At 36.2% G+C, this 576,716-nt stretch overlaps 1 protein-coding gene across 2 annotated transcripts; it reads left to right on the top strand.

Moving 5' to 3' along the window:
• Positions 1-275,075: 275,075 nt before the first annotated feature.
• NCAM2 (neural cell adhesion molecule 2) lies at positions 275,076-569,785 on the top strand. Of its 2 annotated transcripts, XM_082045723.1 has the most exons (18): positions 275,076-275,214; positions 428,420-428,494; positions 429,231-429,437; positions 431,715-431,858; positions 437,352-437,489; positions 441,979-442,096; positions 448,667-448,827; positions 457,734-457,879; positions 479,140-479,290; positions 491,839-492,026; positions 494,206-494,302; positions 503,345-503,518; positions 525,657-525,776; positions 527,595-527,716; positions 534,041-534,221; positions 558,034-558,238; positions 562,900-563,019; positions 569,151-569,785. In XM_082045723.1, the coding sequence occupies exons 1-18, from the start codon at positions 275,163-275,165 to the stop codon at positions 569,260-569,262; spliced, it is 2,511 nt and encodes an 836-aa protein (XP_081901849.1). In that variant the 5' UTR covers positions 275,076-275,162; the 3' UTR covers positions 569,263-569,785. The 2 variants fall into 2 exon arrangements, with proteins under 2 accessions (XP_081901849.1, XP_081901850.1); XM_082045724.1 differs by lacking the exons at positions 558,034-558,238; positions 562,900-563,019; positions 569,151-569,785 and adding an exon at positions 543,661-543,780.
• Positions 569,786-576,716: the final 6,931 nt, after the last annotated feature.

The following is a 576,716-nucleotide window of genomic DNA, read 5'->3' as shown; positions in this document are numbered from 1 at the left end:
AATCCTAAAAAGCTGGGACGTTTACTCAATAACATGGTTTCTGGTAAAGCAAAAAAACAACAGAAAAAAACAAACAAACACAAAAAATATTTGTTTCTTCTTGCCCTAAATCTAACAAGAAGTTTTTCTAGGAATCTTTTTCTTTTTTTTTCTTCAAGTGCATGCACATAGAAAAGAGTACAGTATCCCAGGAGATTATTCATGTGGAATGCTACCAAATAGCAATAAAAGTTAAATAAAATGAAGCATAAAAGCATATTTTAACAATCTTTTCAGTGAAATGTTATGAGTTTAGAAGTATTAGCTCTAAAACAAAACATCTACTTTCTGGTACTTCTGTCAAAGAGTTTCTGAGGTTTTGTTACCTGATACGTCAAATGAGCTTTGACTTTGACACATAGAAAGATAATGTTAAATATATACTTTGAAAAATCAATGTATTCAGACTTCATAAACAATTTTCATAGAGCTGCAAAAGATATTAATGATAATTACATGGAGAGATTAAAGGAATATTTTCTGTAGATGGTTCTTTAGACTTCTCTTAACTTCAGTAACTGGAGCTGTATTATTTCAGCTCTACAGGATCAGATGCATGTTTAAACTGGTGCAGTGCCACTAACTCCAGCAAAGACAAGCTAATTTATTTATACTTCTCAAGACTCTGGACAGTTACTGTTTATACACTGATTTCCAAGGACAGGATTTTATCTCTTTCGCATTCCTCTGACGCACAACATTGTGATGTATACATAGGATGCCTAGAGTGTGATCTCTTATGAAGAGGATCTTTTCTCTAGCTTTATTAATCTCTGTCAGGAATGTGTACCTGGAGAGAAGAAATGCTTTTCTTCAGTCACAGATACATAAGTCTTTGAAATTTAGTCTTTAGAGAAAACTCTTTTTGTATTGTACAGAGTCATACTGTGAGCAACAAAGTCCATAAATAAAAGAGTGCCACACAGCGCACAGGTTATCTGTTTAACAATGACAGCTTTGTACTTCTTTCTAATTTAACACATTCCAGTATGCTAAGATTCTGCAATTTAATCATTCTTAACAATTGACTAAAATGATCCCCACTGAGATTTGAAAAGCAAGAGCGAGCAGAACACGGATCTAAATCGATGTGTGCCCTGCATATGTGTTGAAAATTAGAAAAGTTTGAATTCTTTATTTTATTATTTGAAAAAAAAAAACAAACTAGAAATTGTAGGAAGTTTTTTATTAATTACATAAGCATGCTTAAGTCACTAACTTCTAGAAGTTTCCTGGAATACATTTACAAAATAAAGGTCTAAAGTCTTGGTTCTATTGGTAGTGATGAGATTTATGCATCCAGTAGAGTTAGATTAGCTTATCTCTCATGGTAACGTTAAAATGAAAGGAAAAAAAAAAAAAATCCTTGGTTATACAGGGTGTTTCAAAAAGATGGACTCAATTTGACCAGGATTGGCTTTGAAATTGTGTCCATCTTTTTGAAACATCTGTATATTGAGTAAGATAATGTTCTTCATTGGTTTTATTTAATGTTTTAGCTTTATTATGCACTGCAGTTATATGATTAAGTCACTTTATCAATAATATCAAATAATTGCAGGAAAAATAATGAATTCTCTATATGTGCCTTTATCAAGCTATAAAATCTCATTTGAAGGTATGCTTTTACTTCTAACTAAAATGTCTGCAGTTGTTAAGCATTTATTTAAGCATTTTATGGAAGGAACTCTTTTAATAGCTCTAAACACTTTGCTAATTTCTATCCTCAAAACATGTTTTTTTCCACAAAAATAGCTTAGGGAAAGAACACCTGTTGTGGACTGTGATTACTTCCTGTTGATAGATGAATTTGAGAAGTTTTTAAACAGCAAAGGAGTTATTGTCAATCATTCAGCAGCTCAAGACATGCAGAACTAAAACCTTTGGAAGGCAGGAGGGAAATTTGTCAGTTCTCTTGCTTTCTCTGAGAGTTTTTTTTAGCAGACCCGTGTTTGGAACTTACTTTCTGGGGGAACATTTATTCCTAGAGGGCTACTGCAGCACATCTCCAGTTCTTAGATCCCATATCAAAGACATCAATGAGTGTCTATTGCTTTTGGCAAAAGAAAAGCTACACCATAATATGAAACAGACAAATTTGGTCAAAGTTTAACCCTTCCTCCTCCTATTACTGTTCCCGACATGAGGGTAGGGAGATCCTACAGCCTAACGCAAAGAAGCAGTGAATTGCACGTGTACCAACTTCAAAGTTTCAGAGGTGAAAGTAATGAAAGAGCTATAAAACACTAGGAGGAACAAAAAAAAAAAAAAAAGAGATACAATAGGAAATATTCTTTTTAATACAGTATTTGTAATTCTTATGCAAGAAATTATGACAATTCTACATGTCTATCTTATTTTTCTTTGAATTCATGAGGATGTAAAATAGTTGAATTTGTTCTAATCTGGATAGAAATCTCATAGGAAAAATACAGTTCAGCTAGGAAAAGAGCAATTTACATTTTGAAGAGCTCTAACTTGACTTTCTATAGCTATACAAAAGATTAAAATTGTAATATTGCTGTAACTATTTCACTGGAGTATTGTGTAAGACAATGTATGCCTCAAGTTACCAAAACTTATTTTACCATGAAGTTCAATAAAACTGAGTTTCTCTTGCTGTGTTCAGATGGAAACATGAGAGTTTCATTTACAAAACAGTGTTCTATAACAGTTTTTAATCATTTATAAAAGCTTTCATAATCAATACATTTTGCACAAGAATTTAAGCAGCCGTGATTCACTAATGGGGTATACTGACTAGAGTATAAACATTCAGTTCTGCTCATGACACTTCCAAGAAGACATAGGCCAACTAAAAGGAGTCCAAGACTGTAATCAGAAAAGTTAGAGATTTGCAAAATATGACCTATGAAGAAAAATGAGTGGTGATTGGTCAGTCTGATTTAAGAGAGAGTGAAGAGGGAAAAAACAATTTTCATGTACATAAAAGGCTATTGCAAAGAGGGGAAGAATAATCTATTTTCCATATTCATGGAGAACAGAACCAAAACAAGACTACGTAGGCTCTGCAAAATTATACTTAGTGCAATTTTTCAATATTAAGGTCAGTGGGGACCTAGAGCGCTTGGCTGAAGTAATTTATGGGCATTTATGGCCCTTTGAGGACAAAAAGTGCCCAGAAAAATACAGCTCTAAAGGACAGAAATTTGGGATGGCTTCCTTTGAACTCTTTGAAACAGGGATACAAATTGCATAATGAAGAGTGAGGATGATTTTGCTCAGCAATAAATATGAGAAACCACAAAAATCTACCTAAATAATTAAAGCATTTGGCTAGATAAAACCAGATACAGATAGAACCAAAGAACTTAATTCTTATTTGTCAAATATACGAAGGGACTAATCTCACCACAGAACACTATGAACCTGCAAAAGGGCTGTGGAGTAAAAAAACCCTCTTCATTATTGTCAGTATAATGCATGACTTGGACCTTAGTTTGTGTGGTTGCTAAGGTATTCTTGTCCTTTTTAATTAATACACCATCGGAGTGTTGCATTTTGGCCTCTATTTTGTGAAGAAATGCCTATGCAACATACAAGTGTAAGAAATAGGATAAAAATGCAAATGATTCTAACATATTTGCAAATACTTTTTAAATACCAAAGGAAAGTTATTTTACTTTTAAAAATTAAATTGATAATGATTACATGTAGGTGATTTAATCTCATTATCTTTTCAAAATGGAATGCTTCCATTTACAGATCTCAGAGATTATAAATGCAAATTGGAGAGGGAGAGAAAACAGTGCATAGGTAACTGTGGTGATGGTTCATTTCTGCTGACATTAGGGTTAGTAAAACATCAATTGTGGGTAAATTGTACTTGACATTATTGATGAAACAGGGAATATGACAAAAAAAATCCAATATCTCTTTCATTTATTTAATAGATTCATGGACTTTTCAGGCCACAGAGTGGACCATTATGATCACATCACCTGACTGCTTCTATTACATAGGCCATACAACTTCCCTGAATTAACTTCTGTGGCTGAACTGGAATATAAATGGTTCTAATATTTAAAAATGTGAATTATTTCTAATTGGAATATGTCTATCCACAACTCCCATATGCTATAATTCATTATTCAATTTCCTGTTAGATTTCAGAATCCTCTCAATAGATTTTTATTCCTTACATATTTTTCCTATCAACTGCAATCAAATCACACTTAACAAGAAGCGGAATCAATGCAGAGGTCATTAATTATGTTGGGTTTTATCTGTGAAATATTTACATATGGGCAAATTTTAAATCACTCTTGGGATCTTCTGCTTTTTTCTACTAACTTTATGCTTCAGTTTTGAGGAGAAATTCTGAGGGAAAATGACACAGAACTAAAACAAACAAAAAATACCACAAATTAGGAAAAAGTTATTTAAAGTGGAAACAAACTAATGGAGCAGAAACTAAGAGTAATCTATCTATGTAAACTGTCAAATTATCAACAGATCAATTAGTTTTAAATTGCATATTGATCTCATCAGCCACCCAGTTTCAGCAAGTGACTGTTTTTAAATATTGCATTCTCACTATGGAGATGTCCCATCTCCACTTTTGCCATTTGAAGGACAGCCTGAGTGACAACCCCATATGACTGAATGTGACAAAATTGTCATATTGTTTAGGGAAAAGCCACAAAGCATCTGCCCAGAAACTCCACCTAATGATTAGCCAGATTGATCCCATTTGGCTGGGACAATCCAGAGAAGCAGGGATGGTGTGACGGGATGCTTAGGGATGCCCCAGGACAGAGTAGCAGCAGTAGCAACACAAGAGCATTGAGTTTGTGCAGACAGCTCCGTGGGACACCAGATCTTCAAAGGGCCCCACAGGAACACCACAGCCCTGTGGATCCCAGAGTAGACTGCTGGGCCAAACGCTGGATAATGGTACAGGAGAAAAGTGAGGAATCCCATCCCTGGAAGAGGCAATGTGTGTAGGTATGTGTTTGGTTTTGTATTTAGGGGTGGCTGAACCTGCAGCATCAGTGAAACTGCTCTGTGATCCAGCCATACCTCCATTGCCCTTCCCTTCCTTCCCTGTTTTTACTAGATGGAAAAAAAGACTGTGTGCATCAAAAATTTAAAGTTATGTCCAGAGTTGGCATCTCCTTCCCTGCAATGCTCCCTATCACTCCTGAACAGCAGGCATGAGCAAGAAGAGGTAAAGCTCTGTGGTACTAAAATAGAAGGGAATGAGAAGGACACCACACACTGTCAAAAAACATAAACAAGACAGCACATTTTGAAAAAGACCTCCTATACATGAGAGAAATTCTGTGTACATTGGCCAACTCCCAGTGAACTCTGAGAAAGGCGAGGAAACAAACAAACAAACAAGCAACCTCCATTTTTAATATTTTGCTGAGAACTGACATTCTGTGCAGTAACTAAAGCAAAATGTTTCTGCTCAAAACCTCTTCAAGCCTGTTGACAACATATTTTGATTATTTCAAATCCCCGTAAACAACACGTGTGAATTACAGGGAAGAGTATAACTAAGGTGGTCAGTGACTATCCTGGAACAAAAGGCAGCTCAGCTACGAGGTGTCCCATCTGGAAAGGGACACCAATGCCTGTACCAATCATTTTCAAAAGGACAGAGAATTGGCAGGACATACTTTCATAGGTCAAGGAAAACTGAAAATCACAAAGATCTACTCTGATCAGCATCCAGCTGTGAAGAGCTATGAGTGCTACAGACACAGTTCTTAACCTTTGCTTTGCTAAATTTATGGTTTGAACTCCCTGATTCCCTCAGAGTCCTTTAATAATTTTCCTGGCTTTTCCTCAACCCTCTCCAATTTATCAGTGCCCTTTCTTAATTGTGGATTTCATAACTGGAAGCAACTGCCACAGATGGAGAAGTACAGAGGTAGCATAATTCATTTCTACTCAATATTCTCATGTTTATTTCTCACATTTGCCTTTTCAATGTGGAACTGTATCAAGTGTTCATGTTTGGTTTGGCCTGACTTCTTGCACATCTTTAAGAGCAACTGATTTTCAAGACAGCATTTGTGTGTGGCTTCTATTCACAATTCACCAGACCAAAATGTGACTTGTCTATGATGAATTTCAAATTGTATATTTATACTATACTTACCAAACAACCTACATGTATCTGCTGAACACTACTTCTTTGGTATTCCTTTATGTGTCTGTGTGTGCATGCTATAAATTAAATCAATAACAGTTTTGTTTTCCTCCAAGTCATTGATAACAATATAAAATAACAAAAGGTCAAGAACTGATCCTTAAAAACCTCACAAACATCAGTAACAAAGGCAGTGTTTAATCAATAGGAACTGTTCCATTGATTTTGTATCATCTGTCTTCTTAATCAAAATATCATGCTGTAGCAAACAAAACAGTTTACAGAAATGGAAGTGGTAAATTGCACAGTTGCTGTTATCAATGAAACTTACATTTAAAATAAAATTTTATATCCATGTAGAACTCATAAACCTAGGCTGCCTGGTATTATAAATCAACTTTGTATTATTTTGATAATTACATATTTATTATAAAAGTGCTAAACCATCTAGCTGCTGAGCATTTAGGAACTGACATACAAGACTCAGCATGGCAATGATGTTCAATCATCATTAGCACTTTCAAGTAAACAGCAGACAACATAGACATCATTTATCTGATAGTCACTCAGAAGAATTACACTTTCCCCCGTCAGTCTTCAGTTAAGTAGTGGCTAACACAGAAGGAATTATTAAGCTGAACTTGAAAAATAAAAGGTAGATAATTAAACCCCTACAGTTAATGTGACCAATTTTTTAGGTATCTGCTAATTAACAGTGGGGAAAAAATAGGGAAGGTTCAAAGGGGAACCTATGAACGTATATGAATACCTGAACAGAAAGTGCAAAGAGGATGGAACCACACTTTTTTCAGTGGTGCCTAGTCTCAAGAAAAGAGGAAGACTAAAACACAGGAGGTGCCCTTTGAACATGAGGAATTTCTTTTGTACTGTGAGAGTGACTGAGTACTGGAATAAATTGCCCAGAGGTTGCAGAGTCTCCCTCCTTACAGATATTAAAAAACTGTCTGGACACTGTCCTGGGCAACTGGTTCGAGGTGATCCTGCTTGAGCAGGGGGGTTGGACCAGGTGGCCTCCAGAGGTGATGTACCTTAAAGGAGACATAACTGGTCATCATCAGTGATACTTTTTGAACCCTGGAAAAATGCCATTACCTCCAGGATTATATATTGTTTACATTTAGGACCATGACAATGTAAATACTGAAGCAAAATTAACTATTTGTTGACATAGATTGCCTATCCAGACTAGAAGTGCTTCAGAGAGTACATTGCATTCCCTAGTGGAGGGAAATGCTACCTTTTACAGCAGCAACTTTTGCGATGTCAGATTTCTTGTTCCCAACTGACCCCAGCTATAGTCTCTTCCAGTTGACACAGTAAAGCATGGACAACTGTCATCTAACCAAGCTTCTACTTGGTAAATAAATCTATTTTATCTATTTAATTTAAAACAAAACTACTCCTTTTTCAAGATGGTTCACATGTATATTTTCATGCCTGAGATGGTTTCCACTACTCAGCAAATCAAAAGCACTTCAGAAACAGTCTTAAAAATCACAGAGTTACAAGGAAGAAAAAAAAAAAGGGGGGGGGGGGGGGAGAGACGATATATATTCATTAATAAATATTCCTATGATAAGGGCCATATAAGGATTTAAGAGAAATAAAACAAGAGGAACAGATATTGACATGCAAAACCACACTGGGCAAAACTAAGACCTGTCTCACAGTAATCTAGAAAGCTGAATATTGTGACATCATAGAGCTTAACAAATTTTAAATGACGGTATGATATTACCACAGTCTGATGCTCACCTCTGTATGCATGAAAGAAAATGAAAATCAATTTATGTACAAATTAGACTGCTGAAACTAATGGCCACAGAATAGAAAAGGTCAAGAAAATGCAAATGATGAAGTTATGGACCTAAATAATATCAACTTTCTTATACATATGCTCATCTGTATTTGATAATATAATTTAACTTGAGAAAAATTAAACAAAATAAACCCAGGTCGATCTACTAGATGTTATACTCAGTTTGTACTCATTCAAATTTCTCCAGATCCATCATTTTTAAAATTACGTTCCTCATAACTGAAAATACATTTTAAACCTTTTATATATTACTGTGGCAAAACTCAAACTAGCTCAGTTTCTTACGGTGAACAAATTTCACCATTCAGAAGCAAGTCAAATTTAAATCTGTGAAGAGCCATTATGAGAGTTTCAAGACACATTTCTGTGCCTCCTTGGGGAAAAAGAGAGAGAAACGTACAAGCTTCAGGTACATCCCTTAATGAATTAACTAAAGTAACACAATGTTGACTGTTCAAGAAACACTGTTTTATTTCCTTTCAGGTAGAAATATGTTCCTCAGAGGCAATCTTAATACTTCACAGGACCAGTAATCTAACAACTGACCTAGGGACCCACACTCCTTAAGGCTCTAGTCCAACATTCACCTTGATGAAACTGGGAAGTTATGTGCTATAGCAGGAGGAGGAAGACCACAAATCATGTAAAAGAAATTTGCAATTCATTCTGTTTCAAATATAAGTATCACAAGTGGTTTAAGTTGTGATACACACATATAAAGAACTACTTGTCACTCACATTTCACTGCTTAAATTTTGGTTTTGTGTTAATGTTGAAATTCTAAAATTGTGTTTAGGATGAGCACTAGCATCCAGCAGCTGCAAGCTGTTAACATATGATCTCTTCCAGCTATAAAAGTAGCAATGCTATAGAAATGCTTACAAAATGCATAGAGCAAATGATTTAAACAAAACATCCAAATACATTTCTCCAAACATTAGGGGAAAAATGCATTCAAGAAATTGTAAGATTATTCCTATATGGATTTTGTTGCTAAAAATATTCCCCAAGGCACTTCTGCAAATTGCTCACAATTAGGAAATATTCATTGCTACTGACATTGGTTAATTTTGATCAAATATCTCTTCAGCTACCCAAGGGGAGGCTATGGAAAAGATGGTGTGAGACTTTTCTCAGTGATAGATATTGAAAAGAAGAAAAGCTATAGGCACAACTTGCAATGTAGGAAATTCTGATTAAATATTAGAATTTTTTCACAGTGAGGGTAGTTCAACACTAAACAGTGAGTCAGTTGTGCAGTGACACTGTGTGGTAATGTTAGCTGGAAATATCCAGTCCAGTTAACTAGGCAAAATGAATTAATTGGAAATGACAGAGAAGAGTGAAACAATGTTACTGTAACATGAGAAACACAGTGAGAGAAGGGATGATTCTTTGAATGATGGGATTGCAGAAAGAAGTTATTATTAAATAAAAAGAAAATAAAAGCAAAATGCAAAGAAAAAAAAAAAAATTAAAACTAAATTTTTGTTACCATCAAATGAAAAATATAACAAATGAAGGTAATTACTGACAGTGCTAACTAATTCAAAAAGAAATTAGAACTAATCACAACAGTTATAGGGATTTCTTAAACACTAGATCTCAAATCAAGTAGAATGTGTCCCAGTGATCATTAAAATGACAGTTACGTTGATTGAGTCTTTGGCGGTGAAACGGAGACATGTTTGCAAGGCACAAATCCAGTCATTTGTTCTGACTAGGTTCTTTCTATATCTACAAAAATGCTTGCAGGCTGTTCTTGCATAAAACTAATGTTGCACACTAGTCTGTGTGCTTTTAATTGGACTTAATATTAAACAAACAATGAAAATATCAGTTATATATCCCATTTAAATGGAGTTATCAAGCTGAAAGAAAAGCTGAAATATGAAGGTTTGCTCTTGCTTTTATATATGACAATAAAAGGCATCTGACTGATTTAAAGAAAGAAGAATATGTTTCCAAGTCTCCATTTGCAAGCCCTCTTCAATAAAATTGTCTGTAAAGGCTGGAGTCTTGCCTTACTACAGTCAAGGGAGTTCTTGAAAACTTATTTTAATAAGTAAAAACAAAGCACATGTTCTCTAATCTTATTTCAAAAGATTCTTGCATGTTGGTAAATGTGGAGTCCTGCATAATTTTTATCAGTTATTGTGCAGACCTAGGCATGTTAGAAAATTACACAACCACTTTTCTTGTCATGTTGTAAGTGATATAGTGTCAGTACTACTAAGAGAAGACCAGCAACAGTTATTACACTGTAATATAGCTGTAAATAAAGCCACCTAAATATTTACATAGTTCATCTATTTCATTTCCACATATTTTTTAGTTCAGATACAACTCCAAGTGTATTAAATATCTACTTCAACAAAAAAAGTTTGCTGTGTTTTCTTTTTTTTATTAATTCAAGACGACATGTCTTTGACAAGGTAAAACTATTATTCATTTCTGTTATGACAAAACAAATTCAGCTGTGGAAAACAGCACAAGTGTTTTGGGGACAGAGATTGCTTGAATTCCTAAGCAAATTTACTATTAGAAGATTATGTTGGTTCACCAAAGTTTTGTTCTCTCTAATTTCTCCAATCTTTCAATTTCTTTTATTTTTTATAAAGAGTTGGTAAGAACTGAAATTATAGCTAACTGAAGGTCCAATTCTGCAATCACAAAGGGCCTACAGTAGCTGCTGAAAGCTTCACCAGTGTAAAGGAGTTCAAACAGTTCCCGTATGTCCTTACTTTTGTAACCAATTTCTGTCTATTGAATGATGGACAGCTTTTTCTCCTACTCTTTTGCTTTGCTGGTTTTACTGATTCACAAAGCCACATGTTCACTAAAATACATTCTTCCTGTATGTTGCTTTTGACCTTATTCTAAGCTTAAATCAATAACCTTAACCTTAACCTCTGCATTTAGTCATACTAGGATTTAACCCATAACTCCTCCTCTATTTTGTTGTTATATGAAAACTGTGTTTTAGTGAACTACTCATTCTTTCTTAGCAGACTCTGTCCCCTAGATGACAAAAACTCTCTTAATTTCATCTAATCCTTAAGCTCTTTGTTAAAGAGTCCTCTTTTCTGTTGAAATGCCTCTTTCTATTAAACTTCGTCTTACATAGATGTGTGTGTCCTTTTCTGTCATTAAATGTAGGCCTACTTAAACTCCAAGGAAGCAATATTTTGTGCCAAACTGTACTCCTTAAATTCATGGTTCATGCTTAAAGGGTTGTAAAAATTAGTTCAAACCTTTAGTATTAGCATCATGCAAAGAACGTTATCTTCATGTCACCCAGCACCCACTTATAATTTATTTTTTCTTTTTTAAGGTAAACCCTGGATTAAAGAATGTGAGAATGAAAAGTGATGGGTCTGTTGAAATTAATTTCCTTTCAACTAGGACTCCTAGACACTTCCAGTGCCCCATGTTTAGAATGCCATTCTTGTGTGCTCTTCTGATCTCTACCTATCTGGAACAGGGGGACAAGAAATTTACTACATTTATGATGCACTCTGAACTAAGCCTGCACAATTTCACTATTGTCATGGTGTGAGTAAGGAAAACTTGCCCATTGCTGAAGAGGTTTCACTTGGAAGTATTTTCTTTAACTGCTGAAATCATGGATCTCTGCAAAAAGGGAAAGGAGGAAGAGAGGCAAGGAGGGAGGATGGCAGTGAAGAAGGAAGGGAAGAAATAGAAACCACTGTAGGCATACTGTGAGATCAGAGAGAAGTACAAGAAATATTTCAGTCCTGTGTTTTAGTTGAAGATGCATATGAGTCTTAATACATCAGGAAAAACAATCCAGTGAGAATGGTTATAAAAATTGCAAATAAATAAAAATATACTATCTAGTATTAGACCGCAGTGAAAGGAAGAAGCACAGGAGTAGCTGTCAAAAAGCTTTATATTTGCTTGTAATTTCTTTATAACCTTTTGTGCCACTGCTTAAAGGGGCAAATTTTCTTGTGAATTTTCCTAGTATCTCACTAACACAACTACTGCAAGCTACTTTAGGGTTTCAAGATCAATAGCTTCACAGATGCATTCCTCATTTCAAATTAAAAAAAAAACAAACAAAAACAAACAAACAAACAAACAAAACCCCACAGCTATCATCAATTAAGAAAACATAAAATTTGTCTACAAATTAATCTACTATTAATCTAACATTGAATGATATTAAAAAGTTTTCTTCTTCAATCCCAAATACATCAAACAGATACTCTTTTGAAAAGTACATTTCTTCTCTGTATTCTGACAGCTCATCTGTGGATTTAAAATAACACAGAAATAAAGCTTTCTTGCAGTTCAGAAATTCTCTCATCTCTGTTGGAAATTACATAACCGTCTCAATCAAAAACTTTCTGGAAAATACATACCTACAGATTTGTGTATTTGCAATTTTGGTGAATAGATCAAACGTGCCACTCTCTGTATATTTCTTAAATCATCTTTCTTACAGAAGTCACAACAGTAATAGTACTTTTTTTACTGTGAACTAAAAAAATAGCACGTCTTCTAAACAACTCTGCAACCAACAGTATACACTATAAAACACAAAATTGGGCCAAATCATCCTTTTCTTTTCCTATTTGCCTTTTTTTTTCCTCCTTTGCATTCACCTTAGTGCTTCAAAATCATCGAGTGATGCTGTGAGGACTAGAAAAAGATAACGAATGTAACTTAACATGTACTTGATAAAAATCCCGTTAAAATGTTGTTATTTACCCGGTATTGAGCCTTACTGAAGGAAGTTTCTGTTTATTCAGAAAATCAGCCTACTGTTAAAGCAGACATTATTCAGAAGGAACTTCTGATCTAAAGATATTATTCAATATGTTTTGCGTCATGGTGCAATCTCCTCTATTATTCATCACCACTACCTTGCTTGCTTAAGCTTGATTTGTGGCTGTGCTCCAAGTGCAGAAAAAGTGTTCAAGAATACAAGAGGAGTCCAAGAGTATGAGAGGAGACAGTATATGAAGGTATCAGGCAAGAGAGGAGAATTCGTAACTGATATAAGGCATACTCAAGGAGTAGAAATGCACTTTCAGCAGAAACACTCAATGGAAGTGGTGTCAGAGTGTGAACAAAGGCAGCCAGGAAACTCCCCAAGAAGGAGAGACACCAGACCATCAGGAGACTTATTTCAGCAATGGGAAGAGGAAACCTGAAAATTCAGAAATTAAAACAATGACATAGCCTCAGTTAAAAGAATGGCTGTTTGATTCGTCTTAAATGCACTGAGCTTTCTATATTAAAGCCTCAACTATTTACATCTATTGAATCATATTCTCAACTTAGTTAACCACTAACTCGTGCCTAGATTAGAGCAGGTCACTCAGTCTTTGGGATAATGAACATTTTGTGCATTTGAGCAGGAACTGGCAAAACAAAGTGCCAGCCCTATATAGAATTGTTGTCTTTATAACATTCTCTATCATCTTAAGCTCAACAGTATACACGTCTACATCTCAAAGCATACCTGGAAATGAAACAGTCACTGTTTCAAATGTCAGAACTTCTGTATTTCCTTATTAACAAGAGTGATTGCAAGTTCCTCAATGTGTTTCCCATCAAGATGGGAAGATGGTAGCAGTTGCTAAGGTTTTATTATTTACTTTCTGTTCGTATTATGTGCAGCACACTGCTGATTCTATTACGTTCCTTTTTCTTCCAGTGCAGTACAACAGATATTTAGTGATATAACCAAGACAAACAGTGAACACTTTAATAGCTTAATTATCTCACTGAAGGACAGTATGAATACCTTAACAAGTCCTTCATCCCCCCACTTGGCTGTCTCCCTGAAAAAAAATAATAAAATATTTTAATCACCTAGGCACAGAGAAGCAAAGAGGAAAAGCATTGCTGAAAGTATCTAGATAGTGTCTATTATTCTGTGAGAATAAGGCTTGTGAAATAGGCACCAATATTTATATCCAAAGTACTCATCTTAATAGAAAGTAGGCCATGGCTAATGTAAAAGTGAATGCTTCAGAATAATCATTTTAAGAGGGTGTGACAGTCTAAGAAATTAAAATATATCAATTCTAAGCAGTCATAAAAATCTACTTGTAACTGAATGTGTTCCAATAAGCTGCTTATACATAATACTTTATTTAAAGGTTAGAATTTTCAATATCTACCATAATTTAGTTTTCTAAGAATAAAACAGCTGCATATAGAACAGTTGGGTGGAAACATGTCTTTCATGACTGTCAATAGATAACCTAAGTATGCAGTCTTTTCCTGGGCATAGACAGGAGGGGAGCTATTGTTATTTCTACTTTCAAAAGCTTGTCTAAAATTATGTTCTTTTACAAAGGATTACAGAACTAATATGAACAATATTATTTTCAGAAGTATAATTTTTAAAGAGGGGAGTTGCTAACTTAAAGTCTGAACTAGCCTCTTATAAAAATGAGTCAATCAAGTCTCATATTCCTAGGCAAATATTTTTAGAATAATAAAAATATTCAAATAAAACAACAATATTCCTCATTTTTCATTTAGAAATTTCTATCCTGTTTCCATGTGTTCAGGAAATGTCTATTAGTATAAACATATATCAGAGAAAGAATTGGCTGTTACAATTTCGAAAGACAAAGAGAAGACAGTCAAAGGTTTGCCCCGTGTTCACAAAAACCCAAGATGACATGAATATTGTGTTGAAGCTAAATTTGTTATGTCTGATTAATGAGCACTTATAGAGTGTCTTCAGCTGATGGTTTTCACATAGAAATATCAAATTGACAAATCTTCATCAGCTTTTGCAAACTACACCCTGTATATTTGTCATATATTCTCTTATGACAGGGGATATAATTCACTATTATCTTGTTGACAAGGCTATGATTTGTTTCACACATCACTGTTCATTAAAATCATATGTACCTGTACTCTGGTTTTGTCCCACTTCAAAGCTCAACTACCAACAAATTCAATTAGTTCAGCTGAATTAATAACAGTTGGTAAACCATGGAGGTTTCTCACCTTTTTGTATTTTGTATTTACATTAAATTAGAACCTCATAAATCAGTTATGATACAGTGAATTAACTGTAGTTCTCTGTTTCATTTAGTGGACAAAAAATATGTTATTTTAACTTGGATGCAAAGAAATTTCTCAAATAGTTGATTTATTTCTGGGAACTAGTAAGTACTGAAGAAATTAAAAATTAAATCTCCTAATGAGATTAAAAGATAGTACATAATTCTCTGGGACTTGCAAAAGTGAAGAAGTGGAGACTCTTTACTGTTTAAAGCCTATACTCATGTCACCGTTTACTGTAGGGTGACAATAAACCATGGCAGATGCTCTTTGTTAACTGCCCACCCTCCCCACTAAGGAAAGGTAATAGGAGGAAAATGGGGAGAGACTTACGAATTGGAAAGTTAAAAATGCTCTACTAATGCTACTAATAAATAGAGAAAACCAAATCAGCACAATTCACAAGACTGATCCCTCGTGCTCATGTTGTTGGCCTTTCCCTCCACGGGTGTAGTCTTTTTTTCTAATAAAAATTGTAAGAGATACTAAAATTGAGAAAAATGTCTAATTTCTTATTCTTTAGAGATATATTTTTCTGAAATATTGACCAGAAAAATAATATTGTATGTCACTCATCTTTACTTGTGCCTTTTTGTTAACTTGAATGTTCTTTGCAGAACAAGTGTAATGCTTTTAGTATGTGCAGGTGGGTTTAGCATTAATTTACCTCATATTTCAGAAGAAATATACTTCTGCAATTGGAAACGCTTGCTCATACAAACAAATACTGTACTCAGGGGGGATCTTAGCATCTGAAACATCTGTTGAGCAACAGATACACATAAACACTGATCAGTTAAGAGAATCTTAAGTTACACAGAGGGCAACAGATGATCCAGAAAGTAAACAACCTGGTTAATAAAACAATTTAAGGCAAACTCATCCTTTCTTTTAAATTTAGTCATTCACTTTCTCAGGGGAATGTTTGGCCAGGATGAAATGGATATCTTTAAAAAGTACACTATAGTCACCTGTGATCTTTCTTACATTATGAGTCTTTAGATAGCTCCTCCTGCAAAAATTGTAGTTTCTAGAATAAATTTCAGAGGTACTGTACTTGAGGAGGGAGAAGGTTAACACACAGAGATCAATCCTGACATCTTTACTCAAGTAAAAAATGGTAAATGGCTGTTCTTTTCCTTTAAAACCTGGTATTCACCATCCACATTTTCTGCTCTTCTAAGACATAAGTCTTCAAGAGACCTTGTTTATTGAAGATAGTTACATTTATATATGGAAAGTAGGCTTGGTTGTTGGGTTGCTGTCACAGATTAATACAAACAGAAAATAAAACCAAAATGAAAGCAAACAAAACAACCCAAAAAATCACCACCATAGCATTTTGGTTGAATTTTAAATATACCAAAGTTTCTTTGACAATATTTTAGAGGAGAAGACACTCCCTTTAGTAGGACCATTAGTGGTAACAATTTCTGCTTTTTTTCTACCTTTGTTTCAGCAGACTGGGCTCCTGAAGGGATTTCAATACTTTCTGTAAACTATCATTAGCTATGCACAGGAATCATTACAAATCCAGATTTCTCAGAAGATCCTGTGCTTTAATTTTCTGCTAGTGCCTAGAGCAAGACAGCAGAGAAAAGCCAAGCATTTAAAAGGGTGATTTTGTTTTGGTTTAGATGTTTATTTGTTTTGTTTTGTTTTGTTTTGTTTTTCTAAATATATTTATGATTTAAGTTAAATGCAAGCAAGGAGAAATAGAGCAGAAATAACATATCAGAAGCTTCGACTAGAATTGTGGTCTGAATTAGTCTAAAACTAAATTGGTTGATATTACACCACAATAGAGTTTGGGCAATTTGAGTGTTCGTTGTTCAAGACTCTTTTTTCTACAAGGAAGGCAGTATCAGAAGATGCCCTGGTATACCACATGATTTGTCAAAGAAGAAAAGAAAATATCACCATAAAAAATAAATAATGTGGCTATATATCTTGGACCCTAAGAGAGAACACTGCTATCCCATGAATATTTTCCATGAATAATGGTGGCCAGGATGCTAATTATTAGTGAAGTGAAAAATATTTAGGCATTTAATTAGATCAGGTTGTAGAAAAACATCTCATTTTCCCGTATAGATATCATGGAAGCAACACTTTCATGGAAAAAACAATGTTCTTTAGAAGCCACTAGAATGTGCCTGAATAAGGATTGCAGGGTTAGAATAAGTCTGAAGAAAAGTACATTGTTAATAAAAAAGACTTTTTTTGTTTCATTTTTTTAAAGAAGACAATTCAGAAAAGTCACAAAACAGCAAGACTCTCTAAGGAAAGACCAGGATTCAAAATGTAAAATTTAATGATGGGAATGCTATTAATAGTTACTTATCAGACCTGTAAATTATTGTGCCATATATCAATTTGTACACATCTTTCAGAATACCTGATTTTAAAGTAGGCATTTATAATAAAATAATTGCATTTACCATAGTGTGTGCTTACAGGCTAACAAGGACAATTTAGTGATGATCGCACATGCTGGGAACTTTGAAAATGAGACACAAAGGTTACTGAAATCGTCACTTGGAACCATATTTTGTTCCACTGTTGTATTGGGTTTGCATGGTAATGTTTTGGTAGTGGGGGGGATACAGCAGTGGCTTTCCTGAAGAGCTGTTAGAAGCTTCCCCCATGCCTGATAGAGCCAATGCCAGCTGGCTCTAAGACAGACCTGCTGTTGGCCAAGGCTGAGCCCTTCAGTGAAGGTGGCAGTGCCTCTGTGATAACGTATTTAAGAAGAGAGGAAAAAAAACCTGCACATCAGCAGCAGTCAGAACAGAGGAGTGAGAGTATGTGAGAGAAACAACCCTGCAGACACAAAGGTCAGTGAAGAAGGAGGAGCAGCAGGTGCTCCAGCCACCAGAGCAGAGATTCCCCTGCAGCCCATGGTGAAGACCTTGGTGAAGAAGCCTGTCCCCCTGAAGCCCATGGAGGTCCACACTGGAGCAGATATCCACATGCAGCCCATGGAGGACCCCATGCCAGAGTAAGTCGATGGCCAAAGGAGGCCTTAACCCTGTGGTAAGACCATGCTGAACAGGCTCCTGGCAGGACCTGTCATCTCGTGAAGAGAGGAGCCCACACTGGAGCAAGTTTAGTGGCAGGACTTGTGACTCCATGGGGGACTCACACTGGAGCAGTTCATGAAGAACTGCAGCTCGTGGGAATGACTCATGTTGGAGAAGTTCATGGGTGACTGTCTCCCACAGGAGGGACCCCACACTGGAGCACAGGAAGAGTGTGAGGAGTCCTCCCTCTCAGGAGGAAGGAGAGGCAGAGACAACGTGTGATGAACTGACCACAAGTCCCATTCCCCATTTCCATGTACTGCTGATGGGGGAAGAGGTAGAGAAAATCAGGAGCAAATTTGAGACCGGGAACAAGGGAGGGGTGGGGGGAAGGTGTTTTAAGATTTGATTTTATTTCTCCTTACCCTGCTCTGATTTGATTGGCAACAAATTCATTTTCCCCAAGTTGAGCCTGTTTTGCCCAGGACAGTAATTTCTCAGTAATTTCTCAGTAATTTCTCCCTGTCCCTACCTCAACCCACGAGCCTTTCATCGTATCTTGTCTACCCTGTCCAGCTGAGGAGGGGGATTAATAAAGTGGCTTTGGTGGGCACCCAGTGTCCAGCCAGGGTCAACCCACGATAATTGTCTTAGGTATGTTCTACTACAGGATTCAGTGAGGAAGTTGCAGAAAAGGAAAAGACAAAAGCAAAACTTAAACGTTATATATGCATAAATGGCAGTCTAACTGTATCTTGCTCTCTTAAACAAAAGCCCAGATAGCTTTTCTCTGATTTTCTCCAGAGGGGTAGTCAACTGTTCTTCAGACAAATACCTCTGATCATAGTAAATTATTAGTACAAATTATGAACACAGTAATTATTTTCATAGCATTTATGTATATCCTACATATCAAAAAAGCTTTGAAAAAGGCATGTCTTTTAGATTGGGCATAACTTAGAGAATGAGTAATAGCCATGAAATGTCTTCCTAAAAAAAAAAAAAAAGAAAAAAAAAGATCTAAAACCCTGAAGCAATAGTATAATGGGAAATGTTCTTAGAGTAACATGGGTTTCTGGAGGGAAGAAGTAAAGCTTCTTAAATATTTCAGTGTGCTTCCTCCAGGGAAATATCTCGTACTTGTATGATCTCCAGGGCAAAACACAAACAATGAACTTAAAGATTTTTTTTTTTTTTTAAAGCTGTTTTGTCAATGCCAAAAAAGCAGATGATGGATGTTTATTTATATACCAAGACCAAAGAGACCTTTAATCTTGGATAATGCATCTGGCAACTTAAATATTAATTTAAAGCTTAAATTTAAAACTACCAGTTTGATTGGCTTGCTGGTTTCAGACAATAGAAGCTTAATTCTCCCATTCTCATAGAAACTTCTGGGTCCACACTAGGACACCCTACCAGGTATGGCTATCATCATTTCAGGTCCTTCCCTCTCACATAGATTACTCTAAGAAAACTCAGCTTTGGCAATGTTCAAGATCTAAGAGGTATAAGATTTTCAAATGGCTTGACTGACAGCATCTCCTGCAGTGTTACAGGGAAGTGGTGAGCTCCTGCAGAGAGTCTCACAAGCTGACGATACTTTTTGTACTCCTCAGTGTCATTTATCATGCACCCAAATCATAGCTGTCACTGCTACCTTGCCTATTGTTCTTCACATGATATTGAGCCCTGCAGATTTTACTCTGTCTCTGCTATGAATAGTGATGGATAATCTCCTATCTCACATCCTCCATGAGGAGATTCACTTGTGTCATTTGAGGAGAGATGACAACTGACACAGCTGTGTCATGAGGAGAAAGGGCAGTGAAAGGTGATATTTGCTGAATGAACAGCCAAAGAGCAAGACAACTGCATCTCTGGTGACATCCAGCATTATAGGGCACTATGCTGAGGATTCTAATCCCATGCATTGTAATAGAAATAAATAGTATTAGAGAAAGTCAAGTTTTGGCTCAACTATTATGAAGAAAATTAAGGAGGAGTACTGTCAATCAGGTTGCATGTCACTACAACAACTGTAGTGGGGAGATAATTTAAATCCTAAATTCACTCTTTGTTACATCACTGTGCTTTGCTTAGTTCCTGTGAATGCCAGTCATCAACATGTGTTTCTAGTCTTAATAAGACAGGTATGATTTTTTTTTTTTTTTTCCTGAGATGTATTTTTTATGCAATAGCTTAATTTGCAAGAAGGAGTTATCTGACCTAGAAAGACTGTGCATCAATGTGCAGAACTAAGGTGGAGAGAGTCAACCAGCCCCTAAAGACAAGAGAAAATCTCTCACTTCCCATTTATATTTATTAGTGCTAAATGACCCAGAATTCTGAAGACTGAACACCAAATCTGAGCTTCGAAATGTCTTTTTCATCCTTTTCTGTTTTTAAATAACTCTTATGATGAGTATTCTATAAGATTGTCCTAAAGGGCAGTATTTCTTTTCATGTTTTCCTTGCAAAGAAGCCCCATACACAGTATATTTTAGTGAAAACACATTTTTCCATAATGATGGAATGACCCTGCAAAAAAATTGCTGCTGTACTCACCAGGTATTCTCAGGAGTATAAATGAGTCTACATGCAGAGCAGCAGCAGTGTCTCAGGCTTTGCTCTCCAGGGAGGATGTCTATAAGACACTCAAATTGGGGTCAGTAACAGTTGAGATTCTCCAGTACCACCTGGTGACAGATATAAGCTTCAAAACACTACTGACAAATCATAATGTTGCTTTCTGTGCCTCAGTTTATAAAATGCTTAATCAAATGTTTAGTCTGAAAAAATAAACTAGACTTACCCTTTTTTTATGTCATAGCATTATCCTGATCCTGAAGTTATTTGAGAAAGACTAGCTAGACTCTTCCTACAAGAACAATGGATGATGAGTTATAACAACCATTACTAAAAATAGAATTCAGAGCTGGACTACATGCTTTCCACTGAGCTGCAAAAACTGGTTTAAAGACAGATACCATGACACTGGAAATAATTCTTCTTTGGCAGGCACAAGCTCTTCGGCAAGCATCACAAGACATGTGAAGACAGTTTGTTACACAGAAAAATCATGCAAAATAGAGAAACCTACCTAGGAATGTTGAGAAAATTTGGATTCCTTAAGTCTTCAGAAGAAGATAATGAGACAAACAATATTCAAATACTTTAAAAACTGATTAAAAGAGGAAAAGAATATTCTTTTATCCAAGTCTGCAAAAGAAAGCACAACAAGTTATGGCTGTGAAAGTATCAAGAGAGATATAGGTTGAAAGTTATTTCAAAAGGAAAACTTTCAAGCTGATAATACCAAATACACCTCTTACAGGTGTAAGGTAGACTCTTCATTGCTGGAAAACCTTTAAAAATAGGTGAAATGACAGAGTTGCAGGTCATCCTGCCATACTAAATATTGCATAAGATTTTGTGGGCATTTTGTCCACATATGAAATATCACTTTAATAATGATTTATACCAAAAGCTGTACATTTTTTTCCTACACAGTGCAAGTTTTGCAGAACAAAGTTCCTCAAATAGCAATACCACTATATTACATTATTATTTGAAGATGACAACTAGATGATGTCACTTAATGATGAGCATTGTAAAGGGTAAGAATAGATACAGAACGTTTGACCACTGTCCCAGCTCTGAAGGGCTTACTACCTAATAAGGAACTTCAAACATATTTACAATTAAAATATAAAAGGCAAACAGAAAGTAATTTTGAAATTAAATTCTCTTATGATACTTCCATAGAATGGCAATTATTTTGCATCACAGGGCTGATGTGGCTTTAAAAATAGCTTTTTTTGTGCTAAACTTTTCCTTACTGATCATGAGCTTTTATGCACTTGAAAACAATAAAGAATTGACAACAAATATCACAAAGCATTTTTCATAGCATACTCAGGACTGAGAACTTAATGTCAATTTTAAGCTTTATGCCTCAATTCTGCCAGTATTGATTTATGTGCTATCACTGTTATCAATAGAGGAATAATGTTAACATCAAGTTAAGCATCCTTCTTAAAAACCAACTATGTAAACCATTGAGGCCTGAAGAACTTTATCTTGCTGAAAATGTACTATGTGCTGTTTCTAAACAGTTATTATATTACATTTAGAGGGTAATATCTATGATTTTCATAATGCCTCAAACATACACAAAGGCAAAAAATGTTGAACATCACTGCTGGGATGACACAGCAGTTAAAATATATTACCTCTTTTCTTTATTTTTTCACATAGTTTATATCAGCAGTTCTATACCTTTTAACAGTTATCTAACCTCTAGGGGAAAAAAAAATAAAAAGAAACCCACACCAATTTAATTAACTGACTCACCTTCATCATGCCTAATAGTCCATGTGACTGCTCGCAAAACCACAGCTAAATTAGATCAAACTTGTCTATGAGTGGGTGGAAAGAGCAACTTCCTGATTGTCAGGTTTGCAGGAACTCAGTCCCAGCTGTGACTACATGGAGGTGTACAGCAGAAGGGTAATGAAGCAGATCTAGATACCAGCTCCCTGTTGAGAACAGGAGGAGAGGTAGAAGGCTGCACATGAAGAGTATTGGTGTCAAATATGGTTTAGATTTTGATGGAATCCGTTGCACTGCTTCTGCCAATTCTTATTTATAAATAACTTTATTTCTTACAGCTAATATTTCAAATACTTTAAAAAAAAAAACCTATATAGAACAAATCTGTCACAATTTCAGCTTTTCTAATGATTAACGAATAATCATGAGTTAAGGCATTTTTTGTAGAAAAGCATACAATCCTAGTTTAAAGACTAGAACTGACCACCATGTCCCTACAAATTCTCGCAGTTGTTTCTTATCTATGCTGTAAATAATGAATGTTGTTTTTCTAGTCTTAATTTATATAGGTTTGAATTCCAGCCACTGAGCTTCGTACTTCTTTGGTCTGGTTAATTCAAGTGTCCTGTTCTATTAGAATTCTTTCCAATTACTGATGACTCTACTAAATTACCTTTTTAACCTTCTTTTGGATAAACTAACAGAACAGTAGTTGTTAAGAATACATGTGGATTGACCAGATGATTTAAGGGAGATATAACTCTACCTTCACGTCTCTCATCAGCTTTACTCTGTATAATGTAAATTTTCCTAATCAGATGAAGTGGTTCAGAATTGTACAGTCCTCCCATTCAGACATTACCTAAATGCATGCAGCTCAGAATAATTTAATGTATCTAATGCATTTCATCTAAAATGCTGTATAATTTAGGTAGTTTATTCAGTATCTCTGAAGTTCTGTTGTCTTCAAAAGATTTTTAAATTAAACTAACTTAAAGCAAAGTTTATCTCATTTAGTGTCATTTCATCTATAATGGTATCTGGCAATCAACTTTCCACTTGATTGATGACCAGTAGGCTACCATAGGAAGTCAAAGTAAAATCAGCAATACAACTATCATAATATACTTAGAAGGGGTTTTTTTAACCGTAGCTTGTAATTCTGGGATGTGCTCCATCCTTCTCATGATGGCTTGATATCCAAACTCCTGTGTGATCACTTCTCAAAGCACAGCCTTGCCTTATCTTGTGTTTTCTCTGACTGATTCAATAGTTCTCCAGAAGGAGAATACTATCTTGGTAGATAATATGAAGTAATAAACATTGAGGTAGGGAGATGCATCTTAACCTTAAGAAACAAGTAATGACTCACTTTTTCCTCACTCACCACAGTCAGTTTTCTTGGTTGTATGGGAGGTGCAAAGAGCGAGCCAGGGCTTATCATCTACCCAGAAGCACCTGGAAATTGCATCCCTGAGGAACTCAATTGCACTGGTAATCTGAGTCATGGAGAAGCAGATTATATTTAATGTGCTGGGCGTAGATACAGTTGCAAAGGTTAAAAAGCATCTGGTACTACAATTAATGGCCTTTAAGTGAGAAATTCCTAGAGTGCATCACATAGGTCAGGGGTGTCAAACTTTTTCTCCAGCGGCCACATCAGCCTCATGGTTGCCTTCAAAGGGCCAAATGTAATTTTAGGACTGTATACATTTATACAATTACATTCAGCCCTTTGAAGGTAACCACGAGGCTGTTGTGGCACTCGGTGAAAATGAATTTGACACCCCTGACATAGGTGCTGAGTACAGGGAATACATGTATGTATATTTCAGCTCACTGGAAAAAGTTAAATTCCTCTGTTCAATTAGAAATCAGAAGTGTTTTTCTTATGAGAAGTTTCTCTTATATATCTTTTTTTGTTTGGTTGGTTTGACCCCACAATCCCTCTGCGTTATATTTTGTTAGAGGGGAGGAAATAAAAGGATGCTTATTATTCAGTATCATATGACTAATAACAGCAGTTAAGTGGAGGAAAAAAAAACAAGGAAAAAAAAATGTGATTGCCAGTTCCCAAACAGAAGTTAGCTGGTCTGTACTGGGGTCTTTTTAGAAGTTTTGTCAAGAGATACTGAATAATAAATTATTCGTTTTATCAGATCTATTAATTCCATTACAACAGTATCACATCCCTAGGGACTGAGACTCAATTCTCCTTCTATCTACCAGCGTCATAAGGAAATCTAAACGAGAAAATGAAGATGGCCCAACCATTCATCACATTTTGTATGGCACTTTCAGAAAAGCACATTATTTATACATGAAGATTAAATACACATTTATTTATCATGGGCAAGGATAAAATGATTAATATGACTTTTGAAAATGAAAAAGATCTTACAAAGGAAACAACCAATACAGAATTGTAAAATTCAAGATCAAATTTTCAGTTATAGAGCAAAATGCTAGAATAATAAGTAATTACACTGTATACCTGAAGAGCTGGTTTTGATTTTGCATCACAGAACCACTTCTGTATGAAAGGGTAATAATGAATTGAGGCAGAATATCAGATAAAAAGCTTCAAGAAATATAACCACATAGGTGTTGTTACATCTTACATTAGTAATTAAATACTTCCTTTTTATCCATGTACATTAAAAAAAAAAAAAAGATATTAATATTCAACAGCACCTGCAGTTTGAAAGGCAGGAAAACAAAAGTTAATGATATCATAACAAGTAAGGATGAGTTATCACTTATACAAATAGTCCTAAAGGAAAACTAAAATGCCTGTGGAGATCAGACACTTTGGTAGAAGAGAAAACTACATGTATGAGGCTGGAGGTGAGACGTATCAGTTTAGGTGTGCATATTTTCAGAGTTTGAAACAGTATATTCTGTAACTCAGCTGTCTTTCTGTTGAGCTACCTGGTATGGAAAAACAGGCCAACGAAGTAAACCCTTGAAGAGTGTAGGCAACCGCAGGCAAGAACCTGGAAGAAGGTGTGAAAAAGCAGTGAGTGAAACAGCTAAGTGTGAAGGTACTGCTCAAGGATGGCCAGCTCAGGACTGTCATTCTCCATGCAGCAGAGGTCTGAACAATAAGAAAAGGGAGATGACGTGGTGTGAGATGCATGACAGTGTCTTCCACTGGGAATTCATGCTCACCTCACTGGGAGTCACTTTCTTCCTCCCATGTGGAGCACCATGGGTGAATATTGCCACCCACCCCACAGCAGTGCCAATTCCATATCCCTCTTGGGCATTCTGGATAGATGTACCAGCTTAAACAAAACAAATCACTGATAATTAAGTATATTTCTGGTTTATATTTGACTGATGCTATTTCACTCTTTGTCTCCATACAAAACAAGTTTCCTTTCATGAGATAAAGCTATCAATAAAGACTTTGGTTACAAGTTGGAATAGTAACAGTATGTTTTCAAACTTATAAAATATTACATTTAATTTGTGCAAGTTCTGCAACTTCCACAAAATTAAAATTGCTCATATTTTAAAATTTAATACGTTGAGAACTTCAGGGTAACCAACAAGTGTACCTATAAAATACTGGGGATTATTTCTTCTGTATGTGTACATTCCTATAAATACTGCAAGCAATCATAAACAAAGATTAACCAGTCCACAACCCATCATATTTATATTTTTACAGAGCTTTATGCTTAGCCTTAAGTTTAGTAGAAGCACATGAGTTTAAGGATAGAAATTTAACATATTGATTTAATCACAAATAGGTTGCAGAAAAAAAGCACTGTACAGGGTGCAGGTGCCCAAGGACTGTCAGAGGCTGCAGGGGCCTCTGTGAGGAGCAGCTGGGGCTGCCCTGTGTCAGACACAGCCAGTTCCAGTGGCTTCAACCCACCCACCGCAAGACATGGCTAAGTTCCTCACTCAACCAAGCTGGTGGCTTGGTGATTGAGTCCTCTCTTTGTTCATTTGACAAGGCTTGACATGCCAAAGGAAATGGACTGTTCAGATATTTTAACACTGGAGGTCTACCACACATATTAGGAAAAAAAAAAAAAAAAAGAAAAAAGGAAAAAAAAAGAAAAAGACAAGTTTAGATTATCTGAAAAGCTGACAATGCTAACAATCCAAATTTGGAGCTCAATCACCTACACTCTGCCCAGTCTGCCTAAATTCTACCTGGAGAACAGTGTCAGCCATGCAAAATGTAACATTGGGAGGAAGGCTTCCCTCGCTTACATTAAGGAAAGATTTGCAATGCCACCTTAATTTACCCTTTAAACTTCCAGTTCCCTGAAGTTCAAATAACTTGTCCTTTTGGGCAGCATTCTTTTAAGTGGAAATCGTCCAAACCAGCTGTTTCTGAAGTCCCTCTGAGAATCCGAGCTGGAGATATCTTATGCAAATTTGGCACAATTCATCCTAGAGATATGGGCTGGAGTAAGACAATGTTATGGAGTCCTTCTCCCAGCATAGCTGCACTCCTGTGTTAATAACATAAAGAGAGGTGGGAAAAGTGAAATGAAGATTTTAGTAGGCTATCATTGCAATGTGGAGAACATTACTTCTGTAGAAAAATCTTTCCTGCCTTTTAGGTCCTCATGTATTTCTATTCTCAGTTAGATGAACTGTATAATTCAAAAATATGGCTGTACATACACTTAATTCTCAAAACTGCTGAGAATTATAAGCATAAAGAGCACAGAACCATAATCATAAAATCCAAGGAAAATGAAGCGTTTCCTAGATCTAGTAACTTGTCTAAATGTAATTCATTCAGTATAGTTCATCAACTTTAACTATATCTACTTGATCACATTATGAAGGTCAAATACAAGAATGGATTTGAACTCCAGGCATTTACATATTTCTAGCTACCAATCCCGTATATCAATGGCTCATATAGTGAACAAAAATAAACACTTCACTAACTTGATAGTCTGTGGAAGAGACAGGCTGGAAAAGATGCAAATAATTAGTGACACACCATATAAGAAAGACCTGGAAGAAGGTCAAGAAATCACACCATGAGAAAGACTCAGATTTACATTTAACACAAGAGCTCTCTCTAGGTTATCACGGTTGCATTGTTTTATTATTGTTGTTAAGGAGAGAAGCAACATGACTTGATAAAGCAAAACATAGAGGCATATTTTCTTTTCACTGCCTGAGAATTCATTTCAAAGGCTTAAATGCAGGAAGTCAGGGAAGTGGGGTTTTTTTGGCATATTCTTCCAGCACCAGACGGGTCAGCATAGAATCAGCATACAGTGGAACAGAGATCAGACATTTTAGGGTAGCCCTGTGTGATGATCCTTATCATTTGTTATAATGGCAATTTAGTAGAATAGTCGATAGAACACTTATTTTTAATAGTACTGCTAGGTTTCGAAATTATGCTCAGCAGGTTGGGTGATCCTGCAGAGATTTCAAACACAATATTGCAAATTGTGCAATAAAGCATGTTACTTTAATCCCTGTATTAAGGACAGGCAGTCTTTCGAGATGAACTAAGAACCATTGCAGATTTTCTCCCATCTAAATGTACAAGGCCAACCTAAGCCTGTTTTGTGGGTTTAGCAAAATTTGGCTCAGAGGCTGTCAGCAAATATAGCAGACACAACTCAAGCTTTAGCATAATGTGCTTGTGATCCAAAAATAACAGAGGAAAAGGCTCATTCAATAAGTTACGACCTTGATCTTGCTGATGTTTTTGTACATACTTAACTCATGCATATGGATAATTCTTCAGACCACAACAGCATTATTCATAAAGTTAGCAAGTATTGGAATAAAGAGTTCAATCCTACCTTTAGTAGTAATGGTTATTGATTTTGTTATGGTGTTTGCTGTTTATTAAAATGTTGTTACTTTCATATAACTGATGTGTCAGAGGACTTGGTGTAAGAGGCACATAAGCCCTTGGAAATAAGCATGTAAAGTCTTGCATTGGCATAAAAGTAGGCACGTTATTTTTAGTAATGGGGTAACAAAAACCTTTATCCTTGTAAGGCACTCCTGGCTTGGATTTGAAATACTTGTAAAATATATAGTAGGAGGTTTTGACTTTCAGTTATTACATATTTCATCATTAAGTTCAGTTGTCAGTGAGGTTAGGCTGTCCTTTTCATGATATTGCAAAGTTAATGGCTGATGTTGTAACTCTGGTGATGCTGCAATATATGATTGATAGAAATGGAACATTAAATCAGCAGAATAAATTATTTGAATAATATTATGGAAATTATTCTGAATATAGTGTACAAACGTGTATGTTGGACATTTTAGGGGCCACAGGTAATACATTGTAGGTTGTTGTTGTTTGTTTGTTTTATGAGGAGGACCTACTCTCTTCTTTATGAGGATTCTGACATATAACATTTCTTTTTCTTATTGCCAAGGCAGAGAAGTTGTAAAGATTATTATAATTGCTACAGTTCATTTTAGTAGTGTGTATGCTTAAAGTACTTTACAAACTTGTTCATAACAAAATGTGTTATGCCTGTGACTAATTCTTGAAGAGCAATTATACACTATCCCTCATCATAGCATCAGCGAGACTAAAGAGATAGACTAATACATAGATTAAGATAGACTAACATCAGTGAAAGATGGGAATTTCATAGTCAAATTTGCACAAGCAAGAAAAAAAATTGGAGGCATTTTTCATGGAAATGAATTTTTTTTTCTTTCATATTCTGTAATGATACAGAGTAATAATGTAATGGTATCATTATTGTGTTGTACAATACACTAGAGCTCATGCTATTTATACGCTCTTATTTCTACAGCCTTTAACAAAAGTGGTATAACTAACTCTGTTTTAGCAGTGTCTTATAATTTATTCTTCACAAAACAGTCTGCTTCGCACTCTGGGATCTCTCCTTATAGACTCTAGAACACATGGCCAGCACAGGAGCAGCCTGCTGAAGGAAAATGGTGCTTTATTGGTTACGCTTGCTGGTAGCTTTCCCACAAAATTAATTCTGTAAACACAAATTGGGCATGCTGAACTTTCACCAATAGACACCAACTAGCAGACTGGCAACTGAAGATTTCTGGCTTCCAGCGGGTCAAATATAGGACAAACAATTTTACAGGCAGCTTCAGAGACATATTTGATTACTCTAGGTTCACCTGCATGACCACAGCATCTTGAAAATTTAACTTATTGTCAGGATTTCTAAAGTTTCAGGCTCATAGTCGCAAATACCAAAATGTGGTAGTTGGGGAAGACTTAAAAATGTCTATTTTAGGGTGCTACTGTCAAAGTCTGATTGGGATTTTTATTTGTTTTCCTATTTGGTTTGTAAACACCAGTGGCTGAGGAGACATTTCACCTCATTTTACAAGTAATTCTACAATATCTGTATCTGAGAGGGTCTTTAAGACTGCATCTATAGTCAGTGGGAGAAGAATAGTCACTTCTATAGTTTCATTAATCTCATCCTAAAACAACACAAGACTGACAAATTACATGTAAAACTCATTTAACTCTCCACATTGACCATGCAAGAATCTGGATGATCAATTCTTAATGGCATTGTGGACATCTAAAGAAAGATGAGTCAAACCCCCATTTTATGAGGCAATTTTCTAAGCAAAACAAATCTTCTCATAACTAGAAAATCCATGTTTCTACTTATATAGACCTGTTTTCCTATGCATCATTGATACGAGCTGTAGGTGCAAAACTTTTTTTTTTCAAATGTTTTTTTCTATAAGTTGGTTCTGTCATTGTTGGAAATTCGGAAGATCTCGCAAATTATATAAAAGAAATATTGCATTACTTCAAAGGCATCAGAAAACATGACTCCATGCATTCAAAGCATGCATTTTTTCTATGAGAAAGAGCAAGCCATAACTGCAGCTGGAAAGAAGAGAGAAGACTAGCTGTCCATATAAATATAGGAACCGGGTTGCCCCAACCTAGCACAGACATTAGGATAACCCCTCACTCATGTGCCTGCACAGATGGAAATGAACAGAATGGATTTAGACAAAAACACTAGATAAAGAAAAATGGAAAAATAGAATAATAAGTAACAGAAAACAGTGAAGGACAAGAGGGTACAGAGAAACAAACAAAAAAATTAAACAATTTCATTAAACAGGATATAAAGTATGGTAAATAAACAATGAAGTAGGATATATTAAGTGATAAATAATACAGAATAGATTTTACCATACATATGTAGACCAATAAATTTAACGATAGTCAGCAGTGGTTAAGGAAATTAGATCAGGAGAAATGACCGTTATGATCAATTTACCAACTGAAAACTGGTCACTGTAGTGACTTGCCTACCCAAATAACATAAAAGTTTTTACTTATGACTTTCCATTGATTTCCTGAAAGACCTTCCTTTGAAGACTGTATTTTTAGAAATGACATAGCATGTAACTCTTGTATTTTACTGACACCAAGATGCTATTCTCAGAAATAACACCTTTTTAATCCGTTGCTTCAAGAATGAGGCAGTTATAGGGTACTCTTCCAGATTTCAAGGGTTAATACACACAGGTTAAGAGAATGGTTAGCACATAGGCAGTGGCATTAAACCACCTTATACTGTACTGACTTAGTGAAGTTTTAGCAGAGTAACAAGTTACAAATAACACTTGTATACCCGCACCTTTAATTCAAAATTCAAGAGGTACATGAAATGAGCTTTGTGACCTCGATCCAATTGCCAGTCCACATTCAGGGCCCCAGCTGAGACTACTTACTGCTCTAGCAGACAATGTCAGAGCACTTGACAGGCTGTGAATGGTCAGAAAGCATTGACCTCTTCTGTCTCTTTTCAGAAACATACCTGGGATGAGAAATTTTTACTGCCATTCCTCATGTTGAAGCTGTTTTTTGAACTAAGCAGAAGAATGAGGTTTTCACAGATACATATCAAGCATTTATTCTAGGAAAGTAGATCTTTACAAGTAATTAAACATATCTAAGTCAAATTTTAAATTGAGTTATTGTCACAATAAGCAAAATAGTGTATTTTTGCTTCTGAATTCCCACATCATTCTCAGTAAGAAAAACTTGCTTCTTAATGTATGTATTTTCATTTTGCCATTCTTAATACAAATCTAGTTATCCTCTATCTTTCAACATTTTATTCAATTTATCGGTAGACTATCCAAACAAAGAGACTAAATGGTGGCACTTAATGAATCCTTTGTTCATACTGTTTGCTTATGAAATCATAAATGTATCTGGACAAAATTACTAATAGTGGAAGCCTTTCCTAGCACACTTGATAATGTTGAACAATTCAAGAAATGCGTTAGGATGCAATGTTTTATCCACAAACATACTTATTTGCTCATTCACAGCACCCTCTGTAACAGGATGCTTAAGAGGAATGGTCAAATGTCAAGACTTCAAAAATGTTTGGACCATTATGGGAGCAGATAAACAAAAATTACTTCTACTTTGCCAAATAGCGCAGAACAACAGGGCCCTGAGTAGCACAAAGCCTCATCAGCCTCACCTGGGACCTCCACCCACACCAGGGGACATAGGAGCTCTATTTAAACTCATCCCAGGGCCTTCATCTTTCCATCTGAGCTATGTTGAGGCAGTGCTAGTCTCTAGGCTGGAAGCAACCTGAGCATGAGCCAGCAGCCTGTCCTGCCAGCAGAGATGGCCAACTGTATCCTGGGCTATTATATACAGAGACACAGACAGTAGGTTCAGGGAAGTGAGTACCCCTTCTATTCCTCACTCACTAAATCATATCTAGATGTTCTGTCCAGTTTGAACCACCCAGTACAACAAAGGCATCTATAAACTGATGCAAGGTAACACTAGAGATGTCAAGTCAATCAGTGCTGGAGCACTTACCATATGAGGAGAGACTGAGAGAGCTGGGCTCGTCCTTCCTGGAGAAGAGCAGACTGCAGGGAGCAGGGTGGGACAAAAAAAAAAGATTAGATATAAACTGAAACAAAATGTTTAATGTTGGATTTAAGAATAAGCTTTTTCCTCACAAGGGCAGTCAATATAGGAGTAGGTTGCACAGTGAGGTTGTGTGGACTATGTCCCTGGAGGTTTTCAAGACCTGCTTGGAGAAAGCTCTAAGCAGCCTGCTCTGACCCCAGAGCTGACCCTGCTGGTTTGAGTAAGAGGTTTAACTACAGACCTCCAGGGTCCCTTACTACCCGGGTGATTCTGTGACGTTATGACTGTAAGGTAGTAATGACTAGGACATCAATTTCAGAAGTATACCGCTAGTACTACAGAGTTAGTGTCAATGAAGTAAAGCTGTTACAGTGTCTGTGTTGTACTTCTACTGTCATAACTCTTTCCTGACTCTAATTTCTGTTTGTTTTGGAAGAGGATTCCTAATCTTGAGAACAAGCATTTCCGAGAAATAGATCATATAGATTGTCTAGTTCCTGACTTTCTATCTGCTAAGCATGCCTCCTTTTAAAATGAGCTTCTGGTATTAGGAAATGAGTGAAGCAGAGAAAAGAGCTAGCCTTAGTGGATAATTCTGCATTTTGGGTTTTTCTGCAGGATCTATATGAATTTGCTCTGTTACACCCGAAATCTCATTACAGAAAAAAGGTAACATCTCATATTCATAGAGTTAAAAGTATATTAGTACAATTAATATTGTAATGCTCTAATCATCCAAATGAAGCAAGTAAAATAGAAAAGACTTACTAATAAAATATTATCTGAGTGTTTCTAGTATCTGTCCCTTTCCTCTGGAGTTACGCTCACCCTTCCAAGGCTCCAGTGTGTCCAAAGGTTGATATTTTCTTCTTACTGAAGAAGACTGAAGATATTTATGATGGTCTCTGTGGTCTTCACTGGGAGAAGTGTGGTGTTGATGGTAGGATATTTTTTCTTCATCAGTGCTGGGATCCCCTTGGCTTTTTTCTAATACATTTTCCCATCCCCACTTGCTCCATTCTCCCTGCTCCCAGAGAGTGGGTGAAAGCTGCCATGGAGGCCTCCAGTATCACACAAAGGCTGTTTGTCCAGCATGGACAGACTGAATCTGTCACCCTCTTCCCTGGCGGCACTCACAGAGCAGAAGCTCAAACAGGCTGGGCAATGGGCACTTGTAAGCCCAGCTCAGCCCCACTCAGGCCAAGGGCTGTCCAGGCAGCCCTGGGACCTGCCACAGCCTGACACTTGACCCAGCAGTGGCAAAACCATGTTTACAGGACTAGACCTCACCTGTGCTCTATGTAGAAAATAGCATGGCTTATAGGCCCTGATATGGTACCTGCTAGTAAATAAAGTAGCTGGAAATTGCTTAAAATATATATACTAAAGTGAATATTTTCTTTCTCTTCAGATTTCTTGAACTATGTTCATCTGTCAGTAACGTGAACAGAAGACTTTCATGCCATGCAGGTGAAAGACATAAGAAAGAACGAATTGCTCTATCAGGTGAAGTTTCTAATAATTACCTGTTTTAATTATGTGGAAAGGAAAAGCAGGTATATTATTTGAAGTATCATGGAGAACACAGAGCATTTTTAGATCTTCGTGAGTCAGACTTCAAAACTTTTTCTGTGAAGAAGGTTTGAATAAGGTGGAGAATATTATTGAGCTTCTCAGGACATAGATTACATGTGAGTTGAGGTTGAGAATGTACTCACCTGAAAATTGTTCAAAGCCATATGTACCAGAGAGGTGTAAAGGTGATGATATTTCTGTCCATAGACCATGGATCTTTCTTATTGTATAGCAACCACAGTGCTGACCTGCCAGAATTCTTTCTCCTGCTGAAGGCTATTAAAACTCCATGATAGATTAGTCATAAACTTTGAGAGCAGAGGTGGGGATCATGCCCATGCTGATAAATTAAGTGTGGATTTGTGATCGAGACTGTTTTCTCAGTGGATGATTGAACACAAAATCAAAGAAGAGATCAAAGGTAGTGGTTTACCCTCTGAGCCACCCTGCTGCTTCTTTTCTTTTTTTAAATTTTCCCAATATTCTGTTCATCAGTTGCTTTTTTGCAAAATTCAGGCATGGACGAACATTTTGAATTATGTTGTATTAATTAAATTTCAACTTCTGAAGTATTAACTAACCAAGAACCTTTTGTGAGTCACTGATTATTAACTGAAGGCTAACTTTATTTTCAGCATTAGATTTTTACCTAATTGCATTTATTTGATAATGGATGAGAAGCAAATTTGCAGAATAAAACATACAGGAATGTCTTTTTAAGCTAACCTCTGATAGGTTTTAGTGTAATACTATTTTTTTTTTAATAACTCAGTAGAAATCCTGTCAAAAGACAGGACAACAAAGCATTGAATTTCATTGTTACAGTTTATGAAAGTAGCTCTAATAATGAAGAAATTTCTCCAGGCAAAAAGGTGCAGTTAAAATGGCTTAATTTTAAAGAGAAATATCTTTGATATATGTGAGGAAGATATAAGAGTGAAATGCTTTCATGTCAAGTAAAGATGATCAGTGTATCAGTTAACAGACATTTTGAATTAATTTGAATAAGCACAATTTAGACTTTTTTTACTTAAATAAAGTTATCAGGTTTGTTATATTAACTAAGTACTATAACTATTTGGAGATAATACAGCTATCCTTGGCCATCTGTCTAAGCAGGTTAAATTGTGTGATCATTTGTTGCCACAAAATCCTCTGAGCTGGTGTGTAGAAAATGTTCTTACCTGTTCCCTTTGTTAACTAACACAGGCAAAAAATATCTTCATTTGCAACTGAATGGGAAGAAATTTCTCAGTCAAGCAGATGAAAAGATTCTGAGCTTCCATACTTTCATTCATAGAACAAAAATTATTTGTTCAAGCTTCCCCCTAAACTTCCTCGAGTCATGTACACAGTGGTCCAGCCTTCCTCCCGCTGGGTAAGTTTGAATCAGGACACTCACAAACTGCCATTGCCACTAACCTTTCTTTATCAAGACTTCAAGCACTCTTTTCAGATGTGCATAGGTTAAGCAGAGAAGTAGCTCTTTCTGCTTCCTTGTGTTATAACAGATTGAGCCTTAACAAAGAATCAGGGGCAAGGGTTCAGTTTCAAAATTTGTCAGATTTTTCTAGCTGAATTTGAGAGGGTTACTCCTTCACTCTGTTTCAGTTTTCATGTCTATAAAAAAAATGATAAATATCTATAAAAGCTAGGTATTACTACTGTGTCTTGCAACTGCTCTACTGAACAAAATTAAAGAAAAAAAAGGTGTTGTTTTTTTTTTAATTGAAGAAACAGAACTGAACATTTTTAATCAGAATAAATCCAGTATTTTAACAAAGCTGCTGTTTCTGTGTCAGGGACTGTCTTTTACTAATGACAGCTGCATTGTTTGTCACTGAAAGTACCTGTTTATGGAATTGCTTGAACAACTGACATCTACAGATATCCACACATTGTCTATGTATAAGCATTTTTATGTTGTCTTTCACAATGTGTGTATATTTACAAAAAGTTTACACTAACATAATTTTTAAATGTCATAAGTCTTCCTCTTAGTCATTCTAAGAGGTTTATTACTTGTTTCTAGGTTTACAATGACACAAAAAAGCTACCAAAAAGTGTCTTGTCTCATTGAGTCTGAGCTTGCATGCCATTATTTTTTCCTGCAGTTTGCTATCTTTTAAGAAATGCTCATGAATTTTCACTTAAACATTTAACACACAACCTCTTACTTTTAAATTATTCTATTGATAGTTAATTTGTTTCTTAAGACAGATGTTCCAAAATTACCCTACTTAAAGTCTACTGAAGGTAATTGATAATCTAGCATCAATGCAAAGTCAAGTTTAAATTTGTGCTGTTAGATATGTATCTGTTTTTTAAAAGCACAAAATAAAATAACTGTTTCTCTTTCTGAAATTTGTGCTGTAGTGAATTTGTAGTCGGAAAAAATCTTAGCAGGTATACAAAAGTATTATCTTTGCCATTCATTTATTTTAAGTGATGCTATTCAATTTGCATGTGACTCTATCCATATAATATTAGAATTTATTTTCCTTTACCTGAGTTTTTGAAATGAGGTACAGTGGAGCCAAACTAATTTCATTATTTTACCAACTGACTGGCTTCAATAACTATTATTACTTTCTTAGAAAAAATACTGAAAATCATAATTATATTTAATATGTAAATAACTATTGAATTCTCCTTGAATAAATATCAGGTGATGTTTTATAGAATTTAAATAATAATTAAAATATTTCTACAGTTGTCTTTATAGTAAGCTAGACCTGAAAAGTCTTCAGAAAATATTCATTTAAGACAGCTGTAACATTTTAATTACAGCCGTTTAACAAATTGTTAAATGTTTTGCTTCCCATTTTATTTCCTAGAAATCTCTTTTTTTACTATTTCTTCTTATGCTGCAGTTCATCAGATAAAGTTCATGGGTTTGAACATTAAATATACACAAAGAGATATACATTTAATGCATATATATAAACTTTATGTTAAATCCAATTGTCTGTTCTCATAAACAAAGTTGTCTGATATATTGCAGTATACATTGTCATTGCCTTATATGTTTCAGAAAGCATCAGAATGTGGTCTGAGGAGAATAAGTCACATAGCTCAAAAGTTGTCCAAATCTGACAGTATACAAGAAGGAGGTAATAAAGGCAGGAAAGAGCTAGGTAATTAATAATTAATCAAAATGATAACATGAAAGGAAAAGAAGCATACCTTGATTAATCAACTTCTCATCTCTCATCCAGTTGCTAAAAATACAGGAAACAACAGATTACATGCATCACTAAGGTGAATTCATAGCTAATGGACTGTGACATACTTTCGACTGCATGCTTTGCTTATTTGTTCTTTTTAACATAATAGGTAGTTTTGTAAGTAGTTACACCTAAAAGAAATCTAGCTAGCTACCTGGTACCTGGTTAGCCTTAGAATTTAGAAATAAAGAATTATGTTATTTTCTGTAACCACATGTATTATTACCACTTTCCTACTCTTTTTGAGTATAAAACTTCAAAATTCATTTGAAACAGCTTTTTTTTTTTTTTTTTTTTTTTTTTGGAGGGTGGGGGGCGAAGGAACAGGGAGTATCATTTTTTTGACCTCTGAGTCTCTGAAAAATTCACTTCAGAAGCACAAAACCAGAAGTTGCAACTTTAATCTTAATTTTCTTCTATACATTGTGAAATTTAAACAAACCATTTACTAGCTCAGAATTCATTCTAAAGGTATTAAATGGAACATCTTAGTAATTTCAAAGACCACTTTTCCATCCAAAAATTGAGCTGCAAAAGCTGTCAAAATCAACTAATCTCATTTGAATTTGAATATTTCTGCTGAAAGACAAACAAGAATAGATAAGACTTTCAGCATAACTGCTATTATTGCTGTTCTTCCTCTCAAAACTCATCCTTTATGAATGAAGCCTTCATTTAACTTCTCTTGTATTGTTTCAGAAATTAACATCCAGTCTTGCATTACCTCCTTAAAGGGCAGGTTTTCACATGGACATCCTGTTAATTTTGATGAGACCTGCTCCCCACCCCCTAAAGTTTGACTCTTGTTGAACTGAGTGCAATGCAGAAGAAAGAGCTTAGATATTATTAATGAGATACACCGAAATAATTAAATGTTGCTTTAAGAACTGTGGTTTTGTTTGGGCTTGGGATTATGTACTTTGTCTAATGATTGCTTAAAGTGACTCTCACAAACAGCTTTGGTGCAGAAAACAGAAACTTGAGATCCTCAATTTGAAGCTGAGACAATAGGCACTTATCCTGCAGTTGCTTCTTTTCTCTCCTTCTACCTGACCCTACTTATCTTTCCTATTTATTCTGTCTTTCCAAAGCGTCAGTTCCAAAGGGATTTACAAAAACTTTTAGCTGTTTGGAAAATAAAATACGGCCTTTCATCTGTATTAAGATCATACAAATCTGACAGTGATAAATAACCGTAAGTTAAAATATTTTTGCAGCCTGTAACTAACTGTAAATTGATATAACTAACTAGCTGTGAATTCATATAAACTAGTTTTCTTACCAAATTATTTACATGTCCCCTTTCAAGAAGATCACACAGTAATTTGTAGAGCTTTAGCTACACTTCCTGGCTTACATCAGGAATAGTGTGGCCAGCAGGACTAGAGAAGTGATTGTGTCACTGTACTCAGCACTTGTGAGGCCCCACCTTGAATCCTGTGTTCAGTTTTGGGCCCCTCGTCATAAGAAGGAAATTGAAGTACCACAGAGAGTGCAGAGGAGGGTAACAAAGCTGGTGAGGGGCCTGGAGCACAAGTGTGATGAGCGGCTGAGGGAACTGGGGCTGTTTAGCCTGGAGAAAAAGGGGCTGAGACCTTATCATTCTCTACAGCTACCTGAAACGAGGTTGTAGCATGGAGGGTGTTGGTCTCTTCTCCCAAGTACAAAGTGATAAGACAAGGGAAAGGGCCTCAAGTTGCACCAGGGGAAGTTTAGATTGGATATGAGGAAAAAATCCTCCATGGAAGGGGTTGTCAGGCATTGGAACAGGCTGCCCAGGGAACTGGTGGAGTCACCATCCCTGGAGGGGTTTAAAAGGTGTTTAGACAAGGTTCTTAGGGACATGGTTTAGTGCTAGAGTTAGGTTAGATTATGGTTGGACTTGATGATGCTGAGGGTTCCTTCCAACTGAAATGATTCTATGATTCTAAATTTTGTAAGTGGGTAGACCTGTAATTCCACATTTGTTTTTTTTCCCCAAAGGTTATACAACTACAGCACACATTTTCTTTTAAAATAATAATAAAAAAGCCTCAATTAACAGTTCTCAGATAATGTAGTTTGCAAGTCATCTTTGAAATACCAAAATATAGTATCGGCCCACTCTATAATGCAATATCTGCAAGATCATTATGGCATGTTTGATTTGATGCAGTAATTTACCATGGTGAGTCACTGGGATTGGTAAGGATGGAGAGAGAAATCATTGACAGCATATGTACTCTGAGGCGGGGGGGGGGGGAAATTAGAATCTTTCGAGAGCACAAAAAATAAAGACCAGAGAAGAAAAATAATTCATATTTTGAAAACTGCTTAGCCACTCACACAAACAGTAAAAAATATTGCCTTTTTCTGCTTGTGTAATGCAGAGTTCTTAGAACATCATGTACTATTATATAATCATTGTATACTACCAAATCTGCTACTAGCCATGTCAGAAGCTCCATATTAAATTGGTGTTAACAGAACTGAACAGTACCACTCAGATATTCAAGATCACGAAAAACACAACTAAGGATGATCAGGACATTTTCATTTCAAGTAGCTGTTATTGTTAAATGTCTATTTATGTTTAGATATGTAATCTATGTATATTCTTTTGCCAAGACAAAAACTACTTCACAGAAAAATAAGTATTCTGGTAAGATACTAATTAAAAATGTTTTGAAACTGAAATACTTCTGCATATCATATGTTAAATTTATTTTGCTCCTAAATATAAGTTGACTATAGTGCTTTTTAAAAGAATAAGTGGTTCAATAAGGTTTTTCCCAGCTATTTTCAATTTTCTAAATAAAAGCCTAGACTTTCTGCTGTTATCCATTAGTGTTTTTCTGTATTCTCCTCAGTGTATGTGTATATGTACATGTACTCCCTTATATGTAAAGAGATAATTTTACATGGATTTTTCTCTTTTGTAAACTTACATCAGAGATTATACAGTTTCCCCTGCTCCTGAAAAAGACAGTGTTTTCATAAATAATTTCACTTATGTGATCTAAGCCTGACACCTTCTATTACTTCTTCATATTTGTAGTTAGTTTAATCATAAATCATAGTAAGAACATAGAAATACCATTCTCAAGGGATTATTACTATAATTCCCTAAAAATTTTGCTCTGCAGTTTCCAACAGATAAATTACAGTAATACTTCAAAACAAGTATTGATTAAGAAAACAGTACATGGGTTTCTTTTTGGTAAAGTACTGAATCTCTGTGTGTGAGCTAAAACCATACTAGCACAATTATTAATTGTCATCAAAGTAATATTTTCTTGCAGCAGATTAGTTGTGTTCTATATTGATTGCAAAACTAGTTTCAAGCATCCTAGTCTTGAAGTCAGGTCATTCTCAATTTTTAAATTGTCATTAAATGAGCAACCTTTTCTGAAGAAACAACAATAGAAGCTCACACATATACAATATGGCTGATTTTTATCAGCTAGTCTCAAGTCACCCAGATGGCATAAAAACTGCCACATAAGATGAACTATGTAGTAAAAAAAATATTTTAAGTACTAACACTAAAATGAAGAAATCTTATTTGTCTCAATTACTGTTTCGGGTAATTTTCCTCTTCTGCTGTCATGCTTCTAAATGCTTCTTCAAATGGTGAGAAACTTGTATAAGAGATAGGATTTTTTTGTTAGAATAGCTTAAGTGGACCAAAACACCAGTGATATTACCATTTTCTCCAAAATTCTTCGCAATGTGTAATTTTTAAAATATCAAAAAAGGAAGAAATAATTAAGTGAAAAATCATAATCTCATAAATAACCTGTATTAGAGACCTGCTTTATGTGTATAGAACATTTCATAGATGTATAGACTGCCTATTGCATTTGCCTTTTGCATGTATCTGTACTTTATATTTATAATTTACATTAAATTTCTTTCTTTCATCATTTCCTCTTCACCAAGTCAAATAAGCAATCGGTGTCATTAGGTCGATTTGAATAATTATGTCATTTACAGTTTCCAGCATTAATCTGCAACTTTCACAGTTGCAGATATGAAAGGGACTCTCATTCAGCAAAAATCTTCCCCAGCTGGGGAGTCCTCCAACATGCTGTGCATTTTCTATGCAAGAGGGAGAAAGATCTCTCATGCAAAAATTTTGCCTAAAATCTTGCCCAGGTGCCAGGACTTTCTGCTGGCCTTCATAGGCCAGGTTCCTTCGATACTGATTTGGTCCAATTTTGCTTCTGCAGATCAGGATTTTCTTACTTTCGTTTTTGTCTTTTGTGACTTGATAATTCTCTATGTTTCCTGTAGAAAAGCTAATCCTACCTCAACAGGAGGCCTTATGAATACAACTGAAGCCCCTTCTCATGAGGAGACTTCCAAGCATCCCAGTCAGGCTGTCTGACCTGTCTCTCTGTATGCCAATAAGCTACAAATAATTTCTTGACTAAAATACCATGGTGGTTCCCTTTTAAAGCTGGAAAAATGCACTGGTTATTCCTATGCATTTTTTTCTTCTGAAATATAACTTAAATAAAGGAGAAAGAAAAAATAAATTATGGTATGGAAATTAGGATATGATATCCTTAGGAAAAGAGATGATAGCTAGAAGGTGAGTATTCTAGTATGTAGAAAGATTAGATGCACCTAAAACTGCACAAAATGGCTGTAGCATTTATTAGATATTTCCAAATGTTTTCAACCTGCAAGTGAAGGTAAAGATCATTGCAGTCTCTGTATATGATGCTGTCTTGTCTAGGTAGACCTAATTCTTTTTCCACTTCAGTAATAAGCTTTACCTATCCCACCCAAATCTGCGAAGATGTACAAGTTGTGTGCACATGTCAGGCCACACTTTATTATGTGAATAAAAGTAGGTAAATATGCTACTACTGTTAATAAAATTACAGTAGATGGGTTTATGTGCTTTCTTGAATTCCTCTAAGAGCTCAACTACAGAGTTCTCTTAATGCCTGTGTTCTTGTAAATATTAGATACACATATAAACAGTGTGTGCAAGTGTGTGTATATATATATAAATTTATGGTACATTATTTCCTACAAGTGTTACACAAATTTGATAGGTAGAATATTGAAATAATTATTTTTAATATTTAAAAAATACTTTTATAATCATGGAACAAAGGTTTTGTATTTTTGTTTACTTGTCTAATAATATTACTCTAATTGGGATTTAACTACAAAAATATTTTTTTAATTAGAAGAAAGATGTAACAAAAAGATGAAATAAAATCAGTCTGGACACTAAATTCAAAACTGAGGAAAAAAAATCTAACCAAGTAGCACATTCTGACTCTGTTTCTTTTTATTTTCAACCATTGACTGAAAACAACAGATCAATTGAAGAATAGATTATAAAAGATTTTAACTGTCTTCTTTCATTTTTATTGCACTCTTGTTTTGTTTTGGTTCTTTTTCCTAGCTAGTAAATTGGAAATGATTTATCTTTCAGCAAATTTTCATTGACCCTGTGGGCTTATTAAGATCAAATAGTGAATGTCATTGTTTACATCATCACCAGCATTATTTACTTGACCATATTTATTACTTGGTGAGCAATATGGATTTCTGACTAGTACTGAAATCAATTACTTAATAGCAAGGATGCTATTGCTTCTACAGAGCTAGATTAAAGAAAAAAAAAAAGAGAGAGATTCTGTCCATTTACCTAGTCATGCTACATTTCATTACATTATAGACAGTATATGAATTGTTTAGAACATGAAACAGGAGATCGTAGCCCCCCGCCCCTACCTCAAGTATTAGTTCATGTCTTGGTCATGCTGCTCCTGTTGATACAATAAGAACTGGACAACCTTCTTTTGCCTTCATGCTACGATTGCAACCCCTGGTCTCAACATGCAGAACACAGCACAGCAACACTGGGGTCCTGACACAACAGGGTTTCAGGTTTTGACACCTGAAAGAACTAAGTACCTATCTAATATTTGGTACGTGCATATTCTATTCACTCTCCTCATTTTGAATGAGATAATTCAAATGCTTTTTTTTTTTTGTATGAGAATTCACAGTCTTTCTAATTAACAAGCAGTTTATATCCAGTAGGATTCTAATACCTATTACTATACTGATGCTTACGCACCAAAGTTTTTGTTTATCTTCTTTGAAATATGCATGACCTGAATATTTTATGGATAGACTAGAAAAAGCAGTAGTAATCGAAAGAGACAGTATCAAGAAGACAAGGCATTCTCCTTGTCCTGGTAATTACTGATCCATAAACTGTGGACAGGACAAGATATGTTGAAGGGATTACATATTTTCATAAATAAGAAGGAAAGCAGCTTTGTTGCTCTCGACTCATTATAATCTGGTAAATCATTGCCTATTTCACAGGTTCTTACGATAGTTACTGGGGCGAAAAATGTGAGAAAAATAAGTGTAAAGCCACTTTTTTATCTTTTTTAAGTCTTATGAATAATCTGTGAATTCACAGATTTTTATGAGCTTTGATCTGAGATGGAATGTCTTACTCTTAACTCTGAAACCTATTAGCATTAAATTCATAAATATCTAAAGCAAACAAAAAATGCCAACAAGCATTTGAAATTGTGCACCAGATACATTCAAGTTAACTCTGGATTGATCCTTCTATGTAGAGCCTCTCACTGAAATAAGGATGCCATTTTCCATGAGTTTATTGAGTTTATTTCATCAACACAATTTACCTATTATATATATATATACATATATTTAATCAGACAAATATATGAAAAATAAGTAAATATCCAGATCAGATTTTTTTGTGAGGCAAACAAATGAACTCATTATAACTATCTTAGATGGCAGCTGTCTTTCTTTGTGTTAAATACAGGGTCTGGTTTTGATGATCACTGAAGTAAACATATCATTCTGATATTTTTTTTTCCTACCATACCCTGAGACTATGCTTGAAAAGTAGTAATAATTTAGTAGTAATAAGGTAATGTAATAACATGAATGGGTTTATAATGGTATGGTCCGAGAGACTGGGTTACAGCTGAAGGCACAGCTTTGGAAAATCATAAGCAGCTTTATCACCTGTGCTTTCATGCAAATGTTTAAAAAAGTGTTTCCAAAATGAATCATTTATGTTTTAAAGATCCTAACAAACCTTCTGACTGTATCTAAAGCTGTGTTTAGATGTCACCTATTCCAAGCACAATTACCTTCAAGGTTTTTTTGTTAATGATATCAAGACCTATCTCAAGCAAGTGTTCTGAGGTTACAGCTATAAAAATGTATATATCATAGTTTATACTCAGAGATGTTGGAAATGTTCCTCACTTACCTTTTTGTCAGGGAGAAATTCATATACACTCTTTGCAGTCAATTAACAGTTAAACTTACCTGGCTCTTTTGAATGAATTTTCAAATTATGGCAAGTGACTGAAATGGTGACTACAGCAGTGCAGTGCAAGAGACAAGAGATAATGCCCTATCAAATCACTTCCAGTGTTGCAGATTATAGGAATACCCAGGGCTGAACTTCCATTCAGCAGAGGTCATCCAAGAAAAAAGGATATAATGAGAGACTTCATCTTAGAGCAGTATGCTTCTCAGCAAGAAAAGACAGAAATTTATCTAACAGACTGCTGCTTATTTCCTGGGAGATGTTTGAATTGACTTTAGAGATAGGTGACTTGCTATTCCACTAGCAGAGGGGAACACTGAAAATATATTGAAACCAAGCCAGAGTAAGAACTAAAAGAAAATGAATACTATGTTTTTCTTTTTCTACCTCAAAAGAAAGCAGCTGTTTTTTGTGTTTTTTTTTCCTTTTTTTTCCCAACCTCATTAAAATAAACTTATTTTACTTCCAAGTTCACGCTATTGTTGCCAGACTGTCAATCACCAAACAGTCCAGAGCTGAAACTAAGGAATGGATTGTCAACTGTGGAAACCTGCATCTCAGGTGTAAGTCTTTGGCTGCAGTTCTGTATCCACTAGGATGCAAGGATGTGATTTCTTGGTCTGGCAACACAAGGTGCTGGACAAAGAGGTGAGTAGACCACTGGCAAGTGTAAACTGGAGTATTTTTGAGACACTATGCATCGCCTATAAGTGCATCGCCTGTACCTTAGCAGGATAGGGTGTCACAAAGAGAGTGGCAATAAAAATGAAATTTTCAGAAACCTGGAAACTAAGAATACATGTAGAGAAAATTAGATAATATTTATAAAAACAAACAAATAAAAAAGACAAAATATAAATAACAGAAATCGAAATAATAATGACTAATGATTGTCCTATGAGCAAGGAAGGTAACCCAAAGGCTTGCACAGCCACCAAGAAATTTTATCCTTACATCCATTTGCAGAAAGAGTTGATTAATCTCCACAGGACTCTGGCTGGTGTCAGTGATCAGCTGATGTTGCTCTAAGGAATCAGGGACTTGTCTGCCAACGGCAGTGTGACTTAGTGGGACTCCTGACATGAGCTGGGATAAACCCCTCTCACAAGAGATCATAATAATGTTGCATGATAGCTATGTTGAATTGAATATACTTCATGTAGACCTCTGAACCTGAGAAAGTTTGGTCACAGAGCAGTTACTGTGGGATTTTTTTCCAGTCTTCTCAGGAGTTCCCTACCAACGTGCAGTGTAGTGAATTGCAGCGAATGTGCTGACTTACGAAACAAATCTGTCTGTGACAACCTACTTCTGCTCTATCTGCTATGATTCCCTCTGGCTTCAGATGCCTGTTGGGTCCTTTTGGTCCCTACACAACTGAGTTTACCCTGCTAAGCCTGCATGACTATCTCCTCCTTCAATCTGACATAAGGCTAGTATGGAGGGTAAGGCTAGTTTGCTGGGTAAGCTCAAGTGGAAGAGGAGAGTTTATAGATCATGGAAGGAGGGGCTGGCCACTTGGGAAAAATATAAGGCTGTTGTCAGAGGATGCAGGGAGGCAACCAGGAAAGCTAAGGCCTCATTAGAATTAAACCTGGCAAGAGGGGTCAAGGACAACAGAAAGAGCTTTTACAAATACATGGCAGATAAAACTAACACCAGAGGCAATGTAGGCCCACTGATGAATGAGGTGGGTGCCCTGGTGACAGAAGATACAGAGAAGGCAGAGTTACTGAATGTCTTCTTTGTCTCTGTCTATTCTGCTGGAGGCTGTTCTGATGAGCCCCGTACCACTGAGGACCCAGAGGAAGTCAGGACAATGGAGGAGTTTGCCTTGTTTGATGAGGACTGGGTTAGGGAGCAATCAGGCAATATGGACATTCATAAATCCATGGGTCCGGATGGGATGCACCCATGGGTGCTGAGGGAGCTGGCTGAGGTCATTGCTAGACCACTCTCCATCATCTTTGCCAAGTCTTGGGAAATGGGAGAGGTGTCTGAGGACTGGAGGAAAGCAAATGTCACTCCAGTCTTCAAAAAGGGCAAGAAGGAGGACCCAGGTAACTATAGACTGGTCAGCCTCACTTCCATCCCTGGGAAAGTGATGGAAAAACTTATCCTTGGTATATCCTTGGTGATATGTCTCAAGGCATATCAAGGATAGGAGTGTCATTAGGGGCAGTCAACATGGCTTCACCAAGGGGAAGTCGTGTTTCACCAACCTCACTGACTTCTATGAGGACATAATGAGGTGAATAGATGATGGCAGAATGGTGGATGTGGTCTACCTTGACTTCAGTAAAGCATTTGACACAGTATCCCATGGCATCCTTGCTGCTAAACTGAGGAGTGTGGTCTGGACAATCGGGTAGTGAGGTGGACTGTGAACTGGCTAAAGGAAAGAAGCCAGAGAGTTGTGGTCAATGGGGCAGAGTCCAGTTGGAGGCCTGTATCTAGTGGAGTGCCTCAAGGGTCAGTACTGGGGCCGGTATTAGTTAATATATTCATCAATTATTTGGATGAGTGAATAGAGTGTACTATCAGCAAGTTTGCTGATGACACCAAGCTGAGAGGAGTGGCTGACACGCCAGAAGGCTGTGCTGCCATCCAGCGAGACCTGGACAGGCTGGAGAGTTGGGCGGGGAAAAATTTAATGAAATATAACAAGGGCAATTGTAGAGTCTTGCATCTGGGCAGGAACAACCCCAGGTTCCAGTATAAGTTGGGGAATGACCTATTAGGGAGCAGCATAGGGGAAAGGGACCTGGGGGTCCTGGTGGACAGCAGGATGACCATGAGCCAGCACTGTGCCCTTGTGGCCAAGGAGGCCAATGGTATCCTGGGGTGTATTAAAAGGGGAGTGGTTAGTAGGTCGAGAGAGGTTCTCCTTCCCCTCTACTCTGCCCTGGTGAGACCACACCTGGAATATTGTGTCCAGTTCTGGGCCCCTCAGTCCAAGAAGGACAGGGAGCTGACGGAGAGAGTCCAGCGCAGGGCAATGAAGATGATTAAAGGAATGGAGCATCTCCCTTATGAGGAAAGGCTGAGGGACCTGGGTCTCTAGTTTGGAGAAGAGGAGACTGAGGGGTGACCTCATTAATATTTATAAATAGATAACGGGTGAATGTCACGAGGATGGTGGCAGGCTCTTCTTGGTGACAACCAATGGTAAGACAAGGGGTAATGGGTTCAAACTGGAACACAAAAGGTTCCACTTAGATTTGAGAAGAAACTTCTTCTCAGTAAGGGTGACAGAACACTGGAACAGACTGCCCAGGGAGGTTGTGGAGTCTCCTTCTCTGGAGACATTCAAAACCTGCCTGGACACATTCCTGTGTAGCCTCATCTAGGTGTTCCTGCTCCGGCAGGGGGATTGGACTAGATGATCTTTTGAGGTCCCTTCCAATCCCTAATATTCTGTGATTCTGTGAGACACTCTAATGGTCTTTCTACTCACAAACTCCTCTCTAACTGCATATTAATGCAAGGGTAAAGACAAGTATGTGTGGTGTCCTTGGTTTTGTACTGGTAGTAAACCTTCAATGACAATTCCGCAGTGCTGGCTATAACCACCCACTACACCTAATCTCGATCCATGTTAAACTAGGAGGACTTTCTAGACAATCTGATTGTATGACTTTAGAGAGAAGGACTGCACTGTCAGTGTGACAGCTGTCTGCAAAGGGAGAGGGAGGGGGGAAAAAGTGAGCAACAGATCCTGAATATAAGACAAAGAGATGGAACATGAGACAGAATAGAGACATCTAAATCAGGAGTTAAATGTTGAGAGGGTATCACTATAGGGTGAGACACAGCTGCCAAAAAGAAGGGGCTAATAGGGGAAGTACATCAGCAGAGAACTGGACTACATACTCCAGGAGATTTCTCCCACTCATGCTGCTATGTGGAAAAAAAATGACAAATTCACTTTAACATTTTTACATGCAATTTATTTTTTTCCATGCTTTTTAGGTGGATGGTAGTACATTATTGTTTTTTACTTCCAGAATTCTGCTACAGCTTTAATTTTGGAGGGGATTGCAATCCTCTCTTGATTAACATTTTTATTGGAACTACTATTTAAATAAAATGAATATTGTAAGTAACATTCTGAAATATATTTGCATATCATATATTGAAGTCAACTAAATAAGTATTTCAGTGTATCATAAAAAGAGCAGGATTTCAGTTAAAGGAGAAATAATGTAGGGATTTTCTATGATGATTATGATTATTTTATCATTATTACACTCTTGCTCTGTCCAAGAGACCATTTAGCAAAAGTAAAAGCTCAAACAGCAAATTTGTTAGTCTGCCTGTTACTGAGTAGAGATGTACTGAGCTATACCAGCATAATTCATAGAAATAACTGTTCAGAAAGAATGTTGATACCTTGATATTTCTGCTTCCATTGTTTTATTTGCTTTACACTGCTTAATAATCCTTGCCATGTTATTTTTCATTATTTATAAATTTGACGGAGCAAGCAACATATTCTATTCTATAGGGTCCAGCTTTCACACGGAACAGTAAGCCAGAGTGGAAAAGAATAGATCACACACACCTATAAAACTAGAAACTGTTGCAAAATCAGACTGCTTATGTTTCATTCTTGTCTTTCGGTTCTATTTTTAGCTGAAGGATAGCTTCATGTCATTCTATTTTCTTTCTAGTAATTTTTTAAGATTATCTCATTTTTTGGTTTGTTTGCTTTTTTTCCTTTTAGTGGTATATCAAAACAGGATGTCAAAGCTACTAGTTCCTGAAAGATAACAGCAGTCACCCTGCTGCATTCACTGGTCTAACTACAGTGACTATCATGGTTCAAAACAAAGGCAATGGAATGACCAGTAAATCAAACAATTTAACAGTACTGATAGTATTACTGTATTGGGTAAGTACTCATACAGTGATCGTATGTCTTCACTAATTTGAAATGCAAAGTTTGTATGGGTTTTCTTGTCTAAAAATCTGAGTATTAAATGCACGCACATATATGCACAGCCCATATATTCGTAGGTACCTATCATGTCAAATATGAAAAATTTTGTAACTGATGTGAATACTAAACTAGGTCACTTGGTTTGCTTATCTGATCTTTTTATATAACCTAAAATTGAGAAAGAAATTTAGAACTTTTTAAAGTATTTGTTAAAAAAAAAATAATGTAGATAAACCTTGCTATGTTTTTCATTATACCAAAATCTACCAGTGCTCATCACTATCAAGGCAATTGCCTACTAGTAAACGCATCTGCACAATTCAAAATATGTGTTAGAGCTTTCTGCTTTCCTATTCCTAGGCATACGGTAGCTGAAATACGGGAGGCAAATCCTGACAGTAACAATGTTCACAATGCCAAGAACTTGTTAATCTCTTCTCTTGGTTGCATGTTCGGGAAAAGGTAGCCTTTTGGAAGAAGTAGAGAGCAATATTCAATCCATTTGTTACAAGTAAGGTATTAGAAATTATTGATAAAGTCAAATAATAGTAAATTGATAAACACTGGCTTGGAGTGGTTTACTTTATGTCTTATTTAGCACTGTTTTACCACTGTTTCAGGAGAATGCACAACAAACACGAGAGGAGGGAGTGCTGAACCCATCAGTATGTTGAGAGATAAGATAAGAACATCAAGTTCAGAAAGGAGGAGTTTTCAGCATCTCTTTACGTTAGCATAGGTTTGCATAGCAGGAACATCCATAGTACCTGGTACAGTTGCACTGCTCCACAGTCTTGTCACTGAGACTGATGCTGGATCTTCCCCACTCCAGTGGGGGAGTTAATTACTTTTATCAAAATTAATCTGAATCTACATTAATGTAAGGTTTAGCATGAAGGGTAGATAAAGCTTCAGATCATCTCTCATTTGTCTTAGATTTGTCAAACTAGCCCGGTTTTAGCAACTGAAGTGATGACTTACTCTTATGAGAGCAAAATATGTTGCTCTCTCAACATTGTTGAGGCTGCAAGGTACTTCTATAGAATATCTAGTCCAACCCCTTCCTCAAAGCAGGGTCAGCTAGAGCAGGTTGCTCCTTTTGGGTTTTCAATATCTCCAAGGATAAACATTCCACAACCTCTCCGATCAACCTACTTCACTGTTAATCATCACAGTTAAATGTGTTTTCTTATGTATAAATGATTTTTTTCTGATTCAGTGTCTGCCCATTGCCCCTTGTCCTGTCACTGGGCACCACAGAGAAGAGCCTCACTTCCTCTTCTTTACTTTCCCCATCAGATATTTATACTCATTGGTAAAATCCTGTCTAAGCCTTCTGTGCTCCTCAGGTGTCAGGTGCTCCAAGCCCTGAACCATCTTTGCAGCCATTTACTAGACTAATTCCAGAATCTCCCTGTCTCTTGTACAGGGCAGCTCAGCACTGGACCCAGCACACCAGATGTTTCTCTCTGGGTCTGAGTAGAGGGGAAGGATCATCTCCCTCCAACTGCTGGCAGCACTCTGTCTAATGCAGTCCAGGAGGCTGTTGACCTTATTTGTCACTGCTGGATGACAGTCAACTTGGTGTCTATAAGCCAAGCTGCAGGACTTTGCATTTCCCTTTGTTGAACTTCACGAGATTCCTGTCAACCCATTTCTCCAGTCTGTCAAGGTTCTTGTGAAGAGCAGCACAGCCTTCTGGTCTATCAACCACTACTCCCAGTTTTCTGCAAGCTTGCCGAGGGTGAACTCCGTCCCATCATCCATGTACTTAATTGAGATGTTAAATAATATTGGAGCCAGTAACCACCTGTGAGATACACCACTAGGGACTTAAGTGTTCCTAGCCCCATCCCTTCATGGTCGGAGAGTGTCTCTATATTCCTCCTGGATCACCTGTCCCTGCCTCCACTTATTGTTTGCTTCCTTTCTGTGTTTGCGTTTTCTCAGGAGTTACTGGTTCATCTACACAGGCATCCTGCCACCTTTGTTTGGCTTCATGCACACAGAGACGGTGACCCTGGAAAATCAACATGGTGCAATTATGAGTATTAGGTTTCTAATAGTCCAATCTAAACACATTTCTAAAAATATTTTTACATTATGTGTTTTAAGCAATGAGGAAAAAAAAACAGGTTAGGTTATTTTTTCTGTCCATTGATACTAATTGGCACAATAATTCTGTACATTATTTCTTAATACTTTTTAATGAAAATTTCCACTTCCCTGGGAGAAAAATCTGGTCATTTTATTAGTCAGTAGTTAACATAAATATCTGACCTTTGAGATATTTCTTCGTACTAAATCTAAAACCGCTGGATTTTAAGGGGATTAAATAGGTTAACTGAACCATTTTATGCTTACCTTTGGGCTTATAAATTCTTTAAAATATCCTCATTTTTTTATATTGCCTATGTATGTCAATCAGTATTAAAGTAAATGTATTGAATTTGCTGAAATTTTGTATTTTTCTACAATTTGCTTTCAAAAGCAAAAATCTTAGATTTGTGAATAAGTTTGTTGTAAACAGCGCTTTTACAAGATTAGACAAAGAATAACCTATTGCAATTTTTTTCATGTGATAGCCAAAACGATATAGTTTTGTTATTTTTTGACTGAAGGAATGAAACTTATAAATGAGAAGAACAGTAAATGATAAATAACATCCCATAAAATTATTCATGAATGCTGGGGTTTTTGCATGCAAAACTAAATATTCATACATTGAACAGTAATTTCCTAAATATTCATGTTGAACAAAAACTTCTCTGCATGAGTGTTTGCTAGCAATGAATATTAAGGAGCAGGAACATGATCTGCAGAAACAGCTGTGCAGAACTGAAACAAATGTTCACTTAACCCTATTTTTGTACTGCTCAATTTATCAGGAATCTTTCACTCCTTACTTATTGCTTCATCAAGATGCACATACACATAGAGCTCTTCTGTTCCTTCTACACAGTTCTGCCAGTTACTACCATAAATCAATGTTTTACCTCTGTGCCCCACCCCCACCCCATAGTTATACAGGACTTGAGGTCTCAGGAAAGCAAGCAGGGAGTAACTGATTTTATTTCCAAACTGCCAGGCTGGAATTAGATGAAGCGTTTTATAACATCCAATGCCTTTCACTTCCTCATCACAATCATTAAGGACAAAGGTCCTCAGTGCACTATTAGTGATTTACAATATTGAAACACGTTGTCAGTTTTTGCGAGTTTGAATTTGTAAAGGGAAATCAAACTTGGTGTTACAGAATAAGGAATTAATGCTGTTAAGGCAGGTGCCTTACAACACTGATCCTCCAAACAGCCTGATAGAACTACATTTGATTTGGTTGAGTGACTGCAGCAATTTAACATGGAACATGACCTTACAAAAAGGAAAAAAAAACAACAGGTGAATAAATGGATTGCCCATACAGTAAACTTGAAACAAACTGAAAGAGTAGTAGATAATGGAAAACATAATGACCCCTTCTTATTAGTGAAATATCGGGTGTTCATGAATAAAGACCACAAAAAAAAACTTGTAAAAGCTTTATTTAATGACTTTAGACAAGTATCCTAATGCTTCTACTTTAGTCATCCAATATCTAGACTTAAATCGAGGTTTCTGGATTTGATACATGATTGCACACATTTTTTTATCAGAGTGTTCTTGGATAAAACAAAGTATTGGCAATAGTCAACTTTTTTGGTCAGCTAATAGGATGGCTTAAGTGAAAAATAATATATTAAATTACATATAGTTAACTTCTGCATGTAGTGTGATTTTAAACAGTTTCAATGATTGCTAAAAATTACTATCACGACTTTATAGTCTGCATCAAATATGTTAGTTACACGTGTAATTTTTAAATGTTCGAATGCCCATTGTGCTATCAATCTACTGCTACAGCTGTTGGTCAAAATCAGTAGCGGAAAACTGATAAAGCAAACTTGATACTTTCAAACTGGAACTGAGAAGCATTGTAGTGAGAAGAATCCTACTGGATCCCTACAGGAGATGAATAGAGAACTGCAGTTTCTGGGATCCAGCCTTGCTAATTTCCCTAATCAGATAACCGATTTCACTGGTTTTACAGGTAATTATCAAAGTTACATCTAGAAGGAAAAAATATAATGATAGAGATTTTATAAGGACTTTGATTAAAAGAAGAACAAAACAAAACAAAACATAGAATATAGTTATATTGAGAGGAACTTTAATACTTTTCATATATTTCAAACATGAACAAAGAATTTTTAAAACATTCCTTCTATGAAAAGGAGTCACAGATTATCTTCAGATCCTGAAATGGTTAAAATTTTTGGGAAAAAAAGAAAGAGGATGCATGTAATTTTTTTATTCTACTTCGGCATGGAAACTCTTCAAAAGATGCATTATGAAATATGAAATGTTTTCTACAAGCATTTCCTTTTGTGACATATTTAACTAATTTGCTGAGAATGGTCATTTTTCTTACATGCAGAAAGCCTATTTCACCTTTTAAGTCTAATTTTATACATACAAACATCTAATTTATTTCAAATAAAAGAAAGAAAGGTAGACAAGAAGTTAGAAATACACTACAATATGACAGAAAAGAGTGAAAATAAGTGGGATTTTTTTACTATGTCTTCCCCTTTCAGAATAGTTTAAGACTCTATTCTGCCTTTACATTTTGTTAAAATACTACTGAATTATATAATACAATTGCTTTTCAATCACATTTCAGTGTTGCTATTTCAGGTTGTCCCCTATACATAAAACTTGTAATCATTTCTTTCATACTTTCCTTGCAGCAGATTGTGTTAAAATTATAATAGCTTCCTATAGTATGAAAGAACACTTGCATTTCACAGTCTGAGCAGCTCTAAGAATTTTCTGTTCTTTACCAAATTACTTTTTCATGGTCCTGGATGAATAATCCAAGATTTTCAAGTAACTATTTTAAAGTATGTGACTGCAAAAATCCATTTAAGAAAACCAAACTTATTACAATACAAGAGGACTTCCTATGACTTTCTTACTGTATATATAAAATTAGCTGTAAGAATTGAGGGTTATGTCAGGTTACTTTTAAGAAGATACAGATAAAAACTTCCAGAAACACTCCAGCACTAGTAAGAACGAAAGTGATTAAATATTTGATTTACTATTTCACCTCTGAAAATACAAAGAAGCTCTATTAATCTGCTACAAATGCAGGTTTCATAATACTTTTAAACAGTATACTCAGCCAGAGGACTGTTGTTAGCTCTTTGTCAATAAACAAAAACTAGACAAAATTTTTCACTAAAATGTATCTATTATATCATTTATAGAAATCAATATAATACTAATTACAGAAAAAAAAAGCTTAAAAGTTTTATGCAAAATAGATAGGAAATATTGTGCCTTGCAGATAAGTCAATATTTTTATTTTACTGGAATTCTCTTTTTTCAGCACAACCTAGCAGTATTAGACATATGAATTTTTAAGCTTTGATCTTACAAACTCCCAGTGGCATCTGATCTAATCTGTGGTTTCCTTTAGCTATAAACAGTCTCATTAAAATATTGATGGTTAGAGGATTTGCAAAAAAATACCCAAGACTGATGGAGAGGAAAGAATATCAACTGGAGACAAGTTGGATGGGTTCATTTAAAGTTTTTGCATACATGTTCTGACACTATTAACTTCTTGTTATTCATTGTGAAGAGAAAACCATCAAAAAGAAAATTTAGTTTCTCCTTTCTTAGGCAGTGTTTGCTTTAAATTACTTTTAACACAGAATAAAAAGGTACTTTGTGCAAAACCACAGGCCCTAAACAAAGCAATTTCTGGAAAACTTAAAAAGGTAGCATGAAATGCAAGAGAAAAGCTCAATCTATTTAATCATGCCTAAGGGCTGCAAAGTCACCCTACAGACTGAATGATTGTTTACAAATAGATTTTGACAGCTAATTTCACTGAATACTCCACCCACATTTTAACTTTATGGGTCTGGTTCTAGTTCAAGGAAAACAACTTGCAGTTTGCAGTTGATTAGCATGGGAATGTGGTTCATGTACTGCTGAGAGAAGGGGAGAAAAAGCAAATTTGGGGGCATTTCAAATTGTGGAGCATCACAGACAAGCTCTGGGGATATCAGTCCTTGTTCCTGCCTGTTCAGCTCCCACTGATACAGAACACACAATGGATTTGGGAACACTGCTTAAGACTGCCCACATATAAATTAAAATTCTAGACTGGAAGAAAAATGAAAGACAGAAAATAGAAAGGCCACAGGAAATCTGTTGGAGGTGTATCAATACAGCAGCTGCAATAAAACAATGCAAATGTCAGGACAAAAATGTATTTAAAAAAAAATCACAGGAAGGAAGCACATCTTATATCTTCCATTTCCTGGCCTCTGGGATGTGTCATGTGTGCCTCTTCCTCACCTAGTTTCCAGGATGATTTGATGAACTTTTCCAATCACATACTGATATCGGTCAGTTGTACTGAATTACATAGTGGTGGTAGGAAAGCATGTCTCTCTTTCTGCCACAAGAGAGAATTTGATGCTCAGCATCAGACACACTGATCCTCACACTCCTGCTGCTGTATGTGGAACAGGAATTGAATTGTTTGTGGATGTGTTGTCCATTTCCTTTTTGGCTGTGTAAAAACTAAGCCACAGGTTTTGGTCTGAAATGCAGCTTTTATCTAGAAAGTTTTAAAAGGAGAAAATAAATGCAATTAAAACAGGTTAGAACTTTTCAAGATGGAGAAAAATATTCTGGATTTTTTAAAATGTTAATATTTTCTTTTAAGTCCTCTAATTGAAAATGACACCTATTCTGCACTCATAGCCCGACAAAAATTCTATTAGGCTCTATATCTATTGGTTGTTAAATCACATCTATAATTAATATATACAGTAAATGTGAATGAGATTAAAAATGTCAGCATTTGTTTGAAGTGGCAGACAATTTAACAAGCATTTAAAATTACATTATTATTCTGTTTTATTATAAAGCTATTTGTTTTATTAAAATGTATCTTGAGGCTCTGTTGAGACAGATATTTTTTTTCCACAAGTTTTGACACCAGAGCCTGTCTCAAGGCCTAATAGCAAACCCTGACTGACTTGTTTCTAAAGAATTTACAGTTCTCAACAACCCTAAAAGTCAGTTGCCTGCTCCGTACTAAATAATGGGTGGGTGATACTATTGTTTATTTACTGGGCATGCAGAATTAAGCTAATGCCTTTGGTGGAATGGTATCTGAATTCCTCCTGACCCCCTCAGATGAATGAACACTTCAGGTTTAATTTTTTAAATCATAAGAGAAAACATGTTAGTTTACCACTTCCACTGTTTGAATAGCTTTTTGTGCTGGTTTATTGTAGAACTACATTGAAACAAGTTTTGCCCACAACCATTTGATTCCATTCAGTTCTTGCAATGTCCAGTAACAGACCCTAATGTTGATTATTTACTGTAATAAAAACAAACAAACAAAACAAAACACATACAAAAAAAGCAACATAGCAGAAGGAATTAACCAAGGAAGATGTGGATTCCCTCCCCTGCTGAGATTATCATTATTGGCTGAAAAAATTATAACTTTCTCTACCTTCAAAATAATCTTCTGCAAATTCTTATAAATTCCCTTAATAGCAGTAATCATTAATAATCATTAATAACATTAATTCTGAAATTATCCTGTATTTTCTGCTAAAATAAAACCCCTGAAATTATATCCCAGTCTCAGTGAAGCCCACAGAAATTCTTCCATGAATGTATAATGGCTCAGATCATAAGTTAGACAACAGTTTTCCTCTCGTGGTAAACAAGTATTGTGATTTTTCCTCTTAGTCTCTAAAGAAACAGGATAAAATAGAAGTATGACTGCCTTTCATTTCTGCAGGTAACACACAGCTCTAACTTAAGTATTTAGGGATTTTATTCACTGCAGGTGACATTTTGATATCTAATTAAATTGTTCTATAGAGAAAGAACATCATAAAGCTGGCTTCAAAAGACCATGAACCTTACTAGTTAAGTACTTGCTCTTTAAAAAGTCCAAATTTTATGACACAAAAAGGGGGGGGCGGGGGGGGTGTCATACTTTCAGTACAGGTGAAATTCTGACATGAACTGCCCAACTGCTCAAAAGACTGCAGACAACAACTCATACATTATAGCCAGTTTGTTTTCAGTGTGTATTATTTCAGAACAAATAGTAATCATAGCAATGTCATTTTCCTGATCAAACATTATTTCTGTTTAATGATATTGTACAGTACCTTCACCTCATTACATTTCATTTTTATATTCTTTTTTTGTTATATAAGAGAATCTAATTAAGCCTGTTTAAATAATCTATACAATCCAGCAGAATGTTGATTTTCCATTTATTCACCCAGGAAAGTTCAGGTCACAAAAAAGCTTTATTTGCTTAAAAACTGCCAAAAAAGAAAAGTATTCTATTCAAAAAGACATGAAAGATGAGGCACCAAGGGGAAGATTTCAGTACTGTCTTTAATTCATTTGCCTTCCACATCTCACACTAGAATTTGTTAAAAGTGCAATCTAAAAAAAAAAAAAAAAAAAAGAGAGAATTGTACTATCTTTTTGCTATTTTTAGACAAAGTAATCACAAAATCACAAGCTCATTAACTTCCTAATAAATCTTTCACTTCCAGACTTATCAGATATTTCAACAAAATCAGAACTCAGTATTCACTTTCCATACCATCTGAACTCATGCCCTCCCTAAATACAGGTCAATCTGTTATATTTTAGATACAAAGAAAGTTGAAATCTATAGATAAATTCAGTTTCTTGATTTCAATGAAGATGTAAATCTAGGGTTAACTTTGTGGCATAATCCGCAAACAATCACAAAGATCGTTCAAGGTCAGGCTGGACAGGGCTCTTAGCAACCTCATATAGATGAAGATGTCCCTGCTCATTGCAGGAGGGTTGGATTAGATGACCATTGAAGGTCCTGTCCAAATTAAACTATTTTATGATTTTGTTTTCCCAGACTTGTAATATTGTATTCTGACCTGTATTGAACTGCATCTTTATTTTTTTCTTCTTTCTTTCAGAAAACATATACCATATACTTAACTTCTGGCAGAGCCAGTGAGAGATCAGAGCAATCTTCCTTCATTTTTTGTATGTGATAACCGTAATACAGCATATCTGAATAAATGTCTTCTTTCTTCATTTTAATCCCTGAATGTTACTCTGCGATACAACTATCTAGACAACTTCCCTCTTATACTTTTATGTATTTCACACTCACATATTACTTAAACTGTCTCACTTTCTTCTGCATGTCTGCTCATTTTTCAGAATTCAATCCCGTTACCTGTTTTAGCAAGATTGTGCTGATCCTATCTTCCAAAAGAGCTGTGATCCTGCTTAGTCTGCAGATGAAAATTAAAATCCAAATCTTGAAGAACGAGGTTTAAGCTTTTGCTAGGACTTACTGTTTTGCTTTTTTAAATTATTATTTGTGGGTTTTGTTTCCACTTGGCTTGGGGCTTCGGCTTGGAGTGTATCATTTTTTTCTAGTATTCACCTGATTATCCAAATAAATTGAAATAAGTTACATCTATGAATATAAAGATTTTTTTGGGGTAGAATTCATTCTAATAAAGTGTTGTTCAGGGTGCCTCAGTGAGCACAAAATTACCTTTCTTCTGTATTGCATACATGCAATAGCACTGCTGGTGATAGATCTTACAACATGGGTAAATCACAGTCATTTGCTCACTGGAAAAACAATGCTACTGGTCACAGAAACTGTATTTTTAATTATTCATAGAATCATGGAATCATAAAATCATTTCAGTTGGAAAAGACCCTCACCAGCTTTGTCGCCCTCCTCTGCACTTTCTCTAGCACTTCAATGTCCTTCTTATGATGACAGGCCCAAAACTAAACACAGGATTCAAGGTGGGGCTTCACCAGTGCTGAGTACAGTGACATGATCCCTTCTCTAGTCCTGCTGGCCACACTATTCCTGATACAAGCCAGGATGCTGTTGGCCTTTTTGGCCAACTGGGCACACTGCTGGCTTATATTCAGACAGCTGTCAACCAACACCCCCAGATTCTTTTCTACCAGGCAGCTTTCCAGCCACTCTTCCCCAAGCCTGTAGCGCTGCCTGGTCTTGTTGTGACCCAAGAGCAGGACTCGGAACTTGGCCTTGTTGAACCTCATACAACTGGCCTCAGCCTAACGATCCAGCCGGTCCAGATCCCTCTGTGTGGCCTTCCTACCCTCCAGCAGATCAACAATCCCACCCAGTTTGGTGTTGTCTACAAATTTACTAAGGGTGCATTCAATCTACTCATCCAGATCATTCATAAAGAGATTTAAAAGAACTGGCCCCAATACTGAGCCCTGGGGAACACCGCTCCTGACTGACTGCCAACTGGATTTGGCTCTATTCACCACAACTCTTTGGGCCTGGCCATCCAGCCAGTTCTCTGTCCATCAAAGAGAACACTCATCCAGGCCATGAGCTACCAGCTTCTCCAGGAGAATGCTGAGGTTTAACTACACAATATCCACAGCCTTTCCCTCTACTAGGTGGGTCACCTTGTCGTAGAAAGAGTTCAGGTTGGTCGAACAGGACCTGCCTTTCATAAACCTGTGTTGACTGGGCCTGATTGCATGGTTTTCTTGCATGCCCCATGTGATGTCACTGAGGATGATCTGCTTTGTAACCTTCCCCAGTACTGAAGTTAGGCTGTCAGGTCTGTAGCTCCCTGGATACTCCTTCTGGCCCTTCTTGTAGATGGGCATCATGTTAGCCAACTTCCAGGCAACAGGGACCTCCCTAGTTAGCCAAGATTGCTGATAAATAATGGAAAGTGACTTAGTGATCCCCTCTACCAGCTGCCTCAGCACCCTTGGATGTATCCCATCTGGCCCCATAGACTTGTGGGTGTCCAAGTGGTGTAGCAGACCATGAGCCATTTCCCCTTGGATTATTGGGGCTTCATTCTGCTCTCTGTCCCTGTCTTCTGTCTCATGGGGCCAGGTACCTGAAGCACAACTGTTCTGACTACTAAAGACGGAGGTAAAGAAGGCATTTAGTAACTCAGCCTCCCCTTCATCTTCTATCACTATGTTTCCCCCCACATCCATTGGGGCATGGAGATTCTCCTTAGCCCTCCTTTTGTTGCTAATATATTTACAGAAACATTTCTTGTTGTCTTTAAAAAGTGGCAGCCAGGTGCAGCTCTAATTGGGCTTTGGCCCTTATAATTTTCTCCCTGCATAACTTCATGGCATTCTTGTATTCCTCTTGAGTAGCCTGCCCCTCCTTCCAAAGGTTATGAATTCTCTTTTTATTCCTAACTTCCAGGCACAGCTCTCTGTTCAGCCAGGCCAGCCTTCCTCCCTGATGGCTCGTCTTTCAGCCCACAGAGAAAGCCTGCTCCTGTGCTTCTAAGATTTGATGAGAGACCAACCTTTCTGGACTCCTTTGTCCTTCAGGACTGCCTCCCAAGGGAGTCTGACAACCAGCCTTCTGAACAGGTCAAAGCCTGTCCTTCCGAAGTCCAAAGTAGCAGTTCTGCTGACCACTGTTCATCGATCATTTCATGAACACTGTATCCAAGGAGACCTCCAACCGACACGTTGCCCACAAGCCCTTCTCTATTTACAAACAACAGATCCAGTGGGGCACTTTCCCCAGTAGGCTCACTAACCAGCTGTGTCAGGAAGTTGTCTACAGGAGCCTCCTAGACAGCTTCCTCTCTGTTGTGTTGTATTTTCAGCAGACATCTGGTAGGTTGAAGTCCCCCATAAGAACAAGGGCTAGTGATCAGGAGAATTCTTCCAGCTGCCTGCAAAATATTTCATCTGCCTCTTCAGCATGGTTGGGTGGTCTGTAACAGACCTCCACCAGGATGTCTGCCTTATTGCCCTTCCCCTTGATTCTCACCAATAGACACTCAATCCTATAATCACCCTCTTTAAGCTCCAGACAATCAAAACACTTCTTAACATACATGGCTACCCCAACTCCTCTCCTTCCTCGATTATGCCTTCTGAAGAGTTTATAGCCATCTAATGCAGCACTCCAGTTATGAAAGTCATACCACCATTTGCAACTATATCATAGTTTTTCTGCCTCACAATGGCTTCCAGATCTTCCTGTTTGTTGTACACACTCTGTACATTCATATAGATGCACTTCAGCTGGGCTATTGATCTCGCCACCTTTTTCTGGTGAGAAGCCCTAATTCCTTTGTGGTCAGCCTCAAGTGCTTCCATGGTTTCTGACACATCAATAACCCTTGTGTTTCTCCTACCACATGGCTCTCTATCCTCTACCTCTGCTGGGATGGTAGACTGAAGGGCCTCACTAGCAGTACCCTCAAATGCTGGCATGTCACCCTTGGGTATGCCTCTGCCACACCTTGTTTCCTCCCCTTCCCCTTTCAAATCTAGTTTAAAGCCCTCTCAATAAGTCCTGCTAACTCCTGCCCCAGGATCCTTTTCCCCTTTTGAGACAGGTGCATCCCATTTGTCGCTAGCAGGCCAGGTGCCAGGTAAGCCGACCCACGACCAAAAAACCCAAAATTCTGCTAGTGACACCAGTCCCACGGCCAGTTATTGATCTGGTAGGTCTTCCTGCATCTTTGCTTCTCATACCCTGCAACTGTGGGGACAGAGAAGAACACTACTTGTTCTCCTGATCCCTTGACCAGTTGTTCCAAGGTCCTGAAGTCTCTCTTGATTGTCCTTAGTTTTCTCTTTTCAGTTTCATCGCTGCCTACCTGAAAAATTATTAGGGGATAATAGTCTGAGGGCCTAACCAGGACAGGAAACTTCCTTTTTATGTCTTTAACCCTGGCCCCAGGGAGGCAGCAGACTTCTCTAAGAAGTGGGTCAGGCCTGAATAGAGGGCCTTCTGTTTCCTTTAGAAGGCAATCTCTTATGACCACAACCCACCTTTTTTTGTTTGCGGAGCTGTTTTGATGGAGGGTGCAGGGTGACTTATCCTCTGTGGCACCTCCAACTTAGTGGAACCACCTCCCTCAATATTGTTGTTTGGTTCCACTTGCAAGGCCTCATACTTGTTTTGCAAGGGAACCTGGGAGGGTGGGGTGGTCACAGTAGGGACCCTCCTCCTTCCACACCAGGAACTTCCTGCCATTTCCCCCTGTTCCTCAGATCATTGCATTCCACATCCAAAGCCTCCTGCCTGCGGAACAGAGGCACCTGGGAAGATGGGCTGGGTAAGGGGGTGTTTCTCATGCCACCCCGAGTGTAGACATTCTTGCATTCATCTCTTTCCCTGGACCTGCCTTCTTCAGTCAGGCAAGGGGAGGATACAGGAATCCCTTGATCTTGGTTTCTTTCTGGTGGCCTTTCCTGTCTCCAGGAGGCCAGAGCTTGATCCCACCAGTTGATTTCCTTTTCAGCTCCCTGATACTTTTCAACCTTTCCACTTTCTCTCTCAGCTCTACTACCAGATTGAGCAGGTCATCCACCTGCTCACACATCACACAACTGTTTTATCTACTGCCAGTCCATACCAGCAAAAGGCTCTGACATTCTCTGCAGCCTGAGGTCTGGGTGGCTGCATGTTCCCGTGGCAGCTCTGTCTGAGTTGCCGCCTCCTTCCTGTTGAGTGCAGAAGTACTTACCTTTGCCCTGAGTGGATACCATAGTCAGCTCCTTTTGTGAGGGGGACAACAACCAAGTGAGGTAAATCACTTGAGTTGACAGAGCTTCCTTGCCTTGCCTGCTTAAACTGCCTGCCAAGCTAACTCCCTCATCCCTGTTTGCTGGCCCTGTTTGCTGCACTTCTGGTCACCAGTGGTCCCTAGGAGAGTGTTTAAATCTCCTTTGGTTGTTCCTGGAAATGTCATCTCCATGTCAGTCCCTCTCATGAGATGAGTCACTCCGTGGTGATTCTCTCGGCAGGACCGTGGCTCCAGGATCTCTTCCTCATCTCCTCAATCCATGCCCAGCCCTGCTCTTACCTTAGCTGCCGCTGTGCTCATCATTTTACTGCGTTTAAATCTTCCACAGTTGCTCTGCACTCAGAAGCACCACAATCAGAAGGAAAATGGCAGCAAACAATTCTACCTCTTCCTAAGCTCCCAACATCTACGAAGTTCACCTTCAGTGACTCCATCCTAACTTTTGTCAGCTGAGTGCACATTTTGGAATGATTTTTGTCCATTTGTGGAATAGACATGCAGTGTCAAAAGTCTAATCTCATGGTCAGTAATACATATTTAAAGAAGAGTGCAAGCAACAGAAAGCATTTACTAGAGTAAGCTGTGTCTTCAGCCACCCTGAGGCTCATATACTTCCTGAGGCGGGTCCTGCATCCATGAATTTGGATTTTTGAGCTCAGCTGTAAGTTTTTCATATGCTGTAGATCCAAGTTCCACAGTGATCAAACGGGGCTGAAAAGAGGAAAATACACCATAATGATACAGCAAATACAGCATTAAAAGGAATAGCTAATTGCATCATTGGGTCAGTAGATAGATCTTATTTCAGTAATCTTTATCATACTTGGTTGGCAATGCTAAAAAACCCTAATGCAATGTGATGGTTTACAGTCTAATTCTGATATTGTAACTAGGGAGAGTATAGTTTTATATGCAAATTAATATTAACTAATCCAGAAAAAAAAAAAGTGGATGATGTAGGAATATTGTCATAAAGTAAGACTAGCATTTAAGTGTCGACAGATCTCAATTCTAAATGACACTGCTAAAACAGCAGCTGAATTTTATTTTGAGAAACTTCTATAACCTCAAATCCTCAAAACCCCCAGATATCATAGTAGTCTCAAGACTGCAAGTAAGATACTGGCTTATTCATCTTGTTTGGATCATTGTGCCCCTTTAATTATATTTTGGAGGTATTCCCTCTGAGTGCCATTTCTTTTCACATTTTTGTTCTCTCCATCTGGAGTTTGTTTACCAGAACTAGCTCCACTTCTCCCAGACTTGAAATTCCACTAAAATGGATTACTGACATTCATTACAACATATATTTGCCACCTTTACATTCCCCTATGCATTTATCAGAGAGATAATAATGCAGAACCTTTCTTCAGAGTTCCTTTCAGTCTGTTCTTTCAGGTGCAAAGGAAACCAGTCAAAAACTGTTGCAAAGGAAGGAAGTGTAAGTAGATTTTGCAAAAACAATCACCATACCTTCATTTTAAAATATTTTTAATGGCATAACTAAAACATACATATATATACAAATATATTTGTATTAACTGTTACTCTTAGACTTACTTCTTGAAGCATCCTATCAGGTACAAAAAAAAATAGATCTCTATTTATGTGTAACATTTCTACAGTAAGAACTAGTATTTCCAAGCCCAGGACTTAAGACAAGATCCGTTTTTTGTTGCTTCCACTTTCTCGCTGAAAAAAAAAGTCTCACAGCAATCTAAACAAATCCAACTACAGGAGAAATTGATGACAAAAATGCTCTAAGACCTGGTGTTAATTGTTTTTATCTTATTGATCTAATGAGTTATAGCAGCAGTTTACTCCATTACTGTTTATTCTAACTATGGAACTTTTCTGTAACACATTTTCCATTACTTTTGATTCTAAAGGTACAGTGCTTGTCTTCGGTTACTCTATCCATATGAGTGATGTGAGCACATGAGGATGGGAAAAGGGAAGAGAAAGTGTGAGAGGAAGAAAGAAGTAGGCAAAGACTCTCTGAACTGTATCAAAAGCCTAAAAAGCCCCTAGACTGCATTAGAAAATGCAAGAATGGATTAAAAGCTGGGAGAAGAAAACTGGTAGAAGAGCTGATTGAGGATCAGACCTTTTTCAGCATTAACCAGATAATTTAATATCATTATCTGAACTCAAATATATCCATAAGCACAAGTCTTTTTTATACACACAGGAACATGCCATGGAGAAAGCAAGACCAATTTTCATGAGGTCTTCAATGCTATTTTCACCAAAATCTGTTGATCTATCCTACAATCATTTTTTGTCATTTTGTGGGTACTTTTTTTTCTTTTTTCTACATTATCAGTAAATAATTATCATAAAATTGTAAACATGTAATTTCTATCTGCAAGTCAAACTGTTAGGAAAAGTAAATATGCCATTGTGTTAGGATGTTACCACGTGAGCCTCCATGATAAATAGCAAATACATGCCACAACCAAATCAGTAACAATATATTTTAACTAACAATATATATATCAGTTCCCACAGCCTCCTGTGCTTTGGGTACTTACAGATGTATTCACTTTCTTCCTGGAGGTGTAGTTGTAAAACAAATACATGAGTATTATCATGATGAATGATATGTCACTAGTTAGAAAGTGGCTCTTTCATCAAGAGTCAACACTGGGTTGTTTGCTGAAAGATATGTGGATGCAGGAGCTACCAGTCTTTATGTGGGCTACATGACTGTGATCATTATCAAGTACCCTGAGCAGTTTCAGTTTTCAAATAAATTCTATACCAGCTACACACTAATGGCTGATTCTACCCTTTCCTCATAGCAATCCCACCAGGTGAGTCATACTTCACACTGCCTAGAGACCTTTTCTGTAACCTTTTAAAGCATGACTAACAAGTACCTAGCTCCAATGTAAATCATGGTGTAATTTGTCAATATGCAGAACTTTTTCTATACATCAGGGCCTGAGCCTATAGATTATGTGCACTACAGATTATGTTGCATTGTTGAAAGAAGAGAATTCCACTTGCCTGAGGACTATGGAGTTAGAAGCACACAAAGTCAAAGACATTGCATTGGAAATGTCTTGACATACTGTGGTTTTACTTTAACTCACTAAGGTTTTTCTATATTTTAAGTGAAGAAATAAAGTCTCCAGAGTCTCGGCTGTGCCATATTCTAGCAGAATGAAGGAGATTTACAGGGCAAAGTCAGTGACGCTTCTTAGAGTAATGAGTACTCTATGGATGGTGGCACAAAATAGCCCTCAGCAAAGCAGAATTACTCAGAAAATAATAGATTGAACTTCAAACTACCTGAACACCAAAAAAAAAGAATGTAGAGCACTGTTACCCACTCTAGAGCTCAGGATTAGCAAGATACTCACAATGAGCCTCTTAAGCCTATAGCAAGAAAACAAAATTACATTGATTGCCGAAAAGTCTTAATTCCACAATCTAAACAGACAGATATCTCACTACGTTCCACACAACCTAAGCATAAACTCCTATGTGCTTCATTAAACAGGAATGGAAGAGCACTTGCTTAAAGGCACTGCCGACCTAGGGCAGAGGCAAATATTGCCAGCTGAAGAGCCTCCACTAGTGTTTATATTCTCTTGGCACAACAACCAGCACCAAGCTCCAGCAGGAACTATAACAAAACGACACCTACAGTAGTGCCCAAAAATAGGCTGTTATTTACTGCCCTTCAAAATTCTTGAAGAATAAGTCATTCCAATAAAATTTCAGAGTGTTTCTGCGGAAAAGTATACTAATTGACATTGAAGCCTCTGAGAACCTGACATGGTGACAATTAGTTTACACAGATGGCTCACCAGGAGAAATGGTCAGACACATGTTGATTTTTGTCTAGAACATGAAAACAGAGTGAAAACATCTGCAAATAATTAGTGGGCATCCTCTATTCTGTGTATGGTATGTATAAAGACAGATCTCACCACTCTTGAAGTCCTCAGTGGGAGACACACACACAGTGTTCAGAGGCTTTTGGTATGTGGTGACATATCTCATTCATTCTTTATGCTCTTGATTTTAATAATAATTTCAAAAAGTATTGCAAGAAACAATACCATTCCAAATGAGCTAGGAAATCTCATTTGAAAAACCATTCCTAAGAATCAGACTGAAATTTTATTCAAGGGTTACTAACTTGCATTCTATCAGCAATGCTATCTTGACCTAAAATGGCTTGCTGTGAATCAAATACCAAACCAGGTAAATATGGGAACTTCCAAAAACTTTCTAGAGTGGGTTTTGTATAATCAGAAAAAGTTAGCGTTTTGATCCACAACTCCTGCCTGGTCTACTACTAATGAAAGATTCACTAAATTATCTTCATAAAGGTCAAAATGCTAATTAGGAAATTTTCTTCAGTGATAAATCAGAGATGTAGAACAAATTATTATATCAGCTTTTTCTGGAGTTCAATTACCCTTCTCTCCATTTTAAAAACAAGAAAATTCAAAGAGCTGAATTTTGTATCATTAAATATTTCTTCTTTTTTAATTGGATAGGAAATGGAAAGTTTGAGTTTACATAAATTACATTTTAGTTAAATTTATGTACATTTTTACATGTACCATTAGTATTTACTTATTAGCAGCAATGCAATGCAATGGCTATGAAATAATTAAAGAGATATCCTTCAAGTTAATAGGTGTGTTAATAATCTAAACCGTATGCCTTTAAATAAAATGCACCTTTCTAAACTACTTAGTTGAATGCAGCAATATATTACATAAAGAACAAGCAAAAATATAAATGAATTTAAATTAAAAAATATTATTTTCCTGTTCAATCAGACTTTTAGAAATGAAGGATCTACCAAGAATCTACGGATACAGTGACCCATCTATTTTCCTGAAACCAACAATAATTAAGAAAACACTTGTAATACCTCAGCAAACTGAAAAACTAGCATTTCTCATTCTTATTTGCAACACTACTGTAAGCATGAGGCTTGTTGTATATATTGAAGATGTATACTGTTGGACAAAAAATAATCCTCTTGAATTCCAACACTGCAGGACACTTGTAGTAAACACTCTTGGCTTAATTACAACACCATTTAATAGAAATATTTATTGTATTAGCATTTTCAGTAAAAAGGCACGTAAGCAGAGACAAGATCTTATACCAGTAGTTCCCAGCTCACCTTAAGGATGAAAACTGAACCATTTATGCCCACTAGAAAATTGCCACAAGCTTTAAGGATGTTGTACACTTAACTAATGTGCTTCTGATGACAGACAGTGTGAAAACAACTTCCCAATAAGTTTTTATATGTAGTATGGAATAAATTTGTCCAGCGTGTTACAAAAAAAAAAAAAAAAAACAAAAAAAAAACCAAAACAAAAACAACAACAAAACAAAACAAAACACAAAAAAAGAACAAAACACAAAAACGTTCCCAAATCTTGAAGTCAAATCATGACATAACCTGGACTCTACAGTCATATGCTCATCCATTATCATCTGAGAATCTACTCAAGTACTCATTTTTCAGTTCTCACAGGTATGATGAGCTGTCCAGGCATTAACTGGGCTAAGAATTAAAGATGATTAATTCATGTTTTGTTAGTACATGAAGGAAACAGAGTCAAAAGACATATTTGTACAGACTTCACAGGTTTGATCTTTTATGTAGATTTAGACAACATGTAAATTTTTGCAATGATTTTGTTGAGCAGATATATGCTTTCCCTGGCACCTGCAACAAAAGACAAATTTAGAAACTTAATGACACTTCCTTGTAATTTTTTTTGTAACGGAGTTGTATTGGTTAATCCCTATTTTGGACTATGTAAAATGAAGCGTAAGTATTTAGCAAATGTATTCCTGGGCTGCTTTTAGAAATAAAGAATCATTTAGGTCAGAAAAGACCTTTAAGATCATCGACTCTAACCATAAACCTAACACTGCCAAATCCATCACCAAGCGATGTCTGTAAACGTTGCATCTAAACAGCTTTTAAATACCTCCAGGGATGGTGACTCTACCACTTCACTGGGCAGCCTGTTCCAATGCTTGACAACCCTTTTGGTGAATAAATTCAACTTAAATGAAAAGTAGCAGAATGTTTATGTGCCTTAAAATGTGTAGAAGTCCTTTGATAGATGCTCTGTGTAGTCCGAAACATAAAACTGATAGCAAGACAAACTTCCAGGCACTGTATCACCAGCCCAGTACAGAAGCAGTTTTATGAACCAAACATTAAGCAGGAGCATGTCACAGGTGTGCCAAATAAATGACCTCTGAGAAGATTTACAAATGCTGGAGTAGAAATGCTAAACACAAAAACAGACAGGCAAGCATTCTTGATGATACAGATTGCACTAACTCCTCATATTTGCCATAGCTACTCATGTGTTTTCTAAACCAAATGTGAGGTGCCTCCAGAGTAATAGAACTTTTCTCAGTTAACTCACCCTTCTATGACTTAAATAATTTCTCTCTCCACATTCTGTCAAAATGAATGGCTTGAGGCCTAGAAATTCAGTTTTTAATGACTGTGGTTGTCAGACATTGATAGCAAATATGTGCTAGGTGGGTGGAAAACATCGGTATTATTTCATTGGAACCAATCAAGAAAAGAACAGAATTTGGTTTTAATGGTCCTGAAGCTTCCTAGACATCTTTTGGAAAAGAAAACAGAGACCAAAGCTATGCACTGATTGTGCAGCAGTTGTATGACAAGGTGCTTCCTGATATCCTCTTTTACTGAGCTTTTAATCTATATACCCAAGTTTTCCTTCCCATGGAAACAAAACATCATGGAAAATACATACACATGCAGAGTTAGGCTGCAACTACAGTTTTCAGAAAGTGCTTTACCATCAGTAATGCTCCCAGGTCCCACAGGGGAGAGAGACAGAGAAATGCTAGCTGCTTCAGGGCAACATATGTTCTGCAGTGTTTAGTCAACTCGGCTTTGATCATCTAAATCCTGTTAGACCTAGATACCTTGAATAACCTAAACATTATATATAACCACCAGACACTTCCCTATTACATTTTTGGAAGGTTTGCAGCCAACAAGTACCTAAAAATGCCTGTCTACCAACCTGAAATCAAAATTCAAGGATGGCAAAAACTATGGAACATTCACTTCAACATTCTTAAGAAAAATTTAAGAATGACACTGAATCAGATAAAGAGTTTATCCAGTCCCATGTGTTTTCCCGGTAATACCTAAAAAAGGATGCCAAGGGAAGAACAAGAGTAGGCAGGGACACCTGATGCTTCTGGTAAAAATGTTCTTTGCCTCCAACTATTTACATTTTAATAAGTTCTCTCAGACCAGGAGAAGTCTTACTCATTTAGCAACTTTCTGGGATTACTCTGACATGTATTTGTCTGGTCTTGCCTGCAATCTTCATTAACTTAAGCATCCATGTTACACTGTTGTAATGAGTTACACAGACTTGTTGTCTGCTATATGAAGAACCACGTCTTGTATATTTCAAATCACCTCTGACTCGTTTCTTTTGGATCTCACTACTTGCATTGGAAGGTAATGTGAACAACTAATCTCTGTTTCTTATGCCACTATGATTTTGTACACCTTGGTCTTATCCTCTGTAATACCAAGTCATCTCTTTTACAGCTCTAGACATTCAGCCTTTCCTCATATAGAAGACATTCTTTACCTTTGGTCGCTTATCTTTGTCAGCTTTCTCTGAATATTTTCCAGTTCAATTATTCTCTTTTAGAGGTGAAAGAATCAGGATAAGGTGAATTTGTATTCAAGACATGGGCAAACTAAGAATTCTACAGTCTACTGATAGTGTTCTCTGTATTTTTCCTTATAAAGCCTAGGTAAGTCATAATATTTGATTTTCTTTTTTTTGACTGCGACTGGGCATTGAACTGACATTTTCATAGTATTTTATTCCATAACATCAAGATCTAGCTTCTGAGTAGCAACAGTCATCTTAGAGCTTTACATATCATTCATATGTAAAGTTTGGATTGCTCTTCCCCATGTGTATCGTATTTATACACGCAGAATTCCATCTGCCAGTTATTGCCTGGCCACTCAGAATTATAAGGTGTCTTGACATTTTTTCATGGTCAGCATTTGTCCTTAAATTCCTCAATAACTTGAAATCATCAGCAAATTTTGTCACTTTATTGCTGACCTCTTTCCCTGACTATGAATGTGTTCCACCAAAAACCCCTTTGGAACTCTGATAGTGATATTCCTCAGTTATGAGACCTGCCATTTATTCCTACTCTCTCTCTCTGGTACATTAAACATATTTAGCCAATCAAGTGAAAAAAGAGGAAGAATAACACAATCATAGCTATGTATTTGGAAAGAAATGGTTATGTAAACCTAAAGAACATGATCTGTGTTTCCATAGGAAGTATTACTTGTGTTTTTATGGGTGTGATTGAACATACTAAAAAGATTTCTTTGAAGTCATGAGTTCTTAGTGCTGGAAAGACATCTGAAATACACGTCAACACAGAAATTTCATGTTGTTTCCATAGTACTGGAAGAACAAAAAAATCTCTAGTATAGTCAGTCCTTAAGCAATCTGTCCTATTTCAGATGAGTGCTGTAAAAGTATGAGGGCTTTTGTATGAAGACTGATGTCTCTATTATACAGCTGTATATAGAAAATTTACAATTCTTCTAATCTCTACATAGTCTTAATGCCTCATAAACAAATGCCCCAAAGCAAAAGTAAATTAGTAGCTACTCAGGTTGCCATAAAAAGGGATGTTTACAACTGATTACATTAAATTAACTGTTTAATTGAATACATTTGCCTGGTTGAGTAGAACAACAATTGTGTCAATTTTTTTCTAATTGTATTAGTTTCTGTCTTTGGTTCACTGCCCTTTCTTCGGCTAACTATAGCTGATAGTAACAATTAATTTTGTTGTTCATGAAGCTGTGATAACAAGCAGATTATTTGACTTTTACATGGTCTTCCACATTGACTGAGAAGTAAAATGAGTCTCCTTCTTTCTTTCCAAACTCAAAGTTATAACCATCCTATTAAAATTCAGCATTGCCATCCTGCAGCACTTCTGGGTATAAGAATAGTAAGGAGATGCTAACATGGCTTGCAGAAGAATAATTTTCACTCATTTTGAAGAACTCAGAAGACTTACTCTTGGAGGTCAGTGGAAGACATTTTCTTATCCTATAGAACATCCAGATTTTTTTTTTAATTCAGTTTCCATTGGGATGAAATCAAGGGCTCTTAAAAATTCTTTCAAAAAAGGTGGTGGGAGAGGGGAAGATGGCACTTTATGCAATTTATTCTGTCCATTCTGTCATACTTCTGATGAAACACAGTGGAAGTCAAAGCTTTTGTCTTCACACTAGGAACTAGACAGCATTTTTTCTCACACCTTAACTATCATATAAGAAATAAGTAGCTACCTTAATCAGTCTGTAGCTGACTAGTCTGCAGAGAGAAACAATGACATTCTTTTTATCTATCACATCAAAAAAATCCCACTCATAAAATTTAATTAGTGAGATTTGATATATTTAATTAGGTACATATTAATTAAGACAAACACTTTCACTCCATAGTCCAGAGTCATGAATAACTACATCAGAGGCATAATACTAAAGTACAGTTCTCTCTTCCTATGCTTATTTAATTAGCATACAAAGAGCCAGATTTCTTTCTTAAACCTTAAGAGACCTCCATGCTGTTGTCATCTTTGAAGAGACTAGCTGACCTTTCTCTTTATCTTGCCTTGGCCAGAAATTCTGTATGAAGTTCTGTTTGTAGAAGTTGCAAATACGATGCTTTTTTTTTTTTTTTTTCCTAAGTGTTCATATTTAAAGAAAGTGCTTTATGTGTGAAAATTTCAGACCAGATCTCCTTCCTTTTTACCTGTGTTAAGTAATAGGGTTGTCATTCAGAACAACTTAATGTCTTTGTGGAAAAAAAGAAGATAACATCCATTTAGAAAGCCTCTGCCACCATACATCCCCCACATAATTCACACAATTAGGTAAATCCTGTTTGTGAATCAAAACCTAGATGAGCCAGTAAATAGTAAGACTGCAAGTGGATATACAAATAATTTTTGAAGACAGGTGGCTTATTCTTAACAGTTCATTTTTATTAATACATGATTTATTTGTTTGTATTACACTTTTTTTTTTTTTTGTGGAAAATAGAACCTTGCTCTGGTTGTAAACCACAATCTCTGTAATATTCTTCTTACTCCTGCTGATTAAGTTACCTCCTACATTGGTGATAGAATTGATATACATTCATTATACTGAGATTTTTCTGGCACATAATCTTCTAAATAAATAAGCAAAGTCAATAACTCATGATGCTGCTGCAAATGTACTATTAAAAGTGAGCCAGTTCCCTGACTCAATCTACAATACTGAACAAATGAAAAATGATTAAAATTATGCCCAGGGCAATATCTATTTCTTGTTCACCATGTGACAATGAAATCCTGTTTGAAATTTGAGGTTTTTAATTAAATGCATTAGCAATTCAGCTGTAAGTTCTTCTTTGCGCTGTTTCTGATGATCTCCTTTCCCTTTATGACATAGCTCAGAACCTGCAACAGGGAGACCCGTGGGTTTCACTTAGTGACAAGGCAGCTTTTCTTGGTGAAGAAAGAAGAGCAAAGATGTAATGAGTCCATGCAAAAAGATTCCAGGAAGTCATATTAAAAAGATGTAAGCACATATATACATACGTGTATGTAAATTGCTGTGTTCCCTGAGTCTCCACTTACAACTCAGTTTCACTTTTCTTCCTCAGCAATGAGGGGAGGCTCAATTGGAGAAGGTAAATATTGCATTCTTCCCCCTAATTCTTTGTGTGGGGAAGCCAATTTTAGTCTTCAAAAAATAGATAAGTTGCCTCTCTCAAAAATAAAAAGAAAGATTTTTTTCCAATATACTTCATTTTTTCTTCCCCCTTCTTCTATTTCCCTCATCTGTGAGGGTAAGAATCTTGCCCAAAATCTTCCTTGTTGCTGTTTCCTAACCATCATTATCTACAGCAGAATTTTTCTGCTGCAGTGATACCACCTGAGCTGGGGACTGGCAGCACATGTCTGAAATAGGTTTTACATTCTGTTCAAAGTATCTGCAATTTTACATTGTTGTCTCTGATCAGGATGAGAAAACAGGTTGAGATAATATGTCTGAGGGTCACAGAAACTCCAATATAGCGTATGGACAAATATTAGCTGCTTCAAAGCCTGGGGAAACTGTTAATAAAGTTGAGCTACTGAAACCTTCTAGAAAGTGGCTTATTCTGTATACCTATCTGTCCATGTCGGCAATCCTGAATAAAAATATAGATCCTCTAGCTTTACAGGGAAAGCAACACATTTTCTCAGTTACATCTTCCCAGTGTTTAAGACAAGGGACTGTAATTTCTCTGTACAGCTTTTTTTTTTTTTTTTCCATTTTATCATTGCATCATTTTACTGGATTTGTTCAAGATATCAGATTCTGTACCTTGTTTTGTCATAGCCCATCCTTTTGCACCTCATGTTGATAATAATAATGCTAACATGACTGATAGCTCTGCAAATTTTTTTTTTTCTTTTTTGGTGTTTTCAGTTTGACTGGTGATCCTCAAAGTATCTAGAGTTGAAAGGCTTGGGAAAACTCTGAGATCTTCTATAGAAAAATCAAGTAAGTCAAGTAAAATTGAAAAAAAATGTTGATCCTCTTTTGAATTGCTGAAATGTTAGGGTGGAGGGTTTTCTGAGCTATCTCTAGTTGGTTCCTCATTTAATCATTCTAATTTGGGTGGAAAGAAATGAACGCAAAACAAAGGAAGATTTTCAAGCTCTATGGTAAAAGGTACTACTGAATTACATACATTCTATCTTCAAATACAGATTTAGAAGACTTTAAAATAAATAAATAAATAAAATATGATGAAAAGAGGCTGTAAAATTTAAATTTAAGCTTTTCTGATCCTTCCTTAATGACTCTGAGGATGTCACATCATCTTTTTTTCATTTCCAATCCGATCAGAGTCAGAACACAAACGGAAGGTGTAGCAGTACTTAATCTCTTGCTGAGATGATTAATTGTGTTGTCATATAAACACTTGTTTATAACACGACTCTGAAAATTTTTCACGGGGCACTGCCACTACATGCATGTACATATAACCCATGTATGGGATAATCAGTTGGATAATTTGACAGTAGATAGCTACATATCTATCTATCATACCTTTGTGCCACAACAGCAGGAAAGGAAACACACTTTTTCTTTCTCAGACTGGTGAAGGTGATAGTAATAAAATTAAGCTTTTTCTTCAGATAAGATTTTTTAAATTACTTTTTTAAAAGCATATGATCACTCAGAAATATGGATCTTAGAAAAACTATCCTCTAAAAGCCATATAAGTTTACAAAATTTTAAAATAAATTTTGTGTATTTTTGCAGATGTTGTCTGTTGCATACTGTGCATATTTCTGCTTGAATATCAGTTCTTATCATCCTAGCTTTTAAAAACAGGTTTTTCAATAGTGCAGAAAGTGTTGACTTTGTAATTACTATACAGTTTTCCCTATTATAACTACCCAGCTTTGCAAACTCTTAAATCAGTTGTCCTTACACTTCAGGAAAGCTCATTGTGATTCTAACAATTTGCAGGTATGCAATGTATAGAAAATGACCTCCATAGTATACTTATAAACAGCTCATCATGTGGCATATCATTATATATACATATATTAATATAATTTTCTCATCTGCTTTCTGATCACTTTTTGCAAGTGAAATCACCATGTTTTGCAGAAGAGAAATTATCCCAGGGAAAATTTCTGCAGAGGTATTTATATATAATAATTAAAAAAAAAAATGTGTTTACTTCATGAATTGAAAAAATTTAAAATGCAAATACCATCAGTATTTGGTAAGAAAGCGAGCAACTTCTAGCAGTGATAAAATATCAGACTTACTATCTAAGCTATGTAGTACCAAATCACATATACAGTAATACTTAATCCCTCATCAATGAGACGTAAAATTACTAGGCTTTCTCCAAAGTTATCTTAGTCTACAGTTGTCTTGCTCCCTTCTCTTTCTCTCCTTTCCTCTTTGCAGACATCTCTGATTCACCAGTCAGTTCCCCAGTCCTCTTCATTACCTTCTGCTTTCCCCTATTCATCATGCACATCAAATTTTGTTCTTTCAGACTTCACTTTCAACACAACTATTCTACAAATATAAACATTTCTCTAGAAATATTTCTTCAAAACACATAGAAGTTCTACTTCTCTTCACACACAAATGTAGGCTTCTGTGCTCAAGAACCTCTTCCACTGCCCATCTGTAGTCTTTTCTAACTCAAAGCCACCTGTATTTATATAGAGAGAGAAAGCATAAAAAATGTGTCTGCTAAGAGTTTGAAAGAAATGTTATAAAATTACTTTCTTCTTAACACAGAGGAACATCTGCACTTTTTACTCAGAAAAGTTTCTCCTAGTCACTTGCTGTCTGTAACCTCAACTACTTGAGGAACTGTAAAAAATACATGCAAAGACCATTATAACTATTCCTGTTACCACCTATTGTGAAATCGAGAAACAGATAAGAAATAAAAGTAGCATCTTTTATAATTAAATAGCTAAGAAAAAAAAAAAAAGTGACTTTAGCTCCATTTCTTACTAAAGTACATAAAAATTGTGCGGGGCCGTGAAGATTCTTCTAGTTATTCTTTTGAAAAGATGTGTGTGTCCATGTCAGGGAAAACTCAGCTGTAGCACTGTGATGGGTGCAGTCGATCCCCTTGACAAGAATGACAGTGGTTTAGTACAGGCTTCTGAGGAGGTGAAGGCCTTTGCTGTGGCTGGGCCATGAACTCCTCCAGTACACCCACAAAAGGAGCAGAGTGACACAGTGAGTATCGATACATATAAGCTTGGAACACAGATCATGTGAGAGACATATGAATAGTGGGTGACTTTTCTGTTCATCAAGGAACAAATTAAGTTGTGGGTATGAGAAGTCTCATGCACACCTTTCCCATCATGTGTGATTTGAATAAGAGACAACCACTTAAATATGACAGCCTAGGTGAACCACCTCTGTGCAATCTCTGTTAGGCAGCATACCTTTGTGGCAGTGATCTCCCCTTGAGCTGGGAAACTTCTCAAGGTTGTTCCTTGAGGCAGAGAGACTTTTAACAATGGCAGATCTTTGGTAAGTGACCAATATCACATATAATCTTGTAGTATAGTAATGTTGAGCTTGCCTTGGTGACTTAGATTGCATGCTAAATTGAAACTAATGAAACATTACTCAACTGGAGGGTTTCCTTTCCCATTGGCATCTCTGGTCTATGTGTGAAACATTTTAAGTCAAGGCTAACTCAATTTTCCTCTGTATATTTCCTCCATACAGTAATTAATAAGGTGAACCTTACCAGCAAACTTGTTGAACAGTTAAACTTCTGTTAACTGCTAAATTCCATCAAATTCATTTAACTCTGTCAAACTATTATTTTACCACTCTTTTGAGTGAGATGCATTGCACTCATCTGTGACAAGCAACAAAGCTAAGTCTACTTCAATGTTTAAGGAGACACTAAAATTTTAATTTGAGAGCTGATACACCTCTAAAGGTCTAAACCCAGATGAATATTACATAAAAACTTAGCTGAATCTCAGTGACTGAAAGCATTCATGCATTTGACATGATATTTTTTGCCACGGATCAGGAATTTACTTACACATTGCCAATTCTCATGTCTTTATCACACATTAGTAGAGTTAAAGCTGGAAATATATGCCAAATGGATTTTTTTCCTGTTCTGTAGTAGAACAGAGCACAGAGAAATAATGATTTGTATTGAATCAGACAAGTTTCAGAATTTGGTAAAGAAAAAAAAAAGTAATAATTGATTAAGGCTCAAACGGCATTGTATGTTCTTTTGGGTTATTCATACTTTTTCTATACTCTTAATTGTTTCAAGAAGAGCTGGTATACAAATACATTATAAAGAATGGAAGAAAATGTAATTTTTTATGTATTTTACCATTTCCTAAACTGGAAATATTTAATATTTGTTCTGTCAAATTCCCGTGGGACTATAATACTTATTATGTCTGCAGACTCGAAGAAACACTTGAACACTATTTGCTTCTATACCTTGTATCACCTCAAATAACACAGGAGTCAAAACCACACCTTTTTCTTTCCTGATTTTTGGAGAGAATGGGAAGGGACTGGTGTTGCAGTTCGGGAGCTAAGGAGGTTGGCACGAAATTACCTTACAGAAACTCTACCAGTCCTCATGCAAACCTCATCCAATGCTGCAATACACTGTCTTTCTAAAGAGGGGAATGTTTCAGAGGCAGGAGGTCACCTTAAAGAGGAAGAATAGAATAAAAGAAAGTTATTTACCATACAGAATTGTTTAGCTAAAAAAGCACCAAAGCTGTTTCACAAGTATGAATTTGAAAGACTCAGGATGATACATCTCTGCACTGATTTAAAGAGACTCGATGTGTGCAGAGTCAAAGGATGGATTCACACAAAATTATTAAAGACAGACTCAACCATCCTTTGACCGCGGCTCAAGTATTCTCCGTGGCAGTTGCTGCAACCTCAAAACCATACAGATGATGAAACTAATATACCCTGCTGAGATCACAGCGTTGTCACTTCCTGACACTAAATAATATACCAGTTAGGTTAAGCTGCAAAACAAAAGCCTTTGTTTACAGACTTTATGTATCATGTATACTCTATTCCAACCAAGGGGACCAACAAATCTCAGCCCCCTCTTGCCCCGCTCTTTCTGGGCAGGACATGACAGAGAGATCTATCAATGGCCTTGGCTGCTAAAGAAATTAGTATAAACGTGGGCCTTTTCTGCATTCCATTCCTACCATTAGCTCAATAAAACTATAAACTTCAGATGCTATCAGTCCTGGAAGCAGACACTGTCCAAAAAACATGCAGCCCACTTCAGAAAAGTGCAGTTACCTAGAAGAAATTTAGCTGAAAAGAAAAATTTCTTAAATAGAATTGATCCTGTTTTAGCAAAACCAGGACAGTCATTCTGTTTACTAATCTTCCTTTGTTTTCAGGTAGACTAGATTTTCAAGATGGAACATGCAGAGTGATTTGGCTGTCCCATTACACATAATATTATCTTCTTCATTTTCATCTGACATGAATCTTCTAAGGAACTGTGGAGCATCTCTCTGAATGTATTTTCATCATCATTTAGAGATGACAATTTTGAATTTCTAAAGTTCAGAAATATCCTAAGTGTGAGTGGAAGGACCATCCCTACACCTAGTATATCCATCTCGAAGAACTTTGATTTAATAATTTTAAATTTATCAGTCTTCTCTATAACTTTTTTGAAATAACCTAACTCATTTTTCTGCTTCAAAATGGGATATGCCACTGACCAGTTCTTTACAGAATTAGTCTTATTGAAACAGACTTCAAGCTCATAAGGAACAAACATGGATTTCTTTTCAAGAGGGAAAAAATCTTGAGGTTCTGTAAATAAGGATATCTGCAGCAGTAAAACAGTCACTGCTTACCTTTTGATATCTTAGACATTGAATCTCATTAAATTGATCTTAATAGATTTTGACACACTTTGTGTCCATCTATAACATTCTGTCTATGGAGATTCATATGTAGTTAATGTATTCACTTGACCAACTTAGATTTCTTCACTGAAAGTCTTCTATGTGACTGTTTTAAGCAGTTAGCACATTCTGTTTTAAATTGTTAAGAAAAATGTTCCTGTTTTCCAGCATCACTAAACCTTGTTGAAGTGAAACAGTGTCTTTCAGAGCCCAAAAATAGTAATAATTTATTTTCTTTACCTCTGCACAGATAAACTTTATGTGCCATTGCTGTTATTCTCCCATCACAGGATCTATTTATTCTTTTCTGGTTGTTTAAAGACACTTTGCTGTCAGTGTTCTCCTCTTCTGATCCTATTGCATGCTTCATGTATCACTCCCTGATGTGCTTTCCAACACCTCCTAGTGTCTTGTCCTCTCACAGTTACTTTCAAGAGTGAAACTATACAGTGCTGCAAATAAAAGGTACTTCTGTACTCTCCACCTCATTCAACTGATCTTTCTTGTTCAAGCATTATTTTATTCAATTTTTCACTGTATTCATCTGTGAGATGACAAATTTTTTGAGACATAAAGATGGGCAGATTACAGAGACTTGCCATTTGCTGTTGCATTGGTTCATTATTTGACATTTCAGTTGTATTTCACTGGGCTTAACTCCTCTCAGTAAGAATAACTGATATTTATTATACTTCTTCTTTAATGAACTGGATTAATATTTTCAACCTCAGATTATCTCTCTGATCACATTCTCTCTTAGCTTATACTGTTATATGTCATCAACTTCTATACAAACACCCACTATATCCAAAAGCATCCTTTGTATGAAACATGTCACTTGACGAATTTGCGTTAACTGGGAAGAGTAGTGAGTGAAAAGCCCAGACAACTTCTAATATAATTCAATTTTCCAGATTTTGCCTTTCCTAAAGAGAAAAGTAAACTTGCTGTTACCTGAAAATGAGGTAGAAAATCTGTTTGAAATACAGCGCTGTTGTCTCTCACAACATCCTTGTGACAATGTCTGGGATTCAGACAAAAAAAAAAAAAAAACACACAACATTTGACATCTCTCATTGTGGTGATTTTCAAGCTGTTGTCTCCTGGAACGAGCATCTTTGCTTCATAGAAAACCCTTCTTCTGTTCTTGCTGTACATCTCCAAGTCCAGCAAATAATATGCAATGACCTGATAGTAGCATTCTTAGGATTTCTGTTGAAATTCTCTTTTCCCTTGCTGACATCTGAGGAATGCTCAGCTTGCTACTATATAGCACTGGGTGCAAAGGTAAATGCCATGCATAGACTGCCATAAATCTTAGCTGAGTAAACAAGTGTAGATTACTGTGAAATACTATATTGTGTGTGGAAATTTTTAAAGAAAATATGCAGAAAGAAAGTGAAAACACAGAACTGGTGTATAATCTAAGTCTGAAGAATTGATCTTGCCATAAACAAGTTGGAAAGGGATAGAAGATGGAAGAATGAAAAAATTGAATTCAGACTCAGTTTTTGATCAGTTTGAGTACTATAAAATGAAGAATGCATTGGAAATTCTTGAGGGTAAGACAGAAGTAACGTATACTTAGCAGTTGTAGTTCTAAAGAAAATCTTAAGGGCCTTGTTGTTTTGGACAGATAAATGGTACAGTAAAAAAGGAATTATACCTATAAAGAGGGAATAGAATGGGATATTGAGTAAACTCTTTGGCTGAAATGATTCCTCATAAACAACAAGTATGCTGAGATGATGAAGAACCAAATAAAGGACTAATGGATGAAAGTGGTGTTGTGACTGGTAAAAAGTTTCAAGGCTGTAGAACAGTGAGGTCATCTCAGAAACTGAAAAAACATAGTGAGTTACTATATTTGTGTTAGTTACATAGACACATACACACACACATATTTTCAAATGAACAAGAGTAACATGCTGGGTACAAATTTCACTTCAGCGAGGGTGATTAATCACTGTAACAAGCTAGAAGAAAGCTATGAATGCTCTCCTTTGATGTCTCAAATATACAATAGTCAAACTACATCTCCCAGAAGAGTAATAAAATATTGGTCATCTTTTAATCTGTCAGTTAACTAACCTAAATGAGATAAAGTAAAATTGTCTGTGATTTGACTTGTGTTCCTATCATAAACAACAGATTTCCTCTCTTCTACATCCTCCTCCTGAATTTAGAACTGTACAAAATATGTCATTCAAGTCAGTGCAAAATATTTTGCTTTTTGTAACCCACTCATCTTTTTCCTTCTGTTCTTACCTTAGTTAAGGATTTTTCAATTTATAAATTAAAAGTCTAAATATTATCTTTTTAAATATTTGAAAATAACATTTTATCTTTGTAAAAAAAAAAATATATATATATATATTTTACAAGTTATATGTCTGAAGCTGTTTCCTAGCTTTGAAAATGTATTTGGCCTCCTTGAATTTTATCTTTCATCAAAAATTACTGTTTGTGGAATGGGATCACAGAAGGTCAGAGAAGATAATTTAACAATCCCTCCAGCCTTATAAATTTTCTGATTCTAAGCCCTAAAGTTGAAACTTGAGTAGGAAACCTATTCATAAACACAGAGACCAAAGTGTTTTACAGACTATCAAGTCTGACCCTCCACATCTGATTAAAAGACCTGTATATTAGCATCACATTTATTTTGAAGAGCACTTCTGGCACTTTGATGACAATGACAATGACAATTTCTGATGAAAACTAGAAATCAAAGAAGGAGTATCTCAACTGAGACAGATGATCCAGGTGGTCTTAGCCACAAGGTGTGCTGATGGATTGATGGTTTAGTCTAATAGGATGCAGAGGTGTGAAACCATCAGAAGTGACTGAAGTAACTGACACAAGGGAAAAGAGGTCTTTCACTCAGACATTACTGTCCTGAATTAGCTCATAGTACTTGAATCTGATAAAAAGAAGAGGCAGAAGTTAAAAAAAAAAAAAAACAAACAAAACATTGTCTGAAGCTGGTTAGAAATTAAGAAGGTAAGAGGAGAGAAAGATTGAAAATCTTATTGCAAGAAAACTATAAGTAGTTTGTAAACTCAGTTTTTATCTCTTGAAATCTCACACCAAAACTGTTTCCTAGAGACGAATGTCTTGGCATGAAATGTGTATACTTTAAACATGTTTTATTCTTAGCATTCAATGATGAGTAATATCATAAAACTAAGCAGTAAAAAATGACCAAAATTCTGCAATGTACTATGACCTTGCACCAGCTGTGGGGTAAGTAGCACCCATTCATGAGTTGGAATAAATGTAAATAACTTTTGATTTAATTGTCATCAAGTGGTAGCCCTTCCCAGGTTTATTAGTATATCATCAAAATATTATGTACTGAATTACAAGACTCTTGGCTGAAAACCAGAGAAAGGTCTGGGGCTACTGCATGAAGGATCATGATCTCATCCATTTCTTCCCTATCCAAAGGTTCTGGATGTTTCAAATATCTCACTTTAATATATACCTACATTCCTGTCAAGCACCACTGTGGTGGGAGTGGTTCTGAATGAGCAAAATGTCATTATTTGTCCCAGCAAGCAAAAAAACTTTACCTTAATAAGTCTTCTATAAAATTTCAGCAAATGTAGTCCCAGATTATGAATCTTATGTTCTGCCTAGAGAAAGATAGGGTGGTTGTGTGCTGAAGAAATTTTTTTCCTACCTGTAGGAATGGTTTATAATCCTACCTCTGCTGTCTTTTTGATATCAAGCTTCAAATGGAAGTTTATTAAGTGATACTTTTGTATTTTTAGTATCCCACCCATAGAAGAGAGGTATAATTTGCTTTTTCATGTTTCTTATATTAAAGCTCTGAGGAGCACTCCCCACACAATTGTTTTTTTACTTAACTGTGAATTATAATCACCAGTGTAGACAGACATGTTCATAAACAGTAACTACATTTTAGTCTTGTTGATCAGGGTTTAAAATATGGCACTCATTAAAAGACAAAAGCAAACCAGAGGACATTACATGTTTAAAATGTGCAACAGCACATCTATTACTTCATAAATAGCTAAATACTATTTGTCTCAATTCTGTCACCACCACCTATGTCAGACCCAGAAAGGGTCGTAAAACCCAAGATATTTTAGCATGACTGATTTATTTGTTTACTACTTACATACACTTTAAATTTATGAAGGTTACACTTTATATGATTTTTTCCTAGCTCTGGTGGCTACTGAATGTTCATATGCCTCCAGTGTCCAGTAAAACAGCACTGCTGTATCAAGACAGACACTTCCTCACAGTGTTCTTACTTGTATTTGAAAGTCATATCTGATCTGTTATACTAGGGAACAAGAGATCATAGATTGCTCTTACCATAGCATAAAATGTTACCTTCGATAAGATTAAAACACTCAACTGATATTTTTAAACTGTCAACATTTTGCTACAGTTGGTGAGAACTTACTCAACTCCTTTTTCGTGATGTCCTAAGACCAAGTTAATTAAATAGATATTTCTTTTTCCCATCAAAACTTTTACAAAATATTATTAAACTTTTTTGAAAAGAAATATCTTCATAGATTTTTAATGCCATTGGATTTACTGCTGTTTATAGCAGATGCAAATGATAGATTGGGTTTTACAGCCACTTTTTTTTTTTTTTTTTTTAAATAAGCTTCACTTTATTAATCTCAGCTAGATTTGTTATTTAAAATAAGAAAGCTAGTTTGGGACACTATTGATAGGAAAGAAATCTACCTAGCACAGGAATACAAATAACATTTCTTTATCAATTTGATCAAAATACCGGCAGTGCAATCTTAGGACCTGTACTAGAACAACTCTCCACAAAATGGCCATTTTGTCTAGAGAACATGTGAAGTGATTGGCCATTAAATACCCATTGAATGGAATTGCTAAAGGAGATAAAATCACAACAGAATTTGAATAAGATATTAATTGATACTTCTTTTCTTCACCTTTATAATTGTCTCATTACATGTTTACATTTTCACTTTTTGCCAATTACCTTTGACTTATTAACTCCTTAAGTTTCAAATAATAGAACTTAAGAGCCAGAAGCATATACTGTAAGCTTTCCGGGGTTTGTCCTTGTCCTACTGCATTACGAGAATGAATGTATTATTATTCATCCCCTCAAGGCTGTATTTTCTCGTGCTTCTGTGCATTAGGAATGAGGCATTTGGGCTTACGATCATTGAAATGTCCCATGCTGACAGCAAAAAGCCACTTAAAATGAGTGGCACTCTAACTCTGCTATCTGTGCCAAGTTTTGATTGTGATTATGATTCCAGGGATAACCATCATAGACAAATTGTTGGTACTTGGTATTAGGAGATAAACATTCATGCTTCCATTTAATTCTACTCTAATTATTTGGGGTGCAATATTAAATACCAAAAAGTTTGATTTTGTGAGATGCAGTAGTTTTTGTTTGCTAGCTGCCTGTATTGTTATGCATCTGCATCCATATTTAGTATCTTTGGAAGGGGTAAAAATGGTTACTTGGGTTGTGCTACTTAAACAGCTTAAAGAGAACAGATTGCAGCTGTCATGTAAGGAATACTAGGAGCTAGAGAATAGACACTAGGGAACAGTTGGCACAGAGATCTAAGGCTTTTAATAGATAGTCACTATCCAAACAAGTAGGAGGAAAAAATATGTTGAGCAAGTGGGGGAAGAAAAAAGCAAAATACAAATAAAAATAAGGAGTGTGGTAAGCAGTTTCTATTTGGTTTCTGATCTGGTTTTACAAGAGTCAAAATCAGAAATCACATCTGGCTTTTCTGTCTTATTTCTGTTAATATTGTTCAGGTGTTTGAAAGTGAAAGTTTCCTTCATTTATGGAATTTAACCCTGCTCAGCTTCCCCTTAGAATCCTGACAATTCTATATCCTTGAAGGTAGGAGGACTTTAGGGAGCCTCATACTCCTCTGAAGAATTTATACAGCTTACAAAAGAGAACTGATTCTGCAGCTTGTTCTAACATGGAATTCCTGCCTTCATGCACAAATCCAGACCCTGTGACATACGAGTTGTCAGCTTACTCTAAAACAGCAATTGAAAACCGTGTTTAACAAGAAGCAGCCTCTTAATTGCCGTTAAAAGGAGTGGAACATCCTCCTTCTGAATTACTTAGAAATAAATATTGAATGGTGATAAATACAAAACAATGCACACTGTTATACTGAATCATAGAACACAAATAATTTAATTTTATGCACTGTCAGAGAGCAGCATGAGCAGGGTGATACTTAATGCAAGGCAAATTTGGGCTTGATGGCAACCATGATGACAGTGCCTTCACTATCAGGGCACAGTCCCTCAGCACCAGAGGCAGGCCACCAAAGAACAAAGAGGACTGCAACGGGTCCTACAACCAGTCCGGCAAGCATCATGCAAACGCAGAATAAAAAGCAAAATCCAAGGACAATCCAAGAAACACAGACATTTCAGGAACAAGGTAAGGAGTAAGTCCGCCTACAATGTGGCCAGGCCAGGAATATGACTAGGGAGAAAGTGATTGTTTCTCAGAGAATTCCACTGAAATTACCAAGCAGCATTTTTAAAATAAAGTGCTTTCTTATGAAGTGCATAATTCAACTGCAGCAAATATTGTCACCAGATTTAATAGAGGCCAAAGGAATATGCACCTGGGTCAGGGCAACCCCCAGTACCAACACAGGCAGGGGAATGAAGGGGTTGGGAGCAGCACTGCAGAGAAGGACTTGGATGAAAAATGGAACATGAGCAAGCAATGTGCACTTGCAGCCCAGAAGGGCAATCATATCTTGGGCTGCACCACAAGGATCATGGCAGGAGGTCGAGGGAGGTGATTCTGCCCCTCTACTTCTCTCTGGTGAGACCCAGCTTGGAATACTGTGTTCAGCTCTGGTGCCCTCAGTACAGGAAAGACAGGGACCTGTTGGAGATGGGCCAGACGAGGCAACAAAAGTGATCAGAAGGATGTAAAACCTCTCTTAAGAGGATAGGCTGAGGGAGTTGGCATCTGGAGCCTGAAGAAGAGAAGGCTCCAGGGGGACATTATTTCAACCTTTCTGTACTTAAAAGGGATCTAAAAGAAAGATAGGGACAGACTTATTAGCAGGGCCTGTTGCAACAGGACAAGGGGTAATGGTTTTAAACCAAAAGAGGCGAGATTCAGGTTAGACATGAGGAAGAAATTCTTTTTACAATGAGGGTGGCAAAACACTGGAACAGGTTTCCCAGGAAGTTGGTAGATGCCCCATGCCTGGAGACATACAAGCCTATGCTGGATGGGGTTCTGAGCAACCTGATCTAGTTGAAGATGTCCCTGCTCTTTGCAGGGGGATTGGACTAGATGACCTCTGAAGGTCCCTTTCAACCCAAACTATTCTATGCTTCTATGTGTGTTCAAAGCATATTTAGGTGAATTAATAGATTTTACATCCACCAGTAGCTATTATAATTGTGTCAGCTGAACCACCTCGTCCTTAATTTCCAAATTGTTAATTGCTGACTTGCAGTATTGCAGAAAAGATCACTCTAGCTACTCTTTCTGAAAACACTTAGTAGTCACCTTTAGGTTTGGTTCTTCTTTTTCTTACAAAAATCTTTGTGTTCTTTCAACAGAAAGGATTTGTCACAAGCCTAATGTTAGGGATATGAAAGATGTCATTACAAAATGTAGACATAGAGAAGGAATATATGTAGTCAAGAAAGCAGAACATATTATCCGAAAAAAAATCAGTTTTCAAACTATCAAATCCTCAAAACTTTTTAAGCAACCTAGACAACTAATCTTTGTGTGAGAGGATTAATCATGACTGTCTTACACTAAAAACTGATGAGGATAAACTAAAAAGAAGGTAAGAGCTTTCCCAAGAGAGTCTGAATAGAATATAACTTAGGGTTATATCTAAGTACTCATAGAAACCTCTAAAACTTCACTAATTAGTTGTGACCTTCCATTAAATTGGAAACAATTGAAGCTGGTAAAAAAGTATGCAGGAAGCTGCATGGTGAAGGCAAAATATCAGGGAGAATTTGACCGCAGACTCTGAAAGAAATGACCAAGCATCTGCAATAATGCGTTGAACAAAAAAAATCACATCAACCTTAATTGCCACAAAAGGAAGATGAGCCAAAATGTATTAAGCAGTTTAGCAGAACATTAATGTCACTTCCAGGAAATGTTCATAGCAGATTGATATTACAGCAAAGGAATTCTATGAGAAAAAAAAAAAAAAAAAAGAAAAAAGAAAAAGGAAGAAGAAGAAGATAAGAAAAGAATCTACTGGTGTCAGAGAAAGGACGTTATAGACTGAATAAACGCAGTGTTTTGAAGAGTCGTAGGAAGATACATTAAAATGCAAAATGCAAATTGCTAATCACTATTAACCTTTGTCATTTTGGAAAAACTTGTTATTCTTGCAGAAAATTCACAGAAGATAATGGTTGGCTGTGGAACACAAATGAAGTTAGTGAGCATGGTGGGCTAACCTTGGCTAGTAGCTATATATTCACCCAGCCACTCATTCACTTTCCTCTTCAGTGGGATGTAGGGAAAAAAACAGAAAGACCGAGAATACCTCTGGGCGGAGATGAAGACAAGGAGATCACTTACCAATTATCATTGGAGACAAAGCAGAATTGACTTGTGGAATATTGATTTAATGCCAGTTAAAATAAGTATTTTATTACAGATTTGGGTAGCACTAAACTGCCAACATCTCACTACCTACACCAAATATAGCAAGAAAGAAAGTCTATGTTAAACAGTATATTTTTTTCCACTCTCCAGCCAAAACCAATGTATTATTTATTGACAAGAATAGAAAGCAAACTGTGCAATTGTTCTTACTTGTTGACTACATTGTGAGAACAAATATGGAATGCCTTGGACTGTGAGTCAGAAATGTAACGACCCAGATATTGAAGGCAAATATTGAATAAACTTGCTCCCAGTTTCTGTACTTTTAAAAAGCAGGAAGGGTATCTCTAAGGAGGCAGAACTAAAGTTTTGAACATCAGAACCATTCCTTTTGTGATCACTGTTTTTAACAGGAAACCCAAAATTCTCTTTAAGTCAAGACTAGACGTTTTGTTATCATCTAATGACCTGAGTCATGATGAACAATAATCCAGAATGAACAACTTACACAACAGCCAGACTACAGACACCTATCGAACAGCAACAATTCTTGAGGCAAACCTGCATGCTTTTTACTAAATATCTGTGATGACCAAAAATTGTTAAATGGGTAGATCAGGTTATAAAACTGGACAAATATAAAAGATTCTGGAACACATCAATTGCTAAATTTCTATTATGGAAAAGATAAAATGGTTTGGAAATGTCTGAAGAATAGAAGTACAAGTAGTCCTTACCTCTGCTAACACTGTAACAGAGCAGCACTAGTAGAATCAAAGAATGGTTGACATTGGAAGGGAACTCTGGAGATCATCTGGTATGATGGTCTGCTCCAGTACAGCCACTTAGAGCCAATTTCCCAGGCCATGTCCAGAGGGCTCTTGAATGTCTGCTAGGATGCAGACTCCACAACCTCTCTTGGTAACCTGAAAGATAGATAGGAGGCAAGATAGAAAGACAGTAACTCAGGGATTAAATATAAATAAGGCTTAAACATTTGAAAGATTTTTTTTTTTTTTAAGGCTATATTTGCCTTTAGTTGTATAGAATTCCAGAATAAATAAGTAAGCATAGACTTATAATATTAAGGTTATTTTTTTTTCTTGAAGTAGTTAAAAATGTTAATGTCATGTTTTCATTAAAATGTGCATGTCTAGCTATATGCAGAAAATACAAGACCTCGAATGTGCCTATCACCTATCAAACTAAAAACAAGAAGCATGATAGAATCTCACTGATTGTAAGACACTTTTACACATTAAAAATCATTCTACTAAAAAATAGAAATTATTTATGGAGATCTGATATATTTTTAGATCAAATAGAAGAGGAGGTAAAATTAACAGACTTCAAAGGTGGACTTTTTTAATCCTTTGTTTTAAAGCACCATCACTGAATTGAAAGATTATAATTAGAAGTTAGGTTTATAATTGTAGGGGAAAATGCTGAATGTATCTTTTCATGTAAAAGTGAGTAGGATGCTGATAACAAAGTACAAAATGTGTTTACCTGAAACTGTCGAGCTTCTTCAGTTTCTTTTCTCTGAGAGACACATGTTAAATGAAAGTTACTATTTCTCTAGCTTTATGACATGTCTGTGGCATTACGGAAGGCAAATACAGATGCTCAGGGCAAGTTATGGGTGCTTTAGATCCTTGACTAGTAGCACCAAGAGCACTATTTTATGTGTTCTGTATTACATGATGCAGTTCTTGTCACAGAGCTGTGAACCCTCACCCAGACATTTAGCTTTTATACCCCATGCAAATCTTTCTATTTATATTGGAAATTCCTATCTGCTTCAGATATTCTGGGAATTTATAACCGTCATGTACCCCAGAAAAGAATAAACACAAGGACACCTACAGAAGCAAAATCCCACTTAAATTACAGAGACATGTATTTCAATTTTTTCCCGTCTTACATTAAGTGATTTTTTCCCGTCTTACATTCCCGTCTTACTACTTTTGCTTAACCAAATAACCATTTCCTTAAATCATGAAGTAACCAGCTCCTTCATGCTTCATCAACTCTGCTTTTGAGTTCTCTTTACTAAGTCATGGCTTGCCAGTAAAGAAAACTGCAATTTTAGTAGGAAGGCATTGATGTCTTCTCAATTTATTAAAAACGCTTTAGAGTCTCAATAGATTAAACCATACTATATCCAGAAAAAAAAGGCAGTAATTCTTTCCATTAGCACCAAATCAACACTTCAGATTTTTGTTCCAAAAAGAGGATGAGAAACTTGCAAAGATTGCAGAAATGTGAAAAAGCTTAAATCTCTAAGGAGTTAAAAATTGAGTTGAATAAAAGTAAATTGATTCCTGCCCATGGAACAAATCACATTAAATCCTGTTGGCATATATGATTTGTGAAATCCTATCTTTTAGATGTGCCTGCATACACACAAAGAAGCCATCAACTAGTACAGGACCATAAAATAGCCTCTTGAGGCCAGGACTGGCACAGAAAATTGATCCTTCCCACAATGTAGCACAAAAGCATATGTTTTCTGGAGATAAAAGACAAAAAAACTGACAGATGGGAAAGATCATATTAATTCTAACCTTTGTATTGCCAAGACCATCTTTATTTTTGTATAAAGAGCAGTAAACAGTGTATTAGAAATTGTAAATTCCTTGGGCCAAAGAAAACTTTTTTCTGTGCATGCAATTTACTTTCAGAGGCTACCCTCTAGCCAACAGCAGGGCCTTGTGGGCTCTGGTATGATATAAAGTAAGAGAATCTCCTACAGTGTCCCACTAACTTACAACGGCAAATTGAGATGTACCTTTCCATTGTTACATTGGTGTTCTTGCTTGCCAACTAAGATCGTAAGTGCAATGAGTTTGAATGGAGACATTCACCATGGCAGGCCACTTCACCTACTTGGTGTCCTCTGCTTCCATTCTTGCCCAGACTTTGAATTTCTGTTGGGGCTGGTAAAACACTGGAACAGTTTTCCCAGAGAGGTGGTAGATGCCCCAACCCTGGAAACATTCAAGGTCTGGCTGAGCGGCGCTCTGAGCAACCTGATCTAGTTGAGGATGTCCTTGCTCATTGCAGGGTGGCTGGACTAGATGACCTCTGAAGGTCCCTTCCAACCCAAACCATGCTATGAGTCTGTGATCTTCCATCAGATCAGGTTCCTCAAGGTCCCATCCAACCTCACCTTGAACACTTCCAGGGAAAGGGCATCCAAAACTTCCTCTGGGCAACCTGTTCCAGTGTCTCTCCACTCCCATAATAAATAGAGTAATTTAGGCTGAAAGGGACCTCTAGAGTTATCTTATGTCAGAAAAGGGCCAGCTTACAACAGGGGCAGCTCAGTCATCAGCAAATGAAAGATATATCAGATATTGCTGTAGTGCAGCAATACAAGCCCCTTCCTTGTGATTTGTTTTATAACATAGTTCTCTTATTTATTTCTGTAACAACATGTATCTTTTACCATTTTCTGTAAGACTAAATGGATGTGGTAAGAATATGTAAATAAAGACAAATATCTGAAAAATATTATAAATAGTCCATCACCAATTATATACTCATTGTGACAGAGTGCTTAGCAAGCTGTGGACATTCATATAAATTATGTAGTTCCTTTGAGGATAAAGTAGAGGTGAGTCTTTACTACTGAAAAAATTTAAAAGGAAAAATAAAAATAATAATTTAAAAACATACTGAGAAATAGTGGCAAAGAAAAAACAGCATGCCATCACTTAAAAAAGACCAACAAATGGTCTAGACTATGTAATTTTCTGAGTCAAAATCTTTATAAGCTTCTTAATTAAATGTATGTATACTCAGTATATATATTTAAAATATAATGGCTCTCTCTAAATTTTTGTTTGCCATCCATAGATCTCTGCTTATTGATATGTATCAAATCTGTTAAAAATTAGGAGACTGATTTTTAACATGGAGCCCCAGAAATGTTTTCCAATTGACAGAGGACATACAACTCCAATGTAATACTCAAGAGAGCTGAAACAAATGGAAGTTAATGGCACTGGAAATATGCATGTCATTCAATTGAAATTCAAGCTGGTGAAACTCTAAGCAAACCATAAGAGGGGAAGACTACTTCTAAGAAATATTTTCCTAAATTTTTTTGGAAATGTCGTAAAAGGAAATATGATTGTAGAAACCACAATGTGCACTCACTGGAATAGATATAATTACAGTATTCCTCATTTTTTCCTGATCCCAGTTGTTACTTTGCAAAGCATCATAAACTTGGTAAATATAAAAAAACCTCAATGAACTTTTGGAGGTCCAGAATGCTAATAATTACATATTGTGCAATACCAGTAGGGCTGTAAACAATTAAATTACTTGTATCTACAGGCATCCCCCAAAAAAACCTAATTTCAGTCTGACCTTTATTTCAGAGAAAGTCTGCTTTCTTCATCAAAACAACTGCCTTTGCTCAGGAAGAATGGATCTATCTCGTGTATGACTTATGAGGACAGATCTGTTTTTCAGCTACATTCACATACTACATTAAATCCTTTTCAGAAATTAGAATGGCTTCAAGTCCTTCAATCAACAAATCGAAGTTAAAACAAATCTTTCTGTCTTGAATTTCTGAAGTAAGAACTACAAAGTACTAAAAGTACCTGGATAGTTAAGAATAACCATGATTAGAAATAAACCTCCAATAAAATGTGTTCTTCTGGTTTTGCAATAGCACAGAGATGAGTAAGGGATAAGATCTGACTACTTCTTCATTATTATTGCTAGATATTTAAACTTGTATTTCAGACTATTAAAAGTTATGTTCTCAGTAGAGGACAAAGGGGACACATCTGGACTTCATGGTGAATGATTTGGACATTTTCTATTACCAAGCTACCCTACAGACAATAAAGATACCATATTTCATGTGTTTTTTCAGACATGATCTCAAATGAAATCAAGAATAGCAGTCATGCACCTGTGATAAGATGCATTTCTATTAGAAGACTGGGATAATGAGTTCTCATCATCTATGAAAAGCCCCATTATCTGGTGACTAAACAGCACATTACCAGTGAAATAAAAAAATTATCAAAATGAACTCATCTTAATTTAGCCTGAAAAGTTATTGTCAAGTGTCTTTCCAGATGGGAAGACCTTTTTAAAAGTTTATGAAAGAAAACAAATTAATTTGTGAAACATTATAGGGATCTGGTGTAATAAAGCCTAAAGGTCTCAGAAATACTCACAATACTGAAAATCACCGTATACAAACTGGACATCAGAGGGACTATTGAAAGTGGTTATGTTCCTAAGCAACATGTTAAACCCCATGATGTTAATGGAGAATTGTAATGATGAAAGAAAATCTGGAAAGGTTAACATTCATTCTGCAAATCTTATCTCCCAGGTTTTCTGAGATACTTTACCTTCACAAATCATGCATAAAATTAAGTTTGTATTTTACCACCTTGTATGTTGTTATTCTGAGCATATTTTATTGATCATCAGTGTTCATCTTGGTATGAGGACATGCACTACAAAGAGTCACAGAATCAAAGAATAGGAAAACACCTCTGGATCATAGGAGGCATCCTCTAGACCAACCCCCTGCTCAGAGCAGAGTCAGACAGAGAAGAGTGTTCAGGATTGTGCCCAATTGGATTTTGTCTGTCTCCAAGAACAGAGGCTCCAAAACTCTTTTTGAGCAATCCATAACATTGCAATCATGATCATGTAAACAAAATAAAAAATCTTGTGGTTAAGTAGAATTTTCTGTATTTCAGTGTGTGCCCATTGCCCTTGTCCTGTCATTAGATACTACTGAGAAGAGCCTTGTACCTTCTTCTTCTTCTTTATGGCCTCTATCAGATATTTATACACATTGATAACGTTCCCTTTAGCCTTCTCTGCTCCAAAATGAACAGTCCCAGCTCTCTCAGCTTCTCCTCATATGACAGACAATCCAAGCTCTTAATCATCTTTGTGACCCTTCATTAGATGCATTCCAGTATATGCCTGTTTCCCTTGTGTTGGGGAACCCAGCACTGGACCCAGCACTTCTGATGTGTCTCGTCAAGTCTTGGCAAAGGTGAAGAATCACTTCCCTTGACCTGCTGGCAACATTCTTCCTAATGCAGTCCAGGATGGTTTTCTCTCTTTGCGCTGCTGGCTCATGGTCAACTGTAGGCCCACCAGGACTTCCAGGGCTTCCTCTGCAAAGTTACCTTCCAGCCATTCAGTCTCCAGCCTGTACTGCTGGCATGGAGCTGTTCCTTCCCCGGTGCTGACCAGCTTGTTCACTCTTTCTGGACTTTCTTGAAGACAGGGGTCACATGGGTACATCCACTTTGTTTAAACGTGCCATAACCTGATCCTCTTCCACCAAGATAAAGTTATCATTTATCCAGACTTTCTCTCAAGTCTCTCTTGAGCCTTCTCTTCTCCAGGCTCCAGATTCCAATTCTCTCAGCCTGTCCTCATAGGAAAGGTGTTGCATCCCTCTGATCATTTTTGTGGCCTTCCTCTGGCCTGTCAGGTCCGTGTTTTTCCTGCACTGAAGTTTCCAGAGCTGAACACAGTACTCCAGATGGGGCCTCACCAGAGAAGAGTAGCAGAGCATAATCACCTCCCTTAATCTGCTGGCCATGCTGCTTTTGATGCAACCCAAGATACAATTTGCATTCTGGGTTGCAACTGCACATTGACAGCTCATGTCAGGTCTCAGGGGCCTGGGAATCCTGAGGTCAAAATCTACCAGTAAAGACCAAGGTGAAGAAGGCATTGAATATCTCAATGTTCTTTGTAACCAGGTCTACTGCCTCATTCAGCAGTGGGACCATGTTTTCCCCAGTCTCCTTTTTTTGTGCTGATGCACCAGGGAAAGCCTTTCTTGTTGCCATTCAGATTCAACTCTGGATGGGTTCTGGATTTTCTAATCCCAGTCCTGCAAGCTTCAACAGAATCTTTATTTTCCTCCTGGGTCACTAGACTACATCTCTTGGATACAATTAAGAAACCAATGCTTAGTATGTGCATGTAGCAAATAAGAAAACTAAAGTAAAATTTTACTTTGATTGGTAAGAGGTTTGGGTTGGATTTTGTTGTTGTTTTTTTTGCCAATTGGAAGCTGCCCTTCCATATATAATGGTACTGGATACAATTTCTGCCCAACCTGTTGTTTACAAAAAATATAAAGTTACATAATACATATAATATAATACTATAGAGCCTTAAAATACAGTATTCAACACCAAGTTATTTCCTATAGTTCATTTTGTAAGAATGAGCTTGTGCAGAATTGCTTTCTTGCTTTGTCAATGGTAATTTTGGTCTGGTGATACCTTTTCTATACATTGTTATTTCACCCATTTTATACACTGTTATTTCACCCCTTTTTTATATTCTTTCTTGTTGATAGTGAGGTCTGAGTCTGTCTAGTTTCTCTAGGTCTATTAATGACATTTCTATTGACAGTATATAAGAAAATTAAAATAAATTGCTTTGTATCTGAGATAAAAGAAAACTAAAATGAAGGATATAGTGTCAAATCCTCCTGGAAATTTGTACTTTGCCCAGAGGAAATACACAAGTTATCAACTAATGAGCCGTAACTTGATGTTTCATCCATGGAAAGACTGTTATATGAGTTTTTCTGTACCTGAAGATGACTATTGAATTTCTGGAATGTTAGGTAAAATGTAAAGCTTGGGTACACCACCACTATTGAAACCAGAATTCATAATGTTGCATGTAAAGTGGTCTGTTTCTTGTCGCTATTGTTTGCTGTGTTAGAAAGTGTGAAGTGCAGAATCACTGTGCTTAGATTTATAGTATTAGATGGAAGCTGCCAAGAAAGCATTTTTATAATCTGAATCACATTATGCTAAATGGAAAGACTGCTGGTCCTACCTCATTTCTGAACAGACATCCGCTGCAATGACAGGTTGTAGCCCTGCTCCTGTGTAAGACCTGACTCCTCCATTTCCCATTATGTCCACAAGTAATTAGGGGCTTAAAAACCGACAACTCCAGCAACCCCAAAGGAAGATATTTTATGTGAGTTCCATGGTACTCATGGGAGGTTATGATTTGCAAGAAAAAAAACATGCTAGACTAATCTCTCTGGTAAGGCAGCAGTTCCTGCAGAGCTTTGAACTCAGGGGAGCCAAGAGAGGTTATCTCACAGAGGGGCAAGCCCTAGTCAGACATCTGCTCCTGGCCTTACTGCTGCTCTCAGCTCCTATAGAGTTCCTTCAAGCAGTGTGGTTGACCTGGGAGTCACTGTTTCAGGCAAGATGAAGTTACACACCACTGCACAATGCAGCCTGAAGTCACTAGGATCAGGAGTTACTGCCTCACAGGGAGCAGTATATTTTTACAAGGCAGCCATTTCTGGTTCTACCAGAATTCTTGCAGCTGTCCAAGATCTATCATTTTCTTAAAAAAACAGCAGGATGGTATATCAACTTCTATTTGCATTTTAAATAGGTTGTATCTCAAAAAATGAGAAATACAGAGTCTAATCTGACCTCTCTCTCACACAAAAAGATGTATTTCATTAATAATATTACTTCCATCAATAACCAAAAGGGACAATGTAGCAAAAGCATATCTAAGGTCTTATCTTAGATTTCCCCATTTTCTCTAAATAAGAAACATAGAACAGAACTGTCTTATTATGATGTTTCTATCCATCATTCACATATGCTACACATGATGTAATTAATATATATGTAATAGTAATTGCTAGGCCTGCAGTAACATACATTGAGCATGTTATTGCTAACACTTCTAAAAGCCTTTGGTCTTCACAGGTAGTAGAGGAAAGCCACTATGAAGTACAGCTACATAACCAAACCACAGGTTTTAAATGAATCTTAATTTCTACATACATTTAAATGTAAATTGTGACATAAATTTCTAGCGTACTAGATAATATACAGCAAATTGGTAACTTCCAATTATTCTGTCACATCTTCAGATAGCATTCTGAGCAGAGAGAAAAAAAATATTACCTAATTGTTTTCATGAATTGTATTCAAACTCATTGATTTTTAAACAGATTGATGTATTTGATATTAAACTTGGCAGCTCTGAGATTTTTTTGTTTTGTTTTTAATAGATTGCATTCTGTGCAAAGCTTTGTAATACATTTTCATGATATGTATGTCACACTTGCAAAAGCTTCTTATTTTCATAATTTTGATGCCTAGACACAATTCTTCTATTTCCATAAGTGTTTCTACAGGTCAATATTCTGAATTGGTTTTAAGTAAATTTAGGTAGAAAAAAATCTAGTTTTCCCATTTACGCTGTACCTGCCAGCTTATTCAGAAACTGATGTCATTTGGAGTATGGCTGAATTTTAGCAGAAAATAACATTTGATGTGATCTTGATAGTTCTGTACCCACTTAAATAGTTTTGTGTTCATTGGTTATATAAACCTGTTTTTCTACTGGAGGACGACTCAGTAGCTGGGTTAGAAGCAGATTTTAAAGTCCTATGTGTCTGGATGGAATGTATAGTCCAGATTATTTCAGCTGAGTGTAGAGGAAGAAGAGGGAAACAACATCCCAAACTAAGACAAACAAAACACAAAACCACACACATGTATCAGACAAAGAACAATAATATCAAATCCAACAAAAGAATACTTCTAATTTAATGTCAAGTGAAATCACACATGTTCCCCTGAGATGGCATTCCCTTCAAAAGTAAAAATCCAGCATAGAGGAATCTGCTTCCTCAAAAAAGTAAGAGCGAGTTCAGCTTTTCTTCACATTATTGTTTACACCACATCCCATCAGCGATGAATGGAAGGACACACATAGATATTTTGGAAGTAGATTTTTTTTAATGGGGTTTTTGTTTACTTTTTTTTTTTTTCAGTTTTAATAATAGACACCTGTCCTTTAGGCAAACTTCCTAATCAACAGATTTCTGGAAACAGAAAGATATTCTGTAACACTTCAGTCCTGAATTCTCACATATCCTTTGAGGCATCCACCTCTGATCACTATCAAAGACAAAACAGTTGGTAATATTGTTGCCTAACACAGATTGTTCTTTTGTGCACAGTATCAAACAGTTAATATAATACCTTGGTCTCCTGATGTGCTATGAATTGTCATGGCAATGGTTAGGCATCATCAACATGTCCAGTTTTTAAGGTGATAAAGCCAAATCAAACATCATTAGATCTCTAGCTATTGTAACATTCAAGTGATAAAGGTTAAACAAATCTGTTTGGTTTTAGGACTGCTCTCAGCTGATTAGTCATTTGAGAACCTACATTAAAAATACATAAATGAGAGAAAATTTAAAGGAAATGTATGAGACTACCAGGGAAAAAAGTGTGAAGGCTATTTTTTATACCTGAAGGTGCAGTCTTGTTATGCCTGATAAATTAGATATTTTCAATCCATTAATTGACTGGTGAAAAATCTGTGGTTCCTTCTGATGTGTAGTTTTATTCAATTTACTGGTGAGAAAGTGGGCGTTAACTATTCTAATGTGTTTCTGTCACTAATGTTAGAGTATGGTAATTGCAAGGAAAAGGAGAGCTGTTGGGATTGTTTTTGAGGTTTCATATCTACATGCTGCAGCAACTAAAATTCCTGATTTCACTGGATGTTATGTGACCTGGTTTTATCCCAAACCAGAACATGGTACACTCTTATGGTATCAAATGAAGGGTAAACACTGCAGACATAAAAGAACTGTGCCTTCAAACTGGACCTGATTATAGAGCTCTCTCTAGGTTTACCAGGACAGCCCAGTTAACCACCCTATTTTTCAGTTGATAGAAAATTCTCTTGCAATTTTTCAGGTGAATTTATTTTCCAATTAGACTATAAAGTGAGAGTCTTATTACAAGATGAAGGGAAAAGTTGTTTTAGATCAACACATAATTATAAAATTTGGCTTATTTGAATTACAGAAAATTGTTTGCTGGAATACTCACTTTTTCCATACCATTTTTCATAATATTTCAATTTAGCGTTTTTTAAATGCCTATATATGAACTAATGTATCCAGGGAGCCTAAATGAAATGCAAAGTTCATCATCCTGTTTTAAACAATATAAAAAGCCTTGTCTTAAAAAAATAAAATTGCATAACAAATTACTTTAAAAAAATACTTTTATCATGAACCCTTTCCAAACTTAATTTAGGCTTCCTTTTTTTTTTTTTTTTTTTTTTTTTTTTTTTTTTAATATTATGACAGAACCTTAAATGCACCACCACATGCTGTTTTTCACTGTTTTCATACCACCACATGCTGTTTTTCACCATTTTCTGCCATACAAGTTCCAGCATCTCCTGATAGATCATCAGTGAAGTCTTAGGCAAACTCCACCATGAGCTAACCGAGTAATCTGCAGGAGAGGGAACCAAAGTATGTATTTCGCTAGTAGGTTTCACTGATATTTACTGACAAGGGAAAGCAATCTGTTCAGCCTCCTTTTATTCTACATCTCAGTCTCTTGTTCTGTGTCTAATTCAAGATGGAAGCCCTGAGAAGCATTTTCTCCCTTCTCACCTGGCACGACTATTTATCTGTTCTCCACCCCAGCCCTACCGATAAGAATACTAAAACACTACACCACAATATGTACTGAGAGCAAGAATACATATGAAAGCCAACTCCAGATTAAACTAGAAATAGAGATCGAAGTTAAATCCACACAAATTCTTACTGCTGTGCCTCATAAATAGCATAACATTGTAGTATTTTTGGCTTGCTTAATCTTCCTAGATGACATATATGTATATATGTGTATATTTCTGTAATTTATATGTATATATATATAACAAAACACAGTGGACCTGCTTCTTCACACAGTCTTAGAGTAAATACCTGTCTTTTCATGTGCACTGTGGGAAAATAGCTTTAATTTGAAACACATACAAAACCAGGTCTAAAGAACATATTACACACTCTTGGCTTGCTAGAGATAGATCCACAGCTAGAAAAGGTTATCCATAACATTTTTAGTGAGCTATATTTCATGTTACACACAGAATTATGAACTCATTATATTTGTTTACTATCTTTATTATAAGAAATAACTAACTCCTCTTAAATAATTTATTTTATAGAGCCGTACTCTGACATATAACTACAGCAAACGATACCCAAGAGAAATATTCATTAAGTGTGTTTTCACAACTAATAAAACAGAGCATTCACAACACCATGTTTCCAAACACCTCTTTCTCTGACATTCTGACTGAATTTTAGAGTTTAAACTTTTTCTGAACATCAATAAAAATAACCCATGAACAGTTCATGCACAGTATTAGTTTTAAGGGTTATATGAAACATCTTAGACTTACAGAACAGTTGCTAAAAGGAGAGAAAACTCAAAGACTTTTGAATTATTGTTAATCTCATTTATTTCAATGAACTCAAATTATTTTTTTAGTGTTTTTTACTATTAATTTTTAAGAACCTCAATCATCATAATTATTAGTATGTAATAACATAGCTATTCTGTGAAAAGACCATTATAGCAATCAGCACTTGTCAAAATGCTATTGTTTGAATAGTATATCAATAGCATAAGTGATTTTAAGGAGTAATTCAGATTTTGCTAAGCTCTGACATAAAGTTTTTTTAAAAGTCTATCCTCAACTTTTCCTTCCTTATGAATGGAAAAAAAATAATTTTCAAAAGCTGGAAATTACTGTAAGAATTTATAGGGTTTGTACTACTTTTCAGCAAACGTGTATCAAGCATCTCTCTACAAAAATCACACTGGTTTTATTTCATCATGTTAAGTGAAATCAGGGTTAAGCTCCACAGGTTTTTTAAGTGATTCTGTTATATTTCATGTTCTGATTGACAGTATTGAGAAAAAGGGAATAAGGAAGGAAAGACTTTTGGAAGTCATTTGCATTATATGGAACAAAATGCTTACTGTTTTTCTTGAGAAAGGGGTTGAAGGGGTTTGAGTGTTCAATACTTTTTTATGGAAGTGAGGATTAAGCTGCAGAGAGTAGTTTCTTTTGTACAAAACTATCCCCTTACCTGATTGCACTATTCTTCTACTCTATCAAGTCGGAATCGTACTTTTTAGAAGAGTGTGCTTTAATCAATAAATGAAGCATACGCAATGCCATAGGCTGCAATTATGCTCTGAAGTAGTAATACTAACTCCTGGTATCCTTCTTTCTCTGTGTAATTAAATAAATCCTGATACTACATCTGGAAAATCTTCCATCTTGTTACATTACAAGGAAACAGTCACAGTATCACAGTATGTTTGGGATTGGAAGGGACCTCAAAAGATCATCTAGTCCAATCCCCCTGCTGGAGCAGGAATGCCTAGGTGAGGTCACACAGGAACATGTCCAGGCAGGTTTTGAATGTCTCCAGAGAAGGAGACTCCACAACCTCCCTGGGCAGCCTGTTCCAGTGCTCTGTCACCCTTACTGAGAAGAAGTTTCTTCTCAAATTTAAGTGGAACCTCTTGTGTTCCAGCCTGATCCCTTTACCCCTTGTCCTATCATTGTTTGCCACCGAGAAGAGCCTGGCTCCATCCCCATGGCACTCACCCTTTATATATTTATAAACATTAATAAGGTCATCCCTCAGTCTCCTCTTCTCCAAACTAAAGAGACCAGCTCCCTCAGCCTTTCTTCATAAGGGAGGTGCTCCACTCCCTTAATCATCTTTGTTGCCCTACGCTGGACCCTCTCCAGCAGTTCCCTGTCCTTCTTGAACTGAGGGGCCCAGAACTGGACACAATCTTCCAGATGTGGCCTCACCAGGGCGGAGTAGAGGGGAAGGAGGACCTCTCTCGATCTACTAACCACCCCCCTTCTAATACACCCCAGGATGCCATTGGCCTTCCTGGCCACAAGGGCACAGTGCTGGCTCATGGTCATCCTGTTGTCCACCAGGACCCCCAGGTCCCTTTCCCCTACACTGCTCTCTAATATGTAATCTCCCAACCTATACTGGAACCTGGGGTTGTTCCTGCCCAGATGCAGGACTCTACACTTTCCCTCATTAAATTTCATTAGGTTATTCCCCGCCCAACTCTCCAGCTTGCCCAGGTCTCGCTGGATGGCAGCACAGCCTTCTGGCGTGTCAGCCACTCCTCCCAGCTTAGTGTCATCAGCAAACTTGCTGATAGTACACTCTATTCCCTCGTCTAAATCGTTAATGAATATATTGAATAATACCGGTTCCAGTACTGACCCCTGAGGCACTCCACTAGATACTGGCCTCCAACTAGACTCCGCACCATTGACTACCACTCTCTGGCTTCTCTCCTTAAGCCAGTTTGCAACCCACCTCACTACTCTATTATCCAGACCACACCTCCTCAACTTAGCTGTGAGGATGCTGTGGGAGACTGTGTCAAAGGCTTTACTGAAGTAAAGGTAGACCACATCCACCACTCTGCCATCGTCCATCCACCTTGTTACATTCTCATAAAAGTCAATGAGGTTGGTCAAGCATGACCTACCCTTGGTAAAGCCATGCTGACTGCCCCTAATAACCCTCTTATCCTTGATATGCCTTGAGATGGCACCAAGGACAAGCTGTTCCATTACTTTCCCAGGGACAGAGGTGAGGCTGACCGGTCTATAATTACCCGGGTCCTCCTTCTTGCCCTTTTTGAAGACTGGAGTGACATTTGCTTTCCTCCAATCCTCAGGCACCTCTCCTGTTTCCCAAGACTTGGCAAAGATGATGGAGAGCGGTCCAGCAATGACTTCAGCCAGCTCCCTCAGCACCCGTGGATGCATCCCATCTGGACCCATGGATTTATGGATGTCCAGACTATTTAATTGCTCCCTAACCCAGTCCTCATTGACTAAAGCAAACTCCTCCATTGACCTGGCTTCATCCGGGGTCTCAGGGGTACAGGGCTCCTCAGGACAGCCTCCGGCAGAGTAGACAGAGACAAAGAAGGCATTCAGTAATTCTGCCTTCTCTGTATCTTCTGCCACCAGCGCACCCACCCCATTCATCAGTGGGCCTACATTGCCTCTGGTATTAGTTTTATCTGCTATGTATTTGAAAAAGTTCTTTTTGCTGTCCTTGACCCCTCTCGCCAGCTGTAATTCTAAGGAGGCTTTGGCTATCCTAGCTGCCTTCCTACATCCTCTAACAGCAGCCTTATATTCTTCCCAAGTGGCCAGCCCCTGCTTCCATGACCTGTAAACTCTCCTCTTCTGCTTGAGCATACCCAACAGATCCCTATTCAACCATGCAGGCCTCCTGGCTCCCTTCCTTGACTTCCTATGTGTGGGGATGCTCTGATCCTGAGCATGGAAGAAGCAATCCCTGAATGCCACCCAGCTATCTTGGGCCCCTTTACCTTCAAGCAGTCTTGCCCATGGGATTTCCCCCAGCAATTGCTTGAAAAGGCCAAAGTTAGCCCTGCTTAAGTCCAGGGTTGCAATTCTACTTGCTATTCTGTTCCTTCCACATGAGGTGCTGAACTCCACCATCTCGTGGTCACTGCAACTCAGGCAGCCCTCAACCTTTACTGCTTCGACCAGACCCTCCTTGTTAGTGAGGATGAGATCCAGCAGTGCACCTCTCCTAGTCAGCTCCTCCACCATCTGCATGAGGAAGTTATCATCAATGCACTGGAGGAGCCTCCTGGACTGTGGTTGGCTGGCTGAATGGTCCTTCCAGCAAACATCAGGGAAGTTAAAATCCCCCACAACAACCATGGCCTGTGACTGTGAGGCCACTCTCAGCTGCCCATAGAAGGCCTCATCAACTTCCTCAGCCTGATCTGGTGGCCTGTAACAGACGCCCACAACAGTGTCACCCCTGCCAGCCTGTCCCTTGATCCTGACCCATACACTCTCAACTCGCTCGTCATCCACTCCTGGGCAGAATTTAGTACATTGTAGTTGCTCTCTCACATAGAGAGCAACTCCATCACCACGCCTGGCCGGCCTGTCTTTTCTGAAAAGGGCATAGCCATCCATGACCACATTCCAGTCATGTGAACTGTCCCACCATGTTTCTGTAATTGCCACCCGTCATCCCTGACTATTGTGTGCAGACTGGAAAACTTGTCACAATATTTGTTGGGTTATTTGCAACCAGTTTCAAGTTACATTGGTCATTTAGTTTCCACTGCCATGAATCATAGTTTTAGTTCACTTTCAGGATGACCTCCAGCTGCCAAAGGCAGGTCTAGAAAAGGATTTCTATTTCATTTATATCAGACTGATTTTTCCAGACAAGTTAAAATACTGAAATTGTCATGTTCAATCTGTTTAGTCAATGTCCTGAAGGCAGTCCTTGTTGCATTTCAAGCTCTTCACTAACCAACATAAAATTATTGTCTGAGGTTAAACAGGAGGTCTATCTACCTAACCAAAACTGAGCAGTAAGGGAGAAAACTGCCTTGTTATTTCCCTGAGAAGAGCTGACCAAGTCCTTTGTGAAATTATTTCCTGAAACCCAGGAAGAATTATGCAGTCTGGCTCCTGAAAAAAAAGAAAAAAGCTTGCTTCTCCTTTCAGGACCACATGAAGGGCTGAGCCTTCAACTGCATGTGTGGACACTGCTATCATCAAACATGCAGAAGGAGAAGGAGTGAAGGAAGGAAGAGGAAGAATCACCATCTTCCTTACTACTAGAGCATCTTGGACATTCTGTCTTGCTAGTCTGCATCCTCACACCTCGTCAATAGATATTTTAACGCTGTGTTTAACTATTTTCCCCTTTTTTTCTTCTTACTCCTGAGTTTTCCCCTTCTTGGTCCATCTGTTTCCCCCAAGATTTACTAGGATATTTTCTGCCTCTGCTACTGCCTATACCTCTGCCTACTGTAGTATGGCTGCCTCCTCATCTGTACCCCAACTGCACCTGCTTAAAAATTTCCTCATACAATATGACTGTACTTACCATCTTAATAAGTCTGTGCACACACAGCATGTGCTCACCTTACCAGCCAAAGGAGTATCTCCCCTTCTTCACTGCTGAGAAATGAGCCTCCTCTCCATTCATGTGAACCCCTTTCCCATCTATTTTTTCCCTCTTTTGGCTCTTCCTCATAAACTTTGCCTTCAGCAACAAAGGGAAGAGGAAAAAAAATATTAGCCAAGATACACAGAAACTAAAAACAAAACCAAAATCAAACAAACAAATTCACACAGTACACACAACTGGGGACCATTATTGAGCTCTCAGCCTAGCAGCATTCTCACTGCTCTGTCTTTTGCACTGGTAACTAGTAGTCTCCATTGGTTTGTGTTATTGTCTAATAGAAATGGTTTACTTAATCCCATTAGTAGTGAAATGATTCTATACATTTATCTTCCTCTTTTGTTAGTTTCCCTGCCCATTATGTTGTTTGTTGGTTGTTTGTTTTGTTGTTTTTTTTTTTTTCAGTGGGCAGCATAAACTGTAGTACCATCAACATCAAAAGTACAGGCACGGCATAGACTTTCAGAGAGACATTTTGCTGTTCATATTTTGTACTCTGTTCTTCCCCTCCTATCTTCTCAATTTATTGATTTTTTTTTTTCCTTACTGGTAGTTGAATGTTGAGTTCACGTTTTCAGAGAATTTATCACCGCCAACTGAGATAATTTTCCTGAGTGCTAATAGCTAATTTGGAGTCTATCAAAGCAAATTCATAGGGTAATTTTGTTCACAAGTGTTACTTTGTGTTTACTGACATGGGATTTGACCTGCAGCCTATGGCCCATCCACTCAACATCCTGCTGCATCTCCTTACTGATGGATTTGTGTTCTGCCCTGAATAACTGTAAACCATTCAGAAACTGTTCACCCTTTTTTTTTTTTTTTTTTTGGTGATTGTATGAATAAGCATACAACAGAGCAAATAACATAGTGTGGTACCAGTGGTAGAGTCTATTCTTTGTAAACACAGGCCACATTTTTGGGGTTCTGTTTCCAGGTGTTATTTAACTATGAATACAAGATTACACTCATCTTGGAGTTTAGCAGGCCTTTGGAGTAAAAACACAAGAGATAATGAACAGGTATTAGGAAGAACTTTTTCACCATGAGGGAGATCAAACACTGGCACAGTTTTCCAGAGAGGTTATGGAAACTCCAGCTTTGGAGATATTAGATTTTTGATTGAACAAGGCCCTATAGAGAAAGCAGAGGCTCACAATTTCTATGAACTATAAAATTACTTATCAGGATATAGATAATATTAGTTTGCCTTGAATCCAAATACAGATAAACTAAACATCAGTGTGTAAGTTTTCTGCAACACTGTGATGGTGTAGTCAGACAAAATATGAGCATTTTACATAAGTATGTGAGCAACAGGACCACATGTACCTGCATGTAGGAGACATGCAAGTAACAAAAGCTTGTAAGACAAAGAAGCAGCAGCATAAGGAATTACAAGTACCCAGATGCAAAAGGTCTGAGCAACCTGGACTAAGCTGTTTCTGCTTTGAGCAGGGATTTGAACCAGACACAATCCAAAAGTTGTTTTTAACCAAAGTCTCTCTGCAGCTGAAGTATTTTTCATCTGTAGTTATTTATAAAGCACAGTAAATAAGCTTTCTGTGCTTACCTCTCCTTTTAGCATACAAAGTAAACACAAAATTCAGGTTAGAATTATTACTAGAATAGGTGTGTTCATATTTAAAATAACTGAAGTGGATTAAGACAACTCCCTTTTTTAGTGAACACATATTTTGTGTAGCAAAACTTTAACACTAAACATTCTTACAGAGTTTAATATCAACTAAAAGTAAAAGAAAATTTTAAAAAAAATCCTTGTTTAGATTTGACATATAATGTAATACTGTGACATAATACAGATACTTATACTGCTGCCTTCTCAGGGGTAATCCGAAGATAAACACCTGAAATTTCTTTAGACCTTAACTTCACATAGTTCTTTGGTAACATAAATGTGAAGCTTTCAAAGCTTTGAGTGCTTCTGACAATATATGCAAGAAACAATCTAAAAAGGGATATAACTAATAACCTTTGATTTTAAACCAGTTTGTCTTGAGATCTGTTTGATTTATGAAAACTGTGAAGTGGCATTAATAAAAATCATAATGTTCTTGTTGATGATTAGCTAAGTCAGATACGTCAGTCATTAGAGTTACTGAGTTTTACTTGACTCAAAGAGATGACAGTTACAGGCAGAGTATTGTATCAATTGATTAGACATTTCCCAGTTCACTTTTCTCTTTTTAACTTGTAACCCAGAATATTCCCCAGTATTTGTATATTAAAATATTGTACTGATATTTCATTACCATTTAACACTAACTAGTACTCACTAGAACAGAAAGCAATCCACTTTGAGAGTTGTACTGATATATTCCCACCTTCTTTGGGTAACATATTATCTGTCAACAGAACATATTAGCAGTGGTCCTAACTGGAAGATTCTTGTACATAGAGGATTTAAGGATCCAGCTTACAGTTGACTTGAGTAGGTGCAGCCTGTTCTGTGCTGCATGCACCACTTGGTTGCTGGATGAACTTCAGTGCATTGCTTGTGACAGAAAAGCCTGGATGTAACTCCCACTTAGCACCTGGTGATTAAGCTACCTCCATGTCTCATCTTATCTTGAAATAAATCAGAATATTTTCAAATGCCATCCATTTGTTTGACAGTAGAAATGATTAATAGAGTTGCTTACTTCTAAGAACACCACATAAAAGCTCTCAAGACTACAATGCTGGTGAACCTCTCACAGGAAAGATCTGCACAATGCTTTGTGACATGTCCTGATTGGAGGCCCATCTGATGCTGAATAACTCAGGCTTCCCTTTTAAACACCTTCAGGTATGGTGAATCAACCACTTCCCTCAGCAGCCTGATGCCTGACAACCTTTTCTGTGAATAATTTTTTTCTTAATATCCAATCTAAACCTCCCCTGGTGCAACTTGAGGACATTTCCTCTCATCCTATCACTTGGTACTTGGGAGAAGGGACCAACACTCTCCATGCTACAACATCCTTTCAGGTAGTTGTAGAGACTGAGGTCTCCCTTCAGCCTCCTGTTCTCCAGGCTAAACAGCCCCAGTTCCCTCAGCTGCTTCTCATCAGACTTGTGCTTCAAACACTTCTCCAGCACCTCAATATCTTTCTTGTAGTGAGAGGCCCAAAACTGAATGCAAGACTCAAGATGGGACCTCACCAGTGAGACTTCCGTAGTCCTGCGGGCCACATTATTCTTGATGCATGCCAGGATGCTGTTGGCCTTGTTGGCCACCTGGGCACACTGCTGGCTCATATTCAGCTGGGTATTGATCAACACCCCTCCCAAATCCTTTTCTGCCAGGCAGGTTTCCATCCACTCTTCCCCAAACCTGTAGCATTGCATGGGGTTGTTGTGACCCAAATGCAGGACTCAGCACTTGACCCATACTGTTCAGCTTCTTAGTATCAGAAATTCTGAAGATGATTATTCAGTATGTGGCATAGGAGAACTCATTAAAATATAAGGACCCCAATGCAACTCATTTACATTTTCTCTTGAGGCTTTTGCTAGGGTTTATACAATACAAATAACTCTGTATCAAACACTGAAACAACTTCTCATAGATGTCTCAGCTGCTAGGTTAATGGTTGCATGGCAGAATTCAGCATATCAGCTCTGGCACCCAGAATTTTCATTTATTTCTTGATTTCTGAGCATAAATTAGCTCCAGCACCCCCTATCCAAGCAATTTTAAATTCCATTTTAAGCTACTAAAGGCATGATAACACATGATATCTTTTAGAAACAAGGTATTTTTCATAGTATGAGGAGTTGCATTAAAAATCTATGAAGCCAAGATAGAGAGATTTGAAGAATTATGCTGGAACTCATAAGTAAATTTTCTAAAAGAGAGATGTTCCTTCTGAGAAAACTCAAGTGTGGGTATTTTAACCATCAATCTAAATACAGAATTCAGAGTTAAATGTTCAGATTCCCGGTGAGGTATTTAGCTTTCTAGTGAGATATTTAGCTTTTGGGTTGCATCAGCCTTCAAAGGTAACAACTTTGACTTGTTACAAAGCCCAAAACCTTGCAACAGTTCTTTTGTGACTCTGTCTTAAATCACCATTTCTGAATTCATTGGCGATTGATTATATTTTCTTTCTTGAATGGTGAAAATATCAACTGACTGTTTATGGTAACTTTGATTTTTTTGTAAACTAGTGACTGACAGACTGAGCTACAGTTCCCTCCCTAGTTTCTGCTGTAGATATGATGGAGCTAGCTGTCCAAGGGCCTCACGCCCACAATGGCTACTTGCTCAAATGCTCCTGGGTTGAAAGGGGTGGAGGTGTGGAGGTGAATGGAGGGTCCATTTCACTTAAAATCTGCAATTTGGGAGCACATTAAAAAAGCATACAGACTCTGGAACAGGACTATCTGGGATGAATTTTTCAACATATGAATCACAACAGTGAGCTTTTATATTACTTATTTACATTAAGACAACCTACTAAAATCCCTGATGGTAGTTATAGCCAGTGCATGGATCCAAATAACTCTGGCAGGGCACCGTGAAGCAGGAATGTCTGCCTGACAACATGTCTGTAATATAGAAAGTCTTTAAACATGACATTGACAGGTTTGAAGGGGAACTAACTCTCCCTCTGATTCTTTTTACCTCGCTGTTGCACTGTATGGTATTGTTTCTTCTTTTCTGCAAGTAAAAGCATTAATCGGACAACTAAATAAGGATTAACTAGATGAGGAAATCAGTTTAAGTTGAATTTAGAAATCTAGTTATTTTTAAAAGATAAAATTCAACTCTGGTTCTGCAAGATAATTCTCTTTGCAGAGCCACAAGAAACCAGATTAGTGTAAAAGAGAGAAATGTTTAACTTTCTTTTGATGGTATTGTACATGAAAGAGACCACTGAACTACAGCATAAATAATCATAGTGAAATCATAAAATTTGACTCATGCTTTGCTCAAGCTAAGATGAAAAACACTGGAGTGTCTTCCCAAGAAACAAGGTGTGACATTGTAGACACACTAACAAATGCTTTGAGCTGTAATAGTTCTGAGCTCTAAGGTCACTCAGCTAAAATCTACTCCAAGTGGATGTAATACTTACATAGATTTTGTTGTTTTAGGTATTTATGTAAATGAAATATTGTCCTGTCCCTGTCAGGTATGCTATGGCTGCTTTTAACTGGATGATCCTTTTAACTATTTAGATCCTAAACAGCGGCGAAAAAAATTCTCATTTAGAAAATAAATAAACAAGTCAATAAATAAGTCAGTAACATATAACTGCAACATGATCAGAGGGAAAGACTTGAAAGAAACAACATGAAAACAAACATAGAGTAAGGATTTGAAATTAATTTAGAATCAAGATAGAACAATATGCAAATCTAAACAACCTAAGGAAACAGAAAGTCACATATTCTGCTAGAGAAATCACTGCACAAGGCATTTCATAACAAACGTCAACACAATTTATAAAAAAAAGAAATAGCACGGAGGAAGGTATATGTATAGAGAGACAGATTAAAAGGAATCTATAATAAAAGCAAGCAAGCAAACTTACATCAAAGAGCAGTGAAAAATCATTTACTGAGATTATTCCAATTTATACCTCTGAGAAAAACTGAAGTGCAGTGAGGGAAAATAAATAAAAGGAAAATATTACTCTATCACAAAGCTTAACTGTAGCTAGTTTTGTCTAATTGAGGTGGCGTCTTTTTTTTAGATTCTTGAAAATTCATTATGAGGATTGGAATTCGAACATTGAAATATCACAATCAGATTAGCAATTTTAATTTCACAATTTTGAAAAATGTAGAAAATTTGAAATGTTAAAAAATGTAGATTATTTCTACATATGCCAATACAGTTGCTGAGTATGCATATATCTTCCCTATAGATGCATTCAAGACTATGAAAGGATAAAAGAGGAGAGTAACTCTTTTACACTGGCTTATCATACAGAGTTTGTCAGGATTTGTATGTATAAAGTCTGTAGCCACACAAGGGTGTTACAGAAAGATTGGAGGGGGTGAATGACAAGTACATGAGCTCTTTCACAATAACTTCCCCATTAGAAACATATTCTGCACTTAGCAGGTTTATTAATTGGGCTAAACTATATCTAAACTTGTCCAAACTAAACTGCAATGGACATATTAATTTAGTGAACAAGAAGCATTTAGATAGTCATGGTGAAATAAATCTTTCCATTAATGTCTTTCCCCAACTTTTGTGAGGTTTTGTTTGTTTGTTTGTTTTTTGGTTTGTTGGTTGATTGGTTCCTTTCTTTTGTTTGGTTTGGGTTTTTTTTTGCAGCTGCTCCCTGTTATAGATACATCCTTGACTGATATTCAGTTCACTGGGAACTACATCCAAAGGAAATCTTGCCTCCCCACCAGAAAAGCTCAAAGACTTGAAAAATCAAGAAAAACTGTTACCTGATTGTTATATTTTGATACTCAAAAATTATTTATTATTTTTAACCTTCAGCACTGTAAAGAAAATATTGAACACAAGATCTAATAATGAATGATTTTACACTATTTGTGAAAATAAAAAAAATATGAAAACAAAAACATTTTTTCAACAGAAGTTCATTCCAAATATATTTATGACATTTATAGCAACAGTTTGTTACTTTTTATCAGAGCGTAAAAGAAGGCAGGAAAAAATGTGTTTACATATTAGGAAAATGGGCATCATTGTAATGATATAATCTGATTTTTCATTCAGTATCAGGACCTGATTGTCATAGCAAAAGATGCCTTGCAGGAGGCAGAGAATGATGCGACTTTCTCTACAAAGTATTTTTCAATGTTGTAATAGCTAAAGATCAGCTTAAAAGTTGAAACAGTTTTTGTATACCCTTTACGTGACTGTTCCCAGACTTCATTATTGTATATTTAGATTACAATTTTGATTGTTTCACTGCCTCCAGAAAACCTACAATAGCTTACTTTTGGGAGTAGCTTTGATTCAGTTTAGATTATGTTCTCACATGGGACTAATTGCAACTTCACTGGCATGTCAGTGATTTGTCTGGGACAACCAGTGGTGTTGAAAATCTTGAACTCCAATTTTCTCTCCAACTACAGGGGAACACAGATATAAAATCAAAGCCAATACTAAAAGATTGCACAATACAGCACCCCATCTTAAACACTTAATCACTCCATTAGTTCCATTATCAAGCAATTGCATATGCATTAACAGGCATTTCCCTCATCTGGATACCAAAACGTCTTTCTCTTGGCAACAGCTGATACAGTGTTTATGCTGTATGCCTGGCTATTTGAAAATAAATTTTCAGCTGGGTAGTTGTTTTTAACAGTCCAAATATGTATAATCTAGTAAACTGTTCATATATGGATATGATAAAAGAGTGTTCTCAGCAAAAATGAGTTACATACTACATACTACTTAACTTACTGGATATTGCTCAAATATGAACACCTCAGAATGAAAAATATTCACTAAGACCAAACTTATGTGAAAAGAGATTCCTTCACCTTTTCAGCAGGATTTAGAGTGAACAGAAATCCCTGAAAAGAGAAAGAAAAAAAAAAAAAAAAAGAAAGAAAAAAAAGAAAAAATGAAAACAAACAAACGAACAAACACGTAACTAAAACCAAACAAAGCTCCCACACAAACAAAACAGACAAAAAAAACCCAAACAAACAACAACAAAAAAAACCCATAGATATTACTACTGGATCTAAGCCTGAAAAAACTTTGGATGATTGTTCACAAGGACACAGGAAGGGAAATGAACAGGTATGTTATCAAAGCAGACCAGTCAAGGAACAAGTAAACAGCAAACAGCAAAGATGCTAAAGGCAAATTAAGAAAAGCTATGTCCGCAAATCAGCAAGACTAAAAGACATTAGGAGTAAAATACATGTAAGCAGATGCCTTGGCTTTTTCAGGTATTTCTTTAGCCACCTGAAGTGCAGTGTTACTGGGTCTTGGAAAGTTATAAAATTCTTATGTTGCCCACTTCAGATACTACATGTCATTAAAAAGACAAGACAAGGTGGCAGAAAGCCTCATAGGAAGCATGTGAGGAAAAAATGCAGGACTGCCTGGCACCCAGAGGTTCAATCAAGGCAGCTGTCTATGGAACAGCGGGCATGCATCTCTCTGGGTTCAGTGTGCATGGGCTGGAGCTGAGAAGAGCACTGCAGCAAATTTGTTCTGTAAACCAAACTGAAAACTGTTTGAAAGAGAAGGAGTAAGAATGCATTAGGATAGCAACTGATGTGTTGCAGGATGAAAAAGCAGATGGAACAGTTTGGATAACATACTGCAAAAGAGAATGCTAGTCTGATGAAAAGGATTAGTATTTGAGGAACATATGTATTCTTATCTCAAGGCCAGACATGTTATTTCACATCCACAGTGCAAGCCAATTGCACCATTTATACTAGAAATGTTGCCTTCCTTCTTACAAGCAAGAAAGTAGTGCGGGGCATCAGTGACAGCATTTATTTCCTCAAATAAAATTACAATGACAAAAATGTGCTTGCTATCTGTGAGTTTTTCAACACACAAATGGCTGTCTAATTTCATTTTCTACAGCACCAATAATGATTCTTTATCAAGAAATAAAAATGTCCCCATCTTAAATATAATAAAATAAAGAGCATGCTTTTGTTCTGGTGTTAATGAGCAAAAAGTAAAAGTTGTAAGTATGAAACAGTTATTCAGAGAAAAATTGTGCCTGTAGGCGGGAGTTTTGCTAGATACCATTTCTTACTTCCAATAACCATTTTACAAGTCCTCAGCCCTGCTTTTATCAATAAAACTGCAACAGCATCCTCTTCCTGATGCTGTTACACACAACAGTTCTGGTTCAACCAGGACTTTGTAACACTGTATGTGTAACCCTATAGTTTTAACTACAAGGTCACATGCAATGCACCTGACCTTTCATGCCTTTTCTTTAAGTCCAGATATTTTAAAAGCTTTTCAGTATCATTAAATCAATTAGATGTATCTAGAAACTATATTTGTTAACAAATACAGAATACAATAGAAACCTATTCAAATATTAACTTGTGGAATTAAAGCTTGAAGGTTTTGGTTTCTGAAAACTAAAATACCTTCAGAGTTAGAAATACTGTCAAAATGTTAGCAGCATTTAAAGAATAAAATACCTTTTGAAGTGGTGAGATATGTTTACATGTGTTCCCCTCTGTGGTTTGTGCTGCATATCTGCACCCTAGTGGCTAGGTTTTGGCAGACAGTTTAAAAGAAATCACTTAGGAACTCTAAAAGCTAGTTGAAACCTGCACAGATTGCTATGCATAGATTCCAGCCTTCTGCCCTACTTCTTTAGAAGTACTCTGAAATGATAATTTCTGAAATTTATCTTAGCTAACATCCTTTACAAATCGTGCACAACAAGCTGTACAATATTGATTTGACTGTTCATATTTATTAAGAAGAAACACTCTGTTATAATCCCCAGTGTGAAATTTATACCATTCTGATCATGTCTCACATGTGGTATCATATTATATGTTTACTACATGTGTTAGTTTAGTTCAACCTATGTAAACTCATTTCTTTGCTTCTAATGTTATATTAGTCATCATAGATATCCCTGAATACATATTTCTGGAACTGATACTCAACTCAGCAGTAGAAATACAGAAGAAGGTGACAAACTGCATTTTTTAACAACACTTTGTTACCAAGTAAGAAGAAGAAAACTACATTTCTAAGTCGGCTCTTCAAGATATGATCATTAGCAGTCCATAGCAATTCTTATCCCCAGCAAATGTTTATTGCAAAATACTTTAATGGTCAAATTTGTTTCAGTGTTCTCTGAACTCTTTGTTGTATTGACAGAACCCTGAAACAGGTTTCAGAACAACAATCATTTTAAATATATTTTCTCTTTACACCCTAAGTATGCAAAAAAAAAAAAAAAAGTTTGTCAAAAGGAAAATTTCACTTAATTTTAAAGACTATCTGAATGTCAAGCTGCCATTCAAAAAAAGGAAAAAGAGTAACAAACTCTTTCAAAATATTTTACGATGTGTATGTGTACTCATTCAGCTACAAACCCAACTGTCCAGTTTATCCTGAACAGCAGACTCTTGTATATGATGTCCTAATTAGATGTCTGAATGCAGGGAAATATTTGCCCTCAGAGTAATCAGCAAAATAACTGTTAGAACTCACTGAGCCTCTGAAAACAAACAAACAAAAACCACCAACAACAAAAAAACCACACCACTTTAATCAATATCAATAAAGGTAAGTAAAAACAAGGTACTTCACTTTTACTGTTTTATTTTACAATCACAACAATACTAAAAAACAAGTTATGTCAAGCTATGCTTGTGAGACTGTATGTGTCTAAAGATATATTCCAGGAATCAAGCAGAGGGACACAAGATCAAGTGTTGAACACTAACCATTCCCAACTGTCTTTAGTGGGAGGCATATGCACCCTACAGTGCTGTAAATAGGTCACATTTTCAGTACTTAGGCGAGAATTAGATTTCTCACCTTAGATATTTAATCTAACAGCAACAGCAGACTACCAAATAGGGCATAAATCCCTTTAACTGTGAGATCTTGTTTTTAAGACATAAGAAATAATTCAAATATCAAATATCAGCATTTCAAGGTTAATATCTATATTTCATGAGAAAAAAAAATGTGGCTATATATACTACAGAAGATCACAGTTCTTGGCTGCAAACCAGATGATCTGTTTATACCAAAAAGCAAACTCTAAGGTATGAGATTCCAACTAAGTTGAATGCAGAAGAAGCCTGTGTCAATGAGTCTATCCACCTCAATCACTTCTCTGTCTGATTCATGAGTCTGAAAGAGTTCAGATTCCTCAAAACATAACCTCCTCAATGGCAGCTGAATGCAGATAATGAGCCAGCACTGCTGTGCAACCAGCCAGCGAGTGGGTGGGTTCCCCTGGTGCCTTCGGAGTATGATTGTTTTTTAAAGAGGTTTAAGGTAGAGCTTAGAGTTCAAAATTATATGAGCAATGTAGTAATTCTATTGACTGAGAACGGAAGCTAAATAAAAGCAAATTTATTTATACAAAATGAAAAGCTTCAAGACCAGTTAAGCAAAAAATAATTTCAGAGTATAATGTCAGCCTCATTGTAAAAGTATACAGGAAAAGTGAAGATTGCAAGGTGAGTGTTGAAATACTATTAGAAAGAAGTATGATGTAGAGTTCTCCAACTCTGGATGGTTGCTTTTAAGCCATACTAAAGAAGTACAGATGCAGCCTTTTTTTTTTCCAAAGGTAGACCATTCTTTCATTTTATTTTGTTGCAAAGTAAAAATTTTAGTTTATTTTTTTTTTCCCCAATATGAACATGTTTTATCACAATTTGGAAAAAAAGTCAGTATTTTATTCAGATTAATTTTGTTCTCCATTCCTATGTTTAGTTTGTAAGTAAACCAAATGTAAAATGTGCAGAGCACTTGTTCAGTAGGCATTTCATTACATTCCCAGGTATTTTCTTCCAATTCAAAACTCTTTGCTACACCCACAGCTGCAGTCAGAATAAGGGGACTATTATAACTTCTGTGGGGAAATATTCTGGACAATGTTTGTTTTGGAGTAATTTTGGTTTATTATTTTTTAATTTGTTTGGGATTGGGTTTTGTGGTTTTTTGTTTGTTTGTTTGTTTGCATCAGACTCTTCAAGAACAGTCAAGAGTACTAAAGTATAGGGAAGGTAGTTAAGTTACTTTTAATTTTGACCTCTACTATTCCTGAACAGCTAAACTCACGAGAACTGCTTTGCAAATTAAAGCTCTCAGATACCTGGAGTCTCACATGTACACACAGACATATACAAGTTTAAAGTCTGTTTTTTTCTCCATATCTCATTATTCAATCCCCTAGAAAACATTTAGCCAACTGGGGTTAGGAAAATCCACTTCATGTCCATCTGTGCAGGGTGACACCTATCCTGAAGTATATAAATAAGGTAAGATATTGATATTGCATAGTGGGTCAACAGTTCTGACTGCAGTGCTATTTTCTACTGTGTTTCTACTTTCTAGCCTACTCTCTAGCAGCCATCTCAAGGCACTTCAGTGTTTCACCTTAGCCTCAGTAAAAGAGGAACCAAACATTCAGTGCAAACTTGGAAGTAACGACTCCTAGCAGTGTCCGAGTTTTTTTCTTCTGTTAATTCCTTTGAAGGTCCATTCTCAATTGTTTTCCAATTCATCATAAGCATTTAGAGAGGGTAAAATAGCAGAAAAGTAAAAGATGTATGCAGTTGAAATGGGTGAAGATAAATTAAATACGCAACTAAGCATGTAAATTTTCCCTGATATCAACTCAATCTTAGAGAACAACCTCAAGCTGTTCTAGGATCACAAGTTCTGCAGTCTCCACATTTCATTTCAAGTGTTATCAGCCTGTCTTTTTTCTTGTTTAAACTAGAAGCTAGCTATGCTGAGAAAGCCAAACATGAACTGAAAGCCATTTCCATTCAACAAAAGGCAAGATGACATGCATGAAGCAATGATATGTGTCTTGTTTCAATGCAGGATAATGGCTCCCAGCTCTTGATGACTTCACAATATACAAGGAAGCAGAACTCTCCATTGCTCTTAGTTTTCTTAGCACATTATTGCTCTCAGATTTCAGCCCTACCCTATACCTGCTGACTGCTGGTCGAAGTTTGCTGACAGCATGTGTTCAAGACTTGCAGCATAAGCTTATGGCTATAGTATCGTGACACCAATAGCTTTTTTTATACCAATTAGGAAAAATATCAAAGCAATATATCATAAAGAAGAGTGCAAGCTACTCAATTATGCTACCTCTTTCTGCAGTATGACAGCATTCATTCAAATTTAATAATTTATGGTTTCCTTAATGTCACTGATGATGTTTGCCCTATTGAAAACATCCATGAGAGACATTAATAGTCATGTCTAAAGTAGACAATCAAATTAAAAGCCCAGCTGAATGAATTGTAGAGATTTCTTGCTGAGAAATATGGCCTGATATTTACTTTGTATGGGGATATTGAAAACAAATAAAAAAATCAAAGTCAAGGAAACAACCTTAAAATATTCAAGAAACATCTGAATTCTGTGTAGTGGAATAAAACCACAGGAAATCCAAAAAATTGTCTCTATGTGTCCTAGCTTTCCAAACTGTGTGGAGGGACCTCTCGAGGGTTTCATCTATTTTATTCTGCTGTCATTCTCTTCGATAGTCTTTGCTTGGACTGTTTTGCTTTTTTATGTCAAGTTTCCTTCTTTATCCTTCTCTTTCTACACCTTCTCTGAGTTTTTTTTCTAGGGTAGACAAACAGCATTTCTTATGAGCAAAGTTTCTTCACTAACTCTTGGGCCATTTTTCTTAGACAACAACTTCATGACTTCCAAATTTATACCCATATGTGGTGAACATGTAGATCAAGGTTAAAACTACAAAACAATAGGAAACACATTCAGAATGAATTTGACAGCACATTTCACTGCTATAAATGAAATACATTAATGGTTCTTTAAAAATTAATAACACTATGAATAAAGCAAAAGACAAATGTACAAGTGCCATCAATGCTTTGTGGCTGCTAGCAAAGCCACCCAACCTCCTGTCAATCCCTCCAAATTCTAACTTTCATCACCTCTTTGTTCTCTTCTTTTATTTCCACTCCTGAGCCAGTGATGATTATATGAATTGAATTATTTTCCCCGTGGAGCACTTGTTTGTGAGCAGCTGGCCTGCTTGGGAAGCAAAGTGCTTTCTGTTACCTTGCCTACCAGAAGCCTTTCCATTTATCAATAGCCATAGCTTAGATCAACCACCGTTGCACACAGCTCTGAATTCATTGCCTGCAGTGTGTGAGAAATGTGACATCCATATCTTGAGCTCATTACATATCCAGCACTGAGTAACTTACCCTTGGTGCTTTCAATAGCTACCTGGGAAACTCTAAAAAAAATAAATAAAAGGCAAAAGCTAGATGTAGTTGGGCAGTTGCAATGATTCAAAAGCTGCAGCAGAAATGTCTGGATTTTATCAGTTTTATTACAGAAAGAGTAAAGGGGATTTCTGTACCTAACATGTGGAATCACGGCAGAGTTTAAGATCCAGGTCCAGGCCTAGAAATTTAACTGTATGAGTGCAGCTCATCACAGTTCTGACATGCACTTATCATGAAAAATAAATGTAATTAGAATCAGCCAACTATTCTACAAATTCAATTCTGCTCTGCTATGGTTATCTATAACGTGAAACTGATTGCCTGCTATGGTCCCTCTTTCACTTGTCACATGGCTCTTTCATAAAACGCATCTGATTGCTCTAGGGGGTAGACGCAGCCAACTCCACCTCTATAGTTTTTACCCTAAAGATTTTTGAAATCATGCTCAGTTTCTCATTAAGAGCATATCAGGAATTTTCATTTTGAGAGTGGATTACAGTTGTTTTAAGCAGTTTTAGGCTGCCCTAATAGAATGATTTAACTATACTGGGCTTTTTTTCACACTAATGAGATGAAGCAGAGAAAGGACTAAACATCACCATACTTCTAAGATCTTAGAAGCTGTTGAACCACTTCTTTGTTTTTAAATTTCTTCAAAATAAATGAAGTGGTTTACACTTTTATAGTTTCTCGTCTATGACTTTCTATTAGAAATTGTAAGAAGTTGGTGTTTATTCACATGACTTATACCAACCTATAATAGACAGACTATAAAGTTCATTTTCCTTTTAAAAATGTAATGATGCCTTCAGCAGCAGTCTTTATCCCTACCAGAGAATATTTCTAACCCCTATAATATCTCCAAAATTAAAATAAATTTGTGCAGCATATAAGAAAGAATTTTGAAATGAAAGAATAAAAATTCCACAATTAAGTTCTGGTCAGTTTTGTTAAATGTCAAAAGACTAGTGATCACATCCTTGAAAACTATTAAAAATTCTGTAAAAATTGTAACTTCTAACTAGACTGTAAGCTCTTTTCCTGTTCATGTAATGTTATATCTAAAATATTCAAGTCAGCTTATAGCAAAAACACTAGTTAGAGAATAAGACTGGTTAAGACATAAAAGTGTTCAACAGCAGTTAAATTACTTGACTTGAGAAACAGTTTTCTCTTTCCATCATAAACAAAACTACTGAAATTGCATCCCTGTTTGCCAGCTCAGTGAATCAGAATTACCTCTGCTCAGATACTCTGTTGAATGTTTCTTCTGCAAAAAGATCACTACAAAACTGACTGCACTAGGGCCAAATTAGCCACTGTTGTGGAGAGTGTTCAAGGCAGGAAAGCCAAATATATCTCTTCTTGTCACAGCAATTCCATTTGTTTAGGTTTCAAACTTAGTTGACAAGTTTCTGAATGTTCACAAAATTCCAAGTGTTGTTCTCCTTGTTTTAAGGGGATGGGAGAAAAAAAACAATGAATAACCCCACAAAGTCCAGTTGTGGGAGCTCTCTCAAGTGAAGAAGGGTGTGAAGATACCTTAAGCAAACATGAGAACATCCTCTACCAGTAAAGAAGTAATTAAGGTCAAAGTTAATGTGAATTTTATACTGTATTGTTAAAAAATATAAGTTCATATAAATAAATTAAAAAACACTTTAGAAGATCAGATAGAAAAGTAAATGGCCACAATACTGTCTACTGATGTTTGTCACAAGTTTACAATACAAACGCACTGTATTTTAGGTCCATCCAGTGCTGAAAGTAATTAAAAACACTAGTTAAATTAAAAATTAAATAATAATAATTCCACACCCACACTTCATGTTATTATTTTGGTTACTAGTAACTTAGCTTTCCTCCTGATGTTGCAGCACTTCCCTTTAAGTAATTCCAGTTTGTGTTGGGGTTTTTACGATAGGGATCAAGGATTCTCTCTTCATTGCTTTTTATACAATAAAATCTATCAGCCATCATGGCCCTCTTCCAGGCCATTCTAGACAAAATATCTTATTAAAGTGAATTCAAATCAAAATGTCAGCAGTTCACTCTGTCAGTACTTTTGACCTAAACTTCAAATCCCAGCAAAAAAAAGTGAAATTATTATTAGTTTTCCTGAAATGACTATCTACACATAATCCTATAGCTAGATGGAGATAACCTAGGAGAATAGGAATATGAGAACCTGTATTTCAAGAAAAAAAAAACAAAACAAAACAACCAAACAGCGCATGTATTTAAAGGCTTACTGGTATGAAACCTGAGTACTCTACTTTTCCCATGGAATTCTCCTCATCACTCCATACAGCCTGGCAAACTTAACAAAGAGTAACCATTTTATAGGCATGAATATTTCTCTATAAAAAGAGGACTGAAAAGCACTTTATCAATAATCTATTGTTCAATAATAGAACTCAGTAATTATTAGAAAAAGGTTGTTAATGTTGAGTACTCTGTTACAAACTGACCCAAATTATTTCAATGAACTTATTGTTTATGAACGTACTCCAAAAAATTAGAATTTAACTCTAAGTACTAGCCACTGGAACCATGGCCACAGTCAGTAGAAGTTAAATTGCCAGGCACTCTTCTACTTATATATGTCAGACACATAATTTGAAGTATTTTTGTCCATTTGAACAAGCTTTGTAAGTCTCTCAAACCCGCTAAACACAAATCTTCATGCTCTGAGATAGGAATCTTTCACCCTTATCATCCTTACTCAAACAAATGACCGTATTTCCCTCCCAAAATAAGAAGTGAGTTGTCTTCAATTTGCAGCATTGCATGGTGCAACACACGGAAATTTGAACACAGGATGAAAATGAACTATAAAAATAAAATTTAATTAAATTTTGTTCAGAAGCAGATTACAATCTGGAAAACAAACAAACAATCAAAAAAAACCACCCCAAACTTGCTTTATGCACAGTATAACATATGTAAGCAAAAATTACTTCTCAAAACTCATATTTGGAGCTAATGTAGGTTAATTTTAAAATCAGTAATCTGCTCAGTAATCTTTACGCCAATCATAAGATATTGAAGAACATGGAAAAAGTTCTTATTTTTAGATAAAGATATATATGGCAAGAGTATTTGTGTTTGCCAAGCATACACTCAAATGCTAGGAAACATCACATCAGGTCATGCTGCTTCTAGTTGACTAAGGGATTCTTTCCACTGATTGTCAGCTTTTCTGAACCACAGAAAGAATGAGGCAGAGCTTCTGTTAAAAAAGCACATAAATACGTAATTTAACACTCCGTTGCAATGCTTATACACAAAGAGACAAAATTAAGTTTGAAAGATATTCGGTAGTTTCTAAACACTGAGTCACATGGTAAATCAGAATGGACATCCAAAACCAGAGACACCTGCAGATTTTTGAAGATTTTCTCTAACCTTCTCGGGTTATGTAATTATGAATATGTCACTACAGTATAATGACTGTAATTAGAGCTAGTGAGAAACAAAATTATGATTAATAGCACATTGTAATTCTCTATATATTATATATTGGGTCTACTCCAACAGTCCTTACTCATGTAGGATGCCGAATAAAGATCTATGGAATCAGATTAAAAGATGGCAAAATTTAACATTCATCTCAATTGTATGAGAATCTTATAAATCTGCACAGCTAGTGCTTCTATTTATACACTACACAGAACAACTGTAGATTTATAGCAACTGTAGGCTTACAGAAAACAAACAAACAAACAAAAAAAAACAAAACAAGATTTAATATTTAGAAATTGAGCACCCAAAGCAAAGGAACAGAAGGATAGTATTTGCTCTGAGAACAATTCAACTTTCAGATAAGAGTTTAAAGACTTACATAAATCATATAAAATAATATAATTTTTTTTCCAGAAGAAACTTTGTTGTATGTTGAAACATAGAAAAGGCACGTCTTTTTCTTAGCTCCACATTTTATAGATGTAGAATTCAGAGAAATTATTATCCAGGTAGTGTATTTGTGTCATATTAATTTTCACGAGAGAGCTTTTAGTATACATCCAAGAAAAGCAAAGAGAATTATGACATTAGCTATCTATACAATATTATCCACATAAATAATCAGAACTGCAATTGTAGGGCAGTGGGAAGTACTAAGCAAGATATAAAATTTGTTTTGTGTCAAAAAGTTCATGTTAGAACCACAGATGAATTTTCAAATGACAGGCATTGTCTAAAAAAATGTAATTTATACTGAGAAATTAACAATATAACACATGTATATAATAATAATATAACAATTTTTAAATCCTATTTATAATTTTATATTCTAATTTATAATTTATCTATTTTTCTAAATGTAAAAATTGTTCTATAGCATAGTAATTTCTTAAAAGAGTGAATGTCAGACAGAAGTTATGGGATTTTAGTTAGTGTTTTTAGTAAGTGCTGTAGTTTCTGTGCCAGCATGCATTTTTGATGACTTTTACTAATTTATCATCACATGTACATATCAGTCCTACATTTTGATTTTATCTCATCGGGAGAGTTTGCATGCATGTTTTTCTGCCGTATGGACTGGTATCTTAAAACCAACTGAAGAAAGTGTTTGTTTCCACCTGCGTTAAAGAAAAACTTACAAGCAGTAGACACATTGATCAGGAATGAGTTGAGAAACCTGTGCACAGTTTTAAAAAATGGAAAAAGGAGGTATTCTTAGTGAAATTCTTCTCTGTTGTAACTTAAAAAATGGAAGAACCAGGAAAAAAAAATATCAGACTAAAGGTATTATGCAAGGATATATTTGAATTCTATGGCAGTGATCCCACAAACCTACTGACAGATATCGAGGTCATGTACCCTGCTTTCGAACCTTGCAGAATAGAGTAAGGCCCATTCCACAGCAATCCAGTTCCACGAGAGGCCTATAAAGAGAATCCCACTGACTGTGTGACCTATATCCAAACAACGAATGAGCCAATTCACCTCACGGCAGACTAGCAAAATGTACAAAAGCTTTAAATTGGACTGTAAAGACTTAGAAAGCACAAGCTTTTTTTTACTTTCAAGGACAAACCTTCTGCTTACTGACTATGTAACAAAGGATGCTCCTCAGTGAGAAGGTTATTTTATGATTGTTGTTAAGTCTGCCCTTTTCACATTACTGTCTATCAGACAACTAGTTCAGCAGTGGTGGACACCTGAGCCAGTTCAATGACTGCGGTGTTCGGCAACTATGCAGGATTAATCTGTATTTTAATCTGTCTTTAGACTCTATTTTTCATTTTTTTAATTTAATCTGTATTAATATGTAACTGTCATTTTTATTATATTCAGTCAGTATTACTTGATTGTATTTTGAAATACTACAAGAAAAATGTAAAGGCAAAAGTATGTGCTTATTCAAGATCCCGACAGTAGTGTCAATCCAGTGCATATGACAAATTGCAAACACACAGGGCCACATGTCAATCGCAAAGAATATTTGCTTCCTGTTGTTTTAATGAGGATAACTTGGGGGCAAAATTTGGTGGGATGGGAGACTAATTTTGCACATTTTGATTAATTCTGCCTACGTGAACTTGGTTCTTCCCATTTGTGGAATTTCCTCTGCAACAGTCAGTTCTAAGGAAGGGCAAATGGAGAAATTTAGATCAGTCCCAGTCTCAGCTTTTGTATCCCCTGATAACAAAATACGAAGTCACTCTCACTGCTATCTGGAACTTCCTGTTAAGCAGGCTGCCATGATATTCAGGAGGAAGTTTTAAATGTGAAGAATTCAGGAGAAAAAAAAGGATGATATTTGAAAAAGGGTGATATTTGCTAACAAAAATGGCATAGAAGAACAAAACCAGTGATAACTGGTAGTTCTGCACCTTGTATATGGCAAAATGCATACTTCTAAAGGCTTAGAAATCTTTCTTGATCAAGTATTATGCAACTGTCACAGATTACAGAAAGCACAGTGAAAATAAACACATTTTTCCATGAATGTCGAAAGATATTGACAAAAAAAGAGGGTGGCTCAAAGAAGTCCCTTAGTTCCTAAGCCTCTCCCAGACCATCCAATGGCTCCTTTCAGATGGGAGCAAGTCCCCACGTGGAAGGAAAGTATAGGATTGCATACCTACAGTAACAGTAGGGAAAAAAATAGAACTAGTGGTTAAGGACTAAAATAGATTTTTGGACATGTCTAAATCAATTTAGAATAGACAATCTTAATAATTGTGTCTATCTACAAGAAAAATTAAATGGCCCTCCCCTTCTACAGCTGTTCAGAGGTTATTTTCCTGGCCTGGTATTCTGACTGTGTCACACCTCTCTCTACTTCTGCTCTGCCTTTATTCCATTTAACAGAGCTACTTATCTTTATTTCAAATACATTTCTAGTTTACCAGTGAAGAAAAACCAACAGGGGAAGTCTAGAGAATTTCCTGCTGGAATGGAGATAGCATGAGGCCACTATCTAGAGAATCAGTTCCTACAGCTGCCTATCTCTCTAGCAGTTGCTAAGCAAAGAGGTACTGCATCAACTCTTGTGCATCTTTAAGGAAATGTATACAGAAGGGGATAAAGTAGCACTGGTTAGAGACAGGTAAAACATTGGTGCTGCAACCAGGTCTTAAAATGTATCTGAGGAGGCAGATAAGTAAGAAGTTATGAGAACTGCTAACATGGAAGAGGAATTCAAAGCAATACTGTTTGTCCTAGGTACTCCAAATCCATAACTAAGGCATGGATGTTTATTTTAATAATGCTTCAGAAGAACTGTTTCAAGTCAAAGAAAAACACACTGCTACAATACCAAAGTCAGCTGAGTGACCTTAAACCCTGCTGTGACTTGCAAATCATCTGACACCTTGTGGATGCACATCCATTGTGAAGCCACTTACTCTGCCAATCATGACAGGGTACTATTCTGTCTATAGCTACATACTGCTGAAACAAAACTCTTAAATGAATTTGCTTTTCTGATCAAGCATCATGGAGGGCACCTTGAACTTAATGGCAGCTTGGTTGTGCTTGCAAAGTGTGAAGAAAGTGCAAGTCTCTGAGCTAATACCGCTCAAAGATTAATTTCTAGCCTTAATGATTTTGTGAAACAGCCTTTTGAAATCATTACAATCATACCAATTAGCTCTAAAGTCCTTCTAACAATGTGCCCTTTCTTTCACAAAATACTTCTCAAGCTGCAATGAGGACTTATTTTTATTAATGTATATTCTGGTAAGTGAATCAATAAATTCTTTGTTAATAGTATATTTGTGTCAATTTTACCAGACTACAGCATTTCCAAGAGACTAAATTTAACAGTAATACAGTGTCTAAGGACTTGAAACATCATTAAAAAAAAAAAAAAAAGTGCTGAACTATTCAAATACACATCCTTTCCATCTTTCTTTTCTAGTGTAAGGGGGTAAAAAATAGATTCAGCATATATTTAGCTTTAAGGAATGCTACATAAGATGCTGGAAATGCAGAAATGCAAAGATGCTAGAAACATAGAAAAATTAAGAGATACATATGGCAATACTTGCAGTTACCGTGAATGTAGAGGACTACTACATACATTGCCTGAAAGTATGAGTTTATTTTCACATTTTAGAAGATACATATGTATTCCAGAATAATAACACATTTTATTACACTTCTGACTTTTAGAATCACACTGGGTCATTTAGAGGGTTTTACCTTGGTTTGCTACCTTAAATGTTTCCATTATTCCTACAATGAAAAAAAGCCTAGTAACGCAAACACTTATTTGTTTGTGTACACATGCACCCACAATAAATGAAAGACAACATCTGGACATATCTAATTCAGAAATCACTGAACCAAAGGAATCAGAAATCAAAGCCAAGAGAACAGGCAACAGTAACTGTCATGCTCTAACGGGAATAGTGTCAACAACATACGCTGCACTCCCCCTAAGGCACAGTGAGACAAGGACAAAATCTTAACAGCATTTGGTAGGGGACTATGAGAACAGAAAGGTCCTCAGAGCCAGTATGGGAAAACTGGTAGTTACCACATAAATGACAACTGCCCCTATACAATGTCTCTTGTTTCAGAGGGCAATGCATGGATGAGTCCTAAGAAACGGTCGGACCAGATAACACTCGTAACAGAGGTATGGTGTGCTGCTTTTTATTGGCTTGGTAGTGCCTGGACCAAGCTGCTAATAGGTATCTACAGGATTAGAACACGATACTCAGGAATTTTGGTTTATAGCCCTTCCACTGAGTTTAACAAAATTATCCTTGGAATCTTAGCAAAAAGTCTGCGATATCACTCACTCCTCTGTACTGGTGGCAGTTTTTGCTTGGTATGTTGCCTGACAGTGTTTGGCAAAGATCAGCTGAAATTACTTTTACAGGTGAAAGATTAGCCTATTCCTGTCTTAGATAAAAGTACTTTGCAACACCTGGGAGTTCAACAGAAATTGTCCTCGAGTAGAAAAACCTAAAAGATTACTAGTCAAGGGGAAAAAAGGTGTGCATAAAGTATGCTTCCATATAAGAACATATGTGTATGTATATATAAGAAATCTTAAATTTGAGATTTGAAACAGAGTAACTTTTGTTAAATATATCTGCCTTTAAGACTCATATATGCATTACTGAAGTGTCTGGAAAAAAAAAAGATCAAGCTGGAATAGCTCAAATGTCACAAAACCACAATATCCAGTTTCTATCCACTATTTCCTATGAATCACAGTTGCACTGGGTCTGGCTGAGACAGTGTTAATTTTCTTCATAGCAGCTCCCATGGTGTTATGTTTTAGATTTGTGAACCAAAACAGTGCTGATAACACACTAATGTTGTAGCTATTGCTGAACAGTGTTTGCACTGCTGAAACAGCATCAAGGTCTTTTCTGTTTCTCATTCTGAAACCCCATCGAAAAAATCAGGGGTGCACAAGAGGTTGGGAAGGAACACAACCAAGCAGATGACCTGAAACAACCTGAAATAACCTGAACTAACCAAAGAGGTAGTCCATGCCATATAATTCCATGCTTAGTGATAAAAAGGGAAGAGGTTTTAAGGAGGTTAGTCATTGTTTGTTTGGGAACTGGCTGAGCATCAGTCCACCCATGAGAGGTGTATAATTGCCTTTGAAGCACTTCTGATTTTCTCTTCTCCTTTCCCTTCCCTTCCCTTCCCTTCCCTTCCCTTCCCTTCCCTTCCCTTCCCTTCCCTTCCCTTCCCTTCCCTTCCCTTCCCTTCCCTTCCCTTCCCTTCCCTTCCCTTCCCTTCCCTTCCCTTCCCTTCCTTCTTTCCCCTTGGAAGGGGGAGGTGTGAACAAGTGGCTGTGTGATGCTTATCTGCCTACCAGAGTGAACTCACAACAATCTAGATCAAAGTAATTATATTTTGCAACAAGCAAAGTTGTCAAAGATTTTACACCTAGTAGTTTAACAAAACTACAGCATCTATAATCCACTTAGTTTTCTGCTGTAAAGGTAAGGTTTACAAATGTTCTAGCTAGTCTGCCATTTTTCTGCCTCCACTAAGGCTTTAAAGAAGTGGATGGGAGAGTTCTGCTATCATATTAAAAAAAAAAAAAAAAAAAGAAAAACCACACCGTACATGATGAATTGGTATTCAGTAGCCAGAAAATAGGAAGACACAAACAGTAAGGTTGGGGAAATGAACCAGAAGTGAGCCAATGAGAATTTCTGTGAATTCATTCAGTTGCTGACAACAGTGCCTGGAGTTACTGAGCAAAGAGGCCAGTGCAACTACTGAGGCTGACTTCTGCAGCCCCTCAGAGGCATTCTAGGCTAGACAGATGGCTCACACCAATCCTTGGGTTCTGTGAGACCGTGCAGCCCTGCCAGTCCTGCACTGAATCCCCCTCTGCCTCTGCACAAGCACTAATTCCATATCACCAGTAGCAATGATGCCGTAACAGGCTGAATTTCACATGCTCGTTATGCAGCAACTCCCAGTGAAATTATTCTGTGTTTGAACAGAAACAGACCAGCTATTTAACTGTCTCCTAGATAACAACCCTATAGTTTAAGGTCTAAAAGGCATATGTGCAACAAGGAAGACTAAGGCTAAATAATTTTTCAGCTGGAGAAAGGGTCACTGCAACAACATTAGCTGTCTTTACCTGAGATGAGTTGTTTGAGCTTGACAGGGTGTATCTATGACAATATGACAAGACATATAACAAAGGGGTTGTGGGTCAGGCCCACAACCAGCATTTGCACTTGTGTTTTATATGTGCATTTTCCAGACCTTCATGTAGTTGCATATAAGTACTAAACATATTTCTGTAATACATACCTTAAATACACCTTAAAACCACACACAATTATGAAGAAAGCAATTTGGATGTGAACAGCTTCATATTTTCAAAACTGGCTGAAGTCTGAAACACTTCTCATTGACAGCAAATTTCTTTGAATCAAGCACCTTTGGCACTGCAAATCTTTGTATAGATGTATGGATTACTTTGGCTCTCTGAACTTGAGTCTTCTTCAAACATTGCTTCTGGCTTCAAGTGTACAAATCTACATTGGGTTTTTACCATAAATCTGTTCGGACCTGCAGGAAAAGAGTGTAGGTAAATATATTTATCCCTAAACTCCTCTGTTAGTAGTACTAGTGAAATGGTTAGTGTCCACAGAGACTATAGAAAATTCTCTTGTGGATTTCCACTATTTGAATTTACACAAGCTTGTCTGAAAGAGAGTTTGAGTGATGGGTGTATAGACCCAACCTCTTTATCTATTATTTTCATTGAATTTTCATTAAATATTTTGTTGTTTTAATCCCTCTAATAATGTGAAATTTTGGAAGAGACTTCTACATTGTGTTTTTTGTTAAGGGATTATCTTGGTATACTTAGAAAAAAATCTGTTTCACCTAGGTAGTCCAATGTAAAGCAAATTAAAAAATGAACCAGTGTGAATATTTAAACACACTTACATTGTGTCTTCTGTCTGTGATATTTGTGTAATCCAGTTGTGAAACAAGACTTTAGGCTTTGAAGTGTATAACCTTAAAATAGCTTCAAAGATACTAAATAAGAACTACCATCTGCTATGAAATAGTAGACTAGACTTATACTTTCTATGACTAGGACATTGTGCCTCAATGAAAAACAGTTGTATGTTTGTTCTACTGTTATTCACACCTCACATGACGTTATCGTGTTTTATTTGCTAAAAATTGAAGCTTACAGATTATTAATGTCAGATGCTGTTGGACAGCTTTTCAGAAGTCGAGGCATGTCATTGCTTCATCCTGCCACTAGAAGAAGAACCTTTCACTAAGTTTACTGTTTAGTTTTCCTGTGAAAATCTTATTTTAGGAAACCAAGACACTTTGGGTTTGTTTTAAAAAATATAAATAAATTTCAGACTATGTGCCAAAATATATTATAATAGGATAAAACATGAGAAAATATTTATTCAAAATGCCTTTATATAATTCAGGAGATATAAGTAAACTTAGAAACTTCATGACAATTCAAGAGGAAGACATGAAACTCAGTTCAAAGGAAAACTCATCATCAGTTTTAGTATATACATCTTAAGTATCATCAATAACCCTGTCACATTACATATTACAATATCATTACTAGAGTTCATCAAAATCAAATTCTATGTGTAATAAATACTGTTGTTTTGACTCTATGAGATTTTGTTTTCTTTTTCTTTTTCTTTTTTTTTTTTTTTTTTATAGACTGTAATTCCAGATTGGCAAGTAGTATAGCTACATTAGCCCAGAGCTTAAATTATGTTTATTTACAGTGTTATAAGGTTCACTTAGGAAATTATTTCCACACCATGGTACATGGTGCCATGTATTACACACCTTTGTTAATATATTTCATTTGGTGTTATATGCAAAGCATTATCTTAAGGAATAGGCATGGTAAGAAGAATCTGATATATCCCAGAAAATAAGCAGTTTACTGGAGTTGTTATTATTGACATTCCCTAGAGATGGAACCTGGTCCTTTTTATATGCAACCCAAAGAAAGGCACAGCTCTTTATGTAATTGTTTTGCTGAAGACTGACATTTACTTTAAATTCTTTATGTAGCTCATATAATTTAAAGGATATCTCCCACTGTATAGAAAATGATTCAGAACTGAATAGAGATGAGAGGAAAGGATCTCTGATCCTGTTGTGTGATGCTGACTTGGAAGAAGGAGGCTGAGGGGTTTTATGCTTAATCAAGAACCATTTATATATCTTCCCCAGTGACCAGTACTAAACATCATACGATCAGAATCTGAAAACTTACATCTGTAATTCATCTCAGCTTTCTAAATAAGATAGTCTATTTCTGCAGGTTCAAACAAAAACCTTAAAAACTACTAAGTCACCCAATGCACAACCAAAAGTCAGTAGACTTGGGTTTCTCACATCCCCTCTGTAAGGCTAACAACACACAGAAAAGTCCCGTTGAAAATAAACAGAAAAAAAACCCCAATAGATAGGCATGCACCTTAGTGACAAGGGCAGACCTCAACCATATGGTGCTTTCCACCTTTTCTAGACAATTGTAGCTATTCTCCCTCACACAATCATATTATGTTTTTTTTGTTTGGTTGTTTTTGTTTTTTCTCAAGAAGCCACTTTTGGTTAATATTTGGAGATACAATATGGGCTACAGAAATGAACATCTCCTCTGCAGTTTTCCCTGGCTTGACCCAGGTGACAGGTTTCTTACAAGCACTCTCTAACCTGTTATTTATTTGAGATGACAGATTACTTAGACTTTGACTGTTTCCACATCTTTGCTAAAGAACCAGCAGTGGTATAACAATTTATCATCAAATGACATCAATTTAACTCCATAAGAGGTAATTCATTATCTTCTCCAATGATGTATCTCTTTCTTCACCAGCTATGTTATAGTCATAAACAAAAGATTCTTTCAATACCTGTAGCACTTTAGCCAGTGAAATTAGCTAAAACTCAGAGGTCATGGAGTTATTACTTCCGACCCTATACATATCTGTCTCTCCAAACCTCTGTAAACGTCACCATATCCTTAGACAAGTCTCTTATGTCAGAAATATTAGATATAAAGCTGACCTATTGCAGTAACAGATGAGAGGACTTAAAAAGAAGTAGTGGTCAAAAGTAGTTTAAAAAAACAAATCAGGAAGATTTAGACTTCCAGCTATATGTTATCAGTGAAACTACTTCGGGACTCCTGCCTTTAGCTGAATCAGTGAAGCTCGTACTGTGTCTCACCAGAACACAAGTAAGCCTGTGAGCCCTCAGCTGTACTTTCAATCAATGTCATTTCATTCATATTGGTCAAGCTTTAACCTTTAATGATTTTTTGACTAGACATGTACTTGCTGAGTCACTGCTTTGGATAAATGCTGAAAAAACATCTAACACAAGCAGTATAACACCACTGAGATCATATTTGCCCTTTTTTTCCTTGTAACCCTTCCTCAGTCTACTATTCTCGATAGTGTTTAGTGATTTGTAGCCCAGCAATAGTCAAGTCTTCATTCACTTCATGCATATGCACTAAATTAAGCTATTTCCCTCCCACCCATATGGTGGGTTGATATGCACAGATGCTATTACAGAGTTCTGTGCCACATAAAATCCCAGCTGTAAGCCAAAAAAATAAAAAAGCTCTTCTACTCATCTTCTGAAAAAGTAAAACAATAGAAAATAAGCCCATAAGGAACTGGATAAACATAAACAGATCCAAACTACATATGACACAGACACAGTTCAGGGACTGAAGATGGAGAACAAAAGAAAAGAAGAATTAGTATTAAATTATTTCAGACAGTGATAGTAATTAATTAAAAAATGCTAATCTCTACAAAATAGCAGTCAACAAAATACTTCTGATAGTCCTTTGAAACACAAGCAAGCTCTTAATTACTAAGTTTTCCAAAATCCTGGGTTACAGGTGCCTTCCCCTTTTTGAACAAAAAGTCCACGCTCCTATAATGTTCAGAACAGATCTAAAACCACAACTGAAAATTCTTCAATCCTAAACCAGAGTTCATTGCAGAGCAAATTAATTTTCCCTTCAAAGCTGATTTTATTTTTTTACCTTGATGTTTCCATCAATGCTTGAAAACCGTTGCCTACAGTTTCTGGTAGCCCTGAAGATCACACAGCACCCATGCTACATTCTCAGAACTTACACTAGTTATCAACAGAATTTGGTGCCTAAATGCCAGTTATGTTAGTAGCTCGTGTGGGGATTTTGTGTCTTTCTTTTTGTTTGTTTGTTTGTGTGCATGTTTGGGGTTTTTTGTTTCTTTGAACCTGAGCCTTATAAATCCAAAGTGTACATTTCTTTGTAACTGAAACTTTAATAACTGAATGATTATAACTTCAACAGGCAGGTGGCTGCCAGAGATTTAGTCCATAAAAGCAAAGATTATACAACCGTTAAACAATAGCTTAATTGGAAAATTAGAATTTCTTGGAAAATGAGCATTTTTGTAGCACATAGAAAAATATTCTGAAAACACAGGACACACAAAGACAAGTTTTAAAAGCAAGGTAGCTTCTTACTGTAGTTTAACCCCAGCAGGCAACTAAGCATCATGCAGCCGCTCACTCATTCCTCCCAATTGAGATAAGGGAGAGACTCAGAAGGGTAAAAGTGAGAAAACTCATAGGCTGAGATAAGAACAGTGCAATAGGCAAAGCAAAAGCCATGCACACAAACAAAGCAAAACAAGGAATTCTTTTGCTACTTCTCATCAACAGGCAGGTGTTCAGCCATCTCCAGGAAAGCAGGGCTCCATCACATGTAACGACTGTTTGGGAAGACTAACACCATAACTTCGAATTTCCTTCCTTCTTCCCTCATATGCTGAGCATGACATTATGTGGTACAGAATATTCCTTTGGTCAGTTGGGGTCAGTTGTCCTGGCTGTGTTCCCTCCCAACTTCTTGTGCACCCACAGCCCACTTGCTGTTGGGGAGGTGTTAGAAACAGAAAAGACCTTGACTCTTTGTGAGCAATGCTCAATGATAACTAAAAGATCCCCATGTTATCAACACTGTTTTCAGCACAAATCCAAAACATAGCCCCACACCAGCTACTATGAAGGAAACTCCATCCCAGCCCAAACCCGTACACTTCTGATCACTTACAAATCTACTACTGAAATATTAAATTAAGACAATCAGGCTGTATGTGGGAGTTTTACTACAGTTCACCCTTGGCAAAATGGCCTAGACAATAACCACTGCTAAGGCAGGAGAAACGTGTGTCAACAATATGAGTGAATCAAATAACAAATATTGGGAAGGTATCTGCCCAAAGCTGATCATACAGAAGAGGAAGACTACCAGGCAGATTAAAGAGTAACCAAGGAACTATGACGAGACTCTTGCAACAGTGAAGAAATTGGTCTAAAAAGACATTTAAAAGAAGCAAGCAAATTTATAAGTGAGGGAAAAAACCTGGGAGGGTAAATCAAGCCCCAGTTTGACACTGCCAGAAGTAACACACACACAAACACACACAGAAACACCCCACCAACCCTGGGGACCTCTGCCTTGGCCAGACTTGCACTGAATGAAATGAGCAGATTCTGCTCTCCAGTGGTGGAACCAACATTGGAGATGACACAGGTAGTACCTACACTTCAGGTGTGCATATACAGGTCTTAGAGAATAGCAAAAGTGCACAGAAAACTGGGTCACCCACTGATGCTACAGTCCCAGAAAGGGGGTGTGTGCTTGTCTTCCACATTGCTCAGGATCTTGGGATGCCCCTAATTATGTCTGTGCACATCCATGTATGGGTATATCTATGTGTGTGTGCCTGTGTGTGTGAAAGAAAGAACTCTTTGGGATTTGGGTGTTTATTAACACTTTGTAAGCAGCCAGGAATGTGATTTATTCTTCCTGTTACTCATATTGATTCTGAAGGTATAGTTCGCTGTTTGCCAGCTAATTGCATGTCATTAGTAAATCAATAAAACCACTTTGATTCTGATTTGCTTTAATTGCGTTAACTGAGAAGCTTTTCCCTGTGATAGTTGGGCTAACGTATCTTAAATATATGAAGATTAAATAGGAAGGCCTAAACAAAGATAAGGTGGAAACTGAAACTAAGGCAAAAAGTCTAGACTAAGTATTTTGGGCATCTTAGTTATTGGTCTCTAAATGGATATTCTCCTTTTTACTAGAGACATTTCATTGCCTCCTATAGGAGTTAAGTGTTCTGGTGTTTGAGTCAGAGAAGTCAGTGACCTATACCAGAAGCTTAATCTATAGTTAAGGAAAACAAAAATATTTTGAATCAATTAAGGGAGAAGCATGGGGTCCTAATCTTGGAAATGCCAGCCTTACTCCAAGTTAAACGATTACTGGACCCAGAAAAAAAACAAACCAAACCAACCAACCAAACAAACAAACAAAAAACTAAACAGAACCAATAAACCTTAAAAACAAAGGTTCCTAAGATCAGGATTTTTAAGCTTCATAGCACTGTATGGAATTAGATTAACGAACCAAAGTTTACATAGGTGACGGAGTGACAAAGCAAAGTCAGGTGTTCAGACCTGCAGAAGGTCCAACCACAGTCCTATTCTGTTTTTCACCCCTAGCAGAAGGATGAACTGTTTCAGCTGAACCCATGATAAGGAAAATCAAAGGTGAAAAGTATTGCTGTAGTGTTATACAAATTTTCCCCAAATGGAGATTAAAATAACTTATCCTTGAGATCAATTGCTAAAATTTATGGTACATAGACATATTTAATATTAATATTTTTTTAAACTATTCATTTAATTTATGTGCTCAAAAAATGTATGGTTTCACTACCTTGTGAGTTCTACACAATTGTAATCATCTGAGAAACACTGAGATTAAATTTAGATAGGCACAGCTTCATTGTTACTATTATGTAGTGTTTACATAGAGAAAATCAATTCGTACAGGTTTTGTGCCAAAATGTGGGGAAAAAAAATAAATAAAAAAAAAAAAGAGGACACTTGCCCAAGAGATTTTATAATATAAGCTATTTTAAGAAGTAAACTAAATGAATTTACAAGTCAGTGCAAATAAACATATTACGTTTCTTCAGTTTACAACAGTATTTGTTTTCTCTCTATCAAAACCAAAGAACACTAGTTCAACACTCTTCACTGGTCTCCTTCAGTTTCCTAATCTGTGTGTTTGAGGCTTTAAAGATGTGCGGACCATCTGAACTCCGGAAGCAACATTTGCAATTTCAAAGAGGTCCACAAGTTATCTAGAGGAATGTACAAACTACCCTGTGAGTAGGTTGGAGAAAAACAGAATTTGGAGAACAAAGGACTCCAAGAACAAAATAAGCTGTTACATTTCATCATTGAGATCTCCAGTGAAAGCAACTGACCTCTGCCAAAACACATAGGCCAAGTTAACTCTGAAGAGAAACACCCGCTTTAGTGCAAATTAATTAAGTTTTAATTCTACTTCTTCACTGGTTTCATTTAAACAAAGGTTCATCCCTCAAAATGCCTACATAATTTTAAGATTTTTTATAGCTAAGGACACAATGCTTCCTATAACAGGACCCTGGGCATTGGGTCACTCTTGCAGAATTTACTCCCTCCCGGCATGTATGTCCTGGAAATCCTCTACATGAACAGAAAGTGTTACTCTGACAAAGGATGCATAGGTTGGTTCAAGATCTGGAATTTCAAGAGTCTTAAAGTAGACAACAATAATAAGAAAATTGCTTTCTTCTGGCAAGGTTAATGAAGGAACCCAAAACTATAGGATTCTGGGCAAGCTTGTTGGATTTGACAGATATTGACAGATAACATTATCTACAGGACAGTACACACACCTCTTTGGTCTTTCAGCTGGGATGCTTTGTGAAAAATTGCTTTTACTTTCATGTTGCACATGATTAAGGATTAGATCTATGCTCTTGAAAACCATCCCTTCATCTTCTGTTTCTTGTGCATAACAAAATTTCCTCACAAAAACAAAAGTTGCTCTCTGACATGACTAGCATTCATTGGATAGCTTTTATACAACGGTTGTTCATATTGGTGACTTTCTGAATGCACTTGACATTTTCTCTTTCCAATGAGGTAATGGGAAAACAGGCTTGTCAGAAGCCCACCATGGTTTCCCTTCCCATTTTCACCATGTAGGCTAGCTGCCTATTATCCCACCAATTGCATAGCAGAGGGGTATCATCTTTCAAAATCCATAAGGAATGCAGGACTTCTTCCAGCAACTCAGTACCATTTGTGAGAAGCCAGCTATGAAGATAAAGGGGAAAGCAAAGACCATATGTTCTCCAGGTCCTTCTTGAAATAACCCTGAGTGAGACCAAAGTGTTTATTGTGTTTGCACTGAGAGAACTCTCCAGCTCTAATAAATCCTAAATACTCTGTTCCAGTAACCATCTATAACAGGAAGTCTGGGAATTTGATCTTCACAACTTTAATAAGAGAAAAATTAAAAAAAAAAAACAAAACTAAACAGAGCTTCACAATATATTGAAAAAGACCAACACCAGAACACATGAGCCTGAAAAGGCAAACAAGCAAATCAAACCATACTTGAATTATCTTCATTCACGCCATAGCTTTGAACTGAATTAAGAGAATTCCACCATAAGCATACTCAATATGAGAATTTATGTATTGTACTCAAATATAAGTGAATGAACAAACTAGAATAGCTTGAATGTTTTAATAAAACTGGCTTTAAACAGGTAAAATGAAGAATAGGAGAAGGGTGGCATCACTAAATTTCTTCTCATAAAAATTTACAATAGAGAATGATTCTTTTCTGAAAAACAAAATTAAGTAATCACCAAGAGACAGAACTTCATCAAATATACATTCCACTCAGAAAAGAGAATTGACGTCTTCCTAGAGGGAATAAAATGTGAAAAAAAATAGTACAAAACAGAAAACTACTTAGCTGAATCAGGTGCTTTTCATAACATCTTAAGACAAATTCGGAGACAGCAAACATAGCTATATGGTTATCTATTTCTTATACTTTTTATCTCAATTCTGTTTAAATACAAAACACAAAAAGAAAATTGTAAGCCCAGCACTCCAATTGTATTATCAGAGCATTGTAAGATTTTTAAAATTTAAAGAGGTATCTTCAATCTCTTCTACAAATAATACTTTCAATCTTTTGAAAGAAATGCTGAAATTTAGACTAAAGAAATTAAAAAGAACAAGGGAAAAGATAAGAAAGTTAATCTGATGAGAACATAGAAGACAGCAAATGCAGACTGGACCAGTCAGTGTGATTAGTGAGTTGAAAGGCAATCTCGTTTTAAGTCCCTAGTCCACTCTAAGAATTTATGTCAGATTTGGCCAGGTTGCTTAAATAAGTCATGCCTCAGTTCCCCACTGATTAAAAAAGGGAAAAAAAAGAAAAAAAAAAGCCTCCTTTGCAGGAATTTTAAAAGTGAGTAGAATATAATTAATACTGTGAAAGTACTTGGAAGCTATAAAACACCACAAATTATTGCTGTCTTTAAACATGCTGTAACAAGTAGCCTATCAGAATGCAATACAACTGACTTACTGTAAGAACAGGTGAATAAGGAATAAAGAAGAGAAAAATGGGGACAAACAGCTATGGGAGACATACATCTAAATCAGCTAAATAAAAACTAAAAGTAGTACAAATCAGTAAGCAAAGTGAGCATGGATCATTTAGATATATGTTTAAATAACAAATACCACACACGTCTTCCTTCTCCCTCCCTCCAAAATTGACCTAATGCACAAACACAGTGACACTTCCAGTCATGAAGTACACTCTCTGAAGCTCATGACAACAACCTAATTATGCAGATAAAAGCAAATAGTTGTACTTCTTGGCATAGTGCTTTAAGACTAAAAGGCACTCAGATTTTCAGAGAAAGAGTGTATCTTTCATTAACCACAGAAAACAAAGGTAGAATCAGACTCGTGTGCGTTGGCTTCTTTGTGCCACTCAATGATTTAGACTAATATACTCTTCAGTCCAGCTGCAAAAATAGCTGTTGGAAAATGAGAAACAATTTGGGGCTTAGCTGAAATAAATAAATAAAACCTGAGAGACATAGTACCATGTATCCTTGAGCCTGAAGGAGAGTTTGAAGCACATCGTGTACATGTCCTATACTGTGTCCTTTCAGAAGCAAAGGACATGACTACATATCATCTCCTATCTGACATTTGAGACCCCACTTTCATTTTAACACATTTTTGGGGAAATTGGTACGTCAAGAAAGAAAATACATTAGAGATGCCTGACATGCAGCACTCTCCACAAGCATGTTGAGACTGCATCTGAGAAGTACAGATCTAGCAAAGGTGATGAAAACTAACATTTAGGTTCCAAAAAAACCCATAGTCTGTTATTGTACATTATACTGCAAAGATTAATACAGCTATGGTTTAACAGTGAGTGTCAGTTTTCCACATAATGTTTTCGCCTACTTTCTGAAGAACTTTATCTGGCCGTAGACATGAGATTTGAGCTCTCTTGAAACTCTAACTCAATATAGTTGCTTTTAGAAATAAAAGCATAAACATAATTAGCTTATTTACAGTTTAAAACAGATTGCAATCACATGCAAAATAAGATCCATTCATTACAACTGAGCTGCTTTCACTTTCATTGTATCTGAATTTACCTAATTGTTTATATAATTCCATTGTTCCAGGATAAGTAGATTTAAAAGGTTGAAATGTAAGTATTAAGAAAGGCAAAAACTTTTATGTTATAAATAAGAAAAATCCAACAGAGGGATACATCAGACTCAGTTTTTCATATCATATTTGAAAATTGCTTTCAGCTGTTGTTTGAAAGAAAGAAAAAGTAAACATGTAAGCTGATGGGTTAGTTTGCTAATTATTGTTAGAAAATAGAATAGGAAAAGGATATTTTGCTTTTCAGTTATCATTGTTGTAGTCAAAAATGTATTTCTCCAGGCAATATTGTACCTGTATCAGGGAAAATGAAAAGCACAGAATAACTCTTGCTGTCTTTACTGTCTGAATTACCACTAACTTCGTGAACTTCAGTTACAGTCTCAAGAAATGACTGGAACCGGTGCATCTTTATTTGCATTTGTAAGAGACAATTAACTGATAAAAATATCAGGCCTGAAGAAAAAGGAAAAAAAAGGTACAACACAGACTAACTATTTCCACTCCAGAGAGGCTGTTTTTTGTTTTGAAATTACAATGGAAATACAACTTTTGCATACTGCTTTTTGCAGGGCAGTATGGAAGGGGGAGCAGAGGGTGTTTTGTTTATGTCAAATGAGTAGGTTGGGACTAGGGAACTGTTACAGAAGTATCACTGAAAGGCTAAAAAGTGCAGCAATAGACCAGCAAAGGGGAGAATTATGTCTGCCAACATCATTTAATACAACTCGTGTTTATTTTATGCAGAAGAGAAATAGGAGAAAGTGCAGTGGTCGTAGAGTCAGCTGAAAGTGGCAGCTTAAGTAGAAACATAAAGAATTAGACATTACTAATATTCTGTTGTTTTTAATGAACTAATTTGGATTTTTGACAGATATCCTGTCAGGATAATAGGCCCTATTTTTCATAAACAATAAGTCTGTCCACAGCACTGGAGTTTTTCTAACTCTGAATGCAACCTGTTCTGGGTGTTATACCCTATTCTTCTACTAAAGAAAGGGAGAGTGAAGACACAAATGAGTAGTCTTTTCAAGGTTTAATTAAAGTAAATTCTTCTTAATTCAAGCACTGTGTCACAGCTGCACTAATTAACCCCAGAGATAAACAAAAGAAAAGTAAAAAAGGAAATTTGGTGGTAGGAAGCTAAAAAACCCCTAAGATTTCCCTGCTTTTCCTCTAAGCTCTGTCTCTCTCCTCTCCACTGTCTTTGCACTCCCATTGCACACACTCTTGCTGAACAGCCCAAAGGGACTTTGCAGTCCAGCTGTGTGTTTGCAGGACTAGGAAGAGTCATGTCAACTTGTCAGCACTAGTATCCACAGGTTCCTCCAGCACTGGGTTTTAAATATAAACAAAACTCCTTCAATCTCTTGTTTAATCAATCAAACAACAATACCAATTGTGGCCAGATGTATCACAGCTTCCTTTTTGATTAGTCCTAGTGGACAGTTAAAGCAGAGAAGGAGCAATATGAGAAAGGTTGATTTTAAAGTGTGGAAAAGTCTCAAGGATTATGCAATTACAGCTTACCATTGTCCCATTTAAACAAATCTGTGTCAAAATAGAAAATAAAACAGACTCCGTAAGTTACTATCTCTGAATATAATTACACTTCTGTTAAGTTAATCTCTATTGCAATGATGTAGACTATACACCAGAATAATTTCAGTTCAGTGATTTTTTCCTCTTTGCCAAGTCTTGACCATCGAGTGTATTTTAATATTTTAAATTTTTCTTGTAACTTCTTACACACAAGTATTACTATCATCTGTGCTATCTTTGATAGTCTTACTCATCTCAGGCATAGGGGTTCATTATGTGTAAATAAATTTATGTAAGCGCACTGCCATTATACATATTGTACATGGAGATAGGTGTTACCACTCAGAGGCATTAGGACTGGTTGTGACTGCTTTTCATTAAACTTTTCTATTCTTTGCACTTCATTTATCATAGTCTACTGAGTTCTGTTTTTCTCTTGTCAAAAGCTGTATTACATAAAATTGAATTGAGAACAATTATTTGCCAGTTCTATAGCTATCTTCTGGTCAGGTTAAGCTTTCCAGACTTCTTTTATTCTTAAAGTTAGGATGTAATAAACAACCTCATGAAATACATGCAATTGCCTTTATAAACTTGATTCCTTATTAGTGAGAACTGAAGCCTCAGGCAAAGCATGTACTTGCATGTACTCCTAATCCAAACTACATTTCAAATGCATTGAACATTAAGTGGGAAGATATAACAAGAGGCTGGAAAACCTCTCTGTCACACAAACTGATCAGAAACCTTGTGCTGAGATCTATTATGTGCTAAAGTATCTCTACGGAATGACATAATTAATAAAAATTAATACATCACAATGATTTCTTCTGAAAAGCTTGTGGACTTATACTAACAGAAATTCTATAAAGAGGTTCTCCCTCACATACTGTTTCCTTCACAAGTTAACTTTTTCTCCTCTTCTCTACACAAAGCTATCACTTGAATTTCTAAGTTATTTTTTTCTTTCTGATTCTCACAGTACCAGAATTATCCATTACCTACATTACTGAAAGTTAAAATGTACTTTCTATAACTTGTTAACACAGTAAATTGGCTTTTCACATTGAAGAAGGCCAGACTTCCTGGAATTGAAGCTTTTTGTTTTTGTCTTTTACTTTCCAGGAAGGCAAGTCATTACACTTCATAGGTATCCAGTGCATTCATAGATTCCTTGCTCCTGCACATGAGTAATGCTTTCTCCTAAATGAAGGTACAAAATGTCAATGCTGGAAGTTTTTGCAAAGGACACTTATAGCCCAGCAAGAATGGTTATATTTACCACTGCTGGGGACGGGTTCCAGGCTGTTGCAGGTCCCAGGACTAGCTGGGCTGCACTTGACCTGAGCATGGCTGAGCTGGGTTTACCAGGCACACCATTGCCAAGTGCCCATTGCCCAGCCTGTCTGAGCTCCAGCTCTGTGAGCACCACCTGGGTAGGGGCTGACAGAGCCAGGCTGTGCCTGCTGGACAAAGGGCCGCAGGGGTATTGGGGGTTGTGGGGCAGCAAAACCTTCACTTTGTGGGGGGGTTTGGTACCTGTCATTGTCACCACCCCAGTGCCACATGTGGCCATGCCCTCTGGGGACAGGGTCCAGCCCAGTCTGCACTGAGTCACTTTGGGGAGCAGCCCTGCTCCTGCTGCTCCTGATGGTCTCCTCCCTGCCCAGGCATTTCTTTGCTTTCTCTCTTTCATATCCTCAGTGCACTGAGAAAACTATGTGCTGTTCCAAGGCACATTTACAGAGATTATAAGTATTTTACAACTCCTAGCGATGGAGCAAGGCTCTTAGTTCAAGCTGCAGGGCAGCATTTCCCAAGCTGGAGGTCATGGCAGTGGTAAGTGGAGTCACCTTCCTGGCAGAAATTCAACAGTTCATGTCAGAATTTCAGATTGCAGAGCTGATGAGAGCAGCAGACATACTAGGAAAGGATGGAAATGGCTTCTGTGGAGTGTGATGGTTTTCACTCTGGAGAACCTCGGTTCAAACCTGAGTCACAAGAATGGCAGCTATTTTCACAAATACACGAAATGGGGTATTTCAGCCTCTGACTTATCTCCTCTCCACTGCTTGGCAACTGCTCCTGTCCTTAAGGGAGACTGAACTCCCCCATGCAAGTGAAACTTTAGTCTGCTTGGAATAAGGGTTATGCCCACTGGTGCCTATTAATTGAACCTATTTAATGAACCTCTTCCTTTTACAGTACTGGTATTTTTGGTTTTTCCTCGTTCAGCTTGTTATCTTCATGGGTTTTATGTCATGACTCATCTCACTCTTTCCTCTGGGAGAATATCTGTCTGCATCCCTTCACATGCACTACACTACCACACTCTGCCCATGGGGAGAAATATTACTTAGAAAGGTATTTGTTGTGTTGAACTTTCAAGCTATAAATCTGCCATACTGTCACTGTGGGCTTTGATTTTTTGTTTTAGGAGGTCTCAGGAGCTTGCAACGCCTTTCACAGAGCTTTGCAGAGCGCTGCCAGTTGAAATCATCATGCTGTAAGTGCTACTGGGCAACCTGACTTAGCAACTGGTGTAACAGGTCTTTATTTTTAATCCATCTAGAGCCATTGACATCCACACATTAACACAGACCTACATCAGTCACAGACTGACAGACTTACAAAGCCATTAAGATGTAACAGAGATACTCTTAGAGAACTAGAAGAAGGACCTAACACTGATTCTAGAAGAAAATGTATAATCTGATCAAATGAACAGTTATGCAAGTGTAAAGCAGATTCCTTCAGAGAAAGGAAGCTTCATTCAGCACAGTCATCCAGTATTTTAAGTTAGTTACCTCCGATTTAAAAGGATACTATAACAGAGACCCAGGCCTTGATTTCCACTACAAAATCTAGTAACCTCACCAAGCTGCTTTTTATTCTAGGTCTTCCTTTTTCCCAAAAAAAAAATAGAAACTTTTGGGTTTGTCCAGTTATGGAAAAGGACAGTATTTGAAAACATGATAATTTTTTACATTTAGGATAAATAATTCCTCTGTCTAAATGCTGGATATAATCTGAACAAACTGTTGAAATTCATAAAGGAAGTGACAGAAGAATACTTAATGGAAGATCACTAAACAGGATCACTGATTCAGCAAATCAATCCTCCTGCTGTTTGAAAAAAAGATACTGTTCTTGTCAAACATCACCCAATAATTCATCAGTTCATTTGGTAATCAAGTTGTCAAAAAACACCTGAGTAGAAAACACAACACAATTGGGATACTTCTGTTTCTTGGCTACAATACTGAGTACTCCATTAGGACTCATGAGAAATTTACTGAGGTTTCAGCAGAGGCAGAATTTCACCCAAGTTCTGCTCAAACCTCATCTTTTTCTAGATCAGCATTTACCACTTGTTCAAGTGTGCACTGCTCCCTCTCCAAAGAGACTGAATGTTTTTTGATGTTTAGCACATGCCTTTTCTTCTTAAATGGTAATAAAGAATTGCCCAGGAGACAGAGATTATTCAAGAAATGGAATTTAGTACAGAAAATGTAATGAGAGTCTGCCTTGTCCCAGGATGTTTGCAGATGTTCGTATAGCTAATTCTCTAAGCAAACCTCTCACTTTATAAATTTAAAACATTCCCATTTCCTCAGAATGTGTATACCTCAATTTCTTTGGAGAGCATGCTATTACTACAACATGTATTCCATATGAGCTTTTAATTGAAAATGTAATAGAAGTTTTAATATTCTGAATGCATAAAAATCTCAAATTTAAAATGCGATCAGTGACACTTACAAGCCTCTGGCCAAAGCATTGTAGTCACATTCCTTCCTAATTTCCTTTCTCTTAATTTCTTTTCTTTCTCTTACAATGTAATGAAAAGATAAGCTAATATCAATTTACAATGGAACATTTCTGTATTAGAGATTATTTGCATACGTCTGCTTGCCCTGATTTGTGTTCATGTCTTCTTGCACTTTACACCAACTGCCTTTTTGGATTGTAGCTACATTAAAGAAATGCATCCAGCACAAAAAGTGATAGGTTTCTGGCACATTAAAGACAAGGTGATTTCTCTTGCTGTATCTATAGATCAAAGGCAAACAGGAACAAGAGAGCTACATACAATTAGATTGGAGTCAGACAGAGGGCAGTCAGAGGCTACTGCAAAATTTTGTCACAGGGCATGAAGCATGTTCCTTTAACTATCATTAAATAATTATTTTCAAGCCAGTCCTACTGTACGCTTAACAGTATGCACACAGAAACAAATGTGGACTCAATTATGTCTGTCATCTTTCTTTAAGTCGACTGCATTTTAATGGTATCCTTAGCATTTCCAGTAATTCTACTGCACCCTTTCTTTTTCAGACTTCGTCTGTTAGAGCTTTTCTCTTTGTGGAAGTTTAAAAGTTCAGCAACAATTGCCTCCATAATTACTTTAATTATTATCTTATGTCTCTTAGTTTTATGAAGTATTGACTTGCAATCAGAGGTTCAATTATAATATGATTATGCACATTATGAAGTGCAAAAGGAAGGTTAAAATAGGATCCTTTTCTAGGAATTTACAAACTCATTTGTATTCACAGGTTTTCACTTTCCTATTATTCATCTTAAGCAGAAGATATTTTGCTATTCACTGCTGAAAGAATGTCAATGTTAGAGACAGAGAAATTGAACCTCTTCATGAGGGCAAAACACAGCAGCAGAGGAAAAAAATATCTTAGCAAAATTAAAGGTTAGGGTCAGTAGGACATTAGGCACCTGAATGCCTTTGGAAGATAATTGGTATCTCTCTACCAGACGAGTTCTTGGAGATTCAGTTGTGGCACTTCAAGTTATTTCTGCAAAAGGTTGTCTTCTCTGTTCCTGGTCAGACTACTGTCAATCGCACAGCTGTGTCAGCTCAATCTCATGGTTAAGCTTTTTGTTACATCCATCACATCCCATGGAGTGGGAGATTACTATTTGCTAAATTCATTCTTTCTACCAGACAAGATCTGGATGGGGCATAGTTTATGTTTCAGTCTGCTAAAATGCAAAATTAAATAACTAATGACCAGATTTAGAAGAGAGGAGAGGGAGAGGGAGAGGGAGAGGGAGAGGGAGAGGGAGAGGGAGAGGGAGAGGGAGAGGGAGAGGGAGAGGGAGAGGGAGAGGGAGAGGGAGAGGGAGAGGGAAAGGAATTCTCAAAAGGAGACCTCTAACTTGGAGAAACTTCCTTATGAACTCCTTCATATCATGAGAATTCCACCATGCATAAAGCACCCTGGGCACTTATTGTAACTTAGAGTATTCATAATTTGGAGGCCAAATATTGTTAGCGTTGAAATAATTAGACATCCACTTAGAAACAAAAATTAATCTTTTTTTTTTTTTAATATAAATGTGTTGGTGAATTAGAACTGTATCATATCTGACTTCATCCAAGTTCAAGGATTATTTCTTTATTATTTAACTTTAGAATAAACTATACAAACATTTCAGAGATAAGTGGAAAGACAGCTTTTTGCTTCCTGATGATTGACTACATGCAGCAGGTAAAAAGATCAGCCTGTACAGAACCAGAACCAGTGCCATGGTCTGCAATGATAGAACAGCTCTCTCACAGTAGGTATGTCTCAATTTAAACACTGGAAAAATATTTTTTGAGGGATCACTATCACCGAGCTAAATCAAAGCACAGAAAAGCCCTGGAGAGATTTTACCAAGTACCTGACTATTAGCACTGCCAATGATCCAACTCTAGACCTCCCCTGAGCAGAGGGTGATTACCAGCTAAATGGTGTCAATGTCTGTGGGGGTTTGTGATGTAGATTAATCGAATCCAGAGTGTTACAGTCAAACTCACTTTCACTTCAGTTATCATTACCACTGAAAGGACAAGTCAGTTTCTCCACTGTGTTACATACTCCCTGCTCTCTTAAGATATTTTTTTACTCTAGGTACTGAAAGACAAAATGAAGAAAAGCTAGATCTTTAATACTAGAGATACAATATCTGTACTTCAGGTTACAAACAAACTAGATGATACACACACTTCTCCTTACAGACCATTTGAATTGCAGTCACAGATCAGCTTGTAATCAGCAGCTGTTTGATACAGTTTTCAGGATTTTTTAATTAACCAAGTGAACCCCATTATTTCCTCACCAAATAAGCAAGGCCTGTGCACTAACGTACAGGCTAAATGGCATACATTTCTGAGAAAAATCTTTATTTGACGAGATCAAACGATATGTCAGTTGAAAGTGGTGTTCATGTAAGCTTCCTAAAGTGTCTTGTTAATTGTGCTGTTGTTCCAGAAGTTCCTTGAATACAATCATACTTACTAATCACAGAATCACAGAATGTTAGGGATTGTAAGGGACCTCAGAAGATCATCTAGTCTAAACCCCCCGCTGTAGCAGGAACACCTAGATGAGGTTACACAGGAATGTGTCCAGGTGGGTTTTGAATGTCTCCAGAGTAGGAGACTCCACAACCTCCCTGGGCAGCCTGTTCCAGTGTTCTGTCACCCTCACTGTGAAGAAGTTTCTTCTCAAATTTAAGTGGAACCTCTTGTGTTCCAGTTTGTACCCATTGCCCCTTGTCCTATCATTGGTTGTCACTGAGAAGAGCCTGGCTCCATCCTTGTGACACTCATCCTTTACATATTTATAAATATTAATGAGGTAACCCCTCAGTCTCCTCCAAACTAAAGGGACCCAACTCCCTCAGCCTTTCCTCATAAGGGAGATTCTCCACTCCCTTAATCATCTTTGTTGCCCTGTGCTGGACTTTCTCCAGCAGTTCCCTGTCCTTCTTGAACTGAGGGGCCCAGAAATAGACGCAATGTTCCAGGTCAGGTGCCTGAGGACTGGAGGAAAGCAAATGTCATTCCTGTCTTCAAAATGAGCAAGAAGGAGGACCCAGGTAACTATAGATCAGTCAGCCTCACCTCCATCCTTGGGAAGGTGATGGAAAAACTTATCCGTGGCACCATCTCAAGGACAAAACAGAGATGAATTTAGTTAATATACACAAAATATGATTGAAATTTAAAGTAAACCATTTAAATCAACAGTCTTCCAGTTGCAACAACCTTCTAAAATGCAAAAGAAGGTTAGAAGAGCTTAGTATAATTCTTTGCAAGCAGCAGTACACCACACCTACAAATAATGCTTACAGAAAATGGAAAAGACATGAATGTTGGGTTAAAACTTACACTCTCAGCAAACACATAAAATGATAACTAGTTCTGCATATGCGAATGCATTCAGGTCTCTATAGGCAATCACATCATCCAAGAAAGGTTCAGACAAGAACTTACAAAAGTGGTGTCACGTTCATACACATACACAATTACTTGGTCAAAATGTGACATTAGTGAATGCAAAGTCTGCCAAAAACCCAGTGAATCGATATCTTTTTGAATGCCTGTGGAAAGAACACAAGTATAATTAAATCTAGGGTCCTCCTATGGTATTTAAGCAAGAGCTCATTTTTGTCTTAAGGCAGCCAAGTGAAATTCTCAAAATGTCCTTATGTCTCACATGCCTTTAAATCTCCAGCTTCTTTTCTTTCCTCCATCCACTTTACATGAAACACTCAGAATACCCTTTCATCTACTAAGTTTATGTTCCCTAATAACAGTCTAGAAAAAATTCCGTATATCTGACAAAGCAGAAAACTACTGAGTATTTCAGAAATGGTTTGGCAACATTTTCTTCATACAAAAAATGGGTTCTCCAAACAGAAATAAACTGAAAATAAATTTCTGGTATTATGGACTGCCTGGAAGGTAATGTACAAAACAGGCAAATGCACAGCACTTTTTAACATTTGTTTCAAAATGTTCACTCAGCATTAATTAGAACTCAAGCTGTTGGCTTCCAGTCTTGAGTTCAGACTCCTACTCCCCCTTTGCCACCCACTGGGGCTTGTTATTACCATTATAAACACCCATACATCTCACCAATTCTAATGGGCTTATTGCAGTCCTACATATGCATCAAAGGGAGGATAAATGTCTCTACTTGTGCCTTCTGATACTTATAATTGTTTAGTAACTTAATGAGATAATGTTTCTAAAACACCAAAAATCAGTGGCTGTTTTCTGTGCCCTTAACATGATTTAATGAGCTTTTCAGCTGAAATAATTCTTAATTTCAAATGCAGTTAGTAATTTTTTTGCAGGCAAAATAAAGGCCAATTCCTACCTGAAGATAGTAGAGGTAGGAAGTAAGGGAGAGCATATAAGAACTTCCTTCCCATTCTGCTGCCTAAAGGACAATGAAAAAATGCTCTGTCACTATTAAGGTGAGTGTATAAATGGATCAATGAATTTGAAGAGGAAAAGGTACGGCAAAGGATGATCCACAAAGGTGGTTTTTCTCATGAAAGGTGAACAAAAGAGCTTGTTTCATTAGACCAGAAAAGCAAAGGATGAGGAGGAATAGAATTGCTGCCTTTAGTCACAACAAGGTAATAAACACCAGGGAGATAAAATAACTTGAGCTAAAAGAGAACATTGGCACAAAAACAAATGAACATAAGCTGAACATGTATAAATTTAGATTTCATTTAGAAATGGGCTCTGAACCTTCCTGCCTATCAGATTTTGAAACAGTCTTTCACTGAAACTAATAGAGACAAAAATAACCTAACTGTTTATAACGAATCTCAGTAAGTTTTTAAAGAAGTTGAACACTATATTGCCTGCAAGGGACTGATTTCACAACCTGGAAGCTTCCTCCCTACCTTCTTTGTGTTCCTATTGGTTCCCCTTTCTCTCCCCACCATGGAGAACATGAAAACCAAAGATATAAACACAGTAAAGCAGACAAAAAGCCCCTTCAATAAGCAGAATTTAGTGACATAGACATAGTTAGAAGAGATAATGGCACCACATATTTGCTATAAAGATGCTATAAATTAGTAACACTTTGATTTGTCCTGAAGATATCTCCAAAATAAGGTACCATTTTTAAAACTTTTATGTCTCGATACTCCTCTTGGTATGAATTTGCACCATCTCATTCTCAGGTCACGAAAAACACTGTCCTGCTAACTGAAAAATTTACTTTAAATGTCAATAGGATCTGCCCAGTGTTCTTAAAAAAAGCATATGTATGTCTTTATATATTTATAAACAGATCAGACTAAACAGAGCACTTTGGTGGCAGTAGTTCCACTTACTGAATGCCATCAAACTTCTGATATTTACTGTTTGATACAAAAGAAATTAATGATAGGAGTTAAAAGTGTTCTTAAAGTACTTAATGTTAGCTCTGTGCTATAGCTGCTTGAAAAGACATAAATACCATTAAAAACACTGCCTGATCCTTTATAAATTATAGCTGAATGTAAAACAATGCTCAAGTTAATTGACTTTGCATTTTCAGCAAGCACTTTGCCAAGTAATTATTATTTATCTAACAATGGTTTCAATGCAAATTGATGGTGCATATTTGCTATTAATCTGAAGTCATTGCAAAATACAAACAACAATTACTTTCTGAAATTACCACAGAAAGCAAAGACAAAATAATTTTGACACTGGTTTATACATTTAATTTACAAAAAGAAACAATCAGAAAAACAACCCTAAATGTTGCTATTTGTTGTCGCTCATTTGGAAATTGCTATGTTAAAAAAAAAAAAAAAAGCAAAGCTAAACCAATGAAAAAAACCCTACAGATGCATCAAAGATCCATATGTGCTACTGTATCTTAGTGACCCCTCATCTTTCTCAGGAATAATCCTGGGAAAACTGTTGGATATTAGAGTGTTGTGCTTCCCAGCTAAGAGACCCCTTGGCTCATGGAATGTCAAACCTTATTCAGAGAAGGGAACTATATTTATAACATTAACTGCTTCTCTCTAGGGGACTGTATTTAAAATATTTGGGGAAATATTTAAAATGTCATTGGGAATGATTGGTTCAAATTACTAAAACATTTGCTGGGAGAGTATGCCCTATAGTCTTGCTTGATATAATCTTTTGACAGTAATAAAGCTGAAATATAGAGAAGGATCACTTTGTCTATGCCATCTGAGCTACTCAAGTTTTGTCAGATACACTGACCACCACCAAAACTCTATTGTAATTCATACTAACAAAGAGTTAACTACCAGGTAGAATTTAGATGAGGAGAGAATAATTACTTGGAATTCAAAATTAACAGTAAGCAGAGCAACCTCATTCTTAAAGGAATGATGTAGGTTAATAACTGCATATGGTTAGTGGCTCACTATATTGAGAAACTGGTTATATAGGGCCACGTCTACATTCTGTAGAATTTTTTACAGATCAATGACCTAAACAGGATGTCTTGCAACTTCTTTTTGGTTCAGCCTAGGATGTGGGATTGAGAGGGTCAACCTTCAAACTCACACTGCTGTAAACATAGATATAGCAACTCAGAGGAAAGTGATACTGAAAGATTCACCTATACTCGGTACTACGTGAGGTTCTCTTCAGGGCTGTGATCCTACCATCACTTGGGGTTGGCATATGTACCTGCTCATGCTGAAAAGAGCAGCTCCATACTGACCCATTTATCCCCACAGTTCCCATTCAGCCAGGCCAACAGCCGTGTCTTGAGCCAGTCCAGGAAATTACTCCATCAGAAAACAGGTTCTTTATTATTTATTTGTTTTCAGTTTAAACATTGTTTGGCTTCCCTCTTGATGCACCTGCTCTGACCTTGCTAGTCTCACAGATGCACTAGACATCACAAACCTTCTTGCATACAGCAAGCTAAAATTCAGTCTTGCTCTTCCTGCGTATCATTTTTAAACACTTTATTTTCTCACTTCTGAGCCTTTGTTATGTTTGATGGATTTCTAACTTCGCTTAAACCATCCAGAAAAAAAGAAAGATTCTATCTCATCTGTGTCAGCCTCTTTTCAGTTCTAGTTGTCTGATCAAAAAGCTACTTTTACAATTGGCTAGAGTAACCCGTGTGATACCTTCACATTACTTAGTCAGTAAAGGCATAGATTCATTCTGCAATGTGGCAATCATCTCCAAGACAACATCTGAAATGTTAAATTATTGATGGATAGATAAGATAAAGCAAAATCTAATCTAGAGATTTCAGACTATCATATAAAAAACATAGGCCGAAGTCTTGAACAGTCCTTTATTTCTATGAATATACCCATAGTGCAATACATACTTGTGGTATGATTCATTCCTGATATTGTGTGGGTTTGACTTCATCCAGCCAATTATACAGAAACCAAAGTGAATTTGCCATTCCATACAAGTTAATTAGCTCTTAGTATAGGTATACAAACTGAAACATCTTTTCTGAGATAAAATAGGCAAATTCAGAGACAGGAAACAAAAATTCCGGATGAGTGGGCATTCCAATTCCCTGTTAGATTTTAGAAGATTCATGCTACTATAATTGGCTACATTGCTTTGCCATATGAAATCTAACCATTCTCTGGAAAAAACAAACAAACAAATAAACAAACAAACAAAGAAAAAAACCACCAAATAGTAGACAGAGCATTATATGCAAACCAGTAATGTAATATAAGAATTCTATTAGAGTTTTAGCTAGCATTGCAGACAAGTTGTTTAATAAACTCCATTCTTAATGAACACAATTGGAGGTGTCACAGTATTGGTACTTCGTTAACATTTCTGATGAGTTAGGTAACCAAACAACAATAAGACAGCACAAGAGGATGTGACTCTTCTCTTTCCCTTGTGTCTATACAGGATTGGATGTAGGCTGAGAAAATTCTGTTTGAAAGAATGCTTTCACAAAGAGGAAATAATTTCTTTTTTTTTTTTTTCTTGGCCTGTCATGCTATGAGTTATTTAGTAATAATAATTTCATCCTGGAAAAAGAAGTTACTCTCAACTGGAAATTTTCAGACATTCATGCTTTGATTCCTCAGCCAAGCTCACTGCATGAAAAGTTTGGAAGAGAGATTTGTTTTCTTCTACAAGTTTTCTTTTTTTATAATAGTTATTCAAATGCATGGTACTAACAGACAGTGCTGGACAATCTCCCTGGCATTAATACATACAGTACCCACTTAACTATATGTTTACTAAAATAGTCAGTCCAGATTAACTTCTACTGTGCAGACTAAATATATTTTAGTAATGTGGAAAGAATATTGACGCACATTGTGGCCCATTAGAGGCTGCAGGTGTTATGAATCATATCATATCAAAGAATCAAGCAATTATGTTTTTCTTTTACAAAGACTAAGAAATAAATGTAGATTCTTCTTTTGCACTAGAACTAATTTTATGTCATAGAATACCACATTAAAATTGTTTTAGAGATAAGATGGCATTATATAAAAAATATATAATGATTTAAGCATTGCTTAAATCCCCTTAAGCTTTAAAAATCACTTATACACTCATAGTACTGGGATTTGACTCAGCCTATGCTGCAACAAGGACTAACTTTTAATCATAATATAAATGGTGTTATGTTGCTGGGATGCTTCATCAGGTGGTGATTCAGTTCAGTGACAGCATTATGGGGACAGCTTTGATTTGGAGACTGAATTTTTTGAGGCTGTTCTTAGGACAGTCTACAATATTGAGGAAAAAAAAGAAATAAGATTTTCTATCCAAATCTATGCTTGCACTCTGTTAGTTTCTCCAGTTCTAGCATATCTGTATAAAGCGCACAATGGTGTAATGAAGTAGCAGACTACTGAGGCGATATTATGAATAACTACCATCATGTTTTTCTTTCAGCTGAAGTGCTGACAAAATTTCTGATATCTTAAAAGCCCTGTACAGAATTAAACCATGGGGATATTATCTGTAAAACTTAGGTGTTCAGATGTCCTTCTAAACCTTCATAAAGAGGATACCTTCCAATTTCTTAGTAATGGCCTAGTTCCACTTCACAGTTGCTCTTGAAGCAATATCTCTATAATGCATACAACACAAATAGTATATCTTGCCTTAGCTTGTGATGAGCTGTTTAATCATCAGTTTTTTGTAAAAAAGAAATCTCTTGACTGTACCTAATGTAAGACAAATCCCATTACTTGCTTCTAGTAACAAATTTCTCATTCAGAAATTATCTGCCAAATCTAGGGATATGACATTAAAACTTATATTTGTAAGCAGAGCTGACTTTATGCTAAAACAATCTGAATTTATTTTTCAGTGATTACCCTTGGGTTTGTTTGTTTGCCTGCTTTTCTGTAAAAAGCATACATTGGTTTAGCACATTTTCATTTTGCCTTTGTTCTCAGGATGTGGTTAACTGTGATGGGCCAGCAGGCTTGCCCACAGTGGAAAATTTCTGTACAGCTTCAGAAGCAAGTCCTAGTCTAACAGCTTCCATATCAGTTCTACCAGTTTTAGCAGTTTCCACCAAGCCTTTCTCACCAGGGTACCCTGCCACGTAATCTACAGGTCTGCGTGTTTGCAAAGAAGTGAAGACTGTCTCTAGATATAGATACTATTAGCTCCTGGTTTAACATATAATCTCTTTCTCATATCAGGCTTTCCTGGAGTAAACATCTAAATATGTCTGAAGGCAGCTATGGCAGGTGGCCATAAACTCCTGTAAAGGGACAATGAGAAAGGGGGACTGTGGGTTTTATAAAGCTCAGCAAAATAATTCAAGGCATATCTCATGTACACCAAATAAAATCTATCCTCACTTTGTGTTTCTCTCCTTTTTGGGTCAACAAAATTAAATGGAGAAATATAACCCATTAATGTTTATCTCGCATTAAAAGTTTGTACATTATGGTCAAAAACCCTTGTAAATCATAATTCCACTGAGACAGACATACGGTGTAAGGCATTTATATTTGTATGCTGTTTTTTTTTTTTCTTTAGAAACTGTTAATGTTAACTGAAAGTCAACTAACAAAGGTATAGACAAGGTACTCTTTCTATTGGGATGACATCTACTGGTCCCAGAAAGATACTACTGCAATACATGGGACAAGTGTTTCATTGTGCTATATGACATGGTGTGCATACATCTCTATGTAAGCACGCAAACATCTATATTTGAGATGTTCCTTGTTCATTTCATAAGAAAGAAATGCAAAAAATTTATTCTTTTCTTGTCTAAGAGCACAGAAGCAAAAGCCAAAATAAAAATGCATTGGACTTAGGATCTGTTGGACCTGCAGGAGGAACGAAAGCAGGAAAACTAAAGCCTTATGAACCGTCCTGCTTATAGCCAACATCTAGATCGCAGGTGCAAGTGCCCTCACTGAGCTTAACTGTTGGTATGCTACATGATAGCTTCCAACATAACAAACATTTTTCTAGAAGGTAATTCAATTGTTTCTGTACAGAAATCAAGCTGGTTTGTGCATACAGAACTCATGATGGATTCTCATCAGGCCAAGTAAAGTGGGCCAACTCTGAACACCTTTTACCAGTGTGAAGAAAGTCTGAAGACTCAGGAAGGTTAATTTGTTTATCAGAAAGTCACTTCACAAAGCAGATGCTCTGACGACCTAAACATCTTCAGCTGTTAAGAGTAATTCATGAAGATTGAAATTACAATGATATTATTTGTATCTCGTTTGGCTTCCTATACATCTGCTCATGGCAAGCGGTGTATCTGTAATGATTCTAACTCAACCTGTCACACAACTGCTTAACTTCATTCTGGGTATAGTATCCTGCACATTGAAGGAATGATCCCAGACTCTAGGATTCAAAAGAGAAAATCAGATTCACCCAATTTGTGATTCTTTGTAACACAGTATCCATGGAAGCTGAGAAATGAACCAGAATGATATTTAATCTTCAGTATTGTTTTATTCTACTTTGAGCACAGTTTTGTTTCTTGGAGTTTTGAGTGATATATGAAAGCCCATAAAATCAGACAGAAGATACACGTAAGTGGCATTCAGGTTTCATTTCTAAATGGGGACTTTGCCCTTCTGTGAATCTGACAAATGTGCCTCTCTGTCTGCCAGCCATTTCCTCTGGTAAAGTTTTAAAAGGGCTTTTACCAATCACTGCTGGTGTTCCTAGGAAAAAAAAAAACAAAAAAACAAAAAACAAAAAACAAACAACAAACCACTTCTCTGCAGCAGGAAAGCACCTGAATGTTTCAGTGGCATCTGCCTGAAGGGATATGTCAAAGAAAAAATATTCGAACAACAAGATTTATTAAAGTAAATGTCCAATTTCTACCACAGAAAGCTTGACATCCCTTAACCACAAGCCATCTGGGAATATTCCCTTATTCCCTTATTCTCTTTCTCACTCTCTTTTCTAAATCTGGATTTATATGTAGAGGGAAGGTATGATGACTGAGTTCTGATATGACATTTATCTTCACAAGTGAGGAGACTAATAAATCATCAATGACATTACCACAAGTGAGTTCTAAGGTCTTCTCACAAGTGAAGATAAATGACATATGAGACCTAAGCCAGCATATTTTACATGAAATACCTAATAAGTCTCACTCTCAACATAGCTGGATTTAATGGAGATGACTGAACTTACATTACATCTCAAAACCACCACACGGAGAAGAATAAATTAAATGTGCCAGCGAAATAAGAACACTCACCACTCAAACAACCTTAGTACATTTCAGCCTTTCTTCATGCTACTGCTCTGCAGATCTACAAGTAGCAACACAGAAGTAAAAATCAACTAAAAATGCCTTTATGAAACAGGGTATCATTAACCCACTTTTCAGTACATGAAACATACCTGACTTTCATGCCTTGGGTAATATCAGATGTTTATAAAGCTTTATATATCCATCTCTGTATGTACATTTCCATGTACCTGTAATATGTACAGCTAGCTTTTAGTTTAGGCATTACAGAGAACTGTAAGTTTTCACAACTTGTGGTCTTCCATAGTGGCAGCTTTGCTGAAAAACTGAGAGATTTTAGAATTTCTATTTAATTTAGGAGTACAATATTCTTCCTAAACTGTGAAATCTGTAACTGAGGTACATCAAAAGCACATGTGAATAAGGGGCTGGCAGCAGATGTTTAGGAAAAGTGTATGGTAATATACTGGGCATACAGACTAATACTTCCTCTGGCTTTTGAGCAGTTAATGGGTGAGAGACCTCCTGAGCCGGGCATAGCATCTGGATCATCATGCCAAAGAGGCAGATGTTTCATCTCTATTATGGCATTTGAAACCTGAAGTCTAAAACTAATCAAAGCTTATTTTGGTGATCTTGCCAAAATTCTGCAGTGGAAAAAAAGAAGCTCATCTAAAGCACTTTTTTTTTCTTGTATGGAATTTTCTAGGACTGGAATTAGTTTCAGAAAATTTGAGAGTAACAGAGTTGTAGGTCTGTGAACAGAAACATTGCAAAAATGTACATTCCAAGTCTTGTCCAGGTGCATAATTCATCATGTTTTTACTTTTTCTAACACAGTCCTGTCTCATTTACAGATATTAAAATATTTTCAAGTTTATTCTCAGGTTTTAATCTAAAAATCTCCTGCGGTAATGCTTCACTTAGAAGCAATTTCTCTGCAATAATATTTTATTTCACACTAATTTAGTGTACTTGTAATCAAATCTCCTCAAGTTAGAAGACAGTCTGAGTGGCATAGCAATTGAAAAAAAAATTGTGATTTTCACATTTCTTACAATGTATTACATTTTGGCCATGTGCAAAAATTAATGAGAATCCAGGTAAGTGCTAATCAAGACGCTCAACAATCTGCAAGAATAAGAACAACATAAATTAAATAGTCTCACACAGTGACCGGGCACAGCACAGGCAAGGGTGTCCTGCAGTGCCAGGCTGGTGGGGGCCATGGGGCTGTCAGGCTGTTGCAGTGTCCTCCTCCCTAGCCAGCCCCATCCCGCAGCCTCCAGATAACTGACGGTGCAGAGAGCACCTGACACACAGGGGAGTTAAATGGGGCTGCAGGATCTTTTTTAGCATAGCCTCATGTAAGTATCACTTTCATTTTATTGGTGAGAATGTGAAAAGAGACAACACAGTCAAGTGATCTAGCTAATATCAGAAAAAGCAATAATTGTTCTTAAAATTAATTCTTGGCTCTCAAGCAAAATGCTCTTTTAGTCATATTGACTTGCTTTCAACTATACTTATCTTCCTATGCATCATGCATATAAAATAATAGACATCTGCAGACATAGGAGTCTAGAATCTAGCTTTTGTAAAGGTAATCAGAAACTAAGATTAATGAAAACATTTCTCATTTGTTTTCCCAAAGTGCCTGAAAAGACCTGAGTAAACAGGGTAAAGCTGAACCAACCTTAAACCAGCTACAAACAACATTAAAAAAGTTTTGTTTCTTTACTGATGTTGAGAGACATGAAACTAGCTGGGAAACAAGAAACTAGCTAAGACTTTAAAGGAATAATTTTTATAAATATTACTGATTAGTAATATAATTAGGAATTTTTAGAGTAAACTTTTCCTTCTGATATCATTTGAATAATAGTACAGAAGTTCTTCTGAAGACAAAAGAGAGAACCAGGTTGATTGTAGACAGTTAAAAACTGCTTTGTGAAAGACTAGGTGACTAATATTAAGCATTAAAAATAAACTGTAAATGATAAAAGAAAAGGTTCTATGAGAATTTCAATATTAAAATAATAGTTTACTACTTTCTGCATCTTCTGATAAAAGTGAACAACACAAAGCTTGAAGGTGCCATTTTTCGACCCTTTCTCATTTGTGAGAGTGAGACTAGGGCTTGCAGCATCCACTGAGTTCACAGAACAAGAAAATTATCTTAAAATAAAATTAAAACAAAAAACAAACAAAAAGAACCACACCACTTTATATAGTTTTTTTCTAATAATTTTAAATAAGTAATTAGGAAGAAGAACTTATTAATACCCATGTGACAAATCAATAGATTGCCCTTGGGACTGAAGTTCACAGTCTCCAGAGGTAAGATTAAATATAAGCTTTACTGTTAATACAGAGATATTTTCCTGAATTGCCTAACGATCCTTTATTTGCTTTTGATTCTGCCAATAATTAGGCTTCCCGGAAAAAAGTAAAGGAAAAATAAACAAAAAAAAAAAAAAAAAAAAAAAAAAAAACACACACAAAAAAAAAAAAAAAGAAAAAAAAGAAAACAACAACTACTGTTTTGATTTCAGTGATTCAAACACTTTTCTAGAAGAGATGGATAGAGATGGAAATCACTTCTTTTGTATGTCTGTAAAATACATGCATTTATTCACTAAGTGTATCTTGAACTTCTCTAGGGACATTTCTTGTACATTACACTATTTCTCACTCTTTCCCCATTCCATTATCCTTTGTCTTATATCTTTCTTTTGTAATATAATGTTTTGATAGACATGTTTTTGTTTAAGCCAAACTTCAGTGTATTATTTGTCTAAATAATATTCAATAAAAGGAGAATGGCAAACCAAAATAAATTTTAAAAAATAAACAGAATCCTTTGAGAAAACTGAAATTTATTTCCCACAAGATTGTTCATTTGCCATTTCATTCTTCCATCACACACATATACCTGCTTTGCTAGTAGAAGACTACAGGTGTGGACCAGTGTTTGATTTTATTTTTCCTTCCTGTTTCTGAGCTTTGAAGCTTTTCATGCATTTTATTGTTTAATCAAGAATAATTTATGTTGAAAAGCTATTCTAGTGAGTCACCCAGTCTAGCTTAGCACAGCAGGATTGATTTGGTGACTCGCGCACATCCCTGGTGTATGGCATCTTGTCTAGCACTGCTGACAACTGTAAAACATACCTTGGCAGACCGTCCAAGTGCCTGACTGTATTCACATTCAAAGGCTCTTTTTCCCTCCTGCTACCACATCCTGAAAGGAAACTGTATGTTTGCATGCATTCAATAGGATGGTAAAAATCTAATACTGGATTAATATGACCAAGTAATTCCTTACATGACATTTTATAAACACAAAGCTTTTATTTTTTCTTCAAGCTAATGACTCATAATAAAACAATTGAACAATTAAGTAGCATGCTCTTACACCTATACTTTTAAGAGGTATATTTTTAGCATTTAGTCAGCAGGTTTGATGTGTATTCTCATAATTAAATGGCTCAGTTCTAATACTCCTTCTTTGGGTCACTTTTAATATGTGGAGGAAATTTTTACCATGTACAAAATCACTTTGCAAGAAAGATATACAACTGAGAGCACAAAACATTATTTTTTCCATTAACAGCCCAAGCTACCTGCTGTCTGTGTAACAATCTAAGCATTAATGGGCTCACTGGTACCAGTGAGATATCTGGTGAACTTCTGTGCCCAGGTTGCTTTTGCTCAAGTGGGCAAGCGTCAGCATCCACTGTCCCTTAGAAAGGACTGGATCTTGATTCTGCTGCCTATGACCACCTGATTTCTTTTTCTTAGTGCTTTATAAGTGTGTTTTAAACAAGTTTTCGTGTTAGTGTTTTTCCTCTCCAACCATTGAGCTGCTAACTATTGTCTTCTCAACTGTCTGCCTAAGATTTAACTTTCCTTATGTTATGTGGCTTTGACACACCTACCTATGAACAATAATTTCTCAGCACAACCTCACCAAGTTGTGCTGCAACAAACTAAACCCTGTATAACAGGCAACTCAGTCACCGCGGTGAAGGTTATATATCTGTCAGCTTTTTAAAGCAGATTGTTTCAGCCTAACTCATTCTCTTACGTTTACCATATGTAAAAAAATAGTATGTCAGCACTTGTCATATCATGTATTGTCACTATTACAATAAATGTTACAGATTATTATTAACTTTTTGTCTAATGATTTCCCCCATGATACAATCACATGGTGCTTTTCTCTTTTGATATAAAATGTATCACCATGAGTCTAACTTTTTCTTCACCAGATTATTGTTAAATCCACTGCCTGCAGGTCATACACCATAACCGGGAAAACGTTGCCTGCTGCCCAAATAGTCCGTACCGTGATAGATCCTGTTAAGACAGGAAAAAAAGACTAGACAAGATCAGGTCTCTTGAGTCCTCAGAACAAATTAGATGTGAGATCTGTACAAGTAGTTGAAATTCAATATGCAAGCAGATCTTTACAAAGACTTCTCAAAATTAAGACATGAGCATGGAAGTTATCCACTAATTGGGGCTGGAAGGAAAGGTAGAGACATTTTTATACCTAACCCATATAACTCTCACTTGCAGTAAGTGCTCAATCGAATTTCTTATTAACACGGTCTCTAGAAATCAATTAATCAGCATCCAAAGCAACTATATTGTCCAGAACAGCTTCAATCCAATGCTCTCCCCCTCTTCTGTAACAACATATCTAATTGCTCTTAAAAAGCATTCTTACCCCTTTAAAAAAAAAAATATTCTGCTCAGCATGAAACATGGTACCTTTAAAGCAGAAAGGAAAAAGCATCTTGATCTCTGATAGCAGATGTAGAATCCCTAGAGTTATTTAATATCATTGCTTGCATCCACCAATATTTGGTACTATCCTTTAAAAGATCATGCTCCCATTTGCTCGTAATTTTGGCAAACTTCACTCAGGCACATATTTTTCCTCTTCCTGGATATCACATTCACACAAGTGTGTCAGAAAATTTCACACAAAAGAGTTCAGCAATTTCAAAGAAAAGAGGAACATGCTGTTTCATCTGTCCATCCTTTCTGCAGCAGCTATACCTCCCACCTGTTTCATAGATTTGGCAGCACAATTCCCCATCTATCAAGACTCCCACTTCAGTATTTGACCTGTGTTTCAACATTTGCTGCTTCTGCACCACTGTTGGAGTTCCATGCAGGTCCGAGTCCCATGCACGGTAGTATCACACCCTTGTCCCCAGGGTAAATCACACCCAGAAACAAATTAGAACCAGGAGCAGGTAAAGTCAGAGGGAGGGAGAGAAACTGGGACAGGAAACACAGGATGAACTCCAATATTAATCTTTCCCTCTATCTGTAGTCCTCTGGCCTTTTTATTTACACAAATGATATCTAGAGATAATTCCAACATTTCTTAATTTGCTTTAGCAGTAAATTGTGATGAATAGTTCCAATCTCACTATTGTGTGGGGTAAAATATTCAGAAGTATTTAGACTCAAAAATATATCCATAACATGGAAATATAATGCAAACTAATAGCATACTGTATTCACCTGAGTATATGCAAGTCAAGATGGAGCAAAGTAAAACATTTCAATATTGCTGGAACTGCATTTTCAACTGAAAATTGTTGTTGAACTATTTTAATATGACCCTATTTATAGGATTAAAGTCTTTTTACAGACGATACTCAAGTCTGCTGCCTTCAGACTATTGTACTTAAAACAGGCTCTGGCTTCTTTTGCTCAGGTTGCAAAGTCCTTCCTCTAGCAGAATTTCCCATTCATATGCTTGGAGGCTTTTTGCCAGCTGGATGTTAACAGAGTACACAGAAAGGAACCAGCCAATTCCTTACAATATTTGCTCTAATCTTTATTCTCTCTTTCATATTATTTCTCTTCCTTCTGTTCTCTGCCTCTATGGAATTCTAAATATTCATACAGGTCTCACTGTTATAATAAAGCATAAAATCCCCTTTCCCTAGCTTAATTCTCCAAAGGAAAAGATTGACCTAAAAACCCTATATATATTAAAAAAAAAAAAAAAAAAAAAAAAAAAAAAAATCCACAAGCCAAAAGAACAAACAAAACCAACCTTAACCTAACAAATGCTTAAGAACTAGAGTTAGTGGGGGTGGGGGGAGGGTTTCGTAGTCTGGATACATTTTTCCTGACAATTTGTTTTCAGAGTGTGGCAGTTGCACATCCCCTTGAGATACAGAACCTTCAATAAGGCAGTCAATGGCTCCTTAGCACTTTTTGTGCCCCACACTGTCTGTCCCCATGTACATACCCAGGATAGCACCAAGGTGCTGACAGTCACATCCTCCTCTGGGCAGGGTGACTTCAACTCCACCCAGCTGGGGGGGCAGGAGGGGTGGGACCCTCAGTTAATTGACAGGGTCCTCAACAAAGGACGTGCCCAGAGTAGCTGCAAAGCTCTTGGACTATTGTGTAATGCCCACAGCCAGATCTGATCAGGCTATAAAACGAGGCCCAATGCTGAAGACCTCCTTTGAGTAGTCTTCGCAGAGCAGCAGGTCTATGACTGGAGCTCTCCCCTTAGCCTGGGATGCTATCTAAGGAGACTTCCCAGGACTGAGAGTGCCTCACCTCCTCATGTGGTGAGTGGTTATTTACCGGATATATTCTTGAAAGAGTCCTTGTCTAACCCAGACAAGTGTGAGCCCTCCCCTAACCCAGGCGAGTCATTATTTCTTGTGTGTACCCTGGAGTGAGAGGCCTCTGGTTTTGTTTCTTGTGAGTGTATGAGTGTGCATTGTGGATGCTCATTATTCTTATGTTGTCCTACCCAAATAATCTCCTCAACTGACATCTGCTAAATAATTGTATAAACCCTGTTTCTAGTTGGTTTATTTGTTCTACTTTTCCAGCTCGAATAAAGTCTGGTTTGGAACTTGTTGTCCACCTAAAATTGACTTTTTGGGTGCCTCTGTGACACAGAGCTTTTAAGTCAACTTCAAATTATAAGCAGTACCCACAGAGTTCAGAAATTACTTCCTCTCTTCTTTTACTTCATGACTCAAGTTGTAAAGAACTGTAGCTTGGGGGGAAAAACAACAGCATTGAATACTTTAAATCATGAAAATGTACTAGAAAACTCACAAAATTGATTTGTGTGCTGTGTTTCATTTTCTGTAAATGCCTGGTTATGTTGCTGTTGTCACTGTCAAATATTTAGCACTTAGGTAGTGTCTTGCAAGCATTAGGAAAATAAGTAATATTAGCATATTTTACATATTAGGAGTTGTTCAGAAGAAGAGCTAGTCATCTATCAGGGCTGCAGCAGGGATCAGTAGTGCAGGCAGAACTAGAAGAGGAGTTACTCTCTGCCTGCTTGGCTTCATTGTGCTTCTTCATGAGATGCATCGTGCCCTTCTGACATGTCTGTTTCCAACCCAGAGCCTACTCCTAGTTCTGTATATCTAACACCAGGCACATCTGTTCATCATTCCAGAATATGGATTAGGGATTAAGGTAGTTTTGCCACATATAACCCACAGAGCCCAGTCTTTCCACACTTGTGAGAGGGGCTGTTTCTGAACACACACAGCAAATCTGTCCTATTGCTCTTCCACACATAAAGCAGAGATTCTCACTTTCAATGTCCTCCGCTAACACTGGTACAAACTAATAATTTTTCTAAGGCTAGAACTTTCAGCATGCAATAGTAAAAGCACATCTATCACAGGCAGCATTTTCAAAGTAACTCAACTGGATCCACCTGAAAGTTTAGTCCTAGCATCTGTTGCTCTCCAAGCTGGGCAGAAGAGTTTGAATAGCCAGTAGTGCACTAGATTCCTGATCGGTGGCTGAAAAAAGCCCAACCAAAACAAAAAAACAAACAAAACGAAAAACAAACAAACAAGAAAAACCAAAACACACACACAAAAAAAACAAAACCAGTGCTTTTAAAGGTAAGAAATGTATGTGTCTTAAATAGCTGGAAGGGGAAAAAGGTGGTGAATATCTTTCTGAGGATCTCCATAGATGAGGGCTGCTAATTATTTGAATAAGCATGTCAGAGGATAATAATCTTTTTATTAAGTTGCTTGTATTTTTTTCAATAAAGTAGTGTTACAAGAGATGTTAAGACTTTATAAACGTGTCAAAGATTTTTTTGTTTTGTTTTGAGGAAGATATAACTGGGAGTATGTAGCTGCTGTAAATAGCTTCTCAGCTTTTTGCTGAAATCTGGATAAGGCAGAAAAAAAACTTGTGGGCTTTTTTGGTTTGTTTTTAGAATTGTGTCAATGTTTTATGATGCAGAAGCTATTCTACATGACTTATTTAAAGTTATGAGAGAAACCCTTGTCAGTTTTAGTTTTTCATATTAAGTACTGCTCTTCTCATGTTGTTTTATCTGCCTATCCTTCAGGAAAAGGAAACAGGGTATAAAAATGAAAAACTACTATCTAAAATTTCTAGAACAATAATGCTGTTCTGTGTTCATTTTTAAAAAAGTCTTGATTATATTTTAGTGTAAATTCCATTAGAAGTGTGAAATTAGAACTTTTTTTTTTTCTTGTGTAATGCTTTAAACAGGAATTCTGCCTTTTTCTCTCCTATTTTCCAAGAAACCCTTTCAGGCCTCCAGATGTTGGTTATTGTAAGATACAAAATTATTAGGGCAGCTCTATTTGTAAAAGAAACTGAATTTAACTGAATTTAAGATTATGTAGACAATAAATAAATAGATAAGGAGATTGGGAGAGGGCTAAGTAGGTAAAGAAAGGAGGTTGAGAAAGATGCGACAAATTACCATTAGTCTAAATAGTCCTATCTAGCAGAGATTCGTAGGTGTCACAGGAGAGGTAGGTTTTAAAGATGGGTTTAAAAGAGGATAAAGTTAAATGATCTCCAGGATTATCAGTGACAGATGATGAAATAGGCAAGGATTTGAAGTTAAAGTTTCTAAGTATTCTTGTACCTTTAAGTCCAAGACTTGCACTATAAGATAACTATTTTGTCTTCTTTGGTAGTTTGGAGATTTTGCATGGGTCGTAAGCTGGAGGGTTTTGGTGGTGGTTTGGAGACTTATGTGGATGCTTTATCTGTATAGTAGTCTTCTGTTTAAGTGAAAAATAAAAAGTCTGAGGCTTAATAGTACAAGTTCAAGGCATGTACTTTTCAGGTAAACTCTGATCTGCATGTAGGGGATGGGGCAAAGCTGTCTTCACCAACTACACCAGAGCTAATCTCCTGTTGGCTGGTGTATTTATTTGTTAACATTTATTTAAAAAAAATAAAAAATTATGAAATATGATATCGAGTATTTTGACAAAGGAACATTTCAGCAGTGCTCTGTTCAACCTTGTTTGATTTTTCTGTTTTCATCAATTCTTCATGCCCTTGATTGAGTTGTAATGAAATAATAATCTGGAAGGTAGCTCTGTAGAAAGCCATTTATGGCATAGAATATGTCAGAAAAATCTGTTTAAGGTGATTTTGCTTGAAACTCCTTGTGTCTGTATACTGGTCCAGTATACAGCTGTCTTTGTAATCTATCTCAAAACATCTCCTACTCATGTATAGAAATTAAAAGTGGTGTTCTAGGTTTTTCTCTCAGTTTGTTTGGTTTGTTTTTGTTTTTTACTTTGCCTTCCTCTCTTGCTGAGAGCACAGCTTCTAATTTTCTCTGCTAAGTACCTGGTAGACTTAAGGTTTTTTGCCAGAGTTTGCTGCAGAAAATTGCTTTTGGAAGTAGTTTCTATAGAAGTAGATTTTTGGATTTTTTTTTTTAAGTGCAACAAAAGCATTCTTCAGAATAGGCTACAGAACTGAATGGTGTACTTGAGGTGATACCATGAAAAAGTCCAGCATTCTAAGGAGATTTTGAAAACTGCTTAAGGGAAAAACCTCTGCAATGAAAACCTGGCTAATCCAAAAAATATTCTGATTTACCCCTTTATATATATATGAACTGCAATAATTTGCTTGCTTTGGGCAACCGATATGCTGAAGAAGAGGAAACTGCATTACCAGACCCACTAAAAGTGCTAGCAAGTAGGGGTGGGTGACAAAAAGGCAGGCAAGAGAGCTATTTTTTTAAAAGAAAACTAATGTTCTGTAATGGTGCGGCCCTGCCTGCCAGCATAGTCTTCACTGCTGCTCCCTTCACCCTTGATTTTTACTGGTTTTATATTGCCAGTTATGTGGTACCTCTCCTCTGCAGTTCTACTATCTTACACTTTAAACACTACTCTTGCAAGAAATTTCTACAATGTTTGTGTGATTGTGACCACAAAACACAGGTTAAATACTAGAGACACAGAATGTAACATATACCTGAAACCTATCTGAAATAAGAAAGATCACAGCTGGGAAAATGAATCATAGTCTCTGACAATACACAAAATATTTCCATAAAGGAGCTCTGAACTATCCTTTGTTCCATTCTAATCAAAGAAATGGCACTCTGCAGACTGTTTACAACAGCTTTTGAGATTCTACATCTTTCCGGTGAGGGTTATGTGGCTTATGCCTGCTTAAACAAGTCAGTGAATAAGGCTAAATGTCAGCGGGCTTTCGCTGTGCATACTATTGAGCAAAACTTGTATGAACTGTAGCTACATAACACATGTGGGTGTATGTGTACATATATCCATGTGTGGGTGCATTATAATTTAGCACTAAAGAGATAACAGTGTGAAAAGTGAGGCAGCTGACATTCAGGACCAGCAGGATAATCTATGTTGAAAGCAATACTTAGTCTTAAACTTTCATACTTATAAATTGTGAGCAATATCAACAATGCTGAGTAGTGGTTTGTTTGGGGTTTGTTTGTTTGTGGGTTTTTGTTGTTTGTTCATTTGTTTGTTGTTTGGTTGGGGTTTTTGTAAACATGGTTATACTGTTGTTACAAACTACACACACTTGTGTGATGTGTGCGTTTGTTTTTTCATCCTTGTTTAAGTGCTGTGCTATGCCTCTTGGAGTAGAGAGACACCAACAGGCAGCATCCCTTTGCAGGAAGAAGGGGCTGTTCCTGCCCTCCTGTTCAAATTCAGCCTGCTCAAGCAGGGCAGGAAGCTTCAAAATCTGCAGGGGCAGCTGGAAAGAACCAAGGAGATGGGATCTGTTCAACTTGGAGAACCTGAAAAACAACTGGGAAGTGCAAAGATCAGAGATCCAGGCCTCAGGAATGAGGGAAAGAAGAGCTTCCTAGAGCTTGAATGGGATATTGAACTGTTTCTCACTGAAGCTGAGCACTGGTGAGTTGGCTGCCATCAAGCTGGAAACAAGAACATGCATGCAGGGATAGAATAGGCAGAACAAAGGAACACATACTTAATCTGCACGTTTCTTTTCCTTATGGCCTATTCACCTCAAAATTTCCATCTTCTTATAACATAACTCTTGTTCATATCCTAACAGAACTTGGCTTTAACTTTAAAAGAATTTTGTCATCTGGAAGAGACAGTCTAGAGAGATATGTTCCGGTTTCTTGCCAGTTTGGGGGTGCAACTGTAAGGAACATTTAACTAAGAACTGTTGTTTTTACATAACTGAGGACCTGGCACCTGACCCCAGCAGGGGGGAAGGACCGAGAGACATTGGACTACGAATTCGTAATGTAATACACAGTCTCTTCCCGGAATATGTACTGACACCTGTATACATACAGATACCTGTATTGATAAGTTAATTTAGGGGAAGTGTAGCCAAAGTACCAGGAATCCATATCTTAAATAGATTGATAAGGGGAAGGGTATTGTGTGTGTCGGGCTAGTCTGTAAACCCTGAAGTACTCAACCAATGGAGAACAGGGGAGGGAAATTGCGGCCAGGATTTTGGGGAGATATAAGTAGGGGCTTTTTGTGCTATTAGGTGTGCTATTAGGTAGAACACCCGGTCTCGCAAAATCGTTATTAAAATATGCTTTGCCGAGAGATCCTGCCTGGGCCTATATTTGCAAAATAATTGTTTCCTACACAACTATGATGGGAAAGTTGGAGGGGAAAAAACACTTCTGTAGCTGTAATATGCTTATCTAACTATCTCATATGAGTAAACAATAACTAGCCTATAACAAGCTGTAGCTTTTTTTTTTAAAGCATACGAGGTAAGATTATAGGTGTTAACTTTCAAAAGAAAATAAAAGAAGCTCTAGAGACAATTATTGCAAAGACCTTCCAAAATGGTCTAAAATCCTGTGACTGGCTTGAATGATAAATGTTTAAAAAATACTAATCTGAGGGAAGAAGTATCTCTTTACAAACCTACTGGCTTCTGAGTCTTTAGGATATATTTGGTGCACACTTTGAAACTCTTCTCTGCAACAGGGGAAGTTCAATTTCCTTTTTAAAATGGAAGATTAAAATTATTGTCTTCATGAGCCTGGACTTTAATTAAAAGCTCAAATATATCCAGACCACCAAAATCATGGCAGCTAGGGATAATTCAGAATGGTGTGTCTTGTTCATGTTTTGTTGTTGGTTTGTTTTTTTCCTCTAACAAAAGTAAGCCCAACTCCTGAACCAATTTGTAGGTGTAGTTGACAATCATGAAAGGGGTCATTTTTATGTAGAGATTCAGTGCTAAAGTGCCATGTACAGATATTCATACATTGGGGAATACAGTAGGTCAAAGCCTCTAAGATCATGATAAGATAAAATCCAGAAGAATTTAAGAATACCAAGTTTAATGGGACTTCAGGCTTACTTTTAGATTCTTGAACCTTTACACTTAATTTTGTCAACCTTGCTTACACACAGGTTATATTTGAAATTTCCTCTATTTCGAAGAGGCTTCTGAATTACTCGTAGGACAGCAGAAACTTGTGCTTTAAGAAATATCAGATAAGCAATGATTCATTACAGATTGGAAAAACACTGGAGATATAGTACAAGATATAATAGGAAAAGTTTGAATTTCAGTCTTCAAGACCAGACTTGGTTTGTATTAACAGAGTTCTACTGTAACTTTTCTATAATCTCCTATATTGTCTGCATGGTGTCTTATTTCTTTTAAATGTACTGTTCTGAAGTTTTTCCAAGTATTGGATTTTCTACACTAAGAATATATAATAAATCTCAAGCAGTAGCTCTTCCTGTGAAAAGAATTAACAGGGTGTTAAGTCTTGTCAGATGGACAAGAGTCTCTCAAACTCCTAAACATCAGTAACCTTAAAGCTTTAAGCTTCAACAATGCTCCTGTCATCGTGAACAGCTTTAATTTTTTTAGCCTGATTTCATTTCCTTGAGAAAAGAACTCTGTAATCAAAGTATGTCTGTCTTTTGGGCTGAAAATCAGTCTTAAGTTACTTTCGACTGAGTTAGCAAGTTCCAAACAAATTCAACAGGAGAACAGAGCATCAAGTGCTCTTCTTTAAGTTTCTTGACAAGAGGTGGACAGGTGGTAGGAAGAGTACTTGTTTAGCACTGTCAAGGAGAGGAAAACTATAACCTGGAGGTTATACTTTACTAAATATTTTGGATGTCCTGGTTTTGTTAAAAACAAGACCAGTTCTCTTTTAGTGATTTTTCTTTCAGCTCAGTTCTTCTAGGTGGCTGTACTTTTCTGAGTTTTAGCCTGCATATTTTTCCTTGGATGCTGTACTCAGTGCTGATAAGAAGACCAACGGAATGCTGAAGAAGCTCATGTTTAGATTTATTACTATGGTAGCCAAGAAAGACTGATAAGTTTTCCCACATTTTGTTGTGAGAGGGGTGTTTGAGGAGAGGTGGATGGAACAGGTGACTAGAACTGACCAACTGAGGATCAATTAAGTATTCCATCCTATAATAGTCATACCCCCTATATAACAGGGTGATCATGAGGGTCACACACTCTTTGACCATGGCTGACATCTAGAGAGCACCCTGCTTGTCTGCCTGTGATCTACAGGCCTCAGGCCCTGCGTCCCTGCAACCAGTTTCCGGTTTGCTGTGAAGTCCCGCCTGTGACTTCTGGGGGCCTGAACTGCAGCTGCTGGAGCCACCAGTTTCATCTCTTGAAGGACTTTGTTTCACATTTTCCAGTAGGTTTGGTTTTCTTTGTTTTGTTTCCTTGTCCTGTGTGTTTTTTTACAGAAGTACTTCTAAAGTATCATTGTCACACACCACATTACTGTGAAAGCATGGTCACATATGCAAAGCAGCACACTCATCACATTCTGGAAGAGGAACGGTGGACAGGTTTTTCCACTTTGCTGCCATCTGGTAAATTGTGCAAAATAAGACTAAGTGTTATGCACAGGGGCAGGTGCGATGCGTGGTGTCTTATGCGGGCCTGCTCTTCCAGTTGCCCCATCTCAGGGTATTGTTGGAGCACACAACACAGTTCCAGTTTCCTTTCAAGGGAATCAAATCACATTAAGAAAGGTGGACATTCAGATCTAGAGCAATGCATGATCTTCCAAACCCGTCTTGTTTACCTGTCTTGTAATGCAAGTAGAGTGAAAATGTGCCTGCAATATTTATAGTTATGTGAAATTACATTTTACTTTTTGAGGCAAATACTAACTCAAATACCTAAAAAATAGATGCCTGCACCAAGTTGTTTTGAATTTCCCTTAGATTTCGCCTGTACTCAAGGATGGAAGATAATCGGCTCAAGACACAGGAGGAACAGAGATAACCTACTTCAAGTAAATAATTTGCTTTAACTATCCAATTAACTCTGACAGCTAATTTTATGAGATTTAAGTCTCTTCCTGCTTGTCTGACAATTGTACTGAGGGTTTAGCAGGTATTTTATAAACCTCTGAAAATCTAGCTAAAAAAAAAGTCTGTGCAAGCCTTTCAAGGGGACTGCTATTAATGGAATATCTCTAAAATGTATGGAGCTTGTGGGCTATTCCTCTGAGTTGTGCAGTCATACTTGTAGTGCTACCTGGGATTGTGTTTAAACTCCATAGCTGAAGTTGTATTCTGAAAGCTGATGAGGTGAGAAGAGTGCTTTTTGTTCTCTCATTCTACTGCTCTGTTCATTATCAGTCTCCAGTCTCTCTGAGAAGAGGTAACACAGGTACATAGAGTTCATTTGCAGTGTAAATCATATATTGGGGAAAGTAGGGTTTGGTATACAATTCTTGTGTTATCAGCTGTAAGCTGCTGTAGTGCATGTTGGTACTGTTAGATGTCTAGTGAAATACTTGAGTTGCAAAGGGGATGAAAAATACAGTAGTCTTTTCTTTGTGGCATAAACCCTCATGTTCTAATAGTTCTTAAAACTCATTTTTCCAAACTGATTTTTCCTTGACAAAATGCAAAACCAGAAATAGTTTTGAATTCTACCATATCCTTTCCTGTCACTGGATGGGAACACCTGCATGACTAGGAGGGTCAATAGAAGTGAGCATACTTCTTTACTCACTGTAAATTATGCCCTGTTCAGCAGCAGCTTGCTTCCTCTTCTACTCTAGGATCTGAAGCTGGAAACTGAAAAAAGGCAAAGAATGTGTCTGATTTCAGGGGCTTCTCATGCAAGGCACTAGAGCTGTATAGGAGCACTGTGATGTCCTGTCCTTCCTTCCACATGAGGATTCAGTGTGGATCTGAACTATTCCTGGTATCTTTTCCTAAAGCTCCTTAAGGGGGTATGGGGGAGTGTATCTATGTACTTTGTCATTATAGTGTATTTTGTTGTTTTTCAACAAAAGCAAAGGCAAAGATACAGGTGAAAAAAAGCCACAGAATCCTCACACATGCTGAAACCCTGCTGTTCAATCTGTAGGTGAAGTGGCAATGTGATGCCTTGAAAGCAACATCTTTCTCTGCCCTGCTGCTGATCTGGTCTTTTATATAGTAGAAGGCAAAAAATACCTAATAAGTACAGATGTGCAGTCTAAAGTAGCAACTTGCAATGTTTCATCCTTAGTTCTGTGTTGCCACAGCAATCAGCTATCATCAACAGATGCTTTTCAGCAGTCTGCAGTGTCTTGTTGGGTGGGGAAACAGACAGTTGGCAGAAGTGAGTGAGGAAGTCTGAGGAGAAATGAATAACAGCTATGACTCTGTTAAAGAAGGGAGGAGGGAAGAAAATGGAGAATGTATTAAAAGAAAAAGACGAAAGAGGCTGGGGAAGAAAAGTGAGAAAACTGCCACCCTTTAGCCATGCATGGAATTAAGGAGTTCAAAGACCGCAAGAGAGGTCCAGCAGTGAAGAACAAATATTACCAAAAGACAATGAACTACAATGTTGGGATTTGTAAAAAAAGTAGTCCAAGCTCTTTAAGTTTTAATAATACTTACAAGTATGAATGATATCTATGGTCATCTGCATAATGTCAGCAAGGATTCTGAAATCAGGTCTTAAAAACACGAGTTTGGGGAAAGTTAAATCTTTGCAGCCACAGTGCACTGATGTCAGTAGCGATACTCACACCTGGGTTTTTTGTTGTTGCTGTAGTTTTGAAAGTTTTGTTTTTATATTGAAAACATTCTCCTTGTTGCCTGCCTCAGGCCCTGCATATCATTGTCTATTTGCACTGTTTGAGAGTCCTAACATAGAATTTTTTTTCCAGAATTTCCAGAATAAGGGGTTAAAGGAGCAGGAATAGCCTTCACACTCACCAGCAACTTAATGAAGTATTTAGTACGGAAGGAAGCGGTGGAAACAGTAAAAGACCTCTAGGAGTAAAACTACATAAAAACACCTCAAATTTAACTCAAAGCACACTTCACTGGTGTGTGGATTTTCAGAAGAATATAAAATTAGCCTGTACAGCTGGCTTCTGGACAAGACTGCCTAGCTACAGAGCTCAATTCTAATGCACAGTAGAGAGGAGGGGAAGAGGACAAAGACCTCAAGCAGAGGGCCAGAAGGATAAGCTGATGAGAGAATATTACTTTGAAGAAGTAGGTTAGCAAAAGGACATTGTCAACCTTTCAGCATGCGAAAATTTCACTGCATTTCACACACTGCATGCAGATTGTGCTAAAGGCCTTACAGAAATAGAAATATGCAGCATGTCCTGTATCCTGTACCCTTATTCTTCTGAGAGAGAAGAGTGACTGAGGGTCACAGTCCTTGCTTGCATCAGCACGTACAGCTTGCCTGGAATCAGTGGAGCTGAACACCCACTCCTCACAGCAGTAGCTTGTCCTTGTAGGTTTTTTTCCTAGCCAAACGACAACAGTTCGAAGTGTTACTATTGAGTATATACATTCAATAAAGATGATAATACAGTATGTAACATTCTGGATATGTTATCCACTTATCTCTGTTATATAGACTATGTTTATCATCTGAGATGGAATAATATACTTAAGGCAAAGATTACTGTAATTTTTTCTTCTCTCAGGAAATAATTTTTTAAATGCACTAGAAGAAGAGGCTTGCTTTCCTTCTGGGTAGAACAAGCTCCTTTTTTTGTCTGAATGAACCATTTTCATCTTCCCATTACTGTGATTTCAGCTCTGCAGAAGCATGATTCGTGTGGATGGCAACAGGGATTATCTAGTGATTATTGCACAGAAGTACATGCATAGAATATTTCAACACTATCATGTCAAGTGCAGATGCTGCAGAAGAGCAGCTTCTTGCCTTTTTTTTTTTTTTTTCCTCCATTTCCTTTCTTTTCTTCTAAGCTATTGTCTGTATCTGGCTTACTAGTGACTACATCCAATGTAGATTGGTTGAGAGGTGTGGAGGTGGGGAAATATGAGAGTATAGTAGTATAACAGCCGCAGAGAACTAACTCCTAAAATAACTAAGACAATCACCTCAGAAATCTAATGCTAGCTGTCCCAGTCCTTGGAAGACTATATCCCCAATGGTAAACATGGCTGATTCTGCAACATTTTGGGGTGTATTTGGTTTGGTCTATAGGCCTGTGGATTTTTCTTTTTTTCTTGGGGAGAGAGGGTGTGGGTTTGGTTTTTTGGTTTGCTGTTTGTTTGTTTGTTTTGTGTGTGTTTGGTTGTGGGGTTTTTTTTGTTTTGGGTGTGGTTTGGGTTTTGTTTGTTTGTTTGGGTTTTTTTTGGGGGGAAGGTTGTTGTTGTTGGTTGGTTGGTTTGTTTTTTTTTTAAGTGATCTCCCTTCTTTCCCCTCTGTCCTGAGAAAGCAGAGATCCAGAGAATGACCTGAAGGTCTGGAACAGGAAGGAATGACATTCTTGCAACAGGTGCAAGAGGGAGGTATCTCTTGGAAAACAACCCCTGTAATCTTGCTCACACTGTGTACCATGCTGTTGTTTTGAATAAATATTACCACGTTTATTTAAATATGGGTGGCACTATCTAGACCTTGGACTCAGGTGTATTGCTGGCCAAAGTCATCTTGGTAGAACATGCAATGCTGATGTTATGTCTCAAGAATAACGTGAAACTCAGTTTTGTAAAAGCAATAAAATAATTTCTGGTAACAGGGAGGAAGGTGGGACAGGGCCCTTGGGCAGAAGGGAGAAGAGGCAGAGGGCTAGGAGGAACTGTGGGACATGAGAAGCTGGAGTCATGGAGGCTGTAGGTTGAGAATAAAGGAGGAAGAGGTTAGTGGAGATAACAGTTTGTAGGTGGAAAAAGGGTGGAGGGTGATAAGTAAGGCTAGGAATGGAGAAAGGGACTTTATGAAAGAGAAGTGAGCAGTTCTGGCTGCACAGCCCTTGGAGGAGCAGGCTGCTGGGTTTTGTCCTTATTATGGGCAACCGTCTGCTCATCCTGGGTCCCATTCTATGCCAGTGCAAGCACTGAGATAAACCTCTAGGACAAAATCTGTGCAAATGATTATAATGAACAGCAGATGCCTTAGGAATACAAGAAGCTTTGAGCTTAACTAAAATGTCTGGAACTTGGGATGAACAATGGAGTGGCAAAAAGAAAAACTCAGCTCAAAGGGAATTCATCAATGAATTCTATAACCCAGAATAGACAATATACAATACTTGTATGCCAAGATGAGTATTTATCTAGCTCATGAGAATATCAAGATGGGGAGAAAAATTATACATATATAGTGTGGGTGGGTTCAATGGGCTAAGAAATTAAAGGAACTCAACATTTTTCTTATTTTCTCTGTGATGTAGAAACTTAGGGTTTGTTCTGTTTTGTTTTCTAGTAGAGAAGGACAGGTGTAAACAAAAGGGCTGAATAAAATGATGTGTAAGTAAGAAATGGAACACAAATTTAACCCATCAAAATATATATTTCAGTAAAATCAAAAGATCTGTTGAGGATCCAGTAATGGCAAATTCTTATTACTCTACAATTTATTTAAATGTTTGAGTTCATCAAATGTTTACTTGCTTTGTCTACATTGAAAATTAAAATATTTGGTGCATAGAAAAAATGCATACACTTTTCTGTCTTCTATTACCTTGCATTTTTGACAAAGCACTAATTTTCAGAGAAGTAAAAATTATGGACAGTCTTCATGTTGTGGTGACTGCTAGTGCGGTAGCATGAGATTTCTTTCATCAAATGACAAATACAGAATGTGTTCAGTTTATAAAATTTCCACTGTACTGTCTCTTTAACTATGCTGGGCAAGCCAAGAAAATTTGGAGCAGTACACTTTGATTTCAGATCAGGTAAGCTAGTTGAAACAATTAACTTACTGCAGTGCAGTGAGGTCTGGCAGACAGAGATACGTAGGTGAGTTAGAGTTGGAAAAAGAGCCTGAAATTCCTATGCCATGCTGCAAGTCTCAGATTAAGTCATAGCACCTCTTAGGAATTTAACTTCTGAGAAGGTGGAGTGAAGGAGGGCAGGATTTGTTTTGTCTTACCTGTCTGTAGCATTATACAATGGATGCTTAAGTCTGAGTGAGCCATGCTGGGTTCTTGTTATGGTCAGTGAACAGGTCTTCAAGGTGAGGCTCATCTCATCCTATTTTAGCATTCTCATCTGATATGATGCAAATCATACCCATGATACTCCTGTTTCTCTTCTCTAGTTATGATGTATGATTCCATTACAGATCTCTGTGTATGAGTTAATGTATTGTCAGGCAGATGGCTCCTAACCTATCACGGTCTGAACAACAGAGACTACATCTTACTTGAGATTTGGCATTATGTCAAAACTGGAATAAAGGTTGATACACCTAGGCTTAGGTTAGGCTGTTTCTTGTCTGCAAGTCATTGTGGATAAATCCCACAATGGTGGGAAATGGACAAATTCTCCCCTTTTTCTATACTATTTGTCTGATGTATAAGTAGTGGTTTCTATGTGCCACTACAAAGCAATACTTTTTTTTTTTTTACTGTGACATAACAGTCATAGGCTTATGGACTTTAGTGTTGGGATTTTTTTAAAGTAAAAACCCTCACAAACAAACAAACAAACAAAACTACCTCCAAACCCACAAAACTCCTTCCTATGATTTGGGAAAGTGCAGAAATCACCACAGCAGATACAATAAAATGGATTTTCAAAGTTGTGCTGATGGAATTGCAAGTGTCCTTAACATGCAACACCACTGATTTGCACATGTACAGTAATCACTTGCATTTGTAAGTTAAACTTGCATAAATACCAACACGATGTTTAAATATCTAGAAAAATTGTGTTTCAGTTTTGACTGAATTTTTTAATGAATCAGTTTGTTGGAGAAGTTGGAGAAACCTCCTCTTAAACTCTTACACAAATCATTCTGGAATGATTATCTGTATTAGAACTGTATGAAAAAGTAAATAGTGGACTTAAGTGCATGTATCAAAGTGGAAAAACTTGTCAAATCTACTTTATGGACTTCATCCCAAGCTATGTAAATCAAAGTTAAGACTCTTAGTTACTTGGGTAGGATACAACTACTCATTTGCATAACATCATCATTATTGTTTTGGAGGTGGGAAAGGGATCTACTGTTAAGGACATTCACACCTTCTCATAAATTAAGAAGAGTTGGTAATGCCAACTGAGAAAAGGATGACAAAGAAACTAACAGAAATGCAAGCCAAGTGACTTTAACTAAAGTGTACAAAGGAAGCAGAAAAAAAAAGTACTTTAACAGAGATGCAGATTTGTTGTGGACAGTAGAGCTGGTTGAATACTGAAAATACTAATTCTTAAATAATTATCCCCCAAGAAAATGTCAGCACTTGCAGCTATTTAACTCTTTGTATAGTACAAACAAGTAACAGATCATAAATGCATCTGTCTTATGCTGTAGCCACAAAAAATGGACTAAGTTTCAATATGAAGACTGCAGGTATCTATGACAGAAGTGGTCTCTTTTTATAATTCTCAACTAGTAGGTACTGTAAAATCTATCAATTAATGGAAGAGATTTGCAGAGGAGTGATGAAAAATCCTTTTAGAGTTGGGGGAATTTCTCAAAAGGGATTGAGTAAATAGATGCAATTCAGTCAAAGTCCTTTGAGATCAGTAGCTCCCAGCAATTTACTAAGAAGCAATGCAGTAGTTTCCAGCTTTCCCAAGAGACTGCTGTGGTTCTGTCCAGCCCATACATGGGACACTTCCAGAATCAGCAAAAGGGATGCCTTAGCTGATGTAGCAGCAAAAGCTGCAGCTTGCCAGCCTGTGGTAAAGATTATGACAGTTGTTTCAGATGAGGGTTCGTGGCCCAATCTAAGAAAATTGTATCAATGAGATGTGAAAAATGAAGAAAAACAAGAGTGGAGAAAATGGGAAGCAATGGAAGATGAAGACGTAATATGGACAACAGGGAGAAAACCGGTCTTGCCAGAAAAATACCTTATGACTATAACCAGCGGGTTCCATGATAAAGCTTATGGAGGAGTGGCAGCAGTAGCTAATGAAATACAGCAGCTATGGGTGGCACTGGGCATCTGTGCAGCCACTAAGAGAATTATTAATGGTTGTTCTACCTGCCAGAAATTCTCAAATATAAAACCTGTGCATGAATTGGGAAGATGGCAACAGGCTTTTCGCCTGTTCCAAAGAATGCAAGTGGATTATGCTGATATGCCCAGAGTATGTAGATATCAACATTTGCTAGTGATAGTAGACCAGTTATTGGGATTGGTGGAGGCTTTCCCAAAAAGAAAAGCAGACACTAGAGGTGTAATAAAAGCTCTCCTTAAAGAAACTATTCTGAAGTATGGAATAAAGGAATCTATTGAATTGGACAGAGGATCACATTTCACAGCAGAAATAATTGACTGACTTTGTGAAAGTTTAGCAATACAGAGAACATTGCACACTCTTCAAGCATCTGGGCAGGCAGAAAGAATGAATTGAACTATTAAGGAAAGAATAGCTAAAATGCACACACATATAGAGTTAAAATGGCCAGAAGCCTTGATTTTTGGCCTTATGAGACATTCAAAATTAGAGCCCAGGGTGGGAGGGGGCATATACCATCTTATTAAGTTCTTTGCTGTAAAAGTTACAGAAAGGGAAGCATGGATATACCACTCACATGTTAAATGATTCCTGGAGGATCATTCAGTGGATGAACGTGACCAGCGGAGGAAGAATCTGCTGTGTCTACTATTTTAGAAACAGAAAACCTTTGAATTTATTTTCCAAAGCTACTTGAACACAAGATTTTCAAGTGCCTGAGGAAATTACGGAAATAATAGTGGTAAAGTTACTAACCTTTGCCATGCTTATTACATGGTTAGAGAGAATATCTAAATCTATACATTACAAGTGGAGGGAAAAATCTCTTTTTCATCCTATCACAAACCATAGTCAAATTGCTAATAAAACTAATTGTTGGACATGCACTCACCTTCCAAGCCACTTCTATCACTCCCCTGTTAAGGATCCCTATATCGAATGACATATCATGGACTATTTTATGGACAAGTACTACTGTGGCAGTTGCATATCCCCTGACAGGATCCAGAGCCTTCAACAGGACAGTTGATGGCTCTTTCATACTTTTTCTGCCCCACTGTGCCTGTCCCCATGTACATACCTAGGATGGCGCTGACAGTCACCTCCTCCCCACACCTGGGATGGGGTGACTCCACCTCCACCCAACTTGGGGAGCAGGAGGGGTGGAACCCTCAGTTAATTGACAGGGTCTTCAACAAAGGAAGTGCTCAGGGAAGCTGAAAAGCTTCTGGACCATGTTGTAATGATCACACCCAGATCTGACCAGATTATAAAATGGGGTCCCCGCCAAAGACCCACTTTGAGTGGTCTTCTCCGAGCAGTGGGTCTGTGAACTGAAGCCCTCCCCTTAGACTGGGACATTGTCTAAGGAAACTTTCTGGGATTGAGAGCACCTCATCTCTTCCTGTGGTGAGTAGTTATTTTTATCTGCTGGATCTATCCTTGAGTGAGTCCTTGCCTAACCGAGGCAAGTGATTGTTTTTTCTGGGCATCCTTGAGTGAGAGGTCTCTAGTTTTGTGTCTTCTGAATGAAGGAATGCACATTGTGAATCCTCATTATTCAGATGTTGTTGTACCCCAATAATCTCCTCAACTGATATCTATTTTGGAGCGTCTTGTTCACCTAAATTTGACTTCTGGGGTACCTTTGTGACATCTGCTTTCCATCAAAAATGGGAAGTGGTGATCCCAGAAGCAAAGACCAAATATGTAACATATGTAAAACATAATTTTACTCCAGTCTACTTAAGCACCTATAAAACAGCATTACACCTGTGGACAACTTTAACAATTGTAACCAAACAATGAAAGCGGGAATACTTGGGGACTTTTCCAATACACCTTGGCTTGTACCTGAGTGTAAAGGGTGGTTTCGAATATGTGGTAAGAGAGCTCACAAAAAATTATCAAGAGATCATTTGGGAACTTGTGCCTTAGGATCTATTACTCCTAATATTCCTGTGTTCTCAAATTTAATTATGGAAGCAGGATCATGGTTACAGACATTTGTTCATAGGACCAAACATAGTAATCCATTAGTTGAAAGGCTGACTGCATTCCACTGCTTTGTCTAGATAGTTTATTCCCTGGTTGTGTGTGAGTGAATTAAAAAGGCTTGAGTTAACATTTCAGTGGCAGTAGATATTCTTGGCAATAACACTGCTGATACAATTTCAACGTTACAATAAGAGGTTTCACAACTCTTCAAAATTACGCTGCAAAATAGAATGGTATTAGATAATTTGTTAACCTCACAAGGGGGAATATGGACAATTATTAATACCAGTTGTTGCATGTACATTGACCAGAGTGGGAGAGTTTCAGCCAATGTCTGGAAGTTGGGGGAACAAGTAAAAATAATGCATAAAGTACAATTGGATAATACTTCAGCAGAATTCTGAGAAGTATGGTCTTGGCTTACCTTCTGGATACTAGTTTTAGGAGCCTGGGAAAAACTGAATTCTTTATGGGTTATTGTTTGTCATAGTAATCTTTGTAATACTGCTCGTTTGTAGGCCGTGTTGCGACATTTGTTGTACTCAACTGTGCTCACACTATAGAGGCCACAAATATCACAGAATCACAGAATCGACTGTGTTGGAAAAGACCTCAGAGATCATCGAGTCCAACCCTTGGTCCAAGTCTAGTCTGTTTACTAGATCATGGCACTAAGTGCCATGTCCAATCTCAGTTTAAAAGCCTCCAGGGACAGCGAGTCCACCACCGCCCTGGGCAGGCCATTCCAATGCCTGACCACCCTCTCTGGAAAGAATTTCTTTCTAATATCCAGCCTAAATTTCCCCTGGCAGAATTTAAGCCCATGCCCCCTTGTCCTACTGCTAACTGCCTGGGAGAAGAGACCAATCCCCACCTGGCTAGAACTTCCCTTCAGGTAGTTATAGAGAGTGATGAGCTCACCTCTAAGCCTCCTCTTCTCCAGACTAAACAACCCCAGCTCCCTCAGCCTCTCCCCATAGGTCTTATGTTCAAGTCCCTTCACCAGTCGTGTTGCTCTTCTCTGGACCTGCTCCAGCACTTCAATGTCCTTCCTGAACTGAGGGGCCCAGAACTGAACACAATACTCCAGGTGTGGCCTCACCAATGCAGAGTACAGGGGAAGGATCACTTCCCTTGTCCTGCTGACCACGCTATTTTTGATAGACAGGATACCATTGGCCTTCTTGGCCACCTGGGCACACTGTTGGCTCATGTTGAGCTTCCTGTCAATTAGTAACCCCAGTTTCATGGTTTTAGTTATGTATTCAAGTGTGATTGGTCCTGATTACAGATTTAATCAACAGCTACGTAGTACAATTATTAGAAAGCTTAATATCCTGCACTTTCAACTTGGGAAATTAGGTTTTCTTTGTTTAGTTTCTATGTTCTAGTAATAACTTTCTTGCTCGTGGTTTGGTGCTTGGGGTTTTTGTTTGTTTGTGTGTGGGTTTTGTTTGGTTTGGGGTTTTGTTTGTTTATTTTGGGGTTTTATTTTGTTTTTTAATTTTTGGAACTTGCTCATTGAACTGTCTTTGCAGGCATACTGTACACTGTTGATATTTGAAGGTGATTAATGGAAACAAACTGTCCAACAGGACACCTTGCTTTAGTTGTATGCCTTTGCAATTCTAAATCTGATTTTTTAAAAAAAGTAACAATTTGTGTGAGCACATAGGCTGATTTATGTGTGGGGTTTGAGGGTTTTTTTTTGTTGTGCATTTTTTTGTTGTTGCTGGTTTTGGTTTGTTTTTTCTTTGTTTGGGGGTGGGGGCGTTGGCTGTTTTTGTTTGGGGTTTTTTGTTGTTGTTTTTGTTGTTTTGTGTTTGGTGGGGTTTTTTTGTTTTTTTAAACAGTAACATTGTAATGCTATATATTCAGAGATTTTTTTTTTTTTAATCAGAAAAACATGCATGTGAATTTAAGGCTGTAGAAGTTTCCATACATAAGCACTTATATTAAAAGATTGTTTAAAGAACCTGTGAATCTATATGTGTAGAAAACACATCTGTACAAATATATATGAAAGGCAGATCATCAGCACGCAATCTCTAATCCACTATGTAATGTATTTGAGTAAGGGTCGGATTTCCCTGGTTACTTGAAAGAAGTAGTCTTGATTTGCCAGGCTGTGACTCTTCACTGAGCTTTAGCAGCTGCAAGTTCAGTATCCAGGATGACCCTGGATCTTGGACCTGACTTATTCTGCAATAGAGGGTGGTGGGGGGTGGGGGGATGCATAATTTCTCTGTTAGTACTTTTATTCTAAACCCTCTCAGTGTTAAACTTCCCACATCCACAAGTGGCATTTTATGTATTAATGAACAACTAAGCTTTTAAAGTACCACCTACTAAAAGCACAGAACCAGGCAATTCCAAGCTGCTGAAAATCTATCAGGCGAGGCAAAAAGCCAGGTTGGTAGAGAAGGTTTCTTATTGAAATATGGTGAAAAAAAAAAAATTATATGGTCAGTGGAAGCAAGGTCAGGCATCGTGCGAGGACTACAGAAACACTGCTTGCCACTGTAGGGAGGAAATTCACATTGCCAAAGCTCAGTTAGAATTCAAGCTGGCCACTACTGTAAAAGACAATAAAACAGCTTTTTTAAAAAATATTAATGACAAAAGGCAAACTAGAAATAACATTGGCCCACTACTCGATGAGCATGATCACCTTATCAGCAGGAACATAGACAAAGCCAAGACACTGAATGCTTTCTTCACCTCGGTCTTCAACACAAAAGATGGACTTGGGGGCCCCCATAGCCCTGGGTTAGAAAACCATAGCTGCGTGAACAATAAACTCCCAGTCCTGGGGTGCATCCAGCACAGCATTGCCAGCCGGGCCAGGGAGGTGATTGTCCCGCTCTGCTCTGCACTGGTGCTGCCTCACCTGGAGCACTGTGTGCAGTTCTGGGAGCCATAGGATAAAAAGGATATAAAGCTACTGGAGAGTGTCCAGAAGAGGACTACAGAGTTGGTGAAGGGTTTGGAGGGGAAGCTGTATGAGGAGTGGCTAAAGTCACTTGGTTTGTTCAGCCTGGAGAAGAGGAGACTGAGGGGAGACTTCATGGCAGCTACAGCTTCCTCACAAGGGGAGAAGGAGGGACAGGCGCTGAGCTCTTCTCTCTGGCACCCAATGACGGAACCTGAGGGAACAGCAGGAAGATGTGCCAGGGGTGGTTTAGCTTAGACATTAGGAGGAGGCTCTTCACCCAGTGGGTGGTGGAGCACTGGAACAGGCTGCCCAGGGAGGCAGTCATGGCCCCAAGCCTGACAGTGTTCAAGAAGAAACTGGACAACACCATCAGACACATGATGTGAACTGTGGGGTTGTCATATGCAGGAGATGGACTTCATGATCTTTGTGGGTCCTTTCCAACTCAGGACATTCTATGATTCTATGAAAAGTTTTACCATAGCACATGCTATGTTTCTTTCCCCTTCCACATAACTCTGCTGAAACTTCCTTGCCTATATGACTTTTAGGAACATAAACTGATAGAGGGAGGTCAACTGATGTGAAAATATACCAGGGATAAAATTAATATTACATATAGACACAGTCTGAGGTCACAAGTTATTTATTTTCTTCTACAGTAACAAATTTTCTGGGAAGGAAGCATGCACCATCTAGTACATATTCTCTACATGTTCATACATCTTCTCTATTTTCAAGCAAGAACACAAATTTTCCACAGCCAGAAAAAAATTATCCTCTGTTTTGCTGGTCACTAAAGTCCTGAATCAGTACACACATTCAAAGTACCAGATACTAAACCTAACTAACCAAAAGTTATCTCAAGGATGATGTCTACAGGCTGCTGTAGGCAGAGAGGTGAGGTATTTAATGCAATTTGCCATATCTACCACTATATTTAATGCCAAGGCAAATCCAAGAAGTAAGTTGGGGAATGTATATTGATCTACTAACGATGAATAACTAAATAAACTGACTTAAAGCCAGTACTATACTGGAAGAGTTCTTACACACTGCTTGAATTTTGCAGTTAACAGTCAACAAGCAGAATTTTACAGGCCATTAGTCTATATGTGAATTATTGCCCCTGGATATTTTAGAAATTAAAAACACTGTTTCATTTTAGAAATGCTCTTTCATACACAATTAAAATTTCATAATGATATTTAAGCACATCAGTTTAGGACTTGTGCCTAGTAACTGGATCAGCATTAAAGACTTTAATACTTCCTTTGGAACAGTTGGTCTCTGGATTTATAATGAAAGAATGAAAGAATTTAAACAAAGGATAGGAGCTGCTATTGTCCATAGTAGTAAATGCTTTTATGTAATTGGTAAGTTTATCAAAATACATATACTTTAGAGCCCTGAAGATTGTTTAAATCATATGTTGCAAAACTCATCTTAACCAGTTAAATTGTAAACCTTTAAAAAACCCTCAGTAGGAATTCAACTATTCTGAATCATTTATCTGTTTGTTATCCAGGGAGGCTAGAATGGTTGCCACTGAATGTTTTTTAACAACGTTTTGAGATTGTGTAAAGTACATTTTACGTATTAACACTGGACAAAAGAGAAAAGCCACATACAGAGCATTAAAACAAGGCAAACCACAAAAGCCAGAGCATTCAAATTTAAATATGTAATTGAAAAGATGTTCTTGCTTTTGAATTTTCAGGAGTTTGTCAGCATATATCTTAGCCATAATGCTATTTAAATGCAGGTTTTTGTCTACATCATGGCTCTGATTGAAACAAGATAAAAAGCTGTTTGAATTCATTGTTCCTGTGCATTTGTAGAGCAAAAAGCTATCCCACACAAATGTCAAGATAGATTTTTTTTTTGCCTTCTATTTGATTCATAAGACACAGAGATTGTGCTTCCTTTTACATTTAAGACAGACAGAAAAATTCTTTCATTTGAAAATGATATTGTGAAGATATCTCTTTCGTAGCATCTACTTAATAGCATGTTTTTGACTTTTCTTTCAGAATATAAAGTTCTTTCTAGAAAGAATATTAAAGGCAAGTATAGTAGAACTGATTTTTACCATTATCAAAATTTTATGATGAAATGTTATTATGTAAGCATATAAACTTTACTTATAAAATGTCTTCTAAAGAGTTCAGTTCTTAACACATCAGATGAGGTTTATCCAGCAGGTATGCTTTTATTTCTGCTTGTTACATATATCAATGCTGAAGAATTACTAAAAGTAGTGAAATCTAATTTGGAACTCTCATTTCTAAATCCAGTTCCTTCTTTGAGTCACTGATTTCTCACTGCCTTTGCAGACTGCCTCACAAGCCGGACAAGTACGATCTCTGTTTCTCTTCTTCAAAACACATTTGTCTGCTGTCTCTAGCTTTTTCCTTTGAATTCAGTGCTTAAAGCATTTGCTTTAAATTTCTTTCAAGTCTCCACTCAAATTACCTACTGTTATACCCATTGCTAATCACTTTCTAACAGCCTTTCCCCAAAACATGTCCTATACTATATCCATACGTTCTCTGCTTGTGCAATTCTTGATGGTAGATTCCTTAAACTTATATTGTTATCTCTTTCTGATTTGTTTTATTAGACATAGTTTAAAGCTCCCAGTTGCTACAGCTCATTTCTTTTTTGTTGTTGTTTTATTCATTTATGTATGTATTCCCCTCTATTCCCTTTCAACTCCTCTTTTTTTTATTATTTTTTTTTTTTTTCTTTAATGTGTAGCTTCTTGTCAGTTGTAAGGTTTCAGGTTCACACTTCTTCCCTAGTACTCTTTGTGGGAAATCTCATGTCCACATGTGGTATTACTTACTAAATACCTGTTAGTAACTTAGTGCTTTACTTCTGACCACTGTCACATTTCTTTACTGCTGTATCTCCCACATCCTGGTGTTAGTCCTCTATAACTGACTGTCAGAGTAAAATCATCAAAGGTAAACCAAATGCACATATCTCTCTGGAGATGTTCAGTTCTTTACTTGTTCAGATTTCCTCATACACTGGGAAATAATGGGTTGTTTCAGGGGTGTGGGAGGATTGAGTGTTGGTTGTGTGGGGTTTTTTGTTATTTTCAAGCAGTTTCAAGGGCTACTTGAGAGAAATGAAAAGCATTTCCCACCTCTTGTTTAAATACACAGGTATATTTCTCTATAAAGTAATCTATTTATTCACAATAAAGGGCAAAATCAAGTAGTGTGCTGCTTTAAATAAAACCTTGCAATACAAATTAATCCCCCACCTCCCAACACTCCCACTTCCACAAAATGAAAGAACATTTCTTTCTCCTGCCCTGTTCTGCCCAGGAACAGGAACTTGAACCCTGTAAGGGCCTTTTACATTTAGGTACTGCTCAGTGAGTTTCATTAAACTACAATCTTATAAGAGTTATGGGGACATTTGATCCAAAAATCTCAAGAGCAACTGAGATGGGAGAGAAGGCTTAGGCCGGTGTTTGTATCATGTTGCCTTTTTTTTTTTAATAAAGGAAGCTATTGACACTTCGAAGTATCATGAGGATTTTTAAAGCTTAACGTAGGAGTCCGACAAATTATTTTCTGAAAACCAAGTGTGTAGCAGTAAACATGACATTTTTTAGAACAACTTGTATCTGCAGATCCTTACTAACTGTATCTCTGGTGGATTTCCAGTCACTATAGGGTAGTGTCTTTGAAGTTCTATATTGAGTGGTGCCTTCCAGATTAACAAAATGTAGTAAAGAATACATGAGATGATGAAAGTGAGGGGAAAAGTCTGTTGATAGATAGAGAGCAGAACATAATGCTTGATTAGGGAGAACAAAGGAGTACCTGATATCCAACATTTTTTTCCTGAATGTTGTTCTGTGGTGGACTAAATTAGTTTAATTTTCTTTGCTTGCTTTGCTTTGCTTTGTTTTACCAGTGCCATCATATTAAAAGTCTCTCAGATTAAGTTCCTTAGGAGGATAGTCAGTGTTCAACTCCCAGACATGGATTTTTCCTTAGAAACTTTGTTGATCAGGTGGAGAAACTTTTTTTTCACATTGAGTAACAATAAATTATTCTTTATAGGAGTATAAGGAGCCCTATTTTGCTACCATTCCAGATTTCTTAACAGAGGGAAAGTCATACATTTGAAGAGTATTGAACACTACCTACTTGGATAGGTCTTAAGCTATTTCTTTATCCATCCAGTATCTTCTTACTAAAAACTGACATCAGAACTAAGAGAGACAAATGTAATATGTAGTCTGACAAGAGATACGGTGTCCCATATCCCCATGGCTCCCAAACCCCATGGGTCCAAATCTCCATTCCCTGTGGCTCCAGCACAACTTGGGGGTGAGGTGGGAGGTGTAGAGGAGTTGGGGATGAAGGACTGAAGTTAAGGCTGCGAAGCAGAGGGATAAGATGTTTTAGTTTTTTGTCTCTGTTTCTTGCTATCCAACTACATTTTTAATTAGCAATCAATTAAATCAGTTTTCCCCAATTTGAGTCTGTTTTGCCTGTGGTGGTAACTGGTAAGTGCTCCCAGTCTTTATCTCAGTCCACGAGCTTTTCCAAATTATTTTCTCCACCTGCTGTTGAGGAGGGTCTGGGTGGGGATTTGACAGGCAGGCAAGGTCAACCCACCACAGTGTGAAAGCTTTATTCAGTGAAGTTGAGGGAGATAATCATAAAGGGTACAGTAGTAGCCAGGAATGAGGCATAAAGCTAGGACAGCTGTTCTAATAAATCAAACTTTTCCCTAGGCATTTTCACACTCTGTTTACTTAAGATGTCAGTCACACCTTCCAGATGCATCTCTTCTAGCTCTCCTCCCTCTGGGATACAGGACAAAAAATATAGTGGCAATATTATGTTGTTCCACATGTAGCTGCAAATGTCCCGAACAGCTCAGAGAGGGAGTAAGGGCTTGTGTAAGAAAAGAGAATGACTCCCAAAGCTTTATTAAGTATTAGCAGGCTTGATATTTGAACATGATCAACAACACTAAACTACCAGAATACATATAGTAATGGTGCTCTGTATGCTTTTTTCAATAACTTTAGCAAAACTGTTTGGGGGAGGGGGTGGTGGTTTGGTTTTGGTGGTGGTGTTTGTTTGTTTGTTTGTTTTTAATTTGGACTTAACGTTGAGGATATGATACCAAAACTAGACTTTCTTAATTATGATTGTTCATCAACCTTCTGGCATCTGCAGGTTTTATTCTGTCATTCTTGCATATTTGGGCGAAGCATTACAATGTCACCAGAACACGTACTGCCACACTTGAGCTTGCAGCAATTCCCTTTAATGTCCTTTTTTTTTTTCTTTTTTTTTTTTTTCCCTCCCCGCTCTGCTTCTCCAATAAGGTTGCAGTTATATCATGATGTTCTGGAAATACATAGCAGGCATACCTGTCACTGCACTGGTCATTATCTGTTAGCTTCCTTGTCTGCTAACCTGCTGAGCTATCAAGCAAGCTTCTACTATGAAGATTTTGAAATGATACACTTTTGACAATATAAGAACACTTTATTCCCATTACGTGTAGCCTTAAGTATACACATTACTCATACCAATACTGTCATTTATTGACAGTGTTGAACTGTCAGTGATCTAGTTAACACAGTTAGGTGCTGCAGCTTCAGTTGCCAGACAGAAAGACACTTTGCTCATGGAGCTTTTTATTAGGTTTTGATTTTATACGCTGGACTAAAGCCAAAACACAGACTGGTTTATAAGAATAAAGTAAAATCAAAAACAAACAAACAACAACAACAACAACAACAAAGAAAAAACCAAAACAAAATAAAAAACCAGGAATGGTTAAATGTTTACACAATGCTTCACAGAATTTGGAGATAGAGCAGAGCTTGTACCAAACTGGGGAGCTGAATTCAGTGAGTGGGTTTTCTTGTTCTTTTAAACAGGCTTACACCTATAATTTTGAAACTGTTGAATATTAGTGAACTTCAATCTAATGGAAATAATAGCTTCAAATTAGACCATTTAAAGGCCCTGTTAGAATTAAATACAAGAGATTCATAAGATTCTTCATTCCGGATTCAGAAGGTAATTCGGTAGAGATTTGTAAAAAAACCCCATGAAGATCTGTATGAACACAGTATGCATGGGAACATGCAAATATCTCTTTAACAGGGGTTAAGAATGGCTTGTGTTGGTAGTAGATAATAACACCTCCAGGACACCGCTTCCAGGATGACATTCCTAATAATAAAATGGAGAAACATTGCCTGTATCAAGGTAAGAAAGCCTGTACCATGGTAGGACCACACTATGGGTGATTTGGCAGCAGTGAAGAAGAACTCACGAAACATGGTGAAGACTTGACAGCTGCCATGTAGTTTTTTTCTTCCATATTGTATGTGTGAACCTGTGTTGGTGCTTCTCAGTACAGAAAGTCATCTTGATTAAAGATTTCAAATAAAAAAAATAAACAAACAAAAACCCCAAACCAACCAACCAAAAACACAGCAACAAAAACCAGTATTTTCCTGCAATTCCAAACCTTTAGGGTCTTGATGTTCCAGAAAGACATACTTACTGACTGACTTCAATAAAATTCCTAGATTTTAGAAATTGTAAAAATAGAACCACACCTGACTTTTAAACTACTTAGGTGTTTTGGCACTTTTGCGGTTAAATTACATCAACAAGTATTTTCAGTCTGTAGGTCTCTAGTTCTATAGTAGTGTACCAATGTGGTGTTCTGAATGTGTATTTCATGAAAAATAGGAGGTATAACTTCCAAAACGAATGCTGACCTAAAAACCAACATCAGTACACTGCATTCATTTGATATTTATGTGGCAATTTGATATTATTTTTTAGTTTATATTGAATACTTGTGCCACTGGCCTATGTAGTACTGGTAGTAAAAAAAAAAAAAAAAAAAAAAAAAAAAAAGTAGTATTCCCCACCTCAAAAGTTAAAAAAAGAATAAAGTCAGGTCTCTAAAGGTACATTCCCTTTCTAAAACAGGGTTCACTTTGTTCATTGTTTCAGAGTCTTTAAGATATACTTGGATCATTTTTTGTCACATCTATTAGACACCCGGATAGCAAAGTGTAATGTTCTTTTTTTTTGATCTGAAACACAAGCTTTTAAAGGAAATACCAAATGCTGAAAGACAAATTGCACTTTCATGTGGGAGTATAAAGCCTAGATGCTTCTGAGTGCTATGCAAGAGCCACTTTGAACCTCTTGTTGCCTTTTTGAGGCTTGTGGCTTAGTCCATGAATAGAAGCCAAACACAATGGTAATCACTGTTTAAATTTAGAAAAATCTACATTTAAGTCTCTCTTCCTACCCTATGTTTTCAATAAATTTAGGCAAGTTTGAATAGTGCTGCTGCTGTTTTCCACAATGTTCCTGGAGTTCTTTTGAGTGGCACATATCCAAGACTTATCCTGACTGGTGGGAAGAGACACTCACACAATCCTCTCACGTGTGGATGTGCCTGAACAAGAAGAAATTCCCATCATGTTTGTTATAGCCAACCATAAAGGCTAAATTTACCTGCCCTCTTTTCACTGCACTCCAGGAAATTGCAGAGGTGCAATGAGCAAAGAACTCACAGGGTTTTACCTAAGTGCAATGAGAAGCCTGTATAGTCTAATAAATATATTTTCATATCAAATAACCCTTTTTACACTTGTGCCATTTCTTCAGTGGAGATGCAGACAAAATTTAGGAGCAGACACATCAAGTGGGATGCTGAATTGATGCTGCCTCAGCCTGTTCTTGGTACCACTTGTGCAGCCATCTGTCTTCCAGATGCTGCCTTTTCAGCACAGGAGAGAGAGTCTCTCACCACAGACAGTAATGCTTCATCTGTGCAGGGATGGGAATAGATAGATTATATAGGGGTAGTATCTTTGTTCTTCACTACCTTTAGCCATGAGACATACAGCAGTTCTTTGTCTAAAGTGGAACAGCTAACTCACTTGCTCTTTCTTTTTTGAAAACTGTCTTTGTCCTCCACTATCAATAATCTACATCAGCAAAAAACAATTTTAAAAACCACAGAAACAAACAGAAGTACTTTCTGAATGTGTATGAGAGCTTCATGAGAAACTCTAGATAGCAAAAACTAATTAAGGGAAGGGAGAGAAACTGGACAGGGTAAAAATACATACATTTTAAGCTCCACTCAAGCCATGTCATTTAATATACCTTTTACACTATTTCCATGCAGATAATGCTCATTGTATACCATCAGGACTTTTAAAGCTATAAGAAATGTTCAGAGATTATGAGAACAACAACAGACTATTTTTGGCAGGTTGTAATGTCATAATGTCCTTGACCATTGTACATTTATTTTCCTTCCAATTTTATAAGGTGTTGAGGGATTTGTGCAAACCATATCTGTTTTGTAAAGCTACAACATATCTGATAGTAAAACCCTCATATTTTTCCTAAGTCTGTTTTCTGTACAATAGTGGGCTTTGTGTTTCAGAGAGGATGTTCTAACAGCGTAGTCTACTTTTATAGGAATGTTTCCTGTTGTGCGTTTCCATCAGCTGTCCCTTTAAATGTGGCAAAGTTAAGAAATTGCAGCTATAAATTAGCCATCTGGTAGCTGATGATTCATTTCTGTCCCTTGGAGATAGCAATTTTGTTTTGCTTTTCCTTAAAACCTGGGCTTGCATGTGATCACAAGAGAACAAACTTTCAAGAGGATTCACAGAGTTCAGGACTACTGTCCTATTTGACATACTCTCTCCTTTGCAAAAGCTCTGGTAGTGGCATGTGTTTCTGGGGCCAAATCATTTCCATGTGTGAGTGAAGCCGTTGTGGGTTTGGGCAGCCATGGATTTCAAAGCGTTTAGTTCTGATCTCCTTGACATTAGAGTTATTAAATTATGCTGAAACAGAGCTGTAAAAAGTTGCCTTACCTGCCTGTTCACACTTGCAAACACCCTGCACACTGATGAAGATAGCAACTCTTCCACTCTTTTGTGGCATTTTTTAATAAATATAAGGGAAATGTAAAACATCACTGGAAAGGGTTTCACTTATACATATTCTCTGTCCTGTCCAGCCTGTTAGTCTTTGAAAAATTAAATGTGAATGAGGGAGGACTAGGATTAGATCATTTGTCAATCTATACAAGTCTTTCTTTTATGGTAAAATGTCTCCTTGTTATTTTAGCAATGTTAGCATACATTAGAAAAAAAAAAAAAAAAAGTTCTAGTTCTGCATTGATGGAGGAACCGGATATTTGTATACTAAAAGGTGATAAGTACTGAAGAAGATATAATTAGAATGTCTGGGAAGAGGGGGGAAATGGTATAGTAATTAAGGTTGAGCTGTCCTTTAAATTCATCTCCATAACATTTAGATGCATTCATTAACTCAATACATAATTGGGAGGCATGCCATTAATGCAGTGTTTATCAAATTACTTCCAATCATTGGTGTATCTTGATGATGCCTGGCAATCCAGTGTATGGGCATCAATAAAATACTAACTATGAAATACTAATTGTAATCACTCCATAAGGTCTAAAGAGAAGCATCACTGTTTAAATTAAATTAAGTTAATTTTATTGACTTAATTATTGAAGGATGAGCTGTTCCAAGCTGTAAAATTCTGAACTGACATTTCAAATTACTTCCATACTTATAATTAATGTCAATTCTTCTAAAATCAAAGACCACAAACAAATAGAAGATGGTGATAATAGGTCATGCAAATTATCACACGCTTCCTCACCAACTGTGGAAAAAAGGTTTGTTTAAAAATAAGTTATACCGCTTTTTTTGCTTTTTAGTAGAGGAAAAAAAAAATATTATCTATAATCTCAAGCTGTTTTTTAAGTAAGCTTGCTCTATTTGTCATGTAGTCAGATAAACTACAATTGCAATAGGAGCTATGTGTTAATAGCTAGGCAAAATATGTAAGTAACACAACATGATCTGAATTTATTTTCCTGTCCTTCTCTAAGATCTCGTTTCCTAATGTCTGGGCTCACAGCTAACCCTAAGGCAGTATCTTTATCACTAATCTTTTCATTCATAAAAGTCTAGAGCATTAAGAGTGTAATGAATAGTCTGAGTTGAAGGAAATGTTGCTTTCCAAAGCTTAGAGATATTTAAATAAACCTAGAATTGTTTTCTACTGCATTAGGAGGTATTTAACCCATTTTTGGCTTTCACTTGTAATAATAAATTAATTAATTGTAGTCATGCTTATGAACTTTAACAGGATTTGTTTACAGTTAACTGATTGATTTGTAAAATGATTATGCAAGCAAATTAACTTTATATTCAGAGCTTTGTTTTGTTTTACACAACAAAGAATAACAGGGCAGTTTGGAGGGGGTAGGGTGGACATGTGGGGCACTGCTATGCACATTTGTTGGGGCTGTGGTAAGGTTTTGGTGCCTCACAGAAGAAGTAAAGGTTGCTTGCTGGCTGCAGGGTATTTAAAAGACATATTGCTGGGTTCTTTTATACTGCCAGTTATTGCATCTGTGCATACGAGGATAATCTGACTGTTTTTCAGGTCAGGTCTCTGTAGCACACAACTGAAAGTTAAGCTTTATTCTTAAAGAGATACTAACTGGGAGAAATGGGACAGAGCGAAGACAATCTAGGCAAGCTAAAATCTAATTTTTGTCAAAATGTGTGTTGAGATTAACTAAAACTGTACCTGTTCTGGAATATTTCAGAGTTAAACTCCTATAAGTGTATAACTCAAATAAGGTATCTCCAAAAACCCTCAGACATCTTCAAATCTGTACCAAACGTATTTCTCGTTCTTGAAGTTTTCACCTGTCAATATTATAAATTAAATGAAAGGAATGTGATTGAGTTTCCGTTACTCTGCAATAATGAGGTGAAATTATATTATGAGAATGTTTTCCAGGTAAGGTGCAATCCATTATAAAAGTGAAAGCCAAGCCTTCTTTAACTCTTGGTATACTTTGATTTGGAGAGGATGGCTTCAGGCTATGGAGAAGCAGAAGTTATTCAACAAAACATCAAAAGTTTCAAAATCCTGTATTTTTTAAGTTTAGTTAGTTAGTTATGTTTACTGTAAAAGTTATTCTGATGGTAATATACTCTTATGCAAAACCAGACATGTACAGGTTCAAGCCATCAGCATTAAATGTTTACAGCCTTGTAATGACATTAGAGGCTGCTTTAAGACAGGATCAAAAAGCTATGTCAACGTCTGTTGAGCTCAGCAGACTCTCAGCAAGGCTTTTACTTACAGAAATCTAATACTTAAGGGGAAACTGCAAAATAAGTAGCAATCAAAAAAAACCAGAATTGTTATTCCTGCCTTATTATTTGTAATAGCTTATCAGATTTGATGAAAAATGCTTCTTTTTAGGTTCACAATAAATTTATTTGGGCTATATCCTGTGAGGTGTTGGCCTGTGGTTATACCATAAATTCAAATGTTTGTGTAAAAATGTAGCAATTTATTTCAAGAAGGTATTTGTTTAATATTGCTCTCACACCCCAACCTCATTTTTACAGGTAGTTGTTGATTACTACAATTACTACTGTTAGTAAGTTGTGCTGCCTTTTTTTTTTTTTTTTTGTAACTTTTTGCTCCTCTAAGAGCCACATCACTCTGATATATTCAATTTCTGCTGGATTATTTGCATTCCAAGACTTAATAATGGTTTAGAGTGGGATATCTCAGATGATGTGATCTGGTCTAAGGATTTTAAAACTCTTTTTTTTTTTTTTCCTGCATGATTTCATTCATTTATCTGTGTTAGCACTGCTTTTAAACTGCCCTTGAGCTGTTCCAACAGTACTGATGGATTAGGATTGGAAACATAGTGGTGACAGCCACCTTCTAATTGAACTTATAATAGCACAGAATGTTTTTTTTGCAAAACATTTGATCTTTGATAAATGTGTCTAGGTTAACTCAATTATTTTATTAGAAAATTTCTGATCAGTTCTACCCAGAAGGCAGTGGACATCTTGGCCAGCCACAATGCCCTGCAGAACTCAATGACTGAATAAAATGATAAGCATTCATTCTTGCTTTCATGCTGCTACATTGCTAGTGATGTGCACCTGTACTATCTTCAGCCTTGGTATGCCACTAATGTGTTTAGGATACTTCACTACTTAGTAACTTCAGTGGCCTCTGTCTTCCTAAAACATCTGCTACTGGGTTGTTTGATTATTCAGTTATTTTCCAGATGTGCAGAATAATATTTTTCTTTAGCAATATAAGTACCTATATGCTTGTCTTCAGCCGAAATCTGAGGAATTTTCTCTGTAGAGATCCTTGGGCTCCCTATGAGAAGCTTTCAATCTTATCACACTCTGATTACTAGAATTTCTTTTTTAGATGTGCCAGCACATTGTTCCAGAAGGCATTTCTCCCAGGTTGGTATCACCTAGGCTGTAGGTAGCCTCTACTTCATAATTCAGGTTATCAGTGAGGAATGCGGGCTAGTTTCAAGGTCCCCACTGATGAGGTCCCTACTTCTACCAGGCTGACTACAAAATTTGTGTGGATAACTTACACAAATGCCTGTATAAGTTTTCCTAGCAAACATAAATTTCAGTTGGACTGTGGATGACCAAATCACCAGAGCAGAGTGAAAAAATTTCTTTTTCTAGTGACTTTTTTAGAAAGTGACTTTTGCCACCTTAAAATTCTGCAGTCATCACTGGTCACTTTACCTTCAGCAACTATCATAAATATCAACCATTTGCCCATAAATGGAAACAAACACCAATGACAACACCACCACCACCACAAAACAAACAAATAAACAAAACCAACAAAAACCACAAACAAACAAACAAAAAACAATAAAACCAACAAAAAAAACACATTATAGTGGTTCAACTAGACTAGTTTTCCAGTATCCTCTTCCAATTCCATGTTGTTGACTAAAAATGATTGGTGACATCAAAGATGGCTTCCTTTTATGGAGGACCTTATAGGAGCTAGATGATCAGCCTCATCTAACTCTGGACAAAACAACTATTTAGACTGAAACTAGAGAGTAGGCATCTGTCATTTTAATGCCTCCTGGCTGCGCTGTTAAGAGTAATCGAGGTAGTTGGGCTGTTGATCTCAACAGGGAAGACTGGCTCCTTTGTGACAGGTAAAATGACGCAGCATGTGTAAACAACCACCTGAATCAAGTGGGAGTGGGGAAGGCAGAGATAATCATGTAGAAAGCAATACTGCATGAAAGGATCTTAGAGCTATCATGAACTGCAAGCTGCATATTTTGGGGTGGAGGGCAGAGTTGGTAGCAAGAAGGCATTCGGCTGTATGGATAGAAATGCATAGGGAGGTATTTATGCTGCTCTGCTTGTGTTGTAAAAGTGGGATTAGTAGGTGAGGGGAGGCAAGGATGTGAGGAGTGGAGGGGTGTGGGTTTGATTCTGAAATCTGGGGATAGACCAAGTTCTAACAACTGTAACAAAAACAGGAGAATGAAAATAATGTCTTTGGGTGTTTATTGGTAACTTTACAAGTTCATACTACTTGGATTATAGTGAGGACACTATTGGGAACATATATGGCAATTCTCTAGCTTTGAGAGAGGGAAATGGAAATATCTAATGGACATGAAAACATTGAGAAATATCTTCCTTGTGGTATAAGAACTTACTGTATGGTATGACATATTATACTATATATTAACTGCAGAGATCTTGTAATGTTTAACTTTTCCTCTTGAAACACTACATAATTTCAAATACTTTACCTTTGATTTTCCTGTGACAAAATGTGGAAGATTTCTAATGAAACTTTATTTGCCTCTTAGGAAAATTACTGTTTTAGAAAACAGTGGAGGTAATAATGATATTAGATGCACAAACTGTCAGTCAGAACAAGAAAAGGCAAAGCAAGCCAAACTTCAGATTGACACACTATAAACAAACAAAGCTGTTGAAATTTTACAGCAGTGAGAGACACACATACAAGATTACATCTTGGAGAACAGGAAGATGAACTTACAGCTACAGTGATTATTCTTTGCCTAGTGGAAATGCTGTGACCGAGGAACAGGGTGGGAGTTACAGAACTCAGCATTCTCCTCATCCTGGGTTATGTTAAAGCTTCTGGCCAAAAGCCTGTGGAATGAGTTGTTACTTTCAGAGAGCCAAGTTCACTGTGGAGTGAAGGACATAGCTGAGTTCTGATAACACTGATGACTTTTATGCCTGTGAAAGTATTTCTTTAGCACGATCTTCAGTAAAATTATTGTCTTGGACCTGCTGTTGCATACTACGTGTCCTTCTCTCTTGCCACCCATCTGTCTCTTGCCTCACAGCAAGGCCCCTCCTTCCTTCTTCTTGGGCGTAGGCTGGGGTGTTTACCACTGAGGCTGACTGAACAATATTCCAACTAGCCCGGGAGGTTTTTGGCTTTGACTGTTAGCAGGATTCAAGTTTATATTCTTAGGAAAGTTGCTTAAATTTAAAAAGTTGTTAGTGCACTAATTTCAGTTTCCATGGGAACACTGATAAAATGTTTCATTTCTTCCATAATCTCTTCTTATTATCTTCTGGAAGATAACTCATCTCCTTAATTTTCTGGGCATCTAGGCACTTATTTCAAGCAATGTCTTTTTTCTTTTTCTTTCTTTTTTTTTTTTTTTCAGAAAATTTTGAAAACTGCTGTGTCTCACCCCAACTAACTTTATATGTCACTGGTTAGAAAAAAGGGTGTACAGTATTCGTAGTTTGTGGGTTCAAGTTGTGAGATAAGGAAAAGTGGAGCAGAATTACAGACTGAGTAGGTATTCCTTCTACACGGGAGTGGGAAGCCCTTCCATCAGAGACATGATATAAGCAACTGAAAGGAGGGGAATATTCGTGTGTTCAAGGGACACAGAAGTAGCACATCTTGTCGTGATATGTCTGTGCAGCTCCAGAAAGCTATGGGATCTCCAAGATCCCAAGATTTATAAGGAAGTATGAGACATCAATTTGTCATCGTTTGATTGCAGGGCAACAATAAACTGTGGCAGACGCTTTGTTAGCCCCCTCCTCTTTCCTCCCTCCCCCCTCAAGCCCACTCCCCACTAAGGAAAGGCAATAGGAGGGCAAAGAGAGGCCAAGAGAGAAAGGACTTGCAAGTTGGAAAAAAATTTAAAATGTTTTACTAATGCTACTAATAAAAGAGAGAAAATAATACAAAATATACAAAACCAATCTTGAATTCCCCAGCAAAGCTCAGCACTGCTCCAGCAGCTGCAGGGCAGGCACCCAGAAGTCCTGGGTTGGACCCTGAAGCAAACTGGAACTGGATTCAAGGGGGCAGGCTCTGTCACTAGGCCTTAGTTAGACAGTTAGACAAAAATAGATCAAATCTGTATCTGAAGTCTTTTTTTGTATGACCACACAAGGTGTACCACAAAACTTCTGCAAAGACGGTCCTGTTTCTTATGAGTTATTTATGTTAAGAGACTATTATAAGACAGACAACTATCTGAAAACCTTGATGTATTGATGTTTTTCTATTTGAGAATAGCAGTGAACAAAAGAATGAGAATAGATGAGAAAGACAATAAGAATTTCTGAGAATATATAGTGAACTATAGTAACGTTTACATTGTTTTATTTTTATTCTTATTCTATTTTGTTGCAAGGAATTTTTGTATTAGAGTCTTTTACTAGTTTTAATTTATCTCCCCACCAACAAAATAAACTTAGGTTTGATACTGGAGAAAACTAGCTAGAGAAAGTTGAAAACATAGGGAGAAACCCCAAATGGCAAGGTTTGGGCAGGGGCTGTAGGGGTGGATTTTGTGAGAAGACAGCAGAAGCTTCCTTCATGTCCAACAGAAACAGTTTTAGCCAGATACAAGTTGGACCCACCCCTGGCCAAAGCTGAGCCAATCAGTGACACTGCTAGTGCCACTGTGATAATGTATTTAAGAAACAGTAAAAAATTACTCACAGCAGCTGTAAGACAGGAGTGAGAAAATGTGAGAGAACAAACCCTACAAACAATAGGTCAGTGAAAAAGGAGGGGGAAAAGGAGTTCCAGGTGCCAGAGCAGAGAGCCCCCTGGAGCCCATGGAGAGGACCATCTATCCCAGCCAATCCCAGGACATTTCCCTAAGACACTGGGCCATACCAGCACCTACTCTAAGTGCTGTCTTGCAGAAATTAAATTCACTGTAATGATCTAATGATCTCTGGAAAAAGGATGTTATATGCAGCTCCTCTCTATAGTGCAACTATCTGGAGTGCTGTGAGAGGTCTTTTTTTTTTTTTTCTTTTTTTCTTATTTTATTAAGTCTGTCTGAAATTCTTCCCTCTGCTACGTTGAGTGCAGTCTAGAGATTTGTCAGTATTTTTTCAGATTTGCTGCCACAGGCTTTTCTGCTGTAGTGGCTACTGTACTTTTCCCAGTGTTTATGTTATTGAGGTATGTGTCTCTTGAAAGGTGCGAAGGCAAATGGTCCACAATCAGCTTTGTCCAGTCAAGTCCAAAGCAGAAGAGTTACAATATAAAACACTGGAGTAATATAGACAATTCAGGAAAGAAGCTGGAAGACTGCCAACGTAGTACAAAAGTTATGCATGAACCTTACACATACTGAACAAGCAGAAAGAATTTAATTCATTTTAAAAGCTCGTTTGAGAATTTGCACCAACTGGACATTTAAAGTACAGATTGTGCTGTATGATCACAGGGTATTATAATTAAATAAAAAGCAACAAAAAAAAAACAAACTAGTTGATAAAAAATTAAATCTCTGTCTAGATAAGATCTTAAACATCTGTGACCTTCTAAACCTTGTCTTGACTTTGTAAGGGAAATATCAATAAATTAAATATAGAATAAGACATATATTTTCTTTATTAATGATAATATTCAACTCTGAAAGCATCTCTAAATATTTAATAGCAGATGCTCTTCTGCTGTTCTTGTCCTCATTTATTTTTCTTTTTGTCGTTAACTTTCAACAATCGTTTCTATTATCTCTTAAAAGATAATTCATGCAAATGATCTATGGTATAGTATTATAGATGCATGACACCAAATATACCATATAACTCATATATACAAAGATATTTGTATTTTGTTTGCTTTCCTGTACTCAAATCCATAACTACACTATTGTCTGCTATTCTGCCTACTTTCATATTTTTTCCCCTCTTTTTCCCTGTTTATGGCTTCATCTACATGTGCAAAACTTTACAATGTTCACAAGTCCAGAGAATACACCCCTTGTTCCATCCTTCAAGAACATTAGCATTGTTAAATGCTGTGTTAGCTCCTTAGGAGTCTTGTGTGGCAGGAATTAATAGAGTACATTTAGGCAATATTCACATCACCTAGCTGTTAAGGAAATTTCTTTTCCCTAGGTTTCACAGAGACTCAGAGATGGATTCCAGAAACTCTTCCTAAATAAATAATTTATTCATAAGGTACATCATAGAGCAGCTCAAGCTGGATGCCTCCTGAAGAGGGACCCTCAGTGAAAAAACAAACTTGAACAATTATACTCCTATAATACAAACACCTAACCCCTGCTTGTCACACCAAGCCAATTGAAAAATTACAGTCTGGGGTCTCCCCATTCTTCACTGGATTTCTTCGTTTTCATCAGGCGGACCACCAATCAAAGTCTTGACATTCAGTTGCTATTTTGCACCTGCACCTGGAGAAAAAGAAGTTCTTGACAATAAACAAAATATTCTTCTGTTTCTCATCTTCTTTTAGGTGGTGTTTTGTTCCTTATTTCCAGGGATACAGCTCCCCTTATCTTATATCTTGAAGATGTTGAGGCCTTTTTTTTCAGAAAATTCTAAAATTCACAGCTTGCAGAAGTTATGCTAAGCAAACTTACTTATGCTAAGTTAATTCTATATAAGAAGTTTCTAAAGTTCTACAAGAAGCAATATACCAAATAATTAAATAAGTTAAGGCAATATATTCCCTAACATAGCTTCAGAATGCCAGTTTAGGTGCTTTGAATCTGGGAATATCTACTGCTCTGTGTTGACTCCTTAAAAAAAAGAAAAAAAAAAAAAAAAGTAATAGAGCAAAACCAACCTTTCACTCTAAAGTGTATATATGGTGCATTTAATTTCAGAAAGTGAGTGTCCTAAATAGAACTATGAGTTCAACTAGGTGGATATAGAGCAAAGGGATTATGACTTTGTCTCACTCCATAAAATTCTACAAGTTCAACCATTCACATGTGACCTAGAATCAATTCATACAGTTTCTTTTCTTTTTGAGATAATAAATCCAGTCCTTTCAGAGAAGCAGTTGGATGCATGCTGGGCTTCATATTATTATGGGCTGAGGTCTACCTCAGTCACTCACAGCTGTTACATCTGGAAGGGTAGGTAGTCACTGAGCCAGACAGAGTACACAAAGGATTCAATGAAAATCCCTGTGCAGACTTCAAATGTTGCCTAATCTATGGTTTGTGGTACCTGTTTCTGATAGCCACAAGAAAATAAGAAATTGAAACTGGTAGATGAACTGAGTGATGTGTGATACTGCCTGCAGCACAGGAACTGCTCATTATTGCTGTCGGTGGACCGGCAAAGATAGGAGTACATTTTATTGACCTCAGTCCCTCTGAAAGGTATCATTATGGTAATGGAGGTCACGTAAGTACCTTAACTTCACTTGCCTTTCAATTTCTTGTTACTTAAGGAAGTATAAAAAGTGGTTTACAATCTCTGGTACTATGTAGAAGCATAACTCTATTTTTTTTTAGCATCACTGATTTTTTATATTCTTCCATCACGGATTATACCACTGTATCACCACTTTTAACTAACAATACTGTTGAATTGTTAAATCAGGACTCCAATTAAGCCTTTCACAGTTCTTTGCGATAAAATAAGCTTTCTGGGTTTGGAAAGGGAGGATTACTAGTCAGAAGAATGGGCTGAATTTTTAGCCTGATGCACACAATTTGTGTCAGTTTTTATGTGTGGAAAAATGCACAAGAGAACCTCTCTTGGCCCTTCATGAAAGAAAAACAGGCTCCCCTCAGGCATGTCCTCCCCTCCAAAGCATGCAGGGTGATGTGGGCCTCACATAGGAGTTATTGTCAGAGCTTTGACCTCAGGAGCTTCCACGAGCTGAGAGACTCACTCATTCAGAGCGGTTCTGACAATGTGTGGAGTGGGAACTCCACTGCTTTGACCAAAACTGTCACTGCTTGACACCCATAAGTGGTGCTCCTCATAGCCAGTGTGGAGATAATAGTACTGTGGCCAATCTTTTATTGATGTTATTCCACAGAGCCGAGAAAAGTCAGTGATCTCCCTGTACTGAAGATGTGCCAGGTCCTAAATGCAAATTCCCTTTTTCTTTTGCAAGATAAAGCATAATGTGTGCAGAAAGCTGAACTCTTTTGTGCTATCATTTGCAATAAAACCAGGAGGTTTTTTTTAGATAACATATTGGGTAGACAACAGTTATTTAACCCTAACATCATTCACTTCTGGTAGTAAAAGATTTTATTACTTTTTATGTGTACTTTTCTATAGGTTGAAAAAGTGACTGTAAAATATTTCTGTTTCATCTGGGAAACAAGATACTTGTGTTCCAAACAATTTACAGAGCACACAACACTAGATCCACTATGACTTTACACAAGACTGATCCTTCTGGGTAAATGTGCTACTTTGCCGCCTTTGAGTATACATATTACTCTGTTATTATGGCCTATTTGATGCTGGAATGTTTCTAGAAGCTACTGCTGTTTACAAACAGGGTGTAATATGCTGTCAAAGACTTGTAAGTCTAACAGAAATGTGAAGATAACTGTTGTTTAAAATCTTATTAGTTTATCTGCAATGTAGACATTTTGTTTCTAAACTGATACAGAAAATATTTTGCAAAGGTACTGAAGCTTAACTATCAAACACTAGATACAACTATATATACAAAAAAGATTTTCTTATGCTGTGCGACTTAATCTAAAGTCCAGAACTTGCATACAGATCAGCCCTCCAAACTGCAACCAATTTCTTCTTATCATCTCTCCAAGGGTCCTATAGACATTGAAAGTCATTAGGATGCATTGCTAACATGAGTTTTAGTTGTCTTTCTTGAAGGTTTGACACGTAGCTGGTTGCAGCCTCCCCAGTCGATTGACAAAGATTTGTCTCTGTCTTATGACCAGAATGTCAGTTCACATTAAATACATACATCTGCTATAGGTTTGACTTAATGGTAGGCACCACCTCAGCTGATTAGGCCAGAGCCCCACAACTACACCATGGGGAGGAAGCAAGAGACAGCAGTGGGAGACTCCCTTCTGTGGGGGATGGAGATTGCTGTCTGTGGGCCCAGCTTGTTCTCCAGGAAGCTTTGCTGCTTGCCAGGGGCTCAGAAAGGACATAATGGAGAGGCTGCTGAAGCTTGTTTAGCCCTCAGATAGTTGCTCCCACTGCTCTCCCACATGGGCAGCAGCAGTACAGCCAGGAGAGACCCACAATATGTCAAGCATGACTGTACGCCTCTTGGGGAGAGGATGTAGGACACAGGTGCCAGGTGGTGTCTCTCCAATTCTGCCGGTGAGGCAGAGGGATTTGAGGAGGAGTGGACAGACCCTGTGTGTTAACAGTTGGTTGCATAGCTTGTGTCAGCAACAAGGTTCTGGATTTTATAAGCATGGGACCTTCTGAGGATGGAGGACTATTTCAAAGAGATGGGATCCACCTGGCCAAGTGGGGCAAAAAGCATCTTTACCAGCAAGGTGGCCAGCCTTGTGAGGAGAGTTTTAAACTGGGAGCCATGTGGGGAGGCATAGGATGACTAATGATTAAATGAGGAAGTCATGGACTGAGTTGATAAGTGTGTGGGGTGTGAACAGAAGGGATCTCATGATCAGCAAAACAGGTCTGAAAGACGCCCACTTCAAGCATATGCACAGAAATAAATGTGGAGGGGACAGCATGATGGGGGAAGCTCTTGTGCCTTTTCTGGGAAACTGGTGCAGTTGGGTGCCTCTCTGAAGTGCCTGTACACTCACAGATGGAGCATGGAGAACATACAAGAGGAATTAGAGGTGCATGTGCAGCTGCAGAGCCACCATCTCATATGCATGGCAGCAATGTGGTGGGATAGCTCACACAACTGGAGTGCTCTTTAAGGAGGATGGGACAGGGAGGTGAGGAGGGGAAAACTTCGTTTTATGAGAAAGCAGCAGGGAGCTCTGCCTTGGGAGGGGCGATGAGCCAGCTGAGAGCTGATGGGTCAGGCTGAGAGGGCAGACCAATGTGGGTGACACTGTGGTAGGTGTCTGCTAGAGGGTCCCTGATCAGGAAGAAGCAGCTGAGGCTTTTGTCAGACAACTGGAAGAAGCTTCACCTTCACAGGCCCTAGGTCATCTTGATGTTTTGAAAGCCGGGAAGATTGTTACTACACCATTTCCTATATGAGGAAAGGGTGAGAGAGTTGGGACTGTTCAACCAGGAGAAGAGAAGCATCAGGGTGGATCTCATTAATGTATTATATATAAATACCTGAACGGAAGGGTGCAAAGTGGATGTAACCAGGTTCTTTTCAGTGGCTCCCAGTGGCAGAACAAGAGGAAACAGGCACAAAAAGAAACACAAGATGCTCTGTAAGAATATCAGGGAACTCTTTTTTATCATGAGGGTGACTGAGCACTGGAACAGGTTGCTCAGGGAGGTCGTATATTCCTCATTTTTGGTCATACTCGAAAGCCATCTAGAAAGCCTGAGTGTGAGGGTTGAACCAGGTAACCTCCAGAAGTCCCTTCCAACCTCAACCATTTTGTGACTCTATGAGTCTGCAACTTAAGTTAATTGGTATAGTTTTAGTTGGTCTTAATTGGTATAGACAAGTAGATTCATTGTATATAATGCACCAATGTTATGGTCATGCAATTGAGTCAATATCTGAATACAAAAACTTTGCCTTTTATATTTAAATGTAAAAAGAACTTTAATCTCAGGTTTTGGAGCTGAAATATGCATTGTTGTCTCCTAGCCCTCCGTCATGGATTTGAAAAAAATAATCATTCTAATGGAAGTGCTTGCAGTCTGAAAAATTTAAACAAGTATGATAGGCATATGCTTTGAATGTTCACAGACAAGTGTCAAAACATGAAACCTGTGCATATAAAAATGCATATCCTTGCTCTGAAAAGTTGGTGGGAGACCTGGAGCACAGTCTGATGAGGAGCAGCTGAGGGAACCAGGGCTGTTTAGCCTGGAGAAATGGAAGCTGAGGGGAGACCTTATTGCTGTCTACAACTACCTGGAAGGTGGTTGAGGCATGGAGGGTGTTGGTCTCTTTTCCCAAGTAGCAAGTGATAGGACAAGAGGAAATGGCCTCAAATTGCACCAGGGAAGGTTCAGGTTGGATATTAGGCAAAAAATTCTTCACAGAAAGGGTTGTGAAGCACTGGAGCAGGCTGCCCAGGAAAGTGGTGGAGTCACCATCCCTGGAGGTGTTTGAAAGGTGTTTAGATGAGGTTCTTAGGGACATGGTTGAAGTGCTAGAGTTAGGATATGGTTGGACCAAATGACCTTGAGGGTCTCTTCCAACCAAAATTATGCTATGATTCTATGCCAGGGGTATACCTGTGTGGAAGTTTATCTCGTACTGATAGGGGACTTGGACATAAAAATACATTCAGAAAAATACAGGAGTTTTGGTCTTTTTTAAAATAATGGCTTAAAAAAGAAAAGTTAGACATAGAAAGATACTAAAGTAACAGCTGCTTCAAATTAAAAGGGTATTTCTCATAAGATTAAGACGTTCTGAAAATTTGGCATCAATGAGAGATATTTATTTTTCTATTTTTCCTTTGGTACTAGTGATATTCTTAAAGTATTCCTATAATGTATCAAATATCATGTGAGATTTTCTTTATATAATTATCCATGGACACTGTACAGTTATGAAATTTAAGGAATATATTTCATCATTCTCAGCTTCAAAGAACAACAGATGGTGTTTGTTGTTGGATTACCCTAGAGAACTCATTTTTTTCCCCCCAAGCTTGAGTTTATATTTGAATTTATATAAATTCCATGATTCGATTTATATTAGAGAGAAAGCAAGATAGAAGCATGCAAGGCATAAAGTGATAATAACATAGACCAGTACATACCATGTTGCTTTAATAGACAGAAATACTTTTATTCTAATTGAGATGTCCTGTATCAAAAGTGAAGAGTAGTGGTAAGATGTGGACTTAGGGGAGAAAGCAAGTGAAAAAGCACTTTTTGTCAGAGAATTGGAAACAAAATTGAAAACGCAACCAGGGAAATTGCTTTGTATGACAGACTGGAAGTGCTCCTAGGCGAAGTATGGAGGCAGTGCCTCCCTGTTCAGGTTGTCCTGTCCTCTGGCAGCAGTGCAGGGACTAACATCAGTACAGGCACCTGAACAAGAGGCTTTATTTCCATATTAGTTGCCTGTTTCTACGTCCCTGAAGACCTTGTGATGACTATTTTAAGAGCCAAAATGGTGTAGCTTAGGCTGAAGTGTGGCAAATACTTTAAGAGATGCTGAATCTTCTGCCGTTATAAGGTTTATCCTCACGGTGTAAAACTCTCTGGATGAAGAATAAAAAAGAGAATCCAATTCTCAAATCACACTCGATGTCTCAGCTACATTACTAGGGAAACTATCACATGGTTTAGTAGTGGCTAAGTTAATAATTCTGATATCAGGAAAAATGAAATAAATTGATTAATATCACAAGAAGTGGAGAAACTGCTTTTGAAAAAAAAAAAAAAAGTCTTTGTTGCCACAGAAGCCATAAAGAGAAGTACAAGTATATCTGAAATTTATATTCAGATTATTATGGCTGTTAATTTTTTTTTTCTTGATGTCTTCTTTCACCTTTTTCCCATTGCCTTCTCTTTCATTTTCTTTTATTTTCTTCTCCATTTTCCTAACTCTTTATATAAAATAGATAACACCAAAATTGAATACATTCTTTTAAATAACTCTGAAATGAGAAAAAACCTCTATATTTAAAATAAATTAAACACAGTAGAATGTCAGGGTTATTTTGTGTTTGATTGTTTACTTTTTCCTTTTTTTTTTCTTTTTTTTTTTTTTTTATGTGGAAAATAGATGTCGATATTAATGGGTTAAACATGAGTAAGATTAATGTCCTAGTCTAAACAGTGTGTTGTCATTGGTGATATGACATTTCTCCATTCATGATATAGATGTGTTAAAGTGACATATCACCAGTCTTGAATTTTGAATTAATGTAATTCCCTGCATATACAATATATTAATGCCTAGACATATGCTGGTTGACTTTGTTTTTACTTTCTTTACAAACTGAAAACATCATAAAACTGTCAGGCATACTTGTTGGTGTCTTCTTGTAACAACTGTTAATGAACCTATCCTGCTCTGTTTCAATTTCTTTTCTCTTGTTTTAATGTTTTCTTAGTCTATGGAGGATTATCAAGTATAACCTATGTAGGAATGAACTTAGAGTAGAACACATTATTGCTGAAAATATGGTGTTTTGTTTTGAACATTCTTTCAAATATTTGTTAGCATTTTCAATATATGCACCATCTACCTATTAGCAAACATCAGTAATTTTCATGAAACTTGCTTCTGCTTGCTTAATTTTTAATGAAATATAACCCAGCCTGAGAATATTAAATAATTGAGGATCCAGGCCTGCTGTTTCACATTTGCCACTGAAAAAACAAGAAAACCAAAAAAAAAAAAAAAAAAAAGATAGTGATATGCGCAGCATTTACAATAAGGTATGAAATTAGACTTCATCCAGTTTGTGCTCATCTTATGCAAAACAGCAGGGTATATGTGCAGTTTGTGCTTTCTCTTTGTGTCTCATGCAAAAAAAGCAGTGTGGATCCCACTCACAAATCAAGCTATTAATGAAGAATATTTCTTCTTCTTCTTTTCAGAGTGTTTGGGAGTTTTCTGCCATCTGCCAGTTGTTACTTTCTTGTAACATTCTGAAAAAAAAAATTCTGGAAAAAGGAAAACAAACATCTCTGTGTAGGTAGCTCTGTATTCTGCCTAGTCAGTCAATACATTACAATGGAAATGGATGACACCATGAATTCCTCTCATGTAGCTGTATGCTTAAAAGAAAAGTATAAGGCAGGTATGCAAACTGAAAGAAAATATAATACTATGTGTTGAAGGGCAGAAACCAGTTTGGGATCTGAATTTGGATTTTACACACATCCAGGAGAACAGAAGGGTTAATGATTACTTCCTCTCTTGTCATTTCCAATTTGTCAATTTCATTCATCTTTGGTCAGTAGTGTATTTAGTTGGATTTTTTCCTTTGTTTGAGCTTGGGGTATTTTAGGGTGTTTCCTGCTGGCTGTTCAAATTGTCTCCAAGAAATGAGGTAACTAGAAGCTAAATTAGTAATGCTTAAGACTACTATGAATATGTGTGTTCTGAGGCTAAAAAACTTGCTTGGTTTGTTCTTAAAAATTATCAAGGGCAAAACTGGTATTTACTAGATTGTTTAGCCTATTGTCATTTTATGAACATTGTGGGTGTTTGTTTTTTGTTTTTTGTTTTTTGTTTTTTTCTGCTTGTGGGTAAAAATAATATATATCTTAAAGAACAAATAGCTAGCTCTCAAGTTCATCAAATAAAATATACTGAATTGGTTAGAAGAATGTATGAGTTGAAGCATCTAAGAATGTATACCTTTCAAGACCCAGCCACAACTGTAGAAGTACTCTTATTTTTCTGACAGTGATGTTAAACAGAGTCTCCAACACAGCTAGTGGGAGAAGGGCCTTGTTTTCCATTTTGGTTGTCACCAGTTTAAAATTCACTTCATGAGGTCGGGTTGTGGAAAGAGAGGGAATACCACTCTTCTTCCTATTACTTACTATAAACCTGTTAACCTGTTTTGCTCATTACATAGCTCCACCAGTTTCCTTCAGAATAAACTTTGTGACCAGAATCAAGTCTGCAATAAAACAACATGACCCTGTGCACAGTCTGTCTTGGCTACAGTTAATTCTCATGTGTTACATTTCAACATTCTTATGGTTTTATATCAGAAACAGTTGTTCCTTGCATTCGCTTTTAGATTGAAACAAACCTCTGGTGTTTGTATGTTACATTTGTATGTTACATTTGTATGTTGCACATAAGGGAAAACATGTCTAAAAATTGCATTGTAGCCTAAAGGCTTCTGAAGAACTGTAAACACAATTACCAACAAGAGTCACAGAGTGACACATTTAGGCGACTGCTGAAGTTAAAAAAAAGAAAATCACAACTAGATTATGCTTTAGAAGCAGAATTTATGAAACGAAGAGAAGGGAAAGTTGTGTTAGGGCCATCTGACACCAGGTATTTTAGTGTGCATGTAGCCTTTCCAGCACACAGTGCCTTGCTTTCCCTCACAGGTAAAGAACCATGTTTTGGAATAGTTTCAAAAGTTATTACATCTTGTTTCATGATGATGGTGATGATGATGTGAAAACAGTTTAAATCCAGACACCATCACAATTGTATTGCTGTCCTTTCCATTGCTTTTCATATCCTAAACTTGGTACAAAACCAAAGCTGTAATCTTTGGAACCAAAAATACAATATTTTGAACCAAAATTCCTATCCAAATAAGGAAAATGTAAAAATATTGGGTCTGCCAGTCTCTGTCTATCTGCACAGCAAATTTTTTTTATCCAATTGGAAGACAAATTCAGGCCTAGACACCTCAGTTTTGTAGAGAATACAGTGCTTTTTCTATACTTTCTCTAAGGTTAATTTGACAGTTATTGTTATAGCTTAATTTATCCAGAACTTAAATTTGCCAACCATTCATTTAGTTCTGTTAAATCTTACCCTTATGTAAAGGTCCATTCTGGCTAATGGGATATACCTTTTCACTCTTTGAACCTTTCTGAACCAATAATTACCGGCATTTGGGTTGTACCTGGTATCAAAACCTGCATTTTGTGATGTACTGAAACTTACCTTTTCTATCTGGAGACTATGCAATATAAAGGTGGTTTCAAGTCCTGTCTGGCTGAAGCCCTGAGCAGCTTGATCTAATTCGAGGGCTGACATATCTTTGAGCAGGAGATTGGATCAGGCACCTCTGAGGGCATTTCCAGCCAGAATCTTGTTACATAAGACAGCTTAAGAAGATGCAATTTATTAACAAACAAGATGTGAACTGGAATTATTGAAGATATGAACTTAGAAAATGAAAATGGGAAACATAACCCTAAAAACTAGACTTTTGCTGTGCCAAGAGAAGCATGCTAAACAGTTCTGCATTTCAGAAGGTACATAGAAGGGAGTTGGGGTGGGAGGAGGGAAAGATACTTATATCTTTTTCTTTTTCTTTTTCTTTTTTTTTTTTCCCCAAAACCTGTAATAAAATGACTTAGCTTGAATTTGGATACACTGGAATTTAGCTGTCAAAGTCCAAAACCTAGACCTGAAATACCCTCTTCAGCTTCTACTTAGCCCTTGAAAAGCCTTCATTAATTTTACAATGTCTGCGTCTGTCAGTTGCTTCCCTTAATATCAGTGAACTCAAAAGAAAAAGAAGTATCACAGATATGGAGTATCCACAAATTTCATTTAAATAGAAAAAGTGTAGAAAAAAAGCCTTATAAGTGGAGATTTACTCCGCCCACATGACATGGGAGCATCCTTTGTTGGCTACTAGGGAATTTACCCGCTCCAAGTACTCTTAGAAATGCTCTTCATTCAGGATAAACTCTAACCGTAACTTGAACAGTTCTTAAAATCAATTGACTGAAAGACATAAATCAATAGGAATTATGATCCTTTTATTCTAGCATCCACTTAGAAGCTTATTCTATTTTTCTAGTAAGATTTACAAGGTCAGCTGTATTTTGACATTTTAAACATTTCAAAAGTAGATTCTAGTATATGAGATCTTGTTGTAGTAGGAGAGAAGGAAAAAAAAACCCTGCATGCAGAACTTCAATGGCAATTCTAATGCCAATAATTTACAATTTTAAGTGTCTGGCTTATGGTTGCTATAATTTTTATTTTTTAGCTTTATAAAGATCACAGTTTCTACAAACATTATGTAATATTTATCCTCCCTGAAAAAGCTATGCGTGATATATAAAATTTAAGGAAGAGATTTATTGACTTTTAAATATGAATTTTCTGGGAAAAAAAAAAAAAAAGTTTTCTCTAATTAGTCTGTACATTTCAAATTGAAGATGAACAGATCAGATCACCACAATTTTGCTTGGTATTTGTAATTTCAACTGATCCTGGTTGCAGAGTCTTTCTCCAGGCCTGGTAGCTGTCTTTCAAGACAATATTACTTCCAAAGATTCCTGTTTAGAGAAGAGATCAATAGCTAAAAGTGAAGTAGATGTTATTAAGTGAGAAGACATAGCCTGAAAAACTACATAAGTAAATCTTTCTATCACCTTTGTTTAGAAGTTTGAAGGAAAATAGTTGAGGCTGGGTGTAGTAATGTACAAAATTACTCTTGTCAACAGTAGTACTAGCTAGTATATAGGAATTTGTTGCCCAAATAAGGTTTTGAGATGGAAGTATATTGCCTGGACTTCTGAGATTGGTTACTGCTGCCCTTATTACACTGATACATACTTCTGGATATGGCATATTTGGCTTGAGCCTTCTTCTACAAAATCCTCATCTCCTGTTGGCTTCAGCAGAATTGTAAAGATCAAGGCTATCTGGAAATCGTGGTTATGAATGCTTCTGCAGGTAAAATGTAGATGCTGAAAACTCTTATGCAATAAGAATATCACTTTAACCACACCATCTAACAGTCCTCAGAATTACCCGATTATATTTTCTCCCAACTCAGAAATCACAAAACGGAAGAATATTTATATTTCTCTCCTTATTTAGATACCAGTCAGGAATATTCCAGTCTTGTTGATTCTTGGAAGATCCAAATCTAATCCAAATTCTGGATTATAACAAGCACTGGTCATCTCTGGTAAAAATGGGAATACAATAAACATCAATAATATCAAATTTACTATATGGCATGCTGAAGAAGGTGTTAGCACAAATACAAATAGACTGTGTTTTTACATCACTGTGACAGTAAGAGGAAATGCTAAAAGCATTAATCTTAGAAAGATATGCCATTACTCTAATTTCTATAAGTTATGTAGCTGTGACTTCAAAAAAACCCACTCATGTAAGAAAATAAAGTGACAAATTGAAATAATGGATTGATTTCTTTGAACTCTAAAGTAAACAAGTGGGTTTTTTTTAATACAATCCTCTTGCTTCTCCTCCAAAATTGCAATTATTTACAACACAGAGGAAAGCATTTTCTGCAAAAGTCTTAAGCAACAAATTTCTAGAAATGGAAATAAAATAGAAGAACAGAAGGGAATTATTTATTATTTTGCCTAGTGCCGTGATATGTTTTTCTGTATCTGTTTTATGTGCCACTCAGATTGCTTTCTCAAGCAAAGTTATTTGACACCGTGATAGTGACAAAAGTAACTTTTTAAAACATTTTTCCTTCTTCTAAGTTGCAATAAAAGCTTGAGCTGTAAATGACCTTTGAAATAAAACATCCACAGCATCTATAGCCCTCATAAAATGAACTCTCTAATTAGCGGGACTTTTTTTTTTTCTGGAGAAACATGTAAAAGGGCACAGAAAGTAAAATTGTGCTGCTGCTGCTCATATCAATGCGTAGTCGATGTTTATTTCAGTAGCATAAGTTTTCAAAAGCACAGAAAGAGAAGAAAAGCAGAAAGTGGTACTCTGTGCATGCAGCTCAGCTCTCTCTGGGTTTCTAAGTAAATACCCAGCTGGAAGGTACCTTATTCAGCACTTTTATAAGGTTTTAGGCCTTTGCATGACTCTGCTAAATAAACCTACTGGTAGAAAAATGTCAGTCTCCAGCTTCAGCAATTAAGAGATATCGTAAAGGTTTGCTTGAAGATGCTTTCATTCAGAGACATCTTCCAGAACAGTATAGTCCGCAATATTTGTAATTAGGCAACATATAAAATCCTGTTGTATACCCCAAGGAAGAACTGAAGTGCCTGAGGTGTGTGGTCTAGGCAGCCTTTTGTCCTTACTAACAGGCTGCTTATCTGCAGCCCTGGGGCTATAGATTGCAATTGCATAGTAGCTGTTCTTGCTACCTTTTTGCCAGCAGAGCTTTCAGGGACTTGCGGAGTGTGCATGGGAGTAGTACAAAATCTGTAGTATAAAATAGATAATGCACAGATCTTACTAGTCACTCTGAGGAAACTGTGAACAGATATGCAGATCGAATTAGTAACTGATTCTCAACGGTGTCATTTTATTATAAGTTATATTAATTGTGAAAGTTTGTATAATTATTGCTTCATTTCTATCTGTTCTGTTCCTAAACGCAGAGTTTCCTGTTAAATTTTTTATTCCTAAACCTTAGTAAGTATTGAAGAGGCAAAATAATACAGATGTCCAAATGCAGAGATAAATGCAAATGTTGTATTTGACATAGACTACCAGCACACATTAGTAACATTGGACTTCTAGCAGAATTTTGTTAGACCATTCAGAGTTTCATGATGTGGGAGTTTTTTGGGTGGTTTTGTGTTTGGGGTTTTTATTTGTTTGTGGGTTTTCCATGAGCTAATAGAATAAACTTTATGCTTTGAAGCATTTTTCCTTAAGAGATATCTTGTGCAACAAGGTAGTGTAAACAGAAAATCATTTGGGTGGAAAGGTACTCTTCTGCCAAACAAGGAAAAAAAATTCCTGTGCCAGCCATCTCTTATCTGGAAAGAGAGCTCTCAGTAACATACATATATCATGTGACAACTTGCTGCCACCAGCCAGTGGTTCTGGACGTGTAGATGTGTGATATGGGTCTAAATATTCTAATGCATGGTTACCTGTGCAGATACTGGGCAGTATCAGCATTACTTTCTCTTGAAATTACATCTTTATTTCTTTATTTCAATGGTCCATTTTATGCAAGCCAGAGCATTTTTTTTTCAAATAAACATGCAAGAAAAGTGAAAGAGCAGACAAGCATAGGGGGTTTTTATAGGGACATTCCCTAAATTTTCAGAAATAGCTTTTACAAAGTTGACTTTTTTTTTCTTTTTTTTTCCTTTTTTTTTTTTTTTATTTTTTTTTCATTCAGAGGAAAACACACTTCTCACTGCTTTTACTCTGCTTTTAAAACTGGTCTAATTGACATACCTGGAACATTTTGTCATTACATAGGAGACTTTTTCATTGAAGAAAAGGAACTGAACTTTTCATAAATATTAGTCTAAATGTCACTGTAATGACAGCTCAAAATAAAAGGTACTCGAAGTAGTGTATTTTTGCTGTAACTAGTGTATTATGGGAGTAATTTTTAGTTTTCTTATCAAGTTAAGAGTTTACTTATGCCATAAAATCTAGGCAGGTCAAACATTTCTCCAGTCCCACAATGGAAAAAGTTTGGGGACAGAAATTCAAACATGAATATTCCATGTCTTAGCTGAGGGGTTTTGATCACTATGGACTAAATCTTTACTTTTGAAGAATAACTCTCCAGGCAAACTGAGCTCCACAAGACAACAGCAAATTAGCTAGTAGTTTCATACCCTCCCTCCCACTTCTTTTTCCTCTCTCTTTCTGATCAGAAATTCTGTACTTGTAAAGAGGGGTTTTCCAAGTCAAAAGTTTTGATGAAACTAACATGTTTTCAATGAGAAAAGAAAAAAAAAAAGCATTGTCAGAATATTTCTGGATAGCTATGCTTTTAACAAATCTCTTCGTTTTAAATCCATGAACACACTTTTACACCTTCCTGCTTCTTCAGTGGCCTGTGGTTCCGTATTACATCTGAATTTACTGTATATAGTGCCTTTTATGTATGTTAGATACTATTTCTGTGTTGATGGCACACCAAAACCCCACTTCGTCCAGGTCTGCATTTCTGCAAGGGACCATGGGTGAGCTGCGTATAGCTGTGGGCTTCCAGGACCACCCTGCCTCCCACCTCTGACCATCCCACACCTGTGCATCTCTGGGCAGCCTCCTGTGCTCCACTTTGCAAGGCCTCTGCTCTTGAACCAGGGCTGTGCTTCCCTACACTGCATCTTTGTGTTAGTCATAAATATCTTTTTCTGCACAGAGTAACTGATCGTTGCTGCTATCTATATAAAACTACAGTTGTACCACACAAAGATAAAAGAACATAGGACGAAGTAGCCATGTATACCTGGTCAATTAGAGAAACTGTTATCACAGCTAAACCAAATAAAATCAAACTGCAAACAGATCAAGAAAAGTTCACACAGAGCAGGACTGACAACCTTAGTGCTGAGGCCTTGCAAACTCAGTTCAGCGCTTACAGGCTATTACTAGCAATGACAATGCCATGCTACAGGTCTACAGGGTTACAATCCTTGATGATAAGGAGAATATATGCCATAATTGTTATGAGATGTTGGCTAAGTGGTGGCACTACACTGACAGTCTGCTGCAACACGCAAGAGAAACAACTGGTCAAACAAATCATTCCAAGACACCTAACAGCCAGTTTGGTGCACAGATCACAGAGATACTTTTGTGTTGCGAGGGTTAATTTTTAGGAAATCGCAGAGTTAGTACATTACACAAAAATGGATAAAATATGTGGAGCAGAAGCCAGTAATGCTTTGCTTGCTTCTGACCTCCCTAGGGAGTTCAGCAGCCACCTTCTAATTACTAACAGATTGGACACGATTTTCAGAAACCACAAAGTGATTACAGACCTTGAGTCTTGCAGGCTGTTCCAGAAGAACTTTGGAATTTTGCGATGTTGGAGAACAAATCAAAAGTGGCCAAAACATTCAAAAGTTTGATTAATTAACACTAACAGTCTTGATCCTTTTCCAGGTGAAAGACCACCAAGTAACTGCTCTCTCGTAATTAAAATGAAGTAGCAGTTGCCATCCCTTGTGGGTAAAGGATGACAAAGGTGAAGGCAATTAAATCCCTGTTATGTTCTATCTGTTGGCAAACCTGACCATTCACATGTAGCTTGCTACATGCAGCTTGAATAACAAGGTGTACAACATTTACAAGTCTGGGCAATTAAACTGACATGTAGCTCCATTCAGCTATTCCGTCTTAAGATGAGAAATCACTGTTAGGTATATTGCTACAACCATGGGAAAAACATGTGAATTTCTGAAACTATTGTATAGAATAACAATTGGTAGGGATTTGTCTGTAAAAGCATTTACATTCAGCCATTCAGAGAAAATTTAAGTTTGTTTGATTTATGTAACCATTTTTAGTTTTTCAGATAAAAGAATCTCTTTGGATTTGATACATAACTCTATGGCTTCTCTGTCAGTGAGCTGAAATTTTGTCTGCTCATATCTTGCAGGAGATACTATGGTATTTGTGATGGGGAATGCAACCTAATACATTTTTAACACCTGGCTTTGTTATGCATGAGCTTGTCAACTTTTACAGATTGGTATGGTGCACACTTACCCTAAATGACTCAGAAGTTTAGAAAACAAACTTTGTTAATCAGAAAGAGCCCAAATCTAGAGATATGCAAATAGATACATGCCATAAGCTGAAGTTCTTCTCAGTGGTCACTCTGTCTTTTGCTTCATACTGGCTTTTTGAACAGAGAAGCACTTAATTCATAATGAATCTTCATAGAAGGTTAAGTTAGCTGTTTGTCTCTGTTTTTCCCATCTTGCTTACTTCTGATTATATTCTAACAGTTAATGATGAAACTTGCTGTAATTTCATTGCTTGATTTTTAGATCTACGTGATTTGCTTGTTTGTTTTCTTTCTGTGTTTTCTTCAGACCTCAAAATATTTGAAAAATTGACTGGCAGTGTATAATAGTAATCAAAATAAATGTCACAGATATGAACATGCACAAAGAACATAACCAGTATCAAATTGTCATAATAATTTCTATATTTGCATTACCTGGTACTTTCTTGGAACCTCTAGGAAGGAACCCCAGTTTTTCCTTGACTTCTATACAGCTCCTGGTGTCAATAAATATTCTTATCTGTCAGGGAAAATGATGGTCACAATTTTGTAGGGATGTTATCACCTGACAATAACAATGTCATTTTTCTGACATGCATAGTAAAATAAAGCTGTGTGGCATGAGGGAAAGAGAGGTCTTGCAGAATTATTGTGGCATTTTTTTATCATAACTTAGCACTTTCTAAAATATTTTCACGTGACTTGGTACTTTCACAGTTTAGAGATCATTATTATAATATTTTTCAACACAAGTATAATATTAAATAATCTCTGCTCCAAAACCTCTTCTATCATTTACTTAAGAAAACCTGTTTTTCTGAATTTCCTTTGACAGTGGCTGCTTATCCCTACAAGATACTGTTGCTCAAACCTTCCTCTAGAAAAACAGAACATTGGAAGCCTGAAGTATCTTCTGACTGTTTTTTCTAGAACAACAGGTTGTTGAAAACTCTCTTATCCAAAAGCACCAAGAAAAATAAAGCAATAAAAACATGACATCAGAGTAGTTATAACAGATTGGACAGTAGGATGGACTCAAGAAGCCTTTCCCGGTGTAGTACAGAGTGGATGGTCAGAGTGAAGGAGCCCATAAGCTCTGTTTTTACCTCCTCCCCCTTTACTTTCTTTGAGAATTTAAAGTGTCATTGATATCTTGCCTATCACTAAGATGTTTTAAACCTATTAACAGTTGCAGTTTCCTTTTTTTTTTTTTTAGTTCATACCCTTGAGCAGACAGAAAGCGATTTTTGTTTAAATTTATTTAATGACATGCAGGAAAACTATGTCAGGAAAACTATGTCAAAATGTGTTTTCTACATTGTATCCTGAGGGCTGCAAGATTGCTGGTTTTTCTAGGCTCCAGTGCTAATGAGTTATCCTGGTGAAGACATCACAGTGACTGGCTTTTGCTAGGAATGCTTTATCCTAAGAGTCTGCTGTCTGAAGTGAAAATTCAGTAGTGGGTGTGGAGAAATACGGCACTGGTTTACTTGACAAAAATATGTTGATAAAACTCTAAAATCAATACAGAGATTGACATAGTGTCTCTTGTCAAACCAAAATCATAATTGCAAATTTACAGCTGACCTATTTTTTGTGTTGTAAGACTTATGTTAGAATGGCCTGAAGCATTTTTTTTTCAGATTCGGATTACTATCAACTAGATTTGCATCCAGCCACATGTAAAATGAAGGAAGTTATGCTTCATTGTCAAAGTTCAATAAAATAGAATCACTCTATTTCCTTGAAATACCCAGCTAATGTTTTCTTAGTTTGCATCATGCATTATTAAATTATTACATTATTACTAAGTCAGCTGATGGGAATTCAAATTCTAATGGGTGTGTGACTATCAGCCACCTGAAATGGTACTTCTCAGACAGAAGCTAGTGATATTCAGGGTAAGTGCCTGCCCGGTATTTTACTTGTCCTTTTATCAGTGCAGATTTCTAAATAGGTAACAGGCAGGTATTTCTGGCTTCTCTACATTTCCAGGAAGGGCAGAAAAAAATCCCCCAAAAAACCAAAAAAACTAGAAAAAATATCTGTAGAACGGATTTACAGATCTAGAGAATGTCTTTTGACTAAATAAAAGCCAAGTGTGTTGCACTTAGTCATGTTTCTGGTTTTTATGTCCTTTTGCTTTTTTTTTTTTCCTGGAAAAAATTCACTCCTCAAGAAAAGGAAAAAAAAAAAATCCCTTGGACCTTTCTGTGGTATCTATGGATGGTCTAACCCAGAAAGAAAATTTAGTGGCTTTGAGGTCCTTAAGTCTTTAACCTTTTCAATGTTGAGAAGAATGTAATGAACGAACTTTAATTGCACCCTATACCTTCCTGTAGCCATCTCTATCCAAAAAGTTGTCATGGCAGCTATCTAATGATATTTAAGTTCCTGTCAGCACTGGCAGTGTAAATCCCATTCAACTGCACTTTGGAACTTGGCCATAAAAAAGTGCTTCAAATTGAACGTTGCAGTGCATGGCTTTAGACTAACAGCTTTTCCCTTTTCTTCATACATATTTTAAATTAAATGGATTTTCAGTAAGCAACAATAAAAGAAAGCTATACTTAAGAAAACTTCTCATGGTAGATCATTTAGTTTGTCTTTATTGCTCAGCCACTAAGGAATAAACAGATGAGATAAAAGCATTAATTTTATTTCTTTCATACCCGATTTTTCACCCATACGGGTTTATTTATCACTACCGTCATCCTGGCATGCAGTGTCTCTCCTTCTCTTTCCTACCTCCTGCCTGTTTTACCTGTATTTTTAGTTTATTCCATATTTTCCACACTTTCTCAAGTCTTTCTAAGACCTTCCAAATGTCTTCCTGGTTGTATTCAGTTACAGCTATACCTCTGTTGTAATGGAAAGCCTACGACAGATCTTTAACTCCTTTCACTTTCTTTCTTTCTTTCTTACCAATGTTTCTTTATTCCTTTAGTATTTCTCACTTAATCTGACTTTTACATTCCCACCTTTCTACTTTTCATTATTGTTGCTAAGTCTGTTGATCCAAACATGAATGAGAAATGTTGATGTCTTAAAATATCTATCTATCTATCTATCTATCTATCTATCTATCTATCTATCTATCTGTCATTATGAAATGTAGATTAACAGCAGTTGAAACAAAAATTTTCCTGTCAATCTTTATTTCTTTCTTGAAGTGTTTCCTCACATTTTTGATACATCATCTTCATCTGTACTGGTCTAGTTCTTCACTGTAAAAAATCAAAACATCTCAGATTATAAGCATTAATAACTTCTTTTCCTTGTTCTCCCTAGCTGTCTAAGATGTTCCAGTACTCTTCTAAGAACTTTTCCCAAAGCCATCATTACAGTCTGATGGAACACACATCACAGTGGGCAACAGATAAAAGCACAAAATATATAAAACATTTTACCAGAAAATACAGACATGAAACAGTAAAATTCAAATGACAATATAAAATATATTTGTATGTGAGGCAAAATTTTTGGTTAGGTAAAAACACAGAGAAAAATACCATAACAAAGACAGAATGCTTTTGTCTAAGAATCCTTACACTTGACAGAGGAACTATAAGATAAGAGGCGTAAAAGCTGAGATAATCTTTAGTCAAGTTAGGCTAAAGAGTAGCTAAACACTAGCTTTGGGGCTTTTCATATCTTGTGTGCATTGTAGAGAGAAAACAAGTAATTACAGAAATATGTTGTCAAGGTTTGATTGCAGGGTGACAATAAACCATGGCAGATGTATTGTTAAACACCTCTCCCTCCCTTCCCCCTTCAGCTCCTCCCTCTCCCCCCTTCCCACTAAGGACAGGTGATTGGGAGGGAAAGAAGGACAGAGAGAAGAGAGTTGGAAAAATTAAAGATGTTTTACTAATGCTACTAATAAAATAGATAAAATAATACAAAATATACAAAACCAGTCTTGAAAATCCTTGCAACTGCTCCAGCAGATGTAGGGCCGGCACCTGAAAGTCCTGGACAGGAGTCTGCAGCCAACTGGAATTGGATTCAGTCTGTCACTAGGCCTCGGTTTGCAGGGATGACTTGCAAGATCCTCTCCTAATGTCAGCCATAAGTAAAAAGGGATGAGATCCTCGTGATCTCCCACTTTTATATGAAGTGTCACGTGAATGGGATGGAATACTTAGTTGGTCAGCTTTTGATCACCTGTTTCAGTTCACTGCTTTTGCAAGATGTGCATCCATCTTTATCAATAACCTTGCATTCTGTTGCTATGTCTACCAAAACATGTATCTAACTTTCAGGAAAGTGCAGTTAGTAAGAAGACTTTAGCTGACAGAAAAAGATCACTAAAAGAGAAAACTTGTTTTTACCAAAACCAGGACATATGGTCAGAGTAGCAATGACTGAATATTACCTTATTAGCACTTTGATATCACAGAAGTCTTTGGGACCCAGCGGTGAATTTTATTGACTATAGATGAAGTGCATATTCACAATTGCACATCTGAGAAGAGAGAGAAAGAGTAAAGAATTTAAAAAAAAAAAAAAGTCTAAAGCTCTGTAATCTTGAAAACGTATCAATACTCAAGAAGATCCATGGAAAAAATACTCAACTAAGTTGAGGCCTCTTCACTAACTACATGCATTTGAACAACTTCATAATGTATAATATGGTTAAGTCAATAAAAATATTCTTAATAAATCATATTTTAAAATTTTCTGTTTATTCTTTGAATCTAAGTTTCTAATAGTGAGCCCTTGCTCACTATATTAATATTCAGGTTCTCTTTAAAAGGTATTACATAGAAATCCAATCCTAACAATGATTTTCATAGTGGTCAGTTTTTATTTTTACCACTTGTATTTATAAAACATAGAGAGCTGAAGATATGTGATGACTTGCTAATTACATTTATCATCCACAGTGTATTATCTTTGTTGCTTTGTCATATAAATACATTAGCTAAATAACTGGCAGATATTAATATTTAATCTGAAAAGTTTTTCACTTTCTTACAGTTACATCTGTAAAATGTAGTAATTCTGGCTACTGACAGGACTAGTTATTAACCTCATATTTCAGAAAGTAAATTTGATTTTAAATATTTTCTTAAGTGAGCTTTATTTCAGTGATCATAATCTTAGTATCTATGGTACTCCCAATGCATTTTACTAACTAAAAGTTCCAGTTCTAGTGTCAATTACTAGTAATAGTACAGTAAAATATAACCACAAATTAGTACCATCTGTCAACATTATAAGTATCAAGCTAGGTTTTTCACACAGGTCCTTTTTTCTCTCATTAAAGTATGTACAGAGAATAAGATTTCTGAAAATGGAAGGAAGAGGCCAATCTCAATAATGTAGTTATCAGTACATCATGAATAAAAATAGCTGAATAAGATTCGAAGTCTGCCTTTATAGATTTTTTCCCCTTTTAAAAAATGATAATTGCTTGTAACTGTCACAATGCCTTTGTGTTTAGTAAAGGTCAGCTATTGGAGGGCCTTTCAAAGGTTACATTAGGTTTCTTTTCAGTTTTCTCTGAAAACAGGGGAAAGCTACCCATTGGGAACCAATTGCCTTATCTATTGTTTTGCCTTCTCAGATGAGTCTTTTTTCTCATCTGTAATGATGTAAAGAGATACTGCAACTTTGATGACCAGATACCTTCCTGTCAACATGTGCACTTGGCCCTGCTCTGGCAAATGATCCATGGAAGAGGCTGTAAGGAGGATGTTTAGAATCATAGAATCATTTAGGTTGGAAGGGACCCTTCAGATAATTGAGTCCAACAATTAACCTAATTCTGGCACTAAACCATGTCCCTGAGAACCTCATCTATGTGTCTTTTAAACACCTCCAGGGATGGTGACTCAACCACTTCCCTGGCCAGCCTGTTTCAATGTCTGACAACCCTTTAAGTGAAAAAAAAAATTCCTAATATCCAATCTAAACCTCCCCTGGTATAGGTCTGGACCCACTGTACGTATGCACAAGAGTTTTCTTTTTACTGTCTCTAATCTAGTGAATCTAATACTCAATATTGAGATGGCAGAAGTAACAAGCCACATCTTTGTCTCTGGAACTTAAATGCATGCCTGCCACTACGGTGGATAACTGCTTTGTCCTGTGACACCAGGCTTAAACAGACTAACAGGCACAAAAATTAAGTAATTGTGCTTGAGAACCAAGTCAAGAACTCTTATGTCATCCTTGTCCTCTCTACTTTAAAAACATCTGAGTTTTGGTTTTTTAAGCTAGGGCTAGGATAAAGCCCTAAAGTTGTTATATGATGTTGTACTGAATGTTGGTTTTGAGTAATAAAATATGTTAAACTTTCCTGCAATACTTTAGTATCACTATACTACCTTAAATAAATACATACTGCAAATAAAATAGTTCTGATTTTTCCAAGAACCTGGTAGTAGTTTGAAAATATCAAACACGGCTTCTTTAGGTTGATCACTAATATTGGTGAAAACAGCTTCTGTCTCCATGTGGTGATAGAAAGCAAAAAATAAAGCACTTGGAGAAAGAAGCAGATTTCTTCAGACTTCTGCACTTGTCCCACAGGGATAAACCAGAATAGAAGAGAAAAAGATGTCATATTCTTATCACGAGGCTGCATTGTGCATGTCTTTGAAATGTGAAGGAGCCTTTTGCTTATTTGAAGTGAGAATGTTGCCAAAACGAGAACCGTCAAATTAGTTAAGTACAATATTTGACAGTTGTGATGCCCAGACAGACACCTCCAAATTTGGAAGAAGAATCATAGATGGAATTGCCAAGGTCTCAAAACATTTTTCTTCTTAACCTCATAAGCAATTGTCATCTCATGTCATAATTTTTTAGCTACAGTTTGCCATTTCATAGAATAAATGATTAGTGGTGTCATGCATTATTAAATATGTGCTGAAGTTTAAGCCCTAGACATTGTGAGCTAAATTAATTTTTTAGTGTAGAACTACTGACTCCAGCGTGTTACTTCTTGAGCCAGCAGAGGCTCAAATCACAGACAAAGTATTGATTTTAGGTACCCTAAGAATGGTGCATCTCATGTAATTCAACTGTTATCACCTGCTGATTCATCAGAAATGGTTTTCAGGGAGTTCAGCCTTTCTTGGCAGAAGACACTTTTTGATGAAGTGGTAATAACATATCTAGATATTTAAAATATGCCCAGCACCATATTATCTTAATGCTTGAATTAAATCACTATCTAGAATTTTCTCTTTAATGTCTTATTTTGTAATCCAAAGCAAATAAAGATATTTGGATGCTCTATCTGTGAAAGCAATCAAGCTAAGTATTACACTAATATTAGATGGTTTTGTATTCTGAAATTCAAGGTTGTCCTGCCAAATGACAATGAATCTTCAAAATACTTCTAATTTGGCATTGTTTCAATTTTTTATGCTGTTCTTTGAAACTTCTGTTTTAAATTACAAACTTAAAACTGACTTGTTAGGTCATTTTTGGTTGAATTGCAGTATTTATCACTGAGTTGAGTCAGGTAAATAAAATAATCTGGAGATTCCGTAATTCCTGACTTGTCAGTAAAAAATCTCCAGTCTATTGAGATTGTGTATGTAAACCAGCTCCTGTGAATTGTTCATTTGACTTATGTTGGTAGTGTAGAGAACCTGGGGAACCAGCTTGGATCATTTATGTGTGTGACCATAGTTTAATTTTTCTTTTTGCCTGGACCCCTTCAATTAGCTTAGGGTACAGTTCCCAACTGACTTCTTTTCTTTGAACAAAACTCCTTTAAACTCCTTGATACTCACTGATGAAATAGCTAACTCTATGCTATAATGTCCTTGATTTTCATGATATATTAATTGTGCTTTCTCGTTAATGATACCTCTATTATACCTCTCCATACTTTCTCCTTATTATCTTGTTATACCCTTAAGTCACAGCTAATGTTAAGATAAAATCCCAAGGCTTCAATTGGAAAAATACATCTAAAACAAATTTCAGGAGACCTAGAAAAGCCAGAGGGCTCTCACTCAATGAGTTGAGTATTTCATAAGGAATTTGTATTCCTTAATTTAATAATTAAAGATTAAAATACAAGCAAATATGAACTGCAGAAGAAATGAAATTTGATTTAATTGAAACAAAACTTTTCAGTTTTATTGAAATAATATTATAAATTATTCAGTTTGTCTTTTCATAAGTTTTAACCTTAACATGGAACTTTCTAATAAGCTAGACTTCGGGCACATCATTACCAATACATGTATTAAATTTACATTCAAGTTAATATGCAAGTTTTACATTAAAGGCTATGAAATACTTCATTCAAATATTATTGGACGGGAATAGAATCAAATATATGTTTAATTAAATTCTAGCTTTTATTTTTAATTTTTATCCACAACCTATACATTTATTAATCTATTCAAAAGATTATTAACTCCATGGTTGCTTTTTCCTGTAACTTTATTTATGTTTCCTATAAAGAGATTAAAAAAAATCTAAATTCTTATACACTCTAACTTTCTGTGAATTGCTCTGTTAATGGGAACAAAATGAATTAACTGCAGGAGCCCATGTTACTGTTGATAAGTTGCAAAAACCAAGAAAAATCAGAATGTTGTATTAAAAATGCATGCAATGTTGCTCTCATCAGTATTATGTCAGTTATAACTTATGTTGTACATATTGTCTAATAGCACTCACAACATTTTAAGGATTATTCAAGATCCAAGCAAAGGTTCAGTCCTTGCACAGAAGAGCCTACAATCAAAAGAAAATTTGAACAACCTCAAGCAGTGGGGTGAGAACAGATTGAGATATAGAAGAAAAAAGAACTGAGATAACATTGTCTCCCAGCTCCCCAGCCTATATATACATTCTATTCACTTGTGTTTTCCAGACTGAAGCAGAAGTTATCACTTGTAACATCCTTCGGCATAGGTGGGGTTTTCTTGTTGGTGGTGGTTTAAAACAAGCAAACTAAACAAAACAACAAAACAAAAATAAAACCCCCAAACCAGTTCACAGAATTAGAGAGAGATGAATGCAGAGCAAGCTGGGGGTTTTGATCAGTTTGATTTGTAAACATTGTGAATGTAAGGACAAATAAGAAGGAAAAAAAAGGTAAATAATGAACTGCACAGTGGTGATGACATACTGAAATTCTGCTTTTGGGGCCTTAACATTTGATAGCATTTATGCTGCTTGCATATTTTGCGACGATAAGAGAATGTGGAGCTCTAACAGGACTTTGGAGAGCAGGGCATGCAGTACTTCTGCTTCTCTGTAAATGCCATCAAAGGTTAGTCCCATCCTTACAGGTCTTACAGCTGCTAGGGTCGCACATCTTTCACATCTCCTTGGCCTCTTCCATGTGCTCCATAGTCCTTCGCTTTTTCAGAGGAACTCAGACTAATCACCAACAGAATAATGAAGCAGAGACTCCATAGATGTAATTGAGATTTTAATTGGCCAGAGAAAAGCCTAAGTAGATGTGACAAGTTTGTTCTTAACGTAGTTGGAAGGGTTAGGTTGTGGAAGCACTGCATTCATGCTCTATTGATTTTGCAGTTGTTGATAAGATGTGTCTTTCTTTGCTGAAAACATACCTACCGGTATTTAATTGGATTTTGCTACTTTTTATAACATTCCCGTGTCTGATTCTGTGCCATTATGCTGGTGCATGTGCCTTGAGTTTACAGCTGGAATGAGTGCATCTTCTCGACAAACCCTTCTGAAAAATTATCATTTTGAGTCCTGTTCACTTGGACTTATCACCAGGCTTGATAGCAAATGAGTATAGTGAGAACAGAGAAGACAACAATGGAATGTAGAGGAGAAAAAAAAAAAAAAAAAAAAAAAAAAAGTTTCAAAAACCTCTTTCACTGTGAAAAACTCTCCAATACCATATTTTAAAGCTGCTCAGGAAATGGGCACAGCATAAAAGCTGAAGTTGTTATCCAAATCTGGGTAATGTCAACAGCAGACTTCTGAACATCTAAGGACAGGCTGGGTTCAAAACTATAATAGCATAGACACCATGTTTTGAAACCCAATCTATTCTCCTTACAGAGATACTCAATCATGAATATTCAAGTGCCAGTTAATAATGTCCTAAGATGATTTTTGCATCTGCCTGTCTGTATGATGTAGTTGTGTTGTTAGGTGCCTATAACAGCTGAAAAGACAGACAAAGAATAATTTTAAAAGCACAAGACAAATCCGTAAGCATAAAAACTTCCATAGTGGCCCCAGTAAAATATTTCTGAGAGGACATATATATCTTTGGAACTTTTATCCTTTCCTAAGGTAGAAACTATTAAAAATGCATATGAATGACACTCAAAATCCAGTTACAGCTAGGTAGATTTGTGCAGCCCAGGTCTAGAGTCCAGATATACATTATCCTTAGCAGTAGTTAATAGAAAAAGAGATTTAAAATAGTTTCTTCATATGTTTCTTAATTCTGTTTTGTGGTGATTTTCATTGTCTCTTTCTCCACTCACCCACAGCTCACTACTTATCTAGTTCTTCACTGGAAAGAAAACACTGAGGGTGGGCGGGAACCAACATCATCCTGCCCATTCCTCCTTCCTGCAGCCACAGCTTTGGTAAACTGGACTAAGCTAGAAAAATTGAAACTGAATAAGAAAAAAGAACAAATAAACTGTTTTTTCTTTCTCACATGCTGATTTTCTCTCAGTTGTGCTGATTTGCTTTATGCATATCTCATCAAGTTAGTAAATGTCATAACAGATTTTTTTTTTTTTTACTGTGAAACTGTATAGCTGACTTTGGAGAGGAAGAGAAGGCCTGTTTTGTAATTGATGCTGTAAAATATAGTAAACTGGATGATGAATTAAACTTTCTGCATGAGAGAAAGATATTAATGAATAATGGATTAGGTTTTGTTTAAAACATATAGATTTTATTTGCTTTTTATTAACTTACTACATTTGACACTGCTTCTGCATTTCCCCACCCCTCCTTCCCCTGGGAATGCCTTCTAATAAGGCATTTCAGAAAACCCATGATTTCTTTTTTTTTAATCTCAAGTAGTTCTAGATGCAAGGCAAATATTTTGTTATTGTAAAAGTAGTATATTTACGTCCCCTGAGTAGGAACTGCTTGATATGGATCATTGTAAATTCATTTGTATTTATATCCAAGATCACTTCAGGTTTACAAATTTGGGCCTAACTTGTAAAACTTATTACTGTACATCATATTTGTTGTATTCTGGACCCCCTCTGGAGTTTTTTTAGGTAAATATGGTAAATTATGCACAAAAAATTAATACAATAGGTATTGGGGAGGAGCTTTCCCTTGTCACACATGCACCTATGGCAATAACAATTGTTATTTACAATTCTTTTGATCCAGTAGTTCTTAGCATAGTTGTGGTCTTTGACGCTGTTGAGCTACCCATTGTTAGACATGACTGTACATTTGTCTGTCTGTTACTGCCTGATCAGTTAAGTTATTGATGAATTTTCCTGTCCCTATCTGTTGCAAAGATGGGATACAATCCTTCCATTTTACAGATAGAATTTTTTGTGAAGGTTACAGGGCATGTGAATGAGCCAGGAACTAAAATTTGTGTCAGATATTTCCAAATCTATACTCATGGCAGAACCACCTCCATTTAGGTATATGAACAATGTATATGATATGATGATATGATGATATGATATGATATGATATGATATGATATGATATGATATGATATGATGATATGTAGTAAGAATATATGGTAGCTAGATATTATATGACATGTAGTAAGAATATATGGTAGATACAGGAACCATAGGAGACTTCCTTCTGTTCAAGTCATACAACTTCCTGCTTGGAAGAAGCCAGCCTACTGCTTGTCAAATGGGCACCAAGTTTAGGAAAGCTCAACTCTACTTCCGAAGTATTATTGCCTGTTAGACTATGATTTGCTTTATCACTGTTCTAGTCATCACAACATTCTTCCTTTAGCAGCTATAGTCTATTTGACCTCTTCAGCTGTCCCTAAATAAAGAGACCCCAGAAGCCCCAATGATGGTCATTGAACCTACTGTAACTGTTTACTGGTATTTCAGACTTTTCTTGTTATGTAGCGTTACACAGAACTGATCATGCGTTCATTTACGTTGCTAAATACCAATTAAATAGTTATATGGCTAAGCTAATTTGTTTGAATTCCTCAGTAACTGGATATTTCCATGTGTTCTTCACAAACATTTTCATCACAAAGCCTGTAATGAAGATATGAATGTGGCAAGTAAATGAATAAATACAACAAAACAAGAAAATTCAATCTCTGGGTCATGAAATAGATCTAGTACTAAATATATAGTTGCTCCAGTTTCAATAACATATTTCAGTGACCAGTACAATATTTGGGTATAGTGGTTTTCATAGAAGAATTGTGTTAAATCAGACTTCATAGCTATTGGAATGAATAATTAAAAACGCATAGCTCTTTGCATATGTTTAGCATAACATTTACTTACAGTTCGGCAGTATTAGTTGCAAGACAGACAGATAAAGTGCATAAGAAATGTCTTTCTGTGTTTTGCAGTGGCTCTCTAGATGAGATGCATCTCAGTTGACCTAAGCAAAATTACAAATATTTGTCTCTGAAGTTAGTTGTCCTTGGTGTTCTTATGTCCATGGAATAAATCAGCACTTCTGGGACACAACAGATACTGTACCATGCTGTAAGAGAGACTCCTTCATTCTTCTGATTATAAAGGCAGCCTTATGGTGGTTAGTTCAGATATTGACGTCTGCTTGGTTTTTGATCCTACCTAATACCTGTGTGCTTCATGCTAATAGACAGCTGATTACTTTCAAGTAAAGCAGCTCTTTAAAGGTGATAACTTGGTACTTATTTGTTCCCATGGAAAGCTTATTGTGTTTTGGTTTTTTTTTTTTTTTAAGCTTTGTATGTATTATATTTATTTGCTTATATTTTAATTCAAATTACATGGGAACCCACATTTAATTTAAGAAAGAAAATATGTATTCAAATATTTAGGTGGGGATTGGAAACCTAGTAAGGGAATGAGGGAGAAATGTGAACATGTGCATATATAAACACCAATGCATGCACTTCTGTTACAGTGCTGTATGGATAACACAGGATATCTTCTTGCCTTGCGCATTACCTGAACACAGAAGAAGATGTGGTAATTTCAGAACGTTGTAGTCAAGTTGTTGAAGGTGCTGCAGTCAGCCATTATTCTTGTTACACATGGGAAGAGTCTCTTAACTCTTGCAATCTGCTTCAGTCATGTAAGGATACAGTAGTACCCAGCTGTAATATTGTTGCACCTTCCCTTGAAATTGTCTGTAGGTGTCCCTCGCCTCTTCTTTTACTCCTCACTGGTTACCCTCTCTCCTATGTTTTTGAACAGATTTACAGGAGATATAAAGCCATCTTCCTGCTGTTGTGTTTCTAATTCTTATTTACTGACAGTGACTTTTTTCACCTCTCTGTATACTTCAGCGCTCTCTCTTTGGTTTGAAATATCTCCCTTTATGGTCTCTTCTTCATTTTTGCTCCTTCAGGGAGGATTGGGCACTTAAGTATATCAATATGATGAGCAAGAGTGCAAGCCTGGAGAAACCAGGAATATTGTATACTAGTCAAAGCTCTGTTGCAGTAAGTATGTGATTTCTTGTCTTTCAAGCCAAGAAAAATGTGCAAAGATAATAGGTGCTAAACTATAATATACACTGATCCTGAGCTTCCAAAATCAAACCAGAAGAACAAAAATGTGTCTAAGTTTTACTTCTAGGGTCTGGGGTTTTTTTACCTTTCTGGGTTTTGTTTTCCTTCCTTATAGGGCAGAATGATAGAGAGAAAAACAAGGAAAAAGAGGAAAATACAAAAAAGAGCAAGTAAGGGGTAATGGCCCCAGAGAGGAACTCCATACAGTCAGTATGATCTTTTCTCCTAAATTCATACAGTTCTTTAATGATAATGAGGTAGTTAGCAATGCCTATTTGTTATTTTTCAATAACCCAGGTGGGGATCAGACATGCTAAAATACCTTCTCAGTATTTCCTGAATTGGTTTATGCTTGTATCTTGTTTTTCTTAAAAAAAAAAAAAAATCCCAAAATAGCAGGAGTTATGCATTTAATTCTCTAAATGCAGTCCTTAGAGTGTACCTGATGAAATGCATATTTTGTCTAATATATTAGCTAGAAAGCTGTCATTGCAATCATGAATTTGTTTTAGATTTTTCACTGCAGACTATAGTGGTTTTGTGCATCTGCATCCAAAGTGCATAGGCACAGCAACACCTTACACACTAGTAATATTGAACACAATAATATCCTCATACACAGTAGTCAACAAAAAAATAAGTCATTAACCTTGTAGTGATGCTTAGAAAAAGAAGATACTTCTTGGTCTAACATTTGATAATATAAATACAGTTTCAATATTTTTTTTTACAAGACCAATAGTACTGAATAATTTGTTTGTACAGAGAGTGATCTGCACCCTTAGACTTGTTCTCAGCCGCATATTTCAGTGTAAAATCCACCACCAGAGCAGCCCTGAAAGGTTTATAATCATATCTATTTGAAAGCATATGAACTGAGATACAGAAAGGTTGTGACATTCCCAAGATTATGCAAGTCAGTCTGAAGAGCAAGAACAGAACTCAACCGGTATCACAGTCAGCCCTGTCTCTCATTTTCTTCCCTGCTGTGTCCCAGCTGTCCTAATATTTGAGATAAATTGGTGCCTGCAAGAAACCCAGGGAGCTCAAACTGAATGTGAATAAGAAGTGGTGGATATAGAGAAGAGAAAGCAAACAGTTTGAGGAGCAAGAAGAAATTATGTCTTTATTTTCAGCTGAGAAGAGTCATCTTCTGAATCTTGAGAAAATGTCTTAATTTTTCATTGCTTCTTTAGAAAGCAAAACAAAGTATCTAGAGGAATACTTCTGTCAGCTCTTAGTTGAGTGATAGGGCTAAGTCTTCTGTTTTTATGATAAGATTTTCATGAAATCCACAGTTAGAACAGCACCCAAAAGCATCCTGAAGATTAGCAGGAAAGGCAAAATCTCTCTGCCTCATGTTACGTTCCCTCTTCTCAGAGGACAGAAGTCTTTAATTATTCCTCCAGTAAGCCTCTGGAAAAGGATGCTCCACTGCAGCTTCACAGGAAAATTGTTGTCATCTTCTTCAGAAACAGCCAGGCACCCATCAAGTCAGTCCTGCTTCTAGGATGTGCCCTAGGAGACGCAGGGTCTAAAAAGTTTTATTTTTTGCAGGGGGGTTGATCTTTTTTTCTTAATCTACCTCCATGACACTTTGTACCTCTGAGTGAAAGGAACAGGGTTTGTTTCTCACAGTTTTGTCTCAGAGCTCTGGAATTGGAATCCTGCCTACGTTATGAGCCATCAGTGCAGATTCTGAGCATTTTCTAAATAGAAGTAGAAGCCACAGCAGGTCTCAATAGCAAGGGACTCTGCCTCATGTCCTTGCTGAGGACCATAAGAAGCTTTATGTTCTGTGGAGTGGTACTAATCAAAGTAAGGGTGCCTATACAATTATAAACTGCTCATAGAACAGCATAAACCTAAGTCTTGCCATTGCTCGGATATACCATGAGAGCTTTCCTTTGAATAAGTTTGCTTCATGTCTGAAAAAAACCTCCAAACTGTCAAAAGAAAAAGAAAAAGAAAAAGAAAAAGAAAAAGAAAAAGAAAAAGAAAAAGAAAAAGAAAAAGAAAAAGAAAAAGAAAAAGAAAAAGAAAAAGAAAAAGAAAAAAGAAAAAGAAAAAGAAAAAGAAAAAGAAAAAGAAAAAGAAAAAGAAAAAGAAAAAGAAAAAAAATATATAATAATTAAAAAAATAAAAAACACCCACGTTGTCTAACAGTGTTGATGTTAACAGAAATTTTGCAGTGAGCTTCCCCCAGACCAATACCTGGCTTCCAGCCCAATAAAGATGTGAGGCATATGTGCTCTATAATACATCCAGCAGTCTTGCTTCCACAGGGTGCATCTCAAGTCCCTCGTTGCTCGAGTCTGCAGTTTCTCTCCAACTGAAACAAAACATAGGGAGGAAAATGAGGATGGAATGTGGTCCTCTGACAGGATGCAGTAAAGACACACCCTCAATGTGTCAGCAACTGGGAAGTGTTCCCATGTCCTGCAGTTTAGGTTAACAATAATGAAGTATCTAAGGGATAAAATTCACAGAGAAACCTATAGTTTGAATTTATCAAGCAGAGTATTTATTATTTCAACTGTGGACATGGATTTTGAATGCTGCAGATTAGATTTTCATTCTTTCTCTGTATCCATGAGGCCTTCTTTCATGTTATGATTTTCTATTGAAAATATAAGATTAAATTATTAGTCATTGCTAGTGGATAATAAGACATGTTCCTGATTCTCAGGCTTGAAATCAGACTTCATTTCTTAATATTGTAATTTAGATAATTTGCTAAAGATCTGAATGCTCAGACTGGTAAGAAAGGAGGAATATATTAGTGATAAACTAGCACTAAATTAGTCTCTGAAGGTAATAGGTCTCAATGAAAATGAAGTAGAATGAACTGCCATAGTAGGGTTAAAACAGCATTAAGAAGTATTACATAGAATAAGCAGAGATCTGATAGTGTGACTGCAACAGCCAGGACAGTGCTATAAATACAGAAAGCCAACAAGTTAAAATGCAATAGTATATCATAGCTCTATAAATTGTTAGAGTCAATAAATAGATTGATTTATTAAACAATATACTATCACTACGTCATCCCTGCTTCATCTCTGGGTTCTGTTCTTCACACTTAGAAATTAATTGCTATCTTGGGTAAGACTTGCTGTGTCACTCACAAATATAGAATCATTGCAAAGACCAAGGAGAACTAGTAACAGTTATTTTCTTATGACCTAACTTTTAAGAAATGTTTTTCTTTTTTGGTGCAAAGAGCCTTGCACAGTCATTCTTTACACAGGGCCACGGGGTTTTCAGTCAACTTTTATGCTTATAAAATTATTGTTTTAAAGCTCCTGTCATGTTCAAAAACAGTTATGCATGAGGAAAGTAAGCATCTGTAGCCTGCAGATAAAAACTAGTAATAGGCAGGTAATGACAACGTTAAGCAGCTGCACTGTCCTGTAAAATTCCGTCATACAATTGCAGCTATTGGAGTCATACTGTGACATGCCTTTGTTGCATGGTTATGAGTTTACCTTCTACACAGGTCTGTACTGTGCTTCCTCTTTGAACTCTACCGAAAACAATCCAGGATATAATGAACTGGACAGTAACATTAAATCTTTGGAGAGGAGACGAAGGAGATTCATAGGCATTGCTGTTGATTCATTTAACTGACAACTAGGAGAAAGAAAAAAGACTGAAGGCTAGAAAGAAGCTGTAACTACATGAGGGAATGTAGCTGTGGCTGGAAATTCAGGGGCAAGCTATGCTGTGAGGGTTTATACAGGTCTCTGGGAAAGGAGCAGGAAGCCAAAACAGAACTTAAAGAACAGTTTATTATGATCCATTAACATCACTTTTTAAGAGTATCATGCCAGCTAATAAATTCCTTTTAAAAAATGTAAAAGTATATGATAAATTGCTGATAAATTTAAATAAGGTGAAATAGGACAGTTTAGGAATTGGTACAAAATTACAAAGATTATAACCTAGTGTGCTCGATCGATAGATATCTAGTTAAACCAAACAAACTCCATCACACCTCCAAATGCATATAATAAGAGGAAAATAATTTTCTTTATAGTGGTCTAATACAGTATTCTTACCACTGCAGATAAAGAAAATTTTTAAAATCTTATTTTTTAATGAAATGTGTAATTTATTTTGTTCCTATTCTTAAAACTTTGGTTTTACAATTCCTTTTTTTTTGATTTTTCAGGAAGGGTGAAGTAAAGGAAATACTTTTAAATAACAATGTAACTTTAGAACACATGAGGAATGCATGAATACTTAGTTTTATTGCTAAAGTGTAAACTATGAGATTTAAAATTATCTTAACATTTCTACATTTTCACAAGATGTAAACATTTGCATTTACTTTTCTAAAAGACATTATTTTGAGCATTTTTGCAGTTTCTTTAGTTTCTTTAGTTTCTTTACTGTTAGTTTTCAGTTAAAAACACAGCATAATGAAACCTTCAATATTATGTTATAATTTTTATTTATTTCCATTTTTAGCAATAAATTGGTACACACACATTCTCTCTACCTCTCCAGTTCTCTTCCACCCTCTTGTCTGAAATTTTTGCCACTATACAGCTGAATTTTCAGAATTGGGAAATCAAACATGTTTGATACCTGAGAGCTATACACAATGTAATCAAAGCCGTTAAAAAGCTGGCAACTTTTGGAAAGTTATGCAGTTGGAAATGACAGAGTGGTCATGAAAGAATTCTAATTTAATTTCATGGTTGTGAAAACACTAGTATACATCTCTTATGAAGATTTGTTTGTTTCTTATTTTTCCCCTTCTTAGGGTTTACAGGGCAGGAGTTTATTGTTGGGTTTTCAATTGGGTTTGTTATTTTTTGGTTTTCTATTTGTCAATAGAAATAAACCACCAGCATTTTTGCTTCCTATTTCGAGGCAGAAGGAACAATGTTTTAAGCAACATGACTGAATTTCATTTTCCAGTTTACTGAAAAATCATCATTGAGGTTATGGTCTTCCTCAAAACTAACTCTTTTCCTGTTATTTTGTAACACTCCTGATGAAACTGTAAATGACGAATGTCTTCTGTCTTATGTTGATTTAATTGCTGAATCAAACCAGGTTGTACAGCTTGCCACACTAAGTTATTTTCTGGATCAACATTCCGTTGTGTAATTGGACATTTGTATACTTCACAATTTTAAGGCTGAGTTTTCATATAAGTCTGCATGTTCTTTGGTATCTGAGTGGGAGGTGAGGTTTCACAAGGGACCTGGAATGTACTTATTGAAATGAACTGTGTAAAGCATTGAAATGACAGGTTTTGTTTGAGGGTGGTGAGGCAATTTTAACAATAGAGTTAACAAAGGAAATATGTGTGGTTTGCTAGCTCAGAACCTTACTAATAATAACAAATAATGTAGTATTTTTCTGCTTTGTGCTTGTATAAAAATAAAGAGATGTGCTAGTCTTTCAGAAAGACTGAGCTTCAGACATCAAGGAAACCTTCTCAATAGGAAAGAAATATAGGAAATTAATATCAGATGTTAAAGCTTTGGGGAAAATAACACTTTCCAAGATATTTGTAGAAAGATTTATCAAGGTTTTAAGCATACATAGTTCAAGCACAAGGCAACAATTGAGAACAAACCTTGTGTTTTATGAGCGATTGGGCAACTAATTCTGTTCACTCCTGCTTTGCAATAAGGTGAAAAGTATTTCGAGTTGAGCTTCCAGTGGAAGGCACCATGACCTCACGTGAACAATAATGTGGAAGAACTGCTCACTATGATCATTCACTACCAATGTAAACAGACTTTCTATTCACGAACCATTCATAAACAGTGCAATGATTTCAGAACTGTCAGGCTAAGGGGAGTGTGGTTGCGAGAAAAGAGGTGGTGAACTGTCATTTGGCTATTCAGTGTTTGCTATTGGCACATCATGACATGCTAGCAGTCACCTAAAACTCACGTCATGGTTTTGCTTACTAATTAATTAAGAAAATAAGTTTTGCAACTAAAGCATGATGGAAATCATTGCCATAGTGACAGTGTGTTTTATGTGGTAGTATGGATTTTTTTTACTTAACAGCTGCCTCTTTTTTATTAAAACATTTATGCAAACAGTAATCCATTTACTGAAATGCTTTCAAATTGCAAGAAATAAAGGTCATAAATAAATCAAACTGCCATGTGGTTATCAAAGGAGCTTTATTTTTCAGTGTTCTGCTCTACTCAAGGGTTACTAATCCAAGATTTATAATTTATTTGTCCTGTGTCAATGATAAATTGTTTATGTCTCAAATTTCAGAAGTGTTGTGCAAACTAAACTACAGCTTCTATTGAGCTTCCCCTGCACCCTAACTGTGTCTCTAAAATGAGGGTAATAATTCTTAAATTTCTGAGAGGTTGCCAGAATGAATAAGCTATTAATATCATATGCAGATTTGAGAATGTGTAAGTCTGTGGCATCAGATTTAGTCAAGGGAAGGGAAAAAAAAAAAAAAGTCTCCAATCTGGTATCTCTTTAAATGTACTTTCTTGTTTCAGAAGATAAGACACTGTACGAAGTACTTCAGAGATAGAGCAGAGTAATTGAGGTACAGAAGTTAAGTACTTTGTTTTTGATATACTGAAAGTGTCCCAAATAGTGAGATTAATGGTTTTGCTTTTCCCTTTGACTCTCTATGCACACTGTCAAAAGCTGAAAAAGATCACCGTTTCCCATGACAGAGAATGGGACAAAGCTGATCCAAATACAGCTTCTATACAAAATGTTTTTGTGGTCTTTACTATACCTCTGGCTTCTAGTCCATGCTGTGCTTGCAGACTGACACACAGATGAATCATGTATCAAGTGAGATAAAAGCTCTTAACACACTACTGAACTTTCACAAACTTATTTGCTTAAATTTTAAATTATGTTTGAATTTTCTTAGGAAACTGTTTGGATTGTAGTATTTTGTCTTCTCATACATACTTGGCATTTTTTTCTATTTGTCTAATTCATTGCTTGAATCATTCTTCAAGCACTGCGCAGAACTAGCATTGCCTATAGTAATACGCAACCCTCCAAAGACAAACAGATTACAATCCAATAGTGTGCATTATTTCAGTGGTGTAGCATGATGATATTAAGCAATTATTGCACTTCGTAGTTCTGTGCATACTAAGTGACCATAGAAAGTTGAGTCACTCACCTTGAATGATGCTGGATATCTATGGGAAGAGCTTGTGTTGTTTCGGTGGAGCTAAATCAAGGAACAAAGCAGCACACGCAGCTAAGTTCTCACTGTCTTAGTTTCACACTGGACATAGACTGTCATATGGAATTTATTCATATGAACAGGCATGTTGAGTTGTTGATAGATCATTGAATAAAACAGACTTAAAAATTTTGGCTATTTACAGACAAACCAGATACCTTCTGTAGCGAAAAATAGACTTGTTATGGACCTAGGTAACTACATAACATCTGATCTTCAGTTCCCCATACTGTAAGTCTGCAAAATAATACTTCTTGAAGCTGTTGTGTGAAAAAAGACACTTGATATATTTTCTTACTTTAATGAAGTTGATATGTAAGTAAGTCTGAGCCTGTATGTTTGGTCTGATTTTGATGAGACCAGGCAGTTCTGATAAGTTGTCATAAGCTGGAGAACAAGGAGCTCCCAAAGGAATCCAGTCCCCTGCTCTCTTGGCTGTTTTTGTGGTTTATTCTGTCCTGAAAGCTAGATGATATGAGTGTAGACATTGCTGCTGCTGCACTCTTGTAGGGCAGCAATCACTTGACATTGTCTGAGAATGGACTGTGTGACCATGTCTTCCTAGCATTTTCCTGCTGAAAATCAATCAACTGTTTTCTAACTTTCACACTGTAAATGCTATTATGTGTAGAATGATGAATGACTTCTCATTACACAGACAATTAAATATTTTACCCTGAGGTAAATCTTCATGTTGACATTCTTAGTACAATTCAAGGTGTTTTCGTGACCTTTAAAGCGATGGATAGACCACAACCCTGTTACTGCAGCTGAGATAAGCTGGAAGAAAACTCATGTCTATGTCTCAGTTTGAGTGTGCCATTCAGACGACTGCCTCTGGAATCTGCCTCATTTGGCAGTTTATCAGAACTCAGGTCTAGTGACCTTCAGATTAAAAAAAAATTCAAATGCTAAACATTAAAAAGAAATCAAGCCATATCTACTTTTTCTTTTGATCTTTTTAACTCAACACTTGGCTGCCGTAACAAAGGCCAGAGTTCATATTAATATAAATACAAAGGGCCTCCTCCCTTTGGATTCTTTCTTGTGTATGTCTTTTCAAAACTGAACTTGTTTCACATAATAAGGTAACAGAAAATATTTTAGTTTCTCTATGCAATATAATGGTAATTAATTTGTTTTCTTAGTAGCTTTGCATTTTTTTCTGGTGGCTGAATACATTTATTCTCCTGTTTTCCTGGTAGGAGAGTAGCATATTTATTTTAATATATTGCATTATTAGTGCTACTCAGAATGTCTATCTTAAATAGTACTAAAGAAGTAATTGTTCTTGCTTTCAAAGAGAATTAGGTTAGTGAATACTGCATGCCAATAATTAATGAATGACCAAGTTACTTCATTTGACAACATCCTTTGTATTTTTCACTCCAAGTTTATAATATTTATTGCTAGACTTCCAGTGGTCAAATGGTTTGAACACCAGAGGAAAGAAACATGAGACCATCACAACAAAGCTTATAGTAAATATTTGTAAAATACGCACTTTTGAAGACATGTATCAGGAGTAGATAATACCATGTAAGTCTTAGGACCCAAAGGAGCTCTTATTCAGACTGTTAACCTGTCAACTGCATTGTGGCCCTCAGTTTGTATGCATGAAGTGTTTTAAGGCTATTGGAAAAGGTCAGAGTCCTTAAAAGAAAGGGAAAAAAAAAAGAGAGACCCAGAAGATTTATCTCCCTAGAAAAGTAGAAGGATGATAAAGGAGGGTTTCTTCTGTCCTTGGGGCTTTGGAAAAACTCTAAGGATACAGTACATTTATAGCAATAAGATCCTGAGGTTTTTATACAGCCAAATCACCTCTTGCTTTTGACAATGATCCCTCAAAAGCTACTTCAGCTTCCTCTGAGTCAGTGGAAAACCTTCTAGTGATTTCAAGAGAATTGGATGAGCTTTTAAATGCAGTTATCCAGCTGCACAATTAACAGCCAGAAAAGCACATTCTATAAATTATTTCGCTATTTAGGGATACATTTAGCATGTCCTAGCAATATCAATTAACTGGGAGAAGAATGACTCATCCAAGCATTCTCCAAATCCATTAAGTCAATATCTGACTCACTTTTTGTGGTATGAAAAATGTCCTGTTCACTAAATTCACTCTGGATTTTTATCAGATCATCCAAACTGTATTCAACTGATTTGCAATTAAGGCAAAACACTGTGGCCAGAAAATTACAGTAGAAAAACAACGGGGTTAATCTGCCATACTGCTAGATTTTGCCGTTTGGCTGAAGACACCTTGGCCTTAAGCAGTGTGGGAGCTTTAGGAGGATCTGTAAAAGCCAAGTCGTGCAGCACCACCTGCATGGCACTGCTGATGGAGATGCAGGATGCTTGTCCTCACAGACAGGCCCCTCAGCCCCTCTCTGACAGTCAGAGCGGACTGTTTGCAGTGATGGGCTCATGGGCTGTTTCCAAATTCCCAGCAGCAACAACTCTATGCTCCCTTTGAGGAAAAAAAAAAAATGTAGTCCATAAAGGCTGGGAGACATCCAGATGTCTTTTTCTTGCTGTTTAGATGGATAAAGAATAGTTTGTTGTCTTATTTCAAGGGGCTCCTGGCGATGAGTTTTAAGAAAGCAAGTGGTCAGGAAGAACGAACTCCCTGCAGCAAGGCTTTTGGAGAGGGAACAGGAGTGGAGGACACACTGGAGGCAAGTTTTTAACAGGTAGATTAGGAACTAACTTTTAACACTGGTCCACCCAAAACAACTCCTTAAAACCTGAAATACTTTCAGTACAATCCTTATCCTCCCAATTTCACATTATGCTTTGAAAATGTGACTGTGGTTGAATATATTTTACATTTTTGAATTATTGGGTGCACAAACAGCATAATATTTATGTCAAAACAGAGTGTAGAGGCACTGTTTTGTTGGTCAACTTAAAGATGATCATTAAAGAGCTAAGTTTACATATCGCAATTCACTGAAATGAATCTATAAGGCAGCACTTCAATAAATTAAATGCACAGCCAAAGTGAAGTTCAGATTTTATAGTTATTCCAATGAAGTTTTCTTGGGAAAATATTAAAATTTTTCCCCCAAAGTATGCTGTGGTAATTTCTAGGGCACCCTAGTTTAGTTAACTTTTCCCATTGAAACTATAAAGATACTTATACAATCTTTTGTACTGTAGGTAAAATATGTAGGTAATAATACCTACAATCATTAACTATGGATGTTGATTGGAGGCCCTATCAATTTTTTTACTGCAGCACAAACCTTTCGTAATTCTAACTTATTTCAAAAACTTAAATTACTTCTTCAGTCCAAGTACAGATTTCATGTCATATGGAAAATATTATCATAAATGCTCACATTTTCATTTGTAGTTCTTTCTTTCACAAAATTTTCCTATGCTTTTATAATTTCCTTTCACTCTGTAGAAATTTTATCTTTTGTGAACATTTAGGTCTACTATTCTGTTTCAGCCACCATCATTTCAGAGACTTTAGAGAACTCTTTCTTTTCTATATGTGATAGAGAAAAATACACTTTATTCTCTACATTTGTGATTGTATACGATCTTTTTGAAGAATGCTTTTATTTTCCTAATTTGGTAGAACAAGTCCACCATTTTGGCTCCATTTTCAGAGGTTGCTCTTGCTGGACAATGGTGTCTCTGTTTTTCTCTCTTCCTGGACTACTTACATCACTACTTATATCCCTTTTATTTCCCTTATATTGATAAGGGAAATGAGAGAGTGACTTAGAAGAACAATAGACTGAATAGCCAGAAAACGCCATGTGCTGCTTTTTGCTTTGTTCTGTTTTTATTTACTTTTGGAAATAAATAATTTACTAAGAAATAGACATGTCTGGATCACAGGAAAGACGGGGAGTAAGAACACCAAAGGGACTCTTTCTGCTGCTGTACCCTTTTCCCTCCTATATATGAAACAGAAGTTCGTCCATCCTCTTCAAGAAAATATTCAAGGATACAGAGTTTTTACACTGTTTCTTGCAAAAATTCAGTGGTTTATTATCTAATCATTACAAAGATTTTTTCTGATGTTTAACCTAATTATTCTTTGCTGTAATTTCTTTATTAAAGACATGAAGAATAAACTATTCTCTTTCTTATAGAAGTAACTTTTGAATATCTGGAAACAGATGTAATGGTTCCTCTCTTTATATTTTTTTTTTCCTCCTGTTGGCTAAATAACCCCATTTCAGTCATTATTTGCAAGTAGTATCCTTACCAGTTTCCCCTGAACTAATTCTAATGAATTCTTGGCTTTTGGAGTCCAAAATCCTACAGCATTTTTATCTACTCCAACTGTACTTCATGCTCTGAGATCCTGCCAATGTAAAATAAAGTAGTATTAATACAAGTTTACACATCTGACAGCTTATGCTCTTTTTTATTGTCTCCAGTTTGCCTTTTCCCAAGCAGCCTGAAATTGTTGATGTTCAATTGCAACTACAATTCTTTAGCTTCTCTCCCAGAAAGCTAATAGCTCCCATCTTGCACTCAAGTACCATATTCTTTCAGTTGAACACTGCAACAGCTTTTTCTTTTTCATACTTTCATTATTTTTTAATTTTATTTACAGACCACTTGTTCAGTTTGCCAACATCATCTTGAATTCTAATCTCAAAAAACTTGCAATCTCTGTAATGGCATGTACTCTGAGGGCCATCAAAAGATCTGATAACTTGAGAGCAAGTTCATTTCACCTTTCTGTGGAAAGCAGCCTTCTTTCAAAATGCCATGGAATGCCCTGAAAGTAAGGCTGCAGTTTGTACAATATGAAGATGAGGAAATTCATTCTTTGCCTTTGAGCAGAGCAATTTGCAGCCTGTCTATCTAGCAGCAGCAGCATTATTCTTAGTCTAACCATTAGCTGATCTACAATAATGTGTGGTTCAGCATGTGGTTTATTTCCTTCAGAAGCAGAGCAGGTATGTGTGAAGTACTATATAATCTTACGTGTGGTAATATATTTATGCACATGTATCTATATGTATGTGTGTTAATACACGGATTGGTCTCCTGCCATGTGTCAGATGCTCCTGATTCTCTTCAGCTCATTAAAACACCATAGAAGCCTCCAGTGCAGCATTTTCCTGGGAGCCAGAATGAAGGTGGCACACGTCTCGGTCTGGCTACCACTTAATTGTTTGGCAAGCAGGGAAATATGAATCTAAGCCATAAACTGCTCTGCTAACATTTCTATGAAAACAATCTCCAACTGCTTTGAAAGAGATTCTGTTTGTAAACAGAACTTGCTACTGTTTGGGTGCAGATTACTCTAGTCCATCTGCCCTCCCCCTTTTTTTCCCATGTATTTCACTGGTAAACAAGTGTGAGCCTTGAAACCCACAGCCTACTTAAGCAACATTAAAATGTCAGCCTTTCTGTATATGCTGTATTTTTTCTTTTATAATACAAAGTATGAACACAGAAAATTCAGTACTGTACCAGATATCTTGGCCTTTAGGTTTATGGAGTCAGTGACAAACACAGCAAAACAAAACTAAGTAATACTATTTCACTTATTTTAACATACACATTCTATACTCACTAACAACACCACACTAGCTTCTGAAGTATGAATATAAGTCATATTATAATCACTCTAATGAGTTACTTGCCTTGCCAGAATTCAAGTACTGTCACATTCCCATTCTGAATCAGTCTCAGAATTAAAAGAAAATTTTCAGGCCTAAATTGAGAACAGTCTCATAATTTTATTTCTTCATCAAAAATATGAATCTAAAATGCTTCCACTTGATGAAAAATAGGGCAAAAAAGAAACAAAAACCTTTTTACTTAATCACCTTTGGCACCAAAGTGACGCTTTTAAGATTTCTGGAAAATAATATAAAACTTCTTTTTTGTTATTTTTAATATATTGTATTTATTAAATATAAGGATGTGAAAACTGCCTAAAAATGTCTCTAGGAAAGACTCTTTAATCCAGCTAAAAGAGAAATCTAGTGCTATGCTTAGAGAATGAAACTTGAAGTGTCTTGAAAGAAAGATTTCTGTGATTAATGTTTGTTCTGCCCCCTTGTGGTTACAGAGTCCAGTAGGGCACAGGTATGATTGTCTATTTTTACAATATTTGTAACTATTTAAAAAAATGAGCCTTATTGTATAGTTAAGTGATGAATATTTGCCAGAACCTGTATAGACAGTTCTAATACATACGATACTTCGCATCTGAACAGTGGATAGATGACTGGTTTTCATTCAAGTAGTTTTCCAAAAGGATATGTTTTTTAGGTTATGAAAGGAAGGTCAGACACTTTATAATATAAGCAATAATTTATTCAGAAATTAATACTAATGGAAACAATATAGAAATGAAGAATAATAATTTCATCATACTTTTCACTGTGGTTTTACTGATACAACTCTGTAGTGGGATTGTTTTTCTTTTCCACAAGAAAAAAAACAATTACCTTCACAGTTTAATTCACCCAAAGCCAAAATTTATAATGTAATTCTATTATTTTTGTAAGAGTGAAGTTTTATATGCCAAATTTTCATTTATATAGATAAATTCTGGAAATATTTCACTTAATTTTGGAAAGGTCCTAGAGTTAGTTTGTCAGAGATTAATTCTTAGACAGCAGGTCAGGTTTGTTAAATCAAAAGACAATGTAGGAAACAAAGTCAGTGACTCTTCTGTCAATGATGACTTATTGTCAATCAACGATTAAGAATTAGCTATTATTGAAGGTAAATTTTCTTAGCCTTTTCCTGTTTCTGCTAAACAGAGAAGATAGGCTAATATTATTACTTGATTTACCTTCAAATACTCACTAGAAAATATATTAAAATATTTTATTTTTGTAGGGTAATAATTTTTCATTTCCAGTTTACAGAACCAGTCATTAAATGATATTCTTTAAACTTTTATTTCAAGTACTAAAGTAAATATTTTTATTAATCTTCACTGTTTCCAAAAGCTCTGCCACACTGTCCCCAAAATTCATGTTTAGTTTCAATACAGCTTTAAAATAACTAAGTTTCTATCTCTTTATGTTATTTTGTTTTGGTTTGGTTTCATTTGTTTTTTCTTAATGGGGTTGTAAATTCTAGTAAACTATATAAAAATAATTTCAGTACACGCAGAAAGCTAAACCAAGTGTCTCTCCTCCAAACACACTTATCCACAGGACATATAATAATAAACTATGTATAAGCACATTTTTTTGCATGAGACAAAAATCTCTATAACTTTCAATCCAAATCAGGTTCTGATCTGTACAACCATAAAAGGCATTATAGCAACTGAACTATACAAAAGCATTGGATGGATAAGTGTCAAATCATAGTCTGTTACCTGACCAAGCTCAAACACCATCACGGAGTCTGTGCAAGACATTATGTTTTCAGCTTAACTGCCAACAAAAATGTGGCCTCTAGGATCAAATTCTGTCTCTGGTGACCCCTTTAACCCAAATTATGAGTGTACTCGCTTAATACAGTCACAGCTGTCTGGAGAAACAGATTCAAATATAATCAAATGTGTAAAAAACAGGCAGCCAGGTGAAACAAAAGATTTCTCTTGGTGTCATAATTGTTAGAAAATTTACAACATGACCTAGCATGTCCTTAAACTGGACAGTCAAAGTCTTGTTCAGTGTGGATGAAGAAGTGAGATGCTGAGCTTTAATCAGAGATTATTCTTGTGACTCTGTATAGAGAATAGTCATCTTCAAGGTCCTTATTCTATAAATTATTGTCTGTGACAACCCCACCTGTGAAATATGGGTTTTTGGAAAGTATAATACTAGTTTAATGACCCTTGGAGGCAGCTGATGACATTGCGAAGCACCAAGGCTTTAGGGAGACATGGAAATGTGTCTCTATCTTCCACTCAAAATTTTAATATACTGTCTAATGTTACTGAACTTTCATAAAAATACATAGCAGGCCAGTAGAGTAAACACAACTTGAAGAGGCACAAGTTCACCATTAATAGCTTTTATTCGCCCAAATGCCAACAAGATATTTTGCATAACATCAAAGGAAATCTGCTACTAATGGAAACAGCATTCATATTGGCACAAAGTACTCTGTGTGAGATTATGAAGTACATTCAAAAATAGCAGAAAATGTTAGTCTATCCCAGTTAAATAGTTAATCAGTTAGGAAAGGTAGATCTTTTGGAAATGAGACCTCAACATTTCTTTATCTCATGGAGACTGTAATTTCATATAGATCATCTCCACCTTTGTTGTGCTTTAAGCCCAGACAGAAACTAAGTCCCACACAGCCACTCTCTCACTCTCCCCCGGTGGGATGGGGAAGAGTATCAGAAGGGTAAAAGTGAGAAAACTCATGTGCTGAGAAAAAGACAAAGCAAGCAAAGAAAAACAAGGTATTCATTAACTGCTTCCCATCAGTTCAGCCATCTCCAGGGCAGCAGGGCTCCATCACACGTAATGGTTAGTTGGGAAGACAAATGTCATCACTCCAAACGTCCCCTGTTCCTTTTTCTTCCTCCAAAATATATACTTATCATGATGTCATATGGTATCGCATATGCCTTCAGTCAGTTGGGGTCAGCTGTCCTGGCTGTGCCCCCTCCCAGCTTCTTGTGCACCTGACATGGTGTGAAAAGCTGAAAAGCCCCTTACTATTTAGCAAAAACTAAACCATCACTATATTATTGAGACTACTTTCATTCTAAGTCCAAAACACAGCACCACACCAGCTACTATTGAGAAAATTAACTCTACCACAGCTGAAACCAGGACACACTCGGATATGTCACGCTTGTTAAAATAGGGTTCTTCGGAATAATTCTGCAGATAAATCACACCATTGGGCGTCTCACCAAGGATGTGAAGTAGGAAGATGAGGGACTTCTGGAAAGAAGTGGGGTCTAAAGAAATTTGTGTGACACAAATGCATTTATAATAAGATCTGCTGCTGAATTTAGCAGGGAGAGGGAAGTAATTTGTGGGTTATAGAAGTTACAGTATGGTACTTTTTCATCTTTCCCACAGGTTACAAGGTTTCATAGCCACTGCATCTACTGGGCTGCTGTGAGTCTTATGAATGGGCTGTGCAGCTTTCTCCTATTCTAACTGCTCATCTGACACCATAGAGAATAATGTTGTCAAGCTTTGTACAGAGCATGTAGTTACTTGTACTATTTGTACAGTTTTGTATTCATCTAATCTAATGCATTTCTAACGAACTCTTCACTGTGAAATTGGTGCTTTCTTGAATATGAAAAGAGTAAATCCTTGGAATCCCTGCCCGCTTTTCAAACTAAACTGAGACCATGTGCCATTAAACATTTGTATTCATGAATATTTAAGCATATTTGTTCTTTTATTGATTTTGTACAATGCTTTTGGGCGTTCCCTAGCAAGACTTCCAATGTAAACCTAAGCGAGTGACTTATGGGGGCAGGGCTTGATAAATACATAAATATGTATTTATATAAGTAAAGGATATAATCAGTGTGTTAACATGTCATTTCGTTGCTGTGCTTCCATTCTGTGTCAAAATCTTAATATTAAACAAGTTCTAGTGTTTTTTTTTTCATGTTCTTGAACAGTCTAATTTACACATAAGGATATTGAATGCTCCACACTGCATAAAATACATATTATTCTCACTATTTTAAATCCACTTGTCCCAGGCTATAAGTGGTTTTTGCTTTATTTTTTCTTGACTCTTCCATCTGTTACTTTTGTTGTGCATTAACCTTGTAAGATGTTTTAACAGATGGCTGTACAATAGCAAGTACCATAGACTCCCAACTTTCTTGGCTAGAATGGGGGACTGGGGAGCAGCTTCTTCCACTCTAGTATTGAGATCAAGTTAGCTCTGTGTTATGCTTCTCCTTTCATTTGGAATAGACAGCTTACATTAATCTATTTGTTGTTATACAGAATAAACTGATTGCATTCCTACTCTTGAAAAGTTTTGGTGAAACTAGAGAGATCACAAAATATTCCAGGGTCTGTATGCTATCTACATATTGTAAGTGAACTAATTTATTAGCATTTTGTTTCCTTTGGTTAACACAGAGCCTGCACTGATGTGCTGGGTGGATTCAGCAAAACATTTTAACAGATGGTAAAATGGAGGGTTGCCCTCTGGTGTCACTCTATGTAATGAGTACTAATCTGTGTCTCGGCATCACGTAAAAGATGCTCTAGAAACATCTGGCAAGAAAGAATTAGCAAAACAAAGAAACATTGCAGTGCTATATCACACTTTCTTGATTAGTAGGGGCCATTGGCATGCATTATCCAGATGATGATATGTATTTAAGCACATCATTCCAAAGTCTCTGCCCTCTGCAGAATAAACTCAGATGGGACTCAAATGAAGACAGCTCCATCAACTCCATTGCTTGATAATAGGAAGTGATGGAAATTATTTTTAGAAGGTTGAACTGTCAATGGTGTCACCAGCTCCCATAAACAATCTCTCCCCAAGTAGCACACCAGAAAATCTCTGAATTCAGTTTTCTCTGCAAAGTTCTTGTGTATGGTCTTGTAATTTGGAAAGATAACAGCTTACTTTTTCTTCTTGGAGTGAAAGATAATAGTCTCCATTACTGAAAGAAAACATATAATTATTTATTTATACATATTGTCTACTCTGATATTACTAAGATGTGTATCCTTTACATGTTCAAAAGAGAGACCAAGAGAATCAGAGTCAGATTCACACACTGAACACTGAGGAAATTTTTCAGCTCTTTTTCCTAGAATAATCTGTTGAGGAACATCACATGATCTTTTCTACAAGGAGTAGAAAATCATTCAGTGCAAGTGACATGAGTTTGAACAGTAATAAGCAAAGATTATCTTCTTTTCCAAATACTTTCAGACCTTCCTTATCCTTGAAATCTAGCTGTTTCCTAACTGAAATTTTAACAAACAGAATTTGATATTACAGTACCTTCTATGGAAAATGTGTCACTTTTACTGAATTTCCTGGGCCTTGTGCTGTATTTATGTCTAACTGTTGATGGTGCAACTGTAGAGAAACTCAAATTTTCTCAGTCAGCCATTAGAACCATATCCCTTGTTTGAAATCAGTATTTTCTGAGCTGTGTTTGGAATGAGCTATCTTTGGAATACCACTTCACACTATCCACATTATGCTGCCACTAGAAGATTAAGCAAGAGTCATAATTTATGACTTACACTCACCAACTCTCTTCAAACTCAGTTATGACCCCTGAATATCCAGATCAACTCCTATTGAATTGCAATAATCCCAATGTATGAGGCTGTCTAGTGCACAGCAGCTAAAGCATTTGAGGACTATTTTAATCCTTTCTGCAGCTAAGATAAAATTGGTCCTTACCACCTTAGATGCACATCATCTCTACCACTTAATGAAACTTTGTTACAGAATTCAAATAATTCCTCTCCTATTTCTTTTCCTTTCTTAATTGTTTCTGTCATGATAGTGCACTGTCCTTACTCAGATCATAAATGTACTATCATTTACAACTGAGCAACTGCATTTTTATTTCAATTCAATGTTTTAACTGTAAATAAAACTCCCCAGAAAAGCTGGGAAGAGTGTTTCTTAGTGACTATATGCAGCACTAAATCTAACAGGCACAGGCTGTCATCAGATGGTATTAGTGAATACACTTAACTTAGTACATACAAACTGACGCAGTGCATTAATATTTGCAAAGTCAGGGCCTTACATTTGAAAGGCTCCTGCAGATGTAGGATTGTGAAACTGTATTCATTAGTTTCCTGAGAGCTTGAAACATACTCACCTTTTATAATGTATTTTAGACTGCATTAAAAATAATGTGTGTGAGCAACAGCCTATGAAGTACTCCTGCTTTGGAAGGGAGACTAGAAAATAATCTAATAGGCTTTCTTCATCAGTAATTTCTTGGATTCAGTTAACTGTGGTAATGTGGCTAATTATATCATTTAAAACTTATTAAACCTATAACATTCCCTTCAGAAAGAGCTTATGTGCTTATATACTCTCTGACAAACTACACAGGCTACTGGTAATAGAAATTGACCAACTACTTCCGTAAAATCTAATCTCATATGTTTTGTTCAACCGTTTCATCAGTAGTTCTTGAAATCAGTGAGAAATTTCCATGACAATATCAGGTTTTTAAAAGCAGGACACACCTTTTCCTGTTTCTGAAGTTTGAGAGGATTTTGCTTGCAGGAGAGGTATTGATGCCATAAATTTTTAAAAAATACATTTTTATATTAGATATTGGCACAATATCTCAAAATCTAACACAGTATGTCATAACCTACAGAACGGAGTAGATTATTTCCCTTAGTATATATCAAATACATCAGCATACAAAGTCTAAAATGATTAAAAATTACAACTGAATAGAAAGAAAAGTTCATCCTAGAGAATTAATTATACATTAACTGTATCCAAGATGTATTTAGATGGACTGTATCATGCAGTAAACTTCTATCTTCAGCCCCTTAGGAAGAAGTATCTGCTCATAGCCTATAGCGTTCTCACTGGTGAAGGAAACAGACAAAAAATAGGATGCTTAAATTAAGTCCATACCATTTTCTTTACAATCTACATTACCTTCAAGACAGCTCTAATTTAGGTTAAAATGTGGTGGAAGTTGAAATCCAGATCATTTGTAGGAAGGTCAGTTTCCCAAAGCTGGCTATATTTTGGGTGTTAGTTTACAAGTAATGTTGTGGTTTGGTAGCTGGTTTTTGTTTTCCTTCTATTGATGTTTATATTGATTTAAGGTGATTTATCTTTTTAGTACTATCTAAAAGGGTACTTTTCATGTAAATATTTTAATTAATTCCAAGTTCTTTATATGTAAGTAATCTATAAGTTTATGCTGAGAAGTTAATTTATTATTTTATTTCACAAGATAATTTTAAGCAAATTTATATTCGCTTTAAGTTGGTGTTACTCTAACATACTTCTTGATAATGAATATCATATATCTAATGATCTGAAAGCTTCAAAGGCTTTCACAGAATATTTTTAAAGTTAATTTATAATGATTGTCAGTATTGAACATTTTAAATACAAAATCACAGAACAGTTGAGGCAGGAAGGCATAATCCAATCCTACCTCATGCTCGAAGCAGGGTCAGCTAGAGCAGGTTGGCTAGGGTCATGTCCAGTCAGATTGTGAATGTCTAAGTAGTAAGAGTCAAGAAGTATTCTGGGCAACCTGCTATGGTGTTTGGCCACCCTCAAAATAAAAGGCTCTTGATTTTAAATGGCATTTCTTGTATTTAAACTTGTGACTATTTTCTTTCATCCTCTCACTAGGCACCACTGAGAATGGTCTGGTGGTACATGCACCAGACTTGGGTCCTCCTGAGCCTTCTCTTCTCCAGGATGAACAGTTCCAGCTTTCCTAGCCTCTCCTTGTATGGCAAATGCTCCAAGCTCTTAGTTATCTCTGTGTCACTTCACTGGACTCAGTCCAGTAGATCTGTGTCTCTCTTTCACTGGGGAACCCACAACTGGAAGGATGACTCCAGATGTGTCTGACCAGTGCTGGGGAGAAGGGAAAAAACCTTCCTTGACTTGCTGGCAATGCTCTGCCTAATCCAGCCCACGAGGCTCTTGGCTTTCTTTGCTCCACAGGATCATTGTTGGATCATGGTCCACTTGGTGCTAACCAGGACATCCTGGGTTTTCTCTGCAAAGCTGCTTTCCAGACAGTGGGCTAGCCACCTGTACTATTTGCTCCTAACCAGGTGCAGCATTTGCACTTCCCTTCATTGAACATCAGAAGGTTCCCATCAGACCATTTATTCAGCCTGTTGAGGTCCCTCTGAATGGTAACACAACCCTATGTTATATCAGCCACTCCTCTCAGTTTTATACAACCTGAAAACTTGCTGACAAGGCACTCTGTTCCATCATCCAGGTTAATGAAGGTGTTAAATAGGATTGGCCCCAGTATTAACCCCTGCGGTACATCACTAGGGTCTGTCTTCCAGCCTGACTTTGTGCTGTTCATCACAGCCAATTTTCAGTCCATCTTGCTGTCCATTTCTCTAGCCCATACTTCATCAGCTTGCCCGTGATGGTTTTACGGAAGACAGTGTCAAAAGCCTTACTAAGGGGACAATAAATAACAGTCACTTTTCTACCCTCATCCACCAAACCAGTCATCTCATCATAGAAACCTATCAGGTTCGTCATGCATGATTTTCCCTTCATAAATCCATGCTGACTGCTCCCAGTCACCTTCTTGTCCTTTGTGTGTTTGGAAACAGTTACGAGGATTTTTTACTCTATCACCTTTCCAGAGACTGAGGTGAGGGTGACTAGCCTGCAGTTCCCTGGCTCTGCCCTTCTTGAAGGCAGAGGTGATATTTGCTTTCTTCTAGTCTTCAGCAACTTCCCTAGATTACCACAGTCTTTCACACATAATTGCAAGTGGCCTCACAGTATAATTGGCTTGTTCCATCAGCACTTGTGAATCCATCCCAATAGGTCTGAGAGACTTCGGTATGTTCAGTTTCTTTAAGCATTCCCAACTTGATCCTCCTTCACAGACAATACGTTTTCCTTGCTCCAGACTTTCCCATGAGCCTCAGGACCTGGGATTCATGGAAAAATTATTGGGTATCTCAGCCTTCTCCATGTCCTTTGTCACCAGGAGCCTGCCCCATTCAGTAGTGGGCTCACGTTGTCCCTAGTCTTCCTTTTCCTGCTGGTGTACCTATAGAAGCCCTTCTTGTTTCTCTTTACTTCTTTATTTCTTGTGTCAGGAAGTTCAAGGAATCAATGTACTCCAGAAATCCATTCAAGGTAGCAATACACTTCGGAAACTTCCTGGACTGCTCATGCTCTGCTGTGTTGCCCATTTAGCTGATATCATGGTAATTCAAAATCCCCATGATGGCTAGGGCCTTTGAACAGGAAGTTTCTTCTGCTTGTCTGAAGAAGACCCCAGTTGCTTCTTCCTGATCAGGAACTCTGTAGCAGACACCCACCACAGTGTCATCCACATTGGTCTGCCCTCTCAGCCTGACCCATCAGCTCTCAGCTGGCTCATCGCCCCTCCCAAGGCAGAGCTCAATGCATCCCTGCTGCTCTCTCACATAAAACAAAACTTTCCCTCCTCACCTCCCTGTCCCATCCTTCTTAAAGAGCCTGTACCCATCCATGGCAGCACTCCAGTTATGTGAGTTACCCCACCACATTGCAGCCATGCCTATGAGATGGTGGCCCTGCAGCTGCACATGCATCTTTAATTCCTCCTGTTTGTGCTCCATGCTCCACCCATGAGTGTACAGGCACTTCAGAGAGGCACCCAACTGCCCAAATTTCCAGAAAAGGCACAAGAGCTTCCCCCATCATGCTGTCCCCTCCACACTCATTTTTATGCATATGCTTGGACTGGGTCCCTTTCAGCCCTGATTTGCCCTTTTCAAAGCCTCTCTTTTCCACATCATCTTATTCCTTGCACTTGTCAGCCAGGTCTGCCACTTCCCCACTTGAATGTGGATGCTCATCGCCCACCCTCAGAATTTCTGGCTTAAAGCTCTCCTGAACAGGTTGGTGAACCTGTTGGTAAAGCTGCTTTTGCCCCACTTGGTCAGGTCGATCCTGTCTCTCTTTCAGTCCTCCATCTTCAGAGGTGGTCCCATGACTGTAAAAGAGAAATGCCTGTCATCAAAACCATCTGCACACCCGGGCACTGACCCGCAAGGTCTGCTCACTCCTCAGGCCCCTCTGCCTCACCAGCAGGATCAAAAAGACACCACCTGGCACCCATGCCCTAGACCCCTTCCCCCAGAGGTGTTCAATCATGCTTGGTATACTCCAGGCATCCTCTGACCATACCACTGATGCCCATATTGGAGAGCAGTGGGAGTAACTGCATAAGGGCTGGTTGAGTCTCATCAGTCTCTCCATGATGTCCCAGCTCTGAGACTCTGGCAAGCAGCAAACCTCCCTGGATTCTAAATGTCCTACTCATAGTGCTATAAAGCTTCAGCAGTGTGGCTCCATGCTACTTTTTGGTACATTTTCTGTCTGGTTCTCCACTCACATGTTTTATTAGAAATATTACAAAAGCAACAGCAGAGACGGGTCAGGACCTGGTATTTTTTCTATGGCAATGTAATGACAGAAAGGGATTCTGAGGGTCTCTTATTAAAGTAGAAAGTAAAACAAGAGCCAAAGTAAATGAAAATCAATTATAACGCCCAAGCACCTCACAGAACTGGATAAATATTGAATTTACGAATATTTCTGGAAAAAAAAAAAAATTGACTCAGTGCTTCAAACCTGACAAAATTACATCTGATTTAAAAAATAAAATGACTGAAAGGAATTCTTTCTATTTCCCTTTCATATGACAGCAGTTTAATCTTACAAAATACAGCAGCATACTTTTACAATTATGCAATATTTGCAAAATCTAAATAATCTTATTGGGGAAAAATCTACAAAGACAGTTTGTTACAGATAAGAGAAAAATACTTTCAATAGATTCTCCACCCCTTAATTTCTTCTTTCCACTTATATACATAAAGATAATGTTGCCATAATCACTTGTTATCAAGGAAATGATTACTTTTTACCTTTGCAAGATACCAGAAACCTGCAATAATGGCCAGCTTATTGTTTTGACTTAGCAAAATGTCCACAATGTTTTAGACCAAAATACAGTCTTCTTCACAAAAGTTGCATTGTTCACCTGATAATTTCCCCTGAAATTAGTATTTCTTGTCAGGAAGGAAATTAGCTTTGTAAAAGAATTTATTTTGTTATTAGATACTCAGTCCTGATTTGATCTTTTGATCATTAATAAAGTTACTTTGTCCTCACAACTGGAAAAAGTGTGATTCTCAAACTATTGTAAACCTCAGAGAAGGTGATGACTTTTTTATTTTCAAAAATTTGGATTTCAAATTTTATTTTAACAGTAATTACTTCATTTTTGTTGGTGAACTATATTTTAACAATATTTTCTGACTAGCTCTTGGCAAAAGAAGTAGCATTTGACTTGCGTTTAAGTTGTTTTACTACACAGGCTATTTTAAGATTAATTGCTCTTGTCTGAAAAGTTTTTTAATTCTTGTCTTCCGCTGCTGTTCATGTTGCTTCCTCTTTATTTTTTTGTGACTAAATAGAACATCCGTCTCTTCCCAAGCATAGTGAAAAGAGCAGGATGCAATAAGGATGTCTGCAGTATTGCATTTGTCACATATATCCATTTCTGCCTGTTTCTTCTCACTCATTCTATTTGTCTTTACTCCTCAAGATAACTCTTTATCCTCATAAACTGCACGTATCTCCTGCAATACCAGATGACCTTGCTGAAAGTCATCTTTGGGTGGTCATGTAATAGAGATTTCATAAGGTTTCTCTTAAGGCTGTAAATTCTGTCCAAAATTTCTCTGACAAATACAGTGTATTATTTGCTCATATATAACTGTTATGTTTGTCACCACGGTCTTTTATGAAACCACTGCAATAATCCTTAAAGAATATTGTTGTTAGTTTTTCTCTGTTTCATCTTTACTCAGCACTATCTTGTTTGTTTTATGTAACTGTAGACTTGGACAGTCTGATTTCTTTTTTTTTAATTATTACTTCTGAGTGAGTGTGCCTTACAATGCCTGCAACTATATCATCTATTGGGTTTTTACCCTGTTTTATAATAGGTCTTGTTGATTTTACTGCCTTTCTCAGATTTGTTTCTTTTTTTTTTCAAATTGTTACATTTTTTCCTTAGGTAATGCTACGTTCTTTAAGTTTTTTTCTCTTGTTCCGATTTGGTATAAGTTATTTCTCTGCTGTTACTTCTCTCTTCAGCCTTTTTTCCTCCTTTGAAGATGCTGAAGCAACAAGTTCACATCAATAGCCCATGGTGACAATCACCTCTATCAATAAATTATTGCTACTGCCTCTAAAAGGCTTATGCACTCCAAGAGACTCCCTTTCTCCCTAATAATTCTGCAGTAATACTATTTCATTCTTGGTTTCACATTTCCTTAAAATTGTTTTTCCATTCCTTTGGCCTCATTCTAAAAACTTATCGTTCATTTCTGTGCTTGAAGTGTCTTATATTTCACACTTTATTCTTTTTATATTATAATAATGCCCTTGCACTTCAGAAATGCCTTTTATGTGAAGACCCAAATGCTTTATAACAACTAATGAGTTAAGCTCTTAGTACATTGTAGAGAAGTAATGTCTATTATTTCCATATTAGTAAAAGGAAACTGAGGCACTGGAGCAAGACAGCTGACTTCTTAGTGATAAAGTCTCAATCAAGATGTAAGAAATGTAATCAAGTTTCCTTAGGTTTTTGGAAGGGTTTGGTTGGTTTGGTGGTGGTAAGGTATTTCTATAATCTTTCTGTTCATTCACTGATAGTAGTGCTATGACTACTATATGGTTTGCCATTTAAACTTGCAAACCTATCAGAAAACATAGAGAACAATATTTTTAAAAACTCTTTCAAGTTACCTTTCTCATATTCAGCATAACAGTGCCTCTAGGACAGGATTATCTAGCAAGTATATATTATGTCTATATATTTTTGCATACTTTCAAACCTCAGTATCTAGAAAAATTAATTTATATAGTATTCCTTTTTGTACATGTTTGTGTTACATTTGAATTTTAATTACATGATGACAATTACATTTCAAGGTCGTAATGCAGGCTTATGCAGCATTGTCAGATTTGTGTACAGCTAGTTACTGCTTAAATTGTTTGTTTTGATGATGTCTCTAATATCACAGTATGTTTGGGATTATACATTATACATATACATGTTCCTGAATAGAGACCACCTTCCTAAAACATCAATGTAACTGACATCCTTAAGTTAATATGTATGTTTTAGCCTTGCAATAATATTTAGGTTTTTTTCTTTTCAATTATTTTTAAATTGCTGTGTTCAGTGTTGTGTAATGCTATTCTGTGCTTCTTATGCTATGTCTTATAGCAAACTTTCATCACTACCCTGCTCTCTTTATTGTCAGATATTAAGCAATGGAGATTTTACTCAATATGTAGGGTTTTTTTTTCCCAAGATCCTTCCAATCTCTGCATGCTTTCACAAATGCCAGTGCTACCCAATCATAAAACCTGATTCTATTTTCTGCCAATTCAGTGTTGTCTTTGGAGAGTCATACTTCCATGGTGTTAGTATACTCAATGCCTGTCTCTGCATCAAAAATAGTACAGGGAGCACACATGAGGTACTGCATTGTGCAAACCTGAACTGTTCTTCTCAGTAATTCATTTTATTTTTTTTATTCGCCTGAGAAAATTGCCCTTCACTTTTGGCAAAGAATATTGCTCTCTCAAAATAATTTTAAAGTGTTTCCTTTGGAGAAGCAAGGGTGAGGGAAAGGAAAACATGTTATGTTGTTGTTTGTGTGAGTTCTCCTCCAAACCAAAGCCTCACTGTGCCACATCATGACATAAATCACCAAACAAACTAGCAACCCCCGGTCCAAGGTTTTTATGATTAGTAGATATTATATGGTTTGATTTTGCTATGCCTATGGAAGAGACTTTCACTTTCCTGAATTAAGAGTCTAATCAAACCCCACATAAGTACAACTCTACTTCAGGATGAATCCGAGCAGCAAAATGTAAGTCAGCTCTTTCATTTCCAGACAAAGTCCTTCTGAAAAGATGACAAGAGATGGAGAAGCAAATGCTGTCTTAGAGAGATATCTAATTTTAGAAGCTTATCTAACTGAATAATCATCTCCAACTTTTAACTGAAAAGCTGGATTCAGCTGAAGTAATATGGACTGAGGTCTTTACTGCAGTATTATGGTATCCCCACTGTAGCTCTGTAGCTGTAGATGGTTACAGAGGATGTGAACTGCACATGCATAATCCAGGTTATTGGTGTATACTTGTGTAGTGAAGTCTTAAACATGTGCAGATATATTAAAACTTAAATGTATAGGCTGTAATAAAAGGGGAAGAAACAGAAGTTGCAGCACTTAGTCCTTATATTCCCATCTATACTAGCTTGAAATATTCCCCTGTGCTTGAAAGGCAAATTGTAGTAAACAGTATCTGCTATACAGTGAGGAAAGATACAATATCCTATAGAGTAGAAACAGAAATATGAAATATATAAGAGAAAAGAATGTATTAATCCTTAATCATGTCCACTCTGAAAGGGTCAATATTTCTGCCAGATACTGGAGTCTTCTTCTTGTCCACTGAACCTATGAACAACTTTCTTAAACACAATGCAGGAGATCAAAATCCAGGCAAGGTCTGTAATCCACAGCTACATTTTAATAGGAGTATAGAGTTTATATACTAAGGATAGATCTGATCATGACCTTTGCTGCAGAAAATAGTTCAAGTTCTTTTACTGCGCCCAAGTTTGTTTCTTGGGCAAGCACCACATGCCATCTAATTCTCTGCCAGACCACCGCAGACATTCCCCAAGGCCACCAATCTTGACTAGTTTTTCACACAGAGCTCTCACTCTTGAATTATGGATGTTCTTTTGCAGTGTACCTCTTTGAGGATAGCTCTTTATACTTGGTAGATTGAAATAGCTTTAGAGGCACTCTAAACTGAAGGTTCAGTTGGCTGCTTATTATCCTTTTTTTCCTGTCCAGTTGGTTTGCACCGGTGTCTCCTCTGCTACGTTTACCTTTCCTAAGCCAAAGAAATGTCACAAAATTCTTTACATGCATATTTGACCAAAACTGTTCCTGAAAACCCCTTTCCCTTTTAATGAGAGTGCACCAGTTGTACTAAAAATACTTGATTTGTGTTCTTTCCTTTAAGATTTAGGAGGACAGCATGCAGGAAATTTTTCAGTTAGATGATGGATTCTAAAGCCAACTACCTCCCTGTACCAATGATATGAAATAATAAAATGCAGTAGGTTGTGGGCTAAGCAGAGGTGCAGAAGAAGGTGAACCTCAGTGTGGCTACTGAGACAATATGACTTTTTGAAAATTTTGTAGGTGTGACATGAGCTTTAACAACAAAATGTCTAAAAATCTAAAGAAGGAATTGTAATATTCTTCTATGTGCAGGTGCACCTACAGCTCTCCTAAAGGCTCTATGTATTAGTTCATTATACTCTATTCTATATATTATATGGTAAAGTTAATTTACATCACTTTCTAAACTATAGCACTAATTCACTCTATGCCTGAAGAGCAGGAGGAGCAGTCTCCTTGTACCTGATTAGCAGTTATGCTGAAGGATAGGCATTATTCTGCTGCAGATGTTTTTTCAACCCATAACTGGCCAAAGAAGGCCCTTCCAAATAGATCCATAAGAAATCACCTTATTTCTTCCAGAATGCAGTCCATGTACAAACAGAAAGAAAGAATACTGACATAAATATAATCTTCCTTATATATGTACATATGCATATATAAATATGTATTTATGCATAATTTTTAAACATAAACATGCACACACAGTCACATAAAAGCACATCTAGGCACAAATCTATGTGCATATTTCTGTCTACCTAATTATATCAATGCTGAATAGATATAGGATTGAAATGTAGTGGTACAGCTGTAGACAGGTATTCCGTAAAGATAATTTTTCAGTAATAGAGGCCAACATAGCTTGTTTATACTAAATGTTAAAAATCGCATTTCTGACATCTAATGAAATATTGATATGCTACTCGAAATGAACCATTCTGTCCTGTAACAGATAAACACAAAAGATTATCGAAACACGTCTTTTCTTCCTCTCACTATTCTATCCACTTTTTCTCAAACCAGCTTCAATTCAAACTTTTACTGTCTAGAAGAAATAAAAGAAAATATGATCTATATGGAGTGTAGTTTCTTACAACAGTCAGTAAACATTTTGCTATTTTTAATATTTTCATGCCTTTGGCAACCACCTGTTTTGTTTGTATGTCAAAGCCTAAGATAATTCTAAGAAATAAACATTCAGCACACTGCTCAGGGAATTCAATAGATCATTCCTATAAGTGATAATCCAAGAGAACCGTAGAACAGGGTGTGAAAATTCTATGTGATGGAAAACAATGTTACACTCAGTGACCAGGGTATGTTCTTGAGAATGACCCCAGCAGTCACGAGTCCACTTTTCTCATCAAGGTATTTAAGACCAAATAGCTTGCAGCACCTTCTTTTTCCTCTTCCCACCCCCAGCAACCTGGGATTTGATCCAATTTATTCCTTTACGTTTTATTAATCTCTTGGATTAGAGGAATATAGTAAAGCGGTAGAGTTACTCACATGTGTACTGATATGGATAGTTAACTTCAATTACAAGGTACGCAGTTCCTGATGAGCAGGCCAGACACAAGCAGAGGAATTGGATTTTAATTGACTATTTTATGTTTTCCTCTTGTTTCTTTCATTTCAGAGAATAAAAAACTGTCCTTGCAAATATAACCACAGTCCCTAGGTTGGAAGTTGAAGCAAAAAGAACCTCTTTTGGTCTTTTTTAAAGTATTCTTCAGAAGAAGGGTTGTAATGTACAAATTATAGCCCACATATAGAATTCTCCCAAATCAGTTCATTGTATGATTGTGTCAATCTTTTAAATTCAAAACTTCATCTTTCCAAATGAAATGTATTAATATTCTGGGAACTTGCATAAGTACACATTTGCATATATCTTAGTGGGTTAAAATGCCATTTGCTGAGTCAGTAGAAGCACTGAAATTGTCTTGAGTTACTATATTCTCATGAATGGTGGGTACACTGCCTTTTTTCTTGCCTAAAACAAGACAGAGGCTTCCAGCTCTGCCACAGGCCAGTGAGAAGTTTTTTGGCCAATGTGTGTATTATAAATTTTTAGAGGTGTAAGGCCCCAATGAATATTGTTAATTGAAGTAAACGATATTTATTTCATTTTTATATCTGTTTTAGTGAAACATCTTTCTTAAGTCAATTTTATTTGTAAAGTTAATCGAATGTAAAACGTTTGCTACTAGATTAAAACTTCCCCCCTTTAATTCATCAGTTATAAACCCCTTTTTCCTCATTTAAAGAATTAAAAAAATACTCTGGCTAAGACTTAGTTGCATTTTTTTACTCTTTTTGTATAGTTGAAAAAAGTAATTTGCTGTAATGGTAGATCTCTATATCATTGGAGAACTCGTTCATAAAGGCATCAGCAACTGATCATATAAAAAGTATCTATCCTTACATGAAACATAAAGAAAATAATAGTTTTAGAATGACAGCAAGAATCAGAAACATACAGATGAAGACAGAAATCAAGTTTAAGACTTAAAATTATAGGAAATACATAAATAGAAATAGACTGCTAATGATATGCCAGTACCTTAAATATGTCAAGTTTGATCTAGTTGAAGCTACTGTCACAATAGCTTGATTTCTGAAGAATTCCTCTCTGTGGATATGGATGTGGCTGTGAATGCACTGAGCTCATGTGAGCTTCTTTTTTCTTCGCTTTTCAACAGCTATAGTGCCCAGTGTCCTTCTGGTAAAGTATTTGACATCAGAAACAGACTATAACAGACTATCTGACTGTATGATATTTGAAATTGGTGAGACTGATCTGTACTTTAGCCTTTCTTATGGCAGTCAGAGGGACAGAAGGTTGCAATTTCTTCTTTGACCAGAACTCTGGAGTGCTGTTTTTCAGACTGTCGCTCGCCTAGATGCCCTCTAATTAATAAGCCTTATTTAACAGAAAGATGTTTGGTTTAAATGTGGCTACTTTATCATTAAGCATACTTTTCATTTTTCATAGATCAATTTATAGCCACAGAAACTTTCAGACAAGAGAAAGGATATTATCCTTGTGTTGCTTAATATATGCATTATGATAGAAGGCAGTGTAAATCATACCATTATACCATTTATATTTGGTAGAATAAGACTATGCAAATTCAGAATGAATAAAGAAAATACTTTCTTACGCACCTTTGTCAAACTCATTGCAATAAAGATTTGCTAAAGAGACGAATTCAAAGAGATTTTTAAAATGAATGAATCTTTCATGTGAATGAGAATATCTGCAATTATCAGCTATTGCTTTTGGAAAGTATTAGACCTATGCCAGACTATCTACTGCTGGTTTGGAGATTTTTTTTGAGCCATATGCTGAGCTGGTCAGTGATGCATAAATAATAGATAACTAAATGGACAAATTTTCTGTTCTGCAATTCCAATGTTCCTACACCAATCAGTGTTTTTAGATGGTTGTAAATTCAGTGCTGCTATTAAAAACAAACAAAAACAAACAAACAAACAAACAAACAAAACCAAAAAACAAACACACAAAACCAAACCAACCCAAAATCTTCAAAAATGCTTTTCTCCTCCTGCAGAGCACAGCAGCCATCACTGATTCTCTACTTAATAGACTACAGTTCCGTTAAATACTTATTTTGTCCTTGCTACTCAGGAGAATCGTGGTATCTTTGTAGCCTTCATAAAGCTTGGAGTGATCTGATTTAAATTTGAAATTATCTCTTTTTAAGTAGAAAAGGGGAGACTACATGACCTCCAGAGATCCTTTGCAATCTAATAGCTTTTTTGCTTCCATGATTTGCAATTGTATTCCAAGCAAATAATGACTCCATTGCCCAAGCTAGAAAATATACACAAAGCGGAGCCTTCTGATGAACCAGATCTAGACTATGGCACTCTGTATTCCAGGAATAAAACTCATAAGAAAGCTGACAACTATTAGATCAAATGCAGTCCATTTCCTTGTTTGGTCTTTAAGGGTACCTCCTTCCTACATATGAACATACATTAGCACAAGGGCATGTGTATCACTTTTCCCAGTTTAGGGTTTTCAAACACTAAGATGGTAAGTACTTAGATTCAGTCATTCAAGAATCATTTGTGTTTCAGTGTATAACTGGTAGTACATGCAAGGAAATGAAATACTGGCTTTGCTTGAACTGTAGACTCTTAAGCGAAAATATTGCATCTGTGCTTAACATAAACAAAAACTTAATTTTCCAGAGGCCTTGACTCTATTTACTTTCATATTTTTGTAAAAATACTCTTTTTTCTAGATTAATAATTTGTATCTTTTTTAATGTTGCATGTACATAGATCATGGAATGGAGCGTTTAAGAAATTCTACCGTTTTGGTATTTAAACTGATATAGCTTTGCACTTAAACTGGGTAGACAAAATGTTCTCAACACTAAAGCAAGAAAAAAGGTATCGACTTTGCTCCCCCCATCTTTTTTGTTTGTTTGTTTGTTTGTTTGTTTGTTTGTTTGTTTGTTTTTATGCATAGATGAGAAGAAAATAAGGATATTACCAGTACCTAGACAAAAAGGAGTACATTGTTTTACACAGAAATCTCAGTAATACATTTCTGTAAACCTTCTGGGTCTTAAAGCCAAAGCAAAAGTAACATCTCCACATTCTCCCTCTGTTTTTCTTCAAAAGCTTTCCAAGGATTGAGGAGCCCTCAGATAACACCTGCTCTGTTGACTTTCATGGAAAGTGTTATCTATGAAAAGGCATCCTCTCAGCTCTGCAAATCTTACTCACTGTGAATAGGAAAAAAAGTCTGAAATCACACTGGACATCACAGGAGGTTTTTCTTGATCACAGAATGAAAAACCCAGACCCGTATTTCCAAATCACATTTAGACCAAATTAAAACACTAAAATAATTCCCTCAAGCTGACTCTCAAGTATAAGCGTTGCAAGCAAAGGCAACAACATAATCAGGAAAGGCTCAATGTCATTGTACAATATATTACTGGCTGTCAGGTTTGTATTTTTTATGACAATTTAAATAAATGACATGTGAGAAATAGAAAGTTTAGCTTCAAGTCATATGCACTGAGATTTTGGCAAATATATTTGCAGAATTTATTAAAATATATGGACAAATGTTAATATTGTAGCCAATTAAGATTTCTAGAATCCTTTTGTGTTTTCTTATACTACAGATCTATCCCAACATGTGAACTACAGCTGTAGCATGTATCACTGTGCTCTCTTCTATAGATGTTAGTTCAAAGAGCTGCCTGTCTGTTCTTGTTACAGAGAGTAAGCACATACTTCTTGCATCCTCAGGCCATCAGAAAGTTTTTTTTAAAGTGCATGCTCCAGTTCAGTAGCCATGTTAGCACTGTGGATAACTTGGGGCAGAAAAATATTCTTAGTACCAGGCTATTGTGGAAGTCTGGCCAAAGCACGGTCTGCAGAAATATAAAGAGCAAACATGGCTTGCAATCACAAACAGCAGGCAAATTATGTTTTATGGGTATCAAAGGATGCTAAGGCAACAAAATTATAATAAGGACTATTAAAGGAAAATAACATGAGAACAATTAACAATTCATCTAAAGAGCTTTAAAAAAAAAAAAAAAGGAGAGAGAGAAAATGGAAAAATAAGGCAGGCATAGAAATTATGAAAATAGATGCAGATACATACATCAAAGGTCAAAACTGAGTGTATCTGTTAGCCTTTATCAAAGAATCACCCTGAAAGGAGCTATATTGTGCAGTAGCATATATACCACAGGAGAAGGCTGATTGGCCTACTCCTAAAAATAGGCTGAAACACTACTTTGGTTATAACTATCTCATGAGAGCAAACAAAAAATATTGGATAGTGATTCTTATGTCTCATAATTCTCCATAAGACTTCCTCAAAACTATTTTACTACTGGAGCTACAGACAGCCTGAGCTGTTAAGGGTAACTGTTTTTTTAAGTGACATTCCTAACACATAGTATGACTGGTCTGAATCAGAGAGTCCTTTTTCTTTACCTTTTTTAAAATTTTTTTCTAATAATTGCCAGTTTTCCTGGAGCTTATTAATAATTGCTATTATTATTTAAATTCATCACACATATAAAATGCAACTCAAGAGTTCATACTGTTCATTATTTACAATTGCTTGAAATTTCACAACAAGGATGCTATTAAAAAGAAAAAAGGAGAAAAATGCTTTCATGTTTCTTGTGTTAAAACATTTTCAAGCTGAGATTTAGTTGGCAATTAATATAAATAAAAAGCCATGAACACTTCTATGACTGCTAACCGTGGTATCATAGAAGTCACTTAATGGGAGGAAATGTTCTTGAGGCAACTAGGATGCTAAGAGAAAGGAAAATATGACAGAAAGATTTAAAGATTTTTTTTCTCTTGGAGCTTGGGAATTGTATGATAGAGTCACAGAAGGACTAATAAAGCAGGAAGGCACTTTTTGAGGTCCTCTAGTCCAACACCCCTGATCAAGCAGGGTCAACCAAAGCAGGTTGACAAGGACTGTGTCCAGTCACGTTTTGAGTATCTCCAAGGAAAGAGACTCAACAACCTCTCTAGGATACCATCATCAAAGTAAGAGATTTATCTCAATTTTAAACAGTGCTTCCTGTATTTCAGTTCGTATCTCTGTGTCTTGTCCTGTCACTGGGCACCCCTGAGAAGAAACTGGCTCCACCTTCTTTTCTGTCCTCCATCATGTACTTTTAAACACTGACAAAATCCTTCCAAACCTCCTCTGTCCTATGCTGAATGCTCCACGCTCTCTCAGCCTCCCCTCATATATTAGATGCTCCAAGCCCTTAATCATCCTCATGGCCCTGCACTTGACTTGCTCCAATGCATCTCTCTCTCTCTAGTATCAGGAAACCCAGCACTGGACACAGCACTCCAAATGTGTCTCATTTATCACCCTTTATGATCTTTTCCACCAACATGGATAGTCCCAAGTAAAAAAACTAATTTTTACTTCAGTAAATACCCTGAGTCCAAAGCAGACGATAGAGGTACTATTCTTTATTTACATACAACTTTAGTGGGTCTTGATCCCCTATATTTCTGCAAGTAGAGGGAACAGTCCAGTCCTAAAAGAGTTTTGAATTCTTTCTACAGGTTTTGCTTATGTTCTGCTGAGTTGCTAAATTAAGCAAACATACAGAAAATTCTCAAGAAAGATAACATTTTAATATTTTTATTAATCCCTTATGTAATACTTTTCTTCCCTTTCAAACTGTCCTTCTGACAAATATTAATTTTTCTCAACCTTCCACCCTTTTTTTTTCCTACAAAGTACAAGTTTGTGCAGCAATATATACAGTACACTGATTTCACTTGGTTGTCAAAAACATAACTGATGATTTCATCAGTGTTATTGGTGCAGTTGTTGCAAAAAAGGATTTCTTAGCTTGTTTTCCCTGATGATCTTGCTTCTTCTGCAGTAATGTAAATATTCTGCAGCATCATGCTTTATCTGTGGTAACTGTGAGATTTTAAAATGTTCTTTTTATTTTCAAATAGTGTATCTGGAACTCAAAGGCTTCTATCTATGAAGTTGTAAGAGAAGTTTCTTAGGATATTTACTATATTGGTAGATGCTGGGTCTAAATTACAGCAGAAATTGCCAGAAGGATTACCTGAACTTAATTCTGAGTACCAATTTCATTGACTGTGCTACCAGCTGTTCTGGGGCATAAATAAACTAATGCTATTGAATAGTCCAACTTTAAAGAGCCTGAACACATGCATAGACACTGTGTGAACCTGAAAACAGAAACTGAAACACCTGGAAACTAGAGCTGTGAGGACCTCATTTTATAAGTATTTCAGCAGAAAAAGATCTTTATGCTTTCACAGGGCCAGTCAGGCTCTGAAAAGGTTGAGGACTGCTCACATAAAACCATCAGGAAAATTTAGGCCTTCATATATTTTAAATTTTATTTCCCAGCTAGATTTCTCTGAAGTTTTCAGCTTGTTACACACAGATCTATGGAACAGGTTTCCCTGTGTGATAAAATTCCCAAGTACAACTCTTTTCAAACCAATATATTAAACTCATTATAAATGTAATTTTAAAAATGCATTCCAATTTCAACTTTGTTGAAGTTGGTGTAAAAATTCTCTTTCAAAATCTATTTTTCACTCATTATTTAATTATAACTACATCTATACAGAATAAATTAATCATAAAAAGGCATAAACAAATGTATTGTAAACTAAATAATTATTATTTTAGATACATTTCATTTCAGTATGATTCTTGCCAATATATCTATGAACTGTTGGTTGTTTGCTTCCCTAATTTAAGTTAAATATCTTTCCAAGTGAGTTTGTCCTTGCCCAGAGAATTTTTAGTGTCCTACAATATGTACTGCTCTGTAACTATTTACAGAGCAGTATCTTTATATACCACACTCTGATAATGTTGGTAAAAAAAAAACAAAAAAGCAAAACAAACAAATAAAACAAACAAACAAACAAAACAAACAAACAAACAAACAAAACAAAAAACACAAAACTTGAATGGCTGAAAAAAAACCTCTGGAAAATTATGTATCTCCAAAGCAAAATCCTCTTTTATGTTTCTGTGTACCTTGGATAACAGAGATTTGCTTAACAATACAAGATTTTTCCCCCTTATTAAGACAAATGTCATAACACCCTGACATTTGCCAACTCAAATGGTTACTTATTAGAAAGCATTCATTATTTACCTCAAAAACCTGAGCAAGAAAGCAATGAAAAAGGAGTTGCCTGTTTTGCTGAACAGTCTTGGAAATGTATTTACAACTTTTCCATAAACACAGGTTTTTTTAAATGATGGAAAATATGTAAGGAATTGCAATCTGGCTTTGAAGTGAGTTGAAAGGTGACCAAGGCAGTTGCTATGAAAAAAAACACTATTTGTGGGTGTCAATACAATTCACTATAAATCAGAAGCTCATCCTCATCTGTAGTACTGTGCTTAATTCCTTACATTCCTAAGAGTTATAACAGATATTGAAGGACAATGAAAAACATATTAGAAAGACAGGAAGAAAAGCAGGTCAGATAATTAATAAATTCAGATCACCCTAGTTAGAAAACATACAGGAGGATGTTCATTCTTATAATACAGCATCTGGAGAAAGAAAAATTAGCACTCTTATCTTTCAAAACTCATCAAATTTAAAACTAATGAAAGAAAATGTGTAACTGGCACAACTAACCTTTGAAACTGCTTGCTGTATCAAGATACTAGATGTCAAGAACTCAGAATGTCTCAGTAAAGGAGCAGAAGTCTCCTCATGAGTAAGAACTTCTGAACTTGTGGGTCTCAAATGAAATTAAAAGATAAGTGTTGGTATAAACTATGGGGTTTAGATCACTTGCCTTTATAGCAGTCTGGAGTTAGAATCCACATTATTTTGAATTTTCCATCATTGTTTAGCCAATAATCTTGTCCTGAATTCACAGCTGAGCACTTTCATCATGACCTTTCCTCCATGTTGAAAATTGGAGATGTGGACACAGCTTTTTTATCACTTGGAGAAATCAATATACTCAAAATCATATGTGTTCCCTTTCCCCCAATCTTATTTATGTGTGTTTAGAACTAAGTCCTCCATAAAGGTTTCATTGACTGTCAACATCGCTCATATCAACAAACATACCTCTTTGGTCAGTTGTATGACACAAGAGTCAACAACTATTTGATTCCAATGAAAATTGGGACAGTGATGTGGACTGCAGTAGCTGGATGGTTCTGAATCCCAGATACTCTGTTTAATCTGGGTGGTGCTTAAAATGTGTAGCACATTTAGCACCATGACACAGAACTGTAACCCAAAGGTATCCATGAACTTTACGATTTTCAGTTTACGTCTAATTTTACATTCTATAGATAACTTTTCTTTGATCTGGAGTTTTGTATGGTTTTAGTCTTTGCTGCTAATGAAAGTATGGATAGTCAAATGCATGAGATTTACATTTTGTTCTGAATGTCTCTGAAATTCATCATGATTCAAAGCACTTTCAGGAACAAGTTTCACAGTCACAGAACAGCAGAGGAGAAAGGTCTGTGTTTTGCACACACAACCACTTTAAAAACAAGCGCTCTTCAAATTCTCATCATGTAGCAACTATTCTTTGCTGTTCCACATGCTAGAATACCTCCTGCACATCTTCACTAATGCCAGCAAATCTTCTTGTCTCTTCTTCAGTGCTTCAGTAATATAACATTCTTGAAGGTCCCTTCAATTAACTTAACTGATATCACACTACACCAGATATTAATACTTGCACTTGGGCCACAACAACCCCAGGCAACGCTACAGGCTCAGGGAGGAGTGGCTGGAAAGCTGCCCAGTGGAAAAGGATCTGGGGGTGATGATTGACAGACAGCTGAATATGAGCCAGCAGTGTGCCCAAGTGGCCAAAAAGGCCAACAGCATCCTGGTTTATATCAGGAATAGTGTGGCCAGCAGGATGAGGAAAGTGATCATGCCACTGTATTTGGCACTGGTGATGCCATACCTTGAATCCTGTTTTCAGTTTTGGGCCCCTCATCATAAGAAAGACATCGAGGAACTAGAGAGAGTGCAGAGGAGGGTGATGAAGCTGGTGAGGGGCCTTGAGCACAAATCTGATGAGGAGCGGCTGAGGGAACTGGGGCTGTTTAGCCTGGAGAAAAGGAGGCTGAGAAGAGACCTTATTGGTGTCTACAACTACCTGAAAGGAGGTTGTAGGTGTTGGGCTCTTCTCCCCAGCAGCAAGTGATAGGACAAGAGGAAATGGCCCCAAGGTGCCCCAGGGGAGGTTTAGATTGGATATTAGGAAAAACTTCACAGAAGGATTTGTCAGGCTTTGGAACAGGCTGCCCAGGGAAGTGGTTGAGTCACCATCCCTGGAGGTGTTTAAAAGGTATTTAAATTAGGTCCTTAGGAATGTGGTTTAGTGTTAGAGTTAGATTATGGTTGGACTTGATGATCCTGAGGGTCTCTTCCAACTGAAATGATTCCATGATGCTATGATTCTATGATCTGGTAATACAGTTCATGGAGGAATAATTTTTTATCTAAGAGATGGTAACAAATGGCTGGTGTAACATCAGTAACCAAAACCAGGTGTTTCCATCTGTCATGCATGAAGCACTGCCAACTAATAGGAAAGAAGGTTGCTAGCATGAAAAAAGGGGGTGTAAGGGTGTTCATAAGCAGCCCATAGAAGAGGTAAAGTACACAACTGCAATGCTGCTGAATATGTAGGTAGTTATATCTGAGCCAGCTGGAGCACCTTGGCATTGGCAGTTTCATTCTCAGCTAGAATAATCAGTGTTTCCATAATCCTGCCCAAATATCCTAAGCTGATAGTGATAGGATAGTAACTGAGTGTTTATGTTTTTTGAGTGACCCAAGAGGAAGAGTCACACATCTAGAAGCATGGTAACCTGGACAACATGAAGATCTGTCTCTACAGTTCAGACGAGTTATGTTGTCTCATCTCTCAAATGCTACTTTTGCTGCACTAGGCACAGAAGAGTACAATGCTTCCTTCAGACATATAAATTCAGCTTATTGATTTCTTTTGTCAGCACATTTTACATTGTAATCAAATTAGCACACTGTACTTCAAGCAACCTTGCTATCTTCAAAAATTAAGGCAGTCATCTTTATCTGGAAAAAAATATTTTACACATGCCCTTGTCATTATTCAGTTCCAGAAATTATACAGGAAATTATCCTCCCTACACAAAATCCATGCGTCTCTTCTCAGTATTTGAATAATTTCAAGATCTTTGTAAGCTTCCCTAACAGAAAGGAGAGTCCTTTATTTAAAGTGACTGGAAACAGAACAGAAACAACGTTTTTGGCTCTTCCTCATAAAATGTTAATCCAAAATGATAGTGATTTTAGATCTCTGTGAAAGTCTCTAGAAGATGTTAAGAACTGGAAACAAAATAGTGGTGCAAACATTTATGAAACTGTCTTTTGTTTATTGTGCATCATTTCCTCACCACAATAATGCTGTTGTTCACTGTTGTATAATTTATCTTAGTGCCACTTTAATTGTGTTTTCAGAGTTCATAGGAAAGCATCCTATTTGTGATAATTACTTACTTTGGAGATGATCAGCAATTTGGTTCATGAGCACCTCTGAAAATTACCCTGTCTGCAGAAGGCATTTTCTTCCAAGTGCAACATACTAGGTTTGCAAGAAGGAGTATTTTCTCTTTTCCTTTCCTCCCTTTTTTCCTGCTCAAAAACAAACAAATGAACAAAAACAAAAACAACAAACAAACGAACAAAAACAAAAACAAAAACCAAAACCAAAACAACAAACATTTGATAACTTGTTCTAGGACATGCCAATTTCCTTATAATCCTTCACCAATTATTTCTAGACATATGATCTCTCTGTGTTTTCCTTATAACTCTGCCATTATCCTAAGTTTCCCTAAAATGCTCAGCTAATTTTAAGGTGCTTCCTTAACATTTCCACTTATGTAAGACAAGTTAGCCAATCCAGCTGGATCTCTTGGCAGTTTGGGTGTCTATGGGGAAAAATGTATTTTGGTACAAATATCCACTATGAAATCATCACCAAGATTTAAGTTTCTGTTTAACTATATTTGAATGGAACATGTAATCATCAATCAATCAAAAATAAAAATTAAAAAAATAATCCTTGCAAAACCACCTTGAAGATGCCTCTTTACAAACAAGTTCAGTTACAGCTAGTTTACAGATCCTCAGTTCTTGTAAATTGACTTAACTGCAGTGATGATAGCCTAAAATGGTTCTGTTGCCAGAGCCTGATTTTGCCACTTTTATTCATACCAGCTGAGAGGCTACTGTATAAACAATCTCTCAGAGTGAAACATGCAAGTAACATGGGGGGGAAATTAATTCTTGCTGGTTTTTTGCTAACTTCACAGGCAGTAAAACTTTGTAGGAGAAAAGCTGCATATGACAGAACAGTTGTGAAAGCTGGAGGCTACTGTGTGTCAGATAAAAGACAGGGAACTTACAGATTCATCCGCTTAGATTTGGAGTACGGTATCCCAAAAGATCTAAGGTACAAATCAAACATGTATGTAATATTAGGCAATATTTTCTCTTATTTTCCCCTGAGATTTTTCCAGCGAGTCTTTTCAGTCACTGATGTCATATTTTAATTGCTATGAGAACCTATCAAGGTTGATTTCCTCACCTTTAAAATAACTGCCCCAACAGAACAATTACCATGCTTCCTGATGGTGCACCTCTTGGCAGTTAATATGGGATAGTACTCACTGTGGTTTATTTCTGGTCTTATTTTTAAAACTTACATAGCATGAAAATGTGTTTGTTTTCTGCCAGCATGTTTGCTATGCATGTGATATTACCCAGAAATCGTTTTCTAATTCCCCAGTCTAAGCACCACCATTAAACTCCACGTCAGGCTTCCCCCCAGTAAACAGCACACTCTAAAGAAAAATGCCATTAGCCAAAGAATGACAAATGCTACAGTTGTGTTGTTATTGATAACAATTAATACTTTACAGCACTTTGAAATGCTCCTCTTGTTGGTTCATTTAATGTATGCTCACCAACACCAAGTCATATGGATGGCAGAAAAGCTGAGCACTTTTTCTGTCTTTCTAATCTCTATTTGCATGACCTCAGTGTGATCTGCTGTTGTAGTTCACTCTGATACACTTTTTTACAGATCTTTCTTCTGTAACAAATGAGTTGTTCCATAAGCAGCAGAGACAATGAAGCCTTGCATATGTATGTACTTTGTCCTTTTCTCTGCTCCCTATCCCTCCACTGCATGGTGTCAGGATCTGCACATACACCTTTTAGGTGATACATCTGACATAGTACTTGGAGCTACATGTCTAGTGATGGACGGACCAGCTTCTGCCCCTTCCTTCAACGAGGTCTCTATTTTACAGTAGTACTACTACAAGAATGTGATTATCTTTGAGACTTATGTCTGCCTTCTGCTGTTACTCCATTGCTTCGGAGAGGTGAAGAGCAGGTTCCCCTTTTCCTTGAGAAGCTGGACTAAAACCAGATTTCCCCAAATCCTGCAGCAATATGGAGTGGACAGCCTACATGGCAGGCTCTGTTCACTGCTGCAGTCAAGCAACTGGGCAGAGTTCTCCAGACAAGGAATCCTATTTAGAAGCAAAGCATCCTCATCCCACTTCAAAGGAGCAAGAACTGGCCACGCAGATCTGACACTGGTGAAATTCTCACCATATATACGATGTAAAATAAGCAAACTTGGGATAGTAGTATTCTTCCTATTATGTTTAGCTCTTGTGGGGTGTCTGCTGTACACAGATTTCAGTCCCTGCATCTACACACCTCTCCAGATCAAGGTGCTTCTGTACAACTTTGGGTCCTTAATTAAAGCAGACTATAGAAGATGTTAAGTTATGCATACCAGCTATTTGGTTTTATTTATTAATACTGGTTTTGTTTCTAGATTTATTCCACTTCAGCTGCACGGTAATGCTCCAGACACATTGAAACCAAGGATGAATTTGACAAATTTGGCATCCGATGCACTCCATAGTGAGGGGTTTTTGCTTTTGCCCAGTAAGAGTTATATTTATTTTTCTTTTAAGATTTTTATCTAGCATTTGTTTTCATCATCTTCCTGTATTAATCAGTTAATGACATTTATTTTTGTAGTTGGCTACTGGGGCTGATGGAACCTTCTTGCCTAGGAAAGCTCCTTCACCAAAACACTTCCTTTTGTTGTGCTTTCCTGAACCCGCGATAAAGGCTCCAACCAAAAATGTCTGCAATTAGGCAACTCTCTCAGCATTCAGGAACAGACTGGCTCCTAAATATAAATCCAGTTCTCACCTAGAAGACTTTGCTGAAGCTGCCATGTTTTGGTTTTCCAAAACTGTATGAGGAATTAACAGTTCCATGCCCACTTAAATATACATGAAAATGAATCTATTCCTTTTATACTAGGTTACAAAAATCTCTAGTTCCAAGAGCAGGGCTACATGGTGTATAGTCAAGTAATAAGGTTCTGATTTATGTGGTGTAGATCAATGAGCCACCAGCACAAAGCTCTCTTCTCTCTACCAGCGTTTTCCTTACGTTTGCAGGTGTCCTAAAACATCACCTTCTGAGGAGAGACTTTCAGTTTTATCACATATTTTGCTGATCCCAGCAAGATCTGCCTATATAATCTCTTCCTCCTATATTTCATAAGACTCCTGTGCAGCAACAATCAAGCTGAAGATACTAATGGTGTCATTTGTATTAGTTTTCTGCAAAGAGACTTCTTGTCTCCCTCCTCCTCCCCAAAACCCAAATCCTCTTGAAAAGATTAAAAAAAAAAAAAAAAGGTTGGAAAAATTATTAGGGATGTGGTAATTTGGATTAATCTTTTATTAGCTACTATCAGTGCTGCTTCACATTAATATAAATCCACTTCTCTCTCCCTCCATCTGTCATACAAGTGGTATGGTGACAAATTTATAGAAGCTGCTTTGGAGACCATAGTTTAATACAAAAAAAAACCAAAAAAAACAAAAACCAAAAAACACCAAAAAACCCACCCACCAACCAACAAAAAAACCCCACAAACAAACAAAAAAAACCCCTAAAAAACCTCTTCAAAGTCAAGCTGGACAAAACCCCACCTCTTTGCTTCAGGAGAGGGATTTTTCTATACTAAAGAAGATCCTCAGCGAGACAGCACTGAGGCATCAAAAAGGCCGGCAATTTATTTTTTATCAGTTTTATTTCCCGCGGTCGTGAACAGTAGAGGTACTTTTTCCCTCTGTACTAATAACAAAAGTCAAAAAAAGCGAGTTCCTAGACAGCCAAACGAAAAGATACAAACCCAACGTGACTAGTCAAGGCGCACCCGCACGCGAGGCTCACAGCGGCCACGCTTCCCGGCGACGCCGCAGCCCGTTACCGCACTGGGAAGGCGCGGGGGAGCCGCCAGGCCCCGCGCAGCCCCCGCGGCCTTTCGGCTGAGCTGCCCGGCCGGGTCCCGGGGCGGCCGCTCCCGCCCACGGGAGCCTCGCGGCAGCGGGCGGCACGCGCCCGCCGCCCCCTAACGGAAGCCTCGCGGGCAGCAGTTGCGGGGGGGCCGCCGCCGCGAGCCAGGGCACTGCTGGGCGGTAGGTGTCTGGGCCACGCCGGCCCCCTCGGCTCTCTGTGCCCGGGGGGCCGGGGCTGCCCGGTAGGCTTCTCCGTCAAGTCGCCACCTCTCCCCTTAGGCTGCCTCCCCTCAGGCGGCGGCGGAGGATCAGGCTCCGAGGGACCTCGGTGGCGAGGCGGTGAAGTTGCCTCACTCCCCCCCGGGGGCACAGCCGGCGGGCGACGAGGGAGCGAAGCCTCCCGCCTACAGCCGCCTCTCACAGCGGCGGAAGAATCTGTCAGCCCCGCCGTTTGTCGGTGGTGCGGCCGTGCGTGTCGGGCGGAGGGATCCGCGCAGGACCGCCGTGTGCCCGCCTCCTGCGTGGCGGCCGCTGCCTCCCTGATATAGTGCGGCACAGGGAGGCGCTGGCAGGCACTTGCCGAGCGGCGCTCCGCGGGTGCGGAGGTGCGCGGGAGGCAGTGGGGTTTGCCTGGGCTGGTCGAGCACCTCTAACTTGGAACTGTCCACCGGCGCCAGCTCCTGAACATGAGCCTCCTGCCTCTCTACCTGCTCGGATTGCTCCTCAGTAGCGGGCAAGGTAGGAGCGGGGCTGCTTTTTTTTTTAATTATTATTCTTACCTGCGTCGCCTGCTTGTTCAGATTAACATATGACCGGAAAAGAAATGGAGAAAAAAATAAAACAATGTATCACCCTGGAGCTAAATTAAAAAGGACCTGAAACTTGCTTCATCGTCTCCCACCACCCCTTTTTTTTTTTTTTTTTTTTTTTAATTTTATTTTTTAAGTCCCCAAGGCGGGGAGAGGTATCATTTACGAGGCAAAAAAGAGAAAAACTGAGAAGAGCTAAGTGCACTTAGCTGCTTTGCACGGGGTTTCGCCTTTTTGGGGGGGCAAAAAAATACGGGAGGGAGATCAAACAATTGGGAAAAAAAGAAAAAAAAAAATATGCGTCTGCTTGAGGGGAAGACAACGTGGGCTTCATTTTTAGGACCAGAGATAAGTGCTGTCGGTAGAGCCAGTGAGAAATCTGACCTGAAGTCTCTGCCTGTCGGGGTTTCTCCTATTCTGAAAACTGCTCCTCTCGCTCTGCGGGGACACCGAGCCCCCGGCTCGGGGGGGCGGCGGCGTAGGGGGAGGGGGGCACGGCCGCGGATGCGGAGACTTTTTGAGATTAAATAACGCCGCGGAGGCAGGTGTGTGCGGAGACGGGGTTGCGCCTCTGGGCACAGCTCGCCTTGTGCGTATTTATGTGCATACATCTCTCCAGCGCTTTGTAAAATACAGACTTCGGGGTTGTGGTGAGGCTGTGGGTTTTTTTGGTTTGTTTTCTTGGGGTCGAATTATTTATTTATTTATTTATGTCACCGATGTGATTACTTGAGGATTTGTGCTACTTTAGGTGATGGGGAGGGTAAGGGTCTCCAGGAGCGCGTTCGTGCGCGGTGTGAGACGGCGAGGGTGTCCCGCGGTGAGAGATGGTCCCGGTGTTTCCAAACTGTTGGGGCAAGTTTCTGACGTTCCTTTGGGGCCGAACCGGGCTGCGGAGCCGCCTGTGGGATGCCCTCCACCAGACGCCTGACAGCGCTGCATTCCCTGCACCTGAAGGGGTGGGCGGGGGCTCGTGGTCGGTGTCTAACGACGTTTTAGGGGAGAAAAAAAAAAAATAATAAAAAAATCACCTGGGTGTCAGTGGAGGCGTGGGAGCGGCGGAGACCGGCCCTCGGCCCCCGGTGCCGCCGCCTTGCAGCAGGGGGCGGCAGAGCTCCACGGCGGCCGCCGGTGCTGGGGCGCTGCTCCGCACCGGGACGGGGGCGGCTTAGCCCCGCTTCCCCGCCGCCCCCTCCGCTCCCGCTGCAGGCACCAGGGGCTGCGCCGGTGTGCGGGTGGGTGCAGGCAGCCGCGCTCCGGAGCGCCGGGCCTGAATGTCTCAGCAGACACTACATGATGCCTTGTGAGGGGTAGCGAGATCTGTTGCGCTTGAGAAAGCGGGTGAACGCGACGTTATGCCTTGAGGTATTAAGACTGCAGCTCTGAAGGTCTCCTTCAATGCATTTATCGCTAAAGCTCGTACTAGACAGACGATTTGTCTCGGTGATAAGTAGCAAAGAGCCACCAGATGCTCTCAGTTTATAGAGAAATGCTTCTGTGCTTTTACCACCTCGAGGTCTCCCTATTAGCGGGCGACTCGGAAACAGTACGGAGGCTTTTCAGCACACCCAGCATTGGGATGGCAGAGGAGGAGGAGAACGGGAAAGCTTCCAGCAGGCTTTGCATTGATCTGCCTAGGTGTGATGTTTATCGAGATATGGTCTGTGATTCCTCTAACGGAGGAATGGTAGAAAGCTGTTTTGTGAAGCGTGATTACTGCAGCGTGGGAGGATTACATAGTTTTGGTAGCTTACTATCACGAATGTCAGGAGATAAATAATGGAGTGAAATCCTAGATGGTATTAAGCCAAGTTGTAAAAATTATAGGGAGATATGAGGGGGAGATGGAAAGAAGAGGAGGAAAGCTGAATAAGTCTAACATTGATAGTTAGTTGTTATTAGTCTCAATTAAAACAAACAAAAACTTTTGTTTTTAATAATAAATGGAGTTAATTGTATAGGTGGAGGAAGAGCAAGATTTTTGAACTGGCTGTGGAAACAGCAGGAACATGCAGCCTAAATCCACAGCAGGAGATAGTAAATGAGAGTGGGAAAACATCTGCATGTGGAAAATATTCCCATATATGTTGCTAGGGGAGAGGAAAATTCTACAGTGACTTTTTTATTCTACAGTGATTTTTTTTTTATTTTATTTTAATGAACCTCATCATGGTGAGGGATTTGTTGTGCATTTTTATTTTTTGACACCCCCTTGAAGTAATCTTCAGAATTTCTTGAAGTGATTCAAATAATTTGAGAAGCTATTCCAAAAATGATTGGGACTTACCTTGTTTTGGGAATGCAGTGGTGGGGAACACTTATATCAACTGAAGGCTGTGATGTTTGTAAGGGGTTTTTTTGTTTGTTTGCTTTTTAAGAAATCCAGTGTTACCAGAGGATTAAATGATGATGTTGAGTTTTTTGATGTTAAATTAGAGATGGAGAAGGGTGTGTATGGTTAAGGAACAAAACAAAACACCCAGTAACTAGATTTGGATCATTTGCTTTGGAAATATTGAAAGTCATAGGTTGAGGAATAAAGCTGCAGTAGATTTTATGAAGAATGACTGGAGCTTTTTCTTTGGGAAGTGCTGGTGTTTAAGACTGGGGAGAGGGAACTGTGATGTATTTGTTCCATTTCAGAAAATCGGAGCAGTTTGAAAACAAGTAGCAGACAGCAACCCCTTCCCCCAGCCCCTGAAGTTAAGAGCTTATGAATGTCATCATTATCTACCAGGGCCAAATATTCCCTCTCCTAATTTCATCACGAGGGACTTTCAATTGGCAATGTTATTATGCTAAAACAAAAGGATTGTTTTTCTTAACCTTTCAAAGCTGTCCAGACAATTCATTCAGAGTGAAAGGCCTAAATTTAATGAGCTTTGCTGTAATAAACAAAACACACCCCATACCCCACACCAATAAAATAGCCTACTTCACTCTGCAAACCTGCTTTTTTAACGTATGTAGTGATACAATACTCATAAGAGGAGGCTTCATTGGTTTTACCGGTGTCTGGGGACACTGACTTAAAGTAGATGAAATTGACATCTTCCCAGATTGCAAAATCCTATTTTATCACTCTGCACAATACACATTTCTCTAGGTTAGCAAATTTTTGTTACGTTGCAGTAGAAAATGTTTTGCTTGTAGAATTTAATGTATTTTGTGCTTATCCAGGAGATTCATAGGAGTGAGTACTTGTTCAGTCATTGTGCTTTCAGTTACCTCTTTTCACTGCTTTGATATGGAGTTTGTGCTTGTGTTTGTTGTGGTTTTTTGTTGTGTTTTTGTTTGTTTGTTTGTTGTGTTTTTTTATTTTTTCTCTGAAGAGTTGCTCTTTACAAGTGCTTATAAGGGACTATTTGTTAATAAGGAACATCTCCCAAAAGAGATTCCAGCATGTGCATCTTATTCACCACAATGCAATCACTTTCTATAACCTGGCTTCTTTCTGCTTTTTGTGTAGGGAATCCATGAAATCTGAAGTTTTTTAAATCAATGGCTGTGTCTACTGGATTAAGTAGAGCTATGAATATGTCTTAAGACTTCAGCTAACCATTATTTTCTCCTGCCAGTTGATTTGTACAACTGCATTAATATAAAAAATGCGTCTAGAACCTTCTCCTCTCCTTTTTACCCTTTAAAAAAAAACCACAAAAAAACCCCAAACTTAAGACTGTTAAGACTGGATGGTTGAGAAATGGAGTTAGAGATATTTTTATCATTTGCAGTGGGTCTAAGACATAAGATGTATGAAAGATAAAGTCATAGAGATAAAACATTAAAGTATTTTCTAAGAGGTTGAATAGCAATATTTTGACTTTGTATTTTTATCTTACAGTACAGTTCATGTGTTCATTTAAATAACTAATTACTTTTATCTGTGGGAATGTTATTGGAGTGTTATGATCAATTTACATGTGAGTTGTGTATCGTGGCCTTCTTTTTCAACAAGTATTTTTAAAACAAATACTATATTTGCTTGCCCTTTCATTGACCTTTTCTTCGAGGCACCTTTCCCAAGTGATTCATGTTTACTTACTGATTTTCTTCCAATTTACTCTGGTAGGCCTCAGTTACATCCAGCACAATTGGGTCTAGTTAATATGACATTTTGGGAAACACGTGTTTTAACCACGTAATTTGTGGCTGTAATTTGTGGCTATGAGTTGAAAACACGTTATTGAAAGAGGAGGACATAGACTTCTCTAAGTAAAGAATCTGGATAATAACTAGTATTCATATTTTAAACATTTTACACCAACTAGTTCATTTGTTTTTGTTTTTAGCACACACTTTAAAAAAAAATAAATAAGGACAGTATACTTGATGAAGCGTATACTTGAAGCGTATGCTGAGGTTTTACTTGTCACAGGTCATTTGAATTTTCTTTTTGATTTCTCTTGAAATTTAGAAATGGGAGAGATGTGAGAACAAACTTAAGGACATCCTAATTTATTCAAATCTGAAGACTCATTGGAGTCTTTTAGACTAGATCCAGGCCTATTGTTATTTACTATCTTCACTTTTTGTTTTGACCTAATCAATTAATCATGACCTAATTCTGACCTAGAAATTATGTGCCACCACCTTCCTCTGCCCAGCCCTGGCCCCTTATTTATTTAACTGCTTTCTAGTTTAGATATTTGGCTAGATTAATGCAATTTTTGGTGACTAGTTTAAAACTCGGAATAGTTTTGAATATTAAATAGCATTCAGAGCACTATGTGCTGTTACTTCAAGAATCTGAGGATATCTAGCTTCAGTAACATAATTCTGCATCCTTTCACAAAATATTTTTTTAGCTTTTGTAGCTCAGTTTCACATAGTACTATGCTCATATGGATTTGGATATTCTTAAAGGATATCAGGAAAATTAAAAGAGTTAATTTAAAATCGCAAGATGCATTCTTCAGATGTCTTGTGTTATAACATCTTGAATGGGGCATCTTCAAAAATAAAGGTAGCAGGTTTCTTATTTTTGTTACTTGGTTATTTTTTATATTAGTTATCATTTGATTGATGTCATCATTAACTGGAGAAGACGTTTTCTGATTTGCTTTGCTGTAGGTGAGCTCAGAATCTACCTCTTAATTTATTGAATGAAAAGAATAAAAGACAGGAATAAAAAAGAATAAACAGGGAGGTGACAGGTTATGATATTAAAAACTTTTTATACTGGAAAAGAAATCCACTTGAAAGTTAATTAAAAATATGTGCATACACAACTTCAGTTTTAAGAAAACCTTGTTTAACAAGATCTCTAAGCCTTTGAATAACCTGCATTTGAGTAGCTCCATGGAAGCACTGTTGGTTAAACTAATCCAGAGGCTGCCATGCTGAGGAGTCTGTTGACTTCAGTGTGTTTTGGAGCAGTGGAGTACGTGAAAACATCTCTTGAAATGGCAGGAGCTAAACATCTTTAATTTTTGAAACTACGTGAGATGGGCCAATACTATCCATTTATGCTGCTGTTAGGATTTAGGAAACTCTGATTAACAGAAAGTTTCCTTCTTCGTGTCCATGGATCAGAGCCTAGTTTTTCTAATGACATGGAGTAGTGTCTTGAATTACAAATATGAAGTAAAATCTACTGCAGAAAGAGATATTTATAACATAGTTACTAAATATGAAGATGACTATGAGCATTGTGGCCAAACTCTATTGATTCTAATCAAAGGAGAATTTCCATTGACTTAAATTTGCATTTGTATGAGAATCAAACAGGACCGGTTCTTGAAAAAGCAATTATTTTACTATCTCAAGGAAGTTCATTTGGGAAGGAGGTAGAGTGTGAAGTGTACACAGGTTCTACCTACTTAAGTACTATTAGCCTTTTAAAAATCTAAACCAAATCAACACCCTCTCCTCTAAAATGTTTTACCTGCTTTCTGATCCTTTTAGTAAAGAAAAAAAAACAGTTATTTAATAAAATACAGAAGGAGCATTGCAAATAGGGTGAAGAGATCAGGTCTTTCAAAAACCTGTTGGAAGAGATATATTCAGAAAGGGTGGAGGTCTACTAACCGAGGCTGTCATTTGGCACCAGTTTGCATAATCTAAGTATAATCTTATCTGAAATAGCCAGTTTGTGGATAGACAACAGCCAGATGAACTGGGGAAGCAACATTAAGTACTATGGGGGCTTTGTTAACTTCTTAATTGGTCCTGCCTATCATTACTGAAATAAATTTTCTCTTATCCAAGTACTATGTAAATTCCTTCAAGAATAACTTTCCATAAAAAGCATAAAATACTGACACACTGAATTATGTTTAAGATGTAGTGGGTCTTTTCCAGAAAAAATGAAGGAGAGAGAGGTATAGAAGTAGCTCTTTTCCTCTTTGCTTAGTTATATTTTTTTCCCTCCACCTAAATTATTCTTGTGACTTCAGAAGAGTACAAGAAGAGTACAGTTGGGTGGTGGGTTTTCTCTGTGTGTGTGTGTGTGTGTGTGTGTGTGGTGGTGGTGGTGGTGGTGGTGGTGTTTTGTTTGTTTTTAATGTAGTGTTCTAATTACCTGAACAGTATTGCTAAACAGCAGACAAAGGTTGATGAATAACTTAATATTTCCACAAAATGCCAGGTAATACATACTATACCTGTAGGATATGAACAACTTATTAGGGTATAAATGAAAATTCCCTTTTCAAAATTACTTTTCCAGTTAGCTAATATTAAACTGATTACTTACATTGCTGTTGTAGACTAAGTAAAAATACCAGTTGTTTGGCTATGACCTGAAATTGATACTTGGAATTCATATATGGAATTCATACAATAAGTTGCTGTCTTCATCACACTTTGCCCAAGAGGTGCCATTTGGGGCATACTACAAATTCAGTTTAAAAATGAAATAATTGCCATCACTTTTCTTGCTACTGAAACACATTGCACCATATTCAGTGAAGATGCAAGCAATTTCAAACCCATTAACTTCACAGACCTTTGTCCTGCATTTGCAAGATGGGATAGGAAAGGGGGATGTATTAAATGTGCGGAAAACCAGTTAACAGGAATAACGTAACATAGCATTATTTGTAAAGTACTTGAACATTCTATACTCGTAAACTAATGCATTTACTTGATCAGAACAAAGATTGATGTACTCCAGCGACCTTGAATCCGGCAGAGACTTAAGGCAAGAGTTGTAAAGAAACAGAGTAAGTAAAGAACAAGAACAGTGTGATACCTCTGTCAGTACACCCTACAACATTCTGGGATGTGTCAGGTTATGTTTACGTGATCTTCTTTAACAATCTTTGCAGATCTTTGTTGCATTAATTTGTTCTTAAACCTGCCGATACTTTATCTACTTGCTACACTATGCCAACAACTTGAACAAGGGAAAAATGCTGAAAGAAGCCTGAAAAAAAGAGTGTTCAGTCCTGTAGTTGTTGTGTCGTAAGAAATAGAGTAATACTAATTCCTTGCTCAACTCTTCCATGACACTCATAATTCTGTGTACCATAGAGAAGCTGCCCATCTCTTGTGTGATGAGCTCAAAACTACATGTTCTGTTAATGGACTTTCCAGCCATTCAATTGCATTTTTTTGTGTGTTGTTGGGTGTTTCTTTCCTACTTTGTGAAGTATTTTATATTTTCCTTGCCTTATGATAATGTTTATCTTAATTTAACAAATGGTAACATGGAGCACTTCAATTTTAAGATGCTCTGCATCAGGCTGATTTAAAAAAACCTCTCCTGGTTCATTAGTATCTCTCTTTCACTCTAGTAAAGTGTTGCAAATTCTGCCTTGCAAGGGGGTGGGGCCTAAAAGTGTTCAAGCAGGTAATATGCATGCTGAGAGAGATTTGATTGCTAGGAAGATGACTCCCAGTGATGAACAGCGAGAGAGTACAGAGGTATTTGAAAGGATGATATATGATCAAATGGATATAAACCCATTGAAAGAAAACAAAACAATAAAACCCTTCAGGATGAAAATTAATTTTTGGCCAAAAAAGCAATGACTCCAGAGCATTATGAGAGAGGAGGAAGAAGTATGACTGTTCTTAAGATGGTTCTTTATTAATTTATGAAAGGATTATATTTAATGGGTCCCCAGAGTGTCCTGGGAGATCCTTTCGAATGGTGTGCTTCTGAGACATTTTTCATATAAAAGTTCTCAAGATATAAGGGAAAAAAATAATTTTCCAATTGCTGTATCATACTTTCTGAAAAATACAATTATTTGAGAATTTATCATCCATTAATAGTTGTTACATGGCAAATATTCTTAGTGCAGTAAGAATTGCCAGAGTATCTTTGGTATCTGTTGCAAATTCTGCTGGATTTACTAGTAGATGTTGTTTGTATATTTAAATATATATATATATTTTTTTTAATTTTATATACATATATATACTCTCTATAGTTGGTTCTGGGAAAACTTAAACCCCAGGTGCTTGGGTGTCAAAACCTTTTTTTACATTTTTTTTTTTAAATGTCTCATTTTTTTTCTCAGTTGCTCACATCTCTTTGAAAGTGGAAGAAAACTGTTCTTAGAAAATGCAGACTTAAATGCTTTATTTGTATATTTAACAATCATAGAGAATTACAAAGATAAAATTGTACAACATTGAAACATTTGGGTTTTTGCTAACCACCTGAATGATTTTGTATTGGACATCTGTATTTCACAATAGAGGGTTTGCTTTTGTTGCTTTCTGGTTTTTTTTTGTTCCTGAATTCTGATTTTTGTATATCTAATCAGGGATTTGAAATTCAAGATGAATTATACCCAACTGGACATTGCCATCAGTAATAAATAATGCAATAGTTAATGTACTTCTGTGCTTTTTACATTGGTGAATGATACCTTAACTTTAGATTTAGGAAAAAAGACAAATACTGAGTTTTTCCAATGAATACTATCCATGATATAATATGCTACATCTATCTGTAGCCTGTATAGTTTAAGAAAATCATGTTATGTGAGATGAGTTCTGCTGTCAGAAGGTGTGCACACCCTGCAGCCATGGAACTCCCACTGAAGTGAATGGGAGACTTGTGTGCCAAGAATACTGTTTCGGGGGTTGTACTGATTGCAGTTTTCAGGGTCTGATTGAAGCTTTCAGGAGTTATATAACTCCTGTGTGAGTATGTGGGAATTTTGTTTTAGTAAAGAACAGAAAATCAAGCTCTAACTTTAGGTATATTTAAGTAGCAGGCATGTTTATAAAGTAGTGCTGAAAATGTGTGGGGCTAATCCAACAGCACAGAACAACTAAGAAGTAAAGGGATGTTCTGGTGTGCCGGGTTCTATTCAAGATAGTACGGGAGACAAAAAGGATATTTTTCTCTCTGTATTTTTAAAAATAAAAGCCAAGACATGTAAGTATTACAAGCTGCTGATCTCATTTTTTTCCCTCTGGGAACATATGAGAAAGCTGAGCTTTGTGCAATTAATCATTCCAGTCAGTTGTTGCAGCCCAGGTCATAGCTAGTGTTGGGGAGCTTACCATTCAGTATAAAGATTCATCATTCAGATTTGTTTGTGGTTTTGAGAGTTCTGATTTACTTTTTTGTTTTCCTCTGTGGCTTTGTGACACTAGTCAAAATTGTTCCTTAGTTGTTCAGCATTCAGCTCATGCCTGTAGGTCTGTAAGCGTACTGTCTGAGTGATCAGATGCTAAATGGATTTCTGCCTGTTCCACACGTTGGCTTCAACAGCTTTCAGCATTTAGTTGAAATAATCCTCCCCAGTCCCTTTGCATTACATTTCTGTGAACGTCTTTGGATTATACAGCCTATGTACATACAGAATTTGCATTACTGGGTTTGAGAACTCTCTCATAGGTAATGTTTTATATACAGTTTTCCTAATCTCATTATAGGTTTATTCTGATTTTACCATTCTTAGAAATAAATTTACAGATGTTTGTTTAATGTCATGGCAGTGAGTTTCAGTTCTGAGTGCATGATTTGCTTACATGCTGCTAATTTTAAAATTAATTTTTATACATTAATTTTTCTGTATCACTTGCAAACAGCATAAATCAAAATATTCTTAGGTGTGTTCTAAAACTGCAGGAATCACATGCTTCATTCTGTGCAGCTCTTTCTGTTCCACACTCTAATAGCCTTCCCCCCCCGTTTTCCATCCTAAGTACATGAATGAACACTTTATCTCCTATATTTCAGAGCAGATCTGGTTGGAGAAACTATTGTTTCCTGTAGCGATTTTGACAAAAAGAAATACTTTCCTATGAATAGTGTATTTTACATTTTTAGCTAGTCTTGATCTCATTAAAACAAACAAACAAAACCAAAAAAAACCCACCCACAACTAAACAAAAGCAAGAAATACTCCTTTTCAAGAGGAAAGTGCTTTTGCTGTTAGTTGGAGTCCTGATATCTGTTCTGTGCCCGTTTTAAACCAGGAAAGACAACTGTAGCCATTGAGTGGAATGAAAATTAAAAGAAAGAGAGACTTTGTTATAATGAAAATATTATAAAAGCTAATTAAAGAAATCTTGGTGGTTTGTTTTTATTTTTTTTTTAATTGTGATTAGTGAATGCTATTCCTGCTTTAATGCACCTTGAAAGTGTTTGACTATTTCCAGGCTACGAAGCCCACTGAATAAGATCCTGAAAGGTTTCTATACAGTTTCTATTTATACCCAAGTCAACGAGAGTTAGACCTGAAGAAAACCTTTTTCTGTTCATAACCCCACTGAATCTATTACATGTGACCTGCAAGTATTAATGAAGTAACATCTCTGTCAACCTGTAGAACAATCTGTTTCTGCAGTGGTGTTCTATGACATAATTAATTTTGTAACCACATTTGTGAAAATTTGTTCAGGAAAACCAGTGTTATAATGAGCGGGGGAAAAAAAAAAGAGAGGAAACTCAAGCAGGAAGGAAGACCTGATATTTATTCAAAGTATGTGTTTTCCTCAAAGAAGAGATGTTTCTCACCTTGCTCATTGGTGTGTTGTGTTACGTTATGGTTTTGTGTTGGTGTGTGTTGTATGTGTTTTGTTTGTTTGTTTTTTAGGCTGCTGCTAAAAAATAAAGTTCTGATTTTGTAGTCCAGGCTTGTTTTCAAGGAACACAAAGTTTCACATAATGACTCTGAAAGGTTTCATTCTCAACACTGGAAGACAAGCCTTACTTAGAGGTATCTTCTGCATGACAGGCCTTTTGTGTTTAGTGCCAAGTTGTGGTATTTGTCACCAGAACATGGAAGACTGAAGAGGGGTCAATTGGATTGTTTCCTGGAGATACAGTGAACACTGTTAGGAGCTGTGTTTGTAGAAATCATGACACACTGTGTGGTATAATTTTCTCTTAACAGCTGATTCTGTTCCTTTTACCTACTGTTGACTTTTAGGAAACCTTGATCATTTCTCTTGCAAATAGGCTATTAGGAGATTTTCAAAATGTCGGCAAGTGGTAATCTGGGCATTCTCATGAGCGTTCACGAGATTCATAAAAACCTAGAATGGCTCTGCTGTTCATATTTCCATTTGTAGCCACACTTGCAAAAATACTTATGTTCCAAGTGTATTTTGTTTGAATTATCAAATAAGTTTAAAAAGTAATATCTTAAAATTCAGTTACCTGAGTGGTGTTTTTTTATGAAATTCAGTCCTAAAAATAGTTGTACATCTCTATGACAAAGAATTATTAAAACAGCAAAATGATAACATAAGCTTTTCTAAGCAGTTATTAGGAAAAAATTGCACAGTGAAGCAAAAGCTACTTTTCACAGTAAACACTTTTATACAAAACAAATATTTGTATTATCAGCCTGAGTTTAATTGTTTGTGAAGTATCTTTGTGTAAGGCTTAATTCCTAACTTCTTAAAGAGTTGTTTTGGATAATTTTTTTTTAGTCTTCACATTATAAAAGTGCTTTTGAGGTCCTGCTGTCTTACAAGGAGTAAAATGAGAACGGAAACAGTTAACCTTCTGATTTGTTAATGCTGAGCTTTGCCCTACATCCGTTTGGCAAAATTTCTACTCTGTATCTATGTTTCCATTCACTTGCATTGTGCAAGGTAACTGCATTATCTAAACCGAATTTATGAAATACCATGTTAAGGAGGTAAATATTTTTTGGAAAAAACTTTTGATTCTGACCTCTTACATTTGGTAATGCAGATGGTCAGTTTACAGCCTGGCAATAAAGAGGGCTGGTTCAAGTGAAAAGTGAAGTACATGATTTGCTGGTAATTACAAACAGCAAGTAAAACATATTTTTTGTTATCAGAGTATAGTACCTATACCTTTAAAAATACATTGTCTGTCCTTTTAATGTCAGATGGATAGATATTCATATAATTAAATATATTATCATAACTGACACAAATGGCATCTTTATTAGCCTGAAGAGAGAAGCTAAAGGAGGCTAAATGGGGATGGAGACTTTTTTTAATTTTAGAAATAGTTTCTGCAGATCTGAGAAGTGAAGACCACTTTCTTTTTTGTATAAGGTTCTCTATTAAATAATGTGTTTTCCATAATTATCTGTTCAGTATTATTGATCAGGTCTAAAATTACTTCTGTACACTTGTCTTTGAAACATGTATGCCACCTAGTATCAGTAACATGTTGAGGAATTTTCAATATGAAATGTACCAATCCATTGGAAAAGTGGGGAATGAAGTTAGCAGGTAAATCCACTTGTTCTCTACTAGGCAGATAGTAAGTCTCCTTGTACATGTTCCCAGTTAACTGAAGACAAACTAGCTCCAAATCAAAAACTGAAACTGCCATTCCTGTGACAGTGCTTGAACAAACTGTTGTTATGGCTTATTAACATCAGCATTGTGTTGTGGTAATTACAGATGCACAAATTGCCGTTAGGTTGCATCTGGCCAACTCAGAGCGTGCATCTGCTTGCCAAAGATTGTGTTGACATGCCCACAACAAGATAAAGGCAGGACGATGCAAAGATTCTCAAGTTAAAGAAAACCTAAACCAGTAAATATCAATGGTACAGCATTGTCCTGATGACAGAGTGCCCACTGCTGTCAGCAACAGGACTTCTGACTCCAAGTAAATAGTTTCATTTGCCATAGGCTGTGACCATGTTGATTTAAGCTAAGGTGTCTCTGCATCATAATTATTAACATTTCTGCCACCGATGTCATAGGCATGGATAGCTTAGTTCACAGCTGTGCATCTATGATGTAAATAGAGGAGATATCACACAGAGCAATAAATTGGATTCAGTCTGAGTCTTCAGGGTGGTACCTTAAAAGTTGCACCATTATTTTGAACACTCAATATTGAATACCAACCATTTCTAGACAATAGAATAGATAACCATTTAAACAGAGAAGAATTATTTCATGAAGAAGTATGAAACACTGTAGTGTCTATAGCTACAACCTTGCTAGCAGGCACGAAACCTGTATTCTCTCATTGTAAAGCCTTGTGACTTAATACAAATAACTTCTTTGTGCCTCACGAATTTCCCCTGTTAATATGGCCCAATGTATACTCTGAATCAAATAATTCAGGCATAATAAAGAAAAAGGAGATGTTCAGGTTGCACCTTAGCCAGTAATCCTTACTTAAGATGTTGGATTTTGTTTTAGTTTTGTCATAGTCTGGGAAACAGAAATACTTGAATTCTACTGCCTTGGCTTTGCTAAAATTTGTTTCTCTTTTTGCATTAAATCCACAATGTGTATGTGAAATACACAAAATGAGGAAAGTCAAACACCTGTGGCTTTTTTTTCCTTAATTGTACTGAGATTCCCCATTTGATTAATGTGGAATGAAACTTAGGGAAACTTGATCAAGGTCAGACAAAGTCCATTTGAATCCAGAATTGAACAAGCTGTCCTGACTTCATTGCACTGCTTTTATCTTACAATAAGATATGGAATGATGATTGACATGAAAATATGCAGTGATTGTAAACTGATTTCACTGTTGTTCTTTAGGGTTGTGCATGCTGATTCCAGGAGCTCTGTCTTAAATGGGCTTTATCTGTGGCTAGAGTGTTTGATCAGTGTGATGATTTGGCATAGCTTTGGGATTTTAAAGGAGTATCTCCGGAAATCTTTATTTACATCTGCATATCAGCAAATGGAATGCTGGGTTCTTCTTTTTAAGAAGACAAAGAAACAAAATAGAAATGTGCTTTTTGGTGGCAAACTAGATTAAGGAGAGAGAAAAACAAAAACAAAAAACAAAAGAGGACATGCCAATAGAAAACCAAAAAACACCCTACAGATTCCGTAAGATGTTTTTTATGTTCCCCACCCTGACACTGTATAAGAAATTGTTTTTTTTCTAGTTTGGCAATAATAGCTGTTATCGTTAATCTCTTTAAAGAATGAAAGTGAATAACCAAGTGGTTTTCTTTCCATGGCCAAACAGGCTGTTTCAGTGTTAAAGGCTGGTTGAGAACATTGGACCAGTGACAGTTTAAGTATGTGAAATCAAGTGAGAAAGATGCTTTCAGTATTGATAGGCTCAGAATCTGACCAGGTATTTTTTCCTGCTTTCTTGAAAACTCTATTTACTAAATTTGCCAGACTGGATATCTCTAGTGTTGGCTTTTTTATCTATTTTTGGAATGAAGGTGGACCATCTTTTGTCCTGCTGAGTTTTGTTTCCTTTTAAATAAAAGTGGGATGGTGTTAATAGCTGTCTTTGTAAGATTCTCAATCACACTGAAATAGTATTACAAAAATGCTGAATTAATATAGAAATAGCAAAATAAGTATATAAATTTCATTATCTGTTAACATTAAAAAAACAGGCAAGAATGTTAATGCAAGCGTTTTGAGTGAGCCTTTCACAGGGCATCAAATGCTGGTAATACCTCTGTAGATTCTTTTATCCATACAGTAAAAATGGGGAGGGCTCTGAAATGCTGATTGGAATACACATTTCCTGATCCCCTAGCACAAATGAGAGAACCGAGTAATTAGAGGGGCAGAATTTGTGTGTTCTCTGCATTGTTTGTAGACATAAGAGGTTATCTATTGCTGCAAATTGGATTAGCTGTATAAACAGCAGCATAATTTATTTGAAGTCAGGTCTCAAAGACTTGGAAAGAATAGTGGAAGAACAAAAAGGAGATAGTAAAAAGAAAATGTACAGAGAATGCAGATGTACTTGTGTACAGGTAACTCATGCAACTCTTTTATGACTAAATGTATTTTAATACAGCAGAATTTCTTTGTGTTTTAACTGTTGGCAATGTAAAGAGCTTGAGGCTCCACTTTTCAGCAGAAGCTTTAAACTTACATATAAAGGCTGCTGAAATTACATATTTAAAAACCAATCATATTTCATAAATTCATAAAATCAATCACCACCTCCTTCTGAGTATCTATGAATATTCATACTTATTCCCCAGATGACTTGCAGAAATGATGTGCCTTCCAAATGGATATTTATAACTGTTTTTTTGAAGTCAATACCATAACTTCCGTTTAACATTCCTAGTGCTTGGATTTTGTTCAGTGTACTCTCACTTAGGTACTGAAAAGACCGTTTTGGGAAGCTTCCCTGCCTGCAGCCATGGTGATGGCATGAGAGGCACAGACAGGTGGCTCTGCAGAGGTCCATTAACAGTCTGAGATGAACTACTCCTTTCCTGGGTTCCACAGGGCTAAAAAGAACAACGTGTTACTTCTTTCCTGTAGAGACTACTCAGATGAAGAAAAGTATAACCTATACTAACATAAACAAGTTAAATTATTTTTAATATTGATAGTATTTACCACTGGAGTAACTCTATGTGGAAAAGTAGTGCAACTTGTTCAGAGACACAAGGACATTTGCTTTTTTTTTTTTTCTGGAGAATAGTTTTATTTTCTCTCTTTATTTGGATCTTTAATGCGTATTTTTAAAATTCTCTGGTCTTTAATAAGCATCCTCTCAAATGGCGTTCAATATATATATTTTTTTAAGCGTGCAAACTGTAAATGCTTAAGTTTATTATCTAAATACTTATTGAAAATGATGTGGGTATCAGTAAAAAATATCCTTTTTGTCACCTCAATGAAAGTATTGTTGTGTCTGTTTATTTTTTTCCTCTCCTCATGTTTAAATAACCTGCTTGAGAAGAACAGTTAGAATTTTATTAGAAATTATGATTTGTTGCTTGCAATATGTACCATGATTTTTTCCTAATCTTGATTGTTGATTTTAGAGACCAAATATGTCACTTTGGCAAACAAGATGTTTTATTTAATCTCCAGTCTTTAATGCAGCCTTATAAAAGAAGGATCTTTTTGAGTGCAAAGTTCGTTGTCATGTTGCTAGTGTGTGTTTCTGACCAGAATGCAAAGTAGCTCTAATCCATACATTCTTTTTTTCCTGTACTGGGATAGCTGCCAAACCTATGTCAGCGATTAACTTCTGAATGCGTCAGCTGTAACAAATACAGTTCATTGTTTCTTGACTAGTTAACAGCTAGTTAAAAGGCAGGAACAGCTCAAATGAAAGACAAGTACTGCACATTTTGCGTCTAAATTATTCAGGCTGTTAAAACTACTGAGAAAAAGAAAAAAATCAATTTTAGGCGGGATTTCTAGGTAGACAAAAATACTTAGTTGATTCTTAAATCAAAACATGCCAGATCACTGAATAATGAAAGTATCTGATGAAGTTATAGGTTGGTTATAGGTAATTTACAATAAAGGTAGTCTAACAAAGAGAAAACTTTCATTTGGTTTTATAAAAATTTTCTGTTCATATTTTGTCTTTATTTTTGGCAAATCTTCCTCTTAAAGTGAAATGTGAACAATTTGCTACAAACCTCTTGAAACCACAGTGTATTTAAATAGTTCTTCAAGATGCATGTAGACCTTTTTTTCCTAAATTTGAGATCAACTCTCTCAGCAGGAAAGTTTTGCAATTCAAACTGCTGTTTTAGTACATGTAAGACTTTATTTTCTATAGTTTTATTCTAGAAGGTGTATTTTTGTGTATTCTGTCTTGTTGAGCTTAACATGAAAATACTGGTATTAAATGAAGACAAAAGAGGCTGTTGTAACAGGTGTCATATTCACTGTCTTGCATACGAGAGCAGATTCACTTGTTTTTTCACAGTGGTGACAGGAGCTAGAACTCTACAGAGATGCAGAATTCTTTTTTTACTAGCTCATTTGAGGCCTGTTATTTTCAAGTTGCAGTAAGTGAAACTTTTGAATGTCCTATTAGGCAGAACAAAGAGGAAGCCATGCAGTGAAATGTCAGTAATCTAACAAGGAGAAAACTGTTATTGTTATTTATAAAAATAATAATTAAAACTCTGGAAAACACCAACTGGGATCACACTGGGTGTGTGCTTTGAGTTAGAAGAAGAACTCTAGAGATTGGTGAACAAACATGAGCCGGATGTAATTTTAAATACATGAAAACTCGTGGAAAAATCTAGCACTTGCTGAACTTTCATTTTAGAATGGAATTTAGGTTTTTTATGAAAATGAGGGAGTGGAGGGAAATGGTCTTTGCATAGCTAGAAATCATAGGCTTCCTGTATAGATTTGTGGAATAAATGTTACCTCTTGATCACTGACAGTGGTGCAGCCTATGCAGAAAGTAGTATTTACACCTAATGTGCAGACTGTGTCCTTCAGCATTATTCCTTCTGCTATGTGTTCCCCCCACTCTCATTCCCCTAGTTTCCTTCTTAAACAGTACTGTTTCATTTTGAAAAGGGACTCCAGGCAGTGGTTTCCCCTACACGAGTGAGAATGCTTTAGATTTGTAATGCATAATTTTCCATCTCTGTAGAATAGTGGTTGTGAGTCACAAGCAGGATTTGTTTGTCTGCCCTCAACTTACTCAGTGTGTACGGTAGAAGACTGGAGTGGCACTCTCTTTTTCTTGTGTGTGGTGTGTTTTTTGTTTGGTTGGTTGTTTTATTTGTTTGGGTTGGTTTGTTTGTTTGCCTCTTCTCCATCTTATTGTGGAAGATCTATGAGCCTTTGCTGACAAAAAAAAATGGAGATACATAAATCAAGAAATCTAGTAATTCCCATCTCATATATAACCTATCTTCACCTCAAGTTATACACTTAGAGCTCAGTTCTTTCTGAAATTTCAACCACCTTCACAATAATTTCCTACTGTTACTTTTTGCAATTCTTCTCAAACATGCTGGTGATTGCAGAACACATTCTGAGGTATCCCATGCATTCTTGAATCCAGAATCTTTTAAATTAGTTATTGCAATGCCAAGATTTTGTAAGGGGTGGATTGAGGTATTAAAAAGGGCAAAGAGAAATGGAGTGGTGGGCATAATGATAGGAAAATTTCTGTATTGCAAGCAGAAGCCAAAATGAATGAGCAGATAATCTCCATCCCATGATCTTGAATGAAAGGGGAGATTCAGTGGCAAAAACAAGTGGCATTCCTCAGGGTTTGGTATTGGGACAGACATTGTTTAACATCTTTGTTGGCAACATGGACAGCGGGACTGAGTACACACTCAGCAAGTTTCACAGTGACACCAGGCTGTGTAGTGTAGTAGGCACGCTGGAGGGAAGGGGTGCCATTCAGAGGGACCTTGACAGGCTTGAGAGGTGGTCCTGTGTGAACCTCATGGAGCTCAAAAAGGCCAGGCACAAGGTCCTGCACATGGATTGGAGCAATCTCAAGCACAAATACAGGCTGGGCAGAACACGGATTGAAAGCAGTACTGAGGAGGACTTGGGGGTGTTGGTTGTTGAGAACATGACCCAGCAATGTGTGCTTGCAGCCCAGAAAGCTGATCATATCCTGGGCTGCATCAAAAGTGTTGCCAGCAGGTTGAGGAAGGTGATTATCCCCCTCTTCTCTGCTCTTGTGAAACCCCACCTGGAGTTCTGTGTTCAGCATTACGGCCCCCAACATAAGAGGGACATGGACCTGTTGGAGCGAGTCCAAAGGAGGGCCGCAAAGATGATCAAGGGCCTTCTCCTGTGAAAACAGGGTGAGAAAGATGGAGTTGTTTAGCCTGGAGAAGAGAAGGCTCTGGGGAGACCTTAAAGAAGCCTTCCAGTACCAAAAGGGGGCCTACAAGAAAGCTGGAGAGGGACTTTTTGCAAGGGCCTGTAGTGATAGGACAAGGGACAATGGCTTTAAACTGAAAGAAGGCAGATTTAGGTTAGGTATAAGGAGGAAATTCTTTAGTGTGAGAGTGGTGAGGCACTGCAACAGGCTGCCCAGAGAAGCTGTGGATGCCCCCTCTGTGGAAGTGTTCAAGGCCAGGTTGGATGGGGCTTTGAGCAACCTGGTCTAGTGGAAGGTGTCCCTGACTATGGCAGAGGGTTGGAACTAGATGATATTTAAGGTCCCTTCCAACCCAAACCATTCCATGATTCTGTGGAATGCCATACCTTATTTTTAAAAGGTAGAAAGAAGGTGTCTGGCCAGTACAGCTTTGCTGCTCTAACATACACTGTATGCAATACTATATGTCTCTGTGTTTGTAAATATATATATCTCATGTAGTTTTCAAATACAAATAACTTTGTGTAGTTAGGACATTGTCCCAGACTGCCGTGAAATCTATTCTTGCAATATGGTGTACAAGCCTAGTAGTTCACTTTTGAGGAAGAGCGTTCACGCAAGGTAAGAAAGAAGGCATCAGGGCATGGTTAAAGTATCTGCTTGGTGCAGGAACAAATGGATTTGAAATGTCTGAACAACTTTAGTCTGAAAATGTAAGGATTACTTCCATCCATAAGAGGAAAGAAAATGTGGAACAGCCTTTAAAATGATGGTTGTTTAGAACTAACTGATTTTAAGAAGGAGGTAGAGGGATTTGAGGGGAATGTTATGCCTACAGAAAGGCACTAGAATATTTTACCCCAAACCTACTTTTCTATTGCAGTTAATAATTCAAATAATCCATACTAAATAATAACATATTTGTTCAAGAAATTGTTTCTAGAAACTTCAGATGTTTAAAATCTGTAAAATGATTTAGCATGAAATGAGAATTAGCTCTGTTTCCACTCATGTCATTTTCTCATTATGAATTAGTGATGATTAATTAAGTTCAAAATCTGAGATTAAAAATAGGTTGCATTTCACTAGTACCTTGAAGATATGCCTTTAGGATCTGCTTTTAAACACCAAAAGAAATGCTTTCTCAGTGCTTTGTCTTCATAAAATAGGTAGCAGTTCTTAAACTATGGAAATGACAACCATTAGAAACACAAAAGCATGTTTGTTTGGTGGTTTGTTTTGTTTTTTTTTGTTTGGTGGTTGTGTTTGGTTTTTTGTTTTTTTTTTTTGTTTTTTTTTTTTGGTGGAACTGACAAAACCTGTTCTGGGATGTTTAAAGAAGAATCTGGTATTTAGAGAAGTCATAGTCAAGTAAGCTTCACCAAACTGTCACTGAAAACATGAAATCAAATGATCAGTGTTTATATTCTCTGCAGAGATGATCTTAGAAAGTGACTCATCTTGAAGAGCAAGAATTTTACTTGTGAATTTGTGTATGTTTTTAAACAATTAATGACACGGTGCTGGAGAATTGCTGTACTATCACATTGCAGCCTTGTATACCTAGTATTCTAGTATTTAATGTAGACTAACCATTCTCAGGTTTCTGGAAACATCTACTTTCTCATTCTGGTTTGTGTTCAAATACTTTTCCAGGTGTATGCTAAATCATTGAATTGCATCATAACTCCAATTTAATACATCCTTAGTTGATACATCTTGTCAATGGTTCCTTATTAGATCTGAATTTTTAGCTTTTTGCAGAATACTAGCCACAGGATTTCTACCTGTATTTGCTAAACTAAGTTTAATTCATTGTGAGGCTCCTGATTTAGAAATAATGTGCTGCTTTTAAAAACACCTCTGAAACATTTAATCTTCACCTTGATAGTTTATTCTTCAGTTTATGGCATAAAAACTTGTGCCTGAGGAATATAGTACAAATATTTTAAGTTAATTTATTTGTGTTTATTTTCTGCTTGCATTGTCATAATTCTGTGTTTGTTTAAACAGATAACCAAATATAATTAAAAATACTTCATATCTCTTGTGATATCAGTAAATTTTTCGTTGTGCTCTTTGCCCAGAGAGGAATTTCTGTATTACAAATTAAACCAAAAAACCCCACTCTCTCAAATACACACTATTAAAAGATTAATTTAAAATAAGAATGTGAAGCAGGTGCTTTCAAGATCAATTACATATGAAAATGACTATAAAAACCCCCCAACCAAACAACAACAATAAAAACAAACAAAAAAAACTCCTGAAGGACTAAACCAAAACTAAAGTGTCATGAAGAATAGGGAATGACATCTTAAATATGAAGACTGCTCAATTTTAGTTTTTGTGTAATACTAAATATCTGAAAAATTATTTAAGTCCACAGCTAGATGTGTAAAATTAATATACATTTTTCATATGACAAATTGTTTCTTCTATGCAATTTGTTGTAAATTGAATGTGGTTTTGTTTTTGTTTTTTAATGGACCAATTATGAACTTCTCCACCAACCAAACTATAATCCTCTTGATGGCAAAGCTTTTCTACTGGTGTCTGTCCTTGGAGAAGGGGGAAATTTACAAAGACAATGATATGTTCTAGATACTGCAATGTCTTTGGCTGGAAATTTCCAGAGGGCCAAATGCAGATATGGTATCTTCCTTGCTTCTCAGCTGCCTTTGCCTTTTCCTCCTTGTCTTCATTACCTACATCCAGCCATTTAATGATGAAAGAAATGCTCGCTCTTTCTCCCTGTGATCTAAGACAGGGAGGTGCATGTGAGTAGATTGTGTTGCTAGTGCAGATCACAAAAAAGGCAGGGTCACTCTACTACATCATTCAATTACTGCATTTGCTAATATTTGTTTTCTAAAGTTGTTTGTATTCCCCTGAAAGTACATATTGTATCCTGAAGCTACTCAGTGCAAGTGGCACAACAGACCTTGAGGAAAACAATGTACTGTTCCAATGTAACACTGTCATCTGTCTCTCTGAAGGGAGCAGGCATGTATTGTCTTTGACAATCAGGGTTTTTTACTGCTGTCATTTAAAATATACACTTGTCTGCTTTCTATTGGATATGTTAGAGAAGCAGCAGGTCTGTCGAACCAGTTGCATGATCTGGTTGCCTCAAATTATTATACTTTGTCTTTTGTTTCTTTTAAGCAGTTTTTCACATATACACACCCTCCTTCAAGTGAGATGGTATAATATAATGCTGCAGGATTGCATTTGAACTGGTTCTCCAGTTTGACTGCTGCTGAGACTTTATAATGAATTTTTGTTCTGACTTTTTTTAAGATAAAATCTGAGAATACTTTCAGAATATTTTTTTGAGTTCTGATGTCTATATATGTTTATGTTGGCAGTAGGTACAAAGTCTATCCTGGAGTTCATATTCTGTTTTCATGGATTGTTTCATTTACAGTAACAACTTTAAATTACGAAATTCTTCCCACTGTCTCTGTACATAAATAGGTAACTTATTAAATTATCTCCACCTGGTGGCAGTATGTCATAGCTAGCAACAGAGTAACAAGAACTGGAGCACTCTTTTTTTTTTTTTTTTTTTTTTTACTTTTTTTTTTCTTTACGGAAACATAGCATCAAAGCTAGTTAAATCAGATGAGTCATTCCTTAAAAAACTCTGTAGATATGCATGAAATATTTTAAAGCTGAACTGTTGTGTCTTGTTTGTAATTTGGTGTAAGCACTATGCAGATCTTTAACTGATAAGTATCTTATGCATAAATGCCTTTAAAATGTAAGTCAGTTGCCAAAAACTCTGTTAGCATAACTATATTAATGTCTGCATTACTTCATTTAAAAAGACTTTACCCATGAAAATACCTGCACTGTTCAACACTCAAATGTGTTTGACATATATATTCTGCTTATTCCTCTAGTTATAAAATATGGATCATGTTGTGCAAAGTTTGCATAATGTGTTTTCTTCAAGCATATTTTGTAGTCTGTTGCAAAGAAATGCTCTTTGATGAAGTGCTGAATTGCCAGTTTTCCTCAGTGAAGAAAGTTTATTGTTTTGAAAGTTTCCTATCTAATTAAAATATGTTTATAAGAACTTACCTACAAGACTTTTCACAACAAAGTTTTCAGAACAAGGTTTGCATTTGAAGTTATACAAGCAATTCCATATTATTTAAGAAAAGTACTGCATATGATTGAGATTTTTACAGAAAAATACAATTATTTGCCTGTCCACAGCAGAGTGATTATTTTGTCCTACAAATAAAGGAATCTCTTAAATGTTACATATTTACATCTCTATCTAAATTTTCAAGGGTACTATATAGAGTGATTCTGAGGGTACAGTTGGAAAAGAAATTAGAGATTATGCTGTATTTTCAAAAATTCCTACAACTGAAGGAAGCTACAGCATCCCTGGGTGGTGTCAAGTGCTTTGGCTAGCTTAATTCTTGTATGAAAGATTCCTTTAACATTGGAAGAGATTTTTTAAGGCAAAGGTTATGTTTTTTCCTGTAGAAAACCATTAGATTTTATCTTTTTTGGGGGGTCAAAAAACCCCAAACACAGTTTTAGTTTCTATAGTCTGAAACTACAATGGTCATGAATTTACTATGTTGATTCCCACTGCTTCCTTACCCCTGCACAATAAGAAGTCATAGTGTCAAAACATGTTTTGTCAAAGCTGATTAGCAGCTAAGAACTTGCTGCTGATTGAAAAGCTTTTACATTTGTTTATATGTAATTTTATTTGCCATGTTATATTTATAAACATTGACTGAAATTGAATCTTTTTTAAATTTAATTTTTAGGATTTTAAAAATACATACTTTTATTTGGAAAGGAAAACTAAAACTTACCCTTTTTATTGTAGAGTTTAGGTGGTAGCATATGTTACTTTGAACAGTCTATGCAGTGTAATTATTTTGATATAGCTATTTACAAAGTATACAGGCTTGTGACGAGTTCTTTATTGGTTTAAACACAAGTCTAAAGAACTTACAGCTTTAGAACTTCATATGGTAAAGCTAAAAAGTGTTTTTTAAAGATTTTTTCTTTTTAAAAAAAGAATAGGTTAGCAGCAATCTAAAATGAAGTTTGTATCTTTATCCCAAAGTCCGTGGTCTGTTCTCAGGCCTTGATGTGTGCGTGTGTGTAGGTTAGTGGTTCTTTTTTTGTGTATAGATGAAATACTTCTTAAATCATTGTCCTGGGTGAGAACTAAAGAATTGATCTTTGCTGAAGTCATCTTAGCCTTAGAAGGCCACAAAAAAATGTGGTCTATAAGCACTGAATAGAAAGAGCAAGGGACACAAGGCAGTTAATTATAATACTTACTGAAAGCATCAGTTATGTGTGGTGAGACTTAGAAGGTCTGGTTGTGCTCACCTTATTTTTCTGTAGCCGTGGGATGCATAAAATCTGAATTCAAGGAAGAAAGGGGAAAGGTGAAGAATCCCAACCAAGCAAATAATATTTATATGGCAGAACAACCAATCTCTCTTACAAGCCATATATATGGCAATACTATTTTGATTTTTCACGCTACATTCATCTAATAGAACTAAGGCAAAGTTTCTATTAGGGTCTCTTTTCTCTGTATATTGAGCTTTTGTGTGGGGAAAAAAGGCTTCCATTTTCCTTTCATGTATCAAGTAGTTTCTAGGCTGGTAAGGTATTTATGAATTTATCAATAAATTGTTTTTATATAAGAGCTATAAAAATGAAATATTTAAAAAGAGTAGCTGCTATTTATCTACTTGCTTTCTTGGTTTATATGGCAGCGTGTTTCAGCCTGTAGCTGTTGAACTGACCAGCTCTGAGTAGATTAGGTAGTATCAGCTATAGGGTAAATAATCCTCATTAATGGAAATAAAATTTAACCGAAGAAGGATTTCCTGCTTTATTGATGGCAAATATTTTTATTATAAAAAGCTGTCACTACTTTTAGCTTTTTTTTATTTTACAAAAATGATGAAATAGGAAACACCAAAGATTTGTCAAGGAAGGTTTGATTTGCCTGACAGAACTCTTGAGCTGGAAACTTACGGCCCAAGTCAGGTACTCAGATGTCTTCATAGCTATTCAGAAGTTCAGACCATCAGATTCTCAGTTGCCCATTTTCTCTCAGAAAATTATACCATTTGTAGGTCTGATGCTTTGTGTTGTCCTTCTGGGAAAGCAAGAGGACTTCTTCTGTAGCCTGCTCATTCCTCTGTACTTGTATGGGGTGAAGGGATGTAGCAGCCCTGTGAAGCCTGCTGCCTCTTTCACTTTCCATGTACCTTCTCTTACAGGAAGCCTATGGGTGCCTTATTTCCTCTGCACAGGGGCATATTTTGAGGCACATTCATGTCATGGTGGTTAGTTTTTACTCCAGTATTAATTTTGCTACTTGCTATGTTGAGGAAAGAAAAACTTGAAGGTATAGTTCTCAAAATAGACAGTAATAGACTTCATGAGAGAGTGATTCTTCTGCAAAGTCTTTCCATCTTGATTTTTTTTTTTTCTCAAAGTACTTTTTTTTTCCCTCCTGTAAAATATTTTAACCTGAAATAATCTGTGAAAAAGGGGCAGGTTTCTGAAAGCAAGCAATTTCTCAGGGTAAGAACAACATAAATATAACCAAACAACTCTATTGCTTTAAGTCATGTTCTTGCTTCTTCTGTACAGGGTATATGCATTCAGCTGAGTCGGTAGTGGAGCTTATTCCGTAAACTGACTTCTAAGCCTTAAAATATTTTACTTTGATCCTACAAGTATGCTGTGGACTTACGAATTGTAAATGTTTGTTTAGAAAGACCTTTAATAAAAAATCTTGTCCTGTGGCATGGAACTTCATTTCTTCACTGTTCATTTTAATATTGAAGAAATTAAGCAAATCTAAACAGCTGAGTGTTTATGAGGTGATATACGTTCACCTATGTACTTGCTGCTACCCCCAAAAATAATTGTATAATCAAATTTTGTGGATAATATCTTGGGTGATATACTAGATGGTTGAAGAGCTACAGGATGTCACCACTGTTGAGATTTAAGGAATTATTTCTAATTGTACAGTAGTTAAGACTGGTTCATAGGCTGGTTCTAACAAAGCAAATGTCTCCTTCCTTTGCTTCAAAACCATTGGAACATTTTTAGCTTTGAGTCCTCTTCCAGTAATGTATGAATGAACTGAAATTGCCACAGCATATCCTTGTCTGGCACTCTTTGTGTATATCCTAGTATTTAATATTTTGTTTTTAGAATAATTATGGTTATGCAGCACCATTTTAAATATATAATGCATTTTTCATACCTTTCTCTGGTGTCCTAAGTCAAGAGAGGACATCAAGGTAAAATTTTACATTACCACTTATTTACTAAAGGAGTGAAACTAGGACTGCTGGTTTATTGCTGATTTTGCCAGGATGTTTTCATCTGGGGGAGACTGAATCCATACTGTGTCAGAAAGACAGATGAGCTCTTAAACACTCAATTGCTTTTCTGGTGGTTCTCAATCTTGGAGTTCATCCAAGTGTATTTCGTGGTGTGTCTCAATATAGTGCCTGTTACTTTGGTGCTTTGGGTTGAAACAAACTTTTCCTTAATAGCAGTGCTATTACAGAGAATAATGTGAATCATTATGTTTGTGGTTGTTTGTTTGTTTGTTTGGTGCGTTTTTTTTTTTTTGTTTTTTTTTTTTTTTGTTTTTTTTTTTTTGTTTGTTTGTTTGTTTTTTTTAATTTGTTTTCCCTTCTAAATTCCTAGTCTTATAAAGGGATAGAAACTTTTTCAGTCAGGAATTCATGAAGACCATATAGAGGGGTGAAATTAAGTAGCTATACTATTTTAGAGAAGTATGTGTATAGTTTTAATAAGACTGAAATTTCAAATGCCTAAGCCACTATGCATTTCTAGAAAAGTCAGAAAGTGTTACTATTCTGTATTTTATAAAAAGTCAATGACAGGTGCAGTTTCTCAATTCAAATGGGTATTTTGGGGATTACCCTGAATTCCTAGGACTCATGTTTGTGTTCTATATTCATTCTGAAACCGTATCTATATTGCTCACATATGTAATACTGCCATTTATAACTTTTGCTTCTGTTTACCAATCGTAGCCATATTTGTGGCGTAGTAAAACTAGCACTGTCTTAAAGCTGCAGCTCAGTCTACATGGTTTTAGCATTTAGTAATTCATACTGAAATTCTGTGTGGTCTTGTGTGTGTGGCTTTTGTGTGTGGTGTTTGTTTGTTGTTTTCTTGCCCCCATCAAAGTGCTAAACATTGCTATATTGTCATTAACCACAGAAGTTATAATTCGTATTGTGCCTACCTGGGTAGGTGGCAAGGTGCATACAGCAATAGAGGAATTCTACATTGTAGTGATTTGAAGGTTTTTGAAAACAAAATAATTTTGATCCTTTAATTGATTCTCAGAAGAATAAGTTAATGTAAAAGTGTGGTACTGAAATAATCTGAAGATTCTGGTGTGCTTTTATTGTAACGCTTAGAGGGACCTCTTTTGTAATACTTTGTGAACCATCATACGGTCACACTGACATACAGTAAGTAAAGGGTATGATACTTTGTACATCTGTGATCATATGATCATACTCTTGCTCCAGATAGGGAAAAAGCTAAATTGCTGAGTTCTGACTGTTTATAAGTTTTCACTGTGTACAGAGGAGGAAAAAGGCATCTTATACTTTTAAGCAGCAGGAAGTCAATTTGCAGTCTGTGTGTGTGACCAGTTTGGGGATTGAAAATGCCCATATACCCATCTCTAGCTTGAAAATGTGCAGAAGCCAGTTCAATATTCTAACAAGATCTTTCTTTAATTACTCAAAAGGTTTGAACTTTACGTTAGTCACAACAGTGGAAATACAGGACAGGTCTAAGAGGAAGAAGCACGGTAGATTTTTATATCTGTATTTTATTATTACTCCAATTATGTTTACCAGTTTCATCAAAATGGAACAAATGTTTGTTGTGTTTAAGGTTGACAGCTTCCACAGTGCTTAATACTAGTGGAAATAAGGAGTTAGTCATCATCCCAAAGTCTTTGCCAGCAGAAGTGTGATGTCTGTGGTGGTGGTGTCTTCTTCATTCTTGAGTCTACTTGGAACATTTGTAGTGCTTAATCTAAAACAGCTGCTTATGTACTCTAGCTTTTTTTTCTTTATAATCCTTAGGGTCATTAGCAAAAAACCCAACTTGTTATGAGCTGTTGACTAACCATAGGTATTATGATTGCAAGAAATTAATTTAGGAAGAAGTCACCTGACGATTAGATGACTGCTGTCACAGTTAAAGTAAACTAAAATCAGTTCAGGCCAATACAATCAGAGAAGTCTGTTACCAGAGAAGCTAATCGAAAATCATATTTACTTTACACCTCTATTTATTGTGAAGAGGAACTGTTCATCTATCTAGTTCTTTGTACTTAACTTTTGTTACATATCTTTTCTCTTTTGAACGATACCATCATTCTTAATTTCTCTTATTCTCTAAGAATTTCTTGAATGGGTCCAAGAGCATGAAAAAATACCTATTTCAGTGAAAGATTAAGATTCAGTTAACCTTTACTGGGACATCCTTCTTTTCCTCCAGGTAAGTATGCAAATAGAAATGAAAGAATGATACACATTGACCATCCCCAAACAATTAACTTCTAAAAAGCAAAAGAAAAATGGCAAATAATTGTGCATTTGCCTCTCTTATTTCTCTCTTAAATGCTACTTTCTGGTCTATCCATCAGATCCATGTATCTCAAATTTAGAGACAAAGATGTCACATGTCAGTGTCAAATGCTTTGCACAAATCCAGTTAGATGATGTCTGTTGCTCTTCCTTTATCCATCAACATGGTAAGCCCATTGTAGAAAGCTACCTGATTTGTCAGGCATGATTTGCCCTTAGTGAAGCCATGTTGGCTGTCACCAATCATCTCCTTATTTTCCATGTGCTTAGTGCAGTTTCCAGGAGGATCTGCTCTGTGATATTGCCAGGCATAAAGGTGAGACTGACTGGCCTGTACTTCCGCAGGTCTTCCTTTTTTCCATTTTTAAAAATGGGGCTATGTTTCCTCTTTTCCAGTCATTGGTACTTCAGTGGACTGCCATGACTTATCAAATATGAGGGATAGTGCCTTAGCAACTTCATCCACCAGTTCTCTCAGGACCCACAAGTGCATCTCATCAGGTTCCATGGAGTTGTGCACCTTCAGGTTCCTTAGATGGCCTCAAACCTGATCCTCTCCTCCAGTGGGTGGTTATTCCTCTCCTAGTCTCTGCCTTTGCCTCCTGCAACTCAAGCAGTGTGGCTAGAACACTTGGTAACAAAGACCGAGACAAAAAGTCATCAATGTATTACACTGAGAGAATACAAAGAAAATAAACAGCTGAAAACCTATAATTCCCTTATGAGACATTGTGAGCAGAATCTGTTAACTGTATATATATAAAAATAAGCAGAAATCTACGTATAAGCTTAGCAATATGGACAAATGTTAATGATAGTCTATGCTTGAAATAAATTTTCACTGCTTAATTTTGTAATTTGTTAGAAAGACATCTGAAATTCAGCTTCAGAAGTTAGTTATCAGTTTCACATAATGTCTTGAAAGAGAAAATGATCTAATGCAAGCACATTTTAGTGGTCCTTGGAGATTTTGTCATTGCTTTGATGATCAGTTTTAGTTTTCTGGTTCGCAGGAGACCATTGGCAATATTCTTTTGTTTCTGGCAGGCAGTAATTCATTTTGCCTTTTCATTTAAAACCCGAGTAATAGCTTTGTACCTTAAATTCAGTGAGAGAATACTGTCTGCAGAAACATTATTTAAAGATACACAAGGGGAATAAATGAAAGTTTTGAAACTGCCAGAGTACAATATTTTTTTAGTTCTCTAACTAGGCATCAATTTGTGCAATTCTTTAGATGTGATAGCGCCTGGCTGGTTTTTAGGTAGCTAGACCCTTTGAAAATCTAATTCAATCAAAAAAGGGGAACTATTGAAGGTAATTGGCCAACAGTGGAGTCTGCTGTAACTTTTTTTTTTGTGAGAAGCAAAATTAAAAGTTTTCCATGCTCCAAGTTCTCTTCTGCGCATCCTTCAAAAACTCTGCTAGTTTCTTCAAACCACCTTTACCCTTTCTAGTCAGTTTGAGTGAACTTTAATATCATTCCTTAAGACATCACTAATTATTATGAGTACTCCATATCTTCTGTGGTTGGTGGGTTTTTTTGGGGTGGGTTTGTGTTGTGAGTGGTTTTTATTTGCTTGGTGGTGGTGGGTGTTTTTTGTTTGTTTTGGTTTTGGTTGTGTTGAGGGTTTTTTGTTTGGTTTTATTTTTTTCCCTGGGGTCTGCAGCTATCCAGTCCTATAATTTTGCTTCAGTAAAGATAACTTATTTGTTCTTGTTGCTGAATGGCAATGCTCTATTTTTGACTTACAAGAAAGAAAATTTGAGTCTGTAACCAGTGGTTTTATCCTCAATGACAACTGTCAGCTCAAGCAAATGTGATTGTAAACCCTAAAGGTACTGCTGAATTCTATACCTCTAAGTGATCAGTAACCTTTACAGAAGTCAAGAGGGAACAGACATATCATACAGCATGTTTTGCTCACCATAAAAATGGTGAGAAATTATTTTTTTAAAAAATGTTTTCATTAGAAATTTATTTATTCAGATTCTGTGATGTTTAAAGATGCATTTGTGCTGTCATTTGCCTCCTCATGGTCTTGATATTGCTTCAATTCCCCACCTACCAAAACTCTTAAAATTCTTCTTTTTCACAGTGCTATACTTTCAACTCTTGGAAAAGTGCTCTTAAATGTAAGCAGTACAGTGGAGGCAAACATAAGTTCAGACTTCTTCTGTGCTGTCTGAAAAAAAACATGAAAGACAGAGAGAAGCTACACCTGGGAGGTGGTAGGTTTCTTCAATAGACAATGTGATCTTTCAGGGCCCCACTTAAGTGCAAACTCAGATTGAACCCCAACGCTGTTCCACATCTGGATGTTGCTAGTTGTAGCAATAGAAGTGTTAATACTTGAAGCATTTCTCCATCATATACAGTTGAGTCTCAACTTTGAAGAGATGATTTTATATGTTAATGTATTTTTAATTATATTAAAGTGGATATTTGTATGCCTGAGCAGAAACAGTCAGGAGAGGGACTGAGAAAGAAGTAGATATGCATCGCTGTGTTGCATTTATGCAATTCCTGTTCCTTGGCAATATGCCAGGAGGAAAATTTCACACCAAGCAATCTGAAATTGTAGTGTTAGTGTCTATTGGTATACTAATTTGATGTCTAAATAAACTCAGTTAATGCTAATTCTAGTATTAAGCCTTGTTAAGGTGATTAACCAACCTCTGCAATTCATCTGTCACCTAACATCACTTAAATTTCTCCCACAGTCACTGTTTCAGCTTTCTCATGACAAATGTCTAGTACAGTAAAACATTTTTGCAGCTTTTGTGTACATGTCCTTATATATACAGGCTCACACAATTCTTAAATGTCTTTTATTTAATAAGACGAGTCCATACTGGTACCCAAAATAGAAACAATATCTGTGAGTTCAGATTTTCAGTTTCTCAGACTGAATTCAAGAAACCAAACAAGCCAAATAAGTACTTCTTAAGGTCACCCCATTTCATGACAAATTTTGTCTCAGGGAAGATGTGGAACAGAATTTTTCTTTTTCATCCCTAAATGGTAATGAAAAACACCTTCTTCATTGCTTAAGCTTCTGTATATTAACTGTGAGATATCAACTACTTCCTACAAAATTTCTGGTAGCTTGGAAAGGTCCTTGTTTTGCTTCTCTAGGAAATATGGCAGTGATGGCAGGAGAACAGCTTCCCAAAATGTTAGTACTGTGCCATCTCTCACTCTAGTCTAACCACAGCTCAACTGCAGCTTGTATTTGGTTATATTTTTAGTGGTATCATCTAATAGAAAAGAGAGAAATACCTTTTTCCTTCTCTCAGCCTCAGGGACACTGTCAAATATTAGCTTACATTCTGTGTGATTTTTCTGGAGGATGTCCCAGAGGCACTCCAAAAGTTAATTTAGGCAAGCAACGAGCTCCAAACAGACTTTGTTCAAACTAGGGCTGTTTAGCAGAAAACCAACTAAAAATGCTCAGTGGAAGCAAGGTCAGGCACTGTGGGAGGTCTACAGAGATACTGCTTGCCACTGCAGGGAGGAAATTCGTGCAGCCAAAGCTCAGTTAGCATTGAAGATGGCCAGTACTGTGAGGGACAATAAAAAGGGCTTTTAAAAATATATTGACGGCAAAAGGCAAGCCAGAAGTAACAGTGGCCCTTTGCTTGATGAGCACAGTCACCTCATAAGCAGGGACATAGACAAAGCCAAGATGTTTAGTGCTTTTTTTGCCTCGGTCTTCAACAGCAATGATGGACTTGGGGGCCCATAGACCACCAGGGTGGGGAACTATGCCTGTGAGAATGGCAAACTCCCAATCGATCTGGAACTTGTGTGGGATTTGCTACTCCAGATAGATCCCTACAAGTCAATGGGGCCTAAGGGCATTCATCTAAGGGTACTTAAAGAGCTGGCTGATGTCATAGCGAGAGCTTTCTCTGTGATTTTTCAACACTCTTGGGAATCTGGAGAGGTCCCAGATGACTGGAAGCTGGTAAATGGTGTCCCAATACACAAGAAAGGCAACAGGAATGACCCCAGCAACTACAGGCCTGTTAGCCTCACTTCTGTTCCTGTCAAAATTATGAAGATTATTCTGGGAGTTATTGAAAAACACCTGGGTTCATGGGTTCATGAGGGGAAAGTTCTGCTTGACCAAATGAATTTCTTTCTATGACAAGGTTACCCACTTAGCTGACCAAGGGAAACCTGTCAATGTGATCTTTTTGGATTTCAGTAAAGCCTTTGATACTGTCTCTCACAGTATCCACCTGGACAAGCATAAAGCTGGATAAACTCACAATACAGTGGGTGAGCAATTGGGCATCAGTGGGTCTGACGGGCTGGGCTCACAGGGTTCTAGTAAATGGGGTTATGTTGGGCTGGTGACCAGTCACTAGTGGGGTTCTGTAAGGATCCATTTTAGGGCCAGCACTCTTCAGTGTCTTCACAAATGACTTGGATGCAGGGCTTGAGGGAATACTTAGTAAGTCTGCTGATGACACAAAATTGGGAGATGCTGTTGATACTCTGAGGAAAGAGAGTCCCTGCAGAGGGATCTGGACAAACTGGAGAACTGGGCAATCACCAACCGCATGAAGTTTAACAAGAGCAAGTGCTGGTATTTTGCACCTGGGACACAGCAACCCTGGCTGTACATGCAGACTGGGGGATGAGATACTGGAGAACAGTGCTGCAGAGAGGGACCTAGGGGTTCTGGTAGACTGAGCATGAGCCAACAGCATGCCCTGGCAGTGAAGAGGGCCATTTGTGTCCTGGGGTGCATCCAGCACAGCATTGCCAGACTTGCGAGGGAGGTGATTGTCCTGCTCTGCACGAGTGCAGCCTCACCTGGAGCACTGTGTGCAGTTCTGGGCAACACAGGATAAAAAGCATATAAAGCTACTGGAGACTGTCCAGAAGAGGGCTGAGAAGTTGGTGAAGGGTTTGGAGGGGAAGCCGTATGAGGAGCAGCTAAAGTCACTTGGTTTGTTTATCCTGCAAAAGAGGAGACTGAGGGGAGACCTCATCACGGTCTACAGGTTCCTCACAAGGGAAGGAGAAAGGACAGGCAGGCACTGATGTCTTCCCTCTGGTGGCCAATTATAGAACCAGAGGGTATGGGAGGAAGGTGTGCCAGGGGAGATTTAGGTTGGATTTTAGGAAAAGGTTCTTCCCCCAGAGGGTGCTGGAGCACTGGAACAGGCTCCCCAGGGAGGCAGTCAAGGCCCCAAGCCTGACAGTGTTCAAGAAGCTTTTGGACAATGCTCTCAGACACACGGTGTGGACTGTGGGGTAGTCATATGCAGAGACAGGAGCTGGACTTGATGATCCTTGTGCATCCCTTCCAACTCAGGGCATTCTATGATTCTATGGTTATATGTCTGTCCCTACCACATTCCTTTGAGGAACATTTTGACTGAAGTGTCAGTAAGATCCAGATAGAGGCTTAAATGGGGAGATTTGTTGTTATTCAGTAACTGGAGAAGGTTCTGTAAAGGAGGGAGCCTATATGGTAGATTATATTTTTAGTAGTGAACACTAGGCAGAACAGCAGTCTAATGAGAAACTGTATTAGCAATTCTTAAATCCTAAAACTGAAAGGAGTGATTTACATAACAATATTTCTTATTGCTTTACTTGAAAACCTGGGCCCTGGAGTGCCCTCTAGCTATGCATTTACAGAGTTAAAAAATATAAAAAATAAGTGTAATGAGCATGAAAAAGATCATTCATTTTCTTACACGGATTAATATAACAATACCACAGTGATTTATACTGGACTGTGTGTTGTGGCTGAGAAAGCCATGAAAGAAAATATATTTAACAGGTCATATATACTTAAATTTTTTTAATACCTGAGAAAATTTCCATATCATAAAGTTTATTCCATGTGTCCTGAAGAAGTATTTATTTCTAAAATATCAGGGCTTTATGAAATATTTTTGCAGAACTTTTTATGGTCTGGATGTTGCAGTTATTCTTCTGGATCCTGTTACTCAGCAAAGCTTGAAATGTAAAAAAGTACATTGTACTCCCTTAAAGATTCTACTCTGTGTTTTAATTTTCCTTAAATGATGTATGTATTCACAGGTATGCTGAAGTTTCTCTTTTGCTTTTTCTAAATTAAAAGATTTGTGATGGTGTCAGCAGGAGACTTGCATGGCATTCATAGAACCCTAGTAAATCTTTTTTTTTTTCCCAGATACTTTCTCAGCAGAAAGCTGAGTCAGAAGACATGATTTCAGTGACAGAAATGCTCTCTTTGAGTTTAATATCCTGAAATGCAATTTTGTGTATCAAGCAAATGTCAAAGCAAATAGAAGTTCCATTCTGTCCCAAGTTAACTTTGATACTAGTTCCAGAGTAAATCTTGGAGATGACTTACACATTCGCACTCCAGCTAATGCTGACTTATGAAATTGAAGAAGTATGTTCATTAAGAACTCTCTTCTATTTTGTGTTACTATAGAATATCAGTTGTAATAATATGATCTCAAAAGGTAAAAACCAGGTTTTGCCGTTCCCTTTTATGCTTCTGTGACAATGTCCTAGTTTTGGCTGGAATAGTTTTCTTCCTAGTAGCTGGTATAGTGCTATGTTTTGGATTTAGTATAAGAAAAATATTTATAACACACTGATGTTTTAGTTGTTGCTGAGTTGTCAAGGACTTCTCAGCTTCTCATATTGGTTGGCCAATGAGAAGATGAAGACTGCATAAAAGGTTGGGAGGAGACAGAGCTGGGACATCTGACTCCAACTGGCCAAAGAGATATTCCACACAGAATGACGACATCCTCAGCATATAAAGCTGGAGGAAGAAGGAAGGGCAAGAATGCTCAGAGTGATGGTGTTTGTCTTCTCAAGTAACTGTTAAATGTGATGGAGCCCCACTTTCCTGGGGATGGTTGAACATCTGCCTGCCCTTGGGAAGTGGTGAATGAACTCCTTGTTTTGCTTTGCTTATGTGTGTGGCTTTTGCTTTACCTATTAAACTGTCTTTATCTGAACCCATAAGTTTTCTCACTTTTACCCTTCTGATTCTCTTCCTCATCTCACCAGGATGGACTGAGCAAGCAGCTTTCTGGGGCTTATTCACCATCTGGGGTTAAACCATGACAGATCTGACTCAAAATGTGGATATAGGATTTAGATAATTGAATGACATGTGAACATGATCTCAGCAGGATCAGATCAGATGAATTACTGGATAGTATGCTCTTTGAATTTGTGTCTAATTAAGAAAAAAAAATGACATCTTCCTGGTAACTTGACTTTTATGATAAATTCTTACACTTAAAAATTTTATCTACAAGTTTTAAGATTTCAATTAAATCAATCTGCTACTGCATGTGCTGTATTTTGAAATATTTTCAATAACTTTTTTTCATAAAAAAATAAGAAAATGAGGTCTCTCAATCTTTGAGATTAACATCTGTACTCTGTCCATTTAATAGTGTGATTTTTGATATTTATAATTAGCACATTAAATGGATCAGATTGAGCAGAGTAAACTTCCATAATCATCAGTATGAAAGTTCTTGCTTATAAATGAGTTGAAAAACATGCAAAGCAGGTTCAAACTAGATATCCTAATTCTTTTGGTATTCCAATTATTCACATTTCTAGCTACTGCCATATCTTTTTTTCTTGGTCAACCACGTTAATCAGTTGTGTTGTTTTTTGTTTTTTGTTTGTTTGTTTTTTAATGTGATGTAGTCAGTCTTTGGTCTTTAATTAATCTGGGATGTTGTTTAGAAAATTCCAAATATTAAATAAAATTAGATAGTTTTCTAGACAGTTTATCTATCAGTGCACTGAAACTATTATTGGTTGACAGTATGAGGAAACCTATTTGCAAAGGTAGTGGAATCCCCCCTTCTTTAGTCAGATCTTGTGGTGTGTTGATCTGAAGAAAACTTTTGCTCCTTATTAAGCCATTCTTGGCCACAGAATGAGGAGGAGCACTATCTGTGTCTTCAAGTTCTTTATCCAAAAACTTAGACGTTGTAGTCACTCTCAGGGTCTCCACTATCAAGGTCAACGGTACCCATGTGAATAAGCATCAAAGGAAAGTGGTCTTAGAAGCAGATAAGCCTCAGCAGTCTCTACCTTGTCCCAGATCTTAGTCTAGGGTGTGCAAACCCTTACCCTTAAATGGAATAATTCTGGAATAATATTTTGGATGGTTTAGATAGAATTTTTGTGCTGCATACAAATGTTGGATTATTCTGCTGATGTGTAGCTGGTGTTTGAAGCTATTATACTGTCCTTAATTAACTGTAGTTTTACATAAGATACTATGCAATTAATTAATACCACAAACTCTCACTGAAATCATTATAATTGAGAGAAAAAAAAATTGGCCCCTCAGTACTTGAAATAGTTATCTAAGAAGTATCCCTTTTCAGCTCTGAGGGAGATGTTGCCAGAAAGATGTTGTATTCCCGGCTTATCACTAAAATTGTCTTCAGTATTGCCAGAATTTTTACATGTATAATGTATACATGTTATAATAAGGAAAAATGTCAACATTAGTTCTTAAATTGAATTTAAGTGTTTGTGTGTGATAGAAACAATACCACTCTTTTTACTTTTTTTTTTTTTTTATTGTGGAAATGTATATTTCCGTTGAAAAATATTTTTTACTTACTAGGCTGAGTTAGTGTGTTTATTTTGGATCGGCCATTGTCTGTTAGAGAATAATAATCTTGTTATGCCAGAAATCCTGTTTCAAGTGATGTTTCACAGTAGTGAATATCGATGTACTATTACGTTTACAAAAATAAGAATAATGTTGGAGGGATTATAGTTCTTTCTCTGTAGAAATAGTGCAAAGCTGTTGACAATTAAACAAAGAAACAAACAAAAACACCCCAAACCAAACATAAAACAAAAAACCCCACAAACCAACAAAAAACAAACAAAAAACAACTTGAGAAAGTGAGTTGCTCTGAAATCAGAAGTTCAGTGAGTATGAATGTGCTTATCTGAAAATCTAACTGGCATATTGTTGAAACATTTTTTTTTTTCTACAGTAGCATGTTTGGATTTTAGATTTAGTATTGAGATTCATTTGCAGTAGAATGGTATTGTTTCAGTTTGAGGTATCTCATGACTGGAATTACCTGAAGGATAGAAAATTCTTGGGAGATGTCACTGGGTAATGAAGATTATAAATTTACTTAACTGAAAATATGTTCATACTGAAATATATGTATTCTGTCATTGCAAATAGTGTATGATTGAGTTTGAGCTTATCAAAATGTCTATTCTGAAATATATATGAACTGGAAATTTCAGTATACCTATGCACTTAGCAGTATCATCTAAACAAAGAGCTTTTTTCTCCCCAGCACCCATCCCCATCATTTTAAGTACAAAACTGAGTCACCTTAGCTTATTTGACAGCATTGTAATACTTTATTTTTTCTGTTCCTTTAAAGGAGAACAAACTTTATTTTTGAATGCCTGATAAGATCATCACAGTAACTGAAGAGATTACTTTCTGATTGGAGATAAAGACAGCAAATACAATTCTCAGATCAATTTACTATTTAAGTGCTCAGTGGCAAGACTGAGCATTACCTGGTTTTAGGTTTTTAGCACAGAAGTTCATGATTTGACTACCTATCTAGGCAGTGATTTTACTGGCTACGGAATTGGAAACATGCACAAGTGAGATGTTGACTGAAGTGTGGCAAATCTAAGGGAAGAAGTTGACTCTTCATTTATTTTGGTCAGAGGGACGCTATAGAAAGTCAGTATTGATTTGACCAAGAACATTCTTCCAATTTTACTATTATAATAGTCGCTGAATTTGTTGGAACAAGCAGTTTGAGGGTTTGTGGTTTGGCAGTTTTGCAGGCTCCCATTCAACTCTGGGAGACTAATATTTTTTTAAGGCCAGGCAGATTAACTGTTAAGTATAGTAGAGCATCTTGCCTTGCCACACTAATGGGGAAAAAATATGTATGTTATGTAAAAACTGCTGGTATTAAAGGAACAGAAACAAATACCTGAAGATTCTAGGCAACTGGCTGTAGGTGACCTGGCTTGAACAGGGTGGGGTTGAACCAGATGACCCCCAGAGGCCCCTTCCAATTTGCAACCACTCTGTGATTTTAAGGAAGAAAAAAAAAAAAGGCTTAATTTCAAATCAGTCTACTTTCTCTTTGGAGGTTGCTGATATTTTTATGCACTTTTCAACTTTCTGTGTAAAAGTTAATGTATTGTGACTATATTGTAGGCCTACTCAGCAGCTCTTTCTGGTGTGTTGAAGAATTTGTCTTGTATATACTTGTATATACATATTGTATATTGTATATAACAATAACACATTGTTAGAGATAGTGGAGATGTCAAGATGGTACTTAACTGTTTAAGTTTAAATTTGTACTCTTCCTTATTTATCACATCTATTATGTACTTTATTCTGAAAGTACATAATGAGTGCACAAGCCACCTGCATAGGAAGCCATAAAAGTTATTTTGCATTTTTTTTCAGCTCGCTAACCTTTACCAAGAATAACAGTAGTAATAAAAGAATAGCTTTCCCAGAAGAAAGCGTTTGTGTCAAATTACCCAAGCAAATAAGGGAGTATATGGAAGTTGCTTGCACAAACTGTTCCTGCATTTCCTGAATTGAAAATGATTGCCAGTGTATTCTCAGACTTTGAAAAGATTTAACACATCAACAGATAATTGCAGAGGCCAGATATTTGCTTTATTAAGATTGTGTTGCAGCTTCAGGAATGAAAGTTTCTATATAATGTAATGTACAGAACTGTGCAATGTATGAAGATGTAAAAGCCTTTGGTTTGCACTGCATTCTTGGAGACTACTGAAGGCATAAAACCTGATATAATGCCCAGAAACTGTTTGGTATTGATGGACATAAAGGTGTAAAGAGAGAGATACCTTGCTTTTGTTCTTTCTGTTCTACAGATTAAATTATTAAATTGCAAAGTACAGGGAAAACTACTCTTTTTTTTTTTTTTTTTTTAAACACACAGATGGAATCTTTCAGACTAATAGGTAAAATGTCAAAACATATGCTATTGATAATCCTTAGTACCTAAATAGTTTTCAAAGAGGACTGATCATCACCAGAAGGTTAATACTTTGTATTTCTTTAAGAGAAAAAATATCAGTGATGAAAGGTAGAGAAATGAGCTTAAGATTTCGAAGAAATGCCCTCTTTCTCTATTTGCTTTAATTCCAGAGCTCAAGGAAACACTTGAGTAACATTCTGTAGGAGTTTTGTAATTTTATTTTTTGTTTTTCATAACTCCTATATTGCTTAATATTGTACATATTCAATAAAAGCAAGGTCTTCCTGCTTTAGAGAACATCCACTTCTTTTGATTATTCTTTTGAGGATAATTTATCAGATGCTTTTAAAAACTATTTCTGTACCAAAAAAAACATGCTGAACAGACATAAAATGGCAAATGTAAGTCACATATAGAGAAAATGGTTTCCTAAAACTGGAAAGTCTTTGGATGGATACCATAGAATTGCACTGTTTCTAAATAACTTGGTGTTGTCAATCGAGTTTTAATGAATGTATGTCTCATTGTATTAATTTGAGAGAAGCTCTTTTGAAACATAGCATTTTCCCATCCAATGTGTCCCAAGTCCATTTAGCTGATAGCTCGTAACTAGTTCGGTGTATGTTCTCTCCCTGGGTACCTATTCCAGAGTTTTTGTGCATGTGCGGTAGAATCTGATGTTTAATAAAAGCATCATTAATATCCATGCAGATGCATCACGGAAGAAAACCCTGGAATTACATCTGCACCTGGATTGGTGTATTTTTTCATCTTGACGTTGTTTTAAGGATGAACAAATGCAGTTTTCTGTTTCTCCTTGTAAATATTAAATACTTCAGCCCCATAAAGATTTTGGTAGTCCTCCTCTTGGCATGCTATAGTATGCCAATGTCTTTCTTGTACCATAGAGCACAAAACTCTACACAGATGCAGGCTCCCCAGTGCTAAGTAGAGAAGGAAGCATTTTTTGGACCTGCTGCCTACACTCTTGCTAATGAAGCTTAAGATGTGGTTGGCCTTCTTTCCTGCAAAGGTACACTGCAGACTTCTGTTCAAACTGCCCACCAGGACCTCAAATCTTTTCCTCTAAAGTTGCTCCCTAGGCAGTGTGATGCCAGTGCTGACTGTTGCACAGGGTTAGTCCATCTCAGCTTCCTTTGAATTTTATGAAGTTCCTGTCAGCCCATTTTTCCATCCTGCGTAGTGTGGTTTTTTTAGTTTGTTTGTTTGTTTTAATCAATATATCAGTGCTGGCTCAGTATGCTGTCCTCTTCAACAGTGTCCTGGTGCTACTATTTATACTCAGAGATTTAGGGTAAAAAGTAGTCACCCTTCTTACTATAAAAATCTCTGTGCTTCTTTTAAAGATATTCTGCCTAATTCTGTGATTGGACAAACACAACTGGATTAAAGATAAGCACATCTACTATGTAGTATGTTTTGGACTGTTTTTAGTATGGGCTACTCGTACTACTTGCATGCAAGAGATTATGGTACTAACAGCAAAGCATTTCGTAAAAACATCAGTTCCTGTGTGGCTGGTGTAGTACAAAAGAAAATAACACCTATGAGAAAGTTTTCTCCAAGTCTCTTGTGAAATCTTCACTTAAGAACACTTACTACGTGTGTAAAAGCAGAAAAACTGAGTTAAAGTCACTGAAGCTGATGAAATTCTTTGTATGATTGCTTATAATTTTGGGTTTATTAGGTGATTTCCAGCTCTGTAGCTGTGTTTGCTGTTTCTTAACTTTAAGCATGTCAACTATGTCTGTCAAGCCAATTCAAGGAGTTCAACCTTAAGCCAATAAGCTCTTGAAATGAGTTACTTAGAGTAAAGCTTTGATTACCTTACTAAACTAACTATCTTTCATTCTCTAACTCATCAGCTATATGCTGCTGTAGATATGTATTTCTGTTGCAGAGTTGTTCCTTGTCTATATTTGGCCAATTAAAAACAATACTAGATTTGAAAGTGTTACCTAGTGTATCGTGTGAATCAAGGATGCTTGCACAGAAGACTTATGTAAGCAGAGGCTGATACCTAATAGTTGTGCTATTTTGCACTCATAATGTGTTTTTACCATTCCTCTTTTTGAGTAGTATTTATGAAAGACTTCCTTGCTTTTTCAAAGATTAATTCACTATCTGGTAGTCATGTCCACTGGCAGTTGTTTGATACCTACATCTAATTGTATTTAGAGCTCGAAAAAAGTTCTCCCCTTCCGTCTTCTTTGGTTTATGACATATTTATTCACCTATAAATCTCCTAGTGAAAATAAGTCTGCCAGATTTAGGCTCTTTAACTTTTATCTATTATTTCCACATCTGCATCGTTGCTACTTAGTAGGTTTGAGGTACTTTTGGGGAGAGAAGAACAACACTTGTTATTATTTGGAAGCTCTTTGAGTTTTCTGAGTTTTTGTTGCCTTTTTATTCTTATAAATACCCTTAAATTTCTGCAGTTGGTGCAAGATTGTTCTTACGTAGAGCTTATAGAATCAGAATGGTTTAAAGTGCAAGGGATCTTAACGATCATCTAGGTCCAGCCCCCCTGACACCTTCCACTAGACCACATTGGTCAGAGCCCCATCCAGCTGGACCTTGAACACTTCCAGGGATGGGACATCCACAGCTTCTCTGGGCAGCCTGTTCCAGAGTCTCACCAACTTCGTAGTGAAGAATTCCCCCCTTATGTAGGGGACAGCTGTATCTAACAATTTATGGTCAGATTCATCCTGCTGTGAGTGACAACAAAGAATTGGTGAATAGAGTGGTATTTATTTGAAACAACATAAACCTTTACTTTCTAATGGCAGTAATAGTTTTTATATAATCAAAAGTCCTCATGATTGAGATGAGTAGCTTAAAGCATTTTTAGTAACGCTTTTATAGTGTTTTTTTGTTTGTTTCATGTTCCTTTGAAATAACAATTTTTTTCTAACTAAAAACAATTGGGGCGTGTGTGGTGCTTTGCTGTTTCATGATTCTCAATCCCCTTAAGTGTCACTGACTGTCCTCACTTCATTTTTTACTTTTAAAAATATATTTATAAAACCTATCACTTGTTTTCCAGACAGAGTGGATTTTGGAAAGTCTTCTCAAAATATTCTAAACTGTTTGAGTCTGATGAGAGTCCAGAAAGCACAACATTTTATTGAACTAATTGGGATAGATACTCAATTGTTTTAGAAAAGATAGGATCATCTAGACTAAATGGAGAACATCTATTATACTGGCTCTTCAAGACCTTATAAGATATGAGTCATCTTTACAAGACCAAAAGATATGTCAGGGGGACTTGTAGGAGGCTCATAGCCATCTGAAGCACCCCTTTGAAGCTGAGTATATCTTAGATAATTTAAAATTCTACGTTTAGGCAACTGAATCCCATTGAGTGTGCAGCACACTGAGGCCTGTATATATAGACCCTAATGAATTCTGTAACACCTTGCAAAAGCTAACAGTACCTATTAGAATGAGGATGGGAAGGAAAAAGGGAAATGTAACACTGGTCTTCTAGGAATAAGAGAAGAACAGAGCCAAGTTGAACTGACACACAATCTATATACATTTAAATAGGTAACTCAATGCAGTGACTAAATGATTTAACAGGAAGCACATAAAGGGTGCTGAAGTTTGAAAGTAGTAGTGTCCTTGTTAGTTGAAAAAAGGTGAAAATAATATTTATGTAACTTAATTTACAATGGATTGGTTGGCAAGAACCTGTAACAGATTGTATTGCAGTTTGAAGATCTGACCTTTTTCAAGGACTTTGCTGTAAGACATAGAATATTGTGTACACCTAAACCATTTTGATCTCTACTCACAAGTATGTAATCAAATTATTGTTTTCCTCATGAATTTACAATAATACAGTATCAGAATATTTTTAGATATTTAATCTTATTCAATCTGACACTGTACAAGAGCACCAGATGGACATAAAGAATGTGTAAGCAGTGGAAGAAAGTGTTGTCTCATAATGCTGAAATAGTGAGGAATAAAGTTCCTGCATTAAGTAATGTGATGCAGACACTTTTAATTTGAAGGACTTATTGCACATTCTGTAAACTCGTTTACCTGTGACTTTTTATTATAGGATATGCTGAGGGGGGGCGTAAAAAAAACCTTTGCCTATTTTTTTTTAATGAACTTTTTTTATTTCTTTGTTTACACTTTTAACAAATCCTAATGATCTCAATAAACTCTTCTTTTAAACTGAAAGACGGATTACACCCACCCCTGACTTTTTTATTACACATATTTATTCAGATCAAAACTTATGACAGATCTGAACAACATTTTTCTCTTCATACTTGAGGAGTGATCACTAATGCTAATTGGAAAATAAATGCATTTTACTAACAAGAAGCAAAATAACTTTCACTTTTGCTAAATAGTACAGAATTTTAAGAAAGCCTAAGTATGTAGAACAGTTTCAGTCCAAACATGAGAATTTGCAGCAAAAGGCCTAATTTTATTCCTACTGATAAAAATTATATAGAAGTATCAGAGAGGATTAATTGTCTGTTAAAATAAGATTACATATGCTACTAAAATGTGTATTCTTACATGCTCATGATTATTAATCAGTGACCAAAATTAGAGAGTATGTTTAATTTCTATATTTTGCACGTAAAATATCTAACAGTTTTGTTCATCATTCATGAGGAAAACCCCGAATTTTTACTGTTATTTCTCTAGTTTAATCCTTCACTGATACTTGACCTACAGTGTGTTTTGTACTACTTAAATTGTTTATATGTGTAAACAGCTCTTTAAGAGCATTATAATTTATTTTCTGTTTAATGTTGGATCATATAAAATTAAGTTTAGAATTAAAATTGAAGTAACACTAGCTGAATTAGTTTCAAATACCTAATGTTACTATAAAATGTGATTCGTAATTTCTAAACTGAAAAATATAGTATGCTTCATCTATAATCCATTTATCTATATATAGATAAACATTCAATTAAAATACACTGTCAGTTAGAGGATTTGTGCTATGTAAGGCTGTCATTTGCTGATTTTTCACTTTTTCCATTCTTCCAAAAATTAGCTTCTATGTATGCTAAATTTACAGCTATACTTGAAGTGACTTTTACACTGCAAACAATCTCACTCAAATAAACCATATTTCAAATGTATATTAACAGTCCATCTGAGCATGTTTGGAAGTCTGAATGGTGAAAGTTATTTTATGTTTCTGCTTTCTGTGGAGAAACTGAAGATGGAAGAGGAAGTGAATGTTGTTTTTTTTATATATATATATATATATATATATTATTTTTTTTTTTTTGGTCTAGCTAAGCTTTTTTTGGATGTCATCTGTTGATTTTTAGGTTGTTCAAAATGCTAAACATCCTGCTGATTGCTATGAGTAACTGTAAACACAATATTTGTGACAATGAGAGATATTTAAGAATACTCCCACTGATTTTTAGTGTGACTTCTATATTGAGGGACATATAATTATGTTTAATTATATACTAAGAGTACTCTAGTACAGGCTGAACTTGCATCTCTTCAGGGTTAGTTTTCTTAAATATGTCATTTGCAGATTCCTGAAGAAGTTCTGTTAGGGTATTTTTCAGTGAAAAACAGAGGATGATGGAAAATGAGAAACCAACAGTAACAAAAGTGTGTATGTATAAACTATGCAGTAAGGTTTTCGTGGTCTTAAAAGTTCTGCCTCATTCATACAGGAAGCCCGGGCAGGGCCTTAAGGGCCTCTGGTTTTGGCTTCTATGGGCCAGAGTATGGAACAGCTGTACCTAGAGTAATATGTACTTAGGGTACTATTTTGTAACCTATATTTCAACTATTCATTCTTTTTTAACTAGATTTTGTCATTACATTAATTTTTTTTGCTGCTTGAACACATTAAAGAAAAAAATGTTTGTTGTTTAAGTGTGAACATGAGAAAATTCTTAGATTCTTGTTTCTTGAACTTCATTTTTAGGTCTTTAGCTAGCATTTTCATTTTACATGCTTTGGTCTATAAGTGGTTACCTTGAAAAAAAAATTCTTTAAAAAGGACTGTTAGCTGCATGTGCTGAGTTTTTGTTTAGCTCAAAAACTTTTCAAAGGTTATTTCAAATAAGAAAGATTTCAAAAAACAGACTTCAAGAAGTTTTCTAAAGATGAAAAGTATCATACCATGGTATAAGAATGTGTTTGGTATAGGTGGCAAATTTTTGGTAGTGGAGGAGGTGGCCTGCAGGGATGGCTTTTGTGAGAAGAGTGGCCAGCTGCACAATTGAGGCAGTGCAGGACACAGCTACGCCCGTCAGCCAAATTGATGGTGCCTCAGTGAAAGTATATTTAAGAAAGGACAAAATGCTGCACGAGCAGTGAGGAGCAGGAAAAAGTGTGAGGAACAATCCTGCGAACACAGAGGTCAGAGAAAAGGGAATGGGAGGAGGTGCTCCAGGTGCTGGAACAGAGACTCCCCACAATCCATGAAAAAGACTATGGTGCAGCACTTGTCTCCCTGCAGCAAGGACCGCACCAGTACAGATATCCATACGGTAGCACATGGAGGACCCCATGCTGGAGCAGGTGGGTATTCCCTGAAGCAGCTACAGCTTGTGGAGTACCTATGCTGAAGCAGGTTCTCCTGAAAGGATCTATGGCACATGGAGGACCCATGCTGGAACAGGTTTACTCTGAAAGACTGCTGCCTGTGGAAAAGACCAATGCTGGAGCAGATTTGTCCTGAAGGACTGCAGCGTGTGGGAAGAAGCAGCAGCAGAAGTGAGCTATTGTGGACTGACTAACCCATGTTGCATCTGCCCCTGTACTGCTTGGGGTGGGAGGAGAGGTAGGAAAGTCAGGACTGAAGCATTGAAGTTGAGGTAGGAACAAAGGAGAAAGGGGAAAAAACATTATTTTAATTTTTGTCTTTGTTTCTCACCATCCAACTCCATAACAACTGGCAATACGTCAATTTAATGTTTTTTGCTTGACAGTAATTGATGAGTGATGTCCCACAAGCTTCTTCATCTGTTTTTGTTCCCCTCTCTGGCTGAGGGAGGGGGAGTGAAACTGTGGCTGAGTGGGTAGCTGGCAGTCAGTCAAGGTCAACCCACCACAGTGAGCGTGGCTTAACATCAAAACAGGTTGCCCAGAGAGGCTGTGGTCTCCATCCGTGGAGATAATAAAAAACCTCACTGGACATGGCCCTGAGCAACCTGCTCTGTCTGGCCCTGATCTTAGCAGGGGCTTGGACTCAATGGTCTGTATAAAGAAGGCAGTTTTACTTGTTTTGCAGTTTACTTGAGTTTAGTTTGAAGCAAGTCAATAGAAATGGTCAAGGCCCGTTTGTTGTAAATGGAACTTTTACTATCTTCATAGAGGCAGATTTAAAGTGCAATTAACTTTTAAAGTTATGGTACAGCACTAGTGTATTAGATATTTAAAAACCTAGTCTTTCCCCTATCTTTTCTGTGCATTTGCTTGTATGTAGAAATCACATCAAATGAACACTTGGCAAGAGGTAGGAGATACTCCTGTATTTCCTATTTTGAACATTTTTCCTGTGCCCTCATTACCAATTGCTTCTGTAATCAAATATGTGTTATGTTAATAGTACTTAGTCATGGTTTTGATCAATCGTTTCAGTCAAAGGGAGTATCAGGTGTATATTAATGTATATATTTATATATTTTTTTTATTATATACATAAAAACATTCAATTCATGGTTCTTGTGTTGACATAAAGTTATGAAGCAGACAAAGGTTGAATCTTACTCCTTCCATTTCGTTATAGATCAAAGCCAAAATGCCCTTTGTAATTCTACAAGATGCAAAGCCACCTTTTAGGTTCTTTTATGGGAATGTTGTCTTACCTTTTCCACAAAAACATCTTGTTAGTACTTGAACTTGCATTTCCATTAGTATGTTTCAACACAGTTTTCCTAGGACAGTATCTTTCATAAAACCTTGTGGTATCGTCAGGCATTAAGTATTTTAAATAATGTTTTAATTTGTGACGGGTCAATACCATTTGCTGCTTTTTACAGGGTCTTGTTTCATGAGAGGTCTAATCTGTCAGATACTGCATAAGATCCCTTAAAAAAACAAATCATTTGTAAACAAAAGAGAGTTCGCTACAGGGAATGTATTATATATTGGATGCTTCTGTAATACCACCAGATAGAGATTTTTGACATTTAGTCTAATAAAAGGCCATGCACTGCATATTTCTTTATGATAATTTTTCCTGCTTGCTGAATTTTTTGTTTTCCCCTTTTCATTCCAGGCTTTAGTTCTGCTTCTAAGGCATGTGTATAAACTTCCTTTTCCCACAGAAAAGGAAGTTTTCATACATCCAAGTCTAGTTGACACTGGATTTTAACCTGAAGACTGAGAAGCAGAGATTTTCTTGACCTGAGCAGCTTCATTCTTTTTTGCAAACTCAGTATTGATCATGCATGAAAAGAAAAGGACATGTGAACGCAAACCTGAAAATCTTATTTACTTGTATGGGTATAGATGATTCAGATATTAAGAAAGAAGTCTGAGAGAGACACTGGAAAACATTGATTTGGCAAATTGAATTTGCTCTTAACTCCATGTACCTTTGCTGTATTTGTATCATTGATCCTTTCCTTTATTTACACTGTCTAAGGGACTTTCAAACTCACTTTTTTGTCTCCTAACTCAATATTTTATTCCGTATGACTAATAATTTTTGCTGTCATAATTTATCTTGTGTGAGTACCCAAAAATCATCTAATTGATTTGTTTCATACTGTCTCCAACTTTCACAAAATTTGTGATACAAGTGCAACATCAAGGGAAAAAAAAAAAAAAAAAGACCTTTGTTTTCCTGTGGTGTGTATTGAAGAGAAGCTATATGTTCAAGCTTGTTCATCTCATCAACTTACTTGGCTTATTCTTTGCACCTTGCAGAGGAGGAAAATGGATGTGAAGTTAGCACTGTCAGAGTTGGCAGTGATGTACATAAAATAAATCAACCATATCACCTTCAGCTTCCTTGTAAAATGTTTCTCAAATATGTTTCCTTGAATAGGAGTATTGCAGTGCCTTTATCACTCAGAACTAGTAGCTGGTACCATGGTCTCTGGTTTACATGACTAAATACATTTTTCCATTGCTAGATTTAATATTAGAAATGCATGCTTCTGAATTTCATGTCATTATTACAGAATTCTGTTTTCACAAGCTCCAAAAATGTATATAGAATTTACATGGAGGCCTATTAGACACTCTGTTACTGGATATAACACTAGTACTTATTAATAGTGAATATTACAATTTTTTTTTTTAAGTCATTTTTACCAAGATAAGGACTTAATTAGCTATACATGTTTGTGAGCAAGAGGGGTCTGAAAACTCCCAGAATTACTGGGATATTTTATTTGTCACTTCCTCACTTTTCAAAACTACTTCATATTTAGTAGCCTATTTCAGTTTCTATTGCATAGGTGTTAGGTTGGCAATTAATCTATTAGGAAAAACACTGTCTAGTGCTCTTTGAAAAATCTAACTATGCTGTATTCACTTCTTTTTTTTTAACAGTTATGTTTTTCAAAGAACTTGAGAAGGTTAGTTAAGTAAGACCTCCCTTGTCTGAATCCATATTTGCTGTCATTAATCAAACTATGGTTTACTGTGTTGTTCCCCGTGCCCCACCCCCTCAATCACTGAAGATCATTTCTAAATTGATTCCTGTGTGACATGGTAAGTTTCACGGTTTGCATTATTGTGTTTTAAGACTTTCTTTCTTTTTTGTTGTTGTTAAATATCTTCATGGTGGTGAGATCTGAAGATTCATTACTTTGACACATAAAGTCATATTCTTATGTGTCTTCAGAAAAGCTAATAAATCTGCCCTCCATACTCGCGTTAGCACTTGCTCTCGGCTACTGACTGTAGCCTGAAAGCACTAAAATGCTTTTCCTCAAGAAAGAAGTGCTAGGTGTAAATTGGATAAAAAGACTCTGTAACTTCAGAAGCAGCTGGCTAGAAGGCACGTTCCTGTGTTATAGGTGCTTATTCTCATGCTGTAACCATGTTTCCTGTGCATTTTAGTACAAACACCTATAGCGGAAATGCTACTTTCTCCTTCTGATACAACCGTACTTTATATGATTAAGCCTATAGGTGCTCCTTCAGACAGTCTGTGTGATACCAATTGCTCACTGTGGATGTGCTGAGGATGCGGCAGTTTGTTTGCATAGTTTCCTCTTAGATTCTTGTTTCTTGTCACTTCTGAAGACAGGGTGCTGCTGTAGGTACTCTCACTGAAAAGAGGCACTGTTATGTAGCCCATGTGACAGCTTGTAACATACAGACTGGAGCACTCTGCTTTATACACAAGGGTGAAAATACTTCTTTACTTCTTTTAGCTTTCAACTGTGCCTCAGTAGAGGAAAAAAAAAAAAGCTCAAGCTCAAGTGTGAGCACTACACAAATAATTGCTTATTAGTAGTATGTAAAAACAAATACTTTGGGAAAGGAGTGTTGCATAATTCCATAAGATTCTAGAGGTCATTTTGAGTTGTATTTTGATATCAGAGCAACATTTTCAGTTTGTTATGTGAAATTGCAAAGCCATCTAGATAAAATTATATTCCACTTATGGAAAGCTGTGAGGTTAGGAAACTAATATAGCGAGTAATTAAACTAAATTATGAGATTGCAAGAGATGTTGTTTTTTTTGTTACTTTCCTAGTATTAGTGATTCCAGTGCTTCATATAAGAGCTCTATTAGAAACATTAGAAGCTTTGGGAGGAAAAATATCTAGAAGTAATTTTTACAGTCTTACTGCTAAATTATTTTGTGTGCCCATTACTTCAGTCAAAGGCTTTGATTCATTCTGTGATCGGGGTTGGGTTTTATTTTTTGTGGATTCTGCAATTTTTATTGCCCGTCTATAGATTAGCACTGATGAGGCTTCATTTGGAACTCTTGGCTCAAGCCCAGTCGTCATGTTAAAGATATCTCATGGGTTTAAAAAGTTAGAACAGATGTAGAAAAGTCACTAGGAAAAAGAGTAACAGAAAACATGTCATACAAGAAAAGCCTGAAGGAGTGTCTGTATGAATGTGCAGAAAGTGAATGACTCCATGCCATTTTATTAGCTCAGGCAGAACACTAGAATTGAATATGCCTTCAACTTCTTAGACCCCTTAATTTGGTTCACATTCAGCTTGGGGTAGTGGTGGAGCCCTCACCTAACCCAGCCTGCTCTATCACAGAAGTAAAGACAAAATTTAATGAAAAGGTTGTCAGTTCCTAAGAATTAATTTGGCTGGAAATTGGAAAGGAGGCTGCTAGTTGCCAACCAAGTCAAATTCTAAAACAGGGTTTCAGTGAAGATATTACTGGGAGGGGGAAAATATTATATGAAAATATTACTGGGGCTAGTCTGTGGCTACAGTTACATCAATGAGGATTTTTTTTTTTTTTGTGATGATACAGGATGCCTCTCCCTTTTGTTTAGAACACACTAACCTCTGAAAACATTATTGTTGGCTTTTTGCATGTCTATGTAAAACAGTTGACAATTTCAAAATGAATAAACTTAGATGAGAGGCATTTATCCAGGGTAATTATCATCACATCATGAAGTTTCAAAAAGATACTGCTGTAGGAGATAAAAGAATATTAAAAAATATTACTTGTTTGCTTACAAACAAGGGATATACATCAACACCAATAATTAAAATGCATTGTTTGCTCTTCCTTCTGTACTTCTTGCTTACTCCCTGCAGACTGCTTTTACCTCTAATTCTATTATTCCACCTTGCTACAGAAATTTATTTTACCTTTTTTGTTACTTCAACTATCACCAGATTTCATCCCTTCTGTCTTTTCATACAATCTTTCTCCCCTCTTTGTTTTGATCTTCTTCCTTACTCTAAGACATTATATCTTTCAGAAAATATATTATTCTGGTCTTCATCCCATGGTCTTGATTATTTCTTTTTTTGTTTGTTTTGTTATAAAACAAACTTTTCAAGCTAGTCTGTGTGTACACTTCTGTAAGGACATAATGAGAACTCCTGCTCACTTACGTTCACTGAAAATGATACATTCAGGATTTAAAGGCCCTCATTGACTACCATGTTCTATATCAACAAGTCTGAACTAGGTATTTTTAAAAATTTTGCTGGACCTTTCTTATAGAAGTATATATTTGGTATTATTTATTACATATTAATCTCATAATTATACATCTGTAGTATATTCCTAGGTGAGAGGCTGGTCCTTTCTGAGTACCTAGTATTTTTACTTTAACTTGAGACAATATCATATTTCTGTGTTTTGACCTTGGGAGCACTAATAGAAGTATCTCTTCTTGAGTAACTTATGAATGTGAACAGGCTTCTTTGTTCTGGCCCTGCCATCCCAGCCCTGTGTGAATGAGGAAGACAGGGAATGGCAGACAGAAGTTAGTGTTTTGCTCAATTTGATATCTTGTAGCTGGAGAGTTATAATGTAATGTATGCCTATCTGCCTTAAAGATGAGAGCATCTTCTGGGTAAATACAGCGCTTGAATACAGTAATATTTCCATTCTAGATCTTTAAATCACCACGTACAATGTACAATAAATGTCTTCTGTGTTTCTTTTAAGTCTGAATTTATTAGCTTTTTCACTTTCTTTGTGTATTTAGGAGTGCCTCTCTATTAGTGTCCGCTGGGATAGTTGCATACAACTTCCATTACTGCTGATGGCAACGCACTGCATAAATTCTCATTCATGAAAATGAGGATATATTACTTTTCATTATTTCAGCAGACATCTGTGGAGCTTCTTTAAGAAATGTTTTAGGAAAAACTGAGTGCTAGTAATTTGGCAAATGAGCATAAACTTTTCAGAAATTACATTTAAGATGTTAACATCAAAAGCTAACATTCTTGCTGCAAGTGTATTGCCTTTTTCTCCTGGTAAATTGCTGTTCAACTCAGCTTTAATTTATAATAAAAGAATAGTTTTAGCTGCCTAGCCTTAAGACATCCACAGAGAGAATAAATTTGCCTCTCTTTTGTTCAGCACTAGCTGCACTAGTTTTTCAATGCTCTCCCTTGGATCCAACTGGAAGAAGGCATAAGGAGACAGTGGGTTGCACAAAGGCTTGACCTTACTAGCAAGATTAAACTAGGGAACATCCTTGGTTATGACAGGGGAACATTTGGTTTATATTCCCCTTTAGGCGAGCCTTCCTCTATTAATCTGTACAGGCACCATAAGAGGATTAACTATCTCATTTTCACTTCTTCCCATTTTAAGCTGTGCTAATCACCAGGACTTCAAGAAAAATATAGGTGGCATTAGGTGACTTCTGTATAATTTTACCTGACATAAGAGTGAGCAATGTGTGGGTGTGAGGTTGTTGACTGCGACAATGAGTCAGGCAGAAAGGGACCTGGGGGTACTAATTGACAGGAAGCTCAACATGAGCCAACAGTGTGCCCAAGTGGCCAAGAAGACCAATGGTATCCTGTCCTGTATCAAAATTAGCATGGTCAGCAGGACAAGGGAAGTGATCCTTCCTCTGTACTCTGCATTGGTGAGGCCACACCTGGAGTATTGTGTTCAGTTCTGGGCCGCTCAGTTCAGGAAAGATATTGAAGTGCTGGAGCAGGTCTGGAGAAGAGCAACAAGACTGGTGAAGGGACTTGAACCTATGGGGAGAGGCTGAGGGAGCTGGGGTGGTTTAGTCTAGAGAAGAGGAGGCTCAGAGGTGACCTCATCACTCTCTATAACTACCTGAAGGGAAGTTCTAGCCAGGTGGGGATTGGTCTCTTCTCCCAGGCAGTTAGCAATAGGACAAGGGGGCATGGGCTTCAACTCTGCCAGGGGAAATTTAGGCTGGATATTAGAAAGAAATTCTTTCCAGAGAGAGTGGTCAGGCATTGGAATGGCCTGCCCAGGGAGGTGGTGGACTCACCGTCCCTGGAGGTTTTTAAACTGAGATTGGACATGGCACTTAGTGGCATGATCTAGTAAATGGACTGGAGTTGGACCAAGGGTTGGACTTAATGATCTCTGAGGTCTTTTCCATGCCAGTCGATTCTGTGATTCTGTGTGAACGAGTATTTTAAATGGAATAAAAAAACCAAACTGAAGTATTCTAGGAACATACCTTTTTGAAAAACAAATGCTTTTACACAGTGAGAGGCATTTGCTTTGCAGGCATGGTAAAGAAAAAAGTGAGCACACCTTTCTCATATTTTTAATGACATTCAAATAGGACATAGGTAAGAGGAGAGTACTACAGAAGGTATAAAGCTTTTTTATATGACTCTTAAGAATGTTGTTGAACAGCATTTCTAAGGAGGCTGCTTTGTATATTACTGTGGTCCCACTGAAGACTTGTGAGTAAGTAGTCATAGTGGTTCATTCAAATAAAATAATTTGTAATAATAGTATATACATATATATATATACACACACGTGTATATACGTGTGTATATATATATGTATATACACACGTATATACACACATATATATACGTGTGTGTATATATATATATATGTATATACACGCACACACATATTAAAACCAGACTCTGACTTCAGTTTTCACAGAATCACAGAATCGACTGGGTTGGAAAAGACCTCAGAGATCATCGAGTCCAACCCTTGGTCCAACTCTAGTCCGTTTATTAGATCATGGCACGAAGTGCCATGTCCAATCTCAGTTTAAAAACCTCCAGGGACGGCGAGTCCACCACCTCCCTGGGCAGGCCATTCCAATGCCCGACCACTCTCTCTGTAAAGAATTTCTTTCTAATATCCAGCCTAAATTTCCCCTGGCAGAGTTGAAGCCCATGCCCCCTTGTCCTATTGCTAACTGCCTGGGAGAAGAGACCAATCCCCACCTGGCTACAACTTCCCTTCAGGTAGTTACAGAGAGTGATGAGGTCACCTCTAAGTCTCCTCTTCTCCAGACTAAACCACCCCAGCTCCCTCAGCCTCTCCCCATAGGTCTTATGCTCAAGTCCCTTCACCAGTCTTGTTGCTCTTCTCTGGACCCACTCCAGCACCTCAATGTCTTTCCTGAACTGAGGGGCCCAGAACTGAACACAATACTCCAGGTGTGGCCTCACCAATGCAGAGTACAGGGGAAGGATCACTTCCCTTGTCCTGCTGACCACGCTATTTTTGATACAGGACAGGATACCATTGGCCTTCTTGGCCACCCGGGCACACTGTTGGCTCATGTTGAGCTTCCTGTCAATTAGTACCCCCAGGTCCCTTTCTGTCTGACTGCTCTCCAGCCACTCTGCGCCCAGCCTGTAGCGCTGCAGGGGGTTGTTGTGACCAATGTTATGATGACATAAAACTCTGCTGTCATTAAGAGGTGTTTGCTATCAGGCAAAATCAATATTTCTTGAGAACTAGACCGCAAATGGGAATTACTATTATGTTCTTCCATCTACCTAATAGACAATGATTTAGTGTATAGCCCATTCTATTATATATAGGTTTTCAGAGGGAATAATTTTTTCAGATCTCTATAGATTAGTTTTGATTATACCTATCTGTCTTTATTCAGCAAAAATCCTTTCGTGCAAAAATATCAAGGAGATGCCTAATAAACATTAACATTGTTATTTCTCCTTAGATTTTTTTTTCTAACATTGTTGCCATAGAGAAACAAGTCAGAGTTATACTTTTCTTACTTTTAAAGGAAATACTGTTTAAGTAGACTAAGTTTCCTGAATGTTTTGAATATTCTGAAGAATTTTGAAAAACGATCCACAGGTTTTTCAAATGATTTGAAAGGAGATTTCTTCATTATTAAAGAACTGATATTATTGCAGCTCAGTCAGAAGTCATATGAGATTTGATAAGGTAGAAGTTATTTATAGCATGAATGGGCAAACAATTGAATTTTGTCTACTAAAACCTGGTGTAATGCATCAACAGAGGATAAGAAACAGCCTTCTTATAAGTTCTTAAAGGCTAACTTACTAGGTTGAGTCATTTATGGGCATCTAAGGTAAGCAAATCTTAAAGGACTTCAAAGGTTTTCCATAAGTTTGTGCTTAGTTTTCTTAGTGTGGCTTTAAATTGTATCAGTGTGGACATCCAGTAGATGCATATCCAGCATTTTATAATCTTGACTGTTTTCTTAAGAAGTAAACATTTAAAAGTTTATTACTAAAATCAATGTGAGCAGTATGCAGCTTTTTTTTCTTCTTTACAGATTTAAATTTATATTTTCTAAAGTTCACATAAGTAAATTATATAAGATAAGGACTTGATGATTCCTGAAGTTTTAGGGGAGAAGTGTATTTAAATGAATCTGATACGTTACATTTGTGTTAGCCCAGGAAATGCTGTCATTATTTTTAGACTAGCTTTTGCAGGTTAGTATTCTAGTGATCGATCCAGACAAGGCTTTTGCAACTAGAAAATTGTTTCATGATAAAAAGGGATCTTGACAATTTGAAGATGTGTAAAGATTTGCAGAATTTGTTTTGAAATGGCTATCACTGATTCAGTGGAGCCAGTCAAGGCATTACATTTTGTTTGAAGTAAAAAAAAAGAGCACTAGAATGTTTTTACCTCTAACCCTCTGAAGAAGGGGGACAGGAGATGAGAGGGGAAGGATGCTATCCCATGCTCTGGTTACCAGAACTGAAATTAATCTTCACAAGCTTGAACAGAACATTTACTGCTTAGGGAAGAACAGTAGACAAACAAATACAAAATTAGATCTACCCAAGCTTGAAGAGGTTTGTTAAGAGGGGTATAATAGTAACATCCAATTAAGAAAGAGAATAGAAGAATCTGGAGAACTCTATGGACTTCTGTGGCTGCTAAAGCTGGTGTTTGTGTGGAAAGGGAAGATTTTTGAGTTTTGGGATTATATTTTTTTTTTTACCCTGGCCTAGTTCAAAATTTCTCTCCCCAGAATCATAACTTTGTTAGTTTTAATACAAACTTGCGACTGGCAACTGATGGAAAAAGAAGAGTAATTTTTTGACCAAGGGGTATTTTTAGGCCATAAGTAAGAAATGAGCCTGGTAGTCCAACGGTTGATACTGTCATAATCTCTAAATTATTATCAAGCAGACATGTTTTTATGACATTTAAAAATCAGTATGTCCCAGGTTTCTAACACTTTTTTCCTAAGGTTTTAAGGATTTTTTTTTTTTTTTCAGAAAGATAATGCTCATTTGGGAAGCCTTTTTGATATATACTTTCTGTATAACAGTATAATGAGACAGTCTTTAATGTAAAGCTTTGGAGGATATTTAAATGTATAAGCTGAGACAGACTGAGAGTTCTATCTTCATAAAATAGATTGATAGAAGGAAAAGATTTTAGATACAGTCATCCCCTAGATCCATCTGAAGATTAGCACCACCTTTTTAGATTAACATAGAAGCTGTCTGAAAAAAGATACTATATTTAGTATAGGTATGACATGTTTATAGTTACCTGAAATATTAAGCAAACTTCTACCTTCTAAGCCATCTGGGGTGTCATCTTTGTGTTTAGCTGTAAAACAGCCAAGGTTAAATGTTTGTCACCTCTGCAAGTCCTTGACTAGATGAAGAGGGAAATAATTTATTTAGATAAATCACATTTCACTTCAGAAGAAAACTAACACATACAGTTAAATTACTTAACTTTTGTTTAAATTTTGTTTAATAAAATCTACATAAGAGTTTTTCTATAACCTATGATTGAAATATTATATTCAGTATGAAAAGCTTCATAAAAGTTCTTTCTTACAAAAGAAAGTTTTCAGTGAAATATTTTCATAGTGAAATGGCTATTTTCATATGTGAGCAACAGTGAAAGTAGACTGCTCCAAGACATGCCATCAGAATCATTTTGTATCAAAGAAGCAATATAAATTTGGAACTCAAACTGCCTCAAAGGCAAGAATTTCATAACAATTTCTACAACTTTCTCTTCCTGACATTTTATTTTACATACTGATTTTTTCAGTTTGTTTTCTTCCATTCTTATTTTTTTAATCTTTTTTAGGTTAATTACTTTCAAGTCAAACATACTTGAATCACGTTGTCGTCTTTCCTTAACATCTGTAGTTAGTTATGTATGATTCTCCAGTGGTACACTCATACTTCATTAGAATTGTAGTGTTCTGAAGAGATAGTTACATGTTCTGAAAGCAAGTGCTATGAAGTGGGCAAAAGTGTGCTGAATATGGTTTAATGAGCTTCTCTCTTTAAGAATGTTCCTTGACTTCATCTTTTTCATGGTCGGCTGCAGGACCACCTTCAGTCAACATTCAACAACGTATGCAGAAGACAGTTAACATGGTCCATGTCTTAAGAGTAATATGTCTTTACAGTTACTAGTCTGCTACTAGAGGAATAGTAACTATAATATAACTATAGTTTTATAGTTGCTTTTCTAAAGGGAGTATTTGTAAACACAAATAGTTTTAGCATATAGTGTAACATACGAATTTCTAGATTTCAGCAATTTACTTTCTTATATGAATAAATACAAAGAAAAAAATTATATAGTCTCTAAATCTGAAAACAACAACAACAAAGTAATACTGCATCAGAATTATCTTCTGAGTTACCCAAAAGTATCTCCTCCGTATGTTTGTGAAAGTAATGTTTTTAAATGAATTGCTGTAAAACTTTTAGGTAGTTTTCCAAAATAATAACAGCAATTACTGTGATACAGTTTTGGAGGGGGATTAACTTTGTCATTTCAAGTGAAACTATACCCTTTTTCATACACAACTCTGGAGCAAATCTGTAAAAAGTAAAGAGGAATAATTTCCAAGAAACAAGGAAATGACATTTGCTTAAGCATGCGTCAGTTGTAATGCTCATTTTCCTTTTTTGCCTGTTAAACTGTTAATCTTGTGTGTATATTTGTCTCTCAACAAGACATTGATTTTAAAAAATGGAGTCAATATTTTCAGTTATTTGGGATGCATGTTACCAGCAAATCCTAGGGAAAAAAGCCCTACAGAGTAGTTCTTAATTCTATAGAATATATCATATACCCATATTTTTGAGGTTGTTTTTCTGTATGATACCAAGACCAGAAATAAGTAACTGGTGAGTGTTTTTAAGTATTGCTTTTTCTTATGCCTTTTTTTGTCCAGTGAATGGAATATACCAAAATGTTTTGACAAAGATATGTGTTTCAAGCTACAAGCTTGGATCCTTAAAAATTGCTCTACACTACTTGAGGGGATAACCAAAATATAGGAGACACATTTCTCTAAGAAATATTTTAGGACTGCATAGAATATTAGCATATACTCTGACACCCATATTTTTTGCTTGATGTAATCCTAAATGCCTTAGAGAAAGCAATCAATGAAACCAGCCGAAAAAAAAAAAATGCTTACACTGGGAGGAGAAGGGAAATGTGTGTTTGAGTTCTACAGCAAGGGAAGAATAGGGAGGTAAAGAGACAATGAAACAGATGGGGTGGAGAAGTGAAGGCAGGATTTTGACCACCTGCCTCTTGAAGGATGCATGTCACATGAAATCAGTTGTCTGTCCCATGAATCAATATTTTAGTTTCAAGGTTATCCAAACAGAGTCCTTTCTGGAGATGATTTATGCTACATGGCTTTTTTGAAAGGTATTCTGAAGTTGTTCACTCCTCTAGTGACAAGAAACCTTCAAATTTTCTTCTGCTTTCAGTCTCATATGAGTTGTATGTTTTAGCTTCTTTCTCTTCCTAACTAGCATACACAAAGAATCACTATACAGCCCCACTGCAACATTATTTTTTTTCATCTTTTAATGAGGTAGATCTCCATTCCCTAAGCATTCAAAAAGCCTTTTTCTGTAAATGTTAACATTTTTTAATGCAAGTGATCAGAAAATGTAGTCCATATGAAGTTTTCATGTTGCCTTGTTAAATTTCTATCTTCAAATAATAAGAGGCTACCAATGCTGGTTCTTATGAGTATCATGACATTTAGATTAACAGCAGTTATAACGAGTTCAATTTTACCTGCTACTACTTACAGTTTCTTTCTTCAAGCTTCTAGTATTTCTTTGCAAGTATAGCAAATTTATATACCCAAAAAAAAAAAAAAAAAGGTTGAACAGCAAATATGGTTCCAAAAAAACCCCATTAACTATGAGAGTGTTCATAGAAATAAGATACACTTTGAAAAATATCTCAAATGTCTCTGTGTCTGCCAGGAACTCTTCTGTTCTCTCTCCCCTTAGGATCGCACATTTGTACACACTGCAGTATAGCGATGTAAGATGTAAACATTGAATGAGAATCGTTGTTAGCAACTAATTGATTAATACAGGAATACAAAGAAAAAAATATATGCAACTAACATTAAAAAAAAAAGTTTGATAAATTTCATGCAGTGTTACGATCTGTATTTTCTCCTTAAGTGGATTAGTTTACCAAAATCTTTACAGTAGGGAACTTCACTAAATATGTTATTACTATATGTTGCCTCTTCAGTGCTGAATGTAGGTGATTTGGGGCTACATCTCATTCTAATGTATGTTTGGAAAATGCACTCAAAAAGTAGTGAATTGCAGAGGTTTAGTTGTGGGTATAAATCTGGTATTATGTGTAGGCAGTAAGTTGCCTAAGAGTATTTTAACAGGATGACAGTCAGTGTCAAGGATTACTGCTAATGAGTGCTGTTCCCTACCAGTGGCACCTGCTGTCAGCTTAACGTGACAGACATCAACAAGTTGGGACAGTTTGCTGTACCTTTTTCAGACTTTCTAGAAACTCAAACAATAATCATTTTAAGCTGAGTGATTTTTTTAAAGCCCTTATTAACACCTGTGAATCCTAAACATACTACTATTTAAAAATAACTCCTGTGTATTTTAGGACAATGTTAATTTACATATATGCAGTGCTTGACTGAGTACTCATGTTAAACATTGAGCTTAGTAATAACTTTTAATATTGTGATGGTAAAGGAATCTGGCAACAGACATGTAGTCTTTCTCTTAAAGAAAACAACTGGCAAAACCCCCCATACTTCGAAGTGTAAACCAAATGTGAGCATTTTCATTTGAAAATATACATATATTTTTTAATATTGAATTTATTAAATAAAAAGTCTCTTATTGAAATGATTTTGGTATGATGATAGCTATTGTGTGTTTGGCTTATCTTTTTGAAGTATTAAGACTTAAAAGACAAAATTCTGTTAAATACTTCTTGTGAGGGTGATGACAACACCTACAATTATGAAATTTAAAATTAAAAATGGAAAACAAGTTCTGAAAATACTATTAAAATTCTGTATCAAGTCATTGTAGGATTTCAAGTTACAACTGATTATTCTGAAGATTGATCAAATTATTATTTTCATTTCTAACATTTCTATGTAGGTCTTATAAAAAAGTGACATTAAAAGTACAGTATGGCATGTACTTGTAGAAAACTTGCGGTCTTTTCAAACAGTGCGCTTCATTAAATTTGTTGATAGTAGTGCAAATTTGAATCATTGCAACTGCAATTAAATCTGAATAAATATGTTTACCCATAGGATAGTGTGATTACAATAAATCTTAAGTGTGAAAAATAAATTGCAGGGTTTTTTATAGATATCTGAAGGTAGTAAATAGTTTGAATATACTAGAGACAAGCTATGTGTATATTTGTTATTTACTTTTTAAAAGCTGCAGTAAGGGACATAATTAACAAAAGAGTCAATGTTGATACATGAGGAAAAGTACAGTTTTAAAACAATTTTTTAATTAGGATCACATCAATACACACTAGGGTTTGTAGTTTTTTTTGTTTTTTTTTTTTTTAAACTCCCTTTTACAAATTTTATATGTATTATTAGCTTTTGTTTAAAACCTTTCAATTCTGGAAAGAATTTGTGTTGTCTGTAAACAATAATAGATCAAAATTTAATGATGTCATATCAGAATAATATTATTGAATACAATGGTGTCATTGATGTATTATTGATGTGAGGCCTCAAAGAATGATTGAAAGAGTTAAAATGAGGACCACCTCCTTAAATTTAACTGAGCCAAAGAATAACAGGTTTTTTTCCTTCTCATTCTACCTGCTGGCTGACTGGTTTTCTTCCCTTTTTACTGTCTTCTCTAAGCAATTTTTATTATGTTTTTCTCTTGTCAGGAAGGAAAGCAGAGGAGGGGAGGAGAGTCCAAAATCCAAGTTTTCTTGGAAGATGTTTTAAAAAATTACTTAAATTTTACTTGAGACCCTAGATCTTATTTATTGAAATATCTTAATCATACAGGCATTAAATGACGTGATCACTGAAAAGAACTGAAACTGTTCAGAGTAGTTTGATGTGCCTTTATAGCATAGCAAGCTTGGCATTAAGTACAACATTGATCCTCTACCTTGCAAAGTTGTCATTTTTACAGTGTACTTACCAGGTTTTTATTTCACTTTAAAAATACCTTTTTGTATTCCATTAATGTCATGCTGATGTTTTTAACTACTAGCTACTTCTACTATCTGGTAGCATAGCTAGTGTGCTCTTACACAATATAGGGAGTTGGGATATTCCTTTATAATAGGTTAGAAATCTCTGTACTGTTAAATATCAAAGATATATTTTTAAATCTTCTTTGTTGCCAAGCACTTAGTGGTTACTTGTCAAAGTATGTTATGTGGGAATATACTGAGTGAATGAAACTCGGTAAAATAGAAAACAGATGTTTATGTTTGTAATCTTAATTGTGAAAGCAATAAGCAGCAAGTAACATCATGTACAAGTATATGATTGCATTTGTTCTGGGGAGAAGAAAAACAATTTACTGTAACTTTCTAAGTTTGTCAATATTCACAACCAACTCCCAATTACAGCTTTTGTAACCCCATAAGCAATATAATATATGTATGTGTGTACTAGAGAACAACAGTGGTTTAGGTTTGTTTATTGCTGGGGGGAGGGGAGAAATGTGTAGCATTTTCTTCCCTTCTTTGAAAAATTGTCCTTCACTTGAACTGATATGAGAAGCAAATAAACTGTGGGAGAACGCAGAGCAGGAAAATGAAAAGATATTTCAGAGCTCTATGCTGTTTTCCTTAACCTCGTCAACTTTCAAACAAGAGAGAGAAAATTAAAAAAAAACCACTTGCTTACTTCTCAAGGCTATATGCATTTGAGAACTTGCCTAGATAGAAATTCCGTTACTAGATTTTTTTTCTTTCCTGCCAATTGACCGTGACACAGGGTGGTAGTGTGTTTTTTTTTTTTTTTTCTTTGTTTGTTTGTTTTGTTTTATGTTTCTGGAAAAAAAACTATCACTGTGCACACAACCCTTGGAGAAATAAAAAAAGGCCTTTAGGTAAGAGCCTGATAATTACTGGAAGCTGTTTTTCCTACATGTTGCTAGATTCATCCTGGGTGTCCACCAGTTAGTAGTAAGTGTTCTAAGATCATTGAACTGTGGCACACAAGTTATTAACAGCAGCTGTCCTGTACATTGGGTAAAGTGTGCTTTTCCTATAAAGTAGTATGGTGTTTACACTGGCAGATATTATTTCTGAATTCTTCCTGAATAACACTAAGAAAGAAACCAGTAGCTAATAATAATTAAAAACAAACAAACAAAAACCCCAAACAAACAAAGAAAAAAACCCAGATTCTAAGCAACCTGAGAGTGTTTTAGTGTAACGGCTAGTGCTACTAAAGCTGTTACAAGTTCATAAAAAAATCACAATATGACATATAAGAAAATTTAATCATTCAATAGCCTCAAAAAGTAAATCCTCGAACGTTTTTTCTGTAATTTATTGCATGTGTTTGCTTTTTTTTTTTAAGAAAAGTTTAGGAAGTATTACAGGGAGTAATTAAAACAGAAAAGCCATTTCTAAATAGAGTCTTTCATTGAATGAAAGAGACATTGTTAGACATAACTCCTGTATTTTCAGCAAATGCTTCACTCTCATAAGCAGCCTTTAAATCTCTTTTTCTGTTCAGGAAGTTTGTAAGCCTCTTTTTCAGAATTAGTGTTTTTGAAATAACATGGTTATTTTTGCTGGAGTCTAATGATGATTTCTGTTCTTAAATTCCACCTACTATTATATCATATATTTATTTATATATATATATTTAGAAAAAAACAGCACCCTTTCTCTACCAGTTGGCAGAGTTGTTCGAGTTCATTCAGAAGAAAAGCTTTCCCACGTTCTCTTGTGATTTTCATTTGCTTTCAAACACTTTTGTTTGAGCTGTTGTTTTATTTCTTTAATGACAGTATATTTTCCAGGAGTTAATTTTTTTCTCTCTCTCCTCACACTTCCTGTTCTCAAAAATCATGGGGGTAAAGTAACTAATGATGGTCATCTAATGGTTCATGTTGACTTTGAAGACATTTCTAATCCTTCTTATACATAGATTCTATGCTCCAGTATTGTCTTGCCTTCTGAGATTGAAATACATATGTCCTTGTATTCTTTAATTTTGAATAGCATAGCCTTTTCGTTGTTGCTGAGGAAAGATGCTGACTATTTTTTTTTTTTTCCCCTGAGAGATGAGCTTCAACCTAGTTTAAACTTTCTAAGCCCATCTTGTTCATTCACCCTGAAGCCTGACTGATGCATGAACTCTGTCTATTGGGGAAAAATTGCGTTCAAAATGGAATAAATTTAGTGTTACATTGGTTGTGAAATCCACTGAATTTGCTGTAATTCCCACATCTTCTGACAGTGATATTAGTCTATTTATTAATTTTTAGTCAGTAATTTAGACTAGACTTACCACCTAAGCTCAATACCACTATTTCTTGTACTCAAATCCCATGTGTTTTCACGCTCTGCTCTACTTTATTTAATGTGTACTGATTTAAATTCTCATGTGTGTGTTCATGAGCTTCCAGTAATTTTTCTTTAAAAATTCTCTGTTTATTATCTTAGATAAAGTGTGCCTCAAACTTTTAAATCATAGGCACATTCTGCCTTTGATATAGCTATCCATGAATGCTGCCGTGATTCTCTTGAAGCACTCTAGGCTTAACCTACTATTCTCACTTTCAGTTATTTTGATTATCTTGTGTTGTTGTTCAGAGAGAGCCATATCACAGAGTTTACCTCTGACTGTGGTGAATGTCTCACTCTCTTTGCTTGTCAATGAACTAAGCATCTGCCAAATCAAGTCCATAATTTTTATTCTAATTGTCATAGGTGAATGCTTCTGAGCTTGCAATGCCTTTTAGGGCAGACAAATTCAATACCAAGATTTGTGTAGTGCTTAACAATAAAATGATGAAACCTTGCCAACTCATCAAGCCTGTGATTCTGCAATCACACTTCATGAGTGTAGTTGACGTATTTATCTCCAGTCAGAAAATGATCAGAAGATCCATTGAGAATACCACAGTGAAAACTGGGCAGTGGTATTAACTTGTCTATGTTTCTTGTTCAAGAAACAAACTACTTATCTATGTCCTCGTGTGTACTATTGATTTCTCAAAAACAAAACAAAAAAAACAGTCCAGCTGATAATCAGTGAGCTGTTGAAAAGAGTATGTTTTGCCAAGTATTCACTGCAAGTGACCTTTCTACACCTCCAATCTTGTTTCCATTTTCATAATGGAAATTATGATTTTAATCCTGGTACATTATGGACAGTCTTTATCTGTAGAGATCCAAAGGTCTTACATGCCTTGAAAGCATACTTTTAAGTTGTCTGTCTGACATAGGTTTTCACCTATGATATTTGGCCAACATAAGCAGTTTCTTTTGGAGGCATTAGTAAAGTAAGTGTATATATGATATAAGAGAGGTAAATTATCCTGTTCCTCAGTTGGATTCCTGAGATGAAATCTCTGCAACAGGTGACAATGGATGCTAGGAAGGTATCTGGTATTCTTCATATAAAAAACATTCTGCCTTTTTCATTTTATTACAGCACTATCTTTTCAAGACCATTAGCTGACAGAAATTTCCGAAAAAAGTCCAATTCTATTATACATCAGAGTTCTGGCCAGCTTTTTAAGTACTGGAAAGACATTCACATCAGTATTTATCCAAAAAGCACCCAGATACTTCAAAAATCACCCTGTAATGAAAGGAAATGGATGCATTGAAGACCTCTTATTTGGGACTACTCTGAAAATATTTTTATATCTCTAAGCCTGTTGTGAATAAGAAGCGTTATGGTACGTGGGATAAAGAGTTCCTGAACAACATGTCTGTGTTCTGAGCATGGTACCATCACTTTCAGAGTACTGGTATCATGATAAAAATATTTATATGTGACCAAAATTCTGCATACCTTCATACCAATTTCAGACTCAGGAAATAGGACTCTGTTATTCTAAAATTCCTTCCTGTAGTCTGGCTATGAGCAGAATGACTTCAGATTCATTTCTGTTGACCTTGTTTGTTTGGTGGTGGTGGTTTGTTTGTTTTTGTGTAGTTGTTTTTTTGTTTGTTTTGGGGGATTTTTGTTTGATTTGCCATGATATAGTCATTAATTGAATGGTGATCAACACAACCACCATCAGTGTTTGAAAGAAAAACTTATCATGTGATCACTATTGACATAAAACAAACAAAGTTAACTGACCAAGTCCTGCAACAGTACCTTTATACTTACTAAAAAACTGCTACCAAGGTGAAGGGTGTCTGTATTCCGACTCAGTAACACTGCAAATTTTTATTCTTTCCATGCTGTTATGTTGTCTTTCTATGTCTGTTCTCTACCATAACCCTATTGTTGCTGATCTGGTTTGACACCTCAGCTACAGAGAGATGAAAACTGTCAGTGTGCCCAAGCTATGCATAAATACTATGTCAGTAGCTATAACGTTGAAGTTTTGATATTTGTGTAGAGTGGCTACTAGCAAAAATATTTTCTCTTTTTCCAGTCTTCTCACAATTTAATTACTCCTAGTTTGAAACATTTGACATTGTTAACCAGTGATGTGCTGTGTGTCTGCTAGTTTGTTAAACTCATTTTAGTGTTTCATATAATATTGCTTACATATGTTAAACAGCATCTCCCAGTTAAGTCAGAAGCCTGCCTCTGTCAGTAATATTCAGCACCTCTAAGAATTTACAGTCACTAAACTGTGAGGTTTAAAATGAAAAGAGTTAGTATACACTGTAGATTGGGCTGGCAGGCTCTATAATTAACCTTTGAATCTTGTGTCCTAATGTGCATGAAACTTTCTTCAAAAGTTTTGATAAACCTAATGAAAAAGTCTGTGCAGCACTGCCATTTATCTAGGAGTAATGAGGTGACACTTTTAACTGCAGCCTCATGTTAGTAAGTGGCCAAATGGTACTGACCTGTCAGAAGTCGCCAATCCATGAAATGTTTAAGATCCTGTGGCTGGATCCTGAAACTACATTCACATCTGAGTCTTTAGTTTCTGTATAGCATATTCTTCAACTTGGAACTTCATTAATGCTCTTCTGCTATGAACTGTAGTCTCTGTGCTGGGACTTTCACATATTTCCTTTCTGTACGAAATACTAAAGCACAAATAGTAATTCTGTTAAAATCTCTGTAACACAAAATGCAGCCTCCCAGAACTGCTTTAAAGATGTAGTTTAGCATAGTAGGGAAAGGATGAAAATATAACATAAAGATATCTCACAAAAAGCAAGAGGTAAAATTTCACATTATAGAAATATATATTAGAGCATTCATGTGCATCTTATGTTTTCCATACAATAAATAAAAAAATATGTGATTAATAGCTAAGCAATCAGATTGTCTGGTTTTAAAATTGATGGTTTCTATTTGCTTTCATCTGTCATTCTTTTGGCAATTGCTACAAGACCAAGACAGGCCAAATTCTGGCAGCTTAAAATGTTTCCTTTTAAGCCATTACCTGAGCCAAAAGTAAAAAAAAAAAAAAAAAAGAAAAAAAAAGGATAGCTAAAATTTAGAGGTAAAATTTTATCCAGAAGTCACTGATGCCCTTCTCTATATGGATTGAATGTATGTGTCAAATTTTAAGTTTGACTGCAGGAACACGGATAATAAACCTCAGATTGTACCAAAGGAACCACCTGAAACATCTAAAGTAGCCTTTAACAATTCATATTGCAAGTTCCCAGTCAGACTCTAGGTATATTTGAAACAGAAATTAATGTACTTTTCTTGTCCATTGTCAAAGTCCTCATTAAAACTAAGATCATAAATTACACATGAAAGATGGATTTTCACCATTTGTGAATGAAAAGGTGATGTTGGGGTCCACATGTAAATTATTTGCCTTTATCACAAGGATATTGAAATAATACATCTATAAAATATGCATTCATTGTTCAGAATCTTACATTTTGTTGTGGTCTGAAACAGGTAGCCTTCTAATGTTCTCCACTTTTAATTCACTCTTCCCAAATAATTTTCTACCATTGCCTGCACGTTTGTGTCCATCCAGGTCCTTCAGAGAAGAGAAATTACATTGACAGGTACCTGTTGAAGTACAGTTGAATAAGTAAATGGTTAGCCCTTAGGATCACAGAAATCCTCATTGCCCAACAAGCTGAATTTCCTGCCCTGCCTCTGCCACATTTTCACACATTTAAGACTTGTTTTCTCAAACAATGTACCATGTGTGAGTAAAAAAGGCTTGTGACTCACTGTATGTGCAAATAAATTTTAAAGTTTAAGCATGTTTAAACCCATTAAAGTATGAGTAAAATATGTTTGGGGATGTTTGAAAGACATTTGACTTTGTTATCAAATCAATTATAAAATAGGTACATTTGTTTGCCAGCAATGGACTGAATATATTTATAAAATATCTGGTATAACTTACATGGCCCTCATCTTGAGAAGAAGGATGAAAGTAAAAATGAAGTGACTGCTCAGACATGTGGTTATCTGTGCACAATGCAGGACTGATTTAGGTTTGTTTCTAAACAAGTAACTAATAATTGCAAAATTATGTGTATATGTTGCATCCAAGTTCTAGTTAGCATTCAAATCAGAGCAGGGAGTTTACATGGTTTATTTAAGAGGTCATTGGTGTCAACCAACACCTGGCAAATCTTAAACTTCATCTGTTTGAAGTTTCAGCAATAATAACTCAAAAATATCATAGATATCATTGATTATGGAAATAACATTTAAAAGCTTTATCAAATAGTTATGTTGCAGCTATTGATTATGCAATTGCTTAACCACTTGAGGTCTAGACAAAAAGCTTTAGAAAAGCTTTCATGAGTCATCAGAGTGCCCGATATTAGATATTTTAAGCAAGTATCATAGATTCAATTTTTGAACAATTTTTAATAAAAAATAAAAGGGATTAAAGTAATTACTGGTGTCTTTGTAGATTTTGTAGAAAGTTGCGCTTGTCAATCTCTTAGAGAAAGCGATCTTTAGCTCATCAAAACTTGGTACATGGCTGACTGTATTTTCAACAACATAATTTGCCCTCTGAAAATCACAAAAGTCGAGATATCTGGGTAAATGGTAAGGTTATGAAAGTTTCTTTCAGTGATACAGTTAATTAGAGGAAATGACAGGGAAGTTTTTGTTTTTCCATTTGTGGTTTCCATTTTAGTTATTCGTTGTTGAAATTCTTTTAACAGTTTTGGAAATAAGCTGTAAAAATTACAAATATATAATTGTTGATACGTGTTTTACATGTAGTAATGAAATGTACACAGGTGTCTGTTTAAGATTAGTTTATTCTCTGTTGTCTAATCCCGGGGGTAGTTTTCTAGTAGTAGACTGATCACACCTTGAGCCCAGCATTTCAGCCAGTTTTGAGCTGACATCACTGTTCCTTTATTTATCCCATGCTTCATCAGTTGGTCTATGAGGATATTATGTGTTTAGAATGTTCAGAATGTCTAAATGGGATGGATTTATGTGCATAAATCCATGCTGACTACTCCCGATAACCAAAGTTTGGAAATGAATTCCAGGCTTATTTGTCCCATCATCTTTGTGGGCCCAAGGAGAGTCTGACTGACCTGTACTTTCCCAGATCCTCCTTCTGACCCTTCTTGAAGAGAAAAGTGATATTTGCTTTCTTCCAGTCCTCAGGTACTCTCCTTACCACCTCAGTCTTTCTAAGATGATCAAGAATGGCCTCTCAGTGACAATGGTCATCTCCCTTCACATTTGTGGGAGCATCTCATCAGGCCCCATGGACTTGTGTATGTCTAGTCTGTTTAAATGTTCCCTTACCTGATCCTCCTCCACCAAGGGTAGGTCTTTCTTCATTCATACTTCTCTGGTGTCAGACTTCAGATTCCTTTAGGTGAATTTTCTCAGTAAAGATTGAGATGAAGAAGTTACTAAGTACCTCAGACTTTTCCATATCCTTCAACACCAGGTCCCCTGACCCATTCAGTAGTGGGCCCACGTTTTCCATGGTCTTCAGTTTGCTAATCACAAACCTGTAAAAGCCCGTTTGGTGCTTTTCATGTGCCTTGCCAGATACAACTCTAGATGGACTTTGGCTTTAATATCTCCATCCCTACGCACTTGGACAGTGTCTCTGTTTTTCTTAAAGGTCATTTGAGGGAACTCTTGGACCCCTCTTATCTCTAGGACTGTTTCTCATGGAATTCTCCCTAACTTTGTTTTTTCAAGTGTAAGATTATTTGTTTTCCGTCCATTTTTCGAAGATTTTCATGTATCGTCCACAGCTTACTTATGCATAAAAAAAGTTTCTTCTAAAATTTACAGAGCTATAATAGTACCGTCCCTTCAATCCTTGCTTCCTTTTACAATCTACCAATATTTTGATACATTCAGGTGACTCCTGTGCAATTTTGGTTAGTGTTTTCTAGTGCTGTCTCTTTCCATCCACCAAGAATTGTCTTGCTCCTTTTTGATCCATAACTTGAAGAGGCAAAAGAACTTTGAGTTTATCATGTACCACTAAGATATAGAGAAAAAGAATAGTTACAAGGACAAATATGATGGAATACTCTCTTATGTTTACAGCAGCAGATAATCAAAGTACCTGTGTTACAGGAAATTCATTATGGCATGAATCCATGAACCGGCATTCTTCACAGAGGCAAGGAAAACCTACATGATTTTAGTACATATTGCTTTTCCAGTGAAATGGTACACTCCTTGTCTTAATATACTATAATTACAAAATATTGAAAGAAAAATAATGGAAGATCTAACTTCTTTATTTAACTTGATATTCCTTCTGTATCTTTTTTTTTTATTTTTCAGTTAGCATTTCCTTAAAGTTATCCTGCAATTTTGATTTTTTTTGTTTATATGCTTTTAAGGATTAAGACATAATTACTCTAACCAATGACAAATTATTCATATCCTCTTAAGCACTGCAAGCTTTTTGGGCATGCATGTTGTTTTCTGAGTGTAGAAAACCCTAATGAGATTACCTGCTGTTTATAATTACTAAGTTTTTGGACTTATCAACATGACTCAATGTACTGATGGACTGGTGATCCCTGAGCTAGCTCCAGGGTGCTGGCACATCTGCAGGCTTCAGTATGATGCCCTGCAGAAATACCAGTTCCAGCATAGTATAATCATTCCCTCAGGAGGCAAAAATCAAACTCATAAGTTCCTCTGAGGAACACTTTTCTGGTTCAAGTTTCAGAGCTAGCTTGGACAATGCTAGTTTGAAGTCAAGAGTGAAGAGCAAGGAGTTATTCACCAGGCTGGCAGATCACATAATAATAGAATGTTTTCAGTTGGAAGAGAGCCTCAGGATCATCATGTCCAACCATAACCTAACTCTAGCACTAAATCATGTCCCCAGGAACCTCGTCTGTACACCTTTTAGACACGTCTAGGGACGGTGACTCCACCGCTTCCCTGGGCAGCCTTTTGCAATAACTGACAGCCCTTTCTACGAAGAATTTTTTCCTAATATCCAATCTAAACCTCCCCTGGTGCAACCTGAGGCCATTTCCTTTTGTCCTATCACTTGCTACTTGGGAGAATGGACCAACACCCTCTATGCTGCAACATCCTTTCAGGTAGTTGTTGACAGCGAGGTCTCCCCTCAGTGTCCTTTTCTCCAGGCTAAACAGCCCCAGCTCCTTCAACTGCTCCTCATCAGACTTGTGCTCCAGACCCCTCACCAGCTTGATTGCCCTCCTCTGAACTCTTTCCAGCACCTCACTGTCTTTTCTATGATGAGGAGCCCACAACTGAACACAGGATTCAAGGTGGGGCCTCAACAGTGCCAAGTACAGTGGCACAATCACTTCTCTGGTCCTGCTGGCCACACAATTCCTGATACAAGCCAGGATGTTGTTGGCCTTTTTGGCCACCTGGGCTTCCTGCTGGCTCATATTCAGCTGGCTGTCAATCAACACCCCCAGATAATTTTCTGCCAGGCAGCTTTCCAGCCGCTCTTCCCTGAGCCTGTAGCGCTGCCTGGGGTTGTTATGACCCAAGTGCTTGACCTGGCACTTGGCCTTGTTAAACCTCATACAATTGACCTCAGCACAATGATCCAACCAGTCAGATCCCTCTGTATGGCCTTCCTACCTTCCAGCAGATCAAAACTCCCACCCATTTTGGTGACATCTGCAGACTTACTAAGGATGTACTCAATCCCCTCATCCACATCATTGATAAAGAGTTTAAATGGAACTGGCCCCAGTACTGAGCCCAATACTGAACAGGACTCATGACCAGCCGCCAACTGGATTTGGCTCCATTCACCATAATGCTTTGGGCCTGCCTCTCCAACCAGTTCTTTATCCATCGCAGAGTACACCCATCCAGGCCATGAGCTGTCTGTCAGCTTCTCCAGGAGAATGGTGTGGGATATGGTGTCCAAAGCTTTGCTGAATTCTAAGTACACAATATCCACAGTCTTTCCCTCATTTACTAGGTAGGTCACCTTGTCATAGAAGATCAGGTTGGTCAAACAGGACCTGTCTTTCATAAACCCATGCTGACTGCACCTGATTGCATGGTTTACTTGTATGTGCTGTTTGATGTCACTCAGAATGATCTGCTCCATGACCTTCCCTGGCACCAAGGTTAGACTGACAGGTCTGTAGTTCCCTGGGTCCTCCTTCTGGCCCTTCTTGTAGATGGGTGTCATGTTTGCCAACTTCCAGTCAAATGACACCTCCCCAGTTAGCCAGCATTGCTGGTAGATAATGGAAAGTGGCTTAGTTATCACCTCTGCCAGCTCCCTCAGCACCCTTGGATGTATCCCATCTGGCCCCATAGACCTGTGGGTGCCCCAGTGGTGTAGCAGGTTGCTAACCATTTCCCCTTGGATTATTTGGGCTTCATCTGTTCCTCTTTCCTGTCTTTTAGCTCAAGGGGCCGGGTACCTGGAGCACAACTCTTCTGACTATTAAATACTGAGGCAAAGAAGGCATTTAGTACCTCAGACTTTCCCTCATCTTCTGTCACTATGTTTTCCCCTGCATCCATCAGGGGATGGAGATTCTCCTTAGCCCTCCTTTTGTTGCTGTTATGTTTATAGAAACATTTTTGTTGCCTTCAACAGCAGTACCTGGGCTTAGCTCTAGTTCTCCCTGCATAACCTCATAGAATTAATGTATTCCTTTTGAGTAGCCTCCCCATCCTTCCAAGGGTTATAAATTCTCTTTATATTGTTAAGTTCCAGATGCAGTTCTCTATTCAGCCAGGCTGGCCTTCTTCCCCAATGACTCACTTGCCAGCAGATGGGGACAGCCTGCTCCTGTGCCTCTAAGATGATTACCTTCTTGAAGAGACACCAACCTTGCTGGACTCCTTGATGTTCAGTGGTGGTTTCCCTTGCAGTTTAGTTAATCCCCTTTGTATTTCTTATTAGGAATTGAAACCAGCAAAACTATCAGTCTTAACATTTAACTTCAATAATGAGGAACTGGGCTGCAAAGTTACTATAAACATGGAAATACCTGGAATGAAATATGAGACACATCATTCTTCTGAACTGGCCAGAGCTTAATCAATGGTAAAGAGAAAAATTATGAACACATCCAGTAAAGGACGCTGTACTGTCTGTGAAGGGAAAAGATACAGTCTAAATTCTGGTAAGTATGCCACAGTAATCAAGGAAAACCAGATTTTATCGATATCCAAGTAGAACTGGATTTTTTTCCAATCTATAGAAAGAAATAGGTGGGGAAAAAAAAAAAAAAAGTGTTACCCTGGGGCATTTATTATGGATGTTAATGTTCTATCCACAGTATTGTAAAATAGAAGATGTTGCATTGTCATTGGAAGGAGTCAATCTTTAATCATAGCAGAAAATACTTGGGTCAGCAGTATGAGTACTAACACAATGCTCAAGCTAAGGGGCCTTGTATAGTATTGTGACATTGCTTAAAAAGAAGTTATTTGATTTGTTTTCTCTCTATTTCTGGAGTGAATATCTTGAGTTTACCATTAGATAAGAGGATGGAGCAGGGAGGAGGAGGAGAAAGGTAAGCTGGGAAATGTAGAGGGGTCCAGACAGAAACAATCAAACACATAATATGAATATGTTTCTGTGGTGCTATGTTTTTTCTATTGTTCTTGTTGTGGTTTGTGGTGGCTTTTGTTTGTTTGTTGGTTTTGATTGTTTGAGGTTTCTTTGTTGTTGTTGTTTTTTTTGTTGTTGCTTTGTTTGGGTTATTTTTGTTTTCTTAACATAAGTTACTAACTTCTTACATAGTTTGTTATACATTCAGAAAAAACATTGTCCAGACTGTGAAAAATTAACCTTACAATAATATGTTTTATTAAAGAAAATCTACAGATAAACAAAATTCTGTGATAAGATACTTTCAAAACATAGGAAAGATTCCCTCTCTTTAAGCAGAAATGTCTTAGTTCTGTATTTTTTTTTGGATGTTTTTCTTAACCATCTCATTTGCAGATAAAAATACATTACAATATTCATTATGTAAAAGAAAACTTATTTATGTGCTTTCTAGGTTCACATACGAAGACCTCATTTTCATTCCAGATTCAGCTGCATGTATTTCAGTATCGAATGCCTTTGACAAAAGTCAAAGGTCCATGGAAAGAAATTGCAGGAGTAAAAATGCAAGAATCATTAAATGCAGTTCCTATAATAATGGAGAACATATTCACAAAGTAAACCTTGCACCTTTAGAATTGCTCTAGTTCTCCCATTAGTGTATCTGCCCTGTTTATTTTTCCTATATTAACCATCTTCTGGTACCTATCAATTTGAAATATTTTAAGAAAGAGCCTGCACTATTGTATCATAATAACGTAGAAAATAAAGTCCTTTACATGTTTTAGTAAATTTTCAATATTTCTCAAAAAAATCTGTCCTCAAAAAAACACTGCACTTAGTTTTCTGAAATGTGTTTGTATTTTCCCCTCTCTTGCTTATTTCTTGTTCTTTCCTTTTTTTGCTTAGGACCAGTAAAAGGTCTAAGAACTTATTTTAATAAGTATATTTGGATTCAGCTGGTGATTGAAGTGATATCATGATTATTTTTGTATCATACTTTTATGCAAAAAAGCAAGATGAAAATTATTTGTGAACTTGTTTCTGTTACTTGTAATAGGAAAAGAAAGATGAGTTTTGGAAGAAGAAAGATGAATGCTAATGCCATTTTTGTTTCTTTCTAATAAGATTTCTCATTTCATGGAAATTTTTATACAGCACTTAAAACAGATTGAGACAATCTTCTTCAGTATGTCAAACTGTTTGCTTACTTTTAATACTCATAGCCTGTCACTTTTGGAAATGGTATTAATTTCTTTTTTTTTTTCTTTTTTTTTTTTTTTTTTTTTTAATCCTCTTACTCTTTCTAATCATCTCTAATCTGCATCCCCACCCCTGCTCTCCTTCTCAACAGCCCCAGTTGAAAAACCTGCTATTAAAAAAAAAAAGGTTGATTGTAGCTGACTGCTAAAGAAAAACATGGTAGAGCAATTTGCCTGTCGGGGGTTAGTATTAGGAATGACAAGAAAAATATTACAGGTACTTATCCTGACCATTACCTGGTTCTTGCCCAATGAACTGTGATAGGAATTAAATAGTGGTTTAAACTCACAGTTCCCATTATTTGTTTACAGTAGCAATCTCATAACAGCAGAGTGGTTAGGTAAAAACCTGGGCACCAGAATGGATTCTTAACTTCTTTTCAGATGGTTAGAATTTGACCATTTTTTTTCAGTGTCAATTGTGATGCCTCTAGCTTTTCCCTCCTTCCTCACTCCATGTGCATATCCTTTTGGCCTGTTAAATAGCTGTGAAAATATTCTGTTTGGTTATAGATTTAGATTCAATATGTGTTTGTAATATATACACATCTGCAGACAAGTACTGTTTTGTTTTTTTTTTTTATGGGAAGCATATTACATTAAATTTTTAAAAATGTTTAAAAGGTTCTCATATGATTTATGGAGGTTTAGTTTCCCTTCATGTTCTGAAACACTGGATTACTGTGAATTTAGGCAGAACAATTTTCCAGCAATTCTTTTACACATCTTTCAGCTCGGAAAGTGCTTATTTTACTATTATTTATTTTTTTCAAGAGTGTATTTTGTTGACTCTTGTTTCCTTTAGGATCTCCCATCCCTTGAAGATACATTCAGTAGCTGATGCAGAAAAATGTAAGATCTAGACAGGACTGAGTTTTGGACTTAATTCTGTTCAATAAGGCAAATATCTACATATGTATATCATACATCCATAACCAAAAGTGGTGTGTGTTTAAATATTTCCTAAACTATTCCTTCTGTTTGTGAACACAACTTTTCAATATTTCTTGGGTTAAGTTTCTGATAAGATTTTTTTCTTCACCCAAAGATGTCTTTGTGTCTCCCTCCATAGCCTTTTCCTGTACGTGCACAATTTTCCTCTGATGTTTTGGGGAGCATACAGCTCAAGGCACTGATAGTTTTCCCACTAAAATGGGAAATAATGTTGTCTACATTACAATGTCTTGACATAAGTGCATTAACCCAGGAAAGACTAAAATACTGAAAGATTGAAGTTCTGGCCTAAAGAATATGTACAAACACATTCGCATACAGAAAATATTGTGTGAATATTAATACCAGTAGTAGAAATAGATTATGCATAGTTGTGTGCAGGAAGATATACAACATATCTTTTTAAAAATACTTGCATTTCTGCATGTTGACGTGACAGTGGGTGTTTGCATTATTAAATGTCTTATACTTCAGAGCATGTAGTTTTAATTATTTATATCTGAGAGTGAAGCCAGGAAAAAAGCAAAACAGATGCATATCTATGAGATTGTACTGCAGTAAAGTCTTGAACTCAAAGGTAAAAATATAATCCTTTACATTTTACAAAATTTTCACATAGTTCCCTTTATAAATTGGTTTCTGTGCATTTAAATTTTTTAATATTCTCAGTTTGAATGAGACCCATTCAGCTCCTTTCAGTATGATTATGTCAGGAAAAAGTCTTCTGCCTTAATTCTGAGCACCACCCATGATTTTCTGTTCATGTCAGATGGGATGGAATTTTTTTTTTTTTTGTCTATTAATGGGAGAAAGTACCTTAAGTTGGTAAAACTCACATGAAGTCTCCTATTGTGTCTTAGGGTCTTGATTGACTAGCTCAAGTCAATTGTCCTATAGGTGATAAGAACCCAACATAAGCATTTTAACTTGAGGCTTTAATGGATATTAGAATAGATAAAAATCAAGAAAGGTAGTACATAGTGTGTTTCTCATTGTTTTATAAGTTTTATTATTGGAGTCAGATTTTTACTAATGTATATGATAGCTCAAAATCTCTGTTATCTTTGATTGTTCATTAAGATTATGTTGTTTGAATCTTCCCATATGAACTCAACTTTCAAAAAAAAAAAAAATTATATCTTGACTATGCTGTAGTAAAGGTAGCTTTCTTTTCTAGCGTTTAGTTTTTCAGGTTTATTAAAATAGTCAGACTTAAAAAAAAAACAACAAAACCCACACAAAAAAAAAATCCCAAAACAAACAAACAAAAAACAAACAAAAAACAAACAAACAAAAACCCCAACAGTAGCTTATGGGAGTTTATGAAAATGTCATATAGGTGGAGACATTATTGGAGACTAGACTGATTTGAAAGAGCCTTTTCATAGCTGAAATCTTTCAGCTAGTAGAGACCCTCAAGAAGACTTCATATTGTTAGAAATGAATGCACTGAATTTAAGGTTGTAGCTGTGGTCCAAGGTGTTCCTTGCCAAAACACTTGGAAAATTAGCAGCATTTATTCACCTGGAAAATGTGGTAATTTTATGTAAATGAAAGACCAATGTAGATTCTTAATAAAATGACTAAGACGTTAGAGTGTGGTAAAGCCAGACCAATATCAGCTTCATAGAACCAGGTTGGAAGGGACTAGAACCAGGTTGGAAGGGACCACAAGGTTCATCTGGTCCAACGTTTCTTGTGAAAAGCACAGTCTAGACAAGATGGCCCAGCACCCTGTCCAACTGAACCTTAGAAGTGTCCAGTGTTGGGGAATCCACCACTTCCCTGGAGGAGGGGAGATTATTCCAACTGCTGATTGTTGTCATTATGAAAAATATTCCTTTTGTGTCCAATTGGAATCTTTCCAGGAGTAATTTTTACCTGTTACCCCTTGTCTTTTCCATGTGAGTCCTCATAAAAAGGGAGTTTTCATCTTCTTTGTAGCCGCCCTTTAAATACTGGAACATGGTGATAAGGTCACCCCTAAGCCTTCTTTTCTCAAGGCTGAACAAGTCCAGTTCTCTCAGCCTTTCCTCGTGTGTCAGGCTTCCCATTCCTTTTATCATCTTTGTGGTCTTTCTCTGGACCCTCTCCAGCTTGTCCACATCACTTTTTTTTCTTTGTATAGCGGGGATCAGAACTAAACGTGATGTACCAGGTGTGGCCTGACAAACACTGAGTGGAGTGGGTTGATGACTTCTTTTATCTCTGCTGGTGATGCCCTTGTTGGTGTAACCCAGCATCCTGTTGGCTTTCTTTGCCATAGCAACATTCATCCACTTTTCCATCTCTGTTATGTTTCTTCTTTGGTTTTGAGCAGACTGAGAAGCTTGCAGTTAAGCCAAAGGGGTCTCTTGGTCTGCCTATTTCCCTTACCTTTAAAGGGGATGAACTGTTTTTGTGCTTCCAGGAGAGCATAATTGAAAAACTTCCAGCACTCATTAGCCTTTTTATCCTCCATGGAATCCTGCCATGGAATCCCTCCCAACTGAGCTCTGAGTGAGCTGAAATTTGCTCTTCTGAAATCTAAAACCTGTGTCTTGGTACTAACCTTCAGCATGCTCAGCAGGATCCCAAACTCCACAGTTATTGTGATCACTGTAGCCAAGGATATCACTAGCTGAGATATTACAAAGTAGGTTTTCTTGGTCTGTGAGTAGCAAGTCCGGCAGTGCTTCATTCCTGGTTGGCACATCTAACATTTGTGTGAGGAAGCCATCCTCTACATGTTCCAGGAACTTGTTGGATGGCACATGAGCTGATGTATCATTCTTCCAACAAGTGTCCAGGTAGTGAAGTCACCCATCAGAACCAGGTTCTGTTGACCTGAAACTTGCTTAAGTGACCGAGTTATATCTTTGTTAGCCTTATGATCTTGGTTTGGAAGTCAGCAGCAGGTACCTACTGTAAGATCACCCTTGGAGAGCACCCCTCTGATCTTGACCCTGAGGCATTCGATAGAGCTTCGATAATCACTGTAGTTGACTTCTATACCTTCAAAGTTCTCCTTAACATAGAGCATGGATCCTCCTCCTCCTCTTCTTCCCTTTCTGTCTTTATGAAATAAGCTATATCCATCCATTGCAATCCTTCAGTCATGTCATTTGTCTCACCATGTTTCAGTTCTTCTGATGAATCGTAAGTTTCAGATAAACTTGTGTTTCATGAGTTTATATAAGTATTTTATCATGTTATATCTGAAAAATGACATAATTCTTCCTGAACAATGTATTTAGTTTGGTTACAGGACTATTAGACTGTATGGAAGCAAACATCAGTATAACACACTCTCTTTGTGGACTGCATCCTCATCTGTAAACTGGAGATGCTAATCCTTTTTTTGCTCTACAGTTTTTTCTTTAGATTATCTAGTATCGTCACTTGCCATGCAAATATCCTGGTATTTCTGCAACTATAGTATAACTTGCATAATTTAAAATGCAGTGTTTTATTAGGAAATTTATAACTAGTACAATTTAATATGATTTGTGTATCTTATGTTATCAAAACCACAGTTTTATTAGACAAATTTTCACAAAAGTAAAGAGAGTGTTTGAAGATAGGATTGTCTTCATGGTGTAGTGGTGTTGCCATGCAAGTCCCAGAAAAAAAATAAAATTGTAGAATTCTCACTTAAGAATAGCAGCCTTAAAATACCTGTTTATGAGAGATTTAAATTTGAAGAACAGTAATTAAGGAGTTTCCGTCTTTTTTTTTTTTTTTTTTCTTTTCCCTGGCTGTGAGATTTTAGTGTCCTGAAATAATTAACTTGGAGTGCCAGAAACCACTGGATATTAGAAAATAAGATGAATGATTTTCCCAGAAAAAGAACAAAACCAAACCAAAACAGTCCACATTGGGTTCAGTTGGGGTTTTGCTGAGTATTAGTGACCAAATACTGTAGCTGTTTTTTGTTTGCTTTTTGTTTTGTGTGTTTCTTTGTGGGTTTTGTTTCTTTTTAGGTAGTGGTTGTTTTGTTTGGGTATTTTTGTTGTGTGTGTGTGTGTGTGTGTGGAGGGGTTTTTAGGTTTTTGTTTGTTTGTTTTTTTCCCCAATGTGCTGCTAATAATTTGTCCAGATGATTGATGCTTTAGTCACTTGTCATTTTCTTTGGAGGTGGTAGAAGTTCAGTTATTTCTAGAATGTTACTTTTTTTTTCTTTTCTGTCTTTGTTGTTGTCGTGTTTCATTAATTGTGTATATGAACGTTTTAATAAGGTTCTTTTTATAAATCTTAAATTAACATCAGTTCCGTAACATTCCATTTTTTCCTGCGCCCATGCAGGTTCTTACAAGCATTTGTCAAAAAGTAATTTTCTTCCAACACTGTCAGAAATTTGTCAGCTACTTTGAATGGTAATCTTTTTATTGCTTTCTGTTTTACTTTTGAAGAAGGAAAAGGCTTTTCTAAATTGCTGACTTCAAATTACAGCCTGACTTGTACAATGAGTTTAACTGTAGTATGGAAAAAAAAAAGTATGTTTCATCTGAAAGATTTTCTCTCACAGAACTGATTTAACCAGGCTTCCAGCCAAACAATTATTTTAGATTTATATGTTTTATATGTCCATAGTCTCCAAAGACATGTCATTAAAATGTGGTAATTGTTAGTCTTTTGAAAAGGACATGTAATTATAAATAGATGCTTTATCATTACTTTTTGAGAAAACAAGCTAGGGACTTATTTGTGTGGATTTCATTAATGGGATTTGTAGAATGGAAAATCCCTGTGCTTTACGCTGTAAATAACTTTTTGTGTGTTTGCAGTTAAATTTGTAGCATTGCTCCCTACTATGAGCTACGTAATGCAAAACTCTTGGAAGAAATTAACACCATTTCCTATTGTATGCTGTGCATACATTGCAAATCCAGAGTCATATTGCAATGTCACAGGTCAAGAAAACATTAAGCTCAGAACTGGAAGGGAGCAAACAGCAAACGAACAAACGAAAATTGTGTTCTTTGTTGTCTGAACAGATGGTGCTTCCACAACTTTTGGCCATGATACGGAAGGTCCTACTGAAACAGCATGCCCTTGGCTTGTAGCCCTTGATCGTTTTCCCTAGTGGTTGTACCAGGCATCCAAGGTTACATTCAAGAACAGCTGTTTTGCACAGATTGTAGCAAATTTGATGTCTGTCTTTCAGTTCCAGGAGAAATCCTGTACATGTTCAGAATTTAGCCTGCTCCAGGAGTGTTATAAGCAAAAAATACCGTGCTGTACATCACTGTGAGTTGAGTGTTATTATTAGTTGATTGTTTAACCACCTTTTGCTGTTTCTATCATTTTAAGTAGAGGTACTGTTCTATTAAAATTATCTCAGGAGTTCAAATGTAGATCATTTAAGATTTAGGATTTTTTCTTGCTGTTAATCTCTATGGATTAATTCCTATTTAAAAATAGAAGTAGAAATGCCTTCCTCAGATAAAGTGTAAGTGCAGAGCATCTAAAATCATCATGACATTAATCTTGCTGTTCAACTCTTGTTTCTCATTTCATTCTGAAATGAATCTGACGAGATTTGAACATGAAAGGAGTGTGACAAAACTCTAGCAACATGACAGGTGTTTACTGAAATTTAGTATCAGAACACTCATTTTTACTTAGGGCAGAATCGCATAAGAATATTAACTTGAAACAGGATACAGACTGGATAAAGTTTTACTTTACAGTCCTTTTCAGTTAAAATTGTGGTATTGCATGTGCATAAAAAGAGTTTTGAGTGATATGGCTATAAGTACATGTCTTAGAACAGTCACTAAATTGAGTCTATTTGAGAGCATATATGTAACAGAAGTTTGGGGAAAAGCAGGTTAGTGTAATATGTCCACTTGCATGTACCAATACATTCTAATTTGCAGTTGATATTTTTTATACTGCATTTTACAGTTAGTTATGAACTCTTCTGACAGAGTTCTCTCAGTTAATTATACGTTGTTGTTATTATTATTATTATTATCATTATTATCATTATTATTATTATTATTATGACTGCATTATTATAATAATTATAATTTGGGGTGCATTAGGAAGAGTGTGACCAGCAAGTTGAGGGATGTTATCTGCTCCCCCTACTCTGCCTTGTTGAGGCTGCATCTGGACTTCTCTGTCCAGTTCTGGGCTCCCCAGTTTAAGAAGGACAGGGACTTACTTCAGGGAGTCCAGCAAAGAACTACAAAGATGATGAGTGGTCTGGAGTATTTTTCTTATGAGGAGAGACTGAGAGAGCTGGGTCTCTTCACCCTGGAGAAGAGAAGGCTAAGAGGGGATCTCATCAATGCTTACATCTCAAGGGTGGATGTCAAGATGATAGGACCAGACCCCTTTCAGTGGTACCCAACGATGGGATGAGGGGCAATGGACACAGCCTGAAGCACTGGAGGTTCCATCTGAATATGAGGAAAAACATCTTTACTTTAGGGGTGCCAGAGCACTGGAACAGGCTGCCCAGAGAGGTTGTGGAGTCTTCTCTGGAGACATTCAAGATCTGCCTGGACACATTCCTGTGCAATCTGTTCTGGGTGAACCTGCTTTAGCAGATGGCTTGGACTAGATGATTTCCAGAGATCCCTTCCAACCCCAACCATTCTGTCATTCTGTAATAGCTTTTGAAATGTGTCTGAAGGATAAATCTCAGTGCTATGTAAATAGTACTTTATTCTACCTAAATCTTAAATATCTTTATTTTGGAAATGGCTGTTCTTGCAACTCTTGAGTTCTGCTTTGCTTTTTTTCTCAGCATTCTAGGGAGTGCAGTTTTTAAAGGCCACTGTCTGTCATACTTATTGAGGATTTTCTGTCTCTAAAGCACATTAAAGCAATAGGAAATTGTGTGAGTCGTTTTGACAAATAAGAGCAATGTGGAAACTGTTGTACATGCCTCCTTGTATGCAGGCTTACAGTTTGGTTGTGTATTAGAAGTTCCCTACTTTAATTCATCTTACCAGGTCCACATTAGATTACTTTTGGGAGAGTTTGCAAGGCCATTCAATTACTGTGTCCCTTCTACTAATTGTTCTGCTACTAAGATGTAAAAGTATTTTCTGCTTTTTAGCTGTTACAAGCTATGTGCACCTAGAGAATTCCTGCTTTGTTTCAAATTTTCCTTAGTTTTCTAAAGCAAAGTGATTTAATGACAATTAAAGCTAAAATAGCATTTCTAAAATAAGTGAAGGAAACCTTCCCATTCTGTGTCTAACTTGGAAGATTTTCTGGTTCGTTTCTTCCTGGTGTTTCTCTGCTAAGACAGTTTTATGAAATTTAATTAGAAGGGTAGCACTTTCTTAATGTAGTTTAATATGGATCTGGTTTGGTGACATTTTTTGTCACATTTTACTAAGAAAACTGAACAAGTCTGTTATCTATGCAAAATTAGATGGGTAGGAACTAGCTTGATGGTTACATTTCTTAATTTCATGCTGATCCTTGTTGTCTTGGTATGTAAAATAATATGCAAGAAGTCTACAGCAAATCGGAAGTGTAATAATTTGTCATGCTTTCTCAGTTACATTTTTTGTCTCCTGAACAAGTCCAAAGAATAAACTAATGTAAAAACTATTTTCTTTCAGTCCTGGAGGTAATCCATTAGCGTCATAAACAGAACAAAATTAAGATTTTGTGGTGCAAAGTTTCTGACTTACACTTCAACAAAATAAGTTCAGGTTAAGTTTTATAAGTATTAATATTATTCCACAATATGTTAAAAATATAAAATTAAATTAATAATTACAGTTTCTGTGCAATAGGGTGTATTTCCAGATTTTAAAATTGTTTTCCACTTTTCCTTGAATTTTCAAGTTGACTTTCTTTTATATATTTTATTTTCTTATTCCACCCGTGAAACAGAATTGCTCAATTTTTACGTGCCCATCACCTGCTTTTTTATAGGTTACTACAAAGTTGTAGTTTTTCTGGTTCTGACAGGATGGACCGAGCAACATGTATCTACGTTTCCCTGTGATATTTTGAAAAAGCTGAGGTGTGAGAAAATAGTATCTAGAATCTTTGTCTTTAGAAAGACTTGGAAAATAAAAGAAATGGCTGAGTTTTCAGCAAAGCTGAGGACCTCAGGGCTAACCTGGGTGGTAGCTTAGAGCTCACCTTTGCCCTGGCAGCAGTGTCTCCCCACAGAACGGGGAGCTGACTGGGACAGGTTAGCTTGCAGAGCCTCACTAGTCCATACAATTATAGGTATAGATTCCACTTGGAGAAAAACAAATATCAGAAGGCCTTCTTTATCAAATGTTGCATTATAATATGTAATTTATGTCTGTACTTCAGTAATGAAGCAAAATCCTAATATTTTATATTTTTTTACACAATGTTGTGTGTTCTTCTCTGTTTGAGACTGTCAGTGAAGAAGAAAATGGTACTTTAGAGATACCGATGCCTGTTTTGAGAAACATGGTATTTGTAATAAAATAATCAAATGTTCCCTAGCGCTTAGTGTTGTTAGGGAAAAGCAGTGTAGAAATTTTTAATAACTTAATTAAATTCACATTCTAAGTTTAAATAGCTCCTTAAATATGTCTATACTCTAGAGGAGAAAAACACTGAACAGTGACTGGGGAACTGCTTAATACGTTCAGTAGTCAGTGTAATGTTAGTAAAAATAATATCTACATAATGAACTTTCAGTTAGTAAAAAAATACTTTTTCCCTACTAATAACAACAATATTTTTATTTTATTTAGTATCTTGATCTTATAATGTCTAAAGGTTATTTGCTTTCCCTTTTAAAAACAGATGTTTTAAGACAGAAAAAGCTTTTTGATTAAAAATAGGAACAATTCTATCATATGCAGAAGTCTTAAAATTCAGTGCTTCTCTTAAGACTTAATTTGTTTTTTATACCACTGAAATCACACACAGTCCATGTGGCAACAAAATCAAAGAATCATATATGGATTAGAAATATGTGTGAAAGTGCTTTGGCTAGTAAGGATGGGCAGACTGACAAGAAAGCTATCTTCAGTAAAAATGGAAAAATCTAGGAAAAAGTTATTGAGAATGGAGTATGGAGAAATTAAGTCTCTGTTTTTAAGGTGAAGAAAGGAAGATGCTTACTCTTGCTTGATTGTGCTAAAGATTATTGTTATTACCTGAATGCAGAGTAACTAGCTGGCACAGTTTTTTCTACTAGTAACTACTGGAATAAGGAGTGCTGTTGGCTGATTGTAGTTGCAAGCATTTTATTAAACCAGGTGAAGTACAGAGATGCAAAAGCATTGTTTAAGAGACATCCTGGGAGTAATCACACATGCATGCACATACACAAAGTTGTTCTGCCTAGATTTTGTTTCTGTTTTATTCTTCATTGAGTTACTTTGTGAATAAAAATAAATAAATCAAGGGCTGATATTAATCTGTTTATGGCTGTGATGGATTATTAGCAAGAGTAGTAGAATTTAAGAGAGAACTTAGTGCCCTAATCCATCTGCTGAAGTTATTATAATGCATAACTGTCCATGGGATTTCTGATAGAGTAGGAGAATAAATCCCCTTCACTTCAGAAGGAATGTTCGTTACTGACAGGAAGGAAGGAAAAAAGGGAGAAACAAAACAAAACCTAAATTAACACACTTACTAATCAAAGGATCAGTTGCTTGTGTACTAAGTGACAAACTGAAAACAATGGGTTTTCTCCTGAAAAGACATTGCAGTGTTGGGTTTGGGGGCTGAAAGGGAGAATGGGACCTGGGTGTACTAATTGACAGGAAGCTCAACATGAGCCATCAGTGTGCCCAGGTGGCCAAGAAGGCCAATGGTATCCTGTCCTGTATCAAAAATAGCGTGGTCAGCAGGACAAGGGAAGTGATCCTTCCCCTGTACTCTGCATTGGTGAGGCCACACCTGGAGTATTGTGTTCAGTTCTGGGCCCCTCAGTTCAGGAAAGACATTGAAGTGCTGGAGCGGGTCCAGAGAAGAGCAACAAGACTGGTGAAGGGACTTGAACACAAGACCTATGAGGAGAGGCTGAGGGAGCTGGGGTGGTTTAGTCTGGAGAAGAGGAGGATTAGAGGTGACCTCATCACTCTCTATAACTTCCTGAAGGGAAGTTCTAGCCAGGTGGGGATTGGTCTCTTCTCCCAGGCAGTTAGCAATAGGACAAGGGGGCATGGGCTTCAACTCTGCCAGGGGAAATTTAGGCTGGATATTAGAAAGAAATTCTTTACAGAGAGAGTGGTCGGGCATTGGAATGGCCTGCCCAGGGAGGTGGTGGACTCACCGTCCCTGGAGGTTTTTAAACTGAGATTGGACATGGCACTTAGTGGCATGATCTAGTAAATGGACTGGAGTTGGACCAAGGGTTGGACTTGATGATCTCTGAGGTCTTTTCCAACCCAGTCGATCCTGTGATTCTGTAATAAAGAAGGAATTGATTGGTTAGTCTGTCTGTAGCTGTTATGGTAATGTGAGCAATTATCACGTGCCCTTTCCCTCTCTTTCATCTCTGGCACTGAATAATATTATCCATAATAGCTGAGTGATTTAATGATGGTGAAAAAACAAACAAAGCATCACTTTTGAATCACCACATTATGTTAAATACACAGATGTTATAAAATTAGCATAGATTGAAATGTAGCTAATTGTTTCACTAACTATGCTTTTCTTGCTTGCTTTCAACTTAATAAATGTAGGCATTCATGGAGTTTATTTCTCTCTAGTTATTTATTTTTATTTTTTTTTTAGATCTTGTCATTTACCTAAGTAATCATTCTGTTTTCATTTGCTGATAAAAGCAAATATAAGGAAAACAGGCAGATAAGACTACTGACCCATAACCAGTTATGATGCCACTTCTAAACCTTTTGTTTTCCAATTAGGCTATCTTCATCATCCTTGCATTTCTTCTTAAGTTGCTGTGCACAGCTGAAGTCAAGGACAGAATGGACCAATGGCTGATTGTAAATTGAATTGTCCACAGTACTACAGTTTTCTTGTGTCTAAGAAATTCATGACCTCAGATCTGTCCTGCATTCCTGATTACATTTGCAAAGGTAGCCAGGGTATTTTTGAGTCTTCAGTGATATCTATACATCTTTCAGGAAAGAACAAGACAAGAGAGAATTTTAAAAATGCGTAGGAAGAGTTAACTTACTCCTGCAGTCCTTAGAAGAAAATTTATTTGGCATGTATCATTGTTTTACATGCATTAAAAACCAGCACCCTTGGTGAACAGAAATTAATCAGCAAATATGTAGGTAGACTACTTGTCATCTAAGCAATTATAAATTGTACATCATGTTGTCCTCTCTACATCTCCTTTCTTCATTTCATGCACATCAAGCCACATGTATATCATCACAAAATCTTAATTTTAAAAATTAATTTTCTTCAGCATGATGGAAACTGTCAGTCATGGAGTTTTGAGCGGTACACAGGTGTTTGTACGTATTTATCTTCTTGTCTTTGTAATAAATATGAACAGAGAAAATAAAGATTCAAAGTCTGTTATTTCTAAGAGGTTTCTGAGAAGCTGGTATTGAGAATTTGTAAGCCAAGCAAAATTGTTTTAAGTCCATAAACCAGTTTGTTCTCTGTAAAAGTGAGAAAAATCTGGGCTCTCCTTCTTCCAGAGCTAGGTAACCATCTCAGAGAGCTGAAGTTTTAACTGGTGTATTTTGAAACTTGCCCTTTATCTTATTTGAAGGTTTATTTTACTCCTTCCTTGTTTGCAGACTTGCTTAGATTAAGATTTTGTGATGATATACATGTGGCTTGATGTGCATGAGATGAAGAAAGGAGACTTAGAGAGGCCAACATGATGTATAATTTATAATTGCTTAGATGACAGGTAGTCTACCTAAAAGGAGATGAAGCTCTTGTGCATGACTCAGGATGGGTTTGTAATTACCTGTCAAGCTGCTACAACCAATCATGCAGGTGCATGCACCTACTAAATCTGTTGTAACTTTAACATTTGCTAAATGACGCGGTTTGTGCACATCCAGACTAGTTCAGACTGTTTCCTGTCAAAGGCACAATGGGATCTAAAACTGTTGTTTGCTCAAGTGCCCCAGGTAGGCAATCCCTTCGGTGTGCCAGGAGGCTGGGTGCGCCTGTGCACTCACACTTAGGAGCACTCAGCCAACAACTGAAGTGCAAAAACTTTTCTTTAGGACACAAGCGAAGGCAGAGATGATAGTACCTCACTTTTATACAACATCTTAGTGATTAGAACTCTTTCCAAGAAGATGAAAACAGTGGACTCAAATCAGGCCAAGAAATGCAAATGGTATCTTCTGCCTCACCTTAAAGTTCAAAGCAGAACTCTGTCTTATCTGTCAAGATAGTCATAGATGATTCCTTAGAAACATCAAGGATGACCAAATGTACATTGAGATATTTATATTTATCTTGTGCATGTTGTAAGGCTGGCAACACAGTATGGACTGTATCTACTGCTGTCATAAGATCTTGATTCCGTGCTGGTATTTCTAAATATACTAATTCTGAGATAAAAATATGGCAAATAAATGGAACATGAGAATTTTCATTCATGTATAAAAAATAGATTTATTTACATGAGACAATATAGCTGATAAAAAGTAATCGCTATTTTTTCTAATTAAGATAGAAATAATAAATTTGTAGCTTTAAAATATTTGCAGCTCTGGATGCTGTTGAGGAATACCTAGATAGTTACATAGGGGTTCTAGTTAGACTTTTAAAATTTTAATATTAAAAATACCTCATTCTGAATGTAAAATATAATTGCTAATTGCTAATCAGCTCCAGACAATTTCTGAAATGTACCAAGTGGTATACCTTTTTTTTTATGTATGGTTCTCTCATTGCCTTTTGGCCTGCACGCATAAAGGGATGCCTACCTTTAGACCAGCTTTCTGGTTTTCGCTGATACAATTAATGAACTGAAAGGTTTTTAAAAGCTAGGTTAATATTATGCTTAGAATAGAAGCATATAGGAAATGTTTAGAATAGCAGTGTCTAAATACAGAACCGTCATTTGCAGAAAACTGTCCAATTACCATACTTTTTTAGGCTGGCCTAGTTGTACATCATTATCACTTCTTTTATGTATTTAACCTTTTTGTGTGTGTAAAAGACAGGTATTGTACTCAGCCAAAGGTAAAAAACAGATTCTTCAGAAAGAAAGATGCTTTTTTAAGTATACTTTGCTGCTTGAAAAATTAACCTGGAAATTATAAACTCTTACACATACACACACACTGCAAATTTGTTTTGTTATGTTTGTCAAGATAAACCAAGTTTACCTCTTTAGTCCCTTTTATAGGAAGTCCTACTGAAGACAACTAACTGGCTTTTCTCAAGGCCAGGCAGGGAAGGATGGAAGCTTGGGGTTGTTTTTTATTTTTTTTGCAGCTTTAGCAGATTTAGGATGAGAAAATATTAATTTTCTTATTTCTTTGCTTTTTCGGGACCACCACTGAAGAATGCAACAGCAGTCACTATCAGGAAATACAGATTGCTAACACCATGGTGGTTTTGGTTTTGTGTAAATGAAGAGTATTAGAGCTCACACTACGTTTATCGGAATTCAGAAAATGGGATTGTCAGCTTAACCAGGATGAGCAGCCAGGAGCTGATTACCTGGAATGCATTTAATAGCATTTAAATTCTATTTTATCAAGAGTTATGAAACGTTGTGTTGGATTATAGGGACAGCCATATGCTGACTTGGTGGGGTTCATTAAAAATATTCCATTCATACCATGACCAGAATTAGAGCTATACAGGGAAAATTACAGCTATGGTAGTAACTTTTGGCACCTTTTTTGTGCACTTAGCATGACCTTAGAACCCTTGCAAAGTGGTATGTCAAGGGTTCTAGCTTGCTGAAGCTCTAGCTTACTTAATAAGTTGTGATAAATATTTGAGATGCCAGATGTTTTTAGGAAGAATTTATAATGAAAACACAACAATTTTTATTCTTTGTGTGTGTGACTTCTAACAGAGAAGCCCTTTTTCTGCCTGAGAAATGAGACATATTCTGAAATGTAAGTGTAACTGAGAGTTCTGCGTTTTCTACTAACTCACTCTCTAACTGCTTAAGCCAGGACTAACCCTACACAACATTGTTTCGCCAACACTGAGGCCCAGCAGAGCACCTCTTCTCATTGGCCTGTCGCTTGTGTCAGGAAGTTGTCATTGATGCTATACAAGAAGCCCCTGGATTGCTTATGTCCTGCTGTGTTGTCCCTCCAGCAGACAGTGGGCTGGTTGAAGTCCCCTATGAGGACCAGGGCCTGTGAATGTGAGGCTGTTCCCATCTGCCTGTAGAGGCCTCATCTGCTTGGTCTTCCTGGTCATGTGGCTTGTGGCAGACACCGTGACATCGCCCTTGCTTCTCTTTTCTTTAGTCCTCACCGATACACTCCTAGTTGGCTGATCATGTCTTCCCAGGTGGAGCTCCATGCATTCTACCTGTTCTGTCTTAGTAAGTTAGGCTTTTTTTTTTTCCTTTCATCTCAGTCACTTCTTTTCCAATCAAATAGTCAGAAAAAATGCAATTTTCAGCACCATGCCTGAAACACTTTGAGGGTGTCTTTTCTGTTTTTTTGTTTTTGTTTTTTCTTGTTTGGCATTTTCTGTTTGTTTGTGGGGTCTTTTTGTTGTTGTTTTTTTTGATGGGGGGGTGGGGGGGCGCTTGCTTTTTGCTTTTTTTATTTTTTTAATTTATTTGTTTATTCTGAAGTCTTTCAAGTAGCCACACATACCTTGTCTTTCAAACTCTACTTTAGAAGGATGCAGTTCGCTAGAAATTAAACCAGTGGATTTTAGTGTAAGAAAAGTTGGCAATTGCAGATTATAATCTTTATTTCACCTGGACCAGGGAAATGAAGGTTGATTTTCCTGATGTAGATATGCAATGGTTAGTGCTGGGGGCTACTTGTTCACTTAGAGACACAGATAGTAATGACAATCAGAGTTATTTCTTTTGGTTTCTAGAGGCACTTCTCTCTACAGAAGGAAGAGTGTTAGAGGCTTTTTGCATATCCTTCCTTTCCCCATCGCCAGTACCTAGGGATATGTACTAAGTGAGAAGTTTTCGCAGCTGCGTTAGGCAGAAGGGAAAGGATGCCGGTGAGTTTAAAAACAGTCTAAAGAGATGTGGTCCCATCCAGAAAAGACAAAAGACATCCTATTATGGGAAGCTGGGTTGACACACACATCCTCATTCTTGCTAAATCTATGGCTTCTGCAAACCGCTGCAAGAGCCAATGCATTCCTGCAGAAAATGAATTCTGACTAATTATCTAAGAAGAAATCTTAAATCAGTTCTGAACCAAAACCAAAGCCAAAAACCTGTTAAAATAGGAGGAAAGAGAGGTGGAAGAACAACTTGGAATAAATTACTTTAAAACTGCTTTTGATTATTGTGTGTTAAGGATATTTCAGTTCTGTGCCTTGCTCTGTCAAGAAGTTCTTTTGAACTCTTGGACAACCTACTTTTCTTCTTTATGCCCCCATTTTCCAAGGAAAATTGGAGATTCTTGTAGTCTATTTTATTTTTTAAAAATCTTATTTGTTTATAGTGTTCTTCACAAGCATTTGCCATACAGCTGCCTGTGCAGCTTCTTTATGTAAAAACTTCTGAGAGGAGGGGGTTGCTCACTGTTAAGAGATGAAAATAATAATAAAATCCATTTGAAAATGTTAATGGCTTGATGTTGTAAACCTCTGATTCTCTTTTGTAAAATTTTAGGAGGATAGAATAATGAGAATAGAAAAAGAAAATGGGACAGAGAGTAGTATGACATTAGGTAAGTTTCAGAAAGTATTACCTACTTAAACATTGTTGGTATAGTAATATTTAGATTTATGACAGTTGGATGGGAATTTGAAGGCTTTTTTTTTTTTAATTAGTATTTTAAAATGAGATGGAGTTGTAAAGTACTAAGTAGACAGTATTGAATTTGTTAGAGTCTACCCAAACCACCCTGTTCTCCAGTGCTAACCTTAAACTCAACCTCACCCATGATCTCTAAAAGCAATTCATGTTTTGGAGCAAAGAAGGCCTAACCCTTTTACCTGGATTTTCCCATCTATACTCAGAAGCAGTCTGATTTCCCCATTCTTTTTCTTTTGTGATTTGGAGACTGAAAATAAATCCCTATCTTTGCCTAGCCTCTGTTGAAGGTTTAACACAGAAATGACAATTCATTCAGAGTACACTGGATTTAATGAAAGACATGTCACTTTCATTTCAGAACTCCAGGTAATTGGCTGAATGGGTTGATAATGTGAATGCTTGTTCAACCTGAAGAAATTTCATTTTATGTTTCCTAGTTTCTGCTTTCAGCCTAGACAGCCAGATGCATACTGGCATCAGGATGCTTCACAGACAGTTCAAGCACAGCTAAGTTACAGCCAAGAATGAACCAGGTGGCCAGATTGAGTTAAATGGGAAGGAGTCTGCATATTTTTCCAGTGGCGTTCACTTTCATTTTCATTAATGAAAAAAACAAAACAAAACAAAACAAACCCTCATGTGGTCCTTTGAACAAGAACAGGGACAGCTGTCTTATTTTGGTGTCTGTTTCCCTGGCTGAAGGAAGAGAAATACTTTCAGAGAATCATAGAATCATTTAGGTTGGAAAAGACCCTTAAGATCATCAAGTCCAACTGTTAATCTAACACTACCAAGTCCACCACTAGACTATGTCCCTAAGTTCATTACACATTACATTGAAATGAATAGTTACTCATTCAGACTGAAAGTCTGGTAACACAGGCAAGACCTCAAAGGTGTGCATATGGAAGTGGGTGGTGTTCATCGGTGTAGGGATGAACATCTTGAGAAATATCTGTGTATTGCATATCATGGCAATGAAATTAGAACTGTATTTTTAAGACACTGTTCTATGAGATGCCATTAATAGAACTACTGCTGTTTACCAAAGAAAGAAATAATTTTCTCCTAGTTGGTCCTGATTAGGTCTCATTTGGCGTACCATATTTATACAGTATAGTAATTTAAAATGACAAGTTGAATCTTAGATGACAGACAGTTCAGAAACTGAAGCCTACGAGGAAGCCTACAAGTGCAGAACTGTATACAGCCATCATAAAAGAAAAGGGACGACAAAAATTGATGGTAAAGAGAAATGGAAATATTTATAAATTGGGCAAGATCTAGCAGTTGTTTGATAGGAAGAGCAGAGAAAGTAGGCAGTTACAAAGTAAGAGAGAAAATATTAACATTGAAATATTTGAAAATGCTTAGTCTCTAGAACCAAGACACTGCTTTTGCTAAAGGAAGATGCTGTATTGAAGCAACCACTACCAAATACTGATAAATAGAGGCTTTTTTGTAGTGTTTATTACTGAGTCTATTACCAGTATGATTGTTCAAGTAATGCTACAACATAAGCCTAGCCACTTATTTTGTAGCATCCTATCAAATATGTATCATCCCATTCTAAATGGCATATTGAAGTATAAATAAGAATTTGAATGGTTCTTAAGATACTGTTCTGCCATTGTATATTTCATCTTGAGGGTAATTAGAAGGTTGGTGGTTGCTGCTGCAGTGTCGTGACTGTAGGTGTTGAAGTGGTCCTCTCTGTCAGGAAGGACTTGCAAATTTCTGCAATCATATTTTGCAGTCATTCATTTGTGCCTTAGTGATTCCTGAAATATTGGTAGATAAGTGAAAAAGTTGACATGATCAAGTGTCAGAGATAATTTAATACTAACCAATATTTCAGTTTCCTGAAATAATGATCCATATAGTGAATGGCATCTGTTTTGTATGCAGTAAACCACTTTCAGTTTGGCAACCTGTTAATCTACTTAAGTGCACATAGAAAAGCATATGAATCAGTACATTTCATGTCAAATATGTCTTTGAATGCTCTGTTTTCATTGGTGTTGTGCAGATGAACTTGGTTATGGGACCTTTTTCTTTTAAGGCATAATGGATAGGGTGATGAACATAATTCAACACAAATATTTTATCCTTCTCTCTTGATTCTGATTTTGCAAGCTAGGGAGGAGTGATTTATGTTAGAAGACCACAGATTAAGCAAATCAAGCCTCAAGAAACACTTCTGAGTGCATTCCCTCAGAGTGAACATTTGATTAGTTCTCTAGAGCAAGGTGTGCAAGGTCTAAATTGCTACAGAAGCCATGTTTTTGGATCTTCTTTTGAAAAGCTTTTGTTCCTGACAGTTACCACCATTAAAATATTTTGGCCTTTTCTCTGAGGTCAGTCTTGGGTCTTTTGTTTGAATAGCTATAATGTACTTTATATTTTAAATTACTATTATCAAGCTAGATTAATTTTCTAATTAAAATCATTTAGACACCAGGATTAGCTGTCCCCTTATTGCACTTGGGAGCATAAAAAGCTCTTAGAAAGTATATTTAGAAGCAAGTGCATTAATGATGACAAGTGTAGGCAAAAAACAACCCTCAAAACCAGATAAATCCAGAAATTACAAATCCTTTGCTTATTTCAACATAGATACTAAATGACTTTCTATATCTCCCAAGCACTTTTTTAGATTTGCCTGGTCAGAACGTTGATCAAATCTAAATGCAATTTTTACATAGGTATTTCTGTGCTTGTACAGCAATGCTCTCTCGCATATGCCTTTGTACATTAATTTCTTTCAAGATCAAGGTATTATAGAGAGAAGATATCTACTGAAAGAAATGACTGGGTTCATTCATCAGAGTGCAAGCAAAATAGAAAAGAAATCTTCCCAGTCCAGAGGAGTTACTTTTCAGAACATGCAGATTATGTGTTACAATCATTTAACTGTGGTTATGAAATTAAGTACAAAGTCTACATAAATAAGCTTTTACATTCTATGTCTCTGCTCCAGATAGGAAAGCTGTAATGGGACAAAAAATAGCTTAAGTAGAAATCAAAACTTTGTAGAGATGTAATTACCTATAACCCTCGTTTGCATGAAGTTTGCCAAGAAGGGAAGAAAAAAAAGGGGGGGGTGACAGGGGGCAAAATAAATTATTAATATATTGCTTTTCTTGACTGAATTCCATGTGCTCTACTTGATCATGTAGATATTCAAACCATATACCAAGATGGATATTTCAGTTATCTAAATATCTAATAATTTCTTGTTAAGTTACTGAGATTTTATGCTCTTCAGAGTTGTCACTCTTAAAATTGTTTATGTTTATTTAATCGATATATTCAGTCTCATAATGAATATAAATTTATAAACTGCATAATCGATGAAAAAAAGTGGGATGTATGAAGAACTAAGATCATTCATAGGAAATCCTGTCATAAAATCAGGTAAATTTTGAAAGGGCAAATCAGGATGAGCAGGTGTATTAACAAATTTAGACAAAGTGTCTGAAGGATGTCTTTGCTAAGGAGGACAAAAGTTCCTGCAATACCAAAAAAAAAAATAGCAAACATCCTTTGAAGAAGTGTTTGGGAGAAATGCTTCACTTAGCCTGCAAACATCAGGGGTGGCAGTTTCTGTGGCCACTAGATTACCTTGGGACTTGGAAACATAATGTTCCAGACAAGAATCTGATATTTTCTCTGGATTCATGTGAGACCAATTTCTCCTCCAGTGTTCATGGAACTGTCAAAAAAATCATTGAAAGCAGAAGAGAGGAGTGTTGGTTGGTTGGCTTTTTGAGGGACACGTGTAGGGTGGATGTGTCTGTCTTTTCATGCCTGCAGCACAAAATTGCTTTAACCAGCTTTGCTGGTGGGCTGTGTATATGAGTGTATATATCTGTTTAAGTGCTGGAAAGGCTAAAAAACAAAACAAACAACTTGTTGAACAAGTGCAAAGAGCAAGGTATATTCTTCTTGAGGTTCTTTTTGTTTTTGTTTCTTGACAATTCTTGACTTCTTGTTTTTGTTTTTGGTTTTTTTTTGTGTGTGTGTGGTTTTGTTTTGTTTCGTTTTTTTTTCTATTTTAAGGTGAGGATAGAGCAGTAGTAGACAAAAAAATCTGATAACAGAAATTCTACTCTATGCAGCTGGTGCACCTCTATGATTAAGTACTTTATGAAGAACTATGTTCTTGAAGCAATACCCGTGACATCATTCATAATGTATGACCTAGAAAAAAAGAAACAGACTGATAGTATTTGGGTGAACTAGTGCTGTATTAAACTACTAATAACTGTCAAATTACTGTAGAAAAGTAGCTCTGTGATGTTTTAAACAATAGATGATTAGAATTTGAAAATAAAACTAGATATCTTGAAATTTCATACATTCATACATTCATACATAGATTTATGAATGTGAGATCATGAATTTGGGATCCCAGGCTATCAAGATGTCCTTAACTTGAGATATATTTCTCCTTTGAATTCTTAGTTTTTATTAGTCTACCTTTGAGGTTGCTAAGTAGTTGGGTGATGAAATGGAAATATTATTTCAGAAATTAATTTAATTTAATGCAGCATTGGAATTTGTCAATTTGTTAAGAATATTTGCGACAAACTGCTTTGTAATGATTTTCAAGCCTCAGTTCTGGACTATACCATATGATTCTGTATAGACCAAGAAATAATGACCCAGTAATTGAAGATGTGAATATTGGAAATACTCACTGAAAACAACATAAATTCCAGTGGAAATATTCTTGTGCGATGTGTTGTCTATTGGCTTCATTGTCATTCTTCATGCAAAGTGCAGTTTCTGATTTAGAGTTTTAAAAATATGAAGCAGTGATATTTTTCATTCTTTAAATGTAAATATTATAAAAAAATGTTGCAAGCCTTTCAAAATATTTTAATGGCTTCATAAGTTAAGCTAGGGTTCTTTTTAGGAAATACTTTGTACATAAAAGTTGTTAATCTTGTGTAAACTGTATGTATATGAATCATTTGGATTTGTATGTCACTACTTGTCATGCTTTTGACTCCTTAATTGCAAAGTCGAACAAATCAGGATTTTAAAGATCAAGAGATGTTAACATAGGAGACTGTTCCTTAAGAAAGAAGTTATTTGGCCTTTTGTATACATTAAGAGCAGAGATGACTGTGAATAATAATTTTAATTTTTTTTTTTTTTTAATTTTATGTGAATGAACTGGCTTTGTTCTTCTTTCTTTGCAATATGACTGATAATGTCCTGCCTGTTACTGCAAATAGGTAAGTTAAAATTATTTTCTCTACTGTAACATTTTCTAATGAAGTATTATTTTTTTAGTTTGCTCACTTAACAGTGCGTATTTGTTACTAATTAGAAATTCAATATAGATTTATGCATTTTCCTTGCACAGCAGACACGACAGAATGATCACATCACTTCTGTTCCTTAGATATGCTGGTTTGGACTGAAAAGTGTTATCACAGTATCACAGTATGTTTAGGATTGGAAGGGACCTCAAAAGATCATCTAGTCCAATCCCCCTGCTGGAGCAGGAATGCTTAGGTGAGGTCACACAGGAACATGTCCAGGTGGGTCTTGAATGTCTCCAGAGAAGGAGATTCCACAACCTCCCTGGGCAGCCTGTTCCAGTGCTCTGTCACCCTCACTGAGAAGAAGTTTCTTCTCAAATTTAAGTGGAACCTCTTGTGTTCCAGCTTGATCCCCTTGTCCATTACCCCTTGTCCTATCATTGTTTGCCACCGAGAAGAGCCTGGCCCCGTCCTCATGGCACTCACCCTTTATATATTTATAAGCATTAATAAGGTCACCCCTCAGTCTCCTCTTCTCCAAACTAAAGAGACCCAGCTCCCTCAGCCTTTCTTCATAAGGGAGGTGCTCCACTCCCTTAATCATCTTTGCTGCCCTACGCTGGACCCTCTCCAGCAGTTCTCTGTCCTTCGTGAACTGAGGGGCCCAGAACTGGACACAATATTCCAGATGGGGTCTCACCAGGGCGGAGTAGAGGGGAAGGAGGACCTCTCTCGATCTACTAACCACCCCGCTTGTAATACACCCCAGGATGCCATTGGCCTTCCTGGCCACAAGGGCACAGTGCTGGCTCATGGTCATCCTGTTGTCCACCAGGACCCCCAGGTCCCTTTCCCCTACACTGCTCTCTAATATGTAATTTCCCAACCTATACTGGAACCTGGGGTTGTTCCTGCCCAGAGGCAGGACTCTACACTTTCCCTTGTTAAATTTCATTAGGTTATTCCCCGACCAACTCTCCAGCCTGTCCAGGTCCTGCTGGATGGCAGCACAGCCTTCTGGCGTGTCAGCCACTCCTCCTAGCTTAGTGTCATCAGCAAACTTGCTGATAGTACACTCTATTCCCTCGTCTAAATCGTTAATGAATATATTGAATAATACCGGCCCCAGTACTGACCCCTGAGGCACTCCACTAGATACTGGCCTCCAACTAGACTCCACACCATGGACTACCACTCTCTGGCTTCTCTCCTTAAGCCAGTTTGCAACCCACCTCTCTACTCTATTGTCTAAACCACACCTCTTCAACTTAGCTGTGAGGATGCTGTGCGAGGCTGTCAAAGGCTTTACTAAAGTTGAGGTAGACCACATCCACCGCTCTGCCATCATCCATCCACCTTGTTACATTCTCATAAAAGGCTATGAGGTTGGTCAAGCATGACTTACCCTTGGTAAAGCCATGCTGACTGCCCCTAATAACCCTCTTATCCTTGATATGCCTTGAGATGGCACCAAGGACAAGCTGTTCCATTACTTTCCCAGGGACAGAGGTGAGGCTGACCGGTCTATAATTACCCGGGTCCTCCTTCTTGCCCTTTTTGAAGACTGGAGTGACATTTGCTTTCCTCCAATCCTCGGGCACCTCTCCCGTTTCCCAAGACTTGGCAAAGATGATGGAGAGCGGTCCAGCAATGACTTCAGCCAGCTCCCTCAGCACCCGCGGATGCATCCCATCTGGACCCATGGATTTATGGATGTCTAGACTACTTAATTGCTCCCTAACCCAGTCCTCATCAACTAAAGCAAACTCCTCCATTGACCTGGCTTCATCCGGGGTCTCAGGGGTACAGGGCTCCTCAGGACAGCCTCCAGCAGAGTAGACAGAGACGAAGAAGGCATTCAGTAATTCTGCCTTCTCTGTATCTTCTGCCACCAGCGCACCCACCCCATTCATCAGTGGGCCTACATTGCCTCTGGTATTAGTTTTATCTGCTGTGTATTTGAAAAAGTTCTTTTTGCTGTCCTTGACCCCTCTCGCCAGCTGTAATTCTAAGGAGGCCTTGGCTATCCTAGCTGCCTTCCTACATCCTCTAACAGCAGCCTTATATTCCTCCCAAGTGGCCAGCCCCTGCTTCCATGACCTGTAAACTCTCCTCTTCTGCTTGAGCATACCCAACAGATCCCTATTCAACCACGCAGGCCTCCTGGCTCCCTTCCTTGACTTCCTACGTGTGGGGATGCTCTGATCCTGAGCGTGGAAGAAGCAATCTCTGAATGCAATCCAGCTATCTTGGGCCCCTTTTCCTTCAAGCAGTCTTGCCCATGGGATTTCCCCCAGCAATTGCTTGAAAAGGCCAAAGTTAGACCTGCTGAAGTCCACTTTTATTGTCATAAAAAATAACTACTTGTTTTAAGGTTTATTATTACTATTAGGATCGTATCCCTCATTTTCCCTTGTAATCTATCAATACTATTTTTTCCCTCACCTCTCCCTGCACAATAAAAAAGAGGAAAAAAAATGAAAAATACCTTTGTGTTTAAATTCTGAATTCTACTGAAGGAATTATTTCCCCCTGCAAAGAATTTAATATGTGATACCAACATAATGTGCTGATTTGGTTTTAGATAATGTCTCAGAACTACTATACAAAATCTCCCGGAACTACTTTTCTCAGGATCAATTTAATAATTTTCTTTACTTTAGGGGCCAAATTTATTTTTAGAGCAGCTTTTCTGCTGTTCCTGTTTTTAAGTAAGAGGAGCACAGATGTGGAATAATTTTGGGTTTTGGCACCAATGGATTCACCGTATAATTCAAAATACATGTTCTCTAGAAACTGAGTGCTATCTTTTTTAAAGAAATGCAAATGAGTTTATAAATAATGCTTGTTCACTGCTGCAACCTCAAAAAGAGGGTTCATTTTTCTTTATTGTCACTGTTTATCTGTTGATCAACAGACTTATGTTGATAGATTGAAAAAATATTTCCAATAAATGATCTGAGCTCTAATCCTAAACAACTAATCAGAATTGCTGTAATACTAGATAATTCATCATCTTCAAATAACTTAATTTCTGATTAGACAATTTTTTTTCTCTACATTGTTGCAAAGTAAAATATCAAATACTTATTTAACAATAAATTATTATGTCCTTTTTTTTTCTTTTTTTTCCTGAATTACTGAATGATTTCCTGGCAGAATGGTTCATGGTGGAGGTTATAATGTAGTAGCTGTCTGTCAAAACATGATGTTTACTTCTGAAGGGCCATGTTTCTAGAGTTCTGAAGACAAAAAGAAGCATGATAATGCTTCCCATTTTGTGATTCAAGATCAAATTTTTCCACAGTTTGAAACAGTGTCTTTCATTAGCAATTTATTACAGTGTGTCATGTTCAGTCAAAAAAAAAACAAACAACAAAACAAACAAACAAAAAAAACAAACAAACCAGATAAGAAAGGCAAATTGTTCAGACTGTTAGGACAGATAGTTTATCAATTTTCTTTACAAGTCTAAATGCAAGGAAAGTGTGCTTTGAAAGCAGATCTCTCAACTGCTTTTTCTAGTGATAGGTATTTCTATCCAATATACTTTTCAGTTTTAATGCAGGGTACAAGGAATTTAAACAAATCTGAGCACATATGGTGGGATTTATTTACTTGGCTTTAGACATCTATATTTCAATTCCTTTTATCAGCAACAAAGAGAAGTACTTTGAGAAACTCTATTTTCCTAAAGTACATGCTTTCCCTAGAATGCGAGGGATTCGTACTGATTAATTTATTCATCACAAGGCAAAGGTATGAAATCCTCACTCTCAGTGCCACATAAAGTTGCACTTTTATGTTTAGAAACCACAGATAATCTACATTGTGTGCCTTGAATTTTGTAACAGTAACTCATACTATCACCCTCTTCTCTATCCAATTTTAATAAGGAGTTTGTCTGGGATCCTGAACACCTGAGTTTCTGCACCCCTTACCAATATATATTGATTTGCCAGCAGTACACTCTAAACTGCTATTTTCTAGGAATCTGTTATAAAATTAGTTCTTCAAGTAATTCATAAATTAGCAATTTAAATGTGTGTACTAGTTCAACATAAGAATTTCATTTTAGTTTGTTGATTTCCTACTTCTTTCCAAAAAGATGAAAAATTATGGGTTCTATTTGAAACTAAATAGCGGCCATCTGTATTTAGTGCAACATTTCTAATGGCCCTTCAGTGGAATGAAGAATTTTAACATCAGGAGACAGTACCTGTTAACAAAGTGTTTGCCCTTTCAATGATAATACTGTATGTCGTAGCCTGTGGCCATTAGTTTTTAATTGTGGTGAACATGATGAAAGCAGGCTTGCTGAGATTTACCAAATGCATATCTTATCTATTTAAATTATTTATTCCCACTTATAATTCCCATTTGGAAAATAATTATGCCAACTTCAGTGTTTGGGTTTGTTTTTTTTTTTTTTTTGTTTTGTATGTTTTTGTATGTTTAGGTACACTTTAATCTGAGATTTTTAGAAATCTGCCCAAATCAAATTTTTTGTATCTCAGAACCACTCTTGCCTGTTCCTACTTACTAGCAAATCTATTTCTACAATTCTGAAATCTAAAGTATTCCCCAAATCCGCATCACTGGATTTCGAAGTATTCCATTTTCAATCAGAGGTTCTTGGAGCACTTATGAATGGTAGTGGGGCAGACCAAAATGATTTCTTTTTGGCTAGTAATTCTCCTATGTGTAAGAAATCAGGTACAGATACCTGTCAGTGACCATCATAAGTGTCATCTCTGTGTGACTATCCCTCTAATAAGTCTGAGTGTGACAGTCTAAAAACTCCAAGCCCAACCTTGTTTCTTTGTACGTGATGTGATTTTTTTATACATACATTTTTGGGATATTTGAAAGGTGCACGAGATGGAAAATATCAGTTAGCTTTTGCCATTTGTTGATTTAATTTGTGTATCATTCATTAGTCTAAAAGTTAATGGGATTTATGTTTACTTAGTTTTTTCTGAATATACTGAGCGAGCTTTTATGAACTTGTTTTTAAGTATTGGGACTTGAAATGCTTGGCTTCCCTTATAAATTCAAAGACTTCATCTATTCTGCTCACCAGGACTGTGGAAAAAAAACCCTAGCAAAATCGCAACTGCTTAATAAATATTCAGTTTTGCTTTCAGACCACAGTGTGTCTTGTGAGTGTTTGGGTTTTGTGTTTGTTTTTTGTTTTGGGGGGATTTGGTTTTTTGAGGGGTTTATTATTGTTTTGCTTGGTTTGTTTTTTTGTTTTATTTTGTTGTTGTTTTGTTGTAGGGGGTTTTTATGGTTAAAAAAATTAGAGAAGAAAAAGTCAGTGTTCATTTTACATAGTTGCAGTGATTTAAGTTCTTCTTGAACTCACTATGACGTTTTCAGCAATAAAAAAAGGAAATTTAATCCTTCACATTTTGGTCTTAAAGCCATGGGAGCAGCGAGATGGCAGTTTTGCAAAATATAGATTTGTTTATAACAACAAAACTAAACCAGGCTATTAGAGCCTATTCTGGAGTATCTATTTTTAATATGTAATAATCCCATTAGCAACGCAGTGTTTCTTATGTCACACACATTATAATGTAAGTGTAACAGAAATGCCTGAGGCTTTCTACTTCCAGAAATTTAATTTCACATCTAGCCCCAAAAGATTCATCCATCATTGTGACATTAAATCCAGATTCAGCTTTTTTTTTAAAGCTGAAACCTTGCTGTCTTCTGTCCTTGTCATCTGTTAGATTGCCTGTTACTTGCATCCTAGTTATGAAACTTGGATAAAGGTTGAAGGAGGGAGGGAGGGAACAGGGTGCAGCAGAGTAAAGGTGAATGAGCAGCACAGCAGCTGACAGCTTAAGAAGCACTATAATAGTTCATCTTTATCTCATATCTCTTCTCCTGCTGGCAATATTGAGTTGTTAGTGGCAGTACCGGGGTTTCTAGTAGCATATTTATTTATACTTACATACATATGTGCACAGAAATATATATATATGCATTTTTGTACAGTGCCTATGTTCTCTATTCCCAGAATTAACTTTATTTAATATGTGATTTTCAAAGGAGGAAAAAAAAAAAAAAAAGAAAGAAGCTCTGCTAGGAAAAGAATACCTTTGGATCTCCAACGTCAGAGAAAATTGAGAAGGCTAGCCTTTCTGTACATGCTGGCATCTCTAACCAGAGAAAAGTGGTTTAGTTTTGGGAACCAGCTACAAAATAACAAAGAAACAGAATGAAGCAAAAGAAACTTAAGTGTTATCTGTTTGCCACTTACTCCTACTATAGGTTTCCAAAAACTTAGTCTGGATAAGTATATATCTACGTCAGATTTTTCTATATATTTCATTTCTCCCTCTCCCCATCTCTTAAAATAAAGCACATGTTAAGCTGCTCCAAAAGTTCCTTCTTGTCTCTCTTTTTGCTCTTCTTTCCCAGATGTGCTTTAAGGCCATATATGTCAGGGCACAGCACAGGTGGAGTGGCTGTGGTGGCAGTGGCCCTAGGAAAATTAATGCTTAGAATGTGTTTTGTCACTGCTGTACATTTTATTCTTCCATTTTTTCTTTGACGTAAACTTCACTTTTTTGAGCATTGCAACTAATTCAAATAATCCGATGGTCTAGATTAATTATCAGTTGAGATGAGTGCGTGTTGAGAGTCTGTTCTAGGAGAGAAGCACTGTCTGTGATTAGAAAAAAATGTTTTTCAAAAATTCATACTGCCTGAAAGTCACTATAAGAATTGCATGAAAAACTACCAAGTATTTATAATGAAATATGCTTGTAGCCTTTAAGATGGTAACATAGCAAAGTCCCATAATAAATTCAAATAGAATGTGTTTTCTTTTTAGACTTTTTAATTCTGTTAATTTTAAACCCATTTCTTCTGCCTAGGCTACATTTATAATAGACAAGCTCTTCTTGTCATGTGGAATGAGGATTAGGAATTAAATATTTATGAATGAGTCCATGAGACTCTCAAGAAGAATAAAAATCTTTGAAAGCAAATGACAGTGGGTTTTTTCCTACTTATATACAACTTCATCAAGTATGGTGGCTTAGACTGCTTTCTAGTTGATCTCAAGTTCTTGGGTAACCTCTTAATATAAAGGCAACTATGCAAAATATTAATTTATAAGCATTTTTTAGGTTTTCTTCTTTGGAAATATATTTGCCTCCTCCTAGCTAGACATATAACTGTCTTTGCATGCTCTGCAGCTTGTGTTTGTGCAAGTCTGAAGTAATCTATTGAAGTGTGGGCCAAAACAGACTAAACTACATAGGATTATTCTATTTTTTGGCATGATGTAATGTTTTTGGTCTCATTTCACAGTGTTGTAAAGAGAGAACATGTGCATCTGCTGAAAGAGATGAAACTCTAGGAAATTGTACTCAACAGAAGAATTAATGTAATGGAAATTAAATTGCAGTTACAGAAAATGTTTTATTTACACTGTGCACATGTTTAAATTCAGAAGAATTGAACGGACGTCTTGAAATATCTTTCAAACAGCACCAAAGACAAGAGCAAATATTTGCAAATATGATCAAATTATGTAGCTATCAAATACAATTTTCTGTAATTAGTGGGTAAGCAGAAGTTGTTGACTTTGTAATTACATGACAATTCTAAAGGAAGTTCCCTTTTAATTAGTCTTAGTAAATACCTCCAATGCAGTCAGAATTGAAATGCAATACAGTTGTACTTTGACTTTTGGCTGTAAAAATAGCTAAGCTGCAGGAATAAAGATATGAGGAGCAGAATTTTCTGCCTTTGAGACATTAATTTGTTGCAAAAAGTTTTACTTAATAGTTACCTGGAATTTTGTCCTACCAGAACTGAAGCAGTGACTCTTTGACTGTCTCTCAGATATTCAAAGCTAAGGAGAAAAGATATTAAAGAAAGAAGATATTAATTGCAATGCAGAGCTCAGGATTAATGTAGATACTTTTGAAGTCTGGGGGCAAATGAGTGATGTGCAAAGTAGAAAAAAATGTTGACCAGAAAAATAATTGAGAATCACAGGAAATAAAAATTACTTGCTTTACAAGCTGCAACATTTTGAAACAAAACAAATAAGAGGAAAGATAATCAAAAAAGGATATAAACAAAGTCAGTGTTGCTCTGAGAGAAGAATCTCAGTAAACTCTAAAATGTGGAAGAAGTCTACAAGGAATAGATACAGTGACAAGGCAACTGAATTTTCAGTCCTTTTTGTATATGAAATAGAAGAGAGAAATATAGAAATCATTGAAATTCTAACATGGATGTAAAAGATCATAATCTTAGATATTTCAGAAAAGAGAGCTAGAGGTCACGGGGTCAATTAGAATAGAATAATTTATCAGAGAACCTATGGCAAAAAGCTTTTGGATTGTAATAATACAAGCTGAGCGGAAGATGAGGAAAGATACTGAGACATATGCACTGCTGGATATCTGGATAGCCTTCCATGATTTTTCCTATGAATTGGAAGACTCTTCTGTCAACAGACAAATGGAGAACACAGCCGTTTTGCTGGCTGTCCAACTGGCAAATGAGCTGTTGAAGGAGTTAAGTTAGAAGAACTGTAAATGACTAGTGATTAATTTCTTGAGCGTAGCGTAGCCAAAGTATAATGACCTAAAGTGTTCCGTATTAATTTGATTTATTTTTGCAAAAATAAGTTACCTAGTTTATGCTAGTTTTGAAAGTGCAGTTAATATTACTTTCCATTTATCAGTGATTTATCATCTTGAAACATTCTAGTATTATACATTGCCATACCTCTAAGATATTGGTAGATATGTTTGATAATTTTGGCCAGAAATAGTGTCTCCATTTTCTATGAGAGACACGCTGAAAGTTTGAAAGAATATGTAATTTGCAGGTTAAGACTATATTAAGTGTAGTTGTATGATACGATCGTACAGGTATAGTTTCAGGATTTTTTGAAATTCTTTGCTGTTGAATGGGTGTCCACTACTGAATATATCACAAGAAAATTCTGTTATCTGAAGATGTCTAAGTGTGAGGCAAGAAAAGTAAGCAAGAAGAATCTATGAATTCAGAGAGAGCTTAAAATTGACAGACTTGCATGTGTGACCTTGGATTTGAGTCATCTGTCATCTTCCAAAGAGAGAGTCTGGAAAAGAACCCAGGTATCTGTGCATAATTCTGAACTCTCTTTTTACTCTTATTAATGTGCAAGAGCAATTCAACTGAATAAAAAAATTACATTTTTCCCTATGATTTGACAGCATCAAATTTATCTTGTTATTAATTTAAGTGTCCAAGTCCACTTGTCCCAAGTAATGCAGTGGAGCCAGTGTATGCATATGACCCAAGCACATTTGTCTCAGAAACTTCAATTTGTTGTTAATTTCACTAATTCAGTATTGTGTAGGAAGGCTGGCTAAGGATTAGTGTTCTTTCATGTCTTAATGTTCTTACTAAGATAAAAACTAAGATAAGACTGCTGCAGTCGATAAGCAATGTTAGAAGAAAGTTTTGGAAGCTTTTTGGTGTAACTCACTCCCAGAAACATGGTCAGAAAGATAGACATAAGTGTATGAAGAGAGAGTCTTTGATGGAGATTTGAACTGTTCCCTTGGTATTATTATAAGCCATATGTCTGAAAGAAGTTGAAGTACTGAGAAAGTGAGAAGGATAAGGAAAGAAGATGGAAGGATGGAAAGAAAAAGTTTCTAAGCTATAGCTCATGAAGGAGGGGAATACACCTAATCAACTATAAAAGATCAGTTAAAAGAAAAAAAAAAAATCAGTTGGCATAATGAAAAATTGTATAGCAAGATAGGATCCAGGCAAAAGAGGATTTTGTGGGTGTGGGAAAAAGTAGAATTGCTCAGTTAAGAGAATGCCAGTATTAGAGAAAAACAGAGACCTGTAATTACAAAAGTCAGTGTGATGCAGAGGAAATGAACTGAGGAGTGAGCCATAACTATGGTGTGCTTTACTCAGAGTGAACGTAGAAGTTGGAGTATCAGACATCTCTTGAGAAGGGTAGCTCAACTTTGTCATTGTACATGATTTCTTTAAGATCAAAAAGTTATCCTAAGAACACAGCTGTTTTGGCATCCAAAAGCTGAATTATGACATCATGATATATTTTAAGCAGTAGTTCCAACTTCAATAATTGAAACATCTATTGAGTTTTAACTGTTACTGAGATACAAGTAACGTTTTGGAAATGTTTTGTAATGTAAGTAATGTTTTGGAAGACATTATTTTTCTGTTCAATAGATGTCTTCCCACAGTCTACAACATCCATGTTACTATGCTTGTATGACTGCTTTTACAACTGTTAATTTAAAATCAGTCAGTAAGTCATGCTGCCATTTTTAACCTGATTCTTGAGAAATTCCCAGTCTGTCTTAAGATCTATTTGTTTTGTGATCATTAAAGTTATTAATAATATGCATGGTGTTATAATGTCCATTTTTATTGTAATGTTAGTACTCATTTCAAATAAGAAATCTGTCTTAGGTTCAGTTGCAAAATGGAAGTCAGAAATCCAGAACACTGGCATATTTTGCCTATATTGGTTCCTGGTAATCTAATTGAAACTTTAATGAAACTGTATTTTCTTTTAATAAAAAGGCTGATGGGGCAACAACAGCCCAAAGAATTTCCTAAATAGCAGAAAAATTTTTAAATGAGAAATTCTTATACCTTCTTACCTAATTAGCCTTTCTTTCTGTTACTCATATATAGCTTTTGGCAACAGAATAGTCAGTCAGATTTCTTCCTGTTCTCAAAGGAGCCATACTATTAATGTGAATTCTTGCAGTAGTGAATGTACTAGAGCTATTGAATATTGCCCTCAAATCTCGGAGTTGTTCTCATTGCTCCAGGTTGCTGGATATGTGATGGGGTGACTGTTAGAAGTCGTGAGAGCATTTTAAAACCAAAACTTGTTACTACGTATGAAGAAAAACATTATTTTTTTGTGTGTGTTGTGTTGTGTCTGTTTCATCCTCATAGTGCTCCTGTTACTGTCAGTGGTAACAGCTGTAATATCCTAAAAACAGGGCATACTTGTAAACATGTACATGTAGTAAATCCAAACTTCTGTCTACTGGCCATGCCAAACATATGTGGAATACTATAACAATCATGAGTTGCAGGTGATCACAGAGCAAAATACTGAACCTAGACTCTGATTCTGCACTACTTGAGAATATACATTAGCCTTGCTGTTCTGTCAGCATTATGCATTTCACAGTTTTCAATTTCTACCAGCAAAATGTCACTGACAGCAGTTTTCATTCCGATTGTCATATGATTTTTTTTCTGCTAATAAATTCATCCTCATATTGAAAATCTGTGTAAGTTGTTAAACTGACATCTGCTACACCTTAGTGCTTTTATTTTCTGTAAGTCAAAGTGTATTGAAACATCTCTTTTGAGGCATGCTGCACTCTATGCTGTTGTTTTTCCCTTTGCAAAAGAAGGATCAAAGCAGTACCTCAAAATGGAGGATAGTTAAAATTGGGATTATTTAAAGAAATTCTGGGCCTTGAGTGACTTTTAGTGATTGTACATGAGTAACGTAGCCTGTTCCATGATTTGGGCTTTGTGTGGGATTTTTTTGTGGGTTAGGATTTTTTTTTTTTAATGTCTAATTATTTGCAAAATTTGGGTGTGGTTGTCTATCCATTAAGTTGGAGACATACTATAACTGTGTATTATTTGCATACAGAACATGGATATATTGGCTTTGAAATAAGTGTAACTTTTTAGTGTGCCTGTTTGTTTTTAATAATACTTGGTAACAATACATCCCATATCCAGACATGTTTTCCCTTACTTTGAGATCTTAATCACCAGATAAACTCTTTCCTCACCACAAATTGGTATGCACAGTGACATAGGCTTTCTCACATCTATTCATGGCTGACTTAATTGACAAGACCAGAAAAAAAATACTGGCACGTAGTATATACCAGGGATAGTAAGTTAATGAATTAATTACTTTTGTGCACAGATCGTTAGTACTTGATATTTTGTAATGGCTAAAGTGAAGCTCAACTTGAAACTACATGGAACAAAAGTTACATATTCAGAATGAAGGGAAAAGATTTTTAGCTACAGCACTTACTTTATAAGCTCTGTACGTTGAAGCTTTCCTACATGTGTCAGCTTTCCAACGATGTGCAATGACTGATTGACAGTAATTGCAATGATGATTGATAAGTGACTCATTTCTTTGCCTATTTTGAGGAAACTGGTTGAGAAACTGAATTTTGAAATAAAGACTGTCTTTGAAACAAGAACTTTCCTAACTGTTGTAAGCAGGGAAGGATTTGTGGCATTCTGCTCCATATGTATTTCCAACATTTGTTCTTTCTTTTAGAATAGTTGATGTCAACATCAAGTAAACTTTTTGTCTTTCTGATTAGCAGATTTACTTAAAACATGTCTGTAAATGCCATGTAAATACCAATAATCAGTTCATGCATAACTGGTAATTGTACATGAAACAGTCTCAACAACGATACAGCCTTAGCACTTCCAACCCCTCAGCACTCAGACTGAGAAAAATAAATGGGCAGCATATCACTTCAAAGCTTTAAAATCATGCAGATTTCTTAGTCTGAAAAGGATGTTTATGGTTGTGAATGTCACTACCAGAGATTATACAAAACCATGAAAACAAAACAAAACAAAAAAACACAAAAACAAGCGACAACCCACAAAGTTGGCAACAATGAAAGACCAAAAAGCAAACAAACTAAACCACAAACAAACAAAAAACCCAAATAAATAAATAAAATAAAAGCTAAAAAAGAGTTTGATATTAATTTCCATTTAAAATGAAAAGTGAAGGACATGGGAGCTGGCACTAGGATGAAAATCAATATAGGAACAGATGTGATACCATCTAGATAGAGAAGGATCTAAAATCTTGGAATGCAAGTAATTCTGATATATACACAAATGTGCTTTGCAGTGTAAGAAGCTAAGAAACTGAAATTTCATTTTAAAAATATTTGCATAACAGATATCCTATATAACTCCATTGACGCAATTCCACACTTCCCCTTGAAAAAGGAAAAATAAAAAGTGTATAAACACCATAGTGCTTAGAAAGTGTTAGAAAATTCATAGAAAAATTAAAGTGCTTAATAATAATGGTGTCCATGGCTTTAGATAATTTATGAACACTTGATAAGTAAAAATGGAAGGACGTTGCTGATCTGATGTGCCTAGCTGTCTATGTGGAGGTTCAGAAGAAATCTTTTAATTCACAGAATCACAGAATGTCAGGGATTGGAAGGGAGCTCGAAAGAATTGTCAGAGTTTAGGCAGAATGAGCTTGTAACTTCAGTGCAAAGTATCTGAGAATGACTTTGTATGAGTTGTACATGAATTTGAGACAAAATCCCATTCTATTGGCTTATGCAACTGAGTTTCAAAAGCTCCAGACATTGAAACATGAAGAATTTCTGGACTTTCGTTATTATTTATGCACACCTGTTAAAAGTTGTGAGGCAGGGTTGAACCAATTGTAGTAAACAACTTTACCACACAGGTGTTTTTGCAGCAGGAGACAAAGTCTTTAATTTTTTATTATGAAAATAATAGATGTTATACAGAGTTGGAATGAGGAGTGAGCATGTATGTATTGTAGCTACATGAGTCACTATTGTTTCCAACTTTTCATATCGTGATGAAAAAAATCCAAGAATTTGTGCAGCTGAAGGAACTTCAGCTTTAAAAAAAGGATAACAACGTTGTTCTTTATTATTCCTTGTTGTGTCACATCTCTGATGGAAATTTGGTTTGTCTTTTTAGAATAACAATGAAATATTTACTTTCTTATTTGTCCATATCATGAAGTATTTATGTCATCAGAATGTCATCATGTTGTTTTATAATTAGAATAAAGCCTGATGATTACATATCACCACATTGTTGTGGAATTGATTTAAAGCACATTGGAGCCTATTCCAAGAGAACCAAACCAAGGTATAGTCACTGCCTTGTCTATATACTCTCTTTGCTAACATTTTTCTTATTCTTTCTGCTTTCTTTATAGAAATAATTTTCTTTCTCCAACTAGCCGAGACTGAAACCTGGTTTTAGTTGGCAATTTGTCTGAAATAAAGGAGAAATTTTAATGATTGCTGCTCTTGGAAACTCCAGCTGAAATTCAATAGAACGTTAAGCAATTAAGGAACTGCTTAAGCAGTTTCCTTAAAGTCCTGTTAACCTTTGTTTTGCTGATTGCAGGGCTTTTTGCTAGCTCTCACATTGCATGAATCTACTAATAATGCTTTAGGTGATTGTAATGACGCAAGGGTGGTGACTAACTTGGGAAACAGTAAATGTACCTGGAAACTGGTATGCTTTGAAGTGATTTTTAAATCCCTACTCCAAGCTACTTCTGAAGGCTCTTTTGATAAAAGTACTTTTATCTTCTGTGTATGTAAATCTAAATATGTCATATCTCTTTGAGTATTTTATTCACTAGATATATATTTTATATTTACAGTGTTATTGTGACTTAACCCTTGTAGGCAGCAAAGACGGCCACAGCTGCTTGCTGGCAGAGTGAGGGAGAGAACTGGAAGGGCAAAAGCAAGAAAACTTATGGAACAAGACACAACCAGTTTAATAAGTGAAGCAAACCTTTGCGTGCAAGCAAAGCAAAGGAACACATTCATTCACTACTCCCCATTGACAGGCAGATGTCCAGCCACTTCCAGGAAAGTGGGGCCTCAGCATGTGTTACAGTTGCTTGGGAAGAGAGATGCCATAACCACAATGTCCCTCCTTCCTTTCTCTGAGGTTTTATTTCTGAGATTGACATCATGAGCTATGTAACATCTCTCTGGTCAGATGGGATCAAATGTCCCTGCAGTGTTGCCTCCCGACGCCTGTCCCATCCACAGCCATCTTGCTGGGGGAGGGAGAGAAAGCCCTGAGGCTGTGCAAGCCTTACTCAGCAACAGCCGAAACACTAGTGCATTATCAACAGTGCTTCAGCCACAAATGCAAAGCACAGCACCATACAGGCTGCTATGAAGTAAGTTAGCTCCATCTCAGCAACACCCACTACAAATATTTATTTATGATTCGGTATTTATATTGAAGTGCCTTTTTAATATGGCCAATACAGAAGTTAGGCTTTATCATCTTATAGTCTCACATTGTTCCTGGAACCCTTTTCTGAAGTTAGGCATAATGTTTGTCGCCTTTCAATTCTTGGGTATCACTGTAGTTTTGAGAAAGAGGTTATGTATAGCAGTTATTAGTTGAGATGTTTCATCCCTGAGTTTCTTCTGAACTTGGTTGAGTAGTCCCTCTTTTAGGTGATTCCTTCCTGCTCACTTTGTTGATTTGTTCCATAACTACTTCCATTTGTGCTTTGATTTGAGACAAGACCTTTGGTGTGTCCTCCATAGAGGAGGCTTCTAATGTAACTTCTTCTGTGGTACACACAGAAGGAAAAAATCTCTGTCACCTTAGCTTCTTAGAATTCTTTCTATATCCTGTGATCACATATTGGTCCTATATGCTCTTTGGGGCAGGCTTTCACTTCTGATGTGTTTTAGAAAGGTTTTATTAATAGTTTTTCAGCTTTTCCAAGGTGTTCCTCAGGCCTTTTTTTTTTTTTTTTAAATTTTTTGTTACATTTGACCTTGTAGAATTTCTGATCCTTTCTATTTTGAGGCAGCTTCAGCTTTTAAAAATTATCTTTTTTCTCCCATTATATCTGCTGTTTCATTTAGTTTTGCTCAAGTATGTCTTGCAAAGGGAGGAGTACAATTTTTCACTTAATAGACTTCTCACTAGTACAAAAATATCAATTTCTTACACATCATTTCAGTTTCTTTTTAACACACTTGGTTATTTTTCATCACTCATGTTGTATTTCAGGCAATATAGAGTTGACTATTTATTGCAGAATTTCATGTGATTTCTATATTTTAGGGACAGCAAATATGAAAGGATGAGATGTTAATTTTATTTAAGTGGGAGGGAGAAATCATCCATTTGGGAGAGGAGAGAAAGAGTGGAGTAGAGAAAAGATGTTTGGAACAAAATTAATCCAGGAAGATTCTTGTTGCATTTTTATTAAAAAAAAAAATACCACAATTTTTATGGGTTTCTTCTCTAATGATGTTTTGTTCTACTAATGTAGAACAAATTATTCAAGTGAATTACTTATTCTGTCCTTGTTTTTAAAGGCAATATTCTAATGTCTTTTAAAAATACAGCCCAAGGGAAGGCTGTCAAAAAACCTACCAAAATCTGTGTGTGCTTACTGCCACTTACAGGCAAAATGTCTTACTAAGAAAATACTGCTACTTAACAGTCCATGTGTTGTATAAAATGAAGCATCTAAATATTTTTCCTCTATTCCACATGTAGCTAAAGTTCTGTACTTAAAGTCAAAGTAATATTGCATTTCTTGAGATTTACACAAAACTTTAAAGTTAATATGGAAAACAGATTTCAAGTTAGTACTCTATTATGGAAAAAAAGCTTTTTGTATCATAATATCTAAGTACTATGGAATTTATAAGTATTTGAAATAGTTGTGCTTTGAAGACTTGCAGCTATAGGAAGCTAATATGTTTGAACTTCTGGTGAAGACTCAAATGTCCTTACATGATCAAAATTTCTGGAGACTGCAGTGTTTCTTTTCCTGAGCTGTTTCAGTGAAGGATCTAGTACACAAGACAAATTTCAGATTAAAACAAGAGAAAAAATGAAGAGAGCCACTTGTGATTGCTTAAATATTAAATATTATTTTAATAAGACTGTACTAGACCTTATTTTTCCACATTCTGTTTAAAAAGAGGCTTGCATTAATACAAACTTTTTAGTATTAAAAAAAAAAATGCTCCCGAAGGGAGAAATACTAGTGAATACCATAAACTTTTAATGGAAATCTTCAAATTTCTAATGCCCTTTTATTATACTGTATTGTGCAAAAGTTTGTTTGGGTAATGTGGAGAGAAAAGATTCTGATAAATGCAGTTTACTAGCTTAATACAAAAATGTAATGTGTTACCCACTACAATTTTCATAGTAAATCATCTGCCTAAATGTCATATTCTGATTTTCAGCTTTAAGAGAATCCTTAAAATATATATTTCTTATCTATGATGTTTAAAAATATTCCTGTAATAACAGTATGATTCTTAAACATAAAAATTGAAAACGTTTTTAAAATAAGGTAATGAAAATTACTTCATCATGTTCTAAAACTCATTCTAAATGGTAGCGAGATCATGTATTGTAACCAGCTTTCATTTTTATAGAAACCGAATGACACATCATCCCTTTATTTACTGTAGATTTCGTTTGTATATAGATAGTGACATATTTAAGTAAGTTTACCATTTTGATTCTAAGAATGCTTTCGGTGTATAAAGCTACCCTGTGGTGTTTAATCATATGTGTTTATATATATGATACATAACAAAGCAGAGAGCTGTTTTCTGTGTGTACATTATTTAGTTACGGATCACTTTCACGATGGGTATAAAATAGCACAGCTTCCTGTTGGCCATAGAAATGCACCAGAAAGTTAGTATGACATAAATAATGCTGTTGTTGTTTTCTTGAAAAAGTGTGTTTGTCTTCCCCTCACACTGATAATCTGACTCTGAAAAGTTGTCAAGCTTAATAGCATTTTGGAATGCTTTGTTCAAAATGATGTAAGACACTTCTTTGTCTTTTTTTAATGTTGGTTGATGCACGACACATTTTACCATTTTTTGTTTGCTGTGAACACAGGGAATGTAAAACTGGATGGTTATGCAGAGCTAGTTCTGTTTGAACTGTTGCAGACAAAGCACAATAAGGCATGGCAACATAATCTTTTTGCTTCCAATTTAGTCTTTCATGTGGTTAATCTGTAAGCTAATTGAGCAACACTGGCTGGAACTTCTGAATTTGTCTCTTCTCCATATACAAGAAAAGAGTTATAATGAATAGATTAAACAATGAGCCAGGCAGCCAGGAAACCAAAGAATGTGCTGTTCTGGTAATGAGGCTGGTTTGGTAGCTCAGTTGTGGTTTGTAGCCAGATTTGTTCAGCAGAACTTTCATTTAAACAGAAGGCTGAAAAAGATGTAATTAATCTTGTTTGTTTGCTATCATTGTCCATCACAATTTCAGTAAAATAAAGGCAAAAATTTGAAAGAAAAAGTCATTTATGAAATAGAATTTGTTGTCTGACACAGATGCAGAGGTCTGTTTATTTCAAAAAGCATTTAAAGCAGGTATACTATTTCTGAAAATTTACCAGTGAACATGGATATGTTCTATGGTCTGAAAACTAATAAAAGTGAGTAAAACTTATCCTATCACGGATATTTTCTCAAAGCACAGAAAAGGCTGTGTTTTGAAATTATCCATTTTATGCTTAATCTACTTGGATTTGTACTTCATCAAAACAGTGCTTCTGTAACTAGCAAATAATAAATCTATCTGCAGGATCTAAAAAAAAAAAAAAAAAAAAAAAAAAGGAAAGGGAAATTAAATATACCATTTAGATAGCAAGGAATAAATAATATAATCAGCTGACATGACTCAGCCCTTGCAGCTCAGAAGGACAATTGTATCTTGGGCTGCATCAAAAGCAACATGACCAGCAGGTTGAGGGAGGTGATTCTGCCCCTCTGCTCTGGTGAGACCCCTCCTGGAGTCCTGTGCCCAGCTCTGGAGCCCTCAGTACAAGAAAGACATGGACCTGTTGGAGAGGGTCCAGAGGAAGCCACAATAATGATCAGAGGGATGGAACACTCCTGCTGTTATGACAGGCTGAGAGACCTGGGATTGTTCAACCTGGAGAAAAGAAGATGCCGAGGAGACCTGATTGTAGCCTTTCAGTACTTAAAAGGAGCCTATGAGGAGGATGGGAACAGACTTTTAGAAGGGTGTGTTACAAAAAGACAAGGGGTAATGATTTTAAACTAAAGGAGAGGAGATTCAGGCTAGATGAGAGGGAGATATTTTTTACAATGAGGGTGGTAAAACACTGGCCCAGGTTGCCCAGAGAGGTGGTAGATGCCCCTTCTCTGGAGATATTCAAGGCCAGGCTGGACGGGGCTCTGAGCAACCTGATCTAGTTGGAGGGATCTCATTGCAGGGAAGTTGGACTAGATAGCTTTTGAAGGTCCTTTCCAACCCAAACTTTTCTATGTTTTTATGTCCATGTCAGAGATTTACTAAAATTTGAGATCTGTCAAGGATTAACATCTGGAAAGTCTTATATGTGTGAATCTTATCCCAAACAGCTTCCCCATGTGGGGCAGGGAGTTGCAGGCATTGTTCTGTGTGATATATGCCCTTTCCTGCACTTGAGAGAAAATCACTAGAACATTGATTTCCAAAACCTAAAACATTGCTTTGAATTCTTAAACATCACAGGACATCTACACAAACCTTCAACTCCAGTTCTCCCATTTTTCCTCAGTCCAGTCCTAGAAAATGAGTTTGTTTTATAACCTGTTTGTTTCCTGTATGAAGAATTAGGTGAGGGCATTCTTGTGGGTAGAGCTGGGACCACAGCTCTTGACCTACATAGAGAATCCACAAAGTAGTGATCAGAGAGCCTGAAGCCAGTGAAAGCTCAGGTTGAAACAGCTCAAGTTTCTGATGATTGTCAGGGATAAGACTCTCTGCCTATTTGACAGGCACAATGCTTGGTTTAGTTCAGTTCCCTGTCTCAGAGGAAAAAAATCTATCTGTAATAGTTGCCCATTATGGTAAGGTACCTGGTATTCTGTATGTGTGTGTAATGATGCATCTTAATTTTCTGAGGGAGTATTTCTCATGTTTATTGTGTGATATCTAATGAGAATTCATTTATGAATTTATGTGAATCAGTTACTTATGTTGTGAAAACATATCTGAAATAGCCCTGAAAGAAGCCATGTTAGTCACAGGAATAGCACCTACAATAGCCAACAGCTTGGACCACAGCAGTAGCAATTATTTGGTATTCTGATCACTTTTCTTCCACTTTTATATGTTAAAGGCATGCAGGTGAGAGTGAAAAGTTGCTTCAAAGTGAAAAGGAGAGCACTGAAACATTGTAATGCAGTGTTCAAAACAGCAGGGGAAGTAACAGAGTGAATTAATAATAAGCAAAGTAGCTGTAGAAAAATGTACTTTAAAAGATAACAACCAGGAGAGAGTGCAGAACACTCAGAATAACACTTAGAATTATGTTCAAGTATAATCAAGAAAATAAAGTCAAACTTTCAAAAACAATCATTCCTGAACAATGCAGAAGACAGAGTTGAAGTGCTAAAGAATAATGCTGATTTATACAACTAATTGTTCTGAAGTCTCTATTGCCATATTTTAAAACCAACTTAAGCATGCTATCTTCAGGCTGAAATTTATAAATGTACCTAATTTGAGAAAATATTCCTGTTTTACCAGGGCTCTGAAATCCTGCTTTGTGTAGTTTTGACTTCTTGAGTATTGCTAAGGAGTAGCTGCTTCAATGTAACAAGCACATGTTACTGTCACAGGAAGGTTTTCCATTAGTGCTGCCCACACAATATCTGTCTTTTAATTATAGGTCAAACAATGTCAGTAATTACTGTTTGTACCAAATCCTCTAGGAGAAATAGCTGTGCAAATGTGATGGTTATTACTAGGTTTAGTACAACTGTTCCCTGTATGTCCTCTGATCCACAGAATTTGAAAAAAAAACGATTGTTGAACCAATAGAACAAATATTATTCCAGGAAGAGTACAGAAATTCAGGAAAAAATGCTATGGCTTCACTACTGAAACTTTTAAAGGAACTATAAAGGCTTCTCAATTTATTTAACAGTTGTTTTCTTATTCTTCCAAAACAGTAACATACTTTCTTCTTGGGAAGCTAGGACGCCATCAATAACAGTTACTCAGAAATGAGAGATCAAAATCTGAAGTTACATAATTTTATACCTCATTCCTGTGACATAAACTATTATTCATCAGCATGAGCGTTCCTCTGAGGCTGTTCATAAAGGGGATACCTAACTCAAACTCCAGAGTAATGGCTCTAGCCACTTGCAAAATAGAAATAATGAATAAGATTGCAGTGAATCAAGAATTTACCTGAGAATGGAGTTGCTATGTTTTTTTCATTGCTGTTAACTTTAGGTGTGGGGCAAGGGAATCCTAAGGGTATCTGAAGTAATTGTTGTGAAAGCAAGACTTCTTTACAAAACAAAATGCTTTTACCAATGTGTGAGACAATTCTGGATGTTGCTAAATGCTGGGTGAACTAATGTAGATTTCAAGTAGAAGACAAATATTCTGCATATCTACATGTATCTATGCACATATTGAGATATGTGTACACACACACATAAGCATCTGTGCACGTGCTCAAACGCTATGTAGAGTTTCGCCAGTAAACTGAAACAGGTTGAGGTGGGGTTTTTTGTGTTGTGCTGGTGGTGGGTTGGGGTTTTTTTTGTTATTGTTGTTTTGTTGTTTGTTTGTGTTTTTTGGTCATTGTTGGGGTGGGTTTTTTGAGCTTTTGCTGTCAATAAGGATATCAGGCTTTAAAACCTTGCTTCTTTTAGGTCAGATTCAGTGGAGGCTCTGCACGGATTCTGTGCTGTAGAATATTGATAAAACTGGAAAGCAGAGTTGTCACCAAATATGGTTTTGTGATAAAACCAGTTCTTTGGAAATGGGAATTGTACTTGTCCTGGTATGTATTACATCTATTGATTGAAAGGTTTATAAATCTGTAGCCCCTGTCATGCTGAACTGCTCTGTATTAGCACATGTAGCATTTGACTACATGAGAAAATACTGGCCATGAGAAAAGTGAGTATGTAGCAGTCTTATCACAGAATTGTAGAATCACTGCATGGTTAGGGTTGGAAGGGACCTCTGGAGATCATCTAGTCCAACCCACCTGCTAAAGCAGGTTCACCTAGAGTGGATTGCACAGGAAGATGTCCAGGCAGGTTTTGAATGTCTCCTGGGAAGGAGACTCCACAACCTCTCGGGGCAGCCTGTTCTAGTGCTCTGGCACCCTCAAAGCAACCTCATCAATTTGCTGAGCATACTTCTCAGATGGAATGGTTTCACTGGGATTCAGAAAACTGTAGTGTATTGAACTGGCAGCAGACCACCAAACAGTGACCATCACTTTTTTTTTTGGTGCAAAATTTTTAAATATGAATTTAGGTTTTATATTTTTGTATAATTAATTCCAGGTTAATTTCTATATAGCAATGCTGAGCTGGTTTTGTTGTAACAGGAAAAAATGGAGGAAGCCAACTGCTTTTTTTAACATGTTACTTGCATGAAGTAAAATTAGAGTGGTATTGTGGGATTCAATCATTACTCTTGGAGTTGTTGCTCCTCAAAGGCCTGATACAACTGTTCTTAAAACCCTGCTAAAACCAGTGGCAGTTGTTTAAAGCAAAGAGTGATAAGTTCTTGGACCAAGCAACAAGCAAATTTTCCAGTTTCTCCACTTTTTGCCCAGATGTATCTCTTGGAAGTTTACAATAAGCTTAGATCTATTGAAGTACTGCAGCAAAGAGTACTTGTCCATGGAGTTGATTTGCTTCTCAGCAGGTGATGTGGGATTAATGTGCACAGTGTCAGGCTGATGAGATAATCTTCTTCACTTAGTTAATCTAAGATCCTGAATACTCCTTTGGACACTTGCAGTCTGTCAGGAAGGCACTTGTTCTTAATGAATTCTAGTTACAGTATCAGCTTTTAAAACTGTGAAATTAAACAGAGATATTTTGTCTTAGGGAGAGGGGATTATGCTGCAGTTCTGTACATGTGGAAGTCCCTTACCAGACCTGAATGACTTACAACATAGAACACATTGGATGGGGATCACGATTACAAATATTGATCATCATGCTAACAGTTATTGGCTGGTTCAGTCAGTTGTCTTAGAGACAGATCTCTAAGCTGCTTTAGTGATTTGAGCTTATTGTTAGTAAAATGTAAATACTGCTTTACTTTACAGTTGTTTCCTACCAGCTGCACCATTTGCTAGGTCTGTGTGTTACTGAATTCACCAGGACAAGTTAAATGGCTTTGGAAAGGTCTTAAAAATGTCCTTCTTAATGTTCAGTACTACTATAGGAGGAGTAAAAGAAAACATTAGACTGTTGAGTAGAAGACCAGGGATTATGAAATAATAAAATGTGCCTAAAGACTACAGTCTTTATAGGCAAATAGAAATGAATATTGTAGTTGGGTGGCATGCCCAGAAGGTAAATTCTGTTCAAATATGAGTACTAAAATACTACTATACAGAATAAAAAATTAGCTTACTGGTCAGGCTAGCCTAATAAAAAGTCTGTGGATGCAAGTCAGAGCAGCTTCCAAGGCCAGTAAAGTCTTCACTATGAAGAAATTATAATTTATTCAGTGTCTAAGAAATTTTGAAATATGCTGTGAATTTCCCATTTTATGAGCATTAAGATAGAATTAAACTAATGTTGCTTAACATGTTCTAGGCATACACTGAACAGAGAAATTTTCTTTGTGATTGTATCAAAAAAAATTTTGGATAGATAAGGACTTCCTTTGGAAAAAAAATAACATACAAGGTTCAATTAAGTATTTGTGTGTGTATATATGTTTTTAGTGACTCTTCGTTTCTTACTTAGAACCTTAGACTCCTGCTGCATGCTATTTTGAGGAAAACAACATGTGGAGAATGTCAAGATTGCCCTGTAATACAAGGAATAAATGAGGAAAGTCCTGGGCAGTTCTTGGCACAAATATCTATTGCAGGCAAAAACACCCTGACAGAGTATTTTTGAGCTCTGTGTAAAGAGAAACTGGGAGACTGACAGGATAAGCTGCTGTGATAGTTGTTTTGTTATTTGTGTTGTTCCAGCTCTATTGGCCACAAAAAAAAGAGCATGTAATAGCTGGAAATTAAACAGGTTACAAAGGAGAAATATTAAAATGTTGCCTGAATTTTCAGTGATGCCAATAGCAAAACCAAAGCTCTGTTTGGATTGAGAGTCACAAGTGACACCGATGGCAGTAAGAGCTTCTGCCTTTACAGTAACAGTGGAAAGGTAAGCAAGAACATTCAGGTCTGCTGATGAATTAAGCCATTTAACAACAAACAGATACAGCTAGCACCGAAGTAATCATGAGGTAACCAATGTCTTTTTTGCCCTGATATTCATTGACAAGGTCTCCTAGCCTTTGTACCTAGTGACAGGGTTCAAGGAAGAGAGGAGCCACAAGTAATGGAAGATGCTTGAATAAGGAATCTTTTGAGAAATCCTGACCAATACAAGTCCACAGAGCCAGACAGGATGCATCGGAAGGTGATGAGAGATCTCTCTTCCCTATCAACTTTGAAAAGTCACGTACACTGGAGGAGAGTCCCAGTGGCTGGAGAAAGCAATTGCTACAGCCACCTTTAAAAAAGGGCAAGAAGAATGATCTTGGGAATCACAGGCCATTCAGCCTTACTGTAGTCTTTGAAAAAATCTTGGAATGAGTTCCTTCAGAAGCCATTTCTGGGCACATGAAGGAGAATAAGATGCTTTGTAATAGCCAGTAGTTATTTAACAAGAATAGATTGTACTTGAGCATTCCAAATGCATTCTGTGGTAAAATTATGAGCTCTGTGGGTACAATGTTACCAGTGAATTTACCCCACTTTTATTTCAGAAAGGTTTTTCATATGGTCTCCCATAGAATCATTATATCCAGGTTGGGATGTTAGGTCTGGATGAGTTCATTCAACTGGATGGATGAAAAACTGGCAGGATCATTGGGCTCTAAAGAAATTAGTTAATGATTTGAATTTTACCTGAAAGCTTATTTACAAGTAAAGTTTCTTTTGGTGCTAGCCTGTCTTGTTTGACATCTTTATCAGTGACCTGGAGGAGATATTGTATCCTCCACTTTAGTGTTGCTACTGCAGGACAGATGTTGCAGGCTTGAAACAGAATACAGCAGTCCACACATACCCTGCCCATACAGAGTTTTTGACAGACATATCATGTGACTGATGCTAACTTCTCCCACTTACACTTCTGAGCAAGAGAGAATCTGTCTAGTATTAGAAACCGATATCTTCAGATTAAAATTAAAAAAAGGCATGTGGAGCACAAAAGCAAGGATAGTCACTAGTTCACAATAGTTTTGAGGGACTTAACCAATTATGTTTGTGAAGTTTCTTATCTGTTTTCTTATTAGTTCAATTTTCATGTAATGGTAATTTTTGGAAATTATTTGCTCTAATTCAGAATTCAAGTAAGTTTAATATCACTATTTAGTGAGATATTAAGGACAAAGTCAAGATTAATAGTATGCATTTTGTAATGATCTGGCAAATGAGTCATTGTTAATAATGTAGAATCTGTTTATTGATTTTCATTGAAAAAAAAAAAAAAAAGTAGAATAAATGCCAGAAGCAGTCTTTGTCTCATTTCTGTAGGGAGAGCTGATTCACTAGCTCAAAGTGTAGTAAATTTAAGAAAGCTGCTTGTATATAGTGAACATATTGCAAAGTAGTCAGTATAACTTGCCTATTAAATCAGAGGAACTTAATAAACAATCCTAAGATGTATTCCTCAATATAATTTTTGCTTCTATAGACACAATTATAGGGACATCCATCAATCATTTTAACCTCTATTAGTGCACAATATAGCCCTGTTTTCATTTTATTCTAAGAAACAAAATTAAAAATATTTAATTAACAAGCAAAATCTAATATTTTGCATTTAATTTTCATCATGGATTCAAGAATATGATCTAAATTAAATCTATAAAAGTTATAAATAGTATTGCACTGAGCAGCAGTAGTATGAAATTGGGAAGATTAACTTGTTTAATGTGTTTGCTTATCTTTAGCATTTAGATTTAGCTGTTCTTTGTTTCAGAGTTGTTTACTTGCACTTTCAGACTTGTAAGTAAATGTCACCTAAGGCTGTACTCTGCTGAAGATAACATATAATATGCACAGGTGTGGTTAATCTCTTTGTTATACTGCCTTTTCTTTTCCTAAATCTTCTGAGGCTTTGCCTTGTGGTTATGAAGGAAGTATTGCAGAGCACAGTTTAGTATTTAAAGCATGTTAGGACTCAAGTTCTGCTTCCCAAGTTGAATCAATATCACATAAGATGATTCTCTTTAGGACTTCCATGGTTACACTGCGAAGTGCAGTAACAAAGTTGGAAATAAGTGAAGGCGATGCAGAAAGCAATAATATGATTCAACTCAGTTTTCTGGAGGCATCCATGCTTCATCAAATAGGTCAATCAAGGTTTTAGCATGGTCATTCCCAAGGTAATAGGATGTGTTGTCAGCAAATCTCAACCTCCTGGTAGCACAGTCTCTTGCTTCCTCTCTCCTTTGCACAAACCAATCTTCTTTTAAAGAATAGCTCTCTAAAAACAGGCCCTAAAAGCTTTGTCATCTTGTATAATATTCCGTTATTTGCCTGTGTTGAGAAGTATAATTCTGTATACTTCTGAAAGGTACATCTCTGAATATGTGTTCATACATATTTCAGAGATTTAGACTTAAAAAACAAAAACAACAACAAAAACCCCAACAACAACAAAATAAAGTCACATGTACGCTCATGCTTTGCACATACATAACTCTTGTCAGTTGAAGCGTATGTTTTTGTCCCTTGTGTTTGGAGCATGAGCCTATTAGAGTCATATATCCATCACCAGTTCAGCTTTTCTCAACTACTTTTCTGAGATAAATTAATTATTTCTGTTATTTTTTATATCTGGCAATGGGACCTGTCATTAAAATAAATGACCTCTTCAGAGTCATTAGCAGCCACTTTTCTGTAAGTGCACTTCTGAAGTTGAAGATACTAACTCCTTTGCAACTCTTTGTCCAGGGAGTTCAGCATGGAGACAGGCTTCTGTAACTCTCCCTTAAGGTTTTATGATAATAGGCAATGTGAGAGGTCTCAAACACAAGTACTCATATCAAAACAGACAGGAGACTAGCGGGGAAAAAAAAAAAATAGATATCTTGACAATCTAGCCCCATCATAGGAACACACAAAGTTTGAGCTGTTTTCCTCCATTCATCATCTTCCACTGACACACACATAAAAAAATTCTGATACAGATTTCTAAACTTCTCTACCTCATGGTCTGAATGCTGGATTGCTTTCATCACTTTATCTCCTCCCTGCAAGACAGGCCCTGAATAAAAATTTTATGAAACACACTTATCCAACAAAATGGAATTTATGGATTATTTCTTGTCTTAATGAGGTCTGCTGTTCCTGTAAATCTGCCTTTCCATGAGAGACAACATTTTCTACCTTTCTAGTTCACTTAATGAAGCAAAAGAAGTCTGATTTACCTATTGGTTCCGTAAAAGAGCCATCACTTACTCTGGTGGGATGTCTCAATTTTAGTAACAAAAAATTGCCTCTAAATTCTTGAAGGGTCAGTCACAGAGCTTCTACCTGTGAAAGAGCCACAGTCCTGTGGAAGACAGGACCTGAGGATGATATCCCTGGCAATCCAAACTCTGATATACTTGCAGTTATAGTCTAGTTATGGTTGGTTGTGTTAGTGAAAATGTCATTTTTGCTGACAGTTACTTCTACCAGAAGGTTGAAAAAGAGTCGTACTTTTTGGTTAGTTTCCTATATACCATGTTCTTTCTGGATAAAGTATCCTGTAGAAGCTATTTACAGATCTCTTGAGGTGATTTGAGAATTCTATCTGAGCCAGGAAATTAATTTACCTGTCTTCTTTTTCTAAACTTGATATATGCAGAGTTTATCCTTCCTACTCTCAATGTCATTTAGGGGATTGGGTTTGGAGCTGTTTTGTGCCTTCTTGAAAAGTCTAAAAATACTTCCAAGGCTGTTTGTTTGAAGGTTAAGAAGTTTCTGTAATCTCTATGCTGAGACTCTAATTGGCTAATGCTTATTGTGAGATCTCCAAAATCATGGTGGAAGTGAGTGCACTTGTGTAGAGTTCTAACTAAATGGGAGGTACCACTGAGAAATGCACATGACAGGTGCCAAGGTGCCACCAGGTGTTCCACAAACAATTTAACAAATCCATTTTCATCCTCAGTCAATTCAGGAATGAAAATGAAGCGTATTCCTTCTCTTTTAATTTTCTTTCAATGAAAGATTTGAGGTGCTCCTCCAGTGTTAATGTATATCTTGCCTGTCACTGGAATGCTAAAGAGATGTTTTCCTGCTAGTAGCTTGAATTCTGTGAGACATACAATCTTTACACATGCACCACTTTCAATGTGCACTCCATCTGGCTCAAAGCCTGTCCAAGACCATCTACCTCTGGAATTCTGCTGATGATAGGAATAGAGGGATTTTTTCAGTTCATTCTGTCATATTTCATGACCTGACCCTTAAGCAGTTAAAACAACAGAACCACTCTGGTGTTTAGTGATGTACACAGTGAACGCATGCATAGACTTGATATCTCATGAGGTTAATAAATGTGCATAGGTTACTGATCAGTATGGAAGCTTTTATCTTCTCTCCTAATACGCTTTGGCAGGGAAGACCCAGTAGAAGCCATATGACCATTTCTCCTTCACTGTTTTTATATTTCTGATCTAGATTGCCTACAGGTAATCAAGCTCCAGAAATAAATGAGGGTTTCTGAGATATCACTGAAGGTATGAGTGGGAAGTCAAAGTATAAGGGGTTGCTACTTTGAAGAAGGGAGGGACAAAAAAAAACCAAAACAACAAAAACCTGAAAAAACAAAACCAAAACCAACCAAACAAAAAAACCCAAACAAACAAAACAACCAAACTTTTAGATGAAAAATTGTATGAGCCTTCATATTAAGCTTTCTGTCAAGAAGTGTATGTTTCTTTATTTAGCATTCCTCTAAAAAGTAGGCACTATAAAGACTATCTTGAGCCTCCCTTGGCAACATACTAGATTTCCAGTGTTACTAAAACATTATGCCATGAGTAACAGTAGTGTGGACACAGAAGTTAATATTTCAGATTTTAAATTACATGCTATATAGTGCTTGCTTTTATGCAAAAACTGACACATTTGCTTTATTTAGTTTCATATTTCTCTGAATTTCTTTTCAGGGTTGCATGTACTGCTACAGAATTCCAAAATGATAATCAGTTTTCATAATCTGATTAGGCTCTTTCAGTTTCTAATAGTAGTGCTGGCTTGCAGATCTAAACAGCATTAGCAGCTTCAGTTCTTTGAACCTCCAGTCTCCAAGCCTTATTTAGTCTACATAAATACGGATTAAATATCTTGATTTATGTTATAAAAAAATGAATTAGCTTAATGTGATGAGTCTTCTGACTTATGCTACTTTTCTGTAAAGTACTGATGCTCTAGTAAAATGTTGTAATCAGTGAAGTACATGTACATATTGTGTTTTTTCCAAGCATATAGTTTGGGGGAAACAAGGCTTCTCTCTCTTTATATGGTAAATATATAATGGAAACATAATGGCAAATTAATAATTCTTCAATTCATTCACAGCCTTTTTATACAAATAACTGAGATTGGTCAAACATCTGTTTTTCAGTGGACTCACAGTTAAGATAGTGTTGCTGCTTCATCCTTAAGTTTTATTAGTTGATATTCACCTGCCGTTAGTTCAAGTGATGATATTTTGTGAAGACAGGCAATTAAGTGTTTGATTTCATGATGTGATTTTTTTTTAGAAGATTAAATATGAAAGACAACAATACAGTCTTTTTGGTGAAATATTTTTTATATAAACTTAGGCTTCAAGGAAATTAATTCACAGTTTGTTGTATTTTATCAATAATCTGGACACTATTGAATTGTTTGATACTGAAGACCACATCTTTTCCTCATGTGATACGTCTAATGAAACTAATTTAGACTATCTTATGTTTATAGTGTTTGTTTGTTTTCACTGTGCTTAGTACAAACAAGTATTTTCAAGACAGATGTATACTTGAACACTAAAGGTTTTAAAATTAGTTTCATTCACATCCTGTAACAACTGTATTAAATTTCTACTGGGGTTCTTTTCGTGGACTAGGTTCTTCAAGTTGATTTGATATACTAAAGAGATTTTCCAATTGAATGACATCCATAGGGTAAGGAAGACTAGAAAAGATACTTTTCGTACTCAGAGGAGCAACATTTTATGACTGTTAAGGCGTCTACAAGCTGTTCCAAGACTGACTGCTTAGTATTTGAATTCATTGTAAGGGCTGATAGCCAATCATTTTGGAGGAGCAGCATCCATTCGAGGTATTATAATAAGACAATAACTCCACTCCTAGACATGGAAGACTTATTTCTACCTTTTTTTTTCATAAACTTTATTTCTTTTTGGTAAATCTTTTTCAGGACCAGTTTTATGTATAACCCCCATTTCTATATTTGACATGGAAACATCTTCAGGGCTTTGTTAGTTTCTGTAGTACCTTTTCCTCTGTGTTTTTGTTTTTTTTTTTTTTTAATTCAGATACTTTCTGTGCAACCAAGAATAAGCCACTTCTGAAACTATTTTCCAACATTATTGCTTCCTTGAGTCAGTTTTTTGCATCAGTCAGCAGTGGAAAATATATTTTTTAAGAGTATATATTATTACATATGCAGATAAGTACTTAATTAATTAATGTCAGCAGTTGTTACACAGTGTATCCAAACTGTAGAAAGGAACAGTTAGTCATTTAGCTCTCCCTGGATTTCCCCAGGCAATGAGCTGGAAAAAATGTTGTGCTTAATCATAATGGATTAGGTCAGTTAAGTAAAACTAGAGATTATTTATTAATCTGTTAGTTTAGCAGGCAACATAAAAACTCATGAAAATTGAATGTTGAAAGATCTATAGGAATTTCTGGGATAATTATTTATAATTAAGAAAACATTTTTGTTTAATGATATATCTAGTTTTAATTTTCATGCATCAAGCTAGAAAAGAACTCTGGTGTTTCTAGCTTTTTATATAACAACAATTTGCCTTTTCCGTTAGAATAGTGTGAATGGGAGTTTTTAGTATTATGAGCATTGGTCTCTGTAGCTTGAGCTGCTGGACCTTACTCTTTCTACAAACCATATGGTAGAGGAGACGTGCAAAACTCAATACTGAGTTATATATATGTGTACATATATAAAGGTATGATTTTGAATGTAGCAGAAATATAACGAGGCAATATTGCTGGTCCCTACTTATGAATTTGTGAAGATGACTATATTAATGAAATGGTGAGGAATCTAGCCAGGAAATGCATAATGCGTGAGAAAGTAAAAAGCCCAAATCAGACAAATATCAATATAGATATTTATGTGGATATAAGAACTTTTATTTCATTCCTAACGTATTCAATCATGGGTAGAGCTTCATTTTCTAATGCAACCAAGGATTTTGCATGTTTCATCAAAGCATACAGAAAAGTCTCATTTTCAAACACTGAATGTTCAGCACTTCTGCAAGTTGGAACCTTTTAACTTAGCTCACAAATATATATCAAAATATATTAATTATCAATGTATATCAAGAGTGAAAAATACAGTAAGTATATATCAAGATAGTTATCACAAATGTGTATCAAGTATGTTGATATATTGGTTCTTGGGAGGTGATAGCCTACTCATGTTAGGTTCCTTTTGCAGCTAATTTAAAAAAAAAAAGAGGAGGTTGTGAGTCAACTGATACTTTTCAGATATCTGTTTTAGGATACAATCAGTTGGCTCTAAAAGTGTGTATTTCCTTCTGCTAACTGTGTGTCATTTAGGACATTACCTAAAATAGGTCATTTAAATTTGACCAGGCGAATGCCACCTACAGTGTTTCCAGTGCACTGAAGTAATGTAGACAGTAGATCATTGTGGTCTGTAGGTTGTGTTTTTGATAACAGTAATTCAAATAGTTTCTAAAATTCAACCTAATTTTTAATAATTTGTCTATTTTATTTTCTAAGCTATTGTTTCCTAAAAAGGAGCAAATAAGTTCAATTATATTTGCAAATATTTCTAGTATTGTGTTCTGTTTCAGGGCATGTCTCTAATTCTGTTTTATTTTGGGGAAATACTGCTGAGTCATATAGCGCTCAGGTCCTAGAGCTGGTTTAATTGATTTCGCCAATAGCAAAAAACAGTGATCTGTTCCCTTTCTCCTGTCTGAAGGATGTGCTTAGAAAGAGCTGTTGTACAGAAATACATGGCATGGGTCTGAGGGCTAATCAGAGAGCAATAAAATGTCTGGCCACTGACCTCATAAAGGCTCATAAAACAAGTAAATCAAAATATCAATTATATCAGTAAAAGAAATACTTTCAATTTCCTGTGCCATGGAAAAGTTGAACACTTACAGAAGCATATGACAAATTTATTGCTATTTCCATTTCATAAAGGAATAATTCATTACCTTACCGAGCTTTCTGCCTCACCAGTATTTTCTTCTTAAAACAAGTTATATAATAGGTATGCTAGGATTGACTGATGTTAATGAATAATTTTGTAAAATCCCTTTGCTGTATTTTTTCCCTTTTATGAATGAAGACATGGAGTGAAAAAATAAAATAGTACATTTTTCCTGAAATTTTAAAGGGGTGTCATATCAGATCTCACCAAAATAACTGTGTATCTAGAGATAATTGTTACACACGCTGCTTGCAAACTTCAGCCTGAAGGTGAGAATGGCTTTGTAGTACGTTAAGGTATTCATGTAAAAGAGAGAACACCTGGGTTCATTTCCTGTTCAGTATATGTTTAATTACTTATGCAAAGCAAATGTGTTTAGAAGAGAGACTGAGAGCACTCCACCACAAATTATCCTGTAGGTTTGAGGTAGAGATTCTGTCTTTAAAAGTGAGCAGTCCAAATTCAAATCCCCTTGTGTGCTGACACTCAAAATCTTGTTATGGGCAAAAGGAAGAATATAATATAAATGGCACTAAGAATTTGTTATTAGTCTCCTTAATCTTTGACTCATTGGTAGTCAAAACTAATTAAAAAAACACCTCAAAATGGTTATATGAAAAATCTTCCTATTGTTTATCACTTTTTTGGTAGTTTAGTCTCTGGGTCTGCAGACCCAGGCTGACAACTCAGGAAGGGTGTGTGAGGATGTTTATGACAAGTCATCAGCATCTTGAGGTCTTTGCCAGGTGGACTTCAGTGCCTGCAAAGTGGGCATTTGTCCTGCTATTTCAAAAGGAAAATGAGGTTGATACTCTCTTTGTATTCAATCTTGAGTACACATGGATTTATTTTTGTTTTCTTATTCTTACCTACTGTGCCAGCGGGAGAAAGGGGTGAAAGCTGCCCCACAGTCCTATGGTCCTAGGAGCCATTTGTCTGGCAGGCACAGCCAGGATCTATCAGCCACTTCCCCAGCGGCCCTCACAGAGCTGGAGATCAGGCAGGCTGGGCAATGGTAAACCCAGCTCAGCCCCACTCAGGCCTAGGATAGCTCAGCCACCCCCTGGGACCTGCCACAGCCTCATGCCTGCCCCCAGCATAGCAAATATATTTACTGGGCCACACAGGTAGTAAAAGAATGAATCTAAGTATTGCACATTCTGTGAAAGTGCGCTTACTGAGCTTAAATAAGTCTTGAAAAAATACAGAGCTTGCAGAGCGAGACTCAAAACAGTAGCACATCCAACTTTACACATACCAAGAGACACTTCTGATATTTCATAGGAAGTCTGGCAATATAGTAATTTAATGATACTTATTATTGAAACAATTGGCATGGTAGTTGTTAGGGTTTCTTTGCCATCGTAATTTATTTATTTACATTTTAAGTGCCTGAGTGAACTGCAATATTATTGAACTGCATGAAATTGCACACCTAGAAAATGAGGCTCATGCAATTATTTTTTTCTAGCACTTCCCCTGATAAGTATAGTATTCAATGGCCAATTTCATTCAGACCTGCCACAATCATAGAGGGCTTAAAGATACAGTTGTCCTCCTGGTTTTCTTGGAGATCTGCAGCAGAATATTTGCCTTTCCAAGGAAGGGCTTTTAGTTAGGGGACATGAGAAAGCATTGGGATAATATGTTAGAGGTTTAGGTGCTGGAAATGGAAATTATTTTTGTGTGCAAGGTCATATAGAACAAAACGGAGGAAGATGGAAGGGATGTTTGGGAAACGAATTCAGGATACTACTTTCATAGAGGGAGCAATTGTATTAATGAATTGTAACACTTTTTGTTGTGTAATTTGTACTTTCTGTAAGACCTTTTTTTTAAAAAAAAAAGTGTGTGTATTAAGTGCTGCTTAACTTTAATCTTTTTTTCTTCAAGAGCTAGACGTATATTCAGCTGCAAGTATACTGTACAGTATTGGGAAGTGATGGATGAACTACTTTGCTTTCTATGAAAGAATGAACTAAAGCCTATGATTTGTCACAAACACAATCTTTTTGTTCCTTTATCTTTCCTGTCAATGAGTTCTTTACATCCATAATTGTGGATGCTATATAAAGTCCTATGAAATTCTCTTATATTGTTTCATCCCAGTTTTTCTTAAGGACCTATTTATGCTAGAAAAAAATAATTCAGCAGAAACATAGGAAGAAGAAGTGGAACTGGCTGTGAAAGAATATATAATTTAGGTTAAGTTCTGTGAAGGTTTGAATCAAGACATCAGTTTCTCTTCATATGGAAGCAATTGGTCACGTGTAACCTGAAACAAGTTTCACGTTCGGTTTCATTCAGCATCAGCTGTAACTGACACTGAAATCAGTGGTACTGCTTTGTGATGTCCCTTTTCTCTTACTGAAAGAAGATAGGGTAGACTTTTTTTGGAAAGAGAAGGTGAACCGTAGTTCATGGGGAACTATAAATCAAAAAAGTCTAGAATGGGAGATATATATATATTTTTAATGTTACATCACAGTATGTGACAAAGGACATTAATATCAGTACACAAAAAATTAGGAATCAGCACAGGATTATTTGGTATAGATTGTGTCCAGTGATTTAGTAGTGGAAGTAGAAATACAATCCTAATTTATATTCCTTTCATTCTGTATTTAATTATAATGAAATATGTTCCTTGGCTGTTGTAGCAAATACAAATTCTGTTTATTTCTTTGTATTCCAAAGTAACATAACACAGGGAAAAAAAAAAATAAAATCCCAGTCATTTATGAACTATCTTTAAAAAGCATAGTTGTCAAGAATACCTGGGAATTGCAATTCAGCCTTCTTCTGAAATTCTGTCTGATGGTATGTTGGCTGGGAAGCCCTAATGAATTATAATGGTCTGGCTGAACACTGTGTTTCAGTTAGAGAAAATACTTACTGTAGAATTCTATAAAATCAGGAGATAATGGAGAAAGGGAACAAGAAATTATTATGTACATTGTTATATTCAGAATAGGAGAAGGAAGAAATGCACAGTAAAAGAATCTGGCACCCACTGAAGAACAAGAATTTCTTTTCGGAAAAAATATAATTAAATAATGTAATTAATTGTCAGTAGTTGTTGAGGAAGCCAGAAGTTTTAAGTGCTTAGATGGTACTGAATATGCTGTAACAGGATGGGTCTTGTGGGGGATATTAAAATTGAATGCTTCAAGTAGACCTTTGGATGCCAAATTGCCTACACTTTGAGGGAAAAAAACCCAAAAGTATAAAGTAGTGCTGCTTCCTTGGGTTCTGTTTTTTGACTTCTTGAACAACCGCAGTACTGGGTAGTTAGGCCTCTGACCTGACCTGTGTTATGGATTTTAGTCTGAAATTCAGAGTTTATTTGTGCTTACATATGGAAAATATTTATAATCTTTAAACTAGCTACAACTTGACCAGTGAAGTATTTTATCTGAGGAGTTATGACAGCCTTAATAAATATGTATTTAATGTAATGAAAAGACAGGTTTTTAAAACTTATGATTGTCTGGTACGTTGCTTTGTTTGCTTGTTAATCTGGTTAATTTCATATTAATTGCAACCCTGTTGGTTCTCAATTAGAAAGCTTTCAAAGCAATCTTTTGAGAGAAAATTAGTTTCCTAAATCAAGATAATTAAGGATGGCAACTTGCTAGTACCCATACAATAGCATTTGAAGATCAAACAGCTTAAGGGTTAAAAGGAAGAACTTGAAAAAGCCAGTCTGATTTCGTATGATCTCTGGCAGTGTCACTTATTTATAAGCATTTCCTTGAACTTTTAATTTTTTGAAACAGAAAGAATATTTATGCCAGAGACTGTTTTTGTAATCCAGATGGGGCTCATGAGGCTGTTCTGACATTTTTCCGCAAGTCAAAGAGAATATTTTAACTGTATTAACAGCAATAATTTAAGTTTTTATAAAACCTTAATAGGAGGTCATTTTTTTGAGGTAGATTAACTAGATATTTAAGTGTGTTTTCATGGTCGATAATACTTCCAATACCTGGTGATAATAATGTCTGTTCTTTGCCTATTTTTAATATTTAAGTTTTGAAGTTTCACGTCATTTTCACAAAAGTATCATAAAACTTTGCAAACTTGTATCTCTTTTCAAGTAAATTGGTTCAATAAAGAAATTTGAAACAAAACTATGTAAGATTATGAAAAATAGTTCTAAAAATCCTAATTTATAATTCTAGAACTATGTAGTTCTCATTATTGTAATTCTAATTCTTAAATTATAGGGTGACTTACATTAGCATTTTAGTTTGAATCACCAGTATGCTTTAGAAGCATGTTTCCCAGATACACATTCCTTCTGTGTTTTGACTCAAGTTACAAAATGATGTCAAAGCAAGCAGACTGGGTTCTTTTCTGTTGAAACCGAGCTGAAACCTGTATTCCTGAATTACAGCTACGGGACTCTTACCCACTGAAGGCCTTTCAGTTCACAGGACCAACCAAGTGCTAATCAAAAATAGAATTTCTGAAACTCATACAGCATGGGCTTTGGGAGGTCAGACCCAAAGTGTTTCTGTTGTGCTAAGGCAGACCCAGGCAAGGGACCTGCCCTGCCAACATTCTCCAGTTTCTAGGTCAAGGCTGCACATTTTCATTTACAGATGACCCCCTTGATGAAGAGACTGGGCACTCTGCACAAGGAGAACCAATGAGAACTTTGCATTTGAGTGTACCAATAGTAGATTTCTGGCAATATCTCATAAATACCATCATTTTTATTCAAAACCAAACAGCAAATGTAATTAGTGAGAAACCTGTAATTGACTTGATTCTACATCAGTCATATCCATAATTTGTGTAGTTTCTAATACAACTGCTGGATCCTTTGGTGGAAGCTATTGGAAACATTAAAAAACTTTTTTTTAATAATTATAAGTAACATCCTCCCTAGCCTTTTTCTACAGGAATGTCCCCAATGCAGTGTATGTGGGGCCAAGTCAGTCATTTATCAAAACACACAGGTGATTAACTTTTCCCTGATAGGCATTCTGTTATCTGTGTGGAATTCAATATCTAAAGAGATATTAGTATTCCTACTGATGCTATTAAAATAAAAATCCAGGAGGACTGACTTAATTAAAAGCCTAGTACCAGGAAAATACATCCAGAACATATTATGAAAGGCTCTTTGTTCCTCGTTGTCCTAGTGGAGACTTAGGTCCATGGATCAAAGGCTAAAAATGATGTTATCAGTAGAAATCTGTAGAAGTCTGCCAAATTTTACTTAATACTAACAAATAAACTTTCTATTGAGTACTTTCAGTGATATCTGTTGAATGTTCAGTTAAGCAGCAGAAAAACTTGTTGCAACCAGTTCTAGTTGTGTCTCATGACATCTGTTTCCCGGATAACTGTTCACTTTTCCTAAATGACATATTATTATAGTTAATCACTGATCTTGAAGGGAGTAGAAGTACCTGAATAGTTAAAAAAGTGAAATTCACGAACCCCTTTATTAGGCATATGCATTGCTTCCCAAAGTCATGTAAGGCCTATCTTCTAGTAGATCTAATGAATCGGTAAAACTTTTCTACATCCTGACTTTTAAGCAAACTGAATATCTGAATAAATATTCAAATGTGATTTGGAGTATAAAAACATACATGTATTTTATACCCAAATACAGGCAGTTATCTCAAATATCATTTTTAGATATCTAGAATCTTATTTTCCAGAAGGTGAGGAAAAATGACTAACAGCTTCCATAGTAAGGTTCAAGTCATTATAAATTAGCTCAGAAGCAATTTAATTTTTAGACTTTGAAATACAAGAATGGATGCTTAACAGTAGGATTTGTTTTTTCCCACATGAGGATTCAGTGTCAGATCATACACTTAAATGTGATATTTCCTTTCTGATTCCATGGGTCTTGAAAGACCATAGCATATATGGAAGAAAAATCTTCGTTAATTCATATGTTAAATAAAACCTTTTTTTGCTGTAATAGAGTACTTTATATGTAAGAAATGCTTTTGACATTTATCCAAAGATCAAAAACTTTGTCATGTGGTTTGCGCTTGAACTGCCTAGTTTTATGACAACAGGGAAATGAGATAATCAAAATCCAGCCTTCATGTCTGCATTTTAAGTATTTATTATGTAATTGTCAAGAAGGGTTCCCATTGATGTTAAAATACTTATTTGCATCAGCTGAAGATGTAGCCTTTTTTTCACAGGATTGTCACAGGAAAAATATCCTTCAGTTGTTCTCTTAATTCTTCTTAGGTAGGACTCTGCTGCCTTAAGTAAATCAGTAAGGTTACTCTGGTATATAGGCTTCCATCAGTTGTAGTTTTGATAACATGATATTGGGAGTGCATGTTACAACAAATGGCTGATACTTGATTCCTTTTGGTGATCTTTCTTATACAAAATGTAAGCCTATTAATGGTACTTTACAGAAAAAAGTGATAACTTTCTGTTACGGGAAGAGGAAAAAGACTCACATCAACATCAAATTAAAAAATCTTAAGTTTTTTTCCGTAGGTATAAAATGCATATATACAGCAGTTATATTGTCCACCAACATACATACTGAGAAGGGCTTGGCTCTGCCATCTTTGTAGTTCTGTTCCAATAAGTTGTAGTAAATTATTAGCTTGATACTTAGCCTTCTATTTGCTAGAAAAAAAAAAAAATCCAGTTTTCCTCATAATTTCTTCATGAGACATTTATTCTAAGCCCCTCATCATAGCCCTTTGCTGGACTCTTCCAGATTCTTTATATCCTTGTTGAACTAGAGGCTCAAAACTGGACACAGTCCTCCAGGTATGACCTCACAAGGACTGAGTAGAAGGTTGGAGAAGAATTCATTCCTAGTAGTTGCGTGGATGTAGTTCAGAAATAATTATTCTGCTTTTTCAGATCATTTTAAATAAAACAGGAAATTATCTTTTTTTGACATTTAATATTTTTTCTAAGATGCTTCCTCTTTTTATAGCATAAATTTACAATTCAATTGAATCTTAGTCCAGCTCTTGAACAAATACTTCCAGGAAGTCCTAAATGAATTGACATAATGAGGGAAAGGTTTTAAATATTTAAAATTTCATCTCTATTCCTTTTAGCTTTTAATGTAAAATTCTAAACTAACTCAGACATGAAAAGGAAATATTCTTATTTGATCAAGGTAACTAATCAAAGTTTGGAAGTAAGCCTTGCTGTGAGCAGGAGGTTGGATAAGATAACCTGCAGATGTCACTTTCAACCTAAATAATTCTATGATTTTTATCTCAGTTTTTCAGAGATATAAAGAAAAAAACCAAATTTTACAGCTCAATTAAACAATCCCAGATTTAGCCCATGAGTTTCTGTAGATGAGCAGTTTTATGCTGAAAAGAAATAGTTACCTGTAAGCTAATTATCTCTGTGCATAGATTATCCTTTCTTCTATATACTTTAATATACATATCTTTTTAGTATACTGATCTATATAATGAAGCAGCAAGACAAGTTCTTAAAGAAATTAAATATTCTTTCTGCAATGATAGGCTGTTTGTTAAAAATGGATTGGGAGGATTCAGCATTATGGAGGTTCTGTGCATAAAAGTATATCATCTTTGCAAAGGACTGAGATGTTAATAGCCATAGAGACAAATCCATTCTGCACAGAATAGGTGTGATGTCTCTAACAGTGGCACTTCTGTAACAATTATTTTTAAGCCTTTTTTAGATAAGCATTTATTAGATCTGGTTTCGTGTTTCTTCAGGATTTAACCATTCAAGGTAAGACTTTGTGATGAAGGAATGCTGTTTCTGAAATATTCTCATTTGTATTGAGTGTTGAATATCTTGAGTTGATTGCTAAGTAGAAGAATCATCAACTTAAATGTTATCATCTGGCATGTTTTAGCATTGTTCAGGTAATTTATGATTTTTTAATATATATCAATGGGTTTTCAATACAGGGTATTATAGTATCAAATTCGTCACTGACTTATTTATAGTTTACAAACAGGATAACATTAAATTATAGATAAAAATACATGCAACAATAATTCTAGGTTGGTGTGCTATTGAATTTGGTAATATTCTAAAAAGGTTTCAATTAAAGTTAAAATATATTTATATAAATAATTGTATGTCAAGATATTTCTGAATAAGATTGTCTGAATATTCTGTAAGTTATGTACTATGATGTTTTTTAATTGCTTTTCCTGTAAATTCTAGAAGCAGGAAGTAAAGGAATACATAGAAAAAACATGCCAAAATTACTAATTACACCCTATGCTTTCAATACCTTTCTTTCTCAGCAGAATTTTTTTAGAGTAAGTGTGGAGGATGAAGACACGGACTCTGGCAGGATATAGACCAAAGACCTTTATTTACACAAACTGCTATGCTTTATAGCTCTTTCTGCTGTCCACGTGCTATCAGCACTATGCTGACAGGGTAAAACCTTGCAATTATGTGTATTCTTCTATCACTTTATTGGTTAAAGTCCTTTGACCACACAGTGCTGCAGCTCGGAACCACATCCTGTTTCTTGTTGTTGCTTTCTCAAAACTTGCTCATTCTGCTTCTCAAGGGCACAGACCTCTTCAAGGTCAAACCCTTCCTCGTATCCTACAATTCCCCATTTTTGTTTTTCTGCAAGCATTACCCATTGCATCATCTTTTGCATCATTCCTTGCAAACATGACAATAAACATGGCATAATCAACATGATACATAAAAACATTCCCACAATGCGTAGCCCTCCTTTCACCAGTGACAACAGCCTTCCGTTTAACCCCCAGCCCTGAAGCAAACCATTTAACCAATCCCATCCATTGTCAGCCTCTAATTTTTTATTCCCTCATGTAGCTGTTGTATGCTTTTATGGATTGATACAGAATGATCAGACAGATTCATACAACACATTCCATCAAAATCTTCACAACCATGGCCATGGGCCAAAACCAAAAAAGTCTATGGTGGCTCGATTTTGTAATGTTGCATGTCGTATTTTTCCTGAGGCATCATATTCCGTCTTTTTTGTTTTTCTAACATTTATTTCACTGTGGAATGTGCCCAGTCGATAATAGCCTGTCCAGTAGGAGAATGTGGAATACCTGTGACATTCGAACCACCCCATTGTTATAAAAAATATTGTGTGGATCTGGCAGTGTAGCCAGGACCATTGTCAGTTTTAACCTGTTGTGTCACACCCAGCATAGCAAAACAGAGGGTCCAGTGACACTGAACATCCTTGCATTTTTCACTAGTGTTGGCAGATGCACAAAGCATACCTGAAAAAGTATCTGTAGTAATGTGTACATATTTCAAACAGCCAAAAAATGAGACATATGTAACATCAGTCTGCTAAATGGCATTAGCTGTAGAGCTCACGAGGGTTAGGTCCAAGGGAGTGTAAATTTGTAATAAGGTCTTGACATTCCAGGCAAGAGACAACTATGTCTTTCGCTTTTTCAGATAAAACATCTTTTTTAAAGCAGCAGCATTCTGATGGAAAAAAAAAAAAAAAACAAAAAACAAAAGCATGTGAAACCCTGGCAGACTGGAAGCCAACTGTAGCTACAGTGTAAAAGTCTGCAACTGCATTTCTTTCTGTTATGGGACCTGGTAAAGTTGTGTAAGACCATATATGAGTAATAAACAATGGGTGTCTGTGAAGCTGTAATGCAGTTTACAGTGATACAAACATTTCAAAGAGCTGCTGTTGTGAGATTTCTTTAAGAAAGGTGGAGGGGGTGCACTGTAGGACCTTGACTACGTACTCAGAATCACAAATCAAATTTAGAGGTTCCTCTTTAAAAAGCTCTAAGTAATGTAAAGCTGTGCCAAGTTCTACTAATTGGGTTGAGCTGTCAATAATTTTAACAGAATGATGCCAATTGTTATCTTCATGCCAGACCACTACAGCTTTATGAGACTTCCCTGATCCATCAACAAAAACTGCATGAGCATGTGGGACTGGACCAAATACAAGTATGGTCTATGGCCTGATGTCAAAGACATGTAGATTCTGCAGCGATTTACATTTAGGCATGCCAAAAGCTATGCTGTTAAGAAAATCGGCTAGTGCAATTTACAAGGGCATAGATTGTGAATAAAAAAAATCAAAATCAGATTTCACAAATGGTACATATATGACAGAAGGACCGTGGCCTATTAAGATCTGAATCTGCTCTCTGCATTTTTTGATCAGAGTAACAGTCAATTCTAGAAGCTAAGTAATAGTTTTACAGAAAGAATTGGGAAAAAAAAATCCGTTCCAAGTATATCGGTCTCTTTGCATTCTCATCATAGTGTCCTACAATAGCCACAGGTTGTTTCTGTGTTGTAACTATAAATAGACAGATCTGCAAGTCCAATCAAATGTGGTCAGCCTGTAAGTGTGTAATTTTGTGTGCTACTAGTTCTAATTCTCTCTGTGCTTGTTGAATTAAAGTGTGAGGAGATGTTAAATCTGAATCTCCTTTTAGCAAATTAAACAGATGCTGGAGTTCATGGTTAGAAATTCCAAGCATGGGCCATATCCAGTTAATTGTACCCATCAATTTCTGTAAATCATTCAGTGTCTTAATGTCATTATTAATTGTCAAAGGCTGGGGTTTGATCATACTTTCTGTTAAAATCCAGCCCAAATATTTCCAAGGAGGCACAGTTTGCACTTTTTTCCTGTGTAACTTGTAAACCATAAAGTTTCAGAGCTTGAAGTAAATGTGTCACTGCACTCTGCAGATAAACAGATTGTTCAGCACAAACTAAGATGTCATCTATTTAATGATATATTATAGCCTCTGTGAATGCTTCATGTGTAGGCTGCACAGCAATACTCACAACGAGCTGGCAAATTGTAGGGCTGTTCATCAAAGTCTCTAAACCCATTTTGGGTTTCATTTTTATTGGATATTGTTTTTCCTTACCGGATTGAAGTCCTGTTTCAATTCTTTCTCAGTTCTGTCAGTCTAGTGTTGGCTTTACCAATACTTCAACTGCCAATACTAGTGGGAAATACACCATCCAAAATTTCCTTGAAGATTTCTTGCTTGCAGCAAACAGATCTGCACCTTCCAAGCATCTTCTTATGGGACATGCAACTAAACAGGATTCTCAGAAAACGTTATTTGAGCTTACAATTTCCTTAACAAATCTTGGCCTAAGAGAGGTGCAGGGCTTTCTGGCAAATACAAGGATTCATGTGTTAAAACTTTGTTCCAAATTTGGCATTCCATTGGTTTCAAAAAATGGCCCTTCTTTTTTTTTCTTTCCCTTGACCTCAAAAACTAGCACAGCAAATTTACTAAGAATTCTCTTAAAACCAGTTACGACAGAATAAGTCTATTAAAAAAGATAAAAAAAATTGGTTTAATTTCCCAGCTTCGTTAGAACTACAGATCCACTGGGGATGCCTTTAAATTTCACCCTCAGACTTCTTCATTCAGTATTACAGTTCTGCAGCAGCAAAATCTCTGAGGCAGGGGTCGAGGGGGGCGTGTGTGGGAATAAAGCCCCCCTTTCACCGCTTTAGCAGCAGGCAGTCAGGCTTTTCTATTTTTATTTATTTCTTTCTTCTTCTCCTCTCTTCTCTCCTCTCTTTCGCTCCTCCCTTTGCTGAGTTAAGATACAGGCAGGGCCATGCAGGTGGCATGATCGCTGGTACCAAGTGGGAGCTGCCAGGCTCTGTCAGACTCCTCGGTTACAATGAGCTAACTTTATCTTGCACCTTGACACAGGCCTGAAATTTATGTTCAAGCTGTACAGCACAGGCCTGGGATATTTTGCTTTTTTATTCTTCTGTTTAATTCCTGCTATTATACGCTTTATATGCAATTCTAATTAGCTGAGCAATAGTCACATTCCTCAGCCCCATTTACCTTTTGCAATTTCTTACAGATGTCAATAAACAGCACATAAAACATCATTCCATTATTTCAATTTTCCTAGATCCAGATCACTTAATATTCTAGCAACTTTTAAATACAACCTCTCCCAAGTTCACATCCATCATAACATTTAGTTTTCTTTCCCATATCTCAACCAGCATGAAAATTCAATGCAAATCAGAGTTTAACAACTTAAATTCTTTTCTGGTCTCAAACTTATTAGATAACAGTAAAAGCAAATTAACTTACAGTACTGTACTTCCTCCTATTTTTTTCCAAAGTTCTTCAGAACAATATTAATTGCAATACAGCACTATAACCCAGAATCCCACATTCAAGCCACTAGTGAATATGTTGTTTCAAACTTTCTTTTATCAGAGTATTCCCCCACAAAGTTACTCTAATGTGTAAGGATGCATCCTAAGGGGGAGCAAGGAGGTACTTTAGTAGTGGAACTGGTTCCCATTTTGTAATTATCTCCCTAAACAAAATTCTTTTGGTACCAAATATATATATATATATATAAAGCTGAAATACTGAGCTCAGATATGCAAACCAAATGCCAAGTTCAAATATGCAAATGGATCACAATTTCACTTATTCAAGACAATTCCTTGATTTTAGCATTGCACCTTTGAGCCACCTACTGCTCAGCCAGGTAGAGGTACTGCTGGGTCTCCCTGACAAAATAAGTCAGTGTGCGCTGGAGCTCAATTGGCACCTGCCCCCCTGCCGTTCTTAGTAAGCTGGACTGGGCAAGGCTTTTATTAGTGTCTCATCTGGGGTGCTACAACTGTTATCCCAAAACCAGGATTCTTTATCCGGTGTGCATACAAAAGAGCCAAATTTAGTACACCAAGAAGAGACAGCCTGTCACAGAGTTGTGCAAGTCTGGATGCTGAACTAAAACTCGCATGCTAGAAAGAAAAGTAACAGCTATTGCATGCAAAACCATATCACCACATTCACACAGTAAAGAAATTACTCATGGTCTTCTGTATCATCACAAAATATACCTTTTGGATCCATTGATTCTGCTGATTTAATAGTCTGTGAACTTACTGTACCATATAACAGGCAAAGACTTATAAAACTGTAATACATTTAGGCAGGTACCTACAAAGAAACAAGTTAATAATGAAAAGCATCTCGCAGAGTGTTTTGCAAGTTTTCTGTGACTCGTTTGTTATCAGTTAATTCTCTCTCAGCTTGTTGTATTTCAAACCATTCTGCCTGTAAAACTGTCTGCAATGATTTAATGATCTCTTGCAGATATTTGTTTTTGTCTTGCTCTTCTCACTGTAAGAACAACATTAATTGCAACAAAGTGTTATACTTCAAGGTTCCATTCTCTGGCCACTTTTCCCAATCATCTAACTTATACAGCAGCCAACATTGATTACAGTATTTCACAGGATCCTCTTTCCTCATCTTTCCAAGTGCTTACCTGTGTTTTAAAACACCTCCCAATGCTTATTTCTTCGGAACGCATCTGAAAACAGGTGTTCCTGACCCCATCTCGTGAGTAAAAACCATGAGAAGTGGTGGGGAGGAGGAGGAAGCACAGAGCTGCTTGCAGAGCAAGTGGGAGAAGTGGGGAGAAGGTTTACGGTGCACTTACACAAACAATACCACAAATCAAAAACTGTAACAACAACCAGTAAAACAATTAACTCATATTCCTGACAAGCTGCTTGATTTTCAGAAAGGCAATACACAGAAGCACATAATATGTACTGTAAAACTCGCAGATAACACGTTGACAGTCACCATTAGCATTATCTACTGCTAATTTCAACATCAGTGCTTCCTTAGCTTCTAGGTTTTCAACCTGCTTATTGATGGCCTCTTGAAGACAGCCAATAAACTGCATGTAATTCTCATCATTTGATGGTTGTAAAGGATTTGGCTGCTTTGCCGGTTTCAGACACCTTTATGATAGCTCGATATGCAAGGTCTGCTGACTACCTCAGAATTGCACCTGTAATTGTGGCGTGCCGACTGGTGTCTCTTCCAAGAGTTGGGGGATACCCACCCCTTGCAACAGATCCCCATTGCTTCATCCTAGATTATCTATAGCTGCTACATTACATAGGTTTCTCCAGTGAGACATAAAACCTTTTGCACGGGAGTAAATATAGGTTCTGCCAACTGTTTAACATCAAAAGGAGTCATTATGTGTCCCTTCATAATCATGTTCAACAAACCCTGTGCATATGGGGATATAAAAGCATGTTGCATGACAGTTTTGAGTACTTCCTTAATCATTTCTCAATTCAGGGGCTGCCATGTATTTGGCCCTTGGTCTCACACCACCACTGGGCATGAAAGTGCTGTAGCTGCATTGAGGTTCCCCATCGAGCATTGCCTGCTTGCACAGATTTTGCCAATGCACCGCAGGATCATAATTCATTGCCTTGCAATCACACGTATTCTTCTATCACTGTATTGGTTAAAGTCCTTTTTCCACACAGTGCTGCAGCTCTGGATCCACATCCTGTTTCTTGCTGTTACTTTCTCAAAACTTGCTCTTTCTGCTTCTCAAGGGCACAGGCCTGTCTCTTCAAGGTCAAACGCTTCCTCATATCCTACAAGTAAGGAAGCTTAGTTGGCTGGTGCAGACATTATTTCTGTTCTTAGGATTAATCCCAGTAAATAACATTTTCAAGTGTTGCATACAGTAGTAATAATGAAAAACTTGAGCAGTGGATGATGGATCTCTTTGAGCTATTAATTCATTTTCTTGAAGGGTCAAACAGACATCCTTGGGTCACATTTCTGCAATCTCTGTGTCAACTCCTACAGTTAAAAATGTGGGGTTTTGTGTACATGAAGTTTATAGTCTGATTTCATTATGTGGTTCCAAGAAATGAGAACGAACTCCTTATACTGTATTAAAGAAACATCCTGACAGAGACTGTAACTGATTTTTGAGGCACAAAATGTTTTTGCTAGATCTGTCCTTTTCTCTGAAACAGGTTATTTTAGGATGTATTGCCTTTCACAAGAAAAAGAAGACAAATCCATGAGAAAAGCCAATGCATTTGTTTGTATAGAGGTTCTTGGAATCAGGTTTAAAATACTTCCTGTTCAGCTACAGAGACATTGATTACTCAGTGTGTTTTGTTCAAGATGTAATTGGGAGAATAATGCTATTACTGTTGCGAACTTTAGTTTATATATTGTTCTAGTTTAACTTAATTACCACCTCCTGGTACGTTTTATGGAAACTACTATATTTTTAGCAACAGTTGCCAGAGGACAAGTTATATGTAATTGCAATGGTTGCTGTGTTGGGCCAGTTGCTATGTTAGGTGAGTTGTTGACCTCACCTAATATCTTTTGAACTCAAAGGCTAATTTCAGGTTTTTTGGTTTTATGATGAGAGTTGAGAAGAATGGATTGATTGTACATTTTGTTGCAAAGATCTCTTGTTTTTAAATCAGTCAATATACATGTTTTCATAACTATGTGGCCTGATTTCTTGCCCTATATTTGAGTACTGTCTTTTAGCAGCCATATTTTCTTTTTAGAGAAATCTCTTAATATATACTTTGCATTAGAAACAAACATTACATGTGTCCTCTGTAGAATGTGCAGGTATTTTTGTAAGGATGGGTTGTTTATTGTTTAAGAATGGGCAAACTCTTGGCTTCTGCTATAAGACATAGAGGAATCCCTTCTTCACAAAGTTTTATACCACTCATTAGAATCATAAGGAACATTGCTTGATTAACTAGTATTTTGAGATGTCCAGGCCTTAGGATATAATTTTGAAATGATCTTGCAGGGTTTGCCCAACTCAGAACAACCTTCCTAATGCTACGCCTGTTGATGCAGAAAGATGATTCCAGTATTGTTTCTTTTCCTCTTTTTGTTAGATTAGTGATGTTGAATTGGTTTTATGATCATTTGAAGCATTAGTGTGTTCGGCATTCAACAAAAGCACCACATACAACCTTTGGCTTAAGTTTAAGAGATGTGTTGTTTGGATTTAAATTATAAAGGCCAAGTACTTAGAAAGAATGCTGCCTTAGTCCAGTACTCCTCTGCAAATTGAAGGACTACTTAGGCTATTAGCTGATTTTGAAGAAAGAATTTTGACAGTGATTCAGCTTGGCTTTCTTTCTAGCTTCTGGTCCAAGTCCCATGTTTTCTGCTGCTGTTCTGAAGGCAATATGAATGTACTTTTCAGTTAGGGTGTCCACATTCAGTTACTGTTCTGGCGTGTTACCAAACTTGTGCTGACTACCAAGCAACAATAGAGAAATGCAGTTTTCAAAAGTTTCTGCCTCAGCAAAACCCAAATTAAATATAATGAGGAAATATGAGGCACTCTTATAGCATGAGTGCTTCCCTTTAGCAACATTTATAAGGTTTGTGGCTTTAAGATAAAGTTTACGGTCCTGGATAAATGTTCCCCTTATGTTAGTTTTTCTTTGTATCGTCTCTGATTTACTATTCTATAATAAAAGACTGTCCAGTGGACCGTGGGGACAGTGAGGTATATTTTTAAGTAAGAAAGATCACACTGACTCACACGGACCTGCTGAAGCAGGAAGGTATCTCTGGAGATCACTTGGTCCAACCCCCTTCTCAGAGCAGGGTCAGCCAGAGCAGGTTGCTCAGGGCCATGTCCAGTCAAGTTTTTAATATTTCCAGGGAAGAAGAGTCAGCAGCTGTTCCAGGCAACCAGTTCCAATATCTGACCACTCTCACAGTAAAAAAAAAAAAAAAAAGTGTTTACTTATGTTTAAACAGAATATCCTTTATTTGCATTTGTGCCTATTACCACTTCTCCTGTCATTGGGCATTACTGAGAAGAGCCTGGCTCCCTTTTCTTTAGTCGCCCATCAAGTGTTTGCACATATTGGTAAGATCCCTCTGAGCTTTCTCTGCTCCAGGCTGAACCGTCCCAGCACTCTCACCCTTTCCCTGTAGGTGAGAGGTGTCTTGAAGTTGCAGCACATCTGTGATAGAAACTGTATCCATAGGATATAGTTTATGAAGTGCTTCTTGTGAAGGCATGTAGCATCATTCCATAACAGTAGGTGAGAGGAAATTATATATTAAAATGCATTTTCAGTTTATTGAGATTCAAAATATTCATGTTCAACTAAATACTAACAGCTCTATGATCAATGATTTCTGTTTATTAAGGGAAATGCTTTTTTCTAATGTTTTGTAGTCAGCTTGCATCACTCTCTTTGCCTAAAAGCTTTTAAGTTTTGCAACTTTTATTAAATCAATTTTAGATTAGATTAAAAAAAAAATCCTAGCTTACTGTTACTTACAAACTGACACTTTGAAGATTAAGATGCTAATTTTTCAGGTTTATTTTTATTGAGGTACTTTTGGTTTTTAGAAGATTCTACACTGAATGTAGGACAAATTATGAAATTGAGAATTAACTGAGTACATAATTTTCAGGTTGGGAAGCATGATTCTTAAAATCCATAGGGTCTTGAGATAATTTTCCTTTCTGTTTATTGCTGCCAAAAAGAAACATTTTTTGGAGTGAGGAGATTTTGTTAAGGTGGTGTTAAGCTTTGAAAAGTGTAGATGTATTATTTTTGTCCTACATATTTATTTATTTCTGAGATCAATACATAACAAAGATTCTTCAGTGTGTTTCTCTACAGTTAAAATAGCTTAATATTGTGTTAAGCCATGAATTTCAAACTTGGCTGTTCTTTTCATTCATAATAAGAAGTTCTACTGAATTTAGCTGAAATAGCTTAAGTAAGATTAAATACCTGTATCATCTCATGCATGAATAAACCTGTTTTATATCTGAAGTCTTCCAAAGTTTCACTTACATGCATTTCACTTACAGAAAATTGTTCTTGCCAAAACCAACGTGAAGTGAATAAAGTTAGATATCTTGATTTTTTGTTTTGGTTTGGTTCGTTTGGATATCTTTTAATCTTGATTTTCTGTGATAAGCTTCTACAGCATGATTAGAAAATGTTCATATGGATTAAACATTGATTAAAACTAAATAAGCTTGATCTTGTAAATCTGTATTTGAATATTTAAATCATTAACCCATCTCTTGAGAGAGCTGATGTCCCAATATCAACCCACCTGGAAGTCTCGATAAAACTCGCAGTATTTATACTTACATATTTTATTCCTAAACTGTAGATTGCTTGAGTTTGAGGTGCGGGGGCAGGACTGAGTAACTCCTGTTTGAGATAAGTCTTGCAAATAAAGTTGTAACAAGCAGACTTTGTTTAAGCAATGTCCTGTTTTATAGTTCTATGCTGTCTCTGCTCAGATATTAATGGCTTATCTATTTTACTTTTTCTGCTGCAAGTATCATGGAAAATAATATTTAACAAAGGATTTTCTGATTATGCTTCAGTGTTTGTGCCATTGTTGCACAAAGCAGGATCACATTTTCTCTCTTTCATCATGCATTTCACCCCTATGACATCTGTTATGCCCCAGAAAGCAGTTTGAACTTTCTCTGACTTTTAGCTCTTCTCATCAGGGAAAATGACACTTCAACAGATGTAGGAAATGAATTAATAATGGCACAAAGGGTATTTTGTCTACCTAAAAATAAACCACTATATATTCTATAAGATGGAAATTCAAAAAGGAGTCCCTAATGTTTCAGATAAAACCTTAGAACTTTATATCAGGCCTTTGTTTCTTACTGACAAATCCAAATTAATGCTGATGTGATGAAACTGAAAGTTTAATTATACTGAACTACTTAATTGATCATGCAACTTGATGTCAAGCAATTAAAAATGTAACTAAAATCTCGCAGTATTGTCATACCCTGGAGAAGTGGTATGTTATGATTTAGTAGTAGCCTGCCCACTAAAAAGTTGAGCAATAACCAGCCCTCATAGAATTTACATTTTTGTTTCTTGGCTTTGCAGATGCAGTTTGTCTTTCAGATATTTCTACAAAACAAATCACAGGCAAGGTTTCAAGGCCACTGAATGGAGGACAGGTTATCATTAGGCCAGTTGATATATCTTTATTCATAAGAGAAAAAGAAAAAAAAACATTTATAATGCTTACAGGATATTAGAATACTGTCTGAATGAACTTTATGTAGTTTATTAAACTGCTAAAACAAATTGAGAAAAAATCTAAAAGTACATTTAAATGATAAAATCTTGAGTAAGTTAAGTTTGAATAGTCTATTTGGATTGAATTTTTACTATAGATTCACACACATAGGAAAAGAAATTCTTTAGTGTTATTTTTATTTCCAATGGTTTACAAATGTATGAGATGATTTTAAACATTGCAAGTCTTGTAGACTTTACAAATTCAACAAGAACATAATCTCCTTTTCAGTGGGTATGCAGATGATAGGATTTCTTCCCCATAGGCATTTCACTTGGATATAAAAGAGATGTGACAGTATGTGGTACAATCTTATTTTTTCTAGCATTTTGTTTTGAGTTAGCTGTTTAATGATTATAATTGTAATAGTGACCATTAGCTTTACTGGTCATCTTCTGTGTAACATCTGACTGCATGCCATTCCTACTACAAAGGTGTACGATGTTAGAGTCTTCTTCATTGTCTATGAAAGAAAAAATAGTACCTTACGTGACTTAAGAAATCTCTGAACATTATTTCCATCTGGTGATTCTGTCTCTTGAATGCAAACAGCTTAACAGAGTTTAGTTTAGCTCTAATTTGTACTGTTGTTTTAATGGAATTCTTCAGGGCAGAGGTGTATGGTTACTGATTATTTGATTACTCACGGAAACAGCTGAAAACAGACTTTCTCTTACCAAACTGTAGCTTTATGGATTGTATAATGTTTTGGTATTTCTGACTTTGCTGAATTAATAGTAGAAAACAACTTACTAAGATTTGGAAACAACACAAAACCTAAAATGGCATTTTCCCTAACATAAAATGCCCTTGAACAGATACTTAAGTTCAGTGTACATTTAATGATTTCTGTTTCTCTATTTCAGCTCAGGAGTCCAAAAAACAAAGCACCTTTTTGGTCTTTCAGAGTATATAAAAACTAGAAAATATTAGAAATTTAAGAGAGAATCCACTTCTGTGAGGATTGTGTTAGTGTCATTTTCATTCAAAGCCCATTCACTTTTATCTGGGAATCAGTGAATTTAAAGATAATATTCTCAGAAGCCTGCATAATAAAGGGGAAAAAATAGAGTAACTGGGTCAATGGTTGTTCTGGGATTGAGTTTGATGCCAATTAGAATTTTACTAATTTCTTCATGCTCAAGAATAATGAAGCCAAGTTCTATAAGCATATTAAATACTAAATGTAGTCATTTACTTAAAGCAAAACAACATCACCCAAGTAAGTTTCCTGTATGAAGGCAAAGCATTCTAGGTTGTAACTATGGTTAGAGAACTTATGCTAAAGAGAATTAGGACCTTCACAAAGAATACAGTCCTTCTCTCAGCACCTACCCTACTTGTACCCTACTTGTTTTTCTTGGAAGCCACTGCAAAAGCCGTCAAAATTATCTTCTGTAGCTATCACTCCTCTCCTTAGATCCATGTTTGTCCCAAGCCTTGTTTTGTTTTCAAAGCTGTGTCCTTTCCTTTCCTTTTCACTGCCTTCACATTAACCCCTCCCTTTCAGTGGGTTTGCAGCCCAACAGGTATAGAAAGACCTCTTCATCGCAGAGTGCGGTCTCCTTGCTCAAAAGTAAATTCTAAAATAAATTCAGATTGATAGATATAGCATAAAACTGTTTAAATATATTGCACCAAATTTACATTGTGGAAACATGAGCAGAATATGATGTTTTGGTTCCTGGTATCTACTTGGTGTCGTACTTTTCAATACAAGCAAAACAAAGCTTTTCTTGTTTTTGGAGGATTTGAGTATTGTTTTTTTTTTAAGAAATGGAATTATCAAGGAGCTGCTGATGGAGTCACTATTTTGATCAGAGTTTTACCTAATATTTTTTCATATTTTATTCAAATATTGTCTCCTTTTCAATATCTTATATATCTTTTATATATATATATGTGTGTGTTTTAAATATCCATTTATATATTATACACATTTAACATGTTTTGATATATTGCTAAGTGACAATAGATGTACATATGTGGGTGACTTATACTTTTTCTAAGTTCTCACAGATGACACCTCACTTCCTTTGCATTAGGTCATCATCTGGGGAGACAGAGCTATGACAGGTTTGTGACGGTAGTCCTGAAATGTGAAGGGTACTTGTGCAAATGGAACTGAAATCAGATAGTCTACTAAATATTAGATCTGATGAACAGAGTAATCTGTCTCCATATTTAACAGAACAAATGGACCTCTTATTATTATTCTTATTTCTTAAGTGAATTTCAAATCCATTGAGGGATATTTCAACAGAATCCTCTTAGTGTAGTACAGCTGATAATAATTCTTTTGTAATGACTATGATCAAAAGGGAAGGGTTTGGTTATATCATTTTTTTTTCTTTTGCTATAAAATTGCACATGTATGGAAGACTCAGTGAAGCACTAACTTCACTTTTTCCCAGAACAGCTATACCATGATAGCATTATACTCCACAGTGTTCTAACTGAACAGATCTTCTAGATCTTGCCTTTATTTAAAAATCTCTCTATCTTTATTTATTTTTTTTAATTATAGCTAGTTAGGTAATATCCTTAGAAACATGAGAAGAAACAGTATTTTGTCAGATCTATCAAGAAGCTACTATTCCTTTCTGGGCTTGGTTTAACATAACTAGACACAGCCCCTACTGACTTGAATGTTTTTAACATCTTCACTGACCTGATAAAATAAGCATTCGTCTGTGTGTTTTAAGACCTTCAGACCAGCCTGGTACAATCAACTCCCTTTTATATTAATCCATTATCTGACAGTGTCCAGCAATAACCAGAATTGTGTGCACATTGTGTGACGTCTTCATCAGAGCTTATAATAACCTAATGCATCTATGTAGTTCATGAAATAAATTTGAAAATGATGTAAAACTTTCTGGATATGTTGTCTCTCTGCAATATTTTTCTTTCAGTAAAGGAGACTTCTCCTAGTGTAGTACTTGACTATTTGCCTGACTACCTAATAAACTCAGATTGCTAGATTAATCACTTGGGCAGTATTTTTCATTGTACTTCACATGAAGTAATATTTTTCTATTTACATGAAGCAGAGGCTGGAAAAATTAGACAGACAGTCTTATATTTTTCTATTTTGTAAATGTTTAATTACCATATGTATAAAATATTATTTCCTTTTAGTTTCAGAGATTTAGCTAGCATGTCTCCACAGAGATTCTAATTGCATTTATGCTAAGAATTTTGAATTGAGTTTGACCCTTTGCCAAAGCCGTGTTATAGTCTCAAGTATCTAGTTCGTTCATGAAGAAGTTTTCTCTTACTTTGCTTTTCATCTCTCATCATGCAGTTCCTTACATTCTACCTGACATTTATTACTTAATTTGTTACATTTACGTAGTTCAACATCAGTTACTAGTTATTGGAACTGAGCAGTGAAATTGTCCTTGAAGCAGTACTGCTGAAATGCTAACGTGTACATTTTTGAAGCAAGTCTACAAGGCTACAAACTCTATAAAAATTATAGTACTAGACAAGTGGTGACATAGGAGTGTGATCTGAAATAAATTTTCCAGGCTCTGATCTCTTGAAAGTCCTCAACCTCTGAATTTATTAGCGCCTTAGTTTCCAGCCAGGAGTTATATGTCCTGAGGTTAAAGTGAAGCTTATCCTGACAGGCAAATAAAGAAGTGAGGCTTTGAGTAGCCTCCTGGATGATTTATTACTCCTGATGCTCATTACAACAAAAATAAAACTTTGTCTGAAACTCACTTCCTTTCCTATACTTAAGCTTGTCCTTTGCTTGAGAACAAGCACATTAGTCTCTTTCTCTGTCAGTGCTGAGTGTGTCCTAAAGGAGCCTTCACTGTGTTCCTTGCTATTGCAATAAGAATAGTGCTAGTACCTGCTCTGGTACTAGATTCAACATTTTTATAGTCCACTTCAGTTTTCTCCCCACCTCCAGACAGTCACACCCTCTTCCTGACAGTCTTTATGGGCTGACAAGTGTTGATGTTAGTGAACAGAGTACACACAGATATTTACTTTTGCCTGAAGCGGGATGTGTTCTTCAGAGCTTTTTGTGGTTTTCATTCTTAGCTATTTTCTCATGGGAGGTAGGGTATAAATTTTATTTATTTATTTACTTACTTACTTATTTATTTCTTTGAAAGAGTAAGTTTGATTTGTGATTATTTCCTCGAAAAAGTATCCACAATTCATGACATCTCATGTAAAATGTTATTTACTGTACAGATGTTTGTTTGGGTTGGTGGTTTGTTGGAGTTTCTTTGTGTGTGTTCTTTGTTGTTATTGGGTCTATGCTGGGTGTTCCCATTCACTTTATTCTCATTCAGTTTTTGGATCTATCTCTTTTACTTCTTTAATTTTGTCCTCAGTTTTGGGATGTGAGGCTGTTATACTTCATGTACAATCTTTATTTTTATTGTTTTCTCTACCTCTCCGTATAATTCAGTTCAAAAGCTACAATGCTTAGCTGAAACTTCTCAGACTTGTTGAACAAGTTCTATGGTATAGAATGAGAAAATACAAATACTGGAAAGATAAAATTTAAACTGATAGATGCCAAAATGTATTCACAACCTATTTTATCTTTTTCAGCTCTACTTCAAGTTACAATTTCACTTAGCAAAGTTGAGCTCAGTGTGGGTGAATCCAAATTCTTCACATGCACAGGTATGTATAAATTTTACTTCTAAGTATGTATTTTTTCTTAGATTTTCAAGCTTCTACATAATTTGAAACTGATTCACAATATTAACTTAAATTAGCATATTTTTGTGTGTACATATTGACTTGTGAGAATTGTGATAAATAACAGATCTTCACTGGCTTCACATTTCCAGTCTATAAACTATATATTTCGGACTCTGAGTCACTCAGTTTGAATTGTCTGTATCAGTACAGCTAATTTATATCTGTTAGGATGCTTCTTCAGTATCCTTTCCAACCTAATAAGACACCCAAAGAGTCTTTTCTGGTGAGGCAGATATCAGTCAGGAGGAGAAGGGTTTGCATTTGCAGCTGCCTGATGTGGATACTTGATGTTTCTGAGTTGCCATCTTCCACTGACAATGATACATGGCCTGACTACACTGACAACCCAACCGACTGATGACTTGACCTGGTGATTCAGTGACTGCTGAACATCCTGTTTCTTTCCTTTAACACTTCATACCTTTCTGTGGTTTATTTTTTGCTCTTGAATCCTTGAGCTATTAGTTATCCTTTCTCAACAATCATACCTCTGCCTACAGTTTTGCCTTGCTTATCTTTCTACAGACTTTCTCACAACTCTCATAATTCAACAATTCTCTGACATTGCATAGACATTGTGCATTGGGTAGGCAGATGTGTTGCATATTGTCTGCCTGAACTTCTAACTTTTGATTGTTTTTTCTTTTGTTTGTAGCCATTGGTGAGCCTGACAACATAGACTGGTACAACCCACAAGGAGAGAAGATTGTTTCCAGTCAAAGAGTGGTTGTTCAGAAAGAAGGCGTTCGATCACGTCTAACCATTTATAATGCAAATATAGAAGATGCTGGTATATATCGGTGTCAAGCAACAGATGCGAAAGGCCAAAGTCAAGAAGCTACTGTAGTTTTGGAAATTTATCGTAAGCAAAATATTATAAATTAACAAAAGAAGGACTATGTTTTAAAAGTCACTGCTATTGAGAAAGTAAAGTATATCAGAATATCTTTCCAGGCTCTGAACCTTATCTTCCAAATAATTGCATCTCCTACAGTTTAGATAATAGATATTATGAGGAACATATAAATTAAATGGGTGGACACTTTGTAATATCGTAGATCACTTTTCCTTCATATCTTAAAATGCCATCCTATGAGGGTGTGCTGTATGGCCCTCATGGGAAAGAGGAAATATGAGAAAAAAGTTAAGTCAACCTAATCCTTGATACAAATACATCTACAACCTATTAAAAATATATGCAAAAAGTGCATGAATTGCACTATATGTCATGTAAAAAGTGGAGTTTAGAATGAAGTAGTTATTTTTATGTCAGTCTTTTCTTTTTCTTGGCCCTGTAATGAAATTTTTCCATAAAGCATTGAAGGTTAATGTACTAAGCATTTCATTTGCAAACAGCTAATTGAGAAGTACATTTGAAAAGTAAATGCATTCTATTGTGGTAAGAAATTCTCTGAGATTTTTTGATTTAGTTAAATAACATTACATTGTACTATGTTATTTAGATCAATCAAAAATGCCTAAAAGCAATACATTAAACAAGTACACTGTGAAGATATAAGACAAGGTCTTTTTTGGTGAAAGCATGAGGCATATGCCAGGAGCCTTTCAGCTGAGTTATTCTGTACTTTCATTGGAGAATTGTTTTTTAATATTCATTAAAAATTTGTTTGTGGATGGGCTGAACTCTAAGGAATTGCAATGAAACAGAAAATACAGAGACATGCAGATAACTCAGATAACAAGACATACGATTAAAAAAAAGTCTGTTGATAAAACAGTCCTTAAAATGATAATAACAGTTACAAGAGCTTACATGATGGCTTGAAAGCTGGCAGTTCAAAGGATTTCATGTTTTATGGAAATCCTTTGTATACCTAAAACTGCCAGCCACTCCATTAGCAGACTGCTGAGCAAGGTTGAAATCTTTTGAAGTGTTTGTATGTGGTGATTTTAATAATTCAGCTTAGATAAACCTGAAGACCTATACAAGAAATGTTAAGGTTTGTGAGAACTGTAACTCAAAAGTTTCTTTGTTCATATTTGTGATGTATTGTAAGGAAAAAAGCAGGATACACTGTTCTCCTAGGATCTGGTTTAGTACTCCTTGATGTCTGGGAGAGTTTTTCTTTTGACTTACATATGGTCAGACACTTCAGACATTCCATGGAAATACTTAGTAAAATTATACGAGATGTATATAACAAAAGTGTGCTACTTGTACTATGGAAACTGTGTGGATTATTTGAGCCTGCACTTGTATCAATGCAAAAAGGTGAAGGTGTAGTTGTGTCTCCAATTTATATTCTCCAAGGCGTCCTCTAAAATGTAATTGGCAGTCTTTGGTCCTAGAGAGCATGGGTCAGTTTGTTTCTTCTATGTGGAAGAAAATCTTCTAGCATCTTTTGTCAGGCAGTTGGTTTCTGTGTTAGATCTGGTATGAGATCATGGATTAATGCCATTTTGGACTTCTAACACTAAATTCTAATAATACTAACTTGTTCAACCCACTAATAAAAGAATACTAAGTTTGGTTATTTGGGGATGGAATAATGAAAAGCCTTATCAGGCTGTTATTTCCTCAAAAAAATGCTACCAATCCTTATGACTTATTTTTTTTTTTCATATGTTTTCCCATTGCCTTTTAAGATTTTATGCTTTACTCAGCTGATGGTTTTCACAGTCAGTGGAGCTTAAGTTCCACCTTCTTAGTAAGACTTTTCCAAATAGTTTTGGAGATTTTGATGGTACAAAAACATGAGGTTTTAATTCAATAATAAGATAATGAGGAATAAAACACACAAGAGAGTAAATAGACTATTAACCTGAATATATAGACCTCTAAAAACTAGAGTTTCAAAACTGGCCTCTGGAAAATTGACAACAATTTAAAATATATTTATAAAACATACTTAGTTTATACAAATAAACCAAGGATTTTCATAATGCTTTTTTACAATCAATTTTCAAATTACTATAAAATAATTTCTGCAGGCAGAGTGGAAGTTATGTGTCCAAGACCACTTGACTCTTATCTGGGAAAATTATATTATGGAAGTAATTCTGTATTGTCACAATGAGAAGTCTTAGTAGTCATCTTAATGTGATTTCGTGCAACATATAATTTTAATGTTAAATGAAATGTAAGATTCTTACTATATTCTGTTTTCTTCCTTTTCAGAAAAGCTCACTTTCCGAGACATAGTATCTCCGCAAGAGTTCAGACAAGGAGAAGATGCAGAAGTTGTTTGCCGTGTTACTAGTTCACCTGCTCCCATTGTAAGCTGGTTGTATCGGAATGAGGAAGTCACAACTACTGCTGACAGTTAGTATTTTGGTAACTCTTTAAGTTATGCATTCTAATTAATATTAAGATATTATAGTAAAAGAAAACTTATCACATTACAGTGAAGGATGGATTTTGATTAGCCCATCTGCTTAAGCAGAATTTAACCAGATTCTGTAGTCTGTAGAGAATCCATATGTAATGGTTTCCTTCATGTATCAAAATCTCCAGTGAAGGATTAGTACCTGTAACCTATTCATGTAATTTTAAATTAAATAACATCAAATTTGTAATTTTAAATGTTGCCTATTAAAAATGAAGCAACTTATTATTCTTGTTGGGTTTTTGTTCATAGTAAGCTAAAATACTGAATAATTTCATATCCAAATAAAAATGTATATTGCAGTTTATTTGTGGGGCATGAGAAAACAGTTTATATTTTAAGGATTCTGTCACTGGCATAATACAAAGACATGACATGATGTCATTGCTTTTATTTCATGGCTTTCTGTTGTATTCTAGGCCATTCTTCTGTTGTATATGTTACAACTAGTAGGATTTTTTGCAGCACAGATTTTTTACTATTTCAGTTTTGCAGATTCTTGACAGTTACTAGTATCTATATTTGTGTATTGCATTTGAACAGAAGACTGATTTCTTCTCCCAGGAGGCCTGTGCACAAATTCAGAAGTGAAAATTTAATGGTTTTTGCTGTGTAGTAGGACTGTAGCTGAAATAGCTTCAGGTGAAATAGCTTCTCACTATACTGAACTAGTTCCTGTATATTCCTAGTACCTTATCTACTCCATTGCTAGATCATACTAAGATCTTTAGTCTCTTTTGAGTTCTGTAAACAAAGATGTAAGAAACTGTGGGAGTCCATCACAGAATCACAGTATGTTTGGGATTGGAAGGGACCTCAAAATATCATCTAGTCCAATCCCCCTGCTGGAGCAGGAACACCTAGATGAGGTCTTTGATAAAAGGAAAAAGAAACAAACAAAAAACCACCACGAGGTGAACAATGACGTCCAAAAGTCTTCATGGTCTTACATTGTATGTTTAAGGTTTAATAGAGCAATAGATAAGGGTAATTTTCTGGGAGTGTTCGAAGAATTTCTCTATTGTTATCAAGAGCTGAATAGTCATGACATAATTCCACTGTATGGGAGTCAGGGACATTTTAGTAACCATGAAAGTGAATAGGATTGTTTTCATTGATTAGATCTTATCTGGAATCCTAAGTTACTTGCTCTGTTTTTTGCAGAATTCTCGGGCTCCCAAGGATATTAAATGCAACTCATTCTACAGTGCTTAAAGCAAATATAGAAATTTTATGTACAGATAGTCGTATATTAGTTTATGATTAGAGTGAACCTTAGAAGAAAGTTATTTGCCTCTGTTAATAAAAATATGCTACATATAAATTACCTACTATCTGTATAAATATGCATGTTTCATTCCATCACTGCTCAGATCATTAAGATATGTCAGAATTCCACTATCAGATCTGGAGTTTTCTGTAAACATAGCATAGGTGTGGTATGTAACTATAGTGCATGTTGAAAATTGTATCTTGTATACAACTGGTTAGAGAATATTTGGGAAGGGTGCATCTTTCATGTTTTCTGTATGCTTTGATAAATTCTAGTGGTTTACATTCTCATTTTGCAGTTCTATTAGGGTTTTAGTTTGTTTTGGTTTGTTTTTTTGTTCTTTGTTTTTTGTTGTTTGTTTGTTTGTCTTTCCCCTGCATAGGTATTTTTATTATACAAGATGATTCTCTTCAAGACCAAAATTTATACATGATAAAAGCTTCTGGAAAACTATAATAACTTTTTGAAAATCTATCTACTTACAATTCTAGGGAACTGCATGTTATCTTATAGTTGGCGTGGTCAAGGAAAAAGCGTTCTCTTATTCTAAAGGACTAGACAAGAGAGACTTCAGATGAACCAGACTAACCCCCTAGATCATGTTGATTAGGCTGTGGCAATTCAATTCTGCTCCTTCCTCAGTGCAGCCTAGTTATAATAATTAAAAATTCATGGTCCAAAACCACAATTATTTTTGCACCAACCTAATTGATTTCCCACTCAAGTCAGTAGTTTGTGCAGTTCTAATTACAGTACTAGAAAAAGTGTTGCCATTGGTCTGCAGAGCCAATATAGACCTGCTGAATACACTTGTGCAAACTGATGTGCAAAGGTGAGTGTTAGCTTTAGATGGTTAATATGCTGTGTTCTGTCTAGAGGAGATTTTGGAGTTGAAAAACAGTCCCTCCTGTAAAGAATGGCTGGTTTGGTTGTATGAGAGACATATTTAATAGGAGTCTTGGTCTTCAGCTTTTGCAGAAAGTTTTGATTTTTTCTTTAATAGGTCTTTAGTCATGTCCTAGTCTTAGAATGAACAGCTGTGCCTAACCTTTTTGTTAGACATTGTGGGTTATAGCCTGATACATACTCTAGAACACAGTAAAATTTGCAAACCATAAGCCAAAAATTCCTCAAGCTCTGAGGACTTTTCTGAGGCACTGAAAAGACATAGGCAATCCCTCTTGTCACCTGTACCACTTAACATCTGATTTGACTGAAGGGGAAGGTGGTGTGACTGTTCTAAATTAGATATTTGAATTTGAGTGAGTTGAGTCCAGAAAACAGAGTGAAGGGCTGGAGGAGGGTACTGTCCAGTCACTGTCTACATCCATCAACTGTAATCCATTTAATATAGGACACAATTTTTATAATGGTATCCATGGGACAGTGAACTTTATCTGCATGCTCACCATCTCTATGTGTCATGTTGTATTACTAATTTACTCTGCTGCTCTTAACCTCCTAAATATTCCATAGAACATGTGAGTCCATCAAGATCAACTTCTGCTTGTCAAGGTTTCAGTGTATTTGTTGACCCATCTGGTTTATTCACAATTGATTCTTGCTGAATGAGAAAAGCATCATCGTATACTTAGTGGCATGAACCAAGCCTACCAAAGGATAAAACATGAAGAGCAACGATTTCTAAACAAGTCACACATTCAATTCACATTTCACGTTTTAAGTTTCTTTATAATATGACATGTATTAATTTTGTCTGCAGGTGGACAGTATTAGTGGTAGAAAAAGACCCAAAATGTTTTTCTTCTATAATACCTAACGTAGTCGTGAGAATATCTCCTGCTATATCCATTATATTATTCTTTAATGAAAGCTGAAAAGATATCCAGCCAACATCTACAGTTTTCATTTCCTGTTTCTAAATGAGCCCTTATTTTTTTTCAGCAATATAAAGAAAAACGGGTGATTTCCAGTCCTTTCATTCATCTCACATGTTAAATATTTATGTTAACAAAAAATGAAAAGGTTACCAATGCTTGAAGAGGGGCTAGATCTCACCTTTTCAAAACATTTTTAAGCACAACTCTCTGGGAATTGTGCAGGGACAGGGAAAAAAAAAAGATGATATAATTTGTATGTGGTAGTGTGTGAAATGGCATTAATGTTCAAGCATGACTTTAATAAACTAGACATAATTAGCAAAAATGTGTTGAGGCCATTGTTCTGTAAACCTCTACGCAGTGAAACATAATTAAATTTCTTTTTCCATTTTTCCAATAGAGTTCTTTGTAATGAAATAGAACCCACATGGTATAAAAAGCTCGTTTATTTGTAAACATGTATGCACATATGTTCTATGGATAGACTCTTAGCTGTGTAACTACATAAAAGCTTTACTACCAAGTGTTATTTATCACTGTTTTGGAATATTAGTGTTATGCTGTGGGAAAACTAGCATGCTTTAAAAATCTAGCAGAATTGAAATGGAAAGCAAAATGAAAAATGACTCTTGGTTGCTAGTTAAACCTGAAAGCTAGTAAATCTCATAATCCTCTAATATGCTGGTTCAAACTGAATGAGAAAGACAGCTGAATAACATGTATGCAGGTTCTTCAAAAGAACATATACAGTGAACTGCAGGAAGTAATTCCTCGCAAAAGAATCCATTAATATTGACTACTTAGGGTGGGTTGACCTTGGCCAGCTTCATGCACCCACCCAGCCACTCTCTCACCCTCCTTAGGAGAATGGGGGAGAAAATGAGATGAAAAAGCTGTGGGTGAAGATAAAGGCAGGGAGATTACCAATTTCCAGCACAAGCAAAAAGGATTTGAATTGGGGAAAATTAATCAAATGTGTTGCCATTTAAATAGAGTTGAACGGTGAAACACAGAGACAAAATTAAAGCAATGCCTGCCCTATCTGTTTTGCCAGGCTCAACTTCATTTGTTTATTGCTTACTCCTCTGCCCCCCTCACCCCAAACACTGCAGCAGGACGAGGCATGGGGGTTGTGATCAGTCCCTAACAGCACCAGTGTGAGTCCTTCCCATGAGCTGCAGTTGTTCAAGATAAACTTGCTCCAGAATGGGGTCTTCCACGGACTGCAGTGTGGATGTCTGCTCCACTGTGCTTTCTCCTGGGGCTGCAGGAGGATGTCTGCTCCGGTGCCTGGACCACCTCCTCCCGTTCTGCCTTTTCTCATCTTGGTGCTCGTAGGGCTGTTTCTCTCATTTTTTTCTCATTCATCTCTTTCACAGTTGCTGCACAGCGGTTTTTGCCCTTTTTGTATGCAAGCTTTACCAGAGGTGCCACCACCTTGGCTGCAGGGCTCAGCAATGCCCAGTTGCAGGAGTTGGCTGGAGACAACTGTGTCTGGCATGGGACAGCCCTGACCTCTCCTCATAGAGGTTGCCCTGAATCCCCCTGTTACCAGCATCTTGCCACATATACCCCAAATGCTAATTCAGACAGAAAGGAGAGAAAATAATTCAGAACCAGTTTACTCTTGTGGATTATAATTTTTCTGCTGCATGTGCAGGGCAGTGTATACACACTTGTTCAGAATCTGTTTTTTTTCAGTGAACTTAAGATACTCAAAAGGTTTACTGGATTTCAGTTTATGCTAGACTAAGCAGAAGGTGGAGTGTTTTGTTGGATAATGTCTTCATACTCATTTCTATGAAGTGTTAGATGAAGGTGAGATATATCATTGGCTGAGTAATAATGATTGAGCAAAGAAACAGGAGGAGGGAAGGAGAGCAAGCAACCTGAGAAATTATGAAGCACAATGCCGTAAAATGGACACAAATACAGTTGGTTCTTCTAGATAGAGAAGGCAGAAGCATTTTCTTATTTTGCTAAAGTTGCTTGATTTATCTTTTTTCCATCTCCTTAATAGCTTTATATACTGTGTAGGTGTTCATGAATATTCCATTCATTTTGCAATAATTTATAAATTTAACTTACATTTGATGACTCTTCAGAATTAGTAGGAAGTTATGAATGGAAAATCCAGATTGAATTTTAGAAAATAGCAATATTTTTTGTGTTAGGGGAAAAAAAAAATAAGTCTTGACTGCCATTTGACTCTAAAATTGACAAATGTTTTGTCAGTGAGTGTTCTCTGTTCTTTGAGTGTTCCTCTTACTGTCTTGATTTACTAATACAACTTAATCTCTTACTTGCCTTTCTAGGTCGATTTGCAGTATTAGCAAACAATAATCTCCAAATTCTTAACATCAATAAAAGTGATGAAGGAGTATACAGATGTGAAGGAAGAGTGGAAGCCAGAGGAGAAATTGACTTTCGAGACATAATTGTTATTGTGAATGGTAAGGAGCAAAAGTGTTTTAATTGACTTCTTGCTTTACTTGATTATCATAGCCTATTTTAAAATATATCATCTACTATAAAATAATGATTAAATAGGTTAATATAGTTGTCATGGTTGTTTAGTATTGTTTTCCTATAAATGTAATTGCTTTATATTTTTAAAAAATCTACTATACTGTGTAAATAGAATTAATTGTTTTTCTTAATATCAGTGCATGTGAGTATGTAAAAGCTAAATTATTGTTTTTAATCATTCATGGAACATTAACAATAACTGCAAGACTAGAGTTTTAGGTTATAATATATAGTAGTTCATTTCATGCTGTATTTTTCAATGTTTTGTCATTTACTGTTGAAAAACACACTTGATTTTTCATAGTTATTCACCTTCACTGCATTGAACATATTTTGTTAACTATCTCAAAAGTCACAGGTACAGTTTATTAAGATTTATTAAAAGTAGTACTTATAGATTTTTACCATTTTATTGCTATGAGGAGTAGAATATATAACAAGTTATCTGAAAACTGGCATTATACATTTTATCAGTTAAAAATAAACCTCTAAGAAGGAATATAAATGGATTAAGAAAAGATGGAGCATTTAGCTCAACCTCTCTCTTAAATTCAGGTTTGACCTGTTGAAAAATAAATCTCTCTTCATATATTGTCCAGAAAGGACACAGTTGCTAAAGGGCATTTTTTATCTGTGCATTCTGTTTAATGTCAGTTTTTCAAGGAAACTGCTTCCATCGTGCCCATTAGATTCTGAGTTTCAAATGCTTTGTCCTTGACTGGTGCTTTTCAGCAAACCTCACTTTACAGAAGTAATTATGTAAGTTGAATTATCAGTTAATTTCAGGAGAAAGAGCAGCTTCCAACATAGGTGCTATTTAATTAATATAGTCAAGCAGCAGTCTTTGAAGCAGAATCCTTTAAATATTATATAGACAGCGGCAAGCGAATCGGTGATTATTGTGATAGAATTTAACAGTATGTCACCTATGCACAGTGAAGACCTCCAAGAAATTGCTTTCTTCTCTATATGTTGTGGTGCTGGGTTACCTTGACTCCTGGTCATGTACAGTTCTGCCATTTAGGTTCATGGGTATGAACCTACATTCTGAACACCTTTCACCTCTATCTGATATTTTTGAAGCTGAGCTGAGAGCGAGCCTGTATTTAACCTAAAATGTCAGATTGCAAGCTGTGATTGGCCTTCACATGTTTTATTGGCGAATTATATACACAAATTTGATTCTTCATATATTTATTATGATTCTGGACAGGAAAGCTAACACTTACTGCTAGACTTCAGAGTGTTGAGAGGAGAAGGGGTTGCCCATTAAGTGATTTTGACATGATTGCTCATGTAGAGTGGTATCAATTAAGAGGTATTTTCTGTTTAATTTATAGGAATAAAAAGGTCTTCCTACATAAAGCTGGATGTATTAAACTTGGCTCAGAATTACTTTTGGAGTAATATTAAAAATCAGAAAGAAAAATTGCAGTGCACTTGGGTGAAAAAGGAAACCTATGAAAGAATTGGAATTAGAAAAGGAAAAAAAAGGAACAATACATAGGCCAATAGAAGATACAAGGCTGCATTTCCACCACGTCTCCTTTTCAAAAAAATTAGCAATAATGCTTCCTTTGGATGATAATTAAAGCTCAGCATAAAAATATGTTATCATTACAGTATTTTTAATGTAGAAAATATTCAAATTTAGAACTTCACTTTTCATTTATTTATATGATTTTTTCTAATCTCTGTACATACTTTACTCAAAAATGTAAGCTGTGGTAGGACTGTGTGAAATCTCAGATTCCCTTTTGCGAGAACAGTGATAAAGATTTAATAGAAAAATAAGCTATTAGCTCTCCTTTTATTTGTTGTATTCCAGTTTATTATCTGTGGTGCATGTGACCGATACATCCTCTGATTCAGGGTAAAGATTTGAACTATGATCACCTGTGAACAAGTACTTTATTTGTTGTTGTTTCTCTACCTCTCTGTCCAACTAAAAAGGGAGGACAGAGAGAGTGGAAAAATATTGTGAGACACTGAGAGCACCAGAGCCTTACGCCAAGCTGATGAAGAACAGTCTCTCAGAGGCAGATGGTATGGGATCAATTCCTCTCAAGAAGAGGAGAAAATTAAACCCAGGAGGAAACCTATGATTCTCATATTTAAGAATAAGAAGTATATTCCCTCTGGGGCCATTTTGGTCATAACTGAGTCATCTCTGTCTTTTGGATGATACTTGCCTATGTACTGGTTTGTTGTGCTATGTAGTAGCAAAAACCAAAATTAATCATCACTAGAACCATTACTATAAAATGAAGGAGTAGACCTTGCAACCACCAAAATAAAATGGTGAAAAAGCACTTCCCAAATGGATTTAAGAAAATGCAGCAAAAATTCAGTATTTCTTTGCCTGAAGTTAGGTGGTTGTACCCATATTTAGGTACTTAAGTATCTGAAATTTTCACAGCTGTTGAAGCAGCATGTGCAGGTGATGTTAACTAGGTAGAAATTAATTTAATTCTGACTTAGCTCTATGGAATGTTGTTTTCCTTATTAACAATGACTTCCTAAGAAACTAAAATGAGGTGACTTAAAGATTTTGGCTTTTTTTTGTTTGTTTGTTTGTTTTGTCATTGTTGTTTTTTGTTTGTTTTTTTGTTGTTGTTGTTCATTTGGAATTTTTTTTTCCTTATTTTTTAGTGGAGTAGTGAGTAGAATTAATTTCTAATAAATTTCTTACATTAAAAAAGAAATGTTTTGTAGTCATTACATAAATTTAAAATAGTCTAGTCTTGGTGTTAAATAAATAGCTACACATAAATGAAAAAGACTTGTTTTCACTTAAATGTGTCTGGATTTTACCGTTTTGCCTTAATTTTGAAAGGTGAGAGCCTTGCCAAGTATAGCTTCATTTAGATTTTCATCTTTTAGGTTCACACTTTATTTTATTTCCATCCTACATACATACAAGAACAGAACCAAAGATAGACAGGTCTCTTCCCAGAAAGGATGATGAGAAAATAAAACTTGACTTTTGAAATGAAAAATAATGTTTCATTTCATTGTCATTGCAGTATCTCATGGAAGACTGAAGTGCTTAAGTAATTTGATGAATAGAGTCATATTCCTGTAGTTTAGTTGTGAGCAGTGAAGAACCTGCTACTGCTCACAAAGAATTGTTTAATTCCCTCATGTTACTGAGTATATTTTCAGTTCTAGACATTAGAATGCACTGCAATATGGCTAAAATGTATATAGTGTTTTCTGAGTTACATTTTTTCATGGAAGATGTTGCACAACATAAGGGGTTTTTATGCTGAGTAATGACCCATGCAATTTCAGATGGGAAAGAAGTGATCTGTGAAGCACCCCCTTAAAAAGTGTGAAAGGTACTTACCTTTATTTATCTTACTTATCTGTGAAAGTGCAATGGGAAGCTAAAGACAGGTTTGTTGGGGTTACCTGTTTCTCCTTCTTATCTCTAGTGAAAGTTTAAAAAAAAACCCAAACTCTGATTCACTCTGATGACAGGATGCTCTTGCTAGCAGAGACCTATATTTTGTGAAGCTCTGATCTTTTCTTCTTTTACCTCTTGCTTTCCCTGACATTCCTTCATTTCCACATATCTTCTTCCAATCTGCTGAGATTGTTTTTATTTGTTTATTTGCTTGACAGTTAATGGAAACAGATTTAGCACAGCTCTCTTAAAATTACCATATGAACAGAAATATTAAATATCAAGCTGTAAGTTGTTCTGTTTTAATTATTGTTGCTTTTTTGTTGTTGTTGTTGTTGAGGATCTCTGTGAACTGTTACAATTTTAGGAATAACTAAATCTCATCAAGAACAGACAAAATTTGTCACTGTCAGAACACACAATTTCCAAAAATAGATTGTATCCATTGGGTACTATCATGTTTCACCTTTTGAAGCTGGTTATACTCCTGTCCAGGAGTTAAGTAAAAAGAATTAAATATGCATAATCACAACTACTACATACTAACACCTGTTTTAAAAGCACTGTCCGACATCAGTACATAGTTGTATGTCACCTTTATAATTGAAAGAAAGATAAAAAAGAGTACAGATACATTTTCATTTGAGATAGTTAAATTAGTGCCAATCTCAACTCAATCATGTCTTATACACTCAGGGTGTAACTTTAGTCACTTTAAAATGTTCTGCAGAGAAAATTGAAGAACTGCTGAAAAACACTTCTAAAAGTTTATTCTAGTGAAAAAAAAATATATAAAAGTCTTGATAATACTAAAAATCTTGTATTTAGGAAAAGTAAAGAAATACTAATAACAGTGATTCCTATTGAGTCTTGATCCTTAAGTGTAACCATAATTCCAATTAAAAAGGATCCTATCCTGTGCTTTCAGTTTCTCTGGAAACACATAGTCATTTATTTTTCATTTTTGTTTTTCCATTAATAGGGCTTAATGTCTTATTTTTCAGTTCCTCCTGCAATTACTCTGCCACAGAAATCCTTTAATGCCACTGCAGATCGAGGAGAGGCCATAACTTTATTCTGCAGAGCTGCTGGATCACCTCCACCTGAAATCAGTTGGCATAGGTAAGTTCAGCTGAGGTCTTCACATCAAAGCACATTGTTCTAATGTGTCATGATTTTCTATCACAGTCCATTAATCTGTGCAACATTGAGTTCTTTATTGAATTATAAGAGCATTTGCTGTCCATTTGTGTTCTAAATTCTAAAGCTAGTTTCAGCATTAATAAGTGAATGAACTCACAGATTCAATTGCCCTCAGGTTACCAGCAGGTGAGATAAATGTAAAAAGTAACTAATGTACCATATTGACATGATTTCTTCATATTTGAGGGGAAGCACAGCTGAAGCAATGAGTCCATATCTCAAAAACAATACAAGCAAAAAATCTCACAATTTTTGCACATAAATGTATTAGGTAAAAACATATGCAATTATGTATAAATTAGTATCCAATATAAATCAGCAGTCCTGATAACAAAAATAACATTTTCCCCATTTGTAAAAACAGTTTCTAACCCTAACTCAATGAGATTCAATTTCAATGAGATTCAGAAAGTGGTATGACTTCAGACACCCCTAGGATATGGAAATGTTTCACAGAATAATTTTCAAGTGTATTTTATGTCATTTTAAAATGGTAATATGTTTTAAAAATGGAACTGCTTTTGAAGTTCATGTGTGTTTTTTGATTATACCAATGACATGAACATAGTATAGCCATGTCTTTTGGGAACGCTTAGCATATAACATTGTTAGAATTGAAAGAATACACAGTGTGTAGATATGTAAATTTTTACAAAAGTTATGCATGAGTCCTGGGATATAAGGTATCTCAGACTCCTCATACCAGTGCACATTTCTATTTTAGACCTGAATATTTTTCATCTACATATATTATTTCAGGTGAATTAAAAGGTCACTGCATTTTTTGAATTGACGTAGAAGGCATTTCCATCAATTCTTAATCTCCTTTGGAATATTTGAAGAATATTAGATTCATTTTAAATGTTAGATTCCTTTGACTGGCACCTTTATATTAACATGCCATAAGTCAAATGTGGATTTAAATTTCTCTCTCGTGCAATTTGAATCTCAGGGGTTGTAAATAAATAGAATGCAAAGTTAATTCCTTAATGTGCCCTAGAGTTCAAAATTTAGTGAAGAGAAGGAAAAAGAAAAACAAAATATGCAGAGCCCAAATTAAAGAATTGATACTGAATTCAAACTAAGGTTTAATATTCTGATTATTTAGTGTCTTTGAAGTATTTGTTTACAATAGATGTCTTATCTGGCCAAAATTCTTGAGAGTTGTCTGAAATCTGGTATCCTAAATGGCCTTGATATGAGACAATCAACATGAATATTGTTAAGAAAGAACACATAAATTTCCACAATTTGTGGATATCTCTGTTTACAGTTGTGGGGTTTTTTCAATATTTTATAACTATTACAATACGTCCACAGGCTAAGTGGCTCGAAGAGAAATGTCTGTCTACTGATCAGAGCCTACTGAAAGATTTTCTATTGGTTTGCCACCCCTGAGGCAACTGACTTTTTTAAACCATTCATGAAATATCTTTTTAGGGATTTTACAAAAGCTTCACAGGCTTGTGTACTGTATACTGGATCTTAAATTAGGAAGCTTCTGTTCTGCTCCTATTTCAGAAATAGGAATTCCTCTCATAGTGAGGAATATTGGCTTATGTGCCTCCCTTTCCTGTTTTTTTTATTGTTTTTTGCTTTTTTTTTTTTAATTTATGTTTTTATTTTGTGCTATTGAGCTATGCATTCTTGGCAGTAGAAAATATTCTTGATATCTAATTCGCTGACAAAGAAGGGTTGTAAAGCGGTAAGTGGAAAAGGCCCCTGGTCCTTGTGACAGAATATTATCATTGATATGCGAACAGGGAAATAAGATGAGAGGAGGTAAATTATTTTTTCCGGAGGAAGCAAACTTGATTCTAAATTGTATTCCAGTACTAAATTTCTGCATCAAATTACTATAATCTCTGTCCTGAATCATTCAGGTCCCTTTTCATTCACATATTGGTAGCCAATGAAAAGGATTCACAATCTGCTGATATTTTGTCATATAATCATAGAATTATTTTGGTTGGAAGAGACCCTCAAGATCATTGAGTTCAACTAACTCAGGCACTAAACCATGTCCCTAAGAACCTCATCTACACATCTTTTAAACTCTTCCAGGGATGGTTGCTCAACCACTTCCCTGAAAAGCCTGTTCCAGTCCTTCACAGACCTTTCTGTGAAAAAATTTTTCCTAAAATACAATCTGAATCTTCCCTAGCACAATATATCCTCTCATCCTATCACTTGCTATTTGGGAGAAGTAGCCTCCTTTTCTGCAGGCTGAACAGCCCCAATTCCCTCAGCTGCTTCTCATTAGATTTGTTCTCTGGACCCCTCATCAGCTTTGTTCTCTTCTCTGAACAGCCTCCAGCACTTCAATGTCCTTCTTGTAGTGCCTGGCCCAAAACTGAACACAGGATTTGAGTTATGGGCTCACCAGCATTGAGTACAGAGGAATGATCACTTCCCTAGTCCTGCTGGTCATGCTGTTCCTGATACAAGCCAGGATGCTGTTGGCCTTTTTGGCCACACTGCTGGCTCATGTTCAGCCAGCTGTTGATCATCGCCCCCAGGTCCTTCTCTGCCTGGCAGCTTTCCAGCCACTCCTCCCCAAGCCTGTAGCGCTGCCTGGGGTTGTTGTGACCCAAGTGCAGGACCCAACACTTGGCCTTGTTGAACCTCATACAACTGGCCTCAACCCATCCAGCCAGCCAGTCCAGATCCCTCTTTATGGCCTTCCTACCCTCCAGCAGATCAACACTCCCGTCCAACTTGGTGCCATCTGCAAACTTACTGAGAGTGCACTCAACCCCCTCATCCAGATAATTGATAAACATATTAAATAGAACTGTCTCCAATACTGAGCCCTGGGGAACACAACTCATGACCACCATGGCCAACTGGATTTGACTTGGTTCACCACAAGTCTTTGGGTATGGCCATCCATCCAGAGTATGCCTGTCCAGGCTGTGAGCTGCCAGCTTCTCCAGGAGAATGCTGTGGGAAATGGTGTCAAAGGCTTTACTGAAGTCTAAGTACACAAAATCTACAGCCTTTTCCTCATCCACTAAGCAGGTCACATTGTCATAGGAGGAGATCAGGTTGGTCAAGCAGGACCTGCGTTTCATAAACCCATGCTGACTGAGCTGTTGTCCTTGCCCTTGGACTTACTTTGCAGATATGTCAAGATAAAGAACTTTCATTTTCTAGAATATTTTAGTTGTGTTTTTTTTGTTGTTGTTGTTGTTGTTGTTGTTGTTGTTTTTCTTGAGAAGAAAATAGTCTGCATGTAAGAAAACTAGATCAAAATAATCCTTCTTCATTTTGTAAAAAATGTAGAAAGCATTGTTAGTGATAGTAAAGTCTATCAGAACTGATTTATTTAATATTTATTTAATATTAATTTGCACGTCATCCACTGAGAATTAGAATCTGTTTATTTGAATTAATGGCCAAGGTGTCATATTCCTAATTTCATGCTGTTTAGTGTATTTTTTGATGTTGAGTTCAAGTTGATATTAATCTCAGTTTTATGTAAGTGTTTCTTTTTTAATAAACAAGTGTAATTACATTTTGAATTTGATGAAGTGTTAATGCTGATTTTGGAAGGATTATAACCTTTGATTACAGCAAGTTATGGTAATCATGTATTCAGTTTTATTCCCAGCTGAACTATTTGTCTATGTGAGCTCAGTCATTTTATTTAATTTTCCTCAGGTTAACCATTTGTAAAATGGGCACATGTAATAAAGTGACTTATTTTTGGAATACAGAACTACCCTAAGGAAAAAAGTCTAGAGAGAGACAAACTAATATAACAAAGAATAATGTTTCCTTGTAAAACATTCAAAAGTGTATTTAGCCTTCTGGAGAGCTGTGGAAAAACTCCGATAAAAAGGCTTGGAATGATTTCTCTTCCACTATGCTGGAAAACTTTTGTTATACTGCATAGAAAGTACATCCACGTATGCTGAGATGGTTCATCAAGATTAAGGACCTGTTTTATAAACAGTTATGTGTTCTCATGTCTTTGTTGCCTTTTAAAATATTCTCTGAGACCAGCTCTTTTGCAAGGCCTGTATAATTTTTTTCCATCACTGTGTAGTCTTACCTTCCTTACAATCCACTTATATTTGAGTAAGTTAAAAAATAAATTATCTTTATTCTCTTTTGTCTTGTTTCCTTTTTGGTTTCCAATGAACTGATTTAGCAGGTCACCCACAGGTAGAACATGAAACATGGCTATATTCTTAAAATCAAATGACGGTACTATTGAGATGGCATATATATCCCTCTGTGTTGACGGTAAAAAAGATGTTGGGTAAGACAGGAGATTCAAGCTTTAAACTCTTTAAGACAGTGTATAAAGTGGTAAAGCTTATTATTTATGTTGACACTATTCATTTCCAGGTGCTGAAAATGTTTAAGATTTTGTCAAATTAAAATGGAGGCATCTGAACTAATCTGTCAATCTTTCTCAAAAAATGCTTTAGTTGACATGCCAATTTTTCAGTTTGAAATACCTAGTCAAGAAGAAATGTCAGCAAGATTTAGTTGCTTCTCTATTTAATACGCATATATACTTTGTTTATATTTCATGGATTGAACCTAATTCTTTCACCACTTAACTGCTATCTCTATTGAAGCTGTTATTACTTAGTGTAGAGTATAATCAGCAGAGAATCAAAACACTAATAGAATTAAATTAGCCGGGACTGAAAAATAATGATCCAAATGTACAGGTCATGAACTGGAAATCTTTACTCATGTGAATAGTCCTACTGAAAATGCGATGATTATTTACATCTGTTGTGATAGTTTAAACTAGTAAAGTTCAGCTGGGTCGATCCCTTTGTCTTTACTGCAGGGCTTAGAATTATCTGCTTTTAATGTTTTATTCATGTTTTTCTGTTCCCAGTTATTGGCATCAATCTAAATCTCCCTTGTTCACTAGAAGGTCCAGGAAAATGCTCATAATGTCTTTTCTGCTTAGAAATTGTCATGGATATAGATGATGTTTTTGATAACAGTTACTTGGAAACTACTTCTGACCTGAAGTATAGACTTTTTACTCTTAAGATAAATCACTAAATTTTTTTTTGTGAAACCACCTATGTTGGAAATTAGGCCTTTTCTCTTCTGCAAAACAATTTCTATCATTTGCTTTGGAAAACAAATAAAAAAGTATCACAATAATATCTTGAAGTGGACTAGAGTTATTAACAAAAATGTTACTAAAATGCAAGCCTTATAGACACCAGTGAAATTCTATTAATGTATATAATGTTCCCAAGATAGAAGCAGTTTTCTCACTTTTTAGGGGAAATATTATTTTAGAAAATATGAAGTATATGTAGATATCAGGATTATCTGAGCAGAAAGAAAGTAAAAATCCTTGTTGCTCAAATACTGAAGTAAAATTAAATGTCCTAAACTAGCCATATAAAGTAGAATAGAATAGAATAGAATAGAATAGAATAGAATAGAATAGAATAGAATAGAATAGAATAGAATATAGAATATTTCAGTTATGCATATTAGTTTCATTTTGCAAATAATTTGTTTTCATGAAGTTGGCATTGTCAGCAGGATAATCAGTGCTTATGAAAATCAGGTAAGTTTAATGTAGGTGCTTATGAGAAAGGACTGTTGATGATTCAATAGAAATAAGATCAAACGAAGCCTTCTGCAAACAAGGCAAAATGAGAGAAATAAATTAAAAAAGAAGCTATAATTGCACTTTTAAAAAAAAAGCTGTTTTGATAACTGTGTGTATGCCAAGGTGCTCAAATGGACCGGTCAAGCCCTGATCAGCCCTCAGAATTGTTCACAGGTTTTATTATTTCTGTGCCATCTGGTCAGAACTCATTTTAACATCTGGAGACATGACTGCTTACTAAGTTGTGGCTAGCCAACAACAACTGAGAGTCAATAATTCGGAAGGCTTTTTAATGTGCCAATAGGCTCTGAAGCCATTGAAAATATTTCTTTTAGAAGTCAGTGCATTGTTACTAATGTGAACGGAAACAAAAGTTACACTTTGAAAATATGCTTTTAAATGTTTCCCACATACAAGTATGTATTTGTATGACTGACTTCCTTCTATCCTTCCTTGAGTGTAAGCCATCTGTTAATGACTTCTATTCACATGAATTTTGTGACATTAAGTCAATATTGAACATCTAAGAATAAAGATATTATAGTATTTTAAATATGCGTATATTCTAGAACCCGGAAATAAAATTGTGAAATTGGGGTCTTGAACATCAAAATGCAGTTCAGAATGCTTTGTTCTTGTACAGAATGTTCATATTCTTATGAAAAAAACACTGTGATCCTGTAGAAGTTTTAGTTGTGCTAAAATCAACTCCCTTCTACACATACTGCCAGTTTATGCTGCATGGGTTAATGTATTTTTGAGGCTAGCATAATAGCGACCTCTTGCCTCAGAGATTATTTTCAACATATTGATGCTTCCATAACACATTTTTTCAGTCTTTGGAACCTACTGGTTGTCTTATACATACTTTTTATTTTTTTCAGGAATGGTAAACTTATTGAAGAAAATGAAAAATATATGCTGAGAGGAAGCAATACAGAACTAACAATAAGAGATATAAGAAATATTGATGCAGGTCCTTATATCTGTAATGCTAAAAACAAAGCAGGAAATGATAAAAAACAGACATTCCTTCAAGTTTTTGGTAAGTACTGTATAGTGTGTTCGATCTTCCCTTTTTAAATATAAACAGTAGAGGACTGAGTTTATAATTCACAATTTTCAGTGTAACTGTATTGCTGCAAGGCATCTACTGATGCAGCAAACTTCTCTCTGTACAATTTTACAGCTCTTTTACCCCTGTTGGCTACTTTAGCCTTTACATCTGACTTTAATTTTGTAAAGGCTATCTTTGGCATTTGCTTTTCTACTATTCAGATACAGTACAATAGAGTGTTAAATTGTTAATTCACTCTGGCTTTCCTTTAAAAGTTGGCTGCTTTCAAGAAAACCAAGAGGAGAGGAAAAAGGGGAAATTCTGAAAGCAGAAAAACCAGGTTATTTGAACAACTAAGCAGGGTGGGGTTTTTGTTTTGGTTCGTTTTTTGTTTGGTTTGTTGTTGTTGGTTTTTTTAACAAGAAGACACCATACAGAGGTGTTCCTGATTTTTAATTGGTTTTTCTTGGTTCTTATTGCAGATGTAGTCACAAAAATATTGTCTGATCTGAGTTTCAAAGGATAAAAATAATAACATGAAAACTTATTTCTCTTTTTATGCTCTATCACCCAATCTGTGTTCGTGATTCTCTCCTGTATACAGAACTGATCATTTCTTTGAAGTTTTGTATAGCTATGACCTAGTGAAAGCAGGCATCTGTGAGAACACAGAAAATCTTCCTCAGAATCATTGCGCAGGATCAATGCTGTAGCTTAGTTATTAAAAAATTACAAAAAAAAAAAAGTAATGTGTTGGGTTTTTTTTACATTAACTATAGCTTGTAGTAGAAAGATCATTTTTATTTGAACAGCTAAAGCACATACTTAAGACCATGGGAAAATAATTTTTAAGTCCTGCTTAAAACTAACACTAATTTATACTAGGTGTAACAGTTCTAATAGGAGAGGCTAATCTAGTAACTTGCACTGGAAGAGCTAAACTGTTGGAGTGGATAATGCTGTTCTTTGGGATCTGGGAGCCTGAGGCTGAAGCCTGAAGTGAATAGGATAACTGTATCTGTATGTCTTCCACTGCCTTTTCTGTTTGGGAAACTCTTCATAGCCCTCCATGCTGTGCTGTCTCCAGTGCTCCTTACTCCAGATATGTTGCCTAACCATTGGACTACTTTGTTTTTCTGAGGTACTGTCAGGGTCCGTTCAGTGATGGACTCGTGATGGTTCTTTTACCTTGATCTCAGAGCACAAAATTAAGGCGACCAAAATGCCAAGGGGTTATGATTCAATCAGGCAGTGTTACTTTATTAATTTGCCCATAAAGCAGCACGTGATAGAGAGAGAGAGTAAGAAAGAGAAAAGGGAAAGAAACGGGGAAAAGTAAAGGTAAAGATGAGAAATGTGGTTGCATTTGTCACCAGTCGAGTTCCAAAGGCGTGCCTCTGGTCTCCGGGTCCCATGCAGTCCTGCTGGTCCTCCGTCGTGGTTCGGGATCCTCTGGCGGGAAGATCTTCAACGGTGTCCATTCTGGAATCACCTTTTATGCTTCTTCACCCCCCCTTGCTCCCATTGTTTTAGGCCAGTCTCTGCCTTGATTTTGCGACCCAGGCTCATACTGCGCAGGCTTGAAAGATACACGCTTTCTTTTGCCAACGCTTACGTGTCCAGCATTCAGGGGTCTTTCTCTGGTCCATTGGGTGACCTCAGGACCCTTGGGGCAATGACTATTGTTTCTACTGCAACAAGATACTGACAGAGTTGAAACTTGTAATAAAGTAATGTAACCATCATGCAATAAAAATAACAGTAACATCGTAGCATTCAGCATTTAAAATTTCTAGTATTCTGGACTTTTGAATGGACATGCCCATCCATCTTGGTGCCATCTAACACCTGTGTATATTTAGTTTCCGTCCATGACCTAGATTTTTTTGTTCAACATGTTTTTGGTTTCCAGTATCAGTGTTAAAAAAGCTGTTTTGTCCTCATACCGAATTCTTACTCTGACAGTTTTTTCTGGAACACTAACACATGCATGGAAAGCTGTATGCACACACCCTACTCTCCCCAATTCTCCGTCTTTATTAGTGCATTTTGTCTGTTCTACCAATTAAGACTTAGAAGACTAAATAAAACCATTTCCCTCGAGTGATTTCTTACTGATCATGATTTGGTAATCTCTGTCATTCTGTTATCTGCTATGGTTCTCTCTGTGTCATTATCTTTTACTTTTTAAAAGATCTCATCCATATTAATGCTCAGGACTTGTGCTAAGCTTTTTGTTATTAATTCATTTACATTTAGTCCTTCTGAATGGCTTGAGGCTATAGGTGTTTTTCCTTCAATTTTTAAAATACATTTTCACTATTTGTCCCTGCTTGGAAGCTAACTTTTTGTACCTCTTTTATTCATATTGTTCAGTTTCATTGTTTTCTTTTATTTGTTTTGTGATGCAATTAGCCATATGCATGTATGTGTATGTTTAGATACATGTGAATAAATATCTTGAATTATGAAATACAACATTTTACAGCTGTGTGCAGCCCAACAGAAATTTCCAAAATAACATAAAAACAAGCAGCGATTTAAGAGGAGTCAAGAAAATTGAACCCCTTAAAACCTTCCTACATCACCTCATTTTCTGAACTAAGCATCTATTTCTTCATCATTACTTCTCCAGATTGATGGCTGTAGTGTTCATCTGCCTTCTAATAATAAAAACTCTAACCAGGCTAAATGAAGCAAAATTAGCTTTAATTAAAGGCATATTCATATTTTATAGGAATAGTGGTTATGTTCTGAAGATAGTTTTTGTATCTTCATTTTGTTTGTACTTTAGTTGCTCAATTTCACTCCTTAATCACTCAAGTGCTTGGTTCGGCCATTCTATGATACACAAACAATTGAGATTTTCAACAAGTTTTCTCTCTTCTGTACATATGCCATAAAAAGAGAAATTTCTATGTCTATAAATTTCTATTTTTAGAAAGAGAAGCATTTTTTCTTTAATCAGAATTGCTAAAAAATGGCAAGAAGTTCTAGCATATGTTAATTTGAAGTTCTCTAGGGCTGGTTTACCTACAGGATGAACGGGAGTGTTGTCTGAGCTTATAAAATATTTCTTTGGTTTTTCAGTAGTTTCTGACAATTGATTTCATGAAAGTCAAATCAGAGAAAAATACCACAAGAAGCATTACAAAATACCCTTTGTAATTATTGTGTAGTTTAAGCACATACTGTTTTTGTTTTCTAGAAGTATAATCTGCATCTTATATAGCAGGAAGGTTTTTGCAGCTGTGTTCAATGTAACTTTTATTGGTTATTGAGAAAAGTATATGCTATTACTCATTTTTAATCTGTCATCAGGCAGATAAAAAGAAATGTAAGAGACCTCTCCTGTCTTATCCCCCTCAGATGTGTGCCAAATGTTACAATTCAAAAGATTTAGGTTAATCTAGGCCCTCAAAAGCCATGCATCATGAAACCAAAGAGGCTGCAGTGAATCTATAATGAAATTGAGGTGAGATGTTACCTACATTTTATCCGTTATTTTCAGGCTTAATGACTGTGCATTCTTTTTCTATTTGTAGTGCCTGGAGCACATCTAGTTAATTTTCCTTTGAGATTAATAACTAAGTTAATCATGCTTTGGTTATTTTTCTGTGGTGGTTTGTTTTTTGTTTGTTTTGTTTGTTTGTGTTTGGTTTTTGGTTTTTTTTGTTTTGGTTTTGGGTTTTTTTTGTGGTTTGGTATTTCAGTTTTTGGTTGGTTTGTTTTGTTTTGTTTTTTAAGATGCTATTCAAAACATATATGGAAGTTCCTTATTTAAAGTCACTGATATATCTAGAAAGGGAATCCCATGGATCTGCATATGAAACTATCTGTTCATTCCAGATATTCTCAAGGGTACCAACTGCAGCTTCACCAAGTGCAATTAATCAGTTAAAGATGGTAGTGTCAAAAGTTCCTGCATTTTCTATATTCCTCCTTCTTCCCTTTTACCTCTTTACCTGTTTGGAAAACCTCTACTTTTTAACATTAAAATGATGCAATCTATAAAGGCAACGATGCCAGTTCTCTCAGAAGACGAGTCTCAAATCCCTTTGAGTGTGAAGTAGTTACATCATTTTAACATGTACAAAGACTTAGGTGTATCATGTGCTAAATCAAGTCAACACTTCATATTGGTGTGTGTGCGAATCCTTATTATGTCAGAAATCAAGTTTCAGGAATCAGTTTCTTAGATATTTCTTTGTTGGACTCTTGCTTGTTAATTAAATTCAAACTGAACCAGCAGTTTCCAGGAAGACACGGTTGCAATTTTGCCATGTGATACCAGTGTGTCTGTGCAGGAAGATAGCATAAGAATATGATTCCTTGTGTCACATTAATCAATAGATCCTATCAGGCAGTGATACAGACATATACTAAGCCTCTCACCAGTAAATCCAGCTTTGTATTAATAACAAGCTGTTTAAAGCAGTTCTTTCCATGAGATATAATCAGGAATATCTCAAGCTTTATATATTTGCTGCTTCCCAAGTCTGAAGAACTTCTTTTGTCAAAGGGTCAAACTCTGTGAGTTCAATAAATTATGTACCATTTTGTAAGCAACCAGTAACAAATCTAGAACCTCAGATTGCCATCAATGTTCTTCTTAAGCTTTGGGGGAAGACTGCAAGGTACACAGCAATGAGCTTAAACTTTCTGTTAAAAAGGCATTGCCCTTGTCTGAGGCAAATCCAGAAGAGACCAAGGAAGGAATCTGAAAGAAACTGTTTATTGAGCAAGTGTTTGAGAACTTAACACCAACCTTCTCTGCTCAGAGAGCAAACTTTCCAACCAGCGAATGTTATCTCTTTATTTTGCAACATCACTCTGTTAATATTTCAAAAATGCATGTCTAGTAATGAGCAGTTCCTTTTCCTTCCAAATAAAATGTTTTATTGAATCATAAGCATAACTCCCTTCTATGTTCAAGGCTTCTTTCAGTCAGGTCATTCGGTTTACAGTTTTTAAGTACATTATAATATGAATTTTTGATATTTTTGACTGAAGAAAACAGCAAAGACCTGGAAGGTTCCTGGTTTGACATTCCAAGACACTATATTTTTATTTGTTTCATGTTTCCTGGAGCCAGACAAGCAAATGCCAATTCAGTTTCAGACTGACTTTGCCAATATAGAAGGAACAGTTAAGGAATTGAGGGAGGGGGAAGGGAGGGGGAAAACTGTTTTGATATTTCAGTGAATACTTGTGTGGTGGGTTGACCCTGGCTGGGTATCAAGTGCCAACCAAAGCCACTCTATCACTCCTCTCCTCAGCTGGGCAGGAGAGAGAAAATATTATTAAAGTCTTGTAGGTCAAGATAAGAACAGGGAGATCACTGAGCAATTACCATCATGGGCAAACTAGACTCAACTTGGGGAAATTAGTTTAATTTAGTACCAATTAAAATCAGAGCAGGATAATGAGAAAATAAAACATAAATCTTAAAATACCTTCCCCATACCCCTCCCATCTTTCTGGGCTCAGCTTCACTCCTGATTTTCTCTACCTCCTCCTCCTTCTAGCAGTGTGGGAGGATGGGGAATGCGGGTTGCAGTCAGTTCATCACACATCTCTGCTGCTTATTCCTCCTGAGGGGGACGATTCCTCACACTATTCCTCTTCTCCAGCATGGATTCCCCCCATGGGGCACAGTCCTTCACAAATTTCTCCAACATGAGTCCTTCCCACGGTCTGCGGTTCTTCAAGTACTGCTCCAGTGCGGATCCCTTCTACAGGGTGCAATCTTTCAGGAGCAGACTGCTCTAGCGTGGGTCCTCCACAGGATCACAAGTCCTGCCAGCAAACTTGCTTCTGCGTGGGCTCCTCTCTCCATGGAACCACAGGTCCTGCCAGGAGCCTGCTCCAGCACAGGCTTCCCATGGGATCACAGCTTCCTTTGGGTACATCCACCTGTTCCAGCATGGGGTCCTCCATGGGCTGCAGGGGGACAGCCTTCTTCCTCACCGGTGTCTGCAACATGGGTTGCAGAGGAATCTCTGCTCCAGTACCTGAAGCACATCCTCCCCCTCCTTCTTCACTGACCTTGGTGTCTGCAGAGTTCTTTCTTTCACATATCCTTACTCCTCTCTCTTCAACTGCTGTTGCACAGCAGTTTTTTCCCCTTCTTAAACATGCTGTCCCAGAGACACTCCCACTATCACTGATGGCCTCAGCCTTGGCCTGTGGCAGGTCCTTCTCATAGCCAGCTGGAATTGATGCTGTCAGCCATGGGGGAAGCTTCTAGAAGCTTGTCACAGAAACTACCCCTGCAGCCCTCCTGCTATGAAAATCTTGCCATGAAACCTGCTACAACTAGTCTTGGCATTCTGAAATAAATATTGTTATTTACATGTACAAAAAAAAAAAAAAAAAAAAAAAAATTCTATATCCAGAATGTCATTAAAAAATAGTCAAACAGTATAAAAACTTCTAATCAATAGCAAATTGTGACTGGCAACCTATGAAAATGAAACAATTAGATAATATCCCTCATTTGAGCTTTCTTCTTCTTCCTAGTAATAACTGTCAGTTACATATATCTGATGATTAATCAGTGCTTATTCCTTTAAATGTCAACTGCTCAAGTCTAAAATGTCAAGCTAAAACTTTTTGTCTTGTGATCTATTTGAGGAAGATCTTAAAGAAATTTAGAAGATAAGTCTAAGATTAAAAATTAAAGAGTATTAGTTATATGTTTTAGAACATGCATCAAATTGAGAAGATTATATTTTTCAGCATGTCCGGATGGGGAAATCCTCTCGTTCTGATGGAAATAATGTCATTCCAAGTTTTGCTGTTTCCTGACATAAAATAATATGGATGATGGGTTTAATTTTTTTTTTTTTTTTTAAAGGAATGATATACCAGCCAAATTTTGCTCTTTGTTTCCAGTGATGAACAAAGGAAAGGAAGGAAAGAACAGATTATGTTGTAGCCAGGAGATATGGCTATAGGAAAATATTATCTGAATTACTCAAAATAGGGTGTTTCATAGACACTTGGATGATCCTGAAAGTGAGAGTAATAGCTGAAGGTATTTTGACATTTCACATGGTTATGTTTTATCTCAAATTTTTTGTAGTTCTTTCAAATGACATCTCATGTTATACTATTGAAGAGAGTTTCAGCTTTCTCAGCAAAACTGATGTCTTTCCATAATGCTTTTGCTTGCTGCGTTCTACTGCATCCAATAAAGCTCTTAACATTTCAAGAGGGCCTGATCACTCATGGTATTTTCTTTCTGCACACAATGCCATTCATCATAGATTATATAGAATATATTATAGTAGTGCTTCCTTAAAAGCAAAACTGAGGAACACTACATTGGAAATACATTATTTTCAACAAATGTCCTTATTGTTTACAAAGTCAATGTTAAGAGCTCCCAAAATAATATTTACTCATGTAAACTTAATTCACTGGGTTTTGGTGTAAACATATTGAATCATATTCTTATTACATGATTACATGCTAGGTTTTCCAGTGGGATGAGTGTCTCATTCAACGTGTAAAGTGGATAGGTCCAGAGAAACTTATTAATGGTTATTTATGAGTGACTATATAGGATCAAAACATTTTTTATGAAAATACTTGAATGGCATGGAAGAGAGTAACAGTCTTTGCAATTGAGCTCTTGTATGATATTGTAGATATAAGGCCCTCTAAATAAATGTGTTCATGTATAACCAGAAATTGTATTGTATATGTAAATAACTTGACAGAGTACAGTATAGATTGAGACTTGTAATTACTGTATACTTGTGGGTATAAAATTGAATGATTTGAAGAATGTAAACAATGTCTGGAAATTTTAAATTGTATTTTACCACCTATTTACTCAGTAAGTCAGGATGAATAGCTTTGTATCAGAGGACACATCAGTTCTTAATAGTGTTAATGCCAGTACAATATGTTTGTCATCAGGAGATTATGTTAAATTCAGTAACTGGTGTAAAGAATGTATTTCTGAAGATCAAAGTGCAATAATATTAATAACTGTATTTTTTCCATATAATTTGTATTTGAAGACAAACACAGATTATCATAGAATCAAAGAATGCCTGAGGCAGGAAGGCACCTCTGGAGACCATCTACAACCAACCCCCTACTCAGAGCTGGGGTTTCAGGACCGTGTCTGGTCAGATTTTGAATATCTTCAAGGGTGGATACTCCAAAGTCTCCTGAGCAGCTTGTTCTGGTGTTTAGTCAGCCTCTCAGTAACAAAGGTTCTTTGTCATCTTAAATAGAATTTCCTGTGTTTCACTCTCTGCCCATTGCCCCTTTTCCTGTCACCAGGCACCACTGAGAAAATCCTGTCTCTGTCCGTCCTCACCTCTGTCAGGTATTTATACACATGGCTAAGATCCCTTAGAGCCTTCTCTACTCAGGGGCATATTGGTGGCTCATGGTCATCTTCTTGTTCACCAGGACCCACCAGGTTTTGTCTGCAGAGCTGCTTTACAGCCAGTTGGCCCCCAGCCTGCGCTGGTGCATGATGTTGTTACTGCACAGGTGGAGGTGGAAACGTTGAATCTCTGCTTCGTTCCTGAAGTTCCAGAGAGCAGCGAGGTCTAACTGGTCCCTAAGGGACAGCGAGCCAGAAGCAAAGACATGAACCCAACTACCAGGGCAGGGGTCTTGTCCGGCAGGGCCCATCCAATACTACCCCAGCAAGAGAGCAGTCAGCAGTCAGGCATAGAAATGGTTGAAGTGCAACTTGAAGTCAGAAAGGTTGATTGCTCTTGTGGTTGGTAATGTGAAAACATTAATCCTATGTAAAAAAACACCAAACATTAATGTGCTTTTAAAAAAGAAAAAAGAGTGGATTAAAAGATTTTGACATGACATTCTTTGTGCAGGATGAGTAATATAATTTGTATTTTTAACAGTGCAGCCTCAAATAATACAACTTAAAAATGAAACCACGTTTGAGAATGGGAAAGCCACCCTCATCTGTGAAGCTGAAGGAGAACCTATCCCAGAGATTACTTGGAAAAGGGCCATTGATGGAACAACTTTCTCTGAAGGTGATAAGGTAAATCAGCCTTAATATTTAAAATATCTAAATATGTGTTGTCTGGCTAATCTTCTTTTCATAAGCAGAGAATTATTTTAGAGATACATTAATTCTAGATTCCTCTGGAATTGGAAGGAATTGCTTCTTTCCAAGGTAATAAGAGGGACGTGCAGATTCTAAATGTTAAATTGACAGAAAAAACAGTTGAAGTGCTCAAAGCTAATTCCTCTTACTAGGCCTAAATTTTCAAGCATAGGGTTTCATAGTAAGGGTTTAAATTTCATCTTGATCTTAATGGCTGTGCATAGTCCTTCTTGATTATATTTGGACTCTGTCCAGTATTTTTCAAAATGGAATGGAGCTTAAAGAAATCTGAAATTAAAAAATCTGAATACTTTGTAGCTCTTTATTTCCCACTTCTGATTTTTCTTCCTATTTCTTCTCTTTTCTTATATTTTTCCTCACACAGATCATGTAGTCTATAACTCCAAATTAGGCCCATTTCCCCCCCTTTTTTTTTCTATTATTTTCATGTTTACTTACAAAGTAAATTGAGTAGAGTAGGATTACATATGACAATGAAAGTCAGTTACTGAGTGAACAGTGAATGGTGAAAGGAAAAGGGAACAGTGTGATGTCATTCCTAGCCATTTAGATAACAACCCGTTTCTATAAAACTCCTTTTATTTTTCCCTTTAAAAAAAAAAAAATTTTATTTTAGTATTTGAACAAGTATTTTCTTCTTAATTTCCTTACACAAACAACTTAAATATGCACTGGTTACAAAGTATGAGATACCATCTTTCTGGCTGCTAATTGAAAATTTTTACTCCAGATAATCAAGTAGTAAAATAGACAGTCTTCTAGCAGATGTTTGTGTATTCATAGCTCTTGCTTAAAAAAAAAAAACAGTTGAAAAACCTATACAGCAGTCATGCCAATGAGGAAATCAGATACATAGTAAGTCACTCAGTTTATAGGGAATTGCTTTATATTAAGGAGTCATGTACTTCCATTATCAGTGTTCTGAAAGAGAACATCTGGTCAGAAACTCTTTTTACCTTTCCTGGAACTGAGGCAGTTTATGTGAGGCTCTGTCTACCGTTTTCCTGCTCTGTGATTTCCATTTTGGAGGAACATAACAGTATTTATATAGGATTTTTTCTAATAGTTTTGTATTATAACAAAAGAGTTTTTCTCCTTATATATTTCAAGTCAAAGGTCATTTTTCTGACCCACAAACTGCACTTAGTTCAAAGCTTACAAATGTAGCTTTTCACTTGTGTTTGGAATGTTCCTAAAATAACTGTGTTATATCAGAAATTGAAAATGAAAGCAAGTTGCAGAAATAAGCTAAAAAAATATTGGTCCAGTTGAAACCTGAAATTTATGCAGTGTTTATATAGGACAGTATTACATTCTTAATTCAAACTGCCAATACTTAAACTATCTAAACATGTTACTGCAGCATTTTTTTAACTGTGATTCAACTGAATAATACTGACAACCAAATTAAAACCTATATTCAGTTTCTACTAGTGTGCTGACATACCGTGTGTGAAAGATAAAAAGAACATGCTCATAAGGTTTCCTTTTGTTCTTGCCAATGAAATAACTCTATGTGTATTGCTCATGGGAGAGTTTTTGTTGAATAAATGTTCTGTAATGCTCTATATGTTATTTAGCTATAAGATATACTGCTGCATTTGCCTTGTGGTCCTCCAGCTTCAGGGTGCCAAAGTCTTGGCTTGTGCTTTCCTACCAAATTAGGTGAACAGGGAACAAAACTGGCAGTGATTGAGTCACTGAATAATTGTTGAATAATACAGCAATGTTTTGCACACAGAAAAAAGTAAATTGAAGAAAACGAAGGGTGAGGAGTGTAGCATAGTCTTAAATTAAAATTATTAATATGTGATAACTTTTGAAGTGATGTTCAATCACTAGACATACTTGCATAAATTCAAAAATTATCATCTACATTCAGAGAATTCATCTTTTGAATGTTCTACCAGTTTTAAAGCATTTTTTGTATAGACTGTACATTTTTAGGTGACAAGTTTTTTCTTCAGAAGATAGAAGAACTGTTCTAACTATAATATTAACAAGATCATGATTAAAAAGCACAGAAAGTGTTGTTCTTATATTTAATTATCCTTCTATTGCTTTTAGTGTGCAGCTCCTCAGTCACATTATTCTTGTTCTGCTAAAAAGTAAGCATACCTTGTACAGATAAGGAAGAAGGCTGAATGTGAGATGATTCTTAGCCTACATGGACTCAAAATGTTTTCTTTCCTGATTCTTTAACAAGGACACAGGTTCTTCTGAATTTTGAAATGATTATGTCCAATATAATGGAAAACATGCACCAAAGTCATAGATCAAAGAAATAACCATCTAGGCTTAAGGACGATAATCTTAATGAGTAAGAAGTCCATAATTATCTCTTAGGAAAATATAGTTTTTATAAAGGATTTTCAGTACATCAGAAGTGTGTATTTGAAAGTTGAAGCCAAGAGAGTTCAAACCAGAAGCAAAGAAGCCTTTTCCTCTCTCCTTTTATCAGTTAGTCTTTGGAACAATCTACCACACAGTGTGTGGTCCCTGTTTCACTGAGAAATTGAAATAAAGGGGTCTTTCCACTTCCTCTGAGCTCTCTTGAAAGTTTAAATGGAAATTTTTGCAGTAGGTCACATTAGATGACCTCTGTAATCCTTTTATGGCTTTATATCTCCTACGTACATAAAAGCGGGTAAGCCGGAGTAAATGAATGACTATGTGTGACAGAAGGTGTTTGTCTCACCCTTAAAGTTTTGGAAACAAAAATGGAGATTTAGTCCAAGACAGAGCTTCATCTGCTGTTGCAGTGTCAAGCCAAAACTCCCTGCTTGGTGTATGTGCTCTGCCTCTGTGCTTCTAGTCCCTGATTCCCCAGCACTGCAAATCCTTTCACAGATGTGCCAACCTGGCCGTGCCCCTTTTGGCTGTGATTGGAAATGGCATGTTCCTGCAGACCTCTGTGCACCCAGCAGGCCTGGCCCTTCTCCCAGCAAAAAGAGTGGGCAGGAGAAGAGTTGGTTTTTTGTTGGTTTGTTGTTTATTTGGGTTTTTTTTAGAACAGAAGGAAGGCTAGTGATTGGATTTGATTTGCTGTAATCACTTATAAAATGGATTTTGCACATGCATACACGTATCTACAAACACCTCTGAAGAAGAACATACCTTGATTCTCAGATACAAAAATGTCATTGATGTCTGTGCATGCTGTGCATGCTGCGGAAGTGTGAAAGTGTGAGGACAGAGCTTCATGCTTTACTTTTCTAGTATCTAATTCTAGCAGAAATATGAAAGCTGACCAAGGTTGTTTGTAATTATCATTTCAAGCCCTGTTTTGGAATACAAATTACAATAACAGATGGTGCTTGATATGCGATAGTAGCTCCACTGTATGCAGCATGTGTCCAAAGAGACAATCTTTACTGTGAAGAATTTATCATCTAAATATGTAAATGAATGAAAGAAGTCAGTGCAGTTTTGATAACGCCTCACATGTTAACTGGTTACTACTCACTGGTTAACTAAAACAAAAGAAGATCATTTGCAGCCTGGGTGTTGGATTTAAGATATATTAAATGATTCTGTATTTTATATATATTTGATACAGATTCACTAAGTGTCTTTGAAATACCTTACACTAATGTTCTTATAGCCACAAGTAAAGAAAAAAATACCTGATTGTTAACTTTATAATGAAGATTATCTAAGTAGTTTGAGTTCTCCTTCCTTCCATTTGGGTGTCCCCATGAGATTTCCTATGACATTGTTTCTAAATATAGCAGAGCTGAGACCAACAGATACATTATTTTCCAAGTTTTAATTAACTTTATATTGGCATGCAAATCATAACTATTTGGAGTTTTTAGAGTTTAGCATAGCTTTCATGATCAGGCAGTAGACAGAGGTAAAGGATTTGGGGTTTGTTTTGTCTTTTCCTTTGAAAAGTAAACTCTCTTTTTTTCCCCAAGCTAGTTAGCTCCACTTCAGCCATTACAAATGTCAATAAAAGAAATCTGAATTTTTATTTTTTTTTTACTCCCTGTATTATGCTATTGTCACTGAACAAAAAGAAGTGTCAAAGTGTCAGCAAATTGTGTTGCCTTTGTTTTGCAATAGTAATGACAGTTCTGCTACATTCTTGCTCATCAAGGATCAGCTCTTTATTTGAAATGCATCACCTAAAAAGAGAAAACAGAAGTATCTAGGGTATTTTAATTGATGCCAGGAGATTTCTTTCCTTTTCTGAGTCTTTATAAATTAGTCTCAGGAACTTTTCTCCTTTAAATAGTTGGAAAAATGTAAGGAGCAAGCCTTCTTACCTTATTGAAGAAAAGTGTAATGATCTATTTCACCTAAATGTTATCTGAATAGCTTCTCCTTACACTATCATAGAATATTTTTGCCATTGTATTATTAGCACAGACCTGCACAGGCATGCAGACTAGAACAATTTATGTAGCCGGCTGCAATTGCATTTGATAATGCAATTGAGACACTCTGCAAACAAATCAATCAAGCATCTTTTTTTTAAAAAAAAAAAAATTTGGTTTTTAACCCTAAAATGAATCATGGTGGGATTTATATGTTAAGGCTATGAAATAGAAAAGTAAGAACATTGTGACCGGAAGGAGAAGGTAAATAAATGGCCTTCAGAGTGACTAGAAAGCAGGAAGGTGCCCTTAAATGTTAGGTAATTAGTGCTGTTGAGAATATATAGATTTATATTCTGTGACATATGCAAAACATTGAGCACATATGAGCATTGAATAGTATGCTTGCATCAGTCATGTGATCCATAGAAATCTGCATGTGTCTTGGGGTGTGTACATCTTCTCTATGGCATGTTCAGCTACACTAGTATGGAGCTGGGACAAACTCTCTTGTTAACTAGAAGGAGCCAAAAGTAGAGTGTACAGTTGTGGGAGGTGACAGTATTTTGGTAGGAAGATTGATTTTGGGGCTTATCATTTTATGCCGTTAGAAATAAAAAGCAGCTTTCCTGGGTGAGCTGAGGAAGCATTATAGTTGAAAAGCTGCAAGCCAATGTGGATATTTCAAAGTCCTTAAGTAGCCCAATCACTCATCTGAGTTCCATACAGTCCTTTAGGTAACATCTTCAGTGATGTGTAAATGAAGCCAAAACTGAAGCCACAAATTATTTTGAGGTACCATAGCATCTTCCTCAATGTAGGCTTGGTTGGACGTTATATGGACAACTCAATGCTAAATCTCAGCCACATGGGCCAGAGGGCCCTTCAGATTTGTTCCTCTTCTGGGAGAGAATTAAATGCTCTGTTAGCCAGAGGAGACCAAATGGCTTTACATACACACATCCATACTTTATTCCTGTTGTGTGGATGGCTGTATTACTATTACACTGGCTTAGAATTCTGCAAGTTTTTCCTTTCAGCAAAACTTTAAGGTCACTTTCCACTGGGACAGACATAGGTAGAGACAAAGTTGTTGATTCTTTAAAGATGACAAAAAGCCCCCAAGAAAATGTAAAATTTAATACGTTTTCTCTATTAAAAGCTTAAACAACCTGGGGAAAGGATGATATTTATTTAGAAACATCACTAATTTTATCCGTTGTTTAACATGAGACCTAAACTTAAATTAAGTACAAAGTTTTTATCCGTTCTGTAAATGGATAGTCCTGTTTCTACCTAATTTATATTTCAAACTTAAAAATTATCTCCCACTGAATCTACTTGCTAGGTACAAAGTAGGGGGTTTTTTTGTACTTTCTGCAGGTCATGGTGCCACATTTGCTGGCTGAAATAAAACCCTAAAAGTTTGGAAATTGCATTTGTTTTTCCTCCAGTATTAGCATTTTCCATTTAGTCATCAGTGATGATGTTTCTTCTGTTACACTAATGAAGGCTGAAATTACTCGGCAACTTTGTATGGACCAACATTTCCTATGATACCAGTGTTGCTTGGACTTGAATATCCATTCATTATTTCCACTGCAAAAAACATATTTTCATGAGCTTCTGCCTAAGTATCAGTTGTATTATCTGCTAATGGTTTAATAACTTTCAAATAGCTGTTACTTGTCTGGTGAAATAGAGATCCTGCATCTGATGATACATTAAGTGATCCAGCCACACATTATAGACTGGAGTCATTTGGTAGTGTTCACTGATTCTTCAGAGATTTCAGAAATGTTACATTTTCTAGGTACTGTGGAAACTCATAGGAAATGGCACAACTGGCAGTGGAATGCTGGTGAAAAATGGTTTTTATGCTGTTAAAACCTGCCAGTAGTTTTCCTGACCTGAAAGGCAGTTTGAATACCCTTTTAAATTAGTAGAAAATAGGTATTTAGACTTTTGGCAAAACCAGGATGAAAGTAAGTGATAAGTTCTTAGTAACTGATTAATGTCCTTAGTATGTAGTTAAAAACCCCATATTTTTCTATCACATTTTCACTGTACCATCTCCCTGTGTACATCTACCCATACACTATCTTCCTATTAATATAATACCAGTTCTCAGATTTCAAACACAGTCAAGTTATAGCAGTTTAGCATGACAATGCTGATGGACCAGTCTGTGTCCATCATTCATGGTGGTTCAGGACCTGTGCAACTTAACCTAAGGCAAAATGCAGGAATCTTATTGCTTTGCACTAGGCAAAGTCAAGACTGTTTGCACCGTCCCTTACTGACAGCTTCTGAAATTCAGTAGATAATATTTCTTTGGACTGCATAACTGAATGATAGGTTTGAGCTCTGATCCATGGTGAAAATAACACCCATCTATGTATGGACATAAGCTGTGTTATTAAAATTTCTACATGTTGTGATAGCATAAATAATGGTATCAACAGTAAGATTTTTTTTTCCTTCTGTATATTTCTGCTTGTATAAATCAAGTTGTGACATTTATGCCAAAGGCAAATGGATTATTAGCATGTGGTAATCTTTACCTTACTGCAAGCTGATCATCTAAGGTACTCTATTATATCTTATAGGTAGCTGATATGTAGCGTTAAAACCCTCAGGGTTATATTACTTGAAAATAAAAAAAAATTATATTGAATTGACATAGTACTCTATAAAAGTTCCTCTTCTTACAATAGTATCCTTATCACAGATGCAAAATTATTTCAGTAATACCAAAACTGTAGTAATCTCCATTGAGATAAAAGTATCTCTATCTCACACAAAGGCAATACCATAAGGATTTAAATGTAAGACCTCTAAGAACTTTGAGGCTGGTGGATATCCTTTAAGAATTCCTGAACTCCTAATTATGTTTAAAAGTCTTTACAAATTCTGTATGAAAATGCACAGATTTATATAAACAGATTAATACTTTTGTCTATATCACTTTAGTCATTATATTTGTTAGAATGAAATTGTATAGTCATGAAACATTACACATGTATCATTCACCCTGTAGCAAATGCCAAAATACAAAATAACACGGGGTTTTTGCTCATGAGATAACCTCAGCAAATGTATTTTTTGGAAATTCTATTGGTAACTTTGTTTCTTGGATAGGACATTGGGAGCTGTACAAAAGAGAAAGAAAACTCTTACCTCTACCAGCAGCACACCAAGAGAACATTTGATTGCAGTCTCCTCTGCTCCAATGTGGGTCCTTCACGTGGGCTACAGTTCCTCAAGAACTGCTCCAGCATGGCTCTTTTCCACAGGGTGCAGTCCTTCAGCAACAGACTGCTCCGAGTGGGTCCCTCATGGACCACAGTTCCTGTCAGGAGCCTGCTTTGGAGTGGGCTCTTCATGGGTTGCAGCTTCCTTGAGGACATGTCCACCTGCTCCAGTGTGGGGTCCACCATGGAGCAGATGGACCACCTCACCATGGTCTTCTCCATGGCCTGCAGGGGAATCTCTGCTCTTGGGCTTGGAGTACCTTCCCACTCTCCTCCTTCTTCTACCTTGGTGTCTGCAGGGCTGTTTCTCACACATTCTCCTTATTCCTCTTTTTCCTTTCCTTCCTTACCCAGAAACTGATGACTTTCTCCCAGGCCTCCTTCTCCCCTCCAAATTTTCCTGCATACCTAAGAGTCCTGGAGCTGAGACTAATTTTTTAGCTGTGATCAATTTATCCACATGTTCCCTTCAGTTTATGTGTTGTTACAGATCTGTTTCTTCAGAAATGTACTATGCATAACTTCTGATAATTTAATTTAATAATATTTATACTCCTTGAGTTTCCTATTTTGTGCAGCTGAGTAGGAAATGCTCTAAACTGACTGAAAATAAGCTATAGATTGTTTCTAGCGTTTTTATTCCCAGTTATAATTTCCCTGGTAGAATGACATGGGGTTTTGTTCTACCATGTTGTAATCTCTGCTTTCTGACTTCTTTCAAACTCCAGTAGCAGCACATCCTTCTGCAATAGCTTTGACCCAATTTGACTGTCATTCATAATCTTTTATTTATAACCAAACATGTAAAAGAGATAGAAATGTAAATAGGTAAACTCTATTGGATTATATCAATTAAGTAAAATAACTTGAAAACAAATATTTCTGTACCTTTTCAGAGATGTCCAGGTTAGCTCATTTTCTCCATTTTGCATGCTACTTCAATAATTCCCCATTGTTTCTTCAACTGCAAATAGCCCTGCAGAATTATCTGGGTTTGTGAGCAAAGACTTTTTGATCTGTGAGATCTTGATCTGTGTCCTCCTAGAGACAATTCCCCTGGTCCTCATGATTCACTCAAGTTATGCATTTCTGGCTTTCTGTGCCTTTCCTTCCCCTAAGGAAACCTGCAGGACTCCACCTCATCCCCATTTCCAGACAGATGCCCTATCTGCTGTCTAGCTATAGTAATTTTAATAAAATATATATCACCTTTACAGAAAACTGGAAATGATCTCAAGCTACGTGAAACTACTAAACAAACCAGTAAGAGAAACTGAAATTGTGATCCTTTTTTTTTCTTTCTCCCCACCAAAGAAAGTACGTATTGCCCTGCTCTGTATGTGCTGTTCTGTGATATATAACGGCATACCTTCACCACATCAGTTATTCCTGCAACTAAAGCTAAACCTAATTTTATTTTCATTGTTACAGTGACCCTTCTAGTATTTCCCTTAGACCTGAGGTAAAAAAAAGAGGAAAAAAAAAAAAAAGAGAGAGGGAGAAGTGCTGACAATTCATCAGAATCCTAAATTCTTCTCCAGGGGAAAATTCTTCTCCAACTCCAATGCCTTAAAAAGAAACCTAAGCAGAACAATGCTTCTTTCCCTGCCTTGAATCAAATTGAAGTTATTTTTGTCCATTTTGTACTGTAGTCAGCTTACATGTTTTGTCTTCATAGGTTTCCAGCTACAAGTTGTTTTGATTTCTTTTTCTCTTCAGTGCCAGTTAAGACAGAGAATTAGTTAGACCTTTGCCGTATACAGTACCTGGCACAGAGCTAAGGGAAAACAAATTTGGGTAGTTACCTTATGACTAAGGACTTGCAATCGTAAAGCCAACTGAAATTACCTCAGACCAAGGCAGCCTCTGGCAAGTCCCATGACCCTGTGCTGCTGGACCAGGGCAGAGCCTTTACTGCTAACAGGAAAATCATACTTAATAGCTACAATCCCTGTTTGAAGGAAAACTGTGACCTTATTGCTTGATGTTTCCTTGTTCTTTCACAGCTTTGTAACTCACTCTGCATGGGCAGTTTGGTGTAGTACAGTTGGTATAGTTTCACCTATATAGTTGTTTCTACAGCTGAAGTAATATTTACTCCAGATTTTAACTGGCTCAAGCAGAAACAGGACCAGGTCAAAGTTCCTAGCCAGAGCAACCATGCTTGTTCCTACTGATGCTGTATATATTTAATAGTGATTATTCTTCTTCAGATGCACCGAGGTTGAATAATCACTGGAGACTAAATTGTGGCAAAGCACAGTTAGTATTTTACGTCTGAGAAGTCCTAGATCCCAAATTGATACATGTTTGGAACCCTATGCTTATGCTAGATTCTTCCCTTACTCATCCATTGCAGGAAGACCTTGTGACTCCAATTTGCACTGATGTTACAACCATTTTAAAGATTTACAAAGCAGGGGTATAATCACCCATGTCTCTTTCTCATTTATCCAAAGAGTCAAGTTACAATAACATTTAATTGTCTAAAGTAAGATGTAATTGTATAGTAAAATCATTATTTGTAGTGGTCTGTTTTATGTGTGATCTGTACTGAATAAGAACATTGTACTTAGTGGTCTTATTCCTGATAATTTTGCTCTCTGAATCCCTCTGAGTCACCCATGTTAATGGCATAATAGCAGTGTTGGAGTAGGTTTACATCAGTGAAATTCTTAGGAATAAATCTATTAAATACAGTATTTATGAATGAATCATAACTTCTAATTGCAGAGTACGTATGCAGTTATTACAGTTGTAATATTACTGTTACAGACACTTGTTTGTGGTTACTATTGGGGTTTTTTATGGCCAACACTAATGCTCATTTTCTTCTACAAGCTTTTTTCATATGATACTGATATTTTTTTCCATTAATAACCATCAACCTTTTCTTTCAAGTGATTTGCATCTTCAGCAGAAGTAATCTTGAATGGCTGATCATCATATTTTCTTTCTTTATTATTTTACTTTCATACTCTTTTGTGAGTAAAAAAACAATCAAGGAAAGAAGTTCATTTTTCTGTTTCATGTTTTAGTAAGTGGTTTTGGTGTGTTAGATATCCCGTGTCATCTCATTGTGTAACAACTTAAGTTCAAAAGAAATGCCAGCATGAATCAATCAAGTATCAGTTCATAACTTCTAAATATTATATGAAGCCTTCAAGAATACATTTTTCCTGAAACTGTACATGCTGTTCACAACCTGCATAGAACACACTACTATTTCCAATCTGAATTCTTTAAAAGTAACTGCTATGTCTGCAGATGAACAGAAAATCAAAACAACGATATTTTTTTTCTTCAACATTATTTTTTTGTATGTCATCCATGGTGTTACACTATAGACCTACAAACAGTAAGTTCTTCAATAATTTCTTCTTTGTGGAAAAACAAATTCGTAACAAATTCAGGAATTTGCAGCATGCTGACATAAATATTTAATGAGCTGCAGTTCTTAAAAGAATCACAAGTTCTTCTATAAAAATCACTGAAGTCCAAGACACTGCTGTAGCATTATTCTGATTCACTGGACACTAAGGCTTGTGCACGTAGCAATACTCTGGAATTTTCTGCTGTCTCCAACAGGTGCATGGATAGAATACATTTACCTGAAGAGAATGGGAAATATTGTGAATATACCATCCATAATCCAGAAGGGAGCTTCCATCAGCTTCTACACGATGATGGCTGTTGTGACTAACAGCCCTTTCTCATCATCAAAGGTAGATTTTCAGACTAGGAATTGCTGGTCACTTACATTTAATAGACTCCTGGAATTTTATCGTCTTAGTATCAGCATGTCAGGTTGTAAAAGTTCTTGCCTTTCCTGATACTTCAAGAAACAGTTTCATGAGCAAGTATGATCTGCTTAATCTCACATAAAAGAAACGTGAACCCGAAGTATGTGATCTGAAGTTTTCCTCTCATGTGGATATCAAAACAACCCAAAATCAGAAAGATTCCTCAAAAAGTCATTTTTCATGAAATTCCAAAGATGATTCTGTTAATCCATATTTGTTTTTTTCCTTGAAAATTCAGTAATGCATACTCACAATGTGACCAAGACAACATAAAGAGTTGGCAATTTTTGACAATTTGGTCCGAAGACAGACAAGCTAGACATAAAATTAAAACAGCTTCTTTCTTTTTTTTTTTTTTTTCTTTTTTCCTTCTTCTTCTTTTCCTCCTTCACTCCCCACCCACTGTGTGAGGATCTTCTACCATGTACATCTGCAGCAGCTCCTTCGGAGGAACTTGAAAAGGTCCTGCAGTTTTTACTTGTTTTATGTTCTCACAATGACTCTTCCTGGGTCTGTTGCGCTGTTACAAAAGAAAAAACACTCTCAGTTCTAAGCCACTGTTTATTCATCTCTTCTGTTGTTAACACATGCAATGCATGTCCAAAATAGCACTGAAGTTCACAAGGTGATAGAATACATATTTGGTAAATATGTGACAGGAAAAAATGACCTGCAGTGGTGTAACTATGGACAGTAATGGCACTTTGATTACAAATAAGCTCTAAACATTAGAAGAACAACAAATAAAGGTATTTCAACTGTTTAGATTTTAAATGTAAGGATTTTTGCTTGCAGTTTGCACTTGGACTTGAAAGAATTAAGGAGTACTTTGTCAGCCAAATGGTAAACTCTGTAGGAGGGAATATAATCAACACAAAGTCACAGCTTCTCTAACTGTCCAAGTAATATTATCAAAATCCAGCTACAAACAAGTCACCAATTTCTGCATCTGTTCTCACCTTCCTCTTGCTTTCAGCCAACTCAAAATGCATGTTTTGGCAGCCATACAATTTTGTCTCATTTGGTGCCACAGTTCCTCAGTGGGAGCTGGAGAAATGGTTGATAAATCAAACTCAACCACTAATCACACCATCCACGTCTCCCTGAGTACAGCTTTCTACAGTTGAAAAAGAATGACAGTTTCTAAGCATCATGAGCAGTTAATTCTCCCCTTCTGAGAAATTCCACTTTTTGAACTACAATGGCAATGGAATTGTGCAGATTGGACACTCCATGGTACCTGAATATGTTATTCTGTCCGAGAAGCTGTTCTTGGCTCTTTGTGAAGATTGTACTCTCATCACATCTGTAATCTCTCTAGCAATCATACCTTGAAAACTGCATACCTCCTTTGCCTGTGGAACACTTGAAATACACCGTTATCATCATCTGGTACTGCCTTGGGAGCTCTGGAATGTGGTTTTGGAGCTGTACGTCAACCAGTCAGGTCAGCATCAGCTGGTCAGGACTTGGGGAATATCCACATGTGGAACTACAAATCATGTGAGAAGCAAAAGCATGACAGAAAAAGTCAGGTAGTAGAATAGCATAGGTAACATGACAAAAATTTTCTCAAAATAAACCAGATATGTTTACTTCTACAGAATCTGTAGAATCTCTGCTGATGAGATACCTCCCATTTTATGCTTATTGTAGAATTCATTTGTGTTAAGATATATATTCTGAGTAAGAATATTGCAACTGCAGAAAGTTCTCACCCTTTGGTGTTTTGTTTTTGTTTAATTAGTTGGGTTTTTTGAGTGTGTGGTTGTTTGTTTTGGTCTGGTTTTGGTATTTTGTTTGTGTTTTGTTTTGTTTTGTTTTGTTTTGTTTTGTTTTTTTTCAGAAAGCACTTTTTGATACTTCAGAGGTGGCCTTAACTTTACTTGGAGACCTGTATATAACAGTTTTGTTTTCTTTGACAAGGACAGAGAACTATACTACTATCAATATTCAAAAAAAACCCACGTGTTTTTCTATGAAATGTTAAATTTTTTATTTAGAGAATATGCTTTTTATGTCAATAAACTCACAAAGTCAGCTGTATCTGAGCTGTAGCTATGAAAGTCTTTGCTGAAGATTTGTCACTTTTGTTTTATCTTTATTTTATCTTTATGCTGGTGATGAGGTTGTGGGGAGTGGGGAAGCCCACCACCAAACCGCACTTTTATTTATGAATTCTATTAAATTCTCTGATTAATATTAATGATTAAAAATATTTTGATTTCTTAAGATTTCATTATGATTTCCAAAATACTGTTAAAGTGTAACTTCTGAAGACCTCGTCTGTCTTTACCATTTTCAGGACACACAATGATCTGTTTATTTAAATTGGTCTTCCCATGTCTTAGAGTGTAACCACCTGATAACATACTTACTTATTGATCTTTCTAAAGCAATATATATATCTGTATGGAACTGTGTTGGCCAAGTATGTTTTCAGACCTCACTGATTAGTTATGGTCCACAGTGATATGGAGCAATTCAGTGAAAGAGCAGAAATCATGAGTATTGAACCACAGAGACCATTCTAGTTGTCTAGGTTTTTCTTTTGCCTATTTTTTATGCTCTTTATTAATGCTAAGACATTAAAGCATGGCCATGTATTCAATCTAGCAGAAAACACCATGGTACATATCTTACATTTTTCCCACTACAGCATTTGAAAGGAGAAAAAAAAATAGTGTTTAGTAGGTGTCCATTATTATTACAGGCAGGCTTGAGAATTACAGACATCATTAATTTATAGAGATTATATCTTTATTTCAATTTGTAATCAGTGGTGGCTCTAATGCTTTTTTCCTGATAGGTTATTTCTACTGAGGACTACTTGGCAGGTGCTTCATGCTCCTATGTGTGCTGCCTCTTCCTGCCTTGGTTGCAGTGACCATGAGAGGGTGGAGCTCAGGATCTCATGTGGCAGGAACAGAATACCAAGCAGAATCATAACCCTGGACTTCAGTAGGGCAGACTTCGGCCTTTTCAAACAATTGCTAGGGGAAATCCCATGGGAAAGGGTACTTGAAGATAAAGGGGCCCAAGACATTCAGGGACTGCTTCTACCAAGCTCAAGATCAGAGCATCCCAACACATAGGAAGTCAAGGAAGGGAGCCAGGAGACCTGCGTGGTTAAACAGGGAACTGCTGGGCAAGCTCAAGTGGACGAGGAGAGTTTACAGATCATGGATGGAGGGGCTGGCCACTTAGGAAGAATATAAGGCTGTTGTCAGAGGGTGTAGGGAGGCAACTAGGAAAGCTAAGGCCTCGTTAGAATTAAACCTGGTGAGAAGGGTCAAGGACAACAGAAAGAGCTTCTTCAAATACATGGCAGATAAAACTAATACCAGAGGCAATGCAGGCCCACTGATGAACAAGGTGGGTGCCCTGATGACAGAAGGTACAGAGAAGGCAGAGTTACTGAATGCCTTCTTTGTCTCTGTCTGTACTGCCATAGGCTGTCCTGAGGAGCCCCATACCCCTGAGGCCCCAGAGGAAGTCAGGACAATGGAGGAGTTTACCTTGGTTGATGAGGACTGGGTTAGGGAGCAGTTAAGCAATATGGACATCCATAAATCCATGGGTCCAGATGGGATGCACCTGCGGGTGCTGAGAGAGCTGGCTGAAGTCATTGCTAGGCCGCTCTCCATCATCTTTGTTAAGTCGTGGGAAACGGGAGAGATGCCTGAGGACTGGAGGAAAGCAAATGTTATTCCAGCCTTCAAAAAGGGCAAGAAGGAGGACCCAGGTAACTATAGACTGGTCAGCCTCACCTCCATCCCTGGAAAGGTAGTGGAACAACTTACCCTTGGTGCCATCTCAAGGCATATCAAGGATAAGAGGTTCAACAGGGGCAGTCAACATGGCTTCACCACGTGCTTAACCAACCTCATAGCCTTTTATGGGGACATAAGCAGGTGAATAGATGATGGCAAAGCAGTGGATGTGGTCTACCTTGATTTTAGTAAAGCATTTGACACAGTCTCCCACAGCATCCTTGCTGTTAAACTGATGAAGTGTGGTCTGGACGATCGGGTAGTGAGGTAGATGGGGACCTGGCTGAAAGAAAGAAGCCAGAGAATTGTGGTCAATGGGGCAGAATCTAGTTGGAGGTCTGTATCTAGTGAAGTACCTCAAGGGTCAGTACTGGGACCAGTACTATTCAATATATTCATCAACGACTTGGATGAGGGAAGAGAGTGCACTGTCAACAAGTTTGCTGATGACACTAAGCTGGGAGGAGTGGCTGACACGCCAGAAGGCTGTGCTGCCATCCAGCGAGACCTGGACAGGCTGGAGAGTTGGGCAGGGAAAAATTTAATGAAATAGAACAAGGGCCAGTGTAGAGTATTGCATCTGGGCAGGAACAATCCCAGGTTCCAGTATAAGTTGAGGGATAACGTGTTAGAAAGCAGCATAGGTGAAAGGGACCTGGGGGTCCTGGTGGGCAGCAGGATGACCATAAGCCAGCACTGTGCCCTTGTGGCCAAGAAGGCCAATGGCATCCTGAGGTGTATCAGAAGGGGTGTGGTTACTAGGTCGAAGGAGGTTCTCCTTCCCCTCTACTCTGCCCCAGTGAAACCGCATCTGGAATGTTGTGTCCAGTTCTTGGCCCCTCAGTTCAAGAACGTCAGGGAGCTACTTCAGAGAGTCCAGTGCAGAGCAACAAAGATGATTAAGGGAGTGGAGCATCTCCCTTATGAGGAAAGGCTGAGGGAGCTGGGTCTCTTTAGCTTGGAGGAGACTGAGCAGTGACCTCATTAATGTTTATAAATATATAAAGGGTGAGTGTCACGAGGATGGAGCCAGGCTCTTCTTGGTGACAACCACTGATAGGACAAGGGGCAGTGGATACAAAGTCGAACACAAGAGGTTCCACTTATATATGAGAAGAAACGACTTCACGGTGAGGGTGGCAGAGCACTGGACCAGGCTGCCCAGGGGTGTTGTGGAGTCTCCTACTCTGGAGATGTTCAAAACCCGCCTGGACACATTCCAGTGTAACCTCATCTAGGTGTTCCTGCTCTGGCAGGGGATTGGACTAGATGGTCTTTCAAGGTCCTTTCTGTGATTCTGTGATTCTGTTTTGGTGTGTTATGGTGCCAGACATGGTGCTAATGTGCAGTCTCCATGCTTAGTGCAGGAATGAAATAAGCTTTAGAAAGATTTTACCAGGGTTACAAAGTTCTGGTGGTTGTAGACCCCAAGGTTAAGGCTGCCCCTGCTTGATATTGTGTGTTGGCTGTTCAAAGTTAAATAAGAAGGCTGACGTTATGGTTCAGTATGAATACAGACATCTGCTTTGTCAGTGTGTTCTAATCCTGATAAGGTTCTTTACAAGAATGGAAAAATACAACCAGCATGTTATCAATTTTTGCTTCAGGCTAACATTGCATACAAAATTTTCATTACAGCTTCTTTGTTGGTGTTTGCCATAGTCAACTTTTGTGTTTCTGCTGTTTCTAATGTTCTTTCCTAACTGTGCTTCAGCATGACTGCACTGTGTCCCGTCCCAACAAATGGGATGAGGGATGAGTTAACTCTAGATGTGACACATGCCCTGACTTAAAAGATGTGACCAGGTGTGAGTTAACTCTGGGTTAATTCTCCACTGTTATGTGAAGTGAATGACAGACAATCACCCCAGGGGTCCAATTCAATTGTGAGTTTTACTAAGAGTGTGTGTTGGAATATTGTTTACAGCAAATGGTGACTTGGCAAAAGTATAACAGAACTTATCAACACATTAACAGTGAAAATCCTACTACAAGCGATGTATTGGCAACCATTAGTAGTTATAATATGAAATTTAACCAGAATCCAACAGCAGAGCTTAAAGGTGGTGTTATCCTTATATGTTCAAAAGGGAAAGAGAGAAAGAGAGTGGTAGAGAGGGAAGGAAAACTAAGGTATAAGGGAGAGAGAAAGAGAGTAATATATATACGGAAGGAGAGACAAAGAAATGGGGGTATAGAAAAAAGGAGAGAAGGAAAGAGCAGAGAGAAAGGAAGAAAGAAAAGAGTGAGGGACCCAGTCTCTTACACCCCCACAGTATGGATGACAGGACTTGTACGATGATGTGTGGCCTCAGTGTTCCACGGCGAGGATGCCGGGTTTTGCGGTTCAGGAGCACAGCATCCTCCAGTGTCTGGTTCAGAGTCCTGAGGGTGGATTCCCTTTGGTAAGGCCAGTAGGCTGAGGGTCCTCAGGGTGCTGGATTCCCTTGGTGAGGCCGAGCTGGTATTCCCTACCTGTGCTGGTTTTGGTGAGCTTTTTTATAGCTCTCAGAGTAGAGGAAAGTCTGGGCAGGGAAAGTGGTGATTGCAAAAGATGGACAAGTCTGGACAAGTCCTGAGCCACGTTGAAGGGTCTCAGCTTTTCCTCTTTATTTCCCGAGATGAGCATATTAGAAGACGGGGCTATGTGGCCTTCAGCACATCCTTCACCTCCCATATCAGTCAACTGTCCTGATCTGTGGCTCGTTAGCTCATCGTTGGTATGTAGATCGCAGTTTCCCCTGCAACGAATGTGTCATCTCTTGGCTGAACTAATTTTGCCACAATGCTTTCAGCCATGATCCTTATCAATAGACAACACACTGTTATAGTATTGGTTTGTGTCATAATATGTCCTTGACTTATTTACTCAGATCTCTATTAACTGATTTATACCATATTATTTACATCATATACAATATGATACAGCTGCACTGGTATTATTGAAGTATTATTGAAGATCTTCCTTCCTTCCTGCCTTCCTGCCTGCCTTCCTCTCTCTTTCTCTCTCTTTTTGGAGTTTTTCTTGGTCTGTATTTGCAAACTGCCTTTCTTTCACATATTTGTGTGTTCTGAAGTGTCAGCCAAACAGTACGTTTTCAATCGGTTGTTGCACCATGTTTGAAATTATAAATTAATCCATCTGAAGAATAGGACAAGGGAACAGGACTTCTTAAAGTATTCATGAAAAAGCCACAGAAAAAAAAAAGCATTCTGAGCGATGTAGCAGAAAAGATCTCATTATATATTTTACATTACATTTTAAGCAATTTCAAAGAGACTATTGTAACCATATTCAGACAATTATGAAAATGTAGAAATTAACTTTAGTAAGTACATATTTTTATGATCTTTTGAGCCAAATTTTCTTCCCCACAATTGTTATGTATTTTATTTGGTTTTGTGGAATTTGCATAACCTAGTAGATTCCTCTGAAAGTGGACGATGAGAACAGATGACGTGGTCATGCAAAAACTTCTTGTCACTGAGAGTATTTATTAGGTGGGGTTTTTTGCCCTACTTATAAACATAAGATATGTACCGTAATCCATATTTATCTCATGCATGACAACATAGGAAAATTATTTTGAATACAGACCAAATGCGTACATATCACAGTAATTTTTTCCAGCAGTATTAGAAAATAATTGGATAAAATAAAAACAAATTTTATACTTCTGCAAAAATACTTCTAGTTTAGTTAGTGAGGGTTATAAATAATTTAACTATTTTTACAGGAATTCTATTGACTATACTGCTCAGAAGGTACAACTAGTACATACTTTTAAGAGAGTGAAGAGTTACTGTTTGGATTGATTATTTTTTTTTTCTCTCTTTTTCATATATGCTTCTAATAACCTATTACTGGGAACAGAAAATTGAGATAGCTGAATAATCTCTGTAGCGATTCAGAAAATCATGGTGAAATGACTTCAGTGAATTTGTCATTACAGCTATACATTGATATAATTTCACAGAAAGATACTTTCCATTGTGCAAGGAGAAGGTACTAAGAAAAAAATTGTCTCCTCATTGTATTTTTGCAATAGGCAATAAGGAAGGGCAAAGAGAATATTTTTCTCAAAATACCTCTTCTCTACTAGTACTCTCTACTATATACAGCTACTGTACTGCTTTAGCAGGGCAGCTCTTATTGAATCACTAATACGGTATTTAGTATTGTACCTGTGATTCATAGTCACAGGTTGTTTTGGCATATGTCTTCTCACAGTTTCAAATGTGACTTCTTAGGGAAGTATTTGTAATCAAGGTGAAATCAGAAAAAAAAATTGCTGAATTGTATGTATATTTTAGGTAGGATTAATGTAGGTTTTCCATTGTATTACATATTTGATGTTTCAAAAAAAGAAGTGAATAATCCATAGGTAAATATTACTGTTACTATATCATACAAAGTATTTATGTATATACATATATATATCAGAAAGTAGAAAACTACCTAATATATTGTTTTTAAAAAGTTAAATTTTAATTATCCCAAGAAATCCCTCCAAAAAATGACATTCAGTACTGTTTACTAGTAAGTTCATAACTTTTCTCTTGCCTGTTTTTTTAAAGGTATAATTAAAATAGAATTTTCAGCATTAGAAATGTTATAAGAGATAACTAAGTGGTCTTAGCTACCAATTTTTACCAACCCAGGGGTTTTAGGTTTGCTCTTTCATTAGAATTCCATAGCTTTAATTTATGTACCTGTGCTGTGAGGTTATCACAGGAAACAAGATTCAGTGTTCTTGGATTCTGATGTGGGATCAGAATACTTTTCTTTCCATAGTAATTATGATATACAGAATGCTTTATATGACTGCTTTATGTCAAGTATTTTAAGATCTAAAATGTGTGCATTTTTCCTGTATTCTGTGAAGAAACTATTGTACAGAGTTAAAAGCTCAGTCACTTACGTATCAACTGCCACTTGGTGAGTATTTAGTGTAAAAAGCAGTAAACTTGAAAATATGTATTTATAGGACTGGACATTAAAGTATGTTTCAAGTTTAAATGTGATGCAGTGAAATAATTACTGGTTTTCCCTCCATTTTCCAACTTCCTTGACCATGAAGGTAGGTAAATATCAGTATTTTTTACCACCTGTATTTTTCCTCAAACAAAAAAAAAAGTAAAACAATGAGTTAAAGCAAATTTCCCAAAGCTACAAAACAAGTAGAGTGGACCAGATTAAAAATTACTTATTTTTCCTCAGGTATGCTACTCCATGAAGGTTCAAGTGTCAACCAGTTAATTTTTTTAAATCGTTTTATTTAGTTTTTCCTAATATTTTATACTCTTGAAATTCGAGAGTTTTTGGGGGCAGGTGGGGAGGTGTTATGGATGAGGATTTTTATTAAGTTGCTCAATGTAAAATTTGTGTTCTAGAAAATCAGATGCCAGCATTCAGTTTTCTCACTTGCCTTTTTCCATGCAATGACATGGAAATGAAACCCAGAAATTCCAGTTGAACTTATGGATCATGCTTTTTAAACAAATGTGAGCTTCTGACAAGAAAATGTGAATAATGGAAATAAATCTTTGACTGGTTTTGTGTTTTGATCATTTTTTGGGGGCAGTATTTCTATTCAGTTTCACAGCTACAGTTTTAAAGACAAAAGAGATAATGCTAACTGTAATCTAAGATACTATGATTTTTCATGCATGTGTTTTCATTAATTGCAGCATCATAACAATGTGTGAGGTCATAAACAGGTTTTGAGTATGCAATTCACTATTCCAGTTCTAAGTGGATATATTTTGTGGTTTACCTTGACAATGTTCCTTTAAGCATGTACTTATTCCCTTGATTATAGTGCCTAGAAACAGAGCATCTTATTCTATATATATATATTTTTTTTATTTCAGTTACTTAATTGTCAGTAATAACTTCACCATAGGTGAAGAGATGCTTTCAGTCATACTTATCAATGGTGTTTAATATATAAAACATATATAAACATACATATATATATATATATAAAACCTTTCTTTTTCCTGAATCAATGTAAACAGAGCCCAGATGGCCGTATAGAAGTCAAAGGGCAGCATGGAAAATCGTCACTGCATATTAAAGATGTGAAGTTGTCAGATTCAGGGAGATATGACTGTGAAGCTGCAAGTAGAATTGGTGGGCACCAAAAGAGCATGTACCTTGATATTCAATGTAAGTTCTAATATTTTGTTTTCTCTTTTAAATTTGTTTTAAAAGAAAAAAAAAAAAAGTACATTCTTAATGGAAGGTCAGTTTTTCCTGGTAATTCATGTTTAAACTTGCATAATTTGAGAACACATGTCCTTCTGTCATTAGTGGTACTGAATTCTGTGGAGGAATCCTGTCTTTTCTGAAGTTGACAAGATGCTTGTCAGTGATTTAAGCAGGACAGGATTTAGTCTGAGATCATACTCCAGTTGTACTACCCACTTACTTAAGGCTAAGCTTAAGAACTTCCAATTTCAGGCTAGTGGAGACTGTTGTGGGTAAAGAGTTATTCAATGGGATAGGGTAAGGACTGATTTGAGTAACAGCTCAGCCTTGAGCTTAACTTTCCAAGATTCAATCAAGTCTTCTGTCTTTTCCCCAGTTCTGGTTTACTAATTCTAAACAAGTCTCTAGCCCTACTTATAACCCCCTCCTGGAGTTCACAAGTTTGTCACAATCTCTTTTAGACAGGGTGCTTTATGGACAGGCTGCTTATTCAAAGCTCTTGAATTTTATCCAAGAGAAAAGTAAATTATTTTTTCCTAGAGAAGAATCTCATGCCATAGAAACCAGTCAGAAGATATGAATTCGAAACATACAAAAATTCATTGGAAAATTGTCTCTTCAAACTGTTCTTCAAATTAATGAAGCAAAGGTCTTCAAAAAAATCAAACCAAACAAAAAAAAGCCTTCTATAGTTCATCACTGTTCTATTTTGCTAGAGATTTTCTAGGCATGTGTTCCACATTTGGAGTATAGCTTGAGTGAGCCTGTTTGAGATCTGGATTTAAATTAATACATTATTATAGTCTGAAACAAATTTCAGGGTGAACATATGTTAAGAATTTAGAAGTAACATTTTCTAATTATGATATGGCAGAGTTAATTTTGAATATGTCTGGGAACAAACAAATACAATGTGTGAGAAAATGGAATAGCATAATAAGTCTGAATTTATGCCTTGATAGACACTACAAATGTGTTCTTTTATGAAGCAGGTGTCATAGTTATCCTTCATTCCAGTTATTTTGCTTTGTAAGTTGCAGGCTAGAGACATTCAGGAAAAGGTACAGGTTCAAAAACTAAACAGCTAATTTATATTCTCATAGCAAAATGGGAGAACGTGGGAATTGTTATGAGATTCTCTGAATTCAGTATTGAATAAATTATTTGACTCTCCTTGTATTATTTTCCAAGTGCTAGTTTTTAGCATGTGAATTGTACATTACAAACATTGTGATTGGGTTTTTTACTTTTTTTTTCCCCCAAAAATATTCATATACCACATTGCATAAAATTCTTCAAAATATTTTAATTTTCACTTCAGCTGTTTTAGTTTTGTACTCTTCAAAACCAATTTTGAGATTATTTATTTTCAGGTATGACTGGTTCTTTGCATAATCACTAGTGAGCCATTTTAGTAGAATTGTAATTCATTTTAGTAGTATTCTAGTAGAAAACACAGTAACTATTTTAGCATTAAAATGTAAATTAATAAGCAAGACGTAATTGTTTATATTGTTCCATAGTTCCTAGATAGGACTAATCAATGCACCTATGCCATTCTGTAAGTTAATAAAAAAGCTACAAATATTTTCTTTATATGAGGGAACTGGGGCTGTTTAGCCTGGAGAAAAGGAGGCTGAGGGGAGACCTCTCACTCTCTACAACTACCTGAAAGGAGGTTGTAGCGTGGAGGGTGTTGGTCTCTTCTCCCAAGCAGCAAGTGACAGGGCAAGAGGAAATGGCCTCAAATTGCATCGGGGAAGGTTCAGATTGGATATTAGGAAAAATTCTTCCCTGAAAGGGTTGTCAGTCATTGGAATAGGCTGCCCAGGGAGGTGGTGGAGTCACCATCCCTGGAGGTGTTTAAAAGGCATTTAGATTATATTCTTAGGGACATGGTTTAGTGCCAGAGTTAGATCCTGAGTATCTCTTCCAACTGAAACGATTCTATGATTCTATGTTTTAGTACATTTGTCAGATTGTGTAGTCAGGAGTCCTGTCACATCAGTTCAACAGGCTTAATGGAGCCACAGAGCACTCTGGTGTCTCTGTCTCTTCCTTTTACTTCTTGAACCCTATTGGAGACTTAAACTGACAGTAGGATTCCACAGTGTTTATGTGCTTTATCCTTGTTCTCTATTGGGGTTTCTCTTGATGATAAGAGTGGTTCTTCAGGACAGGAAGAGATTATCAGGTTTGATATCGATTCGGCACAGTTAACCCTGCCTTTTATCTGCAGGAAATGCTAGATGGTCATGAACTGTAGGGAACCCAGAGCTATTTATAAGGATTTCTTCCTATAAAGTCATCTTTGCATTTCATTATGCTTAGTTTTCCTTATAGTAAGTATGCAAAATAAATCAAAATGACAGGAAAAATAAAGATACCGTAGTAAATATTATTTACTAATGAATTTCATCAATTGCTTGTGGAAGTTAAATGTAGAAATGTATGAATCCCAGTGAATTACAACTTGATTTGTACATACAATAACATTGAGCGCCTTTCAAAGTTACAGTTTTCCTACGCAAATGTTTACATTTCTGTATAGTATTTTTTGTCTTTTTAGCTGAGACATAATTATTGTGAAAAATTTATGCTAGGGATATAAAGGAATCTTAACAAGCATAATACAGGTCTGACTAAAAGAAGAAAAATCCTAATGAGAGACCACATTATGTCTTGGATTCTGCAAATTATTCACTGTAATGATTAGCATTAGAGAAAGAAAAAACATTATTTTGACATGCTCAATATGCTGGATCAACTTTCTTCATAGTATTACTCTTGGTTAGAATGCACTGATGGCATTACTAAGTTGGAAAGGATTTAAACAAGCCAGTAATGATCATCAGTGATTGTGGCTGTGATCAAGTGGCTCTCAAGTTGCCCTTCAAGTTTTCCTTTCATTGTGTTGAAACTGTCATTAACACTGTCAGAAGTATTCACAGCACTTAATTGTGTACTCCTAGGTGTACACATTGTGTAAGATGCTGATTTCTCTGATTGCTGTGCATCACTAAGTGCAAATTCTTTTGTAGAATACTTATTTTACTGAGGAAAATTTATTAAGCCATGTTCTATGGAAAAGTTTCTGGTTTTCCATATAGTACCTGGGAAGCATGCTAACTTACGGTCTTTTGTAGCTGCAATTACCAGTTTTCACTTCACTTTCACTTTCTATTAAAACTCCCAAGTTTCAATATTGATGCTGAAGTTATTAGATATGATGGATGGTCCAAAAATACCTGCTTCCTCAATGTACACAAAGACTAGTGTTTGAGGATATAATGAACTATCACAAATATAGAATCACAGGATCATTTTGGTTGGAAGAAGCCCTCAGGATCATTAAGTCCAACCATTAACCTAACTCTGGCACTAAACCATATCCCTAAAAACATATTGCATTCAGTAATTGCATTCATTTTTGCATGAGGTCAGCCATATGAGTGGCTGACAAATATGATTTCTTAGAAAATAATTTCTAAACAAACCCATTTAAATAATTAAAGTGTCTTCCAAAAATGAGAAGTTTTGCTTCCTCCTGGTTTTTACCCAAACCTGAATTTTATCGTTATATTCCTTATTAGTAAAGTGCCAACATTCAGTGGTACCAAAAAAAATTGTGTAGCATGTGCAATATAGTCTTTACCTATAAAGAAACCTGTGCAGTATTTATTATACTACTGTATTGCTTATCAGAAACACTTTTTTCTTTTTTTTTTTTTTCTTCCCCCATCACAATGTGAAATCAACCTCATTTCTATTACAGTATTGAACTTTGTTTCCTGAATCAATTAGTCTTTTAGGCGCTCCACTTTGTTTTATGTTAGCTGTATTGCACTACGGTTAACGAAGATGCTTTGGATTAATGATATTTCTTTTTATATCTTTGCAAAAATATACAGTATTTCTTAAAAGGTTGAACAAGCTACAAATTCTATTTACCTTCAAGGAAGCAAGGCTATAAGTCCATGTAAATAATACTACTGTGTGCAAGATGTCAAAAATACGATGAAAAATGTCACAAATATTTCAGCTACCACTGCTATCATAAATTATAATAAATGCAGACAGTTCATACCTTGTATTCTGTCTCTGTTGAAAGAAATAACTGTATTAACATCATGTCTCTACTCAGAGAATCGTAGAATGGTTGAGGTTGGAAGAGATTGCCTCTTGTTCTGTCCCTGGACATCGCTGAAAAGAGTCTGGCTTTGTCTTCTTTACACCCTCCCTTCAGCTATTATTCATGGGGGCCCAGCCCTATCTTGTTGTCACAGCCAGAAAAAAAAAATAGATAAACACAATCATAAGACCTAAGAAAGAGACAAATGATAGGAAAAACAATCAAGAGAAATGAAATGTTGAAATATTATGGAAAATTTTGCATCTCTTCTATTAAAATGCTGTTGGCCTCTAGTTACATTTCTTCTTGTCAAATTTATAGCTTAAAATGAAAAAGCAAACATGGAAAAGTCAATCTTTAGCATCATGAAAAAGATGTCATAATTTTGACCTGACTTTGGAGCTAATGAATGCCACTTGTAAGATCTAAAAATTTTTTTGACCGCCTAGTAGACTTTGCATACCGCAAATTTGGTATGCCACTACAGTGATTTAAAGGGGATAAGAATGTTCTGAGTAAAAGATGAGGTTTGTCACATAGAGTCATTTTGCAAAAAACATTTCACCAAAACTCCCTGGACTGAGCAGAGATGAATGCATCATTGTTGACTTATTCTGATGTTGCAATTAATGTGTCAAAATGGGTAAAATTATACTTTATTCACCTGTATAGTAAGTCCATCTATTCTTTAGCCCGTAAGGGTGTAATCATACTTTAGAACAGAAACTTCCGCTTTAAAACTTTTGGCCTATATATGTTAATGTCTTGTTAAAATGTGATATTCATGTTAGGAATTTCTCTAAGTTTTTGGGTAGGTAGATTTTTAATAACATATTGGCTGTTTGAAGAGAAAAAATAAAATTTTGAATGAATATATTAATAAAATGTTTTAGGTTTTATTCCTCTTCTAATAATTTACTCATTTTAATAATATTTTCTTACTGATCTAATTTTTCACATGTACAATTGGGAAAGTTAAAGGTTAAAAAAAAAACCAAAAAACAAACAAACAAACAAGAAAGAGTTTTCTGATGTGTCCTTGAAGATGTTTGTATGTCATGAGGTAGTCTGACAGACTAAAAATATAAAATGTTTACATTGCTAATTAATGTGTAAATTTCAAACTGGCTTTCATAGTTACAAAATTCAACGGAGTTTTGCAACTTATTATCTATTATGTTAAGTGTAATTTATATTATACAATGATGACCTGTAAATGAAAAAAAGGCAACATGGCCTTTGTCCTTTGTACCTCCAAGATAGGTTCAGCAGAGCAGAATCAACACATCTGAGAATTATGAGGAAAATAATCAGGTAGTATGCTAAGTATGATGTGATGTTGAAACTTTGAAACTTGAACAAAACAAAATATCTTAAAATGAGATTTGTAACCTCAATATTTTTTTTCTCCATTAACTTCCCTTAACTGCAGAATACTTGGCATTACTTGAAATTGGTATCTCTAAAGAGTCTTCAGTTGTGTCAAAACATCCTGAAGTCACTAGGTTAGCTCGTGCTTGAAGGAGGGACCTCCAGTATTGTTTACTGTAAGCATGAGGCATGTAGCTTTGGTTGCAATATCTGAGGCCAGGCCCCTCTGCACCACTGAGCCCACCCCTCAGCTGCTGTTGCCACATGCACTGGGAGCAGCATAGGGCTAAAGTGAAGAGGGAAATACTGGTTGAATTTGAGTACATTGTACTGGAGATCTGAGAGATGTAGGGTATGGGTTTGGGGTGCCAGATGTTGGAAATGGAGTTGAATACACAGGGTAATTGTAGCAATGCTGTTTGGATTTTTGGTATGTTCCTTAAAATTTCTTAGAGATTTTGTTGTTGTTTTTATGAACAGTACTGTGTGCAAAAACTTAAGAGATAATGAGGCTGATAATTCACTGCTCTATAAAGGAACAACAATTATGATTCAGGAATACAGGAGAGGGAGAGATTGAGATTAGGGAATGGAGGGAAGATGTTAATAGGAGGCACATTGTGGAGATCAAGATGACAGATAGGAAAATATGGAAGGTAAAGACATGAAGCAGGATTTTGTTCTGAAAATGTGACAAGTAGTATAGGAAGAGAGATGGAGGTTAGGATCCTGGTTTGAAAAAGGCATTGCAGTTTTTCACTTTTGGCTATAAGAGAATTATGTGATCTGATATATGATGTTAGAAGTCTGGCCATCCTAAATTATTCCAGTAATTCTGTCCAGGAATGTTGACTTTTTGATACAGACTGGTGCCATACGAAAATAATGTATCAGTAATTGGCATAATCTGATATTGTTATTACTAAAATCAAAATTACTGGTAGTGTGAGAGAACCATAGGGGGAGTCTTCCTGTTCTAGTTCTGATGGTCAGTGTTCTTAGTGATTTACTGACATAAAAAATGACAGATGTATGCGGAGAGTTTCTTTTGAACATCACTGTTGACATACTTAACTTATTTTACCTACCTATGATTTCTTTATAATTTCTTCTCATATTTTACACGGGTTTCAATAATTTTAGACATGTTTGTCCATTCAAAACAGATATTTTTATGAAACCAAAATTCCTTGGGTTTTTTGTTTGTTTGGTGGCGTTTGTGTTTGTTTTTGTTGTTGTTTTCTTTTTTTTTTTTTCATTTTGTTTTGGGGTGGGTTTTTTTTGTATTTTTAATACAATTCCTTAATGTCAAGTAGAATTCAAAAGTAAATATATAAAATGAATTTCTGTGACTCTGGCAGCAGCAAGCACCCAAACTATGCATGTGTTTGTTGCCCACCATTTGTTAAGGTTGAAGGTGCCATTATCAACTACATACTTGGCATCTAACAGAAAGATACCTTATCTTCATGATAACTATTTTTTTGTCTATGTTTATGGAAATGTGGAAAATAGTGTGGTGTTTGCATGTTAGAAATAATGTAATAGTCAAGGTTATCAGGGACTAGCAGTGCTTGCCGGTAAGAGAGGACTCTTACGCTTGCATAGACTGTATAATTAGTAGCTAGTTTGTTATACTATTGAATATCAATGTTTTAATGTAGTGCATTTTGAGAGGAACCAAGAGAATGGGACAGTGGAAAGGAAATATTACTGAGACTGGTGTTTCCTGACACTTGCTGTGAAAGAAACACATACCTCTGCAAAATTGCTGATGTCAAACTTTCAAAATTATAAGTTACATTCTGAAAATGAATTCTGCTTTTAGCTAATAATAATGGCAATTTAAAAGCTAGTGTATACGTTTTGTTTGCTTTTCTATCTGGAAACGTCACATGCAGATGTTGCGTGTTTTTCCTTGAAGCTGCATGATCATGATAGTAGCAATGAAGTTAAAGTTAGTAACCCTGAGGCTCTGGAGTTCCTATCTTCCTTTTAAGGATGATTATATATTAAAATCTAATCACCTGGCCTCATTTGTTAAGTCTTCCACTTTATCTCCAAGGAAAAGCTATTCCTTCCAAAATATTAACTATTGTGAAGCAGGTATATGGGAGAAAATACAAGAGAAAGATAGAAGTCTGTTAACCAAATTGTGGCAGATTTTCTAAAAATTAAGGTACTTGTACAGGATGGATGGCAAGGAAAGTACTAGATTTGCTTGAGGATGTGGTTTATTAAAGCCTTTGATGATGGAAAACTTATGCCAGTATTAACCACCTAAGAGAGAGTCTTCTAATAATTTACTGCATGAAATGTCCCAGCATCTTAGACCTGACAATCTGTCATATATTTTCATTGTATGATCAGGGAAAACAAATTGTTTGAGGAACAAATAACAAAAAGTTTGAAAACTTATGTCTAGTTTGCTATTAGAGCTGTCTGGACATGTGCTGAATCAGGTAATTTGCCATATCCAATTTTGTGTGTAATGTCAAACATACACCAGAGCTGGATCTTTGAAGCTGTTAATTGAATTGCCTTCTGCAGGAGACAGATGATGTATTAGTCTGTTCTTGAATCACTGTTCTCAGACATTATACCTAATAAGGGTACCTAAATGCTAGAGACAGTTTTCAAGTCAGAGTTTGCTTCCCTTACTTAGAATTGTTATGGAGGTTATCCAGAACCACTTCTTGTAATTAGAGTGCTGACCTGCCAGTCTCTTGTTTGGGAAAATGAACAGCTTGAGTTTAGCTGATGCTTGTACCATAATATTAAGTATTCTAGAATGCTATAGTTGCTTATAGAATCCTACTCTCATAGAATAGATTCATTTAATTTTGTACCTTTGTAATAGAGTCTTTGTTCCTTCTAGGCATTTTTTTAATTTAGATTGTCTCATCTCTCAAAAATAATACACCATCTTTCACCACTCAAGCTTATAACAGTACTTATGAAATTTACTGAATCCTGGGCTGCATAAAAAGAAGCATGGCAAGCAGGTCAGGGGAGGTGATTCTACCTGCCTTTTGTGAGGTGCCATCTGGAGTACTACATCCAGCTTTGGGGTCCCCATCACCAGACAAACATGGACCTATTAGATTGAGTCCAGAGAGCGTCACAAAAATAATCAGGGGGCTGGAACACCTTCCGTATGAAGAAAGGCTGAGGGGATTGAGGTTGTGCAGCCTGGAGAAAAGAAGGCTCCAGAGTCTTAACTGTGGCCTTTCAAGATATTAAGGTGGCTTATAAGAAAGATGGAGAGAGACTTTTTACCAGGGTCTGTAGTGACAGGACAAGAGGCAACAGTTTTAAAGAGGGTAATTTCAGAATAGATATAAAGAAGAAGATTTTTGCAATGAGGGTGGTGATACAGTGGAACAGAAGTGTAGATTCCCCATCCCTGGAAGTGTTCAAGGCCAGGTTGGACAGGACTTTGAGCAACCTGATCTAGTGGAAGATGCTTCTACACATGGCAGAGGGGCTGGACTAGGTGATCTTTAAAGGTCCCTTCCAATGAAAACCATTCTATGATTTATTGCATTTCTATACTAACATGAACAGTAGCTTTTGTACTTCTTTGCCATCATTTTTTTGTGTTTTGTTGTTATTGTTGTTGTTTTTGTTTTGTTTTGTTTTTCACTAGAGCATCATAAGGTTCAGATATAATAAATATCATCAGGGTTGATTAAAAATAACTAAATAAATAAATGGAGTGTATTCAAGCTCCTAGTTCTGTATTTAGGTATTTAGAAGTCTGGTATGTTGTCTTAACTGGCTCTACTTTATGTACAAAAGCTTAAAAAGAACAGTTCATTTACACCCTGAACTGATTTTTTGTCAGGCGTAAATTAATCCTGAGTTACATAAAAGCTAAGCAGAGCATATTTTGATTTTTTTTAATGGTTTTAACTTTCTCACTGATCTGCATGGAAGTTTTTTCTTTTTATACAGTGCATATATTGCATTTAAGTATTTTTAACACATGTTAACATATGAGAAGGTCCACCTTCTCATTTCTGCTTGGTTATATTTCATTTTCAGATGATAGAATTTATTGATAAATGTTCTGTTTATTAACTTCATTTTTTTTCTTAGTAATTCTAGAAACTCGGAGGGATCAGATTTTGTAGACATATGAAATAGTCAGCCTTATGTTTTCGAAGTCTTGGATTTAAGATTTGTTATTTTTTCATGCTGTATTTTACATTAAATATATTGTGTGTTTTCGTTTGACAAATACTAATTGTTACCATGTAAGCATACTATACTACACTTAGTGATGAAGACCATACAAGGAAAAAACAAAATATTTTTATAAACCAGTTATTCACTTCCAACTATTATATGTTATTTATTATTTTATAACTTCTTTTTGTACTGTAAAAATATTTCCAGAGTAATTTTCTTCATGTGAAATACCAGTCTAGGAATCTTAACCTATTGCTGACTAGGAAATCAAAAATCATCTGACTTAAGATAATTTGCCTCAATCAAGTCACTAGCATAGTCATCCTGCATCCTTTTCTTTTTGTTATACTGGAGCTTTCAACTGCTGGGGAAATTACTCCAAAGCCTTCTACCCTGAGTTTTTGAGAGGAAAAATGTGAAGCTCTTTTGTTTACAAATGCTTTACATGTGGGTGTAGTTGATTTTGGGATATATCTTCATTTCATGGACTTTTAGTCCTGTTTGTGGTTTAGGATGTTAAAACTGTCTGTTAGTATATGTAGTCATTTATAGATGGTAGTCCATAATTCACCTATCACTTTAAAATATAAATAGACACTATAGGCATCCTAGATCTACCTTCAGAAAAGAAAACAGTTTGAACTGAAAGTCCCTGTTCTCCTAAATGCTTGTACCTGCGTTATAGAAGTCTACACTACTTTTTCACTCCTAAGACTTTTAAAATAGGATACAAGTTTGCCACATGTGTGTTTAAATAAACAGAGAGCATCAAACTGCATGGTGTCACCTAGGAAGGAAAGTTAGGTTCAGACAGAACATCTTTCTCTCTTCCACACTCATGGCAGTGTTACATTAATGGATTGAAGTTAGTCTGAGAAACTGTGCGTTGGAAGACAGTGCTTATCTAAAAATTGTTGTGAAATAACCACATTTGTGTCTCATGAATACTCTGATGAGATTTCTGATCCATGTGTTGAACACATTAGGTGCAAAAACTGCCAGGCAGAAATCAGTTTGTGCAGTTTTCCTTTGAGTGGTTCTCACCACTATCTCAATTTCCAGAGGAAAAGCCAAGGCTCTGACTCTTGGTATTCTGAGATTCCTGACCATTCTTAACCATAAAACAAGCATATGCAGTTTGCATTTTTCTTCACAGAGCCCTGCTAGTCTGAGGTGTCCTATCCACATCAGTGGACCCTTTGGTAGTCAATTTTTGCTCTAAGATGTTTAGAGGATTAATATGTGCATCTTTTAAAAGGTATAAGAGAAACAAGGAGCACCAGAATTACTTCTTTAAACATATGGAAAAGAAAGATGAGCTCCCATACCTAGTAAATAAATACATAGGTAGACATACTTATTTGGATGGATCCACAGTTTTCAGTCAAAGCCTGTATGCATGCATGCAGCAGCAGCAGCAGCAGCAGCATAATGTCACCATAAAGCTCTGCTTTTTGACAAAGGCAAACACAGAAAGAAGCTGAAAACATGCACTTCAGAAGCAGGGATGTAGTTTTAAACCATTCCTGAAGCTAAATTTTACTGCTTTTAAAATATGCTCTGTTCTGGTCTCTGATATACCTATTAGCAATTTTCTAACCGAAAGCTAAAATATTTGTGAGAAGACCAGAATATAATTTCCAGAGACACATCTAGAAACATTTAGGAACTATTTATCAAAATAAAAATATACACTTATATATTTTTAAATGTTAAAAAGAGACATCATGACATGAGCTATAACTGATAATTCCGTTTTGGAATTAAAGTGTTAGAGAATTTCCCTGATTTCTAATAATATAAAGAATATTTTCTTAATACTCTTAAAATATAGTAAGAGTGGGATTAAAATTAAAAAAAATATATATTTACAGATAAATATGTGATAGGAAAAAAATATTATTTAACAAGACATAAGTAGATGACCAAGGAAAGAGACCATTAAATTGTTCCTGCTATCCAGGGAAACAGAGGGTAGAACAGATAATTCTTGTCACTACTGGCAATGTGATCTGAAAATCATAGTTAGTTTGCAAACCAGCAATTTCGTCTGTATCAGACACAGTGTTTGGCTATATGTTTAACTTAGCCATTTATAGGTGGGTTTGTAAGGAAGACGCACCATCTTTTTGCTTTTCTGTCATTGGGTGATTTCATAAGTAACTGGTATAAAGATTGTCCTACATAGTGCACTGATACATTTTTTTCTGAAGTAGGTATAATATGTTGCAACATTTTAGGTATTCTTTTATTATTTTTTGTTATAGGTTTATTCATACAACTAAACATCTCTCTTTAGAAAGATTTCATGAAACACAAAGGAGTTCCAGTGAGAAATAGGTGAAGCTCTTACACATCTATGAAAATCTGGAGAGTGAATGTAATTTCTCCATAGCAAAAGATGACACTATAAAATCAGCAAATGAATAGCTTATATATATAAGTTTCATAGGTCACCTCCCTTTGTCATTCAAGCATCTGGCTGAAGAGTTGTTCATCCTCAGGAAGAAATATTCTTTGTAATTTCTGAGATAATGTCTTTTAAGTGTCTCATGTTTCCCAATGCTGAATATAATTAGGAGCTATTATCTTCATGAGATTTTCAGCTGAAACAGTTTCAGGAGAGGAGAAAGCTACCAAAATAAAGGCTTCAGAAACTCAGTGTTGAATACTGATATTTTTATGGTCCTTAATAAACTGATACAGCAATCAATTTAAACTTCTGTGTGAACATGAATGCTTAGATAGTGGTATGTGGCTTGTTTTACTAAAACAGTTAATATATTTGTGTATTACTTCCTTTTTCCAGATGCTCCAACATTTGTGTCAAATCAAACCATGTATTACTCTTGGGAAGGCAATCCAATCAATATAAGCTGTGAAGTGCTAGCAAATCCATCTGCCTCAGTTCAGTGGAGAAGGGGGAAATTAATTTTACCAGTAAAAAATACAACACATCTGAAGACCTACAGTACAGGAAGAAAGCTGATTCTAGAGGTAAAGCTTAAAACAGAAATCAACGCGGTGATGTTAATTAATTTCTTCCTCAGGTTGTCACCATTGCAAGTACTATAGAGCGCATTTAAGGATAAGACTTACAATTTAGTAAGTACGGCTCTTAAAAAAATAAACACACAAAAAGCCCCCACCACCTCTCCTGCCCGTGTTTACGAATTCATTTATCTCCACATTTCCTATGAGCAGTTAGAAAATAAACCTCATTTGTGTGACTTGTGCTCAGGTTTTCATCTGCAGTGAACAAAAATGTAACTTGCATTTCTTGCAAGTAAATAAGTACATATAAAATAAATATAAAACTAAACCATCAGGTTAATTCTAAACATTGAAGTGACTACCTGGTAGGTGCTTGGTATATACAAAAATATTTCTATGGCTTCAGTCAAGAACAAAACAGAAGGGTAAAGTGATAATAACCTGCAGCTGTCTTTGATAGCAACTGTTACCTCATGGAGGCACTGCAAAAAATAGAAGCTCCCTTCTGTTATCTAAAAGGTACATATAATGACAAAATGTGAGAAAGGTAGGACACAAAGAGTGGACCTTATGTATCCATTTACTTTATTACCTTAATTAAACTAAACTCAGCAATAGCGTATAGCAAATCATGGACTTTAATTAATTATTTCGCAACAAATTGTTACCAGTGTCTCCAGTCCTGGTCTCACCTGTTACAAGGGTGACATACTGTCTTCCTCCACAAGTGGAAGACCTAGTATCAGGCTTATATCTGAGCATGAGCTTCTCAGTTGCCATGGGAAAGAAAACTGGGAAGTTGCAGGAGTGAACAGAGTGGGGCACCTAGTTCAGATCCCAAGCAAGAGGTGTATGGTGCACTGAAAAAGAAAAAAAGGTTGTGTTGTTGTTTTTTCCTAAAGTCCAGACAAGTAACCTCATTGCTTGTAGCAAAGAATATTAATTTAAAGAGATGCAGTCTTACTCTTGTTTGAAGGTCATCTTTATGTTTTTTTTTTAATTTTACGTAAAGCTTAACAACACAAAATACATTTTACAATATATGGTTCTCTGAGTGTTCACCTGAGTTTACAGTTGAGCCACATTCCTGACATCTTTTTTTTCCCCAAATGTCTGGTGTGTTGTGCATCCTGCAAACAATAAGAAGTAAAATATTATTCTTGCATCATCTATAGGAATCAGCAATTTTCAGACCTTTCATTGATCATTTCAGTCAAAATAAAAGTTAGTGCAAATAACATCTGTGAAAAAATGCAAAGTTTCTTATGTTTTTCCTTGTTTAAAAATGAAGTTGTAAAGATGTCACCACTTTCCATTATTTCATTTCCTCATTTGAATTTGAGAAGGAGGAGTTTAGCACAAAAAAAGAGTGTCTTTAGATCTGTATTTGGAGAATATAATAGTGTCGAGGTTTTGATTGCAGGGTGACAAAGAAAACGTGGCAGATGTATTGTTAACCCTCTCCCCTCCCTCCCCCCTTTTGCTCCTCCCTCTTCCCCCTTCTCTCTAAGGACAGGCGATTGGGAGGGAAAGAAGGACAGGGAGAAGAGAGTTGGAAAAATTAAAAATGTTTTACTAATGCTACTAATAAAACAGAGAAAATAATACAGAATACACAAAACCCATCTTGAAAGTCCTGGCAACTGCTCTGGCAGATGTAGGGCCAGCACCCAGAAGTCCTGCACTGGATTATGCAGCCAACCGGAACTGGATTCAGTCTGTCAATAGGCCTCAGTTCACAGGGACGACTATCAAGGTCCTCTCCTAATGTCAGCCATAACGAAAAGGGCCAAGATCCTTGTGATCTCCCAATTTTATATGAAGGATCACGTGAATGGGATAGAATACTTAGTTGGTCAGTTTCAGTTCGCTACTTCCATTGCCCCTTTCGTGGGATGTACATCCATACTTATGAGTGACCCCGCATTCCATTTCTGTGTCTACTAGAACATGTATCTAGCTTTTCAGGAAAATGCAGTTAGTAAGAAGACTTTAGCTGATGGAAAAATTCACTAGAAGAGAAAACTTGTTTTTAACAAAACCAGGACAAATAGATAGGTTGAAGTAAGAACACATCTGCATATTGCTTAAGGAAAACATATTTGCATTTCTGAATTTTTTTTGAAAAGAACTTTGATGTTTGATTAGAAACTAATATTTACAAACTGTATTCATTTTAAAGATTGCTCCCACATCTGACAGTGATTTTGGACGGTATAATTGTACAGCCACAAACAGAATAGGAACAAGATACCAGGAATATACACTTGGTCAAGCTGGTGAGTTGAAAAAAATGTTTCCTCTTCTTTAAATATTTTTCTGTTTTAATCAAAATTAAGTTGACACTTTTCTCTGTTTATTTTATTTCAATGGAATATTTGCAGTTACTTTTAATTCTCTAAAATTTGAATTGCAATACAAAGTGAAATAAACCCATTCCCTCAGAATAGGAATTTCCTTTGGATTTAATCTTAAGACCTTCTGAAATTTGGAAAAAATGAATTAGTCTGATTTTTTTTCCTTTGCCCTTGTTACATCCTGTGTTTATAAGTGTATTTTCATTATTTCAGTGAAGAGGCATATGGCTTGCAGGCAGTAAAAATAAGAAAGCATTAGGAAAGTCTTTTTCTCTTTTCTCCCTGTTATTTTCTTGATAAAGCAAAACCAATGAAAGACTGAAATAGTTCAGTAAAGAATTTTGATCTTCATTTGCACTTTTATTTATTTGAATAATTGAATTCAACCCAGAGTGCTAGATTGAATTAATTTAAATCTGAAATGTTCTACAACCAGTTGTTACAGAATTTCTGAATATTTTTAGGTCCATCTATTGTTGTTTTGCAAATATAAAAATATGACTGTGTGTTTGTTTTTTGGCAGAAATAAGTATTAACTGAGAGCAAATGAGGGTTTCTTAGCATTTCTTTCAATTAAATTTTCTTGTGGAATGGACTAGTGCTTGTTCAGCAAGCTTTTGAGGTCTCCCAACATTTGCATCTACATACTTAGATGATGCAAATTGTTCCTGCTTTAATGATGTCTATGGAATTATAATGCAGTTTACAGTAACAAAGGTACAGCTATACTCAAATTTATACACCCCTTGTGATGCATTGCTATGGACCATTTTCATCATGTAATACTCAGGTCATACCATACTCCCAGAATAGGAAAGGGAAGAAGAAATCCCACTTGCATCCCTGTGGTGTCTTACCTCTCAGGACAGAAAAAGTTGAGAAAATAGAGCAATTAGGTCAATGAAAACAGAGGAACTCAGGTTGTGATTATCAGTGTGCACTGTTATCTCATAAAGATGTATATACATATGAGAGCATTTCAGCAGATATTCTGTATCTGCTGATTTTTCTCTTAGATTTGCAAAACAGTGTCCCATCACAATGTATGATACTGCCTAAAGATTATTTTAGCTATGTATTTCTCTCCTGCCTTTATAAATAAATAATTCATTTTAATACAAAGTAATTCACATTATTAATTGGAAACATGGTGTTTTGATTATGCATTGTATTTCAGCAAATTCTCACCTATGAGCCCCTGGAAATGTGAGTGAGAGTACATAACTCCATACAAGCTATAATCCTGTTTTGGCCTTCTAATACAACTATATCAGAGCTGTTACTGATACCAGTTTTTCAAACAGCTTACTACTCTCTGTTTTTGCAACAGTTTGCTTAAAGATTTTCAGTCAATTCTTCAGAAAACTTGATGAACACTTAAAAAAAATGGAGTTATAAACATAAAAAAGGTAAATCAGGGTGTATTTAGTAAATACATAATGAATGAAGAATTCTAGGAGGTTATTATGTGAAGCGTAAGCTATATATGGACATTGTATATAATGATATGAAATGTAGAAAATAGAACAAACTCAAATTTTGTAGTAATGATAACAATGTACAGGTATCCTTAACGTAGTGTAGTGTATCTGTAGTGTAGTATTACACTGGGTTTGGGCATGTCAGGGCTCCATTATGCTAGGCGCTACTTACAGTAGTGTAATGCATAATATTCAGTATCCTGAAAGACTACATTTTTAGCATTTGCATCTAAATATACTTTAAAAAACAAACAAACAAAAACCAGCAAATGATAAATGTAGCTTAATGTTACAGTTTTTGCACTTAAACTAGCATCAGCTGGAAACGAAAAACAACTGGGGAGATGGAGGATAAACATATCATAATAATTACAGCTTAAAAATGTCAAATGCAGCTTTCTTTCTAGTTTTACTACTTCTGTTGCTTTACTTTGGTATTGTAGATTAGGAGGTCCTAATGATTGATATTTTCCATATTAAAGCCTACACAATTTTTTGTGCATTTTCTTTCTGTCTTTGGTTGTAAATACTAACACTGGGGCATAGCAAACTTTCACAGTGGCTCTATCCGGAAAAAATAAATAATATTTCTAGTTGGGAGACAGTATTAAGCAAAGTATGCTTCTAGGGTAAATTTTACAAATAACGATCATTTTACTGAGTAGTTGTCTCTTAAAATTCTGCAGAAATTATTTGTTGCTTCATGTTTTGTTCTATTTTTCCACTTTGCTGCTTTTTAACAAAATTAAACTACCTTTTTTTTTTTAATTTAATGCAAATTAAAAAGTGATCATACTATCACAATCCCATTATGTTTACCTCTGTTTACCTCCTTAAGAAATTAGACTTATTGATGATAGAAAAACACTTCTTTCAGAATTTATATGCAATTTGCAACCATACAGTTTTGTATGACATGAAAACTATAGCTATTCACTCAAATTATACAGAGCTACTGAATCAGCCTGAATTGCAGACAATTTTATTTAAAGCTTTCAAAACAATTGAAGAACTGCAACCTATTTAAGGTTTCACACTGAAAAGTGCTGGCCATTACTGTAAATGCTGAGCAACTTGAGTGCTTATTGAAAGCTTTATCAGCTGTGCTCACCACCTTACTTGTGATGATGAACTATTAAAAATACCACATGGTTGACAGTTGCCTTTTTCATTGCTTCAGCATTTAAAATGCTGTGTGAGTAACACATAGAATGTGAAAAGGACCACAGTCTTTTTTGTTTCTTGCCACTGAAAAACAATTACTTCACGTCACAACCACAACTTTTATTTTAGAAGGCTGCTTATACTCTGTTTTTTTCTCTATGACAGGCTTAGGCTTTGGCCTGGCAGATTGTCCCAATGGCTTTCAGAGCCTGAGGTGAGCAGAGATATTCCTAGATTTTCCCAGATCTAGTTTAGTCATAATTTATATGAAATATCTATATGCAGGGAGATTATATTAACTAGCAAAGCATTTTTTTCTTTTTCTTCAGATCTCAGTATCATTATTTCAACTGTGTTTGTATAGATAGTTAGAAAATTGTATGGCCATCAGTAATCTAGGGTATGCTGTTGGAATAGATAATTTGTTATCTTAATATGGTGAATGTTAAGGTCATGAAACAGAGAGCTAAACTGGATATTTCAAGTGTTTTTGTTTTTTTTCAAATATTAATGTGTATTTTGTACATAACAGTGTACAGCTGAACTGAATCCAGAGCCCCTAAAAAGTAAACCATTGTTCACCTCTAAGACTTTCATGGCCTTACTCATCCTAGACTTCCCTTTCCCCTTCTTTCTTCTATTCTGGGACTACAAGGGGTAAAAAGGTCAGAATAAATAGTCTGATTTACCTTTTTGCCTCATTCTTTCTTTCAGTTTTTGCACACAGAAGAACACTTTCATTTTTGATGGAAGTTGAGATTCTGATCTCAACATGTAATGCCTGGAACTGCAGCTCAACACAAAGACTTATAGTGACTCAGTGTTAACAGGAACAACTGCTGGCAGAAACCATACTAATAGACAGTGAACATAGTTTACAAATTAGCTACATCATGCAATCCTGATGATGAATTTTAAACTTCCCTTGCCAAATCATCTCTGTTACATGTTTCACACAGTATACTATAGAACATCAAAGACATTACAACATATACAGGCGGTACCATGTAAGAATACTTAAAGAAATGAGAGATGCTATGTCTGTTTCCTTTCTACAGCAATATTACAGGGAATTTAAAAGCAAAATTAAAATATATTCTGTGATCTAATTAGATATTGAGATTTCCCATGCCACTTTATTTAATTACACGTCTTTTAAGCATCCTGTATACACAGAAAGTGAAGTTGGGGAATAAGACATCAAAAGCAAATGAAGAAAAGGGAAAGACAATAATTGGGCTTCACAGAAATTGCATCCTCTAACCTATTTTACAGAATCAAGTCATACTTAAAATATTATAAGATTGATCAATCACTGATGAGGACTACATCAAATTTAACAGTTACTAGTCTGGATTTCTGGTGCTGACACTTTAGTGCTGGTTAATGGATGTTCTTCATTTTTTCTCCAAATATCGGTGTTTTCACATAAGCAAAATAAATTCAAAAAAGCAAGGCTTAACTTTCCCTGAAGAATAATGTAATAAAAAAGATAATCATGTTTTGTTCCAAGATAGCATTATAGGATCTTACTGAGATTTTTTTTAGGCTTGTTGGGTTGCTTTCTCTGTATAACTTTTCCCTTGCTGCAGCCAAAATCCCATTGACCTCCACAAAAATATGAGCAGATCTAAAATTTAGATCTCTGTCCTAAAACTTGCCATTCACATCCATAGCAGCATCAGCTAGAGGATTTTTATTTAAAAAACAAGCAAACAAAACTGATTTTCAATAAACATGTGTGAAACCATCAACATGGCAACAGTGTTTTGCTTTGCATGTGTGTATCTTATTTTCACTTCAAATTTATGCATCTATTTGCTAGGTGTGGTCTGTTTCCTGATTATTTCACTATTTTCCAGAGCTCCCAATGATTTGGTAAAAGAAATCTGTTGTAGTTTTCCCCAAGTAAGGACATCAAGGCAAGACTAAGCCTAACCTGTAGATTTAATATTGAATTTTTTTCCCTGCCATCATCCTGATACTACTTATATTCAGCATTTAGACATAGCTACTTTTAGTCAATATATATGCCAGATATACAGAGACAGAAAAAGCTGCAGAACTGCACTAGGAACATATTGACAGGAGATAGGAGACAAAAGTTAACTGGAAGATAAATCTCTGACCCCACTACCTACTCTCACACCATCACTTCCTTTTCTCCATTTACAACAGGACTGGTAAACTCTCAGAAGGAAAATTATTTTCTTCCATAAAACTATCAAACAAAATAGCTTGAAAGGAAAATTCCCAGTGATAAATGATGGTCATCTATTGAACAGGTTGAGTAATAGTAGTAATAGACTTGAAAGAACATTTACATATCAGTGGAGATAAATCTGTGTGTACTTCTCTATCAGCTGCAATAATGTTTTTGGAACCAAACCAATACTACTTAATTCAGACCAATGTATCACAAAGTTCATTTGTGCTAACCAGCTGGAAACGCTGAGTACAAAATACATCAAGTACAATTTTACAGTTACTATTTGGGGAGGTGAGACACTGGAACAGGCTGCCCAGAGAAGCTGTGGATGCCCCATCCCTGGAAGTGTTCGAGGCAAGGCTGGTTGGGGCTTTGAACAACCTGGTCTAGTGGAAGGTGTCCATGCCCATGGCAGGGGGGCTGGAACTAGATGATCTTTAAGGTCCCTTCCAACCCAAACCCTTCTATGATTCTGTGATCTTTTTTTTTAAAAAAAAAAACCCTTCTTTTAAGGAATTCTTTAATATCATATGTGAATACAGTCACATACTGAACAGAGGACTAGACACTGTGGCAAGAAGATGAAATTGACTAAGTGTCTGACACTTGTGGTTTTTAATGCCTCATGTTAATTTAAAGGCTGAAGTTTTGGTAAATTATCCTTTGTTCTGACATCAGATGACAACAAAGATATAAGTGAAAGTTCTAAGAAAATCTACCAGAATTTGTTCTATCACTAAGTGATCTTTAGATCATAGAAAAGAAATTCCCTATTTTTTTCCATTATATAGTCCTTCAACTTATATCCATAACAGTATATGAAAGAGTAATCACTGCCCATCGCTAAACTCCTCTACAATTCATTTGATTGGTTGATTAGTTTTAAAGGAAAAAAAACAAGAACCATCCAGAGTTCTATCCTTCCAGACAGATTTCAGAGTATACACCTTGGCAAGTTATTCTTCACCCTGCTAAACACTGAGGCAAAAGCCTTGCAATTCTAACACAGAAATTCTGACAATGCCCCAAATAATTTCAGCTGACAGGGGACAACTCAAATGCTAGAATGTTTAGCTAGATCAGGAGTAGAGGGCTGTTTACCTTGCATGATCAAATTAATACAAATTAGGGAACTACAGTATTAGATTCAGTTCTTTATGCTGCTAATGATCTTTGAGGAAAAAATTATAGATTTGCCTACTCTGAAAGAGAGAGTAGGTGTTTTTATTCTGTCTTAATGGATTGCTAGTATTTGTTTCTGGTTTTGACTAGGAATGTGTCTCCTGTTCTATTTTCTTTAGGCGATTCACTCTTTAGAACTGATGCAGTTCAACTCTGAAAACTGCATGAAACTTACCTACATGTGTGGTTGCTTAAATTGTGAGGTGCATATTTAAAATGGTGAAGTGGATGTATTTCACATTTAAATGAGTTTTAAATATATGGTGTTGTGCTAGTTGTGCAAAATATTTTACTGGATTTTCACAGGAGCTTCATTTTATGCTTATAAGCAAATGGAATCATATCTCCGTTTGGCAGAAATTATCCTTGAATCTGCAGTAGAGAACATAAGGTTCTTCCCGAAGGATGTCTTCTTGCCTGTGCCATGTTTATTATAGTTAATCATATGCAGACATAAAAACACAAGGAAAAGAGATTTCCTTAACATTTGAAAGTCAAGAACAGAGTGGATATGTGAAGAACATGGTTTTGTTTCATACTATTGACCAAATAATTATTCTGATCCAAACTGAAGTAACAGTTAATTGCCATATAAAAAGAGCATACAAAACCTAACATAAAAAGTCTGAGCATAATTAAATATTAAATCAAGCTTAAATATTTTTTGTTTCATTTTGCACTCTTTTAACAACAGAAAATGAATGAAAGTGTTTCAAAACTATTTGTAATGTTGTATGTATCCACAGCAGCTTTTAGCTTGAAATTAAATCCACAGTGTTCCTCTTCAGCACTGCAGAGCTATATTCATCTTCCCAGGTGATTGGTATCCACATCACTCAGACAGTGACATGCTGCTTTGCTTTGACTGTCCTGGATTACTCTACTGGCATTCTTATGTTGTATTTTTCCCACTCCTCTCAGAATAGTCATTTGATGTAGTGAGGGAAATAATCTGTATACAGAATGGTGCTTACAGTACTGTTGCTAAGAGGGCAAAAAATATTGCTCTCAGGTATAATAAGAATCCTGAGGAGAGGGGTCACAAGCTAGTTCTAATCTTTATCCTCCTCTAATTTTGGGATCTGTCCTTGCTTACCAAGCAACTCACATAACTAATTCTTTGTCTGTGTGATTAAAGAAAAAAATCTGTAATGTTTATGGAACTTTTTTTTTTTTTTTTTCCTAAAACCCTTAACTTTTTGCTCAATTTAGGAAAATATTTAAAGCCCAGGTCTGTGTTCTCCTGGATGTATAGCATACTGGTTACATTTGGCCACATTCTGTCTGACCATGAATCTTGAATTCCTTCTGTAATACAGGTTCACCAAAAAGGGTGAAAATTTCCAACAGCATCCCATATCCTGGTGAAAAAATGTTCCCTGGAATAAGAAAAGATTTGAGGTTTGCATCCCTCAAGCTGAGATTTTCATTCACTCATATCTTTAACATCAAGGATTCACATAGTTGTGTCTTTAAGTAGAAGACATTAGAATTGTTCTTCCACATAAATAAATCTGTGCTGGTTTAACCCAATGAGCACCAAGCATTGGAGGTTTCAGGAGACCTATATTCAGAAATGCTAACTGTAAGAATTCACTGAGGTATGATATTAGTATTAAGACACTCTGACAGCTGTTAGATAACCTCTGGAAAAAATTAAGTGCCTGATTATTAAAAGGTTATACAAATCAGCCCCTTTAGAGCAGCTTTGGCAGGTGTCCTTTTCCTGAGAAAAGGCATGAGCCTGAATATGTCCTTAAACCCATTCTTTAATATTTCATAGGAATTTTTGGCTCATTTTCATTCGTGTACCAGTAAAGCTCAGATCGATTCTCTTTTTATTCCCAGCTGTCTGACAGCCCTTGAATAAAGACCACGTTATGTAAATTGTTCAGTACCCACTAACAAAATGATAGGCTTTGGCTCAAATTCTTGCATGTCCTTATAAAAATATCTTCAATACAATGAAGACAAAAGCAATGTCAACCCTGTAAGCAGATATGCAAATAATTGTCTGCATCAGAAGAGAAGCTTTTAATGGTGTTTCAAATCCCTGGTCTTCTGTCCACAGAACTAAAATTCTTCCTAGTATTTTCCATACAGTTTTTTGTAATTATAACACTTTAAAACGTATGACAACTAGAAGAGTTAGTCTTTTGTGTTCTATGTGTTAGTTCAGTCATACATTGTAAAAGTAACATAATATTTCTGCTTTTAAAGATGTACTGAACCCAAGGTTAATATTTTGCTTTTGTTTCATGTCTAGCTTCTCAACATCTACAGACACCTGCTTTATTTTCATAGTTCTTTTCTACTTTGAAAGATATGCACTTCCTTTTTATTTGAGAGAAAATGTTTCTTTCAATCTATTCTATTTCTTAAACTGAAAAGATAATAGAAACCTTCCATTAATATTCCTTGCTAGTAGCTTGGAAACCAGTCTTTCAAAAGAAGAAAAAAAGGATTCATATTTTCAGCTGTATTTCAGAGTTTCATAAAAATGGCCAAATTATTTCTACAGTTTTTTATCTTAATCTCATTTAGAATAATTCAGACTCTGAATGATCCATTTAGCCATAACTGTTGCTCTTGTTAAATTTGATTTAAAGTTTGTTATTCAGTTTTACAAAATTATACAGTAAACATCTTATATTTGCCTATCACAAAAATAGCTATTATAAAAGATCATATTAAAAAAGAAAAGCAGAAATGGAAAATGTTTTTGCATAGCTTTAGCATACAAGAAAGTAAATGTGGTTTTCTTACAGCTCTGTACTAGAAAGCTTAAGTTGTCTAACATAATTATATCATATTCAATATTAATTTTTGTCTCTTCAAGATACTAAGGAGACTTTTTGAGGAACATCATCAACTGTTTCAGTCTATCTAGTTGCTGCTGATTATTAATTGATATCTATACTTTTTTAGATGTGCCATCAAATCCTTATGGAGTACGAGTTTTAGAGTTGTCGCAAACCACTGCCAAAGTTTCATTCAATAAGCCAGATTCACATGGAGGTGTGCCCATTCATCATTACCAAGTGGATGTGAAAGAGATAGCCTCAGAAACCTGGAAAATAGTTCGCTCCCATGGAGTTCAAAGTAAGTACGCGAAAAATAAATGGAAGTATTTTAACTGAAAAGAATGTCAAGAGAAAAGAATGCAAGTATATGTTACTGATCCTTTGTTTCTCCATTAGTCTTAGTCCAGTAGCTGTATCTTCAGTTAATGAAGTCAAATCTCTTTACACCAATTAGAAATCTTACTGTAATCTTGTACAAGTCAACTGTTACTTTTTTAGTTTTAAAAAAGTTTGCTGAACAAATTTACACTTATTTTGCTTTTTTCACTGGCCATTCAAGTAGATATGAAAAGTATTTTCGCAGCTAGAAGTTTCAAAGAAAATAGAAATCATGGAGGAGTCAGTTTGAGAGCATATATTATATATGCAGTTAACTTATAAAGTTTAAGTAAGCTATTACATTATATTTAATCCTTGGCATTAAATACAGATTTTGAGCTACTTAGTAACCTTTCTACATACCTGTTAATATTAATGATGTCTGTTTCAAAAGCATATCTATATTGTACAACAAACATTAAATGAATTTGTTAGATATTACATTTATTATCTATCTACTCTATTAGTAGGGATGCTAAAATGGGGCCAGTTCCTTGCCAGATCTATGACTTCTTTGTACTACTCTAAAGGTAGAGAAGAGTTCATGCCTGCTCAAACAGGCAAGAGTTCTTTAATTACATTCTCACGTGGCATGTTTATACAGACTAATGCTAACAAAATACCTTCAACAGATCAGTAATCCCTTGCATCCATATTTACCCTTTGATATTTTTAACAGGTAGTGCAAGTTAAAGCAGCCCTAACAGTCTTCTGTTTTATACATCAGAAGGTGAATGGTTTTTCAGATATCAGCACAGTGATGGGAGAAAAAATGTAGCAGATGATCTAATGTGTGTTATCTCTTTCCCTTTCATATCCCATATCCACACACACAAATTCTGCACTAAGCAGAACATGTTCCAAATTACAGAGTTATTTCAAAGAAACCAGAATTATTTCAAAGAAGCATGCAGTGAACATATAGTTAACATATGTTCAAAGAAACATAATGTCTTTTTATGTTTTGTTTTTCTTAACCAAACACAGTAACTGTGTGTATAAAAGTAATACTGTAAATCATAATGTTATTCATTTTAGTCCAATATAGCTTGTATTTTGTTTAGTACTAGAAGATCTAAAGAATGCAATGTGTTTCCTCTACCTGCAGGTCATGCATATTAACGGACATTAGTGTATGTGTTCACTTGTTTTCATGTTATGTTTCAGATGAAGTTTGAGACTTTTTTCTCATAGCTACTTTCAATGAATAGGCAATAAATTTCTATGATGAGAACTACAGTATACAAAATACTAAAACCTGAAGTGGCTAATCTGTTGAGTAGGGTGCAATGTACTCAGATGAGAACAGACCTAGTGACTACAGAGCGCAGTCACACAGATTCCTAATTCAAATGTAAAGCCAGAACAACAAAAACAAAAGTCTTCAGCATTAACTTTGTAGAACAGTGTGTTTACCTTACTCCCCATAAAACTTTCTTTGCCATTATTTCTATTAATATGAAGTTTATGAAAAGATTAGTTGATTACATTAGGAAAGGTATAGAACTTGACCGGCCCTTCTTATTGGAATTTTATAGAGCTACCTTCTTCAAAAGTTCACACTTTGATTTTGAAAAATTCTTTCAGCATTACATATTTTGAAGTTGTATACAGGTCATTTTGGAGATTTCTGTACAACATGAGTTATCTTGGAATTGTTTTAGTATAATATCTGTGTGAATTATACGGAAAGTTATTCTGAAAACAGAGTGGCAGGTACAAATACCTGCAGTCCTTATGAACACAGTATCACTGTGAAATAGATTGTGAATATTTAAGATCTCTGCTGTTATCCCTACTAAAACCGAATACACACTTCTTTGAGAAAAAGCCTCTGTTAGTTCCTACATGCTGTCACGTTATTTCCCCACATACTCCTTTTGTGCAATTTCCCTTCTTTTTCTCAGTTTATTCTCTTTCTTGCTTGGAAGTTTTCAGGGGGCTTACCTTCTTTCCAGCATACATTTTCATTTCGTTGTCCCCCAACTGTAATGCTAAGAGGTTTTGTTGAAAAAACAAAATAGTTTGCTCTGGTTTTGGACATCTTAAATGTACCTCTTAATAGCATGTATTATCAGAGACTATTCCAAGTGATGACAAAAGCTTCTAAATATGAAAACAACCTGAAGAGTCACCTTCATCTGCAAATAAAAAGACTTAGTAAATAGATAAATATCAGGAAGGTAAACTTTACTGAGAGGACAGTGGGCAAGATTAAAAACGAATTCTAGATCCATAATTAATTCATTCTGTTCTGTGAAATGTTTCTATATTTGTATACCCCTGCATAGAAAGATTGAGACTGTATATCCTGTATTTCTCTAAATTTATCTCTAGACAACTTTAGAAGTCAAAAATTACTTTAGAATTTAAAACATTTGCTGAGCAGGAGGCTTTTTTTTTTTTTTTTTAAACTAAATTTTGTTGGTGCTTCACTATGTAGGTTGATAGGGAAATCAAAAGAGACCTGGTTGCATTTATCATATGTTCTTGCAGATATTCTATAATGAGCTAAAACTTGTTCTGTTTGTGAGGTACTGTAGGGCAAAACCAGAAAAACAAGATGTGTTACCAAAGCACAGACTGAACAACCCAGAGCTGAAAAAGTCTTCCCAGATGGAGGTGTCAAAAAACGTTAGTGTCCTTTTTTTTTAAAAGAAAATGCTGCTAGACATAACTAGAATATTTTGAAAAAAAATAGCTATTCCTTGTTTCTTGAGCTTTCAGAGGGTTTCAGGAAGTTTTCTAAAATTCCTGTTTGAAACTGTCTCCATTCATATTTTAGCCTACTTACAGTGTTGCAGTAAGATAATATTGAGATATCCTCTCCTACATCCCTATTTTCAGTTTCTGAAATAATTTTTAAAGCAGCTTTTCTTAGTGATGCTTTCTTAGTGATCCTTCCTTCCTTCCTTCCTTCCTTCCTTCCTTCCTTCCTTCCTTCCTTCCTCCCTCCCTCCCTCCCTCCCTCCGTTCCTCCCTTTCTCCCTCCCTTCCTCCCTTCCTCCCTTCTTCCCTTCCTCCCTTCCTTCCTTCCTTCCTTCCTTCCTCCCTTCCTTCCTGTCTTTAGACTTTTTGAGACATTTAGGATACTTTTAAGACTTTTGAATTATAAAAAAAATATTACATGTTTTTCAGAAAGTTTCTCATTGTGCTTAGGTAACTAAGGACCACTTTCCTACAATGCCTCAACATCATCATGAGGAGGATGTTTAGACAAGTCCAGTCAGTATTCTGTATTATGATTTGTGGTTGGGTCATCATAATTTGCATACTTGGTCAATATTCTTTAATGGAAACAAAATCACTTTTTTCATCTGTTCTCATCTTAGAGACAGGTTTATGGCTAAGATTCACATATAAATGCTGTTTACACAGGGACAGTTATCTGCTTGCCCATCTCAAGTAACAATGCATACATAAAACATGAGTCATACTTTTTTTCCCAGCAGCCAGTGATAAACTGTGCTGAAATTTTACAGGATGTGTTTTTATCTAACTGATTTAAGTCAGGAGTGATAATACAACACTGCACCCCTTTCTTGCCACGATGTAGGTAATGAATAAATTCCAAGACCATCTTTTAAAAGAAAGAGGCAGAAAAATTTACATTCATGAGAAAGTTGTGTCTGGAAGACTGCTAGCCTTCCAATACAGAGGCTGCCAAGGCTGAACGGGGTCCTCTGGTCCCTCACTACTATGACTATAAGGAGTAGTGTAGTTGTCTTCATACAGTCACAGAGAACAGCCATGAACTCATAAAATGAATGAAAACTATATTTTTAAATGAAACAAACATCATGGAAAACTGCCTTCAGAAGTTAGCTTATAAATAAAGTCCTAATAAATGATTAATAGATGTTTCAAAAAGCTGTTGAAAGGAATTGCTCCTTATGCTAACAAGTCATTAATTTTCTTATGACCCAATAACGATGGATAAAACCTACTATAAATAAGATTATAATTGTCTGCTTTTATTCATATGAAAAATACAATAGATACTTATCAAAGTTGTTAGGCATTCTTATATATGAAATCATCCAATACATGCAAATAATTTTTAATCAGAAAAAATTAAGCTGTATGAAATGGATTCTGTGCAAATCTATTCAAAGACCCTGCAATTCTCTTCATCTAGAAAGAATGCTGCTGGTTTCTTCAAAGAATCCCTCAAAAGGTGGCTTTTGTCTCAAACTATACTAGTTTGAGCTGTTTTCAGATTAAATTAAGGAGAAAATTCCAGACTCTTGGAGCTGTAGCCAAGAATATCTGTTTCTCTGTTCCCTGCTCTTTGTCTTTTATAATGAAGATTTCATTTGAAAGTCTGTGCTGATTGCAGCTATTGAAGGAGAGCACGAAAAGTGAAGCAATCTTTCTGATACACCAACTTCAGGCTACTTAGGGATTTAAAAGTCATAATCAACACTATCATAGTTCACCAAGAGATCAGTGAGCAAATCGTAGCCAGATCTTTCTGCACTTCTTAAGTGCTCTTCTGAATATGAAAATCGTTTTGTTGCAGGCTAGCTGCACATCTCTCCATGGTTTCACATTATGGCTCATGTGGCCTGGCGTTCCAAGGGGAGGTGGGCAGGTTAACAGTGCCCTCAGGGCCCAGATATTTTTGAGCCTGTCAGTAGTGTAGAGAAGCCTACTAATCATGAAGTAACAAAAATGCAGATAATGTTGGCAAGGTTCTTTCTCCCCAGAGAGTTTGTATCCTTTCAACCAGACAGCTGGTAAGCACCTGAGCGTGTGGTGTTGCCCATCCATCGTTAAGAAGGGGATAACAATCAGTTCAGAGCATTTACCTTGCTTTCCTCTGTACATACAGATACCTGTGCTGGGAAAAATCATCTTACCACAATCTTCTGTGTAATTGTATTTTATAAAATTTTATTTTATTAAAAAAAGAGCATTTAATGATCAGTTTCTGAGTTATCAGCAAAGACTTCATAAGAAAAAATCTGCATTATTTTTTTGTGAAATTAGTTTTTTTTTTTTTAAAACAAGTTCCTGTCTGCACTATTTTTTCATGTGCATTTAACTTTTTTTAGGCACGTTATAGTAGAACAAGGGTTTTCTGTTAACCAAGATAAGGTTTTAAACTGCTCTGCTGTGTGTTAAGCCTTGTAATGATACTCCTTTTACTTTGTGTCCTCAAAGTTAGAGGAAGTTATATACATGGTAGTGTTGAGGTAATTAAAACTTGAAGTTTTCTATCTCTGTGTTACACTTTCTGCTTTTGAATTGGCTATACTAGTGAGAAAGCATGCATGTATGTAGGCAAGTCTTATTATAATCCCTCTAGTAAGAAAATATTCAGTAAATTTAAAATAAGGTCATTCCAATTTATCTTTTACTTTTTATAATATTTATGACATTCCAAGCAGTGAAATGGTGATTTTATTTTTGTGTGTCTGTGCAGTTCAAGTTTTTGGGTAAAAATGCTGAACTTCATTATCTGTCTTTAAGTAAGATTTTTTGATAGACAACACATGAACAGTCATTCTTTCAGGAGACTTTAGAAGTTTTTAGTGCATGGTTTTTCACTAAGATTTCAGAAACACCATTATGCAAAAAGATATTACTTCTTATGCCAAAATATAGCAATTACTGTACCTTGTTATTGTCATGGGGAGGAAATCTAAAAGCTGGATCTATTAGAAATCTCATGTACTACAGATTGTAGGTTTTTGTGGTGGTTGCAACTGCTGCCATCTACTCGCAGACACTTGAGAGCCTGGATACCCAGGTAAACAGGCCATGTTGGGGAGAAACAATTCCCATTATGCAAGTGCAGTGAGGTGAAGCACTGAGGCACCCCCTCCATGCTCTTGAAACTCCTGCTGAATGGGAAAAGACCCCTTTCTGCCTGAGAAAGGTAGCAACCATCAGTCACTCCTGACAGCTGAATGCACCCATGACTCCCCTCATACCTGGGTCATAGCCCAAGCAGGATGATGTGGAACTATATGATATAAAAAGTTCTGGACATAGATAAATGGTGGAAAGCACCAGAAATCACCTCTTCCTACGTGAGGCCAGAGTGGAAATTTACTGACTAAAGTCAATGATCTTGCAACCTTATAAATCGCAACCCTAAAGTGAGACCCTTTGAGCTCTCTCGGATCACAGTGGGCTGTGACCAGTATCTCTCGCTGACGGGGATGCTCGAAGAGCTGAATTCATGAAAACTTGATAACCATCTGCTGATGAGTCTGTGAGGCTCTGCACACTTCTCAAGATTCAACAAGTGCTCACTGAGAATGCTGCACTAAATGTGAGTAATTCACTAAACTCGAGAGAGAAATGTTAGCGATAGGTATATCTACACATATATTACACATCTATATATTCACATATCCATGGATTAATGTGCATTAGTGTGGGTGATTTAGTGTGCATGTGATTTATGACACTGTATGCGTGTGTTTCATCCCCAGATTTATTTATGTGTTCATGTGAATATTACTTATTTATCTCTTGTAAGTATAGTGTGACCCTACCATCATCAAATCTTTAATTAAGTATCTGTCTTGGTTATAACAAATTCTACTGAATTATTTTAAATCACTTTATTAATGACCTGATGATTAAGAGTTACTAGTCATCAGACATTAAGCTTTTGAGCTATGACCCAGATATGGGGAAAGCCATGGGTGCGTTCAGCTGTCAGGAGCAACTGATGGTTGTTGCCTTTCTCAGACAGAAGGGGGTTCTTTTCCCATTCAGCAAGAGTTTTGAGAGCACAGAGGGGGTGCCTCAGTGCTTCATCTCACTGCACTTGCATAATGGGAATTGTTTCTCCCCATCATACCCTGTTTGCCTGGGTATCCAGGTGCTCAAGTGGCTAGGAGTGGATGAGGCAGTTGCAACCTCCGCAAAAACCTATGAAGATATAGTACATGAGAATTCTAACCAATCTGTCTATTAGATTTCCAGGGTGAGGGGGAGTTGCAAGTTTGTAGTTCCTACTTCTTTTGTAGCGAAGCATGAAAGTAGGCATTGATTACTAAAACACTTCCTCCAGTGTAACAAGGCTTCAACATTAAACTGGGAAGACTTTTAAATGTATTTCTTAGAAACATGAACCCCGTGTAATTCAATAATTTTCTTAACGATCTTAAAGTTTAAGAGAATGCATTGTTTGTTAACCAAACAGACATAAATAACAAATATTTTGTAAGGCTAAGTCTGCATTCAAAATGATTTTAATAGTTTAAAATCTTCAAGGCAGAGTTCATTAATGTCTAGTGCAAGCTGCTAAAGCAGAAGGAAAAATGTGTTCATTAGCCTGTTCCAGTGAGAAAATACATTTTTAGTAATATTTGAGACATTGAATTCCTTGGCATATCTATCAGATTTGACTCTCTATGACATGAATTGTGATCACATTCAGATCTGAAATGACACTTGCTACTGCTGAGTAGTGTTTCCGCATTTCTAGAATATAATGAATTTACTCCAGAAATTTATAAGTACCTGAAGTCTCAGAGATTTTTGTACATGTTAAATGAGTCCATAAGTCATTTAGAAAACGTTTCTGAGTTGTGAATTCAGCTTTAGAATCTGGTTCTCTGTTTAGCAGACTGTTAGGCAGGCAGTTTAATATCAGTAAAAACAAGGATAAAAACATGTGTCGTCACTTTATACTCAACTAGTACCACAACAATTGATGCATTATATGGAGAATCTTAAAATGTCACATTCATTGTCACATTGCCAAATTGACTCAAATTAGTGGTTTAATTGAAGAAATTGTCTGTTTCAATAGGCAGTAATTGATAATATTATAAAAAACAAAACAAAACAAAACACCTAGATCTTTCCTGATATTAGTTAATATACTTATGATATTACAGCTAAGCCTAAACTTGTGGAGTTTCTTTTTCAAAAGAAACTGGATATTTAGCTTGATTCAAAAATAGTTTTCTCAACTTAAACTAGCTTTGAAATTATAAGAATGCAGAAGTTGCATATATATATATATATACACACATGTATTAAGCTATAATGATGTAAGATGCAGTACAAATAAAAAATAAAAAGTCCTTGATTTAAATAAATCTAAATTTCTGGAATAAAATGACATGATACAATTTGCAACATCATACAATTAAAAAAATATAAAAAGTGAAAAAATGGATGCAATTTACAACCTATATAGATTACTACTAAGTGCTAGGGAAAGACCACTTATTATCCAAATTAATTTGTGTGTATACGTGCATGTAAGAAAGTCATTTAGCCTTCTAATTCTGTCTCTATACTATTCTTGGCCTCCATCCAGCTTAATCCTTGCTGTACAAGTCTCATGTGGATGGAAAGGTTGGATTGTAAATAAAAGTCTTAAACCAAATCACATGGATGGATTAGAGAGACTGGAAAGTGAGAAGTGTAAAGGGAAAGCTAAGCTAGGTTTAAATATTTCAGGTTTTTATACAAACCTGAATGCAATGCACTTTTCACATTCAAAAGTGAACAAAATGACATGAGAAGAGAACCCAGGCAATTTGCTTCACAGCATGTGTTCATAACTAAAAGCAATGGAGTGTTATGCAGATATAACCACTGCCGATATCTGAGGTTACTCTACTCTCCAATAGCTTGTAAATCTGTGTTCGCAACTGTGTTCAGTCAAACAGTCAAAGCTCATAGCTAAATGTGACTTATGTTCAAGGTTTTGGTTTTTTGTAAAGACACAGACTTGCAAATCTGTGAAAACAAATGCAAGATACTCTGATTGCAAGAAGTATGTAGTAAATATTAATAAAGAATTAAATGGAGAATCAGTTATTGCAAATGTATTTCACCTGGTCATTCTCTGTTGTAATAACTCTTGGCTACTCACTATTTAGACCTTTTCAGGCTTTTTGTGATGGCCCAATCTCAAATAAATTTGCAGGAAACATGCTGATCTGATGTAAAGGTGTTACTGATCTGCCTCATGGGGTTAATCTTGTTAAGTCAAGAGTGATGCAATGCAATATTGGATATGAATAACTGACAAATGAGATGCATGGTGCAGCTGCAAATTTGCCTTTCAAATCTGTATTGTATTCATCTGCATTTATTTTAGAGTGGCAATCTGCTTGCAAAAAGGTAAAGTACATTTATGGAATATTTATGCATATATAAACTTCTGCTGCCTTTTGTAATACGAAACGGAAAAGTGTACCTGGAGGATGGAGTTTTCTTTAAGTATTTTCAAGGTCATTGAATGACAGAGTAGTTATGAATGGAATTTTCCTTCTTCCAGATAATACAAGAGTGAGCAACAGAGAGATAGCATAGCCCTATCCATATTACATTTCACAGTATCATTAAATGAATCTCCTTTTTATAACTTTTTTCTCTTTTCTTTCTCCATTGGCAAGAAATAAAGTTTGGTATGTGGGAGCAGGATGGGGATGAGGAAGGAAGAAGTTACGAATAAAAATGATCTTTGCATGTAAGAGGCAAAAGAACTGTTGTTGAAATCATCATTCACATCAGCCTTGAGGTCTTTGCTTTTTCACAGCAGTGAATGTCATAAAAGATACATTTGAGATTGGATTTCAGCCTCTCTGCTTGACACTGAGAGGATGGCTCCTGATGATAGCAATCACCAGGAACTGTTTTATTCTTACCTCAAATTGTGATGGTTTAGGTTTTGCCACCTCCTGCATTTTGTAACAGAGCAAGTAGAGTGAGTTTTTCTCATACTTTACATGCTCCAGAGTTGAAGGTGTAATGGGTTAGAGGAATGAAAAGCAGAACTCCCGTGTCATAACCTGCTTCCTAGGTAGCTCCTAAAGCTGCAGCAACACACCTTGATCATGGGACAATTAGTATTAATGACAGCTTCCAGTTTAAAAAATCTTCCCAGTAATAACATACCATTCAAGAGAAGTGCATAGGAGACTACTTTTGTTGGCATTCAAACTAAATGGCTTGTTTGGAGCATAAAATTGAACAAGTAAAATAAGTAGTTTAGAAAAGAGAAAATAATGCATTCCATTTCTAATATTGAATTCAGTGGTATGCATTAGTACATAATTGCCTGTATATAGGTAAAAACAAGAAAAGAGGTAGGTTTTATACATGTTGTTCTGTTTGTTACTGTTAGTACACAGAATTATAATAAAATTGAAAAGTGTTGAAATTTTAAAGAGCAATTTCAACTGAGATGCAAGGCTTGCTAAAATATTAATTTGCCTAGAAAATAATCTCTACTTCTCTAAGCATAAAATTTCATTCCTTTATGCTCTGTAGATATTCCTTTGTCTTAACATTAAGAATTCTTGAATTCTTGACATCTGTCTTGGAGTTTTGTAAGAGTACTGATATTTTTGTAGTAATGACTAAAGAGTAATTAAGTAGGTATTTTAGGTACATCTGGTTAAGAAAAGTCATCTTTCATTTGTACGTCTCTAACACAGTGGAGTTTCATAACACCATAAGAAAACTCATGGATTGCATGAGACGTCTTGAATCTGTTGCAAAGTCTTAAAGGAACAAAAATATTATTGTAGCTCTGCAGATCTTGACTAACAATAAGAAAAAGGTGCAGGTTTCAGAAGTAAACTGCTGTCATTATTTTCTTACCCTTGGAAGGCATTTTCTATGTGTGTGTTTGTTTGTTTGTTTGTTTTATGAAGACCTTTGCACCAGTAATGAGTTATTAGTTGAGGATAAGTCATTAGTTCAGATCTGAGTTATATCCTGCTCTGTTAAGAGCAGTCACCAGGAGCTTACCCAGTCTTACCAGTTTCAAGTGGCATTTGTATCACACTGGAAGAAACTTGTCTGCACAGCCTTTTGAAAAAGGATTGCAGCTCACTCTGTGAAGTCAGTCAGATGGAGACAAGCTCCAACTAAAGCTGTGCATCTCAGCACAGTTCGGCTCTCAGATTGAAAAGCCCCATTTGCCAGTGACGATGGTGGTGCAGAAGTGTGGAGTCCATATTGACCCACATGGGATGGCTCACAGACCCACCAAATGTCAGTGCATTGCAAGAATACATACCAAGGTCTCCCATACTTGCCTTTCTCAAACACTAATATGGTCTTCAGAACTATATGGACTTACTACACCATTAGTTAGTGTATACACATTTGACCTAATGTACTCCAGATGCTTCAAAGAAACTGTTGTGGTCTTTGTACTTAGAAGATACAAGGTTTGTCTGCTATGAATTCAAATGAGGCCTATGTTGCTTTTTTTCTCAAGATCTCTCAGTAACAAATACTCACAGAGTTTTAAATTTAGGAAGCCCTTTTCAATTCTGATTTTATGTTACAAATTTCAACTGGGGTATTAGCTCACAGCAGAATCTGCATTGTAGGAGCAACAGAAAAATAGGCAGGAAAAAAAATGAAAGTAATTATTTCTGCCATGCAAGAGATTCTAGCTTCTGGCATAAAAGAAGGTTGTAGCATGGAGGGTGTTGGTCTCTTCTCCCAAGTAGCAAGTGATAGGACAAGAGAAAATGGCCTCAAGTTGCACCGGGGAAAGTTCAGATTGAATATTAGGAAAAAAATTCTTCATGGAAAGGGTTGTAAAGCACTGGAACTGGCTACCCAGGGAAATGGTGGAGTCATCATTCCTGGAGGTGTTTAAAAAAATGTATAGATGAGGTTCTTAGGGACATGGTTTAGAGCCAGAGTTAGGTTAATGGTTGTAGTTAATGATCTTGAGGGTCTCTTCCTACCAAAATGATTCTGTGATTCTATATATGAGGTAAACTGTGATGGGATACAGTTTGATTTATACAATTGAAGAATGAGAGCAAGTGATGTAACTGTAGCAGGCATAGAAGAAAGGAAGATATGCACTCATAGCTAACCCCCAGCATCCCCTCTCAAATTACACTCCTTCCTTCAATCCAGGGTGGATTCCAGACCTTGATATAAACCATGGAATTCATAATGGCATTAGCTGAAATTTAACCAGCGTGTTCTTTGCAGTATCCTGGTAAATGGAATCCCTGTTCCCTTTAGAATGCCCTCATTTATTCTCTGGATCATCTCCTAGTAAGCATTGCTTTTAGCCTTGACAGGTGTTCAAAAAGAGAAAAAAAAATGGACAAATCAAACAGCGTAAAAGTGCTTAATAAGGGACTCGATTGCCCTTCTGCAATGAGATTAACACAGGTATTCCTTTACTACATAATGTAGTATAGTATATTTACTCAGTAAAGTATTAGAAGACTTAATTCTATTGTCTTTATGTGCTTATATTGCCAATGGAAGTTCAGGTGTATCAGTGGCCTAGAAATTTTTCTTGTGAGAGAATTTTAAAATTAACGTCCACAGAAAATAAATTTGATTTATAGAAAGGCTTAATCAGATTTTATATTTAGCAATAAGTCTGAGGTTTGTGTAAGTTGTACTATGAACATTGCAGCAATTACAGTCACATAAATATTTAACAATGAACCTTCACACTGCTATATTGAGAACATTAGTCATATTCTAGAAAGCATTTTGAACAATACTGTCTTTTTGCATGATTGGGGAAATATCTGGTAGCAGTCCAAATGCCCATTGATTTTACTGTGCTGTTTTATTGTTTCATAAAAGTTCTAAGTGTAGTCCTTTTCAAGCAGCTGATTGTTCGATCAGTGGACTTTAAAATCCTTGCATTAAGAAGTGTAAGGTAGATTTATAGCAGAGGAGAAAATGGGGCTCCAAGAATCAAGGTAGTATTCCTCTTTAATGTATAGGATCATGGAGAGAATGGTTGGAAGGAACATCTGGAGTTTATCTGGTCCAAACTTCTGCTTAAAGCAGAACTAGTGCCAATCCTAGGTCAGGTCAGGCATCGTTTTATTTAACTCAGTCTTAACCTCCAAGGATTGGTATTCATCACCCTCTTCTCTTGGTGTCACCTGTTTCAATGCTTCGTTTCTCTCCCAGTGAATAACTTTTTTCTGATATCTGGTCTGAACATGCCTAGTTTCAGCTTGTGATGGTTGCCCTTATTATACTATCTGCTACTGCTGAGAAGAGTCTCACACCATTGTTTCTGTCTCCACTGGTAGATGACTGTTCCATCAACCCTCAGCATTCTTTTCATCAGACTAAGTAAACCTCAGCATGTGTTTAGTGTTCATGTGCCCTAGGCTTCTCTTGGTAGCTCTCTGCTGGACCCTGTCTGGTTTCTTTATCCTTCTGGACACAATCCCAGGTTTGGCCCTACCAGCACTAACTAGAGAAGGACAATAAACTTCCCTCAGTCTCCCAGCTCCAAATATGGCTTAAGTAGACAATCTGCCATGCTAGTGACGATGAGCTATGCAGCTTTGTTTGCGTGTGCTGGCCTGCTGCATGCATCTGCTCCTATGTGAGCCTTTAAGCCTGACCTGAAGGACCCTTTCACCCTTGTCCCAAAGATCTACAGTTATCTTTGAACTAACTGGGGTTTCTGTTTGGCATTTTCTTGGAGCCTGTGTGGGTGAACATCAATGGGTAGGGTTAGCCAGATGGGACTCTGCAGTCTCTACTTCTGCAGCTGTTTTTCCTTACATTGAATTAGAGAACTGGGACTTGGGCTTGCATGTGTTAACTACAAGAGTGTGATCAATTCTTCTGAGAACTGAGCCAAAGTTCACCAGTCTCTGAGATTAATTTTCATAATTTTGATTCAATTAAGTTAATGCTTCTAAATTTTAGGATGACAAAAGATTAGCCATCAATGAAAGTTATTTAATTTATCATCAAATAAATTTTAACGTTTCAGAACACCTATAATCCTATGTAAAAAAAAAAAAAACAAACAAAACAAGTCTTAAAAACTAGTTCTGAAATAATTATTTATTTAATGATAGAATGAAGGGCAATGAGTATTTGGAGGAGACTTGACATTTTAAAGGTTACATTATTCAAAATGCATTTATTTTTGAAATGTGTTTAAATTGTGTGGTTTTACAGCTCAATACGTATTTCCATTTTAGCCTATTGAATTGTATAAAGAATTAGTTTATTAAATATGCCTTTGTTTTGCTTAACAAGATTTTCTTACAGGGAATAGAGGCTGTTTCAAGCATTCTCTCTCCCAAACTTTTAATATGGTAGTACCTAGTAAGTTTCTAATTGTCAGTTCTTTCTTTCTCCTCTTCTTTTCCCCTTGCCTCCCTTCTCTCTCCTGCCTTTCCTATTCTTTTTCCTCAATTTTCCTCACCTGTAAGAGATACAAGTACCATTTATGGAAGTTAACTTCATTTTTAAAGATCTGTTATGAACCAGTTGGCTTTGGTCATCATAAAGGGAGTATAGGAAATTTTAAAACTAAAAATTCAGAGAAAGACATAGGAAAGTGAGAGGTTTTTTCAAAAGAGATATCATCCCAATACTCAGTAAAGCTTTGAGTATCTATATATTTTAATGTCTGTTATTACAGTTGAAGAAAAGAAGAATATCTCATTAGCATGATAAAAAAAAAATGTTGGCTTTGCTCTCTGCTGCAAAAAATATTATTTTGTAAGTAAGATATTTCTTACTGAAATCTAAATCAACATCTAATATGTTTGTTTACATAAATATAGTGTAATCAAAATAGCAAAACAGGATATTCATAAAAGGACAGTGCAGAAAGAATTTAATAGAAGCAGTGCTGTGTTAACTCTCTGGGCAGCCTGTTCCAATGCTCTGTCACTCTCAAGGTAAGAAAGTTTCTCCTTATATTCAGATGGAATCTCCTGTGCTTCAGTCTGTGACTGTTGTCCCTCATCCTATGATTGGGCACCACTGAAAGGAGTCTGGTCCCATCCTCTTGACACCCAACCTTGACATATTTATAAGCATCGATGAGATCCCCTCTCAGCCTTCTCTTCTCCAGGCTGAACAGACCCAGCTCTCTCAGGCTCTCTTCATAAGAAAGGTGCTCTAGGATCCTAATCATCTTCATAGCCCGCATTGGATTCCCTCCAGTAATTCTTTGTCCTTCTTAAACTGGGGAGCCCAGAACTGGACACAGTCCACCAGATGTGGCCTCACCAGGCCAGAGTAGGGGGAGAGAATAACCTCCCTCGACCTGCTGGTCACACTCTAATTAAATGCACCACAGGATACCATTGGCCTTCTTGGCCACAAGGGCACGTTGTTGACTCATAGTCGACGTATTGTCGACCAGAATTCCCAAGTCCTTCTCTGCAGTGCTGCTTTCCAGCAGGTCAGACCCTAACCTGTACAGGTACCTGGGGCTGTTGCTCCCCAGGTGTAGAACCCTACACCTTGCCCTTGTTGAACGTCATTAGGTTCTTCTCTGCCCAGTCCTTCAGCCTGTCCAGGTCTTGCTGAATGGCAGCACAGCCTTTTGGTATGTCAGCCCTTCCTCCCAGTTTGGTATCAGACTTGCTGAGAGTGCACTCAGTCTCTTCATCCAGGTCATTGATGAACAGGTTGAACAAGGCTGAACCTAATACTGATCCCTGGGGAACCCCACTAACTACAGGCCTCCAACCAGATGCTGCACTGTTGATCACCACCCTCTGAGTTCTGCCATCCAGCCACTTCATGATCCATCCCACTGTGCATTCATCTAGTCCGCACTTCCCGAACTTGCCTAGGAAGATGTTGTGAGGGATGGTGTTGAAAGCCTTGCTAAAGTCAAGGTAGACAACGTCCACTGCTCTGTCCTTGTCCACCCAGACAGTCATACCATCATAGAAGGCTATCAGGTTGGTCAATAATGATTGCCCTTTGGCGAACCCATGCTGAGTACTGATAACCTTCTTTTCCTCCATTTTCTTTGGTCGTCTTTCTTGCCATTTTTGAAGACTGGAGTGACATTGGCTTTCCTCCAGTCCTCAGGCATTTCTCCTGTTCTTCAAGAGCTTTCGAAGATGATTAAGAGTGGCTTTGCAATAACTGTGTGTTTGAAAAATAAATTCAATTTTATTGATAAGAACCAAAATCTACAACAGCTAGATCCTAGTTGCACAGGATTTTTGATAGAATAAGAGGCTAATCAGTACAAGTAGCAGAATTTGTTCATAAAATATTCAGTGTTGTTGACAAATAGATACAACATAGAAATTTAAAGAAGATATCATGATAATATAGGCTTTTATGGGAGTACAAGTATATTTTCAAAGCCTATAGCCTAAAAAATGTTACATACAATTAATAATTTTTCATTTTCTTAACACAAATTTGTGTAAATGAATTATTTGATATACACTTCATGCAAGTATGTCTCTGTTTCGTGTAAGGATATGGGAACAGTTTAGTTGTACAATGATCCATCTCAGTAAATTGCTTTTCTTCTAGGAATGTTTCTTCTAGGATTTGATTTTTTTTTTTTTTGTCTAAACTGTGTGCTATGCTGTGAGTTAGAATAAATACAGGTTGAATGAAGGTTTCTTTTTAAATAAATAAACTAGAAAATGAAATTCTAAAGAAAACCTATTTATTGTTTCATCCTGAGTATGTTAAATGACAAACCCCATCTTCTGGATTCATGCTGATTCAATATATTATAAACTGTTGTCAATCCAAAAATTTACTCTTTTCCCAGAGGTTTTGGATTACACTCTTGCTTGCTTTATTTTCATTAATTTAAAGCACTGTAAATTTTATAACTATAATTGTACCAAAATTACTTAGTATTTTCTTATTAGTTTTATTTCAATAAAAATATGTATCAAAGATAATCCCCTGAATGACTGTAGGGTGCTAATGCTACTTCTGGTTTTGTTTGTATACCTGACATCTCAGAATCCTACCCAATAAAAATGAAAATTAAATATATTGAGAAAAGGAGCTTAGCAGGATAATTATGTTTTGAAGGGTGTACACAAAATATTAAAGCAGTTTTTGCCAAGTGCAATTTTTTATATCAACTGCTGAAAGGTATTTTTATAAGGGAATTATTCGTGTTAGTGAAGATTATGTTATATTAATTATAACTGATCTACCACACTATATATCTTTATTCACAGGTGATCTTTTTATTCACTGCTAATTAAGCCACTATGACTTTTATTCCAGAATAATGCAATAATTATACATTATACTGCAAAGAATAATGGAAATTCCTGACAGAGCCATTATCTCAGATTTTTAAAATAGTTGCATTTTTTTCTGAGTATTTAGTTTAGGGAATGACTTAAGGCTTGATTCTGTCTCTATATATATTAATGAAAGCTATGCCAATGATTTTGCTACCATTATTTTTTTCATATAATATGCAACTTGAAATACTGCCAGTATTAAAGTTCATTTATTCGTGTCAGTTGAATTCTGACATTATAGGCAGATGCTTGAATCAGTATTTATGAAATTAATTGTTATTTGGGCGAGGCAGACAGATGGAACTGAGATAGTGTGACTGTTTCTACATATGAATAAACATTTTGCTGATTGTGTAGCAAGATCCTTTTTTCTTTCCCTGAATTTCTCCTCCATGGCAATTTCTAACTTCACTTTGTCAGCTCTTTTGTGAGCTAACTCTGTAAGGCTCAGCTAGAAAGAGAATGTTATACTCTTCCTGTTATTGTGCATAAATAGATTAAAAAAAACCATGTTGCTCATCCCAGGCAGACAGAGGTTTTGGGAGAAGTTCCTCGGATTGTGTGACATCTACAAAACTGTGAGATAATTGTACAGAATCTTAATCCTATGCTACCATAGTTTCCTCACCGTTCTCCTCACATGTCCTACTACCATAAGTTCCTCATTGCTATCTTCCTGTGTCTTTTCCTTCTGTCCTTAAAAGAGCATGATTCATCATCACAAAGAGAAACCTGTTTAAGCTTCATAAAATTGCTATTCATTTTTCCTGTGAAAGAGATTCATTCGTTTCCAGGGGACTCAGTTCTTCCTTGAGAGCAGTAAAAAAATGAATGAAAGGTGCAGCAAAATTCTGCTAAATCAAAACACTCCACTTATTAACCTTCACTGTATTCAATCTGCATTCAGTCTGCATAAGAATAGAGATTCAGACTAGAGGGAAATAAATAAATAAATAAAGTCAGTCCTAAAATTTGTAATGCTTCTTTGACAGATATTTTGCACTACTACCTCTATCTGAAATATATATGAGTGCAAATGGTGTTTCAGCAATGATATATCTCAGATACTCTGTTTCAAAATAAATTTGTATCATACTTTAGTTAGATCTAACGTCCTCAAGGAATTCCATTTGTAACTGGAAGAACATTGTTCTATGTAACAGCTAACTCTCCAATGAGAACAATGAATTGACTTGATATTTCTGTTAATTAAGCTCACATAAGATCTACTTTGGGAATAATGTTTTGTAACCACACTATTAGCTCCCCTAACCTTCCTTGCTTTGGTGATGGTATATGTAATATATCACAGCCCTTAGAAGATTTCTGAGGTAGATTTACTGTGGTGAAAGCCAATTTAATATGCCAGACATTTCTCCTCTCACTCTATTGTAATAAGGTTATAGAAACAACCTACCCCTGAACCTGAAAAGCAGCTGGAGATTTTTGGTTTTACTGACTCAGATTTATGATACAATATTTTTCACAGCAAATGTCGGATGTTGTTTTCCTGTGGTTCATCTAGATAGCAGTTAAAATTCTGCAATAATAAATTTAAATTTCTAGTTGAAATGCTTATACTTTGTATTAGAAATAGTATGGAGTTCTGCATTTTTGTCTATCTATCTAGTATATACTTGTTTGTATTTTTTTCTGTACTGTGTTCATTATTGAATGTTTTAGATTTGTTAGTAAATTAGAAGGTTCCATATAATAAAAAATAAGGAATTTATTTTAATGTTGCTTGAACTTCAGGATTCTTGTCACACAACAGGTTAAACTGAATTTTGCTATGCAGTAAGTTTTAATTCTTTTTGGCTGCATTTCTTTTTTAGATTCTGTGTACAAAATTTTATGAAAAGAAAATGTTCCTTGAAAAACTGTAATAAATATTTATATTTTTAAACTCTCTGTACAGTACATTAAGCCAAAACCAAAGTAACTGGTGACTTCTTGTGTCACAGTCTCCTCCAAGGGTACAATGTGATTTGAAGCCTCACTGTCTGTCTCACAAGTGGGAAAGACTGAGCTTTTGTACATCATGTTAACTGAGCCCAGCAATACCTGCAAAGTTCACAACAGAATCTTATAGTTTTTCTCCTTTGGAGTAGTTCTTTGAAGTGTGCTTCTCAATGTAACCAGTCACTATGGAATAATCCCAGCAAAATCAATTAGTCTAATTGAATTCTTCTGATAAAGCATGCAGATACTGTGATTAGGAAGACACTATAAAAACAGAATCAGGTAGTTAGGACAGGTAGAAAAAAAACAAAAAATGTCAAATCATATTCTGAAAGAAATAAAGGAGCTTTCAGTATATTTATGACTTGATATATGCCGATGAATATGCCAATAGCAGTGGACCAATTTTTTCACATTAATAAGCTAGGAGTGAAAGTCCTATATTTCTTTCAGAATATTGTTTGAAATTTTACAGCTAATTACTTCTGCAGTCATTGAAAGCTATAATCAAAATATCTGTTGTGGTCAGCACTATGAGCTATGGACTCTGTCAGTTGAGTTTCATTTGTATATGGAAAGATGAATAGGTTGATTTTATGCTTAAATGACAGATAAGTACCTTAAAAATTAACTAGCTTATTAAATATACTTTTCCATTCTCAACATACTTCAAAAATGTAAAACACTTAGGAAGCAGTGAAGCACTTTTGTTATATACTGCAGGACTGTTCCTTAATCTTACTCAATTATTCTGAATATTCTTTTGCAACCAGAGTATTTAAAGTATTCTGGTCAAGAATGGTTCTTTTCTTTGTTTTACAGAAGGACACAGTTATATTTTTTTTCTTATGTATAAAATATAGCCACATCATACCTTCACTGATACCAAGTGTTTTGAGTTTTTGAGGACATAGTATGGTATCAGATTTAGTTGGGTTAATTCCATAAATGTATTTGTAAGAGACATTGTATCTGAACACATACTGCCATGCAGGAGTTTCTAAAGTAGACACTGATCATTTAAATACTGCATATATAAGTAATTCTATTCATTTAGATAAGCCCCAGGAGTAACTCAAGTGTTTATAGAATCGGATCCTTAGGTTTTATGTAGTTAACATATTCGTGTTTCTTTAAGTGTAGACTCATATTTATGCTTTTATGTTGTTTAAATTTTTAAAACATTTACAGTAACACTAATTTTGAATATGCCCTAAGGTTTATTTTCAGTGAAATTATTCAGCCTTGGAAAGTAATCATGGCTGAAATACAAGTCAAACAATGCTACTGCTTGGTTTAGGTTTTTAATTCAATCTTACCATAACTGAATGTTGTATATCATAATCCTTCTCTTTTACAAATTCTGTTCTTATTCTCATGCTGGCACTTTTTTTTTTTTTTTTTCATTGACATGGTTATACTTTATAGTTTGATATTTGTAAATTTCATGAAAATCATAAAGCTAAAATGTGCTGGAAGACACACAATTCTACTGTTTTGTTTACAAGAAAGCAGTTATCATGTTTCAATGGTAAATTCATGCAAAGTGCTCATATAGAGTGTGAAATGTAAAAGTTACCGTTTTTCCAAAATTCATTAAATCCTTTTAGCTCCATATGTAATGGAACCTCTGTCTGCTGCAGAAGCTAAAGAAATAGAAGTTCTAATAAATCTGCATTCTAAAGGATAACAAAGAGTACTGTCAGAAATAATTATACTTTCATTAAATATATAACTTGAGAAGAAAGCCTAAAGCAACTGTTAAAATACTGCTCTATCATGAAAAAAACCATGGTCTCTAGAAACTGAGAAGGAACTACTGGCTCTTTCTCAAGACATTACGATTCTATATCCTTCTGTAAGGTAATACAGCCTCTGCTTTTCTGGGTAAGACAAACACTGATGTACTTCAAATAGAGTCCATCCAATTGACATCTATTCCCCAATATGAATTTGACATCTGGAGAGCTCATTGCAGAGCTTGCAAACAGCAAGCTGGCAATTGCTATAGAAACAAGAAAAGGAAGCTTTCTTGTAAAGGCAGGTTAAAGGTCCAAGAACTCTGTGTGAATAGAAGTTATCAAGTGCATATTTAACATCGCTATTAGTAAAATACAGTGCTATGGTAATATGTAATACTGCATTCCCATGAAGGATCCTGGAATCCCACATACTTTCCTGGATTTTGTTTCTAGATTTGTTGCTATACGTTACAGCAATGGTATTCTCAGTGCTGTACAATATTCTTTTTGGTGAGATTTTCCTCTTGTTTTCTGCTTCTAATAGCATCTCCAGGTAGAATCATAGAGGTAGGTTCAGGCTGCATGAAAGATCGCTGCCAGGGATTCAGTCTTGATTGCTGAAAGCACCTCCTAAGTTCTAACCTATTTACTTCCCAAGTACTTTTTTTTTGTTGTTGTTGTTGTTGTTATCACTTAATATGCATTTCTATACCCTCCTCTTAAAAATGTACAAACATGCCTAATTCACTCTCATGTTCTTTGTAGATAACTCAGGACTCTTCCTTTGGTCATCATAACACCTTGTCATTTTAGGTCTCGAACACACGGTTGAACTGGCAGAGTAGAGCACCAGTAATTCACCACTAATGTGCACATTAACTGTATCCAGGAATGTAGACAAAAGATGGTTGATACTGCTCTCCATGAGGGAAAAATCACAAGTAATGAACTGTATGAAGGTAGCTTGAATGAGCATCAGGTGCCCGTTGCTAGCTAGGAGAAAGGAAACTTCCATAATTTTTTGCCAGATTCATGTCTCCTGTGTTCATAATCTGAACACAAGATATCAATTCTCATCAATGTCTTTAATTTTGGCCTCTGGATTCTGTAACACTGACATTAAATTCCTTCAGAAGCATAATTTGCTCAGTCACAACAATTATTGCATGCAGAGGAAAAACGGGACTATTAGTACTCAACAACAAAGCTAAGCTTGGAACCACTGCTATTAGAAAATGGGACTCTAAGTTGCAAGTGAAGCAAACAAATTATGAAACTGCCTGACTCTCTTTTTTTTTTTTTTAATTTATTGCTTCATCATTTTTTTTTTTCCCATATTTTTTCTTTCCTTTAGCAATGGTTGTTCTCAGCAATTTGGAACCAAATACAACATATGAAATCAAAGTAGCTGCTGTAAATGGAAAAGGGCAAGGAGAATATAGCAAAATCGAGGTGTTTCAGACCTTACCTGTCCGTGAGTAATACTTGTGCTATTAAATGAAAATGTAAATGATTATTAGAACATGTTACCTACACATCAGCTGATAATTTCAAGTATAATTCACTGTGAATGTTTTATATTATTACACTACTTCCCAGTGTATAACATCAGTCTTTACGTTGTTTCTCAGAAATCATGTTTTGTTCCTCTTATTCAGGCAGACCAAGTAGTATGAATGAACTTAAATTGGAGAATTTATCCCATTATCTATATTTTTGAGACTTAGAAAAATCTTTGGTTTATATTCAAATGCATAAACCATGAAAGATATTTGATTAAGAACTTTTTCTCATTTACATCCAGGATCTTATAAACAACTGTGAGAAATGAATTGACACTTTCCGGAGACACTTCTTCAGCAAACTATGATGCTACAGGTTTTGCAATTATCAAGCCTCAGACAGAAATCTTAAACTATGCAAAAATAAGAATTGTTTTAACTGTGATTACATGCAAATGATAAATGCTACAAAGCCAATTCTACATTTGAAGCAACCTTTATTTGCAAGAAATTCAGATTTAAATATTAAGAGCTAATGGTAATTCTCAAATTGCTTTCAAATAGAAACAATAATAAATAAATTAAACACAAAGGGAGAAGAAAAATAAAGGAACTACCAGATGACACTGTACAGTACTCAAACAGATATACCAAAATACATCATCAACTATCACTAGACTAGTCTCTCATAAATCTGTTAAAACTGAACTGTTTTATAAGTAGGGTGTTAGTATAGTTAAGAATATTTGCCTTAATGGAACAAACAATAAAACCACATGACGACAAAGAACACAAAATGTTTCCATTTCATTATATTCCTATTGATACATTTCTTCTGTCTAAAACCAGTAATGTGGCAGCTTTCAAATTTCCTTTTGATTAAAGCACATGCATATTCTAAATATATTGAACAACAGACAAAATAATTTGCTGTTATTCATATGGAACATTATGCCTGCTAGAAAAGTGACAGAAACTGATAGAAATTCTATGTATGTTAACTGAAGGAAAGCTATGTAAATACTATGTTAATATCTAAGTCAATTTATCTTTACTTTGATAAGGGATAAACACAAATATTACAAATATTTCTAAAGGAACTCTATCTCTCTGGGAGAATGCAAATTTACAGATATTTTGATGATAAGACACTTCAGTATGAAAACACACAATTATTTAGGATTTGATTTAAAACTTGATAATAGGTATTGCATATAGAAATAATAATTAGTATGTTTATTTCCATTAGCAAAGTGGCTTAAGCTGGCTATAAACCCTTCAATTGTACATTTAAGATTATTTTTGTTCTTTCATTACAGAGAAAATTGCTTTTGCTTTTGGAAATCTTATTATTTACATTTATTTTTCATATAGGCTATTATAAAAGTATCTAATTTTGCCTTTTCAAATTTATGAAAGAGCTAATTTACCTAATATCTGTACTACAATTTAGATCTCGCACATAGGACTAAAGCTCATGCTTAAGGAAGTTTTCCTGTAGTGTTACTCCTAAACTTCAGTGTGAGTAGCAGCTTATATTTGAAAGTGTCAAAAGTCAGAAAGTCTCAAAGAAATGAATAGTTCTTTCATACTTCTCATTTTTTTTTCCTTGTGTGTGATAATTAATCTACTTTAGAACATACTTTAAGCAAAATATTTAACACAAGGATGTTCTGCAGTGCTTGGCAGGATCATGTTGATTTTAAAGATTTTGTTTGTAGACAAACTCCCAGCTGTAACTTAAGACTTACTGCTGAATTAGTATCTACTGGTTTTTTTCCTTTGTTTAGGGGAGCCAAGCCCCCCTTCAATTCATGGACAACCAGGAAGTGGCAAGAGTTTTAAACTTAGCATAACTAAACAAGATGATGGAGGCGCACCCATTTTGGAATATATTGTCAAATACAGAAGTGTAAGTATTTCACTGAATAGGTGGATTTTGCTTAATGATACCTGCTTTTAATATAAAGAAAACTGTTGATATGATTTGAAATGTGACCAATTTTTTTGCATACTACAAGAAGAATATACAGTATCATATGTTGACTAAGTTGTTAATGCCAAATTCTTAAAAAAAAAAAAAAAAAAAAAGGAAAGCAAAGCATCCTATTCTTACTAAAGGTATAACTTTACATCTGGCTGAACAGGAGTCAGCAGTGTGCCCAGAAAGGCTAACAGCATCCTGGTGTGCATCAAGAATAGTGTGGCCAGCAGGACCAGGGAAGTGATCATCCCCCTGTACTCAGTGCTGGTGAGGCCCCACTTCAAATCCTGTGTTCAGTTTCAGGCCCCTCAGTAGAGGAAAGACATGGAGGTGCTGGAGAGAGTTCAGAGGAGGATGACGAAGCTCGTGAGGTGTTTGGAGCACAAGTCTGATGGGGAGTGGCTGAGGGAACTGGGGCTGTTTATCCTGGAGAAAAGGAGGCTAAGGAGAGACCTCATCACTCTCCACAGCTACCTAAAAGGAGGTTGTAGCATGGAGGGTGTTGGACTCTTCTCCCAAGTAGCAAGTGATAAGACAAGAGAAAATGGCCTCAAGTTACACCAGAGTAGATTCAGATTGGATATTAGGAAAAAATTCTTCATGGAAGGGGTTGTCAGGCATTGGAACAGGCTGCCCAGGGAAATGGTGGAGTCACCATCCCTGGAGGTGTTTAAAAGACTTGTAGATGTGTGGCACTTGGGTACATGGTTTAGAGGCAGACTTGACAGTGTTAGGTTTACAGTTGGACTTGGTGATCTTAAAGGTCTTTTCCAACCTAAATAATGCTATGATTTTAACTGTAAGTTGATTGTGACAATAAAGCTATATTACCTGTTTTGTTACATAGTATATAAGAAACACTTTTCAGCTCTCAAAAGTGCAGTAATTTAGCAGGCATTAAAGTTACGTAATTAAGGGTTGTTTGCACAGCAAATTATTAACCTGTTAAAGATGCATCTGATAGCATACTAGAGATAGAAAGATAAATTCCAGTACTCTATATGCTTTTTAAAAGAGATTAGTTATCTGATCATTTTTCATTTTTTCTATCTTCCTAGATTCCAAGGCGCAGCTCCAAAAAGCCGAATAATTGACAAATTGTTAGGACTTTCATGAGTTTCAGTGTATATATCAGTTCTTCAGCAGCCATCATGAAGTTTATTGGTCTTCTGTCAGCTAGAGTCTGATTTGGTGTTCTCTCACCAAATCTGGCAAGTTTAGAAAACAGGCTTTTCTGAACTGTGCGTTTTATTTTTTCTACAAAAATAAAGCGTGTGGGGTTTTTTATTATTAAAGTAGCTAAAATATCCTTCCTTTCCTGATATACTATGTTTAGAAATGATTAGGTTGAAGAAGTAACTGTAGAGCTGGCAAAAGCAATGAATTTAACTTAAAAGTGTGCATTTTCTAATAACTACTTTGTGTGCTTTCAGGAAGGTTATACTACTTTTATCCAACTAGACCCAGCAAAAAGACATTTTAGCAGAGTATAATAGCAGATTTACATGCCTTTTTTGAGAGTCTAAAAGAGATTGGGAATGTGACATCAGATATTTAAACATGTTAAACACAAGTTAGTGAGGACTGTAACAGAAATTGCAATCTTTGAGAAATTAAATGCAGAACTTGTTTTACTGTCCCCAAAGATGAAAAGTAACTTCCTGAATTTGTAATAGTTCTTCTAACATTTCCTGATATTTCCTATAATGTAGCTGTTTGATCATAGTTCTGGGATTATCCAAGTGCTAAACCTGGCATGTAAAATGATTTTCCTAAGCTATGTATAACCAAGGAAGATTGGTATCTACAAATCAATTGATAAAAATTTGGTAGAGCTTTTTAGAGTAGCCCAAGGAAATAACAAGCAGTTATTCTGATATCATTGATCCCTAAATCTTAATTGACCTTCTTAAATGACTTTCAGTCCAGTGAGTACAGTTGGCATAAAAGTAATTGTAAAGAAGAGACAGAGTAGTAAAATATGCAATACAAGATACAACAGAGTTTTGTGGGATTGAGCTTCCCAGTCAGATTATAATGCCTCTTAGAATTTAGAATTGAGACTATTAAAAAATAAACTGTTTACATATAATATATGCATGCAGTATATGGAATTTAACCAGTTTCTGAGATTTAAGTAAGCTAAATGATTTTGCATCTATCCTGAATATTTTTGGAAACCTGATTTTGATTTAGTGGTTTGACTAAGATACAATATTATAGTATAAAAATATGACTTTCCATGTGTATTGTTGAAATATAGATGTACAGTTTAAGCAGTAACTGGAAACTTAACAAGTTACCAAAGAAGATAGTTTTTACTTGGACCTCAAATCCATATCTCCTTAAGCTTCCAATTGAAAAAGCAATTTGACTAAATTAAAGGCATTCCTACAACAAAAAAGCACAATAATTTTTTTGTGCTTTAATCAGAATGAATGGTGCTATTTAAAGTTCTTAATTATCTGTTGACTCCTTCTCTTCTATCTTCCCCATTGTTTGTATTTAATTAGCTTTCCTCTAACTCTTGGCAGCCTCATTACTAGCACCTGGACCAATGTATTTGCTTCCATATTTAAAGCACGTATTAGATAACAAGCTTTTTCTTCTTTGTGTTTCATAACAGCTTATGTCTTATTAGGTATAAGTTCCCCTTTATTTAAGTTTTATGGAGTTGTATGTTTGTTTCTTTGTTTGTTTTGTGGTGGGTGTTGTTTTGTGGGTTTTTGTTTGTTTGTTTGTTTTGTTTGTTTTTTGTTTGTTTTTAATTGGGAGAATGACAGCTTTTAAGATATAGCAATACTGTGTCCTGGTTTAGGGCAATTGGTAAATTTTATTTTTCTGGAGATCACATGTTCATTCTGTCAAATATTGCTTTCCTAACATCAGTTTATTCATGTTATGGGCAAGAATTGCTAACTATAATCAGAAAATAAGAAATTTCATGTTTTCTTCTGTATTTCAGAGTAGGTACTATGCAATTTTTGTAAGTAGCAGCCTCAAATTGATTCATGCTGTTGCACAAAGACAGTCAAGATGGTCTTATAAAGCTTCGCTGATAGAGTCTGAAGCTAATGGCATACATTGGCTTCAAAGCTATCTTAGGAAAAAATAGGAGGAGAAGAGAAGGGAAAACTGCTCCCCAGTAGCAAGACAGAAAGAACAGTGATGGGGGTTCCAGAGATAAACATCCTGTCTGATGCAGGACATGACCCCCAAGCACATTTCTCATACTAACTATGTAGTTTTAATGAGGACAGACTCAGGCTCACCTTTGGTTGTTCCTACTTACGACACTAGATTGTGACACACATGGTGAGGTGCTCATGTTGCACCATGAATGTTAAGCTTTATGCATGCAAATTGCTGACAAAATGTGTGCTGAATTTGTAAATGGCTCTTATTGGCTGTGCTGTTTTCCAAGTACTATAGTAATAAATTAAAAACTATAGGGGAGGGTTGAAGAGATTGCACAGAATAAGGAGAAGTTGAGGAGATACAGAAGGCCAGGAAGAAGAAGCACTTGGGATACAGGGGAGAGACAGCCACAGCAGCTCAGGGCGGGTGGGTGACCAGGCACAGACCTGCAGAGGAAAGGCAGGCTACAAAGCAAGCTCTGGAAGGTACACAGGTTAAGCTTAGCACAAGAAGCTATGTGTGGTCACCATACAGGAATAATCACACGTCTCACGTAGTCACAAGCAAACATTTGTGCCTACTAGTCAAGCACATTTTGGCCATGGTATATACTCTGTAGCTGCACAGTGCAATTGTGAATTAGTGCCTGGTGCATGTTTCCCACTGTTCCCTGCAGATAGGTATCAGTCTTTTATATTGAAGAGATTTGTTTCCAGCCTTCAGTTACAATTTTGTACCATGTCCTGAGTTACTTTGTAATGTTTAAAAAAGAAGTATTGCAATAGGCTTCTTAGGGATTGGAAAATGAAATGATATTTTTATACTTTAAAGTCACAGAATGCCAACAGTAACCTAGGGGGGGAAAAAAAAAAAAAAAAAAGGAAGGGGGGATGTTGGTTTGTTTTACCCTGCCATACCAAATTTCAGTAAAAAATTTGGAATTAGAATTAAATAATCAAATTATCCATCTTTTAAGATTGCAAACTTTTGGACAGAAGCAAGAAAAATTGATTAAAAATCCTATTCTGAAAAACAACAGTATTTAATTTATTTTTTCTTTTATGTCCATAGTAAAGTTTAGAGGAAACATTAGAGGAGTGATTAGTTTTTGCAGGCATAAAAGTTGTTCACCATGTTGACCTATTACAGCATTCCTGTTAATGCTCTGAATTTTTGTAGTGATAAGTGTTTGATTGCTAGGTTATATGCTTCACTGTTGTTTGACTATGTTGGAGGACTGTGTTCACTTTCTTGCATTATGATCAGTTCTAGAACAAACTTCCATAAACATGAATCATTTAAAAAGAGATAATTTCTCATTTACTCCAAGATACCTACCATAAAACAGTTCAGTGTTTTTGTATCTCTAAGTTCCACTTTACCTTCCAGATCCTTGGATTTTCTGTACATTTTAACACTATGTATGTTTTCAGCCACTTTGTGCTTTGTTCAGTATTTGTCTTGTATTACTCAGGCCTACAAAGCACCATCCTAATGTAATGAATTCTTGTGAAGTCACTGCTTTAAATAATCAGATTGCCTTCTGTGAGGATTTCTTGATATTTTTTCCTGAGTGCTTTCAAGATAGTGTGGCATCTCCTGCCCTTTTATCACAGGGACCACCATAATAACAAATCTGTCTGAGCTGACCTTTCAGAGCAGCAATTTAGGGAAGATGGAGAATAAGTGAAAGGGTTGAAGGGGGTTAATCACTTTTCCTCACTTTTTATGAGGTCACCAGACAATGTGATCTTGGGTACAATCTAAAATGGCCACTAAAGAGAGAGATGTTATTTTCTAGATTAGTAAATATTTAGTTGCCTAAACAGTGGATTGGCTTTACTTCTGCTGTTGTCAGATGTGCCCTCAGTTTTGAGAAGCAGACAGGTCATGGTAGACTGGAGTTTCACACTGCTTTATTTACTCATTTTTGTCAGGGTGTTTAGCTGCTTAGGTTACCGCCGTCTTAGAAATCTAGCTTTTAGACACTTCTGAGGTAATTTTTTCTGATGCTTATATTTAAATTCAACATACACGCAAGTAAGTTTGTTTGGTTGTTCTTTTGGGTTTTTTGGTGGTTTTTTTTTTCATGCCTTTTTATTTTTTGTTTGGTTGGGGTTTTTTGTTTGCTGTGACGTTTTTTTGTTTGTTTGTTTGGGTTTTAGGTTTTGTTGTTGTTGGGTTTTTTTGGTTGTTGTTTTTATAGAAACTGCATGGACTCTTACCATTACTGCTGCTCCTTTGAACAAGATGGTTTTTGTGTTTGACGGCATATATTGTTTATTGTTTTACCTCTTAGTTATTTTGTAATTGTCATTTGTATAAAGAATAATTAAATATATTATGCACTAAAAGGAGTGATCGCAAAGGTAAGCACTCCAAATTTGTGAAATGAAGTCTTCATTTGTTCCATTTGTACAGACAACTTAGATAATTATCTGAATTATAAGAACTCTTTTTCCTCTAGAACACCATCTTAATGGTTTATATGTCTCCTGTCACCAGTGTAGACATAAGACTGCATACTTTCTCAATGGTCTTTATATTGTTGCATACAACCTGGTTTACAAAACGTTACTATGTGCCACATATTGCTACAGTTAGTGTATGCTTTTATTATATGACTAACATATGATATAAGCACAGCTTGCATTCATGAACAATTCATTTGGATTTAGTGGCAAGTGTCTTTTAAAGAACATTGATTGAAACGTAATTGAAACATCTATATAAAATAAACGTTTTACAGAATTTATTCTTAGCAGAATTTGCAAATAATTATCCTACTGTTCATTTATTCTTAGCAGAATTTGCAAATAATTATCCTACTGTTCCCCAAGATAAACATCAGTATTTGAGCAAAACATAAATTGAAACCAAGGTGTTAAAAGTGATTGCCAACAAAATCCCTAAATACACATTTTAGAAACATGATTAGGAGTGATCAAAATTACAAAAAGCCCAAGTACTCAGTACTCCAAAATTCGATTATTTGAATGTTCACAACCTCTGTAAATTGAACACCATATTTTTTTGTGCATCATGTAGACGCATAGTTTAGACAAATAACACAAGCGGTTTCAAGAATTTAAACTAATATTTGCATCTTTACAGAAAGATAAGGAAGACCAGTGGCTAGAGAAGAAAGTGCAGGGTAGTAGAGACCACATCATCTTAGAGCATCTTCAATGGACCATGGGTTATGAAGTACAAATTACAGCTGCCAACAGACTGGGTTATTCTGAACCAACTTTGTATGAATTCAGCATGCCACCAAAGCCTAATATTATTACAGGTAAGTTAATTTTACAGTGTTTTCTCTCTATGAACTGTTAGCTACTTGTAGTACACCAGTGTGTGTAGTTGAATATTAGGTAACTGAAGTCTTCTTTAACTGACAAAACCTTATACTCTATTACCAGCAAAGACTTGATTCAAAAACCTTAAATGGAACCCTCTTTCCTAATTTTCTCTTAATAATAAAGTCATTTGTAAGTACAGAACAAACATTGAATCTTCAACCCAGGTTATGACAGTTAACAAGAAATATAATATTTAAGATACACATGCTATACATGTTTAAGTTGCCTTGTACTGCCTGTCTTTTGCAAGCAACTTAGAATTATTGATTTCAGTCCAACTCAAAATATCTCTACATGTGCTTCAAGATACCGATGTAATAAAGGTATTTTAGTGTCTGATGAGGTTAAGGCTTTAAATAGTCTTGTTTAGATACTGTCTTACTGATTTACTCTAACATGGTTATCACACAGCCTTCTATTGGGCCTATTTACAAGCTTTGAAATGTATAGAAATGTTGTTCTTTTTTTTTAAAGTGCGTAAATAGGAAGGTTTGGATTTTTTTTTTTTTAAGGAAAACTGCATGATATTTAAGAATGAGTGCATTTCAGTAGCTAATTTGTTAAAGTTTAATGCTTCGCAAAGTAAAGTTATATTTTAGTGCAACAACACAATTATTTCATTCAGAATAAACTTAAAATATGATGATAATTTCTAATATATTATGGATATTTTGAATTTTTGTAAAAAATATTATGAGGATGACATTTCAAACTTTTTATCAAATTATAAGTTGATATCTTTAGTAATAAATTCCAAATTAGATCAGTGTCATCATTACCGTTTTAAAGTCAGGTGCTAAATCCTCTAACATAGTATTTTCAGTATGCCATGTAATAAACTTTTATAATAATAGAATCAAATTAAAATCCAGCCAAATAAATATAATGGTGAACATATTAGAATGTAAACCATGTCAATACTCGTGTTTCAATCGGAGCATGTGACAAGCATTCATCATCGTAAATATATGTATCTAGATCTCTTCAAAATGTTTTAATTTTTTGTAGCAATTTATTGGTGTCGAAAGCATTTTTACTTGCATTTATAGAAAGAAACAGGCAATTTTAATTCATTAATTGGTTCAGATTCAATACTAGTGCAAATATTTGGTTTATGCACTTGAATTGCAGTAGTGAGAGTTGATTTTCATCTTGACTGGAATTCAGGGCCCTGTGTTTTTAAACATAGTGCCATCATTCAGAAATAAAATTTCACTTCGTGTTTGAAACAGGGAAAAGGAAATATGGGGAAGATTGTTGTCCCAAGAAAAGAAAAATATTTTTCAAGTAGGAAAAAAAAAATCAAAAACTTTAGGTAAATGTAATGCATAAGCCATTTTTCAGTTTTGTATAATTGAAACACAAATCTTATTTTGCAATGCAAATCTAATTTTAATCTGTTATAGTTATTGAAAGTATTCTATATTTTCACCACAGCTGCTGTGACTGAGAGAAATATGATATGCCTGAGTAAGTGATAATGTAGATAGTCTCTAGATATTCATGTAAAAAAGCAGCTTAGTTAATTTAGTTTCAGGAGATAGATAGGTAGAGAGATAGGAAGAGAGACAGAAAGAACATTTTTCTCTGAACATAATTTTATAGGTGTTTAGTGGCTTTTATTTTCATTCCTCTCCTATAACCTTGAAGTAGTTGTAAGAAGTCTGTTACACTATTTAACATTAGGTCTTCTTTATATAAATCATTATTGCAATTATGATTGTGGAACTAATTAGTTTCCCTGACAACTGTTTTTGCAAAGCCTGAAAAGAGTGTGAAATTCGTATCATAAGAACATTCTCTAGGCCATTTTTAAAATCAATTGAATATTAATGTTCATATGTGTGAGTTAGTATGGTTATCTTGTTTTTAAATGGCGTAGTATTTTTATTGCAATAGAATAGATATATAACAATGTTGCAAAAGTATCAACCTGCACTTTTAAAAAAATGATCGATAATTTGTATAGAATACTTAACTTTGAGCAGAATAGTTCTTTCTGATATCAGTTTGTCAATTCAGATGCTGCACTATTTGTCTGCTTTGAGGCTTAGTTATTTGTAGCTAGGCATCTATAGCTGGATCCAAATAAAGACATAAGCAATAAGAGTGAAATTAGGTAGGCTTTTGAATGAAATCTGCATCCTGTGCTCACTTAGCTGCTTCTCATGACTGAGATTCCCTTCCTGATTATTTATGTAGTTATTAGAAAAGTTTCTAAGTCTCCTGAAGGTTTTCATCTGTATGTGCCCAGGTCTATGGCACTTCAGCTGAACTGAGTGTTTCTGTCCTGCTCTAAATGTATTTTTAAAAGAAGATATATGTAGATCCTGTGTATTCAAACTCATGGATATTAATTATCCTAAGAGAATTTTGGGATCCCCTAAGCAAATATTTTGGTGAAAATTTGTACAAGCTAGTGCAATTGATCATAGAACTGAAGAGAGATGGAAGCAAAGATATATTTGGTGTCCTTTAATGGGTGCTTACCAGGGAAATGGAGGTTGTCACAAGAATTAAGACCTCGGTTCTGATTCCTGCAGAAGGAGCTTGTTTGTGCTTTCAAGACCCATCAAATATAAGGCAGAAGTAGTAATCCCTGAGGTCAGGGACTGGAAGCTAAAATTCTACTTAAGTGAATACGCAGCTCCTATGGGCACTGAATCCCCAACTTCTGCTTGCTAGGAAAGTGTGAGCAAGTACCCGCTCCTGGCTGGCAGACAAATTCTGTAATAACACAACATGATGATCTTCCATTACTAGTCTTAGGTCTAGGAAGGAGCCTGAGGCTGCAAATTGCTCTCTGGCATCAGTGAGGTATATAAATGCCACAGACATTTCTTTAAATTTTTACATGGTTGGCCTCAGTAGCCTCCAACTATAGATCCACTTGATTTTGTAATTTCTGTTACTAGGCCTATAATACACACTATTCACTGAATCACTCAAATTTGTGATTAGTTCCTCAGAATTTGTAATCCTTTTGATAAAAAATTTCTGATTTTCTGAAGGGTCTACCAGGGGAACCTTACAATGACTTTGAGAAATACTCAGTGAACCAACTTCTTAAAACACTTTGCCTTAAATAAATGTATGTATAAATATATTCATGTATGTGTAAATGTATATGCATATATACATTACTGTAAATTATATCTATGTATGTGTGATTTTACTTCCTACTTTTTTGAGTAATTTTTTGCAGTAGACAATTCCATCTTTGTATTTTGCTTTTTACTTGGGCCTATGAGCATGTATTTAAGAATCATGCTTTGAAGACAGATTGGAGTAGTCTTAAATGTAGTATTTTATGTATTCCAATATCTGACTAAGGATATTAGTTGCAGTACTTGCAGGCAGGTGTTACTCTGATGTCTGTGTACTTGCCTCTGAATTAAGTCTTTATCAGATTTTAAGTACAGATTTGTGATTATTTTAGAAATTTTTGTTCTGGCTTCTCTATAGTGTTAAGCTGCTTCTAGTCCTGTGAGATAAAATGGGATTCTCAAAGGAGCTGTGTACCTTAGCTCTTAGGTCTTTATCAGTGTTAGGACAACATAGACTAACTAATCTCTGCAGCCATAACAAACCCTCTGACTTGGTGTTGTTGAGAAGAGCCAAACCCCATCAGCTCACAGAGCTGACACTGCAGCCCATTTGTTTGGGTCCATTTGCTCTTTCTCAGCAGGGCAGAAATAGAGATCCTGTCGATGTACCATGCAGCTGGCACAAAAGTGTCCAAATCAGCTGTTATTCTGAACCATTACTATTGCAACCTAAAAACACTTCTATAGTTTTATATTAAATTAATCTTAAAAGAAGATTAAATGGATACTTTTTGCAAGTGGTTGATACATTTTCAGAAATTAGTAGCAGAATATTAATGCAGGTGCTGCCTTCCAAAGGCTTTTATCCAGTCAGTGCTCTTTCTGTGGAAGGCCAGTACATATATTAAAAGTGGCTGCAAGTTGTGTTTATCAGAAGAATTTTCTGCTTCATTATAAATTAATAACTTGGCACAGTAGTGGGAAAATGAGAAAAGCATTTGGGGATAATAAGCACTTAGACCTGTTTTTCTTGCTTTGCAATATTGGTTGTTTGGTTTTTGTTTGTCTGTTTGTTTTTGTTGTTGTTGCTGCTTTTTAACTTCCAGTGCTGCATGAACTGTCAGAATACTTTTTTATTAACATCTCACATCCTTGGAAAACTTGTATTCCCATCTCTCCTTCCTTCCTTCCTTCCTTCCTTCCTTCCTTCCTTCCTTCCTTCCTTCCTTCCTTCCTTCCTTCCTTCCTTCCTTCCTTCCTTCCTTCCTTCCTTCCTTCCTTCCTTCCTTCCTTCCTTCCTTCCTTCCTTCCTTCCTTCCTTCCTTCCTTCCTTCCTTCCTTCCTTCCGTCTTTCCTTTTGTCTTTCCTTCCATTTTTCCTTCTTTCTTTCCTTCTCTTTCTTCACGTCTGTCACCAATGTTTAAAATCATGTAGTGATAGGTGAAGAGGGACAATCTAATATGTGGTATCTTCTTCCATTATCACTAGTAGCAAAGATGATACCAAACATGATTTGTTATCAGTAGTTTGTACAAAAATGCAGCCTTAGACTCTCCAGTAGTGTCAAAGTGAATGAACAATAAAAATAGCTCCATAGTGCCATAGGTATGCATGCATGTATATGTATTTGAATTTGTGTATATACATTTTATGATGTATTACATAGACAAAAAGAGGGTTTTTGAGCTATACAGTGTTCTATTAGAATAGATTCTAGGATAATGAACTTTCTAATCCAGAAACTGAAATATAGAAAAATAGAAATAAGTCTGATGTCCACAATTTTCTCTCAGGGTCAGCCCTTTAATTTTTTTCTCAGTCAAGCAATTAATTGACTTTTTTTGGTTAGAAATAAATTCTATATGATTCCAACTGTGTACTGTAGGAGATTTTTGTTCCTGTCACCTCTTGCTACCAAACACCAGACTGTCTTGCTGCAGGTGCTCTCCTTGTCTCTCACATCCCTTCAATCCCGACCCTTGGGCTGCAAGAAACTCCCCAGGGCAGTGTCCCTTGCTCTGAATGGGGCCATAACCACCCTTTTCTCCAGAAGGGTTGACTTGACCCTGACTATGCATCAGTGAAGTCAAGAAGCAGCCTTCTTCATTCTTGTTCTGTACCCCACCACAAAAGTGCATGGTCTTATGTCCATCCAGTTTTTTTAAGTATTCCCGGACCTGATCCTTTCTCCAGAATTTCCTCACATCTCCGGGTCCTTGCATTTCTAAAGGCAATGATAAATCTGCTATGTTTATTTTATAGGTTTCTATTTACATCTCATCTTCCCATAAAACCAAGTCAAATTTCTTCCTTCCTCATTTTCACTTCAGTAGCGAGAACAACATTCTTCGGGTCAGGTTGACTTTAAGTTCTGTTTGTGATACTTTTTGTCTCAGTATAAAGTCTGTGTGCATTTGCAGATATAAACTGTCTGCTTTTTTAACTTAGTCAACAATTCTGTAGGTAATGAACAAGGAAAATACTGTAGATACTCCCGCTTCAGTATTTTGCAGAAGTGATGGTAACCAAAATTAGTCATTAGTGATCATATGTAGCTCAGTTGAAGAGAAGCCCTTTCCAGGTGCAGTGTGTTTTGGAACATAGCCACATAGCCACATTCTGAGGCAGTTAGCTGTAGGGTAATGTCAGCAGTTGGTTTCTGGTACTTATTCTTAGCTCTAGGAAAAGTTATGTTACATTCATTAAAAGTTAAATTAGGAGAATTGTGGGCATTTGTAGTCATCTTCTTCTTTTGTAGCTTCTTTCCATAGAAAAAACTAGAAAGGCTGCTAAGCTAGGAGGAAAAGTCATTACTTGGGGCTTTAAATTGCCTGTTTAAACCTATAGAAAAAGACTGTAGAATTATGTTATGTACTGATGCTTCAAGATTAACATTTTGGCCTTATTTTCAACCTATGGTCGTGACCACACTGCCTATCCATGTATGTGTGTATGTATACCTGCACAAACTTCCAATAATTTGTGTCTTCTGATAACTTTTCAGTGTAGTGGACAATTTCACTAAATTTGCCAGAGAACAGAGGCTTCAAAAACAATACGTTCTTTTAAACATTAAAAAAATAAATATCTGAGTATGGAAGTAAAATTCTCTGTAGCTCAGTAAGGAAAATACTGTATGAGAAATTTACACACGTTTAACAATGGGAATCACTGGGGAAAGAATAGCTGAACTTTCTGGCCCTTGATCCTTCCACCAGCTTGGGTAACAATAACAAATTTAAACCAAGAAAGAAAAAGAAAAGCACAGAAGGAGTTTGAAGATCTTTCCAAAGGTAAAATTTCCATTCCAAGGACCAGAAATTTTAAGACCATAATGAGTACTTCTTTTGTACAGCTTTGTACATTACAAGATTGCTTAGTCTATTTCCACAGCTTTGATTATTTAGGCTTTTAGTTAAATCTAAAATGAAGAACAAAATGCTGTAGTAAGAAAGGAAAGTCTTGCAGTTGTTGCAGCTCTGATCATATTCCAAAGGCAAGGAAAAGCTGTAGCATTTCCCTGTGAAGTACCTGCATCATTTTCTCATAGGCAGAGGGATATTATTATTCCAAAATCAGAATTTGAAAATGAAGACTTTTGTCTAACTTTTGTTCATATCATAATTCTGAACTAAAAGTGTAAAGCAAAGTCTTCAGCATGTAGTACTGTATGGGAATTTTTCTTTTTTTAATTTATTTTCTGAAACTCAGAAGAGAGTAGAGATAAGAGATTAAATGTGTCTTTAAAATCTCATGCTTTGAGAGTAGGAGTTGGTAGGAATCACGCCAGTCAGATATATTAATATCCAAAACTTCAAAACTACAAAACTTACTTGGTTTTGTTTTGCAAACTAGTACTATAATTTGCTGACTAAGAGCCATTTCTCATCACATCCTGGAAAGGAACATTGTTTTCAGTGATAGGGCATGTTCTTGCTGTAAGCTAAAATCAGCCGTGTTTGCTCCATTCCTTGCAAAGATTAACAGTTTTTACATGAAGAGGGGTAGAAATCATTATTAAAATTGATAGAACTAGAACTTATTTTATATGAATCAGAGAGACAAAAAGTCTTTATCAGTACCATTATAAATGTTCATAGAAATAAAAAAAAAAAAAATTCTTAGTGTACAGATATCACAGAAATTAGCTACTGCTGAATACTAGAAAAGCAGTAGACTGCTAGGAAAAAAAAAAAAAAAGAAAATAGTAGTCTAAGAGCTACACTATATTCAGAGAACTCGTGCTTGCAGAAGTAATTGAATTTTTTTTTTTTTACCTTGTGGATTTAAGTTTGCTTATCTTATTATCTTTTTAAATGCTGTGAGAAAGAAAGAAAATCATCATAGATGTCAAATGTTGTACTAGGCCACACTTTGCAAGTATGGTACTCTTATTCATCTAGAATGTTGTCATAAGTAATTGCTAGCATCATGTTGCCTTATAATTAAAAGACCTCTTAAGTGCCAATTAAAATATTAGATTGTTATCTATATTCTCTAAAATATTTAAAAGCTGTGTTATTAAAATAGCTGTGGAAGTTTAATGTGTCAAAGAATGTTCTGCTATGAATATAAGGACCAAATAGTTAAGTCTAAGTATAAAGAACTGGTTGTGAATTTTGAACAGTCATAATTTATTTTAATATAAGTATCACTGGATACACCACAGTAGAAATAAGTGTGAGGATGGGCTAAAGTCCATTATGTATTCATGAAACAGCAGCTCTCTGATTCAAGCTAAATTTGAGGTGTGTTGTAAAAAAAAAAAAAAAAAAAAAAAGAAAAGAAAAAAAACCAGATTATTAAAATCCAAAACCATCCTTTTATTTTGGGTAGCACTTATATTCTGCACGTCTTGATCGTATATTTATGGAAAGACGTGGTAATTCTACCACCATTTGCCCTTCTTCTCAGACTGTGAGCTCTCCAGAATAAGAGACATACCCCAGTACATGTGCTGAATGTCAGAAATCATCCTCTACACTGATTTTAAACTCGAATAAATTCTTTTAAAGTTTACGTAATTATAATAAGGGACTGATATAATATAGTTTAAATGAAAACTGTGGGCTTAACAGTTTTCATCTATTTCAATTACAACATCTTAAAATGCACTTTTAAAAGTAAATAAGATGTAACTAAGGTTATTGTTCGTACTACATGGGATTTCTACATTTCAACTTCTTTTGAAATCTCTCTTGAAAAGTAGCATAACACCGATATTAGTCACTACCATGTAATTACTTTTTCACTGTAGCTGAAAATAAATATCAATATCCAGTCAAGGAGATTAAGATGTGTAAACATACATTATATTGCATGAACTTGACTGTATTATCTGCCAAAAAGTGAACTTTCAACAAAAATATTCACAGAAAATATATATATTCAAACTTCATATATTGCACTGGTTTGCATCCAGACACAATGTGCAGACTTCAATCTCTAAGAAACTGCATGTTTTGAAAAGGAACTTTGTTTTGTTCCCACCCTTGTATTAAAATCAATATCTAATTACGCAGCTGTCTTTGCTAATTGCACTGGTCATTCATTTTTGAAGTGGACTTATATCTATATTATCAAAGCTGGGTTTGACAGTGGTTCATTCTGGACTCCTACGATAAGTCAGGAACAAGATAAACTTATTGGCAAGACGAAACAGCTAAAGAAGTTTCTGTTTTCTTTATTCCTGTGCATGATTGGAACCTTCTTTTTATGTAGTTATTGACTTTTTTAATAGTTTCTTCTTTCAGCCTGTGAGCTGGTATTTGTTGGTGCTTCAAATGTTCACTATTTCTGATGGGTGTTGCATGGTAGTTTCCTGATTTCCAAGTACCTCCAGCATGAAAGACACATGAAAGATTGTATTTAGGTTGGACTTGGCTGAATATTTTTTAATTTGGATGGGAAACAGGAGAGTTGGCCATATACTTCAGATCAAATGCCTAACTAAATTGTTTTAAAGTTAGACCAAAGAGTTTATCACTTTGGCTGCTGTGGAGAATGATGTTGCATCTATTAAGGTACATATTTTCTACAGTTTGAGTACTTTATTGTCCAGATTTGCCCAGAGCACTTCAATGGCTACAATTTCATCCAAACTTTAATCATGGTTTCACGTTTCTATTAGAGTAATGTCTTTCAAGCGATTGTCTTTGCCACAATGTAAATATTAAATTATTTTTTCTCTTTTTTCTTTTCCACTGTCGCTTTTTTCCTTTTGATACTTTATTTTTCATGTTTTATCAACTTTTTTACTTTTTTCTCCTTTTTTTTTTTTTTTTTTTACGCTCTTGATTTTCTGTAATAATTCTTATCCACACAGATAGATGCTGTGAACCTACTAAACGTGAAAATGGAGGCCAGTCCCTGCAGCTGAATGCTGCTGGTTTCTCTTTCATTGTAGTTATAAATTTCTGGTGCATGTTTTGACGATGCTGATAAGGCAAGCAATATGTTTTCTTCCTTTCCCTCTTAATTTTATATTAACAGAAAAATAAACACAGCCCTGTATTAAAAACAAACCAAAAAACACCAACAAAAACCCAAAACAAACAAACAAAAAAACCCCTGCTTTTCTACAGCTCTTCTAAAGCTTCCATGAGTAGTTAAAATCCTAAATAGTGTAATTGCTTCAGTTTGTGCATGCAAAATTCTTCATCTAGCTTTTTAGAAACCTTGTAATTTCTGAGACAAATTCAGCAGATGGTACCTGGCTTTTCTGTCTGACACAAGTTGGAGAATGTGACTTATTGAATCTAATCAATGTGATTGGATTCTGGTTTCTTGACTATATTGTGATTATAAGAAATCTGTGCATAAACTTTACCATTGTGAGCCACATGGCTTTCCTGGTACACCATCAATTCGTGTCTCATGAGAGCATTTTGATTCTGTATTAATCTCTTTCACAGAGTTGTGCTTATACTTCCTTCCATGATGTACTTAAAAATCCACACTTAATACAGACATTTTGCACTTTCTAGTGGACTTAAACAAACATTTCTTCCCTAATTCATAATCTCTGAGGTGCTTTAATTCATAGTATTTAATTTCCGATAATCTGTTTGTGCCTCTCTGCAGCCATGCCACAGCACTTGAAATAGGCCTGCCCACCAAACTCACTTCTTGTGACTCTAATGGTGCCACATTCCATTTCATGGCATTTGTTGGACTTGAAAATCCACGGGGCTCAATTTTGACCTATAGTAAGGAAGGAGAAAGGTAGTTTTCCCTATTTTACATGTTAAAAGAATGGCTTACAAAATCTGCGACTAGCACAATGTAAGCAAAACCTCAGAAAACAATTCAGTAAGAGTCCACAGAGACATTTTACTGCATATATTTGATATTAGAATTTATGTAGTAGACTAACTTTATTCCTCTATTGCATACAGAGTACACCAAGAAAGCAGTAAACTTTAGAGCTAAGGTAGAACTAAATATTTGTTTTAATATACTTCCCTTCAAATTGTGACTAAACATAATAAATCTAATAAATTAACAGTATACATTGACTTTTTTCCCCCTTATAGGTAATTTCTTTTGGGGTTTAATACCATTATCTAACAGCTTTGAAATTATTTGGTCAAATTTAAATTTTATGTATCTTCACCAGTGTAAACAATGTTCTTATTTCTTAGAAATAGTGGTTATGGTCGGTTTTGCCAGTTTCAATTAATTCTGGGCAGTCTTTACTTTAAAACACCATTAATAAAACCTCTTCTCATCTAAAACAAATAACAATAATTTCAGAAAACTGACCCTTGTCACAAGTAAAATGTCTTCAGAATGCACGTGTGTGAATTTGAAGACATAATTTATTGATATTAATACTTGGTTTTTTTAATGTAGTAAATTTAGGATAATGAAGTATCTGGAATTCAGCAAATGCTATTCTAAAACTGCTGGGTTCATTGAAATCTGTAGAAAATCTCTCACTGTGTTAAGGGGGGCCACTATTTATTCACAGCCTTTGCCACTATGTTCTTTCACTTTAACCTAATGCCTTGCCATTAATTTGAACTGAATTACATTAACATGTGCATCGCCTGGTGAAGAAATAACATTTCTACTCTAATTTTTTAAGAGTTGAAACTTTGGGTTCCCATTCAGAGTCATTTGGGTGAAAGTCTGTTTTTCCATGCACAAATAATGAGAATGTATGCATTGACTTTGTTAGTTTAATAAGTGTTATTCTTATTGGGGAAAAACAAACAAACAAACAAAAACAAACAAACAAAAAACCCACACAACAAAAAAAACTTATTTATTTGTTTAATGCTTAAGTGCTTATTGAACCTACAGACCATCATTAATGAAGGATAGGGATGTTGACATTGAGCTCTCTTTTAAAATGAAACTTTTCTCTTTAACTGTGATAAAGAGAATTTGGAACTGCTAGCTACACATAAGTTATTAAAAACTTTAATGTATGCAAACACATTTTCAATCAAGTATATCTCTGACCAGTGCTATTGCTTATGCTAAATTTTCTTAGGGGAAGAATCACCTTGGCAGGAACTTTGCAAGAGGCTTTATTTTTTTCTCGAACCAGTTCTAAAAACTAGATAGTGAAAACATTTGTTGTTGTCATTATTGACACTTTTTTCCCTGTAGTAACAAAAAATCCTGCAAGTACATCTCTACTCACAATCAGAGAACTGACATTTGGCAAATATGTACTAAGTAGATGCTGCTTGTATTCTCAAGGGGAGGAAAAATAAAAACAAACCCTGACTAAGTCTGGCCTCATCAGAAGCCTCTGAAAATCTCAGTTCACAGGTAGTCAAAAGCGAATTGTTTGATCTCTCCTGAGGGCGCTTCAGGACAAGCCACCACATTCTGCTCCCAGGAGCGTTTTCCCAGCTTGCAGGGGCACGGTGGCGCACAAACATTCAGGCTCCTTGTTGGACCAGGGGAATAGCAAATTCTTTCAAGGGGCTGTTGACTGCAGTCATGTCCCTCTGCATTCTGACCTTATTGTAAGATAAGGACTGGATACATATAAGGAAACAAAAATTTGTCTTGTGGGCATGATAGAGTGCTGTTCTGAATAATAAGGAAAACCATATTGCAGATAAAACCACAACTAGTGAGCACCTGCCACTGGATTAAAAGGTCTTCAGTAAAACTTAGGTAGTGTCATAGAATGAAACATAAAATAAGACCTCATTAAGATTGCACAGACAGTCCGATTCTGGTATTTCCTTGTTTTGCAGCATTTTCCTAATTTCCTAAAATTTGAAACCTTAAAGCTGCTCTACTAAACATTTTTTATATATGTTAGCTGTCATATCTTGTCCTTTTCACAAAGCAATACAGGAGACTACTACAGGTGTGTATAAAAGTAGAAAAATGAAAATTTCTAAGTCATTTTCCTACTTTGGTTAAATATTTGAAGTACTCTTTCCCAGTTATAAATTTATTATCTTAGCAAGTCATTCTAACATTGCAGATAGGTATATAAGAAGATGAGACAGGAATTAGAGCACAGGGAGTGATCGACTATGAAATCTCCAAATGTATTGTGAAAGAGCTAATGAAAAGCCTTGAGAAATTTTAGAAGCTAAATATACATTATAAATGACAAGTTGGCTTTTATCCTCAGTGTCACAATGCCAGTGGGATGAGACAAATTTGGATCACTTATCTTTTTTTTCTAACTGATAGTAGCTTCAGCTGCAAAGTACATAAGTTTTCCCTGTTAAATGAGAGAAATCGTAGGTCTGTTCCAATTTATATTCTTCCGCATTATGCACTTCGAGGTTATCAGGTACTTTTAATATCATCCTTTTCTTTTAGTCTTACCCTTCCCATCAAAGTCCAAAAAGGATGAGTTAAGCCAATATTGTAAGGATTCTATGACAGCTGAGTCAGGCAGCTCTGGGCAGTGTCCCAAAACCTCTGTAATGAGACATAAAAAGAGGAAGAGAATAATGTCCTTGGATTGTCACGTATCTCCTGAGATGAATAACTAATACAGTTTTGTTTCTATTTCTCCTTAAAAATGTTTCATTATTCTATCTTTAGAAACAATGAGAACAAGATTGTTTTACCATATTTTGTACAATCTGTAGGAAGATAAAGAAGATTTTAAAATCTTGTCTTCCTACAGACAAGAATAAAGAAAATGTGAAAAGAGACATTGGCAAATTAAATTATAATTGGTAGGTATAGACTGAACAGCTTTAAAATTGTAGTTTAAACTGCATTAAAATGATAAATATGTCTTCACAAATTGAATTTAATATTCTGCTGTCATTAGTACTTAAATGTTAGATAAGTAAATTTGCTCCTTTAAATGTAGTAATTGTGAAAGGGATTTTAGGTCTTATGATTGACAGTGTAAAATGTTACAATTTTTTCAACATTGTTACATATTTTGAAATGCTAATATTCAACTGTCTGTAAGACTGAAGTCCTAAAATATTCTACATTGAACTTATCCCTTAAATCCAAATTGATGGCACAGAAACTTAAAAAGGATAATGATTATTCTGTGATGTAGCAGTATATCTCCAAGGAACAGCATTTTTTAAATGTTTAGATTTACAGCCTTTTGAGTCTAAGGGTGGCTTCTTTCCTAATCAGATTTTACTTGTTGTCTTTCTTGTTTCCAGAGTTTTAACAAGTTCCTAACATTTACAAATCGTTCATGAATTAAAGTATTTCATAATACAACTTCAAATGTGACTCTTCATTTATCACAGTAGGGTTATTAGAATATAAATTGTTGGCTAGCTAAAGAGGAAAAATATTGTCCAGAGAAAGACACGTATACTGCATACATTGGAAATAAAATACGTGTGCTTTTATGAGGTATACAAAATATATTATTATTAAGCAACAAAATAACATTCAGTTTAATTTTGTGATGAAATTATAAAGCCAAGCACTGATGTAAAAATGTATAATGTGCATATAAAAAACAGATAGTTTAAAACAGATAAACAGATATAGTGGTTTAATTAAGTAAGTAACCATATGACCAATACTTACTTAGATTCCTGGACCTTACCATGTATACTTTCCAGCATGCAAACCTCATTCCCTAAAGTGAATAGCTCCACTCACATATATATGGAAATGTAAAGTTAATTTATTAAGCCCAACAGAACAATTTTATTTTTTTAAAGAGGTAATGGAGATTCATATACAATTTGTGATTGTGCTAATAGCCTCAGTCTTCTACCCATTGTTCAGTATGTGGATGATTTCTAATTGCTCATTTTTTCAGGATTTTTAGGAGAAAAGGAAAAAACCTCTTACTTTTGGGAAGTAGTTTGAACAATATCAAGACAAATGTAGCTTCTGAGGTCTATAATGGCATCACTCAAATCTTTGCTACATCTAGAGCTCATTTGAGCTTATCACATTGTACTTCATCCATCCCATTTCTCCAGGCATATAAGGAATCTTCAGTTTTCCTTTGGTACACTTTTATCAGCCTTAATATAGAAGTGGCGGAAACTCACAGGGAAAATCCTATTCCTTGTGATGCCAATGACAACATCCTAAAAAAGCCAATGGTGTAAAATACCAAGTCTTGAGAATATACCAACTTTGCCTGCTCAGAAACAGTAGCTGTATACTTGAGAGCTATGTTAAGTTTAGATGCTTTACAACAACTACATCAAACAGCTGAGGTAGGAATACCCATTTTATTCATTTTTATCCGGTCTAAAGTCCTGAGAAAATGTAGTAGTAATTCTTGCCACCATAGTCCCATTACATTGTATGATATTAATAGCTGTGAATATTTGTTTGACATTTAACATTTCTGCAGAGACAATTTCTAGTTAATATGTTATTTTCATATCATTTTAATTATAATCCATAAGTGAGCTGTAATACAAGTGAAGTAAATCTTACTGAGTGTATACTTCCAACAGAATTACATTTGAAAATATATACAATGTACTAAAAACTGCTTCTGTGAAAAATATTGCAAGCACTGCAGTTTCTGTAAGTTTCTTTTTCAAAAACAGTATGAAAGGCAAGAAAAAAATCTGAATTTAAAATAGTTTATTCTCATTTGTGAAACAACGGCATTTTTTTCGTCTTGTTCATGTTTCACTACCACTTTGCTCCACTGATTTCTTTCATGCATGCAGTACTTGCTGTCATCTTTCTGCTTTCTGCCTGAAGAATGTGTGCATAGTGTAAATGTAATGTCCCTCAGCATCTTTCTGAACAGTGTCAAGAAATGTATGTAAATTTGTGCATCTTTCATGTGTTGTTCAAAGTTCATTTTAGTTTTTGCAACTTGTCTTCATTTTTTGTAATAAAGAAAACTGACTTAAAGCATTTCTATCTGTATTTTCTTTATTGCTGATAAATACTGTTTTTCTTGTATTACCTCCTTAATGTATTTTGTAACTGAAGAGACTTGTAACATTATATAAATGTTTTTGTTTCAACAGTAAACCTCAGTGTTTTATCCAATAGTCAACAAAACAAACAAACGAACAAATTAAAATTACAATTCCCCAATATTTAGTTTGGTTCATATTGGGTGGCTGCCATGCTACCCCCCCTAATGGAGCAATGCGAAATGTCTGTATAAATACAGAGCCTGAGCACTTGATCCAAACTGATTTAATTATATCACAAAAGGCAGGTGTTTTATACTGGGAGAAACTATATTGGTACACAACGCTTTCAGATGCTGACACTGCAGTTGTACCAGTGTAAGTATTTCAAGTGAAAACATGCACCACAGACTGGCAGCACTCATAATAATAAATTCCTCTTTTTGTAGATAATGCTGTAAAACAATAATACATTTAAAATATTATTCCAAGTAATACTTATCAAAACTGTTGTGTTTACATTTGCTTATGTCTTAAAGAGCTAAAAGAAAGGGCTGTCAAACCCGAAATATTTTATCAATTCAAATACAATCCCAACGTAGTTCGACTTTTTTTTCAGGTGTCCTGACTACAGTATTCTGGTGTCAGCTGTCATCCAGTATAAAGATGCAAAAATATCTCAGGTCTCTGTGGTATGCGCACAGTGTGATTTTGAATTCTCCCAAATAATGCAATTAAAATAATTTAACCTTTTATGTAATAGCAGTACTAGAACCACACATAAGTGTACGTTTTCAATACCCATGCCTATCTTAATTAATCTGCACAGCTTCTTAGAAGTTCCTCTAAGAGACATGTTCAGTAAATCTGCTGTCAGTTTGATTGGAGCATCCTGGGACACAGAAACTGAGTCATTTCCCTGAGGCCACATCAAACCTGGGCACGGAGCTGATGCCACAAACTCCACAAAGCTGCCATCATTGCAACAACCTCTGCCCCCTCAATGCTGTGTTCTCTCTGCTCTCCCCATTAGTTTTGCTTTCTCAAATACAAAAGGCATTGCTTTCCAACACACGTATTGGAGGGTTTCCCTCACTTTCTGCCCTGAAAATACCAGGAAAATTGTGTCAATTAGCCAGCTGAAGGGTGAAGCAGCCAGCTCTAGAAGTCTATTTCCTCTCTCAAACTTGTGTGTCTGCTGCTCCCACAGAAAGAATGAGGACTTCTGCCCAGTTTTCTCTGGGGCTTCCCATAGGAGCTGGCAATAGTAAAAAAATTCTATTTACTATGGTGACTGAGTAAATATATGAAAGAAGAAGCTGTAGCTACCTGAGAACTCTTTAGGCACATTAGATATGCTTCAGAGGCTGCTTGGAGATAGTTTGATGATGCCAGGAGTAATTTTTAAAACTTTGCTTAAAAAATGATAAGCCACAACTCCGAAGAACATTTTCACAACCCAGGACACTTTTTCTAGTTAACATTCTCTCCTTTTCTTTTTATCCCTCAGCACACACAGACAAGACACTGTTGATACTCAAGTTGATATTTACATTACATTTGTTTTATTTAGCTATTTTATTTACATTTTGTTTAAGACACCTTCATTTGAAAAGTGGTGTAAAGGGCCATTAGTAAATTAGTAAATGAGAACCCAAGTCTGTCTTACTTAATACCCAGAAAGAGTCATAATAAAAGAAATTTTCCAGTAAAATTTAGAGGAAAAAATTAATTTCAGAAAATTTGTTCCAAGAGGATCTCTGCCATAATAAAGAAAATCTCCCTCACTTAGAGAAAAGCACAACATTTCTGATACCATTTTAGACATACTCATTTCACTGGCTCCCATCTCTTCTAATTGATAATCCTGGTGGCACCACAGGCTCCCTTGACTGTGAATGCCCATCCCTTCTGTGTGTCTTTGTGGCTCCTCTTGCTGCCAGTGGAACCATTGAAACTCCACTGTAATTGGGCTCAGATTTCATTAGAGGTGGTAGACCAAGAAGATATGTCATTTATGGGTAGAAGAAAGTTAGGGGAAACCTTCTCTTTAGTTAGTTAAATCAGGATCAATAATACTTATTTTTCGAAGTTGTGTGTCAAGCCTGTCAGAACATATTATTCAGTCTTACAGTACAGAGCACATATCATTGTGTGCTTGTACACTGCCCTTCAGCAGTATCTGTCCTAGCAGAAACTTACAGGAAAAATCCCTGAGGAATAAAAAACATTAATGTCAATTATAGCCTTGTTAGCATTTTTTTGTATTAAGGAACGGTCTAGAAAAGAAGATTACTTACTGTCATGGTCTCTTTTGCATTATATATTTCCCCAGTAAAGGTTTGCACTGAATCAGAGTATTTTTTAAAAAAGTTGGTGCTGCAACTGCATTGACTTTTTTATTTCATTGGAAGGTAGACATGTAGCTGCTGGGCACTTACCCGGCTTAAAAGCCAAATTTTATTGTTTTAAATTGCTAAAAGCAGCTCATGCAGCTCTGGCTGTGGCAGCCAAATTACTAGAGCTTGTTTGTGTAGCGGTGAGGGATCAGTGGTTGGTTGCTCCTTTTTGCATCTCATTATTTTTATCTCAATAAGGCACAGGAGTGTGTAGTAACGGGAAGCTCTTGTACAAAGCTAAGAAATGGTTCCTCTTCTAAATAATATAGTCTGCCAGCATCATATGATTCTCACTAAAAAAGCTGGCTACATGCTACCCTTGCATGCTACTGAAGATGGAGTTCACTCTGGGTACCCGTAACTTGTGAGGTTTGCTGGGTGCCATAAAGTCCTTGCATCCCGATCACCCACATCTAAGGAGCTGGAGCACACAAGAGCTCCGTTTAAACCCCTCTTGGACATTTCCTGTTGGAAGGAAGAAGATATTTTGACAGGCAGTGATTGAAGTTATGCAAGTCCCACAATTTAGATATATCCATTTTCAATATGAGTAAATGCAAAGCATTAGAAGACAGTGAAGTATAAATAACAGACACAATTATTTTTAAAAGAGGAATTACTTTTTTTAGATGCTATCAATTGAGAAATTATTTCCACTTATTATGCACAAGTTTTAATGTACTTACATCCCCAAAGAGAAAGAAAAAATAAACCACCAACCATTTAAAAGTATCTGAAACAAATGAGTAATTGCAATGATTGAAAGGAAGAACCATCCTTTGGGTATTTGCAATACCCTGCCTCCAGCACACACCTCATAGTACACCTTTTTATATCTGTTATGGGCCTGTATTAGAGATGCTTATTACCTGTCTGGAATTCTATAACATTTCTATAAATCCTTTTTCTGTTGCTGCTTTTGTTTTTCTAATTATGTGCTTGTTGTTTGGATGTGTGTCCTTCTTTTCTGCTCTCCTGATCTTTAGCTTCACAGTGCTTGTTCTGGCAACGGTCTTGGCTTTAGACCCTCATGAAAAGCTTGTAAAGCTGTTTAATTTTTTCATACTACATCATGATTGTTTGGATGCTAGTCAATGGCTACTAATTTTCACGATCTATGTTTTCTATCTTTTTAGAGGTTTTTAATAAGTATATAATCCTTGGAAGCCTTTGAGTCTAAGAAAAGTTCCAGCTCAGATATAAAATTAAAGACAACATTTGTAGACAGTGCAAAAATAACTGTCATGGTTGAACAACCTTTGTAAGAGTCAATATAACAGGGCAGTTCAAGAAGGTAATAAAAAAGACAATGTTTTTGTTTTTTTTTTTTTGTTTTTTTAATTCTGCTACTATCCAGTGCAATATTTTCAGGTTCATCTTCTAGCTCATAACTTTCAACTACTTCAGCTCAAGAAGAGTTCCTACTTTAGCTTCAGACTGACCTGAAAGAGAGGACAAACTTATACGTAATATCCCCATGCACTGATTCACATCCTTTCAAATGTAGCTGCCAGGTGCTGCCCTAAGAGCATAGGGAAATGCTTAATAGAATTGCTTTTTTTTTTCTTAAAAATGTGCATTACTGTAAAAGGCTAAGGGCTACATAGAATTATCTATCCTTTTAATCTATGCCTGCAAATGAAAGAAAGGCACAAAAAGGTGCTTTTATTTTTTTCAACAAAACTTAAAATCACTGAATGGTTGAAGTTAGAAAGGACATCTGGATGTCATCTTGTCCAACCACCTCCTGCTCAAGGAGAATACTTAGTATAACACTTGCAATTATTATTTTATTGTACCAGCAACTAAATCTGTAGGATTCTGTAGGAGTACAGAGAAATTTTGACTGAAGGACAAACGTTCATGTAAGATCAGTCTGAATATATGAATGTTGCCTATTAGATTCCCAGCTATTTTTGCAGAACCAGTAGCTGTAGTTTTCCATGTACAAAATGTATCTATGCACTCTATACACAACTGTAGATGCTGGCTCTCTCTTTGGGCCTGCTTCTGTTCAGAGTATCTGACAGAGACTCCTTAAAGGAATTCATCCTGAATTTACTTTTGAGGGTCCAGAAAATTTATCTTTCCAGTTATTTCTCTTCTCTGGGAAATTCTGTTTTACTTGCGAAAGTGCTTCATTGTTTTTTCCCATTATTCAAATAATGATTTGTGCAAAAATGTTCAGTTATTTTGTTAGAAGTTAGAAATGCAACTTATCAAATGAGAGAACTTGAAAATTGCCAGCACTTTCCCTGCCATTTACAGAATCTTGTTTCATTTTTTTAATGCATTTCTGAAAGTTTTGCAATTTTATTTCCATAACTATTCATTGACAAGAACTTATTTGAAGCCGTTTCCCTCATTATCATGACAAGGAGTATTATATTGTTTATGCCACATTCTATATAACAGAAAGCATATTAGTTTAAATTTAGCATATTTTTGACAAATTATTATTAAAACTTATTCAGAACTGTTGAAGTTACTCTTTTTTTTTTTTTTTTTTCCAAGCAGTGTTTAAAAGGCTCCACTATGATTAAATTACTAAGTCAGGTATACAATAAGCCTTTTCACAAAATTGTTAAGAACTGAGTCTCTCACATTAGCATTAAACTTTTATGCTTTAAAATAAGTGTGTTTTCAACTAGAAAAAGAAGGTATATAATGTATAAATACTTTATTGTTGTAGAGCACGAAGTGGAAGTGGTATTTTGAGTCCATTTGCTACATAAAGGAACACTGAAAAAAAAAAAAGAAAAAAGAATTGCTGCTTATGGTGGGCTTTTTGGCATTGTTTAAGAACTATCACAATAGAGCTAATAGGAATTTCATTTAGGGAAAAACTTTTTTATAACAAAGGTGTTTTTCAAAGTTGGATGGAAGGCTGTAGACAGCATGACGTTAACATTTAATTCAGTCACATAATTAGTACTTCTAGTGTCATAAGTTACTGAGAAAAAAATCACATTATTGTGATACCATAGATATATTAAGATATGATTTTTGAAAGCAGTCAGGACAAGCCAAAGTCCGCTTTGAATGTGATTGACAGTAGTTTTACAGCTTTTGTGGAAGAAGGTAGACCAGTACAAAGTCCCAGTAATTTAAGCAAGAACAGAATTAAATCAAATAAGAACTTTTAGAAAATTACTTTTACATATTTTCATGAAGATTAACCATAATGCAGATGCTTTTAAAACACATAATGGTCCAATTTCTGCCTGTCTTCAGAAGAAGAAGGACATGAAGAGCCTAAGAGAGGTGAGAAGGCTGATGATAGCCACGCTCCAGGTCTCACCAGAGGATGTGGCCATGTTCCTGTCACTCTTTGGGCTGTGGGAGGTGAAGGAGAGAAATGTAGATGTAATATTTGGAAAAGTAGTGGCAATCATAAGAAATCAGACTCTCAAGTGCTGTGAAACAGATACCTGTAGGAACAGATGGGTTGCAAATAGGAAAAATAGAACTTGGGGCAAATAGGGCAGTAGTAAGGTTGGAGAACTCTGAATGCAAAGGAAATTATCAATCATAAAGAAATAGAAAAATATGTAACCATCAAATATGTAGGTCTCAGATGTCTCACCAATACCAAGGAGAATAAAAATGAAAAACAAACTCTTCCCCACAACAGCAAATGAATATGAATATCATTGTGCAAAAGAGCAATATTGTATTATAAACATTTCCTTCACTTGTCAGTGAAGATGTTGTGTAGGCTTTTCTGTCACTGAATCATTCAGGGTGGGAAGCTTGCCACATCACAATGTTCCAGTGATACTGGAAATGCTGTTTACATCAGAGAAAAACATATCTCCCCATGGTGAAGAATTCTTAACACTGCATTTAAAAAAAAAAAAAAATCCTAAAAATATAACAGCAACAAAACAACCCTGAAACCCTTAAAAATGTGGATTAAAAGACCATAATTTTTATCCTCCATGGTTCTATTTAGTGGTTAAGATGGTATAGAGAGGAAAATTTTCCTGTATAATGTGTCGAGAATGGGACTCTATATCCGTTCAAACATGAGCTTTTTCAAAAAACTAGAATTAAATATTTATACCTTCCTGATGATTCATATCAGTAAACACAAATGACTGAAGTTTAGAAAGGAAGTCATCGGATAGATGGGTGGATATATGGATAAAGTAAGTTTTGGAAGATGTATCAGAAGTTATACTTATATAAAGAAAGAAAATGTGAAATGTCAACTTCCAACACTGCTGATGGGGCAATATGTAAACGATACATTGTTTTACTTCTGTACCATTATTTTTGTTACTTACATAGCACTTTTTAAGTTGTTCTGAAGAAAAGAAAATAACTTTGAAGTAATATCTGCCAGTTTATCTGCCTATCCATCCATGTAAATATATATCCTTTGAATTCTGTTTTATTGTACAAAAAAATTCTGAAAAATAGTTCTATAAGAAACCAAACTATACAATAGACAATTGAATCAATTGCATAAGAATTAAAATGTTCTTCTTTTGAAAAAATCTTTTACTTTTCCATTTGTTATGTCACATAGGCTAACAAAGCATATATTTCTGTTAGCATGCACTGATTTAGAAGTCCTCAAGAAAATAATTTTCGTGTTTTATTTGAAAGTAAATAGATACTTAAAAATTACTTACACAGAAATATGAAAGCTTGAATTATATTCTTAATTTAAAACCAGCTCACATTGTATCAGAGAGGGGGTAGAGGAAGAAGAGGAAGATGATAGTGATAGCCCCATTAAAACATTTATATTATATTACATTATATTAAGTTTTGGTGTCTGTTATGACATGATTCAAATAACTTCCCATCAGAAAAAATCTTGCTCTTATTTTGGCAACAGGCATAGATGCAAATGGGAATGTGCCACTGCATTGCTGACTCCAAGGCATTGTACCACTAAGTATGCAGTGCTTATGTGCAACACCCAGGTGCAGAAAACCCAGTTCCACTCCCCTGTGGAGTTTGCTCAGGACATAACCTCACACCAACCAATTGTCACTAGCAGATTTCTGAACTAGACTGATACCTTCTTGAACTAGCATGAACTGTTACTGAGGTGGCACCTTTTTCTTCCCTAGTTTATTGATCAGATACAAGTCATCTCCTTCATAAGGATCATCTGAGTTCACAAACACAATAGCTGTTCTTCTGAGAAGTCTGTAGCATTTTTCTCTCTTATGGAAATGTTAACTGAGTCAAAACTTTTTTTTTTTTTTTTTCCCCTGGGATTTGTAATGAACTAAAAATAGCTAAGCATCAGATTTCATAATGCAAATGCAGAAAGCAAAATCAGGTGTGGCATATGTTTGTTTTGAAGTACATGAATGTATTTTCAAGGTACAAGACTATACAAAATGAGGTCCTAACTCTATGATCATTTAATAATATACATAGTTTTCTTCATACTAATTTATTTAAGACTAAATGTGTGCAATTGTTTGCAGATTAAACAGCATGAATTTATTTCTTTGGAGACTTTTTTTCATTCTACTTTAATTCAAAAAAATGACTTTGCATGAATAAATACTGTTTTAGGACTTTCTTAAAACTTTCAGTAATTCTGCTTAGCAACACTGCTAATAAGTTATATTTGAAATGTGGAAAATGACTACTTATATCAGCATATTTATATATGTTCAACATTTAAAATTATTTTCTTAGGCTGCATAATGATACTTGTGGTCTTGGAGTTTTAAAATGTTATGTTATTTATTATTAAATAATGTCATTTGCGCTCTGTGACCCTATTGGAATTTTAGCACTGGGAAAATATTATACAGAAAAGATATTTTTTGTGTGATTTTTTTTTTTTATATCAGGTTGTATAAATGCTTAATCTTCGTGACGGTTTATTTTCATTAATTTCTGAATGGTTCATTTCTAAATATCCTTTAGTCTCCTGGACTACAGCTTAAAAGCAAATGGTACTCTTTGGGATGAATTTTATTAATAAATTTTAATTTTCTTTCCTTCAAGACACTATTTTTAATGGTCTTGGACTTGGTGCTGTCATTGGCCTGGGAGTGGCAGCCCTTTTGTTAATCCTGGTTGTGACTGACGTTAGCTGCTTCTTTGTACGACAATGTGGATTGCTAATGTGCATCACCAGGAGGATCTGTGGGAAAAAGAGTGGTTCAAGTGGAAAAAGTAAAGAACTGGAAGAAGGAAAGGCAGCTTACTTGTGAGTATTAATCATATATTTTGGAAACTACATTAAAAGAAAAAGTTGGCTGTCCAACTTGCATTAACTTCATGGCAATTTTGGACGGTGGCAAGGAGAAGTCCTAAAATGTTTCTATTACTTGGAAAAGTGTTCCCCTGAAATGTATAGAATTGTTTGTGTTGCCTTAAAAGAAAAATGCATTGGGAAAAAAGAAAAAAAAAAAAAAAGCAGCATTTGCCATACTTCACTCTTTTGCAGCTTGAGACAAAGGAAATCAGTCATAATTCATTAACAGATTAATAGTTATAGGCAGATCTTTGATCTATGAGGGACATGTAACAGATCATTGTAACTCCATTTCTGCTGATTTGTCTTTGAGCTGTTAATACCCAAAATTGGAGCATATGGTTGTGACAGTCACTAAATCTGGGAGTAAAGGACGTATTATCAGGTTCAATCCATGAAAGAGTTTTTCTTCTTGTATATAGCACTTGATAGAAAATCTTGGGTTTTGTCCATAGTCTTTAGGAATAAAATGTATTGTTGATTTTTTAAAAATAGGAATGTTGTGTTGGATGTGGGTGAAATGCTGGTGAGTGTGATTGCTCTTCATAACAACAGTGAATGATTGCTAAACTTGAGTGGGGAAAAAAACAATCCTGATTCTCACAAATACCCTTGTATAGTGGCCACTTCATCAGACCAATGTGAATGAACCCATCATTTATGTGCAAATATGTTTCCTTAAATGGTAAGAGTGGATAGTGAGATCTCTGGCAAAACAGTTCAAGTACTGATTGCATAAAATTATGGTGCTTTAAAGACCAAACATTTACAAAAGGTAAGCTGGAGAAAGGATTATTTATTGTCCCTCATTTTAGGCAGTTCCTCTTATTTAACTAAAAATTGCATAATTTCCTCATTATGTTCATCTGATAGACTTCTTATGCATACACTGTAATATCTGTGAGAATGCTGCCTTTATGTGGTTTAAATAACATTTACTGTTCAGTTCCTGTGTGCTGTAGCTCTCCTAATAGTCAGGCTTTGCAGTTCATTGTCCTGCAGCTTCCAAGATCCATCCTTTCCCAGATGCCTGTAGGGCAGATCATATTTCACAGCCCTCATTATTCATAGCTGTATTGGGCTTCGTCATGGATGGCAATGGAGGTATAAGTGTCTTTTTTTGGTTTTAGTTCTGGATTCATAGACTGTGTCTTAGGTAACTTGATTACATTTCTCGGTTGGGTTCTCAATCATTTTTTGAAACACCTCTGTAGAACAAAACTGATCGTAGTTAGGGTCATAGTATTTATATCAAAAAATGCCATAAGATAGCTATTTCCTAATTCTCCACTGCTTACAGTAAGAGAAAGAATAACAGCATTTTTCCTTTTGTATGAAGCCAGCATGCCTTGGTTAATAGAATCAAGATGTCAAGCTTCTGGCTCTGACTCAGCTGTCCTTTCCTATCAAGCACAGCACTTCAGCTTATGCTTTGATTTGACATTCAAGAAGTGACCACATATGAATTGGTGTACAGACCCTTTCTGAATGGGAAGATCCTAGGGAGCTAAAGTTGCAAATGTTACTTGACAGCAGTTTATACCTTGCTATCAATATCTCATACCCAAATGCCATTCCATGCTGTCCCAGAATAGCATAAAGCTGATTACTTAATTCCTCAATGACACTTATTTTGCAAGAACAACTAACTGGTTTAATTACATTTCTTTCCTTGTTGGGGTGATCCTCAGTCAGTTAGATCATAAAATATCTGAGACTGTTCTTAACATAAATAAAATGTCAGGCTAAAATTTCAAGACAGGCGTGAAGAGTCAAAATTTGAATTTGTTTCCTGTGAACTGCAGTTCCCTAAAAGACACTGACATGTCACTCTTTTAAATATGTCAGTTTGCATTCTGGATTTTTGTATGGGTTTACGGTATGTTTATTTGTTACATTTTGATTGTAGGATATATCTATAGTCATTGAATATTTTCCATATGTAATGAATGTAGATGATAAAATGTGTGTAACACACGCACAACCACCTGGAACAGAAGTAACACAATGTGTTTTCTACAAATCTCTGTCCTGTCTGTGGAATTTTTAATTGTTACGCAGTTTGTACTTTTGTACAGATCAGTTTCTCAAACTTATGTGAACACTGTTCACTAACAACATCTCTTTTAGCCTTTTGGTTATGCAATAATGTTTGTCTGTAAGACTGCAGACATACAGACAAACTACGTAGAACTTACTGTTCCCTCCACCAGTCCTACTATGATCCATAGTCTTTTCACAGATTTGAGGTAGCCATGACAGTCATGTGCATCATCTACAGAAATGAGCATTATATCCGTTTGTGTATCTTGAAGTAGATATTATTGAAGTAGAATTTCACTTGCAGATATGAATAAGGACAAATAATGCAGGGTTTTTTTTAACAAATAACCAGAATCTTTTCAACTTCTACCCATTAATCCTTCCATAGTCAACTTCTTGGCTACATATTTACCTGCCCTATACTCTTATTACCCCACAAAGATGTTCCTTGAGGATTCCTACCAGATGATGGTAGAGTTTTCCAGATACTTCCTGATTAGATGGATTATTGTACTTGTAACAGCCTTGTCCCATCCCAACAGATGGGATGAGGGATGAGTTAACTCTGAACGTGACACGCGCCCTGACTCAACAGATCAGATCAGGTGTGAGTTAACTCTGGGTAATTCCACGCGGCAATGCAAAGTGAATGACAGACAGTCACTCCGGGGGTCCAATTACAAATTTGCTAAAAGCACGTGGTAGAGTACAAATTACAGTGATTAGTGACTTGGCAAAAGTATGTTATAACATCACAAAACTTATCAATACATTGACAGCAAAAGAACTTCTACAAATGGTGGATCGGCAACAATTAGTAACTAAAATACAAAACTTAAAAAGACTTTAACAGCAGAACTTAAAATGATGTTACGTTTGTATTTTCAAGAAAAAGGAAAAGAGAGAGAGAGAGAAAGACTAAGATATGAGAGAGAGAGTAGGATATAAACTAAGATATGAGAGAGAGAAGAAGAGAGTAGGATATCACCACTCCACAGGTTATCGATCCAGTGATGTCTGGTGAAGGGAGGGTGGACGCGTTGAAGACTTGTGGGGTCATTTTATAACCCAGTTCATTTACATGTGAGCAGTTCATCTCCTCCCTCTAGTCGCTCTTCATGCTAATTAGGAAGACTCTTCTGGAAATGGGTCTGGGGTCTTCAAACTAGGGGAAAGTTCATGGTACTGACCAGAAGTGAGTTGTCTTGCCTATCAGGGGTAGCTGTTGGTTTGTGGTTTCTTCTGGTAGTTGGTTGTCTGACAGATGGTTCATCTCTATCATCCCAATTAGGCCATGAGGCCTTTCACAGCAACACTGTTAATTGCCCTTATTTTCCAAGGTGTCTGCCTCCATGGCCATAAAACTTTAGGAAAGATAAGATGAGGTGTCATCTATCTTTTCCTCCCAAAGTAACAAAAAACAGACGTTTGAGGCATAACAAGGTCCTTTGTTCTGCTAAGGATGGGCGAGGGTAAGTGCTTCAAGGTTGTCACAAGCCCGTTTAAAGATTATCTTCTGAGGAATAATACAAAAATGTGAAATATTAACTAGACCAGGGTCTAACTGGGTCTTTGCTATGGCACATAGCAGTCTAACTGTTCTCTAGAACATCACAGGCCCGTAAAATAGTCTGTTAAATATAAAAGTAATTGTTTGTCTATATCTCAGTTACCCTTTGTTTCAAGACTGCAGCTGATAAAGTTCTGGGAAACAATTTGTGATCTGATGACAGGAATAGGGAAGAAATGTTGACATGGAAAGAGGTTTTATTTTGAAAATATCAGATATATCTTGGGTATCCTTTGATCTGTCTTTCAGGAGTAAAATTATATGCAAGTTTTTAATTAGTAGTAATATCGTTAATACCTCTGTAGCAGGGAACAGTGCTTGCCATATCATGGCCATATCACCAACAAAAGTGCAGTGACAGTTCTCACTTCTTCATCTTACTTACAATTCATTGTCCCATGCGCACAAGAGTTGTTCATTTGCTTACATGTAAGAAACTGGCATTTGTTCCTAAAATGGGAGGAATATGACATATTATAGAAACAAAGTTTCTTCTAACAGAAGGGGCTAATTTCTTATCACACAAGAGCTCTTTACCCAATTCTGGCAGCTGGGATTGCCACAGCCTCAAGAGATTAAAGTACACTTCTGCAGTGTGTACACTTCTGTAGTGTGTACATGAAGGCTCTTTACACTTTCAGAAAGGTTCAAGAATGACTAGGCATCAAGAACCTATATTTATTGTGCTAGGTTAAGAAAATTTACATCTATTCCCATGAAGACACCATCATCTTATTATTTAGTAGTAAAAAGAATACTCTTTTGAGATGCTAATCCATGGTATTTGTGGAGTTAGGTAAGTAACCATGGATACAGGATGGTTTGAAGACTTCAAGGAATGGGGAACACACTGCTAAATGGTCTCAGTAGTGTAAGTCACTGATAATTAGTTCTGCCTTTTCTTTGCCGACTTGAGAGATGGGTTCTTGGTAAAAAGTTATGTGCAATGTATGTGGTTAGTATGATGACATGAGACTGAGACGTTTTTAATAATTTTCAGGAAAGATGGATCAAAAGAACCAATAGTGGAAATGCGAACAGAGGATGAAAGAATTACTAATCATGAAGACGGGAGTCCAGTAAATGAGCCAAACGAGACAACTCCCCTCACAGAACCAGAGTAAGTAGCCTGACATTCCCCAGCATTTCACACAAGCTTCTCCCAGCTGCGAGGACAGACTGGGCTTCCCATGCTCTAGGAATGAAATACACAGCATCGTCAGAATGGTGTAATGTGGCAATGCAGTTTACTGGTGTGATTTTTACAATAGTTCGTCTAAACTATTGTACCCTACAACAATTTTTCTCTTCTTTCTGTGACTGCCAAGGTTTAATGCAAGGCAACAATAAACTGTGGCAGATGCTCTCTGTTATCTCCTCACTTACCCTCCCCTCAGACAGGAAAAAGTGATGAGGAGGAATGAAGAAAGACTTTGCAAGTTGGAAAAAAACTTTTAAAATGCCTTACTAATGCTACTAATAAATAGAGAAACTATATACAATATACAAAACCAATCCTGAATGTCCCAGGGTAGAGCAGCATTGCCCAATATGGAGTTGTCATTACTTCAGCAGTGGTGGAGCTGGGAGCTGGTGTGGCTCCAGCAGCTGCAGGGCAGGCACCCAGAAGTCCTGGGCAGGACTTCACAGCAAACCAGAACTGGATTCAGGGATGCAGGGTCCTCAGGCCTTGGATTGCAGGGACAGCAGACAGGGTCCTCTTCAGACACCAGCCATGGTCAAAGAGACCGAGGCCCTCATGATCTCCCTCTTTTATAGGGTGTATGACGCATATGGGATGGAATGCTCAGTTGGTCAGTTTTAGTCACCTGTTCTGTCCACCCCTCCTTGCAAATACTCCCCTTTTGCAATGGAATGTGTGAAATCTTATCAGTCTTCTTGGTCATTATAGCAAGAAATCTAAACATGGAACTTCTTCTGCATTCCACTGGTCACTCTTATCAGTCCAGAGTGAGCAGTGTCTCAAAAAACATGTAGCTAAATTCAGAAAAGTGCAGTTACTTAGAAGGTACTTAGAAGAACTTAGCTGAAAGGAAAATTCACTAAAAGAGAACTGGTCTTGTTTTTGACAAAACCAGGACAGTGACCCAGAGTACATTCACATCTGGGCATTATCCAGCTTTTGGATGGCAACACCATGATAGCGACAATTCTGAATTCTATCTTTACACCACCACCACTAGCAAGTATCTAGAGAAATTTGCTGGCCCTCCTTGCTGCCCTGACTCCTGAGGAGCTCCCCCTGTCCTCTTTGTGAAAACAGACCTCATGTCAGGGCTGGGGGGCACAGGCAGCCTTGCTTTACCCTCCCCAGCCCACCCATACCCCCTGACCAGAGTCCAGGAGCCCACATCACCTCCAGCCTCATTAGCAGTTCATGCCCAGTCCTGGCCCCAGTGGGACACAGACCTGCATCGTGCTGCCACCCAAGCTCTGCCTGCTGCAGGGGCTGGAAGGTGAGATCATGTCTCTGCCTGCCCTCTCTGGCAGCTCCAAAGCTTGCCCTGATGCTTCCCCTGCTCCCAGTTACCCTCCAAACCCCCTGGGGGGACCATGGTGGCAGAGGCAGGTCACAGCTCTGCCCCCTTCTCTCTCGGCCCTGGCAGCTGCAGTCACCTCACCCATCAGCCCTCCTGACCCTGCAGGACGAGGACAAGGATTTTTTCATTCAGGTGCAGCTGACCTTGACCACATACCCAGGGCTTGCCCAGCAGTTATTAACCACTCTGTGGGAATAATCTGACTCGCTGGAGTGGCCTTTGGTTGGATCACACAGACATCCCTACACACGCCCTGTGTGTAGGGCACAATGATCCCATGCTCCAGAAACCCAGCTCCTCACTGAGTGGTCCCTTCCTGCTTTCACTCACCTAACTGATAGCTTAGCTCACTATGTGGTGTAATTGGGTTAACAGTGCTGAAGGGCAGCACACAGCTCCTTCATCCTCCCTTCCCATCCCTGCAAGTGATTGTCAGCACAGAGATCACAGCAGTTTCGCCCTTGGGTTTGCAGGTTCTGACTACCTCCTGGGTCACAGGGACCAGGCTTGGGCTAGGATATCCCATGTGCTGGAAGTCAGGTCCTCTCCTCAATTTTGCCACTGCAGCCCCTGGAATGGATTAAACTGGGTAGAGCGGCTGGTGTTTGTACCTGAACAGCACTTTTTGAAAACTGTGTGGAGGATAAACTAACATTTGTGACAGGGCACAAGGAATCACAGAATCACAGAATGTTAGGGATTGAAAGGGTCCCCAAAAGATCATCTAGCCCAATCCCCCCACTGGAGCAGGAACAGTGAGATGAGGTTACACAGGAATGTGTCCAGGTGGGTTTTGAATGTCTCCAGAGAAGGAGACTCCACAACATCTGCCTGTTTCAGTGTTCTGTCACCTTCACTGTGTGGAAGTATTTTGCTAACATTACTATCACAATGAGAGCTTCTGATCTGCTTGTTTTTTTCTTCTGAAAATTCAGTTTAAAGAGAAACTAATATTTCAACAAAGGTGATGACAGTACCATTCCTTCTATTAAGAACCCAACTAGTGGTGTTAAGAGACATGAGCTTATTGCTCAAGAGTTTCATTTCTGAGCCTCAGAAGTTTCTTGATTTGAAGTTATTAAAGAAAACACAAGGCATCTTTGGTTTGAGCCCGAAGCTTTTAATGTATTGTGAAAATCTCCTACCTCATGAGATCTTAGAGCTGTATTAAGTATAGAAACTGACCTGTTTATTATTTGATGGAATCACAGTTGATTTTTAAAAGGAGAGGATGTTCTTATAAAAGTATTTTTCTCTTTCTGAAAATACAAAAAAAAATAAAATTAAAAAAAAAATTACTTCCTTGCCATTACCTAGAACTGCAAATGCCGGAACCTTTAGTAAGAAAAAAGCATGTGTTATTGGCTGTCATTGGCATTTGTAGTAAATGGTGGAAAGGTATTAAGTGACTGCACATTAAGCTATATAATTCTTTAAAGAACCCGTATTTAGAGACTTCAAACTCATGCCAATTAAATAATTATGGAATTTGTTGAAAGACTAGTGATATGTTTGCTCTTCATATTAGAATTTATACTGAAGAGCATTCTAGAGAACCCACAGTTATCTAAGCAGTCAGGAGAATGTAGTTGTAAACATTGTAGAAGTCCAGCCTTGGATATGTTAGTGAGTAAGGCACCACTCCACATTTTTTCATGCTTCAAGGCTATTTGTACCACCAGATTTTGAAAATACGATTGAGATACACCTAGCAAGGGACATGATACAAGGAAAGAGTAAGTTCAGTTCTCCCTGCTTGTCCCAGTCATTAGAACAACTGACAGGAGTGAAATATGAGAATGTTAAGATCTAAACTGTTTTATTATCTTAGAGGAAAGGGAAATAATCAGTCACTGGTGGCTCAGAAAAATAACTAAAGGATAGGAACAACTGATAAGGAGTTTGATGGGTATTATGTCCTTGGGAGAATAGGACTGCTAAGAAATATTAATAATAATGACAGTTTCCTTCTTTGTAATTTCTTCTCCCACAAGCAATGGCAAAAGGCAGCACCCCCAAGGTACAGCTGGATGGAGGTCAGCTAAAGTTTCTGGACAGTGTCACTTAGGAAATCAAAGATGAATAGAACATCGTGCAGTGAGGACATCTGAAGGGCCACTGGTACTAGGGAAACATGGAAAGACACAAGTCGTAACAAATCAAAGAGAGAAGCAATGTGAAGTATGGGTGAGATGTCACAAAAAGAATGGAGGACGCAGTAGGGTAGAAGTGTCTCAGTAGGAATGACACAAAAAAACATTGTCAACAACAGGTGCTATCAGCCAGAAAGGCTGTGCAGGGCATGAATGACCAATGGGGATCTTGGATGGAAGAGCTTAGCTTGCAGGAAGGAAAAGTTTCAAGGATAATTCCAGGCAGGAGATGTTCATACAAGGTGGGATTCACTCTGGCTAATTAAGGCTGTCATAAAGGTATACCAGATAAACCTTCAATTTAAATTAGACTAAATATTTTGAATAATTAGTTGAATTATTTTGAAAGCTAGCAAATTATACTCAGAACTTTAAATGCAATTTAAGCATTTGTGGAAAGTAATTAATATAGAGATCACTGCCTCTTACAATAATGGAGTATTTTCATTATATTGCTCAGCGTATTATTCAGTAATCTACATTTTACCTTGAATCAGATGTTTCTTGTCAAAGACAGGTTTGAGATCCATGTTTGGCAGATGAGCATAAATCACTTTTACCTGGAAGTCAACAAGTTTTAATAATACTGGCAGAAAATCAATTTAAGCTGTGCATTTCATATTACATTTCTGTAATATGATTAAAATATCACATGCAATGTGGTACTATAATTACATTCCTAGTCTGACATTATTTTTTTTCCAGTATTGGTTGAGTTTTTCTTGGTGTTAATGAACCTGGGTGAATTCCAGTATCAAAATGTCTAGGAGCCATTTTCCTATAAACTAGGAAAGTAAATATCCCAGCTAAAGTTTTGTATGAGTAATATTAGCAGACTATTCCAGTGTAACCACATGCAAATAATTTGAACTTACTTGTAACATGCTGTTAATTCACTTCTCCAAAACACAATTTATTTAAATTTCCACACAGTATAGTCTGTCAATTGTGCAATTATTACATTGACTCAATATTTCCTCCCTTTCAGCACCATTTTTGGAGAAATTACTCTGCCTTTATATATAACTAGATTAAATTAGGTCTTTTTTTTTTATACTAGTTTAAGTGATTTGCACTATCAGGCCATTAACACAGGTGCCTGCTTACCTAAAATGCATCTCATGAGCCATACTTCCTCTGCCCCATTGTTTTATTCTCTTTTAAAAATAGATTCTGCTGTTTTCATTTGTTCAGGCATCATGTTGTGGGCTAAAATCCATTTCCTTTGGGTGTGCCATGTGAAACAGACAATTACTAGAGATTTCCCTCTACAATCAAAGCCAGACAGCTCATACATATCCCACATATCTTACTGAAATAGAACAAGTTAGTCTTCTCTCTGTTTTCTATCAGATATAGGTTGTGCTTTTTGTTTAACCTGTGGATAAACAGCATCTTTCTTAGTTCATTTCTGACTGGCATTTGGGGTATTGGTTTGGTTTATTTGTTGTTATTAAATACTATTATTACAAGATGTTCCTAAGGGATTCCTCAGACTGGTTTTGAACAGTATATTGCTCTTTGGGACATCAAAGTGGAAATTTACTGAAATATTGCATACTACTCCCTAGTTAAAAACCAGAAAGAAAACCCAAACTGGAATCACTATAAACAGCTATTATGCCCATGAGACATTATTACAAGAACATCTTAGTAAACCATACATATTATTGACAGCTATATTTTTTAACAGCTAACTGCTGGCAGTAGACAATCAATGATTTTCAAGACCTTTTTGAATGAAATCAGTATTTTGCCTTTCCTGTAAAGTGAGGATGGGTACTCCTTTGCCATTGGAATTAAGCATTATAAAACCCAAAGAAATGTTTAGGTCATTTCTGAAATTAAAATATCATCTGAAGGTCTTCTTACATTCAAATAAGAACAGCTTCTATGACAGGGATGAAAATAAGTAGTCAGCTTCTTTTTGTGGCATTTTTTCAGATTTTTCACTGTGTTAGTCTTAAAAGAATGTAAGTTATTAACACAGCTATTGTGTGCTTTTACAAAAATGAATAGTAAATGTTTCTAAATAATAAAATAACTTCCATTATCTCCTTCTTCTATAAGAAGTTCTTTCCTTTATGTCTTGGCATAACCTTCAATGACAGATATCTTCTTTCAAATACAATTGAATTTACATTTAGAAGCAGACATTAAAAAAAGAGTATAATCTAGAATCAGCAAAAGGTTTGACTGTGTTTCATGGTATCTTTGGGATCACATACCTCTGTATTGTCTTGAGTCAGTATTATTTGGCATTCTATTGTTTCGGTTGTCTTATTAAAAGAAATTGCATTTTGGGCAGCAGCAATATTAGTGTAATGTGCTATTTAGCATTTTCTGGCTTTGTAGAAATTGAAAGAGTTAATATTAATGTATTTAAAAGCAAAGAACCTCAGTAATTCTACATTATTTTCAATAAACTATATTTTCAGAAACACTGTGGACTGTGTAAACAATACATACATTGTAGACTTAAATTGTGGATTATATGTTATTCATGTGCTACCATGATTCCTCTTTTCTTCTGACAGGAAGCTGCCACTAAAGGAGGAAAATGGGAAAGAAGCTTTAAATCCAGAAACCATAGAAATCAAAGTTGCTAATGACATCATCCAGTCAAAAGAAGATGATAGCAAAGCGTGATAAGATATACTACAGCTGTTTGGATTGAAGCAACCCCGTGACCAAAACTTTACAGCTGACCTTAATATCTTGGGAAACTTAAGCTTGGAATAGTTAGTACATGTGTACATAGGATGAAACAGTTTCTGTCTACAGTTCCTTTCTATTTTTTGGTTAATGGTTTTAGTATGTAGTTTTGCTGACACCAAGTCCCATGGTATAAATTTGAAAAATCTGCAGAATAAGAACTGTAATTTACTATAAGACAAAGTATATCTATTTAGAAGAATACTTTACAAAGCACCCCTAACCATAAACAACATATCAGGTCTCTCCAGATTCTATAGTGCAAGCTACATAAAGTGCCATATACTGCTGTATTTGTTTCCATTTATCATGAAGCAAAAGTTTAGGTTGCCTTTAAAAAAAAAAAAAAAAAAAAAAAAAAAGCCAGTCTTAGTATAATGTTTAAGACCTTAGCACTGGCAGAGACTCAGTAGTCATTCCAGCTGTGCTTATCACTTGAAAGAGACAGAAAAAAAGACACTCTTCAACACAGAGCCAGCTCCACCTGCAATTCTACCTGGGTTCTTTGTTATAATAAAAAGTTGATAAACATGATGTACAGATTTAAATAAAATCAGATAAAAAATTTGTAGCAGTATATTGGGCCTCATCCTAACTACATGAGTGTGACTCTGGAAGGTTGTAGGATTTTCAGTGCTTCAGGTTTTGTGTATTAATATTTGGGAGGTTGCATTTAAAATAACATCCAGCAAAGGTGTGAAAACAAAACTTTTTTTTGATCATAATCTTGGCTTCAAGTGAAACATTACAATAGACACAAGCTCAAATTATTTGCCCCAACATATTTATACCTATACAATATTAGTTCTTTTAGTTCTAACCATTTAGTCAAGGGATAAAACTGCATTTTAGTATAGTAGATACATTTTCTCCCCAAATCAGTACATGAAATATTAAAAGTTGGCCTTATTAAAGTAACACTTGTTCCTTTATGGTTTTATACCCTTTGTCTTAACAAAAAAACCAAACCAAACCAAACAAAAAAAAAACAACAAGAAAACCCACAACCCAACAACAACAAAACAACAACAACAACAAAAAACAACGCAACAGCATTAGGACAGATGGAAATGAGAACATTTTGCTAAACAGTTAGGAACAGTTTTAAATTATTAATGCACAGTTTCTTGCATTAGATCGAATATGTTTTTTCCTGTGGAACATTCCTTAAGAGAATCCTTTTTATTATTCTGATCAACATGCGGTACTCTAAAATTCGGTTAATTTATTTGATGAAAAATGAATTCTTATTGGTTATCATTGATTTAACGGTGCCACTAATTGGAACAGTATATTTTGTTTCCATTCCAGCATAGTGCATCCACACCTACCAAACTCTTCAAAGTCTTGCTTTGGAAGAAGTAAATAAACCATATACAAAACCAGACTGAAAAGTTCAACTTGTCAGGAGTAAATTGTAGAGTACCTTGTGGATTTTACACATCGAAGTGATACCTGCAGTTTATGTGTAGCTTTACTCAGCAAATTAGGTCTTCTCCACACTATATCTGAATTTTACTCATATTTGAAGTCCTTAGACTTCCTGATTTCCCACAGAACATCATCAAGCCTTAGCTGATATTCTGCAGTCATGGAAAAGTGGTTGACTTTTGTGCAGTAAAGCTGAAAGAGAAATGTAAAAGAGTGTCCTTAAGTTTGGGGAAATGGCAGGCTAACCTTGTTAACCCAAGCTTTTGTACATTTGAAAGAACTGAGGATATATTTAAATCATAAGTCTTTCTTATTTTTCAAAACCAAGTCATTTTATGAGTTTTTATTGCAACTTTTCCTCACTTTTGGAAATACCTATAATGAACCAAGTAGTTGCAGACAGAAACAAACCACCAGTGTGGATAGGATAAGAGGCCAAGTTTCCACTAAACCAGAAAACCAGAACCAAACTGAAAAGAATGGGTAAGAGGAGACAGCAATGTGAGATGAAAGTAATGAAAGAGAATAATTTAAAACTGCTGCAAAGAAGTCTCTTTAAATGCTAAGGCACTACTTCTGGGTTAAGGAAAGACAAAGACATTCTTTTATGACCTCTCACTGTTGTTCCCACATACTGAGCAGGCAGTACTACCAAATAGCTACTTGTCTATTAAATTTCTGTCCTGTTTCTTTCTGAGTAAGTGCAAAGAAAGCAAGACTGTCCCCTAACCTATAATTAAGAAAACCAGTTGCCTCATTTATACTTGTTGTTATATGTTCTTTCTAAAATTTTATATTTGCAACTGGGCTTTCTCTCTCTATCAAAATGCAAGGAAGGAATCTGGAAAATTCAGGCAGTTGAGAATAATGCTGTTGGTGCTTGGACATCTCCACCCCACGTTATCTCACGCAGTATTTTTACCAATATGAGGATGAAGGTAGGAAACACCCTTTCCTCTTCTACCTACCATCACAAAGTTAGGTGGTGCCATGCATATTCACGTAAATCAAGCTTTGCTAGGCATACAGTGCTTTTTCTGAAGCCAACATGATCATTTGCAGAACAAGATTCCTGTACAATGTGGACAGAGCTAACTGTCTAGCCTCAACTGTAGATGCATTTCAAATTTCTTATTGAGATTTACACACACAAAAAAACCCCTTCATGGCCTAACACCTATATATGGGGTTTTGTTTTGTTTTGTGTCATATTTTTTTCATTATTTTTTCACTTAATATGTCCTCTAATTTCAATGTGAAGGGATTAGAGGATTTAGAAGGTCTTTTCAGCACATTTATTATTAATACTCCTGTGCTACTCTTTACAAGTAAAATATACTGCAACATTATTTCAATATTGGAAGCAAAAGCATTTCCCACTGTAATGGATTGCAAATCAAAAGCTGTTTCCAGAAGTATTTCTTTTCTTCCTGCTGTTAATTCTCTTGGCAGTTGGACTATGTGAATGTTGAGAAATAATCCATTCTAAATAACTGATGGACAGTTCCAAGCATACCTTTTGGTCTGTGGATTAATAGGCTATCTCTTGTACTTTGACTCTGTGCTGTGCAGGAGAAAGCCAAACTTTAACTATGAAAGAGTGCTCAAAACCTTTGATATTTGCAAGTATTTCCAAATGAGGGACAGTGCTTAGTAATTTGTAAGATATGTGTAGAACTGGAATAACATCATTTCTTTATTTTCTTTTCCTATTCTAGACTAAAAAGAAAAAAAAAAAAAACAACAGATATCTGTATAGATGTCACTTTTACTGTCTAAAAGTAATTTTAAGTGTTAGTATGAAATGTCAGAGGAGTTGACAGAATATAACTATTTGTAAAAGTAATCTGAATTGTTACACTAACATACTCCAGGGACGAGGGTGGGAGGGAGCCATTCAAATTATTGACAATATGGAATGTGGCAGTGACAATCTCTCTTCAAGAAAAAATAAGGAGTAAAATTAAATAAAATAACTTAAAGCTTCTTGTTATTATTTTTTTAGTAGACATGCATTCTGATTTACCACAATAGTAACAAAATTTTTAATTAATGTTTTACAATTTAGTATACATGTACTCTGGACAGTATTATGTTTTATGGTTTTGTTTGTTTATTTGTTTTTTCATCTTTAAAGTGTTTTTTTTTTTTTGTGGTTGCTGAAATATTTACTATTCTGGTGATGCTAATGCCTAATGTGACAAAGATTAATTTATTTAGGCCTCGGTCTTGCAAGATATTTTATGTGGCTGAACACACCCCTTGTAGGGCACCCCACTGGCATCAGTAGGGTTGAAGTAAGCAGGAGGATGGATATCCTTTCATAGGAGGGCTTGCAGGATTGGGCCTACTTTCTATCTCTTCATAGATATGTATAACATTGTTACACAGTGACAGTCATTTACAAAGGCTGTTTGACAACCATCCATGGTATAGTGAATTCTACCTGCTGTCTTCGGCCTTTGCATTGATGTTCATCCAAAAAAGTGGCTTTCCTTTTATGACAGTAATTACTTTGATTATTTATTTAAGTGCCAATCATCAAACTGTAGTATAATAATCATGCCATTTTTCTGTTTCCTAGACCGGGTAATGGAAATGTATTTGTGCCTTTTGATAGCATGCCACTCTGCTTTATTAAAGAAAACTCTTCAATAATTTGTCTACAAAGCCTGTTTAAAATATTTGAAAGCTTTATCATGACATACTTTTCTGCTTAAATATGCTCAAATACTCACCTAAAGTAAACTGGGGATAGTATTCTCAAGTCATATAAAAATTTTAAACACAGAATTTTCAAAAATCTATTGAGATCACAATTCTAGTGAGGGTCAGAGTGGGTATATTACTACTGAAAAGATTTTAGTAGGTGGAGCACATGAGTTGTGCATAGACGTGTTTTGACCAATTTTTCAAGTTGAAGAGTTAGATAGAAAGTGTCCTTAGTTCTATTTAGGTACTTAAACCTAAACCATTAAATATTTCTCAAATCTGAAAGATGATGTGGAGCATCTTCCCACCATTTTATCTCTGGAGTAAAACTGCAGTGAATATTTGTTTCACAGTCATTTATCTCTGTGTAAGCTGTCATAGGAAGTAATATCTTTGTAAAGTAAGTGTTGTGTTTGTTGGGTGACATTAACTCCTGATTAAAGGACCTCCAAAAAGATCATTTACTGAAAAAATTCAAGACCCCTGTTACAAATTGATCTATGGAGGGGTGCTGAGAGTGCTGCAAGAAGGGCCACAGTGGAACCCAGGTCTCACTGGGATTTAAAGCACAGATTTACTTCAGTGGGGCCTGAATTTCACCTGTCCGTCTCAGGGAGGCTCTGCACGTACTCGGCTGATTGAATCACTTTTGTGAACTGGACTTCTAGGTGAAAGTAGAACTTAAGTGTCCTGCCAGAGGCCTGCTAACATTGTACCCAGAGAAGGTTTTGTTATCAGGAGTTTGTACTGATCAGCAAATGTTGATAAAAACATCTTAGCACTGCTTTATCCCATACATTACTATATGCCCAGAAATCACATAAATGAAACATCCTTCTAAATAATTCATTGTGATTGTGATGAAAATGTGAATGAAAACATTCTCAGAAGTAATGTTTCTTCTTAAATCCCTTTGTTTAACTTCAGGTACTTGGGCTGATCGATGCAAAGCTACTGTGGTTAAAAGGGATCCACCCCCTTTTTCAGATTTTTTTCTTCTCATTTCCTGGAGTACCCAGTCCACTTGACAGCCATTCTGTAGTGGTGGGGGAAAACCACTCACTGAGTTTTAAGTCATCTTCAATATTTCCACTGAATGTGTTCTTAATTAATTTTATTTGAACTTGAGCCAAAAAGAAGCCTTTCTGTATTAAATATGGCTTTGGATCAGGTTCTGAGAAATTGTGGTTTACCAGTCTATCTGTCCTCTTAACAGGCATTGTGAGCCTCATGATGTTTGACTTTTAAACTTGAATATTGGCCATTCTTCGTCCAGGGAAATGAAATAAATATTTATTGCCAAATTTGTATTGGCAGCTTTTAAGTCACAGGTGAGATCAGGAGCAGGCGCTATGAACTGATGCAGTGGTGACAGAATTCGGGAAAGCCACTACCAGAGAGAATAGGGGCCAAAGAGTGAGCTGAGAGATGGCTCGGGTGCTGTGATCATCTCTTGCTAGCAGTGACAAAGGAAATGGGGAGCTACTGAAATGAGAGGCTGCTGGAGGGCATTGCCAAAAGGCAGGGTGCTGCAGGCTGAGAAAAGCAGCAGAGAGGGAACATTAGCCCTGCTGTACCCTTTTACTCCGCCGTGTAGATAGGCTACATTTTTAAACCTAAAATGCAGGGTTGGGGAAAGTCAAAACAATCCCTCAGAATCTCTGTATCAGCAACAAATACATAAAGCAGCCAGACCGCCCCCGGAAGATAATTTTGTTGCTCATGTTGAAGAGTTCTCACTAAGAATTTTGAACTACTTAGACAAGGTTTTATAAAAAAAATTAGCTTTCCTGCTACAATGAGCACTCGGTATGTATTTGTATGCTGTGTACAGTATAAGCTAAAGCATACCATATCTTGTTTTTGTTATTCCACCCGTCGTCAACAGCCCACTTGCGATATATGCCACCTGAATTATATATTGATAAGTTAGCTACCACTGGAGTTAGTTTGTTTATTGTTTCAAAATCTTATGTCCCTATGAAATGCTGTGTATATATATATCTCTCTATATACTGTAAAAAGAAGTAATATTGCAGATGCTGGTTTTGTATTTATGAAAGACATTGAAAGTATGGCTTAAAGTATATCAATTATTTGTCACTCTTCACCATTTGTATATTAATAGTAAAGATACTTTTACTTTAATGAAGTGTTGTAGTTACATTTATTTTTGCTAAGTGTCTTTCTGTCAAGGATGTCTGATTCATTAGTAGTCTTATTGCCAAAAAGAAACATATCAATTATTTTTCCCTCCATTATAGAAGCTCTGAATAATGCTCAAGCAGCCCTGCAATTTATTTTTCTCTTTTCTGTCAAAATACATCACTGCCATTAAAAACTACTATTGTAGAATCCTGAGTCTCCAACTGAGCTTGAGACCCATTATGATCAGCCTCCTAAATGTTATTGTTGAAAGACAGTCTTTTCTTACCAAAGAAAACATTTTTAAAGTATTTAGTATATGCCAGGAAAAGATATTATCAGCAGAAGCTAGCCTGTTTTGCCAAACTTTGAGCCTTCTAAAAGTCTTATAACCATGTTAGAACCACCAGGTCATAACAGGTTGGACACTTTCTGCAATGAAATGGACTGGTTTGTATTTCACTAAGATGAAGAATGGGCTAAGTATACCCCAGACAATGAAGCTCAGCCACTTCCCTGAAATGGCAGAGGAACATCTGTGACCTCTGTTTTACCATCAATAAAACCAAGTGTCCTAAGAGGCTGAATTCCCATGGAAACTTGCTAGATTGTGCTTTTGTGCCTAAACATCAGCTTTCTGAATCCCACCTAGGCTCTAACAAACCACACTAGCCAAAGAATGGAGGGGCCATACATAGGAAAAAAAAATGTTTTGCCTAGCCAAGTCTCCTCAGCTGTATCTTTTTCTTTCCACATATCCTTAAGCTCTGATCCTGCAGACGTCTTAGGTATGTACTTCCCTAAATGTAATGTGACAGCATCAACAATTAGCAAAAAGTCGCCCTGTGTTGGAAAACTGAGCCTAGGGGAACTGGTTCACTCTCCTGTTAATATGAGTGCACCACTGAAAATTTTTCATATAGTCATGTTTCTTGCTCATAAAAAGCCAGACTTCACCAAATGATGCATAGATTTAGTCCAGATATCTCAAGCATCAATCAGTTCAGTGCACTGGCCACAAGATATGTCCCCCTTTAGTTTACAGGTGAGCAGTAAAAACAACCATTGTGAATTACTGATAATGCAGACAATGTGTGATG

Source organism: Streptopelia decaocto, assembly GCF_964273445.1.
Source record: "Streptopelia decaocto genome assembly, chromosome: 1".
Classification (NCBI taxonomy): Eukaryota; Metazoa; Chordata; class Aves; order Columbiformes; family Columbidae; genus Streptopelia; species Streptopelia decaocto.
The sequence above is the reverse complement of the archived record's forward strand: the minus strand, read 5'-3'. Positions and strand labels throughout refer to the sequence as shown.

Excerpts from the sequence above, each read along its gene's own strand:
- NCAM2 (XM_082045723.1), top strand. The coding sequence starts at position 275,163 with ATGAGCCTCCTGCCTCTCTACCTGCTCGGATTGCTCCTCAGTAGCGGG. Across the intron at positions 275,215-428,419 it reads GCTCCTCAGTAGCGGGCAAG|CTCTACTTCAAGTTACAATT; the intron begins GTAGGAGCGGGG and ends TATCTTTTTCAG. Across the intron at positions 448,828-457,733 it reads GACATTCCTTCAAGTTTTTG|TGCAGCCTCAAATAATACAA; the intron begins GTAAGTACTGTA and ends TATTTTTAACAG.